This window comes from Corvus moneduloides, chromosome 2 (assembly GCF_009650955.1).
Source record: "Corvus moneduloides isolate bCorMon1 chromosome 2, bCorMon1.pri, whole genome shotgun sequence".
In the NCBI taxonomy this organism is placed as follows: domain Eukaryota; kingdom Metazoa; phylum Chordata; class Aves; order Passeriformes; family Corvidae; genus Corvus; species Corvus moneduloides.
The window spans coordinates 96,242,813-96,816,145 of record NC_045477.1 but is presented as its reverse complement, the minus strand read 5'-3'; the positions used below and the strand labels follow the sequence as shown (position 1 = coordinate 96,816,145).

Here is a 573,333-nt window from a genome sequence, read left to right as displayed (position 1 = left end):
AAGCTGGCTCTACCTGATTGCACGGGGAGAGCAGGGAATTCAGATTTCAGACTTGCATGATTACACATTAAACAGCAAGAAATAATACCTGTGTCAGTGTTCAGTGCCAAACTTTGGTTCTTGTAAAGTCAGTAACTGAAAAACAGCTTCCCTAAAGGTCTGGCAAAAGCAGAGCATGAAGTTCAGTGGAGGTCTACAGATTACATTATTTCAAAAACTAAAAAATCAAATTACCTTTGGTGCAGTCACAATCCTCCCTAAAGGGGCTTGGAACATCCCTATGCAGAGCAGCCCAGTGACGTCACACTCCAGCAAGTCTGAGAAGTACCACAAAATGCTCTTTCTCAAGCCTGCAAACAAAAAAATAATAAAAATAAGTACTTTCCCATTCTAGCTCTAATTTCAAGAGTGAGAGAAAGGCATACACACTGAGGACAATCTGTACATGCATTAAGAAGGAAGCTAGTAATGAAGGACAGCAAGAAATCAGAAGGCAAGTCAGTCCCACACAGTATGAAGTCTGTACCAGAGAAATTGCGCATGCAAGCTCGATGAATACAGTTGAGCAGTCCATCATTGCTTGAATCATGGAAGACACAACACATAACAAATGCCATTTATTACAAAAAAAAAAAAAAGGTAAAAGATGAGATATTGAAATATGGAAGAGCAAATGAAAAGTTGGGAGGGAGCTACAATAGCAGAGGAAGTCAGCTTGTAGGAAAGCCTGAGGCATCCGAGTTTCCCACACAGGTATGGGCCTAACTGAAGGAAACTGGCAAGCTCACAGCCAAAAAAGGAAGCAGTGAGTTATCTTAAGGAGCTGCCTGACTTACTGTATCTTCCTTGTCTGCATAGCCAAGTGACATACGTAATTGGATAAAAATAATTTTATAGCACAGGACTCTAAAGAGATTTTATAAAGTACAGGCTTCCATTTACCAACATCCATGCTGTAATTCCTTCTTCCTCGCTGTAATATGCCCAATGTCCTCTGTAACCTCATTACACCCATTCCGCCATGTGCCATCTTTTCTTCCGTAATGCTCTCAGCTCACTGAAACATTTCAGCTCCTCTGCCCGCTGGTCCTTTGCATCCCCCAAGATACCTTCAGTGATCCCTGCCCTAATAACCTTTAGCATTTGCTGCACCATAACCCAAATTTCACCTGTCTCAATACCTCTGATTCCCCTGTTTTTGTCTCACCTTCCAGCTGAACAAGAGGCAACACAAGCAGCAGTCTGAACAGAAACTACAAGAATACTGATCAGAGAGCTCACATTTTAAGCACATTGTCTCAGACTGGCTAACCTGATGTTGCTTCTCAGATGCTAAATGTGACAAACAATTTTAGGGTATACACATCTGTTTTAACACTCTGTACATGCTCAGATATAAAAAGAAATATACAAAGTCTGTTGCTTTTACTCCTTCACCACACATGCACACACCTTGAACATACTGGTACAAAGTAAGTACAAGCCCACTGGGCCATCTCACTGAAGAAAAATGGCAATCAACTGTCACACACAATGCTGTACACAGGCACGAAGAATTACAGCTATAAGCAAGTGGATAATGCTTAGCTATAAGCAAAGGTAAATGTATCCTATGCTTAGGATCCTTATAAATCTTCCTCAATATCAGGGAGAAATCTGCTTCCATGCTCTAAATATTAGGGACATCTCAGATAAAATATTTTACTTCTGTGTTTGCCTTTGCTACAAAAGGACTTCAGCTGGCCTCATTTCCCTGTTGGAACCTTTTCTTATCTGCAGAAGGTTGAGCCCAAAATTGTCATTAAAAAAATCAAATTTTCAATTCTCTTCCCAGCATTTGCTGCTGTAAGAGTTGTTCTCAGCAGATACTGAACAGACTATCCTTCCCAATTTGCCATTGTGTTCTTTTCAGTCAGCCATGGCTCTTCTACCTATATCCTTTATGTCCAGGAAATGAAAGAATATATCTACCTATAATACGGTCATTATATGTTCACAAATATTAAGCTATACATAAATTTCCCACCCCTTTATGTGCACCCAAATTTGCAGTCAAAGCCCACTACCTCAAATCTAATGTCATTTGACCCAGCATAAATTCACCTTATAATCTGAGGTGCTGGTTTTCTCCCACACCCTAACCTCAGGTGTTGCTTGCAACCTCTCCCTGTGCTAACGCTGGTGCTCACAACATATTTATTGGGTGAAAAAAAAAAAATACACTGTCATGACTCCCACTTGTGTATTATGAAAAACAAGAGGCCTGTAAGCCATGTCACTTGGAAATTCTTTACCCATGATCATAAGCAACCTGATCAGAAAGCATCCCAGTCCAAAGGTGCGGTTAGGGCACAGTGGCATGCTGGGCAGCTTTAGCAATTCATACCTGCCCATGGCTACACTTCCAGGCTATTTTTCAGGATGGCCTAGCTTTGCCAAGAGCATAAATATGTCCAGGAAAGCTGTGGCAAAATTTAACCATAAACCCAGCCTTTCCTGTAAAATGTAGGGAAGCACGACCAACTTCCACACTTAAGCATAACAGAAACTACCAAGATGCCTGCGGAATCAATTAGCAACAGTTGGAACAGACCAACATTTAAAAACATCAAAAAAAATTAGTAAACAAAAAACCAACATATAGCAAGAAAAAATAGGGAAAAAAGCTGGTACCTTCTTAGACTTTTCACCGTGGAATAAATTAAGATTCCACACATGAAAATCTACAGATGGTTGCTTGCAGCTCTCTGTGCTGTCCAGCTACGCTTCTGGTTTCCCACCAGATCTTTTCTGCTGAAACTCTTTGTCAGTGCTTCTGTGTATCAGTGTCCTAGTTTATTTTCTGTCGGATCTTGTTTTCTTGATATACAGCTGAAAGCTTGTTGCTTCCTCTGTAATAAACATGTCTCCAAACGTTATACAGTCCAACAATGTAAATGTAAGCACTGTTTCAAAATTCACATAAATATGTATTTTTAAAGATGTTAAACACAGTATAAAAAACAGCCAAAGAATGTGTGCTGCTTTTTCAATTTCTCCATTGCTGAAATGAAACCTCAGCAGCAGCATCACATATGAATGTGCATATTACACATAACATGTGCAGGCAACATGAGGTTTGCAGCTGCAGCAGTCTGATCAAAAAAATCTAGGCAAAGCGAAATACTGGTTTCTAAGATGTGGATGAGTCTGTTAGCGATAATGTCTTTCCCAACTTTCTTCATCCAAGCCATATGGGTTTATATTATCAGCTCTTCAGAGGATTCTTGAATCTAAATTAGACTACAAAGAAGGTCATTTTCTGTGACTCATTTGTGCCAAGCAAGGAAATCATTTCCTCTCTTGATCTACATGATAGCTTTCTCTTGGGAGGAAACAGAATATAAGAAGCTCTCTAATCTCCTTTTGCATTATGCAAGAAACTAACAAAATATGAACCTTCTCTCCCTAGGGTAGCACAAAGCTGCTACCTATATTTATGTGAAGGAACAGCACATTTAAGACAAATCTGAGGCACTATCACTATTATAAAAAGCAAGATGATGAAGCAAAAATCTGATGACTGAACAAGTCCTGTAATTGAATTCTAGGAAGACATAGATAGTTTTAACAAATAATATCTGTTCCAGGCCTAAAGGCAGCTACTATCCATATAGAGATGCTGCATGATATGACGACTACGCTGACCAGGGTGACCCAATAAACATTTATCCCTGATAAAGTGAGTGGAGAAGCAAAGATGTCTTTGTTAGAGCCTCAGCTTCCTATTCCCTGTCTGAGAGGTAAATTCAGATTTTTGCATTGATATCTCTCACAGTAAGATAACAAAAGTAGCTGGGTATTTTTGCTCCTGAAGTCCTAGAACCAACCAACTGGTCAGGAAAAGGCTGCAGTCCTTCCTTCAGTCTCCGTGCATGGTGAGATATGGCAGAAATATTCTATGCAAGTAGGAAATTAAGACTGAGTCTGTGATTACCTGTCTCCCAAGGCTACGAGTTCACATCTGAGGTAGCTACAGAGGAATGACGCAACAGTAGTGAAATTACTTGTATGATTAGTCTGGCAGAAAGACACTCTAGCCATTACATGAAATAAAAGAAGAAAAGAAAGAGAACGATGACAAGAAGAAACCTTTAATTAGCAAAATGTCAGCAACAGTGACAAGAAAGCACAGATTTCACAATAATACAGAAATGACAAAGTTTAATTGAAGGAGAAACATGGGAAAGAGCAGGTACTACTGAGGTGGCTGTTACTGAACTCTGTGTATGTACCAGTATTGATGCATGTATGGCACACTCACACACTGGATAAAAATAGATCTATGCATCAGAATCAGGAAAACCAGGGATTGTATTGCAGTTACTACACTTAAAGAAAGCAAAGATCTCCCCTGTGACCCCTGAGTACAGGAAGTAAAGCATGTCCACCTGTTTTTCTTACTAGTTGCCTTTTCAAAAAATCCCACATTTTTGCTGCTTGTTGCTGGAACACTGGGCCAGGAAGAGGCCAGAAGGGGGAAAAGAAAAATGGCTTTAATTACAGGAAAAAGGGCCCAGTAAGAACTGGTTGTTACAATAGCCAAGAAAATACAACTAACTTTCATGGTATATGTTTTTTTAAGTTTTAATTTTTTTTTCTCTTTTAATTCTTGTTCATCACTTCTAAAAATATGTCAGTCTAGCATTCTCCTAAAATATATATCTATGTTAAAATCCAAGTTATTACAGCAGCAAGCACAGAACATTCAGGATTCCAGTGAAGTTTACCAACAAGAAATATTTTCTGGTTAAACTTGCAAAAGTATTGTGCTCTGGGCCATATCTGCTTTACTTGAGCCTATAAACTTTGCTTTCCTATTAAGGAACAAATCCCTTTATCCTTCCATAAGATATTATAATGTAATAAAACTGCATTAAGATCTTACAGAAAAACAAAAAATAAAACCAAAACACTAAAAACCCCAGTGATTATGTACAGGAATGAAATATGGTGAGCTTTTCTGCAGTTTAAAAAGTATGCATCTATTCTCATATCTTCCACATTAACCTTCTGTGAAACTGCTAGGTGAAAACAGCAAATAATATTGAGAAAGAAAAACTGAACAGCAATAGGACTTTCTACTGTTTTAAGAATACTGAGTACTTCTGCTCACAATAAATATATGGTTATACAAACAGGCATATAAACAACCATATTTCACGAGTCATTGCATATTGGCAGCCATAATCATAATTTTCATATCTTCTTTGCTTTTATGTCATCACCTCATCTGCAGTCTTCTCTGTTCTTTATGGGAATTAATTTGACAAAATGGGACTCCACCCTTACTCTCCAACTCCAAGGCAAAGTTTCAACACCCCTCTGTTTGGCAGCACTGGTAGTATCTCTGCTGGTAGGACTGCAAGGAGATCTTTTACCCTATCTTCACCCTCTTATCCACCCCAGGGATTGCATAGCCAGCCAGAGGAAAGCCATTGGGATTATACTACCAACATCCACCCCAAAACACACATAAAACAAACACTTCTCTGCCTCTGAGATGTGTTCCAGTTTTGTGCTATAAGCAAGACCTGTAAGACAGATGCTATGAAGTTTACATTGACTTTGCAAAGCTTTGCATAATTCACCCACAAGCAGCAGCACACAGCTAATCCACATGCTGCTGTAAACCTTGAACAGACTTTTCCATGTAGTCACGCGTTTAGTATGGGTCAGGTCCTGTGGTCTTCCATTTGCTCAAACACCCCATTGAAGCCAATGCTGGAAGGTCAACTTGCAAATGCCACCGCCTCTCTATGTGGTGAATAGCTGCTATTGAACACACTGGGATTACTCGTGTGTGAGTGACTACTAACAAGAGCGAAAGGAGCAAAATCTGGTCTTCATTAAGGACTGCTAATCTGAAAAAAACTCCTTCAGTCAGTAGTACCACTCAGGCAGAGCAATCCTGCCAGTGAGAGGCTACATAGGAAAGGCAATATAGCACCATTTGTCACTATATTTTAACACATAATTCTGTAAAGCATCAGTTAATTATCCAGGCACGACTACATGGAGGAGCTCTATCCCACCACAGTTGATGAGCAAAGATAATCTTATACCATGAAACACAATTAGCCAGATGGTTATTTGGAGGTTTTTGGAATAGAAACAATTTCTCTGATCTGGGAGATTAAAAAAATCAAGGCTGAATTTAAAAATAAAAATCATACCACACTTGATACCCAAGTACTTAATTACATATTTTCATGGGTAACTAATAATGGGCTCCAATTACACAATCTTATTTTATTGCTTTTGGAAACATATTTATAGCCACTAGATAATGTGAAGATTTAAGTCAATATCTGAATAAACAGCCTGGAAAACACATCATTTGTACCCAGATTGGGTTACTAGCATGATTATCATCTGCCACCTGCTGGAAATAGATGTGATAACGCAACTAAGTTCCACAGATGGAAGGTCTGGTCACTCACGGAGCAAGAGGAAATGTCAAAGAGCAAAATATACTCCTTGTACCCAGGAGCTTCTTCCTCTCGCACCCACTGGGAAAGATTGATTTGCCAAAGGGGGATATTTGCAAGCATCCACAGAGAAGCCATAACATGACTTTGTTTAAACAAACAGAAATTTAATTTGCTATTGAGAATAAAGTTATCTGCCTGAGTCTGACCAGAAGGCAAGATATATAGTCTGAAACTAATGCACCCAGATAATCCCATCCCAGTCTGTCATAGCTGTCTTACCACTGCTGGAAATAGGATGACTGCAGGTCCCCCTGCACCATCCCCACAAAGAATTTCTTCCTCTATTCATTACAGTCTAGCATTGTCTTCAAGCCTCATTCAAAGAGATTGACCACTCTGGCTTTATGGTGGCCCATAAAACCCTCAAGTACAACAAAACCTGCCCATTCAAGACATCCTACTCGCACTCAAAAAAAAAAAAAAAAAAAAAGGACAGTGTTTGTACATGGTATTCTTCAGAGAGCCAGAACCTTGTAACTTGCTTCCTCTGTGCCAGCAAACCAAAGTGAGTAATCCAAGTAAGCCGGAGGGTAAATCCAAAGGCAGCACTGCAGGACTGGGCTTCCCCTCTCCCTTGTGTGGAATAGGCTGAGCAGTAGCAGGACACACAGGTAAGACTAGCAGTTCTTGTCAGGGGGCTGGCTTATTGTGTCCCACTGGCTGATGACAGGACTAATTGTATTTGTGTGATTTTTCAATTGGCAGGTCTCCCCAAGCCAGTACGGAGAATGAGACAGGTGCCACTATATTAGGGATTCAGACCTTTTTTTCTTTTAACCAAAATCAAACCCAGGCCCTTAAGCAACCAATTTTTGCATGCCCAACAGGTTTAGAATAGCAGCCCAAAGTTGGTGTTTAGATGGTGCTTGCATTCAGGGAAACAGTGCCTTTCTCTGCATACCTTTCAATTATTTCTGAAACCAAAAAATAAAATGAATAAAAAGAGAGAATAAAAGGGAGAATAAAAAATGAAGACGGAGAATAAAAACTAAAATTATTTTTGAAGGTTATCCAGGTCTGTGGGGTGGAGTGGAGAAAGAAACAAGAATACATATCCGAGGACCTAATAAAATTCTAATTAATACCTCATTTTCTCCGCTAACTTGTTTTAGCCATTATAAAGCAATCAGCTGTTCGTAGCAGTAGGAATTTATATCAGACCTGAAAGCAGTATAAAAAATCTAAAACATTGAGCCACACACATTAGCAAGAATTAACACAAGCATGCACTACCACATGACTCCCATGGAGGGGAAGGGCCAGGCCTGCAGGAGCACCATGTCCCACTGCAGTGTAAAGCATTCCCTCCAGGAACACTGGCCACAGCCCATGCATCCAGAACAATGTTTCTGTTGGCATTTGCTTTCAGTCTAAAGCCTTTGTTGCTTCACCGTGCTTTGTCTGTTCTTAGGAGGTCTCTGTGCTTCAGGCCCGAGTTTCCTCCTCTGTGCTGCTCTTAGGAGGCTGACACCTCTCTTACAGCAACATGGTACTTGCCTGCGCTGCTAAGTGGCCCTCATTCCAGCCACAAATTTAGCTATGCCTCATGCAGACAAGTTGGCTGAGATTTACTCCTGTAAAACTTGGCAAGGGTCTGATACAAAGAAAATACCCAGAAGTAAAAAAACCTGCCAGCTAAAGAATCAGCAACGCCCTCCAGCCTGCACGCACAGAAGCCTGACACCCTCTCTGCAGCCATTGCCACAGTGACATTTGTACCCAGGGGGGCATATGGCTGCCAGGGAGCACATGGGGCTGCCAGGACCATTCACCCAGCCCTCTATACCCAGGCATGCTGGCCTCTGGCTACAGACCAGCTGTTCAGCAGCAGGAGCCTGCCCCACCCAGGTGCCTTCTCCATGGCCAACACCAGGACAGGGAGGTTATTACCCAGAAAGTGCTCCCCTCCTCTGGAAAAGGTGGGGGACAGGGCCCTGGCCTTATCTCTGTGTAGGTACTGTGTGTCATTCATTCATGCAGCGAGACCAGCCTTCCCCAGAAAGCTAAGGACTGCTGCACAAGCATACAGACTTCAGTGCAGGAGCTCAGTCAATTGCTTAAGAGTTGGGTCCTGCCCTGTCCTCTCCCTCTGTGTCCTCCTCCCACGTTAAAACCACTGAGGAACATTACCTGTCAGTGCTAGTCTTCTTGGCAATTTTTCTGTAGATCAAGGAAATTGTGTATTTTAGTAAACATTGTCCAAAAGATTTAAAATTGTATATATAGATATAAATACATATAAACAGACCTCTGTGTGATTATAGCAATGTCTTTCCCTTCCTCTTCCTCTCTTCCCACCCCCTTTCCCTTCTCTCAATTTCTCAGACAATAAGTGGCAAACAACCTCTTTTTTTTACCCAGCCAAAAATTAATTCTTGCTCAAAACTTCCAGAAGGGGTCAAGTCTAAAGGAAGCATCTGGTCAATCTGCTTTTGTACTGCAGTGGGAGCCAGAGCCCTCAAGTCCCCTCCCTCTGCACCACTCAGCACTGCAAGTACTTGTGCCGCGCCAGGGAGGCTTTACTCACACCCATGCAGGAGGACATCCCTGGCCTGACTGCAGGCAGCCCTTAGATGGAAGCCCCTAGGTGTGCTGCATGCACAGACAGAGCACATCCAACTCATCCCAGCACAGCTTCCAGTTGCCTTTTTTATCCCCCCGAGTACAGATGAACTCTGCAACTACTCAGTCAGGTCATTTGCTTGTGAATTATCTGATAAGGGGGTGTGCTTGCAGGGGCAAAGTCACAGCATGGGGTCCTATCACGTAACACACTGAACAGACCAAACAATAATTTGGCTTCTCACAGCATCTTGAAATGCCCATCCAGGGATAGGCAATGAATAAGGGAGACTGGGCTTGATCCTCAAGCACACCCACAAGTGGCTGCCATCCTGTGAATCAGTCTGTGCATATGTTCAAAGTCAGCGTAAAGCACTTCATAGAATAAAGTAAGAAATTGCCACAACTTTAAAATAGCCAGGAAAGCTGTCAACAACAATAACAACAAAAAACACAAACAAACAAACATAAATACGTATTTTCCTCTTCATACATACAGAAAAGCTTTAAAGCCTTAGAAAATGTGCACTCACCATATTGCATTTTCTTACTAAATATACGAAGTTCACGGCAAGTGAAAAAAGTGAAAAGGCATTTCTGGTCATGGTGAGCAACAGCACCTTCAAACATATGATCTCTGTGGGGTGCGCAATGGCAGCAGAAGCATTGTTTTTAACTTATTCTGGAACTCTAACTTATTGGTGTAGCTAGTTCCTGAGCCAGCCCAAGCTCTTCTGCTGGCGAAGGGGGTGGGAGAGAAAAGGGCAGTGACTCACTAATTTGCAACATAGTGGGAAGTAATTCAAGAATCAAATTCCTAGCAGCAATACCACCTGCAGAGCTTACAGCCCTATATATTGTATGCACAGGTTTGCTTAAAAATCTGACCAAAACAAACCCAGAAACCTATGGGAGCCATAGAGTGCTGAGATCTCCAATGAGAAGCTGGGCACGCTCCAAGATTAAGTGGTTCTGGTATTGACTAACTTGCTCTTATGCTGCAGAAAACACAATTCTCTCTGCTGTGTGTAAAAGCTAAATGTATTTGTGTCTTAATACATAGTGGAAAATGCATTTTTGCAAAAAAAAAAAATATTCTTACGTTCATAATCTACTCATTTCTCATCTGTTCTTTAGCAACTACCTTTTGCTATTAAGAAATTACATGCAAGTCCAGTCTGCAGCTTTTTAAGGATGCTTCAGAAGACTGCTTTGACTAAGCAGTGAAGCACCAGTCTAAAGAATTCCCTACTGTAGCTCTAGGTTTAGAAGTGAAATAAGATCTAGAGGTAGGACCTATTGTCCCTGTCTTCTGTCACCATCTTCTGGACCTTAGGTAGCTCAGCATGAAGACAACCATTGAAACTGCTGAGTTTTTCTTTCCTTAAGTCAAAATAAAACAAAACCCAGCAATAACAAAATCCCCCCAGAACCCAGTTTAGAATGTATATATGCACAGTTTCTGAGGGTAGAAAGAGGCAACCAAGGAGGAAGTTTAAAGCCACTTCCCTTCATGGACTTTAATTCAGAAACAGCTGGGAACCTGTGCCAGGTGATTTCAATTTCTTATTGGGCTGTGTTTCCATCAATGTAAGAGTCTATGTTTTTCTTATATTTTAAGAATTTAATCAAAATCAGCAAAAAGATAATGATGTCCTTCAGATCAGTCCATAACAGATCATTAAACACATAGCATTTAAAAGACCAAGACCCTGCCAAGAACTTTTATTTGTTCAAGAGCAAAATATAATTGTGTTATGTGTACAGTTCAGTTTAATATAGGTATTTGAAAAAATGTACTTCAACTCTGTACTCTTTATTATTTTGACTGACACTCTCCACATCTTTCTTTTTATATTAACAAGAAATTAAGAACACAAACAGCTGAAAAAAACCACTCTTCATTTCCTTCCATCATTTGTCTGAAAATAAGAGTATTTGCCTTACAGCTCAAAATTAGTAGGTATCAAGATTTTAATTATATGTCTGCTTCTGTTGTGTAAGCTCCATTTCACACCAAGTGTAATAAAAATCACTAATGCCTATAATCAACCTTACTTCAACCACTGAAATGAAAAAGGTAATCAAGATACATATTAAAAAGAGCACTGGCCCCGATTCTGTGTTGGGTAGTTGTGTGATAGATGTGTTGCTGCATCCACATGAAACACTGTGTAAGATCAACCTGCACAAACAGCTTTGAAGTAAAAAGGAATATTCCCAGGTTCATCCTTGAACAGACCAATTTTGGTTAGTGAATTTTGGTACTATCTGCCACAGGTTCCCTCCCTACATCCCAGTACTCTTATATAATGTGCATTATTCTACCTATTTTAAAAGACCCATGGCAGCTGCAAGTTGTAATTCAAGTCTTCTCCTTAGGAACTAAAGATCTTATAAAGAAAATACGTGAACCAAAAGGAAACTTCTTCAGCAATCTGCCAGACCTAGCTTCAGGGTGCTCCATACCATGAGGACATACATCAAATGATCTGTGTCAGCTCAAAGTCATCTTTGGAGGAGGCCAAGCTGACCTTGAAGAATCTAGAAGAACCTTGAAGCTAGAAGAACCTTTTCTATTTTTGAGAGGGCCTGAGGAAACATCTTTGCCCATTCAGTTTTCTGCCAAATATTGCCTAAATGAAATCCAAGGTGGTTCTTTATGAGAACCAGTAGTCAGCTTGCAAAATGGCTTTTGGAAGCCTGTCTACTTTTCTCAGCTGTCAGATGTCAAGCAGATAAAGAAAGATGAAAAGGCTATTAAACCCCAGAACTATTTCAGTATGAACACATTTGCCCTGGCTTTTGAAAAGTGCATTTTTAATCAATTAAATAAATGTTTGAAAAAATTTGTTGCAGAGCAAAAATGACACTATGGGTTTGTTCAGAGCATTACTGAGGTGTGCCATTCAATTCAAGACTCAGTAAATATAGCCCATAATGCAGTCCTTTACATATTTGTATGAACTATTCGTAGAATCATAGATTGGGTTGGGTTGGAAGGGACCTTAAAGATTGCCTAGTTCCAACCCCCCTGCCATGCATCTTATTAATGGCTCACACCACTGTCTTTCCTTCACCAGTAGAAGGAAAGAGAGCTGAAGTATAACTGGTAATCTATTTTATATATGAATAAAATACTCTTTGCTATAACATTCAGTTCTTGTTTTCTATTTGTTAAAAGTATTGTTTAAAATGCTACCACCAGCTATTCATTCCTTTTCTGTGCAACGATGCCATGACAACCCCCACGTGACTGGCTACAAGCATACCACAAGTCTCCAGGGCTTTGCTTTAGAAAAGACTCAGACTGGTGTTACTCACACTTTTTTTTTTTTTTAAATAAAAGAGCCCAGTTTCAGAGATGCTTTATTTTGTGGAAGATGCATCAAGCCTACCTGTCAATTCTACCATGTGGCAACAACTCTTTCAGCTAAAATGGGACAAAGCAAAGTATGAAGAACACAAGGAAAGGATGGGTACAACTGTTTGATAAAGAGCATGTTCTTTAATTCTTCATTAAAAATTATGCTTACCCAAAAGGACTACAGCATCTCTCTATTCATTCTTAATGCATTGTGAAAGCTACTGTTGAGCAATAAGGTACAAGAGACATGTTTTGAGAATATCCAGAAAATATATGTATAGCTTTTGTGTCCATTTAGAGCATCATAATGATTTTCACCAAATTTAGAAGCGAAAAAGATTTTGTTAGTCATTTGCTCCAAATCAGTAATAATGCAGGACTGTGCCTTCTTCAAAATCTGTAAGCAGTGAATACCATCAGTGATGATTCAACTGTATTGCTACCTCAGGAAGATTGTATCACAATACAATTAGCTTTAATACGAAGAAATAGTTCTTCATTATTTCCAGACTGAATCTGCTTCATTAGCTGTGTAAAAATATCTTCCTTCCTTCCTTCCTTACTTCCTTCCATTGTTCCCCTGATTTGACTTGCAGGTGGAAAAAAGTTAAAGATGAGGTAGAGAATTGAATTTGACATATGTTCCTAACTAAATTCACACTATTGAAATAAATAAATTTATTTCTGTATGAATTAACCTCAAGAGGCTCACTACTGTTTATAAGCATGACTATTTAAGCAGTGGCTCTTTTAAAGCAGGGAACTGATACTAGTGTAGCTGAATACTCTCGGCATCCACTGTCCATACAGAACTCCTCTTTGTTCAGTGTACAGAGCAGTGTACTTCATATATGCATGAAGGGCCAAAAATAGAGGTTAGAGATCACCATGATATATAGTGAAGAAAAGTATTTATAGAAAACAAAATATTTCCCATGACTCAATTGCTCTTGGATTAAACACAACTATTAATTTCTGAGTGCAAGCAAAGAGAAAGAACAACTATCATCTTGAGCAAAGGATGGCTTAGAAAGTACAGAATTTTGTTTCTTATTATGGGGTTCACACCAAGCAGAGATTAACAGTGACCAAAGAGTGGCCTGTTCAAGTGCCCCTGTTGTTGTTTAGAAGCTGGTGCTTCTAAATTCATGTGCTGGTTTCCCAGAAAATTCACTGTGCCTTCTCCTGGCACAAACACAGGCTTGATGCACTGAACACCAGCTACCAGACCAGAGGTATCTGCAGCTATGGTACCTGGGGGCAGCAGGGCAATTTGGCAGGTTGTCCTGAATGACACAGCCCCCTGGGGCCCGGACTTTTGATCTACCAAGAGAGACAGAAATTGCTCTGAGAAAACATAAGGGTCTCTGCTTGGTGATGTGAAAGCTTTGCATTGAAGGAGCTCACAAACAAAATGAACCAGAGCAAGAAAGAAAGGGGAAAAATAGGAAGCAAGGAAGAAAACAAGGTACACTTCTTGGAGAAAAGATGGCAATATTTAGGGATAAGTTATCGTTTTCTCCATGCTGCAAAGGTACAAAAAATGTCAGCATGTTTTGATGAACACAAGAGCAAATGCATCCAGTCTGAATAATTTTGCTGTTTTCTTAATAGAAGAAAGGAACAGGGAAAAAAATACCAAAAGTTACATTTCCTCTCTGCAACATTGTGCATATGATTACATATAAAATGGTTCCAAAACCATCTGTAAAGTCCTGAACAGAGATAACAGTGGGCTTATAAATGCCAGGTTTACCTTTTACAGTTGTGCATATAAGAATGAGACAGAAATTTTTCACAACATTTTGCAGAAAATGAAATTATATTGATATGAATTCTACTGAAGAAATCTGGTTTCTAAAACCACCTTTTGTTGTTCCAAGTTTGAAACTTCAAAAAACTCAAGTTTTTGCACATCTACAAATTAATATCAGAGTTTACATAAATATCACATTTTGTTCTTTACACTGGTGATTTGCACTGACAGGTACAGTAACAACCCTCTTTTACAAATTACATGTCTTCTTAAACTTATTTTTTAAATAACTTAATAGTATGCTAATTAAAGGCACCTGAAGAGTCAGAGGAGATAGCAGAAGCCAAAACTCCCACAGATTTTCCAAGTTTAGTTTTGCTATCCAGTAAAAATCCCCTGATGGGATCTAGAAAGGATGCAGATCTAGAAAGGATGCATCATCCCCTGAAAACAGTTGGAATTGAGAGCAGTTTCCTTCTGGGATCCCACCTCCTCTGAGATGGCTGCACAAAAAAAAGCAGCTGAATGTTTTCACAAGAAGCCAAGCAGCTCAAGCAAGTTTCAAAGTTAGAAACTGCTAAACATTATCCCAGCCAATGCTGTAAATTATTCACTCTGTTCTAAAAGCAAGGAGCCTGTCCTGATAGTATGTATGACAAGTCTGCTATCAGGGATTCAAGCCTGGTCTTTGGCTTTTCACAAAGGTGCTTCAGAAAGAGACATGGAAGATTTCTGTTGCATTCAGGCAGTGCTTTCGTCATGTCCTGCGCTGAGGGGTTTGTGTTGGTGATGTGCTTGCTGCTTTTACTTGTCAGTCTCTTATTTTTTAAATAGCAAGTATTTCTCTCTTCTTTCCGTATCACTGACTCTGCCTGAGTTGGAAAAGTTCATGTGTAAGTTATGAGAGAGGGAGAATGTATTTCATGATAAAAATCATGGTATCTTTGCTTCGACTGATGCAGTGTCACTCCCTGCAGAAGCCCACTCTGAGACAAAGTGGTCTCCCCTCTTAATCCTGTCTCACTCCGTTACCAGCTTTTCTTCCATGGGGTTTACTTAGTCCAACACAGCTCACAGATTATTCTTCTCCCTCATATGTTGCACAGCTGTTTAGGTCAGATGGAGATAAATATTATTATGCCACTGAACTACCAGCTCCATTAGAATTATTAGATCCACAACATGCTCTTAATGATTGTTCTAAGACGCTAATAAGAAGAGACCTGGGAATACTTTCAACACAAGAAGTTCTTTTCCACTATTCTTACCTCTCCGGCAGCATCCTAAATATGTAACCTTTTGGAAGACCTGACTAACCTTAGGAGTACCTAGGGCCTTCTTACACTAGTCTTTTTATTTCTGGATGCCTAATAAAAAATGCCTGCCTTCTCTTAGCCAGTCATTTCTGTAGCATAACATCAACACAACTGTAACCAGACTGTATGCATTTTCTACATTTTTCCAACATAAAGACGACTTTGCATCTCTATCAGACTTCAGAACAACTTTCTTTAACGTTTCCATTTTCCACTACTCTTCTGGGCAAGTCTGGCTTTGCTGATACAATGAATCATATGTTTAATAGTGTTACTGCCAGCTAACAAAACAGAACACGGGAATTAAAAGATCTTCTGCAATGATATGCAGGGGTATTTCCAACGAAAAAGGATAAACATTTCATTTCTGTTTCAGATCCAGACAGCAAAACCATTAGTGGACACATGTGCCCCACGAAAATATGGCCACCTCCATCAGAATCTAGGAAAGCTGAAGGTATAGTATTGGCTGTTCCACTGAGCCTTCACATCTCCTCTCAAAGGAAACAAAGAGCCTACCAGATGGTCACAATTTCAGGGCCTTTTTTTTCCCCTCAGTGAAGTGATTGTTACAACAGGACTATCAGGATCCATGAATAGCACATTCCCGGCAACGTTAAATAACTTATTTTATCTTTATGATTATTGATGAAATCAGAGTGTTTCAGATTAACAAGTGCTGAAGTGTTCAAATAGCCTCCTAAGATGTACTTCTGCACAGCCATGAAAATAACATTGCAAATAACAAGAATAGTAAAATCACCAAGATGCAGAGCAAGGAACTGAATAATAGGATGTTAACAAATTCAAAGCATAAGAAATAACAATGGGTAGCCTTGAATGGCAGTTATCCTTCAAAATCTTACTGTTCCCAAGAGACTAATTTTTATTAAAGGATAAGAGTGGAAAAAAAATTGTTAGCTAATTATCTCTGCTCACTAAAAGGAAACAACAATTAAAAAAAAAAAAAAAAAAGGAAGAAAACACACCACCAAATGTAAGCAAAGTAGAAAATACGTGCAGCTAAACCCCGTCAAAGACTTAATTTCCAACACAGAGCCCCTCAGGCAATGGGAGCGTAACCCATATAAGGACTTCAGAATTAATTTCCTTAAAATTGTTTATCATCTCACTGTGCAACATAATAATCCCCAGGCACCTTAAAATCATTTCACTAGCAAAACAATTCATTTCTTCTTCACGCATAAATTCACATCCTATATTAGGATGTGGGTTCAACTGCTGCTGCTAATTTTTTTCCCATTACTGTAAAAATAATTGCTTAAATTCATTTGAAAATGAAACATTGCATAACCCCCCACACACAGATAGAAAGAGGGGAGAAAAAAATTTTTTTGAATATTCTGTTATCCAGTTCTTCTTTACAATCTTTCTCCAGAGGGTTATTAGGTCATGGGATGACTTAATGCACTGGTTTTAGGTACCTTTATACTACAGTGAGACCAGCATCTGGCTTGCTTTGGTTACAAAGCCCAGCAAACAAGGCAGATGCACTAGATTCCCTCCAGAAACCTGCTACTGTAACATTAGCCACTCAAAATTGTCAGATCTGGATGAGCAGGATTTACTATTTGTTTTGTATAGGACCTAAAATATCTTTGGAGTGCCTAGGATCAAATATGGGGAAGGAAAGGATGAGAAAGGAAAAGACTGAATTAGTATGCTTAAAACAAGACTCTTCCTTCAGCAATTCTGTTCCAAGAGCTTTTTGAGAATGAGATGTTGAAGTCCAGCTATGAAAACTGTGCTTTCCCTGCTTTCCTCCATGCGGCCTCTCTCTGGTCATCTTCAATTCAGCCCTTCCTTCAGAAAAGGCATTGTTGGGCCTCAGGTAGTCTTATAAATAAGTTTTTCTCTTCACCTCTACCCCATTCCTTCCCAAACCCCACAAACACACTTTTAGCATGGATCTGTGCTCTTTGAAAAACAATATGGTAACATTTTTCACAAATTAGACAAAGCCTCAGGATGTCCAAAGAGATTCTCTCTCTTCCACTGGACTATTTCAATTTTCATCCACTGTTGACACAGTTAACTTTAGAGATTGATATTATTAATATCTTCCTTTTTAAAATCAAATTTTAAAAGGTTTAAAATCATGATAACAATGAAAAGAACTAGCTTATACTTCCTCATACATCTGTCTCCATTTGTTCATTACACCCAGTTGTTGCTCCTCTACCTATACCAGACTGCAATCCCTCCAGGACAAAAATGGCCTGCAACTGGACTTAATCCAAATCTCACTGAAGTCAATGGAAAAGTTTCCATTTGATCCAAAGCCCATCAAAGATAACAGATTGACTTCATATTGCCTTCACGGATGTCTGGACAAGTCCCATCATGTGCTTGTACACTGTCCATAAGAATCCTTGCTTTTGATAAGAGCCTATGAAGGCTGCTAGAGACAAAAATTATGATGATGATTCTGGAAAATAAGCTGACAAATATTCATAGAAATTTTGCCTGCACTGATGAAATGCATTCACTAATCATGCAGGCTGTGGCTGTGGTTGCAGGAGAGTGTTTCAGGGTCAAATTCACAGCATTGCAAAGGGCTTTCTCTCCCTGTGTCACCATGAAAATGGTGGAAAAAAGGGTTCTCTCAATAATAGCACAGAGCTTACCTTATCAGTGTCTTTTGCATGCTGTGTAGAGAAGGGGACAGCAATTTTGAACACCCCATTGTGTATCCATGATACATCACTGCTGCTTGTTATGCCTTTGTAAAACCAGAATCATTTCTTCATCCCTTCTGTACACAAAGTTGGAGGAAGACCAACTTTCTGCCACTGAAAGAGACAACTGTTTGCTGTTGGAGAAGATGTCCTGCATCATGAGAACAAAGGGACAAACTGACAACAAAAATGACTATAAGGCCAAAAGGTAACATCAGCAGCACTATTTCCATGTAGTTATCAAGTTTCCTTCCTGGTAACAAACATAGCTAAGGATAAACTGCTCTGTGAGGACACATTTAAAAGGCAGCCTAAGGTATAATCAACACTTCAGAAAGCCATTTGCTTGTTCTGTCACATGAAATCTAATGCCAGGTCATTTCCCTCCTACACTCTGTTGAAGAGAAGATGGATTTAAATTAGCTTTTCAGTTTAATAACTGAGAGAATGAAAAAAAAAATAGAGAGGGGGAAACATTGCCCTACTTTAAGAAAATAATTGAAGCAAACCTGTTATGTCTCAGCAAAGCTGTTGATCCTGCTAAGTGAGTCATTGTTGCTGACTTTGCCAGTTTTTCCTACAGACACCACCGGAAAAAGAGAGACCCAAAGCTGAGAGATGAAATAAAGCCAGAGCAAAAATAGAATTTTTTTTTTTTTAAAGTGGAGCAGGAAGCAGGCAAAAGTGAAAATTTAATTTACTGCTCAAAGGAGACCAAGCAAAATGTGCCTTGAAGATTTATCACCAGAGAAAACCATCTTAAATATTTTTGATTCAGGAGGAAATTCACATCCCAAATAGGGCACAGCAAACCAGTCAACAACAGGGACAAGCTTTTGAAGTGAAGGGTTTGTAGAGCTCAGGTGGTGGTTGTTATCTCCTGTGATTCATTTGCAGCCAGTCTACTTCATGCTAGACTGGCTATTTACCAGGCCCTAAAGTGTCTCCAGACAGCAAATGCTGCTCAGGTGAAATGACCCGAGTAGAACTCATTACACATCATTGTCACGGATATCCTGACATTTGCACAATTCCTATATCTGAAGCAGAGCTGGTCATGGCCACATCATGAAAATCTACATTATAGCACTTACAGCTTGTCACTAGTGAATAATATCCAGATCTGTGCAGGCATCAACAAGCACCAGTTAATTCCACTGCTGAAGCTGTGATTCCACAAGATATGGAAGGAGCAGAGCATCCTGCTCCTTTCCATTCCTTCTCTCTGTTCATGATTCAAGTGGCAAACTCCTGTTTCTTTCTTTGGATTAACTCTGATTTTCACCAAAGCTCTCCATTAGCTAATTAAATTCGTGACAGCAGCAGAAAATTAACCCAACAAAACCAAACAAACCTAGATGGTTTTCCTGCCACTTTCTGCAAAGTCATGAATTCCAGGGCTGTTGCAAGGGATGGAGAAGACCACACAGTAGGAGCAGTGGGGAGATGAGAAGGGGAAGAAAAAGTGCAACTCCTTTGCTTTTTTTGGTGGCAGGAGACTGCTGTGAGATCAACTCAGCTGCCTGGAAAATTGCAGTCTAAGAAATCACAGAAAGTTTCCAAGGCATTTGAGGCAGTAGGCTTATCTCCACTATCTTCATGCTTCTTAACTCAGTATATCAGATTTGTACACAAAAGAAACTTATAAACCAAAGCAACTGAAATCGATGGTTAAGTATCTCAAACACCAGCTGTGCCCTCACCTACAGTACTGCACTACTGCAATTCCAAGACTGGAGGGTTGGCATTAATCTTAGATAAAGCTATAGAATTGGTCTTCTTGTAAAATGTCCCAAAATTCCATATAGGCAGGGATGTGTTTGGAAAGTACTGAACCAAGTCTATCCTCTTAGGAAGGACAAAAAGATTGGGTTACAAGGGCCAGTTAATGCAGATCAAGAAGGAGCAAGTCCCTGTAGGGGAGGTATAAAATTTCAGGCAAAATTCCCCCTAACAGAAGATTGGCAAGTATTTCACATTCTGGGTTCCCAGGCATGGGAACACAAACAAGTGTGAAGAAGTTTGATTCCACTTATATGGTTTTCCCCTCTAGTTTAATTGAAGAAAAACGAAAGCAGGAGCTGTGGAAAGCGAACCAGGAGAACTGTGCCATTCTGGATAGAATTACAAAGTCCCAGCCTCAGTATCAGGTTCAATGATGGCATGAGGATTGGCAACAAGCTGAAAAATACATGGCCAACATTGCAAGCTATCCTCGTGGGCAGTGTAAATCACAGAGTCGAAAGGTAGCCCTGAGCTTCTGTTCATCCCTTCACAGTTATTTCTGGATCGGAACTGCTCATAGAGCACATTTCGCCGCACTTTTGTGTTGGGGATTAACTGCACATGGCAGCCAGCCACATAATTAACAGCCTTTCACTTAATGCAGCCACTCTTATCAAATGAATCCCAAAGTGCTCTTCAGACTTTATTAGGTGATTTGTAACTTCTGTAGTTTCTACAATCAGGCTGTGCACCATGGAGAGATGGCGCTCTCAGAAATAATCTAAAAATAATTCAAAAAACCAGAAGCAATTGCTTACCAGTTCCCTGAGAGAAACAGCCAGACACTGCAACAACATTTAAGGTGACCAGAAGGGCACATGCATTGAGGGCTCCAAAATCTACACTGGCAAAGTAACCAGGTTCTTATTTTCATCAGTAACAGAGGTAAAGAAAATCAGCAACAAAATGGCTATAAGAGGTTTTGGCAAGCTTTTCCAGAGAAAGAAAATTGGTTGTCTTTTGCTTTTCCATGTCCATCTCACTGCCTTTACCCATCCTCCCTATTACCTTGGTCATGTGTCTTGATTTTTGAGGTATGTCCTCTGTCATGTGAATCTGATTCAATATATATGGATGTGGTTTATACTATCTGTATATTCACTATATTCACTTCCTTACCCATCATCTCTAGCCTGAGGCCACTGAAATAAATATTTTTGAAGTCAGTACTTTCTGAACACATGTAAAAGGATTTTCAAAGGTGTAGCTCATCAAAATTTGCCCGAGTCTTTGGAGGACAGTAAATGGTATTTCTTCTACCCCACGACTATCCTTTTGTCAAATCTTTGGTCCCAGTTCTAATTCCAGAGGGCTTGTTCAAGGAAAGGCAAAGCACTCAAAAGAAAAAGAAATAAAAATTGTGGCACCAAAACCAAAATCTACCCCAACCTCTCCCCAACTTCTGTCTGGAGACCGTTCTGTAATACAGCTATATTGGTTGGTTTTCCTAAAGCTTCCCAAAACTGTTTAGTCAGAGGCAGAATGCAAGAATGGAAAGCTTCAACCCAAACAGTTAAAACTTGACCAAGAAACTTGCAATTAAAAGAGAGGCTTCTACAATGAAAAATATGAGGCAGCTTTAATTGCTGTGGAGGCAATATTGCAAACCAAATAATTATATAAAAAGTAGTAAGGTTGTAAAGCCAGGTGCTTCACAGTCAGAAAGCACCAAAATATGGAAAACTAAATATATACTGCAGCCTTCACCACATCAGCTGTGAAGTCTGTGCTCTGTAATTATCAGGTACTAGAACATCTGTAAGAAGTACTCATTAGAAAACACCATTTTCCACTCACCATTTCAGAAATGGTTGAGCCATTTTGAAGGACATTTGTCTTTTGACAAATAAGCAAACTTGATGCAGATACCTGCTGCAAACCTCTTTATCACCAGGAGAAATTCAGTGAAGTTACACATGAAAATAGGATCAGTGGAAGTATTTGGCAAGATCTGCCATAACTTGTGCTACTCTATGATCCGTCTATGATTTTATAGTTCACCTGACACCCACAGTCAAACTTCATTAAAGTACAAGTCATACCACTTCTTGTCAAGTATTTTTCTACTCTCTGTCTCTTGCAATTGAAAACTTTTTACTAGTGACATGTATGCTCTAACAGCAGGAAAAAGTGAGAATCTTTTTTACATAAGGACATTCTTTACCAATCCAAACTGAAAAAAGAATTTATCTGAATCAGTCTTTCCACTGGCCTGACTGATGGAAATTGCTCTGACTCTGGTGGCTCAGGCAGTTCTCATGAATGAAAGAAAAGGAGAATTCCCTTTCTTTTCTCTGGAAGAAGACAACAGCTGTATCACCAGCAAGCACTTGTCAGCTTTCTTTGCTAACCAAGAGAATAATCCTGAAAATAAGCCATATAAGGTTAGTAAATCAAGGCAGTGACAAGTTCTTTATTTTACATATATTTATATTGATTTCTCTTTTCTGTCAGGAAGAACAATTTAAAAAACAGACTTCTAAATGAGATGGGGAAAAAAAAGAGAAAAACAGATGAAACAAGAATGTGTGAAAAGTAAGATGAAGGAAAAAGAAAGAGATCATGTTCATCATGGAAAGCAAAAGAACAACTAGAACAACACAGAGTTCCAGAAATAGCATTATTCCAGTAGTCTCCTGTGAGAGCAATTTAGGAAGTAGCAAAGAATTCTTACTCCCTCTTGGATAATGATGGCATTTGGAAATTTTACTTTCCTCAGTCTTCTTGCTTTGCCCTCATTCTGAAAGTCAGTCCTTTCCTGGCATGGTGAACCAGCAGAACAGGGGTCACAAGCCCATTTTGTGATTGCAACCCTATGCATCAGCATATTTTGAATTCTGTAGTTTAAGTTAAAATACTGCTGTCCCTATGCAGACGATAACTCCCACATCAAAATAATGGAGTTGTGAAGGTACTAACCTTTTCAACTATGCAGCTAAACTTAGCAAAACCTGTAACAGAGCTCTAGAATTAGCTGGAGTGCCTTGGACAATTAAGTGGAAGGATTCATATAGTTTACTATACTAGGGGGTTAAGTATTCTGTAAGAGTGTCGATATCAAAGACACTATGTCTTCAGTGTAGTGAAAAAAACTGTGAAGCAAAATGACATAAAAGCCATTCCCTTGTAATTCCCAACAAAATTCCTTTGAGATTATAACAGCTAGTAAAGAAGAAGCCTAACTGGGAAAATTACTGTAAGCCAGCAACGGTAGCATAACTAATTGATCTGATTACAATTTGGACTTTTTTCCCCATGACAATTTTCATCTAAGTATCCAAGGTCTCTCCAGCAAGGACCCAGTTAGCTGACAGCAAATACTTCAGAGTGAGGCTTTTGGAAAACCTTCAGGGGCTCTGAAGACCCTGAGCCACTTGCCATGAATGAGGGAGAATTCTTAGTAGACCAATGCCCTCCCACTGCAGCAACACTTTCTTCTTTACTCATGATTTATGCAATTTTTGGGTCTGTCACAGTAATTCCATACACAGAGTGAAAATACTGAAAATACATAAAATTTGTTTCTAGCTTCCCTTTTAATAGGATTTAGCAGCTTGAAACAAGGAGAAAGCCCCACATGACTGATCAACTCTTTGCATGTTATAATCTACCACTCTGTTACACCACCATTGATCTATGGTTCAGGGGGCACACATTTCTGTTCTGAGGCACATATTCTGTATTGCTTACTTTTAATTACACTTCTTCAAAAGAAAATGTGTATTAAAATCACAAATTATCTTAGCGTAATCAAGCAGGGTAGCAGCAATTCTCTCAGAAGGGTTATCAGTTGAAAACAAGACTTAAACCAGTATCAGCTCTTCCTTTATTTAACATAGAATTTCAGCTGCAGTCATGTTGGAGGCTGCACTTGGATATGCTTTCTAGGGTATTTTCTCCTTTCTCATTTGCAATATGGATCAATAGATAATGTTTGAAATGCTAACGATGAAAGCTTATTTTCTGAAAGACAGAAATTCTAACACACAAGACCATGACTTTTTAGTACTGAACTAAGAGTAGAAATACCATCTCCCATAATGACCACCTCACAGTGCTTCAGTGACTGCCACACAACTGCCAACTCCTGACTTCAGAAAACCAGAAGTTTCCCAGGGCAGGATCCCCAAACTCACCAAACCAGAGAGAAAAGCTTCACCATGCCTAGGTGCCTGGGTCAAGAAGGTAAAGGGATTCTTGTTTGCCCAAAGCCATAGTGGGACTGGTCCAATGTGCTGCAGCAACACACATCCTAGAGTGCACTGACTATGTCCAGACCCCATGTGGAGGGGGTGACCACCATGCAGTGGTCAACCACAGAGCTCCTTGGCTGCATGGAGGTTATCCCAAGCCACCAGCCACGATGGGAAAGTGCCAAGACAGACAAACTCAGCTTCTGTTGTGCACCTCTGTTACAGCAATCACATTGGGCAGGCACATATCATCTGTTTGTTTCAACAGCAGATCATTTCTAAAAGAAAGATTATGAACCCTTTAAACAAGAGCCAGAAAGTAATTTAATGAACCAAAACTTCCTTCACTATCAGAAGGAAGGTGACAACTTGGCTTTAGTAGCAATTCTATTTTTCAATGAAAATGTCCTATGCCCTTATGGACCCTGGAAGTCCCCTGCTTCACGTGGTTCTAGGTTGGATCATCAGGGCACACTGGAAGGGGACAACTATCCTTAACAAGTTACATCACTGAACCCAAAAATTTCTTATTTCCTTTTCTTCTTTAAAAGCTTCAGTTTGGGATAATAATAACCTAAAACACTTGACCAAATGCCGCTTCCCTTATAATTAAGTAGAAATCTTACTCTCTTCAAATCCCTGGCTCCAAAGTTAAAACACTTTGCTACTGAAGCACTGGAATGATTACAGACTAAATACTTGAAACAAAAGAGAACTAAAGTACCACTTATAAAAAAGAATGTTAAGAGTTACAGGAAATATTAATCTCAGGGTCAAGTTCTGCTTTCATTTTCACTACTGTAAATCCAAGCTAGCAGCCTTATCTTCACTGCAATTGCTGTGGATATTATAGCCTTACATTAAGAAACCATGTCCAAAAAACCCTCATTAACTCATTTCGAAGTTTTAAACACATCTGGACTGAGATTAACTACCAGCTCCCTGCCATGGGAAACAAAAGGTCACTCTTCCCCTTTAACTCCAATCCTTGTGCCTTTTTTTTTTTTTTTTTTTTTTGTAAGGAGAATAGTTTTCCAGTGGGTTAATTGGTTGAATCAGTTCATTGAAGATGAATTTAAGACTAAGCAAGGAAGGAAGGAAGAAGTAAAGACACATATTCCTTTGGTAAATTAGAAAAACATTTACTCACTGCCTGGCAGTATTCAACACCGAAATAGCTCTCCTAAGGGTCAATAGAAACACATGAAATCCACTAAAATGGCTGCAACTCAATAATCCATGTTAGTTACCATGGAAAAGTTATGAGTATAGACACAATAAAGGTTTGTCCAAGTTAAGAATGACTAATCTGGTATTCACACACATACACCCCTTTAAACTGGACAAACACCAAGTATGAGTGTATTTATTTTATTACTTCTTCATATTTACCACAATAAAAGGAATATTACTTAAATATTCCCAATTTTTTTAAACAGAATTTTTATGATTTCAGGATAAAAACTATTCACCTGGATTTCCAGGCCCTGAATTAAAGCAAGAACAGTGAGTTGAAACCATATTGCCTGCAGTTTAAAAAAATTGAGTCAGGCCTTCTGAAAATGTTGTACTTGTATTATTGCAGTAGAAGTTGTGAAAATTAAATATGAATTGTGATTATTTTTAGTTGCTTTCTAGTTACAGAACATGCAGAGTTTGTGTTTCCAAGTTTTCCTTTTCTTCTTGCAGAGAAACCTTCATTTGAAGTTTTCAGTTGATGCAGCAGCAGGAACATGAAAAAAAAAAAGAGAGATACCACTAAAGTTGTGATAAAACTGTAACAGTGAGGATCTTTTAGATTAGATACCAGGAAAAAATTCTTTACTGTGAGGGTGGTGAGGCACTGGAACAGCTTGCCTAGAGAAATTCTGGATGTCCCATCCCTGGAAGTGTTTACAGCCAGGTTGGATGGAGCTCAGAGCAACTTGGTCGAGTGAACGGTGTCCCTGTCCACAGCAGGGGAGTTAGAACTAGACAATCTTTAAGGTCCCTCTCAACTCAAACCATTCTATGATTCTATGATTCTATGATTTTGTTCCTAATTCTATGATCTTTGCTCCTTTCCAACACTCATGTTTGACTCCATTCTAACTTCACTGAAGTCACCTCAACTGGTCTATGTTTTAAATGTGTTTCTAAAAATAAATGGTAATGTTTATTTAAGAAGGGATGTAGGATTTAACTTGCATGTATTGAAAAATTACATCAGCACAAAAGAAGAGCAAAAAAAGCATCAGTGTCACACAGCAACAAGTAGAGGTTACCAGGACAGAGTACAGCATGATAATTCATTTAAATCTGTGGTTAGATCTGCCCCTTCAGTATTGAAATAGTTTCATCCCACCATACAGCCTGCTGTGAAGGATGGAAACAATACCTTCACCTCAGAGCTGAGGAACTCTGGCATAAAGATTACTGTCACATTAATCAGAGGGTCATATTTGCACCTGACACCATTCTCACTATTTGCATTTCAAGACAAGCCAACTAGGTCACCAAGCAAATGAGCTTAGGTATAAGAAAAATTTAAACTATTCTCTTAAGTATAGCAGTTATTCCGCAGTCCTCAGCCACTACCACAAATTCAAGCACATTTACTTAAGCCTGGACACAGGTAACCACAGAGTCAGAGGTCCAGGTTCACAAGTCAGTGAGAGGTTGATGCCCAAAATATCATGTGGGGATGTCACTTCCTTGCCAACAAGAGGTGCAGATATTCTTTTGCTCTTCTACAGCTGAAAAGCCAGAGTGAAGAAACATACGAACCACAATGTGTGGAAGCACTAGAGTTTGTTGGGCAACAGGAAGACACTGTGTAATTCGTCATCCCGAAGTTCTGTTACTGCTCTCCAATTTACAAGCTCATTTCTACTGGGACTTTGGGAACAGTAACTATTAAACCATACCTGGGGGAAGATATGGCACATCAGGAGAAAGAATATACCCATGGTGGGAAACAAAGAGCATACAGGAAGGAAAGTGGAGATGTGATGGTTGATGTGCTACTGTGTCAGAGGGGCAGGTAATGAAAAACACCCATGCCTGCTGTTGTTCCAGCCCTCAAACATCGTTCCTAGCTGGAGCAGCCAAAGAAAAGTTAAATGAGGAAGGAAAGCTGAAATGGAACATCCTGGTCACCTCCACATCCGGCATCATCCTCTGTTTCCTTGTTAACCAAATATAACCGAGATTTGTTTCACTCCCATATTTTCTTTCAAATCAGCAGATTCTTTATTTTTTTAATTAAAGCAAAGCTTTTTAGAGCTGTAGGAAAACACACAAGCTCAAGCACAAGCATAATGGTTGCAATCTATATGTGTACGTAGAAGTGATACACTACCACTTCCTAGCAAATCCCCTGTCTGAAAAAAAGAGCAAAAGGAGTTAACACTACAAAAACCATAGGGAAGTAATAATTTTCTTATATATTTAAATAATGCTGAAATATTTCTTCAGCCTGTAGAAGCTTGACATTTACATGCACTGTTAAAGGAATAGAAGAGAATCCTTCTTTGGTATGAACAGAGGTGCAACTTGTGAAGTGAATCACAGCTACCTTTCTGCAGTGTTTTCTTTCAGTAATTTTTGAGATGGTTAATAACCAGACAAAAGGAATTCAGCCACAAATGAGAAAGATTTTTTTGCTCTTTCTTACCTATTTCTTTGTTGCTCATGACCAACAGAAAATTAATTTTACATTCTGCATCAACCAGCAAATTTTGAGTCTCATTTGAATTTTAAAACTCACAGTTCTCTTCATGAATTAAATATGGCATCTAGTAATACAATCACTACAGTAAGGCTGGAATTTTAGTTCCAATAATACACTGATTAAACTATGCCCTCAGGAGTTTCAGCTTTCAGCATGACAAAGGTTGCTTTGATTATCCCACGCTGGCATTATCTATGTATAAGGGCTCAAGTACAGTGCCATGATTTGGGAGGCATGTGGAATCGTGCCTGTCATGTATAACCTATACACATACATACAAATTAAATCCCATTGAGCTGGATTCCCCAGTGCCTCCCTGGAGCTCAGCTGGCATAGCTGCACTGAAAATTGGTCCCATTCTCAGGAGACAGACAATCACTTCTTGCCTCTGCCTTCCCGCCCCCGTCCTCCAGCTGTCCCTCCTGGGGCTGCTTGCTGCTTCATTTGTGCACTGCCAGCACTTTATTGCGGGAACTGCGGCCTTCAAATTGCTCCTGCCACTTCATTAACACCATCAGAAACAGAAGCATTTGCTGAACAGCATAATATTGATAATTGGTTTAATTTGGTATCACCATCTCTGCCAGGCTTCCATGCAACAGAAGAATGCAGAGCAAACCTGCCCAAGCTCTTGTAACAGCCTACATGGCACAAGTTTCATTTCACTTCTAGGCTCCTTAGCTTGAAGCTCAGCACAAATTAGAATACATATTTACAGGTTACAGTTATATGTATGTGCAAGAAAGCACAGCCTTAACCAGGCATAGCTTGCATCTCCCAGAGGACAACACAGCTTGGATTTTGGGCCAGCTGGTACATAGCAAATGGAGGGCAGTTGTAGCCTGGCCATACTCACATAAATAAGTGTGAAAACACACAAGGAAAGACATCCAAAGAGGGTATAAACCCTCAGGAAATGCTGGTTACCCACTAGTCACAGTCCCTGCAGCTTTTCTATTTTCTGTCTTTTGCAGTAGTTCAATCTCTCCTTTGCTACATATGTTCTCACAGCCCTGAAAGCCAGCTTCGCGTGTGAAGTTAAAGTGCAAATTACTTCATCTTTGCTGCTGCAAATATGAATAACTGTGTTTTGCAGTACCGATACATCCTGTATCACACTTCTAGAACATACTAGCAGTCACCAGCTACAGCATTTCAGTATCACACCTACATCCTAGGCTAGACACAATGTGACTGATAGATTAAACAACACAAAAAGGCACACAGATTGGCAGACAGATGAGTTGGCAGACACACAGTGAGGATGCAGACCACCTGACTGGTTCAAACTCACTGTCAATGAAGATACACGTGGAGGCAGCTCTCTGTGCACTGGATTGTGTTAGGACATCAGCTGAAGTGAGTCTTACTGTGAAAAATCAAAGCGAAATTTGCAAACTTTGATGACATCAGCTAAAGAAGGTATAAAACACAGATCACATTATAATGCTAGTCACAAAAACTCGCAAAAGTTTGCAAATCCTCAGATATGGGGGGAAAAAAATATTCATCTTTGCTAGAAAAATCAGAGAAACAAAATTCCAGCCAATGGGTGCAAGTGCCTAGAGCTAGTCTGGACTTGAATCAAGATTGATTTCAAGTATGTTAGAGATCCAATCTGAATGTTTTGCAGGAGTTTCAGGCTTTTATTTTGTAAGCTGAAGGCAAGAGCCCATTTCCTCTAGGCTGAGTGCAACTAATAACAGTTGTAAAATGGTTCTGGCTGCCTGACAGGGCATACTTTCATCCTCTGACCTTTCTGAGAAAAAGACCAAGGTTGGCAGAGATATAGTGGCACATTTTTTCCATCATATAATATATTATCCTGATGCAACTAATCACTACAGTGTAAACACAATTTTATTTTTATGATTTCTCAGACTGATAAATACTTTCTGCTATTGAGTTTATAAATATATAGAGTTTTCTAAAATCTCATTTTTAATTCATAGTTCTTATAAAAAGAAGAATAGTTTGAATGCTATGTTACCTCCAATACCAAAGATAGACATTAGAGTTCGACATACTTGGTCTCCATGTTCTGTGCAATGAATACTCTCAATACAAAATACATGGCTTACATACCAAACCAACCAGGAAGTGGGGGGAAAAAAATGTCACCAACTTGGGAGTTTAAATTATGTGCCAAAATAAAATATCCTGTTTACAAAGGCACTTGGCATTTTCAGACAGAAAGCAAATAAAAAACCCGAGCCTTCTTTTGTTGTCTCAGTATGGTTCTCTATCTGAATTAGATAATCAAATTTGAATAAAGATATTTGCCTCCAATTTAAAAGTGGTGTTCATCTGACCATACTTGTAATGGCAAACAGCTCAAGCCACTAAAATCAAAGGGCAGGCTAATTGTATTAGGCTGAAACATGCAAAAGGCTTGACTTTACAAGCCCTTCATATATAGAACTCTGCCTGTCTATAGGATCAGAGCCTTACACGGGGATCTGAGACCTTCCTAGTCCTTTCAGTTCTATTTCTCATGCTTGAACAGCTAGGTTGCCATCTGGCATAGGCTTGCAGCAGCTGCACAAGATAAACTTGAGCAAAACATATTGGCACAGGAGTGATTAACAATTAGAGGAAGCAAGTATTGCACACTAATTTGTCTAAACAAATGCTTGTGTGGAGCCCACACCTCTGAGTACATCATTCACCACCTTTTCAGCTGCAGACTTTATTCTTCAACCTTAGTGGCCTGGAGAATGCTTCATCCAAATCACTGCTCCCAAGTATATTTTGGGCTAAACTTTTATGATTAAAGTTTTCCTCTTAAACCATGAATGCTCCAGTATAAATATATATACGTATATGTGTGTGTGTATATATGTGCGTGTGTGTGTGTGTGTGTATATATATATATATATACACATATGCATATAAAATTAAAAGCTCTTTTGATAAGTTCAGTAGAATTCCTGGATTGTTTTAATTTACTTGAATTTCTTAGTACTTTCAAAGCTGCCCCCCAATAAGCACTCTGATTAACCTGAAATACAATTTGACCCAACTATGCAACTGAAGATATAAACTTATTTTTACAGAAGATAACAATAACCAGTTCACAAGTTGGCAAAGGTATTTAACGGCTTTAGAAAGACTGGAAAATTACTAGTATTGTCATATTGTTCACAAAAGTAACTGGGATCTTTGCAGATCTTTTCACGTGTGTCTTGGAACACGTGCTGAGCAAATTTCTCATCTAGACACACAGAATAATTTTTAGGGTGGAAAGGATCTCAAAGATCATAAAGTGCAATCACAAGTCACAACCACACTGCCAATTCCACCACTAAACCATATCCCCAAGTACCACATCTACATGTCTTTTGAATATCTCCAGGGATGGTGACTCCAGCACTTCCCTGGGCAGCCTGATCCAATGCTTGTCAATGCTTTCTATGAAGAAATGTTTTCTAATATTCAGTCTAAACTTCCCCACAACTTGAGGCCATTTTGTTTTGTCCTACTGTTTGTTATTAGAAGAAGAAATCAACCCCCACCTGGCTACAACCTCCTTTCAGGTAGTTGTAAAGAGAGTAAGGTCCTCCCTCAGCCTCCTTGTCTCCAGGCTAACCCTCAGCTGCTGCTCATAACATTTGTGCTCCTGACCCTTCACCAGCTCCCTCGCCCTTCTCTGGACACTCTCCAGCACCAGTGGAAACTTTCTCATAGTGAGGGGCCCAGAACTGAGCACAGGATTTGAAGTGTACTCACCAGTGCTGAATACAGGGGGACAATCACTGCCCTGGTCCTGCTGGTCACACTGTTGCTGATCCAGGCCAGGTTGCCATTGGCCTTCTTGGCCACCTGGGCACAGCTGTCTCATGTTCAGCTGCTGCCAACCAGCACCCCCAGGTCCTTTTCCACTGGGCAGTTTTCCAGCCACTCTGTCCCCTTGCCTGTAGTGCTGCAGGGGGTTGCTGGGATCCAAGCGCAGGACTCAGCTTGTTGAGCCTCATATAATTGGCCTTGGCCCATCCAGCCTGTTCAGATCCCTCTGCAGGAACTTCCTATCCTCCAACAGATCAACACTCCCACCCAACTTGGTGTCTCCTGTTGAGGGTGGACTCTGTCCCCTCATCCAGATCATTGATAACAATATTGAACAGATCTTTATATGAACAGGAAAAGACAGTTTTCTCTTTACATCACAGAAGTATGTGCTTTCTAAACTCCAGATAAGGAAATTTTATCCCATGGAAGTGAAATGCATAGCTTCTTTAAAGTCCAGCTACTTGTGACTTGCTTGCAGAAAGTGAGCATATTAATCTGACTGTGGCAAATGTGTGAAGTTCTAGAAAGTGGTTTTCAAATCCTCAGTTTCTGCAAGGCCAGAAAATTCAATTTACTTGAGTCCAGTAGGACTGAAAGCTCAAGACACTGGACTGAGTTCATTCAGAAGAGAGCAAAGGCTGTTTAGATTTGAGAGACTGGACAGGAAGATAGAGAAAGCTGCCCCATGCATATGGTTTTGTGTTTAGACAGGACAGTTCTGCTCCTTTCTTCTTTTCATCACCTCTCACCCTCCTGCTTTGGGCATTAAACTAGAACAACTTCACACATGAAGTGACCATTACCTGTGATTCTTGTGCAGAGCAACCTTGCTCTGTACGTACAATGAAACCATTCTCACAGGTACATCAGGTTCTACTCACATGTGAAAACTGATGGATTTTGGACAGTTGGAGTTACCATGCTTAGAACAAATATATGTCCTTGAGCAGTAAGCCTGGACTACCCTGAACAGGCACAAGGCCTAATGCCCATCCACAGTCAACATCCCAAGTGCAGTAATCACAAGTTTCTCCTGCACTGTTGAGCAGTAACATAAGCAAGCATGTTAGCTGTGTCTGCATCCTGGGCATCCAAGCAATTTATGCTGCCTGTAGAAAATGCTGCAGAAGTGCTGTGGGTCAGGGTCTCCCTTCTAACAATGAACACAAGAAAACACAGCATCTCTGAACATGTCTTGCCTTCCAGACCTTTGTGCCAGATTGTGATAACCCCAGTGTCACCTAAAGATCAGTGAGATCCTCTTTTCTAAGCCACAGTCCCTTCCTACTAGCTGCTGCCAGGCAGGAGGAGTGGAAACAGAACTGCACGCAGAAACTGGCTCTGTGGCAGCTGGGAGATTTCCTCCTCCAGGGGAATTACTTACTGGTCATTTTCAAGCCAAATTCAATCTCCTACATCAACTGGAAAATGAAATCTGATAAACTTGAGAAAGTTGATGATGAGAGACAGAGCCTAATACCTCTCTGAAAGTCACTTCCCAGGTGCACCCGTTCTCCCTCCAGCCATAACATTTGGGATCTATAAGATCTCCAAGCAGGTTTTGATCAAGGTCCAGGTAGATATGTACATGCCAAGAGGTCAGCTGAATGCTGTCCAACCAAGAAGTCAACAGGTGTTGGCTTTGCCAGAACCAAAGGGAGGCATCACACATGCCAAAGGTGAGTCAGTCAGCAAAAATTGTAACATTTAACATAAAAACACACCAAGGCTAGTTTGCTGTGCTTCCAAAAGAGTGCATTGGTCTAGAGACTGGAACAATCAATGCAGCAGTTAGAGAAAAAAAAAAACCCTCTTAATATTCTTGCCAAACCAACAGAAATGCCACTTACATTCTTAACAGTTAACATCCAAATAACTGATCACATTTCATCACGAAGAAACATGTTGCTACTGCCTGAGGCAAGCACAGAATCTACTAAGGAACCAAATGGGAACAAATGAGATATTAAGCCTGAACTTGACAAGCAACATTCCAGTTCCTACCATATTTTTTTTTTGGGGGGGGGGGGGGGGTATTTTAGGAGGACAGATTATTCTATGGAATTTGTTAGTTTCCTGTGAATTGCATCTAACTGTAGAAAAGTGCAACCTGGAAAATCAGGACATGATTTATCTCTCTGGCCTTTGAAGGACAGGTGGGGTGCTCTTGGTTAATATACTGAGGAATGCAGCTCAGGGTCTCTCTTGATTTTATTTTATTTATGTTTTTTAGTAGAGAGGGATGAGCGCATATGTGTACACGTGCATATTTCCTTGCAAGTATTGGGAGCTAGGATAAATTAAGAAATACCCTATGCAGAAATTAAATGAAGCAGTTTTAAAAGGGTGTTAACACAATGATCATGAGACCTGCTTAGACAGAATATGTTGTAGAAGAGCATGGTACTTATTTCAGCCCAGGAAAAATTCTGCCTGTGGCACGAGCTCTTTTGTTATCAATATCACTAGTGAAATATGCTGACATTTGCTTCACCAGCCCATTGTCAGACTAATAAAACAACCTAAAACATTCCTACGGTACAGGCCAGCCACCACAGCTACAGCAGTATCACTTCTCTGTTGGCTAAAAGCCATGAAAAAGTATCCTCAGCTTCTGTGAGCACAGTAATTTAAATTTCTAAGGCATTACAGACCAGACCAAACTCATCACACTTATCTCTTGCTAGTTAGAAGGTCCCTGGGCACTTTTTCTATCTCCTTCCTACCTATAGTGAGAGCTCTGTGTATTCTCCCTCCTCCTTGCTGTTTTTATTTCTTCCAACAGTGACAGTCTTTCCTTTCTGCAGATAAGTAATTCAGTGTTAACACATAAAATTCTGAACACAGGTGAGTTAAGGGTCCTATGGGTCATCCAGCAGAGCCAGGTTTTTCTCTGCAGACATTTGAGGAAGTGGTTGAAGCTGTGACTGCCTTTTGTTTCCAGTTGCTTATTACTGTTCCATACTGTTCCAACAGTAACCATTACTGTTCTGCCCACTGATGCCTAAAGCATTTCCTAAAATATTTGCATTGATTAGACATAGCTTTTAAAAAGTAATGTATCCAAGCTGACAGACAGATGATAATAACTGTGTGGCCTCACAACCTTGACCAGCAAAAAAACCAGAGGCATCATAGCAAACCCTTGCTATAATTAGCTTGCCACAGTTTCAACTTTCATCCTAGCAACAACGATAGATTACACACTTTGGGGCAGGGCTCATTTTTCCCCCTTGTTCATTTAATTTTCAGTTTGAAGATCTCTAAATCAGAAAAAACCCAGCAGTTCAGCACTCAAGGTTGCAAAATGCTGGGACCACTTGAAGTTTCCCATGTCAGCATTTCCACAACGTGCCATTCCTTCATCCTCTCTGGTGCTGAACAGGAACAGAACAGATAGGAGGAAAACACTGTTTAAGAGCCACTTGGCTGACACATGCAGCAAACACAGACTCTTCATTTTATAAGCAGACCATTGAATTTCGTGTGTAAAATACACTCAGCTGACCTTTGCCTGAATTTATCACTGGGACACCAGCAACCCACCTACTCCACACCAGTGGTCCTGGAGCAGAGGAGAAGTGGCTGCACTGTAAAGAAGCAAAGGCTGTGCCTCCTGCTAGGTCCTTCCTTCCTTCCTCCACACTCCTCAAGTACATGAGCCAAAAGGAACCCATGCTGGAAGAGATGCTTTCTATCTAGGGTTGCAGCTTCCCCTGCAGTAAGCCTTGATCACATAATATGATATTTCTCAGGTAAGATGTATAACCCAAGAGTCGTGCCCTCACATTACAAGCTTGTGCCTGCAGCTTCACACACATAGAACAAGATGAACATAATAAAGACTATAGACAGTTTTCTAATTTCCCATACAACTCAGGACAAAGACTTGAGGCTGATACATCCCTTGTCTCTCATTAAGCCAAAACCCAAGAGGATTTTCAAACTTATTTTCAAACAATTTTTAAACTTACAGTATGTGTAAAGAATTCATTAACTGCTGATAAAAAATAAAATATCCAAGGAATGGACCTCTGTCTGCTTAGCCATGCTGAACAGAAGCTAAGGGCACCGGTTCTGCAAGAGGCATCCTCAACCCCTGTGACTAATGTGACTCAGTGTCACCTCAGATATTGTGGAGTGGTTGGTGTTTGGTTCCATGAATCAAGACTAGGGCATTTATCTCAGTTTTCTCATAACAAAAAAGCCCTAAAACTACTTGTAAGATCATTTCACACTGTGAGAAATGAGCACTGAAGAGTGCAAAACACAAGTTCCACCTTTATAAAGATTGCTGACGACAAATCAGAAGATATTCTCCCCCCTAGCTGAATCTTGGTATCCATTTATTTATCTTCTTTCTGGATGAGATGAAATAGCCAGACAAATTAAACATGGCCAAGTCCTGGAATGGTCAACATACCGGCTTGAGGAATACAGGCTCAGTTTGCAAATAAACTGACTGCCCCAAGACTCATTGTAATCCAGTTTAACAGTGACCCCTACTGTTGTTCGGCAGCATCTCTGCTTTTTCTTGGGTGTTGGGCAAAAAAGATCAAATAAACCGTGATAAAACGAACCTACCTTTATACTACATGGCCGTATCAGTGCTCAGCCTCTGTTGTGGATGAGTGGAATGTACCTCAGTCAAAGCAGAGAGGCGGCAATATGTTTTATTGAGGTAAGGTAATAATTTGACAGAGTTCAATAAATTCCATGGAATTTAACAGTTGTTTAACAAGGTTCAGTAAGTTTGATGGCAAGGCTCACCTTATTAGTTCATGCATAGAAGAAAAAGGGGGAGAGGGGAAAAGGGGGACGGGACGGGAGGAGGAGAAGAGGAGGGGGAGAGAGGGAGGGGAGGGAAGGGGAAAAGGGAGGTGGAGAATAAAAGAAAAAAGGAAAAAGAAAAAAGAAAAAAGAAAGAAGAAAAAAGAAAAAAGGAAAAAAGAAAAAAGAAAAAGCGAAAAAGAAGAAAGGAAAAGGAAAAGGAAAAGGAAAAGGCGAAGAGGGAGAGGGAGAGGGAGAGGGAGAGGGGAGAAGAGAAGAGAAGAGAAGAGAAGAGAAGAGAAGAGAAGAGAAGAGAAGAGAAGAGAAGAGAAGAGAAGAGAAGAGAAGAGAAGAGAAGAGAAGAGAAGAGAAGAGAAGAGAAGAGAAGAGAAGAGGAAAAGAGAAGAAGAGAAGAAGAGAAGAAGAGAAAAGAGAAGTGTTTAATCCTGCAGTAACTATTGAAAGCTTTAAAAACCTCTTAAACTCCCAGTGTCATTTTCTGCTTAGAATAAGAGTCGAGTTGTAATTTTTCACTTTTCTAAAAAACAGCAGAAATTCGCCCACACACAAACCCTCAGCTGATTCGAAACTTTTACAGTAACACTAGAGGGCAGGAGAGCAGCTTTTAAACCCAAGTCTTGCAATTTCAACTTCATCTGGCTAAAGATGTGCTGAGGAACGCCCCTTTCGTAAGGGAACAAAATAGAAATGAGGTCTTTCTCTTCTTATAGACTACTTAAATCTGCTAAAAGTATCATTATTTTTATTACCACATAGTAGAACAAGCAAGGTAGTGCCAATTTGAGCTAAAGACATTAGTTTGCAATGAAATATCCTTTCATGAACACTCTTTAAACATAAGCCAGCATCCCTCCATTCATTTCACTTATGCTATCTTTACTGGCAGATTTAGTTAATGTTTTTTTAGGCTTCTCCTCCTCCAGAAAAAAATTTTTACAGACTGTTTTATATATCTCAGTCAGTTGTAAAATTCTTCAGATTCACTGAGCTACCCTCCCCATCCATATGCTGAGGACCATCAGGTTCTGCTCTCACAACTAATTTCCTTGGTAGTCAAGGGGAACAACCTCTTCTGGGTCAAAACTGTTTCTGACTGCTGTATAAAGAAGATGTGAGAATTAGTGTCTGTGAACATAGTATTTCACAGAATCTCAGCATGGCTGAGGCTTGCAGGCATCCCTGTAGGCCATTGGGTCCAACCCCCAGATCAGACAGGGCCACTGGGAGCTGTATGCCCAGGACCATGTCCAGATGACTTTTGAATATCTCCAGGGACAGGGACTCCACAACACCCTGGGCAGCCTGTTCCAGTGCTTGGTTACCCTCTCAGGGAAAAAGTGTTCTCTGATGATCAGATGGACCCTTTGGAGGTTTAGGCTGTGCCCATTGCCTCTGCTTAGCATTGCCCCACTGGGCACCAGTGACCACAGTATTTATTTATAAGATGCAGAATCATGCATAACTATTTGTCACACCGGAGCATTTTAAAATGTGCAATCTGGCACTAAAACAAAGGAACCAAAACCAGTCTGGAACCTCAGATTAGGAACTTCTGCAGTAGCCAATGCTGTTTTAAAATGGGAGTGCATAGGAACCCCCTGAACAAGTCACAAGCTCAATAATCAGTCATGGGAAAAAGCATGCTCAAGTCTCACTCTTAAACAACACAAGTGTCTAGGGATGTAAAATAAAGAGGGGATTCACACCATGAGCACATATCTGTCAAAATGCAAATGTGATTATGCAAAATACCAAAAGCACCTGCAAGAACAGTCATCGTGATCTATCTAATACCTAGATAGCATGAGAGATTTTGTCTACTTGTCGTGGGAACATGTTCCTTTTTTTTTTTTTTTTGCTAAAAAGTTTCCATGAAATGGTGAAGTGCTTCTCTGACACGCATGCTGATGAAATGGCAATGACAGGAGTTAAAAAGCAGCTGCAACAGCAGTGATAGGAGATAAAAGACAACCTTTAGAGGGTAATGTCAGAGACAACAATAAACATGGGGATGGGGAAAAAAAGCAAGCAAAACGTATCCCAAAGATGTTACAAAACTGCTTTTCAAGGAAATCAAAAGTATACATATTTTAGCTACTTTCTGTTTCACATAGATTGTTTCTTATGCAGCCATTGATTAAATTTCTTTATGGAATTGAAGGATACAAGTGCCAATCTATAACATCTCAGTATGAGAAAGCTGCATCTGTCTGGTACAGTGACCTGAGAAAAGTAAAAGTTGTTCTCCTGATATGATTGTTTCAAACATTATAGCTTAGTAACAGGATAATCCAAGCCCATATTTCTTTAAAAAGAACTGCCAACAAAGTAGATTTCATGTTAGCTAATCAGAAAACATGTCATGGATTTCCTTGTCCATGCTGGTGATGAACTACAGTGGTGAGCAGTTCTCTTCACAGTTAAAGGAAATGAGTAGGAAACTGTAGAGGTGCTCAAGCTTCAGTCCGTGCAAGATGTGCTGAGTCTCATAGGCAACAAAGTGATCACAGCACTCACTACTTCACTGTCCCAAAGTCTAGAGAGCAAACTCTTAACCAAGCAGGCACATCAGCAGACTAGTCCCATACAGATGTCACAAATACTCTACAGCAACTGAGATCATACTTAAATATAACTACACTCCTACATGTGGAGAAAATTCCTTGAGGCCCTAGGGTAGACTCCATTACAACAATACATTTAGATAACTGTGAGATAGGTGCTTAAGGTCTCCTTCTAGTCAGTAGAAATCTAATTAACACAAACAACGGAGTCCAGAGAGCCAGTCAACTCCCCCTAATGCAGACAGGTATGCTTGGTCAGCCATATTATTGATATTGCTCCACTGACAACAGAAACTTCCAGGAAAATGACAAAATCTAGAGCAATGGCAAAGCAAGCCCTGAGCATATCACCTGCCTCCCAGTACATCTAGCTCAGCTCACCACCTCTGGCTACATAGATACCACAAGTCTTCCCAACAGAAATCTAAGGAAAATAAGACATCTTAAAAGATGTCTTATTTTAAAGAAAATCTTAATGAAGCAGAAAATAACTCTAAGAGCTAAGTCTTACTTCTGCACATCCTCATACAATTTCTTTAAACATACATAGAGGAGCCTAACTGTAGTCAGTTAACATAGCTTTGTAAAAGTCACCTTTTGTGATGCAAATATTTATGTATTTCTCAGTGTTAAAATTTATCCTGCAGGAGTTACATTTTATTGTGATCAACGTGAAGAAGCAAAGGAAAATTGTGCTTTCTTCATTTCCTTAAAACAGACTTCTCTTTTTTTGATTCCTGAGCAAGAAAGATGAAACATACTTAAGTTCACCCTAGGCACCTCTGCTAGCCACAATGGAGTAGTACTGCATGAAGGAGAGAAACCAGCATAGAAGAGGCCATTTCCCTAAAATTTATCTTTTGAAAAAAGCAAAGCCAAATGTGATCATGGTTGTTTTGATACAATCAGTGGGATTCACTCATCACCACAGCAAGGAGTAAAAACCTGCTGCAGAGAACAAATACCAAGATTCTTTGCTTTACAGCAATAGGTTTGCATCATCTAAATAACCACAGGACAAAGAGTGTTCTACGAGCAGCAAACCCACAAAGGCTGTTTTTTATCGACTGACTCATGTAGCCTTCAAATTATTTGCCAAGCCCCAGATTCTCTTCCTCCATAGTAGCTCTAGTCCCTGTCCTCCCATGTCCTTGAAGCCTTCTGACAAAATCTCCAATGGCAATCCTGAGCCATACACCTCCTCACTGGACTGCTGCCAGGCCAAATGGAGCAGGTAACTTCTTAGTTGGAGCTGTAGCCTTTCTTGAGGGAAAAGGGGTGCTAGTCTGTCCACGTCTCTCTCATGTTGACAGTGACTTCCACAAAGCTTGCAGAAACTAACTCTGCAGTTGGAGACCTGTCAAACTTTCTTGACAGTGACTAATGGCATGAAAGATGTTTGGAAGAGGCAGGCCTGATTTACAGCAGTTGTGTAAGCCAAGCTAAAATAAGAAGAGGAAATTTAAATAAAGACCTCACTTTAATTGCAGATTGTGTTTTTGACAGCTCATGCAGTTCATAGTGAGCAATCAAGTAATAGATCAGGTACAGAAATGTCATGCTAATAAGCCTAGAAGAGATGACACAACTTCTGTATGAAAAGGCAAGAATTCTGTAACAGAACTGAAGAATGCTGGTAGGACACAAGATAAAACCAACTGCGTTGCTTTTCATCCTTCTCCTCTTCCACGCATGCCACAGATATTCTCAGTTGATCAAGTTCAGTCCATTTCCCCATTCATCTTTTATAGACCCATTGAAAATCAAAATAATACCTTTTTCCAAGTCCAGACATGCTGCAGGCAGCTGAGGGAGAGTCACACCCCATGGGAGCAATTCAGATATTCTGCCTCTGTAAAGTGGGGATTGCCAAGGGCTGCCCCTTGGTAGGTCTGCAGTACTTGTACACAACATTGGAAACAGAAGCCCGCATGGGTTTGGGGTGGCAGGGATGAAGAAGAAAAACTTCAGAATGAGGGCAGTAGAAAGTCACTAACTTTTTCCACTTACCTGAACAAAACAGCTGAGTTAGGGGCCATCTCTGAAACCTTCCCAGAAAGACTGACACCTGCTCCTGGGCTATTTCAGAAGGAACTTCTCCCACTTCAACACACATCTCGGTTTCAGAGACCTCACTTCAGTTACAGTACTCAAGCCAGAAACGAGGACACTTTTCCAATATCAAAGAAGACTTTTTTCATGTACAAACTGAAAGCAAACACACTCACTTTTACTTGATCAGGTTTATCTGGTCTGGTGGAAGGTCACCCTACCTGTGGCAGGGAGGTTGGAACTAGACAGTCTTAAAAGTGCTCTCCAACCTGAACTGTTCTGTGATTTTATGAAACATGCAAAAGCATCAAACTGACTCAGAAACAGTAATTTAAAAGCAGCAGGAAGACGCTATGTGGTAGCACCAGCACATATCATGTCTACAGGTATTTTTAGAACAAAAGAAAGAAGATATCTAAAAGGAGATAAAAACATACGAACTTCCACAAAGTGAGGAAGTCTTAATATGACTGTGGAGCTCTCCACTTCCTCTCAAGATTTAAGATACTTGAGTGCAAATTTGTAAATCAGTTCATTTTAACTGACTCTCTGTACTCTCACCACTGTTAAAAGTACTATTAAGCAAAGCAGTAGGTATATCAACACCACTTAACCATTAGTTTTGCTCTCTACTGGTTTTGAATCTGAAACTTACGTATTATTTGAAACTACATAACATTCAAAATTTCCCCTAAAATTGTTCACACCTAAAATAATTTTTAAGCCTCAATCACCAGTTCACAAAGATCTTGCTGTTCACAACATGATGTGTCAGCCCCATCTATTTGCCCACATGCCTACATAACTCCCAGTGAAGGAGCAAAACTATGGAGTCTGTCCATAAGGGTGCTTTCTTTGAATGACCAGCTACTTCATGAGTGCTGATGTCAGACCAGCTTCCTGCTGAAGAAACAGGACTGGAGCCCACCTGAGCAGAGCCACTGGGCCTGCACTGCTGTAGCCCCACAGCACAGCTTAAGCAACCATTCCTCTGAGCTCCAGCCCCAGAAATAGCTCCCTCAGATGAGCTAAATTTTCAGGAAAAGGTGAAAAAGCAGCACATAACACATGCTAGAGAGCAACGTGAGATGATGTACTCTGCTTTGACAATGTAAGAACTAGATACATGCTAATGGAGAAATAACACTCTCTGTGTGCATTTCTGTACCTGCTTCCGCATGTTTGTAAAGCATTCCCTGGACCACTCCAAGATCCTACAGATGACAGGTCCTCTTTGTGCTTCAGAGCAGCTCCCAGTGACCGTGGCTGTTCTTAACTGTCACCCATCCCCAACAAGAGCGTTTTCTTCTCTTCCAACCCCCACACTTCCTGTGCATCTTTTTTTTTTTCCCCAGACAAGACTTCTATCTCAGTGGTTAGCACCAACTCCTAATTTTCATATTTTATTTCACTTTTTTGTTCTGCATTTCATTAAGTTTCAAACTCAGTTTCTCTACTGAGATATTTAAACTAAAAGAGGGTAGATTCAGACTAGAAATAAGGAAGATACATTTTATGATGAGGGTGGTGAGGCACAGGAACAGGTTGCCCAGAGAAGCTGTGGATGCTTCATCCCTGGAGACATTTGAGCTCAGGTTGGATGGGGCTTTGAACAACCTGGTCTAGTGGAAAGTATCCCTGCCCTCAGCAGGGGGGTTAGAGCAAGATGGTCTTTGGAGGTCCTTTGCAACCCAAACCATTCTATGATTCCATGATTTTTAAATTCATCTTGTTCTCTCTGAATTACTGCAGTTTGCTGCCCTGATGTCTCACACTGAATAGAAGCCACTGATCTCTGGTGAGTTCTTATTACACCTGGCCTAAGAGGGAAATGTGCCACATAAGACAAATCATGGGCTCTGTCACTCAGCATTTTCTAAATGTTACCAAAATGTCACTCAAACATCTTTTATTGTACACAGGAAGACCCACAAGCTGATGAATACATATGCTGTTATTTCCATACTGATTTCAAAGAGGATTTTAAACCAACACATGCAATGAGTGGAGTGGTAGTACTCACAACAAGCCACAAGTTTCTGAGAACTGAAGGTACAAAAGCTTGATTTCATCCTGCCATGGAAGGTATTTGTACACCCAGAAGGTGTCTTTAGGGAAGTTGAACACGATAATAACCCTCACTAGATAGGACTGTTGGATCCAAGGAAAGCACTATCACATGGATTCGTTTCTTCATTATGTGATCTAATGAAAAGATGAACGAGAATTTTGCTGTTTCCAAGATGTCAGTTACCAAAATATGAAAAAGTAGCAGACCTTCAAATGCAGTTGAGTAAAAAAAACCAAATAAATTTATGCTTTACAGCAGGCACAAAACAAGTATCTGCCATCTGCAGCACACAGACTCAATGACCAATTCAGAGAAGAATTTGCTCCCAAAAGGTGACACAGTGTGAGGTGAAAAGCTGACCTAACTAGTAACTGGAGGAAATCACTGAAATCAAACAGTTTTACATCAAAGTGCAGCAACTGCAAATAATTCAAGAGAGGGCACATGGATCCATTTTCCTCAAATGGAGACTGTTTGCTTGTGACCAGCTGCCACCTTTGTGGCCTTCTCCACACTGTAATCCTGACACAAGTCTTTCTTCTCCATCAAAGCAAACACATGTGATTCTTCTTCTTGTCCCAGGCATACCCACTCCAAGATGTATTGGGCAACACCTGAATTACTACAAATCTGGCATTTTAATGGTTCACATTACTTGGGTTTCAGTAGTGAAAGCTGACATGGTTCAGCAGTGTCCTAGTGGATGATTCTCTAATCTGTGTGATGCCAAAAATGCTTGAGACATGCAGGACTCATAGAAAACCTCCTGACACACCATCCACCAGCCCTGCAAAGTCCTAAGGGAACATTTTCACCACAAGGATGCAGCAGCCAAAGAGGGCTCTCAGGGCAACAGATCTCTATAGGAGCCCTGGCAGAGACAATCGCAGGGTGTGCTGAGCTGGAAGGGACCCACAAGGATCATCGAGTCCAACTCCCGGCCCTGCACAGCACCATCCCCAAGAGTCACACCATGTGCCCAAGACCATTGTCCAAACGCTACTTGAACTCTGTCAGGCTTGGTGCTGTGACCACTTCCCTGGGCAGCCTGTTAAAATGCCCAGCCATCCCTCTGGGTGAAGAACCTTTTCCTAATATCCCACCTAAACCTTCCCTGGCACAGCTTCAGGCCATTCCCTCGGGTCAAATTCCACGGACAATCTTTCACTTCGACACTGTGAAGAAGCCCATCAGCACAAATTTCTCGGGGTATGGACTGCAGAGAAAAGTCCCAGGATATGTTTATTTGGGGCGTGTGGAGGCAGGGGCCCGCGCAGGAGGATGTCCCCGGCGGCCCCACCGCTCCCGGAACGCCGTGCTCAGGGCGCTGTTTCCGGGAGGGAGGGAGAGAAGGTGGGGGGCGGGTTTGGGCGCTGCACCGGTGGGCGGCCCGCGGTCCCTCGGCGGCTCCGGGATCCAGGACGGCGCGGGAGCGAGGATGAACTTGGAGCGGCTCAGGAAGCGAGTGCGCCAATACATCGACCAGGTGAGCGCCCAGCGGGGGCTGCTGGGGAAGGGGCGGCAGGCCCCCGGGTTTTCCTCGAGGAAAAACCGGTCTCGGCGTGGCTCCCGCAGTGAGGGAGGCCAGGGCGGGGCGGGCAGCGGTGCCGGCCTCTGCAACGGCTGAGAGAGCGTAATTTTGTAATTATGCCCCGTTTTCGCTGGAAGGGGAAGGAGCGGCGGTAGCACAGGGTGCGGCGGGCCGGAAGCGCCGCCTGTGCGGTCTCCAGTGGCAGCCGGGGCCTCCCGGTGGGTTTTCCTGGTTTCTCCCTCGTGTGGAGAAGGAGGAGGGGAGCCGCTGTGGGGCTGCTGTGTAGCGAAGGCGTATTTGCAGGATCCCGCCCTCTCGGATTGTGCAAGCTCGGCCGTGCTTATCTAAGGCAGGGGAAAACGGCCTCAATTGCTCCAGGGCAGGTTCAGGTTGGACATCAGAAAAAAAAAAAAAATCTCGTCGCTGAAAGGGTGATTAGGCACTGGAACCGACTTCTAGGGAAGTGGCGGAGTCACCCTTCCTGGAAGTGGACATGGGACTTGGTGATATGGTTCAGTGGGTATGGTGAGTTCTGACAAAGGTCGGACTTGATTATCTTGGATGTCTTTTCCAACCTTAATGATTCTATGATCATTACAGGGGGGAATGGATTCAAACTAAGAGAGGTTAGGTTTAGATTAGATAGTAAGAACAAATCCTTTACTGTGAGGGTGGGGGGGGTGGAACTTGGAACAGGTTTTCCAGAGAAGCTGTGGATGCCCCATCCCTGGAAGTGTTCATGGCCCGGTTGGATGAAGTTTTGAGCAGCCTGGTCCGGTGGAAGGTGTTCCTGCCCATGGCAGGTTGGAACTAGACAATCTTTAATCTTTTTGACTCAGACCATTCTGTGATTCTCTAGCTGGTGATTAAACTCATCACACTCCTGCAATGCTGCAGACGGCTCTTAGGAGGGCAGGGTTGTTTTCATTTGTTGATGGATTCAGCAATTATGTTGCTGCAGGGCAAAAAAGAAACAAAAAAGACACAAGAGAAAAAATGCATTAATAAATTAGATTAAATGTAGCATCAAACTGTTCTGCTCTCCTTCCAGTTCAGACTTGGTGCAGGCATCATTGCTGAGGAAAGCACATCCCTTAAATCAGCAAAGACATTTCTCTGTGTGGCCAGCAAGTCTGACTGAAAGGCTGATTAGGGACCTAAGCTAATTTGGTGGGTTTGATTGGTTTGGTTTGCTGTTCTCATTTGAGCTAAACTGTTTCACCAAGCTGCTTTGCTGCACAGCTGTATAGACAGCTGTGCACTTTTGAGGAAGGGGCATCAGGAGAAACATGAGGTTGCTTTTTTGTTTAGTAATGTGTCATTCTATAGTACTGTAAAACTGCTCAACAGAAGTCATGCAGTGCCTTGTAGGCCTGGATTATACCTTTCTTTTGTGGTGTTGAGAGAATTATTTAAGTCTCTTTTCTTTTAGACAGCTACTAAATGTGTGTGGGGTTGTTTTGTGGGTTTTTGTGGATTTTCTTTTCCCCCTTGGGAGTGCAGATTGAACTATTCTCTTGACAAATTTGCTGGGCGTTCTTAATCCCCATCAAGTTGGAAATGTGGGAGCACATGATAGAAGAGGCCGCTTAGGTCATGGAGTGTGGTGCTTTATGAGGACTAGGATACCATCAGTGTGTGCGTTTCAGAAAAGACTGCCAGACTTCTGCTCCAAAAGCATAATCCAGTCTCTGAGGTTCTGAACAAACTCCACAACTGCAATGGTGTGGGAGAGGACAGAAGCCATCAAGGCTTTCTTAGTCTTCAGAGAATCACAGAATGGTTTGGGTTGAAAGGGACCATAAAGACCATCCAGCTCCAACCTCCCTGTGAGGGGCAGGGACACCTTTCACTGGAGCAGGCTGCTCAGAGCCTCATCCAGTCTGGCCTTGAACACTTCCAGGGATGGGGCATCCACAGTTTATCTGGGCAACCTGTTCCAGTGCCTCACCACCCTCACAGCAAAGAACTTCCTCCTAACATCTAGTCTAAACTTTCTCTGTTTTTCAGTTTGAATCCATTCCCCCTTGTCTCCTTACTACATGCTCCTGTAAAGTCTTAGAAATCCTTGAAATGGCAGGGTATTTGTTAAATGTCCAGCATATCCTCGGCATCATATTAGGCCTCATTGCATGGAGTGAGATAAAAAGGAACCACAGTAATGCCTGGTGATCTTCTCAGGAGATAATCCCAGCCAATTCTGTGAGATTTTGCCTGGCACCGCAAATCTGGTGGCAGCGTTAGCTGGGTTAGTGGAATATACCTGCAAATTCTGCTTCAATCTGACCTCTGGTTGCCACCACTCTTACCTATGCCACTCACTTCTGTCAAACTGGAGTCTCAAGAGGGAAACCGTGTATCCAAGAATGAGGGGAAATTCATGCAGGCACTATGGATTTATGTGAGGTTGAAGCATCTTGACTGGAGAAGGAAAATTTCTTGATTGGAGATGGTGCTGCTGAAGTTACCTGAAGTAATTTATGTGCCCTTTTTATATATATAGTGTTCTCTTTCTTCTAAAATGTAGCATTTATTTTAACTGGAGGAGGGAATTCTTCCTACTTTTTCAGTGATGGCAAATCAACTAACGACCTATTGCCGTACTTACTCAGCACATAACTTTTGGTCAAAGATACCTGCATTATATTGAAGATAAATGAGCAACTCTACATTACTTTTGGATATCCCTTGGAGGTTACAGTATTGGCCCTTTTAAACTATGTTTTTAAGTTACAAAGATCTGAAATGTGAATCACTATTCATTAGAGACTACGTGCACAAGATGTTAAATCTGACTGATGTACAGTGTATTTTAAAATTATCCAGAAAAGCTAACCCTAGAGAAATACTAATTATTTCTGTCATGCTTTCACAGCAACAGTATCAAAGTGCCCTGTTTTGGGCTGACAAAGTAGCTTCACTGTCTCATGGTAAGTGGTTGCTTTTTTTATTGTATTTTATTAACCTGTTTCTGACAGTGTTCTGTTTTGGTGGGGGTTTAATGCTGTTTGGCTAAATGTTAATGTTTTGAGTTTGGTGTAAGTGCTTTTTTGTGATCTTTGGAATGCTGTTCTCCTAAACAGAGCAGAGCTCATCTCCTTTCCCTTTTGAACTTCGTGTTAAAATTCATGTTTGACCAAACCTTAAGGTTTGCTTTCCTTAAGAAACAAAAATTAAAAAACAAGAGCAACAAGAGACCATGGTGGTCTCCCACAGGACTCACAGTTGCCCTGGGTGACAAGTACAGTGCGGGTTTACAGAGGGAGTTGATGCTGGTTGCCTGCGTCTGCCAGCACTTACACTTCTTAAAGTGATTCCAGGGGCTTAATCCCACAAAGGCTTTGGTTGCCAGTAAGGTAGGAGGGTACTAAGCTGTACTTCTGAAATTGCAGCTGCAAGCTATGGAAGTCTACTGCTTTCACTGTAGTTAGGTTCCCACTGATCTCTTTACTGAGAGAGACATTTATGGGTTGTTTTTTTCTGCCCTATGTCCAAGAGCAGGGTAACCTGCAACTGCTGCTTTTTAAAATCTGTATCATTGTTGTCTCCTCCTCATGACACACCTCTGTTACTACATTCTTTGTGCTCACTGTCCAGTGCACTATCTGATGTCGTTAAAGTTAAAATCTGATTATCTTTTCCTTGTAATCTCTCACTGATAGACATTGTAAGTTCTCTATACATATTTATAAGTAAAATTTTGTAGCTCGGTAGGATGCTAGAGTAGGGGGAAGATACTTCTCTAGTGAAGCAAAAATGAACATTCTGTATTAAAGTGTTTGAAGATATATTGTAAAGCAATGATTTATAATTTGCTCTTTTTTAGAGGAACCACAAGATATCTACTGGTTGGCCCAATGTCTTTACCTAACAGCTCAGTATCACAGGGCAGCACATGCCCTTCGATCGCGGAAGTTAGATAAGGTAAGTCAGTTTAGTCAAAGACACGCTACTGTTACCCCTCTTTTAAGACTCTGCTGCTAACCGCAGTGACTTCTTCACCATCACAAGATTATGTTTATAAGAAAAGTAATTGAGAAAGCTGCATGATGTAGTTTATAATGATGTAGCTATAGCCCTGTGTTCAATTGGTCAGGTTCAAAGTGTTGTCCCCGGATGGGGTCACAGAAGAGAGAAGGGGTCCAAGGATGTGTAACTGCCGCAGGTATGGGATTGTCACTTCAGATGTAGTTGTTTCAATTTTCCTTCCACTCTGATAATGAGTGGTAAAGGCAAGAGTGAAGTAAGTGTCCTTCAAGAGTTTAGTAGTAGAGAAAGTGTTACAGGCTTGGTCAGGAAGGATTTTTGGTGGTGAAAGGGGTGAAGAAGCCATAGAACTGAAGAAGGAGAGAGCGAAATGGAGTCTGGCAGTGTAAGCAAACATGCTCTCTCTTTATAACTAATATGTACGAAACTTCTCTTTCAGTTGTATGAGGCATGTCGCTACCTTGCGGCTAGATGTCATGTGAGTACATATTTTAACCCCTATTGGAAACAAACTAAACTAAACTAAAGACACGTCTTGGGATGATTAGGTACCTGATAGGCAGTGTAGATATTTATGTTCATTGGAGCAACAGGTTTAAATTTTCTGACAGTTAATTTCATTCTTTAACTTTCAGTTGGGTCACTGGAGTATCCATTGTGGCACTACTTTGAAGAAATCCAACTGACCTTCTTTTCCAGGAAACACTCCTCTAATATTTTGTGGAGAAAGAATATGAAACATTTTTGTCTTGTGTTTTCATGTTTACACTGTTACTTGGTTGGTTGTAATCTGACCAAAGGAGATGTGATTTATGGTTGTGTAATTATAGTTAGCAGCTTTATATTTCTGTATAAAATGTCATACATAAAAAGTAAAATGCAGTGCTTTCAGAGACACAGCTGAATCAATTGGTAGATTAAATACAGAAATTTGAAAGAGAGTAATGTGCTGCTTATAGAATAAGATGATTGTATTTTATTAAACACTGTGTTAACTATTTTTAGAACCATACCTCTCTGACTGCATAATGCTGAATAATAGATTTTTCTGTACATGCTTATTTTACAGTTTTTGCATTTTTGCATATTATAGATGACCAGTAAAAGAGCTAACTGCAGTTATAAAATGACATACGGCCAAATAAGAAAATGCATGCATGAAAATCTTGCTGATAAACACTGGTTGTTATAACGTATGCCTTTGAAACATGATGCTGTGTTTATTGGTGCTTTATGTACAGATTTTTCAAAACCTTGTCTTTTACATGCACATGTTTGGTTAGTATGCTGCAAAAGAGCATCAACAGGCCTTGGATATCCTCGATATGGAGGAGCCAATCAACAAACGACTTTTTGAAAAGTACTTGAAGGATGAAAGTGGGTTGAAAGATTCTACCATAGACTGGGAGATGTCACAGTCCTCTGTAAGTGACATTATTTTAAAAAATATTTTTGTAGAAAAAAGAAGTGTGAAGTCAGAAAGTGATTTCACAGCTCTATGAATCTGAAACTGCATTAAGGCTTTGTTTTTCAGATAACATAATTTTCAGAAATGCTGAATCGTTCTTCTTTCAGACACAAGTTGTGTGTTAGCTCACCTGTATGAAAATAACTCGGTATGCAAAAATAAACAGTGCTTTTCAACAACTTCTTGTAAATTATTTGCAGACACTTAGCAGGAACTTCATGATCTAGCATTGTTTTTTACAGTCTTTTAGCTCTGTCTTGATAATGGATGCTAACATTTCTTTCAATTGGGCTGCAGGTTCTGAGATAACAAAGCAAGATTTTTTTCTTCTCCAGTTATTTTTAATGAAATACTTCATAATGACTCAAGTGGTGTTCTCAGTGGGATATTCTTTGATCACATTTGTGAAAATTATGTGAGCTGAAAGTGAAGTTTTTGAAGCTCAGTGAAAAAATTCTGTGTAGACGCACAGTTTAAAGAGATTGGTACCACGTGTAGGCTGAAGGGTCTGTGAAGAGTCTTCAGTTTCAGGGGTACAAGCTAAAATGTATTAGCTGAAATTACAGTGTAGGTGATTGACAGACAGCATTTTTCCTGTAAGACTGAAGTAGCAAAGTGGGTTACACTGTTGATGTGAACTGATTTTGAATGCTGGTATAATGGGATTAAAGGACTGTTAGGTCTGATGATTGAGCTGAGTACTGGGTTAACTTTCTCTTTTGCTGACACTTTTGTGACCTTCTGACTGAACTGAATACCCATCTAGGGATTTTGAAAGAACATGTTAGTTAATAAACATTGGAGCACAACTGGTAATTATGGTCTTTCACTGTTTTCTTTTCTGGAATATCTATGTTTTGGACTGAAAATAAGGATGTATTTTTCTGTTCAGAACAGCTGAGTCTATTGACTTAGTCTTTCTCATCTCTACTGAGGTCATTCTTATCTTGCATGAAGTATGGGGTTTAATGGTCAGCAAAGAAGTGTATTGCCTTGGGAAGTGACAGTGATATTTATTTCTCTATGTTGAATATGAAGGGAATATAGTATAATTAGGTTACAACTCAGCTTGTTTATTATTATATTACTTGTTTATTTCGAGCATGTGTTTGTTTGGCAGGAGGTAACCTGGCAGAGCATTCTTTGGATTTTTTTAAGGTAGTAGAGACAACTTTTTATTTAAAGACAGCACTAGAAAACCAGGTTCTATCATGCATGAAATACTTTTTACTTTCCAGGGAGCACATTTGATTTGTGCTCCAAACTAAATTGCAAACACTGATACAGTCTTTGACCTCCAGTCCTGCTTTTCCACCAGATCAAGAGCTCTATATGCCTTTTGCGAGGGAAGATCTATGATGCTTTGGATAATAGAACCCTGGCAACTTACAGCTACAAAGAGGCCTTGAAGCTTGATGTTTACTGCTTTGAAGCATTTGATCTTTTAACATCACACCATATGCTGACAGCACAAGAAGGTCTGGAGAGAAGTATTTCTCAAATACAAGTAAAATTTACCTGCTTTCTCAATACGTGTTTTCCTAGATAAAAATTAAGGCAATACAACAAGTAACAGACTTCAAAACGTTAAGAATGGAAAATGTATAAAATGAGTGAAAATTAACATTTGCGCAAATTTGCGTTTGGACTTCTATTTTTCAGTCCTGCAGTGCTAAGAGTTGAAAGAAACAAAGTAATGCAGCTGTCCTGCTTGTTAGCTCCTGGAGCTCTTCTGCTCTGCCCAGCCCAAACAAAGTTTTATCATGTGTTCTCAATTTCACAGGCTTTGAACCAATGAAACGCTCCTGGGGTTTGCTTAGGTACATAAGGCATTGGTTAATAGAGCATTCTAAGTGATAAAATTTGACGTGTGGAGTAAATAAAAATAATGATGTGTTACTTCATCTTTATTAAATTTTATTTTAAAGTGTAGAAAGAATAACTAATCAATCCTTAATTTCCAAAATTAGTAGTATTATCTGTTTCAGTGTATCTGTGCTGTTGTAGTCCTTGCAGTTGGGATGACCATCATAAAATCCTTTGCCTCCCTAAGTTCTGAAATGTTGGATTTTGCTGTTTCTTCTGTAATATGACCACTTCAATGTTTTTTAATTCATATAGAAAAAGAACTTCTTGAATCTCTACCTCTTAATAGACAATGTACGGAAGAAGAAAAGGAATTGCTTCACTTTTTATTTGAGAATAAATTGAAAAAGGTAAGTCCAAAAATTGACTAAAAAGCTGGAGAATTGAAAGTATTGACTTCGGGAGTAAATTTTCTTGGATCCCATTTATTCTGAACATTGAAATAAATATGAGCTTTGTAATTTTTAAAATTTTTGATGCAGTACATCTCACTTTGTGCAGTAGTGCAACAGTTTTCTGTTAATTATTTTCTGGTGTGGTGACAACTTGAAATTCTGATTTACGTTTTTGAAAATTTATTTATTGAGAAACTTCTAGATGAGGAAAAGGAGTGTTAACAATGTAGACAAAATGTCAGTTACCTGAAAATATTGGGCTATAACAACATCATTCCAGACTATTTTTATCCAAAGATAAGATGAGAGCACTAAAAATATATATTGCTCAATTTTGATTTCTACAGCCTACACAAAAGATATTGACTATGGCAAGCATTTTGTGTGTTCTAAATGAGCTTTTAAGTACATTTGAAAGAAGCATTTTACCAAATACAGGTTTTATGGACTTTCAGTTTAAAAATAAAACTTTTAAGAACTTTAATGCTTCTTAAATATATTTTTAGGACTAAAAATATTAATACTTTTACCATCTGATTTTAGTTTAGTTTTTGTTTCAGTTGGGGCTTTTTTTGTCTTTCAGTATAATAAACCCAGTGAAACACTGATTCCTGAATCAGTAGATGGTCTTCAGGAAAACCTGGATGTGGTAGTATCCTTAGCAGAAAGGCATTATTACAACTGTGACTTCAAAATGTGTTACAAGCTTACTTCAGTGTAAGTGCACAAAGCAATTTTCAGGTTTTTTTCTTGTGTGGTGGAGTGTAGTAATTATGCCTGGACTTACAGCAAATATTGTTGTTCAATAGGTAAACATACATAACAATTTGATATGTATTGCAATATATATGTCATATATTATATATGTCTCAGGTATTTAAAATATGTAGTTTGTGTCTGGCAAGACATGGTATTTTTATAATACACAGAAGAAGTATCCAAGGTAAAACTCTGCTTAATCAGCACTGTGCTGCGTTTCCCTTCATGCATCTTTTTCCTTATCCTGGTACCTTCAATATTCTGTGCTCCCTACCTACGTCTTGTTTGGCCTTCAGAATGAACTGATTTGAATCATTTGGTTAGTTAGGAAGTTTGGTTTCTCTGGCAAATTAACAGTTACAATGTTATTGATAATGATCAAAAGATATTATTAATTTAAAAAGCTAGCATGTTATTTCTAATTTTGATGGCCGAGTACGTTTTATTGGTTGTTATGTAGCCCAGGCATGCGCTGCTGCTCTGTTGTCAGAGGGGTCAGAACGCTACCATGGTTTGCTTCTCAGCTACTGTAGATCTGGACTCATGGATGTGTTTCTGAATGCCACAGGAAACAAAATTTTACAACTGAGCTAAACATGACTCCTAAGGCATACTGCCTGGTGTTAACCTCAGGAAGTTGAGGACTACTGCTTGAAAGTTGCTGTCAAATGTATGGAAAAGATGAACAGAAATATTGTTTGCTGTCTGATGGTTAAATTTGAAGTGACCTGCAAAACAAAAGAGCATTTTATTCTGATTTTCTAATTGTGTATTCAGCTTGTCAGAATCCTCTGTTATCCTCTTTTGCTAAGCTAAATTAACTGTTATATTTCTGGTCTGTAGAGAGCCTTTATTATGCTGTTAATAGTTATCTTTTAGTAACAAATAGTTTTCTAGTGCCTAAAGTGGTAATTAACTGGAACATTACATGCTATAGAAGCAGCTTGCTTTTAAACCATTAAAGTTTTTGAAATGTGCATTACAGATTTTTTTAATTTTTTTTTTTTTAGAGTGATGGAAAAAGATCCCTTCCATGCAAATTGTTTACCTGTACATATAGGGACACTTGTGGAGCTTAACAAAGCAAATGGTAAGGAGCACAGCACTTAATATGAGTCAACAGAAGGCTGTAAAGCCCCAATTTTAATAAAGAATTAAAGATGCCAAGAAACCCCCTTATACACCATTTGAAAAATTACATGTATTTTTCCTCCTACCTGCTGTTTCAAGAAAACAGTGGTAACTGGTAAAAAAGGGAATTTCAGAGCTGACAGCAGGATTGAGGGTTAAGGGGAAGTAGTTGTGCAAAGAGTTCATGATCATGAGTGTTGCTGTCTTTTAACCACTGGACTGTGTAGCCGGGAGCCAGGGAGCTACAGTGCCTTATCCCTGTCATTGTGATTTCTGTTTCCAGGTGATCTTTGTACAGTATCTGGCTGTACTTTTTCTGCTCAACAATAAAATATAATAAATTAAAGTAGAAAGAACTCTTCAGCAGTTATGTATGCTTAGGTGAACATGCTTATTTTGTGATAGAAAAAATTCTAGACTCTTCTTGCCTTTGCTGTTGTGAAGGCCTCTTTTTAGTTCAAACAAATTAATAATCATGCAAAACCTTTGTTGGAATTACAGTAGTAGCTTACTTGCAGCTGGGGTGGCTTTTTCTCATTCCAGACTGCAAGTAAATCAATTGAGCAGCTTGAATGTCTTTAAAATCAATTAGAAGATAGAATAAGGAGCTCATATGCTGTGCAATCTCTCATGATGGTTCATTATAAGTACACAAATAGGTCATTAGGTGTACTGGTACTTCTTGGTGATTAGTGAATATACTTCCCAGTTAATTTACAGTTAAGTACCTCCGAAAATGGGGCCAGTACTCTGTTTTTTCTTCTAAATCTGCCTTGAGAAGCATTATGTACGTAAGTTAGTATTTTGTAAGCCAGTTTTAACATTTGGTTTTTTCTGGAGCTGAGAGTTGATACAAAGTGCTCCAGGACAATCTCATCGGTTTAAGAGCACTGTGCTCTGAAGAAATAGAAACTTTACATTCGAAATTGCATAGGCAATAGGATTGTTATCCTGTAGCTGATTACTACTGCAATTATTAGAAAATCTGTAGTAAGTTATTCCAGTAACTAGAATTATTATTTTTACTAAAAAAGTAATCACTTGAAATTATTCCAAATAATATAATAATTTACTTGCTTTTGTCCTATTTTCAGCAAATTAATGCACAGGACTCTACTTTGAAATGGATCTAGCCAGTATGTTATACCTTTTAGATGTAGGAAGTTGAATAGTGTTTTACCTTGACAAGGTACATTCAAGTGTAATACTACTGGCATTTATTTTAATGTATGTTAATGACCTAAGTTGTTGCAGAATTCTTCAAGGGTGAGAAGTATAGCTGCTTATTTGTGTGGTATGAAGACTTAGGGGTTGTTTTGGTTGGGTTTTCTTTAGCTAATTGCAAAACTGAATCTATTTTGAGGCAGTTTGAAGCATTATCACTAAAAGAAAACATTTTATTCCCATGCGGATTAATAATGTTAGATGTTCTGTGTATTTTGTATGGAAAGGTAAAATTCTTGAAACATCTAAATGTTTTAGTTTGTTTTAATTTTCTTTTCTTGTTTCTTCCCACTATGTAGAGCTTTTCTATCTTTCTCACAAACTGGTGGACTTGTACCCGAATAATCCTGTAAGTTGTTCTAAGCTTTTGTTGCCAGGTAGTTTCTTTTTTAGGTGAAAGCATGTAAAAGTTGTAATGTATTAGTTTGAGCTACAGAATTCAAAATCTGTTTCTGGATGAAGGTTGTAAAAATGGTTCACTCCTTTTATTTTCTCTGCATTGTAATTTCCTTAAACCAAAGTTCTTTTTATAAAATTAAGTACCTGTAAAAGGTATTCAGTGCGAGTTACTTACTTTGATTAATAATTTAAAACAAATGCTACAGTAATAAATGTCTACATGTCTCTGAGCAATCTTTTCCAGTGTTTGATCACCTTCACAGTGGAAATTGTTTTTCTTTGACTTGATCTTAATTTTCTGTGTTGCATCTTGTACCTATTGCTTTCCATCCTATCACTGCACCCCTGAAAAGAGTCTGGCTCTGTCGTGTATTCCCTACCATTAAATAATTGAGGACAGCAATACGCTTTCCACTCAGCTCTTTCTTCATGAGGCTGAATAAGCCCCAGTTAGAAAGGTACATGCCAGCAGTTCTAGCTTGTCTGCAATACCAAATAATTTGAAGAGCTGACTGTGATTTCAGTGAAAGTGTTCCTAACTTCTCTAATTATTGTCTTCTGCTCTTTTGATGCTTCACTAAAATGAGTGTGATATATGTAATAATATTCTATTTTGATTTTAATGTGTAGGTGTCATGGTTTGCAGTAGGATGCTATTACCTCATGGTTGGCCACAAAAATGAGCATGCTAGAAGATATCTCAGGTAACTTTTTTTTCTGTTTTCCTTAGTGAACCTCTTGCTCACTTGCTAAGTAAACATTTAATGTTCATGATTGTTTGTAAGCTCATAAACAGAAGCCTCAATATACTGGTTGCTACTTAAATACTCCTTTTGTTGCCACCCTCTCTTTGGGATAGCAATTTAGACCTCATCCATAGAGATACTTTAAAAATGAAGAAGACTTTTGTGGTATCTCTCTAGGCAGCCACCTGCCTGTTCTGGGCAGTATAGTCCCTGCAGTCGCTCATGCTGCCGAGCTAAGTACAGCTGTAGGTGATCAGGCCTTAGCTCTTAGTTGAGGGACACTCAGGCATTCTCCCAGATTCAGGTGTCATATCCGAAAGGGAAGAATTATATAGAAAATTCTGACATTTGGCTGTCCAGTTCTTTCTGTACACAAGCAACTGTGGGCTTTTTAGGTTTGGTCAGTGCTGTTTCCTGTAGGTCTTCTGTATGTGTAGTGAATATCAGCACTGGGGAGCGGGACCTTGCTGTGAAGTTGAGAATTTGTTTTGGTGCTGTAAGCTTAAACTGAGAAGGCATAAATCAACCTGTAAGACTAATTTTTCCTGAGACCTTTATAGACAATATATGTAAAGATGAGTTAGTCATTTAGACTTTTTAAATGCCTGCTTATTATGAGTAAAATGTTTAAATTCCTTACAAGTAGCACTGTGAAATTCTTAAAGAAGCTGTCTTGAGTGATATACTTGGTTTTGGTGCTGAAATAAAAAACATCTTTAAATGTACAAGCTTCCCTAGCCAGCAAGAAAGGTCTATAGATGTGTTGAAGAGAAAAACAAACAAAACAAAAAACGACAAATAGAACAACCATCAAAATTCAGAGTAGTTCTGGTAAAAGGGAAAAGAGGTCTGCTAAAAGTGAAATTGTAAAAAGATGCTTAAATTTCTTGGAGAAGAATAATAGTGTAAAGCTAACAAGGCTAGGGACAACTGGAGGTTACACAGTGTTTTTCATAAAAGAAACTTGAAGAGACAGTCAAATACCCACATATCTTTCATTGCTGTCATGGGTGGCTAGAGACAATTGTTTGAGCATGTAAAGTTTTGCCCCAGGAGACAGAAAACAAACCATTCTCTAGGATATGTGATGAGAAATAGTGAGTTTAACTGTGACAGACAAAATTTAGATTATATGTAAGGAAAAAAATAAGTTTTTAAAGATAGTTAAGCAATAAGATAGAACACTTATGGAATGTGTATTATCTCCATGTCAGAAGCCTTTAAGAAAAGACCGGGCAGAGTTGTTATGAGCTGTTTGGTTATGAATGCCCTTGCTTTCAGACTCAGAAAATAATCTACACAGCTTTCAAATGTTCCCATCAAGTCCACGTTTTTGTAGAGACTCCAGGCTGCAGTCTTTATGCTCAGGTTGCAGTTTTCAGCTCAAGACTTGAGTGACATTTTGCATACTTCTCTGATGCATGGCCTGTGATGTGACAAATACTCCTCTTCTTCAAGGCTAGCACAATTAGATGGTGAAATTTCAACCTAAGTGTTCATTTGGTATTTTCATATCCTACTTCTTAAACTTGGATTTGATAGAATATATTTATTCCAAAATATATAGCTAGGATTTTGCAGTATGTTTTGAGTCACTACTAATGTCTTCTGTATTTTACTCGTCACCTACTATATAATTGTTTATGTTCAGTAATATCAAATAATTCCTCCTGTTTCTGAACAATAGCAGAAGTAATAAAATCAGTTCACAAGAATTTGTCATACTTCTAAGTGCTAAATAGTTTGAACTTTTAAAATGAGCTTTGTTTACCACTGGTCATTACAGACAATCATCATAATAGATACCTAACTGTGTGGCGTAGCATTGCTATCTAAGTAGTCATCTGAAGCAGATGAAATTTAATTTCAGATGTGTTTGCTTGTGACTTGCTCTTGTTTTTAGCAAAGCTACCACACTGGAGCGAACCTATGGACCTGCCTGGATAGCATATGGACATTCATTTGCAGTGGAGAGTGAGCACGACCAAGCAATGGCTGCGTACTTCACAGCTGCACAGCTCATGAAAGGGTATGTACAAAATATCATATTCAGGAAGATTACAATTAATCCATAAGTAGTGTAGAATATTGACTTACATCCCTTTAAACAGTAGCAATGCATTTGCAACAATTATCTGGTAGACAACAAGGAAGAAAAAAACCCCAATAATTTAACCATCTTCATTTAACTGTGTTATTTGTGATTGCTGTTCTGATTTTATGTAAGTTCTAAAGTCAAGTTTTATATATAGGTAATCTAAGTTCTACCTGAACATCTTCTGAAATTTGTGAATCATGGTTGTCATACCAGGTCATCAACTGCTGTATAGTAATAGCTTGAACAGCTCTTTCATGCTGTGGGAGGGGGTTGTAAAATGAGTCATGAACTAATCGTATCATTTGCATATAAAACTATTGTATTGGATTGTAGTTACTGGCAAATGTAATTCTTTTAATGATTACTTCTTCCATATTCTATTTGCAAATTATATATATGAATGACATGAGGGGAAAAAAACCATCAGAAGTAAACTTAAGCACTGAGAAAATACGTGTGATTCCAGAGCAGGTTACAATTACATATTGGGGTTCAGTCTCTTGTTAAACAGACTTGTAAAGTCTTTTAAACTTCCCCTTAGGGTAGTAGTCCATTTACATCAACTTTTACTCGGATGTACATGAACATATGCAAACAGTTGGCATGTCTGTAGTTTGTGACTCCATTTTTGATAACCACACAGAAACAAACATGCACTTTCTTTTATGGTTTTTAGGTGTCATTTGCCGATGCTCTATATTGGACTGGAATATGGTTTGACCAACAACTCCAAGCTGGCTGAACGGTTTTTCAGCCAAGCTTTAAGCATTGCACCTGAAGATCCTTTTGTTATGCATGAAGTTGGAGTGGTAGCATTTCAAAATGGAGAGTAAGCTTGCAAAATATGATCAAATACTATCTTAAATATGGATTATTCTGAATTGTAATGTGCCAGTATATCTACTAAAGTACTTATATTGAACTATAGTGTCTTTCGGTTAGAGTTTAGATGGTGTTCACCTTAAACCCTTGCTTTTTGCATTGTTCTTCCATGTTTAAGATAGAACAAGGACAGAATTTAATGCTTGAGGAGCATCCAGAGATTGATACTATCTTCCATGCGCTTGTCATTGTGTAGTTGAATGCCTGAAAAGGCATCCGTCTGCACACATACTATTAAATTTTGTACAGCAAAACATTTTGTCAGCTCAGGAGGTTCCAAATATATTCTGGGAAAAAAACCCTAACCTATATAAGAAGTGCTTAGTCAATATTTTTAGTTTGATTCTGGTGTTTTTTTAGTTTTGTCTTGTTAGCTCTTAGGTCTACAATGCAAAATATAGCCAAATGTAAATTACTGGGATTTATATCTAATTGCAGTCATATGACAAAATATTGTCATAGAAATCTTTCTTGAATACAGTTTTCTCGTGCTGCTGATAAAAACTTTTCACTAATTTACTTTTCTTTCACCCCCACCCCTTCAATCCTTAGCTGGAAAACTGCAGAAAAGTGGTTCCTTGATGCACTGGAAAAAATCAAAGCTATTGGAAATGAGGTATTTTTTCTAATTACATGCAAGGTCATAAATTTGTAAAACTCCAGCAAATTCTGTAATATCTTGTGACAAAACATGTTGTGTTTATTTTAAGATAAAAGCAGTATAGTATAAATTTTATTTTAAAACTGTGTCTTCAGTGCTCCTAGGCTGAGACTTGACATGACTTTTTCTCCTTAAGGAGAAAACAAGTTTTGTTTGGTTTGCATCAAGTTTTAATATCACTGACCTTTTAAAGAAATATAATTGGCTTTGGGGAATGTTAAAAACAGAAAAATGAGTTATTGAATAAATGTTTTGAGCTTGTGTGTTTTGTTAAGAATTAAAAATGCTCATGATATTTTTCTTGTTCATAAACATAATTCCCTATTTAGTTCTATGTTGTTTTTCTTTTTTTAAAGTAGACAAAATTTAGTTACAGTCTAGGAAGCTGCAGTTGTTTGAATTGTTGCATTATTTTGCAGGTAACGGTTGATAAGTGGGAGCCTTTATTGAACAACTTAGGACATGTCTGCAGAAAACTCAAGTAAGCAGAGAGTACTGAAGCTACAGTTCTCTGTAATGCTGCACAAATGTGTTTTCTCTCTCATTTATGTCAAGATTATGTACCACATGAGAGCAGTGTAGAATTACCCTGTAAGAACAAGATTCTCTGAATCAGCTTGTGAACATAACTACATTAATCACCCCTTATATCTCGTTTATTACACAAAAGTTAAAGTACTTAATGTAAAAGTCTTTCTTTAATTATTGATTCTTATTAGATAGGGAATTGGTTGTAGGCTTTTAGATCCTTGTATGGGTGTGAATTTTAACTCTACTGTCCCAGTCCTCACATACTGAAATATGTCCACTGATTTAATTAACATAAAGGTGGGCTTGTGCCAATTAATTGCTTGGATTAGTACTTACTTTTTTTTACTGAAGTTAAATATTCAGTGGCATTATAACACAGCAAGGGAGTCTTACTTTGTGTTTTTTAGAACAAAACTATTTAATACTTCATTTCATATTTCCATTCCATGAATAGAAAAAGTGCAAAGTACATATACAAGCTTTAACAGTTTTAATATAGAGACATTTTCTCATTAATTACTTTAATCTGACTTTAACCAGTGCTTTCTTTTGTTCAATCAATGCCATTTTTTTAATGTTTTTAATGGTTTTAATTGCTCAATTGGTGTACACTGTAATTTTTGTTTCAAAGCTGCTAATGAGAATGTGATTATGGTAGATGAAAGTTGTACTTCTTCTTTGGCTTTGGTAGTAATTGCTTTGTGGTCAAATTGCCAATTAGTCTTCATTTTCATTATGAAGTAAGGAGGTATAATAGTTACTCCTTGTGCCAAGATCAAACAAAAGGCACTGCTTCTGGAATCTGTTCATGAGTATAATTGCAGGTTTTTTTCAAATACTTGTTTTGTTTATAATTACTTTTGTCTTTTTTTAATTTCTATAGTAAGTTACTAACTGCTTACATCATGCTTTGTATAACTTCTAATATTTGCTCAGGTTCAGAAATCAAAGCTAAAGTATTTTTGCGTCCTTATAAACAATCTTCTGAGAAAATCAGGTTGAGAATTTAGGCAGCTGTACTTATGCTTTGACATCTTAAAAAAGTCTACAATAACTAATTTAGTAGAGTCTGTAATACACAATATAGCTATTATGAAAAAACTTACTGGATGTATGTCTACTCACTAGTATTATGTGGTTGACATTTGAAAGCAGCATGTTAAAATACAGTGGTAGTCAATTGGACATGTAAATACCATGAGTGAAAATGAAATTGAAATCATGTGAAAGGTTTGTGCAACAAGCAAACTGTTGCGTAATTTTTCTGCCTCAATTGTTATGTGATGTCCTCTAACAACTTCATGTGTTGCTCATTGTATAATTTCATTATCACTATAGATGTTAAAATTTCTTGTGAACAGGTGATTGCTATCTTTATTTTTAACAATGTGGAACTAGGATGTCAAATGCGACAACTTAATTTCTCAGAGTAATGTTGTAGTGTACATTTAATCCTTGTTTTATAAAATAACAAATGCAATAATCAGTCTAATAGATAATTTTCAAAGAAAGGGTGGTTGGTATTTGATAGAAATAATGGATATGTGTAAACCTTTTCTGATAGAGCGTGTTGCAAAATGACAGAATGTATGCAGCACTTAAGGGTTGTGAAATTTCTGCCCAGAGAGCTTTTCTCATTTTGAATGATGTGTGATTTAGTGTCATATTGCTCCTTCTCTCCCTTGGGAAAGCAAATGAAAGCTACAGAAAGAAAGCCAGTGCTACAATGAGCAGCATTAAACATCTAAAGCAATTTATCATATCAAATAGCTAAGATCTCCAAATGGGACCTAGCTGTAGGCAGCTGTTTTGCTACATAAGGAGAACAATGATTTCTTAATTACACTGAGGAAGAAAATTGTCAATATCCATTACTTTTTTGTACATTCTATTATGTTCAGAGCGTGAAGCAATAATTTTAAAGTTCTGGCACAATTGTGTTCCACTTTGCTAACGAAAATACCCACAGGATACTGTAAAAACACCTTTCACCATGAAGCTTACTAACAGATCTCCTGTGTTTAACCCTAACAGGAAGTATGAAGAAGCACTGGAATACCATCGTCAGGCTCTAGTATTAATCCCTCAGAATGCTTCTACTTACTCTGCCATTGGTTACATACACAGCCTCATGGGCAATTTTGAAAGTGCCATTGACTATTTTCACACGGTACGTAACTGGCTTCAGCTGAAGGGCTGGTCACAGATTCTGTTATTTACTGTTCCACTCTGGTTTGGGTTTGGAACAGAGAACCAGCGTTTTTTTCCAGGCTTCAAATTAGTGTTTATTTTATAATCTTAATTTGGTTTTTTTAAATTTTTTATATTTTATTGATTAGATAAAAAAATGGCCTCTTTGGCAAACTTTGCATTGCAATTTACATTTTATGTACAGAAGTTTCTCATGCAGCTGAAGTAATTTAAAATACTTCCAACCCAGAAATTTTACAGTAAGTAAACAGCAACGTATGTTATATCTCATGACATGTGAATGATTTCCTGTCTGTATATATGTGCTTTTCTGGTTTTGTTTTTGTGCTTTTCTTGCTTACTACTTCAGCCAGTTCATATGATGGTATTATTTTGGTTGTGCAATGTTTTGCTTTTACAGTGAAGTCTATGCTCAGATAGCATCATGTAACGACAAACCAGCAAACTGAACCATAGCAGACTTAGGATGTAAATGTTTTTATTTGCTGCTAAGTACTTTTTACTGGTTTATTTTTTTAATAGGCCCTTGGTCTCAGGCGGGATGACACATTTTCAGTCACGATGCTTGGACACTGCATAGAAATGTACATTGGTGATTCTGAAGCCTATATTGGTAAGTCTCTAACTTCTGTGTCTCTTAAAGTCATTGAGTCCTTTGAGAGGAGAGTTATTCTTACGTCAAGAAAGACTGCCTACCACTACCTAATTAACTCAGAAAGTAGAGGATGTTTTTGTTTTGGGGTTTTTTGTTAGTGGCTAAGTGAGTCAGAACTTACCAGCAATTGCAGATGACCACTGGTTTTTGTGAGCATCATGACAGTAAATTCTCACCAGCATAAAGAAAGGAAACATTTTGTCATTGAAGATATCGATGGTTTCTTTTATAGAAAACATTGATTTGTGGCATCTTAGATCCCAAAGGGAATGGGGAAAAAATAAAACAGAGGTATGGAGTTAGGAAATCAGAGCACTAATGCTAATGTTGTTGTAGAGCAAGGTATTTTCACCTTGACAAGACTTGGCTCTGTGGAGAAAGGATAAGTTCTTCTGACTCCAAAAATACAGCCTTATATATAGTTTAAAGAAAGTGCTTCATAACAGTAATAGATTATATTGCTGTAGGTTTAAATTCTCTATGATCATAAAGTTTTTTTCCCCACAAAAAAACTTTTATATTCTCTTTATAGATTTCTGCTTCCTTGAACTTCAGTGATTTATCTGTAGTGAACACAGTTGATGTCCTGTCAAGCATGTTAAGAAGGCTGAAGCCTTAAAAGTAAAAGCCATCTGTGTGCTCTAGTGCTTTTCCTGCAGATGTTTCTTCTCAATATTGTCTTGCTCCATATGTAGTCATTTAACACATCTGGAAGAACCATGCAGCCATGGGATATGCATTCATGCAAACCAAGCTGTGTGTAACTTAAACAAGAAAAAAAGCCCCTTGGAGAATTGGGAAGAGGATTGGCAATTACTTCTCAAAACAGACATTTGAATCTGAGTTGTGCTTCTTGTATTGTGCTTTTTTAAAAAAGGAGGCTGCTGGATTTTTTCAAAACAACTCTATTCAGCTTCAGTCATTAAGCAGCAGCAGCTCCTTGATGGCCTGAAAGCAGAGAATCATAGTAGTTTCTGAATGATAGTTTCTTTGAGATTGCATTTTTGGGAGTATTATTTTGAAATAAACTAATGGTTTGTCTGTTTTCCCAGGAACAGAGATCAAAGACAAATTAAGATGTTATGACTTCGATGTACATACAGTGAAGACATTAAAGAACATAATTTCACCTCCCTGGGATTTCAGAGAATTTGACATAGAAAGACAAACTCTGGATGAAAGCGGCATAGTAACATTAGAGACATCAAATCAAAGGAAAAGTACAGATACCAGTCGCCCATTGGAAGAAACATTCGAGATTGAAATGAATGAAAGTGATATGATGTTAGAAACATCAATGTCAGATCATAGTACGTGACCATAAATACTGGTAGAGAGCTCATTTTGTCTAAGTGTAGTATGTTTGTTTTAGCATTTTTGTTATGGTGTTGTACTTCCATGAATTTGCTATTTTTTATATGAATTGAATTCAAACTACTATGTACTTAACACTGGGAGTTTTATAGTTCCTACTTTATAAATATTCCTCTCCTGATAGCACTCTCATGAATCCCCGTCTGGATCAAGAAGACTTCATTGCATCAATGCAGGCCATATACATGGTTCGAATCTGGAGTATTGGCTATTTTGCACCTCTGTGCATTACTGAACTTGAATTCAAATTTTAGACTCAACTCACTTTGAAATTCAAGGGTATCAAGGGAGGAAAAGCTTTGGGAGGAGTCTGTATTTTATAAGCAATTGCATACACACTCACTGTGGAAATCTGTAGGGTCCAGGTGATCCCATTGCTTTCCTGTGAGCACCAGCACAGTAGTGTAGAGAAATCTGGTTCTGTCCCAGTGACAGTGGAAATTGTGCTGTGGCTCCACAGAGGGAATTGGAGATGCCCAAGTTTCCCTTCCATATGTTAGAAAATGTGGATTGGAGTTTGCACTGAGTGCAGAATTCAATACCAATCCCATATATTCTTAAACATGAGAAAGTAAGGTGAACCAAAATGTTTTACTTCCTAGTTCTAAAACAATTCACCCAAAGTTACACATTCCTGTGAAAAACATAGTATGAGCCATGAGTCGTAAGTGGAAAAGTATCCAAGCAGACAGTTGGAAAAATTAATCATTTAGGAAGCATATGCATCTCCTGGCCAAAGTCAGGTCTCTCTTCTTCAGTGTGGCTGGCAAGAAAAGTTCATGCAGAGGGGTTTCTTTTCTTTTGGAACCTGGTAATTTGTGTGTGGTGCAGGTGACTTCTTTGAGGTAAACTGAGATTTTTCCTGGACACTCAGGAAGAATCTATAACGAGTGTGTCTCAACAGATGCTCTGTTAGGCAGGTGTCTTCCTTTAAAGGATCTTTTGGTAGTTATTTTTACATCTGTATTTATGTATCCTGAATGACTGTAACCAAGACTATCTCATGGATAAGCAACAAGCAAAGGCTTGTTGCTGCACACACAGTAGCCAGAAGGGTATTGTAAATAGATTCTCAAAGAGTCTCAAGGAGCCAAACTCCTTTTTCTCTATATCATTATTTTTAATCCAGCCTATGTAAATTTAGTTTTCTAGTAAGACATCCTGGCGGTTTCTAAATGGAAGGTGGCAAAACAGTCTTCTAGAGAATCAGGCCTTTTGACTACTATCAAACATGGATATAATCTTGCGTTGTTTTTCTCTGTTACTGATTTTTTTCATTGGCAAAATGGTTTTAAAGATTGATAAAAGTTCATCTTTCTTCCTGCACTCCCCAGTTATGATCTGATAGTGTGTCGGCTGGGATGGCAACACTGATTTATGTTATTCCTGCCTGTAGGAATCTACTCTGCTACTTCCTCAGTTGTGGTAATACAAATCCTTGTGTGGTTACATTGTGAATGAAATCAGGGAAATGGAACAGCACTAAATCTGATCTAAATCTGATCAATTCTCCGTTTCAAGGAGGGCAAGCCACTGCTGTGTTACTTGTCATCAGTGGGTGGGAGTGGTTGGAGTGTGAGGAAACAGATGGAACAGTGAGAATGGGCACTGCTATAATGGCAGCATATCGTGACACTGTCCTTTGGCAGGTATCTGGTGGAGGTTCTTTGGCTGGTTGTTGCTAGCCTTCATTTATTGGTATCAAAAGTTACCTAGAAAGAAATGTATGCAAAGTGTCCTAGATTGTGGAGGACTCTTGGATGTCTCAGGAATTCTTGATATGGCTTAGCTTGGCTCCAAGCCTTTTAGGCAGCTACAGGTGGATTGGAGCCTGTGAGCTGGTTCATTATGTATGTGTCAGGCAGGACTTTAGGGAAAGTTGTTCTCATTTATCTTTTGTTCAATGTTTTGACCTGCTCTTGTTCTGTCCAAATCCCTGCCTTTGTACTGGCAGCGCCTGCTTGCCATAGTCTTCTGCAACTCCCAGCACCTGTCCTGCTCTTCCTAGATAGTGCTTGGTGCCTTTCTGGGTTATTATGACATTCACCCTGGCTGCAGTTAAATTGAGTATTGTCCTTGTCCTCATGAGGACTTTGGTGATTAGTTTTGGCCTGATTTGACGTCAGATTCTTGCTGCTAGCCATTGCCATTGCCTCACTGGGCTTTGGCTGCTGGGTACAAGCGTCCAGGACTGTCAGGTTGGGTGGCTAATAAATATGCCCCCAAAAGAGGCATTTTTAGTCTGTCTCATAACTTCATCTTTCTCTTCCAAGGATTAGTTTTGTCCCAGAGTGGGGAGATCTGCCTTAAAAGGTTTTCAGAACAGATATGAAAACCCACAAGATACTTGTGCTGCAAATGGCTCCAAAAGTTCCTTCGTAGATACTGCTGCCTAAAAGATTTGAAAATGAATAAAAGATTTGAAAAGGAATAGCATGTTAGCTCAGTTGGTTAGAGATGGGTGCTAATAATGCCAGTGTTGCAAACTTAAACCCCATGTGGGCCATTCACTTAAGAATTGACTCCACGGTCCTTTTGGGTGCCTTCCAACTCAGACTATTCTGTGATTTCAGTTTTCTCAGCCAATGCCGCCTACTTTTATTATTCCACATCAGATCATGTATTTCCTTCATGCTGTGGACAGCTGTTTGAGGACCAGCAATGCAGCAGGATCTGAAGATTTGCAATGACTCTGTTTTCTGGTTAAATTGCAGGCATTTTTGCTCTTTCTGTCTAGTTTCTGTAGCTCCAGACGAGTCTGTTCATACATCTGTGACATGTCCTTACTTTGGAGCTTGCTATACCTCTGCCACCAGTTCTAGGAGATGTAGTCCAAGATATTCCAACTCACACAGGAATTTCAAGAAAACTTCTGGATCTAGATATTGCCACATTCATTGATTGCAATCTAGGACTGAATAAGCCTTGCTCTGATTGATGGATCAGTACTTAGAATAATCATGGAATTGTAGAATGGTTTGGGTTGGAAAGGACCTTAAAGATCATGTAGTCCCAACCCTGCTGCCATGGGCAGGGACACCTCCCTGCCGAGTTACTCAAGGCCCTCTCCCACCCGGCTGTGAACACTGCCAGGAATGGGGCATCCAAAATCTCCCCGGGCAGCCTATTCCAGTGCCTCACCATCCTCACAGTTAAGTTTCTTGCTAACATCTAGCTTAAATTTCCGCTCGCAGTTTGTACCCACTCACCCCTTGTCCCATGCCCACAGTTCCTGCGGGAGCCAGGCAGAAAGGCCCGGAGGCGCTGTTTGGAAGAGCTCTCGCCGGCTGGCGGTGCATTGCCGAGGTGCAGGCACTGCTTCTTAATTATGACAGAACCTCCCTGCAGGCACAAGACTCCTGGCCTCATACAACTAACGATTAATGGCCTTTTTTCCTTTTTCCCACTGCTTTCTCCCCAGAACTTGGCTACCCCTCAGACCCTGCATCCCAAGACTGTGGATAACACACCCCCTCGCTGTCTGTGCCCTTCCCGCCCTACGAGCCGCTCTGGGCCCGGGCTGACAAGGCACCCGTGAGCTTAGGGCGAGGCCGAGAGGAGGGAAATGCACACGTTTCTGTGTCCTCTCGCACCGGCACAATGGAAGCCCTGCGGAGTTCCAGGGGACAGGGACGGGGCTGGCGGGAGAGCCTCGCGAGATCCTGCCAGCGCCGCGGCCGCTCTCGCGAGGTTTCCGCCCGGCTGCGGGCGCGGCGGCTCCATGCGCTCGGAGCGGGCGGCGGGGCTGGGGCCGGGCTGGGGCGGCGGCCGCGACAAGCGGTCCATGGACCCCCCGCTGCAGCAGGAGTCGCCGCGCCGCGACACGGACGCTCCGCCGAACCCGCCGCCGCCGCCGCCTTCCCCGCCGTCCCCGCTGCCGCCGCCGCTTCACCCGGCGCCGGGAAAACAGCGGGAGGAGAAGAAAACGGCACTGAGCAAAGTGAGGGGGCGCGAGCGCGGCGCGGGGATCGGGGCGGGGGCGGCGGCGGCTCCGGTGGGAGATGGGAGAGGACGGGAGGGAAGCTGCAGTGAGGAGACAGACCGAGCCTGATCTAGGAGATTCGTGTGTTTATAACGGGCATTTCTTCATCTGCAGAATGAGGGTGTTCCTTCCCTGGAGTATTGGGAGACCCCCAGCGTCAGCGCTGGAAATCATTTCACCTTTAATTGTGAAATTAAGACTGGTTATTCCTATGGCAAAGCAGCTTCTGTCAAGGGCAAGAGCACTTTTCAAATAATACTTGCAGACTATAACAGGTTATCCAGGGATGTCGTGGAGTCTCTCTGGCTGGAGACATTCAGAACCCACCTGGACATGTTCCTGTGGCACCTGCTCTAGGTGACCCTGCCTTGGCAGGGGGGTTGGACCAGAGGTCCCTTCTAACCCTGACAATTCTGAGTCTTTGAGTACTGTGAGATTTGATTTATTCCCTTATTTTTTTTTAATTGGAAAACTGAAGCACTGAAAATCATTATAACTCAGAGCTCAGTAAAGTTAAATTCAGATATTAAAGTATTCAGAAATTAAAACAGATTGCCTGAAGCTTGATGGCCATTTTACTGCTTTGTGTGTTGGCATCGTTCAGCCAGGGTTTCTACACAGTTTCCTGGCTTTTATTAGTGGGCAGTTTAGCTGAGTGTGGTGGGTTGACTCTGGGTGGCTGCCAGACCCCCAGCCGGCTGCTCTTGCACTCCTGCCTCAGCAAGACTCAGGAAGAAGGTATGATGGAAAAAACAAAGTGTCACACACAGCTGAAGGAGGACCTCATAGCAGCTTCCTACAGCTTCCTCACAAAGGGAGATGGAGAGGCAGGCACTGATCTCTTCTCTCTGGTAGCCAGTGACGGGACCTGAAGGAATGGCATGAAGCTGCGTCTGAGGAGGTTTAGGTTGCATATTAGAAAAAGGATCTTCACCCAGAGGGTGGCTGGGCACTGGAACAGGCTCCCAGGAAAATGGGGATGAGTGCTAAGCCTGACAGAGTTCAAGAAGTATTTGGACAATGCTCTCAGGTACATGCTGTGATTCTTGGGGCAGGGCCAGGAGTTGGGCTTCAGTGGTGTTTGTGGGTCCCTTCTAACTCAGGATACAGTATGGTTCTAACACAGAGAGAAATAATTTACTTAATTGCTAATTTTAAAAAAATTAGGGAAGACTGGTGAGAAAAAAAGATTGCAACTAAAACACCTTCCCACCTCCCCTCTTCCTTCCCAGGCTCAACCTCCTCTGCCCGCAAGCACTGCAGAAGGATGAGGAATGGGGATTGCAGACAGGACAGAACAGCTCCTGTCTGCTGCTTCTTCTTCCTCACACTCCTTCCCTCTTCTGGCATGGGGGACCTGACATGGGACACAACAGGATACAGTCCTTCATGAAGGACTGCAGGAGGAATGTCCCTCCCACATGCTGCAGTTGTTCATGACCTGCTGCAGCATGAGTCTCCTTCATGGGCTGCAGGCGTTTGGATAAACCTCATCTAGTGTGGGCTCCTCTGCGAGGGCTGCAGGGCCTTTCAGGGCATCTCCACTTGATGTGGCATGGGGTCCCCCATGGGCTGCAGGTGGATGTCTGCTCCACCATGGTCCTTCATGGCATGTGGGGGAATGGCATGCCTCACCATGATCTCCTTCAAGGGACTCTCTGCTTTGGCACTTGAAGTACCTCCTCCATTCCTCCTTTCATTGTTGTCTGCAGGGCTGCCTTATGCCTTTTCCTTCCCTTACTCCTCTGTCTCACCCACTGCTGTGCAGCCTTTCTTGTCCACTCTTAAATTCCTTTCCCGGAGTCACCACCATATTGGCTTGAGGGGCTCAGCTCTGCCCTGGGGTGGATCCATTGGAGCTGGCTGCACTCAGCACTGGGCAGCCCCAGCCTCTCAGAGGCTGCCCTGAAACCCCTGCTAGGGGCAACTGGACACAGAGACCTATTACACTGAAACACTGCAGTAACAAGACTTTAAAGCTAGCTTAAATAATTTTTTTAAGAGATACTTAAAAAAATTTAATGTAGCCAATATCTGTTTTTTTAGGTTGTTAATGGTTAAACAGGCTCTTGATCAGAATATGTTAGTTATCCTTCAGTTTTAAAATGCTTGCAGAAACTGAGTTAGGGAATTTGTGCCATCTGTTTCTACAGTATTTAGATCAAATATAAATCTCCATTTCTTTTTATACATGCAGGTGGTTATTCGAAGGCTTCCTCCTTGTCTAACCAAGGAGCAACTGGAGGAGCAGCTGCATCCTCTACCTGCCCATGATTATTTTGAGTTTTGCACTGCTGATCCCAGGTGAGGATGAGCTGTTTCTGTAGGTTTTCAGGTGCTTAAAACCTAATCAAGGTATTTGGGACATTCCAAATCACATGTTTTTCCCCTTTCTTATTATTTTTGTTGGGTTACTTTTACGGCCCACCTCAGAAGGTGGCAGTAACCCAGATTCTTGTTACTAGATCCCTTGGGGCAAATTAGTGTGAAACGACACTGACTGATCAGCATTTGTAAATAAACAATGTAAGGTTTAATACAGAACAGTTTGGTTGCAAAGGAAAACAGGTATGGAGCCTTTTTGGTGGTTATTATCTGTGGTAATAATACAACATGAAAGCATTGCAATATGAAAGTGCAACAACATCACCAAAGGACACACACAAGGGGAAAGACAGAAAGAGGAAGAAAGGACAAGAGTGTGAAGCACAAAAGAAAGAAAAAGTACAAGAGTGTGAGGATCTCACCAACCATAGGCCCTGTAACAAGACTTGGTTTCTGTGCAGTCTGGGATCCAGTTCCGGTGGGAGAAGTCTGGGGGAACTCCTGAATAAGTGGTGGGGAGAAGTTGGCAGAACACACCATCCTTTGGGTCTATATTCATTCAGGTTCAGGTGAATATAAATTAGGTACCTCCTCTGAGGTGGAGAGCTTGATGTCATAATGTGGATCAGGGGACACCTTCTAAGACGACACAGCTGCCCATCACACCAGCACAGCTGAGTCAGTTGTGCCCCATTATGTCCCAGCAGCAGAGATGAACTTGCTCAGGTCACACGCGAATATCCCGGTACTTCCCGTGGGGAGGAGGGGGAGCCCCACAACCCAGTGGTTTGTGCAGGGAAGCACAACTTAACATGACAGGGTGCACAATCTGTCTCCACAGGATCCACCTCATGTCTCACTCACAGCCCATCATTCACCCTGTGCCTTATCAGATCAGAGGTTTAGCCATTACACAACTAAAAGTTCACTTCCTCCATCTCAACTAAGCACCGTGGGGTTTCCACAAATGAGGAATGTTTTGAGTTATTGTCCCTTAACAGTTCAGTCTACTACGGTTACTTGAAATATTTCTGAAAAGCTGGCTGCGTATGCAGAGACGATGGCATTCCTGCCCTTTTCCTTTACACCGGAGATTTTGGAAATTTTTTTTTTATATCAATAAGACGTAATTTAGTTTGAAACCCTGATGTTTCTTTTAACCTTCGTTGGTAAACTTTAACAGCCTGTTTTATTGGCTGTGGGCAAGATTCAGTCTCGGGCAAACAATCACAGAATGTTTTCATGAGTTCCATTTGAGTTTAATTTCTTCTTTTACCTGCATGTTTTTTTATGTGCTTCATACAATTTTTCAAATAATCTAGTTTTATTCATCTTTCTCTCATGCAAAAATAAAAAAGAAGAAATACTGGTTGATATAAAATAAGTCAGAATTTCTGGTATAGTTATATAATTTACTCAGTATCCCAGTGGTGAAATAAATCAATTTCCAGAAGAGAAACAAAACACCATGTATGTTCAATCTTCATGTGTTCTGAAAAACTGAAGATCCATCTTGTCATATCTTAATGTGTGATGAATCACCTTTCCACTGGCTTGAGATTCTTTCCACTGACTACAGAGGGATCCCGGATCTTTATTGCTGACCAAGTTTTGAAGTTAGGAATTCTCTCAGAGTCAGTTTCACAATCAAAAGGAAATAAATGTTTATTTAGAGAAATTATGACAGTTTCTGACCTAGGTTGTTGCACATAAGTGCAACAACAAAATAGTAGGTGCTTCAGCTTTTCTGTTAAAACCACAAAGGATGTGAAGTGAGGGAAGAGGAGTACTTAGTTTGATTGGAAGTCTTTGTAGTACCTTACATTGATCTTCTGAACTTTGTCATCTCTATTTCCAAATGGACCTCTTTAAGGCTTCTGTCCCAGCTGTTCATTTGATAAGCGAAAAATACCAAAGGCAAACCAAACATTCTCTGAAGAAGAGTGTCAGCTCTCAGTGTGTTTAGATGCACAAATGCCAATTAACAGTTTAAAAAATTCCAATTTTAATTTTCCAGAGAAGTTTGCTCAAAAATTTAGGGAGTTGACCTCTTTAGAAAGAGAGAAGGCACTGACAACATTTGTGCATGTAAAGTTTCATTTTCTCTCTTACGTGATGAAGTTTGGTTTACCCAAAAATCTTGCTGTTCACTTGTTCAATTGCATCTATGGCAGGTTACCAATGAAAGATACTGGTTTTTCTCATGCTGTTATTTGTTGTGTTACTCTCTTCTGCTATCACAAATATAAACTCACTGAAAATAAAATAATTTTCATTTAAGTTTGAATTTTTCAGCATGAAATGTTTTGTACTCCTTTTTTTCTTCATCTTGCTTTTTAAAAAATATGTTTTCAGACAAAAGATGTATTTTTTTCAGAATGGGTTTATGTTCACCAGGTTTGTATGGCTGTAACTTCTTTCAGCAAACTACGCAGCTTAAATGGGCATTTCACTGCCATTCTGCAGTGTTGGCTTGGCTGATTATTTGTCTTTTGACTGGCTCAGGATCACCTTGCCTCTTTTGTCCCCTTTGTTCAAATGCTGACACATACCCATGTATATCTTTTTATGAGTAATCTCTTTACGTGGGCACCCACTCAGGAATATACAATAAACTTTCAGAAAGTATAAGTTTAATCAAGGTTAATCTCCGTCTTCTCTTACCCTGCAGAGAACACTTTTTGAGTATAAAGCATTGTATTGCCATAATCTGTCATGTTATGGATAGTTCACAAGATTTCAGCAAACTCTGTGCATGTGTCTTCCAGTCATTCCAGCTAATAGGAAAAGCTACAGGACAAGGTGGGCATGTTCTCTCTGTCTTTCACTGAATAGCTTTTTTCTAGATCCTGTACCATGTGCATAGTGGCAAGCAATCCAGAGAATTCAGTGATAAAACATGTGAAGATGAAATTTCATGTCACTCAATGAGAAGGATTTGAAGAAGCTACTCAGTGAAGAGGATCTTTGTGTTGGAAAGGGGCGTATAGATGCTTTGATGCAGAAGCAGACAAGTTTCCTTAAGAGCTGTAACATCTTAGTTTAACCATGTCCTGTGTAACTACATCACAGAAGTTTCTATAAGCTCATTCAAATTTATGTAGAGACTTTTTTTCTACACGGTGCTCTGTTAAACTAGAACTTGTCAGAAATTCATGCCGTGAATGAGGGACGTTGGAAATGGGTCAGGAGCAGTTAGACAAATACTTATGATGCCATGAAGATTTTTTGCCTTTTCTTTTATACCCTTGTTATACCTTTTTTGCAACTTCTGTATTATTAGTGATTTTTGCCTACATTCTTGGACTTGTTTGTCAAGCTGAGAGACTAAACATTTTAGAAGCTTCATAGTTAGGGATCAGTGTGCCCCAGACCCCAAGGTCCTCTCCAGAACACATTCTGTAAACCAAGATAGAACCATCCAAGGGAAGGCTCCTTGGGGAGGGGGGCTCACTTGAGCCTCTCATTGGGGAATCTTTGATAGATATGCTAATTAGTAAAACCTGTAATGTTATACTAGATCTTTTAGGGTGGGCATTTTTGCGCGGTGCATTTCGATGCGTGTGACCTGGATGTGTGCACCTAACGATCCTTAAAATAAATACCAAGGTAAAATCCCTTTTCCTCTTCTAACCATGTATGACTCTTGATTTTAAGACCAGGAAAAGGCATCACTTATTTAGACAAATATTTATCTATGAAAAAGTATTAAACACATGGTATAAGTTTGGTATTACAAAGTCCATAGGCTGCAAGTACTTGCAGCTGTGTACTGGGTGAAGTATTTGTACATTTCCCCCGTTTTAATAAACACTCTCTTGGTGTTCTCTGTTAGTTGCTGTTGGTAAGGGCACTAGAGAGGTTGAACTGTAGCTGTTTCTACATTTTTATTTCCAGGGTAATCTCATCCTAGAGGACAAAACAACCAAAGATATGCATATCAATTTCTGTTTCTCTTTTTTTGTAATCTTTATAATATCTTTATACTGTAAATGTTATCTTTAAGTTTCCAATGTCCTATTATAGGCAGGCTATAAAACTTTTTAAAATTTCATGTGATTAATGTAATTTTCAGTTTTTCAGTTACATCCACTTCAGTAAAATCATTTCAGAAAGTGACTTGTGTTTCGTTCATTTTTCAGATTTATCTGATTCACTGCATTACATTTATTTTCTCTTGCATATTGACACCAAAATACAAACAAAACACTGCTTATAGATGATAATAAAGACCCTGCCTTCCTGACAAACTGTCTTGTACTCGGACTTCAAATATGAACTCTTTTTTCCAGATACTCTTTCCTTTTTGTCTGCTTGTAAAGGCTTCTGAGCCTATTCTAAAGATTTGACTAATAACTAGTCAAGTGATTGAGCTCTAGCCCTGCAGGGTTTGGGTCATCTCTCTGGACTGGCACTGAGTGCTGAGTACCAGGATATTGTTGTGAGGTTATAAAAGGAAAGAAATCTGAACACAAGCTTTGCTTGCATGAAAACTGTTCAAATAGTCAGTGCGATGGCATGTATCACGGAGAGTGATAAAGCTCTTCCAAAGAGCACTCCTCCTTTTCCCCTCATAACTTCTTCACAGCATGGTGCTCAGGATTATTGTAGGTGAACAGCATTAACACTGTAGGATGTAGGTGTGCACCCAGGAACTGCAGCGCTGAAGGGGCAGTGCCTTCAGTGCTTCGGGGGAACCACCACTACTGTGTTCTGGGTGAAAGAGTTGACAGGCTACGATTGACACAACCCTAGTGTTTCTGCTTTCTCTGCCAGGCAAACTGCTCATTTCTAGCTGTAAAAAGGAAAGACTAAGTTTATTTAAAATTGTGCCAGTTCCACCCATTATGTGAGTGACATCAGAAGATTACAAGGATGAAGGCCAGGGGATTTTAGCTTGACATGACAATGTCAGTGATGAGTTATCTCATCAATTGTAGGAATGGGTGGAGGAGTTATTTGACTCTCCAAAATTTAGTTGTAGAGCTCCCTATACATGTAAGTATACATTTTATAAATACCCACCATGATTCATAAGTTGATAAGTATTTTACTAAGATGGGATTGCTGTTTTTATAGTCTACACATTGCTGTTTAGACTGTAAATAACTACTTCAAATTGCATTCCTGTATATCAGTGTTTTTACACAATTGTGTTAAAAGATACTTTGTAGAAGAAGTAAACATTTAAAATGTGTTTGTTATTAAAGTTGCTAGAAAAATAAGGACTTAAAGAGATGATAGACTAAATGTTATAGAAATAAATGTACCCTAAAATTGAATACCCTTGAATGCAGAGCAGAAAAAAAAGAAAAGTGTGTTGGAATGAATAAATGTGTACACTCAGACTCATCTGGGTTATTTCCATAGAGATTGCTCCAAGTGCCAACATGTGCAGTGCATCTGTCCAAAAGATTACAAGTATGGAAAGCAGCATTATAGACAGCAAACATATGGCAAAATGGAACCAGCTCTCTGATGATAAAACTGAATTTCAGATCCTGAATGAAATCTATGGTGGCAAATACTTGAAAAAAGGAGACACACAGAGTTTGCTGGCCCTTCTGTAGGTCACAGCTGAAAGATAAAATCCTGAAGAGTAAAGAGTATTTTAGCCAATAACTGCTGAATAGAAAGTACAAAAAGTAAAGCAAGAGTGTTTCTTCCTAGGAGAGGTCGTTAGCCTCAGAGGGCTTGTAGCCCTGTGAAGCCCTGTGCGTTCTTTGCTGCGTGACAATGCTGTTGAGTTCTGAATGGATAAGTTAAGGCATAATCTAGGGTGGGGAGCAGCTGCGGGAAATCAGTGGTCTGAAATGTAGAGTAAAAGTAATATATAAGCAGGCCAGTGCTAAGTATTTCAAATTTGTTAGCTTCCCACTTAGAATGTTAATTTTACTCACTTTTTTAGGAACACTGCACACTTGGCTGAGTAAGAAGCCTAAGACAAGGGTTTGAAACACTCAGCGGGGTGGGTTTTGTACACTAAGCACTCTGATAGCTAACTCACATGCATATGAGAACCAACTCTATTTGTAGAAGTGGCTCCACCAGAGAAGGAACTTGTAACTGCTAAGCGTTGTCACAGCTCTGTTTCTTTAACCTTCTACCCTGATACTTAGCAACAGTTATGGACAGACAGTTCTGTGTTATTGTGCTGTGGTGCACATCAATATCCTGCTGTGCTCAACCATGCTTTTATATTGTATGTTTCTGCTGATGTGTGTGAAGTTCTTGAAGACGTTAATAACGTACAGCAGCAACACTAGATCCTTTACTTGCAAGGTAAATTCTAAATCTGTTTTCCAGAGTCCTGTTTGTACATTTCAGACTCCGTTTGTTCTTACTAATAAGTGCTTAATAGCCATATCAAATGTTCCTCAGTTTTGAAAGATGTTCACTCTGATTAAGCTGAAAAAGCTAGAAAAACATTATGTTGTATACCAGGAAAAGATTTATGTTGCCAAAGCAGGTGAAAGAGATGGCATTGATATACCAGTTAAAGGAAACAAGGAAGGAACATGTCTTTGTATTTTCAGTTCTGTTTCACAATGTGTCCAACCATAAGGTTCTAAGTTCCTACAGGAAAAAAAAAAATCCAACTATATGATGAAGCTGTTTGCTGTGCACTGAGGCAGAGATGTGCCACAGTAATGCGGGAGTGGACCTGTGTCCAAGTAACAGTCTTTATGAAGATGAAAAGAACACTGAAGTTGTTATTTAGACTAGGAGCTAAAACTCAGTTCCTCAATCTCAGATAATAATAATGGGATGAAAAATAATGCTCCATCAAGATTCCTGGTTTTGTCTGATGAATATTCAGCACTTCAAGTGTACAATCGCATCAGTCTAATGTCAAGCCTCATTTAATTTAAACCACAAAGCTCATGGAACGTAAGAGTAGTGCTGTTGATACGATGGAGAAGGAAGTTTCCTTCTTCTGGGAGCCCCAGTTACCTGAGGCTCTTTTACTGTTGCAGCCATTAGGCAGCACAGAGACATTGCTTCCAGCACAGCTATAGACTGCCACAATAAAATTCCCTCTTTTACTTACAGATTTTAAAATACATCTTTTAACTCTGCGTGATTATGGAAAGTGTTAAATTTTATCTTCTTTGAAATGGATGAGAAGAAATCTGGCTTTTTACATCTGCTTTGCATCTTGGTGGTAACTCCACAGCCACGCTGTAGCATATTTCAGCCCTGGCCATGCCCTAGCAGGCATTTTTGCAGTTACCCACTTACAGTTCATGCAATGCTGTTCCTATCCTAGAATGTGAAAATATCCTGGGTATATATGGATAGAATGGCTCTTCCTCTCTTCCTTGGAAATAGAGAGTTTATCCTCTTCAAGCTGTAGGAGCACTCTATAACTGGTATTTGCAAAGTATCTAAATGAAAAAAGCCCTCTAGGTTGTTTTGGTTTTTTAACATTTCTTCTGACTACAGGATCAAACATAAATTTGGTGGGTATTCAAAACCATTGGTTATTGACAGCACTGCTCTTTATGGTCTCCTGCTAACACTGTGAGTGGAATCCATATGGATGCGTACTTTAAAAAGAAAAAATTACTTGGGAGCAGTGTTTTGAGCTGCCATATGCATGGATCCTGTGGTCCAATCCATATTTTTGCTCTTTCTCACTCATTGTGAAATCTGATTTTGAAAGAGCTATGGGATTGAAATACAATTGGAACTGTGTGTGTTTATTGTCTCCTGGTGCCGGTGGTGAGTTGGTCTGAAGGCAGGCCATAGGTGACAATGGAATTATGAACATAGGTGTTTTAAGGATATGGGCTTGTGTTAAACCTGATGCAATATATAGTCATCATTAAGTCAGTTTAAAACAAACTATTTTATCTCAGAGTTGCAGGAGTTTAAAGCATGTACACGCCATGACTCACAATAACTTAGCTGATGGGTTCTAATTCATTAAATTACCTCAGTTTCATCGTGTGGTGTGGTGTGCCAGTCCTGAGGTTTTTATCAGGCACGTTAAACATTTACCCATGGAGTGGGATCTATGCCAATAAGTTCTTGAAGAATCTGAACTATTTTATGTACCTGTTTCTTTTGCTAGAAATGCTTTGGATTTTCACAGCAACTGTAGGTCACAACTAGACATTGCATGTACATTGATGACACGTGGATGTCAGATGGAGTTTATTTGTGTATAATTCAGTGGATTATATTGCCAACTATTAGGTTATTTATTCTTTCTAAAAGGTGGCAATCTCTTTAAATATAGTGACAGCCTGGAAACTGCCCCTTCAATGCAATCTTTTACTTTTTCTGTTTCAGTGACAGAAGACTTTTCCTCGCATGCCAAAGAAGTTCTGCAAAAGCACTGCTGTTATTCATATGTCTTAAACTGTGAAATATTAAAGTTTTGATCCTGCACAATTAGAAATGTATGCTCTGCAATTTAGGGGGACAAAATAAACTGGAAATATTTGTGTCAGTTCAGAACAAATTTCACAGTTGCATACAGAACTCTGATGTTCTGTAACTTTTTGTCATATATATAATTAGATACGTAAGTGTAAAGACTGCTTAAGGTAGCAGTTTCTCAAAGAAGATGAGAGTTATGATGTGATCCTTCTGGTTTTATGTTTTCCCTAGCCCTGAAAAGAATAATAAGTAACAGAAAATAAAATTGTTTCTTGTTGCAGCCTTTATCCTCATCTCTACTCAAGAGCATACATTAACTTTAGAAATCCTGAAGACATCCTTCTTTTTAGAGATCGCTTTGATGGCTATGTCTTCATTGATAATAAAGGTTGGACTATTTGTAAGATATTAAATGTGTATATATACATATACCATTTCAGAGCATCAACTTGCTTCCTTTTTGCTAGTTATGCCATTATTTCCTCACTATGCAGTTAATTACATAAATATATATTAACATTTAGCACTTAAAAGATAATAAAGGTCAAAAAATATTTGTCCATGCAGTCTTGCTTGTCTGTGCAGTGTGCATGCTTTATGTGCATTCTTGTACTTTAGGCAATGCACTATCAAGGTCATACAAAGAAAATTACCTTATACAAGCTTCACAATTCATTACAACAGTAACTGAACACATTGTGAGCATGAATTTTTACATCTTCAGCGTTTCTGAGATAAAGTTTGCCACTTACTCCTGTTTGGAAAAAGCAAGAGGAAACCATCAACATTTTGGTTGCCCACTTTTAGGACATGTAGAGATTGAATTTTTAGGGACTTTGCAGACATCTTGAGTTGAGTTCCAAGAACAAGAATGGCAAAATTGATAGCCAGTTTTAAAATATCCAGTCTGCAAAAGTTTGCCCAACAGTAAAGAAAAAGTCTATATTGGTGTGGTTAAATCTAGGTCTCCTGCAGGAGTATGAAACTGCCATCAGTAAGTGGTTTAGCAGAACTTTAGCAGTTCCTTGCCTCATTCAGGCATACCTTCTGTAAAAAATTGCATAGCTTATATAAAGTAGACATAGATTTGTGGGTCTCTTTATAGACATTTTCTATTCTGTACACTCAGTGTTACAGAGGTCCTGTGAAAAGTAGTCCTGCCCACTCTTACTAGAAACTGATCTCTAAAGAAGCTGTCTGTCAAATGAATTCCTCTTCAGCATTTCCTTCCTGAGGTGTTTTATTTGCTTCTAATATCCCTCAGATTTTGATGGTTTTTGTAGAGATGAAGAACAACACATTCCTATCACATCTGTGTTTCCCAGATTTCAGATTCTGGGTGTTTTAAGATTAAAAACTAGAAAGAAGTTAATTTTATGATTCTGCTAAGACTTTACTTTGCCTAAATTTGCCACATTCTTCAATATTATGCTGTACTGAAGCCAGAATACTCTACAAAACTGAGCTTGGACACAGTTGGCCAGCTTGGCATGATTGCTTGTGCAAATAAAGAGCACAAGATTTGATCAGAAGTGCCCTCTGGTGAGGCATGTGGCAGCATTGCATTATGAGGATAAAACTGAAACAAGGATTAGCAGGTTCAATAAGGTTAACAAATGGTCTAGCAGATTGAAGACAAGTTTTCAGTGGACTTGAGCAAAGTGTAATCTTGAGCATGCTGCAAGTGGAAACCAAGTGAAATTCAAAACCCACACACAGTTCTGATTCCAGTCTGAAGAAGAAGCCAGTGTTTAAGGCACAATTCAAAGCAAAGAATCCCTGCCAGTAAACACAGGAGTTGCATAGTCCATCATAAACAGAGAAGTTTTGCACAATTCTACATGCTGAGTTTTATAGTTGTGGTTCTGAAAGGAGATGCTTTGTTTTTTATTGCATGTTACCCAGCATTAATTTATTTTTTAAGCTTTTAGCCAACAAAGCTTTAGAAAAGCAACTTGACAGTTTCACATTGATTTCCTGGTAGTACTTAATCACTTGTCAGACTGAGATTTTGTGATAGCTCTTTCTAATCAATGTCTGTGAATAATTAAAAGGGAACTATAAATGCAAGAATTTTATTGTGCAATAGTAGTCATCCTCATTTTCACAGTCTTGTCAGCATATCCAAATAAAATAAAATTTTTTTTTTAAAATTTAAAATATCTCTACATGTAACTTTTCATTAGAAGTTCAGGAGTGAATTGTAGAAACAATTACTTTTGTTTTCACATAGGACTGCTCAACATGTCTTCAAGAGTTTTGAAAACCTTACTTGATGGTAGGGAATGTTTCTCCCCCTCAAAAAATTAAGGATTGATTTCTTTTAAGGTTTGGAATATCCTGCAGTGGTTGAATTTGCTCCATTCCAGAAGATTTCAAAAAAGAAGCTGAAGAAGAAAGATGCCAAAGCCGGAAGCATTGAAGATGGTAAACATCTTTTTTTGACATCACAGTGAAAATTTCTGTTATGCATTTCAAAGTGTTAACATAATTCAAAAATTTTTCTTCACAGATCCAGAATATAGGAAATTTTTAGAGAGTTACTGTGCTGATGAAGAGAAGATCTGTGCCAATCCTGAGATTCTTTTGGGAGAGATTGAGGCCAAAACAAGGGAACTTATTGGTCTGTTTTCTTGATTTTTCTTATTATTGAGAATATTCAATATCTTAATTTTGTATTTTTATGATATTATCTGCAAGAGCTGACCAGTTCAGTCTAACATATGACCTGTTCAGATTTATATTACCACAGTTAAATATTATCCAGCCAAGTAGTAGCACTAAACCTCTTAAGTCTCTGTGCATGGAATCACTTGGCTTCACTTGAACTTTTGCATGCACACACACTGGCTTCAGAAATAGGTCCTTAATAATTCTGAATACTTACAGATGTATTAGTAGGTGGAAGATTTATTTTTAAAATACAAAATAGCTGAATACTTAACAATTGATCCCTGATATTAGCTGCTTTTTTTGAGAAACATGAAATGATCTCTCTCTGTTCTCACGGTCAAGATTCTGGAAAAGCTCTGAAAGTAAGGCAACACCTTGTTTTCTGTATGCATGCAGCATGATTTCCACAGTCCTGGGGGGAATTTTAAGTAAGGTCAGCACTGAAATCTTCAGTGCTGGTATGCTGTTTTCAGGATGACATGCAATTTTGATGTATCTTCAAGTGATAACATGCAGAACATTTAGTCTTTCCCTAGGTGTGACAATTGAGTAGGAAAAAAAATTGACCTTTGCTGTTACTTATTTACAGTGAAAAAGTGGCCACTTCTTTTGATTAGATTCATAGAATCATTTAGGTTGGAAACTTGCTGTTTAAGAGCATCAAGTACAACCATTAACCCAACAGTGCCAAGTCCTCCACTAAACAATGCCCCCAAATGCCACAACTGCACATCTTTTAAATACCTCCAAGGACAGTGACTCCACTATTTCCCTGGGCAGCCTGCTCCAGTGCTTGACAGTCTTTTGTGAAGAAATTTTTCCTAGTTTCCAATATAAACCTGCTCAGTTACATCTTGAGGCCATTTCCCCTTTCCTCTCACTTGTTACTGCTGTTTGGGAGTTGACTGGAGAAATTTGGAACTGTAACAATTTAGAGGAAATGGATATGGACATTTAGATAGCTCTGTTAACTTCTGTTGCTGTTTTAGATGAGGAAGTCACCCAATAATTTTTATTTACCCCAGATCTTCCATGGTATTTGACAGCAGAGTAAAGGCAGTAAAAAAATTTTAGTTAAGTTTGCAATTTACAAAAAGTTTAGAGTTTCAAGAAGATTTATTAATTTAAAAATATTCTATCAGTGAAGATTATTAATCTTGAGAGTTGCAGATTTCTGAGTAACAATACTGACTGAAGGCAGCTTTACATTAAGACTTTTAGTGTTTTGTTTCTGTTAAATCAGAGGAAATCAAACTAGTTGCTTTATTTTTCCTGCCATTCAAAGCTGTGGCCATTGCTATCAACACAAAGATTTCTTCATCAGGTAGCGTGTTTATAGCAAAATTATGTGAGGGTTTAGCTGTGTGTCCAGTTTCAAAGGTGTTACTCCTGCTGATGTCAGTGAAGGATGTGCCCGAGACTTTGCTGGCAGAATTGAGCCTTACATGCTCAGCATTTCTCCATGAAAAGTTACTGCAAACCAGCATGTTTTGTGCATCGTGCCAGATGCGCTGGCTGATCAGTTTCCATGTGACAGAGAAATATAAAAGAGATTTTCTCTATAGCGAGATGAAGATAAGCTCTTTTTTCTGTTTTCTTTGTAGAGAGCAAGATAAAATGTAAAGTTTTGCTGACACAGCTCGTCATTTAGTAATTTATTTTCTTTTAAAGTCTCTTAAACATATTAAGAAAATGCTCTTAGATTTGCATTTGCAGTAAGGCCCATAAATAAGGTGGGTAAGATTCAAGTTTGATAAACACTGTATTTTTCCCACCTCTTTTGATAGTACTCATCACACTGCCTCTCTCCCTTGAACTTCAAGTTAAAATTTCTCATTAAACTTCTTGCACTACAGCCTTAGTCATGACCAGGGTCACATTCTGGACTCTCAGTGCAGCTTATCCTTTCCCCAGACCATCCAGTTACGATTTGTGATGTCTTTCAGCCTGTAAAGGTACCCAGAGGCAGCCACTGCTCAGACAGGGTAACTTAGGGAGGAGGAGAGAGAAGCAAAACTCAGATCTGGGGGACTGGAAGGGAGGGCTCTGGGGACCTAAAACTTGTCCAAAATTATGGGCAGGTGGGGAGGATGGGGAAGCATGGAAAATCTAGGGATAGAGGGAGGAAAATAGCAAATCAACAATCTTTATTGGTTGTTGATTTCTACCAATGAATGGGTTGCCCCCAGCATAATCCGACTTTCAATGCAAAAAGATTTAGATGATTTTGGGATATGAATTGTGTCTAGATTTTGGCTACGTCATTTCAAATTTCTTGAAAACTTTTTTAATTTCTTCCCTTTTTTTCTTTCAAATTTTGTCATGCATTTCAATAGGGAATGTTGTTCTGTGGTTCGAGAGAAAATCCTATGCATAGTGTAAAGCAATTTCAAGTAGTAAACATTTCCTAGTCTGGGGCATCTGAAACTGACAAAATTTGTTGTAGCTACTCACAGCTGTACATACAAGCTGAATTCAAGTCTGAATTCAGTACAGACAATCATGAATAAAGAATTTGATAAAGAACATGATAAAGAATTTGGTGATGTTCTCCAAGTTTTTGTAGAATTTGGGGATTGTTCAGGTAACTTGATTTCAGAGTGTGGAGACAGCTCTGTAATAAAAGAATGGCTGTGTGATCCAGTAGATGAGACCTTTTATTAGCAATTTGGGAAGGCAGAGTTTTACTGAATCTGCTGATACTTTGCTATGTAACCTGGGACAAACTGCTTATCTCTTATTCCTTCTGTTTTCCCATGGAAAGGTGAATACTAATGTCAAGTAAATGGAAATGTTATATGAGACTGAAAATGCTTCCTTCATGATGTACTTTGAAAACTGGGATTAAAAACTGCTATGTGAGATTACAGTAATGTGGGCTGTATATGAACAACAATATAGCTAGGTTTTGATGTACAAAAGTAAAAAGTAGGAGTAGATTCTGAACACATTTCTTTCTTTTTTGGTGAAATAACCATTCAGTGAGCAAGAGAGAAAAGCCATTCTCTTGAACTGAAAGGATATGATCTTTAATTATAAACATCAAATAATCATGCAACATATTTCTGTTGCTTCTAATGCTATCAGCAAAAAAGCAACGAAGTGTTTCTGAAGTAGAATGATGGGAATGCCTTCAAAAATACATGAAACAAATAGGTTTATCAATGATTCAGCTCCCTTTCAGATAAAGCTAGAAAAAGGGGGTTAATACTAAAGTAAAGAAATGAGTACATTCTAGGAGTTGAACACTATATCACAAATTTTTTGTGTTTTAGCTAGAAGAACAACACCCCTTTTGGAATATATTAAAAATAGAAAATTAGAAAAGCAGGTACGTTCAGACTTTTGCCTGAAGTTCCACATTTATGTTTCATGTAGTTTTCCGTTGGACTATTTACAATTAATCATTATTGAACTCTTCAGAGAATACGAGAAGAGAAAAGAGAAGAACGGAGGCGGAGAGAATTGGAGAAGAAACGTTTGCGGGAGGAAGAGAAAAGGAAGCGCAGAGAAGAAGAAAGACGTAAAAGAAAAGAAGTGGAGAAGCAAAAGAAAATTTCTGAAAAAGAAATAAGGATCAAGGTAACTGAGATCAATGAAAAAAAATTATTCTTCTTTTGAAGTTACCCAGAAGTTCTTTGGTATCTCAGTATTTATTTGGTGTACAACAGCATGGTGTGGAGACACCAAACCAATTTTGACAGGAAGGGAAAGTAATGTAGGGCTTTGACCAAGTGTTGTTTGAAAGTGTGACTGACGGCCTTACCTACCATGATGTGCTGGTGCAATTACAGCAGGTAACTCGGATATCTTTAGACAACTCTGCTGCATTCTATGCCAACATCTGTGCCAGCCTGTTGGAAGATTATTGTGGGTTTGATCCCCATATGGGCCATTCACTTAAGAGCTGGGCTTGATGATCCCTGTGGGTCTCCTCTAACTCAGAAGTTTCTGTGTTTCTATGAAACATGGCTTTAACGCTTTCTGTCATGCAAATCTTCATTTGGCCGTGTGTGCAGGGACACATGTTTATGTTTATGCTCAGAACTGATGTATTTTAATTGTATGCTTTAGCCAAGTTATAGCAAAGTCTTGCTAATATCAGGTTGCAGTGTCTTTCAACAATCTGAATGGATTTTAATGGCATCACTTAGGAGGGTGCTATGTAGTCAGACCATATAAAACCATCTTATTTGTATAAGATGACATAGCTTAAACTATTCATCTGAACTAAATTTTGTGTTATTGGAAATGCTTTGTAGGCTGTTTTGAAGAGGAAATTCGGTATAAGAATCTGTAACATGAAGCAAGAACACACAGACTTGACTCAGATCTAGTGATGGTGAGGAGCCACAGAACTGTGGACATCTTTCCTCGTTTCTTCTTGGAAAACAGTTTTCTTCACCTAAAAGTATAAAAATAGTAAATTCTGAAGCTGAATTACGTGTTTTCCATATCTGGGCTTAAAAAAAATACTCTAGAAGTTCAGAAGAAACGGGGCTTAATCCTTAAAATATATTACCCAAAATTGCTTGTCCAAAAAGCCGCAGTATTTACAAAATATCTGTGGTAATATGAGCCTGAAAGCTATTTCTATCCCTGAAAGAAAAGGAAAATATTACCTGAAAGAAACATTATAGAAGTTTTCGATTTTGGAGAAGAATAACCTGTGCTCATTTCAGAAATGAAATGGTAGAACGAAAAGACTGAGATGTTCTGCCTAGAATTGATAGGTTAGGGTAATAATTTGAGACAGTTAGTCCTTCTGTAAAGATTATTCCTGTAATACTATACACTGCTCAAACCCTGTGACGGTTGCTATGAAAGGAACAGACTTCTTGAAAATCCTAATCTTCAAGATGAAAATGTAATTACTTCCTTTCTGCTAATATCATAAGTTTTTCTTCAGTCTGTATTTGTGTCAGGGTGTACTAAGGACCTACTTCTACATGCCTGTCTATCCCAAGTAATTCATGTGACACAGATTTTATATATAATATTTCAAGGAGTGAAGTATTAATCCTGCTCTCTTTGTAGTATTGTAGAGGTTCTGCTTCTTATTTTATGGGCAATGACACTGAGCTCTGTTACATGATTTCTAAGAAACCATAGACCATAATAATGCCTTTATATTTATAACTCAGGAGAGAAGAGTAGGTAAGTGCTTTGAGAAGAATAGGTAAGTGCTTTCTCCAGTATTGTCAGCATATTTTAAAGTATGCAGTTGAATGCCTGTTAATGACTGTTACTTCACTCCTTACCAAAAGTAAACCACCCTTCTAAAATAACTTTAAATTTCATACTTTGTAAAATACATTCCTCGTGTGTAAATAAGGTATCTCCAATCTTAACAGGTTACTGATATATTTAATACTTGTTAAAATGTCTGTACAACAGAGGAGAGTATTTTTGCATCATAATATAAACAAATATCTCTTAGCTTCTCAAGAAGCCTGAAAAAGGAGATGAACTGGCCAGTGAAAAGCACAAAGACAAAGGTGAAGAAGCTGACATTGAGGAAAACAAATGGGATAAATCACCTGGATCTGGGAGTATAAAATCCAAATCTTTGGAGAGTTCACTAAAAGAACTTAAGGAAAAGTAAGTAATATTTATCTTTTAGACTTTTATTTAGATCCTAAATGCTTTCATCCCAAGGCTTAAATGTAAGTGGTGCATTAATAAGATGTTCTGTCACCAAAGAACCAATTTCATTCTGTGTGCGAACAGATCTCTTTCTGTTTTTTTGGTAAAAGGTGTTTTGTAAGAATTTATTGACCTGGTGGCAGTATTAGTGGATGCAATTTGTTATTGCTGAAATGCTATGAAATCCCAGATTGCAAGGTTTTCTGCATGAAAAGTCAAGTCATTCAAGTCATTCTGTTGTTATTTCACCCGTTCCCCATCAAGAGCTCAGGTACGGCTCTCCTTCCATCACTGATGTCAAAGACTGAATTGGCTATGATGCCATGCTTTTCCTTCACACTTGGGTTGGCTGCAATAAACATATAAATGTGTTTGATAAATGGAGCAATGGCAAAATAGGGACGGTGTGAATGAAAGCCTTATGATAGATACATGCAGAAGGCTGTCTCTATTTCCTAATGCCTTTTGTGTTACATTTGCTGTGGTAGGAACAAGAGGCATAGCTCAGTTCTATTACTGCTGTAGCCTGGAAGTAACCCATCTTACAAGTGTTTTCAGCAGTTGGTTCTCTTTCTTGTCCTTTGGCACGTGTGTCCCGTCGCAGGCAGGATTTACCCATAAGATATATAAGATAAATAGATTAAAAAAAGATGCATGTTCTGAATGTTCCTGAAAATTTCCATGTCCTGTTCTCTAGTAGAAATTGAAAATATTCAACAACTTCTTTGTTGATGCTCTTCAAGAAAGGAAAGAACAGGCTCAACAAAAACATTTGCAGGGGCAAATCAGTTGTTTGCTACTCACAGAATCTTTTAGGTTGGAATGGACCTTTAAGATCATCGAGTCCAACTGTTAACCCAGCACTGCCAAACTGCCACTATAAACCATGTCCTTAAGTGCCATGTCTGCGTGTCTTTTAAATACCTCCAAGGGTGGTGACCCCACCACTTCCCTGGATTTTTATGCATTAAACCTCTGATGGTGCCGTGTAACATTGTTTGCTATTGATCCTGTAAGTTTAATAAGGCATTAATGTAGATTTTGCTTGTGAAAAACAGAATCTGTTTGGCTGCACAGGTACAGTAAGCATTATCTTGTGTTTCCAAGTGCTGATTTCATCTTGATTATTAGTGGGTATGTAGCAAGCTATGAGCTCATTGAGATTTAAAGTTGAAACTACCTTGTCACTGACTCAGAAATCAGTAATAAACTGTAACTGCTGACTCTACCTGCAGGAGACTGAATTGCCTGTTTGAAACCATGTCAAAGGTTGGTAGTAATAGCTTCCTACCACAAATCAAAATCTCAGTAGGTTCATAAGTGTACATGGTCAAATACAAATTTGAAACTACACCAAACAAATGTGCTTCACTGCCTTTACTTCCATTCATTTCTGCTTTCTCTGACTGTGTAGTTTTTTCTTCTACCTATACTCTGTAATTGTTTACCCTGCCACTTTCACTCTTACCTGCCTGTTCACTGTGCCTGAATTTTAGGGAGCTACTTTAACCACTCTTTGAATAGGAGTTTGTATCCCTGTCACCTGCCTGCCTTCAGGCACAGCCATTCCTTCCTCCCCCACAGTAACGGGCAAGGGAAGAGATAAGTTCCAGGCAATGCTACAGCAACAAATTGAGGGGGTCTTTTTGGCTTTTTGGAAGGTCATACCCTGAGTCTTGCTAGGACTTGGAGTTAGTGTCTGAAATAGCATATTAAACATGAAACAAAGCAACTTACAACCACATATCCCTTGGTAGCTAACATAGTATTTTATATAAATGTATCCATGCTACAGGTACAGAATCTGTGTAATTGTGATTGGTTCAGGTGTCTGTGACAGCTGGGACGTTGCTTCTACTTGGTGAATGTGTTATGCTGACACAAGCTCAATCTTGCAAAATGCTAAATAATTTACCTCTCATTCAGGTTCTGCTCTGACTTCCAGCTCTTCCTGAGATGGGGAACCTCTTTTGGCAGCCTCCCTAATCCCCAGACGCCAACCAATTTCACAGTTATATTAAAATATCACTGTTATATTAAAAAAAAAAAGTTACCTATGTAGATACACCTTTATTTGTATTAAATAGTTCTAAATGAGAGTTATCACTATTTGATCACTACACCATTAAAAAATCTCCATCCTCTCTGATTCTATCTGCAGTTTCCCAAAATCTGCGCAGACTATCAAAAGTAACTTGCTGTTTCAATTTTAAGTATTTATACATATGTCATAAAAAGAAAGTGCCTATGTTTGTTCCTTTTGAAGTTCAACCTATTTTGTAATCTTTCTTCATTATTTGCAGTTTGACCATATGAGAGAAACACCCACTTGCTGAACTGGAACAATGAAGTGAATAAGAGAGCTGAGAATTTTATCAGACAGGCAGCAAAATGGGACCAATAGTCTTTATAATATAAACCATTTACAGCATAGCAGAAATTAAGTATCATGTTGTGGTAAGGTAATGGTCTTTGCCTAAATAAAATACGCAAAGGCAGGCTAGATTACTTGGAGACACAATAAACAAAAGCCTGGAACATAAGTATTTATTTTCACAAATGTCTTCTGCAAGTTATGATGTCAGTAAATAATTTTTGTTATACAGAGACATAAAATTTACAAATTGATACATGATATCTGCACAATTCCTTCAGATCCTGAATGTTCCTGTTCAAGGGAATACTTACATGCATGACTCTCCTCAACACCAGGTGACAAGAGCTAATAGTGCAGCATGTGTTTACGTGAAGGGTATTGGGGAACTATTGATAGGATTTCAAAGAGGGGTAGAAGGTGAAGAATGGGCCTTCCACAACAGTTGCACAAAAGCTTGGCAAGGCTTTGTCTGCTATTCTGAACTGAATGCATGGTCAAGGGCTGGACATACATGGGTGAGACATTCAGCATATAACCCCTTTGTAATGAGAAGAAAACAACCTTGCCATATAACTTACCTACACACTGCTGAAGTCAAAGGGAGGCTTTGCCTTGTATCCTTCTGTAGCTCCTTTTCACTGTTAATTGCTTGGATTTTCTTTCTTTTTGTACATACTCATAGGTCACAAAATGATAGTGACAAAGAGCAAAGAGATTTGGAGAGAAGATTTCGAGAAAAAGAACCTGAAAGACAAAGGTATCGATTGGATGATGGCAGAAAGCATAGAACTCACTATGAGTTTGACAAGTTTATGAGAAGGAATGAAGAAGAGCTGAAATGGGGGAAAGGATACAACCAAGACAGAGGAAAGAAAGGGAACTACAACTACAGCTTCACTGTGGAGGCAGTAGACAAACTGGGTAAAGAGGACAAGTGTGATGACATGGCATCCAAAAAGGAGCGCATAAGAAATAAGGTTCTTTTATTCATTTAGGATAATATTTCATTAGTTAAATATGGTTCAAGATCACAGGTTTTAATTTCTGCAAACTCAGCATAAAGATTCTTTTTCAAAAAAATTCTTTATCTCACTTTCAGTAAAACCCAGACTTCTTTCTGGGTTGTTGTCAAAGGACAACGGCAGTTTAAATAAGGTTACAGGTCTTGCTCATTCATCTTCATGATATATAGAAGACTTTCTGTCTTTATTTCAATCCTACCATTTTAAGAACACTATTCTTGGAAGCCTTGCATTTTATAGGTGTATTAAAAATTGTTACACTTCTGATCTGTCATGAAATTTAAAAACTGTGGCATATTAGTCTTTTTAAAATGTACTTCCATTACTCTCATATAGTAATTATATTATGGATTTGGCAGGCATTGCTTAGTAGAGCAACAATAAGAATTTAAATAAATAGCTAATTCAGAGAGTGTGAATGTATGGATTTTTCAGTATTGCCTACCTGCCAGTATGAAAGGGCTGTCATTTCATCAGGATAAATTTATCCTCCTGGCTGTTGTCAGGGAAAGAGCAGATGCAGGTGTGAGCAGGGCCTGTGTATCAGGGTGTGTAGTAGAGCTGTTCCTTATTGTATCCCAGAGATACGTGTATCATTTTTCTCAGGCTGGCTGATTTCACGGATGTGCCAGATTCTTTTCAGGATGTGGCTCTCCTTGTCAGCCCCGTTCTCTCTCTCTCTCATGATCCTAGATTTTCAACAAAAGATGACCAAAACACCATTAGCATAGAAATTTATTCTGCATGTGAAACTCTTCTTTCAAAGCAAGTGACTGATCTGTACTGTGGGCTAAGGCTGACAATAGTAAACTGGTCACATGCAGAGTGAGTCTGCATGGAGCGTGCAGGGAACAAGGGCAGGTGGACTCACTGTGCATGTTGAGGAAATCATCTGGCACAAACACAGAAAGCCTGGTGTGCCCCGCTTTCTTTTTGTGCAGAGGTCAGCTGGGCAGGATGGGTAAGATTTATCTGCATTTGCACATTAACCACTTTCCTTATCAATGGCTCAAGCTGTAGAACAGTCAGAAAAAAGGCTAGTTCAAAAACAGAAAGATGGGGAAAACAGTTTTCCTCATGCTTGCCATGCACTTCTTGAAATCTGTCATATTAATGTCCAACCTTTGAACTGGATGGTGGGTCTTGGGGGCCTTTTGACAAGTGTTAAGAAACTGCCTGCTTTTTATTTCTTTGTATCACACTTCTGGTAGCTTGCTTGTTGAGTCTCTGAATTAGTCCACACTTAGGACTAATGCTAAATTTGTTCCCTAAAAAAATAAGCACCATCAGTAAGGTATTTTGCAGTGTGGTGACTTTTTTCCTTAGAGTATTTATCACATAGGTGAGATGAATGGCTCAGTTTTACAACTCAGGCATAGAATTGACAATGCTAACACAAATTTTTAGTCGGAGATGGAGCCTCTTTCTGAAGTTTGTAAGAGTTGATTAGAAAGTGGGAAATCACCAGTGTAAGTGATGTGATAGCTTTTATGCAAACAGCAGGCTACAGAGTCTGTGGTAGGAAAAGCCATTTGGACCCTTTATCATAAACTTTCTAATGGGCACAGCTTGTCAGAGGATCTACTTTTATGCAGTTGTTTGGGATATAGAAAGGTGTGTTACACATTTCATACCACACCGCAAAGCACTAACTAGAATGATCTAGTCATAAGGCTCAGTAGTGAATCTTGACATCTGGTCTAAAGAGAAGGAGAAAACAAGTGGATCAAAAAAAGACAAGTGGATCAAAAAAAGGTGAAGGAAAAAGAAAAGAAAAGGGGAAATGTGTATTGGGAATAAGAAAAAAGAATAAAGGAAAAAAAGTCCAGAATTAATTCAAATTATGAAGGCAATTGAAAATTGGTATCATTTGTTGTAGGACAGTTTTGGTGCTCTGCCATTGTCTTTAAGTAGGCTGCTAGGTGTTTGCTAAACTTAACACAAGACTTTGATCAAAAAGCTCAGGTATTGGTGAGCTTTCAGTTGCTTCAAAACATTATGTGAGAGTAAAATACTCTTACTGGGAAAAGACTTTGTAAGCAGAGTTTCTGATCAGTGCATTTTACTATTGAAATTTCAAGAATAAAGAGTGCTCTGAAGAGTTACAGAGCATCATCATTTGCAGATTTGAGGTGTCTTTTCCACGTAAACTGGCTCCTTCCATTTTCTCATGATCAGAGCAGCATGTGTATGATCGAGTCACTTGTAGAGCCTGCACATGCTCAAATTGTACTTACTTTGTTTATTATCAGTGCATACATTCCCCTGCTCTCATACTCAGTATGGAAGGTAAGATGAAGTGGAGCAATAACTGTGCAATTTTATTGTGATGTGTATAATTCAAATGTGCATTGCATGTTTAAATTCTGGTAATGATTGGGTAACAATTGATAGTCAGTTGAGGATAACTTTCTAGCTGCTACCTGCTAAACTGTTCTCTGGTCTGTCTTGGATTTTTATGCTTATGTGTAATATTTGTCATTCATCTGCAGAGTTGCAAGTGCACAGGCTATTGTTCTTCTCAGCTGATGTTAGTGAAGGTAGCAACATTTCTTTTGTTTTACTTGTAATACCATGTTTGATAATTGTCTGCAGTATTTCTCCTTGTTTATGTCAAATGTATCATAGGATCTTTAATTTTTACAGCATTCTTCATTTATTCAAAATGTTTGGCTCCCAAGAATGGTGTTATAAACAGCATGTAGTGAATACTAGATATTGAATACCCAGTCAATTTTCATTACACTCAATTTTTTTCCCTGGTTCTTATGAAATGTAAAGTAATTTAACACAAAATCTACTTTCTTCATAAAGATTCAAAACTTAAAAATCCCACGTATGTGTCCCACATGGGTTTCTCAGAGTGTTAACCATATCTCCTTCCTTCTAGGATCGTCCAGCAATGCAGTTATACCAACCAGGAGCTCGCATCCGAACACATATGGGACCTACAAGTAAAACCTATGACTGCAGTGGGAAATCCTTTGAAGATGCTCTTGATAAAAAGTATGAGGCAGATAATTCAGCTGGAGCTAGTTCTGGAAAGACTGAAGAAGCAGAATAAAAGAATCTGGGGGAAAAGGCTAGCGAAAAGGAATTAATTTAAGATTCGGCATCATCACAAAAAAATCCATTGGGCTGTTTCAGAACTCCACAGGCAATTACATCAACAAAATTGTAATAGCTCTGCCTCTTACTTTCTGTAAAATAAAGGGAAGAGTGACTGGAGATATATAAAATATCTTACAGCGAAGGAATATTGTTGCTTTTTTACAAAAAGCAGCTCAAACACTCTTTGCCTAACTTAAAAGCAGTTCAAATATTCTATTAGATTTCCCTTGAAATAGAAGACCCTCTAACAATTTTAAGGGAATAAGACTTTACAGAAACGATGTCATTTTCTTGAGTCTAAAGAAATGAAATGTAAATTCGCATCAGTTTGAAATCTGAGGCACTTTACATGTATTTGGTGCATGACACGGGGGCCACAGGACCCGTTCCTGCAAATGGCAGCGACAGGGGCTGCTGCAGGGAGTTGCAGTCAGACTCGGTGGGACCAGCCCTGGGATGAAGCTCTGGAGCCAGTGGTATTTGCAGGATGAGGCCCACAGTTTGCACAGTTGTGAGGAATGTCCATTGGTATCTGTACCTCATTGTGTTTACGTTGGCTTTCAATTAACCATAGTGTCAGATAAGTGTTAGTAAAGCTACAAGTACGTCGTTGGAGAGTTTGTCATTTTCTGAGCTACTTTTGCCTTTTATGTTTTAATAGATTCCTTGTGCTTAAAACAGAAGACAGCTAATGCAAACATCAGCACATTAACAATAAATCTGGTTTTAATGAATTAGCTGGTTTTTATTGTTCTGACACTGACTTTTGGGAAAAAAACCGTGGTTGTACAGTGATGACTTTTTATATGCTAATGTTTCATATAAGTTGCAGTAACAGGATTTGGAAAATGTAAGATACATGAATATTCTGCAGTTTTATTTGTTAAAAAATTAAACACACATGAATGTCAATTGCACACTACCATTTTGTAAGATCTAGGCCAAATTCTGCCCTCTAAGCAGGCACATACACGTATGTGTGTGGGTGTGGGTGTGTGGGGGTGTGTGTATGTATCTTTTGTTGGTTTCAATGATAGCTGTGTGTTTATGAAAGGGCAGGACATGTTCATTTATCTTTCATGGCTGAAAATTTCTCAGTTGTCTAAAACTGAGACCTGCTTTGTCATTGAAGTGAAATAGTAAGATATTAATTTATTTTTACATCCTCTCTAAACATTTTATTAAGCATAACATCTAATTGTCCTAGACTGAACGATTATTTATTGCATTGTACAGATATTAAGCATTAAATAGAATAAAAGAAAAAAAGATTTTGACTATGATTTTGAGATGTGATACTGTGCTATTTTTTCATCTATTACTCCAGAAAAATTAAGTGAGATGCTATTACGCTGCTTTGCATGCTACAGAAGCAGCTAAAAATACAGTTGAGAAGAATTTTAGTATCAGGCTACATAAGTCAGCTGCCAACTAAAATTACTTCAAGATTAAGTAAAACTGCTGCTAGAGAATCATCTGGGTTTAGCTCCATCTAAAGTTTATCTTGTTTGCCAAGTTTATCTGACTGCATAGAAAGGATTGTCTTGGTGTCCTGGCCAAGTACTGGGAGGGCAGGTTTTCCCCTCAGTGAAAAATCCCAGCTTGATCCAAGGAAACTTGACAGGGAAATTCTTCTGCAGTAGAGCTGGGCAGAGCTGGGATCTTCACCAGATGAGAGGGTCTGCTTGAAAGCATTTCCCACCTTTTTGGATGCCCTGTGGAGACTGGAGCAGGGGGTGTGTTTCACCTGTGAGAAGGATTGGCAGGACACAGAGGAGCTGTGATTTTGCACAAGCTCACAACTCGAGTTTGGCATCTTTTGGCTTTTGGGCTTCACCTCCACCTGCACCCGAGTTCCTTGGTTATGGGCACCTCTTGATACCTTTATAGGGAGCTAACTAAACACAGTTATTTTGCAGTAATTTTCCATTTGGGACTTCTTATTCAAACCTAATCTCAGTAAAAACTGTCAGAATTTAAACATTTGTGTCCACCAGGTCACGCTGGAGATTCAGGTCGAGACAAATTCCTGCAAGCTTTTGACAAATGTTTGTGTTCTTGTGAATGCAGCCTCCCACACAGAGGGGCAGAGAGCCTGTCCTGTGACTTAGGTAAGGACATTCAAATTTGGATGTGGGGAGTGCAGTAGTCATTATCTGCACACAGCTGCAGCCTGAGCTGCATCCGAAGGAGCCCCAGCTGCCTGATGGCTTGGCAGTGCCACTTAAGGAACTCTTGGGACAACCAGGTACTGGCATCTATTCTTCCCACATCTGAGAGGGGCAGTAGGAAGTACCGGCCACCATCAGCAGGATCTGAGCATTACTATGGCCAGCTACACCTGCCATACGTAGCTCAGGAGAGACAGGAACAGCAAGGCAGCCCCAGGAACACCAGGAGCCCAGGGTGCATGGGAATGCTGCCTGCAAGCTCTCCGCTACAGTGCGACCCCTCCTGCCAACGCCGTCGCTGAGCTTCCCCTGCCTGCGCTCATGGTCATCTTGGGCAGTGCCAGCAGGACAGCCTCTGCATGTGGAAACAGGGAGCAGGTTTGGGATGGGAGCTTGTGCAGTCATATCTGCAGGGAAGACTGCCCGTTGGAATTGAGCATGTATCTCGTGGGAATGCTGCAAAGCACAATGGCTAAAGCAGCAGAATACATCTCCAAGTCCATGCTCCAATGTCTCCTGCAAAGGAATTCAGCAGGGCCTGAGCTTGCTTCCCTTGCCGGGGCAGCCAGGCGGGAGGAGCTGCCACCTGCTCTGTGCTCACTTGTTCTTTTACGCTTCTCCCGATGACATCAAATAAATGCAGGCTTGCTGCCTGCCTTTGTGCAAACTCATCGAGAGCTTCATTGCCACAATAGTAACTTTGTTTTGCAAATTCAGCTTAGCTGAAAGTAGAGACAGCATCCCCACTGAATGGGAATTGTGTCTGGTTACATCACAGCTGACTTCAGTGCCATCTGTTTTCTTGCTTTTAAAATATAATGTTCTACATTTAATAAAAAACCCACTTGATAGCTTTACCAAATTTCTGTTGCCTTGTTTCTTATTGAATTCCAAGGTCATTGACATTTAGGAATATGGAAATCACTCTGTCAAATGGAGATTGGGCTCCATTGTGAGCTATTGTGTTACAGGAAACTGATGTGGAATGTAAATATTCAGTAAAAACCCCAGCATTTGTGCTTGTTGCAGCTTTAAAGAGAAGCTTATTTGTGGATACAAATATGCATATAGCAAGAATTTCTCTTGCTTCTTTCCAGTCCCGTGAGATACTTTTCTCTCTCACGGAAGATATTTGTGGAGTTCTATAAACGATGAACACCTGCGACCTTCCAAACCTGTGTTTATAGTACAGTAGAAAAATATTTTGACAATGGATGTTTTAGGATTTCTAGCCAATCACCCCCAGAGGTGGATGACCCTTTGACCAATTAGACTATGAAGAAAAAAGTCTATAAAAGAGTTGTAAAATAATTAAATAAATGAATCTTGCTGCACAATTCCTGCCTGCTGGATCTCTCTTCTTCTCCCTACCACTGCGGGACACTGTGATACTTATTCAACTCCAAAACATTGTACTGACAACTTCACATTCAGTTTTTAAATACATTTTGTTGCTTCTTTTAATTTAAAACCAAATGGCTGAAAGTTGTTTTTGGAGAGTCTTTGGAGGTCCATCCATGGTTAAGCAAACACTCCTCTTCATGCTGACAGCAGTTTCTCTGCTAGCATTTATTTGCAGTATTAGTCCTGAACAGCCCAAACAAAAGCCTGAAATATGAACATTACAAAGCCCACTCACTGGGCACAAAATAATATTGAACATCAGAATAAAATATGCCTGAAAAGGAAAATGGAGTAGTACTTCCCTCCCCAAACCTGATGGAGTGTTGAAAATCAGTGGAAAATTACTTGTGAGTTGGTGGTGGTGCTGTTTGAGCCTTATACGATGAGAGGAGAGAGTTAAAATTCTCAGGTTACTTATTTATAACTGTTTCATTAGAGGGGAAAAAAAATCTGAAATAAATGGGAAACCAGAATCTTATCTGATAATTTCTAAGTGGTTTAAAGGCATTCACTCTGTCTTCTGTGCCTCCACTTGAGCTTTTCATGGAAGTTCTTGAAGACTGAAAATGTCATCTTCTTACCAAGTGCTGGTTTCTCTCTTAGCTGTTAAACCCTTTCCCAAACTTCTTCATTGCTACATAACTAAAAAACAAATATTTTCCAGATATATTTTGTGGTTTACATTGCACTAGCCCACACTTGGTCTCCTGAACATGCCCCATTTGCATACCCCATCTAGAATTAGGTGAATACTATCAGAGGCTCATTACTGTCACATAAATATTACAGTATTTTGTTTCAAATGGACACAAACATACAGGACATTGGACCGCAGTGTTCTTTGCTCAATTCCAATTGACAGCCTTGATTAGAAAAAAACCCTATTCTCCAATGCTCTCCAAAAGTGTAATGATTAGCAAAAATGGCATATAGACTCATGGTCCATGCAAGGTCAATAAATGGCTCCCAGTATGTGCTGAAGGCAGGAGATACAAAAACATGCAGAAATGGGAGATTCTTTTTTTCCCTTCTCTTTAAAAATGTTGATATATTCTGAAGCCAAATATAATACTCTGCGTAAAACTTGAAGGGGAAGGGGGGGGGGCTGGATCTTTTGAGGTGTTGATGTTTTGGGTTTTTTTCTTCTGTCAGGCTCTCAGTTGCCAACTCTAGTGAATAGATTGAAAATTAATTCTGGAAGACTCCACCTGGCCAGACAGGGAGTTTGGCTTTAGGTTATCCACAGCATGGAGGGCTCGGCCTGTTACTACTGATCTGTGCCCAGGTGTGTGTGTGTTGTGCTGCTCCCTATCTCTGGCTATGCAGAAATGTGGATGGTTCTGCTGGATGAAACTGAAGGGAAACTCCACCTCACCTTGTTTCTTAACAGCGAACTTGAATATGGGCACTGATATCTGACATTACCTGTTGGAAGTTCTTGCATGGTTTTGACAGCTGTTGCAGGTCATCATTGTCCAGAAACAACAGTATGGGTACAATTATGTCCTCAGGCATTCAGACAAGAAAATCGGGATATCGAAGGAAAAAATGGAAACACTTGCACGGCTCAGTCTTGTTTCCTTAACTTTTAACAACATCCTGAAATACAAAGATAAAAGTTGGTTGTATATTGGAAACTTTTCAGTTCCTCAATTAAAGATCAAATAACAAGGAAGAAAACACTTGGGAATATGTTACATAAGGTAAAAATGTATTCAGGGGGTATTTAGATGTGTCTCCAATGAATTGTGAGCTCTCCCTAGCTACGGTGTTAGGTAACAGATTCGTTGTTCTATTTCTTACAGTTACTAACACATAGTAAGAACTAAAAGGCCATTTCAGAAAGTAATTTAGAGGCCTAAGGGAATGAATTAAATGAAACAAGCTGTCTTGGATGATTAAACTCCATGCCTTCAAGAGCCTGATGTCATTTTCACTAAGAGACTTCACAGGTGAATATGGCAATTTTTTTACATTTTGCTTATGCAAAAAAAAAAAAGATAATATAGAACTGGAAGCTATAGTCAAGTGTCTTTCATAATAATATTAACTGAAAGGGGGAGACATGAAATTTTAGCATGATTTCATAAATTAAATAAAATCCCTAGATGTAAAGGAAAAAAAGTTCTTAACTAGTTAGAAAATAAAGTTTAACCATACAGTTAAAAAAAAGTCTATTAAAAACAAAAGTTATTCACTGGGGTTGAGATGTGTTCTTTATGTATTCTCTGTTTTCTAGTGCAATCCTTGGTCTCTAATGGCTAATCCAGCAAAAAATCTGCGTGGGATTTCTTTATCTCCTTTGAGAAAACTTCTTGGCTAGGTTGAAAGGAAATCCTCCAAGTACTCTAAATCACCTATAGATAACAACAGCATGGAAAAATAAGAGAAGTTTACTTAGTCTGTCTAAGAAGAAATGTAATAAATAGGGTACACCTGGTTTATTTGGAATTTATTTAAGTGTTTGATTCCATGACCAATGGAAATTACTAGATTAACTACAGAAGCTGGAAATTAATTCAAAAAGTGTAAAATGGGGGAAAGCACTGGCAAACCAGAAAGAGATGAAAGCTCAGGATCAGGTGAGAATGACAGGTTATTAGCTGGCCTTGGGTTGAATTTACACACTATTTCCATGAATGAAAAAAGCAGGAGTCAGCATTTTGAGTAACAAAAACTAGATAAAATGCAAGTACAAGGTGGATGCGTAGCAAGAGCACTCTCAACTGAAGACTTGGATGGAAACAACCAGTTGGTTTTTAAGTAAGTCACGGGAAAAACACAATCCACAATGATGAATATATAACCTGTAGTCAAAGAGACATGAGCCTGAGACATGACTACACAGAGGACCAGGAGGGTATCGAGCCTGCAGTGCTAGATTTCTCCATGACACCGAGATGTGGAATAAAGAAAATAATTCCTCATTGGTCAGTAATTGTAGTTGATCACTACACTTCTGCTACACTTTCAGAGCATGTGTAGTTCTGATTTTCTCAAAAACTTAGATACAACTGGTGAAAAATACTGCTGCTATCCCAGCAGCCAGGGGATGCAACAGGTCACTGCTAAATGCTGCCTGACAGAGAAACCGCCCTCTTGGTAAGGAAATGCTGCCGAATGTCCAGCCCAAGTCTCCCCTGAAGGAGCTCTGAGCCATTCCCACATGTCCTCTCAGTGGGTACCAGGGAGAAAAGTTTAGCATCTCTCTCTCCACTTTCTCTCCTCAGAAAGCTGTAGAGAGTGGTGAGGACGTGTGAGAGACTGAACTATTAAGGGACAATGACTCAAACATTCCCCCTTTTGTGGAGAGGCCAGGGCGCTTGGTTGAGATGGAGGAAGTGAACTTTTAGTTGTGTAATGGCTAAACCTCTGATCTGATAAGGCACAGGGTGAATGATGGGCTGTGAGTGAGACATGAGGTGGATCCTGTGGAGACAGATTGTGCATCCTGTCATGTTAAGTTGTGCTTCCCTGCACAAACCACTGGGTTGTGGGGCTCCCCCTCCTCCCCACGGGAAGTACCGGGATATTCGCGCGTGACCTGAGCAAGTTCATCTCTGCTGCTGGGACATAATGGGGCACAACTGACTCAGCTGTGCTGGTGTGATGGGCAGCTGTGTCGTCTTAGAAGGTGTCGAGGACTCACGAAGCATCCCATGATCTACATTCTGACATCAAGCTCCCTGCTCCTGAGGAGGTACCTGATTTATATTCACCTGAACCAGAGTGAATATAAACCCAAGAGATGATGTGTTCTGTCACTGTTGGGGCAGTCACAACACACACAGACAGTGCCTCTTTCAAGGGCCAAAAAGCCGTTTATTGTTTATTAAACAAAGCAGCCTCTTTTATACACCTTTTGTATGTTATCATTCATGTTACAGATTCATTGGTTGCTAAACTACTACAATAGACTCATTGGCTATTACTAAGTACAACATACTACCATTGGCTACCTATAGCCTAAGCATTCAAGCATTCAGAAAAATAACAGGTGCAGATACTTTGCTGTTTTCTCCTTCTACTGTTTAACTTTCTTGCTTCTGTTGATACTACATTCTCATGGGTAAAAACGAATTGTTTTTCTTCTCACAGTCCTTCTCTAGCCAAAGTAACAGGCCTGAGCCATAATTTTACAAAGGCAACAAGGCTTTCATTTTATAAGGTTTTACTTAAATGCCACAGTGTTCCGCCAATTTCTCCTCACCACTTCTTCGGGACTTCCCTCACCGCTTCTCACCACCACTTTGACCGAGACTGTACAGCAATCAAGTGTTGTTGTGAGGCTTAGGGTGGTGAGATCCTCACACCTTTCCTTTTCCTTTCCTTTTCCTTTCCTTTTCCTTTCCTTTTCCTTTCCTTTCCTTTCCTTTCCTTTCCTTTCCTTTCCTTTCCTTTCCTTTCCTTTCCTTTCCTTTCCTTTCCTTTCCTTTCCTTTCCTTTCCTTTCCTTTTCCTTTCCTTTCCCTTTCCCTTTCCTTTCCCTTTCCCTTTCCTTTCCTTTCCTTTCCTTTTCCTTTCCTTTCCCTTTCCCTTTCCCTTTCCCTTTCCCTTTCCTTTTCCCTTTCCCTTTCCTTTTCCCTTTCCCTTTCCCTTTCCCTTTCCCTTTCCCTTTCCTTTCCTTTCCTTTCCTTTCCTTTCCTTTCCTTTCCTTTCCTTTCCTTTCCTTTCCTTTCCTTTCCTTTCCTTTCCTTTCCTTTCCTTTCCTTTCCTTTCCTTTCCTTTCCTTTCCTTTCCTTTCCTTTCCTTTCCTTTCCTTTCCTTTCCTTTCCTTTCCTTTCCTTTCCTTTCCTTTCCTTTCCTTTCCTTTCCTTTCCTTTCTTCTTCTCTTGTCCTTTCTCTCTCTCTTTCTTTCCCCTTGTGTGTATCCTTTGATGATGTTGTTACACTTTCACATTGCAATGCTTTCATGTTTTATTACTATGGATAATAACCACCAAAATGGCTCCATACCTGTTTTCCTTTGCAATCAAATTGCAATAATAATAACAAAATATATAAAAATATATTTTAATAAATAAAAAATATATATAATTATAAAATAATAAAATATATAAAAATAATAAACCATACACTGTTTATTTACAAATACTGATCAGTCAGTGTCATTTCACACTAATCTGCCCCAAGGGACCTAGTAACAAGAATCCGGGTTACCCCCATGATCTGTCCTAACAAAATGCCCCTCGGACTCCAGAGAATCTTTCCTTAAACAGCTCCAGGGAGTCACCGTCCCTGGAGATGTTTGAGGAAAAACCGGGCATGACACCTAGTGCTGTGGTCTGGTTGACATGGTGGTGTTCAGTAATAGGTTGAAGTTGATGATCTCAGAAGTCTTTTCCAACTTAATTGATCCTGTGATTCTGTGAGTCTGTCATTCTTTCCACACTGGACAAAAAGCACTGCAAAAACCAAAAGACAAAAAACAATTCCTGAATTGAGGGGTCCAGAACTGGACACAGTAGCTGAGGTGTGGCCTATTTGACACTGGTGAGGCCACACCTCGAATCCTGTGTCCATTTCTGGGCCCCTCAATTCAGGAAGGACATTAAAGGGCTGGAGCAGGTCCAGAGAAGAGCAGTAGAGCAGGTGTCCTATAATGGAGCATCTGAGCGAGCTGGGGTCTAGCCTGGAGAAGAGGAGGCTCAGGGGAGACCTTATCATTCTCTACAATCACCTGAAAGGAGGATGTAGCCTTATGGGGGTGAGGCTCTTCTCCCAGGCAACCAGTGCCAGGATGAGAGGACATAGTCTTAAACTGCATCAAGGGGTTTTTAGGTCAGACATTAGGAAGAATTTCTTCACTCAAAGGGTGATTGGTAATTGGAATGGGCTGCCCAGGGAGGTGGTGGAGTCACTGTCCCTAGAGGTGTTTAAGGAAAGACTGGACATGACACCGAGGGCCATGGTCTTGTTGACATGGTGGTGTTCAGTCATAGTCGAGGATCTCAGAGGTCTTTTGCAGCCTAGTTTGCGACTTTGCGGCTCCGTGTTTCTGGGATTCTGGAATTCTCTCCGCACTGGACAAACCCTCTGTGGGTTCCCAGACAAGGCCGGGCCCCCCTGTGCGGCAGCGCCCCCTGCCGGCGGGCGCGGAGGGCGGCGCGGTTCGGCCCCGCCCCCGTCCCCGCCGCCGCGGCCGCGGCACGTGACCCGGCCCCGCCTCCCGCCGCCGCCGCCGCCGCCATTGGCGGGGGGAGCCCGGCCCGGCCCCCCCGGCCCCGCGCCCGCCGTCCCGGAGGTGCCGAACGGTGAGTGCGGGCGCCGCGTCCCGCTCGCCCCCCGCTCCCGCCGGCCGGGCCCGGCGCGCTTCCCTCCCTCCCCCTGGGCATCGGGCCTGGGCCTTCCCCTTGTCCAGCCCCCGCCGCGCGGGAGGCGGCGGCGGCGGCTGCCGGTGCCGGCGCGGGGGGAACAAAACCGACGGGGCCGCGCACGGGAGGGAAGAGGGAGAGGGGAGGCGACGAGGGAGAGCGCCCGGAGGGGCGGGATGAATGGGCGGGCGGCGTGGCCCCCGGCCCGGGGGTGCGGCCCCGGGAGGGCCGGGCAGCGGCGAACCGGCGGCCCCGCGAAAGCCGAACCCGCAGGCACCCCCTCCCCGCAGGAAAGTTAAAGTGATGCCGGCGGAGCGAGGAGCAGGAGGAGCACGCCGCCGGTCTGCTGTCCTGGGATAGCGAGTTCGGCACGGGACGTGTCCCCGCCGGGACCGGGCCCTTCCCCGGTGACAGAAATAGCTGCCGGGAGCGGCTGCGTCGCACGTGGGAGCAGAGAAGCAGGTGCAGAACCACGGCTCACAACAGTTCTGGAGAGCGTGTCCTGTGAGGAGCGGCTGAGGGAGCTAGGGTTGTTTAACCTGGAGAACAGGAGGCTCAGGGGGGACCTTGTGACTCTCCACAACCACCTGAAAGGGGATTGTAGCTGAGTGGGGGTCGGCCTCTTCTCCCGGTTAACAAGTGACAGGACGAGAGGACATAATCTTAAATTGCACCAAGGGACGTTTAAATTGGACATTAGGAAGAATTTCTTCACTGTGGAGGTGATTAGACATTGGAATGGACTGCCCAGGATGGTGTTGGAGTCACTGTCCCTAGAGGTGTTTAAGGAAAGACTGGACGTGGCACTGAGTGCCATGGTCTATTTGACAAGGTGGTGTTCAGTCACAGGTTGGAGTCGATGATCTCAGAGGTCTTTTCCAACCTCAATGATTCTATGAATTTTTTGCAAGTGAGGAACATAGAAACTTTGGATTTCTTATTTCTCTTCCATAATCTTCCCTTGGACCCCATATTCTTTCAGAGTAGTGTAAATGGAATTCTTAGCCTGTTATCACCAAGTTTCACAACCTTAATTCACAGTTCTTGACTAGATTGTAATGCTCTAGTGAGTCTTGCGGCACTTCGTTAGCTCAGGTACAGCACTGCAGTAGTAAGGTTTTTGAGACCATTTTTGGAAGCCAGCTAAGTGGAATTGTGAGCTTGGAGTTAGAAAGCTGTGTCAGAAGTACATGGAATTAATTTTTTCCATCTTGAATCAGTCAAAGGTACATTGATTTTACTCTGCAATGTAGACTGTTGTTAGATCTGTATTGAGAACTAATGTTGTATAGACTTGTAATTCTCTTAACAAAGATTGAAATATTGCAAAATTGCTGCAGTTCTGGATGCTTTGTGTTTCTTAAGTCATGTGCATCAGGTATTGTCGCTTTGTAGATCTCCTGTGACTTGAACCTTCCCTGGAAATGTGGAACTTCATAATACAGCATTTCCTACCTGGATCTGGTGCCTCCCATGTTCTCAGCATATCTTAGTGTTTCAGTGGCTGGTTGGGTCCGAGTGTTTGTGCCTTGTGTAGTTGTGTAATTTTAAAGACCTGGTTCAGCAATTGTTGCTGATGGAACTTAGACTGGCTGGTAGCTGGGAGTTCAGATGTGAGGTTGTGGTCAGGTACCTGTGGACACTTCTGGGCTAGCAGAAGCATAGTGCTGCCTGTCTTGTTCGTGGTGCCTTGGAAGTGATGCCCTGACCTGCCTTCTGCATTGCGAAGTGTCTGCTCTGCCCCACTGTGGGATGTTTGTGTGCAGCTTCCTCTGGGAGCTAAACTTCTCTTTGTCAGTCACAACACAGGGATGTAGCTTCAAGAGAAGCATCATGCTGCCATCAGACTGCCATTTACTTTTTGGCACTGCAAGAACATGTAACTTTTCCTTTTGCTTAAACACAGCAATAGTCTGGATCTGTTCCTGCTAGCAGAGGCAATGATCCTGCTGCATCTAGCTTACCCAGCTTTCTTGTGCTGGGAACAAACCCAGCTTTCTTGTGCTGGAAACGTTGACCCTCTTCACTGACAGAGGTTATGACTGAACTGTTTGCCTGCAAGAAACTTCCAAGGCTGATGAGAATAAACAGTAATCCTTCCTGTGCAGGGAATCCTATGTGTGGTTGTAGGGCATTACAGAAAATCACAGGGCTTTCTTCTGGAGCACTTTCCCAGCTGTGTTGGTGTCACTGAAGTATGTTGTGTGTCCTCTATCTGTTTGTGTCTCACCAGGATTGATTATCGAGAGGAAAATAGTTAGAGATTCTTCTGCCACTGACGGTCTGATTTTGAACAATGATATGGCCGACTACTTGTTGCTGTGCTCTGAATTCTTCATGTAATGTTAAAATTACATAAATTTTCTGTGCTCACAGACAGATCTTTAGCTTTGAGCCCTTTATTGCTTCCCTCGGACAGTCACAGCTTATCTTCTGTAGAGGAAAAATGCAAGTATATATTAAATGTTGCAAAGCTAAGTGTAGAATGTGTTTATTAAAAATTACCAGTAATGATTGGAAGACTTGTAGCTATGAAATTGGAATGGAGTTGAGAAGTGGAGACATTTTGGTTTCTGCCAGAGTCATGTTGTGCCATCCCCTTCATGGATTCCTTCTTATATGGAGGTATCTCTTCTGCATTTTTCCACTCTTCTTCCACTGAGAGGTTTTTGAGAGGCTGTAGAAAGTATGGCTTAATCTTTAGTGGGATCCTCATGGAAGATGGGATGTGGAATCCGGGAACTGTCTCTGACATGCCTGGAAAGACATCAGGAGGTCTCTCCTCTCTTGTGCATTAGCTTAGGATGCTCCTATTGCTCAGTTTAACATGAGCTCAGCAGAGATTTGTGATGCTGTTTGACTCCACTTTGTGGCTGCCTTGCAATACACATAACCAACTTTTGGTTGAATTTGTGGTTGTCTTGCTGCCTCTTACTTCCTGGATACTTCTTCTTTCTGCCAAACCATGACTTTAGTCTCTTGGGTGCTGAGAACCAAGCAAGAAAAGCAGTGGTGGTTGTTCATCTCTCAGTTAGATACATTCCCTCGTTACCAATCCTTTCCCCATGCTGTTTTTCTGTTCTTCCTGTGGTAGAGGAGATTATGGCCAGAACTGCAATGTGGGGGACAGGAACTGGTGTAAGGATCTTCAGCATCTCTGTGGAGAGAGGAGAGAGCTGGTGGTAGGAACCTCTGTATGTAGGTTCTAAACATGTGTGAAAGAAGAGGGGTTGGGAGAGGTGGCTGATAGAGCAGCAGTAGGGACTGGTGGTCCCACTGCTGAGATTTGTGTCTCTTCAGGCAGCTTTTAACCTAAGTGATGGACATTGATCTGTGTCACTTCAAGGCAGCTAAGACCTGAGTTGGTGCTGATGCTGTTACTGTGCTTGATACCTGAGGATACAGCGAGCTTTTAGACAGAAGCACTTACCTGTTCAGGTAGATTTCAGTGGGAAATGTCATGTCTTAGGAAGACTCTGAATGAGTCTTGGCTGCCTTAAGTTAAAATTTCGTATTGCAAGCTCCAGAATCTTAGTTGAATCACAGTACCTTGTCTTGAAGGCAGGATGTGGACGCAGGACAAGCATAAATGCTGGGCTTCAGGCTTCTGCTTCGGTTGTAATGTGTTCTCAGAACAGATAATTAGTTCGATTTGGCTGCATCTGTATTTGTTTTCTCAGTGTTGCAGCCATGGAAAGTGAGAAAAGTAGGAGGGAATGCAGAAAGAGCAATTAAGGAATGTGTTGTGCTTTGTAGTGTTACAGTGGTATGCAGCACAGCCTCAGTTATAGCCACTGCTGCACTGCACATCCTATTAACTGGGAGTTTGAATAGGGGCAATGCTCAAGTGTCCTTTTTACAAAACAGTTATGGCCAGGCAGAGTGTTCAACCAAACAAAGTGGCCTGGGGCCTGCACAGCAGTTATTTGTACTTGCAGAGGTGGCAGGTCCTTTGTTCTCCTAGGAGTATTCAAGAAGCCTTGAGAGATACTCTAGTGGCCATCTCCCCTCTGCTTTGTTTCATGGAGAAGCTGTTGCTCATGACAATTTGATCTTCACCCTGAAATTCATACTTTTCGTCAAAGAGCTTCAGAGGAATAGAATGATACTGGGATTTAGTACTTGATCCAGTTCTCTGCAGTGCACATGGAGCACCCTGACAGATTTATCACAGCAGTTCTTTTCCTGACCCTTTTCATGGGATTGAGTTGGAGCAGCACAGAGCTAGTTCCCTTTAATGTCTGTAATAATGCATTTACACAGAGGGAGCATGGTCCGTCTCTCTTAGTGTTGCCAAAAAGATGCTGCTGAGCACAGATTACATCACAGTTCATGCAGGACCCATCACAGTTCATGCAGGGCCGAGGCTGTGGAGACCTGGTTACTGGGCATATGGATTTTAGGCTGGCTGGGTCTGCTGGTGTGGAACTCTATAAGAAACAGTGACGTTGTTGCTTGCACTTTCACCCAACTAGGCAAGGCAGGATCCAGTGCAGAACAAGTTTTGATGTGGGAGATGATGGCAAAGAACAGTGTGATGCAGGTTTATCTGTGTGATAAACCTGAGTGTATAGGAGGGCAGCAACCAGAGCCATGTAGAGACAGTGGTATTGGAGCTCAATATGAGAAGGAATCTGGAGGGCTTGACAGGAAAATCTTTCAAACTAGCTGTTTAGATCTGTGTTAAGTGAACCAGCAGCATCTCAGAGTTTATTCCTTCAGAAATGTCTCAACAAATTTAAATTGACAACATGACTGTTTTAAGTTTGTTACTGATCTCACAGTAGCTATTTTAAAACTAGGTTTACTATTCCATGGACTCAAGGTGCTGCACTAACAAAGAGTTGTCTTGCCTCAATTAAGCAGAGATTTCAGCAGAAGAGGCAGTTGCTTCAGTGACTGCCAGATACAGTGGGTTGAGTTACAAAACTAAAAATGGTGAGTGAAGGCAATGTGAGAGAAAGTACCCTCAGCTCTTCAATGTTATTTCTTATGCTAAAGGCTTGAATATCCAGACTTTTGGATGTCTGGACTGTGCCTGTAACTTCTTTGGTTCCAAAATAATCTCATGGTCAACAAAGCTTAGCAGCAACTTGGACAATTTGTGGAAGGAAGGCACTGACTTTTTCTAACTGTTGTATTTGGAGAGAAAGTGGAAATTTTCATCATAAAGTAAGGTAGAACTGAATAAAAGAAGAGCATGGGAGGTGGGGTGAAGTGTAGTTCAGTGAATAACAAAAAACTGCAGCAAAGGCAACAGGGACATGCCAAGGGCAGGGAAATTCTGAAGAGGGTAGAAAAGGTTGTCTGGTAAACTTTGTTATAAACTGTGATAAATTCAAATTGGAAAAGCCTTTTTTGGTTTTCTAGTGAAAAGAATATGGATAATTCAGGATTACAACCAATTTTGGAATTGACAAATTCCCTTTCAAGTCTAAAAATGTGATTACTTGCAGTGTGTCTTTATTGTCCTAATTATGTTCTGCTGTGATATGACAAAAAACAACAAAGCCTTTTTATTTAGCTCATATCAGCAATTCAGAAATTTTTGCTTTCAAATTGAAATCTTCCCTTCCTCCCATTGTCCCGAGTCCTGCAAACAAAACATGCACTGTAATTCATAAAGATTTGAAGGTCTTTTGGAGTATTAAGACATGATGTACTATGGGTTTTTACAATTGGCAAGTTATTTGCTGTTGCAGAGATACAGACTGCTAAGCACTGCTGCCATCTTTCTGTTTTATTTTCATCTTTTACATGCATTAAACAATTGTTATGTTGGGAAGTGTTTTGTGGTCAAAACTGAATGTGGTGTGGACTACAATTTGGGGTATCTTTTGTATGGATGCCAGCAGTGGTGGGAAACTGCAGCTTATACCCCAAAGGTCCTTCCACTTCAGTGTTTGTAGAGCAGAGAGTAATTACTTCTCATTTGTAGCTAGACTGTGGTTGGATGCTATTCATTTGCCTCATGGTTGTAAAGCAGGATCCTTCTTAAAGCTCCACCCGTGGTCCCACCACGCTTCCCAACTGGAAATCTACCTGTTCCTGTGACTTAATGTGAAGTGTGTATGCACAGTGCACGCAAAGGAGTTGTTCCATAAGCAGCTGAGCTAGTGAAACTCTATTAAGGATTTGTGCCCTCTTGCTCCTCAGCCAATCCTTCTTTCCTGGTTTTTTGTTGTATCCATCTCATCCTTTAGCAGCACTGCTAATTTGCTTTCATTCTGTCTCTGCCTCAAACCCAAAGCAGCTCACTGCTGTAGTATTTTTAATTCCTTCCCCTTTTCCTTAATTACAAGCTGAATCAGACACTGCTTGCTCTGAAAGTTTCAAGCCTATTTGTGTAGAGGCTAAACAGAAGCAGGCACTGCTAAGTGACATATTCTGCCTCAGTGGAGGCATTGCTTGCATTCTCTGGTTCCTGATTTTCATGAAAGGTGTAGAAATGCAAAGTAAGGCTGGATTGCTTTGTCCGGTTTGATTGGCATTGACTGTAGGGCAATGTGTTTGTGTAAGCCTCATTTCCATAAGAAACCAGGGTAAAAATGCTTTAGGAATAAATTAAGAAAACTTGCTTTGAATGCATATCTTTAGACTTGTTAGTCTAATATATATTTAGGTAAATTAATGTTAAAATGAAACAACAATTTTGAGTGTTTTGAAGCAGTGTGTTTTACAAGACCCCCAAAATTAGGTTGATAGCTTAGCATGATTAATCATGTAACAACTGTTTTAATTTCAACCTACAAAAAAAAAGTGTGTGCATTTCACTTGAATGTCCTTTTTACCTTCCACTTTTATGACAATATAACTTGCAGAATATGACTAGACTTGGTTTTCTGCTTATTGTAGTAGCTAATCTGGGTAAATTCTGTTGGTAATAGTGGAATCCAGCCAAATAATTTAAAACTATTTGCATTTTGAGGGATTTTTGTTCAGTTTTTGGAGTACTTTTTTGTTTGTTTTTCTTAAATAGTATTTTTATTGTTATTGGGGCAGCACATGAAATAATGGAACAGGAAAAGTCCTTTTCATAATAGATAAAGCTTTTATGATCAGCATATTTTTTTTCCATGTAATTAGTGAAAGGATGTCAGTATTTGACAGATGAAAATAGGGCCTAGGTTTTAGGCTGCTGTTTTCTTGATTTTTTTTTTTGGTCTTTGTCAAAAACTGCTGATTTGTTTTGAAATTGAATGATGGAGATGCATTTTTGACATGGCTTTATCTCAGTGGCAGTGTTTCAAAGTACTTTTTGTTTTCAGTTTACATGTATAATGTCAATAAAAGCACATCAAATATGGGAAGAGAAGACAATGGAGAAAGCAAGTCACATTTATCAAATGAAATTCAAACTTTGCTCTTCATCACCTGGGTTCTTTTTGTATCATTTGCTTCCAGTTTTTTTACATAGGTAGGAAGGCCTATTGTTCAATATAAACTTTGTTTTTTCAAGTTTTACTGATATAAAATGACTTTCGGAAGTTGGAGACACCTATGTTTGGATTTCTCTATGAAGGAGTTATTACCTGTGCAAAAGTTACTCTTTCTAAAAAGGGGGCGGTGGGTGGGGAAAAGCCCATGCGGTTATTTAGGAATGACAGAGTTGAAATTAACGTGGACAGATAACTATACAGATCTTTTTCCTTTATTGCAGGAACTGAAAATTAATCTTTAAAAGGTGCAGTGCTGTGAAACTGTTACTGCCCGTAGAAAAATGGACATGTTGCAGATACTACGTAAAACCACAGAGCGCTTGGAGTGTGACTACTGCAGCTTCAGAGGAACTGACTATGAAAACATACAAATTCATATGGGTACTGTTCACCCAGAGTATTGTGATGAAATGGATGCTGCTGGTTTGGGTAAACTTATATTTTATCAAAAAAGTGCAAAACTGTTTCACTGCCATAAATGTTTCTTTACCAGCAAGATGTATTGCAACGTATATTACCACATCAAAGCACAGCATGCAGCACCTGAGAAGTGGAATGAAGAGCGGAAAGAGCAACAGGTTGAAGGAGATTCAGATTCATCCAAAAAAAGTGTCACGTTGGAGCCACAGAAACCTACCCTTTCCCCTGAGTCACGCAAACCTGACCTTTCTCCTGAACTCCCCAAATCTGAACCTGTTGTTTCCCCCAAGCTTCAGAAATCTTCTGTGTCTCCAGAGCCCCAGAAGTCTGCTCAGGTGACTTCCTCAGAGCCAGAGAAGTCAGTCCAGACAGTGTCCCCAGATCCAGAAAAGTCAGCCCAGGCCATGTCTCCCGATCCAGAGAAGTTAGCCTCAGCTGTGTCCCCTGACCCACAGAAGCCATCTCCTGCCGTGTCCCCTGACCCACAGAAGCCATCTCCTGCCGTGTCCCCTGACCCACAGAAGCCGTCTCCTGCTGTGTCCCCTGACCCACAGAAGCCAGCCCCAGCCGTGTCTCCAGAGCCCCGGCGGCACTCCCCAGCAACGTCTCCAGAGCCCCGGCGGCATTCCCCTGCCGTATCACCAGAGCCTCGGCGCCATTCTCCCGCTGTGTCTCCAGAGCCCCGCAGATACTCCCCAGCTGTGTCACCAGAGCCAAAGAAACCTGCTCCGGCAGTATCCCCCGAACCACGGAGGTATGCCCCAGCTGGGTCTCCTGAGCCACGAAGGCATCCCTCTCAAATGCGCAGGCCCGCTTCCGCTTCTTCTCCTGAAACCCGGCGGCCTGCTTCTGCAGTTTCGCCAGAGTCGTGGAGACCTGCTCCAACTGTTTCCCCTGAGCCCTGGAGGTCTTCACCTCACGAGGTGCAGAAGTCTTCTGCAGTTTCTCCCTGGGCTTCAAAGCCTGCCATGTCGGTGTCTGTAGAATCCCGGAGGTCTGCCCCTGAGTCCCGAAGGCCTGGTTCAGTTGTGTTGCCAGAACCTAGGAGGCTTGTTTCTGATTCGTGTAAGTCTACGTCCTTTTCTGAATCCCAGAAGTCTACTCTTGTTTCTTCTGAGCCCTGGAAACCTATCTCATCTGTTTACCCTGAAGGCTGGAAACCTGTTCTGTCCCCTGACACATGGAAACATTCTCCCCCTGTTTCTCCTGAGCTTCGAAAGTCTAGTCACACTGTTTCCTCTGACTCTTGGAAGCCTTCTTTCTTTCCTGAGGTCCGTAAGCCTGGTGTTTCAGTATCTCCTGAATCTTGGAAACTCTCTGAGTCACGGAAATCTATGTATTTTTCTGAAACTCAGAAATCCACCTCTGCTGCTTCATCTGAGATTCAGAAACGGGCTCATTTCCCAGAACCTCGGAAAAGAGTGTTGTTCCCAGAGACTCGTAAATTTAATCCTACTGCTTCTACTGATGTCCAGAAACGTGCTGTCTTTTCTGAGCCCCAGAATCAGACGTCTACTTCTGCTGTTTCTACTGAAGGTCAAAAACAATCCCTGTGTTCTGAAGCCCAGAAATCCGCTCTTGTTTCTTCTGAAGTCCAGAAGCATGCCCTATTTTCTGAAGCCCAAAAACTCACTTCCATTTCCTCTGAAGTTCAGGAGTCTGCTGCCTTTCTAGAGTCTCAGAAATCCACATCTCCTGAAGTTCAGAAACATGGCCTCTTTACTGAGTCTCAGAAACCTACTCCTGTTTCTCCTGAGACACTCAAGCAAGCTGTTTTCACAGACTGCCAGAAATCTGCTGTTTCCCCTGATGTTCAAAAGCATGCTGTATTTTCTGAGATGCAGAAGCCTGCTGCTACTCTATCCTCTGATGTCCAGAGACATGCTGAAACTACTTTACCTTCTGAAATCCAGAAGAACATCCTGTTTTCCGAGCCTCACAAGTCTGCATCGGGCTTTTTCTCCGAGCCCCAAACACCCAGTGAGTCTGGTGACAGTGACTTTCTCTCTCACAATTTAGATGATCAGAAACCACTGGATGATTTATTCTCACAGGATGAACAATCAATATTAGCCAAAGAATCACCTGAACACATGTTATATTCATGCCCAAAAAAGAAGCCCAAGAAGGATAACCAGGAGAACTCAGATTCTGAACTAAATAGCAGTGAGTGTGGAAAAACAGAGGTGGACTCAATGGAGATAAAGGAGCAAGAATCCAACAGTGACCAAGAGCAGTATGATATGGAGTCATCTGATTACAGCAAAGAGAGCAAAATGGATGCAACTACTCCCACGCAGCCACAGTGTGTGCTTCAGTTTACTGAAGAGAAAGAGGCTTTCATCTCTGAGGAAGAAATAGCAAAATACATGAAGCGTGGCAAGGGAAAGTATTACTGCAAAATTTGTTGCTGTCGTGCAATGAAGAAAGGTGCTGTCTTGCACCATTTAGTTAACAAGCATAATGTTCAAAGCCCATACAAATGTAAAATATGTGGCAAAGCTTTTCTCTTGGAGTCTCTTCTTAAAAATCATGTTGCTGCTCATGGTCAAAGTTTGTTGAAGTGTCCCCGTTGTAATTTTGAATCAAATTTTCCCCGAGGCTTTAAGAAACATTTAACCCATTGCCAAAGCCGTCATAGTGATGATACACCTAAAAAACACTTAGACAGCCTTGAACCACTTGAAGAACAAATTTAATGTTTTTTTTTCCTTGTGCTAGAGAAGCTGAATTTACAAAGTGTTCAAAAGTGTTACTGTATGTTAACCGAGTAGTTTAGCTGATCTGACAAGTCAGAAGATGCATGGTTTATTGTACTATGTTTAACTTGTCTTATAGCTGTATTACTGAAAAGATTTACTTTTGAAAGTAATTTTAAATGCGTGTTCATGTCTTTGTATTACCCATCAGTAGAGTCATATTTTATTTTTCAGATGTACTATGTTTTTGAAACCAAAATGGATACAAATTAGTTTTGTAAAGATTTGTAAAACATATAGGCAATTAAGGACTGGAGTGGCAAGCAATCCATATTTTCCTGTGAAGACAACTTCTTTTTTCACATTTGTTAAATGTTGTATTTTTAAAAATGTTTTTATCAAGTTCTCAAATCAAAATTCTCACTAAATTGAATGTGAATGAGCCAGAATATGAGAAACTACCAATATTCCTGGAACAATTCTGCCCTGAGGTTGTAATTGAGTGTATAGACATTTGCTGGAAATTTATTGCACTCAGTTCTCTGACTTGTCTCAGATTTAGAAGCATCAAGGTACTTATTTTGTGATTCTGTATTTTGGCCATGTTTTAATCATGTACTAATATACATTAAATTGATAGATTAACGTCAGACTATGTATAGCTCAACACTTTCTCTTGATGATTCAGATGTTTGTAATGTCAAGACAACCCCTGAATTTCCTGTATTTGGTGAAATGTTATGCTTTAATGTTTTAACAATAAAAAGAACCCAACCTGGTGTTGGCCATATTTTTTTGTTGTTGTTCACATCAAGAATGGAACTTGCCATGTTCAACATAATGTCTTTTAAGTGTCTTTGGCAACAAGAGATACAAAATTACCCAGGAGGTCTGCTTTGAATGCTTCAACATCCCAATCATCAGCCTCAGTCATCACTAAGGAAGGTTAGTCTAAATTTCCTGTCTCTTTAAGAAAAGTATATGATGTAAATGTCAGATGTAAATGAAGGAAAACAGGAATTTATGCACTGTTATTTAGGATGCTGGCCTTTGTGTGATTTGAGTATTATATGTTAAAAACACGCAAGTACTTTATAATTCAGAAGGAATATAGATTTTAAGTGGAGGCAGGCCAAGGAAGGAGAAATTCCTCTCCAGCTGAATTATGCCTAGACAAGCTGTTTTAAATATGGGCTTAGGATATGAAGATGTTAGTGTTTAATAATAATAAAGTCTCCAAGTAAGCTCCAACCAAAGAGCTTCAGATTGGTTGGATTGAAGCCTGTACTTTTATCTCTCCTGTCTTCCAAGAGGATTTCTGGAAGGAAGGGCAAAGGTATTTAAAGCTCTACGCTCAGGTGACTTCTCAGTGCTGTTTATTAAGTGAAGGAGTTAACTTCCTACCATGTCTATATGAATAATTCAAATGCATTCTGTGACTTACTATGTATGTCCTATGGCTGCAGTTCGGTGTACAAAGAGTGAAGTTAACTAAAAGCCAGTAAAAGTGACTCATTCAGGACAGCACAGAATCATACAGTCATTCTTTACTTCCCAAGGGTTAGAAAATACTATTTCTTGCAATGGCAAATAATATGTATTAATGGAAGTCAGCATAGTGGAATAATGTCCCGACTTTGCAGCACGTCTTCAATATATACTTGGTTATAATACTCACAATATTCAACTTTCAGATTATCTAATTTTTAAAGGCTGTTACATTAATAGATCATACATATGATTGAGAAAACGCTTCTGTATGAGCTTCTGGCAGTTCCTTTTGTAAGATCCTTATCCTTGGAGAGGAATTTCTTCTGTGTACTCTTGGAAGGACACTGGTTTCAGTCCATTTTGTGAAGAATGCTTGAGGGAAAGTACAAAATGGAAACAATAGAGGAACACCAGAGGATATGTTATAGAGGGATGTTAGCTGTGGCCATATGTGCAATAGAAACTTACCTTCATCTTTTTATGGCAAAAAGTGGTTAGCTGTATGGAATGCCCAGTCATGTTTTTAAAGTACATTTTCGCCAGCATTCATTCAATCAAACTAAAAGTAGTCTTCTTAGAGAACTTGAAGGTGTTTTTCAGAAAAGGCCATTTTTGTCACAGGTAACAACTTCATTTCATTTGATATTTGGGGAGATATTCTTGCAAGAATTACCGGTTTCAGTAATTTTTGTTTTCAGCGTAGCTAAGAGTATCTAAGTAGCTGCCTTGGTATATCAGTATGTTACTTACCTCTAGATCAGAGAAATCGTATGGATTGTAACCATTAGAATATGAACACCTATAATGTTAATGGTACTGATTGGTCTTACGTTAATGAGTAAATTAATTGAAAAAAAACCCTGAAGACCATTTGGGATTCAGTGTTTATTAAAATAAGAATTGTGTGCTTCACAATTGTCAGAATAGAAAGATTTTGTAAAAGAAGTATTAAATGCTAGTTCATTTAGTAGAAGCCAAGTCAAATGAATTCTTGCTAATTTGTATTGTCTGACATACTTGGTATTTCTTCTGAGCTGTACAATCAAAAGAGCAGGTCTTTCCTTCTTTCCTTCTTCTTTCCTTCTTCTTCTTTCCTTCTTCTTCTTTCCTTCTTCTTCTTTCCTTCTTCTTCTTTCCTTCTTCTTCTTTCCTTCTTCGTCTTTCCTTCTTCGTCTTTCCTTCTTCGTCTTTCCTTCTTCTTCTTTCCTTCTTCTTCTTTCCTTCTTCTTCTTTCCTTCTTCTTCTTTCCTTCTTCTTCTTTCCTTCTTCTTCTTTCCTTCTTCTTCTTTCCTTCTTCTTCTTTCCTTCTTCTTCTTTCCTTCTTCTTCTTTCCTTCTTCTTCTTTCCTTCTTCTTTCCTTCCTGCCTTCCTTTCTTCCCCAAGAAATGTTACCATCTCCACTTCAGAAAGAACTGATCATGTCATTTCATGATCAGCTCAGGGCAGTATTAGCTGCAGCCTTTCTCTGGCTGGTCCTGTCCTCTCCCTTCCCTGGCAGTGTGTTCTGACCATTTTTCCTCTGCCCACTTGTTTTTCATAAAGCCTTGGGGTGACACAAATCAGGTTACAGATTCTGCTGGGAACTTGCTGGTTTTTCCTTGTGTTGTGGAGTTAGTCTATCACTCTGAATTGCCTTGCAGCTGCAAGTGCTGATGCAATGGAAATACGTCTGAGGGGGACACTTCTGAAGGTAGGGGGCCAAGGGCAAAAGGGACAGTGAGTTCAGATGGGCTTATGGTAACTCTGAAACTGCATCCTCAATCACAAATGTGCTGGTTAAGTTGCTCATCTATGATGTCCTGACAACTCAGTTGCATTATTTCCTCAGATCTGCCTCTTATCTGTCAGTTGTCTGCTGCTTTCACTGCTTCTTTTCACTGCCTCTCTACCTTTTTAGTCTGTCTTACTGAATGCTCAGGCAAGACTTTCCGTATACCTCATGAAAGAGTGCCAAAGCCGCAAGTGCTAACCCTCAACAAAATGGATAAACTATTTTTGTGCTTAGTGTTTCATTAGCTGAATTTAGCCTTGGTGTTGTAGTTGAGACTTGCTGTTCTATCAAAGCTGCAGGGTAGCCCTCATTGTACCTAAACACTCCATGACTGCAACAGAGGTTTGTACAGGTATCAAAAACAGATGTTCTGATTCCCCGTCTCAAATGCTTATACTAATATTGACTCTTCAAAGTGTACAATCTTCTGAAACCCAAAACCTCAAACTCCAAAGTTGAAGTGAAACTCAGTGGAAAAGCAGGCATTTATTCCCAGAGGCTTCCTCCAGTGCTGCAAGAGAAAAAATTAAAAACAGTTGTTTTTGTACACTCAGCATTCAGTTTTATTCCTTATTCTCCCTCCATGCACAGCCTTAAAACTTGAAACATATTGAGGAAAAAAAACTCCTTTTAAGTTTCTCCCAAACCTGCATTTTAAAAGCAGAAAGAAAAATAAAACCTTTAAACCTAATGGGGAAAATTAAATGCTTACATTAAGAAAAAGGTATCTAACACAGGTACATGTCATCTTGACTTTGCATAAGACTAGAGGTTTTATCAGTTACAGCAACCGTGCTATGCACTTCCAATTAGGGATAGTTAACTATTCACAGACACAAGAGGGTGAAGGTCCTGGCAGTTTCTCACAGAAGACTCCCCTCCCCATAGCCCCCCACTACCAAAGCCTGGCCATGCAAAGCCAATACTTACTGCTGCATTAGGGGGGAAAACCTAAGCAAAGAAAACATAGGACTGTAACTGGTTGGGGTGGGGTGGGGTGGAGTGGATTGATGACACACAGAAGTCTGAGGTACCCAGTGCCACCTTTGTCATTCCCTCACCAGCAAGGTCTCCCAGGCTTCTCTGTTTAGTCAAAGGGTGGAAGTAGTGGAAGGGCTACTGTCAGAGAGGGTTGAGGCTGGAGTGACTCGAGAGAACTCAACTCATACACATTCGTGGGACCCTAGGGGTGGTGTCAGGGTGCTGAGAGAATTGGCTAGCATCCAAGGCTATTGTAAATCATCTTTGATGGAGTTTGGGAAAAGTTTCCTGTCATTGGAGAAGAACAAATGCTGCACCCCTGTTCATAAAAGCTCAGAAGGATGGTCCAGATTTCCCTGCTGACAAATATTTAATTTCTATAGTTCTGATAAAAAATGATAAAAACATGTTGAAGGTGAATACTTCAGTTATCAATGGCATTCTATAAATGTTAATACTTATGCTGACTCTAAAGACAGAATGTTTTTGAAAATTAAAGGAAAGCAGGCAGATGTGCATTAAAGAAATCTTAAAGCTACTTCTGTTCTCCCTCATTCTGCAGAGTTTCCAAATATGTAACATAAAGACTTGGCAATGCAGTTGCTGCAGTCCTGAATTGGATCATTGATACCTCGTGCTGTTTTATTTTAGAGAAGAGCAGAGCTGGTAATGACCAAATGAAGAGTTTGGAGAAAATCAACTCTGCAGTTGAAATGATGTCTCAGCATGTCATTAACACATATTGGTACTGCAACCTCACAGATGGGACAGAAGCTTTTTACATGAAGACCATATGTGCACTAAAGAGATAATGTAATGACCTTTCTGCTGTGGCTTTGGCTTAAGGGGTTACTGCTCTCAGCTGCCCGACTCCTTTTGTCTGTGCTCTGTTCCTTAGCCCCTGCTGGTTGAACTGTTCACCTGTGTGATTTCTAAAGCAGAAACTAGTCTCTTAAAATGTCTTAACTATAAATAATTTTTTCTCAAAACCAGAATGATTCCTAACTGACGACATTTATGGTTAAATGAAGCATCCCACTATGGTGCAAATGGGGTGTTAACATCTGAAAGGGGCAGAAAAAGTCACGTGGGAGTGAATGGTAGGTAGTAATTATATAGTTCTTAGAAAAAGAGCATGCACATAGTAGGAAAAATTTCTTCACCAAAAGGAGTGTCAAGCCAGACAGGCTAGAGCAGGCAGCTCAGGGAGTCACCATCCTGGAGGTATTTAAAAAACATGTAGATGTGGCACTTGGGGACATGGTTTAGTGGTGGACCTTGCAGTGCTACATTAACAGTTGGACTTGATGAACTTAGAGACCTTTCCAACCCAAACAGTTCTATGATTCTACATGTAACCTATGTGGACCAAAATATTCCTGTCTGAGTGAGTCCTTCACTAGATGTTAGCTCAGGTTCCTTCCAAGACACTGCCACTGAGCACTCTGGGACTAGTATCAGCTGAGCCACAGACCTCCCTGTTAAATGAAATGCTTTCTACCTCACTGTGAGGCAAATCAATATGTATTAGAATGTTAAATGGTTTTCTTAAAGTATTTTGCTGCATAAATCAATTATTTATGTGGGAATTATACCCAATGAACTGTGAAATATTGTTTTCCTCTACTTTCCAAATGCTGTTCTGCTCTGTACCCAACCTATTGTGCATTAAGGCTCTTCCTCTGTACTCTGAAACCAGGGTCTTTTTTTCAAAGCATTAAAAGTAAGTGGCAGTATGGAATATTACCTTCTCCTAAAAAAAAAAATTGCTGTGGCTAAAGGCAGGTTGGAATTGACACAAACCCTTAGATAAACTAACTGTTCCTGGTATGCATATGAGAGAAATACGCATTGGACAGAAAGGGGTATGTGTGTGCAAATACAGCGTGGCTCTTGCTAGTATCACTTGTTCACCTGTAAGAGATTGTTCTGTTACAGCTTTCTCTCATATCTGACTGCCTGAAGATTTCACAACTAAAACAATTTTCAGAATTGGAAACTGAACAGACTTTACCCCCTTTGGACTATGCTGATCTCCAGAGTGTTCACAGTGACTACAGGAGTGCAAAATGTCAGAAAATACTAGCATGGAAATTCTCACTGCTGTGTTGTAAGATTTGATGAACATTTTAATCTGCACAAGAGGAATTGTGGCTTCTCATTGATTTGTAATATACAGACTTCCATAATTAATTTTTAATTAATTCATTATGGATGCTGTCATATTTTAAATGATCCTATGCTCTGACATTGCTCTTTGTGCATTGCTAGATCATGTCACTATTTTTTTAGTCTCCTTATTATAAGATTCTTTTAGTTTTCTCTGGGATCAGCAACATATTTCTTGATTAGGTAGTACCTCTGTTGTAGCTGCAAAGAAATCTGCCTGAGGATTGACTGTATCAACCATTTTTTTATTTTTTGATCTCTTACCCAGAGAAGGCGTGGATGCCCCATCCCTGGGAGTGTTCAAGGCCTGGATGGGGCTTTGAGCAACCGGCTCTAGTGGAAGGTGTCCCTGCCCACGGCAGAAAGGTTGGAACTAGAGGTTTTTTAAGGCCCCTTCCAACCCAAACCATTCAGTGATTGTATGATTTTGTGCTACGTACATCAAGAACACAGAAATTGTATTGCTCTCTGCCTCCCGGAGCCCAGTTTTGGAAAAGTTGTCATTAGAGGGAGCTACAGAGCAATTTATGAGCAGATCAGCTTTAAGCGTGTTAAGTATACGCACACAATAATAATAATAATACACCAACGATTGGCTCAGAAATGGCTCCGGGCGTTTGTCCTTGCTCTGGTGAATTAATTTTGGCCCTCCTATGAATGGTTTCCTCGCCACTGTATCCCGAGTCTTTTGTTTTAAAGCACTTGTTTGTTTTCTTTGACACCCCTCCCTGCTGTGCAGTATTCCCATTCCCTTAGCACACACATCATTTACAAAGGTGCTCAAAACATTTATGTAATCACCAAAAAATGACCTCTTTTGTTCTTTAGGCCACTACTCCTCTCATCTTGGTAAGAAAAAGCTCTAAGGGAGTTTCAGAGGGGGTCTGCCCTTCCCGTGGATGCATTGGAGCGCCGGGCTGTACTCGAGGCCCCCCAGTGCCAGCCTGCTGTGCCGAGGAGCCGCACTGGGCATGAGCTCTGGAAGTGCAAAGAGGATTTCACCACAGTCCACAGCAGCTGGTGCACAGAAGAGAGATACAGCCTGTGGTTGACAAGGGAGTTCAAAAATCTCAGACCTGTTGATTGCCAGAAGCTGAGGGGATGAAGCAGAGCCACGAGCACCCCCCTCCAGTCCTGCTCACAGCAGCTGAAGCTGGCTGAAGCTGGCTCCCACTTCCCGCTTTTGCGGAAGACTGCGGCAGAGTTTCTCACCCAAAGCTTACACTGAGAAGGACACACAGAAATCACACAGTGATTCACAGTCACACAGAAATGCACTGGAGGGAACTAGTGATTTGGAAAAGAGAAGAAATGTGAGAAACCACATTTAGATCCAGGTTAAACTCCCTGAGGTTTGTGCAGAGAGGGGACCGTCTCCAAATAAGAAATCTGAAAATATGAATCCAGGTGTAGCTGGTGCTGTCGTAGGATGTCTGCCTGCAAGGCAGTGGTAGCCCTGGCTGGGTTTAGTGTGTTTCCACTTCCAGCACTGACAGCACTTATTTGTTATTGATGCACAGGAAGACAGTGACTGTCTTGCTGTCACCGTCTTGGAGACATATTTATTTATTTTTTGTATCTTATCTAATATTAAATTAGATATGAGGGAGAAGTTCTTTACTCCGAGGGTGGTGAGGCACTGGAACCTGTAGCCCAGAAAAGTTGTGGATGCCCCATCCCTGGATTTGTTCAAGGCCAGGTTGGATGGATCTTTGAGCAACCTGGTCTAGTGGAAGGTGTCCAGGGCAGGGGGTTTGGCACTAGATCATCTTTGAGGTCCCTTCCAACTCAAACCATTCTGTGATTCTGTTACATCTTTGCTCTGAGACATTCCCTTCAGATGCAGCCTGCCCATCTGCACTCATATTTCCCCTTGAAATCCTAGGGAATTTTGACTGAGTGAGGCCGTGCACAACTTGACTTACAGAGGCAAAAGCAGTTTGCAGATACAAAATACAAGTGAGCCTTGAAATGTCTGTCCTTCATCATTTTGCATTGACTTGCTGTGGTCTGGGCCATCTCCAGCATTTTTTCTGTCTGCACTCAATACTCCAGGCAATAATGAAACTGAATAAGCCAAGTGACGAACTTGGCCTTGACACGGTCATAATGTTGTTGAAAATGGTGGAAAATACAAACATACTGCCTTGGCCATGGGAACCTTCCTGCTTCATTTACAGTTAAAAAAAATCAGAAATCCTTAATTCCCTCAATTCCATAGTCAGTTTCAGACTTCTCTGGCACAGATCCACTCTTAGGTATTGTAAAAAACATCAGAGACCAAAAAGTCAGAAGACTTTCATAATTTGATCTTTCCATTCTGTCAGTGAGAAATTTTTTTTATTTTAACTTCCTATTAAAGCAACATGGGTAAAGTTGTAGGGATGTTTTATTTGTATTAAATGATCACTAGGGATGGTCACATCACTTGGAAACAAATGCTCGTTTTGAGTGATGGTCTCCCGCTGCAAGATGAACCAACAAAATAAGATAAATGGTCTTAGGTAGGGTTGCTGGCATAGCCTTCATTGTGGTCTTGAAGCAGCAAGGAAAGATGTAAATACCTACGTGTCTACAACAGAATCAGAGTGATTTATCTAAACTGGTTTATGTCGGCACATTTATGTGTGAATAGCTGAAGCGAAGCTTCCAGGTTTGCTGATAAATAACAGAAAATTAACCCACCACTCCTGGCTTGCACAGCATAGTTCACATTGCTTTGCAGCAGCTGCAGCATGGGGTTTTTACATTTTGTGTAAACAAGCAGATATGATCCCAGCACAGGGCAGGGCTCCTGCCAGGCTCCAGTGCAGCAGCTCCATGACCTCCTGGCCAAGAGAAAGCAGTCACTGAAGCCTTTGATGGCTATCCAGATTTCTTAAAACTGGCTATTTTATTGTTTGGCTACAAACTTGCTACTGATTAGTTGGAAGTGGGTTTGTTTAATTAAAAAAGAGAAAAAGAAAAAAAGAAAAAAAAAGGCCAGCTAATTGAGTTAAAACAACGTGGTTTATGGCAGAAAATGCCAAAGTTAATTATGGCTACCAAATGTTTGATCAAAATTCTTATTTGCTTTGGATACCTCTATTGTCAGGTCAGGGCTGGTTTTCATATCTTTCTCAAATTTATTCCAGTGAGGAGGTACTTTAAAATTAAATTACCTTACTCTCCATAACCCTGAGCAGAGTGGTGATGTCTGCAGTGACCTTATGGTGCTATTTCTTGTAAAGAAAATATTGCTGTGGCTTTAATCACTGCAAGCTTAGCTCTGCAAGTAGAGAGCTTGCATGGCTTTTTCCAGGGATTTATTAAAGGAAATCTGTGTGTTTCTGTATGAGGCATATTGCAAACTTGAATTGGCATTCTTTTCCCCAGTATCTCCTTTCCAGTACCTGACTATCATTTAATTTCTGATATATCAGTTCTCAAAAAATCCATGAAGAATTCACCTCTCCCCATGGTACTTCTGCACTCACCCTGTTGCTAAGGACTATGTCACAATATATGAGTCAGCTACCTTGAGAGTCTTGCAATACACTTGTATGACAGAGTCTGGAGGAGCTGCGTGACTGGACATAGCATGAGCTTCTACCCCATGAACTTGATTGCAACATGAGGCCATTTATCACAGGCTCCTGCTGTACTGCTGGACTGCCTGCATTCCCTAGGGGATGCTAGCACTTACACCACATCTTGACTGGTTTCCAGGAGGCTTGTGAGGTATTTGAAATCAATGTTATGTATTAACTATCAGTAAATAGAAGAGGCCAGACTGTTGCTTAGGTGATAGAAGCAAGGCTGTGAAGCTGGCATCAGAAAAATGGCAAAGTACAATAACTTATTTTAACAGCACATCTCTTATTATATACACATTCACCAAAACATTCATTTCTCTGGCAAAGGTATCACTGACCAAATGTTTGTCATTTCCAAGACTCAAAGGAACACATGAACTCCTGTGTACTAAATCCTATGAATTCAAGGAAAATTCAATGGAGATTTGATCTGCTTCTGGAAGGAAAAAATCTTTACCCTGCTTCCTTCAAAGAGAAACAATAACATCCTTTATTATTCTTAGTGAGAGGACTGTGCTGCTGCTACCACTCTACATAGTGAAATGACAACTCCTTGAAAATCTTGCTGCTCTTACATCTTGAATAAATACTAACCTAATGGGAGTGATAGAGAATTAGGCAATAAGATTAGAAAGAGAGATTGTTCCTGAATCAGTCCATTAGGATTAACCAGGCTTTGTTCCATGGCAACTTAGCTAAGAATAATCATGACTGCGAATAGTGCTGTTCCAGTTTCTTGGGTGGAGCACACAGTAAAATTGCCGGTCTCCAAACGCAATTGTTAATGTGTTTGCTGGTTCTTAAATGTCACTGTGGCTGTACTTCAGCAATTCAGTTAGAATTGGTTTTGCCATCACATGTGATGCATAAGGAATTCAAAGCCCTGCAGGCACGCTGAGTTCATAACGTCCTCGTATTTTCAGATTATTTCTGGTGGGACATGATTTCTGGCATTAGCAGTTGAGGCTGCCAGCATTGACTCTGCCACATGAGTCACTGGTTGTACATGAGGTATGAAAGGAGTGTGTGAGAGATGTGGGCTGGGGCAGTCCGGCTGGCACATTGGTGGGTCCTGATGATAAACCAGTTCTCAAGAATGTGGAGCTCAGGTGGAGGAGAAATTCAAAACACCTCTGTTCATTGATGCTGCAGGACATACATAGCCAAGCCCTGTTGTGGGAGCAGCTGAGCTGAACCCAAGGAAAGGCAGTGTCACCAGTGAACAGTTTGATTATGTTGATCACGTCCAGGAAGAATCCTGAGAATCTTTTAAGAATTGTACATCCTGTATTTCTTTATATTACTTGTTTTTATTATTATACTGTATATTCCCCTACCTCACATTGCAATATATTTTTATTTCAAATGCATCTGCCTGTCTCATTTGTGCTTGGAAACTATGGTGCTTTCTTAATACACCAATCTAAATTGGCATGAATCATTTCTACATGTTTGATTATGGTGTGACAATTATTTAAACAAAGATGATGAGAGTGAATTTAATCACTCCACTGCAGGCCATACCAAACTTACTCGGGGTTCAGGTAGCATTTATTTGTGTACTCAAAACCACTGCAAAATACTCTGGTAGGAAAAACCTGCTGTGTTTATTGGCTTATGGTTTAATATGTTTACAAACAGTCACTTATTTTTCCTGAAACCAGCCAAGGCCCTAGAAGAAGGTGTGTGCAGGGACATCCCTGCTTCACAAGTGCCCCTGTTTAAGGGCACTCACTGGGGTAAATATGTGCCTTTGGGGCACTCTCCAGCCTCTCCTCCCAAACAGCCATTACCAGGTCTGTTGATCCAACAGTCTCAGCTCTTCTGGGCACCCCACAGCCTCTGTCTATGGTGAGTCTGGCTGATGCCAGGAGCAGATGACATCTCATTTAGCTTTAATTGTTTGGCTTGCGCCTGCTGCCCAGGTTCCTCCACCAGCTGGTGGCACGTGGTGGGTACCTCCAGGGAATGGCTCCGGGGCTCTTGTGCCAGTCTTGGGGTTGGAGGAGCTGCCTCCTACCGCAGACTCTACCTCCCCTCTCCCGGCTGCAGACAGGGCACAGGGATCCAGTGAAGACCCAACCTAAATGTGTAAGAAAGGAAGGGAGATACTTGCCAGCCAGGTGATCCAAAGACAAATTCACTGAAATAAAACACTGTTTATTCATCTGAAGGGACGTGAAGAGCAGAAGAGGGGATAAAGAGAGTGAAGCCCATGCATACATTTCCCCATTAACAGTAGGTTTTGTTTTGCCTGGTCTCACTCTTGAGTTCAAAGTCACCCTTTATTATGGGTGTTTCACCCAGGTGGTGTTGACAGTTCCCCTTACACACACAGAGATACACACACACAGATACACAAATCCTCCATCTGGCTTCTTTGGCAGATCAGCACCTTTCAGCTTTTGGTCTCCTCTTTTGTCCTAGCTCCAGATTTGGGTTCTCACCAGCCAGGCACTCACCAGGGTATTCCCCAGCTCACTGCTGTTTTGCAATGGGCTTGTGGTGTTGGCTGAACCCCGCCTTGCCTTGCCATCACTGCCTTTCCCAATTTTTCCCCCTTCAATTACCTGCTCCTTATTTAACTCCTTACAACCAAGTGAATAATGGCAAACTCATAAAAATTACAGCATCTTTACAATATAATATTCATCCCAGTCACGTTTACCACATGCTGCTCAAACTCTTCATCATAAAGTTTCATTGAAGGTAATTCTGGAGTCTGCTTACTTTTAAAATAGACAAAAGTATATATATGATTTATGCTTGTAGTTACGTACAGCCTTGTGTGCCTTTGGTAGAAAACACCTACAAATCTTGTGGAGACATGACAGATAGCCTTTCTGGGGTATATAATTTGGAAACTCTTATGCAAGATTGCAGAAAATCCATCCCACTGATGGCAGTCTTCAGACTATAGGAGATTATCCACACAATGCATTGGGCACAGACATAGTTTGCAACAAAGGACTCATCCCATCTAAGTCATTTCTTGGGCAGTGTGGTTTACTGGAAGAGTTGTGCATGTGTGGTCACGATACTGAAGTTCCCATCTGCCATCCAATTTTCTTGTCCTGGTAGAAGCCTTGTTGTGTGCCCTTTTTTTGCCATGAGGAGGAGTACACATTGCTTACCAGCTGTGTTTTGATTCCACTGGCTGCCCCTGCTCTGTGTCCTTGGGTATGTACACCTCTTAGGTTGTCTGTCAAATCATGCAGTTGAGGCTGAAATACTCTTCAAGATACTGGGTTAGGAAATATTTATGAAGGAACAACAAACAAGAGAATGTGGCCTCTGTGTTGTCCTTTGGCTTAGAGCTAAAATTAAGTTTGTCAGCAGGAGAGGGGAGCAGATGCTCTGCAGGCCAGTGCTGGTGCACAGGCTCCAGGGCCAGCTGAAGCCATGAGGAGAGGGCTGTGCCTTCAACACACAGCCCTGGGCAGCTCACACTCACAGCACTGGGGTAAAGCTGCAGTGTGTGTAACAAAGAACCCTCCATGCCCTTCATCTGCCCTGAGCAGGAGGTAGGACAGTCCTTGTGCCACTTACCAAGTGCATTTTTGATCTTTGATTCCATTTAAAAAGAGAAAAATTTAGTGAAAAATAACACACACCCCTCTTCTCTAAATTACAAGAATTTTTTCAGTGCTTCATGCTTTTCTGCCAAGTTCAGAAAGAACACCTCCTTTTTAATGCTTTGTAGGAAAACAGTGATACGTTTTCCAGAACTGATTTAATCTGTACAAAATGTTGTTTGATATCCTGTGGATGTTTGGCTAAATTCTAATAAAACAGTCAGAGTGCCCCACCATGGGAATAATATGAAAATCCTCCTGAGGAAAACAATATTCATCCCAAGGGATGTGTCATAGGTCAAAGAAAAGCTTTCATACCTCCTTATTTTGAAAGCACCCATCCTCTTAACTTTTATTTACAACCAATATAAAAAAGCTTTTTGTCAGCAATTTGTCTTTTTTTTTATATGCTGGTGTGCTAACTAATTATTACAATTCCACACAGTGCTAATCTTGCCATAATGGTATTTCTAGTATGACAACTTTCATCTGCTGACTAAACAAGCACAGTCTTGCCTTTTCTCAGCATGGCCATGAGTCAAAAACAAGTCACTGGGAATTAAGGATCTTAGGGCTCGCCTGTACATGGTTTTTGCATGAGTGCAGTTAGACAAGTTCAAGTCAAAGCAATGCATCCCCCAAGCATGGGTGAAACTGCATTCCTGTTAAAGTCAGCACAGCTTATCTGAATCAGCTCAGTGTAACAAGCAGTCCATGTTAAAACAACTGCTCTGGAGTTCATGGGCTGGCTGTCCTGCTCTGGCTGAGACAGTACCACAACATTCACCACCATGACAGTGTGTCCAGAGCATTTTTTTTCTGACAGTATAAGTGTGGGATTTTAGAAAGAGCTCTTAGGACAAGAAATTGGACATCATACTGTTCACCAAAAAAGTGAGATTTTTTTCCCTCTGCCTCCTTTCAGATCTGGGAATTGGGAGTCTGGACTCTGAGCCTACAGTTGGTTACAGGGAACAACACAACACAGGGAACTTTTGTTAATCTCACACTAAATGACTGGGTGCAGGAAACACACCCTTTGCCACACACCCTAGAGCAGCAAATGTTCTTCTGACGCAGGAGCTCATGCAAGGGGCTCACCATGCAGAAACCTCACCACAGGACCAGACTGAGGGTAGTTGTCCTTTACCACATGTTGTACTGTGCATGACACATCTTCTGTATCATGGGAGTTTTGTTTGCTCCTTTTTTTCTTTTTTTTCTTTTCTTTCTTTTTTAAAATCCTGACTACCATGTGCTGATGGTGCAGGTACACAGTGTGTTTTCTTTGGCAGTGAAAGCAGCTGAATAATTTCCCACTTCAACCCCCAGCCCAGCTGTTCACCCTGTTCCTCTTGGTTGTGCTGACTGTTTGCATATGGGTAGTACAAGCCAGGGCAGAGAAATAACAATGTTAAAAAGTAACTTTCAACAAAAACCCCCAATATTCACAGTTGCAAGGAGGACATTGACTTGTGATTGGGACAGGAATGCACTGCAGAGGACATGCAATTTTTAAATACATCATTACAAAAGTAGTTCATACAGGACTCTGCAAAAGAAGTAAGAAGCAGCTTGTGTTAGGGAAAAGGATGTTAAAGCCACAAAACATGTGAAAAACAAGTGTTGAAATAAATAGACTAAACAACTAAGATGACATTTGGAATTACACAAATGTGTTGTCATCTACTGTGAGCATCGTGTGTACTTCTTCAATCTGTCTAATCTAATATAAACACAGAGCAGCAGGTATATCTAAAAAAAGCCTCTTTGAAAACACCACAGATACCCATCTTGCCTTGGGGAGATAATACGGAAGACAGCAAACCAGGTATGAGAGCACCTGGAGGCATCATTTAATGCGTGGTTAGAAGGCATTCGAATTCCACTCTGATGAGAGCAGCAAAGAGGAGAGGAGAGGAGAGGAGAGGAGAGGAGAGGAGAGGAGAGGAGAGGAGAGGAGAGGAGAGGAGAGGAGAGGAGAGGAGAGGAGAGGAGAGGAGAGGAGAGGAGAGGAGAGGAGAGGAGAGGAGAGGAGAGGAGAGGAGAGGAGAGGAGAGGAGAGGAGAGGAGAGGAGAGGAGAGGAGAGGAGAGGAGAGGAGAGGAGAGGAGAGGAGAGGAGAGGAGAGGAGAGGAGAGGGGGACTGTGCAAGTTCAGCATTAAAAAAAAAGAGGTAGACTTAAATCTTTTGGATGCTAAATTTACTGGAGCAAATGGAATGGTTTTTATTGCCACTGACATATGTAAAAGCAAGTTTTCCTTCAATATTTTTTTTTCTTTTTTGTCTTATAGCAAGCTGTTATGATTAAAAAATCCCACCTGTTTCCAAACACACAGCATTAAGACAAAAGACTCTCTGCATGAATTCTGGCTTGAAGGAGTAACTTTGACTCAAAATGAATCTCTTTTGGGACATTCCTAGAGCTTGTGCTTTGTAGAACTTCAGGCTCACTAATTACAGAATTTTTCCTTGACTGGTAATTTATGAACCTACATTGGTTTGTTCTTCCACCCTAAAGTGTTACTGGCAAGCAAAGTGAGGTGTCAAGATTTGATGTGATTTACAGTGAGGATAGGAATGAAGCTGCCATTTGATTTTAATGGTAACTTTCTGTACCCTGGTTTGCCCACAGATGACCTTGCTCAAGAAAGAGGAGGGAGAACTTCAGGTTCTGCAGATGAGAAAACTGCCTTCTGAGAATAGAAACAACACTGCCTGATGTGTGACCCTTGAACGTCTTTTCCCTGTGACGTTAAATTAAGCTAACAGATACTTATTAAAACTTCTGCCATATTTTAAGTGCTGTTTGGATGTATGTACAGTAACAACATCCGAAATGCCTCTGCTCTAAACAGGAGAGGATTTAACATGCATTTTTGTCTCATGCTAAGAAAAGATTTCTGAGCAGGATTAGTCAAGGAGACAGTGTTTGCATTTGAATTACTTTTCTGCCTTAAGTTTAAATTCTGCTACAATAACACTGTCTTTCTAAAAGCCTTTTTGGTGTGATTTTCCCTGACAATGCTGGCAATCCTGTGAAATCACCAGTGATCATATTTCATAGGTTTGTGGGTGAAATTTTGAAGGAGTTACTGAGATATTTTGGCTATGCATAGTCAGAAATCAGACAACCGTCCCTTCTTTCTTTGGTTTTGACGCAGAACTGCTCCTACCTTAGTGATACAGTTTTTGCTCCTGTCCATGGTGCTCTGGCAGGAACACCTGCACCAGCTGTTTCCTTCCCTTGCTGCTCTTCCCCCTCACTGCCACACTGCTCAGATCCACCTGCAGAGCTGGGCTTTAATTACCCAACATGCTGTTCCCTTAAAAAGTTCTCACTTCAATCTATCTTGGCAACTTTTGTCTGTGGCCTGGAGGGAAATATTTTAAAACCCAGCAAAGAACAGATTTCAGCTGTTGACCTCAGCAGTTCTTGCAGCTACATCATTTCCCTGATACTTGTGATCTGGTAACCGGAGAGGGCGCAAGTTGGCTGGCTTTTGGCCAGGGAGCTGGTTGCTCTGCACATTTCTGCAATCACTCCAGTCCATTGCCACAAGCACCACAGGAAGCTTAAAAAAAAAATACCCCAAAGATCTGTGCTTCAGTCTTTGCAGTTGTATATGAAAGAGAAGCCGACAGCCTGTCGCTGCTTTGGGGACTTACAGTATTGGGATGTGAACGAGACCATCTTCTGATACTCATTTCTGCACAGGCACTGCTGAAAACAGTGGTAAAGTGGTGCTTTTTTCCTGAATTTAAGAACAACCCCCTATTCCTGGGAGGGCCCCATTCTTCCCCCATCAAGCACGTTGGCACTTACATGAACTGATGGTCACAGAGAATGAAAATTTAGGCAGAGTGAAATATCAGCTTACCCAGGCAGATGTGTGCTCCCCTGGCCATGTGAATGATGGGTATTTCTGTGGATCTTGTTCTCTTCCTCTTGTGTGTTTACTCACACGACAAACAATGTATTTACTCATATTTCAACCACATATATGCTGACAACTTTCTTTTACAATGTATCTCCCTGGTAGATCTAAGACAGATCTTTACATTGAATTTCAGCTATTGCAGCACAATTAGTACTAAACAGCTACTCTTGCTGCTTTTGATGTTTTGGGGGTTAGTTTGGGTGGGTTTTCTCTGTTCTGTTCTGTTTTGGTTTTGTGTTAGGACAAGCACTTCTATCTCTTCACAAATAAATTCAGGCTCTTTCCGCACTGCAGAGGTAGGCACTGGAATCATTGGGGATTTGTCACTGCTGTTCGGCAGGAGTATATCAAGGGTATGTTATCCCTGCAAGGTGCCTGATTCTCTTGTAGCCATCACTCCCAAGGGTCACCACTGGGACAGTCAGACCAGCTCCTGCTGCAGAGAAGGCTGAAACAGCTAAGGGAGCACACCTGGGCAGTGCTGTACGTGAGGCTGACACTTCCTAAGGCCATAACTTAAAACTACCAAAGCAAATGGTACTTAAACCCTTTGAAAAGTTTATCACCACTTCCTAGTCCAATATTTTGGATACTGGGCCAAAATCTGAGTTCTCTTGGATTTTTGGGGGGGCATTGTTCAGCACTTTTTCAAATCAAAAGCCAGTAACCCAAGGCAAGCCTGGTGGAAAGGGTTCATTCTCAAATTCTTCCTGGGACTGAATGCACAGAAGAGAAAGGCTTCCTAGTCTCAGCTCCTCTGTCTAGCCCCAGAACAGCCAGGCCAGTAGAGGAACTGCATTTAACGAGAAGGGCATATGCAGCTCTAAACCTGACCATGTTTTCAGGAAATGTAAAAGTTGTTTACCATGTCTCTTCTGAGCATATGCAGCACATATTTTTTCAGACAATTGTAAGCTGGACATAAGAAAAAACACATTTCATGCCAAACTGCAATTTTTTCCTCACGAGGATGGTGATATCGCAACCTTTACATAATTTTCTGTGTGAAAAACCTCACTTTGGTGTTATTCTGCAGTGCCTTGTCTCCCACAGCTGACATGAAAAGAAACAAGCTTCCTCCTGCCCAAAGCCCTTGATTAAATCAAACTGAAGTCAGAGAATGGAAAATTTTAGACCATATGTTCAAAGTTATAAACACTTGAAACCAAGGTATTTTTCTAGCCAGAACTATCTAGCCATATCTACAATGATTAATTCTAGTTATGTTTCTTTAAACAGAAAATCCTCTTCCTGAGAAGATGAACACAAAGAAAATATAATTCAAGTCGGAAACAACGGTACTGTTCACAGCAAAAAAAACCACCAAAAAACCATAGCTGGATCTGCTTACAGAAATGGCTTACACTCAGAAGGCATGTGGGTTTGTTGCCACCCTTGGCAGCAAATGACTTTCATTCCCCGTCCATAGCTTTTTGACATGACTGTCCATGGCTTTATCACAGTTTTCAATGAGTTAACTGCACACAGTCTCCAAACTTTCCTGAGAGGGGGAAAAAAAAGGTTGGATTTTTAATCCTTCATGGTTTTTACATTTTTGACATATTTGTGGCTTTTGCTGCATAGGAGGTAACCTGCAGAGGAGTATGTACATTTAAATGTTTCTGTGGCCACCTACTCAGCAGCTTCACCCTCAGCAGTCAGCAAACCTCAAAACCCATTTCTATTTGAGAAAATCTGCCAGGGTGAGGATGATTCCCTAATTAGCCAAATCCTCTGTGTTTCACCATTAGATAACACAAGGAAATGTGTTCACGGCTTGCTGCTTCATCAAGCTGCTGTAGTGATTCATTCCACATCGACTAGCACTGGGAGAGCAGAAAAGCCCAGGCTGACTTTAGGGATGTGAAGGAGAGCACCGTTCCTCTATGACTTCAGACAGAGTCTCTCCCACTGTTTTTCCACAGATGAAGGTTTGCCCTGTGCTGCCCCAAGGACCTTGCCCTCCATTTACCTCCCAGAGTAGGAGACGTTTTTGTTTGGGTCAGTTGTTCAAAACATGTGTGTCAAAAAGTGTGTTTCTTGAATGTGTGTTTGTTCTCATAGAGGTATCAGCTGGATGCCAGCGTCTCTTGGGAGCAAGAAAACATTCAGTTCCCATGAAATCGTGCTCCTGGAGACAGGACGTCTCTTGAAGACATTCTTGTAGACACGGGACTATTTGCCTACAAGAAGAAATGGGGCACGATGCCCTGCTCTGAACACTGTGCACACAACACAATTAATCATTCTGTGTGGGATCCCCCATTCAGCTGTGGCTGTCTGAGCACGGGTGCATCCTCCCAGCACAGGGCCTGGACTCCTTCTGCGGCCAGGGAACAGCAGCCACATGTATGCATCTCCAGCAGGTATTTAATCTGTCTTGTTTCAGACACTCACAACTGTGCAGGAAACCTAAGCAACCATTTTTGGATCGAGCTCTTAGAATGCTGTACTTTAGAAAGATGCTCGCAGCCCTCTATATGCAGTAATAGGCATCTCTGCATTTTCACTTGATTCCATCTGTCCCAGCATCATTCCTTGTCGCCCATATGTAACCTGCCTATGCTTATGATTGAATACTCTGTGTGTGTGTAGTCTCAGGGTCTGTCATTAGCCTGTTAAGAAATGTGATGGGTGCAGGAATTACTGACTGTACAGCCTGGTGCTCTCAATTATTTCAGGGCCTCAGAGTTATTTTTGAAGGGTGCACTGTATTTTATATTACATGTCTGCAACACTGTTTCTTACAACTGCAGAAAGTCATTAGCTTTTATTTCAAAGAACAGCCTCTTTCAGGTGTCTTCACCAGGCCTGTCATGTCTGCATGCACATTCCCTAAAGTGATGAAGAAACACTCAAATGTATCATGGACTCAATGACTACTCTCCCAGGAGTTATGCCAGCCTTCAGGATTAGACTCAGTTCATGGAAAAGTGCTGGGAGTTTTTCCCTCAGGAAGAAAACAGTCTGTTTTGTTCAGTGAGGGTTAGCATTCATCCCAGCAAGAAATAATAGTTTTATGGTTTAGCCCTGGTAGCAGCACACCAGTTAAGTCCATATTAAAACATGGCTCAAGTGTACTTTGTCAGTAGTTTGTGGCCAGATGGCAAGGCCTTACGCTGACCTGCATCAAGGGAAATACTGTGATTTAAACTCCAGTACTGCCTAGCCCAGGCTGCTGCCAAGCTCCTCACCCCCAGCCTCTTTACCTACCACTGAGCAGGCGGATCAGCTGGGCATTTGAATTCTCAGTTCTGCTTTGTCTGTCCCCATTCACTTTCCCTCCAAAGGCTCCCTTTCCCTCCTGAAGGCGTCTCTTCTCATGCATTGGCATTGCAGCCCAATCTGCTCCAGAAACACACCTAAAGATGACTGATACCTGTCAAGCAAACAAAATGTTTAACATTATTCTAAGTGCTTTGATATTAACCATGTGTACAATGTAGGGAAGGTGGGTTTTGGTTGTAATTCTTGTCCCACCAAAAAAATCCCGAGTGCTTGTTCTACTGTTAATGACCTGCTACACACCCTATTTTCCTGTAGCATTTAATGTATTCATTTAGACTCTGCTGAGGACACAGACAAGGATGAGAAAGATGTGGCTAAAAGGAAAACATATCCTTAGGAAAACACCATCAACTGTTCTCTCCATCAAATGGGAAATGATCTATTACTTCTCATCAAAGGTGCTCACCTTCACTGAAAGGGGGGTTTCGCCTTTGTCAGTGTTGTAATCTCTAAAACGTACACACATCTTAAAAAGAGAGAGAAGTATTTTCTCATTGTGTCTGGTCAGTAAAACTAATATATGATTACTTTTGTAGCTTTGAAATGTTGTGGAAGCTCCTTACCTTGCATCAGCTTCTCAAGCAGGGCATTTGTCTAATGTTAAAGTAGTCTGGCATGCTAGCCTGACTTTTAAGAAGACAGTGTCCTTAGTATTAGTTGTATCTCTTTTGGGATGTCCTTTTATTCTTTATTTATGAATAAGTCTGTTAAATAATGTTCGTTATCAAACTTTCCATTCTTAGGAAAGGAGGGGCCTTTTTCCTCTTTAAGAGTGTTTGTTCTAGTGCTTCTGAGGATTACTCATATCCAGTACATTGGCAGGTAGCATAGGCAGCAGGGTTTAGCAACAAATTTACTATACCTGAGTCACAGGATGTACTATGGAAAGAATATAATGTTATTTAGAAGGAATTACTGTCTCCAGTGTAGGGCATACACAGTTCAAAAACTAGCAAAATTAAAAGGTGGTGATGTGTCACCATTTTCTTCCCAAAGAAAATGTGGCCAAACCCACATGAATCAATGTGTTTAAGAAAACATATGAATCAATATGTTTAAGAAAACATATGAAGCCTCTAACATATTTGATTTCATCTCCTTTTTGCACTGTGATCTGTTTTGAAATAGTTCCTCCTAATTTCCATAACCTTAATCCTATTCTTTTTAATGCAAAGCAGTAAATAACTTGAGATGTAGCTCCCTGCTGCACAATTACTTGGAACAGAAAACTACTGTGAGTGGGGATCAGTTTGAACCATCACTGCCTAAATACTTTCTGTGTAAAAAGCCTGTCTCTTCTGCAAAGATTTCTGTCTTGGCCTGTTGCTATGCCGGTTACTTGTGGAGGTGCCCACTCCTGGGCTGCCGTTGGATCAAGCAGAGCTCCTCAGAACACATCATCTTCCTGCTCTTCGCCATGTCTGAGCTCTGTCCCTGTTGGCAGCAGCCCAGGCTGGCTGCCAGCTGCTCATGCTCATACCTGGGTAACAGCTCAACAACTACTTGAAGTACAATTGATTCGAAGTACAGTTGGCCACACTTTCAGCCACAAAGATAGGTAAAAATCAGTGTTCTGCAGTCTGTGATCACTCCATGAAACATGAGAGTGTGATCCAGGAAAAGGCTGCAGAATGTTATTTGTAAACAATTGCCCACACAGTCACTCACCTATACAAGTGAAGAACAGCAAAGAGAAGTAGCAGTGAGGGACAAGCCTTTAGACTGTGGCCCTTTTTCTTGGTTGTAAGAGCAAATCTCTGTGACACTGCTGTACAAATGAACTCGTGTCCTTCTTCAACAAAAAATGTTGAGGAACACTGGAATCAACATCTCTCAGTTTCTCTGATTTTCTCCTATGCAAAGGGTAACTTAAACAGCATTTCACAAAGGTGGTTCTGTCTCTTCTGCAAATGTGACCTCCTTTAGCACCAAACAATGTAACAAGCCAGGGTGGCTGATGCCCCTGCCTGAGTAGCCTCTCTATGAAACCCCTTGAAGAGGAGCACCAAGACTTCTCCCATTTCACTGAAACAGCCATTCCCCACAGATGTTGGTGTAGTGATCCCCTGATCCTCCTTACAGCCCCGCCTTAAAATCCTTCTCTGATGTTCCACCAAACCTTACAGATACCCACCAGCAAGCAGTGGGCCAACTATTACAAATTGCACAGCCTTGCTTTGCCTCAGCACTTGATCACTATCTTGTCTTGTACTACAATCAAACTGTAAAAGTCTGGGGTGATGACTATCTCCTCCTTTTCTCTGGACCTCTTAGGCCAACAGGATCAGGCTCATGATAAGGATATCGAGGAGCTACAGCAAAAGAAGTAAAAAAAATTCCAAATAGTTAAAATAATAAGGATTTAAACAAAGGAAGTAATAAGCACCCATATTTAGCATATTATACATAATTTTAAACAGTGATGGAAAAGATCACCATAGGAATAATAATTGTTACTATTTTTGTCTTGTGTAGATCTTTTAATCTCTGAGCATGCTAATTAAAGATTTTGCACATATCCAAGTACAAATAATTCCTGTCTGGAAGGGATGTGATGTGAGAGTGAAACAATTTAATGGCAAGAATATCCTCATCTGACATTATTGCTGCAGAACTGGGGTTGAGATTCCATTTTTAATTAGCTAGCAATCTTAGTGTGACATAGATGGATTAAGTACATCCTCATTTACCGTTTGATGCATGGGCCAGTAGTCACCATCAGATTATGGATGTTTGCAATGGGCAGGTACCAGCAAATCTGTGACCTCTGAAGTGACTCGGTTATCGGCCAGAAATATTTGTGTGCCAGTCTGCAGCTGTAAAACTGGGACTCTGCTTCAGACCTGAAGGTGGCAACTTCCTTCACATTTTACCACTCATTATGTGTGATAAAATAATTCCTAACTCCCATTTCTTACTGATGGCATTAAGATTTCAGCTTTTCCTTTGTGGGATGGCAACCACCTCTTTTCTGCAGTAAACAGCAGAGGTGTCACTATCAACCACAGACTTTTTCCTTGGAGCCAGGAAGCCACAGCCCTAGAAGACAGTCTGCTCAGTAGAAAGAAGCAAGTATTTAAACTTTCACCATACATTGATTTATTAAAACTTTTGCAGGTGGTTAGATGACTTTTCACTTTGCTCTGTGCCCATGGGGAGGGATAAAGGCAACCACTTTCTCCCCTAGCTGCCCTGTTTGACACCAAGGTGAGTGATTCCCATCTCTCTTTCAGAGGTCAGCTAGCCATTTGCAAAACTTGCAGGGTCCTACTCTCTTCCCTTTTCACAAACTAACAAATCCCCAGTATTTCTTGGAACAGCTCTGAGTCAGGTTTGGGTACGTGCCACAAACCCGTCACAAGGAGCCAGGCAGCCAAGTAGGCAAAAGGCACCGCAGTTCCATTTAGCTGTATCTTTCAGTAGCTGTAACTTTCAGTAGTTGTAATTCCTCTTTTGTTCAGCCTGGAGCAGATGGTGAATCAGAGCACATTTAGGCAGGTGGAAAATCTTCCAGCAGCAATGTCTGGAGCTCTGAACTCGGCTCCTTGCATGTCATCCCCCCTGCCTGGCTGTGCTGGCCCGGGGTGCTGCGTCTGCTCAGATGGCTCCAGACAGAGAAGAGGGCTGGGGAGGAAAAGTGGCAGATGGCAGCTGAAGCTGGATCAAAGCAGGAGGCCTCACCTCCATATAACAAGCACTGATAGGAGATGGATTTTTTTCCAGCTGTGCTTTGGGTGGCTATGTTTAGAAAGTGTCCCTTTACAGAGAACTTTGAGGTTTTTGATTTTAAAAATCCACAACTTTTTGCTGCTTCCCCCATCTCACCCTGCCCATGGGCATGAAGTGACAGATCCAGACCTAAATGAAATTATCTGTAAGTGTGAAGCTCAGGTGGCAGGTCCCCATGGCCCAGTGTTTACCAGATGTAATGCTCCAGCTGTGGCAAATTTTTTCAAGGGGTGATCCATCTTTATTGCCATGTTTGCTGTGTGAACATGTCTCTGCAAGATGTGTAATAAAAGCAAGGCAGCTTTTACTATGGCCTTCCTGAGTTAGCAGAAAGCTGGCAAAGCTTTTATAGCCCTTCCCAGGTGCCCTTCTTGTGACCATGCCAACATGTTTTGCAAACACCAAATTGGCCAAAACAGCTGCTTTCACGTAACCTAAAATTTGTCCACACAAAGTGCTAGGAGGGGATGAGTAAGAGTGGTGAGCAGGCCTGTAGGAACTGGTATATGCCCCTGCAGTGCTGTTCTCTGTGCAGCTCAGGATACAATAATGCTCTTGTGCAGGTCTGGGGGTATTTAGCAGAGGTACTTGGTACCTGCTGCCAGCTGTCACTCTTTTTTTCACTTCTCCTGCTTTGACAAAAAAAAAGAAGAGATGGATTCTGCCACCAGGATGATGACAAGTCCTTGAACAAAGCAAGTATCAGACATTTATAATTTAATTTTGCAACCTCACGATATGGAAAAGCTAAAGAGAGACCAATACATGATAGGAAAACTTGCTAGCAGGACAAGAAAATGTGGCAGATATATCAGGACAGCTCTAAGACTTAGGTCTTCACTACTTACACTGATTAGGCAGCGCTGCTGAGATCCATAAGCCTGTGTTTGCTGCTCCACCAGAAGTGCTGGTGTCAGTAACTGTAGTCTTGCCATAGGACTGAAGTGTCCCAGCCACTCTGCCATGAGATCCCCAAAGCAAAGGAGATCTAACTATGAAGTTTGCCAGGCTGGGGAAATTGAAACCCAAGCTAATCTGAATCACAGAATCACAGAACAATTTACATTGGAAAAGACCCTTGAGGTCATCCAGTCCAACCGTTAGTCCAGTTCTGCCAAGTCCACCACTAAACCATGTCCCCAGGTGCCACATCTACATGTCTTCTAAATACTTCCAGGGATGGTGACTCACCACTTCCCTGGGCACCCTGATCCAGTGCTTGACAACCCTTCAGTGAAGAAATGTTTCCTAGAATCCAATCTAAACCTCCCCTGGCATAACTTGAGGCCATTAATTATGTTAATAGTAGACCGGGGACAATCTGTTCCTCCTGGTTTTCATCCTGATGATTAGGACCACTTCAAGCATTTCTTATCTTCTCAATCTATCTGGAGGAGGTTTCACAGAACATGCAATATCTCAAGGAGAGCAATACTCAAGTAAATTGAACTGTGTGACTTATTCCAAGCAGGAAGTGGTCTTGATAAGCATTCCTGATTCTCTGCTTACAGCTTCAAAAGCAATTTGCCAACCTAGGAGACACCTTGTTACATGACCAAGGAGAAGCTGTGCTGGCAAAGGTCCCTGGTCCACCAGCAGGAGGCCGGGCTGGAGCAACTGGACTCTACTTGCAAGTTGTGTCCTGCAGCGCTATGTGGTTCGTAAATGGTTATCCTCTGTGTCTTTCTTTTGAGCTGGGCTCCATCCCATCATCACCTGTAGATGGAACGACTTACAGGCAATCCCCTGTCTGATTGCATGTGGTGTGATCTGCTTCCACGGAGGTAACTTTGCACTGCACAGGTACCCTCTAAAATAAGCTCAAGGAAAAGTGCTTTGGTCTATTTTAATGTCTGCACTAATTGGTTTTGTCATTTCACAGACATGAGGTGACATGACAAAGATTTCACCAGAAATTGTGGGGCATTGTCCTGCCTGTAACTGAAAGGAAAACATCTGGGTTTCTCAAGGCAGATTTGCAGGAAAAAAGCCAGGGACCTGCCAAAAGTTTGCTAAAATTTAAAATATTAACTAAGCCTTGGAGAAAAGTTTGAGGTGGTACTTCCCCAACTGCAGTTTTGAGTGAAGACCAGGGAGGAGGGCAACACCACCTCAAGACACATTCCTTGCAGAGGGGAAGGGGACCCACTTGCATTCAAAACAAGCCCTGCAGATTGGCAGGGGATCAGCCTGCAGCACTCAGCCCCTGGTGTGCTGGTGAAGGAGTCCATGGGCTCCATGGCTGAGGGGGTACTAAACAGGGATAACACTCTTTCAAAGCATGTCTGGAAAACCTGGCAGTACCCAAAACACTTACCATAGTTCTGAAGGTCAATTGTGTTATTTTCCTTTTGTTCATGGCTGCCAGATTCTCCATGTTATTTGCAGAAATGGAAGAGCCAGAAATAATCTGAAAAAAAAGCTGTCTTCCAGCATGTAGATCTACATTATAGGCTCTTGCATCACCATGGCAATTAAGAAATCTCTGACATCTTAGATCTCACTGAGAAGGAAATAAAGTAGTAAAATGTCACAACACGGCAGGATGAAATCTGTCCTGCCTGGATACTTGGTGAGATAAACAGTTCTGGACCCGGGTCAGACAGAGCAGCTGAACTATAATAGGCTCCTGACAAAGGGCTCTACTGGCAGAGAGGAGTAATGTTTTGAGTGGTTAAAGTGCATTGAAAATTTCTATCCTGCCCCTTGGAAAAACATATTAGTTTAAACATTATAGTGGTTCCTTTGCCAGTGGCACAGGTCACAGGACGAGGACAAGCACAGACAAATGACCACAAACTTGTTTCTCTCACCTTTCACAGATCCAGTGTTACATCCTGGTTTCAGGCTTCATAGGTCATATTTATCTTATAGTGCTCCTGACACAGTGATTTTAGGAAAAACTTTGCTGGTTAGCCAGCACAGGCTAAAGCCTGCTGAAGAAGGTGCTGCTGTGTCAGTGCCACCACTGCCTTGTTTCTCAGTCTCTCAAATATTTGCTACTGCCATGTCATTTGGCTGGATACTGGCGCTTCTCTGACCCTTCTCTGAGACGAGTTATTTCATTAAGATGGCAGAAAGCTAAGGAAAACTGAATCCCTGCTGGGTCTGTAGCAGGGAACTAGATCCATTCACTAAAGGGTCAGACAGCTGGAAAGGAAGGAATTATATATTGGGGAAGAGCAGGAGTTGGGAAGGCAAGGAGCATGTCTCCCTCCTTTGGAAACAAGGAGCTGTTGGAGCAGGTAAGCTGTATTGTCTGATTGCAGCCATACTGCTCATGGTGCAATGACACCCTGGCAGCTGGGCTGGCCTTGGCCCCTGCTCCATCCTCCAGTGAGCAGGGCAAGTGAGACAGGACAGGCTGCAGGAGCCACTGCAAGATGGGTTTCACTGGGCCTCTGACTTGGGGGAAGCTACATGGCAGTCTAGGGCAGCAGAGATATGAAAAATATGGCCAAGGGAAGGGGGAACAGAGAAGGAGGCTTTCCCTGGCTCCAGCTGCAGCAGTCCCACATCCTGTTTTGGTTACTGCATTCCCTCCCCTATGCTGATTTGCTCCAAAACCTGCAGGGGAAGTGAAAGAATAACCAGAACAACACGTTTGCTACTGAAAGGCACTCAGCCTTGATCTGAACACATGCAGCAGAAAACAGGGTGTCAGAATCTGGTGCTGAACATGACAGGCCAGAGATAACATAGATCAGGCAAAGACACAAGGTCCCAGCCCCACGGGGTCAGGAAGAGTGTGACATGGGATTTGTGCTGTCCCTAGGCTGGATGCAGGAGATGATGGGTGATCCAGCATAAAGCTTGAGCAGCACAAATAGATGATACTAAAGCTCCTGTGAAAAAACCCCCAACCCTGCCAGCACAATAGATTAACTGTGAAAACTTGACTCAGCAGCAAGGGTTTGGTGTAAGTCAGCACTTTACACTGTGTGGCCACAGTGATTTTGGCTTCAGAGCCCTAATGCTGGATTTATTGCACTGTGAAATCATGGGCACAGGAAGGGCAAATGACCAAGTGAGGCCAAAGCACCCAGCATCTCAGGGACAGAGGCTGGTAGGGCTAAGACTGAAAAACACTAGATCCGCTGGGTTTGGCAGTGTTCAGAGCTCTCGGCTCTACTGTAAGCACTATCAGAGCAGGTTAACAGCTTGCCAAGTCCAGTGTCTGTATGAAAAGTTAGGAAGAAGAAATACGATAAATTATCTTTCCATATCCTGATTGCATCTAATTTGGTAACTGACCATCTGTCTACTTTTTTTTTAGCCTCTTTTAAAGTCTGTGATGTGTACTTGTTTTCCAAATCACTTCCAGATATAAAATTCAGATAACAATCCCTTTTTAAGTCTTTCACATTAGACATTTGGGTGTAATGGGTATTGGTGAAATGATTTTTTTACCACTGCCTTGTTCATAAACTCTTCTTTTTTAAAGTGTGCCAAATTCCAGAATAAGAATGCTCTGCCAGTCCTCTTATGTAAGTAGTCCCAGTGCCTACAGTATACACACTGACATCCAAAGTTGCAGTTCTACAAACCCCTCTGCACAAAAAAAGGTCCTTTAAACTAGCAGAGAACTGACCCAACTCCTGGGGTAGTGTGCTTAAAGTGGGGTCTGTAGGAAGGAACCTTATGAGAGAAAGGAACCATGTGAGGAAGGTACCAGTGTTGTCTAAATCTAACAGATTTTTTAAAAATAGCTGGAAGGACTGGCGTGTCAGACTTGCACAGTGACAAGGACTGAGTTCACAGAAAAAATTAAATAAGATAAACATTAAATCCATATGGAATGCCATGAATTTGAATGTCTAAAATTGGTCTCCCAAGGATTTCTGAACGACAAATTCCAATACTCTTTAACAGACAGTGAAAATGCTCTGAAGCCAGATCTGAAATGAATGCATTTCTCAAGATGCCTCATCTCCTCTCGTCTTTTTACTTTCTGGCTCAGCTTCAGATAACATGTGGGAACCATAGTCTCTACAGAACTTATCACAGGCACTATGTTCTGGCTACTGGCCTTCATATTATTATTAAGATGAGGGATCTCAAATATTTCCATTTCTTTTATGAGAAAGTTAAGAATTTCTACATAAAATTATCAGTAAGGAAAACACCTTCTCCGAAACTAGCTCCTGGTTATTCATGTTACCAGGAAATAGGATAATGAAGATAATGGATATTTTGAATCACAGATAGTTCAGAAAAAAATGACAGGGAAAAAGAATTTTGAGTTGCATCAAAACGGAAACCTTTCAGAAATGGCTGGTGAAATCAAAAGGTTTGAGAAAAATAATTTCAGGATAAATGAAATACTTGGTTTGACTAAAATGCATTATTCTTTCTGCTTTGAGCATTGCCATACATATGAAACATAATAGAAAGTAAATTTCAAGGAACTACCAAGTCAGAAAGGTCAAAAGAAATCCATTTCATTTTGAAAAAAGCAGAAGTGAAACAACAAATTTTCTTAAAAAGAATTTTAATTTTTTTCTTAATAGACAATTATAGCCCAGCATCAAATCACAAAAACTCGCAGCATTATTGAAACTTCTCTGAGAAATAATCCCACATTTGTGCATGTAAGTTGCTTTTCAGGTGGAAAGAGGAGAGAACAGGAGGGGGATTCAAATAGCCACAAGGAGACAGGAGTTACAGGCCCTGCTGCCCATCTCCTCTGGTGAGTGTCCTGAGGGGCCCCAGTCCTGGTTTAGTGGCAGGACTCAGAGAAAATGAATCCACCTGGGACTCCCAGCTGTGCACAGATTGAGATGTCTTGAGCCAATGAAAGAAAATCAAAACCTCTTGTTCTGAAATGACTTTAATCTGGTGAGGGAGAGACCTCCATATGGATGTTAAAATAAGCAGAAATTCTTACTGACAGCGTAACCCATTTAGATTTCCTGTAAATGTGGATTTAAGGAATAGACACTGAAACACTGGTTTTTGTGACCCCCTTCCCTGTTTGTGTGTGGCACCTGAGATGCCATGCTGCCCTGACTCAGAGGAAATTCCAGAGGGAGAAGCCCTCCTGTCTCCCTCCCTCTGGGTCAGCTGTTGATGCACCAGCCTCTTGCTTCTAAGAGCAAAGGAACTGGGCACCTTGAGCCCATGCTTTGAGTGATTCTGCTGGGAAAACATGAGTATTGCCTTGGTATTGGTAGCCCAGGTGCAGCTCTGGTGTTTACCCTTCAATTTCACCCCAAATTTTTAAATCACTTTCTGTTTGATTTTCAATCTTATGCTTCAGGTCACATCTCCTTCTTGATCTTCCTAAAAGTTGTATTTGCTGTATTTGCGAAGCTATTATCAAACAGCTATTTGTGGCTGCTAATACAGAGAAGGGAAAAAACATTTCTGCCAAAAACATGAGAGAGATTCCTACTCCTAAGGGCAGGATGTCTCAGCTCTAAAACCTTATCTGCACATGAGCTGTACTGCCTTGCAATGGGTTAACCACCTTGATGTGGAAGTGCTTATTTCTGGGAAGAAGAATCCATCTGCAGAGGCATCTTTATATTAATCTGATGGAAGATGGGACTGTATGGTGTGTGTTAGGCATAAGTGAACCTGTAAGGATAAAGCCTCATCTTCATATCTAACTCAGTGGAAACTTTCCAGTTGGAGTATTTTGGCAGTATGTCATTTTTTGAAAGGGCATATTGCTGCAATGTAGTGTTTGCTTGCTTTCTGCATACACTATGTACTCCATGGATTTAAAAAAAAAAAAAAAAAAAAAAAGAAGTATTTTAGCATAGGACAAAGAAAAGACACAACAACTATAAAACGCAGCACAGAAACTCTGATGGCAATCACCCCACACAGTAGGGGGCTCGTATTCAGCTAAACCAGTCTTCTGGTACAGCAGGTTCTGGTTAGTGAGACTCCATTGTCATTTACAAGCAAGCATATTTAAGTGGTTAGGATATCTTCATTCCATTTTGTTCTGATTTGGCTGGTCTCCTTGTACTCATTCTCTCTGAACACACTTAAGGGACCAACCCCTTCATTTGCATATTCAGTTACACAATAATTTTTCATCAGGTCACTTTTCCGTGAGTTGCCATTTGCCAAGTACTGCATTTGGAAGCACTTGCTGGTCTCAGGAGAGGTGATGCTTCACTTGTCTTGAGAAGAAGAAGACAGAAGTCCTCACAGGCAGGAAAAACCGGGCTAGATGAAAAATGCATTAGCATAAGTAAGACAAAAATTTAAGGTGCAGAAACTCTAATTGCAAAATACATCTGTGTGAATTCTGGCGTTAAGGGAACCCTGGAAACCACAAAGAAAATCACTGCCATTAGCCTGGGAATGACAGTAAAACACGTTTAAACTAAACTACATTAGGTGGTGATTAGGATGCACTGAGGACATGTGTAATCATTGGGGTGTACCCGTACAGCACATCTGAGGATTACCAGCAGTTTGCCACTGCCAGAAGGGGCAGCCCGGCCATTCTTCACTGGATTTAGCTTTGCCCAATCTCTGTCTCTCAGATGAGAATCTGTGAGCCAATTCTCACCTGGCAGAAACTGCTCACCTTTTATTTTTGGTAGGGTTATTTTTGGTCAGGACAAGCAGTTTCAGTTCATGCTTCATTCCAGCAGACAAGCACCATAGTCAGTGCTTGGAACAGATCGAGGTCTCCCACCCAATGTGAGCAGGACAGAGCTCTGTTTGCAGTACCTGGGAGCTCAGGTACTTTACCTGTACTCTGGTTGTGTAACTCTAAGGAGTCTGTTCCTGGGCTATAAGAGTCCACCATCTTTCTGCAGGATTCGTAATGCTGCAATAGCTTTTTCTGTGTGTAGAGCTTCTGAGTTTAGATGAAGAACCAGTTTGTTTGGGGGCATGGTGTATATACCCCTTACACTAAGAAGCACAGGCCTTGAGTAGTTGGTAGGCATGACCTAAACACAGTCAGAGAAAGCTATGGCTTTGGACTGAGGATTGCTCAAAATTTGTCTTTTTTCTCCCCTCTCAGTTCCTGTGAATTTACAGCATCATTGTTTCTCATCATGTCAACAAACCAGCCTCAAATATCCAGGGTTTGTCCTTACCAAGGAAGTCTGAAAAGATAAATAATGTGGAGACAGCTGAAAGTGTCATTTAGATGCAACCACATCACTATGTGTTACTGCTGGCATAATTCATTTTTTTCTGTGTAAGTGTTCTGGTTTTGATTTGGTTTCAGTACACAGCCTATTCCTAAGGACTCTACAACACCAGTTGCAGTTCCTGCCTCTTGTGCTGCTATCCCAACGTGACAGTCACTGCTGCTGAACAGCAGCAGAACTGAAATGCTGAGGAATGTGGATGGGAAGGGACTTTTTGGAGTCCAAGCAAAACTTGTAAGGAGAACAGCTTAAACTGCAAATGCAGTTGGGAGGTCGAGATTCCACAGAAAAGATTACTTTGAGACTTTTAGAACAGGAACAGAGATTTAGCCACATATCTTTCATTAAATAGTATGAGGAAATCCCCATGACCAGCTTGCAAAATTTTGATATAAATTATTTAATTGTGGAATGACAGAGTCTTCCTGAGCAGTACTAGCTCCAGCTCTGACCCTTTATAAGTACCAAAGTCATAGAATATAATGATAGAAAACAAACACAGAAAAACTGTTACACATACAAAAGTGCTTAAAAATTGAATACTTTCCACTGTGATTAAAAAAAAATAAAAATCAATCAAGTTCTTAAATTCAAGCCAGCATTCAGGGGATGAAACAATGTAGAAACCTTGGCAGGAAAAGGAGCATTGACTGAAGGTTATTGTTATTATTCTTTTTCTGGTAAAGCAGGAGCCAGTTGTGCTAGTTTATCCCACTAATTTTAAAGGGAGCTGTTATTTTGTTGTTCTCTTAAACTTCTGACTACTTCTGGTTTCTTTTTTTTTTTTGTCAAACCCACAAAAATTTGTTAAGGAGGACTTGGTTAGTTCAGTGCAAATTTCCATTGATTGCTTTCTGACCATTGTTTCTTTTAAATCTTACATGAGCAGAGGTAGCTCGATGGGTTTGGAGCTTAAGTTCCCATTCTTTGACAATCCAAGCATGGGAGAGCTGCAGCTTGATATAACACTCAGAATAAAAACTAGGGAGGTGTTAGGTTTCTTCTTAAGTCATCTCTTCTGTTTTCCAATGGTCCTTCCCCCCACCCCATCCTCCCCCCCATTAATGACTGCTGAATAGTTTGCAAAGAATGCTGCAGACGACCAGTCTTGTGTGCTGCAAAGTGTTATATTCCTCTGCCCCTGGAAGCTCCTCAGTGTGAGCACCATTACCTATTTGTACAGAGAGCCTAACAGGTTACACTGTAATATGAGGTGAGGAAACAAATCTGTAGAACTATTGGAGGAGGAAAAAGGAATAGAACTGAAAAGAGAGCCAATAAGAATTACTGCAGAGTTACATAGAAAATTAATTTAGCTAGTCATACAAGATCCACCAGCCTGTTGGCCCCCCTGAAAGAACAGACTATATCCTTGCCTGCAATCTTCCCAATACCTTTTGAGGAAATGAGTGCAAACCAAGGCCCTTTGGGAAAACAAGTAAGAACCAACTCCCTTTCTAGCTTTTGGTTTTGAAATATTTCCCACTGTCCAAATCAAAAAGTTCTTTCATAAATTCCTTCCTCATCTAGTTTTGAGCCTGAGGTGGAACTAAACTCCCCAAGCACCAAAGTCCTCAGGGAGACCATAATTCATTCCAAAGGCAATGGCAGCTCAGCTTTCAGTTGAGATAGCAGGCTAAAGGACCCTCCACATCCCATGTAAGAGGCTGTGGGTGCATATATCTGGGAGTGGGATGGGGATGGAACAGGGGGCATCAATGTCTTTCCTGTGTAAGCCCAGGTGGGCCTGCATAGGTATAACATCATACCACAGTATAGGATCAAGAATCGCGCATAAAGTCACCTCCAAGTGCTGGTTTGCTACTTCAGAGCTTTTCTGATGGCCAGGATTCCAAAACTCCAAACTTTCTTCTTGACTATTTTCGTGTTTCCAAAACAAGGAAACACTTCTTACCCTGGAGCAGCAGTTCTTAAGGTTTGAGGGACAGAGCATTCTGTAGCAGAGCTCGGAGAAGCAGCTGGTTATTCACACAATGGTACAGGGCTTGTACATTAACATGGCTCTTTTGAAGGTAATTACCAGAACATAACAAAAGAAATAAAAGTTGGATGGAGTAACTTCTTGAACATACTCTGTAATCTGTGGACTAATAACTGGTCTGCAATGCCATAATTTGCTGTGACATAGTTTGTGGTATACAAATCATGGAGAACTCTGGCTCTCTATTGCATAATTACGGTAACAATTTATGTTGGCTTAAAAGTACTTATCCTCAGAAAGTCCTTGTTCCCTCCTTTGGCTTTAGAAAGATTAAAAAGAGTAACTGATACAATAATTTAACTTCTTGATGACCATATTAGTCCTGTAGATCCTGCTCAATCAAGATGCTTATACTGCTGCTGATAAAATACAAGTTGTCTGACACATACCTGCACCAACTTTATTCCTGCACTTGACATGAAAAAAGCATAGTTAAGGTCAAACATAAGGAAGTTCTAGTTAATCATAGTTCTGGAGTGAAGTAGAAGCAATGGACATAAATTAGTGTAATACAGAGCAATTCTCAGAAAAAAAAACCCCTAAGATTTTATTATTATCTCCCTGTGAGACTGCAATTTGCAATTTGCACTACAATTCCATCAGCTGTCTTTTCTGCTTCTGTGCATAATCAGATATAACATCACATGTCATTAAAGAAACAATTATTCTAACAACAGACTAATAAATGCCTTCTGTTAGATGCAGGATTTAGCCAGCAAACATAAATAGACCCTTTACATCAATACCAGTGAGGATTAACAGTGACATTTTTATGTCACCCACTCATTCGTGAATTGCCACATTGTCACTGCAAGCCACAGGGTGGAGGGAAAAAAAAGGAGACAACCAGCAAATGCAAAGCTATCATTCATGGGAGTGAAGAAACTGTGACTATTTAAAGATGTTACTCAAAAATTCCAAAATTAGGAGATATTTGAATCCCACATAAATTCCATATTTAAGATTGTAGGATTGAATATTTAATGAGAATTTGGCTGAGCAGGTTTTGTGGGGTTTTTTTGGGTACAGTACTTCCTACTTATTCACAGTCTTACTGTGTTAACTTGGACAACTCATATACTATTTGTGTGCCTCATATTTCCTCAGGCTTATAATTTTTGGGATATATTTTAGGCAGTATTTCCCATTCTGATATGTGGATTGGAAGCAGTTTAGTAGCATCTGCAGAGAATCTACAGGCTGCAAAGATCCTAGGGACTGTCGGTGAGGAGCTTCATCCTTTCTTGTATTTGAACAACATCTGAGATTATGGGATACTGACTGTACAATGTCATCAGCAGAAGTTTTGACAGCTTAATGCATTTCCTCCTCTCCCAAGCAATCAATTTCCACTTCTTCAGTATCATTTCCCTGTTGTTTCATTCAATATCAAGTCAAACAAGCAGGCAAAACCTTCATGAGGCTGCAAATGACCATAAAAAGAAGCCACACTGGCAACATTGGCAACAACTCCATAGCCTACAGCAACAATTCCTTTCCAAGAACACTGGTGGAAAAGCAATATTCTGAGAGCAGTTAATTCTTCATTACTGACCCTCCACTGTAACAGGTCAAAGGGATTTAAACCAGGCACCAGAAAAGGACCCCTGAAGAGCACTAGTGTGGAATGAGGAACACTGAAATCATTCAGTGGTTACAAAGACAGGAGATGTTGCCCTGTACTGCTTTCTCACTGTGTGTACTGGCATGTTTGAGATGGGTTGCTTTTTTTTTCCATTGTTTTCACAACAGGCATTTCAGTTTGAAGGGTGTGTAGGAAAGTGAACTTTCAAAATGTTAGTCATCTGTAAAGTTACAGTATTCTTACTTTCAACAGGATGTGAGGCAAAGTTTTCCAGAACTTGGATTCAGTTACACAGGGATCAAAAGGGGCTCATTTGTAAGATGATGATGTGGGCAATCCAGTTAGCCAGAAATCCCATTAAGGACCCATTGTAAAAGATACTACTTTTGACATGGTTAATGGAATAATCATTGGAAATTCTGTAAACTATATGCAGTGTTTCTTATTCAAAGCAGAGTATGATTCACAGTGTTGACTTTAAGTACATAACACTAAAATCATGAAGGAGAAAGTGCGATCTTTTTCTACATTTACCCACCAATTTTAAGTTTTGCCTCTGTTGTAATTAAAATTATGTATGTGGAGACCTTTATTATCAACATAATTTTTGTTCTTTCCAGTCCTGAAATTTCAAGCAGAAAAGGAGAGCTTATGTTTAGTTTTTCCATTTCATTCTTAATAAAGAGATTTCTTTATTTGAAGCATCCCCATTTTCTGAGCCTTATAGATCTATTAATCAATATTTATGCAATTCAAGCTACTAAAAATAGAGATAGGAAAAAAAAAAGGGGGACGTGTGAGAGGCAGCTAGGAAAGAAGAGGGTAAGTACAGAAGGGATGAAGATGCACAGCACTCCGCTCCCAAGAGCTCTGCACTTTGCCAAGCACCAGCAGCAGACTTTTTCATAGCAGGACTTTGCTACCAAGTGGAAAACCAGTTACTTTGTTTTTAGCCAGGGTTCCAGTCTAGAAGGAATCACACTTTAATTTAGAATTCTCTGATTTGTTATCTGTTCTGAGCTAAATTGTAAACTTTGCAATGATGTAAAAAATAACAACTGCTATTCTGTACAACTGGTATATCAGAGAGAAAAAAACAGTCCCTCAGTGCATGCAGCAGAAGTCCCTGCTCAATGTTTGCCTGTTTGCAAACATTGCTTCAGACAAATTTACTCCAGATCCAGGAAAAGGTTTGGGTTCTCATTTTATTTAAGCCCCACAAATGTAAACACTGGATAAAGGCCACTACCACATTTCTCTTGCATACACAAGTTCAAGAACTGCCCAGCACTTTAGTTATCCCAGAAACAAAAATTTGGCTACAAGGAAGCTGAGATTACTGCAGGAACATGAAGCAGACTTTCGATGTCAAGAAAATTTCAAGTTAATACCCAAAAGCCTAGTATTTCCTAGCATGCTGACAGCTGTCAGTGACCTACTATACAGCCCTTAAAAAACATACTGTGGATGTAGCACTGCAAGCTCTTACCCATGACACAACTAACTCATTTTGTGAAGAAAAAACATCCTTAATGAGATATCTTTAAGAACAATGAAGTATCTTATGAACAGATATGATAATCTTGCAGCAACTCTTTTCAGTAGTTTCCTGTAGCTACTGTTCAGTGTTGATCCAACTGATTTCTGTCAGTAGCTGGAGATTAATAACAGACTGTTAACTAGCTATGTCAGCAATATGATATTAATTAGTTATGTCAGCTATATGAGGTACTTGGCACCATTTAACACCAAAAGTCTTCTCAGCCCTCCAGTTTCACCCGTAGTTCAGTTCACATCATTTATTTACATGTGAAAGAGTGATACCTGTGTAAATGTCCCAGGCAGATGAAACGACGTAGCATCTCTGCTTCCATCCCCATCCAAGGAAGAACTGCCAGCAGCTTCAAAAGGCCTCAGACTTGCCAGTGCTGGAGCCCACACTGTGCAGCTGCAGACTGCAGGGGTGCAGCTACAACACCCACAGTCTGTTCCAGCCAGCCCTGCTGTGACAGAAGAGGGTGTTTCAAGAGGCAGAAGACAAGTGTGAGGTTGGTAGCTAATGGTCCTGCTGCAGGAAGCACCTGAACCAGCAGGATTTACCTCCATTCCTTTAATTATACGGTCATTTCCACAAGATGTATCCGTAGCAAGATACTATGCCACAGGCAACAAGGAAAAGATTAGGCAAATATAGATGTCCTTATATATTCAAGTGTTACAAACATGTTTTCTGGTACTTTGATGGTTTATATCATGCAAGTGTATGTCCAGTGAACAGAGACATCTTTATAGTCTGCACAGTTAATTTTGTCTTTCTGTATTTAAAGCAGTAAAAGGGACAGCACCTCTTTAGTACGAAATGTCCCAAGGGATTTCTGTGCCTCAACATATACTGCAGGCATCCTTTATCTCTTTTTTAAAAGGAAAAAAAAAAAAACAAACCAAACCCACTTCCAGAATAGCCAACAGCTCCACCCATCCAACCATCACTCCACCCAGCTTCAGAAAGAGACACCTCTTATTCATGCCCACCCTACTACGAGTTTCTCAGGCACTCTTAAGGAACTGCAAAGTGAAATAACAGGGAGAGCTCAACAGCCAGCCAGCAAAAGTGAAAGGCTTCTGGCTCCAGCAGAGAAGTACTGAGGAAATGCCCAGATACAGCCCATGTGATTGAATTATTCTGGTTGTTAGTAGCATTTGAGATTAGGTTTACAATGTCTCTTTTCATGGCCAAGGGTTGATGCAAGGATACGTTCTACAGGCTTTCTGCTTTAGACTGATAGCAGTCAGCTGCAATCATTTACCTGCACTGATGCAGAGCCATGCACGGACCTGGGTCTCTCCACTTCTGTCGCTCTTGGCAGTCCCACTGCGGGTTTGCCAAATGCCTCTTAGTGAAATAAGGGCAGGTTAAAATAGATTCCTGTGACTTGCCCCCAGGAACCCAGGGGAGGGGACAGTTTACGGCTGTCTGTGCAGAAGGGTAGGTGCATGTAAACACACTACAATGGCTCGTTTGGCATGGCTGGTCTACCTGAAAGACCACAGAATGCTTTTGCACCTTGACCTATTACCTGCTCTAAGGGCATCTCATGTGCCACTAGCAGCTTCACTCCTGGTAAAAGTCTCAGAACATGGTTTCTTCAGGTTTTACCACGGGAGATGAACTACCTAACTTTTAACAGTTTTATTAAAAGCAAACACAAAACCTGCTGTGTTGGCTCAATTTTTCCAATAATGAGTGCACATTAGGACACGTCAACACTAAATTTGGCTAAACTGAAAAATCATAGGAGATAAGTTCTGGAACATGTTCATCATTCATGATGTTTCATTATAACAAAACTAGGAACTCAAAACCATGTTTCATTTTTTTCTGTCAAACTGTTCACAGTTTAACACAGACTGAAAAGCTAGTTCCTCTCCTAAAACCTTCTATTAAACTCAGACTTCTTCCTTCTTTGCACACTCCGATGAGGATGTGAAGAAATGAAAGTATGTACCTTTTGTTTTTTCAATGCCAACAAGGAAATGAAATGCACAAATCAACTACTTTTAGTAGTTAGTTTAGTGTATTGCCTTCAGGTTCATATGCATTCCATACAACTCAAGGTGTATTAAGTCAGGCCTGTAATCTCCTTAGCCCTCCCTTCTAGCTAATGGAAAAATAAGCTAGCAATGCAATGCTGAAAGGCTTCTCTTCCACTGAGAAGCCTGAAGTTACACTGGGCTATTCTGATGTACCAGGACTGTGCTGCAACAGCTGTAGCTACACTCAACACAAGAGTTGTTTGTGCTTTTGCAAACAGTACTAGTCACACTAAGAAATGTTAGTAAGAGGGCCAACTAAAATACTTAGCATCAGACATTAATTTATGTTAGAGCTCTCAGCAAGCCATCTCTCTCAACTATTACTCTAGGAGAAGGGACATATGTTTTGATACAAATTTCTAAAGAACTAGTCAAGCCATCGCATGACCAGCAAGCTTCCTGTAGACTGCTTTCCTACCAAGTCCTCCACTTCCCCCATAACCTCAGCTGCTTCCACATGCCTCAGTTCTCTCCTAAGTTTCCAAGAACACTTCCTCCTCCCTTCTTCTCTCACTTGTGTCACCATACTACTGATTTAGGGTTGCTCGGCTTGGAGCTGCATGCATCCTGATCCACCAGCATGGTAACAGCTGAGACTTTTTTCAGTTTAAGCACAAATCTGGATGTCTGCTAGGAGCTACTGGCCACATGATGTTTCAACATATCTTCTGGTAAGGCAACACCTTCAAAGAACTTTTAGATACACCAAAATCCCCTAGTCTAGCTTGGTAATGAAACTTCCCTTTACAGTAGCCACCAGCTGTAGTTAAGACACATTACAAAATACCTTAATCCTAAACCTTTTTTAATTAGGTGTTGACCTTTACACAGTGACTAAAACTAAGTATTAGTCTTTCCAGAGTCAGAGATATTAAGCTGCACAGAAGTAAGGTCAGGATGCTATTTTAAGTTAAGCAATGCCATTCTCCCAGGCCCTTATTTAGACATACTTGTCTACCATAAAAATTGTTGTGTCTTCATTTACTTTGACATGAGCTATTAGAAAGTAGATGCCAAAGAAAAATGTTACTGTCTTGCAAACAACTCTACCGTATTTTTTCCATGTCTTACTGCTTGAGTGCTAGACAGCATCAAACATCCTGATGATTAAAAAAAACCAACACAAAACAGTAGATAGTTTTAACAGCCAATACGCACTTAAGTATGTAGCATACAGGAGACAATTCAGAGCATTCATGGGCTCTTTTTATTTCATAAAACTAAAGCTTACAGATTCTCAACTCATAACCATTCAGAGAGACAACCACAAAAAGTGTATTAATAAAACCCAACAGGCTTCCAGGCCTCTAAAATTTTTCAAACATAAAGTACAAAAAAAGATATTACGTGTTTACATTACAGTCTTGCTGCCTTACACACCATCATAAAAAGTGAACAAACACATTCAGTAACTTCAGGCGTACCATTAAAAAGATACCAGTTAGTGCTCTGGTTTTCTGTACCATACAACTTTATTTCAGTCACATCTTTCTAGGCAAAGTATCCAAAATATTTGACTCAAGCATACCTTTAGACTGCAAATATACTGAAATAGGGCATCGAGTCTTTCCTGTCTCAAAAAAACCCCAATAAGTTTTAGCTCATGTTATAAAAAGCAACCATGTGGAATGTAACGAGTCATAATGTGAAATCAAAGTGCTTTATTCCCATAGCGCAGACAGATATGAGTGGTTATCCAGCCATTCCTTAGTATATCTCAAACACCAAAAGAGGTATTTGCTCTGTTGCATCCCACCTTGCAAAGACCTTTGGACCATTACGGTGAAATTTCATTAACTGACAACTAAACAGTATCAGTGGACCAGCAATTTCACTTCGATACTTCAAATAATGAGTTATAATTAGGCATCTTTTTATTATTTTTCAAGTTCCCTTAATAATTTGCAAAGTTCTACTGTATTATGCAACATTATATTCCAGTTAGTCTCTTAAAATCCCAAGGTATGCTCTATTTGAAACCCTCAAATTATTTCCCCAGAACCCAATAGCTGTCTAAGACTCAGTATTTTTGTGCAATTCTTTGCTGTTTGCATGTGAAGAGAGAAACACTTCACCCAACAGCCTGTATGAAAGAACTACAAACTCTCAAAGCAGAGAACAACTTTAATAAGTTTTGGACATCAGTAGTTGCATGGAATATGTACTCAATTCAGACATGCCCATACTGAAGAGTACTCACGTTTTAAGTGTTCAGTCAGAAAACTTCCTTCCTACAGAAGTCTAAAAACCTATTTATCTTCCAGAGAGAAGGAAGTTTAAGACTTAGGAATTTAATTCTCTTTTCTGTTACAACAGAATTAGCTCTATGTTATAATGTGTATGATTTATCCCCCCCGTTTCAGACACCCCACTGTACATGTGTACAGTTTAAACGAGGAGGACTGAGGGAAAATTTCTGGTCCCGTCCCACAGACATAAAGACAAAGTGCTTTGCAAGACTGACTTTATCCATCACATTTGTGGCAACCAACCCAGAATGAAGGCACATGAAATCTATAACACTATAGCTTATAAATTGTAAACTAAAGCTGAACCTCTCTATAATTTCTAGTCTTTTTGCACAAAAGTAATGACCAGCACCTATGCAGAGGTTCTACTTTTTTTTTAATGTAGCTTTTCCCAGAAATAGTTAAGTGTCACTTGCATGCCTGTGCAAACACTGTCATTTATTAGCATTTGACATGAAGTGCAGAAACTGGTTGTTTATCTGCATGGAAAGTCTGATGCCAATGCATCAGTAGTACTTCCTTTCCGTTGCTACAAGAAATGTAAGTCACTAGCAACAGCCACAGAGAGCTGTTACCTCAAAAGTGCACACTCCCAGCAGCAGTTTTCCTGTGAGGTGTTCTACAGCTTGTGCCATGCATTTAATCAGTGTCTCAAATTTGGATTTTAACATGTCAAAGCCTATCTACTTTTGGTTAGTTACAGGCCAGGCACGCACATGCATCTTAAGGAAGCCAACTAGAAACATGCTTTGACAGATGCTGCATTGAAACTGGCCATACCTTAACAACTAAACACAGATGAGCTGCTACACTGGGTAGCATTCAGGATCCAGGGTGAGCTCAGTACCTCTTACGGAAAGCCGAATATGAATATAAATCTGCCTCCTAGATTTCACTGGAACTCCTACCTTTAAAGCAGAGAAACAAGATTCAAGGTTTCCAACAGTTTTAGCAGACGGATAGGCTCATCAATCAGATTAAGACTTACTAGGTTGTCAAACAACAGTTCAAAGCCTTGGCTATCACTTCTCTACAAATACAGGTTTAAAAGAACTCAAACACCACTGCCATCACTTAACTAGAATATGCAATTATGCTGTTTCATTCAGAATGATAAACAGGGATATAGTTTTGGAATTCTACTTTTTCATCCTATGTGTGAATTCACACACCTGCTTTGTTTTTTCTTCCCCTCACTTTTATTTTTTCTCCATTTCCACGCAGTGTCAGTTGAAGGGACTGGCACACAAGTTACTAGAGAACACAGACCTGTAGCTACTACATTACAGAACCAAATTAGAGTTTCATGAAGATTTCATGCAATGGTGTCTGTGCTCTTTTATTCTAAAAGAGAACGACTTTCACAGGTAACACATACAACACAATTTTCTGATTTTAAATGCAGTATGCAGTGAGTTACACAAGGAACATTAACAAGACTTGACCAGACTTAATAACTAGAACTGCGCTAGGTCTGGCACCTGAGAATTCACAGTGATTAAAATAAAATTGCTTTGCCTAAGACAAAACAAAAGATACAAATATATATATAAAGTCTATGCTTGTATTGTCTTGTATTAGTATTCCAACAGCGATAAGCAAGCTCAGTAGTACCTCAGACAGCAAAGACTTCTGCACATGGTTAACTTTATTCATTGCTTGCAGTGCAATGGAATTTAAAATAAAAATTAATAATATATTCATGATGTCAAATCAAGCAATTTTCAATGCATAAAGTCAACACAGGCTCAACTCTTTGATGGATTGAAGCTTGGATTCTGACAGGAAACCATTCTCTACCATCTCAGTTTGTGTACCCAACCCCACATTGTGCCAGGTGGTATTGCTGTTAAAGAGAAACTTAAGGTATACTTGTATATTGCTGAGGTGTTCTGACATACGAAGTTGTTTGCTAATAGTTTATAGTACCAGTTGATAACATAAGAGTAAAGCATTTGCACTTTTCTTTCCCCCACTCACCTCACTAATCCTAGTAGATCCACTAACACAGGTTTATGATCTCAAAGCCTGCTTTTAGACAGAAAGGAGCACAGCTTTTAAACACCCCAGCGTTTCTCAACCCACCCACTGCCTCCCATTTCAGCACCGAGGGCCCAGCTGAAGCAGCTGCTCTCAGGAGCTGTGGGCTCCCAGAGCCCTGCTGACCTGCTGGGCTCACTGACACTGAACTGGGAGTTAAAGGAAGATACTCAGGACCCATCTGGCCGGAGTCCATGAGTGTAGATGAGCACCCACTCGTACCTGCCTCACCTTCTGCGCTACACCTGAGGGCACTTTGGTCCGTGCATTCACCTCCCAGACCTCATGCTCCCTGGCCTTATCCAAACACGTTGGACTTCGGCCTGAGCTTGAATGATGATTTCAGGGATTTCTCCTCATGCTCTTCCTCCTCAGTGTCACCACGAAAGGAGGGTGTGTTGTGGATGATCTGAGTCCTGAAGCGGATCTTATTAAGCCGAGGCTTCATCCGTCCGCTGCCAGAGGCTTTCCTGGTCATCTCCTTGCCTTTGCCTGGCACCGCTGCCCCATCGGTGCCTTCAGCTTCCTCCCCAGTGCCGTGGTGGTGGTGGGAGAGCCGGTAGTTCATGAGATTAGATGGCAACACCTTGGAGAGTCTCCAGCGCCCGCTCCCATTGCCAGCATTCCCTTCCTCCTCCTCCTCCTCCTCCAGGGCCCCCACGAGGCTCCGCATGTCCCCCGAGGTGCCCTGGTGCAGGTACTGCGCAGCCTTGCGCCCGCTGTAGTCGCGGATGTCCACGTCGGCGTCGTAGGCTCCCACCAGCAGCTTCACGACCTCGGCGTGGCCGTGCATGGCGGCGATGTGCAGCGCCGTGTGCCCGCCGCTCGTGCGGGCGTTGATGTCCACGGGCAGCCCGTGCCGCTGGGCGAAGTTGACCAGCGTAGCCAGCAGCTCCTGCCGCCCGTGCTTGGCGGCCCAGTGCAGCACTGTGAAGCCGGTGATAAAGTCCCGCTTGCAGAGCAGCGCCGGCTCGCAGCTCAGCAACCCCTCCAGGCTCTCCCACCGCCCGTCCGAGGCCGACAGCATCCAGGCATGCTCCAGGGGGTCCAGTGCCACGGAGCCGGTGGTGCTCCCCTCCTCCTCGGCGGAGGACGAGGCCACGGAGGCACTGTCCGAGTCGCGGCCGCGGCCCCCGCCGGGGAGAGCGCCGCGCTTCAGCTGGGGAGAGCTACCCCGCGCCGCCTCCCGCAGGCTCCGGCGGCCACCGCCCTGCGCCGCCGCCCCGGGGGCTCCCTCCGCCGCCCCCGTCTCGTCCACCGGCGGGGGCCGCCCCGGGCCCGCCGCTACCGCGGTCTCCTCACCGCCGCCGCCTCCGCTGCGCCCGGGCGGCAGCCCCCGCCGGGAGCCCCTCCGATGGCCTCCAGCCACCGCCGGGCTCGGCCGGGGCGGCTCGCCCCGCTGCCCTGCGGGCTGAGGGCGGCTGCCGGCATCATCGCCTGTTGCCGGCGGCGTCTCCTCAGCGCCTGCCCGTGGGGAGGGCGGCGAGTTCGGCTGCTCCGCGCTGTTCTCCGCCGCAGGCTCCTGCTCCCCGGGGGTCAGGGGGGCTGCGGCGGCGGGGGGCTCCGGGGCACAGTACCGGCGGCGGAGGTGCACGTACTTGACGCCGGTGTCGGGCTCCTGGCGCACGGTGGCCACTGCGTTGACCAGCTCCTTGAAGCGGTGCCGGGCGGCGCCGCGGCGGGAGGGCTCCGCGGGGTTCAGCCAGTCCCGGAAATGCTCCAGCAGCTCCGCGTTGCGCGCCCGCCCGCCCCGCGCCGCCAGGAACCGCACCACTGACTCCTGCTGCAGCTCCGCCATCGCCGCCGCTACCCCATCGCGCCGCCGGCGCTCCTCCTGCTGCTACTGCCGCTGCTGGTGATGGTGGTGGCAGTGGTGGTGCGGGCGCGGCAGAGCCGCCGCTGCCCGAGCCCCTCCTCCCGGCGGAGCCATGCCCGGCAATCACTGCCGCGGCGGCGGCACCGCGCCGCCCTCCGGCCGGGAGGCGCCCACCAACAGCACCCGCCTCGGCGGCGGAGCCGCAGCGCATCCCCTCCTCGCGCTCCTCCCCGCCGCGTGGCTCTCCCCTTCAGTGGCAGCTTCGGCCGCGCCTTTGCCTCCCTGCTCTCCTCCCTCCTTCTCTGCCTCGCCTGGCGGGGTCATGGCTGCTCCCGATGCCGGTCGGCACGCGGTAAGTCCTCTCCGCGGTGGGGGGGGCGCGGGGGGGGGGGCGGCTGGTGAGCAAGCCCCTGCCCTGGGGGTGAGCCCGGCGCGGCTGAGGGGACGGAGGGGCCCGGCAGCGCCCGCACCAGGAGGGGAAGGAGGGCGGCGGTCACACCGTGCGAAGAGGTGGAAGTGCCACTTGCATCTCGCTACGGGAACCGGGCGCTGCCCCGGCTCCGTGCTGGGCGCTGGTGAGGGTCGCGTCAGGTCGGGTTAGCGGCAGAGATGAAGGCTCCTTCCTCACGCCGTCTAGTTCCCAGAGCTGCCAGGCTTTTAGGACACTTGTTGTTAAAGGAACTTGTTTTCAGATGCCGCCCTTCTTAGCGCTCCCGTGGCGTATCGCGTATTCCAAGTATTAAGTTGAATCTTGGCTATTGAAGAATTACTTTTGCGTAATGGCAAAGCTGTCAACTTTATGTTCTGCAGACATTGAGCCCATCCACACGGCAGCACGTCCCCTTGGAGTGTAGTTCCTGTGCCTGTTGGTAGTAGTGGAAGACTTGGGGCTCGGAAGAACCACATTTGGGCTGCCCATGGGCACGTTAATGTGGTGATGTCCACCCTCGCGGCTGAGGGCATGGCATCCTTCCCAGGGCCTCCGTGTAGCTGCCTGGGGCTGGCGGGACCATCACCTTCTGCATAAGCACACACTGATTACAGTTTCCTTCAAGTTTTGGAGGGCAAATTTCAGTCACCTCTACAAGCCCAGTAGCAAGCTAGTTTCTTCCTTGGACTGCTGGTCTGGTTCTGCAGAGGCTTATGCAGAGTGGTAGTAGTCTGAGACCTAGCTTTTGCTTCGGAACGGCATGGTGTTGTGAGCTTTTAGCCAGAAATATGTGGCAATTTTAAAAGAAAATAATTTTTTTAGTTTCTTTCTGAAAGAAAGAATAATTTTTAAATGTTGCACTGTCTCAGGCTATGGGTTTTTTTATGCTGTTTTTAATGGGCAAGACAACTTTATATAAACCAAATATTTGATTAAATCATAGAATTGTAGAATGGTTTGGGTTGGAGGTGATCTAAAAAAGATTGTGTGGTTCCAACCCCCCTGCTCGGGGCAGGGACAGTTTTCACTGAACCGGGTTGCTCAGAGCCCCATCCAGTGTAATGAATCTGGAGAAATCCAGACAAATTAGCTCAACCTTTAAAAAAGAGGTTGAGGGAAGGAATGAGATGCGATTTAGATCAGTTAGGTGATCAATTAGGTGATATTTCTTTGGAAGCAGTAAGAATGCGGGTATCATGTGGTCACTTTTGTGGACTTAATTTCTCTGCATATTTGTTAGACAATAGCAGAGTGAAGCTGTATGAGGTGCTGATGTTAGGGACAAACAGCCGATGTCCTTGGAAAATCTCAGAAGGAAAAATGTAGGCTACTTTTTTTCTATTAAGAGAATGCTTCAGTTGTGGTCAGGTGGAATAGGTTTACACAGTGATTCTTCCATAAGGAAGGGAGGTGGTGTGCTGAGTAAGGGCTCGCTGCTTGGTAGGCAGCAACAATTTACACACTGAGACAAGGTACTTCTATTTCTTTATTCTAGTTTGTGCAAAGTAGGGTGCTAGGTGATAACCCACAAAGTGCTAGCTGCCCAGTCATCAAAACTACATTTACACATTTTAGCAAGCCGGGAGATCAAGGGTCATTGGCTACTAGTTGCATAGTTTTCTTAATTAGTGTTCTACCTTCTATTGGTTTGTGATTCTCTCGTTTGTCATGCTACTTAGGCCACACTTGGAATCTTTCTCTTCTTTTGAGTTGGTGGGTTTCTTGAGTTGGTGGTCCACGAGTTGGTGGTCACAATCTCCTCCTGCCAAAATTGCCTTGGAGCTGAGTTGGTTGGAGCTGATTTCAGCATAGTTGCTGAGTTGGCTTTGTTAGTTTCTTCCTTATATTGGGAGTTCTGCCAAATGTCCTTGTGGCCTGTAAATTTTGCATTCTTTGTGTCCGGTATCATTAGCACATCCTTCTCTCCAAGCTTTGTTAACCTCCCCCAGCTCTGAGATCACTGAGGCATGTCAAGTCCTAAACCTTAACAAGGCAATTCTACTGACAAAGTAATTTATCTTTCTAACACCTGGACATCAGAAGGAAATAAATTTATTCCTGCGACAGTTTTTTTGTTGGAGTGTTACGAATGGCAGTGCAGTGGTTTTGAGGGTAGCCCAGCACGGTTGGGATTTCGCCTGGTGACATGAAGATGAAGGGCGTCCTTTCTGCACTCATGCTGAGCCTCTTGCACTGGTTTTTGGTGTGGAGACTGAATAGTTTGTGTTAGAGGAACTGTCTTATATTAGTGGCAATAGAGGTGCTTTGAGTATGAGACTGAGTAGCTAGAGTTCTTAGATGTGCCGCCACTCTGTCTCAGATACACTTGTCTTTAAATGGACAGGATACTGACAGTTTTCAGTGTCTCTCTGCGCTTTTTAATAGTAATTGTTTTCTGGTAGAAGGCTTGAGAAATTTTGTTTTCAGACATGCTTTGAATGCACTTTTTTTAATATCCAGAGATGTCGTATTTTCTCTTTAAATTGTTCACTTTGCATATGCATTTTCCCTCATGTTAGTCTAAAATGGAATTATCTGATTATAGTAGTCAAAAATGAGAGTTGGTGCAGTTAGTGCAGTGCAGTCTGTAGTCCCATACAAGGAAGTCCTGTGCAAATCAAGAAGAGGATGGGTATTTGCTGTGAGGAATGTCCACATCCTTTTATCTACAATAATTCTGAGTCTTGCTATGCATACCTGTTAGGAAAGGTGCTACTTTTATGGGCTTTAAGTGCTAAATTAAAAAATTTCCTGCTGTTAACTGTGTGCATGTTCACAGGAAACAGTAATGGTTTCCAATTCCATGTGGATTGGAAATGAAAGAGAAAGAATAGCATGGACCTGTCACCGTTTCTACTTCTGATATGTAATGTTTGTTTAAAAATACAGTTCATTTGTGTGAACCAAGATATTTCGTTTCGCCTTATGCATTTTTAGTATGCTCACTGCCTTGATGTCCTGGTTCTAGATTGCTAGCTGATGTTTGAAAAGGAATGTGCACGTTTAGATATTTCTAATGAAATCAATATAATGCTATCTCAGAGTTCTGGTGCATATAATGAGTGTGGATAATGTATTAGTTTACCTAAATAGCAATTTCAGTTCCAGCTCTTCAGAATGAGTTCCGTTTGATAACACGCACCTTCCTCTGATTAATTATGTTCTCTATTTTGAATTGTGATGTTTAGATTGTTTTTAATACTTTTTCCTAATTTCTAGGAGCAAACCAACTGTGATCTATTTTCTCCCTACATTTTTCAGTTTACATTTTCAGTTGGACTTGTCTACTTTATTTCATTCATGTTTCATAAGGTTGTTTGGTTGGGGGTTTTTTTGTTGGTTTTTTTGGGGTTTTTTGCAAAACCTGGACTTTATTTTAAGCCTGCAAATTGTCCTGTAAAGTAAATTTTAATTTTTTCTCAAATCATGGAAAAAAGCTGATTTGACAGGTCTTTTTTTACCCAGATTTTGGCTTTTCTTCGTTGCATGTGAAATCATAAGGAATGAGTTCTAGCTTTCTAGTAGAATTAATTTGTTGCCATGGTTAACTGATACTTTAAAATTATTTTTCTGTAGCAAAATGATGGCTGTCGAACTTTGTCCTTGTCTGCACATGTTGGGTTTGATAGCTTACCTGACCAACTGGTTAGGAAATCCATCAAGCATGGCTTCTGCTTCAACGTTCTTTGCATTGGTGAGTAGTATCTGGGTGCTTTAAGGCTTTAGTGGTATACCCAAATTAGGAAGTGACTGAAATTTAAATCCAGTTGTGGTGTTAAACAGTTTCTTTAATGTTAAGCATGCACTATAATCCCACCCCTTGTCCCAGCTTTGTTTATTTATATTCATTCTTTGGGTTAGTATATAGCATTTTTGTAAACAATGCGAAGACCAAAAAATGTTGAAAATGGATGCCAGTTATTTATTCATTTATCAGCAGCCTTTTGGATTCTTTTGAGTAAGCTGGGCTTACACTCGTAACAAAGAGCTTCAGATTAAAAAAATTCTAAAATTCCCAGGTGGTATTACTGTAGTGTTTTTATACTTATTAAATGCTTTGCTCTAGTATTTTACCCTTATTCTTAAAAACCCTTTGTTTAATCTCTGTTTTCACAGCTATCTACTTAACTTTTTTAAATCTATAGGAAGTTAATTCTCACTTTTAAAGAAATCAGTGTCAAGGTACTGTTCTGCTCACTACTCATTAGCTGGTAATTTACCCTTATATGTAGGATGAAAAAAAAAAAGAAAATATATTTTGTGCTCACTAAAAGAATGCACAAATACATTTTGCTCAGAGAAATCAGTTGAGAAGTTTTTGTGTACAATTTCTGTGCTTATTATGTGTTTATTTGATGTGCAAAATGTCTTCCCAAACGCTTCTGTTTACCTTCAGGGGAAACTGGAATTGGGAAATCAGCCTTGATGAGCAGTTTGTTTAACACCAATTTTGAGGATGCTCCATCAACACATTTTCTGTCAAGTGTACAACTTAGAGCCCAGACTTGTGAACTCCAGGAAAGTAATGTTCTTTTGAAGCTGACCATTGTAAAAACAGTGGGATTTGGTGACCAGATGAACAAAGCAGATAGGTAAGTGCCCTCTTGTCACTATGTTATGCTGAAGTTTTGGTCTCAATTGCCAGCTGATTTTTCTTTGGGCTTTGTAGTAAGTGGTTGTCTTACATGTGTTCCGAATAGATGGTTAACTTTCTCCCTGTGTGTCAAAGTAAACCTATTTGTCTTTCATGTAGGAAGTTATTTTATAAATCAGATGAACTCTGCCCCTTTCTTTATGATATAATCCTTTATAAATGTGTGTACATGCAGTAGTATCTTTTGGGGTGGAGAAAAGCAGGGAGGTCAATAGGAGGGTTTTTAAACAGCCAAGCAGATTATAAAGTACTGTATGTTATATAGATTAGATCTACAGGGTTTTTAACAATTTGACTGTAACATGTTGAAGACCTTAAACTGAAAGTAACATCATGTGGATTACCAAAGGCCTTTGTTTTTTTTTTTTTTCGGACAGCTAAGTTGGGAGATGCAGAGGCAGCACACTGGTGGCTTTCAGAACTTTTTTGAGTCTCTGCTTTTGTGAATTTAAGCTTTTACAGTACTGAACTGTCTCAGCAGATTTTGTTTCTTTCACCTTAATTGTAAAGAATTTATGCTATATGAGTACCTAAATGGTGGTACTCATATAATAAAAGAAGGTTAGTCGCATTTATCATGAGAGCTATGCCTTATGATATGACTCAATAATAGCTACTGCTAGTGAATTGGATGAAGGAGATGCAAGCAGGTACTAGTATAGGTATCAGAGGTTTTGGTGTGTGGTATAGGAGGTGCCTTTTCGTTCTTTTAAATTTTTATGCAACACTTGCTTCTGGATTTCAATAGCATTTGATCTGGTTTATAAACTTTGTGTAGCAGAAGAAATGTAAGGGTGCACTGCTTCTACATCTAGTGAAACTTTCTTTTTGAAAGCACATTAGAATCTGGTTTTAAGTAGGATAAAGTATACTTAAACTGTACTTACTATAAATAAGATTTATTTTCTCTAACATTTCTCATTTTAGTTTTTGTCTGTTGTTTAAGAGCTCTCTCATGCACAGTACTTCAGAAGATAAAGTTCATCCTGTTTCTTGGTACTATTAGTTGCACATTCTTTCTTTTCTTCTACCTAAGAGGTTTTTGTGTCTTTCTTAAATATAAGAATTTTTTATTTCGACAGCTCAATGGCAAAAGTTTAAAAACATCACTTGGGAAGTTCGATTATAATCATAATTAACTTTATGTAGCTTTTTTCACTAATGGCAGCTAAGAAGTGTTTTGTGTGTATTAGATGCACAATTCTTTTTTGAGTAGCTTTTCAGAAATTAAAATTAGTCTGTACATGTAATTTTCTGCCCTACTTGAGCAGCCTTTTGACATGTAAAGCAAAAATCCACGGAACAAGACAAGAGAATTCCCTTCTTAGTCTGTCTCTGTTTAGGAGTAGCTAATATCTGGTTGTTAAATTTTATTTCCTACAGCTATCAGCCTATAGTGGATTATATAGATGCACAGTTTGAAGCCTATCTCAAGGAGGAACTGAAAGTTATACGTTCTTTATTTAGCTACCATGATACTCGCATCCATGTCTGCCTCTATTTCATTTCACCTACAGGCCGTTGCCTAAAAACCATAGATTTGTTAACTATGAGAAGCCTAGACAGTAAGGTAAGACTTAGAAACAGTTCCAAGAATTTGTCTTACTTTCTAAAGCATCTTGTAGCTTTTAGGTCCACTACCACCTTTCAGTTCTATATTGATGTGTTTGGTTTTGTAATTTTTTTGGCACTGGTATACTTTAAGTTCAGAATAAATGGGCTCTGCAAGTAGCTTGCAGTTCATCACTTGTTTATTTACAAATCAAAAGGAGAGAGACATCCAGCAAGAACATTGAAAAAAGAAGCATAACAAAGTTTGAAAAAACAGTAAAAAAGGTAGAACCACAGCAACTTTACTTTTATTAAACTGTAAACATCGTAGTGAGATTGGATAGGGTACCTTCCATAAGTGCTGTAGTATTTCTAATTAAGCTTGTTTCTAGTTTTGGGGCTGCTGGAAAGTTGGCATATAAAAAGCTCTGCAGCACTATGAAGATCTTAGTTATAGATAACTGAAGAGGCATGTGCCGTGAACAGAGCACCCCGTCAGCGTGGCTTTGTCTAAGATAGGCTGCAGTAGTGTTTTAACATCTTGATTTGTTTAGAAAGCTTTAAAATAGCAGCAGTTTCTAGTGAAATTACTTGCATTTTCTAAATCCTTAACTTTCTTCTGTAATAGGGCTGTGTGAACTGGATGAAGCTAAATGTTTAAACAATTTTAAGAAACCTTATATTATTTGGATTTAATTTGTTGAAATGTTGAGAAATTTGAAAACTTAAATGCATTTGCTGTGCCTTTAGCCATTTCCTTTGTGCTTTACTAGAGCCCCTCCTGCTAAATTTTCTTTCTGCATTTTCTTGTTTGTGAGAAGTTTCTCCAAGATAACAAGGATTAAATCAGCTGTCTAGTCCACATTTGTGGCTGATAAGCACGTTTGGGATTTTTGTTATTTTGTTTGTGGATGTAGTTTGCATTTTGAGCTTCTCAATAGCAGAGAGCAGGCAGAGGGAAGATGTGGTACAAGGGTAGGGGAGTGCAGGGTCATTTCTATGTGCTATGTTGTTGGTTTCTAGGTTGTGCCCTCTCTTTACTGAACTTCCTTTAAAAGTGTTTCTTTCAAAAGAAAAGGATATAGATCCTCAAGTCCCAGTATCCTGAGAAAATACTTCCATGAGGATAAACCAAAAGTAATTCTGCTTTGGGGAATTTTGGCGTCTAGCCACCTACTGCAAATATTTTTAGTCCTGCTTTGGCACAGAGAGTGCATGAACCACATGTAAATCTGTTGTTTTATCCCTTTGCAATGGATTCTTCTTTCTGATCTTACTACAGAAATACCATGTACACACAGAAAGAGTTATATGCTTTAGCTGTAGTTTAGTTTCCATCTCGTTGTGGAGCCATGTTTGTGGTGCTTTAGTACTGCGTTGTCCTAGTGGTAATGAAGAACTTGGAATTTCCCGGGATGTGGAAGTCCCTGGGTGCATTCACTGAGTACAGAATTCTGTAAAAAGATGATACAGCCACATGCATCCATCAGATGTGTAAATCTGTGTCCAAAGATGTCTTGAGTTTCTTCCTAAATCCACTACAGTGTGCACTGTGTGCTTTTGTTATGGTCTGCTGCTACAAAACAATACCAGATTACACAGCTCAGAGGTCGAGAGGGTTCTTGGAATAGATTAGGTTCATCCTGTACTCTGTAGTCCTTGAAGAAAAAAAACAGAGTATCTATGGTCAATTTATTTTTCTCTATTATGAGTTGGATGACTAGCTAAGAATTTAGACCTTGGAAAATCCTGTAGTTTTGCTTAGGATGGCATCATCACAGACCAGCCAGATTTCATTTGCAGATAAAGGGAATCTTTCCCTGTACCCTTTCTTGCTGGGAATAGTGATTATTCATCTAAGAGCTCTGCAGTTCTAATTCATTCTTGCAGAATTGTATACAGGTTATGGTTAAGTCAGTATTGTGAGGATTTAGTTTGGGTTTTTTTCCCTCCAGAAAGGATCTTCAGAAATTTTTATATTGATTCACAGAGATACACTTAAATCAGCCTGCTCTTCCAACCAACAGTAATTTCAAATACATGTATTTCTTTTCATTCTTTGTTGCTTATCTAAAACCAGAGTAAATATTATGCTTTTCAATTTTAATACAGTGGTGGGGATTTAATGTCAGTGTTGACAGCTGTAATCACAGTTTCTGATGATTTTGCTTTTTACTGTTCTCCTTGGTAGACTTCCTCTGCTATTTGTTTTCTAAGAAATTCTCTCCTAATTAATGAGTGCTTGAAAAAGTTTCATGTTGAAGAGACAGAGTAGAGGTTAATTTAATTCTGAGGACTTTGTGTTCCATCTATTTTTAGACCTATATTAGAGAAAACCTAAATTGATGTCCCCCAGCTAATTTGATTGAAGGTGTGAATTACTCCTAGCTGTAACAGATTGTTTATACAATTCTAAATTAGTTCAGTTATTAAAAAAATATATTCCATCATTTTATTTGATTTTAGATATTTTACCCCATATATGCTTAGATCGTGTATGCTACACAATTAAGGACTGTCATCATGTAACCTTAGAAGTCATACTTCAGAATTGGCTTGCTTCTTACTCTTTGGGACACTTTGCTTATGACAGAAGTCTTATTTGAAAAATATCCATTTTGAATCTGTTCTTGACATTTAGGTGTTTCCATTCAGACAGAATATTCAGAAGAATAGAAAGTGTATGTGTGTTTTCCTTTTTTTTCCTCCCTCTCCTTCCTTTTTGCATCTGTGATCAAGGAGCTCTGTAAAACTCTTCATCTTCTGAAATCTGGAGGAGTTATTTATATTGTTCTTTCAAAATATTTGGATATTGGCATTCATTATTTGCATTTAGTTCTGAAAAATGTGTATTTTGGGAGTGGCAATAGGATTTGTAAGAAAAAATTGGCATTACAGCCTTCCAAGTTACTGCCATAATTATTTTAGGAAATAGGGCAGTTTAATGGAACTGAATTCTGTGTTCTGAATAATTAGTGTAAAGCAAGATGGAAAAGCAAGATGTTTTAGCCTTTGTCATTCCTCTGCTCATGTCAGACACTTGAGAAACTGCTGCAGTGGTGAGGTGAAGAAGATGTAGCTGAAAGGAACCCAAGGAAGAGGCTCAGGGGTAGGCAGGATTTGGTAGCCAGCTTCTTTTTCTTTGTGTATTTAGACTGTCAGCTTTCATTTAACACCTGAGCCATGTCCCTTGCTGCTATGAACTAAACAATCTATTTTCTTAGCAGAGATATAAATACTTAATGGCATTTAGTTAATAAGTAGGCACTGCTTTCTTTTGAGTACTTCACTCTGTGAGACCTCCTTCCTTGTTCTTAGAATCAATTACTTTTAAGGGAGTATATTGAATAATTGGTTGCTAGTTTGTTAAATGATGCCTTTGAGAATATTTTTAATTGATGGAAAATTTTGGACCGCGGGGGAAGTTTTAAACAGCTTATTAGAAAATAATTCTATTTACAAAAGTTCCCACCTCAAAATTGAAGTCTCACACATTTTGTATAATTTATGTCATTAATAGGTGAACATTATACCAGTTATAGGCAAAGCAGACAGCATTTCTAAAGCTGAGCTAGAGGAGTTCAAGAAGAAAATAATGAGTGAATTAATTAGTAATGGCATCCAGATATACCAGTTTCCTACTGATGATGAGACTGTTTCTGAAATTAATACCATCATAAATGTAAGTAAATGACAAAAATATTGACACTTCAGTACTAAAGCATCATTCTCTGCTGATAAATGTCACTGCTTTCACCATTGTCTTTAAGCTTATAAGTTTGCATGTCACAAGTTTGTTTGGTTTTTTTCTCTCTCCTTAAAAAGCTCTTATGTGTTGGGGTTTTTTTTCCACTTGCAAATCTTCCTGTCCCTCTGATGTTGATATCTATAACAGAAAAGAGGTTCCCATGCCTAAATGGTTTTTCTAATATCTGGTTAATTAATATATAATTACTATTATAGATGGACAGATTGACTTTGCTCTTTTCCTCAACAAATAAAATTTTACATCTGGTAGAGAAGATATTTAGGCGCCTCATGTCTACAATTTTCTCTGGTGTTTATCACAGCAAGTCTTCCACCTGCTTTTTTTCTTTTGTTTAGTACTTTCTTTTGAAATTAGGACAGATTTTCTCTTGGGATGAAGAAGTCAGATGTAACTCTAGCTTATTTTCTGTTGTCCTTTCTGATTGTCCCAGGGGTAGCTGCCAGCTTTCTGCAAGGCTGTAAAGCTAGATGGCTTTGCCTTGAGCACTCTGTATTTGCTGCTCTTGTGCCTGTGTTTGTAGGTGCACATGACCATGTTTGTGTGTACCAGGGTTTGAAAGTAGGGAAAAGGAGCCAGGATGCCAGACCCCATGGCTCTGCAGTCCCAGCCTCTGTTACCTGGCCAGGGAGTGAGAATGTGCAGCTGTCCATCAGTAACAGGTCCTTTTGCTGTGGGGAAACGTGGTGGTTTGTTACTTACCACTTCCATGCTCTGCTAGTGATTTATTTTCCAGGTAATGGTGTTCCTTTATTTGGTCAGCTGTTCTGGGTCAGCAGGCAGGCAGTCAGTGCCCAGCCTGTCTTTGTGCCAAGCCCACAGCAGTAACCACACCACCACAGGTTCCAACCTGTGGTTGTCACATGAGTGTTACTGGGATACGATGAGCTCTGACTGAATGTGAGTCATATGTTCTGGACCAGTTTTCTGTTTGGGGCTGACACTTCCTAGTGCAGCTCAGGATGCAGTTGGTTGCCTTTGCCTTTGGGCAGTCCTGCTGAATCAGGAACAACCTGCTGTTCACAAGATTGTTGCCCCCATGTCTTATTCTGCAAAGTGCTTTTCCAGACAGTCAGCCCTCAGCATATGCTGTGGTATGGGCTTATTCCTCCTGACATGCAGGACTTAGCACTGCTCTCATTCCCACTTCATGAGTTTCAGTTTTTTATCAATAGATACTGCCTAGCTACTGATCTCCTAAGAGTGGTTTCTGGTTTGAAACTTCCTGTTGGCTTTTCCTGAAATGGTGTTTTCCTCCCTAATTTTTTTCTGAAGTGTTTTTCTGTTTTAGCATAAAAATGCTGACAGATAAGACTTTATTGGTATGACTCTTACAGGGTCATTTGCCATTTGCTGTGGTAGGAAGTATGGAAAAGGTGAAAATTGGAAACAAAATGGTGAGAGCTCGTCAATACCCTTGGGGCATTGTAAAAGGTAAAGGAATTCTTAAAAGTATTTTTACAAGATTTTTGCTGTTGTTGAAGTATAAAATTCTCCAATAATACAAGGGGCTGTTTCACTGATGCCAGGCTGACTGTATTTTGGATCAACAATTTAAGGAATTTAACAATTAATTTTTGAGGCGTGCACTAACCGGTAGTTTCATCCACACTGATGCATCCTTGGAATTAAGGTATGAGATGGTGTATGTAGTATTTGAGTAGGTTAGTATAGTGGCAGTGCCTCTAGCACTACCAAATTTCAAACATTTGTGATTGTCAGTAAAGAAGAGGGTTAAAAAAGAGAGAAATGTGGTGTTTGTTGTTCAGCTCAAACAGGAAATCAGGATGGGTTGAAATACGTTCACCAGTGCTTACAGGTCTTCAGTATGTCAGTGTGTATATTAGAAATGATGAGGAAGTATAAGAGTTATAATAAACAACAAGATACCTTTTCCTAGAAGTATATTTAGTGAACAAAATAAGTGATGCTGTTTAAAATGTATTTTCTACTTCTGCATAATAATAAAATCTTTTTACTGATTAGTGGAAAATGAGAGCCACTGTGACACTGTAAAGCTTCGCAGGATGCTTTGCACCAATATGGAAGACTTAAGAGAGAAGACTTGTGCATATTATGAGTTGTACAGACGCTGCAGACTGGAAAAGTTGGGTTGCAGAGACATTGGCCCTGAGAACAAGCCAATCAGGTAAAGGACTTCATGTGCAGCACTTTCTTTCAGCATCCATTCACTTCACATCAGCCCAATGCAGAGCAGGGTTCATACATAAAATAGGTTTTCTAGGAAGGAAAGAATATTTTTTTTTAATTGAGGTTGTAGCTGTTCATTCAGTTGTCTTCATGGAGAAGTATATGGGTTTAAATGAGCATTGTTTTTGAAAACATGAAAGCCAGTTGTATTTCTGAAATCTTTCTCTTCTGTAATAAACCTGAGGATTTTAATTTTCTTAGAAAGGAAGTGTGTCTGTTTTCTTTTGGTACATGCACTTTATGAATTTTTAAATTATTTTCATTATATATTGGTATTATGTTTTACTTTCTCTCTTAAGGATGTCTGATTCTGAATAATGGTTTGATTGGACTCCAGGTTCGGAAGGAACTGAAGCAAAAACTTTTACAAAATAAGTGGTTACGCTGTTGACTTCCCAAATTACCTGCCATAATAACAAATGTCTTAGCATTTTCAGGTCAAGAAATCTCTTGCTAGACTGTAGGGAGTTAAAAGAGGATTCTAAAGGAAAGTTAAGCAGAGGGTTATGGACACTCGGTTGTTTCATGTAGTAAAGCGGCTTTCTGCAGGAAGCATTTAAAATTTCTATATGCATTTTGTTTATAATCTTTTATTTCCAGTTCTCTCGTCTCCCTCTTCCAGCTTCCTTTTTTTGTTAATGCACGGGACTGTACTTTTAACTGGTCAGAATCCTGATGAGAAGAGCAGTTGCTTCAGGAGTTGTTCAAGCCTTCATGGTTTGAAGCAAAGCACTGTTACTGCATAGTCGTGGTGGGAAATGCTGACTTAAAGCAGGCATGAGAACAGAATAAGACTTTGCATTAAAAACAGTTTCTCATTGTTTGAACAAAGGCACGTTTGCAGATTAGTTCATTTAGATGATCTTGAGCTGACCTTGAACCAGTGGTCTCTTGACTTACCAAAAAAGGAATACATCCGTTTCATAAAAGAGAACCAAAGGTGAAAGAGGTTTAAAACCAACTGAAATTAACTGTAGATTTTAATTTGGTTTAGGTTTAAGAACCTGTGTTAACAGCCGATGTCTTGTTATCCTTGTCTAGAGAAGACTTTTTTTAGAGATTTGTTCAGGGCAATATTGACTCCACTACCTTTGGCTTTTCTTAAACTGGATTTCATGGTGTACAGCCATCTTAGGATAAGAGTTAAATTATAAAAACCATCATCCATAGAAGTGTTTTCTTCTACAAACACAGGAATTGTCTTTGTAAAACCCCTACACAGTTTGTATTTTGTTAACAGCCTAATAAAGTGGCAGGTTCACATCAGAATGTCCCAGTACTTTACACTTAAGAGCTCATTTAGAAGTTGTTTTTCTTTTTGGATGTACAGAAGAGCTGAGTTCTCTTTGGTGTGTAGTTTTTATGTATGGCCCACTAGATGTCAGTTTTATTGAGAGATTTTGGCAAGACAGTACACTTAGTAATTAGTTTAAATAAATCAGATCTATTGAAAATGTCATTGTTTTGGAAGGATGAGAATAGATATTCCATAAGAATCTAGAAAAATGAATTTTTTCCAGATTTACTGCAACAGGAAGAGAAAAGTAAGACTAGGATGGATGTGGTTGTCCCTCCATAACGTGGCGTAGTGAAAGACACTGAGGTCTGAAAGAGAAGGTGTGTGGTGTTTTGGGAGAGACATTTGATGATAACATAAAAAAGGGAGAGAATTTAGAGGATGTGTATGCAGTGTAATTAGCAGACTAATGCAGCCTTACCCATAAGGTGTTTTATCAAGTTACTGAGGAAACAGTAGGAAGTGTCATCCTCAACAGTGTGATAGAAAATGTCTTTTTACTTAGAGGAAGTTCAGTGCTTCCCAGTTTGCTTGTACATTTAAATAACTTTTAGAATAGGGACTATCCAGTTGTTTTAGGCAAAAATGTATTATTAAATTGTCATCCTTTTTTTCCTTAAAGATGTTCACAACATATACATGTGGATTCTAAGAGCTGTAGTTTTAAAGTATAATTAATCTTGCATAGCAGTATATGCCTGAAGATTAAAATTTCATGCTACTTGAGTAAGTAATCATCAAAAGGCATGTTGAGAAGTCTTATTTTGTGCCTGTGATGTAGCTGTCTATATACTAAATTTGGTAATAATGTAAATTTAGACAACCTCAGCTAGACTTGAGTAATTGGCTGTTTGTAGCATTTGAACACTGACACTTGAGTAGCTAATGTGCCCTGCCTTTTGGCATATTGTGAAGAAGCTGCTTGTGAAGTTCCAGTACCATTCTTTCAGATTTAGAAGTAGGACAGCAGTTTATTAATCCAAAATTGTATGCCACTGCAAAGCAAAACCAGTAATTCCTGGATGTCCAGCTACCTTGTGAGATAGGTTTTGGGCAGACATCTGTAAAAGCTTTTGCTCCTACATGTGTGTAAAACACATGTTGGCAAGTTTTACTTTTTTAATGGGAGATGTGGAAAGAGATGTTTTCAGCACACAATAGAAAAATATATTTGCATCTTATTGGTAGGGAAAATAAATGAGGTCTGAAGTGACTGTCTTGTGCACTTTCAAAAACACCTACTCCCTAATTCAGTATTTTTGGTGAAGCTATTTCATAATAACTTTAATTTGTTAGTTTGCAGTTGCATTCTAAGAATGAAGTAATGAAGTCAATAGATAGCAGAGTATTTAGGGTGTGGTTTATGCATCTTATGCAGTAGCTGTTGGATATAAAATTCAGGAAGTGGATTTTTTATAACTTTATAATTTTATATTTTTTTGCTACTTAAAATTGGCATTTGCATTTCTTTGTTGTTGAAAAGTAAAGATAAGCTTTTTCTGTGTGTGGGTACCTGGTCTGGTCCTGCCTTTTCAATGGTCCAATTATGTTCATTAGGAACACAAATTCCTAGTTTCAGGTTGTTCGCAGCGAGAGATATTTGCTGAGGTGTTTTAAATGGTAAAATTTGGAATAATTGAAAAGAGAAATCTAGACATGAAGAGTGCTTCCAGGAAAACAAACTTCTAAATATACACACACACCTAGTTAGCCTAGGTGTTTGCAAGGGAGGAGAGGATTGCTAGTGTTTTGAAATTGGACATTTTGTTAAGTTCATTTTTCAATTTAAGCCTATGGGCTTAACAATTTTTCAGTTGTTGCCTATGGGGACATTTTTGTTTTGAAAGAAGAAAACTGATAGACCATGGTCTGTTGAAAAAAGCTGAGGATTGATAATTCAGGCTCTCTGCTTGCATATTTAGATCTGCTGATGTTAATCATTCTCTGGGTTAGTTGTTTTTCTGTCATCATAATTACAGTTTGTTCTTCATTATAATTGCAATTAAACATGGTTGTAACGTAAGCATCTTGGTTTCTCAGTATGTGGGGAATCATTCCATGCTTTATTCCTCCCTGCAACTGGGATATTCAGAACTTGCAGTTCTTGAACATGTTTATTTTTCAGTCTGTTTTGAAGATGATGACAGAAAACCAGGAAGGATTCACTGATATGAGTAAGTTTATATGTAGAGGAAGGTTGGCATAACTCTTGTTGTCACATCTAAGAAAAGAAACCTAACATTTGAAAGGCTATTAGACCTTTTTCTTAAGAAGTCACTTGGCAATGGAGTTCATCTGACCAGCTGCAGACCTTTGCATTTTAGCTAAATATTTTAACCATCTTAGAATGAGATCGGACCACACCCAAAATACTTGTTTTTCATGCCTCTACTGGAAAATTGCTAATTATTTAGATCTACCGCGTCCTTATTATTGCTCAATAGCAACTGAGCCAGTCGACTGAGTCAAAGCACTGTGCTAGAAATACCTGCCACTAGTTAATCTTTGTTTTTTTTAGTTTTTCTGATATACCTTAATTGATAGTCAAATGCTATGCAAAAGTTACAGGTGTTCCTTTCAAATTTGAAAGCTTTTAAAAGTTGAATTGAACAAACTTTAAATACCTAAGTTGTTCAAAGTTCCACTGAGAATTGAATTCACTTCAGAATCTTTATTTATGAACATAATGTGTCTGGTTTGCAATTTTAGGCTTCCATTCTTTCAGTCTCATGCAGACAGAAAGACTGTATGTCACAGCTATGCTTCTGTAGAAAGGCAGGTGGTAGTGCTGGTATGTATGATTAGCTTAGACTTTTTTCGCAATCCCTTACTCCAAAACCTCAATAAGAATACATTATTTAAATCATTAATTATAACATTTAAATTTTGTGTCTTTGTACAGAGTGTAACATTCTGGATGTCTAAGCCAGAAGAAGAGAACCTGTGAACTTGATTTTTATAATGTGCTAACTGAGAAGCAGTAAAACCAGTCTTCAGATAAACCAAAAAATGTTTTACTGTGAGCAGTGGATGTAGTAATGTTGAAAGGATTGGCTTAAGATTTGGTGAACCATTTTTCCTTCCTCCCCAAATCTCCAAAACCAAGGAGTGTTTGGGTTATTGTGTTGATGATATGCCAAACACAAAAGGAAATTTTGGGTTAGTTCTGTCTTGGTGATTGTACTAGTTTGAAAGCAAACTAGTGAGAGACATGAAATCAGAACTACAGTTTAATAGGAGAATTTAAAATAAATGCAATAGTACAAAAACATTGACAGCCTGCCGGGCAGGGTGCTGGTAGCAGTCCAATTCAGTGGTGGCTGCAGTCCTGGTGAAGTGATAAATGTGGTTCTGCTGAAGCGGTGATCCTGTAGAAGGGTCTGCTCTTCCTCTGAAGGTCCAGTGGTGGTTATGTAGCTCTTGTCCTCTGGGAATCCAGTAGGTGAGGCTGACTGTGGTGTTCCTAACCTCAGATGATATGCAGGTAGGAATGCTGGGTTCCTCCCCCTGGGTGGAGCATCTCACAATGGGACGATGTAATTTTGTGAGTCATGCAGTGAGGCTGGATGTTCCATTAGCAGAAGATATCCCGCTGGAGGGAGTTACCAGGGGTGAGTGATGGAAGAGAGAAAGAGCACTGCCCCACCTGGTTTTAGCAGCTGGTGATAGAGTACATACTTCTGGTTACATTGTAACCTAAGACAGTGATGCCCAGAACAATTCAGTCCAGGGGGAGAGGACATTTCATGGGATCATAGAATGGTTGGGGTTGAAAGAGACCTCAAAGACCATCTAGTTCCAACCCACCTGCCATGGACAGGAACACCTTCCACCAGACCAGATTGCTCCAAGCCCCATCCAGCCTGGCCTTGAACACTTCCACACTTCCACTTGAACACTTACTGGCATTCACAACCACCCACACAGTAAATTTAAAAAATACACTTTTATTTCTCCTCTTCTTTCTATGTGTAATTTGATTACTTACTGAGTCCAGTGTCTTCAAAGTTAATCTTTTACTTATTTCAAGACAAAATTGCTTTTACCTGATAAAGTAACCTAGTCTGGGTGTAAAGATGTCCACGTGAAGAAATGAAGGTGGGATTGCAGCATGTTAACTTAGTCTAGCAGCTTTATTGTACCCAAAGGCAGCATTTTATCTAGCAGAGCTGACACTGGGTGCAGAAGTGTGTATAGTGTGAGATTGCTAGCACTTGAAAAACCCGTGCTGTAGCATTTTTGTCTAAACTTAGAGATAGTGTGAATTAATACTGTGTGAAATTAATTTGTGTGAAAACCATGTCCCTGTTTCATGTGGATTTAGGGATTTAGAATTTCAGGGTGACTTAAGTTACTTCATAGCTGATTAAAAACCCCCAAAACAAACCTAAACACAAAAAGGTAATTGTTCTGAATTTATTTTGTTGCCACGTAGTGATCAAATAAGATAGAATAGGAGGAGTGCTCTGACCTTGATATCTTACAAACATTGTCTGCCTATGCAATTTCAAGATGTTTCTTCTGTCTCTTTAGATGATATTTTGAATACAAATAAGAAACTTTAGGACTGGGAAACTGCCCAGTCATCATAAATTTAAATACAGATGAGAGCTGTTTAAGTTTAGATTACTCTAAATAATTAACTCCTTAGATCTCTTTTTTTTTTTTTTGTAAGTTTTTACATTTATAAATGGTTTAAATAGAAACAGTAAATGAACAAAAACTGCTACATAAGTATGTATGTGTATTAAAAGTATAAATCAAAATTAAATACTTGGTATACATACCTATTTATTTTACATCAGGGTGGAAGGCATGAGTTACCTGGCAAAGGACAGTAACTCATGTTAGCTGCGGAAGGCTGACCAGTCAGCACTCAGGAAGTGTTCTTACACTGGGGTGTAAGAGAACAGCCCCAGAAAAAAGCTAGAACATTATCCATGGTTTGATCTGTTTTTAAGCCCTATGTCATAGAAGACAATGCTTTTGAGTTTCCAATAACCATTAACACAGCTGTGATCCGCCAGTTCTACTCTCTGGAATCATGTGACTTAGAGAAGTCTGTGGTAAATGTTTTGATGGAAGAACTTGTATCATTAAGGAGGTTTGTTTTCAAAGGCAGTTTGGTGTATGAGCTACATCTGTGTACAAGCTCCATTCATTTTTCCTTGAAAAGCAGAGCATTTCTTGCCAGCACTGCCTGACAGTGGTAGTATACACCCTGAAAATGTCAAACCTCTAGTAGTTTATTCATATGAATAAATTACTAGCATCTTTTAATTTGCCATGATATACTTCGACATGAAAGAAGTATCTCAATTTCAAGTACCTCTTGTTTGGAGGAAAAAAAAAAATTATCTTGTGTACTGAAAAGGGAGGCATAGATTTAAAAGTAAAGAAATGTTTACTTGCTGACTTGTTCTTTTGCCAGATAGTTGCTCAATGATCTGAACTAATTTACTCCTCCTATATAATTTCAAATATAAGTATAGTATATAGGCAGTTTATTTGCTTCTGGAAGAGAGGGTTCAGGAAAAAACAAGCAGTCTTGAGGTTTTGGCTGTTGCATGTTGGAAAGTAACCCTGTGTTTTGGGTGTTGAACTACTTAGGAAATTGAATTTATTCTACATTAATGTAATCTGCCATATTTAAATTTTGACATTACAAAAAGAGAGTGCAATATATTTTGAAGATCCTGTTATTTTCTTTCATTTTCATATAGGAACAATCAGTTCTTGTTATGTTAATGCTCCAGAATAATTGTTTTTATACAGTCCTACCTGAAGACTGAGGTTTCACAATGCAGAAATTTTGGGGGATTTTTCTGGCTATTTCAGTGTCTTAGTAGTAAGTAACTTAAGGAAGAAGCTTATGCATGTTGGAGTCAGAAAGGTATAAATCAAGTCTTTAGAACATGAGATGCCTAAAGTGCTGTATTCACTTTGAAATGTAAATTGCCCAGGAGCTGTTAGCATAAATAATTTTACTCAGGGTTGTTTACATAAATAAAAAAAATAGATAAGATGCTTGCTTCTGTTTAGGTTTCTTTATGAATTTTTATGTGGGAAGCTGTAGAAATTAATATTTCAGATGAGTATTAATTGTTTACATAGTTTTCTAGATTGTTGGTTTTCCACACTGAGTAAAGCAGCGTGCTGGAGAGTTGCTTACATTTTTGAACTTCAGTCTGCAGGAAGTCATTGAGGCAAAGAGGCTCAAGTTCTTCCTTGAAATGGAAAGAAAAGAAGAGGAGATTAAGCAACGATTTGTGCAGAGAGTGAACGAGAAAGCAGCAATGTTGGAAGAGGCAGAGCAACAGGCAAGCATGCCTGTCTGTCTTGAGTTTGTTTTCTGAGCTTTGCAACAGCTAAGTTCTTAACAAAATCACTGGTTGATATTTATAATTTCCTAATATTTTGAGGACAGTAACACTTTAAATCAAAAGCAGTTTGATTACACAGGTTGATTGGCTTAGCAGATTGATTAGACACCAGCAAACAAGAGAATATGTCTTAGGAGGAGCAGCTGAGGGAGCTGGGGTTGTTTTGACTGAAGAAGGCTCGGGGAAGACTTTATTGCTCTCTACAACTACCTGAAAGGAGTAGTGTAGTGAGTTTGGGGCTCATCTTTTCTCCTGAGTGATAAGGGACAAGATGAGAGGAAATGGACTTAAAAGTTGTGTTGTGGGAGGTTTAGACTGGATATTAGGAAAAATGTCTTCACTGAAAGGGTATGTTAGGCACTGGAGAACAAGCTGCCTAGGGAAGTGGTGAGTCACCATGCCTGAAGGTATTTAAAAGATGTGTAGATATGGCAGCTGGGGACATGGTTTAGTGGTGGACTTGGCAGTGCTGGGTTCATGGTTGGACTTGATGATCTTAAAGGACTTTCCCAGCTTAAATGATTCTGTCATTCTGTAAATGGTACTGGTTTTTTTGAAAGGCAGGATCTTATGGTCTAAAGGCTTTGGTGGATAGCTGGTACATGTCTATAGAGTAGGAGTTGATACGGTGAAGTAAGAGAGTGAATATAGTAGTTGTGTTTCTTTGTCTTCTCTAGCAGCATGCTAAGAAACATTGGTATGCCGTAACAACACAGTAGGTGCTTTTTGTGCATAGATTGCTCTGTAAAAAACAAGATTTTAGGAAAAAATGCCGTGGGTGGTTTTCCAGAGTGGGCCATGCATGTTTGCCTGACTTCCAGATTCAGTTAGTAAATCTAAGCTCAACCCTCATGCTGAGAGGTTTGAAAGTGTGTGTGTCTGGTATTCTGTTGGTTTGTTTTGGTTCTGGTTTTAAAATCTCATCTATTCCCAGCTGCCTTAAGACTATTTGAAGATGTGGAATATTTCTTGGCTATGTTGTTGAAGATTTAGCCCTGTCAAGCTGGACTAGCAAGATAGGATCTTCTCATCTACTTTCTGCCAGACACTTATCATGGTCTTGTGTATTTATATTTGAACACTGGTTTAATTGAAATTGGAAACCTGTGTATTTTTATTAATGTTCTTTTCTGTACCTCAGTCCCCCAGCAAAGCTGTAGCAGTTTTTGTGAGGTGTTCAGGTACGTGTTTTAAATAAGAAGGTGGCTTAATATTTGTTTTCTAAGTCTGTTAAGACCCCCATGCTGCTTGTGGAGAAGAAAAAGATTCAGGCCTTCTCAGGATGAGGCTGTCCAACTGGAAGAACGCTTAGCCATGTTCAAAGCAGGTTCAGCAAGGTCTTATACAGTATCTGTGCTACCCTTTGATATTTTCCTTGTATGATTTATACCAAGTGGTTTGTCAGCTCTGCATATTGCAGCAGAATGGATATTAGTTATCCAACTTCCTGATGTGGGAAAGTGATCATGCAATCTCACTCGTAAAGAACATTCGTCGTGTACTCTTGCTGCTGTATTGTATCTGGAAACTAAAGAAAACCAGGAGTTTCTGTTGTACTTCAGATTTCTTTCACATCCTTCATTTAGAGGAAACTTGTAGGTGCACCTGTACAACTTGTCAGCTCTGCTGTGCACAACAGGCATACTGTTACATTTATAGTCTTAGTTAATTCTTAGTTTCTTCTTTGCAAAAGCAGGATTCTAGGAGAATTTGTGTGGGGGGAAATGAGAGACAAGGAGAGGCAAAGTACCCTTTTGTTGTCACACACAACTTCACAGTAGGTTTAAACTGGTTGAAATACATCTGGAAACTGAAATTCATTAATATGTCAAAAAACCCCAATCAGAGAACTATTACTGTAGAAAGTAGTTAGCTTCTTGCAGGCCACCAGTAACTCTCCAACTGGACCTACTCTGTGTACTTACTAATATTTAAATCTGATCAATATACACTTCCCCACTTGGTTTTAGGGAACTGTATTCTACTTGACACATCTTGATTTAATCTATCTGTTGATAATTGGTTCATCTCTAAAGGCTTCCTTATTTTTGATATAATAAAGGTGCAGTAAAACGTAGTAGGAAATCTGGTATTCACTTAGTGCCTCCCATGTTTTCCACCTGTACTTTGAGTGTAATAGCATGGATCATGAGAACAGTCTGATAAAAGTTATTATTTTTCTGTATTGCTGTTTTTTAGTCTTAACAGTTTGGGGAAATAACTGCAATTTCTAACAACTATTAACACAATTGAGATGGGCTTTACTGTTAATTTGCAGAGGGTTTTTATATTGTGATATCACCACCTTGTGTTGCTAGTTGGAAATGCTGTTTTTTCTGCTTTCTTTAAATAGGTACTGACTAAATCTGAACATCTTGCGCTAATACATCAAGAAGAGGAGCTGAAATTAGGGGAAAAGAAAAAACTTCTGGAAGATGAAATAGCTCAGTTTATGGAGATGAAAGCTATCACTGAATTGATTCAGTCAAAAGTGTCTGTCTCTACCCCTGTTGTTAGTTTGAAGACACAAGGACTGCAAAAAGTAAGTGCTGATGCTAGTCATCAGAGGCAGCAATAAAAAAATTCTTCACATTCACTTCTATAACTCAAATTTCAGTACTCTTTTAGAAAAGACAGAAGCATGCTCCTATTCAGTGATAAGAAGACAGAAGTATATAAAATACCGTCATGCTTGGATTTACTTTTAGAGTAATTGCTGTATGTTCAACGAGCACTGTTTTGTCTTTCTTTTCTTTTTTTCCATGAAAAGAAACAAGATTTTCAACTTGAAGTCCAATGCTTTCATGTCAGAGATGAAGGAACTATGAATATTGGAGAACAGAGGGAGAGTGAGAAGGAGGAGTTAGAGAGAGAAATTCACCCAGGGACTTCCAGGCATAGTATTTGATTGCAGCACTCAGGTTTTGAATGTAGGATATGTTAGTAGTTTTATGAAGAGGTCCAACTGCTGTTGTCCCATATTAGATGTGTCTTCCTAGTACAGATTTTTGAGAGATGAGATTGATAAAATTGGCTGTAAAAATACACTAAGTGCAGAATATAACCCAATAAAGATTTCACTTTTTTCCCACCCAATCACTGCTTTCTTTCACCACTCTCAAAAGAAAAACTTGAATAATGTGAAAATTCAGAAATACATTCAAAAATAGTCTCCAGAATAACATGCCCAACTGATTCATATAAAAAACATTGAATTAAATACTCATATATTAAATTGACTTAAATGTTTTTCTCCTCCAAAACCAGAAGTCAATTAACTTACTCATTTTCTTTCCTGATAGCTTACAAATTTGCTGCAGGTAACATTTTGTTAATTAATAACTTCCTGCAGTTGAAAATGGATTTCTTGGTTCTGAATTTATTTATAACTGCCAGATTCTGAAGAACTCCAGAAGCTAGATTGGTGCACGTATTTCCACGGATACCATCAAGCTTTGACATTTTTGGGGTGTATGCTAGAAGCCTAATTTTGCCAAAATTTATTGCATTTCAACTAATGTTACCAAATTCCTTTTCCTTGATTCCTTTTTTCCTGGATTTACATATGAAAGTAGAATTCTTGGTAACAGAAGTCATTATCATTACTATTACTATTACTATCATCACTACTATGAGTAACTGTCAACTTCAGAAAATTTTTAGATTTATTTCTTCTGGTTTAGTTTCATTTTTTCAGAATATGTTAAGTTTATATACTTGCTGTGGTTTTTCAGTTCCAGCTTTATGTAACACTGATGACAGAAGACACAATATTGATAATTTCTCTTGAGGAAGCAATGATTCATGGTGTGCTTTTGAAGGTATAGGAGTTGCAATTTCTTACTAAAATGTTTGGCAAATATCTCTTACTTCTACAAACGAATAATTTTTAAGAACGATCTGTACACACAGGTGTGGTGATTACTGTCATTGTCATCACAGGCTTTCTGTTACAGCTCTGCCTTGATACATGTTTGCCTTACATAAGTGTGGTCAGCTTGCTTTAATTTTAAATGAATTGTGCCAAAGAAGGTGTCCCTGCCATAAACAGTTTGATTCAGACTATGAATGATGAAGTGCAAAAGTATTCAGTGAATATATTCACTACAAGCTTCCTAAAGAGTTATTTTCAAATGGTATTGTTTATTAGTCCACTAAGTGTTGTTTAATACAACTGTTAACATATTTGAACCATTTACTGATTTTGCTGACAGATTTTTGTTTATAGGCTTTTATGTACAAGCAGTATTCTAATTTTCAGATACAGTCTTTCCAATCAAAATTTACTGAGATATTTTTGTAATGCTGTACTTTTGCAGGATAGTTTATCTGCTGTTACTAACTCAGTATGGAAAGTACCTGTATTTGATGTTTGTGAGTGTGGTATTCAGTTACAGTTGAAGATTTACAAAAACAACTAACTGTGAAAGCTTCAGGTTGGTTAAAACAAGTTCTGAGTGCTTTATATGTTTTTAGTAGCCATGATAAATAGTGGGAAACTGTAAGAGGTACAGTTCTCTGGAGTTGTATTGTGTGACTGTTTAAAAATGAAATACTAACTTGACAGAAATAAAATAGATTGGTTTTGCTTAAGTGTTACTCTTGTTCTGCTTCTTCTCCCTCATGTGTTATTAAAAAGGAGTAAGATTTCATATTTAACTGAAAAATAGAAAAGTTCTACATCTGTTTTAAATATCTTCAGTCATTTATTGATTGGAAAAACTAGGTGATTTGTGTGAACTGTACCAGAAGGGCAGTGTGACTTGTGATATGCTTGTCATATACCACTGTACTTACCATTTAGTCATGGAATATCTCAGATTGGAAGAAAACCATAAGGAGCTGGAAGAGACCCTTAAGGTTCATTGACTCCAGCTCTCTGCTCCTTGCAGGACTACCATAAAATCCAAACTTTCTTGGCTTATCTTTGTAGGGTAAGTGCTCCAGTCCCCTTATGAACTTTGTGGCCTGTTGGAACCCTGGGTTCTGAGAATTTCAGCCTTTCAGTGCTGAGAGGCAGTGATCCTCAGAAACACACTGTATTCGATCCAAAACCCTGGGAAAAGCTTCCTAAATTGTGTGATAACACTGAGGTTATTGCTGTGTAATTAAAAGTTATATCACTGGGTGTCATATGTAGAAACATAGAAAATTAGGTTTAGGGGATATAGGTAATAATACGTTACAATATAGAGAATTTTGGGTGTGGATTTATGTCTTCTTCTTTCTCCTTCTTCACAAATCTAGGGGTTTTGTCATTGGGTCAAAAGTTCCTCACTGCAGAACATGAGAAGTTAGTAATTGGGTTGTAAGTAAAAACATGTTACTTAGCATTTCATAATTGGTTAGACTTTAAAAAGCCTTGAAAATTAAAACTCACAGCCATTTTCCACCTTGCCAACTAAAAGGCACACACTGTGCAGCTGTATTACTGATAAGATATAATAAACAACTAAGTCCAAACAAGAATTCTCAATCTCCTGCATCTCCATTCAAACTCTGAGTAAAAGAACTTGAAATACAAAACCAGAAGAAAACTAAAAGTGGCCCTCCTCTGGACTTGCCCCAACAGTTCCATGTTTCATCCAGAGCTGGATGCAGGACTCCAGGTGGGGTCTCACAAGAACAGAGTAGAGGGGCAGAATCCCCTCCCTCACCCTGCTTGGGATGCAGCCCAGGACATTGTTGGCTTTCTGAACTGCAAGTGCACATTGCCTGCTTATTTTGAGTTTCTCATGAACCATCACCCCCAAGTCCTCTGGAGGGCTGCTCTCAATCAATTCTCTGCTCAACATGTACATAAAAGATTGTTTTCCTTCAGTAGCAGTGAGAAGAAGATGCTGAGACATAAACCCTTCAGTGACCAGGAAAGGGTCAAGCTGCTAATTAAGTCATCTCTACAGGCAGAACAGGCTGTAACATGGGAGGAAAGGGTTAGGAGGGGACACTCACTTAGCCCACACACTCAGCCAATGTATGACTTTGCTCAAGAGAAGAAAATGGGGCAGGGCCATGCCCTGTCATTGCTCCTTCCTGAGCAAAATGTAGCTTGATGAAAGACTATTTTTTGTTTGACTTTGTACCATTGACTGGGCCGTTTGCATCTGTTGGATTAGAAAGAAAGGGATATGCCTTCCTTAAAGGAGGTAACAGCCAAAGGAAAAGAAAGAGATTTTTTTAAAGTGATTAGGAAGTTTTATCAAGCGATCTTGAACAGAATGTAATAATAATTGAGTGATGTGTATTGTCAGCACTCAGTTACCTCTGAGTGTGCTACCCCAGCTGCTGATGTGAGTTAGCTCAAGCACAGCTCTTCATGAGTGTTACAAAACTGCATCAAAAGACAGATTTAGCTGTCTATAGTCTGGCCACTTCGCTGAGGACAAAGACTGAGAATAGTTAAGTACTGTTCGACCTAGATAGCTCTGTGCTTGGCCAGTGCTAGAGGATGTGCTGTGCTTTGGCAGCTGGAAACCATGAGTCGGGCTGTATGGTATCACATGTCTTGGTCAGATGGGTTTCTGTGCACTGGCACGTGCTGGCCCTGCAAGACTCGGCAGCAAAACAAAACTGGTGCAGGTCTTTAGAACAGGTGACAGTCCAAGGGGGGTTGTTCAATTGTAGCACAAAAAACACTTAGCACAAACTGAGAGAGCTGGTGGGTTTTCCTTTTTGTTTCCTTATATTCATTTAAACAGTGGAGAATCATCAGTAAGTGGGGGGCAATTCAACTGTTACTTTATTTAAGTTTGTCTAAAGATGAGAGACCTGGTAAGTGCACAAGGGCACATCAGAGCCTAACAGTCAAATGCAATTCAAAGAATTACAAAGGAGCAACTAACAATACTGTCTGAAAGTGAAGAATTAACAGTGGTGGTAAATAAAAACATATATGTCTCCTTGTGGTTTATCTTAGCCATGTACTTTCCAATTAAACACTTCAGAGAGGTTTATCCTGCATGTAAAATGGTTTCAGGACCACATATTATGGTCTCTTTATTGTTACGGTGCCTTCTGCAAGTGGCTGCTGCAAGATTATTTAGACCCTTTACAAATCTGAAGGCTTTGTTTTTTTGGATCCTTTTCTTAGGTTATTTTCCATATATATTTTGTATAAGTATTCACAACTATATCTTTAAAGTTACTTTGCCAGTAACAAGACAGAGCCAGTAAGTAGTTTTATCCTAAATCTCACTGCCAGGTTGGGCTCAAAGAATTACAGTAAATGGGTATACATCAAGCTGGCAGCCAGTCACCCCAAGGCTCCGTTTTAGGGTCAGTGCTCTTTAATGTTTTTATAAATGAACTGTACATAGGAGTTGAATGTGCATTAAGGAAGTTTACTGATGATACTAAATTGGGGAAGCTGTGGACTCCCTCTAGGATAGAGGCCTTACAGAGACATCTGGATAGGCTACAGAGCTGTGCAGTCCCCAGCTGATAGAAATTTAACAGGAGCAAGTGCCAGAAATGAAGAAGTTCAGATTGAACATCAGGAAAAGACTTTTCACTGGGAGGATGGTTGGAACAGGCTCCCCAGGACAGTGGTTACAGCACCAAGTCTGTCAGAGTTCAAGGAGCATCTGGAATATGCTCTTAGTCATATGGTTTAGTTTTAGGTAGTCCTGCAAGGAGCAGAGTTAAGCCTTATGGGTTCCTTCCAACTTGAGATATTCTGTGATTCTATGATTTTAACTTATGGAAACACAAGCCTCTTGTAACAGCAGCAACATAATATTTATATGGAAAGGAAAATACTCAAAAAATTGAGTAATTTTTCAAGACCTTTGTGAAGACTTCTGTAATTCACATTCAATGAATCACTGCAAAAAGTAATGTAGTATAATTCATAGATGGGTAAAATACCCAGCTGGATTTTTATGAAGTACTGAGGCATTTACTTCTCCACGTTTTCTTTAATAAGTGTATTTTTTAAAATTCAGACCCTAGCCTCAAGGCAGCAAAGCACTGATAGCTAAATATAGATACTTGCAGGATTTTAAACCGGAAAGAAAAAGCTTCAACAGGATGTTCGCTAGGGTGCGCTCGAAGCACATGGCTTTTGCTTTTGGGGACAGGACCGTGGCACTGAGCAGCTGTGTCACTGGCCCTGAACAGCCCCCTCTAGTTAAACCTGCTTTTGTCGGAGGCTTAGAGTAAATGGACAACATCAGCAATTCTGTAATTCTGCAGCTCATTTATCATGATTTTTTTTTTCTTCAAATACTAAAGAAAATAGTAACTTATTTTCTGTAGAAACAAAGGTGTAAGCACAGAAGGCAACATAAAAGTAAGTGATGTGAGAAATCTGAGCTGATGTGGTTGATGTGCTAGGGCATTAAAATGCTGGAATCAGTCTTAATAGTTTGAAAACCTAAGAGTACAATTGCACCTCATTCTGAGCCAAAATGTTTTCAAATGGCTTCCTAGAAAGGTGTGAGAAAATAGCATGTTTTTCTTGTTGAGAAGTATGAGTGAAATGTGTCAGGATGGTTTCTGGGTGACTATCCTGTGGGCTTTAGACTTTCTGAAAAAGTATTTATGGAGGTACGTAAATGTCTTTTGGCAACAGATCTCTAAGTATCTCTTTATTTTTAGGGTACCTGTATTTGTGATCATTAAGGGATAATCTCTCTGGGCACTTCAGTGTATCACAGTTTATAAGTGCAATTGTCATAAACAACCCACCAAACCAATGATTTCAAAACTAAATTCTGGCTTCCAACAGAAATTTGCCTTTTTCTGATTTTCATATCCAAGTATGAAGGATTTTGATGTATTCCTATTCACATATACAAATCCATACGTTTTTTCTAAGTGCATATAGAGAGATGTATCTCACGCCTGCTGGTGCCTATGGATACATAGACCACTCACAGCGAGTGACAGAGTTAGCTAAGAGTGGTCCTCGGGCTGTGTGATTCCTGATCAGTTCAAGAGACTGTTTCAGTGCTTAACACGTGCTCTGGGTGCCTGCCTGCCATTTCTGCATTCCCTTGTGCTGGCAGTCAGAAATCTTTACTGCCCCATTAGTCCACATACTTCTGGGGGGCTGATCGTTCCCACTGAGAAGAGACAGCAAGGCAGAGCTCTCTGCAGATTTTATACCTCTGTCCTCACAGAGTGGAAATGTGGACCTACTCCCTCCTCTGGAAGATGTTAACTCCTTCACCTAAGGCTTAGAAGAAGCAGACTGGTAGTTGTCACCCCTTTGGAGAGAAGAGAAAATAAATGGTATGTTTAGAAAGACGATGAGAAGGTGCTGGTGTTTGCACAGCTGTTTTTCATGGCTTCTACTTTGGTTTCATTGGTAAGTTTGGGGAAATCCAGAGACGGAGTTCCATTCCCATTTGTGCTGGCAGTGTGAAGATGCTCAGTCCTTTTAGCTTCTGGGGAAATGACAGTCCCAGTGCATTTTGGCCTGTCCAGCCGACCAGGTGTGTGGGCAGCCAGGCAGACAGGACACACAGAACTCTATCACAGCCTTTCCTCAAGCATTTGTTACCCCATCACATCATGGGGTGTGACAGGACTCATTTGACTTGCAAGCTCCAGTGAAAAATTCATACGAGGTACCATCTAGAAACACAGCAGGCAGTACTGAAGCACTGTGCAGAGGAATGCAAAATACCAGTGCTGGTGTATGGCTGTGTTCACAGTAGATGAATGACATCCAAGCTTTGCCCCAAGGTCAAATCAATATATACCCCTAATAATTTAAAATGTACAAATGTGCAGTGTGAATACCTACATGTGGGAAATAATTCCACTGCCTGTCCTGGTGGGGTTTGAGATTGGCACCTGCATTTTGTCTCCAAAGTTACGGAAGTTCTTTTTGCCTATGCTAACTTCTCAAGTGAAAAAATCTCTTAGGCAAGTTTGAGTATCTTCTGACTGCTTCTTGATCTTCATTGTATTTATTCTCACAAAATATACTAAGAAGTTAAAAGATACTGCATTGGAAAATGAGATCCACAGTGGGTAGGGCTCAGATTTTTAAGCATATTTAGATTTTTTTTTAAATTTGCACCCAGTCAGTGAAAATGAGCCATGGAAGTAAATACATCATCGTTTTTAATGTGTAGTTACCGTCCCACAGGAAATCTGTGACCGACTAGGTACTTGGGCTAACATGCTTTGCTGGTACAAAGCACAGGTCTCTGCTCCCTGAACTTGTACATAGATCTCAATTCTACTGCTGTTTTGACTGATAAGTAGAAGAGCTTTTGTGAAGAGCGATCTATGTGAGGAGGAGAACACATTCTGAATTCTGACTACTTTGGGCTAGGTTTATTTGAGACGTTGGTTTCCCTATATACAAAATTTCAATGCTTTATGCTGTTGCATCTCGATTTCCCATCCACTTGGGTTTTAGAGAGGAACTCACATACATGTTTAACATCTCTAAAACCATACTGGGTTTCCTGAAGGAGTATGGGTGGACCAGAAGTGTCTGAGTGTGTCCTCATAAGAGGACAGGCTTCCCTGATACATAATTTATCCAGAGTTGTCAGTCCATCTTGCTGGCCCTTTCCAGCTTTATTTAGATGGTAAAGTATGCATTGATCATAAAAGAAAAAAAAAATCCCAGTTTATGTCAGATTTTGCTCATTTTATGAATAGAGTTTCTCAAAAATTCCTTAGCCTGGTGGACAAGTTCATTGTCTGAAATGTGAGAAAGCTCATTTCAAATCCCTCCTCCAAGTTTGGCAAAGCAAGGTATTGCTAGCCCGGGCTGCGTGGCTTCTGTGCCAGCGTGCGAGGTGCTGCGATCTTCCCAAAGTGTCTCGTAAGCAGCTCGGCAGGGCCAGCACGCGCTCACACGCGTGTGCACGCACACACGCATGGATAGCTTCACTAATATGAGTTAATGGCAAAGAGGCAGGAAGGGTCTCTGCTTAGAGTTCCACAGAAGCAGTTTATTATCTGCACCGTGAGGGAGTCAAGATGCAAACACAAAAACTGCAGGGTCCAGGTTCAAGTACAAGACGGGGGTGAGCAGCAGGGACCAAAGATCTGAGGGCATGGGGGGTGGTACGAAGGCGGGACAGGGGAATGGGAGCCAGTGGGGAAACTCTGGGGGAGTGGTGAGGGGCAAAGGCCAGTGGGGAACCTGGAGTGGAGAACCTTCTAGGGCATGGGACATATGAGGTAACAAGGGGATGGGGCGGCCAACAGCCAACCAGGAATGCAGAACTGGGGTCCATTAACATAGCAACTGTTACAATGCTGTTTAAACCCAGAAAAGCAAAGCAAGCTACGTCTGTGTGCATAAACAGGAAAGAATTTAGAAGGTTCAAAATATTCCCAGAAACGAGATTAAAACCAAACGAGGTTAGATGTTGATGCCAAAAAGTGGATGTATTTTATTGAATAGTAGAGAAACAAAGAGAAGAAAAGAAAGAAAGAAAGAAAGAAAGAAAGAAAGAAAGAAAGAAAGAAAGAAAAAAAGAAAGAAAGAGAAAGAAAGAAAAAGAAAGAAAGAAAAGAAAAGAAAGAAAAGAAAGAAAGAAAGAAAGAAAGAAAAGAAAGAAAGAAAGAAAGAAAAAGAAGTCTGTGTGGGGGGCTGGGGGGGCAGGGAGAGGTGACAGGGGTTAGGTGGAAGCAATCACCCATCCGAGCGTCCCAACGACGTCTCGTTGCTCCCCTCCATCTGGTCTGCCCGTGGTGAGGGTCCCCTGTCGCCACCGTGGCCATGCCACCACACGCCGCCACACTCCACCACACACTGTGCCATGGTGCCACACGCTGCCACACGCTGCCACACGCCACCACACGCCAGAGAGTACAGAATCCCGTGGATTAATATACGCTTTGGGCCAGGTGGGAACACCCACATCTCTCTTGCAGGGGCCAGCTTGACACACTGTCCCTTGCAACACTGAGGGTCTGTTGCATCATCTCTGGTGTTCTGGTGCAGGGTCTGGGGACCCCTTTGAGGGCAGCCCCTGTGGTGGGCCATGTCACCCCTTCTGCTGTGGATAAGCTTCTCCCCCCGCAGTGAGGACCCCTCAGCTGGGCTCCTCTGCACAGTGCAGGATGGGCGGTCACTGCGCCTCTGACCAGAGGCGTTTCCAACACACACCCAAAGCCTCTCTCCCCCCACCCTTTGGTGGAGGGTCTGTGCAAGCCTGGCAGCTGATAGCTCTGGGGCTGTGGTCTCCACCTTGGAGGTGTTAAGCTTGTGCTCCATGAACGTCCCCAGCCCTGAGTTGTTACTTTATCTTATCTTCATCAGTGAGTGGTGTAAGGCCTCAGTCAGGGCCCCATTCAGGGTTCGGTAGTCCTCTCTGCAGCTTTTGTAATACAGTTTTAAAAGTCCTTCATGAAAATATTTAAGTCATAAACTATAATATTTCAGTCTCTGACAGCACACAAAGCATTCTGGGAGATGCTTCTTTTCTCACCCTAACCTAGACAGAAGTCTCTGCTACTAGGGGCTGTCTTACCTGAGAACTCTCTTTGTTTTTTGTACCACAGGCTAACGAGCTACAGCAAGGGGCTGGGTTTAAAACTCTTCACACTCTGAAGTCATTTGTGAATATATTTCATGTAGTTTCCTACAGGGCAGGGCTTTCTCTGGTTGCTGAGTGACAGTGATCTTTGGGAAGGCAGTTGTTTTATGTGTGACTTCTTGGAGGCTCTGGAGTCATCAGAAGGTAAAAAAAAAATAGAAAAACCACTCTTAACAAACTCCATCCCAAACTTCTCTTACTGGGAAGGCAGCACTCTGGCCCTGGGAGCTGGTGCTTGTCAGGAAGCCCTTTGTAGCCCCCTGTCTTGATCAGACCTCAGGTTCATCCCTGGCCTCACTGGTCCGGCTTTGGTGGGGCTAGAAATAGTTCAGGTTATGAATCCAGCCATTGAAAATATGATCACAGAAACTAAAGATCACAATAACCTGAGGGCACTGCTAATAATATTCTTGGTAAGTGAAATGTAATTATGGTGGGTGGCACAGCAGATTGCCTCAGTAAGGGCTCGCATGGCAGTTGTGTGCTTTGAGTGTGCTGTTCTGTGCCTGGAGGTCAGGGGTGTTACTCGAGAGTTTTATGGGATGATATAATAGAGTTTGTATATTGGCAGAACTAACTGGATCAGTAAGTAAAGATATTGCATTGCAAGTTGTGAATTAACAATTGCTGCAAAGAGTTGGCTGAGGTTGCTGTCACTTCAAGTAGGCAAATAAAGGAATTACAGCCTAACATGCCTGTTGCTAAAAGCCGTGTTTGGAAATTTGCCTGGATAGGATGTTTAAAAAAACCCCATACAATCCTTATGTACTGCTAAAAGATTATTTACATTAAAATTTTTATAAGGTGCACTAATACAAATGTCATATCTCAGAACATAATACCTGAAGCAGTGAATTCTCTGCCCTCTAAAAGAAAGACAAAATGCCCATGCTGAAGCTTCTGGGCCCTGCCTTGTGCAGCCTAGAGGCTGCAGGTGCACTGGTGAGTTTAACTGGATAGGAAAAAGAAAGTATTTCCTGTTTGATATGAAATGAACTTGAAATGTACTAAAAATGGCAAGCAGCCCATCCAAAACTGCAGAGGAATTTACAGATGTGTGTGATTTCAAATAAATTAATTTTACTCTGGCCAGCATTCAGTCAAGACTACACAAATACTACAAAATTATCCCTAATCTTGTAACTATGGCAAATGTAAGAGAGACACCAACTGAAGTGTCCTCTGGATGTGTATTTTTGCATCATCCTTAATCTGCTCACCTTCAATAGTTGTAACCCAATTAATAACTTGCTAAAAGGATTCTTCAAATAAAATGTTTTCATGTAGCTGCACAGGAAAAAAAAAAATAGATACAAGACTCAGGACTTCTGTTTTTTGAAAAACCAGATCTGTTTGCAGGAAAGACTGGTTTTTAAAAATATTACAATTGTATTGGAAATGTAATTTCTTTGAAATTAGGAGGGAAAGGTATATTGTGGTTGCTGTCAGTCTGGGTTTCTCTGGATCTTCTATTTGGTACATTTTTGGGTTAATTTCTTCTTTTTGTATTTTAAAGACCATTTTGTGGAAGCTGCCTGTGAGGGGTGCTATGTGATCACCCCAGAGGATGGAGCTCCTCAATCTGTGTCCTGCTGCCAGCCAAAAACTGTGTTTAAGCATAAAAACAAACCCCCAAGCAAAGGAAAGCTGTGAAAGCCTCACTTTATAAAGCGAAAATTAAAAGATTGTCAGGATTTTACTCCCCAGGAGCAGCCAGAATGGAAATTCTCAGGCAGTTTGTACTCTGTGAGAGTGGAGTGGCAGGAGGGATTCAGCAGCGTGGGATGTAAAAAGCTGGCTGGCAGGGATGAAGTTTTCGGCATGAGCAACCCGGGGGCAGAGAGGAGAGCGGCGGGGGTGGGCGTGGCGTGATAGTCGGGGGAATCCTGACCTTCCCAGGGTGGGGAGTTTGATACAGTATATCCTAATGCTTGGATGTGGAAGGCTCTTGAGATTTTTCTGCCTCATCTTAGCCGTCAAATGCACCATCGATTATTTTGATTTAAACCAGTTTAACAGTATATTTTATCATTGCACGTTTTATTTTCTTTTAATTCTAGACATAACAGCATATCCTTCCTCTTTCATCTCAGCCTTAAAGCTGAAAATATGCATTACCTAGGTTCAAAAGAATGCTCTTTGGTAATATACTCAGCAGTTTACATCCAAAAAATACCCTTCAAAGTAAAAACTGCACAGCTGATGTCCCTGTCCTGCTGTGTTGACACTGGAGCTGGAAGGCACCTTGGCTCTGTCAGGCACCGTGCAGATGCTCACTGCTTCCTGTGGTGTCTGAGGATGGGTTTGGAAGTAGATCAAAGTAGAGATTAAAAGTGCAGCTATAACCAGGTAAGACAACAGAAAACTCCCTATTTAGAAGAAAGAACTTCCATCCTGGATTTCTGACATGACTTCTTTTGGAAGCTGGAGTGAGTGATGTCTGATCCTCTTACAGAGGGGCAGTAGGACAGGAGTAGTTCTGTTGCAGCGAATGTTAGAGACAATGGAAGAAAAAAGTTCACCAGCTGAGATTCAGCAATGGCAGGAGCAGTATTTTCTCTTTCTGTCAAAGTCAATGCTTGAGTCCTGGCTCCTATAGAACCCTGAAGAGAAAGCTTTTTCTTCTCCTTTCTGAACAATGAAATAAAACATGTAATTTCATTTCATTCTGGACAAACTGCTCCTCTGGACACAATGAAACATTTTGTTCTCTGGCTCGAGAGGTTCAGTGTGGTCTCAACACTCATCTGCCATGTGAAATTTATCCTTCAAACTGGCAGAGAGGATTTGTTCTGGGCTTGTGTGTTAATGCCTTGGGCATCCTGACGATGCTCTGGGGTGAACAGGATCTGGGCTAGGCAGCAAGGGACACTGCTCATGCCAGGTGCTCTGCAGGATGGCTGAGCCTCAGCCTTGCTTGGTGGCTGGAGGAACATCCTCAGAGCTTGACGGAACAGGTCCATCCTCACTTGGGAAGAAATGAAGGCTGTCACTACCTTTCTGCCCTTCAGATAAATGCCCCAATTGCTCAGCTGGTTGCAGGGAAGAGTCTGATGTTCAAAGGATATGTTTACCTTGGGGCTAATTTTCAAAAAATTTGGGGATTAAACCCGAGCCTTTTAGCAAAGAGAAAAATAATCTGTGTTTTTTTCTCTGTTGGTTCCCATTCCAGCACCAGCTTGCTTTTTCTTTCCACGCCTTTGTGTGATTTCATTTGTAGGTCATAAGGGTCTTATCTCCTTGCCTTAGTGTCTGCAGCCTGCCAGGGAGCCGCTGGCAGCAGGGCTGATGCAGCTGTACAATCTGCCCTGGAGGGATGGGACTCTTCCCTGGGAATGCAGTGCAGGCACATGATGATTATTTGCAAGCTTTTGGTTCATGTAATGCAAATGCAGCATGGACAAGAAGTAACATTTACCATCCTTTTGCAGAAGTTTTGAACCTAAGAGCTTGCTGAGTCCTGCTTGGGAGGGTTTGCTCATTGTTTATCAAATACTGTTTTTTTAGGCACTGCTGCACAGTCTGTCACCTCTGAAGCACAGGACTGTGTGCCATGGCACCCAAAGGAAAGCAGCAGGAGGGAGGAAGCTCTGCAGTGCTGGTGGCACCTTTCTGGGGGCACCTGGATGCAATGGAGTTGCCTGTGGCCCCCTGCACCATGGTTCTCAGCAAGGCAGAGGCTCTTGCCTGGGGGCAGGGAGGGATTTCTGCATCCTTCCCCGCAGACAGTGCTATGGCAGGATCCACTGTGCAGAAATTAAATATGGATCTCAATGTCCTTAAAACTACAATATGACCCCCCGCTTTTAGTGCTGTGTAATTCCCACTGAGAAAAGCTCTTCCAGGCTGCTGTTTGCTCTCTTTCACACATGCACATGCTCATTCTTCATCTCTTGCTTTGCAGGCATATATTAACCCTTGCTTTCTGAGTGTCTCCTCCATGAAATGTCTCTGGGTTTGATTATTTTCTCCAGGAATATTGGCTTGCACCTTCTCCAGGTTATCCCTCAGTTACTCTTTTTCTGTGCAGGGTTTGTAAACCTTTCAGGCCCCGTTGTATCCTTTCTCTGTGCTCACTTGTGGCTGTAACACCTCCTGGCTCCATACTGGCTCCAAATGCAGCGTGCTATTTCCGATAAAGACTAATGAGAAGACATCAGCTTGACACCAGCTCGGATGTGTGCCAGGACACGTGCTCCCCACTAGGCTGCTCCTCTGCTGTGTGCCCTGAAGGAATGAAGCAGTGACAAGCTGGCGGGTGCTCGCCTGCCAGCCAAGGGTGTGAGGCTGTGCCTTGTGCTCCTGCTGATGAGCGTGGCACAGCTGGCTCAGCTCCGAGCAGCTGGGTGGGCACTCAGGCTGGGCCATCTGCATGCCACTGGTGTGAAAAGCTGGATTAGCCCTGATGGACCCCTGAGGAGTGGGGGTTCTCCAACCCCTCCTGACCCAGCCTGAAACCCTGATGCAATGGGTAGACAGCTCTACTGGAACTGTTGGTATCAGAGAGAGCTTTTAGCCTTTGCTGGTGCTTGGAGATTCCAGACTAGCTGTATGAGAGTGTATTTATTTAGTGGCATGGCATCAGCCTGGCCAGGGACACTAATCATTATCACTCAGTGTTTAAAACTTTAAAAAGTGGAAGAAGTTGTAGTATGGAGAGGGGATAAACTTGGGATTTAAACCTTCTTCCCTGCTCTTCCCTGGCTAAGGTCACTTTGGTTTGTTCAGCCTACAGAAGAGGAGACTGAGGGGAGACCTCATAGCTTCCTGTAGCTTCTTCACAAGGGGAAGCAGAGGGGCAAGCACTGATCTCTTCTCTCTGGTGACCAGTGACAGGGCCTGAGGGAATGGCCTGAAATTGTGTCAGGGAAGGTTTAGGTTGGATATCAGGAAAAGGTTCTTCACCCAGAGGGTGGTTGGGCACTGGAACAGGCTGCCCAGGGAAGTGGTCACAGCACCAAGCCTGACAGAATTCAAGAAGCATTTGGACAGCACTTGCAGGCACATGGTGTCATTCTTGAGCTGTCCTATGTGGGGCCAGGAGGTGGATTTGATGATCCCTATGGGTCTCTTCCAACTCAGTATTTTATGATTCTGTGATCCACATGGGCCCTGGGATTTCTGTTCATGTTTAGCTCTGAAACAAGGACATTTCCCTGTGGCCAAGAGTGCTGGAAAATAATCTTTCTGGGCCTAATGTGAGAACCTATCAAAGACTTAATTTCTGTCATTTTGTAAGACAAGGGGTAAGTATGGTAATTGCTGTCTCAGGGCTGGAGCTCCCTTTAGGCTTGCACAAAAATTGAGTAGGTGATAAGAACCAGGGCTGTGGGCAATTTTACATGGGTGAGTCTGTGCATACATATCCATTGCTTCAGAGATGAAGCACTTTTTACTGGATGCGTAAAATATGATAATTCCCCAAATGGCAGATTAGAGCAGGAAGAACACTTATTTAATGTTTTTCTACCCTTACATTTTCACAAGAGCTGGATAAAAACATTGCAGCCAGGAGCTGTTTTGTGCTTGTTGCTGGTGGACGTGCTAGCCTGCTTTGTGTCTGTACAGGCTTCACAGGTCCCACGGTCTTGGATAAGGGTTGGAGTTGCAGTAGCTTTGGGGCCACAAGGGATGGAGGACAGAAATGGGCTGAACAGGAGGAAGGAAAAAGCCACGGGTGCAGAAGCAGAACACAGCAGGACCCACCAGCAGGTGAAGAACAACCATGGGCTTACTTGCAGACCTTGCTGGGGCTGTGGGTCTGGTGGCAGGGGGGTGCCCTCCGCGCTGCCCCACTGCCGGCACTCACGGCTCTGTGTGTCGGCCACTGGCAGCCACGTCACCCTTGGGCCAGAGCTGCACTCTCACTGGGCACCCTCCAGGTGCTGAAACAGCCCTGCCAGCCACTCCACTTCCCCCCGTGTGCCTCAGCTCCTGCTGAGCCCAGAGCAAACCCAAGAAAAGCTTGCAAAAGCATGGGGTGGGCTCAGCCAGGGTCAGGCGTGGCAGTGGCAGAGGCTGATCTGAGCTTACATCTCTCTCCCTGTGTTGAAAAGACTTTATAAACATCTGGAAAAAGAAAAACAGAAGGAGAAGAAATAAATTTGACACACTTAAAAAAATGAACTATTTAGAAATAGGTTGCAAAATGTATTCATTTAAAAACATAAGAAATACTTTAATAAATGCAAGGCAGTGTTGTAACCGATTAACTTCTGAAAACCTGAGGTAAAAACTGAGCTATACTTATGAGAGTACGATGGAGATTTAAGTGAGACATGAAAGAGATGTGTTCTGACTAATATATTGGATTTGCTGTAATTTTATTAAGTCTGGGGCATACCTGGCACCGTGCCTTCCTTCACTTTACTGCTGCATCATATGAGCACTTGATGCTGTCAGCAGAAGGAAAGGAGCAGGCACCAAGAGTGGATTTTTAAATTCATATTATCACAATTTGGCCCAAAGTAAAGTGATGGCTTAAAGGAGCTAAAATCAAGGCCAAAGCCCATTTTGTTGTAAAGGTCTGTTCTGCAGTCCTCTTAAAAACATCCTTTTAGAGTCTCCTCAACTCATTTCTGGTTGTGCTCAAGCCATTAGAAAAGCCTGTACTGCCACGCTACCTCCCTATGATGACAGAGGGACTCGGTGAGAAAACAAAGAAAAAACTCTAATAGGCATCAAGCTGTAATGAAACTAAATTTTGCCTTAACTGCGTTCAGTTCTTGTGCCGCTGCTGTCACATGCCAGAGGCTTTTGTTCCTAATTGAAAAGGATAGCTCCCCGGGTGCTGGGGAGGCATGTGGCAGCCTTTTATTGCCGTGTGGATTATGTGCCCGCTATATTTCACACACTGCCTGGAGAAATGCGGCAGATTTTATTGATAGGAGGGACCGTCCCTCATCACGTTTTTTTCTGCCTCTCTTGCATTCTTGGTGCAGCTCATTTCCAATTTTATTAACATCTGGGATGTGGTAGGAAGGCTTCAGTACAAAAATTAGCAGAGGCCTCAGGAAAAAAAATCCCCAATGCTTGGATTACAGAGATGCACACAAGTATAATTCAGATATTTCAGTGAAGTATAATTGAGGGAAAAAAATTCCCCTGAATTTGTTTGACCACAAAAAAGTTAAGGGAATTTCATTTGTCCTCAAAAAGGTTAATTTAGTCTATCAAACCAAGGAGATTAATGGAAGTGCAAAAATGAATATAGTTTAGAAACTAAGTCAGCTTTAGAAAGCAAGATAAGGTTAATGACAAAATAAATCACTTTATAACCATCTACCAAGAGTGGTTCATGACTAATGAGGTACTGGGTGGGTGTCCCTTCCTGAGTTCTGGCCGTGCCCCAGCAAGGGTGGACCAGCAGCTCTCTTGTCCTACCATCACCCACCGAGACTGCATCCTTGCATCCCGCCAGGGCTGCACTGAGCAGGGGGGATGCAGTGCTGGGCATCATCACGGGCTGCAGGGCTGTGAGACCAGCCTGCACTGCTGCCAGCCTCACCAGCACTGATATCAGCAGGACGCTTCAGTAGAGGGGTTCCAGAGTGCAGCTTCCTCTGCTCATTGCTGAGAAGAGCAGCCTTTTCTGAATGATAAAAGTTTCTCTGCATCTGTGTGAACCTGAAGTAGTTGGTGAAGAAGTTGGAGAAAGTTGGCTGACCTGGGGAGCTCCTCCTCAAGCTGCAGCCATGCTGGCAGCGGCCCTTGCCCACACCCCACCCTACAGCCCAGAGAGGGCTTGGATGCCCACATTTTTCAGTCCTAATTTTGGACTGAGCCCCCCCAGGGGACACGTGGTTCAGCAGCAGTGATGGCTGTGTCTGGGCTGGTGGGTGCCAGCAGGCTGGTGTCTGAGCCAGCACTGCCCAGGGGCCTCAAACACTGACCTGACCTGACCTGACCTGCACCCTGCCGCTGCCTGAGTTGGCACAGGGAGGGGACAACAGGGAAGGAGCCATGTTATTGATAGATGAGCCCCATCCCAGCACTCCTGGGGCTGGGCCAAAGTGCTGTGGGCTGCTTCATTTCTTCATGGTCATGCTGAACCTCGGGAGTTGCCTGGCAGTGCTGAAGGGGCGGTGGGAGATGCTGGCCCACCAGCTGCTGGAGTATCCAGCCATGTCTAGGGTGGTTTTGCTTCAGGCACCAGCCAGTATTGAGGCAGTGATGTGATGCTCCATATCCTTAGGACAACATCCTGAGCTGCTGGCTCCCCTCCCAGCAGAGTGTCTGACCCCTGGGATGGGGAATGCGGAGGCTGGGAGGTGCCTCGGGGCTTTCACTGGCTCTCTGCTTCATATAAATAACCAGACACCACCAGACCTGATCCTCCCCACCCCAGAGAATCTCCCTGGCTTCTTATGCTCCCCTCTCTCAGCTAATGAGTATTTAGACAAAGCAAAACAGTGCTTTTAACAAACTGTCTTGGGCAAAATCTAGCATTAATTCGGTATGCGTTTACAGAGCAATTTACTGTCCTATGGTCAGGGTAAATGGATGGAGGTACAATATGGCAACTGCTCTTCATATTAAGCCATGGGAAATGCTCAATAATACATTTTACTGCCTTTAAATCTGAATGAGTGCTGCTCTGTTTAATTAAGAGCTCTTCTGTGAGGACTGGAGAATTGAAGGAAGGAGGACTTCATTTCTTGCTTCACTTTCCTTGTCAAGTACCTGTTTCAGAGTCCTCTGACATTATTAGAAAGTTTGGGCATTGGATGATATCTTAAATGGATCCTAATGTGGGAGGTCACCAGAGGAAATTCAGAAGCTGCCAGAATGGCCATGCCCTTCAGACAAGGGAGTCACTCACAGCTCAGACCTTGGGATGGTTTTCCTCAAGTTCCTGGTGTTGCTTTACAGCTGACGTCTGAAACTCTTTCAGTGCACCCCGTGCTCTGGTTGCAAACACAGGGAGCCCTGGACCAGCTTAAATGACATCAATCAAGATGGTCTGCAGCTCAACAAGAACTCCTGGCCTTTTTCTGGCACTAAAGGAGCAATGGTGGTGTGCATACGTAGATGTGTATGTAAATGCACATACACATGTGTGTGGTTTATGTGTTATATATATGTATTTACCACAGTAGTGGAGGCAGAGCCTGTCATATGCTCACAGAATGTTCACAAAATAAGCTGAGTTGGAAGGGACCCATAAGGATCATCGAGTCCAACTCCAGGCCCTGCACAGGACACCCCAAGAGCCACACCCTGGGTTCAACTTGTGGAGCAATGACCACTGTCTGTCCCTCATCTTGGCTGCTCCCAAGAGCTGCAGGTTGTCAGCCACGTCTCCAAAGCCTTTGGAAAATGACCTGCTGTGTTTTCTAACAGCAGTAAGTTAAACAAGTGTTCTAAAATCGGTCGAATTTGCGAAACTCCCCACAGTCCTTCTTCTCCCGTGGTTCAGTGAGTCCCTTTCAAGGGATGCCCTGGCTGGTCCCTAAAGGTCTCTGTCACAGTGACAGTGGGTGAAACTAAAATCCTGGCTATCCCCTCCTGAATGGGGCTACAATCACTACTCATTGATTTCCCTTTCTACAAATCCAGCTTATCGTGGCCTTTCCTGTTGTATCCACTTACACTCAAATGTCCTTTTATTCACAGATTTGTGTGTGTTATTTGGCTGGTCTACACCAAGTGGTCTACAGGCCCAACAATTTATACACACACAGCTTGTGTCACTTTCACAGATCTATTGCTTTTTTCCTGTCTTGCAGAATTTCATGCTCATTTTTCTGTATGAGACATATTTAAATTGGAAAATAAAAGTGACACATTAATCCTTTCCTTCCTTTGCCTCCCCGATGAGCAAAACTCTTGGAGTAAACTCAAGCCTGTCCCTTAATTTATGGAGAAATGCAGAAGTCTAAATCAAGCTCCGAGAAGATTAGATTACAAACTTGGAGTGGAAAAACTTGAGGGAGACCAATTCTGCAAGCTGCTGAGGGCTTTGAGTTATTGAACCCCCCGAGCTGCTATGGACAGCTCTTCCCTCCCAGGACAAGACAAAAGAAAACTCTTTCCCTGTGGAAAATGCCACATGGTGCAGACTCCAGCACGGGCCCTGCTGTGGATGCCAGCCCGGCACGCTGCCCGTGTGGTGCAGTGCCTGGGTAGTGCGGAGCGTTGTGCAGGAGCGCTGTGCTGGGCAGGTCTGAAAGTTTTGACTTTTGCAGTGACTTTTTTTCACAACCAACTGGCACAAAAGCTGCTGCACATCCAGCGTGGGGCATCCAGCATGAGAGGTAACCCCAGCACACGGTGGTGTCTCAGGAAGCAGCTGGTTGTGGCTTCATTTTACTTTTTCAGCTGGGTCCTGTAACCGTTCCTGAGAGATTGGAGATACCTGAGCAGTGCTGGCGTGTATAAACCTGGTAATCTAACAAGAGAAATAGGCCATGAGTTCAGCAAATGCTTTTCTGCCTCTTCGAGGCACAGCAGTGTGTTTCATCAGAGGAGAACAAGCTGGGAGCAATAGACATAACAGGATTAAAACGATGGCTGCTCTGTCATTTTCCATGCTAACCTGGGTGCCTGAGAATTGCTGAAATATGGTTGAAATGCCGCCGCACTGCATCTTATTTAAAAAAGTGATTTGTTAAAAGAAAATCCACACCAAATAACTGAATCTGCTCCATTAAAATAGTATGTAAACATTGGCCCCACGGTTTAACCATCACACATTTTGATAGCCTTTAGCAACTGAAAGGCAATTCTCTCCCCCCTCTGCATTATTATATAACCTCATCAGAAGATAAACAGCCTCCCTACCCCCAAACATTTTGTAATTTGCATTTAGATTGTTTGGTGCCAATGTTCAGGATAAGATACTTCCTAGCTCTGTCAAACAAAACCTGATTGTCATTTAGCAGAGTGGCAGTCAATTTATGTTTCCATTAACGCAGATCCCAGACAATTATCTGGGGAGGGGAGAGGTAGAAACCTTAACAAATTGCCCTCCTGCCTTCAAGGCTGATTTTCCAGTGGGCAGCTGTAGGGCAAATTCGACATACCCATGAGGGAGAGAAAGGGAATGCCTTTCTGCTATTTCTGGGGAGGGAAGTGTGGGGGCAGCTCCCAGACCTCTGGGCTGTGCCAGCATCACACGAGAGCCAAGTGCCTCGTGGAGGCAGCAGTGATGTGGGGCAGGGTCACCGCCCCCTGGCCAGGGATGTGTCAGATTTTGACTCCCAGCCTGATTCAGTGGCAGAGACAGGGATCTCAGTGGGTTTCCTTGGGCATGTGTCCACTCAGCAGCTGGAGATGCACTGTCAGGCACTGCCCTGTCTCCAGTCCCCTGGGCTGTGCCCGTGCCATCTGTGGGGACCCTGGCCCTTAAGCACTCATTGTGGTCCTCCTTGGCCAGGTGGGATGGCAGAGGACATGCCCTGCTGGCAATGGGATTTCCCTCCACACCTGCCACGCACACCCCACAGCTGCGCTCCTGGGGCCGGCCAGGGGGTTGCACACACTGACAGGACTGACAGGAGCTCTACCAAGCCCTTGTGCAGAGGCAGAACACAAATGTAATATGCTTTCCTTCTCTGACAGTAAGTTGAAGACACTTCTCCCTTCCCTCCTGTCTTAATGACTGCATTTTTCCTGTGCCCCCTTACTTAGCTGTGCTCCCCATCACTCCTGTGCTCCCCATGAGGACGCCATGCATGACAGCAACCTCTCCACCAAGGGCACCCCCCTGTCACTCACCCCTGTCGTTTTCTGGAGAACAGCACTGATGGCATTGACCAACCCAAGGTTTCCCTAGGCAAGGCATTTCCCCCAAGGACACTTGCCCTTAACTAAAAAGCCAGTGCTCTCCTCTCCAGTGCCCTCTCTGAGAGGGGTGGGCAGTAGCACCAGTGCAGCCCTGCTCCCCAGCAGCGCTCCTTGCTCATGGGCTTTTCTGCACGCACGTGTGTGTGTCACACAGGAGGTCACAAAGCTCATAATCCTGTGTGCAAGACCGTTCCTGTTGCCTTTGCAAAAACGCTGTGTTGCATCTTGGCTGGTGCAGAAGAGCCATTTGTGTTGGAAACAGCTTTGAGTGACTCCCTGGCCAAGTCAGCAGGATGCTGGCTGCTTTTGCCTGGGGCTGCTGGGGTCTCCTTAGGGAGCAAAGAAGAGACCCAAGTAGAGGTGGGCTGACCTGCAGCTGAGCTGTACTGTAAACGTGGGGGACTCACACAGGCTGTCTGGCACGTGCTGCAAAGGAACCACCCTGGTACAAGCTCTTTGGTGTCCTGGCTTGTGGCCCCTTTGTGGCACCTTGGGGCAGGTGGTGCTGCTTGGTGACTGAGAAAAATCGAGTGGTTTTCTGAAGGGAGGGGAGACATCCATGCCCCAGTGATTGGAAATACATCTGTGGCCACGTGGAAAGTTATTTTTGCTACACGAAAGGCTGGGGCGCGAAGACACGGCCTTCTCCAGACTGTATCACCTCTTGGCTTCCCTTCCAGTACAGCTCATTTATTTGGTTTGGCATCAACTAACCAAGCCATGTAGCTGCCAGGTTCACCATGTATAAGGAGCTGCTGATGTCAGGAAGAGCTTTTGGCTGCAGGAAAGCCCCGCAGATGTTGTCCAGGTGGTTCTGCTCTCCACGAGCATTTAGGAACAATTTTACGATGATTATTTTTCTTTCAAAACATGGCCTAAATTCCTATCAGGCACTGGAGCAGAAGCATGGGGCAACATGTGGTATGAAGGCTGGGTGAGGTGTGTGGTATGTGCTGGCAGCAGGGGACTGAGAAATGCCAGAGGAACAGGACCTGGCAAAGTGTGGAGGCGACTGGCACTCCAGACCAGCTTGGAAGTAGCTGGCAGGCTCCTCTGTGCAGCGTTTGGCACCACACTTCTTGCCAGGCAGGGCAGCCAGCAAGGCCTAGCCAAGGGAGAGTTGTTGCCTGCCCACATTTAAATTCTAGTTGTTCCCATGTTTCAGAATTTTGAGTCAGGATCCAGCTGTGGCAAAGAGAGACTCATGTCACCTGCCATGCAGATGACCTGGTGCGTTAGCTGTGCCTCGCTCCTCCCTGCCCTATGTGCTCCCAACTGTGCAAAGAATCACCACCCATGGGTGCCTCTCCCAGAGGTGCCTCCCAGCCAAATCAAGGCAAACACAACCAGACCCACTCATGGACTCACGTTCCTTCTCCAGATGCTCTGCACTGTGCTGCTGAATGGGAATCTCAGGCCTTGTCCAAAAATGAGCTCACACCCCTCACCTGAGTTAAGGGGCATTCAGTTGCCCAGGGTACAACCTGCTTCTTCCTGTCTCCCAGTTCCTTGGCTGTGCATTGCCTGGAGGACACATGGACCCTGCTGGCACCACACCCAAGCCTACCCAGGGCAGGAGGAAAGGGTTCTTCCTCTGCCTACAAACCTGCTCAACCCTGTGACCTCAGAGCACCCCTGAAGCCCATTAACACTATTAGAGGCTGCTCTTTTCCTTGCAAATTTTCTGCTTCCACATCCCCTCCTAGCCTCTCTGCCACAGCCTTACCCTTGCCACCTTGCTCCCTCTTCCTGGCCTGTCCCCACTCCCTTTCTCTGGACCTATGCACCTCTTCTCCACAGGTAAGTTGTTAACTTCTCAAGATTTTGAAGAAATCCCAGATGTGCCAAAAGAAGAATCAAAGATTCTGACTCCTGTTCAGACATCTCTTACCCCTAACAGGTTTTTATTTATGTGGGAATAACTAACTACAGGGTTTGCAGAGGAGTCTTCCCTATTTTCTTTGCAAACCTCAGAGCCACTTATGCTGCTTGTTCACCTCGTTGTCTAATAGAGAGAGAAACCTCAGTCATGTTGCCTTAATACTTATTTTATTTAAAGAATCAGAAACACAGTCATTGTAGTTCATTTGTACTCATATCTGCCAACATTTCCTAAACCACGTTAACATTAATGTATAACAAAAACATTTTCTGAGCTGTGCAAAGTTCAAAGGAATTGTTCAATTACTTGAACCCATTTCTAGAAGAACAAACCTGGCATTTTACAAACTGAGGCCACCAGAAGGAATCTTTTCCCCGCCCTGTTGCAGGAGATGGAGATGCCCTCTCCTCCCCCTTTTCCTGGCATGACAGGTAAAAACTAGACCACAGTATGAGTCGAACCTCTCTCAGTCCAGGACTTTCTGACTGGCACTGGGTCATGTTTTTGTATCACTGGGCTGTATCAAGTTCACCTTAATACTTGTGCTCCTGGCATGGAAGTGATTTGTCCAAGAAGATTACTCAGTAACCCAAACTGTGATGATAAGCAATAAAGAGGGCCCAGAAACAGCTGCTATCAAAATAGAACACCTCCCCACCCCCTCCCCCCCATATTTTTCCTAGCAGAAGGTATGACTGGAAGGGTTGTCGACCATTTAAAAAACCATCATCCTCCTTGCAAAATATATTTTAAAGCACTGATTTAATGATATGACATCTGGACATTTTCCTTGATACTCTCACACACCAACTTTTGTCCTCTTAGAGTTAAGCATAAAAAGGTGGAAATCTGGAACCATTTTAGATCTGGCTAAATAGAATAGGCAGCATGCAAGCTGTCATCCTGTTTCGTTTTTCTGACTGTAGTAAATACACCATGGAACAGAATTTTAAGAGCGTTTTAACCACTGTAAGTTGTCAGAAAAAATCTCATCTCTGACAGATCTAACCCAGAAGTTTTATTGGAATCAATAACACACATTTTGGCATTGCTGACTGCCTAACTGTGCAGTTTACTGTTTGAGGTGCAGTGACACCAGTTCTGACCTGGACCAAATAAGTGGAACAGATATGGCTCTAATCTCAAGCAAGTCTTTCCAGAAGACGTTTTTTCGGTCTCTTATTGGTTATAAAAAGGCAATTTCCTCTCAACAGTAACTAAATTTTTAGTGACTGACTCATTACAATCTGGAATATCAACAAATGCGGCAACATCAAGTATAAAAAGAAACACCCTGAAAGTGATGCCTCCTGGTTTGAAAGTGCTATACTTGGCCATGAACTGTGTTTCTGGAATTGGTTTGTTAACATGTGACAGCAAGAAGAACTTATTTTACAAAGTCACAGAGCTGAACTTAAATAGGAATGCTCACTTACATGGGTTTTGATATGTACTAGTACACACGGCTTGAATGAAAACAAAACTTACACCTTCGCATATGAAATACTGGTAACGCAGTGATGATGTTCACCCACCGGGCCTCTTCGTTTTAATAAGATCATCTCCAGGTTACAGTGCCTCCGACACGCTTTCAAACACCCACCACATGTGGGCTTTGGCAAACAGCCAGCTGCTGTCAGAGGCAAGGTATGGATACAGCTATGAAAAGCCTTTCAACACGATTCACTCCTCAAGAGCCGACATCTTTTTAAATACTCTCAACAATTGCATTAGGACTTTTTTTTCTCATTCTTTTTCATACAAATAACTGGCTAAACTCACATTTATTGCACCTTTAAGTCCCTGGTAGATGGAAGCTTATATTGCCTGATACAGTTTGTATTGTAGCTTGACGATGTTAAGAAATCCAACAGTCTCCAGAACTGTACATTTCTACAGTAAGAAATCACATTTCCGTAACACTAATTACTGCTGTCGCAGACCAGCTCTCATCTCCGTCATGCAACGACAGAGGAAAACTCCATGGTCCCTGTGTGTGATAGAACCTGCAGTGTTCTTCTTATTGCCATGAAAAAGTCAATTAAAATGACTCCTCTGGGAATTACTTCCAATTCTGGAGTCATTATCACTCTCCAGACAGAACGCTGTGCTTCAGCATGGATCTTCAGCCACTCTAAATATGCAGGAGAGAGCAAGCATGTGTGTGTTGCACAGGCAGCTCCCTCAGGTGTATTTATCGGTGACCATGCAGCTTTTTCTCTTTTCCTCTATGAAGCAAGAACAAGCAGTCTGATCTCAATCTTCAGGTACGTTTCTAATTTTGTATGTTGAATGCAAATCTTGTTGCAGCCTCTCTGTTTAACCAAATCTTTAACGATTAAAAAAAATAGCACCAGATGTATGAAAAAGAGGAAATGTCTGATCTAGTAGGAATATATATAAAGTAGAGCAATTCTTACAGTAAAAAGGTACGTTGTACAAAAAAGCAATGGAAAGTGATACCGAAGGACAAAAAATCCATGCTGCATATAATACGGGCAGAAGACAGGCAAAAGGGATTCTGCTCAAATAACCACAGTTTAATGGTGGAGCCGTACTTCCTCCAGGACCTCCCTGGCAGCAGTGCCAGGACACGGGGTGGTGTGGGACTCTGAGTACTAACACACTCACTGACAAACCTGCGCAGCATATCTTTGAGGTATATAGAAAGCATGACATTAACATTTTGGACTCCTCATTCTTACTTGCACAATGATGCACTGGTCTTTAGCTGAGGTTTTCTCCACCCTCCCCTCTTCTTCCCTTGGTAAAAACAAAATCCCAGTTTAAGAGCTTCCTAGCACACCTCCTTGAACTCTCAAATCCATCTTGCATAGGCCAGTAATAAGAACACTGCAGCTCTGACAAATAAGTTACAGCAATATAACAGCTTTCCTCTTAATTTTTTTTAAACATATCTTCTCTATAATTTACACAAAAGGTTAACAGCCAGAGTTTCGGTTACTACAGTCCAGATGGGCATCCTTTCAGTCTGTGATTCCAGGTGGAAGGCACTACTTCAACATACCACTGTATGCACTGCACACGGTCTCGGGAGCACAGCGGGGCACTATGTCTCCAGAGCTGCAGACTGAAGGGCCTGGGGGAAGTCTTTGGAAATAAAAATGGCAGTGGTTATCAGTCCAGTTTCTCTTTGCTGTCTCTTCTTGTGCTATGTGGTTTCCCCTGAAAGCTCCTCAGTTGAGAGAGTGGCGATTCGTCCTCAGAAGCTCTCGACAAAGCTCCCTGGGAAGAGGCCCGTCCTGCCGTTCCTCTGCAATGTCCCTTTGTACCAGCCGTCCTCCCGCTTCTTGTGCACAAACACAATGTCACCTTCCTTCAGTTCGATCTCCGCCTCGCTCTGCGGGGGGTATGGGACCACAACGCGGTACCTTTGGAGAAAGAAGTGCAAAGACTTGGTTAGTCTGCACTCGATGGGAGCTGCGGGGCACCAGTACCAGAGATCTTGGGGAAAAAACTTTTGGAAATATCAGTAAGTTACATTTTCACACACAGTTGTATGCAATGCAGCTACATTTTCTACTACAACTGAGTAAGGTGGAAATTTCTGGACAGCTTGGCTGGAGAATTGACCAGGACGTACTCTGGAGCCAGTCCATGAAAGCAGGAGTGTGTTGTCAAATGGATGGACCACTCATGGTGTCCCTGCTCCCAGCTGTGTGCTGAGCCTGTGCCAGGACTTGGCTGCTTTATCCTATCCTACATCTCTGCTGCAACATGTCTTATTCAGCTCTGCATCTGCTCCATCTGAACATCATAGCATCATACAATGATAGAGCAGTTTGGGCTGGAAGGGACTTTAATGGTAATCTAGTTCAACCCCTCTGCCAGGGACAGGAACATTTTCAACTCAAGCATGTTGCTCAGAGCCTGTGTGTCAACGGCATAAGTCAGCTGGGTGTCATATGCAAACTTCTTGAGGGTGCCACCTACCCATCTATCTCATTGATGAAGATATTGAACAGTACTGGTCCCAGTGTGGACACCTGAGGGACACCACTTGTCACTGATGTCCACTGAGACATTGAGCCATTGACCACTACCCTCTGGATGCAACCATTCAACCAATTCCTTATTGTCCAAATAGTCCACCCACGAAATCCATCCTTCTCCAATTTAGAGAGAGATGTTGTGAGGGACCATGTCAAAGACCTTACAGAAGTCCAGATATATGATACGCTCTCTTCCCTTGTCCACTCATGATGAAAAATGGGGTTTGCAGTGCTCCCACTGCCTGTGACACCAGCAGATGTTAGCTAAAGCAGTTCACATTTTTCTTCGTATAATGTTTCCTGAGAATGTACTTTGGGTCCCTCAAACCTGGAAGGCAAGCTAAAATGGAAAGATATCAAGTGACTTTCAAAGCACTCTCCAAACCAGTGGGGAGCCCCAGTCCTGAACCATTCACAGGGCTCTCTGGGAACTTAGTTTTCAAGTGTCACTTCATTTCAATGAAGTAATGATGTGTATGAGCCTGATACAGCTATTCTGCACTCAGAGCTTATCAGCAGGCATCCTTCTGAGAGAGCACAGACTGGGCCATTTTATATCAACGCACTTGTGTGCAGAGCAGGGAATATATTTCTACTGCACGATTGTTTTTTACCTTCAGCACTTTTGCAGTCATCTGGTGTTTGGTTAACAGTCAATAACTGTCTTGCTAATTGCAAAGTAATGAATACAGTAAGATAGTTAAAAGTTGCCAATTGATTACCTAAAGCCCATCTCCTGAGAATTAATATATCCACAACTGCTGCCTGGCCACCAATGCCTGAGTCCTGTCTGTAACAAGGTGAGTATTTATTTAACATAATATCCTGCCCCTGGGGACTTTGGCATACCCTGGAGGCTGTGGACCACTCCCTGAGGCCATCCCCAGTGAGACAGTACCAAAGCAAGGGGCTCTCCAGTGGCAGTCACCCATTTTCCTTGCAGACTTTGCTCAGGTGCCTAGTGACTGCAGTTCTGAAACTCGGCACTCCACTTTGACCTGACACTGGAAATATCAGCTTTGATGCTATGTCTGGACATCTCTACAGCCAAACAACCCATTACTTGGAAAAGCATTAAACTCCCTTTGGAGCAGGGGCTCTGTTCTAACACCTGACTATGGCCTTTTTATCTTGACACAGCAACACGGTCGTGGAAAATATATATGTTCAAGTGCCATCAAAAATTTGCAGATCCTCTCTGTACCTTGGTTAATAAATCTAGTTGTCACTTCCCTCCTCTGTGGAAAAGCAAATAACAGGGGTTGAAACGTGTGCTGCTGGCTGGCTGCAGGAAAATGGTCTATCAAGCTATCATCTGTGGAACTGCTACACTTATATTATGAAGCTTTGCCAATTACACTCATTATGCAAATGAATGCACACATTATTTCAAACACTCTGCTGCAGTGTTGATTAATTAAATTATCAGAGTGGAACAATTTCAGCTAGGATGATGCCAAGTTTCAGATCTCACTACACTTATGCACAATCACAGCACATCGGAGCTCTGCATCAGGAACTCAAGAGGCCTTGAGAAAGAAAAAAGGTTGGACCTCAATATGAGTTGAGTGCTGTGGAGGTACTCACAGACCATTTTGGCAGGTCAGGAAACAGAAACTCAGAAAAAGGTGGTGTCTTGAGCAGGGTCACTCTAAAGACCCAGCTGGGACTGGCAGCACCTCGTGTCATACCAAAAGCACAGAGCCTTCCTTTTAAAGCCAAGCTTCGTCCTCAGAGTGATGAGCTGCTAGTCCCTAAATGGTTCACATGAGGAGGCAGGTGACCACACTCAACAGGAATGCATCCACCATCATAAAAGGGGTTCTACACAGCATCTTCTTAGCAATTTAGAAAAATAAATCTCAGTCACTGCATTACAAAATGAGGCACTTTTTCCCATTCAGGAAACCCTAAATGCTACGGTTTAAATTTAATTAACTACAGTACCTCACAAGATAGCACCGATGAGGTTTTTGATAGAACAACAAAATAACAGCTCCGAAAGACCTTGCAAATCAGTTAAGAGCTCCTCTGTGAGAGATGGAAAAAGATGCGATGCCTTTCCCCATGAGAGGTTTGAAGCAGGGCCTGGGAGAGGCAGCCCGGTGGGGGCTGCAGGGGCAGCAAGCGGGCAGTGTGCTGGCACAGGGAGCTGTGCCGCCCCTCCGCACCTCCAGGTGGCACCTCAGCCTCGCTTATCCTCCGGAACGGAATTGCAAGGACAGCTATTAGCCATATTTTTTTGGCAGAAAAGGTCTCTTCTCCCAGACATCCTCCCTCACTCCGAAAAAGGCAGTCCGGGATACTTCTATTTATAGCTCCCATTTTTATTTCCCTTTCTGTCCCCTTTTCAAGAATATGCTATAAAATTGTAGGTTTTCTTATACCAAACTGTCGCTTGGCATTTTAGATGGATCTCAGTCTTCTCAATTTTGTCTGTGCCACATTACACCTCTAAATTACCAAAATGCTAATTAGCTGGGCAACAATTATGATGACAAATGTGGCAACCACCTCTGACTACTATTAATAATATTTGGTATTTTCTGTTGTAAGTGGTGTAAATCTGCCTTATATAGTTACAATTCTGCCAAATGTTAATCATTTTGGCCCAAATTCTCCACAGTAGTTGGCTGTATCAGGCCAAGGGTCCAACATACAGCCCAGTAGCCTCATCACTTCCAAGAATAACATGAGGGGTTTTGCAGCACGAGCAGGACCCATATGAGCACTTCCACAAACTGCTCTCAGGTCCCATACTTGGGAGCAAAGACTTATCCTGTGGTCTCACTGGTCTGTCAGGGATAGTGTTCCTTCAGAAAATCACCCACTCTCAGCCAGGTTAAATGCATTCAAACCACCCCAAAATGGCACATGTTTAGGCTTGTATGAGCACTGAAAGTAAAATCTCTGCTGATTCATGCTCCAAGCTGTCCTAGCTCTGTGGGACCTCAGAGGTTGCATTTCTCTTCCTTTCTTAGCACTGGGCCCCTCTTTTGTTTTTCTCTTACGGGACAGACTTGATGTTGGACATGCTCAGGGCTGGCTGCCATGGCATCCTTGGATTGAGCACTTCATCCCTGGAGGCCACTGTCCAGGATGCGCAGTGGCCTGGGAAGGGTCTCTGGTGCCCAAGAGATAATACATGAAGAGAGGCTGCAAGTAGTATCAGCAAGGACAGGGGATGGGTTTTGCCCAGACAGGGAAACCCCAAGGAGCTGGAGAGTGGGGTAGAGAAAGGGACGAGGTGGAGGAAGAGGGAGGTGGATGGGAGAAAAACTGGGAGCAGAAGAAGAAATGCGACTGTGTGACTGTGATGAAAACTGGAAGCCCTGATAGAAAGTGTGGGTATGGCTGCTGAGGGGGGAAGCTCTGCTGAGCTGAGTCTGGGAGAGCAAAAAGCCTTGGTGGGAGGGAGCCTGGGGCAGGGACACGGCATCCCAAGAAATAGGAGACTGCATCAGTAGGGGCTGGCACTGGGGCTGAGGGTGGGATGGGCACCCTGGCAGCAATTACCTCACTGAGCTGGGAATAGGTCCATCCTCTGCTGCCAGCGAAGACCTTGCAATCCCACTGTCCCCTGTCTTCATAGCACTTGTTTTCACAGTCAAAAGAAACACCTCTCCCACCCAGCCCTTCATTTGCTACTCCTACTGAAATCTGGTAGGTGCAAATAAGACTCCTAACCTCAAACAAATGTCACATGATTTGAGTTCTGGTTTTGTTTCTTTTAAAGAAGCAAAATGATTAAAAATATCATGTGTGTAGATACATAAAGACATCTACAACCTTGAAATAACCCGAGTGTTTCACACTCATGCATCTGAGATGAAGAAACAGGCAAATAAAACTGCCCATGACTTTACTTCTGCTGCCTTGCAATATAATCTTCCATTATATGACTGCATACTATTTTTCCCATAGGATGCCTGCTTCATTTAGTGCACAAGATGCTACTCTGGATGTGAGTCAAGGTTCTGACATGGGACCCACCCCACCTTTTGCAGAGGTTGGAATATCTTTAGCAAGTGACCATGATGAAATTCACTGAGTAGTGCAGATGTGGAGAAAGTGGCTTCTCTTACTCCTCCAGCTGCAAAGCCTCGTGCCACACTTTCCACAGAGAAAGAGACTCATCTCATGCACACTGGCTGCGTAGGAGTCTTGTCTGGTCTAAATGACTCATACAGGCCCTCTGTCAGTGTGCAGGCAGGCACTGAACAGTATTGATCAGAACTGATCAGTAATTAAGGGCTGAACTCAGGCCTGGACACTGTAAAAAAAACCCCAAACCACTCATTGAGTAAATATGTGTATCCAGGACACTGATGGAACTAGAGCAACTTAAGAAAATGTGCAGTAAGGCAAATTAGGTCTTCAGGGCTAACCTCCAATGTGATCCCATTTACAGTGCTTGAATTTGGATGCTTACTGCAAGTTCTGTTTCTCAAAGTATTGTGCACTATAGATGCGTGAATCCAGTCCTGTGACTCCAACAGGTCTCTTATGCGTTAGGGGTACACAAATAGTTTTGGAGGAAATGGATAATCAGTGCCAATGGAGCATCTAGCCCAGCTGGCCATTGCTCTTGTTTACCAGTGGAGCTGTGTTTTTTCATCCTTTCACTGGTAAATTGCAGAACCTGCAAAGTACCTCTGCACACTACAAGCCAAAATCTGCTTCTCCGTAGTAGGGTGTCTGAATCAGCAGCCTTTGAAGAACAAGTCTCAGTTGGGTCTTTTACCTTTCTGCTGGAAATATCTCAGGATTCAATTTCTGAGATGGTTGATTCTAGTTTCCCAGTCCTAAGGCAGGCATCCCTACTCAGAGAAGCATTTAACCATGTGCATGCATGTCACTGTTCAGTCAGAAATTACTCCTTGGGTCATTTCTCTAGTATCACTTTCCAGGAATGAAAAGAACCCTTCTTCTGCTTTCTTTTTTGGCAAAGAAGACATACGAGCACAGCAAATTGAAGTCAATGGGTGTTAAGCACATGCTTGAATGCTTCCTTGAATTGGGATCTCAATCTCTAATGTGGCAGTGATTTGTAGAAAGATACATGGAAACATGGAAGGATCTATTTTAAGGGTCAAACTTACTGTTCCTATCTTATTCTGCAGCACTGTTGTGGCTATGACTTGGTTGAAGGCTGCACAAAAACCATAGAAACACAGTACAGATATGCCAGTCGTGACAGTAAGTCTGGCCACAGCTGCTTTATCACAATGTAACATGGCAGAGTTAGTGCCAGTTACTATAAAAGAGTCAACAACGCGTGACATGTTTTACTCAGGTTTGCCTCTGGGAACAGTGCCAGGCAGCGAGGGGAACATGACTCACGCACACACACATGCACACTCAACTCTCCTGTTTTGCTTAACGTACAGTCACATTTTCTTGAAGGGGGTGGCAAGGAAAGTATTTTGTTTTGGTGCTGCCAGGCACACAGCACACCCCTCCTGTGAGCTGACACCGTCAGGGGGATGTGGGCAAGGCTCTGGCACAGTGCCTGCCTCACCACAGTGTGTCCCTGTACTGGTCCCGTTTCTCGCACCAGCAGAAACTGGATGGAGCAGTAGGTGGAAAAGAGTGTGTGGGGCACACACAGCCTGACAGGGTATTCACTTGGCAGTCAATCACTGCCACATGAAGTGACAAGGACACCACCTGGGAAATTTCTCTGCCCTGCTGCTTGGACTGCTGGATGCTTTATGGCAGAGAGCAGCTGAAGGAATGTGGTTTTATAAACTGATAGTGGGAACTACACCCAGAAGGCAGAGATGGGCTCTGACTATCCCAGCAAACCAGACAAATATGAAGGCTAAATGACAGGAGAGCTAGGAGTAATTTCCTTCCTAATCCAGTCATCTATAGCCAGGCTTTGGAATATCAAGAAGAATAAAATTGTTTTCCTCTCTATGTACAAAAAAAAAAAAAAGACAGACTATAATCATTAATAGCACCTCCAAGAGGGTGAAGCTTGCTTGCTTCACCTTTCTGCCTACTGGCTGCAACACCCAGAAAGGTCTGCACTCTCAAGCAGCAGAATAGGCAATTCATCCCTTAAACAGTGAGTGAGCTGCAAGCAATCAGAGCCCTTTAATGCACCTCTTGGTGCACTGGGTTTGATCAGTAACCTGGATGTGGCGAGTGCTGGAGCTGCAAGCCAACCTCTATAGGAAAAGTAGCGGTGCTCTGCTGCCTGCATGAGCCTCATTTTGAATGCCGTAAATATTAAGGAATGTGCTACTTCTTCCAACCTTTCAGTGCTCTGTTTCTATGTGCACAGATGGGCGTTGGGAGACAGAAAGCCAAGTACAGCTAAGTGTACTGAAATGCTTTGCAGCTTTTTAAAATTTCATCCAGCATCTGAATCTGTTTATCTAACCTTTTTTTCCCTCTCCTCCCTTTTCTTTCTCAGAGAATTGCTCCTACTGTGCGGATGAAATGCATCAAAATGCAAACAAGCAAAATATGGAGCTGAGTGACGTTGAATGCAAGTTGCTCCATTGCCAGATGTGAAAAGAACAAGTGGTTTGAAAACCATAATTTGTTTTAAAAAAAATATAATTTGGTACTTCTGAGAAATTTGATGATTTAATGAGCACAGATGGATGTGGGATGAATTTCTAGCAGACAAGTGTTTAATGTATCTGCTCAGATTATTCCAGGACTAAGCATTATCCTTCCTAGTGCATGAAGGTAATTAATATTTCCCATTATGGACATGAAAAAACCCATATGATCAGTTAAGGAATGCAGATACACCAATGATATGGAAGTTAATTCATAAATCAATTAAAGAATCTTGCCTGCTGTGTATAATTATGGTTACTTCAATTATAGCTTATTTTCAGATATAAGACTCAGGAATCAAAATACGTAAAATCAGAGTAAGTTCCTTATCACCATATACTGCAGCTGGAAGTATTTACTCAGTTTTAGCACTCTAAATCTATTTGCTCCTGAATCCAGCACAGCTAAGAGAATGCAGGTAACCTTTGTCTCTCTGGTTCTATTCTGCCACTTAAAATAGTCATCAGTTAAATGTTTCCCTACCTGGACCACCCTCAGGTGGACTGAGAAATTTGTAGGGTATGGGACTAGCCCTGGCATATTAAATAATGTGTCTAGAGTTCTCTATAGTAAAGCTTTGAGAGCAGTGTATTAACACCCAGCTCTGGAGACATCAGAGGCTGTACTCCCCAGCTTCTTTTCACGGTTACATTTAACTAAAGGTGCAGCAGCCCACTGATGTAGTTACACTGGTGCTAAATCTGGTTTATATTGATTTAACTTTTCTTATAGCATTAATCTGAACTGATGTAGACCAAATTAAGTGTGCCTAAATAGGGATTGGTTTTTCACTCCTTTTACTAAATTGCTTTTTCATGGATTTTAAGGGCAAGAGACTACTGCGGTAGTCTGCTCTCACTGCCTTCATTACGATGCTGAAGGATTTGCCTGTATTTATTTCTGCTTCAAGTCTAACAGCTGCACCTGAACAAAAGCATCTCTTTTGGAAAAAAGGCCAAATCTAGTGTAAAAATATTCCCATGTCTGTCCTGACTGCAGTCTCCTACAGACTGTTACCATGCCATTCCTACACTCTTTACCAGGTCTGCCAGAGCTCACTGTGTCTCTCATTGCAAGTATATAGTTTAAAATCTTCCATTTTTCTTATGATGGTTCTCTGAGTCCACTTTGCATCAGATTATCCTCTTCTGAAATATACTGTTACTCTGCATTCACATCACCAGAATTAGTGATTGAATTAGTTCTGTAGCAACAGACCTGCCCTACCCATCACCCACATCCCACTTCACTCCTCATTCTGCAACAGGAAAGGTTTTATGTTGACAGTGCAGGTTCAGGACCCCACTCTTGTTGGGCTACACTACATACATTAATAACCATTTTCTAGTGATTTCTGATGTAGAATTAGATTTGATGCCAGTGAATTAATTTTCAATCCACTTAGTATCTGCTGGGTTGGTTGTGTACAGTTTGCTCAGCAAGAGGTTTTATGGTAACAAACCAGAAGCCTTAGGAAAGTTTAAATGTATTATGGTGTCGCTGTCAGCTTCTCAACCAAATTCCAGCCTTCATTCAGGAAAACACTGTACAAGTTATGGATTGTCCTGTAATCTCCCTTATTATGCATCATCTACTTCATGATCCCAACTGGATTCAGGGTCAGGTGGCTTGCCCAGTCCATTTCCTTCAGTCTCTTTCATACACTCAGACAAAACTAGTTTCTTTCCAACTTCTGTGATTTTAATGTTATTTCAAAATTGCTTTAAATACCAACTCAAGAGTGTTCCCTGAACGGCTCTTTGAAAATTCTTCAATGCTTTTGTGAAAAACATGTTTTCCTCAATCACCTTTTGAATGTAAAGTATTTCAACAGCACTGTAGCTGTGTATTATCTATTCCCTTCCCAGTTCTCAAACGGCAGTCTTGTAGAAAACATTTATCTGAGCCCAGTGTGACTCTGCATGTGGATTTGAATTGTCTCTTTTCTGCACCCCCCTACCTCTTTTCTGGTCAGTTACCTCTCTCTCCACCTGCTTTTGTGTTTTGGTGTTCCTATTCTTTTTTTTTCAGGTTTGCAAAGTCAGTTACTCCAAGGTACCAAAGTGCAGAGCAGGCTGCTGAAATGAACTCCAGAATCACCAGCACATCCCTCTCTAGAAATGAGCTAAATTTTTGGTAACAGGTCACTGAAGATGGCCATATCTGTAAGTATTCTAAACAAGAAGAATTTGAAACAGTCTTTGGTATTGCAGAACAGGACATGTCCAGATGAGACATACTATATCAAGTCCTTAAGCGAAAATACAGGAATCCCATTTAGAATGTGGCATTTGCCAACAGCATTTACACCATTTGGGCTGAGAAAGCACTGCTGTCCTCCACATTTAGACCAGGGCTCTACACTGTCATGGACAGGTGCTCTTGAACACTTCTTTAAACCTGCATGGTGTATCAACTGATTTTCAATGGGACAGGGCATGTAAGCCCTGTCTTCCTAAAAGACAGCTGAGCCACCTACAGTCAATCCATAGAACCTCAAAACTGCAACAACCCTTGAGCAAGTTAAACTTTCATCCCTCCTCCAAATGCTCCCCGTGGATGCAGACAACCTCAGGAGAAAAACAGCTTACCTTTCCCGGGGCAAAGGCTTGGGCTCTGGCCGAATAGCTGCCATGGAAGAGAGGGGTGGCCTGGCAGGTGAAGGGATGGAAAAATTCAAATCCAAGGAGCCTGTTTTCCTGTGCAGAGGCTCCAGCCCCATGGCTCCTTGCATTTCACTCTCGATAGGGCATGAGCCAGCTCTGCCGTGACTGGAGAGGGAGGACAGCTCAGGCCCCACTGCCCCTTGCAGAACTCCTTCAATGGCTGTCTGGGGGTCATGTGTGGGGGACACAGATGGTGGGGAGCGTGACTTCTTTTTTGTTGATGCTCCTGCTAGAAGTTTCAACAGCCCGCTCTTCTTCTCCTTCTGCAAAGGAACCAAACAAAACATGGGCAGTGAGGAGACATACCAACTCCCTTTGCTTTTGTTTTGGAAAACCTCAGTGTCGAGAGGCAGGAAACCTCTCAATACGGCCATAGAAATGGATCCAGGTAGAACTTGAGCTTTCTGTAATAAAGATCCTATGAAAATCCCTCCCCATCAAAAAAGGCTTCAACTCAGTAGAGCAAGGACCAAACATACTGCAAAGATTACCCCCCCCATTTTCAAATCTATCCAGGCAGTGATCATGTGCCTTTTGAAAGAAGGAGTGCAGCTACAGTGGTACAGCAAAGCTACAAACTTCCCATGCAGAGAAAATAGCAAGGAGAGCACTGCCTCTCTCTTCAAGGAGAATCCTGTTCCTCAATAGAGATATATCCCACAAGTGAAAAATCAGGACCCATGGCTAAAAACCTCTGCTGGGAAGCACAATGGGCTGAGGAGAGATTTCAGATCCCAGCCCACTGCAAGAGATTACTGCAATTCATTACTGCCTTTTACTACCTGATGCAGATTTACAGTAGGGAGAATGGAGGCACAAGAGTCGGGTTTAATGCCTCTTTCCAGAATGTGCTCCCCTTTACATCCTGCATCACACAGCAATAACTATTCGTGTCTCCCTCCTAGAAGTGGGTCACTTCCCCTCATGTGTTAAGGTAAACGTATCACCTTGATGTTTGAAGATAGACCACAAAATTCACAATTGGCAATTGCAGTGGCAGTGCATGGGAGGTTTCAAAGTTCTACAACGGTTTCTGACACAGAGAAATGAAAAGATGATAACAGCACCCTTTCAATTAATGGGGGAAAAAAAAGTTTAGCCTGCATTACTGAGGAAACACATCTGACCTTTTGGATTTTATAACAGTGTACGAAATCCTGCTGCACGTTTACCTCAAGCACACACAAATACCCAATACTGTCTTTGATCTTGAAAGTTTTTTGGCTAGAGGTTTGTATGTAGAAGCTGGCTATCCTCTGGTACATGCTCTACAATGCTAGGTTAGAGTTGCAACCAGCAATGCCGTGCAGTAAATTTTCCATTTTTAAAAATGATACAAGAAGTTCTGAAAAGGCCTATTAGATTTCTTACTCTTTTGTCAGAAGCACAAGCCATTACTCAAACTATCTTCAGAGACTCAAAGCTGTGAGGTTTAGCTGGATTTGATAATTTGCTCAATAATAGGATCCCAGGGGATAAAATCAAACCCAGAAATGGCAAGACTTATGGAAAAGAAACTATCTCTCTATATTTAAGCAGGAACACTCATTGGAAATATAAGCCAGTAATTTATTTATTCTCTGTAGACAAAATGTCCCATGCAAGGTTTAAAATCATGCTCTTTTATGTTCTGACTGCTGAAGTAATTTCTCAAAGCAGCTTTAAAGAATAGAAAGGATACAATAAAATAAATATAAGCTTTTAAAAGATGCTTGGATTTACTACAGTAAATGTACTAGGAGTATCTGGTATCTCTGCTTCCAAAGTTCTTGTCTGCACTCTTTAACTGCCATGGACCGGTAAGAAAACAGAAATACCTTAGATGTCAAGACACAGAAGAGATAAAAGGAAGCACAGTTGTCACAGATCCAAAGTCCACTGATTTTTGAAGAGCAGAGTCTGAAATGTGCATCCAGATCCTGGTCTCCTGCATACCACTGGTTATGTCTTAAAAGAGTGTTTTGCACTTACAGGATGAAAGGATCCATCCTGTGAAGATGTTCACCCAGGCAGAATCCATGGTAGCTAAGGGAGCCTGGCCATATGGCACCAGCAGGTTAAAAAAAATTAAATAAATTCCCCTGGAAACAACAGGAAAGCAGACCAAATGCCCCTGATAAATATCTTCTTTCCCTGATGGGAAGGGACTGTATGGAAATTGTGCATTCTGCAATTCACCTGAAACACCAGAAAAAATGCTTCAGTTTTTCTCTTGTTGTCTAATTAAGAAATATTGTTGTTGTCATCATTATATAAAATTTTTGCAAAACTCTTCTTTCCCTGTGGCACACTGAAACAACAGCTCTAATGATCCCAGCATCCTGTGTCAATATGTATTTGAAGGTGTCCAAAGGTCAGTGACAGAATACAATAGCCATTGTGGGGCTCTGGAGAAACGGCTATTGTGCAGCAGTGAGCACTTTGAGCCTCTTTAATTGGCAGCCTTGCAAATGCAAAGTAACCATGTGAACTAAAGCCCTGTATAACGAACAATTAATATTCCTATGTGGTAGCAGCTTTTCTAATTTTTGCTTCTAATTTAAATACCTTGGCAAGCTTTCATTAGAAAAGCCTTGTGAAACTTACACCATTTAAGGCACAGAAGCAAAAATATTTGGAATAAAGGAGGTGCATACACTCACACCCGCCTACACATTAAAAAGCAGATGAGTCTGACAGCCATTCAATTTTGTTTACAAGAACGGCTTCCACTCTTCAGGGTTAGCCCTGGCATAAATTTCTACTCTTAAGCTACTATCACTTAGATAACAGGAAGCTATAATGAACTTGCTGATCTACCCTTTGTTCTACTTTAATAAAAGGAAAAATAAAGAATTGATTTTTAGCCCCCACTGAGCAATTTACTAGACTTCTGAAACTAAGATCTGTAGTCTTGGAAGAGAGAAGATGACTTAATTCAATTGCTAAGCCTAGTCAAAACCTGAGCAGTACCATCCTTCCAGTCACGGCCTTGGGCAAGATTTAAGAGGTGACCTGATACCAACCACTTTGTGTGCGTGCAGATTAGACAATATGTCCAGCTCTTTCTCCCTTTGAGTCTGGCTCTCAGCCTTCTGCTATCGCATGGCCAGATCCTCTGCTGATGCGATCGGAGCATTTCAAGCAAAAGAAGGACTGTCAGGAAGTGATAATTTACTGTGATGTCTCTCATGAGAAACAGATCGGGTTTGAACCTTCTGTGATCAGCAGTTCAACCTAAACCACTTCATGCCTCCTCCCTCTATCTGTAAAATGGGACTAAGCTGAAACTCCTCCTTGTGCTGTGGGAATTTGTTAATGATTCCAGTGTTACAAAACTCTATATTTCCTTGGGAGCAACCAGCTCTTTTTCGGGGCTTTAATATTAAAAAAAAAAAAAAAAAAAAAGGGAATGGGGTGTTAGTATGCAGTCCCAGTAGTGATTTATTGCAAATGTCCAAGTATTATGAATTCATTTAATATTTAGTGTAATAGCAGCCATCCTTCACAAGAAATTAATATTTATATGTCTATTCAAGACAGTCCTTCAGCAGTTTCACTGTAAATCAATGAAGCATTAATGGGCATAAATGCTGTAGAGAAATCTACACTGATTGGTTACAGACTCCATTGCTTTTGAAAAGAGATAATAAGTTTACAGGGGACATATCTGATGACTTTCAGAAATTAAGTTTTTGAATTAAAAGAAAGATAGTTCACTTTTTTTCCATTCACAGATGGTTGTTTTATTGTTTTCTAGGAAATCTGTAATCTACTGAAACAGCTGTGTAATTATTGAGTTTTCTTTGTCTAGTAGCTACATTTCCAACTGACTGCAAACTGTGTTTGACATCCCTACCTCCTGAATCTGCCAAGGTCAGACCTTCACATCTGTGTTGATGGATGGATTCACAGTGTGGACAGCACTTCTCCCATCTCCTGGTTACTGCCCACATGTTTAACTGAATTTAAATCATCACCTTTGTGTTGCCCAGGTTTTATTCTAGGACATTCAGTGTCAAAACTTCCAAACCATTAATTTCAAAAGGATTCAAAGAAAAGCAAAAGAACAAGATTAGCCCTTACAAATAAATTCCAGGCTGCTTCTAGTTAAGAAAAAAAAATGGACTGGGAATGCAGACAGTATAGACAACTCAGAATTTTTTCTCTGGCAAAGCTTACAGTGGAGGCTCTGTTCCTATGGTGTAGCATGAAGGAATCTCAAAGGAAATCAGTCTCTAGCAGCACAAGGATGGGATGGGCAGCACTTCTGTGACCCTGAAGCATACCCTTAGGGAAGCCAGCACTTGGACAGGTGTAAGTTCCTCTTGTTATGCCACTGCGAGAATGTTTGGAAAAGTGAATACCGTCTGAGCTTAAGAACTCACGAAGGATTAGATCAAAATTAAAGTCTGAGATATGTAAATGTTGAAATATTTTGCTTCACAGTAATTGGGGATGATTTTTCCCCTCATTAATAACTCACTTGAAGATAATAACTAGCTCTTCTTTCAGCTTCAGAGATGAGATGAGCACAGAATGCAGCTACTTCATTGATGACTGAGTGATAATGGAGTCCCCAGTCTGCAAAGCAATAATCATGCCATAATCTAAATACCAATTTCATGTACTGGCTATATTAATATAGATATATTTTTTTTAAACCACCCAAATGCACAGAACATTCTGGTTTAGTTTTCTTCCTCTGCAGCTCCTAATACTTAATTTTCTACCTCTCCAGGTTCATTAAACAAATGAGGAAACCTTACTGCAGCTGATAGAAAAGCTGTCTCCAGTCACTGAAATGAGGTAATTTCTCATGCAACACCAGTTACATCAATAGATAAGAGAGCCAGAGAGAGAAGAAGAGGTTTCATTTAAAAATGAAGAAAAAAGAAACAAAACTGCTTAAATGCCGCCCTGAGCCCTACGAGGGCTCAAATGCCCTCACAAATCAGGAACTCGTCTATCAGTCAGTACCCCCAAACCACCACTTTTTATTGCTTGTTTTACTTGGTCAGTGCTTGTTTGAGTAAATTTAAGTTAATGGCTGGAAAACAGTGCATTTTTATTCTGATTCCATTGTGGCTACTGGTGATTGATGCTTGCATTGTAACAGTAGGTCGTATTTTGGGTTATGTCTCAGGAAAAAAGCTATCTGGGTTTTTTAAATCTGTAAAATTATTTGACTTCAGATTTTGATAATCTTTCAAAAAGCCCTGCCAACCCCCCCCAACCCAATATTGTCTCAAAGGAAAGCTTAAGGTCTGAAATGTCTTTGGATATGTATTTATCATTTGCAACTTGCCACTATTTCTCATGAGGAATCGATGACATGCTGAACAAGACAACAGCAATTACTTACTACACAATTTCTTCTGATTTTAGGGAAAGACTAGTTTAGTATCATATACTGTACGGAAATACTTGCCAAAGATTTAGTTTTCAATGGAGACAACTGTTCCTGGCCACAAGTCTATTATTATAATCTCAGTATACATGTTACATGCCAAGAAATAAAAAGGATTTTAGGATGACAGTATCTTTAGCTTTTAAATTCCAGTGACAGTAACATGCATACAGATGTGCACAAAAATATTAGACTTATTTATTATTAATTTGAAGATAGATACTATTAAAAACAGGGGAAAATAAGTAAAATGTCTTGCTAGACCTGACTGGGAATTTTAAAAGTTTTGAGAACAAAACTGAGAATAAGAAATTAGCGTTCAGGTCCCAATACAGCAAAGCACATAGGCACTTCATCATGTGCTCTTGTTGAACTAAGGCAGATGCAAGGCTCTAGAGACTACAAAAAGAGATAAAGAGGGAATCCAAAAATATATTTCAATATTCAATTTAGATGGAATATTAGATCTTTCAAACACTGGAGCAAAGTTAAAGGCTAGCTCAAAGGGAAAAAAAAAAGCAACTGGAGAGGAAGCAGAGAGTCTCAGCTATCATCAAGCTTCCCGGAGGCTGCCAAATTCAGAAAAGGTAGAAGGTAAAAGGGACTCTAACACGGTTAATAGTGAATGAGGGACAGATGACTTGCTACACTGACACTGTAGCAGTTTTAGTGCTACTTTTTCATGGGAACAGCTGAAACACAGCACAGTGGAAATGAGAACTACTGCTGTGATGAAGTAACTCAAAATTGTGTACAGATAAACTGAAATGCAAGAACACCACCAAAGAAGTGATGAAATCATGGTTCTCATGAAGACTGTGTGACATTTCCACTTATTTCTAAGCACCCACCCTCTCTAGAACTAAGATCAGATGGATGTGTTTTAGTCCTGATTTTAGTTCACCTCTTCCTTCTAAGTGTGAGCAACCTCTTTGGTACTCAAAAGGAAGCAGCAGGCCTGGTATCCTTGTACATTTCACATTCAGCTTCTTTCTTTGCTCAGCACTTCACTGCATTTTGATTATCCTACAACAGGTAAGGGAAGTTCGGCTCAAAGCACTGAGATCTCCCCTCTGCTCCCCTCTCCTGCCCACCACACTCCCTACATAGAGAGGCATCAAGTATACTTTGGGGATGCTCGGAAAGCAGAAAACTGACAGGAAATACTGACCTACAGAATCCCTTCCTGCAGAGAAGGTACTTGGGAAATGGATCAGTTATCTCCCACAGTACAAGAATTAGGGGGAACCTAAATGAGATTATCAGGCAAATGGTTGAAACTAAAAAATAGGAAGCACTTTTTCACACAACACATAATTAAATGGGGACTTCATGCACATAGTATTGTGGAAGCCAAAAGTATGAAGAGGTTCAAAGGGGATTAGACAAATTAATGGAGAACAGACCTAGCAAGGGCTATTAAAATAGTGGTATGAATCCAAACCTTCAGTGCTTCAGTAAATCCCAACAGGTAAATGAAACAGTACTTAGAGCATAGACAGGGTAACTCCACCTCACTATAAAGAGATCGTAAAAACAGTAACATTCTCAGAATTAGTGCTACGGTAAAAAATTTAGGTATTTTGGCAAAAGCTTAGGAAACAGGACTAAACCGGGAATGAGCCCTCCCCTGTGCCCTCTCAGCTTTGGGAAATCAGCTGTTCAGAGACTTCCTCAGCTGCAAGGGTCTGAGAGAGGGCAAAAGGCAGCCATCAGGATGCAGTGTCAGCCAAGGAAGAGACACAAAGGGTTGGGAACTGCAATCCCAGAGCACTTTCACAGCCCTGCAACTGCTGTTTGGATTCCTCAACTCCATCTCTGCTGTGCAAACCACAGATTGAGGGCTGCTGCACTCACATTGAACCAAGGAGCCTCACAAGTACCGGTGGCAGGGCTGACAAGGCCCTGTTCTTTCTTGGATACCAGTTTGCTTCCTAACCTGATGTTGCACTGCCTTTGTACATGCCAAGGGCTTCCTTGCAGCAACCACGGGGGTCTCCTACATTATGATACACCTTGTCTTGAAGACCTAACCTAATCTGAAGCCTAGAAATGTTACACCTTTGTTTTAATACAAATCAAGGTGCCTAAATGATTTAGGCAACTATGGAAGACTAACTGTACTTTCTAGAGAATTTATACAAAACATCTGGACAGACCATGAGCGTTCTTGTGAAATTCTAGGTTCATTTATTCAAACTAGAGGATAATCTATCACAGCTTGACCGACAGCACAGGATTCTGAAATGAGAAAAAGATGTACAAATAAATTAACTGCTAGACAAACTGCTTAAGATTAATGTTTCTAAACAAGATGATTTAGACTGACTGGTTAGCTTGCTGTTCCTTGTCTCTCATAAGGAAGTGAAAACGATTTATTGTCCTGGGAAGCACTGGGAGCAACATTCTCATTTTGCAGAAAGCCAGAGCAAGCTCACTCACTGAACACCTGAGTGAAACAGAATCAATGGCAGAAGTCACAATGTGCTTCGACATACTTCAGTCTTATACGTAGTTGGCTCTGGCTCTACCCATTCACAAGGGATAGATTTTGTTTCAGAAGCAAACAGTTAAAGTTGCTTGGCCTTGCTTTGTAATCTTGTTAAATGACAGGCAAATGACACTTGTACTTTTATGGAAAGCAGAAACATGAGGGTAAATGGTTTGGATTAGTGGCCATCTTGTGCCTTATCCCTGATGTATCTATCTATTCCTGCTTGGCTGATCTTGTTCCAGCAGCTGTGCCACCTCAGGCTGTAATTTCAGCACTTCCAACAAACTACATCGTATTGCGCTGGTCTGCACTCAGAGGGAAGATTGCTTGTGGAAAAATTAGGTATCACATGAGGCATATTCTTCTCTCAAAATCAATTCCCCATTGGAAGAGAAAAAAGGTCTGTCTGTGGACAGTGCAAAATTGCCAGAATTTGTGTGTACTAGACACTGGAAGACATTACAGTGAAATAATTCCTTCCAAGGATTAAACAGTTCCTAAAAGATGCATTTAGCTGGAGACTGAGGAGTCAGTTGAGACTGGCAGAATACATCATACCTGCATGGACTGCAGCCTAGAGGCGATCAAAGCAGAAGCTCCTCTTGCTTGTATTTCTGAAAATTATATGGGTTTTGCACTGCTGCTGGGTCAGCCTGGACTGAGTGAGGGACAGGAATGAGAGAGGCCCTGATGGTCCTCAGATGGTCTGACATTTTAGAAGCAGGTCCCTCACACAATCAAAGCCACAAGCATGAAGATTTTGCTCTCTCTGAAGGCTGACCTCCAGTTTTGGCAGCTATCACAGCACCAAATCTGAGTGAGCATCCCCCAAAAATTTCTGATTTATTTCATGCATTAAAAACATCAGGCCTTGTCCCTACTCCCTCTTACCATCATGACAGTGTATCTCAAACAAAGCAAGTGATACTACTAACATGCTCAAGCTGATGGCTTCTTTTCTAGGCTTAAGAGAAGCTCAGCCTCTCAGCACACAGGGGTGTGCAGGGAGTCACAGCTGCTATTTTTCCACGGGCATCACAGGCCCCGCTGGGATGTCTCTTGCATAGGGACAGAACTGTTGTCCTGCATATTGATGTGTAATCACTGAATATAATCACAAATAATTACTGAAGTGCGTAAGCTTTGCAGGCAAAGCAGCTGAGGTTTCTGCAACCTTCCCTGTCAGCTGTGTGACAGGCATTTTCACTCCTACTATGTTTCCAAGCAGCCCCGTGAATTACTCCTAGGACACACTAAGATGACTGAAATAGTTTTCTCTCATGAAGATCAATTGATCAAGTATACTCTCTAAAAAAATGAAGAAAGAATCCCAGAATAATTTTAAATTATTGCCAAGAAAGTGGCTTTCAGTGTCACAGGAATGACCAGGCATGTAAATGACAATTTCTTTGATAAAGTCACCAAGGAACTGTCACTTTCCAAATGCCACAACACTTGGGTTGTAATTACTAGTGAGCTTTGCAAGCAAAAAGCTTGCTTTCTCAAGTCTTGGCAGCACACGTCATAAGAGCATCCTCTCTTCAGCAAAAACTAATATTTCATCTTTTTTCCTAGTTCTATCTTTTTGCTGCTTAAAAAAATACCCCCTCCCACATTTGCTAAAAATACCTATCTTGGTTTGAAAGACAGGTGTCTGCTAAGGAAGGCAGAAGCCTGCCTTGGAATGGCAGATGCAACCCCCTTCCCTCCGAATTATTATAATTTTGAAATCAAGGGGCTTTTAGGCAAAGATGTGGGAAATAGGAATAACAGTTCTTTACTATTATATATCTATATGTGTATAACCAGTCAAACAAACAACAGTAACTATGGCAGTAACAGCAAACAATCACAAACGCAGTCCCAGCCTTCTCGGCTGTCGGGCCCTTTCCCCTCGGGTGCAGTTCCGCTCACAGCCGGCAGGGGCGCTGGCGGCTCCCGGTGAGCAGGGCAGGTGCGGTGGTTCCCCCGCGGCTGCAGGGGGCGCTCCGGAGCGAGCTCGGGGAGCACGCGGCACCGGTGCCCTGGGATCCCGGGGAGGGATGGAACAAACGCTTCGCAAACCCCCAGGCAGCCGATCCTGGTGTCCGGCCGGACCCTCGGGAACAGCAGGCTGGAACGGCAGAGACGAGCACAAATCCCGGGTGGCAGACGCGATGTATCCAAGCGGGGAACCCCCCGGAGGTCTGGGCAGGCTGGGAGAGCACGGCTACAACGCAGCAAAGGCTTGAAGCAACAGCGGGGGCAGGGTGGCCACAGCCCGGCTCCTAGCGGGGCAGGGAAGGTGGGCTTTGCGATCCCGGGGCTTCTCTAGCAGAAGGAAAAGCAGCTGAAGAAAGCAGCATTCCTCTCTGTCCAAAGGCTGAGACCTACTGCCCACACACCCAGGTGAAACAAAAAAAGTAGCCAGCTCTTTTGTTTTTCTGAAGTATCTGGCCGTTTGTTCCCATAGCAACACGCATGGGGGAAATTCCTTTAACATGGGAAAAAAAAAAAAAAAGAGAGCTCCTAAAACCCCAACATTATCCTATACTAAAGACGGGTCTTTAGGAATATAAAATTCCTCTTTGTTAAATTAAAGTGCAGAGCAAGAAGGATCAGCAATGAAAAACAGAGCTAACCAAAAAGAACGACTAGGGCATAAGCAGGGAAGGGGAGTCAATAGGACTGGGGGGTTTCGTTCGTTTTGTACTAACCCTGGTTTTACTTTGCTATCCTGTCCCTCCATTCTACCTTCCCTTCATTTGTCTGTTTAGTCCTCTTCTTTTTCCCTGACACATGACCTGCAGGTATGACCACATAATGAAATGCAACTGAGTTACACCGATTTAACTAATTACCGCTTGTCATGTGTGCCACCTAAGCCAATGTTCTCCATTGCCTCATCCTACCCCAACTGTGAGACAAAACACGTTAGCTCAACTGTCAGGCTTAAAGTGATTTGGGTAACCCAAGACGTCTGAGGATATTCTTTATGCCAGAGCTGACAGTAGGGTAATATCAGTGATGCAGCCACTGAGAAGCATCTCATATAGGCTACACACAGAGTCACATCTGTAACCTCAAGTGCTCTCCGAACACAAATTTGTTGCATGTCTGGATTGTGCTATGCAATAAGGCAGTGACATCTGGTTGGTGTTTTCATTTGCAACTACTGCAGAAATAATTACCAATGACAGCACATATACAGCATATTCCTCTTCACTCTGCTAGCTAGTTGACTGATGAAGAAGAGGCCAGTGTGACCTGAAATAAATGGTGAATCCTGACAATCATTGGAAAGAAATGGTCAATTTTAACACGTAAGTTAAAAATGCTTCTGTGGAGATGTTGGGCAAATACATCTCACATCTGAAAATGATGGAAACTATATAAAGATAAAATCACTACTGCACTGGAGCAGAAATGACAGCTTTGTCATTCCATCTCTGAGCCTGCCTACCACAGTTGAAGATGAAAAACCCTTTACACAAGTCAGATAACGGTGCAAGACTGCAGGGGTTGATTGACAGACTGGCAGACTTTCTTATTTTTCATTTTAGCAAAACAGAATAGGCAAACATTAACTTAGAATTGTCCCATCCTGAATTTGATCCTGGTTGATTGGAATGTCTCTGACTATAAAGATAACAGAATTAATAGCCCATTAGTTAAGCAATCACAACTTCTCTTCAAGGTCCTCTACTATGATTACTTTGCTGTATCTGACAATCTTCCCAGAGCAGAGTAGGCAATACGATGAGTATCTTGCACAGGTTTGTTTCTTTCAACTTCTTCCTGCTAGAACAGCAACATGTGTGTTTGAGGAGCCCCTTCCAGTCTCCTTCTTTTTAACTCAGCAGTATTCATGCAAGAATTCCAGCTATAGATAACCAGATGCTACCAGTTGCTTTGCAGTGTCTTCCAGTTAATGATTTTCTGTCAAACCAAGAGGACATTTCAAGTATGTGCCATCAGGGCTTGTCTCAGTCCCAGTGCTAGTCAATCTTTCCATTAATTACTTGCTGAGCGAGCTACTGAGTGTACTTCTAAAACCAGCAGTGGGTACTGAGCTGATTGAGTCCACAAGCAGTGTTCTGGTTTTACCTGGGATAGAGTTAATTTTCTTCATAGTAGCTTGTATGGTGCTATATTTTGGATCTGTGACCACACAAGGGTAATAACACACCCTGTTTTAGTTAGCAAGCAGCCCTTGCACACTGTTAAGGCCTTTTCTGCCTCTTGCCCACCCTACCAATAAAGGGGCTGGGGGTGCACAAGGAGCTGGAAAGGGACACAGTGGGGACAGCTGACCCTTAGTGACCAAAGGGATATACCAGACCATATGGTGTCATGCTCAGCAACTGAAAGCCTGGGGAAGAATTAGGAAGTGGGGCACATTCACAGTGATAGTGTGACGGAGCCTGGCTGTCTGAAAGACGGCTGAAGATCTGCCTGTTGATGGGAAATGGTGAGTGAATTCCTTGTTTTGCTTTGCTTGTGTACACAGTTTTTGCTGTAACCATTGAAGTGTCTTTATCTCATTCCATGAATTTTCTCACTTTCATGGATTCTTTCTCCCTTCCCACTGTGGCAGGGAGCGAGTGAGTGGCTGTGTGCGTCTAAGCTGCCTGCCAGGGTTAATCCACAACAGTAGGATTAACCGGGTAAGAATTCAGAAGAATTTTCCTAAAATGGAGAAATTATCCCAAATCACCATAATGAAATCTGCAAAGATAAGCATGATATGCAACTTTTAGGAATGAGAAATCAAATGCACAGATGCAAAATGAGGAGTGACTGGCTAGCCAGCAGCTCTCCAAAGGGACATAGAAGTTACACTGGATCACAAACTGGGAGTGAGTCAAGGTGCTGCGGTGAAAAAGAAAAACTTCATCTGTGAACTTGCATATAAGTCATAGAAAGTGCTTATTCCATCCTAATTGGCACTAACAAGATCTCAGCACTACTCCACTCTGGGACACTGCTTTTAAGACTCCGTCAAGCTGAAGACTGCCCAGAGGAGAGCTGCAAGTGTAATCAGAGGCCTCGAAAACATTACTGTGAAGAAAGGCTGGGAACTGGGCTCAGTGAGGTTGAAAGAAGAGAATTCTCAAGGACTAAACACATTATTAGTTCTCTAACATGTGAAAGGCTGTCAAGAGAAAGCTGATCAGCAGTTCCATCTGGAGCAAGATATGAAGAAGCAAGACTGAGTTATAACCATAAAAGATTCGCGAGGGATAACGGAATTTTCTGGCCCGAGGAATATGAAAGGACAGGAATGGATCATTCAGGGAAGTTGCAGAATGGTCTTAGTGGAACAATTTCAAGAAAAGTCAGACATCTGTGGTGGGTAGTTGGCATCCACCTGACTTTCTCATGGCTAATGAATGGAAATCCACCCCAGGCTTCAGGGCCACCATCCTTACTACCTCCCCTGTGCCACTGTCTCTGCTGGCCAGTTGTATCTCTCAGCCAGGTTCACTCTAAGTCTGCCAGCCAGGAGTATCTGGCTTAGATATAAAACCTGTCCAGAAAAAATTTTAAAAGTTGGAAAATCAGTTTCCTCTTTTATGTCCTGATCAAAGCCTAGCTTATGCATTTCCCTTGCCACAGCAGGCACCATTGCGTGGATAGGATCTGCCTGCCTGACCTCCTCCCTCTTCTGTCTCAAAACTAAAGATATGAAAAATAACATGATGTTGTACAGGAGGGAATAGAGATCTCTGAGGTCATAAAAAAAGCCAGCTAGTTCCATTTTAAAATATACTAGTTCTGGACTGATCATGAATTGGGACAAAAAACTATAGCACAAGAAATCTACTTTACTGCAAAATAAGTTGGCCATGGACTCATATTAAATTACTTCTTCTCTCCCTGAGGCATCTGGTGATGAAGCCCAACGACAGTCTGCTTCTAGTGTGCTGAATACAGTGAGCTAGGACTAAAGTATAGTATTACAGATTCTGCTGTCTTAACTTACAGTAGCATGTCAGTGAATATGAACCAAACAAAATATATGCAAAAAAAGGGAAAGCAACAGGTTGAGTTCTGCCTTTATAATAAATTGCTTTTTAGAAGGTTGACTGCTTGACAGACTGTATTAATTGATTACAGGCAGCCTGCAGTTGTAGTGTCAGAGAAGTGACTTTTGCATGGTGTACTTTTTGAATTCCTGAGACTGATCTTTTCTCCAGAGGGCAAAATAACAACATTTTTTTTCAGTCCTTCAGAGACGAGTACTGACTCCATGTCTTCACTAGGTCCAAAGGGAATTACTAGATGCTTGAGACATTCAGTCGAAAAAAATAACATCCCAGACTGACTCTAAAGTGGCTTTACCATTTGGCAAAGGAAAGGCCGAGGGCTTGTGAATCTTTATGCTGCTTCTGCAATAAGAATAATAAACAAAAGTGTACAAAATATGATAAATATCCCTTTGCTGTAACTTGGTTATGCCCTCAAGTTACATAACAAAAATAGAAACATGCCACAGATATTTGTTGATTGTTGTAACATGCTATTCCTACAGTATTGATGTTTGTCAGAAACTGCAATTTCATTTAGTTTACGTAATTCTTCTAGCAGAGCTTGCTGAAAGATTTCTGCACTGATTGTAGATATTTTAAACCACCTAGGAAAAATACCAGTACCCGTGTGATGAGAAAAAGAAACACGGGCACTGAAAAGTTGATTAGAGACAATTTTCACAGGAAAGTTCAGGCTTTGTCTCCATAAAAAAACTGCATTGGCACTTGAAATTCTTGTATCTCAGTGAGTAATCTCTGTTGCATCTTCGTGGTTTAAGACTTACTGCCTTGTGAATTCACAGTTGGAAAACCACTGAAGAAAACAAACGAGTCCTGAATGTGTGGGATGCCAAGATGCCACCAACTCTGACACACTGCAAGTTGTTTCACTATTTTCAAGGCATCCAGCTTCCTACTCTCTTTTTCTGCTGGAATGGTTTCATCCTGCATGCCTTCCTTCCTGGGAGTGGTGGGGTAGCATCAGCTCATGCCAGCTCTGTGTGTTACTGCTTCAGGCAGAAAGGAAAACTACAGGGACAGGAACGAACAGAATTCACACTCTGGGTTTTTTAACCCATGCATGGGAATTGGGAACTTAATGTCATGAGGGAATGAGAGATCAAAACATGTTCTTCAGGAACAGGGCAGGGAGAGGGCAGAAGCCATGAGGGGATGCTCAGCTGCAGAGATGTGTGGTCTGGGGTGGGATTGGCCCCTATGATCCTGCAACAGGCGGAATGTGTCAATGTCTCTCACTGATAGCACAAGAGCGCTTACATTTCACCCGACTAATCCAAGGACGTACTTGCCATCCCCACCCACAGCCTGGCCCCATCCAGCCATCTGGTCCTGCATGATTTCTTCTGCAGGCAGGGGAATGCCATGGGAACGCCACTGCTGGGATGCTCACACGCAGACACACACTCGCACACACATACGCCTCCAGCCTTCTGCTTCCAGTGCTCCCTTGCATGCTCTTTCTTTTGTCAGTTCTACTTTCCTCCTCAAGCCTACTAAGGATTTAGCAAAAGCTCATGGGACCTCTGTGCTATAAAATTAGGTCTCTACAGGTGCCAGGAGAATGCCGTGCCTTGGCATCCAAACAGCTTCATCTCCAGTTAGTAGATAAACTGAGTTTCCTCTTGAAGTTAAAGCACTCTCCATCTTCTCTTCCCCTGGATCCGCTTCCCCTTAAGGCCGCAGAGTGCAGCACAGAACCACTCAAAAGAGTGTTAGAGAAATCCACTGTGGACACTTGAGAAATCCTGTGACAGCACTGTGAGGCAGATAAGCAGAAGCGGGGGGAGAGGAGAGAAAAAAGGAATAGCTTTCGGAGACTGCTTGGCAGCAAAGTCAGCGCTTGAAATATCTGTGGGGAGTTTGAAAGCATTTCCTAACATCAAAAATGTGAAGAAGAAAAAGAAATTTTGATCAATGACTTATTGCCTTTGATCTAAGCAAAAAAATCCTAGCCAGTCAGAAATAACAGAAATCTGTTTTATTGTAAAGCTTAAGTTTTCTATGTTTTGACAGCTGGGGCTCATGCTTTTGGCTGGTTATTTGCCAGCCTTAAAATATTCATCACTGAGTTGCCAGGTTTTTGTCCTTTCAAAATTAGCTCTAACGATGAAGGAGAAGGTGCTGGAGAGATTTTAAGCAGGAGTTTTCTGCCCTAAAACCGAACTTTGTGGCCTGAATTCACATGACCAGAAAAAGAGCTTTCCACTCCCTGGCCAAGTTTCTGGTGAATCACTTGCTGGTCACTGAGCCAAGATTCACTTTCTGGAGCATGGGAAGTAGTGGCTCATTTGTGATGAAGACAGCCCCCTCGCCTTTGTTGAGAGGAAATGGATTAACAGTATGTATTCTGTGCACAAATCTTGAGAGAACTGAGCTAAAATATTCCAGACTAAAGCATCCTTACCAAGAAACAAACTGGAACACATTACATGGAAAAGTCAAAGCTGATTCTGAAAATCATCAGTGAAATGCTGGTGTTGGTGGCTCCAGGATCAACTCAGATGTCTTACAGAGTACTCAGGAAAATAAGTATCACAGAACTTATTATTTTTGATGCAAACCTTCAGATTACTGTTCCAGTGTTGCTTCCTCTTAATGCATCCTACACTTATTCTAAGAATTCAAGTCAGGCTCTTCTGGTCTTGTGCAATTTTTTTATTGTTATGTCTTGCACTGTTTTCATTTAATCACTTGGTTGTTATCATTCCATTTCATACCTGTGCAACTTAGTGGGCTTTCTTAGGTGAACATAAGGGAAATATTTTTCCCCAAATTGAAAAATGTTAAATAATTTCATATCTGCTAGGAAGACTAAATTCCTCTTCCAGAAACTCAGGGTCTGTCCTATTGACTTTTTATCTGAAAAGCCTGCTTGCATCAACTCTGTCCTTAGCTTCCTCTACTCATCCCAGGTGACCACCATTTTTGTCACATCATTTTATATCTACAAAGTCCTTGCAAGTGCTCAACACTTCACTTTTGAGACTGATCTTTCATTTTCTGGATAAGGAATTAAAATGTCTTTGGGGATATGAAGTGATAACAAATCCTTTTCACTCAGGGACAAGTTAATATGAGAAGTTGCAATGCAGAGACTAACAGTAAGTAAAAACTGAAATTGCATAACTGTGTAGGATCTGGTTCTTCAGGCAGTTTCAGGTCTACCAAGTGATAGCTTAATCGGACAGCTGTAATACAAACTAAGGTCAAAGAGCATCTCGGAGTTCATGAAGCCAAATTTCTAAAGGGCCTTAGATCTAGTCTTCAACTCTACATAAAGCCAGGGTGGGCGACTAAGTGTGCAGGCAGGAGGCCTGCACTGAGGGATGCTGCCAGGTAGGACTGAGCTGCAATTTAGGAGAAAGTAGAGGAAGGCACTGACAGGAAGAGGGAGTGGTGGAGAGGGAAGTCTCTCTGGTTATGTCTATTCTGGCACAAAGGACAAGGTCAGGATTTAGCAACCAACTTATGTCTGCATCCAGTAACCTTTGTGGTTTGGCTTATATCAATTTCCTGCTCTGCTCTGCACTGGTGCAGCCTCACCTCAAGTCCTGTGGGCAGTTTTGAGCCCACAATATAAGAAACATAGAAAGCTATTAGAGAGCATCCAAAGAAGGGCTATGAAGATGGTGAAGAGCCTTGAGGGGAAGTCATGTGAGGAGCTTCTGAGGTAACTTATCTCATCCTGGAGAAGAGAGGAGACCTCACGCGAGTCTACAACTTCCTCATGAGGGGCAGTGCTCTCATGATCTCTTCTTTCTGATGACCAGGGACAGGACCCGAGGGAACGGCCTGAAGCTGTGCCAGGGAAGGTTTAGGTTGGATATCAGGAGAAGGTTCTTCACCTAGATTGTGGCTGGGCATTTTAACAGGCTGCCCAGGGAAGTGGTCACAGCACCAAGCCTGACAGAGTTCAAGAAGCATTTGGACAATGCTCCCAAGCAAATGGTGTACTTCTTGGAGCTGTCCTGTGCAGGACCAGGAGCCGAACCTGATGATCCTTGTGGGCCCCTTCCAACTCAGGATATTCTATGATTCTATGAACTAGCACTCTCCCAGGACAGCGCAGGAGCATGGTTTGGGCCACACCACTTATCAGGACTGTTCTTGATGAGCAGTCTGGATGTAGCCACCCTATTTTGGGCAGAGAAAAAAGCTTAGAAGCACGGATGCAAGTCATGAAGGGACATTTGCAGGGCCAGAAAACAGGCCTTGGCTTGTTCTGTTTTGCCATGTAGTTCTCACACCGGCCTCATGCCAAGCATACTGTATCATTTGAGGAATGCATTTATTTTGAGCAGTACTGATACTTGAGAAAGTGCGTGACACTGGTGAAAACAGACAGATGTTTACTCATTCAGTCTTCACATGCAAAACTGTTGGTGTGTGTTCAAAGTAATTTTCTGAAGATGTATTTCTTCTTATCTTAACATCAGGAAACAGCAGCCTAGTGTATGTTCCATTTGTTGTGACTTGTTAATCTAGATCCTCTATATATTCCAGGTTCCTAAATTTAAAGCTGCAAACAGACTTGTTCTCTCAGCACACTTATAAGAAATGTTTAATTTTACATTGCCAATTTTCAAATATTTCAATATACTCTAGCTAGGTAAAACAGTAAGGGATTACTGTAACTCAGTGATGAATTAATGACTTACTTGATAGTGCAAGCTCTTATTTGCCTCTCTGTCAGCTCTTGGGCCAGACATTTTGGAAGGGTTTAATCAAAAGCCTCATCAAAAGCCAAATGAGTGGATTTTAAAGAAAGTTTAATTACAGTGGTCAAGCCACCCAGCATGATTTGCTTGATTTGATTAACATAATGAGGAGCTCATTTAATGAGAAATGCATTAATTCATTCAAACAAGTGGTTTTATCAGTGGTATTAAGCACCAACCCAGATTATGTACAGCAGAAACTATTATAGCAAAAATTGAGCAAGGTCAAAGCAGTAGTCATACTATAATTATAAGCTCTCAGCTGTAATCTACCAGTTGAACTTGAGTAGTATTCACCCTGCCCAAAAAAGCTGCATCCCTATTTTAAACAGCCCCCAAACCATGCAGTTTTGCTCCAATTCCACAGCTGAGATCTCCATCTCCTTCTTTCAGATATTCAGAAGGTTTGGGGACTGGGACTGAATTTTCTGAGTTTCAGATGGCTACACATGCAGATATTAGTAACAAATGACAAAGAGCTCAAAGGAACCCTGCTATGACTACATGCCCTTAAAGGAAACGGATGTTGTCCATTTGCTCTTTGTTTTATCTCTCTCCTGACCCTGTGATGTCTTAGGGATGCTCCCATTCCTAACCTGGCATAGAGTGACTCTGGGGAAAAATTAGTATTTTACTGCTGGGGAAAGAAACTTCTTTCTTGCAAAAAGAAGAAAAATTTGCCTCAAGTGGGAAGTTTTTGAGAAAAAGAAGGAAGAGTCTCCTTCACACTTTCCTTTCTTCAACTGCCTTCTTCAGATACATTTCACATCCTGTATTTCAACTTCCTCATTTCAGGACCCCTTCCTGTGGGCTTTGCACAGCACCCTTCACCTGCATGCCCCACTGGCACCCCTTCTCTGGTGCTCCCTGCTCTATCTCCCAGCAGCTGCCAATGCTCTTCTCTCTCCTCCGCTGCCCTGACCACCGTTACCTCTTCGACTTCTGCCGTGCTCCCTTACCTGTACTCAGGCCACTTGTTATTCCTGCAGCGTCGGCGCTACCCCTGCGGGAGCCTCCTTTCCTGCTGCTTCCTACTGTACCCGTACAGCACTGAAATTTCTTTGATTTTCAAGTGCTCTACTTCTCAGCCTGCTTGGCTGCCAGAGTACTTTCCAAGTACTGTTGCACAGTGGACTTAGGCACTATCTATGGCACAGTTTTTCATTAGCTACCATCAGCAGCTGGTAAAGGAGATGGTACTCAAAACTGTTCCCTAAACAGGCAGGAGGCTGGTCACAGAGCTGAGATGTGGAGCACAAGCCCAGTTGCAGACGGGATCCTCCGGGCATAGATGCATACCACCAAGTGAAGACTGGCATGGAGGTGGACTTTTACCTCCTGATTAAGTCAGCAGGAATATGATAGGAAGACACTATTATTAGGGTACCTAAATGAATGTAAGTACCAAGGTTCACATGCAGCTTTCGAAGTTTGGATCAAGATCTTCAAGAAATAAGCTGAAGCAGAGAACTAAAGATGTCAAAAAAAAGACCTAAGGATTTATTTGCTATATTAATAGAAAATGAGCAAGAAAATCATTCATGCTGATCTGAAACCATACTCCTTGGGATTATTTCTGCCAGGAAATGTGGATTATTTCCACAAGGAAATGAGTAAAAGTCGGAATTGGAGTCCTTTGATTTTAGAGAAATCTTGGGATCTGCCTATATGTGACTGCTGCACACCAACAGGAACCCGTGATATTGGCATACAAACATTCGCACAGAGGAAAGCATTAACAGTGATGGCTGCACCAAGCACTCAGCAAGGCTATTTCCACAGTGAAATTGATTCCATCTTGGAACAAGCAACACAAACAACCTACATGGACTCACTGCAGAAGCTGCCCCTTGGTGTCATATTTAGTATCCCTAAGTGGAATCTATGTGGGAAATCATAAAACATAAATTCTTAGAAGATCATATCTTAAAACACTTTTCCTCACTATCTCCCAGCCCAGCCTTCAAGCAGACAATCAACATTGCTAAAGTTATAATCTGAAGAAAATTCCCCAAGGACCAATATATCTCACTATACTAGAGTGATAAATGCAAAAATTGCAATTTATCTCCACAGCCCTCAAAAGAATCATGAAAACCAATGGATCCTCATCATGTCCATCCCTGAATGCAAACTACTTCTTCTTATGTACTGTGTGCCCTCTGTACCAAAGTGAACTCACACTGACAATTCCTGCATGAAAGAAAACCATGGTTAATAACATGAAAATGTCTCCTAAACCAGTTATTCTCTGATCATTCAGCCTTTATCCTCAAGCATATCCTACAAAAGACACTGGAAAGACTAAGCCAGGATTAAAGTTAACAATTTCATGGGACACCAAAAATTGTTGATTCTAACAACAGTGCGAATTTTATGGCACATTACAATTTACATCACATATGACTTGCTAATCTCAGTTTCTCAGGAGATAATTACCTTCCATCCTGTGTTCAGTAGAGCTGAAGATCTTATTACCTCTCCTCTAACTAACTTCCCCTCTGTTCCTTTCATCTCAAAATACCTGACTGATTAATATAATGAAACTGAACTCAGAAAAATTGTTTCTGATCTTTGCTTACCTGGCAGCTTGCTAGCTATGTCCCTCTTTCTGTTTTTTGCTCCTTGATCTTGTCTGATTTTTTCCTAAGATGTGTACTGATAACAGATACTGCCTTTCTCCACAGATACTCCCTCTGAGTGTTATGACACTTTCCAATTTACCAAAAAACTGCCCAACCAGCCTTCACTTTGAAAACATCAAGCATTGTTACAGATATGGTCCCAGTTCCAACTCACAGATGCCTTTCTGAATAGTTATATGGTTTTCAGTCTGACATTATCCAAGCTCTCAGTTGCTGCAAAGAAATATTTGGGCTTAGCAAAGAGTAAGAACACAACTTATCTGGCCAAACATCAGTCACTATTTCTAAAAGGAAAGGAAACACTGCTACTTCAGATCTTTCTAAAAGAAAGTGAACTATAACATGGACAAGATTCAGGAATATGTTTTTCAGCTGGGGCAGTTATGTATTACCCAGTCAAGTCATAAATGAAAATTTTTACTGTCACTTCTCTCTGGTACTTCCCAGATAGTGAACTGGTCTTTGGTAATGCCCATTGCAATGATGTTGTATATCATTTGCTTCTCCCCTTCATCCATGGAGTTCAAAAAACTTAATTTTATTTCTTTGCATCCAAATTCAGTAACTTTAAGCTGTAACAGCTTGGGAAAGGTTAACCAGTATCTTAGGACTGTACTTGATATAATTTTGCCTATGGACTTTCAGTATGCAGTATCACATGAATTAAAACACATGGACCTGTCACTTAATGTGTTTTAGGAAGTATTAAATAAGCTAGTACACAAAGCTCTGAAGTAATGTGCCGATCTACCACCTCCTGCCAAATGCTATTCTCTTCCTTGGACTTGCAGAAGTAGCAGGTGTTGCTCTGCTTCCACCACATGCAGTCCTTGATGCACACCTAGGAGTTGCTCTTTGTAGGCAGGCACCTAAATGTCACATCCAGGGCAGAATTTCTACACCCTTCTTCTTTCACCAAAATGCACTAAGAGAAAATCCAAGCCAGGATTAAGGAAAGGATTTTAAAACTTGTATTCCTCATTTTATGGAACTAGGGGTTATCTGTGACCCTGATGACACATGAGACCTGCCACCTCAGTATTACCATGTACAAAGAAGCTGCTTACTCTGTATGTGTCTGTCACCATGGAAAAACTCAGGGAACATATGGAAAGGATTTTTTTCAGGTTCAAAGGAAAAGCAGGCCCCCACATGTCTTCCTCCTACTCAGATACAAACCAGGATCTTGCTCTGCTAGCCAGTACAGAGATAATCTTCAGCATTGATATGTGGGAACTGCTGACACAATGTAAACATTTGGTAAAAGCAAAATATTTGGCAAGAACCTAAAAGGCTGGGTGCTTGAAGCAGCTCTCCACACTGGCTTTTCTTAGCAAGGTGTGCCAGGGAACATGTACCCAGCTATCAGTCCCACTGCTGGCTCTTAAGAGATTTGCCCTGCAGTGCCACATCCCAACGAGCACTATCCAACTCCCTTCTCTTTTGGCTGTGCCACTGCAATGAAAGTTTCTTGAAGAAGTGGAGATGTTTCTGGAAGTGCAAAACAGCTCCTACCACTCACAAGCCGATGTTTTACTGTGCCTGAGGCACCTGCTGTGCGGCTGGTGCCACCATCAGCCTCTTCGATGTAGGGAGGCGGATGGATTCTGACTTGGCTATCCTGTTCTGACGGCCAAGAGCCCGCTACAACATCTCACTGCACCACTGCAAATTTGCAGGTCTCAGCGCTGATCATTGGAAGAAACATACAAATTCAGCCCATTCAACCTTATTTCCCATCCGCGAGCAGGTAACGTTGAGAGCAGTGTTGAGGATGGTGGGGGGGGAAAGGATGAAGTGTGGAAATAGCGTGAGATGAGGATGCCCAAGCTGTCTGGCGATGGAAACCAGTTTCCGCAGGGCGCCTCCTCAACAGCCCCGTGGGAGGGAGATGTGTCAGGAGCACGGCGCACAGCAGAGGCACGGCGGCCCTTACCTTCTCATTCTTCCTCTCCTCGGGTTTGCCGGCAGGCCCGGGCGTGGCGGGGCCCAGGGGCCCGCCGCTCACGTCCCCGTTGAGGTGCGCGGCGCTGACGTTGGGCGGGGTGATGGCGGCGGCGGCGGAGGTGAGCGGGATGAGGGGCCGGGCCCCCGGGGCGGGCGGCTGGTGGCCGTGCTGCGGGGACACGGCGGGGTGAGGCCGAATGGCTGCGGCGGGCAGGCGGGAGGGCGAGCTGGGCGTCCGCAGAGGCGAGACCGTGGCCGTGGGTCGCTCCGGGGCCGGCACTGCCGGGTGCGCTGCGGGAGGGGGACAGAGCACGGTTAAATTCCCCTCGCACTGCCCTGATAGGCCCTTCAATGGCCACAGCTCAGCTGGTCAGTAACACCAAGCTTGTGGGTTCGATCCCCTTAGGGGCCATTCCTTTGAAGACTTGGCGTCGATGATCCTTGTGGGTCCCTTCCAACTCAGAAAATTCTGTGATTCTGTCTGTGAAGGTGCCAAGGGCCCGATGGAGACAAAAGCTCTGAGCCTTAGCCCAGGATATCTCACGCTGCAAGTGTTTTTGGCTAATGCCCCTCCTGGCTGCAAAAGGCCTGTCCAAAGTCACCAAAATTGGTTTGTTCCCCCCAGTGATGCCACTGGGAAATGGCATTCACTATCCCTGCCCATGCCTGGAAATAAATACCTATCCTGATGTCTTTTTAAAATACATTATCTCATTCCAACTGAGCTGTTTTCCGCACCCTCCCCAGGCTCCCCTCCTAACGTGATAGGTTTTGGAGCAATGCAACATGAGACCTAAGGGGTTAGCCCAGATGATCCATGCTGACCCTGCAGACAGCAATTACAAAGGGAGGTCTCTTGTTTCAGCTCTAACAAAATGATCAACATCACATCACTGTGCTGCAGAGGATAAATTAAGCAGAAATCCACCGGAGGATTTCTGAGCTCAGCCTCCTCTCTGCCAGCAAAGTCCCTAAGGGACTATGCAGTGCCTTTTAGTCTAGCTGCTCCTGCTAAGCAAACCCTGCCTGCAAGCAGTGGGAACCAGGAATTAGAGCTTGTCCATTTAACTGTGACTGTGACACACTGATGAGGTCAGCCCTCCAGGGATTCCGGAGCCTGTTGCATGCTTCAGGTTGCAAAAAAATGTGATAAAGTTCTGGGTCCATTTCCACAATGATGTTGTCTGTGACTTTGTTACCTAAATACAGCTCCACTTCAAGTATGTACAGCCCAGAAACCGAGTCCATACTCAGACATTCCCTCACATAAATGATTCAATAATAGAACTGGCTGGAAAGTGCCCATTTCATAAATGATTTCAAGGTTTCATAATCTTGTTTAGTTCTGTCTCAGTGCAAAATTTGAACCTCTGAACATTTTTCTGAGCACATCATGCTCACTCACCCCACAATAGCCTCTATTTTGGTCAGGTTACTCATCCGGGATGTGAAAACATAGAATGTGATCATTGCACTGTTCTCTTATGCGAAGAACAGCTCTGGAAAGCCATCAATTCCCTGAGCCAGTACAGCTTCATGGTTGGTCTGGTTGAACTATATCCATTCCTGACAAAAAATTTGAATCCAGCAAATCAGCTTTTCTTTGACCAAGATGCATTTTACTGGAAAATTTCTGATCCACTTTGATCTGTGATTTTCTTACAAATTTGTCTGAAGGACAAACTTTTATGTAGCTGGAGTTCACTCAATCTATAACTACACAAAAGTTCTAGAACAACTTAAAGCACTAGTTTTTATTCCTATGGTTATCAGTGGCAGCCATTAAGCGGGATTAGATTGATAAAGTGCCATTAATCATACTCACGACACCACCTGAGCACTCATGCCAGGAGGGAATTTAATCTTCCAGTCTTATGCCCTATGATCTGACATGATACTGAACATGATGGGCCAGTCATCATCAGATTAGCATCTCCAAAGTTGATATGATTCTCCCTCACAGTAGCTCCTTGACTCTATAACATCTTTTTTTACTTGCTTGTATATAGCAAATTAGCTAAACTATCCTTAGCCAGTCTGTAACTTGATACAACTTAACGATGTTGTATGAGGAAGGCCCTAAAAGTTATTATTACTGACACCTTCAAGACTATTTTTACTATTAGTTATCATCTTCCCCTCCTAGGACTACCGAAAACATGCAGTGAAAGTGCAGTTCATTTCCAGAAAGCCAGGCAGGGTACCACTGGTTATCTTGAAGTGATTCCCTCCTCATTTTCCCATTTGGAACCTGAGTGATGAGCAACTGTTGCTATCAGAAATCTAATTTTTTTGGGACGGTTAAGCTTGCAGGATCTAGGTTTTGAACTACTGTTTGTAGGGAGCAATGGCTTTCCTAAATTTAGAGGAAAAGCATACTAATAGAATTGCACTGCATGTACCTGGATGCAGAACCCCGGTTTGATAATCATATTAGGTACATCAACTCTTTCATGTAGGACTTGGTGTTTCCATACACAAGGGAACATGAGAAACAGTAAAAGAAATGGCCTGAGAAAAATCCGCTCTGAGTGGAGCTCTCACATTCTGTTCTGTAGTTTCATCTGCTTGCTGTTACAATGTATGCCTTTGCTCTGGGATCGCTGGATCTGGACTGTGCTGCATCAAACATGCTATTAATTAGCAATGCTCACTGAAGGCTATTTTTGTTCTACACCACTCATATTTCATTTTGGATGTATTCCTACATTAGTGGCCTTGTAGAAAATTGATTTGTTACTCATGTATATTGCAAGCCAACAGAAATGTGATTTGAATACTGTGCCAGCTTGCCTCTCTTGGAAAGCTTTTCCAAAAGTCAGTGCATTGACCTGTCCTGCAGGGGCTCTGGTCCACAGGACACTGGTGAGGACAGCCATTACGGAGACAATTACTGATAATCATGAAAACTTCCTTTATTTATCCTGGCAAAGGTTTATTTAATTAAAACAACAATCTCATTGATCTTCTGGAAAGGTTGGAAAACTCTCTGCTTAGGAGGCTTTGGAACAGCTCTGTGGTCCCTGGATCACCCTGCCTGCCAACACTTTGGCACTTTAGAGATGTCAGAGTGACCTAGAGGAGCAATCTTAAATCAGGGAAGCTGCTGGAGGTGTAGCACAGTAGCGCTGTGGAAAGAAGGCATGGGGCATGCCAGGCCTGTGGGGCAAAGCAATCTGTCACCTTGGTTTCAGGGGAGTCACCTGCCTGTTGACATGGGCACAGGAGGCACCAGGAGCCCCTGAACACTTCCTGAGCACTTCACCCAAAAGGGGACATTTTTGCCTTTGCACTGTGGGAGCAGGTGACCTTTTGGAAGGGTGTGACTTGAGGGTAAAGCAGCACTTTCTGAAGCAGACAAAAAGAGGATAAATCGATTATTCCCCAGTATGACATGTAAAGCCCTGCACTGTTTGTTGAGCAGAGGAGTCACCACTGTTTGACACTGAGATTCACAGGTATGTGATTATGTTTTCTTCCCTCTGGTCTGCACTGTGTAGGAGGCGAGATTAGATGGTCATAATGGAGCCTTCTGGCTTCAAAAGGTATGAATTCATGACTTACTCTGCAGGGTATTTCTCATTTGTGTTTGCTCTGTTTTGTATCTAAGACCACAGTTTTCAGCAGTCACAGTTCTTACTGATCTGCCTTTGTAAATACAATGGCTCACATCCCTATAAAATATCAGAAACAAAATGTTTTAAATTTTGCTATAAAGTTCCACCACAGGATTTACTTCTACTTTATGCAACATCAGAAGCTGTTTAACATCAGGGAAAGGGGAATAAATTGTACTCTAGAAAATTGTGCGGTACATCAGAAAGGGAACCTAGAAAGAACAGAGGCCCCCTGGTGCAAGAAGCTCTTATTCTCACTTCAAAAAGGTGGCAGCATTTTTCAGATCTTTTGCTTTATCACTAACACGGGGTCCCGTTCTGCCTTATAAATACCTTTCATCCCTGTAGCCCAATGAAATGCTTCTTAATTTCAAGGCACGTATTACTTGCTCTGCAATAAGGGCAGTATTTTTTTATCAGCAAGCCAACCGGACTCAGAACTGTTCATCTCCTCAGTATACAGAGTGCTTGCTTTCACTCAGATAGATTGTATAAATATTTGTAAACACTACAATCTATTTCAGCTGTAGCAACAGAACGATCTGATAAACACAACGTGGTTCCCAGAGATCAATAGAAACCCATAAATATTACAAGCAAAGAAAACACACTCTATCAGCAGTGGACAAACTCCACATTGACTGGGCTGTGACTAAAGTGAGTCAAAGCTGTGGGGACAAGCACATTGTAGAGGATGCCACATCAATCCTGCCAGTGCAGGGCAGGAGGCACGGGGTGAGCACTTACCCATCTGCATGGCGCTGCGGGGCTGGCTGGCTGGCTGCTGAGCCGAGTACCTCAGGCAGTTGTTCAGCTGCGGAGAGGCTGCCTGCAGCTGCGGATGCGTCTGGGGAGCAGTGATGGGAACAACTGGTCTGACAGCCGTGGTGGCATTGCTGTGACCAGCCACAATGGGGTGGATGGCTCCTGGGGCTACTTTTGTTGTTGGAGCTCCTCCAGCTCCACTGTTCCTGGGCTGCCCAGCTCCCACTGGCACCCTGCATGGAGACAAGTGCACAGTGTAAGCATGCTGCAGAGACCCCAATACCCAACCACCGTGCTGATAAGTACCCCCAGTTACCAAGGGGGTTTAACATGATACCCTATCAGCTGTTAAAGTAAACTGAAGTATTGATATAGATTTATCTTTATAGGATCCATTTATAAGCATGCTGGGGGATATTTTCACCTCTTTATCCTACAGGAAGAAGTGCAGAGTAAAAACAGAAAAGATAACTTTTCTCATCATGTCTTGTATTATGCTACATTTCTGTCTGAATAGTTTTTAGTAAAATCACAAATCTTAATTCAGAGGAAATGAGTATGTCCCAAATGTCATTTTGTGTGCCAAAGGCTATTTCACATGGGGTGATAATTAAAAGAGACTCAGAGATCTTTTCTTTGGACCAAACTTGCATACAGCCCAACAGGGAGAAACAAAGATGAGTAACACCAAATCTGTGTGTGGCTGTTGAAGGGGACGGGGAAGCAGCAGACTTGACTGGGCTTGGCTTGGCTGAACATTCACCCTGTTCATGTAACCAGCCCTAGCTTAGATTTGCTAAGGGAATGCAACAGGGACAGGAATGCAGCTGACCCGAATGCAAAGGAAATCCAAACAGTCATTGACGCCTCTCCCACTTCTCACTTCAACTGCCTGCATAATTTGTATTTCACCTGAGTGGCCAAGTAGACCTCAGAGGGAACGGACAAGGCTTCTTCTCCTATGAATTGAGTTCAGACTACAGCATGTCTTGATCCTCTTACCACTGAGCTAAAAACTCTGACCAGGACAAAAGGACACTGAGGAGGACAGAAGGACATCAATGCACAAACTCTGCTGCTGCTCAGCAGCTCTTTCTCTGAGTTTCTTACTCAAGTTCCTGAATAATCTCCTTCCCCAGCTGTAGATGCCATGAAACAGATGGATCATTTTGTGCTGTTTTCTTCTCCTGGGCTGCTTCTGGGGCCAAGGTCCTCTTCCAGGGAAAGGACAGCACAGGGAATAGGAGGCAGAACAAAGTAAGGTGAAGGAAATTGAAATGAGACAGTGCAAGGGTTTAGAAAGAGAGGAGAGAATAACACAGAAAGTGTAAGAGTCAACTATGGGGTATGGAACTGGGAGAACCTCTGGGTCCCCAAGATTGTGTAGGAACACAGAGAGGAGAAGAGCAGAAAGGAGCATGTTGAACAATCTGGTCTGATTCAGAGGACATGGGTGACAGAAGAAATAACCCTAAGAAAAGAGTGAAAAACCAAAAGAGTGAAATTCGGATGGAAAAAGACCAAAGCACAGGCTGGAGGATATGGTCCAGAAGTGCAAAAGATAGCTATCCCTTCTGCCCAATCCACTCCTTGCTGAAGTCACAGGAGGAGAGACAACACTGTGGTGTCATTCACTTATCTCATGGTGGAAGGTTTGCCTGGATTACATTTTGCTAAATAAATCTGATTTTTTCTTTTCTTCTATTTTTTTTTGATAAGCCTCCAGGTTGGAAAAAGCTGGGAATCCCACCAGATGGAAATCTTGACTGTCTGTCATCTGCTGTGAAGAGCTGGCAGGGTGGCAGGAAGGTTCAGCTGGAGCTGGCTTGGCCATCTGCACTAGATTGAGTTTGCCAGAAAAGCACATCTAATGGTTCACTGAGAGCTGTGTTCAGACAAACATGCACACCAACATGTACAGAAACTATCTGTGACTCCAACAGAGGTAGATAGATGTTGGATGTGGGAAATTTTCTCTGCTGTCCTGTGCCTGTCTGTCCATCTAAAGAGTTCTGTTCTGTTCTTTTTCCGTAATACTCCACTCACACACATGTTTTGTCAGCTTATAAATCTAGTTCAGTGTTACTAAATTCACAACTTCTTTTCCTTGGGTTTTGTAGGGAGTGGCAGAAAAACAGGTATGAATCCAATCCTCTGCTTTGCTGTCAAAGGGGAACAAAGTATGTTGAAAGTAGTGCAAATACGAGATTTTGTTGCTATCAGATTTTTCTTGCTGTTCTCACTGAGGGTGATTTATACAGAAACTTAATTAGCCCACAGGATCATAAATATAATCATAAAGCTGCTTTCAGGTTTTGTGGAAAGCACTTTTGCCCTTTAGCACTTCTCTGTCTTGTTCTAGCTGTGACATGCTGCATTTAATAAAGTCTTGCTGATTCAGATAACCAACCCTTCAGCACAAACTTCCTTACTAATTAAGAGCTGAAGAGGCAAGGAGTGAAGGCAGCCAAGGGGCTCTATAAAATAAGGTAAATACATTTAGGTTGATGAACAGTTAAGAACCAGTGAATTAATGTTTGGGGTTTTCTTACTGAAATGCAATATTAGGACTTTCAGCAGTCTTAGTTACTGCCTTCTGATCTGTTCTTAACTTTTGGTGTTACTCAGAACACATGCTACACACTTGACATAAACTGTAGATGCAACAAAGCTGGATCAATTTTTCAAGATCAACAGTGTCTGAGCTGTGAGGTGCTCTTCTCTGTAGAGGAGTCAAAGATGGTGGAGACAGTGTTCATGTGGGAGGAGAGACTGAGAGCACAGGAGAAGGAATGAGTTCAGTTTGCAAATCCACAGTTGCTCTAAAGGAGATAGGGGCATACAAATCCCAGCATTCACCTGCAAGGAACATGTGGGGCAAACAGTCTGTGACACAGAGATGGACTTTCTTCTCAGCTTCTCAGCTTTGATTTGGTGTTGTCCAATACTGAACTCTGACAAATGGCATTCCTCCCCCAAAAATGCCATTCTTTCCTTTTCTCATCTTCTGCAACCGAGGCAGGGGTAGGTAAAATCAGACAATTTACTTAACTCTCCTACCACGTTGGAATTTTAACTGTTCAACCATTAGTCCAGAACCAAACCATTCCAGATCTTTGCTTTAAGAAGAACAAAATCAACATGAGGAGCTACTGAAAAGCAAGACACAAGCATTCCTTATTTTGTTACACGTCCAGTGGTTTTATAACAACAAAATCATTAGCAAACAGATTCTTTACAATAGTAAAACCTGGGCCTATCAGAGGTTATAAACGCCATCATCTAATACAGCTAGTGCAATCTCCTGAGGACATGGATAACTCCAATGCTACAACCTGCAAGTCTCATTACTGAAGTCTGCAGTGCCACCAGAGAATTTCTGGAAGGGGAATGTGATAGCAGAGCTGCATTGCTTTCAGCATCATCCAGAATCCCTCTCAGCCCCAGTACAGGCTGGTGGTCCTCACCTTGAAACAGGTGTCACGTAGTTGCCTGGGAAGACACCAGACATGCCACTCCTCAGAGATGTGCCCTTGAACCAGCCGTCCTGGCACTTCTCAATGACCCGGTACATCTCCCCTTTGCGGAGCTCCAGCTCGTCGTTCTTCTGAGGCTTGTAGGCATACAGGGCTAGGTAGCTGTGGGGAGAGGTCACAGAGGGAGAAAGCACAGAGATGGCATCAACCACCACCTGTCCTGCTCCAGCTACAGCCCCACAGAGCAGAAAGTGAGCAGAAACACTGTTCAGAAGTCGTAGTTAAAAAGGTACATCATTACAGGCTGCTTCACAAACAAGGAAGGGCAGAGACTGAATTCTAAGACAATAAAGATAACTAATCAGAGTAAAAGGTAATTTAGAAGTTGATGAGACATACTTCTCACTCAGGGCACAACCAAAGCCAAACAGTGCCACAAAGCAACACCAAAGTTAAGGACTTAGCAACAGTTTCAGAAAAACATGACAATTACAGAGAGCCATAGTAACAAGGGCTCGAGTAAGAGGACTTTGCAAATCCTGACATCTGGAAGAAGTATATATTCATATACTTCAGGGTGGGATCCACCTCTGTTGTGGAGTTTAAGAGGAAATTTTTCTTACAGGTAGGCTGCTTTTCTTGCAGCTTTCTCAATGCTATTTATGCTGGCCAAGTTTAGAAACAACACACAACACACAACAAACTATTCTGATCTGGTACAGTAATTCTTACACTATATTGGTAAAACAAAAGTGAGAAAGGGCCACATTCTGCAAGGGGTTTTTTACTTAAGTAAGTGAAGTGGTAGAATTTGGCTTTGGATGTTTTGCATGCAAGTATGGTAATAAATCTTTAATATAGGGTCCAATATGTAGAACTTTCTATTTATTTAATTACAGTTTTTATTTATTCCCTTTGTTTAGAATCTTTCTATTTATCTCTCTTTTGTTCTTCTGTTACTATTTCAGGGATGTGTCTAGTGTTGTGAAATGACTACAGCTTAAAATCCCTACAGATACTCTCTCTGTTTAGAGAGATTCTTGTTGAAAATTAAGAATGATTGCTTGCACTTTGGGAAATAATGGAAAGTCAGGATAGAATAGCAAGAATGCACACACAGAACGACACTTGCTTTGTAAAATACCAGATTTTTTTGGTACTGTCACTTTTCTACAGATGCAAAAAGGGATTTCTGGTAATTTTTGATCAAGGTTGTGCCTTGAGTTTTTATTTATTTGTGATTTACAGGCAGTGAAGATAGATTAAGAGAAATGGGAAAACAGAGAGTGCATTTACACTACAAAGTGCAGCAGAATGCTCTTAGGCTTAGGGGTGGGTGAGAGGAGGCTTGCTGCCCACCTTATAGCAATGAATCAGAGGAAAAAATGAAAACTGTAACAGCTCTGATTGTATATTTTTAGCCAATAAAAATGATACATGACTTTTTACTTCTGCTCTCCAGGAAATATAATTGAGGAATAAATCCTGTTATTTTTCTTGATTCAGCTGTGTTATTGCACCGTAGATTTCCTAATTTTTGTTCTGAAGGTAGTAAATAAACAGCAGTAATGAGCAGAATATGAAATATTTGGTAACAGCTCCTTGGGGAATCTTAGGCTGATGTGCCTGGCTCTATTTACCATATGCACGGGGTACAAAGACCTAATCAGAAAGTGTATTTCATTAGTCAACAGATGGGAGAAACCACCCTGCACATCCTTTTTTTAGCCTATATAATCAGGTAGTCTTGAGCAGGTCTGTAGCTGTTCACCTGATGGAAAACATGAGGCTACATATGATCTGAAGAACATTAAAATGCGTCACCCTGACAAGAAATAAGGTTGCATGCTTCAATGCTAATCCTTCAGCACTGTGCTCTGCAAGGACGTAAGAGAAAGTGCCAGACTGCACTCACTCGAGGGAGCAGAAAGTGTGGCTTTGACTGTCCCTTTTGAAATTGCTGCTTACACAGGGCTCAGATTCAGAAGCTATGGGTAAAGCAGAGGATCAGGAACAGAGCATTTTAGATAGACTTAGGCTTTTCCCCCGAGGGGCTACATGTAATAATGTAATTTACAGGTGGAGATGCTGGAAGAAGGTGCAAGGAAAATTACCCTAAGTGGATCACAGGCTCTTGTGCCTTGCAGCTATCTCCAGCTCTCCTATTAGTTTCTTTCTGTTCTCTCCTACTAGCTTCACCCAGCAAATTCCCCCACATCAGCCACCCCTAAGTCTGAATATCCAATATCCCAATGAGCCTAAACATCCTCTAGATAGAGTATCAAAATCCTTGCAGAGACTAAAAGAAGGTGTACAACAGCCCAGCATGGACACCATACCAAAACAGACCAATCTCTGTATGGCTAAAGTGATGAAAGCTTGTGTGCAACAACCATATGGGGTGACCCTGGGACAACACAAGTGATCAGCACTTTCTTTGTGGACTGGTGGTCCCACCACCCGTGTGAGGTAGTGAGGATATCCATCCCTGGGGGTCTCCTCTTTAGCTGCAGAGGCACAGGGTTCTCCAAACCCAGCTACAGGCTCAGCCTGGGTCTGCAGCCCACCCTGTGGCCAGGCATAAGCTCCATTCCTGGCAGAGAGGGGGCTGTGGGAGAGCTGGGGGGATGCCTTCTCTCATCCATGGCTGGAAACAATTTGATTGCAGGCAGCTTCCCTCCCCAGAAACTGTTTCTGGGTTTTTCCTCTGCCAGGAAGTCAGGTCTAGTGGTCCCATTTGCTGAGGATGATTTTGCCTTGAGCCAAAATCTTTGGATTTGGACACATTTCACTGTTCTCTAGATTTTAAGTGTGAAACTTCACCAGATAACTCTGTACAGCCTAGAAGAAAGTGTTAAAACAACAATCTGAAATCTTGCAAAACGTAGTATCTGGGCTATGTGAAACAGTGAGGCTAAGGGTTAGGGTATGGGACCTAGAAGAACCCAAAATGTTTATTAGAAGTTCCCTAAAAAACAGTCTTAAGTGTGGAGGTGGCTTATGTTCTTGGCCTTGGGTAGCTGCCTGTGACTCTGCTCTTAACATAGAAGCCCCAGGGCTCTGTCTAGAGTTACACCTCCCCACTACTGCTACAGCTTTCAAATAATGCATCCTCTTTGACTGGAACTTGGCTCACAAATGCAAAATGACAGACCAGATTACAAGGCTGCTTCACAAGGGAGATAACAGGAGAAGCACAGGAGAGAGAAGGGGAGGCTTGCTGAGGCATGGAGTCAGGGACATTGCCAGAGAGCTGGAAAATGTCCTGATTCAACAACTAGGTACATCAAATATTTCCAGTTACTACTTCCTAGTCAGGGCAAAGCTTGAAATAAATATGTGCCCCACTATGTGCCACACAGGCTGCACAGGGTGGCCACAGGGTAATGATGAGACCTCTCCATGGGGCATTCAGGGATGTGTGGCATCCCTTAGGTATAAAGATCTCAAATAAGTAGCCAAAAAGAAATTTGTTTGGTTCTATTCCGACACCCGTATTGTTCTTAAAGAGGAACTTCTCTATTATTTTTAGGATTTTGTGAATTCAGACCTTATTTTAGCCACATCATAAAACCCAAAAATATGGATGTGCATATGTGTGTGTGTGTATAGTTGTCCTGCTTTTAAAAGGTCTATGTGTTGAGAGGAAAGGGTTCAGTAGTTTAACTAGACAAGTATCAGATAAACCAACCAGGCTAGAAGAGGCTTGCTATAATGAAGTCCACTCTTTTTGTTCTGTAAACCTTCTGTTATTCTATGGACTATTCAATAAAACCATATGCCAATGATGTGAAGTTCATTCATTGCCTTTGTTCATTTGTTGTTGATGGCACAAAAATGCAACTGGGTCATTTTTTCTGGTTAATGATGAATATATCAGGTGTTTGATTCTGTGGGACTACACCTTTGTAAGAGCTTTAAATGAAGGAAGATTTTCTCTAGCTCAGAGGTATTCAGTTTGCTTCACAGTGATCCATACAGCTGTAATAAATAAAGTCTAAAAGGGCTCACACAGAAAGGGGGAAGTCTTGCCCTCCTCTATTAATTTTTGAATTTCAGCAGGGGCTGCCTCATGTTTGAAATTTCAGTCTCTCTCTTCTCAGAATGCACGTGAGCTGAGATTTGGGCATTCAGGTTTCAAGTACACACACACACGCACGCACACACAATTGGAAACAAAGAGTACACAGTGACTGAGAGGAGCTGCTTACATATTGAGGGGGAGCTGGACCTTCGGTGGTGTTCCCTGATCTCCAATTATTGCACTTGTCCTGGGACCAGCCACTGTGGCTGTTCCAATCAAAGAGGAATCCTGAAAATACACAAAGAAGAACACACAAGGATTTAAGATGAAGCCCTTCATTTCCTAAATTTCTATGGGGTGAAGGCACAGAGGAAAAAACCACATATTTTATAAATTCCTAGATTTTCTAACTTCATGATACTGCATTAAAAAAGACGTATTCTAACCTTACACATTCCAAAAATACATTTCTGACACAAAGGATTAGCAGAATTTCCATGTACCTGTCAAAAGAAATTTTAGTTGTATGTTGTATGGAGATCTTAAAAGTTTTACAATGTAAAACTACTTAACTGCTTTGTAAAGTCAGCTCAGCATGTGCATCTCTGCAATAGTACCTTCTCTGATAAAAGTAACCTTTTTCCCTCAAAAACTTGTTTTTAAATTGGTACTCTTTTGGTTAATGGCTGTGGATCTCTGGAGGAGAAGATACTATTCAATTTCCAAAATGCAGTCTCATTTCTATATATTCTTTTTATCATCGGGAATATTCTTCTCCTTCAAAAAAAGGTGACTACCCATCCCAAAACTTTCTCTGGATGGAGAAAGTAGTTCACTCCACTTTTACCTCAGAAAATAAATCTCCACTCTCATATAGACAGCTGGACAGGTCTTCTCCAGCTATTAATGTGAAAGGCAATTCTAAATGTAATCATTCATTTCTCAAAGCCTAATGCTCAGCCAATTTATGTAGGGCAATCTCTTTTTGAGTTGTTTCACCAAAGTCCTCATTCATCTATGTCAAAAATGAATCCTGACTAGAAGTGTCTCCTGAACTAATGCCAAGGCCTGTAGCAACAGATCTTCACTGCAGACAGGGCAGAGCTGGGCTGATGGGACTTGCAGTGGCTTACTTGAGCAAAAAGCTTCTTTAGTAAGTCTAACCATATGCTGTATGCACATCCATATGCAGAATGGCTCCACAAAGTAGGAATCAATACGCAGAAATTGCAGGTTCAGGCAGAGTGTGTTACACACAGCAAAGATTCTGAGCAGTTCACAGGCCTCCACTACAGCTTTCCTGTTTCAAAATTCTATCTAACAAACAGTAAATACTGATTTTTGGAACACAAACATAGGGACAATTTTTGAACTTAAAAATGACACTGAATTAAACCACGACATGGAGTTAAACCAAGACACACATTGCTACTTAATTACTGGATTTCAAGGTTGCCTCATTCCAAAGAAGCCACATAATTACTAGTGTTCTGTCTTGACAGCGCATTGCTGAGCTATATTGCTTTACTGTGTATGAACACAGTATGATTAGGAAATCGTGCAGCAAAACATGGAGACACTGCACTGTGATTCCATAGCTTTTGGCAAAAAGCAGCAAGATGTCTCATCTCTCACCAACATCTACACTCAATCATGAAGTTGTATTGACAAGTACATCTCCTTTTTCTCATTATTTCCTCTAACTTTCTGGCTGCTTGCTCAAACAAAGAAGGATCCAGGCAGCTCTTGGTCCTATGTGTAAAAAGCATTCTTTCCAGCTCTGTGACTAAGGCTTTATTAATACTGCCTGTCACGTCAGTGAGCTAGTATCAACTTACAGAAAAACACACCAACCCGCTAAAAAATTTAGTGATAGCTGGAGAATGATCCCTCATTTGTTGTGTTGAGCTGGTTAATGGGGTTAGGGATTGCAGAAGATGTTGGGCTGAGACACCTGGCAGCTGCCTCATCCAAGAGGTAAGTGAGAAATCAACCGGTTCAAACTTCTTCATGTTGTGCTACCACTGTATGCCTGCTCTGGACTAGAGAAGCTGTCTCTAAGAAAACAGAAAATGCATCAGTCCCCACCCTTCCTTGCTAGGAAAGAAAATTTTGATTTTACCTCCTGAAAAAACCAGACCTGAATGAACAGCCTCAGGATGCAACTATAAAGGCAGAGAAGATCACAGCAGGAAAGGATAGGATAGGATAGGATAGGATAGGACAGAATGGAATATAGTAGAATAGAATATTTATGTTGGAAGTGACCTGCAACAAGTATCTAGTCTAACTGCCTGACCACTTCAAGGCTGACCAGTTAAGGGCATTGTCCAAATGCCTCTTAAACACTGACAGGCATCAACCACTTTTCTAAGAACCCTGTTCCAGAGTTTGACCACCCTCTTAGTAAAGAAATGCTTCCTAATGTCCAGTCTGAATGTCCTGTGGGGCAGCTTGGAACCATTCCCATGCATCCTCTCAGTGGACACCAGTGAGAAGAGCTCTGCACCTCCCTCTCTGCTTCCTCTCCTCAGGAAGCTGCGGAGAGCAGTAAGGGAACCCCTCAACCTCCTTCTCTCCAAACTAGCCAAACACAGTCAGATGACCACCTTCACCAAGTGTCAGTCCAATATTTTCTTTACACCTCATCTGAAAAAAAAGCCCTTTTTGTTATTTGAAACAGCACTGCCCAGTTTCAACTCTAACTGAGCTTTGGTCTTTCATGTCTTCTCCCCGTGCAAATGAACCACAGCTCTGTACTCAGGTTACCGAGAAACCTGACCTGGCTTCCAGGGGTCATACAGTTTCTGTTTCCTCCCGACCTACACAAGGAGTTCCCTGTTCAGCCAAGCTGGTCTTCTGCTCTGCTTGCTTGACTTACAACAGGGTGAAGTTGGCTGCTCCTGTGCTTCTGAAAGGTGAATCTTAAAGACTGACCAGCACATGTGGACTCTGAAGTCCTTAAAAGCAGATTCCCAGGGCACTCTGCTAAATAACTCCCCAAACAGCATAAAGTTTGCTCTCAGGAGTCCAGGGTAGCAACTCTGCCATCCTTTTTTGTCTTTACAGTGCAGATCTTAAACTCAGCCATTTCATGAACGCTGTAGCCAAGACAGCCACCTACTGTCACATCCCTCATGAGTCCTTCTCTATTCACAAATAGCAAGTCCAGGAGGGCATCTTTCCTAGTTGGCTCACTACGTATGAATGACAAGCAGTTTTTTCCTGTAAACCTCAAGAATTTCCAAGACTTGTCACAGAAGTATGATATTTCCAGTTGACATCTGGGAAGTTGAAGTCTCCCATATGGACAAGGGCTACTGATCCAGAGAATTCTCCTAATTGCTTATAGAATGATTCACTGGTGCTTACATCCAGCTGGGCAGTCAGTAGTAAAACACCCTCTACAATATCTGCTTTGTTTTCCTTTCCTCTAATCTTCACCCAGAAGCTCTTCACCACATTGTCACTAACTCTAAGGGCTGTGCAATCAAACATCTCCCTTACTTATAGTGCCACACCTCCCCCTCACCTGCCCTGCCTGCTTCTGAAGCCTGTAGCCCCTGGTGCCAGCACTCCAAGTCACGGGACTCATTCCACTGCTAGCAATGATACCGAGCTCTGGGAGCTGACCAATGCTTCATCTTTTTGTAAGACACATGCTAACCTATGATCCTCCCTCTGCACACTGCAGCAAAGTCAGTCTGCAGAGATGCAGCTACCCCAGCCTGGAGTGACCACTGCAGGCACCCTGGGCTAAGCCTGGCTGACTCTGCAGAGAGATGAGTTCAAGCCCAGACAGCAGAGCAGCTGTCAAAGCATCATCTATTTACCTGTTTGCACTGACAATGGGGCCTTCTGTGTCTTCTATATTACTGAAGCATGATCTCAAGTGCTTTCTATCATGCTTGTACTAACATACAGTCCAAGGGATTAAGAAATCATGTAACTGCCATTCACTGTTGCTGGATGACAACTTTGCTTTCTTCCCTTGAATAATCCCAAAGATACCTCCATAGTTCTGGATATATCTATCTACCTGACATTCAGTTGCTTGCTTACATCTGGTGCCAGCCTGGCACCTACAAACCATTCATTTTTGCCACTTTGCACAGCCTAGTATCCTATACATCCAAACTCTAAATCAGTGCCTGCTTCTTGATTGTGCTCTGGTTTTTCTTTAGCTGTTCTCCCCGCAGGCTTTGACATGACTGTGTACTTTCCAGTCTGTCTATGACCCTGCTTTTCATAATCAGGTTTTACTCCACAGGACCTGCTGGCCTTCCACACATTGAATTCAGCTTCTCCGTTCACATCTTGACGTTTACTGTCACACAGGTATTCTGCTCTGCAGCTTCATGTGTCTCTGTGCTCCTTGCTAGATTCTCTTGGTGGCTGCTTGATTGCTACTATGCATCTGAATGTTCACCAGCTTTGCATTTAAGCTACAGTCCATGACACAGTTGGTGAAGGCTTTCTAAGCTGACTCTTTCAAGGTCCTGTTGTTTCTTGTATGTATCACTAATTAGCTCATATTATAAAATACAATATTGCTAGATTATTTTGCAAGATAGTATTTGCAATAAGATTTTGAAGAGACTGTTTTTTGCAAAAGAATAATCTATTTCTTTATTCTTTTGATTATCTGTGTTGGAAGTTTACCTTTCCTACTCTTCATTCACACAATTTTATGTGCATCTCTCCAGTTACCAGTAATACCAATAATCCTCCTGGAGAACACAGCAGGCCTTTCTCTATCACAGCTGGTAGCAGGACTTAGTTTGTTTTGCTTCTTTATTTAGCCCTAGAGCCAGGTTGTACTTTTGCTACTGTGATCTAAGAAACAAGGTACTAAACATGTCCTCCTTTCCTCTTCATCTGCTCAGGGGAATGGGAATCCAAGACAATGCTCTGATTTTCTTGTTCTCTGCTTTGATACCTTTTAGGAAGTCTGTGTGCCACATCCTTGCTTTCTGATGGCATGTCCCCACATAATCCATCTTCCTGTGGCACCAGACACACAAATAGAGCCATGCACAGACATTACACAGGGAGGGCTCAAACACTGCAGCATTTGTGTCTTAATCCTTCCATCTCTGCTACTCAGCATTGCTAAAGCCCTATGGGTAGGAGATGTCTCTGACAGCCAGGATTTTAAGAGGCACATAGGCACGTACTGATAAAAACAAGCACCTTGCAGAGTTTTCTCAGGGAGGCATTAAGTACTTCACTGCCTGATTCCCATAGATTTTATTGCAATTTAAGTAACAGGAGTCACTTCTGAAAATACCATTTGGTGCTCCTCTCTATCCTTATGAGCCTCTAATACCTTTAAACATTTGGCCTTTGAATTTCCAGACGTGATCTGCTGGGTGATCACATGTAGCACACCTCCTGATTAGGAGGCCGTTTACTCTAATGGTGGCATGCAGTTTTCTGAACTAGACACTGCCAACTCTGATCCCATTTAGGCCACTGAACAGCCAAATCCAACTTCTTCATGCTCCTACTTCAATCTGTCATCCTCCAAGCACCACTTACCACTGTTTCAGCTCAACAGCAGCAGCTCTTCTCTTCCTCTGGGCACTACAGACCCAGATGCTAGCCAGCAGGGAAAAGCGGTTGCACAAAGGCATGCTGAAAGCCACCTCCGGATCCTTCTGCACTAATTTCTGCTTCTTTGTGACCATTGGTAACACAGCAGCACCACCTGTACTGTGCAAGGCTAAATCTTGAGTAAAACTTCCAGACTACACACACAGGCACGATGGTGCTGCATGACAGATATTTCACTCCCAGCTCACGTGTGCCCTCTGTTTTTACCACCAGCTACTCTGGTGTAGTAGGTGATTATGTACCTGTGAACTGGAGAGTAATATGAAGGGACTTTTTGCTTTTTTCCCCCTGTAAACGCAACAGGTTCCTTGTGACCAGTGAAACACAACTCCCCCCCACAGCTCATCTGGGCTGAAACATCTAAATTCATTCCCTTTCTCTTTTCCCATCCACACCTTTATGAAAGCATAAGAATTACTAGTTCGGGTTTCCAGCATAAATTATGTTTTTTTTCCCTTGCAGATTTACTTCAGATTTTCACCAGTACTTTAAGGCCACATTTGTGGTTTAATTTGAAAAGACATGGTGCCTGTAGGGGTTAGTGAAGTGCCTTGCAAAAGCAAGGGACTCAGTCTTTGAGTGGAATAGAAGTCAAGAAGACAGTGATAAAACTAGGAACAGAGTACAATGATATTGCAGGTTGCAGTAGCCTTCACTGAGAAATAATTGTTGCTATCAGACGAATGTTCTTATCATCTAGAAAATCACCAACCAGAATTCTCAGTTTTGACTTCAAAGAAAATCCAACCCTCTCTCACCACAGGGCACTTACCACATTCATTAATTCTCAGGAAAAATTCTTTTAATGTCTCAAATGCATATTTACAGCTTACTTTAAATTTCTCTTTAATATTACTTTAAAATAAGAGAAAAACACCCATTCAACTTGCATAAGTTGACATACCGTCCTCTGGAAATATCATGAAAACAGGGTAATGGTCTTTAAGACTCCTGTGACTTGTTTCTCTAATTTGCTGACTCCATAAAACAATGACTGTGGCAATCACTCTGGACCTTAATGTTCCTAGAGATAATGTATTAGCACTTAATGCATGGCAGTGCCACCAAGTATTGATGAAAAGTGTTACATGCAAGATCAAGCAGCCTCATCAAATGCTAATTATCGCAGTGGGGGCTGAAATGGACTTCTCAATTCTAGAGGAAGAATTTTTTTTTTCCTTAACAGTGTGTGTGAAAAACAAACAAATGTGCAGGATAACAGCTGCAGCTGCATAAATAGCTGCATAAATACCCAGTTCCTTCCTGCAAAAACTGGAGCTAAATTTATATGATTTACTGAGGGGTTCTTACAACCTGTAAGTATCTGCTGCTGTGGATGAAGGTGAGGCAGAATATTATGCAGGCTTGTTCTGGCACCAGGTTGGCCCTGATTATTTTTGGTTTGTAATAGACCAAAAACTCTAGACCATGTCTTCTCTCAGTAGCTCATAGAGCTATGCAGAGAGCTGGAGAAGTCAACTAAATTAATTTCCCAAGCTTCCATTTCCACTATCCTGCAGGCTAACGATGTCTGAAAGTTAGAAGAAAAAAACCCCGTAACTTCTTGTCATTTTCTTCCGAAGATTCATCTGACATTACCATCCATAAAAGCACTGATTATTCTGGCTCGCAGCTTCTCAGTTCCCCCAAATGAGGACTAATTAGGCATCGTGTGGATGAGCATCATGAGAATTATATTTTATTCAGCCTTGTTTCTCTCAGACTAACCCCTTCAGCACTGAGCACCAGGGTATAGCTCTCCACCACAAGATTTTAAATAGGTTTATAGTAAATAGTTTCTTGCAATTCTGGGATCAAAGAACATGAAAAATCAAATGCAGAGACACAGGAAAGCTTCAAGTGAAAGCCTGACCTCCAAATGATGTTCACTTAATCCCACACTCTTAATTGTCCTTTTGATAACTGTACAACAAACTCATCAGGATCCTGTGCAATGCCTCCTGTAGGAAGTCCCCCTCCAGGGAGAAAATAGCGATAAACAAATAAACAAAACCTCCAAGCAAAAAAAAAGAGGAAAATACACACTTTAGTAATTTCTGCTCAAATGTCATACATGTACACATAGCATGTACCGGATGAAGAGGATTTATGGTATGGGGTAAATACCAAGACAGTGTCTCACTTGCTCTTGAGACTTCCAAACCAGTAGTTGACTGGCAGGTACCATAAAGCTTCAAGATTAGCTGTGTGCAAAAATTATTTCAGTAGCAAAATATTACCCTGAGCAGCATGTGGAAAAAAACAGATTGTTTTTCTTTTACAGGCAATGGGATTTTATGCACACTTGACTAACCCTTCTAAAGCACAAATTTCTCTTCCTAGTTCCTGTAAAAAATTAGGTTTTTTGTGGTTCTTGAAAAATCTTTAAAAATGTATTTGTGATAAGGCATATTAAAGGAAAAAGAGAAGACACTGTCTCTAACCTGGTAGTTCCCTAATGACAATTTTGCTTTGACCTGGATTCCTGGTAGCTTATGTAATCAATCCATAGACTGAGTCAGCTCATGAGTCTCATTTGCAACAGTTTTGACAAATGTAATATATCCCAATATGCAACAGAGTATATTCCGAGATCTATTGGTAGCAAAAAAAAAAAAAAAGCTGCTTACATTCCTGCCTAAAACTTTCTGTTTAAAAGAAGTTAACTCCTTCCCACCTACAATGCCACCCAACAAGATAAAAGTTATTTAGAACAGGCAATGTCTGGAAGCAATTATAAATAACTATGAGTAGAATTGAAAATGTACAAAGACAATTAATTAGTTTATGTTAGACCTCAGCAAAGGCTCTTATGCATTTTTCATGACATATTTTGATCTAAATGACAGAAAGACAGGTTGGACCAATATTTCTTCTCTTTTGCCACTTTGACTGGTGCAGCCTCCTGAAGTAGCTGCCCTTGGTTTCACCTGTCTCACTCTCATGTCCAGTTGTCATTCACAGCCAGCAACACAGCAGGTTGGACAGAATTTGGACTCCTAGCCAAAGCTGAAAAATACCTGACTTTGACTTATTTTCTCAGAGCTTGTTTTGCACTTGAAAATTCAAGGTTCATTTTTAGTCTCTGGATTTTAGGTATAATCTGTATGCCTCTCATGGTCAGCACATTTAGGTTATCAGTCAAGGCTCAACCAGAGTTCTGCTATTACATTTTCTCAGCTAAAATTCAGCATTTCTAAATAACTGATAAGGACACACTTCCAAATGATTTATATAGCAAGACACTTCAAGGAACATTTTTCATTTCAAATACTGTCACTCTTTGGGATTGGGAGCGTGCAAGACATTGTTCTCAGCTTTTCCTGAACATGTGTCCTCTGGTTAGGAGCTTGTACTAATACTTGCAGATACAAATTGACTTCTTGTGCATGGTGATGAGTTGTTCAAAACACACAGAAGTTCCTTCTGTGGGGAGGATCCTTTCCTCCTCACTCAGCTGTTACCCTGGTGTGCACAAAGCCATGCTTCATTATTCATGAGATGCTTTTTCTGTCAAAATCCAGGGGATTTGGAGCAGTACTGACCCATGACCTTTTCAACTAGCAGGGACGAATAATTCATAAGGGGTGAAAATGGAAGCAAGACAAGCCATCTGAGGCCTAGACATGATTACTTTCCAGGGGGACCTTCCCCACTCCCCAAGGAGTCTCAGTTACTGCTCCTCTGCACCCGTAACCTAATTCAGCTTCAGCTCCATCGCAGGCCTGCAGCACTACTTACATCTTCAATAAAAATCTATTTTGCCAGTATGATAGGACATTCTGCATGATGGACAGGCACTATTACCTTTCAGATGGAGATCTTACATTTAATGAGTGATGCTCAGCATGCAGCAAAAAGCATACAAGCAAATTTAGTTGCAGGCAAAATTAAGATTCCAGCATTGCCTCTTTTAAATGAAATGCTTTATATCCTGGCTGTTGTGGAATTCCAGTCACTATTTTATCCAGCTGAGGTGACTTGAAGTTGATTATTCTACCTTTCAAGCATCCCTAAGTTTGCAGTCAGTTAAGATGTTTTTTAAAACCATTATTCATTTCAAAATACATCTTGGCTTTTGGAAAACAGCTGAGGTGGTTCTGCTTAAAGAACAATGAACACATTATGGAAGGCCTGCAGTCTTAGATTATTAAATTAATGATATGCAGAACTGCTTTCAAGACATGTGATTTCATAGTCTGGTCTGCATGTCAGTGCACAATATGTAGAAATCTGTGCCCTCCTGGAGGCTTATAATAATCTAACGACTTATAAAAACATAAAACATGTCAGCTCAGTGTGGAAGTCTGGTTTCAATTCACAAGAATTGACAAAAACCACAAGAATAAAGTACTATGCATGAAATAACTTCTAAGGGGTGAAATATATGCTACATTTACTGAAACATGTAAAATTTGCACCTAAATTTTAAGTTCCTGCAGTAACTTAGGCAGAAAGCCCTAGATATCTCTGTTTCTTCTCCTGTCAGCAGACAGGAAGCAGGTGCTCCAGATGTAGGTGCCTCAGGTCTACAAGGAAAACGGATGCTTGTTTTGAGGAGACTCTTTTGCTGGGCACCAGCCGGTTGCCTTGAGGTAGGGGACTGGATGCCATTCAAGAACTCCCATAATTGAATTCTGCTTGTTCAAAGGACAGGCTATAAGAAAACTGTGTTGAACTTTTTCAAAATCCCCCTGCAAGCTAAATACCAATCCTGATATGTTCCAGAGAAACTCATACCTACTAAACTGAACAAAATTCCTTTATTTCTTTTTATGAAGAGATCTATTAAATAAACAATGAAAAAGTGCCTGGAAATGTAAAGGATGTGATATAATGACACAATAAACCAAACTGACATTCTAAAAAAAAAGGCATTAATTTGCTAGATACTGAAACTGTAAATTTGTTGTTTCCCCTATAAGGAATAAGCTTTGGCTGAATTTGGTGTTGCAAACCAGCAAGGGCCTGAGATGGTTACAGAGAGAACCACTCCAGGGATGTGACAATGACATGCAGGACAGAGAGGTTCCTCTTCAAGCGAGGAAAGGAAAGGAAAGGTGAGACATCTTCCTGTACCAGAGCTCACTGGTAAGTTTGGCAGCTACATGCACAGCCTTCCTACCAACCTGCCCATGCTCTCAGCAATGCCCCTGAGCACTTCTGAAGCAGAAGTAGAATCAGTTTGCAGATTTGCCAAGATGTCAAACCCTGAGCAAGACATACAGGGCATTTACCTTAGAAATGCCAAATGCATTTTAGAGCAAAAAATCTGAAGACAAGATTCTCACTGCCCTGAATGTCTTGATGTAAGAACTCATGGGGCCAATTGTTTATGCTACTCTGGCTGGCGTTCAGCCATGTGAATAAAAGAAAAGTGCTGAACTGATGTTCTGTCTAAGGCTGAAGCATCATTAATTGCTTCAGAGCCATGTCATGTCTTAGCAGATGGCAGAGAAGAGACTGAATTTCTGACATTTTTAATTAAAATGTAACCTCTATTATTATGGGATTAATAGTAATATAAATATAGCTGCACTTTACATTTGGTAAGAGACAAATTCTGTATTTTTTGTAGACCTAGCTAAGAAGGCTTAAAAGATGGTGAATTCATGTTGGTAGCTCTTGTGATTTTATTGCTACTCTTACAAGCATTTTTCTGAAGGCTGCTCTTACAGTCAAGAGAACATAGTGAAAACTTCAGCCCCATTTTTTTCCCCTATAGATCCACATTCATTGCAAAGTTTTCAAAGCAAAATGTTTAAATCCCTCAAATTAGAAAGCAAAGTTCCCAAAAACAGAGATATGTATTCATACATGTAAATGCCACTCTTGAGGTGACAAGGTGCGATGATACTTTTTGACAAAGGGAAGCCTCTTTTTGCTAAGGTTGATCTGAGCCACCAAGACTCTTCTTCCCCTGTCTGGATTTTGGGAAAGACAGTTTTGACCAGCAGTGATAGAGGCATGTGCTCAGCTGCCTTGTCTGCAAACTGGCTCTATGCCCTGAGGCAGAACCACTCCCCAGACCTCTTCCCACCGTGGGCTTCATTACAACCCAGCCTTAGATGAGCTTTTGACCATGGCACCAATTACATGTCTTCCCATCTGCTGCAAAGGACCCAACCAAACTTCCTGTGGGCTGGATTTTGATAATCATAACTTGTCACCGGGAACACCAGGCCCTTCTTGTCCTCTACCACTTGTGTGCAAATGACAAAATTGTTTGAGTAATCAGTGAGGTTTTGCATACCAGTTGTTCTGTTAAAACAGGGGAGAATAATCACAGCACTTTTTGTTTCATGGTCTAACTTTTGTGGTTTACTAGCTCAGAATGAGTTTTCACATGACTCTAACAAAAAAGGGTGTGTGTTGTGTTTCTCTTGACTAGCACAGGAAAAGAAAACCCACTGTCTATCACATCTCTGTAAAGTCCAAATGAATCACTCTCAGTGCCAAAAACCCGGGTGTCATTTACTTGACAAGTTTGGGACCCTCCCTCATGTGTAGTGCTTGTGCTGCTTCACAGATGTCCCAGTACATCTTGACACCCATGCTGCTTTGTGTGGGGGCCACATCCTCACCTCCACTCTTCTGCTGGGAGCTGAAAGGGGGAAGAGCTTACACCACAGAAACCCTTCCTGGAAAAGGCATGTGGAACACTCAAGGAATCAGTGCTATTACAGTTGGACTGAACTGCCTCTCTGGCCCCTATATGTGGATGGGCAGTGGAGGGAGCTGAGCAGCTGAGGCAGGAGCACGGGGTACTGCTCCACTGTGGCAGCGTCCCCTCAGTATAGTTTTGGCTGCCCTGCAGCACACATAGCATGCATGCAGCCACCCTGCCTCCCCCAGTGTCCTCGCAAACCTGTGCTGCAGGGGCCTGGGGCTCATGATACGGGTCACTAACGCAGTTCTTGTGCTCGAGGCACGAGCTCTGGTGGGCCCTCGGTCAGAGAGAGTCCAACTGCGTTACTTCTGTGTGTCGCTGAAGCGACTTCGGCATCAGGAAGGGAGCTGCTGGCTGGGCTGGCTCGCTGGCTTCTTTGCAGAGGGAACACGGCAGGAGCCGATGGGATCGGCTCACGTTAGCTCGGAGACAAAGGAAGAGAGAGGCTGCTCTGGTCTGACTCCTAACAGGTTTATTGTTAGAAGTTTCGCAACCCGAACAAGCTGCGGGGATGGCTTTTTTCAGCAGGGAAATGATGCATGGGAAGACCCTGCCTTGCTTAGGTTATCTTGGCACTAACAAGCAGCACAGAATATGAGTAACTGGTTTACAAAACACCTGTGGGTGCTAATCTGCACACACAGTGTGTAGATGACTGGGCAAGAAAGCTTAGGTAGAAGAGTTTCGGGACTGTGACTATTCTCCCTTCTCTTCTACACCTTCTAACTGCAAATTGCCAGTTGGATTTCCTTATCCATAGAAACAGCGGGCAATTGCAAAGGGTTTCAGTGCTCCTCTGGTGAGTTTTGCTCCTGTTTGTGCCAGGCCCTCAGAAGCAGCCACTTAGAAGCTCTTTTTGGGACCTGTGGGGATGTCTGGGAGGATGCTCTTCTGCATCCTCCTTTGAGAGGGGCAAAGATGGAGAGGGCTGCACCCTCAGCATGTGTGATGGTTTAAAAACTCCTTGGGTTTTTCTGAACAGCAGCTACCTGTTGGGTACAACACTTGTCAAAGTATAGCACATTTGCCCATCCTCCAGTGATCTGTACAGAAATAATTATTCCAAAAATCTTTTTTTATCCCCAGTCTGTGAATTTCATACTGACATTGCTACCCTGCAGAGTACCTTGCAGAGTAACAGATATGTTCAGGGTAATGGGATCACTCAAAATTACTCCTTTCTACAACAGAAACTGGTGTTACTTCTAACAAATTGTAGGATTACTTTTTGTTTTCTAAAATGTTGCAGTATTGTGAATCCAATTTGGCCTTATCCTCCGGCTTCTCTCGCCTGCCCACTGATGAATGCGAGGATGGGAATGGCAGATGCCAAGTACTGTGACATCAGGATGACAGCACTGTGCGACCACTTCATGCGAGGGTGAGCCATTTTGGAAGAGGTGACACAAGGGAGTGCCACCTGCTAAGGATGCCCAAACCCCACCTCCACCCCACCTTACCTGGGCTGGGGCGCTGGAGGAGAGGTGGGTCAGGTCCCCAATCCTGGCAGCTGCCCGTGGGTCGCTGGAGCTGATGAGGACGGGGGCACTGATCTCCATGGAGTGCCGGTTGCTGGCGGCCTGGGACGACTTGTGTGTCATGCTGAGGGCGGTGAAGGAGTGGCGCTTCTTGGCGTTCTTCTTGCCTTCCACCTGCCGCTGGGCTGCTCCGGCCACCCCCGCGCCGGCCAGCGTGGAGCACGGTGCCAGACCCACCGCCGCTGCTGCTGCCACTGCCACCGTCTCCGTCGTCAGCGGCATGTCACAGCCAGAGGCGGCAGCCGAGCACGTCTTGTCCATCTCCATGAGCTGCTTGGCGGATTCATTCAGCTGCGTGGGGAGGAAAAGGGAAAGATAAAAAAGGAGTTGTAGAGAGTGATAAGGTTCCCTCCACTGCAGAAAAGGAGGCTCAGTGAGGACCTTATCTCTGTCTACAACCACCTGAAAGGATGTTGTAGCACAGTGAGGGTTGGCCTTTTGTCCCAGGTAACAATTGACAGGACAAGAGGGAATGGCCTCATGTTGTGCCAGGGGAGATTTAGATAGGATATTAGGAAAAATTTCTTCACTGAAGGGGTTGTCAAGCACCGGCCCAGGCTGCCCAGGAATGTGGTGGAATCACTGTCCCTGGAAGTATTTCAAAGATTTAAAAGACATGGCACTTCAAGGCCATGATTTAGTGGTGGGCTTGGCAGTGCTGAATTAACAGTTGGACTGGATGGCCTTAGAGGTCTTTTCCAACCTAAATGATTCTATGATTCTATGAATTTATTTGATTTATGAGGTCAGGTGAATTATTTCCATCCACTTGTTAATGCTAGGAAGATCAAAAGAGGCAGAGTAAGCATCCAGAAGAGTTAGGCTAGAACCAGGCACCATAAATTGGTCCACATCAAGCTACAACATTTAAAAACATCATTCCCCAAAATAGCTTGTCCCAGGCTGCTGAGTCAGAGCCTGGGGAAGGAGGTAGGAGCCTCTTCATCAATGTTTTGCTATTTGCTATTGCCTGTGCTTGATGTTTGCCACACATGGTTTTGATCCAAGGGTACAGCTTCCAAATCTTTCCAGTTTCATCTCCCTTCCTCCCACCTAACACAGGTTATCCAAATGCAGATGTAAACTGAAGGCATTTTCCCCAGCTGTTTCACCTAAACTTTGGAAGAGCTTGATGGCCACTGGAAGACTTGCTCAGGTCCAGCTTGAAAAAGTGGTACCATCACTTCTCTTGAAAGGTTTAACACTTGACCTACAGCCCATGAACACCACACTAGGAGGCTCAGGCCAGCTTTCAGCCTGCTGTTCCTCATCCAATCCACACTCACAGATAACCTCGTGTCTACGCAGGCCAGAGGCATGCTGGGTGGCACAACCCTGTCACTGAAGTCTCTTACCTCCCAGCCTTCATAACTCATCCAGGAAAGCTACACCGTACACAGCTGGAGAGATTTTAGGTGCACAGGGATGCTACAGTCACTAATGATACATGAAGTGCACTCTGAATTCAGCAGTGCTTTCTGCACAGCACTCATTGCCAATACATCTTCCCTCGAGGGGTGTTAACAGCTGATGGAAAGTGCCACATTTTGCCAACAGACCTTTATATTAAACTAGGATGTACTGCAATATGTTTGCATTTAATGAATAAAAACAACATATGAAAAAGGGAGCCACAGCTAATGTACACGTGCTTTTGCATTCACTGCTGTTCTGAGACCCACATAAACCAGAGGTGTATGTAATACTATTCTGGACCAAAACTAGGCCATTTTTTTTCTATAACCAACAGAATTTCTTTTATGAATTATGGCAGTATCCAAGAAACAGTTGAGGACAAGGTCTTCCAAGGCTTTAAAAAAAATTTTTAAAAAATTGCTGCTCTAAGCCAAGCCAATTTAGAAACCTAACACAAGTGAAAATAAAAGGGAAAAAGAGAGGGAAGGGAAAGATAACAACAGAAACACGCAGTTAAACAAATGTGTAATTGCATAGTTTTTATAATTCCCAACCACTGTGGCCATGCTGTAAATAAAAGAATGGATATTGCTAGCCTTAAGCCAGTTTGAAAGCACTTCTGACTCCACAAGGACTCATTCTGTGTAACAGGCAAAAAGCACACTAACACCTAGAAAGTAAACATCAACTTGCAGGATCCTTCTTTCTGTGACAGCTTCCACCAAGTCAACCAAGAGCTTCCAATTAATGATGCTCCACTACTTTTAGAGCTGCTGGGAGTCCTGCAACCATTCAATTAGCAAGTCATTTTCCCAGCTGCACTCTCCAACTTGAGACCACGCTTACAGTCAGTGTAGTGCACTGCACCTGCCAGTGCACTGATCCTATTTCAGATTCTTCAGAAATGTCCATTATTTCCCACTTCATCATGCTCTAAATTGGTACAACCTAATATTTGCCAGCAGGCTCCAAGTTTCAAGGAAACCAGATGGCTCCCCTCCCTTAAGTAGGTGTTACAGCTCCGCTTACCCCATTGATGGAGATAGTCTAGCTGAATTACTTGAAATATTAAGGAGAAAAGGATAAAGCTATTAAATATGTATTACTCTTCTACAGCAGAGGGTGAGGAAATTTTTGCTAAACAACAGCAAAAAGAAAAAGAATATATTTTTACTCTTCAAGATAGAAAAAAAGAGAGTTAAAAAAAAGAAATTTAGAACTTCTGATTTTACAACATGCTACATGTGGACAATAAAGTGCTCCAGCTCTTGATATCAAGCTCTGAATCTCTTGTAAGAATTAGATTATAAATCTCACTGTCTGGAATCCAGTTTAACACTGAAGCTGTTCTTTTTAAAACAACAGAATCCCTTACTTTTTTGTTCAAAGCAGCACCTAGTTAAAATGTCAATAAGAGAGCAAGCATCTAAACATGAAGAGATAAAAAATAGTCCTGTATTGATATAAACAAAAGTTAATCTCAATATCAGTAGAAGATTAAAGACAGAAAAACACTCCTCCCCAAACAGTCAAGCTAATGAACTTTTGAGAATGTCAGAGGCTGCCTGAAATGCTGGGAAAAAAATATTTTGGTCTGCCAAGATAAAAAATGCTTTATAGCCTTACAACTTTATTTTTGTAGTGAACTGTTTTTAAACAGCTTTGCCCACAGATGCTGGAAAGTACTTCCCAAATAGGCTATGAATACCAGAGAAAAGTCTGCTTACTACTTCGTAAAAGCAAACAGTTCTGCCTCTTCACAAAAAAACTTTGAGAAACCCTTTTTTAAACATAAACACGATTGCAAATTTCTTATTTTAAACTCTGAATATGTAAACAAGCATTGCTTTCTGGTGTCTATCATTTGATCTTCAGGCAGATTTGCTTCCAGATGAGAAACTTAATGGAAAGTTCTGACCCACAGATGGTGTCAGGAATTTGACATTTCTGGATGTCTGTAGCTCTTATGACAATCTCTAATACTGGAACTCAACTTTCTTGCTCAGTTTTGATCCCTTTTCTAGAAAGAACCTATATTGAAATTCTGGTCCTGCTAAGCCCGAAGTGACTTGAGACTTACGCCTTTGAGACTGCAGCAAGACTGATTTTACCTGAAATCCGTTCTTTGTAATGGGGATGTCCTAGAAAACTTGACATAGGATTTAGAGGGATAAGACTTGGATTTGAATGCCAAACCTGTCAAACATTTCCAGCAGCTCTGCAGTCCTGTCTAGAAATGCAAAATCTTGCAACAGCAAGCCTTATATTATCTGAGGGACCTTATAATGCAAGAGATGTGATGAGACAGGGTTGTGTTCACAGGGTCTCAGTGACTATGGGCTGTGAGTCCTGCATGCTGAGATAAGGATGCACCAGTCTCAGTTCATGGAACTACTGTGCCTATTTCTCAGGAAGACCTTCCCCAGCTGTGAGGAATTGTACTGGAGACAGCTCCAGTTCATCTGGTTTTGGGAGTGAAGAAAGGTGCGAGTGGAATACCTGTGTGCACAGAGCCTTGTTCACCTCCAAACAACATTTTCCTACAATGGGAGCAGTAATCATGTTCTGTTCATTAAAAATTTGGTGGCCTGGATCAGGAAGCCATACTCCCCGCCCTGCCATAATGCAAGCTGTCCTGACTTTAGCATCCAGGCAGAGAGCCCATGCAATATGAACTAAGGGAGAGGTTTTTTCTTTCTTCTGGCTTTTAGATATGACTATTTTAGATACCCTACTCGAGACTTTACCACATAGGTGACAAATATTAAGCTACGTCACTCAGGACGTCTCCACTGCCGAAATTATTTTTTATTAATCTCTAGATAAATCTCACTTTTTCTGCAGAATGTAATATGGTGACTTTCTCTCAGTCTCTGTTGCACGTGCTTGGACGCACACATATACATGCACACTTATAATTTCTAATACACATGGGTTTAAAAGGGACCACCTGTAAAGGGTTTCAACATATTTCTCTTTTAAGGATGAGTGGGTACAGGAGAGAAACTGTTGTCTGCACTGGCTATCCCCACGTGGGAGCATATATGTTCTTTATATTCCAATGTGACTTAATGCACTACAGTTTCAATGAACAACATTATGCACCTACTTACATACCCCAGATGGGATGAAGAGTAAAGAAAATCTACTTCTTGTCCAATGTGGGTGATAACTAACTCTATGTTTAGTCCAAATATAAAATTATTACTTTGGAATTTATTGTTGTTATTATTATGGAACAAGAGAGAAACATGGGAAATTTAGGTCAGATTTAAATAATTAATCTTTACGATATCTCCCTTGACAAATACAACAGTGCATTTACTAATCCATGTTAGTAGCAAAATTATTCTATCCCAGTTTAAACTTCCAAGGGACACTGTGATACACCATGGTCACAACAGCAGCTCCTGGGTTGTGGTGTTTCACTGATAGTGGTGTCTTCTGTAAGATGGAGGACAATTGTGCTATTGAATACTCTTTCTAGTAATTTAGATCTGGGAAAGGGATTAATTTCTGACTGACATCTGCTTTACCAAAGAGAGGACCCTACTATGTGGCTTACAAATATACTTCAGCATGTTCTTGATACTGTGCAGACCAAAGTGTTACTAATGTGTAACTAGAATGTCATTCTTTTCTAAATAAGAAAGGATTGCTTAAATCTCAGTTTTACACGCAGGATTCAGTATTTTGATAAACTGAAGCCAATCTGGACCAGAAAGTACACTTTATTAAGAATTTAATTTGCTACAAAATCTCTTTTTTTCTATCTTTATGGAAACTATTAGCTAAAGAATGTTGCTGTTCAAATACAGGTGTAAGATCAGAAGATATAGAGAAGAAATACAGGTATAAGATGTGAACCAGTTTTGAAAGCAAAAAGTTACAAATTCCTACAAACCTCTGCATACCTAACACAAAAGAAAAAATTGGAAAGAAAAAATATCATGCTCAAGTTTTTAGAAAGGAACCACTGAGCAGAACAGAAATTAAAATTAAAATTATTAATAAAACATCTTCACAATGTCCCCCTGAAAGATTGAAAATACTTGCACCTAGGGACTGCTGATTTTTATACTTTACAGTTCATAAATATTGAGAGGATCATGCACATCCCTATTTTATGCCTTGCGGAGACTTTGGCAACTTGCAGTTCCATATCTGATTTTGTGATTAAAATAATCAGTCTGAATTTATTACTGCGTTTTCACTTCAGAGTAGGTACTTTCAGGAAATACTAAGTTCATATGCCCTCATTAGAATAGTTTGCTATTATTATAATTTATGTTCTGAAGCACAGTGAGGTTATTAAGTAACTAAGGGCATACCTATACAAGATTTTTCTGTCTCTGCTGGGTTCCTGAGAGGACTCCATCTGTAAAAGCATTTTCAGACCCAAAAAGTAGTCTTTCAGAAAGATAAAACAGCTTTTCCTTACTATTATCCCTCCTGGCAAATGCAGCATACAATCTTTCTTCTGCAGTAGCCAAGTAACAAAACAGCCTTTGACTCAAATGGACACTAGGAGGAAGTACATAGTACTTTACCTAATGCTTTACATGTTCTTCGGAAGGTTAGTACAGAGGACACACAGCCATTCCAAGAGCTTACTAATGGGATATTACCAGACAAATTTGTGACAAAGACTCTTTGACCAAGTCATACTGAATGCATCTATAATTTTAATCTTTTATATGTTTTGTTAATTCAGATTTAAAAGTGTTTAGAGAAAGCCTCCAAAGTTCTCCATGGACAGTTTAAATTAATTTGGCAAAACCTACAAAATCCGACCTCAATTATTCATTTAGGCCCCATCTTACGAAGAGTAATTAGCAAGGCACATTTTAAGAGAAAATATTATAGCTAAACCAAAGCATTATTTAATGGTTTTGTGTTAATCTTTAACAATCTACTATTGCCTTTTCTAATTTATTGCCAGGGAGGAACAAGCAAATGTGGAACAGATTTTCTGCAAGTGGTTTATCCATCATGGAAGATAGATTTCTGAAACCCACACTGTGATTGAGAGCAGAGTTATTCCATGCACCCAGAAAATATAAGAAGCACAGTACATGTTTTTGCTTGAACAGATTCAAATGAAATGATAGCTGCAGAAATACTTTCCTAGGACACATCTCAAACTTCAAGTGTGCTATTCCTCCAGTCATAGGTTGAGGCATACATCTCATTCTCTTTTCCAAAAGCCTGCTAAATATGTCAGCATGTTCTCAAGGAACGAAGTCCCTAAAACCCTACAGCAGACAGCCTTCCTAACCAGGGTCATACACATACACAACAATGTATAGTCCGGACAAAGCAAGACAATAATTTTTGTCTACAACAAGGGTCTTTGAAAGGCAGCAGTACTTAGCAATCTATTTGCCTATCCTACAAGATCTTTCTCATTTAGCAGCAATGTCACTTCTAACGCACTGAGGGGTTGAAGGAATGCAGCATATTAGAACAGCGTGTGCTTGGACGAGCGTGTCATCATGATCTTGCAGAATGAAAATAAATGATGTGTGCAGCAGAAGTAAACACTAAGCCCTGGGTGGTGAACTGGGAATTTTTTTTCTTTCTCCTTTTTTCCAAATAGTTTTAAGAAGGAAAATGGTCTGCAGTGGTGGAGACCAAGTTTGCTGTATCCCAGAGACATGTGCAGTGTGCTGCAAAGTCTGTTCAGGAGCTAAGCACAGCAAGAAACCTTATGAAAACTAATGTCGAAAGAACTGAGAATAAAGAAAATAAAACTAAATGCAATATCATTAAAAATAGATGAACTCACCAAAAGAAGTATGCTTTCTAGATCCCCCTCCACTTCCTGAAACAATGCTAGCTATTTAGCCTTCAGCTCCAAGTATGAGGACTCTCTTGCTCTGATCTGTCATCTCTGAATCTCTGATACGCTGTGTGCCTTCGATATGCCTAAGGATTTCCTTTTTCTTTCTATCTGTCCCCTATGGACACACTTTTCCATAATGAGACGCTCATGACTGCACCAAAGCTCCTTCGAAAGCAAGAAATGTAACCAAATACAGCTTCACTCAACATCAGAAAGAGTGGGAGAACACAGCCTATTTTTACTTATAAATTATTCAGAAAGCTAAATAAAAAGTGCAGTCATGAATTCATGGGCTTGATCCTAATTCCTTTGAAGTCAGTGGCAAAACTCCAGCTGCCTTCAACGGTGGAAGGACTGGTGCCCATCTGGCACCAATTTCAGTACCAGAAGAGTCCCTGTTGAAGCTTGTGTGGATTTTACTGACAAACTATTTTTTCATCAAAAAATGAAACTCATTGGAACTTAAGTACTTCCCAGGAACTTGCTTGTTTTGACAAGATGTCCATCAGGAAATTGTTTCTCAGATGATGTTTCTCAGCTAAGACAAGAAATTACCAAAGCCACAGTGCTTTAGGAGTTCAACAGGGTACTTGGACTCCTGGCTGAAAGTCCCTGTGTGGGGGAACAGCCATGGGAGACCTGAAGCAACACTGACACTTTCCAAATAGAAAGCCACCAGCTTTCTGGGTATACTGAGTATCCTTCACTCTTATTCTTGTAAACTGGAAAACCTTAGGGACTCCTGCCCTGAGGCCAGGCACCATGAGGGAAGAGGTTGGTGCTGCAGAAGTGTGAGCAGCCTTATGCTGGGCAGCAACCTCGGCAGGGGACCTGGATGAATCAGGAGGCTTTCAGAAGCAGTTCAGATGATGTCCTCATGCCTCACTGCAACCTGGCAGCTGTATGAGCTCTGTATCATTACAGCCAGTTACTGCAAGGAAGGGAAGCCCTCTGAAGCACCTTTGTGCTGAATCTAGAAACCCCTTCACTTGTGAAAACTTTCAGTGTGCCAGCTGTACCAACAAACTTCAGCAGAGACTGGGAAAGATAGTTGAGATCGTGGAGCAGAGCTGTGTGGATCACAAGTAAACTCTAAGAATATCTTTAAAAAGAGGCAAGTTTTGTGTTTTCAGAGTTTTCAGGCAACTTTCTACCTCCTTCCTTCCTTAATGTTTAACAAGGCTTCTGGTGCTATTGCGTACTCAAGTGATCAACAATCCCCATAAAATTATGAATTAACTGAAAATTGACAAGTAAATACCATGAACTAGGGGCACACGATGTCTTCAGAGTTAATGCATACATCAAGCCTGGGAATCTTAAAGCAAATGGCTTCCAAATTATGGTGTGAGACCCCAAGTAATTATAAATGGGATTGTGAACCAGGAACATCATGCTCATGTTGGTGCAGAGACCCTTCTCTTCCTGATAGCTGCACCGTGCACACATGCTACCAGACATGACATTGAGCCCTTTTGCTCATTCTCTCAGATTTGTTCCTGGAAATACAGTTCTTGAAAAAGCTGGTTTTGGAATGATCAGGATTGTGTGAAAGAAGCAACTATATCATGTCTTTTTTTAAGGAAAACACTTGCTCCCAGATTAACGGGACAAAAGATGAGGATGAAAGAAAAAAACAAACATATATTTGTTGAAGTCCTTTATAAATTCGATAAAAAAGTGTTCTGGCGGGTAATGAGAAAAATACCTACACCATCACCTCACGTCATCAATGTTACCTGCAGAAAGCATGAAGTTGGATAAATCTTTGAAGCTCTTGGAAGCTCTTGGAATTGCAGCACAAGGAGCACATGGGAAAACCAAAGCAATTTTTCGAGTACTGCAAGGCTTTGACTACCCTGAGCAAGCAAGGAGTCTTTGTTGCAGTGATTTACAACTTTGTGTAGAATAAGAAATTTTGTGCAATCGGGGAAAATTAAGTTTTATCAGCTGCAACTGAAGATTACCTGTGGGGAATCATATACAAATAAATGCACTGTACTCTGTCTCTGATAAAGCAGAAATGAAGAATGAAAGCAAATGCCAAGAATACGTTTTGGTTCAATTGCTTGTAAAAGGAACCAAGGTATACACAATTCAAGCAGACATTAGCACTAAAGGGTTGTGATAAACAGCCTTTGCCCTGTGTGTACTATATTTATAGACTTTTTTTACTACATAGAGTTCTGGCTTCTGCTTCCCAGATACAAGACAGAAAAGGACTGCTGGATGTGGTACAGGGCATTTGCAATAGTGTGATGTCCCATGGGTCTGTATAGTTAGATTCTGAGTGCATGGAGCTCCTGCTACAGCTGGCTATAAAGCAGGGTTGCTGGTTGGGTGGAGAGTTCCTGCACCAGCTCCAGAGTCACACTGTGTGTTTCACTGGAAGCAGCCTACACCAATGGATGTCAGCTATCTGTCACAAAACTGCTGTGTCTTTGGAGAGATGCATCCAGCCTTTGGGTTTACTATTTGCCAGCTGGGGTGAAAATATGAGTCAGGACATATTGTGCTGCTGTTTCACCAAACCGTTGGATGACTCCCTAGAGGGGGAGTTCTGAGATGTTTCTCTGAAATGGGAGATGAACTATGTGTGTTTGAAATGGGCAGCAGCAAGAGGATACACGAATCATCTGTGTGACAGGGAGACTGGTCTTCTTATCTATGCACATAGATGAAAAAAAAGGAATTGTGCTGAGAGAGACATGACTTGACAGCCTGAGTTTGTGTCTCATAGTTGCCCTATCCCATGGTTATTACAGTGCAAACTCTGCTTGGAATTGCCTGCAATTTAAAGCACCTTCTTCCCACATAGATGTGCTGATGCCTGGTACAGCAGCATGGCTCTTTTTCCTCAGTGGGAGCATTAATTTGCATCCTTTTTTACTCTATGCAGTGACCAGCTATTTTAAAATTATTTTTACACAACCTTCTATTACCTTGGAGACCTCTATACTTCTGTCATACTGCTAAAAGGAGGACAATGGATTGGGATGGCATTACAGGGCAGGCTCTGTGGCATGTGACATATTGCACACTTCACAACAGGCACATCTCAGTTTTTTTGGAAGCCTGAACAGTAAGTGAAAGCTAGTCTGTAAAATATGAAAATATGTTTTCTGTGCTATATAATGATGCAATTGGGTTCACAACCCCCTCCCCCCCCACCTTGTGGAAGAAAAATCTGTCAAGAGTGAACTGTGATGAATTCCCTAAACTGCAAATTCTTGACTGAAAATGGCAGCATTCAGCTTCACACTCATGGCATGACTCACTGCCCCTCACCTCAAAGAACCATTTATAGACCTCTTTGGAGAACCCAAGATGTTAAAATATGACTGGGGACACGGCTGAGGTCTGAGTCAGAGGTCTCTTCACTGACTTGCCAACAGCTGCAGTCAAAAGTACATTGAACTCTCTGGCTATCAAACTAGAAAATGTTATTTGTTCAACTTTTTGAGTTTAATTTCTGGATTAGGGTAAAGGGCGCGTACCCAGTGCAGTGGAATCATGCAGTGAAGCAGCTAGTGCCCTTGTCTCTTGTACACTCATCTAGAGCTGGATCAATGTTCTGGTTTCTGTCCAAGCCTGCTCTGCCACAGGTGTCACTGCTAGATAAGAAGTGTGCCATTTCTTCAGCACCAATGAGCCTGGAGCAGATCTTTTAGGATGCTCAGGCACATGTGTCACATTACTGCAATAAAGTACAATGATTGCCAGCATTAGTCACTTTTATGACATCCATATGCAAATGTTGTTTATGTTAGTATGCTACAAGTGGAAGGAATTTGGAAAACCACTGCTCTAGGCCATGCTGTTTGAGCTCTGAGATAGCAAAATGAATGGGCTAGCAAAAAATCTGCACAGTAGGAAATCTTTCTGAAAGTGCAGAACACTGGAGGTTTTTTTCCTATTTGCGGATTTACTCAAGCTCAAATATTTTCCTAACACATTCCTTTCTGAAAACAGACTGCCCTGCATTGCACCTACATTCCATAGGCAGAGAGACAACTTGTCCCAAGGAAACGGAAGTTTTACAAACTGTGACCATGTCATGTGATGCAGTCACACAGAGACATTTGTTCATACTTTTATTATTTTTGCCATTAAATGCTGAAAAGCTCCCCCTACACATCAGAATTCCATTGTGAGAAGCATTATGTAAACATAGAGTAACAAGACAGCTCTTGGCCCAAAGAAAGTACAATTTAGGACGAGGACAAGAGACGATGTATAGTTATAGACAAAATATACAATGCAACACTCTTATCCGCAAGATGGACAGAGGATTTTGCACAACATACATCTTATCTAGCCATCCCAGCCAAGAACAATTTTAGAGAAGAATCTGGAGGAGCAATGCTCATGCAGATGTTTGAAGTATTCATCACAACAGTGAAGAACAGAGCACTATGGAAGAAAATTGGGATTTAAAAAACTGACAAAGTGATTGCCATAGCTGGCATTCAGTAGTAAATAAAAGACAGGAGGCAGAAAGAGCAATGAGTAAGCAAAGGCTTGAAAGTAAGGGTGAGTTGTATGGGCTCTAGAGGACAGAAAAATGCTCCAGAGAGAAAGAAAGAAGTAGCAGCAGATGACCACATCAGACTGTCATGAATGAGGCACATCTGCATTTGCTAAGGATGCAAAAAGGATATAGCCATAATCAGGGTATGACCTGGTAAGAGTTTGATCTTTGTGAATGCTCAGCAATCAGACTGGACAAAGACTGGTAGAACTGCCAGCCACATGGATGAATGGAACCATGCATGAGGATGTGATTCCCAATGGCAGTGTCTTTATTACTTGCCATGAAAGTACATTGATCCCTCTTTTACCAGTGACCAAACAGAAAGTAACACACCTGTGTACAGTGTGCACTGAAAATTCAGGTATGTGCTTAGTGACAATTGCTCCATGCAGAGGCAGACCTATGTGTCCCTGTGGTGTGGAGCTGCCTTTGCTTTGACCTTAAACTCAGCCCTCAGAAGTGCTTTTGTGCCTTCAAGGACCCCCATATGACAAAACCTTGTGGTTGAGACAGAGCATGACCCTAAGCAGTAACCAGTGTGGGTTAAACCATGACAGCCCCCCAGGTGCTGTAGGGCAGAGAAGTTCAGTGCCAGTACCAAGAGCTCCCAGATCTTGTCTGGCCCGGGCGATTGCCAGGAATTCAGTATCAATCATCTCTCTAGCTCTTCTTCCACTCCCATAGTTCATATATTGAGGGATAGTAAAACCATGCATCCACCAAATCAATATAACCACACACATCTCTTCCCTGAGCAATGCACCTATGGAAGCAAAAGGCTTTGGCTGGGAACAGGCAAGTCTAAGCACTAGACTGGAGCAAGGAGGGAAGATGCTGGGGACATTATTTCTCAAAGGTAAGACTCGTAGTCCTTCCTCCTGGGCTAGGAAAAGAAAAGAAAAAGGATACAAGAGGAAGTAATGACTGTAAATTCTTCACTATGTTGTTGAGGCTGAAGCAGATCAGAGAAAAGGGATCAAGGAGATGACCATCAGAGAGTGCTCTCCCTCCTTCTGCATGGTTACTTTCTTCTTGAGAAACAGAGCTGCCTCTTCCCTCAGTGCCATCCCTCTAGCCATGTGGTAAGAGGAGAATATCTCCAGCATGAGTCTATCACTGTCTGAATGCTCTGGCACCTCTCCTGCTTTGTCCCAAGGTTTCCAGAAAAATTCTGTTACAGAAAAATTCTATTATAGAAAGCTCTCTCATGAAATTTCCTGTCAATTTGATTCAATTGTGTCTAAACAGATCGGAAGACTTCAAAGTCAGATTTAGAGCAGGACACTCCCTCCAGCCTCACTTAAGCAAAAACTAATATTATTAACATGGTTTATGGAGTATCTAGTATGCTTTGTCATAAAATTATAACTTAATAAAATAATTAGGTAAGTAGAGGGACAGCCAGGAGGTAGAAGAGGTTGCTTGCACAAAGTCCCACATTCCTCATCTCACCATTTTGGCGTGATGGCTTAGAGCACAGTGCAATGGCAGCAATCACTGCAGGATAACTGTGGGTGGGGGTTGCTGCCCCTCACAGATGTGTTTTTCTGCAGTGTGAGATGCCACATGGCCTCTTTTTCCATTTTCCCTCTTTCTGCCCTGCATCAGCATGGATATATTCATGTGACTAAGCAGCAAATGCCATGATGAAACAGGTATGACTGGAAATTAAAACAATGACTCCAACTTAAATGAATAGCTTTCAACAGGGTGACTTCCCTGATTCATCTCAGCACGCAGAGATATCTGGTAGTCCTGGAACATGGAGAGCAGAAGGAAAGAATTGTCACACATGAGGTAAAAGCAGGACAACCCCTTTGGCAGCAACCCTTGCCTTTGTCAGATTAAAATAATGCCAGTATTACACTCAAAAATGGTGCAGCAGGAGATAAAATAAACAGTGGCTGGTCTGCTTTGCAAAGAAATAAAGTAAGCAAAACCAATGCAATTTCTTCTACAGGATAGACTAAACACAAAAGGATCAGCCTTCAGGAGTCCTGTGTGTTCTAGAGAAAATCTGGAAAAGATAGAGATTTCCAAATTAATTCCAACTATCTTCCCCTGTTTCTGATTTTTGTTTTTAATTTGCAGATTCTTCCTCTAGTCTTTTGAATTTAGTTCTTTAAATGTTCAGCTCTAACACCTAACAAAATGTCAGAGGATTTCAGACTCAAACATCTGGTTTTGGCACCGTTAATGACATTTTTAGGCTAAAAATCAACTTCATCTGTTATTTTTATTATTTGAAGCATGCATTTAGCATACACACACACTCCCAGATCTCTTTGTGCCTAGAATAAAAATAGTTTGACCATTCCAGCATCTGTGACAATAAGAAGTAGAGAAAGAGGTAAAAACGATTTATCACTACATTCTACCAGGAACCTGTTATTCTTGAAACTACTCTTCTTTAAAAGTTCAAAAGGTCAATCTCAGACACATTTATGACTATTTACCATGGTAGAACAATCATAAAATCACTGAATGGTTTGGGTTGGAAAGGACCTTAAAGATCATCTAGTTCCAGCCCCCCTGCCACAGGAGAGGTGCTCCGGCCCTCTGATCAATTTTGTGGCCCTTCTCTGGACTTGTTCCAACAGGTTCACATCTTCCTTATGCTGGGGTCCCTGGAGGGGGGGTCTTGTGAGAGCAGAGGGGGAGGATCACCTTCCTCGCTCCACTGGCCACGCTGCTTTTGATGCAGCCCAGGGTGCGGCTGGATTTCTGGGCTGCGATTGTGCACTGCTGAGTCATGTTGAGCTTCTCACCCACCAGCACTTCCAAGGCTTTTTTTCTCAGGGCTGCTCTCAATCCATTCTCCATGCACCCTGCACCTGTGCTTGGGATTGCCCTGACCCAGGTGCAGGATCTTGCACTTGGCCTTGTTGAACTTCCTGTCCAGGTCCCTCTGGATGGCATTCCTTCCCTCCAGCGTGTTGACCACACTACACAACTTGGTGTCACCGGCAAACTTGCTGAGGGTGCACTCGATCCCACTGTCCATGTCACCGACAAAGGTGTTAAACAGCAGCTGTCCCAATACTGACCTCTAAGGAACACCACTCATCACTGCTCTCCACTTGGACATCAAGATGTTGACTGCCACTCTTTGAATGTGACCGCCCAGACCATTCCTTATCCACTGAGTGGTTTATCTGTCAAATCCATGTCTTTCCATAGTACTTATGCAACATGCTATCCTCTGAAAACAGAGATCAGAGAGGGCTCTAACAAGCACTCCCTGGCAATTCGTTTTTGGTGTCACTCTCATCAGCTGTCCCTCCTGTCCCTCTGATGGAGGGCATCTTACCCACCACTGGCACAGCGAAAGATAACATGTGCTTCCACCTCTTCCAGGTCCTTTCACGGTTTGGGCTTTTAATATTGGGCTGACTTTTCTTCATTGCTCCCAGCATCAGTGCTGTGGTAGACACATGGAAACATTCTGCTCTTTGCTCATGGGGCTGTGGCCACCAGCAAAGGGGCAGAGAAGGCAGCCAGTTTGCCAGGGGCATCTCCCAGAACCCTCCTACTGACTCTCCATGTCTATATTTGGATTGAAGATCTCCACTCAGAGTTTTAAGGCACCAGGAAAGCTTCCCAAGAAGGAAGCTAATTAAGATGTGCAACATGCACTAACAAGGACACTCGGAAACAAAATGAAGAATGCCTGTGTGAGAAATAATGAAATCCGGATCCGGAGGTGAAGGGAAGGGCTTCCACAGGGAAGGGGCAGCAGATGCAAAACACAGTAGGCCAGACCCCAGTCAATTTGCACCAGGAAGGATGACAAACAGGATTTTGCAGGGGAAGTTCTGGAAGTTCTTCAGTGGATTGTGGCTAGAGACCAAAGTCTTGTTATCAGATCAAGAGCAGAACACAGTCCATCTTGCTTAGATACCGAGGTACCTAATTTTTGGCATCTAGGAAGTAGCACTTCAGAAATGCCCTGTACAGATACAGAATTGATATAGATAACTTTGAAAGACTCAGGAAATGGGCTTATTTGCAAAGGTTGTGTGCTTAAGTTGGTTGTGCTGGAAACCTTTTTTTGCTATAAATTGCTCCAGAGTTATTTTTAAAAAATACGGTCTAGGAACTTCAGATGTTACTCATAATTAGGAGGGGCGGGCGGGAAAGATATTTTTGGATATGACAGCTGGCAAATTTCTGGTTTAACAGGCTCTGAAACAATAAGAGGTGATAACAACTCAGATCTGGTTTTGATGAATAGAAATATTGGTCATAACATATAAATCTGAATAATTTTATTATGAGTTCATTCAAGTGAAAGTAGGCAAGAGTAAAATCAAGAGAAGACCTGTAACTAAAACTGTTAGTTCTCAAAAGGCAAATTTTCACAACCTACAGCTATGTCTAAATTTAGATGCTGGCTCTCACCCCAGCTCACACAGATCTCATAATTGTCTGGGCTGGAGGATGACTCAAATATGATAGTACTCCTACCTAACTCTGTATGCAGGCTTCCCCTCTGTGGCACCCACCTGAGATGAACTTCAGTGTAAACGTGGTGTTCCCTGATGAAGAAAACAGAAAGCAGCCCTGCTTTGACTTGTCCAGACACAGCCTAAAGGGAGGGAGTGACTCGAAAAGGTCTACAGAGATGAGTTGCTCAGCTAGTCCAGGGGAAACCTGACATTTATGTCAAAAGGAACAGTGCAGCTCAGTTTTGTATCCTGAAGATGGAGGAAAGTGTAAGAGAATCTGTATGAATGATCACTTTGTGAAGGGTGCTAGAAATAAACAAAGAACTTAAAAGAAATCAGTCAAATTTAAAAAACCAAATTTTCTGCCCAAAGTCATGCTAATTTACATGTTACATAGGAAATTAAATCAAAGAGCATAAGGTTCTTTATTTATAGAAGCAAAAGGGAACATAAGAAATCAAGCTGTTATGCAGAAAAGATGGGCCACAGATTAAAAATAATGTGTATATATAAATAATATATACCTAATAGACAAATAGGTATTTATATATTGTAATATGTTGTATATTTAATTTTCTTCTCACCTTTGACAGCTAATACTCTTAGTTTTCCTGACTAACATCATATTTATTTGAACTTCCACGGATTATTTTACTTTGTATGCATGTAAGAGTACTTTAAATCAATGAGTTTTATTCATGGATTGATATGAAAGTAGTAGGTGGGTAGGTTCTTACTGAGGTCCCTCTTGCAGCCCACAACACAAATTCTGCATGTTTTTGTTTGAATATGAAACATGAGAACTGTATTTTGTACTCCATTCACATAGAAATCTGATACTGAGAAGTATCTTGGAATATTCTACAATATTCTATGCAGGATAAAAACAAGTGGGACCAACTTTTTAGAAGCTATGAAGGTGCAGGAATTAAATTCTTAAAACAATATATCTACAAAACTTGAAAATGCATATCAATAAAGCTTTTCAACAGAAATTGGCTGAACATCTCTTAGAGCTTACATTATTGTCAGCTTACAAGGTTCTTATTCCATTTTATCTGACGTACAAAAGGAGAGAGAACAGAAAAAAATCAATTGTGATGTTAATGGGTATAATTCTTAACTCATTAGTGTTACACCTACTACTACTGGGATGAATTTGCTCCTCTGAGGTTTAGTAAGTCAGCTTTTCTAAAATCATCTACATTAGTTTCCATCTACCCACCTTTCAAAAACTTCCATTTTTATTCGCATTAAATGACACTAGCAAGGCTAAAATGAACCATTTTGACAGTCCTTAAAAAAAGAGATTGCATGTTCTTTTTGAAGAGGACACCGGACAAACATTATTATTTAATGAATGTCTAATGCTTCAGGTGTTTTAGATGGCTCTCATAAAAGATACTGAAAGATTCAGAGCATGCTGCCACCAAGACCACACAAACATAAATGATGGGTCAAACATCAAGGTTGAATTCATTATGAGAGTCCCATACAGACCCATCTGTCCTGCAGCTGAAGGGAGAAACCAAACAGACCAGGGAGAGAGAAAACATAGACAAGAAGTGGACAGGGCAACAATTATTTGTTGAAAATGGTTAAAATAGCTATTAGAGCTAGTACCACACACACTCATGCATCTGAGTTTTCAAGAATATTACTGTGATGACTGCCACTGAGGACACCAGCACAGTGGGAAATGGCTGATGGGAATCTGCATATAGAGAAGTAAAGGACAGAATCTGCCATCCAGACTGGAACTGTAAACCATCTGCATTCATCTGCAAGCTAACTAAAGGCGACCCTCAGCAAAGTACATAGTTATACAGCTAAGGGCCTCCTTCTGCTGGGAAGATGGGTCTCTGTGACACTACTCAGCAACCACAGCTGGGATCCTGGTAAATGTGCTCGGGTTCCCCTGTACGGGTTAAGCTGTTTTAGGATGACTGTGAGATCCTGTGGTACAGCACAAGACTTAAATGTGATGGTCTGCTCTGCAAAGATAATTTTGGAACAAAAAATCATTGTTTTCTTTAAGAAATGCATTTGGCTTCGGATTTTGATTTATTTTCAATTCTGGTTGAACTCTTTTTAAACAGTGACTTGCAAGAATTATTTTCCCTGGGGAGTCTTCTGGACCTATGCCGCAGGGCACTGAAACCATCGGCTCTGCCCATTCTCCTCCTCCCTCTTTTTCCTAGACCTTCTTTCTACTTTTTTCTTTCTTTTTTGGCTGTGAAGAACAGGAGAAGATCCTCATTACCCTGCTTCACTGCTCTGTAAAAAGAATTTTAAAGCTCCTAATATTACTTAATCACAGCTTTCAGTGCTCCTGCTGCCATAAAACATTATAACAATGGGTTGGCACTTCATCAGTTGTAATTTGCTGATATTACAGTCACAGTAGCACCCAACATAATTGCCTTGCTCTACCACTGACTCATAAGGCTTCTTGATCTTGGTCAATACTTCTTTGCTCTGGGGGCTGCATGCAGAAATTTTGCTCTAACAGCTCTGATTTTTGAATTTCCAGTTCCTGCCCATCTGAGCAGGATGCATCCCTCTAAATATTCAGCACACCATTGCCCTCAAATTTCACTCCCAGACACTTAAATCTATTAGGACACACTTTATTCTTCATTATTCTCAATTTTACACATTGCAGCAGAACACAACTTTCAAACAGAGGTAATAACAGAAGTTATTAAGAATGAAGGGTTAGCTTGAAGATAGTAAAATAAGAGAAATTTTGTCAGGGCTTGGAATTCCTTGCTGGTCCAAAACTCCTCCTAGCAATGATATGACTTCAAACCATACAGATTATTAACAAGATGTTTATTTCAGGTCAGAAGGCACCTTGAGGATCAATTTGATTATGTTGTGGGTTTTTTTCTGTAGACAAATTAGAACACAAATTATTAGCCCAAATGACTTCTACTGAAGATGAAGGACAGCAACAAGGTAAGAAGAAACAATAGTCCAAACTCTTCCTGACAGAACATATTGTTTGTGACTCATGCTGTAAAAGTGATCATTGTGAGCTGTGAATATTTGTTCCTTATCCAACTGTAGCTTTTCTGAGGTTGGGATAGGGATGACACTACAGAGGCAGGAAAAAGCCTCTCTGCAAAAATGCAAGCACCCTTGCAAAACACTTGTAAGGAATAAAGAGTAAGATCCATGCCATGTTACACTCATATGGCTGTACAGACAACCAAACATAATGCTAAGATAGAGACTTTCTAAAACACTGCAGGGACAGTGTTTTAGGCATATTTTGATGTCTGCTGGTTTTTTGTGCCTCTGCCACCACAGTCTGGCTCTAAAAGCTGTCTTCCTGGGCTTCCTTTACAGCAGTAGTGATCCTGGTGAAGAATTTGCTAACCACCCCTCCTATCACCCATTGCAAAACCTTTTTAAGCACCTGCAAAAAGCCTTTAGTGCAAGCACCTGTGTGAAGGGTATGGCAGCACATTGCCAGGACAGTGTTACCAAAGGGGTCCACAACAAGGATTATATCCACTGTTTGTAGCCCAGGCATGCTAAACCCTGAGATCCTCAAAGTGACCGGCTTGTTTTCTAATGCCCTGGCTTGCATAGCAAGGGTAAGAGCTCTTGTCTGGGCCGTGGGAGCAACTGGGGACAGCAGAGCCTGCCAAGCTGGAATAGACTCTATCCAGAGTGCAAGGCTTAGGATGCCATGTGAAATCCCACACACTTCAGCCAATCAACTGACACAAGTGGAAGGCTACTGTGAGAATTAAACTTTGTTTATTCCACACATTTTGCCAGGATTTTGAAAACCACTTAATGGACTTGGACAGGTTTGAGGAGTGTTTTTAGATTCAAGTACTACTTCTTTAATGGATTTATTTTATAAACATCAGCACTGAGATTTTCAAAACTTCTTTGGGACTTGACCTGCTGATTCCTTTTAATTTTTAATGCAAAGTAACATCTGAAGCTGGCAACAGCAACGTAACTGTGGAACTCGAATACTTGCATAAGCTCATCTCATATTCAGAACAAGGCCTTCATCCATCATGTGGATGAAATAGGTGGCTGATATTGTAGTCTGGAGGATCACTTCCCTTTGGCTTTACAAACCACTGCACAAATGTTATGTCCATGGCACCCAAGTATCTCATATGAATAGGCCTTTCAAATCTCCAGATTTCAAATTTATACAGATAAAACATGTGTGTGTGTATACACACGAATATACACATAAGTGTATATAATTGCACTTATTTTACCTACTCTGTGTGTGTCTGGTACGAATGTATATGCACACAGACATTCCTACTACTTGTGTTCTTGTCCCCTGGTGCTGGCTACCTGGCTGTTTGCACCTCTTTAGAATCTGCAAGCATCGCTGTTCTGATTCCACACAGTGCTACCTCCTGCTCCTCCATGGCCACCCAGCATGTCCTAGTGCTTGGAGAACTTCAGCAAGACATTGCTCATGTTCCCTACAGCTGTTCTTCTAAGGTTGTGAGCCCTTCACCCTTCTAGAGCAGTAATTATAGAGAACAGATACCTAGGAGTGGGAGAAGGATCAGGATACTGCACAGTGCATAGGCAGTGCCAGCCTCCACACGAAACTAGAGCTGGGGAAAGATGGTGAGGCGCAATGGTGGCTGGCTGTGCAGAGGTCCCTAGTTCACTCCTTCTGCAGCAAAATTCAGGACAGTAACACTGCACTTTCCTGGGACAAGAAAAAGAAGGGGAAAAGGATGAAATCTGGGAGAAACCCAGCTTTCTCATTTAATCACAATAAACTGAAAATGTCTCACACACTCAGAACAGAAGAAAACTAGTCATTAACTTATGCAAGGCAGCTGGTTTCCCAATAATGGCTCCTACACATTCTTGTTTTAATATTGTTGTTCTTGTCAACTGTGGGAATGCAATGTATATTAATGACAGTTTATTCCAAATTGGTCATTGTTGGAGTTAATAATTAGGTAGTCAGGCACTAATTATGTCTGTTTTGTCTCCAATCACTGACTAAGAAATCTGGAGAAGTAATTTCGGAGGCAGGCACCAGAGCCACACACAGTAGAGCAGGCCCTGCTGTGGGCACAAGAGATGCTTCACTACAGAGCAACACCAGACAACATCTGGGAGCAGAGTCAGGGTGATACTGCTCCGAGTACTGGGTGCAGAGTGGCAGCACCTCAGAAAAATACACATGCATGTGGTGCTCATCTGCTCTTTGCACCCCTGGTTCACCCATGAAGGAGGAAGGCTCCTCGAAGGCACTGCCTGGCACCTGGACAACAGAGCTGCACCAGCAGGGCCACCACGGGCCACCACGGGCCACCACTGCTGGCTGCAGCCCTGGTCCCAAGCAGCATCTGGCTGCAAGGGCACCACCAGCAGGAGGACGGGCAGCAGTGGGAAAAGGTGGCACCACAGGTCTGCTCAGAGGAAGTGAAGTCTCAGCATTTACTCTGAAATAAGACTCCTGTGGAAATTACAACAGAAAATGCTTGCGACAAAGATGGGTCTGGCACACATGGAATGAGAGCTCTTGGGCACATGCGTGGAGGTGTCTGAGCCCCTGCTGGGGCAGGGAACACCCACAGCACCCTCTGAAGGTCTGTGCATTCTGACCACAGCTGAAGCTGCACTGCTGCACTCCACCAGCCCAGAACTCACATCTCTCCTCAGATACGTGCAAGATATCCCAACTGCAATCATGCCCCGCTATGTTCCCTATGCATTGTGGAAATTACACCAAAGGGGAAGCCTTTAGAAGTAGCTCATGGAACATACTTTGCTGACCACTTTAAATTGAATTGGGTGTACTCCCACAGTGCCTTAGCAGACAGCAACCAAAAAATTCCCTTTTTAGTAATTCTGTTTTAATTTATCCTTCTCATATAAGAATACTTGAGGTTATCCTGCCCTCTGAGGCACAAAACCCCGCAAGATGTCAAGACCAGCATCTACCACCATGTGTTCTAAACTTACCTCAACATAGAGGATAGGGAAAATGCCAATCTTGTCACCCAGCATTCCTTCTGCCCAGTTGTCATCCACCCTCCTGATGACTGTCAAAATTTCATCCTAAAATCAGAGATACACAAAATACATAATCAGATATTTTCAGTAGAAAGATGCCAGTTTTTAGTTACCCACATGATAGCTGACAGAGTGAGTACACAGAGGAGGTCATAAGCCAGGTAAAAGCGTTTCCTGAATCCTGGGCTAGCAGCATCGCTTGCCCAGCAACCTATCCCAGGCATCCTATTCAAAGTGCATTGAAGCACCCTGCAGACTGATGCAGCTCATGCTGGCTGTCAGCAGCTCCAAGGGTCTGGCCACAGCAGGTGGGAATAACTAATAACTAATAATAGGTAACTCCTGGCTTCATTAAGGGGAGAGAAGAATGTCTGACCCAAGAGGTCACCTATAAATCATAGGTGAAAACTCCTTAGCATGAAGTTGCCCCTGTGCATCCAAGAGTCAATTTGTGATGCTTGTCTGCTCCAGAAGACAATTCAAAGGGAAGCACCAGTACAGCAAAGGTAGTCCTGGAAACACTTCCAGCAAGGAGCATAAGGAATAGTACAAGGTGCTCAGCAACAAGCCTACACTGCTGACACACTGAATGTCAGCTTTTCTTTACAAAAAAATATTATAAGGTAAAATTGCAAAGCAGATAAAAAGCCAAAGATAACATAGTAAAAACCAAATTGCATCCACCTGTTGGATCAGCTTCAGTTCAGATACTAGTTCATTTCCTAAAACCAATGGCATTTCAATATTATATTTAATCTAGAGGACCTTACAAAAATTTCAGCAGATGATGAACTTCTTTGTGATTATAAAACAAGAGATAAAGCAAAGTACAAACCAAATTCGTACTGCTCAAATTTTCTCTTGGTATAGTTCCAACCTAGAACGTACAAGTCATTAGGAAAACTCAAGTGTCTAGAACAAAATCCTGAATTTTCCCAGTTTGAACTACTCAGTTTGTCAAAGGATTTCTGCTACCATCCCTGTCTTCTGGGGTCATCATACTAAACTCAGGCTTGAACTAGCACTGCTTTCTAGAGCAGCTGTGGAAAGCAGCCCTCTCAATGGGGCTCTGCCTGGATGCTCAAATCTCCGATGAGAAAAGGAAGGAGTGGGCTGAGAGAAGCTGGGAAGTCAGCTTTGTTCCCTCACGGCATCCAATCTTCCTCTGCTCCTGTGCAGAAATTTACAAAAAAGAAAAAAATCTCTTCCTCCAGAAAGCTGAGACAGGGTTCCCTGCCAATCTCACTTTATTTACACTAGTCACTCTGTGAAAATAAGAGCTACAAATGGTCTACCATACTCCAGGTAACAAGATACTGATGTCCAATGGCCAGGCAAGGGCAACTGTTTTTTTGCAGATACTTCTCACATAGAAAAAACCCCACAAATTCCTGATCCAGGATGTTCAGACCATGGATTTGCATTGATAGAAAAATGACCAGAACAGAGATGTGATGTGATGTACTTTGTAGTTTTTGAACATGTGCATTTTGAACACGTGCACTCTGAAATAGTTTAAATGTTTCCTTTGAATTATTCATCTGAATGATCCATTAGGGGAAAGCTCATAGAAACGGCTACAAACTGAGTCCTTCAGCTATTTATTACAGCTGGAAGGATGCAAAAAGAATTTGTGCATTTAATTTCCTGAAGAAACAGATAGTGTTCCCTTCCAAAGCCCTGTCTGCACAGACCATTTTTGATCTGTTTAAAGAACTGACAGTAATGCATCTCTGCAAAGCTTCCACACGCTCTTACAAAAGACCAATTAGCATAAATTTAGAATCTAGGTAAAGGGTGTAAACGAGGAAAAAAAATGACTACCTCACTTCAGGGACCTGCTATGAGTGTTCTTATTTTTATATTTGCTCATTTCTTTCCTTAAAAGAGTTTTTTAAAAACACAAAATGTGATGGGTCTACACTACATGCACATATATAACCTTACATGTGTGTAAGTGCATACATATGGGTATGAATAGAATCATAGATTTTTCAGGTTACAAAGGACCTCTAAGATCATTGAGTCCAACCATTAACCCAGCACTGTATATAAATGTGTATATATATATGTATGTATTTGCATACACACATAAGAAATTAAGAGAAAAAATTTTAAACTGTAAAACCCCAGAAGCTTTCGACCAGATTTTGTTAGAGGCACTGTGCAATCCCATCCCTGGAGCAGGCTGTACAGACACCTGGCAGGAAAGGTTTATCCTGTGTTTACTTTGCTCAAGGATGGGGTGGGGAATGGCTGACCTTTGAAGATCCCTTTCAACTTCACCTTGTATGGATGCATGAAATCTGGAAGCACTTCATGCACTGAACTTAGTTCGGCTCAGCCACGTCTGGTTGCTGAATATGGTCATATACGAGAAAAGCATCCTGAGATATGCTGACATTCAAAATGAGTATCTTTGTGGGAGAGCAAAGTGCAAATTCCTGAGAATTCCATTACATAATTAGTTTTAAGAAGGGTGTTGAAAATCTCCAGAATTACAGCAAATCCCAAAAAATCTTTTGAAATTTTTTATTATTAGAAAGTTTCTTTGAATTCGCAGCCAACGACATCATTCTATACAGTGAGCTGGTGAAAGCTTCAACATGAACTGTTTTAGAACCTTATATTAGCTGGATAGCCGTGCTACTTATAAATTCCTAGAAAGGTTCCCAAAAGGATCATGAATAGCAAAACGCCACAGATCTCTTGGCATACCACTTCAGCTTTCTGAACTTCACTATTTCACATTGACTAAATTGATTTCCAGGCAGCATAAAGGAATCCAAGCCTCAAATCTCATTTCAAAAGCCAATGGTATCCACTGTAGTTTGGACAAAGATATGTCATGCTCCTTTTATGCCTGTTGCTAGAGCCTTTAATTATTTGCTCTCTCCTTCTTTCTCGAGTTTCTCTCTATTCATCAGGGCTGGATCAGCCTTGTGACAGGCATGTGGGACCTGCAGTTCCAGTTTATAATCATTATCAGAAAAGAAGTCAAAGATAGATCACTTAAAAAGCAATCTGATTGACAGAGAAATGAATCCTCTTCCTGAGAAAGCAGCACAAAATTGTGTCCAATAACAGTCATGATTCACAGCCTGATTTTTATTCTAGTCATTAATGGCCATTAACGATGCAATACAGAGCAGCTGTGCCTGCTATTCTGCAGAGATAACTACTCCATCTAGAGCACTGGGGAGATCTCAGCAATGGCAGGATGGCACCACGTGGTGCTTGGTGAGTCCAGCAACAGCACTTGCCAGCTGACACGAGAATCCCTGTCACCAGCTATTGCCAGGATGGTCCCTCTGTGAACAGCAAATGCTGCTGGAACTGAGTGCTAAGGGGCTGCTCCAGAGCTAGTTACAAGTATTGGATGTTGTTGCAGTGGGGATCCTGCAACACGCATATATCAAACCAGGAGTCCCGTGGAAAGGAAATATATATGGACAGACAGATTCTTGCTAGCTGTTTCAGAGAGATGTTTATTTCTCCAGCCGCATGGCCGGGGCTCTGCCCAGGAACTGTTCCAGTCACGGGACCAAGGGTCCTTCTGCCCGCGCAGGGAACACAAACCAACCAATGGGAACGAGGCTGAGCAGGGGCAGGGAAACCCCGTGTCTGTGCCCTCAGGGCCCCTCTCCCAGGGCTACATGGCAGGGGAGGGACCCCAACAGGATGTGCTGGTTCTAAGATTGGAATGGCTCTTGTTAGACACCACTGTGGGCTAGGAACAAAAGTGTTGGAAAATGAAGGAAACACTTGATGTTACTAAAAATGTGATCAGCAATGAAGCATGATGAACAGTTGATGTTACCTGGACAGGTTTGAGACTCATCTACCAGCATCACTCAGCCTTCTGATGGCCATGGGAAGATGCATGCAAAGAGTGGTCGAACACCAAAACAAACTCGTGGGCTGAAACTGGACTCAGTGTAAGGCTGGAGTAACTACACAGACAACTACACAACTACTTCAGATTTGCACTGCTATACCGGAGAGCAGAATCCTCTTGCACATGGTTTGTACCAGCGTTCATAGCCCAGAGGAGAACAGATTATTTTTTAAAACAGCGACAGCAGGATCCCAGGTCCATAGTGTGGTACCACGTTAGGAGAGATTAGAAAGCTAAGCCAATAAATATATCCCAAGGGCATGCAATTAGGCTCTGTAGGCCACAGCATGATTGCAACCACACTAGGGAACATCATGAGTAAAACTTCTGAAGCTACTGGAGTTAAACTGGTGCAAAGTTGACACAAGGCTGGAACCAGTTGTTACAGAGAAAAAATAACTGCCTGGTTTGGCTAATCACTGCTGAATGCTGAGGGAAAACATCAAATCTGGGTTGTTCTATCATCTTACAGACAATGCAGAGGAGAGAACAGAGGTGAGACCCTATGCCTGTAAGTATGGTTTATTTGGGAGGAGGACTTGAGGGAGCACAAATGGTGTACAAGAATGACAGATGGGAGCTTTGGTTGTTGCACTGGATACTCAAGACAGATTTTTCTCTGCCCCTCCTGATTTTATTCTTACACATACAAAATTATTACATTTGATCTATCTTTGGCCTTTTATTTGGAGAGTGTTGTATCTACAGGAGATGAAAATGGGTAAATGGCAGAAGTACCCTGCAGCACTGCTCATGAAGATCTGTGTAAAGTAGACTTCATTTCCTTGCAACACACCTCTGGAACAACGGAAAATTTTAATTTTAAAAAACATAGCAAAACAAATTAGTAAGAGGAAACACCAAATATCCTTCCTTTGTTTTCTTTTACTGTACCAATAGATATTCTGAGTGCATAGTAACAAGGGGGATGGGAAAAAGCAAAGCCCAGCAAAAGAGCAACAAAACTTAATGATACAGAAGATCCCTGTGTTTGAGTTTCCTTCTTATAGCTTCTCTTTAGAGGAAAACTCTTCTTTATTATATGTTTATAAGTAAAATCCAATCACAAGTGTCTGATAGCCTTAAATGAGTTGCAGGACACAAATAGGTTATATTAGTTTGAATAAAAAGTATGCCAAGGTAACCCCTCTGCCAGAGGAAGGAACAAATAGCATAAATGAGACTGAGACCTGGTCCAGCATCTTCAGATGCAAACTGAGACATTCAAGTGATGCATATTGCTCAAAGTGACAAATCACATCTACAGCACTGCAGTGCTCAGGGCTCTGTGCAGAGGAACTGACTGCATCAGCAGATAATCTATAATCTGGGCTAAACATGAACCTTCATCAGCACAGGTGACAGCTAAAATTAGCATTGAGAAAACTGATGAAAACACGATGGTAAAGTCCCAAGATGAAAAATAGATTATTCACTGTCGGGGAGAACAATAGGCAGGACATAAAAATTGTTACAAGGTGACAGCGTGTGTAGTGGAAGGAGCTAAAGTAGAAAACAGCAGCAGAAGAGAAACCAACCCCCCTTGGGGAAAACACAGTCATCAGGGATAAAAGGATGCCGACAGTAACACAAGGGGTGAAAACAAGGAAAATTGAGAGATTAAGAGTAGAGCTATACGACAGAAAGAAATGCACCATGTGAGAATGACACTGGACAGCCGAGAAAATGAGAACTATCGCTATACAAAGGCAGTTATTGTAAAGGAGGTTTTCTAATCTATGGCACCAAATATATCAAATACAAAAGTGTCTAGGAAAGGACCCGCTCTAACAAAAAAGACCACAACTGCCTGCCATACCTATTAAATTTCTTAAGACTGAGCGAGCAAGGAATATTTTAAGTGGACAAAGAAGATTGCATCTCAGAGAAGACACCAGTGTACCTCTGGGCAGGCAGCGATAAAAACAAGGCACCAGAAAATATATATTTACTGATAAGGTCTCAGAGGTAACTTCTGGCTAACTTTCTGTTAGTGCATGGCTGTTACTTCTCACTAAGCAGCCCACTTTCTCGCAGAGATTCACAGCTCCATGGAGGCTGGCTAGTCGCAGGGTTTGCAGTGTTTGCAATCAAACACTTCACTTGCTATGGAACAAAAGTGCTTACAAATCCTTTGTTAAATAAATATGAGAAAGTATACAGTCTGGGAAATTGCATTCTGCTGAGAAACACTGCATGAGTGAAAAAGATGTTACATTCGGTGAGAAAATTATATGCTGCAAATAATTCATTCAGCTATAATAAGTAGCTTCAAAAGAGGAGGTCAGTAAAATACTGGTGAAGGATATTTTTATCATCTATTTCATATTCATTTTCAGCATAACTGTTATTACTCTATGTGATACTATAACAGCCGCAGACAGCTGAAATAAAACAGAAAATGGTAATTAACAGGTTCTCCATGGCATTCGCTGCCATAAATTAACAATAGGGGATATACTTTATTTTACTGTGGGTTTCTTGATATCCATGAAACCCATCTAAGGTCAACACAAATTGCTAGGGAAGGGAGGGGGAGGCAAAAAGCAGGTGGGGAGGTGGGGGTGAAAGGGAAAACATGACATTTTAAATCCAAAGGAAATTACTCAGTTTTCAGAAATATCTCAGTTTTCTCTCATTCCAATGGGAATTTATTAAACATTTTGGTTTAAAAAAAAACAAAGACTGTTTTTTAAATGTCTTCTTTTTACTGTCTTTATGTTCTTAAAATAGGAAATACTGTGATGTATTATGATGATAGTGTATTTCAACTGCTAATTGGTGTATGGTATGATGCAATATACATTGTGAAGCTGAATGTAATTTTAGAACACTGGAACATCTGATTCAATAAGGAACATTAAAAGACACATTTCCAATAGGTTTTTTTTCTGAAATTTGAGTCATTCTTGGGGAACATTTCAATGCAGACGAAATGCATGCTTTTTAGAAAAATGTTCTCAGAAAGCGTGCAGCCAGTTCTACTTGTTGAGCTTCACCAGCTTTATACCAGCCTTGCTACTCATGGCTCAAGATATCTCACAGAGTAGGGTAGGCCAGGCAGGCCAGGAAGACCAGGAAGGTGTCCCACCAGTCCCAACACCCCTGTGCTCCTGACTCAGCTGCCAGCACCACATGTGCCCCATCACTCCCTACAGATGCAGCTTTCTGAACATTTTTTAAAAACCCATTCCCCTACCTTGGTGAAGGTCAGGCAATCCTTGTCTTGATCTTTATCCTTTATTTCAAAGTCATAAAGTGCTTTGCCCTGAGGTGGAGCTTGTGGGAGGGGCTTGATACACTGGATGTAGCTGGCAGGGAAGAAGCCGTGGTTGCCATTGAGCTCCCCATGGTACCAATTCTCATCCACCTTGCGCCGCAGAATGATGATGTCCCCCTTGTTAAACTTGAGGTCACCGGGCTCTTTTCCCTCATACGTGTAGAGGGCTTTGCCGTAGGGAAGCTGAGAAACACTCTGGGGAAACAAAATAAACATCTTTAAGCAAACTCCAGCCAGCATGAATATCTTCCTTAGAGTAATTTTTTAGCTAGAAGCAAACTGATCAGCCATGATCATTTACCAAATTACCCCAATGACTGCAGCTGACTGCCACATAATGCTGTCCACTGGATCTCAGGAAAACTAGGATGTATGTGATGATAAGCCTGAGAAGGCAGGTGTGTTACATCAGAGCAGGCACTGTCCATCTCATGTAGCTCAGCTGAAACCTGCAGTACCTCTTACACCACCATGCGGCATCACTTAATTTGCAAAATATCCTACATAAGCAGAACTATATGTTTAAACAAGTAAACTTGGACATGTCTAAAGGTAAAATATTAGATATTTTGACCTTCAGGGTTGCTTTGGTTTCTGGAGCTCAGAAGAGAGAAAAAACAATACAAGCTTGATGATTCACAGGGTTATAAAAGCTGGCAAATTGATAATTTTTCATTGCATTTGTTTGAGCAACTCGAAACACTTTTGAGTTTGAGCTTTTTGTTTAGCTTTTGATTCTGTAACCAAATACTCTTATTTCTGTCAAAATCCCCAAGTCTTATGCTACTCACTACAGGCTACTGTAAACAGTTACAATATTCTTTGTTGATTATGAATTAATGTCCTTGTGGAAAAGTGGAATAGGCAGTTCTTTTAGAACTAAAAAGAGCTCTGAGGCTTTCACTCATTAAAAGAATTAAACAAGCTTACTAAAAAATCATGGCCCATGAGAAAAAAAAAAGCCTAAAAAGTTCATAGTTTGGTATGATAGAAAAGAGAAACCTATTTGATGGAAGCCACTTGAGTGTGAAGAATTCTTCCCAGAGTTCATTTTGTCCCAGTGAAAGATAGATTAGCTCACCCAGGCTGCAACTGCATGGACGTTTTGGTGGAAGTACTGGTTTATGCAGTCCTTGCCCTCCCTGTCTACTTGCTCCTCTTCTTGCTGAATCCCACAGAGCAGAGGCTAAGTAACTGTGTTGGACACAGCTTCCTGCTGCTTTGGTCTTATAACAGCTCTTTAACCCATACTAGAGTAGAAAAGGTGTATTGCTGCATTATCCTATTCCATTTTTCATTTTATTTAATTCAAACTAAGAGTCAGCTTGCAAAGATGTAGCAGCATGTAACACGGGTATGTTAGAGAGGTCCTGTACAGTCAACCTTCCATAAGAGCCTTTTTTTTTTTTTCAGAGCTGTATTTACAAAAATGACACGGTTTTCTTTGCATACACATGCCTTTAAGTAGTCTGTTCCCTGCTGTGCATCATGCTTGTCAGTGGGGTGTCCTATAGGGACAATGAAAAAGTAAAGCTATATTTAATAAAACACCCTGGTATTCCCCCAGGTGTTTCTTATGCCTGTACTTCTGGATGACATTCCTGTGCCTAAAATAACACTCAGATGCTTTCCCTGGGGGAAGGTGGAGTGGCCTGACAGCAACACTGCATTTCCGGAAAATGAGATGCTGGGATGACTTTTCACGGTATTTGTTAAAGCCAAGGGTGGAGGCGTTTTTCAATCCCCACGGGTGCAGTAAATGGACTGCTCTGGTGGGGTGGGTTTTATGCTCCTACACCTGCATCTTTCAGCAGGAGGAGGAGAAGCACAGCCTGCTGCCGGCACCTCCGCCCGCTTCTGGGCGCCAGATGGTCACTGAGGCAGGCAGACACCACACTTATCAAAGAGTAACTTTCTTGAACGCACCTTCACAAGCAGGCACTAACCTACTCATTTTTATTTATTAGGAAACGCTTTAGTAGCTGTGCAGGTCTTGGAAAAAAGATCTGTGCGACAGATCTTTCTGCCTACAGGCCACAGTGAAGGAGACAGGCAAACCGGCACAGCTCTTCAGAGCACTGTCCATGCTGTCTGGAGGGGCATTTAATTTCATTCAGACGTGTCCTCAGTTCTAACTTTTCTCATTAGCAATTTGCAGTTCCTCTTTTTCCTCTGTATTCTTCTGCATTTTGCTGTATCTGAATGGAGCTACCCACTTAAAGACCAGGTATTTTGGAAGCACCTTCAAACATAACTAAAATAGCATAAAATCAACAGCCAGCTAACAAAGCATCAAACAGTTTCTGCCAAATCAGTGGCAGCATCCTACTGATATTTTTCTCTCTGCCAGGATGGTTACTTTCCCTGAAAGCAAAGCTTTGCCCCCCCTACCCAGCATTTTAAAGATTAAGCATACAATACCATCAAACTCCTTAGGTAAGGCATAGATTGCATTACTGATTTGAAACTAGAAGAAAAACTCCACATTAAGCTGAAAGACTACAGAGCCTTGTAGTAATTTAGAAATAAAAGGTTCATTACTCTAATTCATGCTGGGAGAAGACAATTTATCAAAGTAAGAGTAAGACTTCTGCCAGGTGCACAGTGCTGATCCAGATACACGCCTGGCAAACACACTCTGTATCACTTATCCTAGATGGGACCTTCCTATTCCCAAGATCTTTGAAGCAATTCAAGGTCAGATCAATTTCTTTACTTTTTAGCCACTTTCTCTTCCCAAGCCTCATTTTACTGTGTAAAAAGGCAACAGCCCTCAGTGCTACAGAAAAAGAAAGTGGATTTTACTCCACTGCACACTTCACCAATGAAATTCTTACGCAATACATGCTGGGCTTTTATTGGTAATTAATCGATCTGGCTAGAAGATGATTCAGGTCTCTCTTTTTACCTTCACCTGATGCAAATGAAGACTTTTAAGAAAAACAAACAAACTGCCAGATATAAATTTGAAATCTGGCATTGTTTTATTTGGAGACCTTAATGTGGGAATTTGCAGTTTAGGTGCTTGTGTTCTTCTCCTCTTTCATGGGCTTATCTGTGGACCATGTCACCTAGGAACTGTCCTACACAGAGAAGATCTGGGCAACTGACAGTGGGAAGGACTTCCAAAACAAATTGCTCCAATTGTCAGCTACTGCTTTTCTAATTCTGAATCACAGCTTTTCAACTAAAAACTCTGTAGAGGCACTTCTTAAGGTGAACACATTATTTAGTGGAAAAGATACCCTTCTACTGAAAAATTGCTGTGATTGAGACACTTCCCAGCCTTTCTGTAAGGTCCTATGTACCCATTTTGATTTGAGCATCCCAGGTAAGCCTTGCATTAACTGTGGCCCAGGTACCAGTGTCCTCTAATCCTTTTCAAATAAAGCTACTTGTCCTGTTCTAAAGCTTTAAGTGCCTGCTCAAATTGAACAAAGAGAGAAATCTAATAACACAATTACAAAAAAAACCACCAAAAAACAAACCAAAACCCCACAAAAAACCGAAATACCACCAACCAACCAAAAATCCCCGAACACCCAAAATAAACTCTTGAAGCTTCTTTGATTATATATTCTGGCCAAAAGATCTAGCTTTCAGTGGACTTTTCAGGGTCAGATTATATTAATGGTCCCTAAGAAGCATATTTTTCTAAGTTTCCCTTTATTATTCCTACTTTTGGTTAATTCATAAGTGAGAAGCAAATCAGATTCAGAAAGTTCCTCTGAACTACACCTGAAAGGAGGGAGCATTAAGCATCTTTCAGAAACAGAATAAAAACAATCTCTGCTGCTGTTTGCTAGTTGTAATGTCGCTCCTCGTGAACGGTTATGTGATTCATAAAAACCTTCCTCTGATCCTGATTACCTTCCTCATTGCCAAATCTTTGTGCAGGCAATTCTGGCTTACCCACCCCCCTCTTCTTCACTTGACTTTCCCTATGCAAAGGAAAAGTGGTCAGTCAGAACTGACATCCGACTGACATGCAAACTCCCCAAGCCCTGCTGGTGAGCATGTCCTTCCCATTCTATGTTCAAAATCTTGGCTCATGCCCTGTCCTATTTCCCCTCAGGTCTTTGTTCCATGCAGCAGCATTTCAGTCAGAAATCATCACCTTCAGAATGCCCAGGTGGTCTTTCCTATAAAACCTTCTAATCTAAAACAGGATATAAAGTATCATCTAAGAGATCAGACAAAAGCAAAGCAGACAGGCAAGGTTTAGGGGAGACAAAGCACATAGATTCTCCAGCAACTGCAGGAGGGCTCACACCTTCCTCTTGCTCCCTGCTTCAGCAGAGCAAAACCTCCTTACCCTTCCTCTGCCCACTCCATGCATGAGCACTGCCACACAACAGCTGGTGGACAACACTGAGACCCTGCACTACACCCCCACCATGCACTTCATCCCCCTGCTCCACTGCCAAAGTCCCTGCTCATCCATGGGGCCCCATCTTGGCATCTTCTGCCTCACTATGTCCACGGAGGGGAACTCCCTTTCCAAGCCTGGCCCCAGCAGCATCATGCTGCTCCTCTTCTCATGGCACCCAGCTCCACCATGGCCACTCCTGCATCCAGGGACCAGTGTGGTGGCAACCTGGCTGTCCTGTGGGGAGCTCGGCAGAGACCACCACCCCACTGCCTTCCTCCAAGCCAGCTCTTGACCTGTGCTTCACTGTGAGGAACCCCTGCCATCATCCCCTCCCCAGCTGCCATGAAATCTGATCGGGCATAATGCAGGCGGCTGCAAAACTAAACAGCCTCGACAACTGACTGCCTCAAGTAGTTGATTTGCCCTGCTGGTTTATTGTGAAGCTAACTGGCATTTGGCTATGATGTGTATTAAATTTCAAAATGCTGTGTGGGTGTGTATAGAAATAAAAAATGAAAGAAAGGAAGAAAGGAAGGGATGAAGTCACAGTCAACGGCAGCAGCCAGTTTCTTTTTCCTGCCACTAAATCCATGCTGGCACGATGCTGAATACTGCCAAAGGTTTCTTTTCTATTTCAGCAATCAATACTGACGTAAAAGCCTGAAGCGTTAATATGCTGAAAATCCCCCTTGCAGAAGACTCAATGATATGTTGGCAACTCAATCATTCTGCATTTGTGTTTCAGCAATGTCAAATGGCAGCAGTTAAGCAGAAACCTGCTGGCAAATTGACAAACAACAGCCATGAAGCAATTAACTGGCAAAGCTGGAGCATTCTTCATTATGTATCCTGAAGAACAAAAGGAATGGGAAAAAACCCAAACATGCTTGCTTCCAATAAATTCTCCCAGTAGAAAGCTTAGTAGAATGTGAGCTGCACAGATAGAGTAGGTCTTCAGTTTTCAAAAGTTACAGAAAATAAACACTTTCCCAATGTTCTCAAAAGCAAGGCAGGCTCCCACGCCTGCCAAATTCTGTGTGCAGGACTCGATGGAGGAGGTCACTACTTAAAAAAACACATCTAATGCTTGCCCAAAATACCATGCAAGTGCCTATAAAACAAGAAATCAAAAATAAAATAAACTTGGTCAAGGCTACTAAACCCAGACAGAAATGCTATGATCCAACCCTTCTATCAAACCAAGTTTGTGTTTAGATCCCTGAAACCCAAGAAACCTCTTGAGCCTCCAGCTACATCTGCTCTCTACAACAGCAAAGCAGAAGATTGTTTTTCTGCAGTGTGAAAACCATGTTAATGCTGAAGGGTAATTTCTCTTGCCCAAGGCCTTGCCTTGTGCAGCTCAAGCTGTGCAAAGAATGGAAACCTCAACCTCTTTGCTTCAAGGGCTTCCCTTGCACATGGGGATCCCCCACAAGAGGCAGGTGTGATGCTGCCAGCCCCATGGGGCAGCAGCATCACCTGACCACTGTTTCAGGAGGATGAAAGAATCCAACAATTGAAGAAAGCAAAAGGTGGAAGAGTATTTAACTCCTCCTTCCCTCTGCTCCATGGATCTTGATCACAGTCAGAGCTAAAGCAGGAATGGATAAAGCCAAACAACCTTAGAACACGCTGCTGGAACAGCCTGATAAGAACACTGCTAGGGACAATATTTTTTTTTAAACCTGTACATAAGTCACTTTAGCAAAACACACTGGCACGCTGCTTGTTGCAGTCCTTCAAAATTCTTCAACATCTATCTCCATATCCCCCATCCTCCAAATATATTTCTGAAGAATCTGTTCCTCTGCATGAATGTTTATACATTTATCTCTTTCATCAAGAACTATCAAGTGTAAACATCCAAAGTAAATTAAAAGTGGATAAAGAAGAAAAGACACAGAAAGGAAAAAGTAATGAAAAGTAATTGAAAGCATGCACATCTCAGTGGTAAAATACAGTTAAACACAAGCTATTACTATAGAGCATAAATAACAATTAAAACACATACTGCTAATTTTTTGCTTCATTACTTTGAAGCATCACACATTACTCTGAATCTCCCAGTCTACACAAGCAAAGATTCAGTGGCAATGGTTTGGACTGAATTTACATTTTCCAACTGGTAGGAAACTCCCCACGAGCAGGCTGTGTAGCACTTCAGCATATGGTTTCCTGACACCCGTAAGAGCTCTGCAGAAATCCCAGCAGCTGTGCTGGAGAGGACAGGGGTTGCGTGATGGAGCATCCATCAGCAGGACTGCTGAGGAGGAGACGGGCTACTCCCTATTACTGCCCTATTACTGGGATCTTGGCATCCAAAACACCCATTCAAATCAGCTGAGAGCAATTTAAATCATGAGCATGAAACGCCCGCTTGGATCCCTTTAGGACAGAAAAGTGGAAGGCAGTCTGGCACAGCAAGCAGCTCCATTGTGGTGGCAGTGACAGCCGTGTCTGCCGGACTTGGCAGGGGCAGCAGGGGCTGTGCACTGCCCGCTTGCTCCTCGCCATCCTGCCCGCTGCACTTGCTCTCAGTTTAACATTTTTCCAGAGCAAGGCCTTTCACTTAAATTAAAACACGTCACTTAGCCCTCGGAGGCAGGAGAGAGCACTTGTGCGTGCAACGAGCTGAAGAAACAAGGGATTGAGGCAAACTTCAGCCAGTGCAGTTAAAACAAAAAATGTATACTACCACCAGATCTCTGACCTGCAGAGTTTCTAGTGGCTTTTGTCCTCAAGAGGAACTTTCAGGGTGACAGATCATAAATCATCATCATATCTCACAGCAAAACTCTCAGAAATGCTTTGTCTTCTGTATAAGATGGTTTGTCTTACGTACAGCCACTCAGAAGCACAGGTCACCTGTCCACCATATCTCAACAGTGACACTGCAGCATTTGCTTTCACAGAAAGCTAATAACAGGAAAATTAATCAAAGAGAATCTAATTTTGCACAAAGAAGCAAAGACAAAAACTGGTTATGTGCTATTAGTCAGCTCTGTGTGACATCAGTAAAAGCCTGAAAAATCACACTTTGCACGTACAACCTTTTTGAAATCAACTTTGAGAATAAAAGTAGTTAAGATGACAATAGAAACAGCACCATGGAGAATGAAAACTGAATGTAATCACTTATATACTCTGGAAAGTGGCATGTTTATTGATAGTGCCATATAGTTATTAATTAATCATAATAAAAATAAACTTCTTAACTAAAGCTTTACTGTTTAATTTGGTTAAATGAAATGGTTAACTAATGGTTAACTAATAGTTAGGCCCTGATCCAGGCCGATGGTGCTGCAGATGGGCTGCAGTCCTTGTGACACCTGAAGACTCATGCAGACAACATGCACTTGAGCTGTGCATGGCTCCCACCTGGAACAGAAGGTAAAATGCTTTTCCAAAACTAAAAGGTCTTGGGAATGTCTCTACACATTTGCAAGAGGTAGCCTTTATACATGGACAGGAAGTGTCCAAACAGATTAGGACCCTATCTGCCATTTCCAGAAATGACTTCTGCAATTAGCATGAAGATAGCAGGGGAATTGCTCAACAGATGGAGCACGAAGGCAGGCAGGTACAGCACGTGGGCACTGCTCTCCAACGAACAGGGAACAGCAGCGCTCACCACCCCAGAACAGTACGGGATGGTGTTCATCTTCTTCAGCAATGGGCCACTGGAGCACAAGCTGATCTTCCAAGACAACAGTGTCTGCTGAGGTTATTTTGTAGTTTATCTGGCAAACAGGCACAACTTGCGTTTCACTTTGTAATATCCATCTTTGTACACAGCAAGATAAAAGAATGTTTCCAAGTTTCCCTTAGCAAATGCAGCTGATGCATGCAGCACAACTGAGAAAATACCAGAGGGCTTTCCACTGCACAGCTTGTCACAAAGGTCTGTCTGGGATCTCTGCTTTACCAATATCAGAGCTGAGGTTTACAGTCCAATGCCATTTCTCTTAGAAAGATTCACAACTTGAATGCAAGAGTGTATCTGATCTCATAACCATGGCTAATAGCTTCACGTCCTCTGCACATCTCACATTGCTTCAGCCCCTCACTCATGTCCACCAATATTTACACATTCAAAGATCCCTCTTTCTTAGTAACCCATTGTATAAGTGAAGTCTTTTCAAACTACATGCTCTCCTATTAAACAGCACATGATATTCAGGGTCAGGTTGGATTTCCAGCAGTGAATTCACAGCCATTGCTGCCCAGGGAATCGGTGGGTAGTACTAGCCAGCTGTTTAACAGTGTCAGTGCAAAGTCCCTCACGTTCTGCAAAACCTGAATGCTTCCAAACTCTCTGCTCTTTCATAATTGGTACCATGAACACTTATGGTACATGCTGGCACATGCTGGCATTGTGGGTCAATTTCTGGTTTCAGTTGAACCACTTTAATTCTGTTGATCTGATGAAACGGTGTGGATGTACAGAAAATTCCTACCTGGTCTAAAGCTTTATCTTACAAGTAATCTTCGCTGAAACAAAGCTGAATGTCTGGCAGCCTCTACTGAGGAAAATATCTAGTGATGTCTTGTGCTGGCCATAGCCTTTACAAAACCTAGGTATGTTCTAAGATATCTGTCCTTCACCTTTCAGGCAGAAACCATTCACTGGGTCCTAAAGACCAAATTTGACCCTTATAATCCTGTGCAGGGATCTCATTGAAAGGATTGGCTGCTGTGCACAGACACTTCAGAGCAGAAGCTGGTCTACGAAATCCCAACCAACAGCCGAGACAACTTCTAACCCAAGTATGCAGTGTGGCTTCCTGAGAAACCATCAGACAAAATATGCCTCAGCTCACTGCCTCACAAGGTCAAGAGCCACCAAACATTTCCTGAGCCAGGGCTTCAAGAACTGGTGGTGGGTTAACACAGAAAGAACCCACAAATAATAGAAAAAAACATTTTCCAGTGCAACTATACTAAGCAAACTGACAGCCATGTTCTATTTGAACAGTTCAAGGAGGAAAGACAGCAGAGTTGGCTACATTTAGCTGCCAGAGCCACCAATACAGACATGCTACAAATCAAATAGGAGCTCCCTTGATGATGCAGAGAAACACAAAAAAACCTCTCCTTATATTCAAGGCATTACAACATTATGTATTTAAGGCTGCCTTGTGTTCTCAATTCAAAGTGTGTCTTAAAACCTTTAAATAAACATGAAATCTCTCATTGATTACTCCCCAGATGACACTACTTTGGGCAGAACCATGGCTCAGTTTTCCCAGCCACCTGACAGAACCAGTCCTTGCTTGCTTTTTAATAAAAGAGATGAGTTAAAAGTCAGTTCCCTGTGCAATTTTAGAGCCTTAAGTTATTTCAGGCTTTTTCACCTCCACAATGGCAGCATTTACAGCCCTGGAATTTTCCACAATTCCTTATGCTGTAGGTCACAGCAAGAAAAAAAAGAACATTTTGGGGAAAATATGAGAAGCATTGCATAAAAGCCCATAACATGAATCTCTGCTGTAACTGCTTCATTTGATCTTTCCTGGTGGAAGCTGACGAAGCACGGGATTGCTTACATTTTCCAGCAATGTCTTTGTAACTCTGCTATCCAGCCCAATACCTCTGGTTTACTTTCCAGCCTTTCCACATCTTTCTTTTTGGCTCCTTGCCTTGTGACTCAAGCGTTTCCTAAGCAGAAACCCTCTCCCACCCCAGAAAGGACTTCACAGTCCAGTCCTGCTACAACTCATCAGAGCTGGGTTTCCTCCTGACAGAGACCAGGCAGGTCACAGCTCAGAGGTCCTACTCCCAGACCCTGCTTTTTTGGGACTTTTCTGTTGCAATTTTTTCTTTCTCATCTGGACTACAGGGAGAGGAGAGAGGTAAGGAAGGGCCTGGAGATGAAGCTGCCCCAAAAAATGGAGTGGGCAGCTGTATTTAGCATCTGGCAAAGCTCCCAGAGCTCAACAGAGGGAGCCCCACTCCAGTGAATCTTGCTGGGATTGCTACCAGTAGAGAGGAGACTTCATTCTTTCTTTTTTTTTCTTTTATTTTTTTTAACATAAATAAATGCACACCAGGAAAATCTTTCTCCTCTCTTTCTCCCTCCCTCCCTTCACAAAAACATTAACTTAAAGGTTACACAAAAGCTTCTCCCATCATTTCAATCACTGAGAATCAAGAAAATTGGCGCCTGAAACAACACAAGCCACTTTGGCAGCCTCAGCTCACAGGCTGCAGCACCCAAAGAAAACAATCTAGAGAATTTTAAAAATTAAGAATTTTTTAAAATTAGTCTTTCTGAGGTGACACAGGTGGGGATCATTCCTCCATACTGACACTTGCCTTTACTGAGGAGCTGAGGAGTCTCTGGAGCTGTCAGAGTACTGCAAGGCCTGAAGGGTGAAACAGGGATGGTTTTTTACAGGGGAGGGAGCTAGGTCACTGCCAGGGTTTCCAAGGAGTATGGGAGAGGAAGTATTAGACAAAAGATCATGAAGACGCTCTGATATGGGAATGAGATGAAAAAGTGCCCACCCAAAGAACCTGCCTGTGGTGTCAGGGTGGCCGGTAAACTGAAACAGCTAAATGGATGAAGGATGAGAAGCCAGCCTTGATTTTTATTTCTGATGAAGAGGAGGATCTGAAATACCTATTTAAACACCAAACTTCTGCCAAAAATCGCATTTGATTTACTCATGCAGCTTTTACTTTACGCTTTATGATAAATAAATGTGGTGCATAGGAAGCAGTTCTTTCTGTTGTGTCTTTTTCACTGCATGTGACCACAGAGCAGATTCCTGCACTATAAAACTGAAAATATATCCTCTGCTTTCCACTTGTCCAAAGTTTTCATAAGACAGCTTTAAAAAATGTACTCTTAAGAGAACTTTTTGAGGTGGTATTCACAGTTTCATAAATACTGTAATATCTGAACTGTGCCTTCCCTAAACTGACAGGGCGTTTGATAAATGCACCGTGGACTGCGTGCACAGTGGAGCTGAAGAACGTTTCCTCGGTAGCTCAGTTGTAAACTTCAATAGGTGGATAAATTCCCATGTCACTAGAGAATATTTACAACTGAACCTTATTTATCAGCAGCGCGCCCTTACCAACAGCCCACACAAATCCTGTTACACAAAACCAGCTATGGCGCTTTTCTCATAGTTACATGAAAATCACAGAGGTTTCTTTTGCACCAGGACAGGTTTTACAGCCAGTGAGATGAAACTGCATTAAGAGATGCTAATGTTGAAATATTCTTGGCTCAAAGTGTCAGTGTGAGAGGAGCTAGCTCATCCACATCTGCACTGTGTGAGCAGCCTCCTCGTCCCTTTGCTGTTGGAGACCTTCTCAGGTGAGAGCCCATCGGGGGTGTCCATGCTCACATTGTCTGAGGAAACATACATGACTACCCTCTTGCCAGGAATTTAGAGAGATTATTTCCCCTCTGTTTGCTGCAATTAGCAATAAGAAAATATCTGCTATCCATTAAAAATGAAAAATCTGCTTTTTAAATCACAGCATTTCAGCCCTGTTTATCAGACGTATCCCTGTGGTTGTTATTTACCCTCAAAGAGGACCTTATTTTTCAGAATCCCTGCCCACTCCTTGGTGGGACTGCAGCCTTCCTGACATCCCACATCCTGCCTCCACTTTGTTCTCCCATCCAGGTCCCTTGCCCCAAAATGATTCATTAGCTGCAATTTAATGACACACGCTTTCTTCATGAAGATGATTAGGAATTGCTTTCAGGCCTCAGTTCTGATGACAGGACAGGCTGGCACCTTCCTGCATGTCAGCCAGCTGACTGCCAGGAGGGCTTTATTCAGCTCTGGCTTTGACGTGTGCCAGGCACTCAGGACAGGGGTGCCCCACTGTGCTGAAGAGGTCAAAGAGCATCTCGCACTCCAGTGCCACCAGTCCACACCTCCTCCGGGGTGGGAAAGGCCCCTCCACTGCTGCACCGGGCTCCCATTAGGAGCAGTTCAGCTTCTCCCCTGGATGGAGCAAACCTTTGTGCAGTTTGATGTTTGGAAGCACCCATAGTTGGAGCAGACAAGGAAAACATCAAGGAAGATACAAGGCTTCTTAATGCAAATCATGCTTTTATACCATTCTTCCAAATCCCCTTTGGGGAGAGGAAAGTTGATTATCTACAGAATATGGGTCAAATTTATGCCTTAAGGATCTTTCAGTGCTTTGGCTGCTTGCTGACATAGTACGGGGCTGCTTGGTGCCTTTTCAGGTTAATGCTTTCAAAGTGCTGTCCCTGGGCATCATCATCATCATCAATTTCATAGTATTACTAAAAAAATTAATTTCCTGCACCCACTCCCAGGAGTTTCTCTCATGCTGAACTTAATTGATGCTTCCTCCTGCACTCTGAGGAAAGATTAAAATGAACGCTGCACATGTTAGGAAGCACCTTGGATTTCAAACTCTGCATGGTTTCTAATTAAAGAGACACACAGAGGATGCTTGTGCTACATTTCACTCCTCTCTAAGGCTATTATTATTACATACATTTCAGCAGTAGTCAAAAGAGTCTCCTCTACCTCACATAATAGGATCCTGATTTAGACTGGATAATCACCCGTCATTGATCTGGGTGGAAAATGTCTTTAGGAAAGGGAAAAGAAAAGGCTTGTGCTGTAACCAGCCCTCTGGCAGAGAAATTGATACTAATGACTGAAGTGTTTGAATTTCTGGATAACCTGGAGTATGTAGTATCCAATGTTCAGCACTGATGCTAATGAAGAACAGTAAAAGAGAAAAACCAGCTAGAAAACCCCCATCATAACCAGGGGTGCCTGATGCTCAGATATTTTGGAGGAAAAGGCACAGGTACATGAGTGTCAGCACTACTCCCACACTTCCCTACCCACCATCTCCCTCCCAGCTTTCTCGTTTCTCTGTGCCTTGGTGATAAACACTTGATTCCTGGATAAAACTGCCTGACTTCTGGTACAATTTCTGAGATGTTGGTCACCTTTATCTACCTCAAGAAATTTCAGGACCCAAGTGGCCGGGGGGAAACAACCATCACTGAAATCTCACTCCAGTTAGTTAGACATCTGCATCACCAACACCTGCATTTGACATCAACAAAGCTGCACAACAAAGATAATACCCCTGCTTTTCTGTGAGAAAATATGGGGCTGTAAACCTCAGAGGGGAAAATATTTCACATAGATGTGTTATTAATACAAAGTCAGCTCATAAACCCTATCTTGCCAAGCTGTGCAGTCATTTTGAAAACTAGCAGGTATACCTTGCTAGATGCAATGACCTTACTGTTTTCCAAGGCCAACTTCTGACTTTGCTTACATGAATGTAAATAAATCAAGCGCTCTCCCACTGCCCGTAATGACAGTATTCCTGACTGTCACTGCTGTGGCAGCACACTCAAGTTCTGTGGCAAATGATACCAGGGAAAGTGCTATGATCGCAATCTCATACTGCATTGCACGCACCTTTTACCACCAAGTAATATTTAAAATAGGGGATCCATTTGCTTTTCCAATGTCTCGTAAAATGCTACAGGTTATAAATAATTCAAACCAATAAAGCAGGATATCTGAGTATTTCTGTTTCAGGTTTGAGAAGGTAACTGTCTAACTTGGTGAAATAAACTGCTTTTACTGAAATAGTTTGCTGGTAAGGCAATGGTTATCAATTAGATACACTGCATATTAGCAATAGAAAAAGACTTGACAAATTTAACAACAAAGCAAAACAGTGCTGGTGTATACATTTTTATTACTTATTCATCTCTGTATGGTTTCAAATCCCTTCAGAACAGAACTGAACTCCTGTGCCTCTACCTTGGGTTAATGCTATAATCATGGGGATGCTGTATAAAACAGGCTTCTCTGTTCATGTAATGAAACTGAAAAGTATTTTGCTTTTGAAAGGCAGATTTTAGACACAACTTCAGGAAAGGATTAGGGTATATCTCAGGAAAGGAAGAAGAGACTTTGGCCCCTGAGAGGGGCAGAAGTAAGACATACAATCCTCAACACTTCCCTAGCAGCTAAATCAGCACACTAGCTTTACCTCTCCCCTCCTTCAGCTAACACCTCAGGCTCCCAGCCTGCCCTAACCCTTCTCACTGGGATTAGGTCCCTATTTCAGGACAGTGACTAAGGTATGGAAACGAGACATCTGCAAAACACAGGCAAAGAATGGAGTTCAGTGTTGCTTGGAAAAAACATAAAGATACCCTGAAAAAGACTACATCTTGTATTTCCATGACATCAAAACCAATTCAGCTTTGTTTCTGTTCCCATTACACATAATTATTCCATCATACTGCCTTCAGAAAGCTATTCATATTACGTGTGTCATGTGACCTCAGCACATCTTAAGACTAAAGGTCTGCAAGAGCATTTTGTGAAATAGCAGAGAGTGCTCTGTGGTCAGATGGTCTCCCTGAGCTGCTGGAGAAAGCTGCAACTCCCTGGACTCTTTCAGAAATGGGACCTAGAGGAAGGACTTTGAGAAAGAAGTGGCCAAGGGTGCGATTTTTTGATCTGTGAGCCCATCTTCAGGCAAATCTTTGCTGGTTAATGTGTCTGTGGGTTTAGCTCCCCGAGCTGCCTCCTCAGGCTGCGAGATGAGGGCAATGCTCTGCACAAGGAATGCAGTGGGACTTCACACCTAATGGGAGGGCTCAAAAGGGAACCAGAACCTCCTTTTAGAGCAGCAGCCCCCAAATGGGCTCCATAGGCTTATCCCTATCCTAAACACACAGTTTCAGTATGACAGTGATAGTTCCAAGTCTGAGAAAGCTCACTGGGCCTTTCACTTGAGCAGATGGGAATTACTATGCTGTATTTTTAAGGAAGGGAATTTAATTTCCATGTCAGGCCAGTGCTTTCTTTACACCACCTCATCCCCCTGCCCACCAGAATCCCAACTGAAGAGTTGTCCATATCCTCATTTAAATGTTTCTATGGATTTATAACTTGAAAGATTATGTCTGTGCTCAGAAATTATACGTAAGTCCATTACAGCACAACAATAATTCAGCTGTAATTGCCTAGCAGTGCAGGTTGGAACAAAGTGAGTATGAGCAAATCCAGAATGTGAGCAAGTATGAGAAAAGTCAAGAAATAATGGACAGACACCCCTTTGAGACCACAAGACTCCCACATGACCTCTGAGTCTAGTCCTCTGCAATCAACAAGAAATGTCGCAATAGATTCATTTCTCAGGTTCTCAGCCTTTTTTTTCTACATGCTCCACTTCACCACAGGCACCAAAGCACCTTCAAATCCCTCTCATGAGCTTAAAGAACTTAACACCAAGCAGGAATGACCAGAAACTGCAACTTTCACATGGTAAATGAAGACAGCAGGAAAGAGCAGAAGTAATGCCGATGTCCGGCTCCTGATGAAGAAGGGAGCTCAATGAAGTTTGACAAGAGGCCTGGCTTGCCACATGAGATGATAAGTACCAAGAAAAATTGAAAAACATATCACCAAGGTACCTTGTACCCTGAGCAGAAGAGAAAGCTTCTTTTGGACCACAGATGAAAAGAATGATGCAGGCCTGAGCAGACACCTGCTATTACTCTGTTCCCCAGTGCACCCTGACCTGTGTCCTGGCTCCGGATATGGCCAATACCCAAATCCTTGCAAGAATGCCAACACCAATTAAGCTTTTTCACGCAATCTGCAAAAGTTCTGCAACATGAGATGAAGGCAATGTAAGCATGATGCAGTGTGACAGTAGCTTTAAAATCCTTTTGGCCATATCGCTGTAGCAAATACCTAGTGATTCATACTTCTAGAGCACTAAACATGCTGTTACCTCTGCAAGAACCTGATAAGTGTAAAATCCCCAGACACATAGAAGGACTGTTCAGCCAGTGAGATCCTGTAGCTACTAGATCAATGTCTTCTCACACAGGTAGGAAATGAGAAATTATGTGTTCAATAGTTCAAAACCACAAATTTCTTTGTAGAACAAAAAGGGGGAAAAAAATCAAACCCAGTTCCAAAACATTGTACTGAGAATCTGTCATCCCCTCAATTTGGTCTCCTTTATAACAACTGTTGGCTATTTTAACACAAAAAAATTGCACGGAACTTTGCAAACTTGCTGTCACACAAGGTTATTTCAGTAGAAGTTGAGAAGTGCTGATGGCAGTAGAAAGATCCTGTAGACCAAACTCTAAAAAACAATTGATCTGCACTAACAGTGTCCAGCAGAAGTGACAGAAAATGCTGCTTAAGGGGGATCATGCCCATTTTACCTTTGAGTAGATACTACATGAAAGCACAACAGAAGTTTAAGATTTTTCCTTCCATGTTTGCCAGTATTGACCTTGTTCAGCCAAATTATCAATCTGCATCTCCTCTGAACTTCCATTATTATGAGTGCACACACACCCTCAGTGTCTGATGTGCATACATTATCTCATGAAGTAAACCAATTTGCATTTGTACGCTGAGCAGCTGGTCTGAAATTTACTCCAGAATAAAATTTTTTTTTAAAGTCCAAAAACCATATATGCAGCTGGGATTGCTTATGAGTGAAAAAATGTGGTATCTTTATAGCCAACAGCATATGTATTCAGTACGCAGATCTACAAATATTGGATTCACTGCCAAAAATCATTGTTAAGCAAACTGGCTGATTCTCTTCATTTTCCTGATGAACCAGAAGGAACTCGCTGAAGAGAGGTAGAGTCCTTGCAAAAATTTCAGATCATGGATTTATGGTGTGCACAATGCAGTGCCATCCAGCTAGTCCCAGAGGAGAGGGTATGTCCCTGCAGCACAGCACATTTCTGACTGGGATATGAGCTTGGATCCTTGGGAAGTGCCAGCACCACTACGATGATCCCTGATAGTGTGGCCATATTGCTGCAAACTAACCTGCTTGGAGCAAGTTCAGGGGCCTCTGCACATAGCTGAGGTGAGTGTTGTAGACCCACCTAACAGCACCCACAAGTGACACTGGAACAAGATCTTGTTTTCAAAGGGATTCAGTGGCCTCTTGAGGTGCAGAAGATGATACATGCAACAACCTCTTCCTTTGCAACACTTAACCAGAACAGCTATATTGCTTAGTTTGCAAAAATAAAAGTAAATAATTAAAAAAAAAAAATCAGTCTTCACTTATGTCTCTCTTCAGAACATTAACAAATGCTAAATTCCCCCCTACTTATTTCAGATAATGGAATCTACGTAATGAGAATCATTTTTAACAGACCTTCTCTGTGTTTCTACCATGGGCATATTTTTACCCACTGTGTGGAGCTGACTTTGCACATATTCATTCTGCTATTTTAGCAGTAGGAGACTAGGTTAACACACCAGTCATTCACTCCTGGAGATCTGGATTCAGTTCCTGGCCTACATGACAAGTGATAATGAGTTTGGTTATTGAATCTCCAGGAGATATTTGTTCGCATTACTAAGCAACCGCATAATTTGGCAAGATGTGTTAAGTATGTGCTAAGGATAAGACCGGGGCCAATTGCTCAAATGACTGACACAATGCAGCCTCCCGCACATCATTGCACCAAACCCCTCCTTTGTGCAGTTCTGCTGGAGGTCAGGAGCACCGTGCAGGCTTTTCAGCCTGTCCATTTTGCTGTCTGCCTGTACTGACACAGCCCAGTGCACAGCCACGCAGGTACGGTCTGAACCTGCAGATACACAAAGAAACACGACTATGTCCCTGCTATCAAACTCAGCACATAATTCAAGGTTACTTTAATCAGCTATGCATACTTTTTCAGCACTTGCTGTACCCAAGAAATAATAAAACACAATTAAAGCTGGGGGGAAAAAAAAAAGGATGTGAAAAATAATTACATGATATTAATTTTTGTTTGCCTATTGACATGGAACTCTGCAGGGTTTGCATCGCTGGGGCTTTCTCTGCAAACACAATGCTTACAGAAGTTCATTTAAACAAAATGAGAACTGAAATTTGTATGTTCACAAAACTCCATTAAAAAAATTATGTTGGCCATTGCAAGTACCAGTAACACTGCTATGTCACACTGGCTAAGAATTTCAGGCTTGAATTTCATTGCAATGGGCAGATTTGGCAAAAGTAGTCACCTACCCTAAGGTTACTTCCACTTGATCTTCCTTTGACCCTAGTCTAGCTGACTGTGCCTCAGATTCAACAGGAGGCACATGCAAGCTTTTATAGATGTCCTCTAGACTGGTGGCACAGCCACCTGGAGAGCACATTGGGTCTTTCGTGAATGATAGCTGTGGATGGGTATATATATTTTTAACAAGTTTGGCAATCTCCTCTCCCTGGGCCTCAGTTTAACAGATCTGTGAACACAAGGTCCATCCCAGGATTTGGGAAGAGAAAAGCAGACTTTGCCTTGTCTCTGCATTAGAATAGCACATGTGTGGGTGCTACGTACCCAGAGCCCAAGCAGGCAGGATTGTCTGTGTGCTCCTGTACCTGTGGATCTTGGAAACTCTGGAGCCAAACACTGAGGTGCATCAGGAGATTTAGATACTTAAGGACCAAACGTGTTCTTCATTATTTTCTGGACTGTAGTGTCCACATCATTTAGGTAAGGGATAAAAAACATTCTGGATCCTTTCCTTGACATACTGCAGTAGAAATAAACCTGATTCATGGGCCAGAGCCATCTGCTACAGCTTAAAGTTTGAAAGGGGTTAACACTTACAGGAAATAGGAGATCCAGATGTCACATCATCACCCAGTTGTATGACAAAAGTCAGAATTCATTGATAGCTTTTGCAAGAATTAAGGTTCAGCACCTGGCAGATTTAAACCCATAGAAGAGAAGGAAAAAGAACCACAACAGGAATAAGTCTGCTGCCATTCCAACAGGAAACAACTCTCATCATGGGGGTGGCTGGTAGCTGAGTAAACCTGGAACGGCTGCAAATCAGGAAATTACTTGTCAGCCAATTCCAAGTCTTTTTTTGGCACACAAGGCCTCTTGGGGGGGATAGTGGCAGGAATGAGGCATTTCTGTGTTATCATTTGGGAATTTTATGAATAAAAAGATAAAGTTCACTTGCTAAGAATCACAGAAAACCAGAAAGCTCTCCCTGCCATGACCAAGAAAGTGCATGAATAGAACTTCATTGAAGAGAAGCCATGGTAGAGCGTGATGCTACTCATAAACAAACGCCAGTCAGCTTATGTTCACCATGCCCTGGGACACACAGCCAACAACTGAAGAGCTCCCATTTACATTGGAAATAATGTAATGGCACTGTTCCAGCTTTCAGTGAAGGTCTGGACAGTGGCAACATCCGGGCCATCATTGAAGGTGGATGTGAGAGATGTTTCATCTCTTGCTGGTGAGGACATGGGGCTCCCCCCACGCCACCCCCACCTTCTGGCAGTGCCTCTGAAACACAGGCAACCGCCACACTAGCAGGAACCTCAAATACAGCACCGTGGGTGAGAAAAATGGTTACAGCCTACCTGATTTGCCAGCCCATCCAAGGAAACATTGAGTCATGTCAGAAACGACAGATAAAACATTTGCTTTGATTTAGAGTGCCTGCTTTCTATTTAGGGGATGCCAGAGACTCCCAAAGTGTGAACAAGCAGCAAAGAGAGGAAGGCATCTAATCTAGTGCTTGAATTTATTTTATATTTATTTTTTCTCTCTTCTCTCATAACACTCCACCTTGCCCAGATTTCCGCTAAATCAAGTTCTGCTCCAGTCTGATGCAGTTCTTCATAGTTGTATAAACCTGTCTACTCAAATGTTCCACCTGCAGAAAAGCTGTGCCAGCTTTAAACTTCATCAAACCAGCCATAAATCCCATATGTGCCAGAAAATGCTGCTGAAATGCCAAAGCAAGCCACATTTTCCAGGTCTCCTGCTGGGAAAATGAAGCCCCTTTAACCCCAAATGAAGGATTGTAAAATCAAGGAAAACGATGATTGCTTTTTGCTAATTGGAAGACTGTTAATATAAACACCACTTTACTCAGGCATAAAGCTGTGCTTCCTCCTGCCAGATTTTAAGGATAGTATCTTCATTTATTAGAGCATTAAGGTGCATTAATCTCCTGCTAAAATCCCCAAAACGATAATGATGGGAGAAATGTGAATATTCATCTGAGATGGGGGGCTGTGAGGCCACTTTGGCCCATATGTCCTCCTGGGCACTGGGAGTTAAGGTATCACAGGAAGAATCCTTCAGCCGTGCCAGAGCCTCAGGCAAGTGTCCCCAGAAAAAGCATGTTGGCCACTGGAATGTCAACCACAGACACTTGACCAAGAACAGAGCTGGCAACTGTCTCCAAAAATAACAGTGCCCTGAAAATCCCAGGTAGATGGGCCTTGTGATCCATTGACAATACTGTAAATCAAGATTAAGCCATTGCTGAAAAGGAAGGTCAGATGAAATAGTGTCGAGAGCCACTTTACTTTTGGCACGTCAGATACTGAGAAATGCAGGAATGTGTTAACAAAGGCCCTCTTGACTAAAAATCTGCCTCTGTGTCATGAGAAACATGAGCCGTGGCAAATTCAGATAATTATGGCCTGATCTTATTTATGGCATGATTTGGTGTAATGCTGGTGGTGTCACTAGAGCTGGGGTAACTAACACCAGCAAAGAAAGCGGCCCTATATGTTGAATATGCCGTGCCTGGACATCTCTGACTCCTGGAAGCTGCTGAGGCAGCATCTGCTGCAGGTCAGCTTTCAGCTGGAGGGCTTAAGCAGCTCAGGAGCTTGGTAACAGGATATGGGCACTTCCATCCCCACTCCTGGCTGCAGTTCAGCCCAGGTTTACACTGATGTTTGTGAATGAATGGCTGTGCCAAGAGGGGGACCCGGCCGATGTGCTCTCCTTGTGCTCCCAGCAGATGTGCTTTGAACCATGGAAGGAAAGCCCAGCACAGCTTGGTTATCTTACCAGGGAGAAACTGTTGGGAATGCAGTGAAATGGTCTCATCTGTCCTTCAGAATGAGGTCAAGGCATACTGGTGGGACAGGCATGGGGTTCTTCTAACTAGGCAAGGCTGTAAAGATTATTTATGAATATTACTAGTTCAGCGAATTCCATCCAAATGAAAGTTGGCATTTTCAAGCAATTCCCAAAAAACAGAAATCTTCGGAAATATTTTATTCTGACAGTAAAGTGAAATTAATTTTGTTTAAACAACAGTTTAGTTCTTCTAAGCTGCAGATTTCCAAGGTAAAACCTGTTTATACTGTCTCTGAATGTCAAAATCGACCTGGTTAATTCAAGAGAAAAAGCAATCTCCTAACTTTCCCTCCAAAATCAAGAAAAATTTAGCAGGAAAACACACCAAACATTAGGGATCAGTAGACTGCTTTGGGTGCAGGTTGTCTCACTGCATCAGTAGTGCCACCTTAATGGGTCCAGGTTCCCCCTGCACCGAGAGCCAAGGACTAGCCATGTCCCCACCACTCCTCTTCCCTCTAGGGCTTCCATAGATGCTGAAGAGTGGCACTGCTGCTGCCCCCATGATGCTCCTCACCCTGTGGGCTGTGCAGGCTCCCAGGGAGGGCAGCTGGAGTCTCCCAGGGCAGCTGGCAGAGACCCTCTGCAGCTGCAGAAGCAGGACTTGCCCCAACAGGGTGAGGTAATGGCACAGTTGTGGTCTGTTGAGTTGTGTAGCTGGAACAGGAATTTCTCTGGAATCGCTTGCTGCCTATAAATGTAAAAAAGTAGTGTGCTTATACAATGCTGAGACTGAAGGCTTGAGCAGTGGGACAGATAATATAATACTCCTTCTGTGGCAGTGTCATTAAATAGAAACTTTGCATAGAAGCCAAAGCACAGCACTACAAATCTCTCTCTCTGGCAAAATCCTCACTGCCTGCATTTTTCTGTATTGCTCATTACCACCAGGAGAATGATTTATTTTGAAATAGGAGGGAGAGGAGACACTTGGCACCACAGCTTTGAAGAGTTCCAGTCTCCTGTTCTGCAAAAAGTATTCCAGCAAAAATACTATTAAGGAAAAAAAAAAAAAGAAAGGACTGCACATTGCAAGGAAGAAAAAGAAAATATTTTGTGCAGTGTGAATTCCTAGATGATTCACATCCTTTCCCCCCTTCCTCAACATACATTCTTACAGTAGTGTGACCTCTTCTGCAAAGAGTCTTTCCTTGATGGGGACATCCTCCGAGGAAGGTCAGCACAAAGTGGTTATGCAAAAGAAAAGCTCCCCCAACCCTGGTGTTAATAGTGCTAATGGGAACGACTGGTAATAGGAGGCAGGCAAATACAATGGCCTATCACACGGAAAAAAGGATGGAGGCACTCAATGAGATGGCAAATGTTGACATAAATTCTGAGTACATGACACATACGACATCTGCAGAGGGGAGGGCATGAGACAGCTGGATACTCTGTGTTTGAGAAATGAGAAACTCTAATTAATTAAGCTGTTGTGACCCCTTGCCATGGCAGAAAATACTCTACCTTCTTGCAATGTCTTGTCTCTATTTTACTGCAGTTCCCTGAGGGGATTTTTAGCACATGGGGCACTTATCAGTTTCCCAGTCTTTTAAAAAAGGTTCAAAAGAAGTATAATTCTTTGGCTGGCCCAACACAGTAATGATTTTTTCCTCCTGAAAAAATAAATACATAATGATATTAAAACTCCTCTCTGCATTTAGTTTTAATTTATTGTGAATTCCTCAAGAATGAGAGGAAATGGCCTCAAGCTGTGCCAAGGGAGGTTTAGATTAGATATTAGGGAAAATTTATTCACTGAAAGGGTGGTCAAATATTGGAATTAGCTGCCCAGGGAAACACCACACCTGGAAGTGTTCAAAAGCATGTGGGTGTGGCACTGGGTGAATATGGTTTAGTGGTGAACACAGTGGTACTACGAAAATGGTTAGACCTGATGACCTTAGAGGTCTTTTCCAACCTGAACGATTCTGTGATTCTGTCATCATCTAGTCATAAGCCAGAGGTGTCTTTGGCAGCAAACTCCCTAAAAATGCAATAACTCAGGGTAACCTACTCCAGATCTCTGATGGCTACCAAATTATTCCCAACTTCCATAGCTACAGCTTCACCTTCCCTCTTTTTTAAATGTCCGAGGCAGCCAAGTCTGGAAGATGATTTGAAAAGTGGCATTGGAGATGCTGAAGATGAGCAAGTTTATGTTCTCGTCCTCCACAATGTGGTTACCAATGCTCAGTTATGCAGGAGGTCTTTGCTGTTTCTTGGACTACCTGACCAACCCTCATCTCAGCTGTACAACTTTGCCTACCCCTCCAGTTCAGCATTTCTACCATCATTAGCTGCACAAGTTTCCACTGAGTTTTTCCCAAAAACTGTTATCTGTGTGATGGGCAGTTGTCCATTTTGCTGCTACCCCTTCTCTGGCTAAGCAGCCCTGGAGGCAGTCTGAATTGGTAAGCCGGACAGCGGGGCCGTGGTGTCTGATTTGTCAGGAATCAATCACTGCTGCACAGTTCACTGTCTATTAGAAGGATGCGTCATTTGATCATGTACATGTAGGACTGCAGTTAAGTCACACTGACAACCCATTGCCAGCTCAGTACAAGGGAAAAATACCAGTGCGTTGCCAATATGACAGCTTTCAGTGAGGCACCTGTGGGAATGGGACATTGGTGACAGGGAACAGGCTGTTAGAGTATGCCATGTCACAGCCCCAGAAAATCACAGAGCAGAGCAGTTTAACTACTACAGACTCGTTACCTACTTGTCTTCCTTCATTAGATCTTGGTCCAATCTCATTAAGCTAACAACCTACCAACAGTAATAGAACCCCTCCCTCAGCAAACACTGTGTAGCTCTAATTGGCATTAAGAGGAGATACCATGCTGGTCCCTCCTGTGTGGTCAGAAAGGTGCCATCCTCCAGCACTGGCTCCCCTGTGGCAGCCAGCCACTGCCCATACCTGCTCCTTTGAGGCCAGGGACAGCTCCCACCTCCTCCAGGAGCAAAGCCAGAGGGAGATGCACTCATCCAAGCACAGCTCTTCCATAGGGCTGGGGAAAGGGAATTTAGGTACAATTTTCTTATGCCCTGCTAATGCTGAATGCTGTTCTCCAGCAGCAGAGTGTAGACCACTGCATGCCCTGTGAGACCTCTGCCTGGAGGACCAGCACTGTCAAGGATGCTCCTACAACTAGGAGAGCCTGGCCCTCTTGTACAGAGCTTTTACATTCTTTAAGTACTGCACAAAATTATATTTCTACATCCAAGTATGATGAAAATTGGCAATACACAGCAGATTTACTCAACTCAGATTTATTCTTGTACCAGCAGCAGCGAAAATCTGCCTCCTTGGTTTACTCCATGTAGCTCCATTTGTGGAATTATTCATTAGCACTTCATTTATAAATCAGACCTTAGAAAAATTATTGGCAGTATCTCCCTCTTTCAAATTCCAAACTTTAATAAAAATAGATTTCCTTTTCAGTGTTCTGTGTATACAGTATCTAGCAATAATTTTTTAATGATGTTTGTAAAATTCAGTCATAAATCTTTACCACCGTCTTTTGTTTATGCCACGGGTGTGCCATTGAGCACAAGTGTTATTTAAAAGGGAAGATGCACAGAGGACAAGTCCTTTTAGTCCCCCATTGCTTCCCTAAATTGTTGCCCCAAGGAAGAAGGACTATTTTGCTTCATCTTTCATAACTGGTTAGACACAGCTTTCTGACTTGCTTCAGAAAATTTGCTGCTCTTGGCTCCTTGAGGTACAGCCATAGGACTGGTCCAGGTTCTGCTGGGGGCTGGTGCTGAAGAGCTAACTGGGGTTGGTGAAGCCTCCCTGGTCCTCCCTGCCAGCTCCCAGCCCACACAGTCATGGAGTTAAGGCACCATTTGACATCTCAAGGAAGGGCAATCACTTGCTGGGATGATGTGACTTGACCACATGCCAAGTCCCCATGCCTCCTTATCCACTTAGAAACAGATTAGCACAGTGTGCATTTTGCTCAGAAACATCTGAAAAGATTAATAAATGACGAGATCGATAGTGTGAACTGTTCCTCCCATGCATGCTACCCTCCTCCCAGCTAGTGCCAAGTCTCATAAATCCATCAGGAGCCTCCAGGTTTTCAACTTCCATAAGACTGAGCTCTTGGAGGCTAGTGGAGCCTTCTGGTCCTTCTCTGGTGAAGAGGGAAATCCATTGTAGGCCACACAAAGGCATATCCTATTGGCCTTTCTTCTCCACAGGGACAGGCAAAAGCCAGTGGCAATATTCCCTCTTGAATCAAATTTGGTGTTGTAAGTGTATCTTTTAAAATACAAATATAGTTTTACAAATAAAGAAGGTTTTAACTCCCATCTTTAGGGATATGAGTGGATAATGCTTGTCTGCTTTAGGGGTTAAACCCCACCAGATGATTTTCCTATCTAAAAAGGAGAAGGCAATTTTGCTGGAAAACAAATTAATCTTGCAGTGCATGTATGTAATTGTAAAATTTATTTTGGTTAACAGAAAAAGTTTAAAAACCCCAGCTACTCATCTTATGCTCTAATCAAGAAAATACAATCGCCTGGGAGATAAATATTTCTGTTATACTAGTTTATATAGTGTTAGTAAGCCTCATCCCATGAAGTAAACAATTTTCATTTCCAGGTCCAAGAGATTCTCTTTACTGAAAGAAAAAAGCACAATCTGATTTTTCAAGCACACCAAAACCGGTCAGAATTAAGAGGCCAGTATTTACTTACAGAATTTCCTGCTCTTGTGATAATCCCCCATCATTTCTCACCCTATATGACAATTCATGCATATTTCAATTTACATGGCACATTTGCTCCGACGATTTATTAAATTAAATGGCAAAAGAGGAGGATGGGGAAGAAAGCCCTTAAGTGGGAAGAGAGGTTTAGAATAGATCCAAAAGATAGCACATTGTGAGACAGATGATAATCATAACTGGGGCACTTCTGTAATATGTTTTTGAAGTAACATGAATTTAAAATTTAGACTTTTCCCCCCTTTGATCTAGCTAGGTCTGTGGTGATGGTTTTTATGTTTGTTTTGTGCACCTTTTTTTTGTTTTTGTTTATTGGTGGGGGGATGTTTTTGTATTGGTGTTTTTAAGGAACACTTAAAGCACAACAGCAAGTGACAAAATGTGGTGGATGTAAGGAGCACTTGATACCAGGGCTTCAGCACTTCACGGAGGGAACACTGAGGGCAAGGTCTCTGGTTTACAGATCAACACCTCCTATCAGTGGTGCTTTTCAGGGAAGCCTCTTCATGCTGTAAAAATGGTCTAAAATTATCAGGCTTGGCTCTGCGTTTCCTTGAAAGTAAAACAAGATTTTGTACCAAGTGAAGAAATGTTATCCACCTTCTGCTTCCACATACTAAATGCCCTGTTTTACTATTCATCTGTGGTTGTTTTACCAGCAGGAAGGTGGAAAGGAAAATGTACAAATTCAAAAATGTCTCTGTAGACGGAATGGAGTCATGTACCTATTGCATTACTGACTCTGTCGTCTGCTGTGATAACAAATATGTATGGCAGCAAGAAACCCGAGAAACCCTGCAGACCCCTGAGCAGATCACCCTGTGCATGCAATATGATCGGGCTATTGTTTAAGACCTGTTTTAGGGGATGAAAATATTTCTCTGTCAACGATGTGAAGGTAAAACCAGCTCAAATTATCTGCTGTGTAAGCACCATTCACATGAATGAAATATGCCCAGGGACTATGAATCTTGCGACAGACCTTTCCTGGCTGTATTATCCATAGCACACTCTACATTTCCAGATAGGAAACACATTTCTTTACTCCTTTGTGTTTGTTTACCTTGGTCTTCTCATTTCTACCTCACATTACTCATATCTGCAAGGCAACTGGCTCTGTTGGGGTGATAAAACTGACAGTTTCAGAGCCACATATCCTTGCTCTGAAAAAAAAGCAGTTTGCCTGTACTGCTCACAAGAAATTCAAGCATGAAGGCTCACCCATGAACAATGGTCAAACCCCTTTCTGGGAAGCACTGAGGACAGGCATTGTCAGTTGCTGGTTGGAATTGTCCATTGCAAGGGCTCTCAGAAGAGTCCACCTGAGGGGATGTGCTGATGCCCAGCCAGAGCCTTGTGAGATGCTACTTGTGACATGGAGAGGCTGTGGTGCTTTTTAACAACACTGGCAACAATGCTGGGCTTTCTGTAGTGCACATCACCACTTCTCCTAAACACAAGACCAGCAGCAGTGACAAAAAGGAAGAGCTATCAGATACAAGCAGGAACAATTTAAGAATTTGGTATGCATACAGAACATCACAAAACCAAATTAACCACTTTAGAACCCCCAAATTACATAGAACTGTCTGAAAAATAGTTAAGATTACTACAGCAAAAAACACTCTCACTAAAATTCTTTAAATTTAGAATGTAAAGAATTTTAAAATTCCAATTTGTCCAGACTTTTCCCTCTTCTAAAATTAATTTCAACATTTAACCTGATGCATTGAAGGCACTTACAAATAAAGCAGCCATCAATAAGTACTTAAACTGCTACTTCTCTATGGAGATTTGCTGGCTTACCTTTGCCATCGCTACATGCAAGCTGAAAGAGTAGGATCATCCCAGGGAGGACAACAGGCTGGCTTCTGCTTTGGCTGCAGCTGGTGCTCCCCTGTCCTGCCAGTCCTGCACTACCATAGGCACAGCACGTCCCACGAGCAGCAGCAAGAAAAAAAAAATTCCAAATGCAAAGAGGCAGCAGAAAAAATACAAATAGCTGAACAAAGGAGCACTCTGCAGACAAGTAAAAAGAAACTCAAGTCCTTGTTCCTTTCCTAGAAATATTGTTTGTACCAGTCTAAGATGATAGTACAGACATTTTCCCAGGGAATAAAATTATCTTGTTTTTCTGAAGATAACAGTACAAGCCTAAAACAAAAAGGATATGGAGTTATTGTATCCATTCCAAGAATTTAATCTGCTGAATATACTTGTGCACAAAACCAACACACTAATACGAAGTCAACTTCTCTTTATCCATCTGATTTGTTCTTATGAGTCATATTAAAAGAATAGCAAATTTTTTTCAGATTCAAAATCTGAAAATTTTCAAGATATCTCAAAGCATAAACTTTTGAATGGTTCAGAACCACATGACATACTAAACCAAGCATATTATTCCAGTTTAACATCAAATTCCAAACTCTCCTGGCAGATCCTATGTCGAGGATCTTTGCCCTGCTAAGTCTCATTTCTGCTAATCATCTGCTGAAAGCTGAATAAATATGCTTTCAGGGCAGCCAATGTGCTTTGAGGGCTTTGGCTGTCTCTTGACACAAAGGATCCAAATTTTCCTCGTTCCTGGTTCTTTTGGTTGTTGTTGTAGTTTTGAGAAAGATTATGTTAATTCCTTGAAAGTATTCCAAGCTTTCTTTTTTACTTCAGTAATTATTTCCACATCTTTGAGTGCTTCCAGCTTTGGAAATATTTCCAGGATTCCTCCTGGTGGTCACTTTCCCCATCACATAAAAGGTGGTAAGCATGCCACATTTGCTTTTCAGTAACTGGAAGGCATATAGCTGGCTGCGGAATAAAATTACTCCAAAGCTAGCCTTGGCTCTGTTTCAGTTTCAAAGTTACTTCTTACTTCCACACAGCATTAATTTGGGGATACAGCAAACACATTTGTCCTAATTTTGAAATCAGACTCAAGGGTTTTAAGTATTGTTTTCACTCACACTGCAGTAGATCTCTCCACTTTAAGGAAACATTTGCTACATATTTTCAACTGGTGAGGTTTAAAATCTCCTTAAGGTGATGACCTTCACAATGATCCATTTCCATCACAGCTGAATTTAAAATACTTCTCTGAGAGTACACTCTACCTAATTTTCCCTGCTGAATGAGACTTGGTTTAGAAAGCCTCTCTTTTGGACAGGATGGATTTCCACTTAAGTTTTGAAGCATATCACAAAAGTTAGAGAGAGGTAGGAAAAATCAAAACAGGAAATAGACCTTCAGAGTGATGGGCATCCCCTGGCAAAGGGGACTAGCTGGTGAGCAGCTCATCACAGCAGGGTTGACTTGGCTGTCCTTATTCATGGAAGTAGGCCAAGGCATTCGAAAGGAGCTTTTCTGAGGAAGTGAGGTGAAGCTCAGTGTGAGGGTGACAAGAATTAGCTTGTCAGCTGGTCAAAAAAGCCAATCTCTCTTGCTTAGTCCTCTCCTAAAAACTGGGACTTAACCCATACAACCACATTTTGGGTTTTTTTGCACTTCCACTTGGAAGTCTGAAAGACAGGGTGATCTAGGGCTCTGTGATGCTTTAATTGATTCACTTGGGAGCCACCCAGATTTGAATTCCTGATTTATGTTAATCACAGGCTGAAAATTCTCTTTCTGCCAGAGAAGTCCTTCTTATTCCACCCTCACTTAACGTCATTGCAGGGAAACATACATGAATCCAATTAACATTTATGTTCTTGACTTGACTTGGACAGAAAAAAAAATAATCTCTGTCAGCTAGTGTAAAATTTACCACTTCTATTTTTATTTTAAGAAGAATTAAATAGCTCAGGCTTTTGAAAAGTAACAGACAAGGGCTATGTACCCATCACTTCTACTTTGTAGGCTCAAATGTTACATGTATATATTTGGGGATTAAAAAAAATCAACATAAGAAACCAAAGAGTTTTCAAGAATGCAGATCAACTTCTCCATTCCTGAGTTGATAATTCCCTGACTCTACAAGAAGTTGGAAGGAATTAATTTTCATCCCATGGAAAAGCAAGACTTGGCCAACTCCGTTGCATGCTCCAAAAGTTCAGACCAGATTTCACATCTCTTCCGCCCATGTGCTTCCTCATCTCCACATCCAGCATAATAGCTGCATATATGGCCTCCAGCATAACAGGATCTCTGCCCCAAGATCCTGAGTGAATGAGTGAATGAACGAATTCACTACCCTATAACTTGTTTATCCTTCAGCTGCTTGAGTTGCATTCTCCTGTTAACTGCGGTCCACTCAAAGCAGTGCTTTTTATCAGCCTTTCCTCCTCCTGTCCAGTTTCCCTCCCAAAAAGACTGCTCCAGTTCATGTAGATCTATGTCTTCCAGTTTTGCCAATATTATGTTTTGGGTTTATCTGTGTCTTTTATATAACATATATTTATCTGCCTCTTGTGTCCCAGGGAACTAAAAGAGGGAACTCGAGCTTTAAAAATTCAGCACCTTTTTTTTTTTTTAAATCTCCTGTTTTGTGTGTCATTCATTCTGAGATGCTGAAGACCAATTTTCCCTTAATAAGGTCTCAGGAACCTGGAGAACCTGGACAGGACAGATGAAGTGGAATTGCTTCATTTCTAATAAACCAGGCATAGTGCAAAGTGCTCTGAGAGTACTTATTCATTGTTCACATTCAGCACTTATTTATTGTTCATAATTCACCTCCTTCTGACAGAGAAGGGCATGATAGAGCTAATTTAATATTTCCATGGTCAGATTCCATTCATACTTGAGTGAAATATCAGTAAATAAAACTGAAGCACCATTTATTAGGCTTCTGAAATTGTCACAGGTTAGGTTATCGAACATCGTGAGCCGACAGCATGAAAATGAACTCACTATCCTGCTCACCAGACAGTGCCTAAAGAATCACTCAATCCAGGTGACCAATACTTTTGAGAAGCCCTGAGCTCTTCCAAAAATATGGCCCAAATAAAAGCTCCAGCTGAGAAAAATGAGAAGTGTCAATATGGCAATTTATACAGAATTGTTTAATGGAGCTGAGCAAAGCTGTTTAGTTGGGGTGGAGGAGGAAGAAGGTGTATTTGGTGTGTAGGAATCGTGGAATGGATTTGTGCCAGATTGCTCCAGGCCACAAAAGATTAAATCCTTCTCTTCCCCCAAAGGAAAATGTTCCATCTCAGGACTTATCAACTGAAGCAGAGTTGGGTTTTTCTGCCCCCAGAGACTTATCTGTTTCAAACAGCATCTAATAATTGGCCATTGCCAAGTCCTGGTTCTGCTGGGAGAAGCCTGGAGATACCAAGAACATTGGCTTGGATTGGTGTTTGCAAGTCCTGCAGCCCTACCTTTCAGCAAGTTCACTTGGATTTTTTGAGATCCAGAAACCTGAAAGATCTAAGTAAGGATGTTACAGAAAGGTTAGGAAAAACAAAGACTCCTTCAGCCACTGCTAGATTCAAGGTAGATTTGAACTAATGCTGAGTTTCAGAAATATTGAAAGAAATACTTCCTTCTCTTTTCCCCCAGTACGTAAATTTCTTCCACTTACTGCAAGGTAAGAAAAGGAAAATATGGAAATTGTATAAAAGAAAGCTTGATCTCACAATATTTCCAGCTGCCTTTGGCAGCTTAAAGAACACTGCGTAGGTTGCCAAACTACTAGTTCTACATCCAGCCTGACCCTTTGAAGTGCACACATTTTAAGTTCAAAGTGAGTCAGAGTTTAATAAAGTGATTTACTTAAATTGCCCATATTTTGAATTCTCAGGGGCCAAACGCCCTATTTAATTTGAATGCCACCAACAAACAGCAATGTACTGAAAGTCTGGAAGAGACCAGAAATCTACTAAGGCTGAAAGGAAGGACTTACATAACCCAAGAAGGACTACATCAACATTTCCAACTTATAACAAAATAAAAGGATTTTGCAGACCAGGCAAGTAATGCAAAGAAATGTAAGAAAGATAGAAAATATCAGAACTAGTCAACTGGGTGTTTTAGCTAAACTTATGCTTCTGGGCTATGATTTATTCGACTGGATGTGCCACTTGTTGGACTGTCATAGTCCACCCACAATCAGTGCTATTTGCCAAATCAAGTCATGCAAAGACCAGGCAGGGAAGGATCACTCACTGTAATACAGTACATCTATCAAAAGGGTTATTTTCAGGGACTTGGTCTCTAATCAAGCAGCAAATCATCCTCCAGTTTTGCTATCAAGGACCATTACTTTTAGGAAGTGCTTAACCTGAAAAAAAAAAGCTTCTATTTGAAACCACAGGGCATCTGGTAAGATATACTGAAGACAGAGGAAATGAAATATCTGCCACACAATTTACCCTCCTGGCAGCATTTTATGAACAGCTTATTTGTGGAGGGAGAGGTAAGTTGCCGGCAAGACAGGAGTTTTAGCTTTTTATTTGTCGCATTTGTTGAGTTATTGCAAAGGTCACTCCTGCGCTTCAATTACCTGAGTGCCACTTTTGATGGGAGAATTTTCAGATTATATCCAAGGTGCCTCAAATATTTGCAAAAAGCTTCAGGGTACATGTGCCTTTTTAATTTAACTGCCCAGATAAAATTACTGTTACGTCTGCATGTTAAAGCATTTTCCCATCAAAGTCAGGGTAAAAGCCTGTAAAGCATCAGTGTTGCCCCATCCAAACACAACTGTTCTCCTGCAGGTAAAACATCCCTACCAGAGCATGCTGTGCCACCTGAATGTGCTGCCTGGGCCATTTACTGCATCCCTGCGGCCTGCCAAGCATCACTTGGGAAATCCCAGGGGATGTACAACACAGAGGAACCAGCAGCAACACCAAGGCTGACTCCCAAAAGAGGTTTGCCGTTTCTTTCACATAACACAGACATTGCAGACCTAATAATTGAAACAACTCCATTGTGAAGAGAGTGGGATACAGAAGCCTCTATCAGCTTTCAGAAACCAACAGTGATGGTGGCACAGGGCTTGAACCATCTGAAGGATTACTCTTCTTGTCTACTGTGAGTTTTGCTCTCAAGGGCAGATTTTCTCAGTGGTTAAAACAGGCCGAGGTGCCCCCACCCCTGCACCATAGGTCAAATTCCTGATGCCTTCTGTAATAGGAAAAAAAGATGACTAGACATAACAGGCCTGATAAAACTTCATGCTGGGACTCATGAGTTCTGCTGGATGTCATTCACCATAATACTTTTCTCCAGGAGTGATCCCACTGAAATTCATGGGGGACAATTATTTTTGAGCAAGGAAAAAATGAGATAAAAAAAGCACTAAATAGATGTCAGCAACATAGTTCCTTGTACAGATCTTCTCTTCCTTATCTCTGCAGGTTTCTTCCAGGTTTTTAGGGGAAATATTTTATTTAAAAAATTTCACAAAGGAAGAAATTTAGTTGCTGCATAATGAATTTTTTGTTCTCCATAATGCACAGACCATACGGAATTACTTTTTAATGGCCGTTCAAAATGTGATCTAGATAATGACACACGTTAGATCAATGTGTCTTAGCGCATCCCCTCTGCTGCCACACACTCACTCTGCCTGCATGTGTCTGCTGATTCCTGACAGCACAAGGAAATACCTCTACTTAGTTACCATCAGGTGAGAACATACATGCAGAAATGCCCAGACGAAACCAGATTTTGGATTTAGCTCTAAGTACAGATAATCAACAAAGCATATTTTTTTCTTTTTCACATATTTATTTCAATTACAGCTTATTGAATCCTCTGCAGCCACAGAGAGGGCTCAAGCAATCATCAGTGCTGCTCAGGAGGTACTTCAGGATACTGTCTGGAATATTCATCCTTTTTAATCATATGCCACACATTGCTCTTTTAGGATGTTGTCACTCAAGAGACTGAAGAACAAAAAGGAACATTGAAGTGAAAGGGTGTCTGTTTGAATGTGGCAATTCCCTGCATAAAAATGAGTCCCATTAACAGGAAAGCCCAACCTATCTCCAGGCAATATTTCAAATCCTTGTCTGCCTGTAACCTCAGAGGAATTTAATTCCTTTATATTATTCAAATTATACACTAGAGAAAGAAATTATGAGGTACTGGTCATTTAAAATGCTTTCTTTAAAATATATAATTAAAAGAGCTAGCAACCCTACTAACAGCAATTTCATCATGACAGTCTAAAAAAAATCTGAATTTATGGCACTTACAAACTGTCATTTTCTCCTACAGCCTTTAGTCAGTAAACCAAGATTTAAACAATTTCCCCAGCAGTCTCATTCACTAATATTTGAGAATGTAAAAACAGTAAGTGAAATGGTAGAGGACCAAAATAGGCAAAAAAGGAGGCCTAAAAGAAGATATACACTGCTCATATACTCCTTAGTTCAAACCAAACTGTGTTCAATGTTTTCCTTCTTCCTAAAGTAGTTCAATGGTTTCCCTCTTCCTGAAGTAGTTCACTGCATGGTTACTATCTGGTTTGGAAAGTCCCGGGGGACTGAATATTTGGGCCAGACTTTTATCTCAGCTGCCTGACTGTAAATCTAAAGAAGCTTGCTGATCTCAAAGGTATTATTCCAGTTTATGGGTTAAGAGAAGTTCTGCCACAGCAGTGCACATTTAAAAGAACAACAACACCCTTTCTAAATTCAGCAGTTGTTCAAACAAGCGAGCTGAAAATTAACTGCATTGTTAGAACTGTCACAAAAAGGGTAGGACCACAACTGATAGCATCCTGTTGAAGACAAGCTGAAAGAATTGGGGTTGTTCTGCTCAGAGACAAAAGACTCTATAGACACCTTATAACACCTTCCAGTACCTACAAGGGGCCTACAGGAAATCTGGAGAGGAACTTCTCACGAGGGCATGTAGTGACAGGACAAGGGGGTTATGGTTTTAAACTGAAAGAGGGTAGGTTTAGAATAGATACTAAGATGAAATTCTTTACTGTGAGGGTGGTGAGGCACTGGGACAGGTTGCCCAGATGTGCTGTGGATGCCTCAACCCTCTCAGTGTTCAAGGCCAGCATGAATGAGGTTCTGAGCAACCTGGTCTGCTAGAAGTGTCCCTGCCCATGGCAGGGGAGTTGGAATTAGATGGTCTTTAAAGTCCCTTCCAATTCAAAACCATTGTGTGATTCAGTGATTCTATGCCTAATAGCTACACATTTTCTGCACCACTACATTAAAATTTTTTTTCCTCTGTAGGAATTGCCTATTTCTAAAGTGTTGTGCAAATCACCTCTGAAATCCAGGGCATGTTCAGCAATTTATTAACCATGCACCATTATAAAACTTGAATGCCATTAATGCTAGCATTTAAAAATTTCTTTCTTCTCAAAACAGCAGGGAAAAATGTGTCCTGAAATGGTATATAATAACTATATAAGAACTTGGTTCAAAAGTATTTTAAAAGAAAGAAAACCCACCACAATCAAGGAGGCTTTTTTGGCTTGCTTTTATATATGTGCATAAAAAATACATTCTTTTTTGACAGTGAGGCTGTGGAGAAATTCCAGCAAGTACAGGTACCATTTTAGGGTTAAATACGCAGTTTGTAATTTTATTTGTGGCATACTTATTCAAAGGGCCATGTTCAGGGGGAAATTAGACATCACTTCCAGAACGAAAAGAGACAGAGGGTTAAATCACTCCAGAGTAGAACACGCGTTTGAAAATCAGATGACCCAAGTTTCCATCTCCCCTGTGTCTGGATAGCTGTGAGCACACAGGAGGTGGATGCTATTTATTTATTTGCTTATGTACTGGAATGGTTCCACTTTTCTATAAAGCACATGGTTGCTGGAGCAGGAATCCACACTGCTCCCTTCCCAGCTCTACCCCTGGCAGGACAAAGGCTCTTTCTGCTCTGGTGAGTATATTTAGTACTTCATAACAAAACACTGTCAGGACTAATGGCTGAGAGCAACCATGCTGATGCTTAAGGCATAGTCCTAGTGCGGGTGTGAACTTGCCTTGAACTGAGCAGACGTCGATGTCTTCCTGTTCCTGCTGTCATGGGCTTCTCTGCTGGGTTGGCAAACAGTGCTCAAGTCCCATAAAGCACCCACTCTCAGGAAGAAAAATCCAAACATGAACTATGCCCAATATTCCCCCAACCCAACTGGTTTGGGTTTTTTTTCAGTTTTTAGCCTGGTTTTCTAAGCTTATGTGATGCTACAAATTTCCTGCTTCTCTAGCTGCCCTAGGGACTTGGAGCCTGCTGGGCACTTTCAGCCAAACCTGAGGCAGCAGAATAGAGTTCCAAGGTAACCTGATGGCCATGCAGAAGAGATGGTGGTGAATCCACACCAGCCAGGAGAGCCAGAAAGTGGAAGGAAAAGTCTTTCTGAGTTTTTGCATAGTGGAAAAGCTGCAGTTGAACCACGTATTTCTAAACAACAGAGCAACCTCATGGGACAGCAGCTTTGGCTGGGGAGCCTACTAAGGGATGCACACACATTGCAGCTGCAGCTTAATTCAGTTAAAAGTCAATCAGCCAAGAGACAGGCATCCATTGGAAAACAGGCATTGTTAGTTTGGCTGCTCATGGAGCTGTTTGCTTATTAGCTGAGACAGCACCTCTCTCCATGGTATGCTGAGGGAAAAATTAATCCAACTTGAAAAAGAATATGGGGGCACCTAGGGTTAGTAGGAAAGCATAACCTGAGAAGCAAATATAATGAGTAGAAGACTACAAATTTAATCTGTCTTTTCCACAACTAAAAATGAAATGAAACAATAGCGGAAAGAGTTGACTTCACAAGCCAAAAATTGAACTCATCTAGTTCACTGTGCCAGAAAAAAAAATAAATATAAGGCATCTGCACCTTCATTTTCAATGCAAAAATGTATTTTGTCTGTTCTGCAGGATTCTAAATATCATCTGATTTCTGAAAAAAACACTATTTAAAGCTGTATTTAACGTCTCAGTGTTTAAGTTATGGGGTTTTATCTGCCAATGCTATATAATAGGATGTTAAAGGCCTCTTTAAGAATTCTTAAAAATAAAAAAAAAGCATTTTCTGCTTCTAATACTGATGCACAGGCAATTGCAGGAGCTATGTGAAGTGAACTGGATTTTAGTTGCTCACTTTAAAGATGTTAGTATGTTGATATGTATTTAAAACACCTTTTTTTACCCAAGGGAACTCTAGACTCCAGCAGCTCATTTTCTCTAACCTGTCACTGTTCTAAGGTTCACAGACAGACCATACTTCTGTTTACGTCTGTTAATGAAGTTAACTTCAGTCCTTTATGCTTTCAAACTTCTTAGCAGAAGCAAAGACCTCTAAAAATTTACAAAGAATAGGGATCTGACCCTCTCAGATTAAAAAATGATAGAGCACTCTGCACAAATATGCATGCAGGACAGTATTTTAAGAAGGTAAAATCTACCCCCAAAATCAGTGGGTAGATAACTTGAAACATTAGATAAAGAAATTAGCACAACTGTGAGAAACATGGGAGATCTGCTCCCAGAAATGAATCACAACTTTAGTGAAGTCTGAAAGCGTCAACAAACGTTATGAGGGAACCTAAATAGCAATACTTTCTGTGTAGGTAATACAATGTTCCCTGATAACTGTGCTACTCAATGCAACCATAAACAAGCCTCTTTCTTTCCCCAGCTTTGTTCTCTAAGAGTGCAGCAAAAGCTCACGATAAAACAATGTTGTTTTCCCTGGAGCACATTGTATGCCTAGCACTCTCTACTCCTCCGACTTGCCAAAGATTCTAATTTAGAAATTACAGGGGTTTAGCCTGAGAAACTCAGCTATTCAGCTATACATTGCTGAGGGAAATCTCCTTTCCTCTTGGCAACATATGACTTGCATATATGCATGCACGTAGCTCAGTCTGAATTTCTCATACTTCAGGAATTTGAAATCATCAAGACCAAGCTGCACTTTGGGTTGCGACAGAAAAGCTCATGCATAAGTTCATGTCTAGCTGAGACATTAGTATGGTTTTCACATTACTAAGCTCAAAAATCCTGAAAATGGAGAAAAAAAAAAGCCTTTTTTATTCCTAGCACTGCAAACCACAGTTGATCAAGCTGGAATGACTCTGAGGGAAGGTCCCACATTCCTCTCACAATTATGAATGGGTAAGTCTCAAGTACTGCCTTGGGCTCTACTTGGATGGAGCACCAAAAGGGTAAATGTTTATTTAAGTCTATGCCAAACACTTTGAATTTTTTCAGTACACAAAGCTGAGCTAGAATGTCATGAGTCAGTGAATACTGGGACATTATGGTATTTCCTCCTCTGCTGTAAAGGTATTTCATCTTAGAAACATGGGTTTGGTTCTGATTAAATTTGGGCACAAATTCAGGCCAGTACTTTATTCGTGAATATGGATATTTCCATTCCCTAAAATTAATTCCTAGACCTTTGAAAAAACACCTTTCACTAGACAAGGTTTCTCAGAGCCCCATCCAGCCTGGCCTTGAACACTTCCAGGGATGGGGCATCCACAGCTTCTCTGGGCACCCTGTTCCAGTGCCCTACCACCCTCGCAGTAAACAATTTCTTCCTAGTATCTAATTGAAACCCGCTCTCTTTCAGTTTAAAGCCATTCCCCCCTTGTCCTGTCACTACATGCCTTTGTAAAAAGTCCCTCTCAAGCTTTCCTGTGGGCTCCCTTCAGGTACAGGAAGGTGCTATAAGGTCTCCCCCAAGCCTTCTCCAGTCTGAACATACTCAACTCCTCTGGACTCACTACAACAGGTCCATGTCCACGTCCTTCTTATGTAAGGGCTCCCAGAGTGGATGCAGCACTCCAGGTGTGGTCTCATGAGAGTGGAGTAGAGGGTAAGACTCACCCCTTCAACCTGCTGGTCACGCTGTGCCTCACTGTTGTGGCCAGGCACAGTCCCCTTCCTCCTCATCTGCTCTACCTCTTTAACTTTTGCTTCCCCTGTACCCATCTTAGTACTGAACTGGGAGCTTGAATCCCAGTGGAACACTACTTTGGCTTTGCTTTGGGTGAGTGTTCCAAATGAGTGCACTGACTCAGCTGTGTCATGTAACCACAACCCAAAAATGAGTGGCAAAGCCAGTCTGGTATCAGCACAGAAGAAGGTCCAGCTGGAGGAGAGTGGCACTCTTAGGAGATAGCTCTCCATGCTGACAGTTCTGCAAAGTCCTGTGTCCTTCCTAGGAGCAGGTAAAGACAGCTCCTGAGCACCAGGAGGTTCAGGAGAAAGGTGATGGACAGAAAGAGGAACACCAAGTTTACTGTCTTCCTCCCATGGGGAAACGTGCCAGTCTGGACAACATGACCAAGCAGAGAGCCATATGACAGGGGGCAAAGAATGAACATTCAGTGTGAGTAAGACCTCCAGCAGAGGTAAATAAAGGTCTGCCAGTCAACTAAAACACCAAATAAAATCCCAGGCACCTGTTCAAAAACGCCTGAAGGCTGACCAGAGGCAGATGACCACAAAAAAGGATAAGGCTAGGACAAGCCTGGACATCATAACTTTCTATTCATCCTTCTCATTGGATCCCTTTTGTTTATCACGTAGGACAGAGGCTGATTGTGTCCAGTCTCCAAACAACTCAGAAGCTACATTGATTCAGTGTTAAGCAGGACTGGTAGTGCTGAGCACCCAGTGTGTTTGCAGTGATGACAATGAAACACTCCAGCAGAAATTAACACTGAGAGTGGGGGTGGGGGGAGAGGAGAGACAGTGATTGTTTCTGAGAGGTTCTTTTTTCAATCTATAAAGACAAGAGAGCAGTGTGCCATCTGTGTCAGCTCAGAGTGCACTTGCTGGGTATGGCCTCTCAATGATATTAAATGGACTCAATATTTTTAGTTTTCACATTTCCACTTTTTACGATGGTTCAGAGAATCCCCCACAGTCTTATGAAAGTTATTTTGCTGAAATGCAATTTAACAGCAATTCAATGAGCCTTCCATGAGCCAGGATGACATTGACACAAACAATAACACAGCCATTTGCCAGCCAGAATAATTTTCTTTATGCCCTTGGTAAGTCCATGGCAAGTTCATCAATGTATCCAACGACAAAGTTTAGAGGCAAAAATGCCATATCCCAAGCTTTGCATGCAGAAGTGCCAGTCACTTTTACAGTGCCACCATCTGTTTTGCCATGTACAGGCATTACAGCTTCCAGAAGCCCAGTAAAGCACTAAACCATTAAACTTCCTTATAGCTTTGGACCATCTGCTTCTTCATCCCAAAGGTTTCCCTACCTACCTACCTACCTACCTTCGATATTGTTTACCCTAGCTAAGGATCAGAAGAAAAAAAAGGCCTCCTGAGTAAGGACTGTGCACCTTCCAGCACATACTGGTTCAATGGTACAGTTACAACAGCCTAAAAATTTATCTTGGACAAACTGTGTTTAAATTCCACATTTTCACAACTACACATAAGGGTAATGTGACACGTGATGCTTCCAGGAATGCATGCAAAGGCTCAAAACAGCATTATAATGAATTCCCAGAGAATTTATCAACAAAGGCTTTTTCTCTTACTCATTCCTTTAGCTATGGTCTATCTTAAAGGATAGCATAAGAATGTGTAGAGCCCATGGTGTCTAGAGAGTAACCAGATCTTTGTTTGTATACTTTCTAATATAATTTAGATCCCTAGAGATAAATATCTTACGGATTATCCCTTTTTATGCCTGATTTCACTGCACTTTCCCACTGAGAAAATATTCTGTCAATCAATGTGGGTCTTGCTTCCTCTTTGTCGTATGCCAGTTTTCCTCCACAGTGCCAAATCTAGAACTGACAATTTACAGCAGGCAGAACAGATGGAAACACAACTGCCCTGAGCTATGGAGATGCTGTAAACTACTTTTAACAAATACCAAAAAAATTATGAATGGTTTACAAGGAGCCTCATTCAAAAGGTGAAGCAGTCACCACAGCATCTTCTAACCATACCATCCATGCCTGCAGTTAAGTGGATTCCTTCAGGGGCAGCTCAGTTTAACTTATATTTAAATATAACAGAAGAGCCAGTTATTGGCACCCTGCCAAGTGCCCAGAAGTGCAGCACACAAAAAAACTTGCAAGATCTTGGGACTCTGTGTACATCAGTCACAGAGCCTGCCCGCTGGCCTGCAGCACCAGCACCACCACAGCCCTGTCCCACTTTCCTGCTTACAGAAGAGCTTGGACTTTTTTGAGTGCCTTGCTAAATTTTCATAACACCTTGGCTGGAGGGGCAGAGGCCCCGAGGACACATGGTTAGACAATGCCTATCTCAAGAATAAGCCAGTTTTACTCCAGCAGACATCAGCCTTGAAACAGCTGACTCAAACGTTGACTCTGAGCATGCACTGGTTTAGTTTTCAAGCTTTGAATGTTGTATATATAAGTTGGTATGACATGCATTTTTATTTCCAGTACTTGGTTTTTAATGTCATCTTAGCCTCCTGAAACCACAGTTTCCCCACTGATAAACTGTGTAAATGTCAGATTCATATTTGAAGAACCTGAAAATAAGAATCATTTGGTACCAAAACACAAATCAAACAGTTGGTAAGAGGAAAACAGAGAAATAAAAAAAAAAAAAAAAACATATGAAGTATATTCCTGAGAATAAAAAACAGGCAAGCAATGGTATAAATAAGACGATAGCAAGAAAAGATCTCACTCCTCTTTGGGAAGTAAGATTTTCAGTGTACCACCTGAAGAAACTCATATAAATACTGTCTGTAAATCAGACTAGAGAAAATGGTGCCTCTGTCTGGGCAGCCAGTGCATTAAGAAAAAGATAGAACTTTATGGTAAAATTTGAAAGCTTCTCCAAATTTCTCATCAGTATTGTATAGAAGTAATTAAAACTGGTGAGAGTTCTTACTTATATGCTTATTGGCTTCCAGCTTCCCAATAACTTTTTGCTTTATATGCTAGGCCATTTCTTTATTCCATAGAGATATATCAAATCCTTTAAAAAAGAAAGGCAGAGAAAGGCAATTCAATCCCCCAGATAAGTCGTTTAACACATGCTTTGCTTAATTGATTGGAAAACCCTCGTAATTTCTTGACTTAGACAATATAACTTCTCTAATGTCTGCACTGTTTATTATAGAGTGAGACAGAAGAAGCGATAGGAACCACTGGAGAACACACTACCTTTGGGGCAGTGCTGGCTGCAGAAGCTCATTCTGCTGACCCACAACCTCATTCTGCTGACCCACAACCACCACTGCCCCCTTGCACTGCTAATTGCTGCTCCTCCAGGTTGTGCAGTGCTGCCAAGCTGCACCAATCACCCAAGAGATCCAACTTGAAAACAGCCATCTCAAAGTACGCCTTAAAAATGGCAGCTGCAGAGGATTGCAGCCATCCTTTTGCACACCAGCTCCCTCCTGGGGAGGGTCCCCCAGGCTGAGCAGAGGAGCAGGTTCAGGAGGCTGGTGCCAGCTGGGCAGACCTAGTGCACCTGGCCAGGTTCATGCCTGCCAAAAGCCTCATCTATGTCTGTGCTGCTGCCAAAGGAGATGGTCCCCACCTTCCTGATGGACCCTCTTTCTTTTCTCCAGCCTTGTCTCTTTCATGCACACACACACACCACACATACACACACAGAGAGAACATTCTGAGTTGGAAAGGACCCACAAGGATCAGAGTCCAACTCTTATGTGAATGTCCCATATGGGGACACAAGTGCAATCAGTCCATTCAAGGATTTAGGTCGACTGAAAACACAACCCTTTTTCTCCTTTCAGTTTTGTTTTCTTGCAATGATTAACCTGATTATCACAGGGATGTCTGAGTGCAAATGCCTCACAGGGATGTGATAACCTAGTTATCAGGTGCTTGTTCTTATCCTAAGAATAAGTAACATGAGCAAATAAATGCAAAGCATTATTCACTACTGCAAACAAGAAACTGTTTCCTCTAGACACATCAGAACAGGAAAAGTGTTTCCATCTGCAAATGTGTTAGCTAACTTGTTTTAACTAATATGATTTTAAGCCTGACTTAACATTAAATGTGCACAAGCCACAAGCTTCCCCAGTGGTCCAGCCACAGCCAACCTACATGTTTTTAAATAAAGCTTGCCCTCACTTGTATCCTACACTCCTAGAGTTTTCCTGATTGACACATTTAAATTTAACGGATGGCTTGAGCATACAAACCCAGTGATCATGTTAGGAGGATGTACACAGGATTCACAGATGTGCAGCCATCCTCAGACCCAGTTTTGCTGGTGGGCTCAGGCTGCAGAGCTGCAGAGTGTAGCTGCTGCAGACATCATCACACCGCAGGGGAAGAGCACCCTGCAGTCTCAGCAGAGGCTAAATACAATATATTTAGCTCAAGTGCCATCTTCTAAACAGTGCAGAAATCGAATATGGACCTAATCCTCTGTGCCCACAGAATGGTCTCTAGTGGGAGGTTCCCAAATACTTTGTGGATCCTACACCATATGTCTCACAGAGAGTAGACGCGTAATTACATGGGACCATGATAGAATTTGTCAAACGTCTGGAACTAGACATGTGAGAAACTGGGGAAAATGTATGCCTCTTCCCTGTTCCTCAGTGTTTCAGTGTGTCCTGTCTTCCTGCTTTGACCCACTCATGCAGTATCACTTCTAGAGGGGACACAACAGGAGCCAAATTACTGGAAGTTGTGTTCATATCCCCCGCCATAGTGTGGCCTCCTAAATTTCTTCAGGAGTTCGAGCTGCCACAGCACTCTGCCACAGTCATCACTTAGAGGCAGATCTCTCCACAACTCCTCTTGCAAACCTTTCTTTTTTTCTCCCCCCAGGAGAATTAAAGACCTCATTTCAAAATGTCAGCTGCTATGCAAAGGCAAGATTCTATCTTATTTTTGACATGTATTATTTTCTAAGCAAGGTAAAAATTGGTGAGTTTTTCCTTTACCATGTCACCCTTCAGAACCTATTTCATCAGCCACTGGAGTTCCTCCAACTCTCTAGAGCATCCTAATGTAACCATTGACATTTGGGCACATTGTACCTTTTGCTTTGAGGGTCAAGGTTTGACCTCTGGGGCTAAGCTGTGGACAATTTTGCTGTACCAGCCCCTCTGAGTGACACCCCAAAACTTCTTGTGAGGCTGCCACCTGAGAATTGATACTCTGGGGTCAGTTAGTGAGGCATCTCCAAAGCCAGGGAAGCAAGGGACATCTGCCACAGGGCTGAGACCTCAAGTTGCTGCATTTCTTACACTGCTGCAGCAGTTGCACTGTCGCATGTCTCTGGTACTATGAAAAAAAAGCAAGAAAGACAAAACTCAGGTTTCTCCACTCTGGTAGGCAGCTCCACACAGGGAATATGCATCAGGCAATACATCCCTATGTAGGAGACCTCAGCCCTGTTTCCCCACTGTCAGCAGGAAATCCATACCTAATTTCAGCAGAAGTGAGGCCTGAGTCTATTACCTCAGGCAGGCTGCAGACACAAAGGTCTGTCACCTAGGAGTAAGGAGACATGCCTTTTAATCTCCAGAATTTAAGCGGGTTTGTCTTTTTCACAACAGACAAATGTTGCCTGACAAACCTAGTAATGAAACTTTTATAAATTCTAACATGTTCTTCTGTAAAGCACAGCACTGGGAGGCTGTAGAGAAAGCCTAAATGAGCTCCAGTCCCCATTCATGCTGCATGATAACATTCTCTGTGAATAAAAAATGTCTTTATCACCCTTCTCCTCCATTAAAATGAAACCCACTACCCCAGCTGATTGTAGCTTTACATTTGTAAGGGAAAAAGGAAAAGAAAAAGCAAGCCACCAAAATGAAACTTTTAAGAGTATCAGCTGCATGTGCTTTAATTCCAAAGAAAGCATTTGTATTCCTGTCTTCCAGAGATGTGATATGGAGCCCAAAGACTGTTTAATACACCTACTAACCATTTATTTTAGCCACCCTCACATAAGACTCAATTTGCACCTGATAGCAAGGTGTGAGATGGGAAATTTGCATCCACATTTGAGAGCTCTCCGTCCACAGGAGGACCAAGAGGCGTGTGAAGCCCAGAATGCCTTGCTCCATGTATCTGTTTTCCATGCTTTGCCATCCCTACCCCCAACTCAGACCCTATCCATCAGTGGAGAGGAGTTACTTGTGTGCCTTGCTTTTTTCCAATTATGGGATGAGTGAATTCTGACTGCATTTTGATGCCACTTGTAAAGTCCAAGAACAATATGCATTGAGACTTGTAGCTGCTTTCTACATTGTGCTCATTTTTAATTCTGTAAAGCCAGAATTCCCAGAGTATTAAAGCAGCCAGAAGTGGAAAAAAAAAAAGACCAAAGCCATGGCTGCAACGTAATTTACCAGAAACCACAGATGCACATGCTTCGCACTGAAGTTTACTACTCATTGCACAGAATGCTGTGGCAAACACATACAAAGGGACTCATTCAAACTGTCCCCAAAAACAAGTAGGATTACACTCATGAAGAATATGTTAGATTTGGCACAGACACCCTTCTTGTGTAATCATTTTAGCAAAGAGAAAAGATGCTCCAATTACTTTAATACTATCTTGCAATCTCTATAGATTCTATTTCTTTTATAGCATTAGATATTAAATCTGTCCCCCAACCATAACCTAAAGTTGCTACATAATTAAGCACTCCACCTATGCTATGAACAAATAATCTTTCCTCTTTCTGTATATGACTACGCATGTACAAACAAAACCAGCATGTATTAACAGTGCATCTTCTCCCCCTCCTGAAAATACTCTTTGCTATTTATAAATTTTGTGTGTGTTCTCCCAATCATTTTCTGAAAATGCTTCACAAAAAAAGTTGAAGCCTATCAGCAAAAAGAAACACGAGAAGGATCCCCAAGGAAAAATCAACAACAACAAAGGCGTACTGCATCACTCCTCCTATCACTTAGAGTCCCTTTCATGTTTTCTGTGACATTGAACACAGTGCCATTCCTGCTGAACTGGAGCCCAAAGATAGTTCAGAGGTTAGGACATCCCTTTTAACTCCCACACAAAGGCTTCAACATAAAACCCTACCCTGATTATTTATAGCATAAATCAAGACACTGTCCAAACAGAGCTAGGCACCCAAGCCTGCCTCAACCAGTCTTATCAATAGGTTGTTGTTTTGCCTTATGCCAGGTTTATATTTGCTGCAGTAATCATGCAAATTGATGGCAAGTCATGCATATATATTTGCAATCTAAGTGCTCAGTGTTAACGCAGCCCCTTTGGTGAAACTGTGGCAGAAGAACTCTAGCAAAGCAGGACCAAGTCAAAGGATATACATAGTGAAACTGCCGAAAAAGCTGTAAAAAATACTCTCAGGAGCAGATTTTAAAAATACTCAGTTATCAGTAAATGGATTCAGTTTTATGCCACATGTCCCATCATTTCAACTATTTATATCACCCATTTTTGTAATTTAAGTCTTTTACAATGAGTTAAGATATCTTACTCTACATTTTAACAGCAAATCTATATTTTTATGAAGGAAGATACATATTTGTCATTTTTATTAGTGTCTGTAACAGACCCTATTCATGTTTTAAAATATCTGAGAGAAGAACCTGGTGTTGTTAAAGGGCTGGCTGGACAACATGATGCAATACTTAAGCTGTGCATAGTTTTTAACTGTAAGCTATTTATTGAAATAAAATGAAGACTCATCATCACATAAATATTTCAGGAACTCGTATCAAATTTGCTGAATTGTTAGCTTCAGACAAAAGAAATCAGTGAAAAATGGAAAGGCTTCATTTTGACATTTTGAAAATGAAAGGTTTTGATTTTCTCATTTGAAGTTGCTTCCATATACAAATGTCCCTTATTTCATAGAATATTTGAATTTGTTTGAAACCAAAATAAAATCTTTCATTCCACGTCAAACAAATGTTTCACTCAACCCAAAGCATTTCGGAGTCTGTGGGGTACAGTGGTTATTAGCTCTCAATTCACTGAAAATTTTGTCTAATTCACTCTCACTCTGACATAAAGCCATCTTTTTTTCCTCAGAGTCACTGTGAAACAGAAATGCCTGTTGTTCTCCATCCTCTGCTCAGTGGGCATTTTTCATATTCCGCATTTGATATTCTACAAAATGTTTTTAATATAAGGAAGGCATACTCAGTGCTTCAAACACTTTTTTTACTAGTAAGTAAAAAACCCCAGTGTAATAGCAACAGAAATACCCAGAAGTTGATTAATTACATTTTCTTCCAATTTAGAAAAGCTTCCTTAGAAACCCCTACTCCAAGGCCTAGGAACTCAGCCTTTACGTGTTAATTCATGAATGACAATGGGATTCAACCGAGCCTTTAAAATCACCCAACGTCACAGTTGTAGCAGCTGTGGTTTCATCACACAAGGTGACTTTTCAGCATAATGCAGATTCTGAAGACCAGACATATCTCATCCATCCTGAAAAGCAGGCATCTGGCTCTTCTGGCAGTGTAGGGGCTTCCACTCTAGGCAACGGAGAGAAACAGGCAGTTTAATTAAGTATTCCGTCGTATGCTGGGAGAGGTGTCTCAAACAAGGAGGAGAACATACCTCTGGAAATTCTACCACTAGAAAGTGACTACAGGGAGTGTTTGCCTACTGCATTTCAGGGAAGATGTCTAGTTTTAAAATGACTATGGCCCTGGCAGCCAGTATAGGCCAAAAACTGTCGTAACAGTCAAAACTTAACTGGGAAACACTGGCCACACCTGCAAAGTACTTTGCCAGCCCTGTGCATCATCCCCAAGTCCCCAGGGAGAAGCAGCTCTCATTTCACGGCCAAGTCAGCATCACCATGGAAATGCTGATTTGTTATAGCTCCTCACCCTTGTCTCCATCATGAACACCAGAAGAACTCAGACAAGGAAAATTGCATTTATTTCTGTGTATGAGTCCGAATGCCTTGAACACAGTACCTGTTCCCAGTTGAAGCTCAGCACAAGGAGCAGTTATCAAACTCTCTGTGTTTCACCTCCAGCTTTCTACCTGAGAAGCAGGTGTTCCTGTAGCTATTGCTTGTTTTTCTCAGTCCCTTTTCACAGAGCATTTAAAGGCTGTCCAATGATGTCTGCCAGTCCTTGTAAGAGAGTTTGCCTGCCCTGCACCCTCCACATTCACAGTATGTTCCTGCTGAACAGCCACCTTTCCTCCCTTCCCAAAACCTGAGCAAGACATCTCAATAAACCTCCTCACCACCACTGTCTTCAGGGAAAAGCAGAGCAGAAGCAACAAGAGAGAGGATACTTGTGTTTGCCTGCAAGCACACCTTTTCCAAGGGTGCTGGCCACTGCTGGTGCCTGTGGGGCCAAGCCTGCCGGCCTGCTGCCCTGCCATGCATGAAAACGCAGCCAAAAGGTCTTGCACCTGCCTGACAGTCCTCATGGGTTGTGCTTGGCAACCCACCTGAGTGTCTGCTGATGCTTAGAATCCCTTCCATTCCATCATCAAGCCAGGGGAAAAGGAACACCACCAGGGCCATCTGGAACCAGGCAAGGAGGTGCCATATTCCCAGATACTGGTATGTTCTCCATTGTCACCCCAAGGACTGTTTTCTTAATAAATTATTACTGCTGAGATTTTTTTCCCTGTTGGCTTATCTTTAGACATTCCAGTGATTTAAACCTTGGCACAAGGCAGAATAGTATCATCCAGCCTGACTGCAGTATACGTTAGTAAAAAAAATATGCATATATTACCTAGTACTTTCTCACTGAGAGTGTGTCTAGGCACAATTCCATTTACTAAAAGAAATATAGAGAAAATTGTTTTTCTAGAGCCAAAGATGAGTAACAAATATGTTCTTCTGTAAATAAAAATCATCCTAATACGTCACTTAGAGAAGAATCTTAGTCTGTGGAAAACTCAAATAAAAAAGACCATTACTGCGAAGTAAAATACATTTTGCTGTTTTTCTCTCATTTTCAGTACTATTATTGTGGATTATTTGTGTCTAACTGTTATTTCTTCTTCTGTGTCTTTAACACAGAATATACTCAGAATTCTACATAGTATTGCATTGGATCCAGTACCCTCCAAGGAAATTGTGCTGTCACCCAACCACTACAATGACTTCTCTGTAAATTGAAGCAAGAAAAATAACTGAAATGAAGGCACTGGGAAAGATCTCATCTCAGTGCTATCTTCTGCCAGTAAACATATATCCTATGTTATTTAAACATGGGATATTCTAGAAGTTTTTTGTGATGTTTGAATTTCCTTTTAGGACAGTACACTAAAATGCAGGGTTTTATTTTATTGAACAAATGTACAATTTGCTGAGAAAAGTCAAATCATTCTGTGTTCTGCACTTTACATACATTATGAATAGTGTGTCAAAGAGGATGAGCTGCAGAAATCAGAATCATCTCTTTTGGGACTAATTGTCAGGTAGCAGAATTCCGATGATTATTCTCTTTACTTATGTGTCTAAGTAAGAATCACATCTAAAATGTTAGTTCCTAATTTAGCCTGAAACCCTCCTCTGTCTGCTGATGTTATGGGTGATTTACCAGTTTTTAGATACACTTGCCAGATAATTAATGCACTGGCAGAGCTTTAGTGCCTTTCTCAAGCTCTGTTAATTTTCCACATGTTTGTATTCCAGGCATAAAATCACCTTTTAGTGGAGTTCACAATATAATATGAAAGAACGAAAAAAATAAACCAAAACCCCAGAAGATTTATAATTTGTGTCTAACTGTAAATGCATGGGCATGAAATTAGCAGGAGCACAAGCAGAGTCATTCTGATTTGTCAATCGATAGGTAATGCTTGTCTTATTTCAGATCACAGGTATTATTAGCTCCATGTTCATTTTCTCTGCAGATGCTGTACATGCTGCAAAGGAATGGCATGTGCCTGTCCAGGCTCCTCAGAGTCACCCACAGCTGCCACACTGACATTTCACAACTGCCCTCATTACTATCACCACATGAAGTACAAATGAGAGAGCTCCGCGTGAAACTCTATCAGTTTCTGAGATCTTGAGACTCATCAAGACAATATCCATTTTGAAGGGAAATAAAATGTTTTGAAAATGCATAAAAAGAAAACCCATATGGAGGGAAATTACTGAAATAACATGTCAATATGGGAAATAATCTTCCAGACCTCCCATTTGTACAATTTGAAAATTACTCATTCACTGGTAAGATACACTCAATTGTGAAGACATAAAAGGTAGCAATCCTTTTCATAATTACTTTAGCAATACATATGTAAATGGCATTACAATTGAATCTTGCTCAGAAAATTCTTCTGTGTATTGGCAGAACATGGATTTATACAAGAAATGTCTACAAAAAAAAGAGTGCAAAATAACAGAAAAGGAAGCCAAGTTAAGGAAAAAGCCCCAACAATTTAAGCTACGTGTAGTTATAACGTGGGGTTTAAGGTTAATGAGAGCTACCTGAAATAACCACTCTACTTTAATTGCCTCTTTATATGTAATAAACAGTAGTTATGGATAAAGACTCATATAAATTAATTTTTAAAAGCTGTCACTGAACGACAGAGCTTGAGAACATGTTGTAATTGCACACTAATACCTCCAAACAAGAACTCCAAAAAACCCCAAATAGGAAGACTTTACAACAAATCTTACCATGATGGTGTCTTGACTCAAGAATTCACAAGTCAACTCGAGTTCCAAAGGGTGGGGTTAGCAAAAGCACAAGCCCTGTGAGTCAGGTGTGCAATATGCAATGTCCTTCTGGAATAAGGCTCTGCTGGAAACAGAGGGATTCAGAAGAGAAAGCCATAAGGTATTGGGGGCTGCAAAACCATATCAGAGAGAAAGAGGAGCTGGGGAGCCAATGTTGGCACTTCATGGTTTGCTGCAGGATATGAAAAGACCCAGCAAAAGAAAAATTTTCTTCTCACAAAATAATTCTTTTCACATGGAATCCCCAGGAGGGTCATAAACTATAAGCATTCCTAGCTCTTAATTTACCTCACCTGTTAACAGGTTTTTATTTTTGTCCTGACATTATTTAATATGAAACACAACAAAGGCAGCAGAGTTTTTTATGTCATCTTCACAACCAGGAGACAGAATTTCCCTCTGTACTATGGTATCAATAGCTCTGTGGTGAAGTACAGATGATTATGAAAAAATTGAAGAGATCTATCACTGAAAAGGGATTGTTGCCAGTAGTTTTCATCTCTGTTACCACTATTTCACCTCCCTAAGTGTTTCCAAAACCAGAGCATTGGTACTGATCAGGTTTTGCAACATATTATATTCACTGCTAAAATGGATGTTCGTATGAAAACCAAATGGGAGAAAAGGAAGACAAAACCTGAGAATTTCTGATAGTGTCATCTCAGAGTTTTATTTAATCTTATTCTTCACATAGCTTCTCAGTATAATCTGGTCCCTTAACTATTCTAATGTGGCCATGTGCACATCTCCCATGCCTGGAGCAAAGCCCTTTTCCACCTCCACTCGTGTAACTCAACCAAGGCAAGGCTGTCAGAGGCTGTGCTTCTCTAGTCTGGTCCTCACTCTCAGCATGTCCACTTCCCACTGCTCTTGCAATGCACAAAGGATGCCTTCAAGAAGATACAAACGCTCTAAGCATAAGAACTGAGCATAGAAGTCAGTCCTTTCATAAACGTCTTGCAATCTAGTAGCTGTGACCTCCTACATCCTCTAAAATATCGTTAATATCCTAAAACTCTACCCATATACAGAGATAAGTCCTCTGTTTGCTACCTTAATTTACATATTTTCTTTGAATTAGGAGGCATTCCTCATGAATGGGCCAGTTTAGCAAGTCACAGTAATTGCTTTGTAAGTCTGCCCTAACCTAGAGGACAAATTATGTCCTTTCTCATCACCACTGAGCTGGAAAGTACTTTACCATCATCACCTGCTTCATACACATAACCTTGCTTTTTTCCAGAAAAAATACAGAACATTAATGTTTATTGATGAACTCTCTTTTCTGCATCATTAACAATTTTGCCATCTCCATCAAATAACAGCTTATACTGTTGCTAGGATATCTTTTTTTTTCCTAACATACTTAAATAATCTTTACTGTCCCCAGCTCTGCTAACCATTGATTTTCCCTGATGTCTTTAGCTTCCCTCATCAATTTTCTACACTTTGTAACTTCTAACTTATATTGATTATCATCTCCTAAGCTTTTTTTTTATTTAGCTATAATATTGCTTCTTCGTTTCTAATTACTGCCTTTTTCATAATCCTGAAACAGAATGAGCTTTTAGAAAAATAATGTCCCACTCTGCAAGAGAATCTATATCTGCTCATCCAATAAAATCCCCTTTAAAAACTCTGCATTTTTATAGCAAAAGATTTCCTCACAGTTTATTTTACTACTAGTTTTCCTCAGGTTTGTGTATTGACCCCTCTGAGGAGCAAAGCAGATATATTACTTGTTCTTTAATGCCAGGCACCTATATGCCCATTTTGAATGTAATCAGGCTGTGATCCCGGGGTCCTCATTAGCCGCTCGGGTAAAACTTCTTCATCCATTATAAGAAAATTTTAGAAAGGAGTTGCTTCCTGAGGTAAGATGTTCTCATCCATCTTTTATTCAAACTTTAATAGTGTGTTATTACTGTCTTCATGAGGCAGCATGTCTCCCACTGTGATGCCCTACATCCCTGCCATTCTTCCTTCCACCCATCACAGACAGAAATGTAAGCAGCACCTTACAGATTTTACCCTTTCTGTTAACCTTCTGAGCGATCTGAGGACATCCACCACCACACTTCACTGAGGTTCTGCTAATTAATATTGACCCACATGCTTTCAAGGTCCCAACGTTATCCATATTCATACAGCAGGCAGCACTGGCTTTATGAAGACTGTACTATCGAGTCTCCTCACTCTCTCCCCACCCTTCTTGCCGTCTCTGTCTTTCATAAGCAAGATAGAAACCAATGACCTTAACATTTCAGTGTTAGAAACCAACCTATCAGTTTTTAGAAATGGCATTTGTACCATAAATGCATCTTTTCTTCAGGGATAATGGTTCATTCCTACAGCTTGTCTGAAGTATTAATGCAGTTTCTAAGCACTAAGATTATCTCTTTATCTGACATTCTATATCACATTGACTCATTTTGCTTTGCAAAAAAAAAATCTAAGTTTGAACTCTTTACTGCTCTCTCTTTTGTTTTATGTCTCCTTTGATGAATTATCTAGTTCCTTTTCCTTACACTTTGTATGTATAGGACTCCATGATTTGGGTGGGAAGTGATGCATAATTTTCCATAGAACCTTAACTCCTGGTTTCACCTCAGAAGGGCAGTCATCTCTCCAAATCCTGGGTCTCCTAATGTCTGTATTTTTTCCCTCATTCACTTGAAATGATATCTAAGAAAATCAAATTGGCTTTTCTCCATGTCCTTGCCTGAAGTCTTCTATAATTTGCGTAATTCTACATTTACCCAAATAATTTCTTCTATTATTGGTAACCTTTAGTGGAAACTTGCCAATCTTACAGTTTCATTTAATTTTTTTATGCTAGGGAGACAGCTGACAGATTTCTTGCTGAATTCTCTATTCATTCGCCTAAACATAGCATTGCTTGTGTTACTTGAATTTTAGGATGACTGAAGAACCTCATAGTAGCAGACTAAATCCTCAATTCCACAAGCTCTAACCCCTCAAGTGTCTCTCCACTGGCTCTCTCTTCTGCTCTACAAGAGGAAATTTCTTTTGTAATTTTTTTTCAGTGGCTATCTGAAAAAGGGTTGGTATTTTTATTAGGCTGCATGTCTTCTGGTTTGCTTCCATCATCTCATCATATTTCTTAAATTTGTATTTTTTCCTTTTCTCCTTTTCACACATTCCTCCCTTTAGTATCTCAACAACATCTGGTTGTCCAAGTCTGTTTCTTTCAAATACTACACATTGTGAGGACCCAGGCTTGTAAAATCATGTAGGTTTCTCCTTCATTCTGATGGTTAGCTAGCACTCATATACTGGAAATCTCATTTTTTATCAAGAAAAGTCAGTCCAAAGTAACTCCAAACTCTAGGTCTGGCCAGAGAGCCACTGAACCCATCACTGCATAAACATTCAGATGTTTTCAAGAGGCTGAAAAGAACCTTGCCTTGCCAATCACACAGAGAACAGCGAGCCCTGTCCAATAGAGACAACTGAACAAGGAATAGGAAAAAGGCACAAATGCAAATGCTTCGGCAAAACACCTGACACATCTTCTCACCTCTTCACTCAGAAAGCAGCCTGCAATTCCTGCCTTGCCCAGGTGAGCTCTCCTTAGCATAACCACTGCCACATTCCCATCTATATTTTATGTAGTATTTAACCATTCTCATTTTATAAACTATATCACCTTGTGAAACCACAACTAGTTCATTTAGGACTGCTGGATAATAAATGATACTTCATTTAGGTTATTATCTGAAGATTTATACAGATTGACACAGATATGTCACTGTAATCTATGGCTGGATTCACAACTTCAGCAGTCAAAAGGGAAAAAGCCACAAGGGGTCTAGCCACGGTGATGCACGTGGACTTAGAATCATCCCTCCTGACTTCAGAAACCTACCTGATGCTCCAAAATTGGAAGCACAATCACCTTTGCCGCCATGTTTAGGCAATGAGGAATGATAGACAGATTGAGTTTCTTTTGAAAAGAGACTGAAATCAAACTGCCTTCCAGAAACTGGCTATTCCTCTCCCCTCACTGTATGGAGGGGACCTTTGCAACAAGAGCTGGGCTGACTGGCCCCTCACAAAGGTCAGCAGCTAGCAAATAGCAGAGAAAATTGACAATATTTGCCTCCTCTGAATTACAGTATTTTCCCCAAAATAGACTGGTCAGCTTCCTCTCAAAGAGCTATTTTAGTTGTGAATTTTTCTAACAGGCAGCTCTTGTGTTCCCGTTCAGACACAACCAGTGATTTGGTGCCTTAATACCACCTCAGTACTAAGGTAAATTAAGATTACAAAATATTGAGGATGTACGGTGTTCCAGTCTTAATGTGCTTTTCCTGAGGAGCTGTGCAATGAGGCCAGTTGTTAAGTGTCATTATGACACGCTCCTTTTGACTTCTTTTCATAACTTGTTGAGTTTTCCAATGTCTGAAAAGGTCATTTTGACATGTGGAGGTCATATGTTAAAAACCTGAAAGCAAGGTCCCTTGCTAATGGTGAACTGAAAGCAATTGTTTGGCAGTTCATCACATAAATTGTGCTATACTTTTTTGGGGGTCGTAAAAGGAAAAATTCTGCTTTGTCCTTTAAGGAGGGGATGTAAAGATTATGTCCAAGAGACATTGTTCAGCCACCGGGAGCTGGAATGGGTATTAGAGTAAGTGGGTGGGGAGAGAAAAGGCCACTCTCATCAGTGAGCAGCCACAAGAGTACTGGCAGGTGAGAGGAGGTAAGAAAGAAGTCTGGGAAGTTATAAATAACAGCCAGAAGAGATAAGAATATTCTTAAATGCAAGTATAGAGGCAGGCAAGTCTACAAAGTGGACATCTACAAGGCTAACATCAGACTTTTGTTACAGAGTCAAGTTAGAACATCTAAATTTAATACAGATTTTCATAATTTTCATTTAAAACTTGTGCTAATTCCTTTTTGGAAATGCATATTTTATTTTAAGGATAGTTTATTCCAGTTTAGGTGGAACAAAGTGCTCAGCAGTTTTAATGAGGCAAAGTAACGTTAATTAAAACCAATGAAGGAGACCTCCCACAGCCTGCTCTGGCACTTGAGGCACTCTGTCTTAAAGACATACTGAAAGTAAAGAGATGCAATTTATCTTTCTGTTCTGTCAGGAAAACATTTTCTTCAAATACCTCAGTGTTGAGAACAATATATAAGGCTGGCTGCCTTGGTGGATTGCAGGAAGGAAGAGCTTTGGCCATTACAAAAAAGGAATCACGTGGATACATGAAATTCTGCCTCAAGTCCTTTTCTCCCCAAACTGAAACAGCACCTGGAGAAACAATCCACAGAAATTTCCTCCCTCTATGCACAGAGCCAACATGCCATCAGTTCTTCCAGGAGCAATACTCCTTTGGGACTCAGTGGGGGTGCGACAAGGTTATTCAGACCAGAATCAGACCATCACACTCTTGCAATAGGTTTGGCTCTGCTAGCAGGACTCATCCCACCAAAATGGGCTGGACTGCTCAAGGGAGCAACAACACAGGTGGGACCTAAAAGACTGGGATCTGAACCAGGTATTACTATTTGATCATAATAATAGTTACAGTACTTAACCTATAGAGTAGTCCTTCTTTAGCACTCAGATATCAAGAACCATAAAAGACACAATCACACATATGCCTAGCAACGTGCTATACAAACACTGGCCAGCAAGGCTGGGGGAAAAATAAAATGGTTAAATAAAAAGATAGTCTGGGCTTCAAGAGCTCAGATATGGTTGGAGCCTAAAAGGAAACCATGAAAAAGTTTCACCAAAATTTACAGGAAAAGCAAAACCAGTTCCATTTGTTTGTTTTTACAGTCGTCATAGGCAAAACAGAAAAGCTAACAGTACTAAGAGAGGATTTTTGGGGAGCATTTGCGTTCTGTTTTGTTTCCATTTTTCCATCTCTATTTTATCTGCTAACATTGCAGACTCAGGCTTGCAGAAAGGCTTGGATGGAGAGAGAGTGGATATTTTAATATATATGAACCTGACTTGGTAAAGGCATGTTTACCATTGTCCAGTCAAGTATTGCCACTGACAGCAGAACCAATTGTGAAAGCAATGGGAAGCACCGTGAAGCTTTTCCAGGACCAGCAACTTGATGAGCAAAATCTCAGTAATGTCATGACCTCTGACATTGGGTGTGTACTGAATTCTTCCCTTAATTAGCATCTCAGTAGAGTACAAGTGCCTCTAAATGATGGTTTGAATTATTGTCATACACATGGCTATTGATACTGTGCACCACTTGTAAAATATTTGAATGCTCTGTGCAGTTGAAGATGACGTCAGACCTTCTGAAACATATACTAAACCTCTGGATCACAATTCAAAGCATATGTTCTGCCTGGTCTGCTGAGGACATAACAGCACAAAACCAGGATGCCTTTAATGAATAAAACACTAGTCACTGATAGCATGTGCATTATACATACTTTCCACTTCACCGGCAAAGCAGTTACAGCTTCCACTGCCTGGAGCCATCCTCCATTGGACCGTGACTGTATCACATCTGAGAACATAAGCACATTGAGGCGGTGCAGTCTTTGAACAGGAAGCGCTGAAATGAAGCCAAACGTGCTGCCCAAAATGTTCCTGGCACCTCTGCCTCTGAATCAGCAGCAAACCCACACCTCAGCCTGTTCCTGGGGTCACTGTGCAGCTCTGCCCAGAGGACCAAACCACATGTTGACCATCACCTCTGCTCAAAAGAGCTGCCACTCAGCTTCTGGTTGCTTGGCCAGATTTCAGTGCAAACAGTCAGACCTTGTCTACTGTCTCTATTTCTACAGAAGTTTCAACAGAGTATTGTAACTTCATTATTTTTCTGCCCTAAACTATCATTTTATGTCCTTCCACACTGCTAAAATAACTACCATAATCCATGCCAAAAGCGTATTCCAGCAATACTCAAAACCACATTAAGGCTTTATCCTAAGCTTGCATTCAGTTGGGTGAATTTAAAGTACCTCAGCACTAATTGCACAAAAAGGATCCTACCTAGTTTGAACCTAGCAAAGCCTGTGCCTTTGCTAATCTGGAAATGCTAAAGAAATTCAAGCTGGAAATACATGAGAAATTGGCCCCAATCCTGTCAACTGTAAGAGAATAATGCTTCATCAATTCATGCATTGATTTAACCATATTTATTCCAAATTGGTTTTAGGACAGATTTAATGCAATCTGGAAGCAGCTTATTTTTGTGCAATATCACCAGAGAGAGTGGGGGATAGTGTTTGGGTTTTTCCTCAGGACCCAGCTACACTGAAACAAATGGCTCCTTCAGGAAAATATGAATGTTAATGGAAAGACCTATGACGACCTAGATAAATCATTGTCTTAACCTGGCATTCAAGTCTCTCAGCTTCCACCATGCATGGTATCAAGTCCCTTCTGATGGTGAGTGTCTATATGTCGAACACATGGACAATATAAAGGGTATTTGTCTGATTGCATGAGCCAGGAGGGGCGGGGGTACACTAATAATGGGGCTCTGGGAACAGCCCACACCCTGCCAGTGGGTCCCCTCTCCCCAGAACCTCTGTGCAAGGTGCATCTCACCAGCAGATCACAGCTCCAACCAGTCAGCAATAGCCGGACACCACAGGAGAGGATGGGAGCTGCAAAATGTCCATTTTCTGTGGAGACTGACTCTCCTAGTCCATTCACAAATAGTGCACAAGCTGTGTGCTGGATTTAGTATAAATTCACTGAGCCTTTCTCAATTCCACCCACTCTTATTCCAAACTGAGCAAGACCATAAACAACTTCTGCATAAAAGTAAGTTGATTAGGTTTGCTTTTTTGCTATTTTTGTCTAAGAGTGCTTGAAGTTTATTCCCATTGTATACTGATCAATATAACAGTCACTCATGCATCCCCCCAGACCTGGTGGTAAATGTATAAGAAGACAGAATGTGAGTGGTTCAGCTGTCATTTGCATCTGTGCAAACCAGGCCTAACTTCATTAAATAAATGCAATAGCACCAATCAAAACAGAAGTTTAAACACCTTATTTCAAATACTTTCAACAGATTACAGTTAGTGCAGTAAGATTTAAACTCATGAAAATTTCAACTGTTATGGAAAAAAAAGAATATGTTGATTTCCCGTTTTCAGTTAAACATTTCTCTTTCTCATCACACCTTTCCAGCAGGGCAAATATTTTTCAATTAGGCCTAGTAACCAGTGTTTCCTAAGAGATCTATGATGAAGGCTATTTCCAAAGCATTCAGCTTTCCATTTCCTGATCCTGGCATTTCATTCACCTTAGTGTAAACTTATCCAGTCAAGAAAGGCCCTCATTTTTTTTTTCCAGGGTCCTCATTATCCAGATCATTTTGCCTAGACAATTGCCTTTACTTAATTTCCAAGGCAGATCTTCTACAAATTCAAAGCAGATTGCTTCTTCCTTTCCTGTTCTCCAGGCTATTCTTAGTTACCCCTATGAGTCTCAATACATCCAGAAAAAACGGCCTTTTGCTTTTTGGCTTTGGGAAGTGGGAATTATTTCTTGAGAAATTTATAAATATTTGCTCTGAATGCCTGAACAAATGAGTTATTTCCTGTGACTCGCCTCTTGATACCTTAAATCTGTTAACATTTTGGCATCAGACCCTCTGTTCCCTCAGTGTCTCAGATCACAGCGTGAATTGATGGCTGATGAAAAAAGGACAAAGTAATCTCTGGAAACACTGAGAACCAAGAAAAAATAATTAAATAAAAATAGAAAGGAAAACAGCTTAGGCTCATCTGGAAGCAGAGGCTGGACTGAACAAACATTAGCAGTTTCTGGTGGCTCTATTATTCTGGTGGTTTTACTGTTGTCCCTCCTACATCTCCAAAGGGCAGATTTAGAAAGGCTTCATGTCAGTGGGTCCCTCATGGCCCTCAGGCTGCTGCTCAGGATTTATGAGAGACTCGGCAGAGAGCTCAGAACACACCCGGGAGGAGAACAAAGAATTTGGTGCATTTACAGCCACTTCTCCACCCTCCAGCCAGGGTTTTGCTCCAGCTACACTCACTTCACTCTGGAGAGAAGTAGGGCTAGCCAGTGCCTGTTAGCCCATGCTTCTCCTAGTTTGATGGGAAAAATATTTTTATCAGACACTGAAAATTTGCTATAGGTGCATTTACTGCTCTCAGAAACTGGGCTTGGAGGATGCTACCCAGTTCTGGGAGTGGGAGAAGTTGAAAGCATTATTCTCTAATGTGAGGACAGGGTTCCCCTTCAAGAACAGATCCAGTTTCCAGTTAATTCAAGGAAAACTCCAGTTGTGAATCGTAGGGGCTGGACATCCCTCAGACAACAGGATCACATACAAATTCTTATCCCCGCTTTCTCTGCTCTGAAACAAACCAACTGCCCATAACAAGATCACTTATGGAGGGGGAATATATCTACATCAGCTAGTTTTAGTGTTTCCCAAAATGACTACACTCCAGAAGCACTAACAAAGAAGCAGATGTAAGATTTTCTATGACTTATCTCCGAGGCAATTATTTATAAATCTCCTTGATTCATCACGTGCCAAGCCTAAATTAATCCCCTAGTTTAATAACAGAAATGTATATGTAGCCTTTCACACTGCAACCAGTTGTGCATGCTAGGCATTTTGCTTTATAGATTTTTTTTTTTGATAGCATGAAGCAATTTTGTCCCTTTTGAATATTTTAGTCAGAAAAATAACTTTCTCAAAGAAAAGACCTTGGCTAGGGCCAGTTGCTGCTGCGGGGTCTTTTATCTAGGTCTTTCTGGAGACTTCTGAAGAGTCAGGGAAATCTGGCATTGTATTTGGTTGAGAACTGCACAGAAAAAGCACACACCCAGATGCTCACCTGCACACACACACACAGAGTTATGTAGGAAACTTCAAAGTATGGTCTTCATCTCCTCCTTCCCATGATAAAATAAAATGAAATGGCATGAGTCCCTAAAGACTAACATTCCTCAGGCTTAGCTATTTTGCTTATCCAAAAGATGTCTTACTCCTGGTGGCCAGAGGCAGTGCAAACTGGGAAGAATGGGGCAGCTGGCAAGCTATGGTGTAGTTTTGTCTGTGCTGTAATCTCTGCTGCATCAGCTACAGATTTGAAGGGGCAATGCTATTTATGCAGTGTCAAAAGCATTGCAAAGTTCATGTTTGGAGGCTGATTTTTTTTTTTTACTCCACTCCTCCACCCAAACACCAATTGTTGTTGCTTTTTAATGAAAGTCAGCAAAGTAAAGGATTTTAATTTAGGCTGTCAGTCAAAAATAATGGAAGAGCTAGAAGGCCTGACACTGCTTCTTTTCTATGTGCTGAGTAAAGCTGTGACAGGGAGTATGTTTCAGCAGGGGTGAGGAAGGAAGGACCAGGGACAGAATAATTAGCAACCAGGCCTCATCTAGGACAAATATTACAAGGGAATAAAGCCATTTAAATATGCTGCATATTTGCTGGTGCTAGAGCAGATGTAGCTTCTTTTCATAGGAATTAAAAAAATAATCAAGGCAATAGAAATTGTGTTCTGTGTCGTTACAGTATCTGGAGGAAACTCCACTTCCATCACGGGCAGGGAAGTTAAACTCAGAACAGAAGCTCTCAAATAAATGTCCACAATCATACACAGCATGGTGCTGGCTATGGCCAGGAGCCTGACCAACTGAGCGAGGAGATGAAAAGCTGTGGATGCTCGTGACTGGAGGCCAGCCTTGCAAACCATCCATGCATCTGCACAGAGACTGTGACCCATGGCACTGAGCCCCTTGGGCAGTAGAGACTCCCCCTTTGGGTTCCCCAGGGCTCACAATTCCAAACCAGCTCCAGAGCAGCCCACTACAGTGGAGGAGACAGGTGAAAGGAGGCAAGGCAGATCCGTATCTGTTCCCCCAGGGACACCCACTGAATATGGGGAGAGGGAGCTACTGGCTCAGAATGGGGTGGCAGGTCCCAGGGATAGGAATCTCCCCAAGTGCAAAGACCCTAATGCAGAGGGGCTTACATGTGCACAAAAGGGAGGTGAAGCTTCCCCATGCCTCTTCTGTTCCTCATCACGCTAATTTTCATAGAATCATAGAATCATTTGATTTGGAAAGGACCTTTCAGATCATCAAGTCTAACCATTAACCTGTCACTGCCAAGTCCAATACTAAACCATGTCCCCATGTCCACACATCTTTTGAATACCTCAAGGATGGTGACTCCACCACTTCTCTGGGCAGCTGGTCCAAATGCTTGACAACCCTTTCAGCAAAGAAATTTTTCCTAATATCCAATCTAAATCTCTTCTGGTGCAACTTGAGGCCATTTCCTCTTGTCCTATGTCCTGTCACTTGGGAGAAGAGACTGACACTCACCTGGATGCAACCTCCTTTAAGATGGCTGTAAGAGAGTCATAATGTCCCCCCTGAATGTCCTTTTCTCCAGGCTGAACAACCTCAGCTCCCTCAGCCACTCCTCATCAGACTTGTGGTCCAGACCCTTCCCCAGCTCCATTGCCCTTCTCTGGACAGGCTTCAGCCCCTCAACATCCTTCTTGCAGTGAGGGCCCAGAACTGAACACAGAATCTGAGATGTGGCCTCTCCAGTGCTGAGTACAGGAGGGACAATCACTGCCCTGGTGGTCCTGCTGGCCACACTATTGCTGATGCAGGCCAGGATGCCACTGGCCTTTCCGGGCCAGAGTCTGGGGCTCCTGTTCAGCCACTGTCAACCAGCACCCCCAGCTGCTTTTCCACTGGGCAGCTTTCCAGCCACTCTTCCCCCAGCCTGTAGCAACGCTTGGGGTTATTGTGACCCAAAGGCAGGACCCAGAACTTTGCCTTGATGAACTTCATGGAATTAGCTTTGTCCCATCAATCCAGCCTGTTCAGATCCCTCTGCAGAGCCTTCCTGCCCTCCAGCAGACTAACACTCCTGCCCAGCCTGGTATCATCTGACTAAGAGTGGGCTCAATCCGCTCATCCAGATCATTGATAAAGATATTAATCCAGACTGGCCCAAATACTGAGCCCTGGGGAAACTCCACTAGTGACTGGCCACCAGCTGGGTGCAACTCCATTCACCCCTGTTCTCTGGGCCTTGTTATCCAGTTAGTTTTTCCCCAGTGAACAGTGGGTCGAACCCATGCTCTACTCTCTAGTGCTGAATGCTTTTTCTCCTGGCTGTCCCTCCTTTCGTTATTTCAAGAGGAAGTCGTGTCTGGTTTTGTTGACTGCTTTGACATTAATTTCCTATATGGTATAGGAGGATAAAATCTATAAAAAACTATCTATCTATCTATCTATCCATCCACCCATCCATCCATCCATCCATCTCTCACAAATGAAGAAGTAACTTAGCCTTAAATGAGATGTATTAAATTAAATTGATTAAATTGCCACATTAGTTATATCTGACATGCTCTAAACTTGTATACTAAAAAACTCGGGGGGGGGGGGGGTGGAGACAAAAGCTATATGAAAATAGGAAGGGGCATATTTATGTACCAGACAGAGTTGAGCTTCAACTGTTTTGGCTGAGATGCTCAGTTTTACTCCTTCAGTTGCTTTGTCAAAGGGCCACAAGTCCAACTCTCTTTTAATTTCCAGCATTCTGGGACTCATTATTTGTCATTCATGATGTTATTAATTCTGGCTGCCTGAACATTTTCATTATCAGAGGAAAAGGAGGTAACCAAGATAACTTGGCCAGCATTATTCCCGTTTAGGTGCTCCTCTGAGATTTCCTTTTGACTGCAATGTATTTCATTAATTCAGAGGACATTCTGGCATGGATGTCTAATTAGATCTGCTTAATGGATTTCATGTCACAGAGGCATGTAAATCTTGCCACGAAAGACAAGGTTTGTATTGAGAGATAATATCTTTTATTAGACTTCCAGGCAGAATTGAAAGGAATGGAAACAATTTTTACCTGTTTTAAAAAAATGTTTTGCTATAGACTTTCTTACCTCCTTTCTTACCTCTTCAGACAGTCAGAGCTACGAAGACCTGACCAATGCAGTCTCTTCATGGCTTATTTTAACAATCACTTGTTTTTCAAAACAAGTGCAATTTTGCTAAACTGGTATTTTTCTTATTTCTTGCAGAAATTTAGTCTTGTGACATTCATCTGTTTTGTAACCCACTGCATGTTATACGCTATGAATGTTTATATTCAATTTTACTTATTCAGAGGAGGATGGTATCGCAGATGGGTTTTCCTTAGAGGTTGCTATACCCAAACATCACCCACTCCCAGAGACTACAAAATACTACTGGAAACATTACATTTTTTGTGTTACTGCCCACTTGACTTAAGTGCATATTTGTCAGTTGCATACATTTACCAGTTTGAATACCCAAGACTACCCTTAAAATACCCATCCATTCATCTTAAAATCTTCAGTAGAGTCCTGCAATCTTTCGGGGGAGAGGAGTTGCTGTGCCTGACTTGGTGGCTCACCTGTTCTCATGAGAGCAGTGTAGAAAGTGCACATGTGGGCCACTTTCATCCCTCAGCTAAAGCTTAAATTTTTGATGCTGGAGGTATTTGAAGTATCTGACAAAGCATATTCTGCCTAATATATTAGACACCACATAAGAATATGTACCTAATTTATGGTGGCTTTTTATGCCTGATACTGGTATATTCTGCAAATCATGCAAAACAGATTACTACGATTTGCAAAACTTTAGTACTTTTACTAACTAGTTTGGTATTATATTCCTTGAGGTCTTAGGATGCAGTTCAACAGGAACTTCAGATCTCTTTTGGCAGGTACTACAAAAATTCTGAATTGATCTTGCAAGATTTCTCATAAACCTCCAATCCCTTTTTCATGTTGCTAAAGACATGGTTTCAATTATATCCTATGACAACTTGCATGAGTTTATTCTTTGTGACACCAATGCTGTATCATAAGCCACTGTGTATGACTGTACCTTCAAAACAACATGTATGTTTGTTTGTAAGTCACAATAATTGCCACTTCTAAAAGCACAGTGTTATCTTATATTCTTGGAAAAAAAATGGCCCTTCTGTTGTGAAAAAAATCTCTTAGCTGTAGAAACTAGAAACTAATTATCTCGCACATAGTTTTGATTTGCAATGAATGGTGGGGGATATATAAACTTCTACCCCATCAAAATACAGCTTTATTTTTTAATGCATATTCAGTTATGCGTCAAAACTGGTTTTACAAAGCCTCAGTTTTAGGGTATCTCAACACTGATTTTCAAAGGTTAGGCAATAAGAAACCTCTAAAAATCAGACCATTTAAGATATTTGTAATTTGGCACCTGAAAACAGAAGCTGTAGAAATGTTTTTCTTACAAACAAATTAATTTCAGTTTTGATTAGTCAATGCTTATTAAAACATAAAATTAGGCACATCTCATATCTAATACAGTTGTACCTTAAAATAACATTGCCTTTCTATTTTCCAAAATTACATCCTTCCCCAAGTCCAAACAAAGAAATGAACTTCCCTGTTGCACATCAGGTTATGCCCTTTGCATTGCTGGAAATAGCTATTCAAAATGATAATGTCTTCACATCTTCTTCACAGAGCTAAGTGAGAGTGGGTTTTGGCAAACAGAAGCTCCACTGAGCAGGTTTGTAAAAAGCAAGCACTTGCTGATATAGCAAGATCTTTAAATTGGGTAACCTGGAAATTGGTTACCACACTTATCCATTATCCTCAGACACAATGCCTACAATGGGTTCGACTACGGTCTACATCAGTACCACGAAAAGCCATTAGAGTAGGTAATGGCTGCTCAGTGGCCGTCAGAAAATGATTGCATGGCCTCAGTTCAGTTCACTCAGGACAGGTGGCCACATCACAGAAACCACCAAGTGCTGCATGAGCAGGAAGCCCCAGCTGCCCCCACCTCCCTGGAAGCCCCTTCCTCCTGAGCACATCTGGGCTGTACGCGGCAAGGGGAGAGACAGACATTTTCCACCATCAATTAGCTGCTTCTCTCAAACAAGAGGCTCACTTCTGGGAGGGAGGAAAAAAAAGTCTGGAGCCTCATGATAAGCCTGGGGGATTAATAAAGGGAGTTTGGTTTACAGGATAAACTAGAGCCTTTATCACCTGCAGTTCAATCTATCAACTTAAAAATATGTGAAATCACAGGACTGGCTTCAACACCACATGAAACAAAAAGCTTAAATGAAGACTATTTGGGAAAGTAATTCTAAAAGATAAAGAAAGAAGGATACCCAAGACTGAAGGTCATACTAGACATTTCTCTTACCCTGTAAAGCTTAAAGTACTGAATATTGTGTGGCAGTAACACAGGGCATAATAGCTGTCAAGAGATTTTCTTTAAGAAAAAATCATAGATGAGGAGAGGGACAGGTCCAAGTGAGAATCTCAGATTCACAGAAGTGGAGGGAGTTATAAGCTTTCAAATTGTGTTCTATTTGCCTGCTGCTTTGGCCACTTTAATTTTTTCCTAAAACTTAAAACCTCCTTCTAAGCTTCTGGTTTCTTCAAGGTGCAATTTATCATAGTCCTATTTCATTTTGAAATGCACTAAAGCATCAAGGCAAAAAGGGAAGATAAACTCCATTTAATCCCTCTGTCGCACTGCACTAAGAGCAAGCAAACAGGGAGGTGTAAATTTAGGAGGAAGGCAGAATAGGAATGGAGTAATCTCATTGCAACTGGGTTTGGAGATCCTTAAAAAGGGAGTAATAAGCTTCCAGAGCTCAGCTATTTGGTTGTCGAGCAGAAAAGGACTTTCAGCCTCAACCTGACATCATTTGGCATCTCCTTAACTAGCGGGGCAAAGAACACTGCTGTTTTACATGGCTATGAAGTACATGCCACAAGAGATTTTAGCTGCAGTGAGGGCCAAGTACAGACATCAAAGGCTGGCATTTGGATGCAAAGAAGGGAGAAACACACTTTATTTCTCATAATGAGAAATGCGACTTATGCTTTATCAACCCCGAACTTCTAATAGGAGTTACATAACAAAAAGCTCTGCTCCTCTCTGCTGACTGCCAAATAGCTATCAAATATTAAAGAGATGAGCACAGGCTCTGAAAGGGGGTTGTATGATCACAGTGCAGCAGCCTTAATGTGCACGTGTGTGTGCATGTGCCTCTGTGTACATGAACAAGAGACTTTTCACAGCAGGGTGCATCCTGAAGATCAGTAAATAAACCCATAAATCTCCTCACTCTCTCTGTGTTACATTCCCACCATTCTCAGTTGCCCTAGGAGTAAGGAGCCCTAAGCAGGAAGGGAAAGAATTGGGTCGAGTGCTGTTTGCAACCACTCTGCTGATGAAGTTAATGAACTGTCAGGGATGGGCTGTTGATCACAGAATCAAAGAATGATTTGGGTTGGAAGGGACCTGAAAGACCAGCTAGTTCCAATGGTATGGGCAGGGACATCTGCCACCAGCCCAGGTAGCTCAAAGCCACATATGACCCAGCTTTCAACACTTCCAGGGATGGGGCAGCCACAACTTTTCTGAGCAACCTGTTCAGGTGCCTCACTAACGCAGTTCTTGTGCTCGAGGCACGAGCTCTGGTGAGCCCTCGGTCAGAGAGAGTCCAACTGCGTTACCTCTGTGCATTGCTGAAGTGACTTCGGCATCAGGAAGGGAGCTGCTGGCTGGGCTGGCTCGCTGGCTTCTTTGCAGAGGGAACACGGCAGGAGCCGATGGGATCGGCTCACGTTAGCTCGGAGACAAAGGGAGAGGCTGTTCTGGTCTGACTCCTAACAGGTTTATTGTTAGAAGTTTCGCAATCCGAACAAGCTTGGAAGGGATGGAATGCGATGGGAGCCTCCCCTGAGCCTTGTCCTCGGTTTTATAGAGAGTTTGAAAACCGCGGGGAAAGGAGAAAACAACCAATGAGTTACAAGCCAAGGGGAGGATACAATTCAACAAGAACCCCGGGGGGGAAACCGAGAGGCGGGAGTTATAACAGAGAACCAGTGAACAACCGAGGAACCGGGAATTTTCCCGAACCGGGAATGGCGGCTTGGACCCGGGCACCGCCCAGGGGATGCGGCTTAGGCTTCTGAGCCGCCCCTCGACCCACCCTCTGAGCCTGCCTCTTCGGGAAACTCGATCCAGGGCATGGGCTGGGATTGATTGGCATCATGCTGGCCCAGCCCCATGGAATTTTCTCCAGGCTGAACAACCCCAGCTCTCTCAGCCTGTCCTCATAGGAGACATGTTCCATCCCTCTGATCATCTTAATGGCCCTCCTCTGGATTTGCTCCAGAAGGAGTCCAAGCCCCTGAGTCCCACAAACAACATGGCCTGTTAGAGATAGTAGTGGTACCAACCCTCCCAATAGTGGGTATTTTTTGAGATCCAGTGATGGAAAACCACTAGTTGATTGCTAACCCCTGTGATTTAAGTAAATCTTACAGATTTTTCTAGAGAGGAGGAAGGGAAAAGGAGGCTGCCTCTTGGACTCGCGATACTTGGAGTTGGCAATATCAAGCATTGGAAAGAAGGTGAAATGTGGGGAAAACTCTGTTGGGCATTTTAAATACTAACCTTCAGTTTAAATATACTTTCTTGTAGTGCGGGGTAGGCAGGGAGGTAAGCCCTCCTGACAGTGGATGAGTCTTTTAAAGTGAATCAAAGACCTGGAAGGCAAAGAGGAGTGGGATGTCTCCACTGGCTTCCAGGTGGTTTTCTAATAAGATGAAGTATAATTTGATTCCTTTTGTACTCTCTGCTGACATAGTCATTTTCACAGAGGGAATAAAAACAACTTCAGGACTTGGGGGAGCAAGACAGAACTGCTGACTGCTTGATTCCAAGTAGTTCACCAATCTGTACAGCCTAGTCAAAAAGCACTCTGGACAGGTATATAAAGAAATGCACTAAAATCAACTGCACTTTTGAATTTTTGATCCAGAGGAAAAGAAAATAAATTGGGGGTGGGGGGGAAGGGGGAAGAAGAGGGGATGTGAAGCTGAAGAGTAGAAAAAATGTTACTCTGATCCAAATAGTGTAAAAAAAAAAAGTGTCCTAATCGATGAAAATTAAATTCAAATATGAACTTTAACAATTAACAATGAACAATGTCACTGTAAGGTAAGCTGAGATCTGAGTGTGAAACATGTTGCTATAGGCTCTACCTATAAGGTACTTATCCCAGAATTCATATTTACATCTGAGGTTATTGTTCTGTCAGTGGAATTAAGAAAAGCAGAGAGAATTTATCACAAAAATTATGTTTAAATTGTACTTGCTTTGACAAAATACAGACATGTATTGAATAGCCCAGGATGTGGTACATGTTTTATAAAGGTTGATAACATTATTGTGGAAGAACCTCGTTTTTTTTAATGTACTCTGATGTGTCCTGTGTGTGAAGTTTCTTAATTTATCTGGAAGCCTTTGCAACAAGCAAATTTGCTAGTGAATTTCTGAAACTTTGCCTACTAAAAAGATTTTCCATTACAAACAAAAGAAAGTAAGAAATGAATCTGTCAGTGGTTAATATCACCAACAATTTAGTGGGGAGCACTTAATGAACAAGAAAAAGAAAGTAGTCACATATTCACATTTTAAAGGTAACTAAAACCCAGAAAAATCTTTTTTCGAAAAGAGAAATACATAAGCCAGTGAGAAAAAGTATGTGCATGTGTCCTACTTTGGAAGGTAATTAATGAAGAAACCAAAACCCAGCTAATCAAAGACTGCAGTGTTTCTGGTAACAGGTGAAATTATCCCATGAGAGTCTCTCCAACATGTTTAGCAATACCTTTCTCAGGTCTTTGCTATCCATTAAAGTTTTAACTGCCCATTTTTGCCCTATTGCCTAAAACCTAAGAGCAGGCATTGAAAATTGTCTATCCTGTGGTCTGCCTTTGAGGCAACCAGGTCCCAAAATACAGGGTCCTTCCCTAAAAATTAGTTTCTTCCCATTTTTTTTGCCACATCCATACAACATGAGGTACCTCAACCCAGGCTGCTGAAACAAGGAGACCCAGTCCCACAGAGGACATGAAGCAGCATGGCCCAGGACCAAGCTATGCTAGACATGATGGCTCCTACCTCCACAACCTGCTCCCTGCAGACCCACAGCTCACCCCAGACAATGCCCAGCACCCACTCAAGCAAACGAGACAGATCATGCAGCAACACGTTCATTTATAAACTCACCTCCTCAGTGTATCAGTTAAACTTACATTAAATTGATACTCCAAAGACATAAATTCAAGGATTAATGCCATGTAAACAATGACAAGCCTTTTGCAGTAAATGAAAGCCCACCAACATACAGCTAAGTTTAAATTGTCAGTGCTGCCATGAATAAATGCACTTTAATGCTAACTGCTGGCATCACAGCTACACTCACTCGGTTTTATGATTCAGCCGATGTTAGTCCTTTCATGAAACAGTTCAGTATACTAAAGTCTTTTTTTCCTCCCCCCAAAAAGATCACCTGTGCCTTTGGGATTTCTTTGGATTCATTTTCAGTACGAATGTGTCATGCTATGAATGGGGTATTAAAGAACAGACTGGTGGCAGACTGAACTCTCCCTTTTAGGTTTATGGTCAACAGGCACCAATAAAAAGAGTACAAAGAAAAGTGGGGTTTTTAAACTATCATTTAGAAGTGCCAGCTATTCCCTGAAGCTCAGGTACTAGACTTAAATGAGTCAAATAAAAAGAAAACTCAAATGATAACAGTGTGCTGATCGACAGCAGGCAACTCCACATCAGGCAACATACTGGGACCCTTATTTCTGCAAAGTTCTGCAGAGGATTCCCACATTGCTTTGCCCTTCTTGTGTTTGAGGGTGCCCTGCTCAACAGGAAGAGGTACTATTGCTGTGGTTTCTCATGCCTCCCTGAAATATGATCAAAGACCCAACAAGTAATTTTTGCAGTCCCACACAGTTGCAGTCTGAATATCAACTTTTCTTTCAAGCACTACTATTTATACTTGATTGTTTTCAATGGTGCATTAAAAGCCAGCTGGAGCAGGAAAGAAGGATAGAGCAGAGGATATATATATTTTTTACTCCAGACACATTAAACCTACAGCCTTATTATGCTTTGTACTTCAGAGACATTAAGTAAACCTTTGATGAACATCTATCTTAAAAACTGTCAGTTCTGCTTCATTTGTACTATCCCTCTTTAGTTCCATGTGGTAAGGTAAGTCTTTTAATGTAATAATGATACAAAAAATTAACAGACTCCCTAATTACTCAGCATGGCTGCAGGGCAGAGAACACAGGTCAGGCTGCAGCACTGGCGGTCACCATCCAATTGCTCTCCTGCCATCCATTCTCTCTCTTCAACTGTGCCCATTCCTTCCCTGTCTTTTTCACTTTATTTTTCTCTAGAACATATACTACATATACTTTTTTTCTAACTCATTGCTTCTCCTTTACCCACACACAGCTATTGTACGAACTTGGGCTGATAACTGGGTTTAATTAACCATACTTGTATAGTGTAGCAATACAATTTCGATATGACTGCTATGTTAGGAATAGTGGACTAATATAATGGTCTACTGAAGCACAGCATTGTCCATTAAACTGAAGGTGCAGCTTCTTCTAAAACACAGCAAGCAAAGCCACCCACATGCTTCATGGACTATTAAAACACCCTTATGCAAATTCACTATCACATAGACTTCTGAGAAAAAAACCTGTATCTTGTAAAAACATAAGGTGGCCTGAAACTAAATGCATATTGGTTTATGATGAGAAAATGCCCCTGTCACCAGCTAGAAACATTATCCACTCAGCACTGAAAATGTACTGGGGTAAAGGACTGCAGAAAGGAAATCCATGTCATGAGCTTGGTGTGAGAAATTCTGCAGCTCATGTACATGGTCACCTATTGCTTGGTATCTCTAGATCCTTTCTCATTTTGTTTATTTTCATGATCTCTAATGTACTGTGCACACACACGGGAAAAATCACTGCAGATGTCTCAACTACTCCATGCCGATAACACATTCCAAAACATTTCTCTGTCCAAGGACACAGGTAACATTTTTGCTGCCATAACCAAGAGAAAAGTCACACCACTAAAGCTGCATGTGTAGATGAAGTCAGGATGACGAGGGACAGATTATGTTTAGGCAAATTTTGTTTACACATAGTTATGAATGTTTAAAATCTTCAGAGATCTGAGTGCTGTGGGCAACTTGGAAACAGATGTTCCCACCCTTGCCCACAGTAAGATCACCAGAGTTCTGTTGGGAAAACTCTGCCTCTTTAGGAAAGCAGGCAGCATTTACCTTTCCCCCCATTCTGTTTAAAGCAAAACTGAGGTGTTTGGTGTTTTCCACAACAAGGCAGTAGTCAGGGTGTTAAATCAGAACAGGAACAGCCAGGTATAGTTGCCTGCTCTGACTAATTCAGCCCAGACAATTGAGTATCAGTCTCTCAGATCTGAGTGAAGAGTCCTAAACATAATGTCCTGCCAGCAATTTTCCAAACTGGTTCTTACCAAACAGTTCAGTGTTCTATAAAACCTGATATTGGCTGTGCTAAAGTGAGTCCAGCATTACATTGTGGAGACAGGACCCACACAGGACCCTGGGAGATCAAGGCTCATGGTTCAGGCCAGGAGAATATAATACTTGGAAAGATGTGGAAGAGCTGCAGCAGGAGACACTAAAAAGACATCTAAAGAGGAACAGCATGTTGATCATGGGGAGTGGGGGAGAAAGTATGAATTGACACACATCTCCTGATTGTGATAATCCTATATGATCTGCCAATCCCTTTAACTGTTTTCCCATAGCAGCTGAATATGCTGCCTCCTTTAACCATGCTGTTACATCAGTGGCAGGTCTCAGGACCCACCTGTCTGTATCATCCAGCAGTGGTCATTATAGGCAGGCATGTGATACCCTGTCACACAAACCAGTGCTGATGGGGAACTTCAGGACTCCAGACCACACTGAAGAGTTTTGATATCTAGCAGTCCACAATCTGGGATGCCAGCTGAAGGAGATCTAGAGAGATGGATCAAGGAATGAAGGCCTTAAAAATATGGTGAAAAGTCAGGTCTTTCTAATCTCATCCACCACACTATGGCATGTTGTTTCTATCTTCCAACAGGTGCGTCTGGACATTGCTGCCTTTCTCCATGAATTCTCCCTTAGCATAATTTCTGTGACTCTATTTGTAGTAAGATGTTTCAGTGACTGGCAGTACTCTTCCAACTACAGGATTTCAGATTGGGAAAATTAAAGAGTTTGGTGGCCATTCTAGATGTGGCCAGGGTGCACAGCAGGGCCTCCCAGTACTCACCTTCTATTCCATTCAGAAGCAGAACATGCCAGTCTGACTGCAAGGAAATCTTAAAGAAAAGTTTGATGTGACACTGGGCGCCGGGAGAAGTATGTTCTGCTTTCCTCTTGCTGATCCATATAATGGTAATGACAGGATATACAACATTTAATCAGTTTGGTCAGATGGTTGCACGGATTACAGAGCATCCCTGAAAGCACCTGGTTGGCATGGGTCCAGGCACTCCGACACAGATCACAAAGCACTCTGTGAAGGGCTTAACAAGGAGCAGGGCTGAGTTGCAGCTGGGCTGACACTCACCTTTCGAACATCAAGGAAACCAAAAATGGCTTTTGATTTTGTATCCAAAATATTTAAATTCAGGGATGTCTGGGCTTGCTGCTGTTGTTTCATGGCCCGTCAGCAGGTGTAACACAGACTCCTATATGATATAGTCTGTGACCAAGAGCTCACACTGGCAAGGGTGCCTACTGGCACATCCTTTGTAAAGATGGGACATCTTCCAGTGCAAGGGAGACACACAGCATCATGTGTAAAGGGAAAAGACAGTAGTGATGACACGGTATAGTCAACCAAAAAGCACTTAATAATGCCTAAGAGCCATCTAAATTCAGCTTGCTGCAGTTTCGTACTTAAAAGTCAACATTCAAAGGCAAAACCTCTCCCATTACAGGACTCCCCACGTTGCAAATGAACCTCCAATTAGTTTCATTAGGGCAGCTGGCAGCCAGAATGGGACTTGCCAAGCCACAAACCCTGTAGTTGGCAGTGCAGCTTTATCTGTTTAGGAAATAGGCACCTTTGCTCAGAGATGCTGCCAAAATATAACGGAAGAGCAAAATCCAGTGTTGAAGTGCCTCTGGACTGCTGTAATTGGAAAATTGCCTGCAAACCAGTTTCCTTTTTTTTTCCCCAGCACAGGTGCTCAGAAGGTTTTAGAAGGACATAAGCAAAGACTTTTTTGATTTGAGGTTTTGTTTGTCAAGCTCTGTTCGTCTATTCTACTTCTCCACAAGTTATTACATAGTAGCCTTTATTGTAGATAAGAGGCTGGACCATGACTAGGGTTGAGTAAGTACAGAGTGGATTAATTCTGCTAGAGCAGATGAAGTTTGCCCGGATTTACAGTTATGCAGGAGAAGAGACTCTTGCCTGTTTCTGCTCTTCTGCTGAGGGGAATTAGATAGGGAAGCATGACCATTTTGTGCCTGAGGAAAAAATATATGTTAGTACTCCATTCAGAAATAGTGATCATCCTTGCAATATGGCTCAATAAAAGAGCAATTTGAGGAACATAAGACACTCAATTTTGTATTTTGTGGACAATAAGACCCAGTTTTCACTTTCTAATTTATAGGTTTGTTTCAAGGTATTCAGTGTTAGCTCTACAGCCAAGTTAAACATGATTTGTACTATTCTGGAAGCCCAGAAAGTAGACAACTGAGAATTCTTTTTACACCAGGAAATTCTCATTTGGCATAGAACCAAAACGGCCAGCTGTACGCAGTGTATGGGACCTGTCAGGGACACTGTTGAGCAAAAAAAGCATGATAAGACTGCAAATTACAACAACCAAGTTGTTGTTTTTAACGTTCCTGCCTCCACCTCAAGTATCTTTGGATGTTGCACTAGCCAGTGCTGGTGATGTCTAGTACAGCTGCCTTGAAAGGGAGTATGATCAAGGAGGCCAGAACAGCCTATGATTTGATGTGATAAATTAAATATGACAGATCATGCTCTCTGCAGTGCTGGGTGGTAGGCTGGGTGTAGAATGCACCATTCTCCCAAACTAACAACCTCCTCCCCCAGACGCAGTTGGCACTGGGGCCAAGCGGCCTTAGTGCCAGGCAACCTTCCTCCAACAGCAGGTCTGGCAGTGTAGCTGTGCCCTCTCCAGGAGCTCTGGCTGGCAAAGCCCTGACAGCTACAAATTGTACCTTATCATGGCTCAGCTCAAAGAAGTTATGCTGGCATGAAGTCCCAGGGTAGACTGGGGCCAAGTCTTGTTAGGGAGTTGTGCTATTAGACTCGGGTACATCTCGGGTGCTTAAAAGCATTGAAACTTGAGAATTGACTAGACTTTGCGGACTGAGAGCACCAAAACACACCTCACACCATCACTGTCACCTGGTATTTAAAAGAAGTCCTGTCCTTAAAAGAAGTGTAATCCTGCACATCATAAGAGTGGTGCTACCCCTTGGGAAATACAGCACTGCCAGGAATAGAGCCCACCAAAGGAGTTGAGAACATGAAGCACCCAAACTACCACTGCTCCGCAGCATTGCAGGACAGCTTTGGAGCAACTGGATCCAATTTTCAGGTTTTTCTCTCTTCATTTTCTTGCGGAAGCAGATATTTTCCTCATAAATTTCATTGTTTTCATAAAGATTGTTGTGAAGGCACTTTTTCAGCCTTTTTCGTTAAGTGCACACATTCACCTTGCAATACGACAAAGCGTCAACCACATGATTCTTTACTTTTGAGGTCTCTTTGGCCAGAGATAAAAGTAAAAGAACTAGCCTCATTAGCTCATCAATTTTGACCAGAAACATTGATAGAAGAAACCTAAATTAATTTAAGCTGTCATACATTTACTCGAACCTTTCCACCACCTGAACACGCAGATGTCAAACATCCTCTGTTCCTTGCACTCTCCTGCTTCTCTCTGTGTAAAGAGTAGAACTTCTGTACATTTGCTTTTCTTGTTGTTCGGAACTGCCTGACTATACTCTTAAACAAAATCAGGCCAGGGAGTGAGGCCAAGTGCTGGCTCCTGATGGCTCACTCCCCTTTGCTGCCTGCTGTTTTGGCCTTCTCAAGACAGTCTCTGGACATGGTCCTGGGATATGCTGTTCCATCCCCTAAGGCTGACATGATGAAGACTACCCCACATTTGTCTGTGTCTTCCTTACAGCCTCCTCCCTCTAACATTATATCAGCACATCATCATGGTGTTCTCATGTGGGAGCTGTATGTGCTTTCCTCCCACGATCCCAAGGTACTGAACACAGGTCCTCCATTTCATGTTACCAAAGCACCACGCTGATGCTTCCATAAACCTGGAACTAAAAGGATGTGCAACAAATAATAATTGTGTCTCAGGACCACCATAGACTATTTGGGGCTCACAGGAGATTTAGGGCTGAGGGCTACGTGTTGTGGATGTGGCCAGTCTGCTCCTAAAGGACCCCTCAGGTCTGGGGGACAGAGGATAGAGGGAGCAGGCACTGTCTAAAATGGAGGCGTTTGGCTGATGCAGATGTTGCCACTGGTCCGTAAAGCTGAGCATCCCCAAGCCACTGACCCAGTACTGCCTCACCTGGTTTGATGCTTGCAGAAACCTGCACATCTGGCAGTATTTATGTGAATGGAGATGGCTGTCCTGCGAGCAGAGATGTCACGGTCCAAGAACACACCTTGGCTTGTACGTAAATCCATCTGAAAACCCAGCCCTTAGTATACATGCTTTCCAAGCATGGATTTGTAAACATATTAGAGTACCTTACTATTAGAAACTACATGTGAAAGCAGCATGCAGTATCAAGAATAAATATTACATTTTTGAAAACTTTTATCAGCTTTAATTCAAAAAGGTTCTGTAGATAATCATGTGCTTTCAACAAAAATAATAACATCATATACAAATAACATTCTGAGAAACAAGACTGCATTAAGTAATTGAAGAAGAACTGCTCTACAGGAAATGTATAGTTAGAGTCTGCCATCTCCTAATTTTATTTTCAAAACAACCTTCCTTTTTAACAAATATGTTGAATCTTGATCTTTTGTTGTTGTTAGTGTTGTCTGCTATTCCCATAGCAATAAAAAACAATTGCAACCAGTGCATGTGTGTGTTAAAAATAACCAACTACTTCAGCAAGTTATTCTTGTTTTTAAAATGTCTCCATTAATGTCCATTAAGATATCAGCAAACTCAGACAGTTTGACATGGTCAAGAAATGTTCTTAAAATTAAGTTTCTTATTGATCTCCAATTTAATTTTAAAAAGCTCTACATTAATGGGTGACAGCTTAAAAGACTATTTAATACTCATATTTCTGTGTTTTTTGAGCATGACTGAGGAATAGAGGAGACAACAAAGAATCAATATTTTTCTCTATGAAACTAAAAATAATCTGCATTAGATAATCTTAACATTTTGTCAAACTAGGAGATTCAACTGTTCAAAACCAACAGTTCATCTAAAGGGCCGACAAAATTAAGTTTTTTGAATGTGGATATTTTTAAGTTGTTACTTTCTTAAAGTATTTGATAGGAGGGGATTAAGAAACTTTAAGCAGTCAAATTAATGCACTATTTGAAAACCTTATTATGGTAAATAAGCTTCAGAATGGACACTGGGGCACACATAAATTTTTGAAGACTTGCAATAAACTTATCATATTTACAGCATACCCAACTTCATGCTTTATTAGTGTGACCTCAGTTTTCATAAAGTGTGAAAATAGACCTCCAACATGAAATATCTTTGGCATTTCAGCTGCAATGCTACTGCTGAATACCAAATGTAAATGGCTTCCCCACTTTCATTCTCCTAATGAAGTACTTACAGCTTATTCTTAATACCCATTTGAACTAATGTTTTTAAATATGCATAAATACCAGAATGTATTACTGATTTTTTTTCTCCAATGTGCAGAGGCCAGTTGAATTCATCTGCTGAAACTCAGATTCAAAATGCTTTCATGGAGAAGTATCCACACATAGACCATGCCTGAAGAAGACACTTCCATTAGCCCTTACAGTTCTATGAAAGAAGTTAAAGAAAATGACATGAGAAGAAGAAAAGTGAAGGTCCATAGTAGTGTTTCTGGGAACCAAGTGCCAAAATCTTTTCGGGGATAAGACTAGGAGATGTGGATGTTTGTGCTTAAGAGGAGGCAGCAGGGAGGGGAGGATCTGGGCTCCTGCAGTGTGACTCAAAGCCATGGGAACTTCACTGACTTCAGAGGGCTGCAAACCAGCTCCTCGTGAGGAAGCAGGGAGGACTGGCTGGGCAGTGTTAAAAGAAAGGCAACCTGCTATTATGAAAGGCAATTGTCACTGAAACCGGGTCACATTCAGCAGACAGAGCTGTGCTGAATTCAGCAGCATCACATGAAGCACACTGTGCTGTCCTCTCCCTCCTGGCAAAAGAATCGTCCACCCAAGTGGGTTTCAAGCACAAAGTCCCTCCAGAAAATAGTTTTAATTGTGTGCATTCAGATAAGCAATTATACTAAAGGCTGTTATGCCAGTTACCCCAAAACAATATAAATAGTCATCTCGTTGACAGATAAAACACACGGTGCCAAACTCCTTATAACAACAGGACAGGCTATTAATCCCATTCAGTTTTGATGATATAATGCTATGGAATATATTTCTGCCCACATTACTGACAATTAGTGCAGCTTGCATGCTGAGAGGAAAAGCTTTGTATTCAAGGGGAGTAAAATTTCCATGTAAATGTGGGATAAAGGTACCAAATGGATGGCAAGCCTGAAAAGGAAAAATTTACTACTCAATGTGCATTTTGCCAAAGAGAATTTTTTTTTTTTAATAGTAGTAATAGCAAAGAAATATCCTGCCTGTTAACTAATTGGATTTGTGCAATTCAGGCACACTAATTTATACTGAAACGGCTTGCTTGCCTTCCCTCTTTTTAGCCTGGCAGATGGACTAGGCAAAAATGTGAAATTCACACAGTCATTGCTACTCATAGCCCACTTAATTCACAGGCCTTTGTCAAAACTTCTTTAGTTGAGATTAAAAGAGAGGGTACCATATCTATCATAACCATCTGGACTGAAATCTGCCAATCTGGACCGATTGGACAGAAGCCTAAACTGTACTAAAGAGCAAAGCCCTGTTTGGGCTCACTGGAGAGAATTCAGGCACAATGGAGAGGAGGTGCTCCAGGAGCTGGGCACACTGAGCGCTGACCTCCACTCCTCAGCTCCTGTGCTGCTCATGCCACTAGAGACAGGTCAGTGAAAAATGCTAATAAAGGCATTAGCATTTTATATCTTTTTCATTTTCTTTTTTTTTTTTCTGACAACTGTCAGTGTTTATACAAAGTGGAAAGCAACTATGAACATAGCCTGCATGCTTTACTCTGAAAAATGAGAAATTGATTAGGTGATGCGCTGTCAAAGCATCACAATTTTGGCTAAGAAAGCTCTTTCTAATGAAAACAGTGCTGGTGGCTGAGCACAGTTAGTGTATTGATTACGTATTTAGGGTTCATCAAAGCTCCAAAGTGCTCAAACTGCCTCTGGCACAGGATAGAGGAGTCAGTCTGAAGAGATGAAGGGCAGGACATCAGTCCGGGTTGGCCGGTGGGTAGGTTTAGCTCTGATTTCATCTGCTGACAACCAGGAGCCTCCACAGATCCCCAGACTCCTCATGAAAATGAGCAGTAACCTTTCAGAGGGTATTTGTTCACATCTGTAATTGCAAAAAGCAGCTAAGGCTTTTTAAATCTACACCTAACTCCCGATGGCTATCCCCAGCCTTTTAACCTCCAGAGTGAATTATCATGGCAATCTCCATACTCCACAAAGCTGTCAGAACATTAACTTTTGTGTGTTATTTTTTTAAGAGTGTCGTACCTGCAGCCAAGTATTGGGGAAGGCAATTAGGGCTTATCTCATTTCTTAGTGAGTGAAGTTCCTCCAGGTGTGACAGGCCCAAGTTTGTCTCAGTGCCACCCTTCACTGTAAAACCAAGTACTGCGTATAAAGGCCTTTGGCTGTGTAAGAGGCAGGCTTTGAGAAGTGAGCAGTATGGGGGTGACAAAGCATAGGAGTAGGTATTACCTGTTTGAAGGTTGCATTTTAAAAAATCCAGCCTACCAGTAAATAAATTTTATTACAAAACATGATTTGCACTGCACACACATGTCTAATACACATGTTTGTGAAAGTTTGGGCTGTAGATCTTATTAGATATTCAGGGTCAAATCTGTAGGTGGCTCCATTGACTAGAATAAATCGACTTCAGTTTCTGAAGATCCTGATTTTGATATATTTTATTTTAAATAGAGTTGAGTGGGAGCAGAGTGACTCTATTAAACTAAATGTTTTTCTTCCCAGAGAAGAACTGCTAATTACTTATTTTATGAGCTGGTGCATTTAGTTTACATTCATCTGACTTGATTCCAGTATCAAACTTATTTTAAAGGCATCATTGTATACAGTTTGGATTGCAGTAGACTAGATTTTTGCTTCTGTACCAAGTCTTTGATTCTGTGGGTTTCAAAGGAAAGAAAGAAGTTCTATATATAAACAATACTTCCCCCCCCACCCCCCCCCCCGTCCCCCAAAATACTTTGCAAGAGTTTTTTTTTTAACATCACCAAGACAGCAATGATAAATCAGAGGATAGAACACCTGGAAGTATACATAATACTGACAGTGCTATAAGAAACAGAAACATCCCCATAATATTTGCATGTAAATAATGAAGTTACATTATTTATACTAGCAAAACTGCTTATGAACTTTGTTAATACTTCCACTTTATCTATAAATGACATTAGCAGCCATTGTTATTTCCAGAGGGATTACAGATTGCATGTAAACACAAAGCTAAGAAATAACTCCCAGTGTTAAGTACTTAGAAAATATTTTACTGGTGCTACATCTGGAACTCCCAAGGAGACACTGAGTTCCTTTTAGCTACAGAATCAGAGCAAGAAGCAAGATTAAAATACATCAAGAAAAGCAGAGGCAAGTGGACAGAGATGAGGATAATGATATGATGAGACAAGGTACCCATATAGAATTGCAGTCCCTGGAGCCAGAGGTGACCACCTGTCCAGAAAAAGAAGCCAGCAGTAATTGTTTTGCAGATCTCACTCCCATACAGGATTTAAAAAGTAACAACATGCTATCTTTCACAGTTCCCACCCCACCCCCAAGTAAAAGGGACTGTATAGATGGAAAGGGTTGGGTATTTATGGATAAAGCAGAGAAGAAGTTATTAAGAGCATTGCAAAGATAAGGTTAGACTTGGATGATATAATGTGCTGATAAAGCTGGGAGAGATGTTTCCTACCCAAAGTGTTTTAAAGCCCTTGACCACTGTTGCAATACTAACCAGTTAATTACGTCTGGGACATGTAGCAATTTACTGAGAAATAAAGTTTCAAGGTGCCTTATGTAAAATGAGAAAAAACCCACCCAAGTTTTCACAGCACTGTTTCCAGAATGTTTCCAGAATTTCACAGCAATGTTTCCAGAATTTGATGTTCAGATACATTCAATAAAAACAAAGACAGCAAAGATACAGATTCCTGTAATGCCATGGGAAGAGGCCGGAGAAGGAAATGCACTTTCTGTACAAGAGCTGTGTATCTCAGCAGCAATGGCCAATTTGTGCCCTTGAGCAGGACTTGGTCAGGACCTTCCATCCCCCAACTGAAGACCCTGTGGCCAGGCAGCACCAGCCTGGCCAGGGAGCAGAGCTCAGCCTCCTCCATCTGCTGAGGCTGCTGCATGTCACCGAAGCACAGCTGTCCCTCTGGAGAGGAAATGGGTGAATACACGACCACCACTCTTGCAGTATCCTTTCACAGTCATGTGGTTGTGTGTTAACAGACCCCTAATTGTCTTGGAGGAAATAGAGAAGTCTGTGGGCACAGGGAAGTGCATTGCCTCCAGTCCCCAAAGTGGGACAGCTTTGGGGTCTGGGAGATGCTGCAGCCCCCATGCAATAGTGGTGGCTGTTCGGCAGCAGCTGGTGAGCCAAGGACCATGGGGTCCCTGAGCACCTCTCTACATCCACCTCTACTACAGAGAGCTTGCTTTTTTCCTCATTTAATGAATATTTAAGTAAGCTGTGTGAAGTGGGAACACCATTGGCAAAGCAAAAAGGGTATTCTGGGATCAGCCGCTCCCATTCACATTTATAAGAACTGTTCCTGGAAATGGGTTCAAGTTCCCCTAGGCAGTAAAGGGAATTGAGCCTCTCACGTCTCGGGTTAGTGGTATAATTATCTTCAACTGAGTAAAAAGGCAATGGGTTCACCCTTCCTCTTTGGTTTTCTAACCCAGGCTTTTATCTCATTTGCTTTTATTTCAGAGCTTGAAGATGAAATGTGACACAGAGAAAGAGAAAACACTGGAACAAGATGCATGGGGTTTTCTCTTTCTTTTGGGGCAAGAAAGAATTGCTTTGTCTTGATTTAAACCATTTTTTTTCACAGTTGATTGCTCTTTGTCAGAGAACTAAAGAATGAATAAATGTGCTATTAATCGCAGTTTGGGATTTTATATCAAGCTCTCCTTGCTTTTTTTTTTCCTGCTAAACAAGCAGTGCACACACACAAAGCTTTAGTACATTAACAATTAAATTCACATAAAATAATTAGGTTCTATTAAAAGCACAAGTTAAAAAATGCTCAGTATCTTCTTTTTAATAACACTGTTTTTAAAGGGGAAATCATATATCCATATATCTATATATCTGCAGATCACAGTTCAAGTGGTGTTTAAGGATATTACACTTCTTTTGGGGAACAAATAAGGAGTTGTAGTTGACCTTAAGTTGTTTTTGAAAATCCTTTTAACTTAAAGCACAAAGGGAAAAAAGTCCCCACAAAGAGGAATACCTGCTTTTCCTTGGCCACCTTTCTCTCTTGCAAATTAGCATTTAGCAAATGTCATTAAAGAGAGTTAATGTGGCCTTATCTCAGCAAGACCTGGCAAACTCCACGAGCAGAAAGTTGAAAGCACTGCTTCTAATTTGTCTTTGTATTCCAGTCACATTGCTGGTCTTGGCGAGTTACACTGGACTATTAAAAGAAAGTAGCAAACAGGAAAGAGTAGGTAAAAAAAAAGAAAGAGGAGAAGAAGAGAGCAGAGGACAGGGTCAGATGCAGCACCCACCTGGCAGGCAAAAAGGGACTTAAGTGGCTGTACAGCCCTGCAACCACCTCTAAAGTAAAATCACCCCTCACTCTCAGGAAGTCTTTCCTGAGAAAAAGGGGACTAAAACAACTGGCAGACAAAAAACTGGCAACTGACAACATTTTTACTGTCCAGTTGTCCAAACACTGTAATGGTGTGGTGGTGGTTAAATGTGTTACAAACGAGCAGCTCTCTGGTGTATTTGACTTAGATTAACAGTCTCCATCTTCATGGATATGAAGGTGAAACTGTGGTTATATCAGGAGGGCAACTGCAGGGAGAAGGTTTCTACAGTGCAAAAGGTTTCTACTGACAGAGCCTGGGACAGCTGGGAAGGAGCAAGGTACCCTGCACATGGATGAAGTTTGACCACACACGTACTAGTCCAAAATCTCCAGGTCTCACTACCTCTCCCGCAATTAATATGTGAATGAAAGATGTTTATCAAGGTCTGATATAGATTTTTCCTTCTAACCCCTTCACTCTGAGGGCTGACAACAACAGCATACAAAAACATTGGCAGGAAAACATTTTTGCCTTGATTAGTGATAGCCATATCTTGGCTTACTCTCACCAGTATTCCAAAACATGTAAATGCACCAAACTTCCCATCTTGTTAATTAAATTTGTCATAGGAAAATGAAACTATATGTCACAGGACAGGCCATTGTCACTCTTCCTATAAAAGAACTCTTCCCATACAGCTGATGGATGTAATGACACAGGATGGACGGCACATACCAGACTACTTTGTACTGTGTGGATTTTGACTCCCTTGCCTACCTCAGCATTATTTCCCAAAAAATCCATGGCTGTGATGTCTTCAAAACCACTATACAAAAAAAGTCTGGGAATTTGCTACTTTTTAAAACAGTGGTTTTAAAACACAGAGTGTTTATGACTTATGTGGGGACACAAATCAGAGAATCATTCAATCGTTAAGGTCGGAACAGACCTCTAAGATCCATAAAGTCCAGCCACTAACCTAGCACTGCCAGGTCCAGCAGTAAACCATGTCCCTAGTGCCACTAGTGCCATCTACATGCTTTTTGAACACTTCCAGGGACAGCGATTCCACCACTTCCCTGGGCAACCTGTTCCAATGCCTGATCACCCCTTGCACAACATCTCTGTAAAGGAAGCATTTAATGCATTCTGCAGGGGGCAAATCTTGGAACAGACATGCCCACACCAGACAGTAAAGCACTGGCAAAAATTCTTGATCTTTCTGTACTAGTGGTTGACCATAAAGGCAAGGTACTGATGCTGCAGCACATTTCCACAGGTTCAAAGATTTTCTGCTAACTCCTTTCATACATGCCCTGTTCAACATCCTAAACTTAAATTGTTTAGGTGACAGAGGAACTCCATCAGGGGACTCAGTGAGATATCTTGAAAGAGGCTTTTTTTGTTATTATACAGTGCTAGCATTTAACTCTGTGTTGTCATGGAAATCCTCTCTTCCCTAAGATGTTTAAAGTAAACAGCCATCTCTCTGCCTTTCTTCAGTTTTCATGAATGACAGCTTAACTACCACAGCCACCACTTATCCACAGGTGGTTTGGGCAGTTTAGGGGATATTTCTCGTATTTTTTCACTTAAGTCTGGAATAGAGGTCAAGGCACTCCTCTCTAATTGTTGACCTTTCTTCCCCTCAATTTCTTTTCTCTGCCAGCTGCTAGGGAAAAAACCACAGTTTTACCCATTCATTGATATCCATAGATGAAAAGGTATCAGTTCAAAATATCCCCACCTTTTAAACCATGTGAAAATTTGTATTTAAAAAACACCCAGGTGGTACTTTATATACTTATTCTGGTGAAGGGGAGGTGAGGAAAGGAGAATCATCTGTGCACAAATGAGTAATATCAGCTTCTTCCTTCATCAAAAATGGTATTAACAACATTGCTGTATTTGCAGAAAACACGAAAAACACTGAATTCATCATGTTACTATGTAGGGAGCAACTATCCTTAACACAAAAAAGATCTTCTCTTCAGGGTGTCCACTAAAACAGCAATGCAAATGACACTGCAAGTCATCTCTTCTTTGGACACACCTCTGTCAGTATTCTCCAAGACAAAATATCTTGAAATTCTGCCTTAATGGACTAGATACATTGTTTTAAGGGAATCATATTTTTTCTGTGCTCTTAATATTTTAAAAAGGAGACATGCTCAGGAGGATCTTATATTGACACAAATCTACCTAATGTTCTCCTTTTAGAATGAGAGCAAAAAATGTAGAAACTAGTGTCACCATACCTCTTTTGTAGTAGCAAAGAAGAAACTGGACAAGTAAACTAGTCAGCACTGCATATTCAGATAAACTCTTTCCCACTTTCCTGTGCTATATATGCATTACCACCATACTAAAACCCAAGGGTCTCCCTAAGGTACCACAAAATGCTTCCAGCAAGCATCAGCAGGGAGGATGCTTCTGCAGGGAGAAAGGCTTTCCAACAAGGCATGAAGCCACGTGCACAGCAAAACAAAACTGTAAAGCTCAGCAGGGAAAGATGTGGAGCTGGCAGAAATACTTCTGTACTGCTGAAACGAGTGCTGCTCCCACGCATACCAGAGCCACATTTGTCACATCACAGGTCTCTTCCCTCTGTTTCAGGGTTGCACTAAGAAATGAGAGAGACAGCACAAATTTGCACAGAGACTGAGTCTCAGCAGCACTGGCTGTAGGAAAATGCTGGTGCCTTGCTGTTGCTTACCTCCATCAGTTCTGGGACAAGCCATGCTGCCCAAATACATCCTCCCCAACCCCCTGCCTTAAGCAGAGCTTTGAAGGAAATTCACTCATTACAAGCATATAGAACCCAAAAAATTAGCTTTAAGGTAGGTTTGCACTGCTAAGTGACATTCCCATCTCCTTTCCCTCTGAGAACTAAATCTCAGTGTTCATGTCCCAGACTGGTGAAGTGTTTTGCTACTGTAAGTTTAACAAAAATGTACAACTATTTAATTGGTTCAATGTTCAAGTTCTTTAGTGTCACCTGAATTTGAGCCACCTGAGACTTCTGTACTAAACATCACTGACTGACACTCTCAGTGTACTTGCAACTGCACAGTCCATTTCCCAAAACAGACCATATAAACTTGGGGAGAGAAGAGTGACTGACATTTTCAATGTGTCCACAGCTTCCTTTGCCAAGTCCTCTGTTCTTCAGATGCCAGGAACACAAGCTTGGAACACTTCAAATATAAAACTGTTCTTTTTGCTGTGTTTTACTGTCAAGCTAAGCCAAAAAGCATACCACTCAATGACCAAAACACCATTTCAACCTGAAGCAACGTCCCTGATTTATTTTGGCCCAGGGAGTTACTCCTTCAGGTTGAAATACATGCCATTGGACTAATTAAAGCACGGAAATTTCAACTGTTTAATATAAAAAATTATCTGACATGAGTGCGATATAAGTTGTCTAATGACACAGAAGTCTGTTCTCTCCAGCTCCCCTGTCCTAGGTCACAGACTTGGATAAGTAAGGTAAAAGCAAGGGTAATGAAGTCCTGCTGAGTCCTACATCTATCCTATCTGTGTCTAATTGCTGGGATCAGGAAAACAGTGCCTCCTCCATCCATGAGGAATGTTAGGAAAATACTTCCAGATCAATGGATGGAAAGTGCCACACCAATGCACTTTGTTAGTATTTTAAACAGAAAATACCTTTGGTAATCATAAAACTAGCAAAGAAATGGAAATAATAAATGTCTCAATCAATAAAATAAAATAGTCTGGAGCAGTATCAAATCCAGAGTTATCACCACCACATAAGTTCTGGTCTCATTCAAGGTTTAATACAGCATAAACAAGGTAACAAAAATAAAAATTACAGGGAATGGAATGGCATCCTCAGTTATTTATGAATTATAACACTAACCAAGAAAAAGAAGAACAGAAAAAACAAGCGTGTTGGAAAACAACTGTTGAGTTCGCTGTACATCAAACCCAATTTTACTTCTGGGTTCTCAGAATGGAGCGTTTCAATTTTCACACTCTAAAACAAACCATACGAGAGCTTTAAATAATCCAGATGGGACGCCTTTTGTTAAAGCTTTTGAAATCAGCACTATAGTTCTGTTTCATGGATGGATTTTGGTTGGTGTGTTATTGCAATCAGTAATGCTAAAACAGTCTGTCAAGCTTGCAAGTAGAAAGATGACAGAAGAGAGAACTACGGGGAACAAACACACAAAAACACCCTTTTAAAACCCATAATGTATCATGACTTTTTTTTTTTGGAGGACATGGATCGAGAAATAAAGAAAAGGCAGACACTCAGGAATGGCCTGGCTAGTAAATCACTCCATACACTCTTCATTCCATACACTCTTGAATCTATGGATGAAAGCCTGTGAGAAACAAATAAATTGTATTTCCAACATATAATAAACTGCAAGCTGGACTCAGCATCCTAAGTATTTGGTAAAACAAAAGAAACACTACTTTCTAAACACAGCAGTCCAAGCTATACACTTAATGAAAAGATGATAGCATAATTAATTAATCCTAATCAACATGGTTTTACAGGAAATGGATCTAGTCAAGCAAACTTGCTGCTGTTTTCTGACAAAACAATGGGCAGAAGCAATCTACAATCCCAGGACAGACTTCTGTACAGCACCCAGATGCATGCATAACTAGCAACCCTGACTGTTTTTAAAAGCACTTACACAAAATCAATGCAGCCGATGCCAAATCGATTAAAAAGCAGCTGACAGTGAGTTCACACACATGAATGAAACCCCTTTAATCATAAATGGGCTCCATCATCTGAGAGTAGCTTTTTTAATGGGGCCTACAGGGATCTGGTTACAAAACTGCTTCTTGTCTTCATGAATGATCTGAAAGAAAATACCAATCAATTTTCAGTAACAGCTGGAGAAGAGTTAAAATTAGAGGGAGGGGGATAAACACAACTGTGGATGTGCCAATTATTTAAGTCATCTTGAGCTGCCTGATAAGGAAGGTTCTTCTGAACTACAGTAAACCCCTGCAGCCCTATGAAAAATCACAGGTGTATTGGCAAGGATTAAGGAATAAAGGATGAGGATCTATGGCAGCAGTGAAGTCCTTAGCCAAGTACTGTGACCTGTCCCAACAGCTGCCCATCCATCAGAGGAGAACACTGACAGATTAGAGAAGGATTGGATTCAGGAAAATGAAACAAAATTTATCTGAGATTAAGGAAATTAAACAATACCGGAAGACTTTCTTATTTGCCCAAGAGCGCTCAGAGATGATTCATTTAAAAACATTAGGTTGTTGGAGAGGAAAGAGGTTTCCAGCCATAATGTGCTTCAACCTAGGGGGAAAAGACATAGAAATATCACTGGCAAATCTAGATTCAGACTAAAAGGCTGTACTTTTCCTAGACCTTTTCCTAGCTAAAAGAATTTCTTGTTTGCTTTGCTGTTCTCAACAAAAATGGGGGGAGCTGCACCAGTGCAGGGGGCATTTATCTGTTAGATGTGAAAACAACTGACATTAAAATGAAAAATAAACCAAACCCCTTTCTATAGACATACAAAGTTCTTCGAGGCTTCACCAAAGAGTTGATGCTGACTAAACCATCCTGCTGAAAGATCGATTTCCTAAGAAAAAGCAAGTACCATATAAAAAGGCCTTGAAGGGGTACAGCAGACATAAAGAAGGCATGCAGGGGGATGTCTCGCAGCCCTCAGCTGCTGCTCCTGCAAAACCTCATCAGTTGTAACACAAGACTTGCAGGTAGATTAAGTGCTTATTAGTAACACTTCTGTTGTAATCATGATCATCTAAGGATATGGGACAGGCAGGATTGGTAGAGAGATGCACCTTTGGGAAAAAAGCATGCACACTTTTGGGCACACACAACCCCTTTTACAGGTGCAAGGTAAGCTGTGGAGCAGAACAGAATGAAAACCAGAGGAATAACGATGACAAAAGGAGGTGGTGGTGGTGAAAAAAAGATGGATGCTGGGGAATGGTCCTCACTGGCCTTGGTACAGTTTCCCCTTGCCCCACACCGGCCCCTGCAACCCCAGCACCAGGTTCCTGTGTCCCACTGCCTCCTGAGGCCAGCACCGGGGCTGCAAAGGTCCCTGCGATGTCAGCACTGTGCAGCTGCTTTAATAAGTAACTGCACTTAATTCATTAACTCTCCAAGATTAGCAGAAGACGCATGCTGCAGCCAAGACCAGCAGAGCCAAATAAATTCAGAGTTTTCAGGCCAAGTCACAGAGTTATACCAAGCCAACAGAATTTTTTTTACATGAGGAAAACATTCACTAAGTACTTTTCATTCTTCAGACCTTTGCAAAAGCCTCTGTAGGATTTGCTTTAAACAAGGCTTCTCCCAGAACAAGTACCAACAGAAAACATGATGAATACTTTTTATTTCAATGACATTATTTTTAATTGCATAAGAAAGGGGATTCTCAGGAAAAAGTCAGTTTCAAATTCATCTGTGAATAAAAGCAGCAAAGAACTGCCAGACCTAGTGAAAAACTGCCAGGGTGGATGTGGATGGAAAGGAGATTCTTCGAGAAAATCCTCTGATACCAACTGCCTTGGTCTGAGGAGACCAGCCCTGCCTGCACGAGGCATAGCGTATACCCAAAAATGCCACTCCACTGAGCACTTGCAACCTCTTGATGTCCATTAACATTACGGTCACTGCAAGAGGGTTCTGTTATACTGCAATTCCAAACAAATGCAGTCTTGTGTTAATGATTTCATGCTCACTTAACTTTGCTGCCAGGCACCAGGCAGATCAGGAGCCCTCTGCATTCCCATGCACACACTTTGCATTAACGAACCGCTGGCCAGGAAATAATAAGTTAGAGAGTTTCCGTGAAACCAGGCTGGCCTTAAGACATGTATGTACACAAACCCATGAGGAGATACCACACACACATATTGTAGGAGGACTTGCAAAGAGCCACCATCCATTAGAAGCAGCGGGAGGTGGCCAGCAGGGTCCCTTCTCCTGGGACCTCCTTCCACTCCAGCCCTGCCCACCATGTTGCTACACAAGTGGTAACAATCCCAGCTCCCTGCCCCACCAGCCACCGTGTAAACCCATCCCCAGTTCAGTGGGCACTGGGACCTCAGAGGGCCCTCTGCTGTCCCCCATTGCCCCAGGGTGATCATTCACCAGTGCTGGGGCTGGCAACCAGTCAAAACTGAAGAGTGCTCTGGGGCAGACCCCCGTGTCAGAGCGCTGGGTCCAGCACTTATGCCAGGCACAGCACCTGTGCACATCACATCCCTGGTGCTGAAACAAAAAGCCCTGCACCACCGTGCACTTTTGACAGGAATCAAAGAACAAGCTAATCCCAAGAACCCAGTATTATAGTTGTTCCTTAAGAAACTCCCTCAAAGTCTGTGCTTTGCAAGTGATAAATGTATTATTTACCTAAAGAAATCTTATTACTATTACGTATCCAATATACATTAGCATAAGCTTTGTATGAAATTTGTTATGAATGCATTCCTCTACCTGAGCTTAGACATTAAGATGCCAATAGTTTCTTCAAATAAAAAGGCAGAGGTATGAAGGCTGACAGCAAGCTCATCTTTTAGATACTCGAAAAGTCCCCAGGGAATTATAAAACTCTAGAACTACAGTGCATTATTTCACAAAAAAAGGTAAGGAAAAAGTAGAATTTCTTATAAAAGGTGTCACACAGTAAAGTGTAGTTCGCACAGTATAAGAACATAAAACCATGAATAATAACCTAGTATTAAGTACATATAGAAGTTATTATTAGGGAAAATTGCAGATTTTCTTTTTATTATGGATTTGGAAAATTCTAAAAAGAATTTGAAAAGTGACAGGACCTTATTAAGAGAAGTTTCTCCCAAGTGCAGCTCCTTTTAAAAAGCCTTGAGAGTAAGAATTTGTCTATACCTTCTATGACTCAAAAAACTAGAAATCAGTGAAAATTGGGAAGGAAGGTGATCATGGCAATCCTTGGTGAGGTGGGCTAGGACAGTGCCAGCCTTCTGTGGGTGGGTGCAACCTCTGTGCCTTGGTTGTCCCAGTGCTCGGTGCAACATCCTAGTGATAAACCCACCTCCTGAGGTAGTTCTGTCTAACATGCTGTGACAGAGGAGCACAAAGCCCCAGTGTAAATCAGCCTTGCTGCTGGAGAGGATGCTCTGGCCTCTTCGCCACCTGCAGCTGCTCTTTCCTCTCCCGTCTGCTCCTGCCAGCATGAATATTTGGATGCTGTGCAGTGAGCTGATCAGGGAACTAACCCATATGAAAATTAACCCAAGATGAAGTATAATTAATTTCCCTTTGCTTTTGTTCCCTCATGCAGCTTGGCCAACCCCAGCAGTGGCAGGAAAGGGAAAGGAGAGGGAGAAAAAGCACCGAGAGCAATACATGGGGAAAGGAAATATGGAACCCCTGCCTAGCAGCAGTCTGGCAGGACAAGCATAAAAATGTTTAAGCCAGAGGCAAAAAAAGCTTCAGGTCCTATGCCTCTAAATTCTGAGACAGAAATAAATCGGATGGGAAGTTTGTATTTTACATCACTGCCCCAAACTCAATGGAAGCAAATTTCTGAGAGGTGGCAGAAGGGAGGCTGGTGGTGAGTGGGACTAGACCAGCCATCTCTGTGGATCCAAATAAATCCTGCTGGTGCAGAGGACCCAGCATCACAGCACCACAACATGTGGGAAAGCCAGTGGCAGGTGTCAACACTCAGGGGGACCCCAAAAGTTCAACTTCTGTTTGATCCCAAATGCTCAGCCCATACCTGCTGCACCTTGCTTGGGTGATGCTGCATGCATTGCAAGACAATCCATCCTGTAATGAGGACTGTCAAAACCATAATGCTAACCACTGGATGGAATTATCCCAGTATACTGCTGGCAAAGCTTTTTTTCTTCTCTCCTTTGCTTTTCAGTCACTTTCCACCATGCACTTTTTCCAACCATATTCCTTGTGTGACAACATGATGTTTTAGTTTGTCAGCTTTTAGGTGTCAAAGTATATTGACACTTTGGCAAACAAGCCACTCCTGACAAACATGACTTCCCTGCAGAAATTACAGCTCTGCACCCTGTGCCATTTATGGCTGTCATATGACTCTGAGAGCAAACTTTACAGCAAACCTTGGAAATCAAATCCTTCCATTCGCTAGCTTTAGAACTATTATCCCATCTATCCATTTCTTTTCTTGCTCAAAACTATTACTCCTTGCTTCTTAAAACCGCTGCAGAAAAACTCTCCAATGTTTGTAACCCATTATCCATAAAGAAAGGGTAGTAATAAAACACCAATACATTTGGGGTAGAATTAGAGAGAAGTGGATTTTCATAGCCAACTTCCACATGGCAGAGAATTCAGCTCCCTGACTTTGTGTCTGCCATTGAGATATGCAAGTTGCTGTCATGTGTGTAGACTGATGAGGATTACAGTATTGGAGCGGAGGCTCATTATAAACATACTAATTAGTACCATGAAGGTGGGAAATGCAGCACTTCTGACAATGTGAGTACTAGGTCACAAAAGACAGAAAGCTGCTACTTTAGAGTCCATAATTAATAACATTGCTTATGATGGCCAAACCAGTGAAGTAGAAAAAAGATTAAATTTTTTCACTGGATCACTGAACGCTTGCCAGAAAGATGGCACTAAAATTCAGGCAGTTAAGTTTTCTAATTCATAGCCAAGAAGTTTAACCCTAGTTCATAAACCAGTACAAATAAAATACCAGCATTATATCAAATAAGCTATTTCATATTCAAAAAGCCCTTTCACTAACAGAAGTATTTCCCCAAAACTTACTGCTTTTCCCTCTTTCCACAGTAATTTAGAGTCACTCTAATGAGAGAAAGTTGTGATTCAAACGAGAAAACTCTTCATCTTAAGAACTGGCCAAAAATCAGTGAGTACCTACATGAATCCAGAAACATTTTCTAAAAACTCTAGCATGTGAAGAAGCCTTTTGTGCATTTGTTTCTCCTACAGAAACAGCAGAAGGGAAGAAACGAAAGAGCTGGACTATAGAGGGTCAAATTTTGTATGAGGTACTAAGTAATGTCTCAGTTTGCAGACCGTAAAATTGCACAAAAATCAGTCTTCATGAGTATTTTTAAGCTGCAGAGTTTACATAAAATTGAAAAATGCTTCACATCAACATCAAAACACTAAATAAGTTTATGTCCTCAGTTTGATAATGGACCTACAAACCAAGAAAATCACTCTTCTTTAATCTTTCAGTTCAGTCTACAATACAATACAGATAAAGAACGGTAAGATTGTAAGCAGAGGCTGCTACGCAAATAGGGAGCCAAAATCTCATCTGAACCCAAGGTGAAATTCACAGAATTGAGAATATTTTCTACTTTCAGCTACAACTAGCTGTTCTAACTTCACACTGACGGCTGTGGAGAATTTGACCTATATTTTCTAAGAGAAATTTCTGCTGGTAATAAAACATGTATTTTTAGATTTCATTCACTCTCTTTGAGCAGCCTAATAGTTTTGAGATAAAAATACTATAGAGGAACCCCCCCCCCTGTACCCATATCAATGAACAGCCCTCAGGGAACACCAGAGCATTAACCTGCCTGATAACTGCATTAACCTTTCCTGGAAGGACATTTTCTCTGAAACTGTGACAATCTGCCAACGTGTGTCTTCCACCATATCACCCCATGCCCTTCTGTTGTGAAAGGGCAGTAATTACAGTAAAACAACAGTTTAAGGCAGAGACAACAGCACTGATGATTTAATCAGGGAATTTCCTCATAGGATCTCCCAGTAGGAAGGACTTATAAACACTGCTATCCAGAGTCTTCTCAAAGTCAGGAATAACAAATATTAATTATCTTCCATGGACTACCTTCACGGCTGTGTCTGTAAACTGACATTCAAGAGCCATGAGGATTAATTACAAGTAATGAAGCTCATTTCTGCATCTCACAGTTAAACACAACTCCCTGCAAATGAGTTTGACCTTTCCAGCACCACATGCTCTGGAATTCCTTGCTCAGAAGGGGATTACCTGCAGCCAGCATCTTCACATGGGAACCAGGATCACATCTGAGACAGGCTAGGAATCTGGCTCTATTATATTCAGGCTTTAAAAAAAACTGAAATAGATATTTGACAGGAGGCCATCTTTTAGTAGATGACACCATGTGAGCCACTGACACCTTAACAGGCTTCCTGTGGAAAATGCTTGATAACACTTGTGCAGACTTGTGCATACAAGGGAAAGGGGTATCTGCACCAATACACAGCTCAATACAGAGAGGCCTGGGCTGTGAAGCTTGAAGCTACCCCAACATCAGAATGTAACAAGATTAAGATCACTGTGAGACTGAACTAAAGAGTGGATATATTATTGACAAACTATGCAGTCCTAGTAGCACACTGAGAAACATTCCCATATACTCAAGTGATGCCATTAAACAAGTGACACAATGAAATTTTATCATGCGTTCCATGGCAGTATTTTGGAAAAGAAGCAAGGTCATAGGATTATACGGCAATGTTTTGCAAAACTAACATGAAAAATCGTATCTAACATAATTATTAGTTTGGAGAGGCATGACTTTTGGAAGTCAGTCATGTCAAAACACATCTTCTGCATTTTTGCTTGAATCTGAGATGCTCCAGCCTGGAGTTTATAGACATACAGAATATCAGAGAAAGTGTTCATCAAAAGATCTCATTGGCTTCAAACATACCATTTTGTGTCACCATTTGAAAAAAGAAATCATAGTGTTATGAAGGTGGTATGAAACTATAAAAAAATTAATACTTTAAATTTTTCCACAGACATGCTGATTCAGTAAGTCATGTCTTAAAAGTCTCATTTGACATCAGAATTTAATGATCCTGATAAACTTGATCCTCACAAGCAGAGAGAGTCACTTCCTTGCCCTGGAGAAAGTGGACTGCCTCCTCCTTTAATGTGCTCACTTCTAAGGCTGGGAACTGCCTGGTTGCTGACGAGTATTTGCAGGTCAGTTTGCATTTTCATAGACTTTAGTTGCTGCCGTAAGTCATTGCTCCCAGCAGAGAAGAAACAGTTTTAAATGCCACAAAATTGACAATCTCCACTCTAGCAGAGGAAAGCCACTAAATCTGACATCACTTCTCATCACCTACGCTTTATAGGTCAGACGTGTCCAACTGCAAGTTAAGATTAGAAGTGGCTTGCTACTAATCTTAGCACAGACATTAGTGCCGCTCTAATACACTGCCTGTGCAGCAGGGTGGGAGATGAAATAATCAGCTATCTGAATGGCCTCTGACCTTGGCTTGGAGGTGTGTGGGGGTGGGAGCAGCATTAAAAACACGTTTAATGATCTCTGCCCATGTGAGTCAAGTTTGGTAATAATTGGAACAAAAAATACAGGTAGTCTGACTTCAAGATCCTTCAGAAGATGCGGAAACAACTCTGACTTACGTCATTATCCGTCAAATAAATACGGTTTAGACAATATCTCTCGAAACTGGAGTGTCTCCCGCTTTGTCTTGCAGCTGCTAGCATGACTTGGGATTCAATGCTCGCAGCAGCTTTAAAAATTTTTAATGAATAATTACACCAGCCAGTTTTCCATATCACTTTAGCTTCATCAATATTTTTACCTTTGGAGATATTCATGTAGACATCCCACTGGAGCATTTCAAGAAAGGCCAAGAATAACATTTTTGGATCTATAAATTTAACATGGAACTGTTTCCGGTGATTTCCCTAAGGATCTATTCCCTGGGTACATTTCTATTTTTTTTAAACAAAAACAGAGATCCATCACAAATAAAGAAGCAAGATGAAATCGTCTTTTTCCTTCTGTGCATCTAAATGAAGGCAGATGTCTGCAAATTATTACGATTTCTTGGAAAATCAGTGCCCATAACAAAAACCTTTTGCACCTCTTGATTAGCAAAAAAGCCATCACCGAGTTGTGAACCAAATTTATAGAGCAGAAATACTTGTCAACTTCATTTGGGGAAAAAGGTCTGAGGCATAAGAAAAGCCCAAAGATAATGATTTACATCATATGGAACCTCTCAGTCCTGTTCTCTTTTAATTACCTTCATCACTATGGAGACAATGGGCTTTTTGTTTCATTCTTTTAACTTCTTAGACTGAGTATTGATGCCCTATTAACCACAGTACTGCAAATAACAGTGAAGGGATAACTAGCCTTATTAAGCATTAGCTCATTTCACCATTCCTCTGTTCAAAGCATCGAATCTGAACTATCCTGCCAAACCACCCGCTGATAACAAACACGGGAAGATGGTGTTAGTGGTAAAAATAAAAGGTCTGACATACTACCACCATTCCAAACAACCACGGCAGAGCCGCTGGCTGCTCCTTGCTGCTGCTGAAAGGGGAAACGCTGCTGGGAGTCAGCTGAAGGTCGGCTGCTGCTGCTGCTGCTGCCACTTCTGCTTCTTCTTAGAATGCAGAGCTAGTTTAAGCACAGACACGACTCGAAAAACCTGCACAGATGGTTTTTGTCAGTAACTCTTCAATAAGTTACATTTATATTCACTTAAGCTTGGTGTAAAACAGCAACATTATTGTTAAAATTAATGAATTCATGCTTTGGTTTCCTGTAATACTTATTTTGCTGTTGACTGACTTACCTACTTCTGCACGGTCTATTAGACAACAGAAGGCAAATTTTCACCATCCAGAGTATTCTCAGTTATATAAAATTCTTCACTAAATAGGAATGTTTATTACCATGAAGGAGCTGTGGTTAAAATAAAACAAACACAGATTTCCTGGGAGAAAGATGGCCAAAGTTTGAAGTGGAAGTACAGACATAATCCTAATAAGGTTATGTTTGGTTCAAACCAGTGACTCTAGCCTACACATGAAGAAAACAGCCTAATCCCATGCTTGATGCCAATGCAGGCCTGGCAATATAAATAATTTAGATATTCAGTTTTAGGTAACCCAGAGCTCAGTTCAGCATGGAAACTGTGACTAGCTCCTCTCTTAAGTCATTCAGCTAAAGAAAAAGGTTCATTTTCTAATGAGAAGCACACTGAAGGTATCAGAATCAGCCATGTGCCATTTGTTTTCCATTTCCCAGCGCTGCCAGGTGACAAAGAAATCAGTGTAGTCTTATGGGATTTTTCCTGGTCCCCAGGCCTGGTTGGGAACACCACCTTGCACCCATCAGCACCCCTGTAAACTGCTGGGGAGATCTCAGCCTGGAATGCCTCATGAGCCTCTTTCTCCTCCTCTGTTAAATCACACTGATAGTTCACCAGAGGGTCCAGGGCAGTGTTCATCACTCCAAAAAAACACCAGCCACGATGCACAACCCTGCAGCTGCCCCTTGCCCTAATCCCAGCCCACTGCCTTCCATTTGGACTATAACCATGCCTGAACATGTAACCTTTATGTAGCTAGGTTATCTAAGGATTTTTTCCTTCAATATTTCTTGAATATTTTATTCCATGAACACAGTAATTGAATAATCCAATAGTTCTCAGCATTGACATACAGCTTAGTCTCTTTCTAATTTGAGCATGATGACGCCTCATAAATGAACTGGGGCAAGCCAAAAAGTAAAGGCGTTTCAGGCAGTAATGAAATCTAAAATGCTCGCCTGTATCTATTTATTAATGTCACTGCAGAGCAAAAAGCAACAGAGCCTCAAAATTAAACACTGCATCTGCAGCTCGCCTATCGCCTATCACTTACATGCACACACAGAGAGCATTAATTAAAGGCTGTAGTACAGGTTTCTCTTTATTGAGCCTTTCTGCATTATTTCATGTATAACCCAGACTAAGATGCTCTGATAAAAACTCAGTAGAAAAATGTTCAAGGAGCCTGCCAAGAACCACACAGACTTGGCCTGTGGACGAAACACAAATCCACAACTGTGGAAAGGAAAACAAAAACGAGGACAGAAAGCCAACTACTCTTTCATTTTGTGATATGGAAAATAGAAGCATGTTCTTCAGCAGCTGATTGCTTACATGAAATGTTTAAAACTTGCAGCACAACCAGCTGTTGTTCAGAACCAGAACCATGTTGGAGATCACAGGGCTCCTGACTGTGAGCATCACTTGAGCAGAGAAAGGGGTTGCAAGAACCTTTGAAACGTCCCCCCCTGCCCTGGTAACTATTAACCTTTGGGGAGCAAAACATTTCCTGGGAGTAAAGCCTCTGAGGGATTGTCACAGCCTTGTGCTACACCTGTTTGAATTTCTATTACAAAAGAGCAGGAAGTTATTTTGACACTGAGCAAGATTTTTGAGAAGGATGCATATGAAGTACCTCTCTGCACGGCAGAATACCATATCTCTGTATCTCAGGGTTAGCCATTTGTTAATAATTTTTTTTTTTCTGATAACATCTGGGTCAGACAGCTGTTTCTCCAGTCTAACACAGTGTCCCTCCTCTAGTTTGCACAGTCCTGAAGAATTTTTCTGGTGCTTTACAGCCCTCCACTGTTACAGTACAATGTTTTCCAGGAATTCATATACATTTACTTATAACTAGATTTATAGAAGAAAATTTCACATCGATCAGCTGACAGTACTATACATGCAAAGCAACAGAGTGTCTCAATTTTGACATTAGTATGATTTGAGAAATGCTATTTCAACTGAGAAAGAGAAGTCAGAAGACGGACAGAAAGAATGAGATCATGAGCCCTTCTCTTAACAATGAACTGCAAGAGTGGAATTAGACTGGCGGATCTGGGTACTACATTTGTAGTACATTTGTGTACACTTGTGTTTCCAGGTGGACATGTTACCCAGCCTTCTCCTGAAAGGGAGAATATCTTGGGGGGAAAGGAAACCTAAACAGAGCTTTACTTTCTTCTTTTCTGACTGAACCTTCCCCAACAAGCAAACCAAACCAAACTAAAACAAACAAACAGAAGAACCCCAACTGACCAACCAACCAAAAGAAAAAATTCCATTCTATTCAAGTCCTTCATTTGAATAAAAAAACTGATTCAATTTATTTTCTTTTTTATATTTTTACCTTTTTGTATAATTTAGTTTATATCAACATAAACAGCTTTGAAAACACTGAACCAATTCAGTAGCTCTGTTTTATCTTGAGCTGTGGCTTTCGGTAAATAATGAACCAAACCAATTTACTTTAGCTTGATGTCTAAATTTCTGGAGGGTCATTGCAAACTAGACCCATTTGGAAAATCCCCCAGAACAGAAAGGCTAGCTACCCTCTTTCCTGGCATTTATCTCTCCTGTCTCCTGAAAGACACTTCTTCACCAACCCTCTTTTTTGCTATATTGTTGCTGTGTCTTCCCAGAGAACACAGCAGCATCAGGAGCTCTAATTCCATCTGTTCATAGATGTAGTTCAACTTCTCCTGTTTCCTAATTGAAGGTAGAAAATCCATCTCATAACAGGAGAGAAAAATAATTAAACCATACCTTACTGCATACAGGGTTATTGCAGTTAATATCAGGATGACCCAAGAGGCATTTATCCTATCATTGAAGTTCATTAAAATACACCAACTAAAGAAGCAATGAATAGCAAAAAAGCCTGACAATTTGAAATGAAATGACAGTAATTAAGTAACTTTCCTATGCCTTATTATGGTAACACCTGACACTACCTACCAAGAGCTGGAAAGCTCATGCAAGGAACCACAAGAAGACTTGACCTTTGATCGTTCACTGCTAAAAAAAAACCAAACAAAAAAACCCCAGCAAAAACCCCCATGAAAAGTAGTTCTGTCATATGAAGACAGCCAAGATGAATTACACAGCTGTTCAGACAATTAGTAGGTACTTTACTAGTACATCATTTTCTGTAATTCTGAAGCGGAATTACAAAGGTGGCAGGTCACCTGCTTGGTCTCCAAAGCCCTTGGAAAAGGGTCAAATAGGAGGAGAGAAACAACTTTGAAAATCACTGCCAGCCCAAAAGCTATCACTGGCCCATGGTAAATAAAATAACAAGCATTAAGGCATGTGTCCTGAAATTCACTTATCTGGAGCCAAAAGCTCAGAGAAAGGACCAAGCAAAGCACAGGCTTTCTTCACAACTGTACAACACACAAGGGCTGGAGTACTGAGTATCTCAATTTTAACAAAAAGTCTGAAGCAGAAGCTCAGAATTAATGGCCTTGTTTAATGGCAAAAATGTACATGAACTCTGTCAGTGCCATTCCTGTCTAAAAGACATACTGCCCAAAAGACAAGGTCCACTCTTCCCTTTGTCTTGTAATCAACAGGATTTAAAAATAAAGAGAACATCTTACAGCCAGAACAGACCACCAGTTTCTTTACTGATACTTGATGTTAAGGTTGTGCCTGTCCTGCACAACACGTCACATGTCCCCCACCATGTGACAAACACAGGTCTGCTGACATGTATCCTCCAGAGGCCCAGGAGAGAGGGAGGATTTTCCAACTTTTAAATGCAAAATCGCAAAGCTAATTCTTCCACCTCTCAGTTTCTTTTCTTTCATATTATTTCCCTTATATGAATTACCCCTATGTTTTCTAAGCGCCATCTTACTTTTCCCTATTCCAACCAAAATTAGGATCCTTTTTTTTTTGTGCACTTTTGTACTGTTACTGGTATATTTGTGATCGCCCTATTTAGTGCCTTGTTTCTGAAACAGAATTTGTGGTCTGCTTTCAGACTGCTTCTATGTCTTATGCCAAAATATCCCTGATATCAAACTTTGCTGGCAAACCAGTCTCCTCTCTTACAGCCTGTATGCTGCCATTTTTATTCATCATTTCTGCTGTTTTAGTAAGTTTCCTACTGATGTAATAATGGTCATGCATCTCTGATGCAAATATATTTTTATGCAAGATTTCAGGAAACATGATGTCAAATGTCCAGCCACTTAACCAACTGAATATCTGTTATTTGAAAAGGGCCATTCAGTAATAAAGTGAAAAAGAACCTCCAGCAATATAAATATATATGCAAAGTGACCAGTCATCTTTACTGCAACAGCTGCTGAGGAAACACAGGATTTCCTTGACTTAAAATAATTGAAGTGATTCCATCAGGTAGAAAGCAATTTCTGAAAAAGCTCTGTATTTTTCTCTGTTTCACTGCATTAACCCTAACAAGGAAATTTTTTCCTTTTTAATTTCTTTGAATGTTGTAAATAAAAACCCAACCCATTCCTCCTGGCCACACAGCCATTTCATTCACCACAATTCTCCATTCCTGTCCAAACAGCATCAGGGCTATGGCATGCCTTAAGAAAACAGACCTTCAGCAGCATGCTTCCATCACTCCCATGAGCCTTGCCAGGCTCAGAAAAACCTGAGGAGCTGCTGAGGCAAGGTACCCCAACCTGCTGCTCACAAATGACCTTGAGGCTCTGAAAGCACCTCTGCCTTCTGTGAGAGCAAAAATCAGCACAGCTAAAATATCGTAAATATAGCACTCCAGGTGATTTACCAAAATGCAATCTACAGGCTGCTAGCTGCTTGTAAACTGTGAGTTTTCCTCTTCATTTCCAGGTATTAGAATGGAAAAAAAAAAAAAAAAAAGAAAAAGACCCAAACACTTTTTTTTCCAGGACTACTTCCCTGTGTTAGAATGACATGTCTCAGGGCAACCCCAACTATTAACATGAAATCAGAACAATTAACACCTGAAATTGTCACTTGGCACTCCCAGTGATGTCCTGTGATCCCACATGGAGTCCCATAAAAGTACTCCTCAGGTGGCTCCTTCCCTAGCCAATCCTGAGCCAGCAAGAGCAGACCCAGGTTTGTAAACAGCAAATCTCAGAGCCTCACCAGGAAAGACACAGTGGTCTAGTGCAGCTGAGGTTCACCTTGATATTCTGAAGGAGGGAAAACAAACTGGCATTATTTCATCCTACTGTATTTTATCCCTGGGCTGGTCTGGTTGCCCACTCCAGAAACAGGAGTTAGTCAGACCAGTGTCTTTGCCTGTCTCATCCTCAGACCATCCTCAGACCATCCTCATTGCTCATTCAAAGCTCAAGGCTTGTGAGTGCTTCAGAGAATCCCTTAAGTACAGTACAGCTTTTGTGCGCCTAGAATGACCATGGTGCAGATTTTGCATTTATTTGGTTTCTGATAATCACTACAAAAGAGAAGAAAAACCCTGAACTGTTTGTGAGTCTGCAAGGACACAGAGATCTCCCCTCTGTCTGGCCACAGCTCATGTTATTGTTTACTAGGGGTATAATCTCTTTCACAGACAGATGATAAAGTAACACCAACAACCCAAAGATACATTGTGAAAACATGTTAAATTAAATTAAGCAAACAATGAATTCCAGGTGGAGAAACATTCAATACATAGTAAATTACCCATCAGCTTTTTTATCTTAGAATGATCTGGGTTGGAATGGACCTTGAAGATCATCTAGTTCCATACCACCTTTCATGCCTATTGGCTTGCTCTGACTCATGATTTTGTAGTTCGCTGGCCACACAAAGAAAACTGAGGAAATGTTTCAGAAACTACTTTTACAGTATCATTTATTATCTTTCTTAACTTGCTGTTTCAAACTGCATGTACACAGATAAACCTGCTTCCTCTGACTTAACTTAAAAATGCAATCTAAGCATTGCACAATTCAAAATAATTACATGGTTCCATTAATTCCTATGTGGTGACTCAGAGTTTACTGAGCTTCCAAGCAATGACAGGACACAGTGGAATGAGAAAAGGGCTGAGAAGGGTAAGGAGAGGCTGGGACTTGGAGAGCCTTCCACACAAGAAGACACAGAACAGACTCAGCTTGAGCAGCATGAGTATTCACAGTTTCTTACTGCACAAAAACTGTTCAGTGAAAAATTATCAGTCAGCAGGCCTGAAATAAATCAGAGGATTATCTCTTTACTGAAAGCATAATTGCAATTGAATCTGAATGCTACAGGATGTAGTAATAGCCAAAATTGTACGTGAAAAGGAAAAAAAAGAGCGAAAATAAAAGGTTTCTCAGAGGGTTTCAGAAAGAAATCCATTACTGACCTCTAAACTACACACGACACCCAGTTTGGGAAACTCCCAAGCTGCTGGCAGCCAGCAGCAGGCAGAATATACCACTGAGAAAGATTGCTTTAAAAACATCCTCCATTTTAGACTCATTCTCTGAGCACCCCACACAGGTCACCGTTAGAAACACGCTACTCAGGGAAACGTATTTCTGTAGGAAAACCCCTCCTGGTTTTGCATTACACTCAAATACTGAACTGCTCTCAAGGCAATGGTGCCAGAAGAAAAGCAGCAGCAGTGCCTGGTGTATACACGTATAACACATTTGCATTTTAAAAGCAGTATGTTTGCCACAGCTGAAATATTCTTACTTCCCTCAAGTCATTCAGCATTGCCTTTGAGAAAAAGTGGCAGGCAAAGAAGTGGAAGAAAAAAAATCCCAGCAGACTTAACCAAGATGTGGGTATCTTGGTAAGGTCTAGGTGGCAGAGGCTTTCTCCCTACCCTCTCCTGACAATGCAGAATCAGTCCTGTTCAGGACGCTGGCCAGACTTTGTACTCCCCAAGCTCCTGCACCAAGCATCTCATGGACTGCATGAAGGACATGGCCTTTGGGCACTAAGAGAGATCCACCTCCACCCCACTCCTCCCCCAAAACCTCCAGCTGTTCCTTCCCCCCATCCCCCTTTCTGACCAGTCAGTTCAGGTACCCTCCAGGAAGGATAACGTTTCCACTGAGGAAAACACCTTTTGCTTTCTTATCTGCAAAATATAATGTGGGAGGAAGACCTAGACTTGCTTCCCTCCACACTGGGAAAAACCATGCCCAGATCATGCTGCTTAAGGGCAGCTCTGTGGGTGCTACTGGCACCTTTAGTTATGATGAAGTGCCAATCCAGAGCAGGGAAACACCGACTTTGTTCTTGCCAGGGAGCACGTAGGTGTCAGTGCCAAACCCACAAGTTAATTAAAAACTGTATTTTCTATGGGAAAACAACAGGGCCAGCATAATAGAGCTATAATTATAGCCAGGTTTCCACTGGCAACTTGTTAATTGATTCTTATTCTGTTTCTTAAAGGAGAGCAGGGCTGCTGTCACACCCTCTTTCATTCCCGCTGCTGTAATTTCTCCAGCAATATTCCCAGCAAAATGTCAATACATTTGTGTCTCTGCTCTAAAAGGGGCTCAGCATAGTGTTGCATGACATGCAGTGTCCTGAAAAGAAGTTTCTCTGCTGCATACCAAATCAGTACATGTGTAATTACCCGCATAATTTTATACAGAACACCAAAAATGAAAATATGGTAAGTCTCATCTCTCTTCAGCCCTGCTCTGTTGTCATGGCAACTGGACACTTTCTCTCTCCCCCCCCCACCCTTTTTCCCAAGGGACAAAGAAAACCACTGGAGACTTCACAAACCAGCATACATTAAGCACAAATAGTTTGCCAAATGCATTTGTTCACTGACATCTCTTACTTCAGCAATTGTGTGCATTGTGCTCACTGAAGTGAGCTGCTGCAAACACTGCTGCCTGCTTTCTGTCCAGCACCATCCCTGCAAAACAAACCCCAGATCCTCCCCTCCACCTCCGCTTCCCTAAACATGCTCAGGCGAACCCCGTCAAGCCAAGGTAGGGTTTTTTTTGTTCCATTTAGCCATTATTTTTCTGTTTACATGTGCATGAATGAATGGAGGTGAGCTCAGTTTGACTTCACCTGTACTGCTGAGTCCTAAGTTTCTCTTGTGAGCAACAGGTTGAAGTAAATACCTATGTCCTGTAGGCAGCCTTTCACACGTGGCAAACTACAAGGAAGAGAAGCAAGGTCTGGGGTTTGTGACCCAGGCAAGTGAAAACTTTCACAGCAGTGCTGCTTGTCTTGCAAGCATCACCTGAGCTGCAGGATGTTTGTGGACCGGGTCTGGCACAAGTCCTTCCCGGGAAGAGCTGCCGGGTGCTGCCTCCCATCCTCCCTCAGTTGCTCAGTGCTTTGCCAGACTTAAAATGGCAGGGTTTCAGTGTCCCTGCCAGGTGTTTGGCTTACACCAAGGGAGCACTTTGCTTTGGTTCTGTTGGACGTGCTTGTTAAAATGATTCTTCTATTCCTGAAAACAAGACTAGGGAAAATACAATTTTTGTGGGTACTAAACCAAAGATCTTCGTAATTTTTCTTTGTTTCAGAGTTGAAAACAGGAGGAGAGGGGCATATGTGTTTGTATGAGTAAGATGGACCTCTTTCCGTATCTGGGAACTTTCCACTGAGTTTGAGTACTCAAATCCCTCAAAGCCCTACCATCCACATGGAATGAACACCATCACCCATACCTGGTGGATGCTAACACCTCCACCACATCTGTGACACTGGGATGAAGACCCAGGGAAAGCAGTCCCACCAACCCACTGCACACAGCCCTCTCAACACTAGGTGCTCCCTGGCCTCGTGCCTGCGCCTCCCTGCTGCAGACAGCCAAGGATCTGCTGGCCACAAACATGGATAACAAGACCCTGGTCCCACAGGCAGCACATGGGCAACAACCAGCCGCCCGTGAAAATGCCCTCGTCAAAAATAATGAGACTTCTCAGTGCTTTCAATACAAATGAAGACAAAGTGCTGCAAAGGCGCTGATGACCTCCTGTGCCAGCTGTCGGGAGGCAATGTGGGACGTGACATCGAGGATAAAGACTTGCTGGCACCCTGCACCAGCAATGTCCACTTGCGCCAGCAGTCGCCGGGCATTGTTCTCGCAGATGTACCAGGCGCTCTCCCATTTCGGGTCATAATGAGCTGCAGATGTGACAGGCATTTCAGATTCTGAATCTGCAGCAATGGCACACTCCACATAGATGCTTCTGCCTCACTTTTACTTGCTAATTTTTAATAATGACAATTTAACTTCATTGTGCGTGTCATGTACAGTAATGGCCAATTCAATTCAGAAATCATCCTAAAGGGCTCTGATTGCTTAAGAAATCTTGCAAATAGCTTTCCAACATTTTTTAATAAAGTGCGTATTCCAAAAACTCAGAATTCCAGATTTTCAGAACATCACTTTGATAGTTCTCTAGAGGGAAGTAATAAATAATTAGGAGGCACCATACTTTGGAGATACAGAGCCAATGCCTCAATTAGAAGCACCCCCATCTCACTTTTAAAAGACTTCAAAATCAGCATGAAAAAAAAGCTGATGTTATACAGAATATATTTACACACATCAAAGAGTAAGTCACAAGTGAAAGCTTAATTAAACTGAAATTTGGGTTGATCAATTAATTCATGCATTTCAGAAGGGAAAACACCTTATATAACTCCAAGAAACTATGATAAATGTTGGAAAGGCTAGACTTCCCACAATGAGGCAAAAATCAAATCCTTTCAAAGTTACAGGTTCTACTCCATCTCAAACCTTCATGCTTTTCCTGTAACCCTTTCACATGATGATGCAAATTAGCTCCAATTTTCTGGGTGCTTTTGACACAGAGCTAAAGCCACGTACATGATCCAGTGGTACAAGCTCCTGCTGTGGTTAAGGGTATAGTGAATGCTATATTAGAAACTACCTGAAGTTTCCTACAGTTACAGCTCCTTCATATCGAACTCCAGAGCTCACTCTAAAAGCTGCTTTCCAGCACTGTTTATTTAACATTAACCATGGCAATGTTTAATGTCTCCTCATTTCAGGGAGGGGCTGCATTAATATAAGCTTTGCAGATGCCTGCAATACACAGAGCAAGATTCTTGCAAGTTATGTCTGGATATCTCTGTCTCTCAGCACTCATGAAGACAGATTATTTTCCAAAGCATGTGTTAAAATGCTGCAGAGAAACAATTCTTGATTTGCAAAACCAAAAAGTTCAGTTAAATGACATTGACTTCTAACTTATTCTGCTCTAACTGCAACCCAATTTTACATAGTTTTACCTGTTTACTAGTTAAAGTACTAACATTGAGAAAAGGTTTGCAGTAACATACTTCACTTAAAGATAACAGATCTTTAAGATATGCACATCATATTCACAAAGGGAACATGTATACACCTATTTTGGTTGCATTCTTATACTTCACATATTTATGCCTTAAACACATATCAACTGAATGCAAGTTTGGCAAGTGTATGGAAATGGCTTTTGCTTACTAGGAATATCTGGGGGCAAGATTTATGGATTTTTTAAAAACGTGAATCTGTACTTCATATAAAAAAACTACACAAATGTTCCTGAAAAACAGTCTTTTTCACTTCTTTAAGTACTTCTTCCCATTCTACGTGATTTGTCGACTTGTTACAGAAATTAATTCTGTATTATGAAAGGTTATGGTGTATAAAGTCTCATCTCAATTAGTTAATTTTGGTGTCTTTAAAAAGAGAGAAGGGTAATCACTGAGAAAACACACTCAATGCAGAAAATGGGTTTTGACTTCAGATTTGGAAGGACAAGCATTCCTCCGTAACTCAGATCATTGCAGCAGGTTTCCAAGAATAAGTAAAACAAACCCAAACCAAAGCGGGAGGGGGAGTAAATCTTAAAATCTAGGTCAGAGGAAGAAACCAGAAAAATATGAAGCACCATTTTGCATGAGCCTCACAACTGATTGTGTGAAGGTCTCATCTCCTGCCACACTCGTGCATATGTGACACTGATTGTGGAGAGGAGCCACAGGAATGTTCCACAGAGGGGCTCAAGTGGCATCTTTGTCGAAGCACGGGATGTGGTGGCCTACTAATCCCGTGATTCTGTGATGTTCCCCTTGTTCCCTGCCCTAGCTCTGGCCATTCCCTCGGTTTCTCCTTATTTGCTCCTGTACCCCAACCCCACCCAGGGACTGCCCCTGGGCCCCTGACAAAACCACCCTGCACCCAGACCATGAGGTCTCTCTACCTCTGAACATCACAGGGACAAGATGTGATTAAAGCCATCTCAAGCCCTCATGAGAGACCCTTCTCTGCCTTCTTTACCACCAGCGCATTGTAACGCTGCTGGCTGCCGGAGCCAGGTCGCGGGGCTGTCCGAAATGGACTCCGGGATGCGACTGATCGCATGGCCCTGGGAAACCCCCGCTGTGCTCACAGGGAGCTGCAGCCTGCTAGGCGGAGTCCAGCGGTTACAGCAGTGGGGACATTGGGGTAATAACACACCTGGCTATACAAAAGAAAGCTTACCTCAGGGACAATTCGCTTACAGTGCAGCCTGCAAAAAACTTAATTTTCTTAATAAAAAAGAAGGGCACAAGAGCAAAAGGGAATTCTGAGCAATTCTGTTCTCAAGGTAAAGCCTCCAAATATAGAAACTGTTTACTGCATTTTTTCATAAACAGACCAGACATATAAGTGGTTCTTATACCCCAAATTTTTATGATCCTCTATTTGCAATCTTCATTCTGCTGCTCAGCCACCTGGTTTTACATTTACAGATGGCTTTGAGATCACAGTTTGTTATCTTACTCAAACATAATTAACAAACACATTTCATCCTCTTGCATCAACAGGGATCTGACTTTTCATGATATAATAACAAAAATGGAAAACTTCAGCAGATGTAGCCAGTTATTGCTTTCTGTCATCCAGTTAAGAGACATCTTTAATACCTCCTTCTATTCTTGCTGTCTTCCGAATAAGCCCTTCCCTATTGTAACAGGGATACATCTCCTACTTAAAGTCACTATAATTTTTCTTGTCTTTGAATAGAAAAGCAAATTAACTGATGAATGCATCTGTTATTTCCTTATCTTTTGTGTTCAATTAACCACTACCATTCTGAGTGACAAAAACTGTCTCTTACCATCTGCCCACTAGAAATCTGCTTTAAGGCTGTTTATGATTTATCAATCTTTTTTTTTTTTATTTCTTAAGGTAGTGGATTTGCTTTCCTTCTGTCTTTTGCTTTTCTGTTAGCTCTGCCACGAAGCTCACAGCACTGCATGAGAAGCAAATAAGAAAGAAAACTGTTGGACATTGGACCTTCTCATTGCATTGCAACCATTCCAAAACAGGGCAAGTATAAATTTAAGAGCTGCACAGGAATGCACAAATAACTGGCATTCCACCAGAAATTTTATTTCTAGTATCTTGCAATCTCTTAATCCTCAAAGCCTAACTTGGGCACTGTGAAGAAGGCAGTGAGGCCAGTTGGCTGTGCTGGCCCCAGGATCACTTGCCTGCCTAGAGCAGGGGTGTTTTCCAAGCTGTTAGGAAGCAGCCCACAGGGATAACTCATGTCAGGCACCCAACAGCCATTTCTAGCCATTCCCTTTCCCAAAGCAGGCGTTAATGCACGCCGAGGGTGAGACTGGGTGGTGAAGGCACGTGTTGGTGGGCTGAGCTGACTCTGCCTCCCCCAGGGTGCTCCCCTTGCACCCACGTGCTGCCTGTCCGAGGCTTACAGGTCTCAAGCTGGGAGCTGTACTCAACCCTGGGGTGATGGCAGCCCCACTCTTTCCCAGCAAAACTAGCTGGGGCTTAGCTCTGAGGCTCGAGGCTGGGGCTGGTGTGGCACTGGTCATCCCTAGTTCACATCAGATGCTTCCAGCCCAGCACTGAGTGATCCCAACCTCTTCTGATGAGAAGCATTTCTTTACCCCTGCTGTGAATACAAAAGCAAATTAGCTGATGGAAACAGCTGCTCTTTCCTGATCATGTATGTTTAACTATTTACAATCTATTCCCCCTTTTTCTGGCTAAACTTAGAGTGAAGTCAGTCATGAGAGCCTTGATCATCCCCAACTCTTACTTCTTGCTCTGTCTGGTTCTGGCTTTGTTTGCTCCAGTCAGCTCTGCCTGAGCCAGTGCCTCAGCACCCTCCTGGGAGTAATTCACTCTGGGGAGTGCTCCCCCAAAGCAGGGAGAACACAACAGGTATGGCTGTCTGTGCTCCATGTAGCTTCGGAATGTTATCCCAACAAGTTTTGTATTCTCAGCTTGGGTCTTACAACCTCATGCCATGCCCCAGCTCATGCAACAGGCATCTTCAGCTTCATGAAATAAAACCATCCCTCCAACAGAAAAGAAAAAACACCAAATTGAAAAGAAAAACCTAAAACCATGCTTATACCTCAGGGCTACTGGAACACCACATGGGGCCCCAAGGAGATTCACAGTTAAGTTCTATGTGGGCTGGATGCACTGAGTCTGCTCTGGATAGAGCTCAACATAAGCAATGTGGGTACAAACCGATCTGTGACTTGGCCTCAGGGCTAAAGGTTAGTCCCTGGCTTTCTTCTATGTTAGTCCAGTGGGTCTGGGAGATAAAAGACTCCTGCGTTTAGTCTGCCAACAAAACAGACATTCAGTATTTCAAAGGACATTGTCCAGCTAGTAACTCCTAGCATCCTTTTTCATACTTCTTGGAAAGTGCTGTTCCTTGCTGCTTATCAGGAGTCCTGTGACAACTCCAGACTGCATTGCCTTTCTTATCTGACCTCTTCTAGTACTTCTTTGTTGCTAACACTGAACTTTTAACTATACCAACCCTTACAAAGCAATTGTAAAATCCTTTTCACTGCGGAGAATGCATTGGTTAGCACAGCAGGCCAACTTTCTGGTTTTGTGAAAGCCTGTCTGTGCCTCAGTTCATTAAGTATGAAAGTGAAAAAAACCCCAAACCTAAACAACTATTCTCTTTATATACTCCATTACTCACAAAGATTTTGAGGATGAAAACATCTGCATCCCTTCCCTTTCTACACATTACGATGAGAACGCATTTGGCACTTGTATCAAAACTGGACACAGCTTCGTGAGCCTGACTTCATACACCCCTAGAACTGTCACTACATCATCCAATGACAACATGCCTACACTCTTTGGTCCTTCCAACTGCAAAGTGGATGGTCCTAAGCCCACAACTGTGAGGGAAGAATTACAGCTGGTAAGTGAGATCAGTAGCCCTGAACGAGATGTTTGCGCCAGAACAGTGAGGAACCATTAATAACTGGTGCTTTATTATTTCCTTCAATGATGTCTTCACTAGCCTCTACAGGATTTTTATTCAAATTACGTAGGAAAACAGTTCTTCATTATTTCTACAGAAAATAAACCTCCTTTAATTTTTTTTCCTCAGTTGTTTTCTTTAATTGGTACCAGAATAATTGAAAACCTTTAATGTCCATGATTTGTCTGTATTCTTTGTTTTCAAATAAGCCTTTCTTATCTGTGAAGAGACGTTGTCATCTATTTTGTCAAACTGCAAGAAATTTACAATAGCTAGGGATTACAGTAAGGTTGGGTTGTTCTCAACTTCTCTTTAACAATCTCAGTGTCTTCTGCAGAATCCTTAAATCGTGTCCTTCTGTAGATGAAAATTATCAACTATGATTTTTATTACTTTTCCTGTTTTATTATTCCCACGTATCCTGATTTTTTCCCTTCTTTTTATAAAAATCTGTAAAAGGATAAAATATGTGCAAGAGAGATAACTATATAATGCATTCCAGTGAAGATTTATCTATAATTTAGTAAGTTCATTTCAAAATCATAGCATTTGTATCAGTTTTGTTTCCATCTTGTATAGCAGCCTCCATCAAAATATTACTTCCTTCTTGCAAGGGAAAGCTGTTACCATGGTATTCCCATTATTCCTAACACAGAGACTGGGGGAAAATTGGTGAAGCTCCTTAGAAAATTTCCTTATTTCCAATGCAAAGCTTTGCTGGGGTAGTTGCAACAGAACCTGTACCTGTTTTGCAGGCTGAGGCCAAAGGGAGACTGGTCGGTGGCTGGCAGCAGTGGCTGGAGACACTCCTGCACTCACTACAGGTCCCATCTGTTTCCTTGAATTACGATCGTGTTTGGGCAAGCACCACAAAAATTTCAGTGCGGTGTGGCATGAAGAAAGCTTTCCCATATGATGTCTGCTTGCATTTGAATTTTAAATGCTCCTATTACTCAAAAATGGAAATTTTTGAGTGAGAACAGCTACATTTTTTGACTCCTTGTTGTGCTGTGGCCTGGCTGAAACCACTATGGAAAAGCATGGAGAAGCATCTGCAGAAAGAATGATATTAGGGAAAGATGATGGGCTTCTAAACATGTGATTAATGGATATGATCACATACGGAGAGACTGATCCCGCTCCCTGGGAAAGGCAGGAGTACCCAGGGAGAAGGCTTGGGAGGGTGGTGGATTTGTTTCCAACTTTGAATGCTGCAGCAGCAGTAGGGCTACAATAAGACCCAGGAAAAAAAGCTGCAAAATGCTGGGAGACATTGTCAGATGAAGCTCCCCGCTGCCCAACATGGGTCCAGGGAGAGAAGGGTACTTCTAAGTCAGAACTTCTCCAGAGGGCACCTTTTGTGGTGGAACTTCTACAAACCATTTCCTCTTGAGCACCTGGGTAACACCACCATCTGCAGAGGCGTGCCCAGGTTTTCTGGGCACTCTCAACACTTACATTTCCTGAAGAAATTGGAAGCTCCCTTTGTGTAAGCATGCTGGCTGCAAACATGAGCTCTGGTCCAGCTACTGGCTAGGGGTTTGTTTGACCCTTCCCCAGGGCCCACAAATGACACCTGCCCCACCTGTCCACACTGATAAGGAGCAGTTGTGGCAACAGCAGCATCACCACACCAGGGAGGGATATGCTGCCATCAGATGTCCCACTGAGACAATAATAACCCTTCAGGTTCCCCAGTCGGGGACCAAGGATGGATATCTTCCAGTTACAGAAATTTATCTGGGGGGTTGACTTTGCTTCAGTTCAAACTCATATTAATTCAAGTGGAAGTTTGGAATGGCATTTTCAAAATTAGAATTTAACTTGATCTTGTTCTGAAAATGCCGAAAGGAACGGTTTCAACCAATGCAAAATTATTACTTTTGTTTTATATTTAGCCAAAATGATTCAGAAAGCATATTCAGATGCCCTAAGACTGTACTTCTGGAGAATAACAAGCTGGTAGGACAGCAAATTTTTGCGGAGCTGTAGCCTGGATTTGGTTTTGTGCAGTTCTGTCCTTGCTGCAGACTTAACTTGAACTATCTTCATTTCTGCACCCCCCTCAAACTGAGCTGCCACTTTAGAAAACAGCAGAGTCCAATCATCAGGATTAGCAAGTGGGTTGATTTTGTTAGCAGTGCAAACATACTACAGTGCTAACAAGATGGTCAAGTGAAGTTTTTGGATGAAGGGTTTATTTGTCAAACATGCAGTTTCAGAATCATCAGAAGGATTCACAACTTCCACTTGAATTTAAAAAATAATCTGGTAAACATTTGAAATGTGTTACATTGTAAAATATTTTAGAGAACTCCAACTGTTCTGTTTCACCACTTTTTAAAAAAATAAAAACCCAAAGGTTTCTCATCTCTCATTTTGATACACCCTTCACAAGTGGCACTTAGCTCTTGCCAAATGTCTCAAAATATCATTTTGCATCAATATTGACAAAATCACCATCCACTGCCTGTTCCATTGGACAACCAGAACAAGTATCACAGTCAGAGACAGTTATCTGGTGTTGGCTACGGGATACAAGCATGACCTCCTGCCTGATGGGTGGCATCCCTGGCATCACAGCCCTCCCTGTGGTGACAAGGGATCAGTGGCTGTTGTCGTTGAGCCAGTTTTTGTCTTCCTGACATGGGAGCGTAACTAAGCAGCCCCAGCACTTCTGGGGGTAGAAAATAATGAGATATATCTGGCACAGCTCCACCATGAGCCATTTACTCACTAGCTAGTGAAGCAGAAGTTTTGTTTTCTGGCTCTCCTCAGTCTAACTCACCTCAGAAGGCTGTAGCAGAAGATGAGACAAATGTGTGACAACAAACTGTTAGTGCTAATTTTGAAGCCTGGAAATATTTCTGTGTCGGAGAAAGCTGCCTGAGCTGCTGGCCTCTGATAAGGCAGCAAGGAGAGAAAACCCCGAGGGATGGCTGGTATGATGCTGCTGGTCCCCAGCAGCCTCTTGGAGATGCCACAGGTGGCAGTACCCACCACCACAGCAACACCATGGACAATGAGCTGTGAATTCCTCTGCAATGTCTACTGTAAGTCATATTACAGTGAATCACCATTGCAAACCCCTTCTGTACTACATATTCAACACCTACTCCAAATTAATATTAAAAATACCTGATTGATTTCCAACAAGCAGATGGCTCCTAGATCCTTTTTCATTTTTCTGCACCCCATAAAACTTAGGCTTTTTTCTTCAAAATATATATACAGTTATATTAAGACATTAGAAGTATTGAAAATACAGCAGTTAAAAACCTGATGTAATAAATACACCCTCTGAAGAAAAGCTCTAAGTAGTCACTGAAACTGCCAGAGGTCTTACTCCAAAATCAATGTCCCAGCATTGACCAGAAATTAAACAGGTGAGTAAAACTTCTTTAGGCTCCTTCTGCATAGCAAGTAGTCAGATGGATACACCTTTGGGGGACACAGCTGACTGAATGCTGCATCTCATCCTCCCAAATCCAGTTCCTGCACAGGAGGCTCCAAAACCACAGTAATATCTACTTTTCCTCTGCTGCATTTACCAGAAAAGTCAGCAAGGCTCAGCCTGGACCTGGGCTCAGGGCAGGCTTCAAGAGCTGCAGGGAAAGGTGATGGCACAGCACAGGCAGGAGGGAGCCAGACCCCATGTGTACAGCTGCCAGCAGGCAACAGCCTTGAGGGCTGACTGTACCCAGGTCATGCTTATCTCTTTTCTCAAAGGAAGCCAGCTGGGTCAGTCAGGCAGCTTGGAAGAAGAACAGTACATATGGAGCAGCCACTGTCTGTCTAGAGACAGAACCCAGAAGCAATCTAGGGAGATAAGGTATGAGACAGTGCAGGTTCACCCATTCACTCTATGGACCTAATAAACTGTGCTTTTCGTGTGGGGAAAAAAATCACCATCCCCCAGCTTATCTATATATGAACCTGTGTCTCCAAGAAGAGCTTTCCAACCATCTTTAGGCATTAACCAGTATTGAGAAATCCCTGAGAACAACCTTATTTGTTCAGATTGGGCTGTGTATTTGCTTTCTGAGTTTCTAAACACGTGCTAAGGAAAACACAGGGCAAATGCCCATCTTCAGTGGGATCCTGAATTAATAGCTGTCAGCCCATTGCCTGGCTAAATGGTCAGGACACCAGACTGCTGCTTGCCCACACAGCTCCATGTCCCTGCTCTCACACAGGTCTCTCACCATCAGGAAAAAAGCATAAAGTTCCTTGAAATCAATGGGAGACTCTGTTTATAAAGCTGACTGTGTGATACTGCCCTTTGTCTTTGCTTCAGCATCAAGGACACCAAGGCCTTTAAGCCACTTACAAGGCAAGCATGCCTACCCCCAGTCCCGTGCAGGCTGAGAAACTAATGGTGAATTCAGATATATCATCCTAAGTGACAATTAATTGACCTCAAAGTTGCAGCAGCTCCAGAGGCATCGTGTCTGGCTCTCTTGTTCTTTAATAGGTCATTCAGAGAAGGTCAGCAGGCTCCTGCAAGAGACATTTGAAGGACTTGCTGAAGCAGATTGCCAGCTCAAGAGAAGATTAAATTATGATTCCTTAGACTCCAATTTTATCTTATGGTGGGTGATTTGTGTGCAGGGCACAAAAGAAAGGAACAGACATCTCAACATTTCTCAAAAGCTTTTAGTTTTCAAGGGACCTACAACAGACATCACAAACTGTTTGCAATACGAGAGCAGTGGGTACAAAGATAGAGTCTCACCCTTGCCAGATAGCTTTGCTACACCCTGTTGATGTATTAATGTCACTGAAAAATCAGCTGTAAATTAGAAATGTAGGTCTCATAGGGTAACCAAACACTGTTAAAGACCTGCTGAGTTTGGAAATGAGAAGTCCTACACTAATAAAAAATTAAAGAACTTCACTCAAAAAATGGAGGTAAAAAAGGCAAGGAGATGCACCTTCCCAGTATCCAAATCTTCAAACTCACTTTCAGAGTGCCTTTAAGAAAACAAATTCTTTGTTTTGTGTCATAGCATTAAAGCCTACAACCACCCTCTGCTGGTTTTCGGTGGGGATAGAGTTAATTTTTTTGATTTGTGATGGAAACGGTGTTGATATCTTGGGGATGTTTTAGCTACCAATGAGCAGGGCTTATGCAGAGTCAGGACCTGTTCTGCCTCTCACCCCACCTCACCAGTGAGGGGGCTGGGGGTGCACAAGGAGTTGAGAGGAGACACAGCCAGGACAGCTGACCCCAACTGACCAGAGGGATATTCCAGGCCATATGAAGCTGGGGGAAGAAAGAGGAAGGGCAAGGTGGTGGGATGCTTTTTTTATTTTTCCTAGGCATTTTAGCAGCCTTGAAACTTAAACCTGCAACCTACCCAGCTACTGGGAATGACAGGACAAGGGTGGGTATCTAGGGTAGAGGGTTATGCCACTGTGCAGTACTGGTCACCACTCCAACTCCAGTGTCCCTATAAGCACCACCACACAGCAGAGACAACTGCTGGTAAGAACTGGAACGGACATCAGCTCCAGACCCACACTGACTGCCCTGGATACTTTCTTTGGACATTTTGCAATCTGCTTTCATGACTTTTAAGCATCATCTTCTTAATTCATTTATGGTGTTGGTTGAAACTTTAGGATCCTAAGTTCTTTCTAAACTTCTAAAGTCATCTCTTCTTTCAGGCTTTAACAGTTTCTTTTAGGTTTAGCGGTGTAAGTTCCTGTCTCCCTCTTTCCACACACACAGTACATCCGTAAATGAGAGGCTGAGCGCTACATGAGCTCAGAAAAGGTGTTTCAAGAAATGCAGTGACAGAAAAGGAAATCCAGCAGTTTCAGTTAATGAGGGATGCTATGTAGTTTGATGCAGAAGAAATAGGGCCTGACATCTTTCTCTGATTTCTGTGCACGTTTATGTGTGGCTGTGGGTATAAACCCCATTTTTTAATCATTTGTGTACTACAGCATACCAGTCTAGACTGGTCAAAGTACAACACTAGTGAGTATGCAGTCAAGACTGTAAGGAATTTTGAACTGCATTTAACAAAACAGAAATTCTGAGTAACATCCGTAAAGATTGAAAATAACTTTATTCAACAGCTATTGTGTTAAGATGGAAATTATTAAACATCTCTTTCTTCGGTTAAGCAGGCTTCCTCAAAAAGCTATTATCAGCTTTTTTTACCAGGAATGTAAAGGGGCTATTTCAGAAAACCGCAAATTAAAATTATCATCAAAGTGTTCAGATGTAGGCAGGCGGATGTGATTTTCACACTCATGCCTGTTTCTGAGAGAGGACAAGCCCTTCTAGTTCATTCTGGGTAACATGAAAAATCATGAGAAAATTCCTGATACTTTCAGACAACAAGGTGGTAGCTATAAAGCATTTGTAAAACTGAATAGTGGAGCTGGAACTTGAAGTACAAGCATGGACATGACAGAAACAAAACCCATTGACGTATGTGGTCCTTTATAATAAGGGCTTTGCTATCCCACACGTTGTATGTATGTGAGGTTCAAATGTACCTAAGACATGCAGTTAAGGCACTGAAACTCCCCAGGGCAGGAAGGTGAAAAAGACTATGGGCAGGGAGGGTCCCTCACTTGCCCAGTACAGTCTGCTCCAAGCCAGAGACCTTGTTACTTCTGATGCAAATGTATCTTTAAAAAGTGATGTAATTTTCTGTACTTGGGCACAAAAACCAAAATGAAAAATGCAGCATAAGAGTCAATCTGTATATTGGCTAGTTTGATTAATACATTGAAAGGGAAAGCTATTTCAGAGATACAAAACCTTATTATAAAACAATGATGAAAACGTATTTACTACATCTGATTAAACAAAAGAAAGCAAGTTTCTTGGATAGCACACAAGATCTTTGTTTGTTTTGGTTTATTAATAAATCGTGATAATTGTGTTCCATTGCTTTGCTTGTAAGAACTTAGCATCAATATCGTATTTGTTTCCATTAAAATAGTGATTTATAGGCTATCTCTTAACTAAAACCATTACAGAAAGATCAATTTATCAGTAAACTTTAATGGACAAATAAACTGGAGACAACATGTTCACTTCAAATCAGATTTAGCCTATTATTGGGTTTCAGGCTAAGGACACAGAATTGAACCTTTGTATATTAAACAATAACGTAAGCAAATGCAGTTTGCAGCTTTGTTTGTTAGCTGGATTTCCAAAAGCAACCATAGCCTTCTTCACTGTTAACCCTTTATTTGTGTTCAATTTGAAGCAGAAATTCAGGAATATGATGTAACAGGGCTATTTTTGTATCGTTTCCATCTCACCCACGGGAAAAGGAATCCAACAACATTCTGCAATGAGTTAACAAAAAGGTTTTCTTTTGACCACCCCAGGAGATCTGCCCAAGCATCCCCAAGGCTGCAGGAAGGACAGCAGGCAGGGCAGCCTGAGCCTAGCAACTGGCTCCAGGGTGGGCACTACTACCATTTTGTGGACGTAAATCAAAGCAAGTGCTGCCCTCCCTGGGATGGACTCTGGGAAGGATGCTGGGATGACAGGAGGTCCAGCCCCAGGAGTGCTGTCCCAGTCCCTCACACAGAAGAGGACAGGTGACACAGGTTACTGCTGTATTGGCCACACAGAAAGGCTATTAGACACTCAGTTCATTCAATGGATAGGAACAGGAATTTTGTCTCAAATCCTTTGTGATGTACAAGTGGTGCTCTGTGTCAGAGGCCGCCAGAGACCAACCACACAGCAAATGTGGTCTGCAGCAAGGGACTTGGCCACTGGCAGCAAGTGCAGCCATGCAGCTCCTCTGCACTGTGCTCCTCATGCTCTAGCAAGAGTCAGTGTTAACTTACGCTTATGTGTATGCTTATGCAAATCTGTACAAACTATGCCTTTAAATGCACCTATTTTTCTTTTTCCTAAATGTGTTTAAGGGCAAACAGTAGTGCCGGTCGAATTCTTGGCTTTTCTTTTTATGATTTTTGAAGACATCACAGATATATTTGCAGCGAAGTAATTTACTAATTTGGTCTGAGAGATTATTACATGTCCTTTATGGTATAACCACTGAAAAACTGCACCATAAATACAGAGGTACAGTATCTGGTTAGATGAGAAGCTTTGGTTCTCACTGAAAATACTTTGTGTTTTCCCATTTGCTGATATATGATCTGCATGTTAGTAACAATGACACATCACTGGGGCAGCTCACCAAGTGTTTTGTCACATAAAGTATGCATACATGAAAAGAATTTATTCAGTTATAGCCATGCAATGTCTATTTGTGCATCAAAATTATTAATTATTAAACAATGCATTACTAACACCAATGTTTGTAAAAATTCCCTTACCCTCATTGCAATGGAGTTCAAGCAATTTACTCTTTTACTGCTTATTTCTAACTGGTCTAAATAGGACACTGGCATTAATGAACCAATTTCAGTCCAAAGCAATTGAGACATCTGCCGTAGCCCTGGGGCTAGGAGCTCGTATCCTGCCCAGAATGTGTTCCATACTGACAAAGTTGTACATCCAAATGAACACTCCCTCAGGCAAGGCACAGTGCTGATCACCACAGCACACTGCTGACAGGCACGATGGCTAAGCAAAATCTGGACAACTGCAGAAATTACTTTTTAAACTAAAATAGCCAAAAATAAAGGAAAAAAAAAAGAGAGAAACAGAGTGAGTAATTTGGTATCTCTGCAAGTAGCACACTTAAAGGAAAAGTGTGGTTAAGAAACTTAAATACAGTGTAGGCTTTAATGGCTATTTTAGCTATGAACCCTTACAAGAAAAATCTATCCTTAAGAGAGCAAGGAAGACTTAGGTGATATCTCGTCTGTGTTCTACCATAAATTCAAAATCATGGCAATGTCTTTGGTATTCTGTGTACCTGATCCACACATGCACAACAGCTCTGCCATGCACTGCACATGTCAGATTCATCATGTGGGTCAGGAGCAATTCATCCTGCAGATGCAGGGAGCATGATGTGTCTAGAGCCTCTCAGACTGGCGGCCAGTGCCCAGCAGCTGTTGGCTCTGAGCTGTTGGATTTCCAGCTTTCCAGTCTGAGCTGCTGCTCACTCTACTTGCTGGGCATCCAGAAATGTGGCAAATAACAAAAACCAAACCAAAACAAGACAAAAACAAAACCAAAAAAAGCACAGCATCGTGTAAAGCAATAGTCTATCAAGAGTACAAGAAGCAGTAGAGCTGGCAGACATGTGCCTCTTTTGCCTACACCTTTGTACTAGGCAGGTGCAATTGAAATGAAAACTGTGACATGAAAAATGCCAAAAAGCAAGAAAGAAGAAACTGGTCAAATTCTATTAACATGAGCGCAAATTAAATGCCTAGCTGCTGTACATGCCTTTGAAAATCTCTGACCTAAATTGAGAGAGAAATATCCTCTGCAGAACACACAGAATGCCAAACACAGATTTTGGATTCATCTATGAAAATAAAAAGATTATGTTACTATCAGAGAGAGTACAGTGAAGCATCAGCCCTCCCTTAAACCCAGTTACATACATACATACATACATACATAAATAAATCCCTGACCTGCCAAATTTCCTTAGCCGATGTAAACTGTTTTTTAAGATATTTCTATTACATGAATAAACATCACTTCCTATATTTTTGTCAACTGAGTGTAAGGATTTAAAGAAGACAGATCAAGTTTATTTTAGATTCCCTGAGGAAAAACAAACCCATCTGTCCTCACTCCTTCCCCGCTGTTTTACAGTGTTCACTATTAGTTATTTCCGTAACACACCTACATTTATCCTTATCTGCAGGAGGAATATTTATCTCACAAATATTCCTGTCAAATGGTTCTAAAGTGCCAGCAGTTAAAACAAAAAAGTGAATCCCCACAGAAATGAGATTTATAACATAGGAAAGGAGCTAAGGTGAGCTCTAACCTGGTGAGTCTAAAGCTGATGCTGTGACACCTCTTACGCAGTGTGACATGGGAACAGACAGAAGTTGAGAAACAAGTATAATGGGCAAAAGAGAAGTGTGATGCCTGCTTTACTACCTAATGCTGGGCTTGTTATCATAATGGTGCTTCTTTAATAGCTTTCTGGTTGAAGACATCACAGTTGCTTGCTCTTTTCTTTTCCTCCTCACAAGTGGCATTTGTAAAAGGTGAAGCCTGGCACTCCCTGTAACAGAGGTGCAGTCCCAGTATGGAAAGTCCCCAGCACTGAAAGATTTGTCTTTATTGTCACCAGTGCACCGCAAGATCACAGTCCACGTCCCTTTTTGCAAGAAAATGCTCCTCTAAAATTGGAGAAATCTTAAAATAGTGTATTATCAAGTCACAATTACTTAAGCCACCAGAACTGATGGAAAGTGATGTTTACTGACCTTCAAAATACACCTGTAGGGGATGATGCTCTGCAGTGTTCCATGGCAGTGACACTTCAGCTTTCGACGACTGTCGTGCAGGTCAGTAGGAATACATGTACACATGGAAGTGTTTTGAAGCTCCTTGCTATTTAAATGTTGACTCAACCCAACATTTAAAAAAGATCCTGTATCACGAACTTCTATTGACAAAATAACATAATGCACTGTCATAACAATGGCTTTACACAGTTATTTCCAGGACAGCAGCTTACAACACAATTCCTGTTGTGCTTTTGCTTTCTCTGTTGGGGCTCTAGTTTCACTCCCCCTCATCTACACTGGCAGTGCTGCTGTTCCCATCTACGCTGAGGTGTGAGTGTGGCGTGTTGCCATCCTGGTAAGAAAGTTAGGACTGCAGCAACTGAGCTGGAAATTTTATTTCTCAAAAGCTGCTTACTGCATATCTCACCTCTGCAGCACGCAAGCCTCCGAGGCACATCTCTCTTAACACACATTTCCACGTCAGTGGATTTGGTGAGTATATCAAGACAGTTTTGTTTAATGTAGCTCTGAGCTGTGCTGTTTCATTAGTCTCAATGGCAACATCTCAACTTACCTGAGCTGCAGGTTTATGTTTCTCTGCACTGACAGTTTGAACACAATTTAGCTTGTGCTCCAGATAATCACAAGTCCCATCTGTCTTTGCTTTAAGAAAGACAGAGATCCTTCTGGGGAGGATCCTGTGCTGTTCTGTTTGCTAAAACTCAGTCTTGTGGCACCCATTTAAGATAGATGGAATACAAGGAGACAGCTGGAGCAGGCAAGGAGCCCCACACTCTGGCCACATCACCCACAATGTTCCCACCGGTGCCCTCCTATGGAGCAGCAACATAGATGAGAGACAAGGCTGGCACTGGGCCCCTTTCCACGGCTGCTCACACACAGCAGTGCAGACACAACTGCAGACCTCAAGCTGTTCCCCGTGTCTTTCTGCTAAATAAACTGTCTGGTCGAGGCAGCTTCAGCATGACATAGCTGGGAGGTTGTCAGTGGAGATCCCTACCAGAATGGTGTGAATGTTTTGGCACAGTGTGTGCAGAGAAGAGAAGCCCCTGGCACACAAGTCAAGGGCAGTGAAGAGAAGAAAAGCATCCTATCCTGTAAGGGATATCGAAACATAAAGCCTATGTAGGAAAAGCTGAGGCTTTTTAAATAGCCTAAAGGAGACCAAGCTGTTTGCAAGAACTACTCTCATTACTTCTAACAGCCTGCCTCCAAGAGATGTTGGACAGACAAGGTTATGTTTACATTCTGCTTCTGCAATTTTTATTTTTTTTAATTCTATCTGAAGAAAAAGCATTTCAATAAGGTTTGACTGTATAATAAATTTCATGTAAGTACTCCTTCTATTATAATGCCTACTGTAGTTGGAAAAGACAAGTTTAACTGAAGTTCAATGTACACTTGCTTTCTATATGGCTTTATTCTAAAATCACAGTAGTCTTTGTAAAATCAATTCCAAGCACAAAGATATAAATGGTTTACTTGGTTTTTTTCTTTTATTTGCTTTGATTTATTTAAAAACAAAAACATTCTCACCATAAGCAAACACAAACAGCTTGCCTCAAACTTGAATTAAGTCCTATTTAAAGCACACCACAAGACTAATTTCTAGTCCTGGCAGCACAGTGATACTGATAACCACATTATGCTACAGAGCCCAACTGTGGCTTCCAGAGAAAACAGAACAGATGAGGAAAAACACATCTACTTCTAAACAGAAATATTGCCACTATTCCTCAGGCTTATTTTACAAGGATCACAGTACATGTGTTAGTGAATGTACATGTTGTTGGCATTAACATTAACCTCTCTATAGGAATGCCATCTTAACCTCTGGAAAGATGAATGCTACAACAATTCACCTTACACTAAAAATGTCTTCTACACTAAACACACAAAAAGTATATCAAATTTCATTTGCTTTACTTTTTTCTTCCATAGTTCTTGCAGCCTGCAAGACCACAGGACAATTTTTACTAACCCTTAAAGTATTTTCCACCATCATGTAACATTACAAGGTAATGAGTAACCTTTGAGTAATCTTCTACAATTTAATCCAGTCTGCAGAGCACAAAAGCCTGGCCAGCCCGTTCTATAAGTCAGCAATGCAAGTTTCCACAATGAAAAGAACACTTTGTAAATGTTTGCTCCTACTAACAGAGCAATCACTTAGACACGCCATTCCCAGTCTGTAATTGCTGAAGTGGTTTGGATGAACCATTCATTAAGGATCTTACTGCTTCAAGTTTCAACAATACAGTTTGAAATGGAAGTTACTTCAATGTACCCTTGCAAGGTTTGAGGTCTGTAGCATCAGCAGACCAGATGGTCAACAAGCTGAGTGGCTTCCACATATGGTAGCACAGTGGTTACAACTCCCAATGACAACATGAAACCGCCTGCACCTTTGATCTGGAATTAAAATCACGGCTTCATTAACCCTTATCAGTAAAATGAGTGGTCACACAGAAGTGTTCAACTCAAAAGCTGCTTGGATGGATGAGTCTTTGAGAAACCTGGTCTAATGGAAGGTGAACCTGGCACCCAGGTCAGGGAAGTTGGAACTAGATGATCTTTAAGGCCCCTTACAAGGTCCCCATCAAACCATTCTGTGATTCTATGATCTCTCCGCTGATACACCTCTTCCATGTTTAAAACATCAATTGAAACTACTGTGATCTCATATGTGCTTTTTTTGTTGAAACTGCCCCTCAGGATTGACAAAGGCCATGGCACAAAACAAAAACCATGATCATGGTTTGCTGCAGAACAGAAAACAAAACCCATGTCTTCTAACACTGCAAAGTAATCCAAAGTAGTGGTTTCTAGTACATGGTTCAAGTGCTGTTGTCACTGCTCAGGCAGGAGGGGACAGATCATTGAATCATAGAATCATTAAGATTGGAAAAGACCTTTAAGGTCATCAAGACCACCTGTCAGCCTATCACCACCACCATGTTCACTATTAATCCGTGTCCTCAAGTGCCATATCCACACATTTTCTGAACACTTTCAGGAAGGGTGACTCCACCACTTCCCTGGTTACAATGCCTGGCAACCCTTTCAGTGAAGAAGTTTTTCCTAATATCTATCTAAGAAATAAACCTTCCCTGGCACAACTTGAGGTTGTTCCCTCTCATCCTATCACTTGTTACTTGGGAGAAAAGTCCGACCTCCACCTCACTGCACCTCCTTTCAGGCAGTTGTAGAGAATGGTAAGCTCTGCCCTGAGCCTCCTTTTCTCCAGGCTAAACAATCCCAGCTCCCTCATCTGCTCCTCATCAGACTTGTGCTCCAGACTCTTCCCCAGCTCCATTGCCCTTCTCTGGACACATTCCAGCACCTCAATGTCTTTCTTGTAGTGAAGGGCCCTAAACTGAACCCAGTATTTGACGTGTGGCCTCATCAGTGCACAGTACAGAGGACCAACCATTTCTGTTGTCCTGCTGGCCACACTACATCTGACACAAGCCATGATACCACTGGCCTTCTTGACTACCTGGGAATTTGGTGCCAAGGAACTAAAAGCCAGGTCCCAGGGACCTGAAGACCTTTTCCTGCATATCTCTAATCATGGCATGCCCACTCCCACCATAGGAGGTTGTGGGAATGCTGGACCCAAGCAGAGATGCGCTGAAGTCAGATCACACCCCCAAAGGCTGCAGCACCAGTGCACTCTTCTGTGGTGACACCCATGGAAACCTGTTCTGACCACAGCCTGCAAGTGTGCTGAGCACTGAGCTCCCCTGTACAACTAATTTAAACATGCCAGGTTCCTTGAGTGTTAGCAACATCATGTGTTTTCCATAAGCAACAAAGGGATTTAGCTCCAAGTAACTGCAGCATACCCACAAGTCCCCGTAGTGTTCCCATCACTGAATTGCGGAGCATTTACAGCAGACACAAAAAACCCGCTGTTGACCTTCAAAGCTCTAATTCAAGCTCCACCACTTTCCAGATTCATAGGTACCAGAAATGAAGAGCTGTGTTAAAGTACCATAGAAAATGAAGAGGGCTAGAGAACAAGCTGGAAAACAACTGTAGACTTAGCAGTATTCAGTACACTTCCACTTCTCACAGCCTTTTTTAAGACCGGAGGAACTTAACAGTAGGTCAAGGCTGGAAGAATAAACTCTCATCTTACAAACCGAAGAAATAGGTTTGTCCAAAGTATTTGAAAAATCGTATTTTCTATCTACTGATGCAATCCTGTTGACGTATCCTTGTAAAACACCTTATTCCTTCACCCCCAGCACACCTGAAGTGTGTGTTGTGTTCATACAAGAGCAGTTCCATTAGCCTTACCCAAAGGGTCATCAGTTTGGTGCAAAACTCTGGCTGCTGAAGCGCACTGTGCACTGCAAACAGAGCAGGCAGGCCTGCTCCCTCGAGACTGCATGAACACCCATCTGCATATTTTCAACAATATACCTAACTTCACACCTGAAATTTTAACTATTCCCAGGGAATCCTATGCAGCCTGTAGAAAATAAACATGGCAAAAGAGCGACGATCTGAAGTCGTTACTGCTTTCTAAAACCATCCTATGACAGGTTTCTGTAAAGCAGTGGTTACATAAGTAAAAGGTAAAAAACAACTGTACCCACGTCTGCTGTTTTCCTGCTTTTTAAGCCAATTTCTGAACAACAAATTTACCTAGAGAAAAAACCCACACCACTAAAATACCCAAATAAACAAACAAAAACAAAGCAAGCAAACAAAAAGCAAAAAACCTCAAACACTACTGCAAGAAAAGCTCATTTAGAACCATATGCCAACTTTTTTTTGCAGTCTTCCCTATACTTCACTTCTCAAAAAGACCAATCCGCAAGTAGCAAGACCATGGAAAAGTGTTACATGGAAAGCTGCAATCATGAAGGAATCTTCAGAGAATCTCCTCTTGATAAGAAAGAAAAGCAACATTAACTTCACAGCCAGAGAAACCGAGGTAAGGGGGAGGTCACATGAATTGGCAGAGCTGGAAAACAGCACTACTGCACTGCAGCTGGTTGTTGTTACTAGTAACACTTTTTGCAAACAGCCTTCTAACAGGGGACTTTAACAGGTCCGGGTCCTTTAAACAAGAACCTAGCTTTCAGGGATTTGTGGTCTAACTTGCATGAAAAAATGGTATGTGTGCTGTGAACACTGGAAAGCTGGTGAGCAGAGCTCTCAGTAGAGCCAGCAAAGGATACACCGTGTTCTGGCTCTGGAGAACCATCACTAGGTGCACTTCTTAATCATTCAAATGGGCCAATTTTAACCTTTTTCTCAGAAATACACTTCACATAATTGAAATACTCATTTGTTTGGGTTTGGTTTTGCGAGAGCCCAAATGAGGCCACTAAAGCCAACTTTTAGAAACAGCACAGAAGACAATACCACTTTGAGCAAGGATGCATCTCCCTTACTACCGTCCAAAGAGTTCAGAGAAAACAGGAGGTATTAGAGGACCTCTAATTCATAAACATTCAAACATTCAGGTAGGGTTCTCAAAGCTGAAGTAAGGCTATTGATCTCTTATTTTTCCCAGCCTAACCAGAAGCTGTAGAAGGGAAACAATAGAAGGTAGTTGTACCAGGCAGCTTTGGGGTCTCTTCTCACTCCTCCCTTTCCCCCAGACAACCTGCTCAACTCCTGCGTTAAATTCTGCCTCTGTCTGAAGCTGTAGGCATCCACTTTTAATTCACATCCTAAAGTGGGGAGAACCAGAGATGGCTGGGGTCCCAGGAACAGGGATGGCCGCAGCCCCATGCGATGGACAGCATGGTCCCACCTTGTATCTTCACCCAGCCACCAAGACCATCCCCCCTACGCAATGATGAGAGACAGCCATTTGCCACACAACTTCCCACATTTTCTTTTGCCTGTTGGGTGCACGTAAAACCTACATGTGAAGCGTGAAAGTAGCTTAATAAAAGAACTGTTAATAAAATCCAATGCCTTATTCAAGTCCAATGACTTCTCTCAGTGTCAGCGTATTTTCTTTGACTTTTTTAAGCTAACTGTGAAGCACTCTTACCTTACACCTGCATACATAAAGAATGAAACTCTGCTATTAGGAACTGCTGTTGTCAAGGTACATGTATTTAGAAATAAAATTATTCAGTCAGTGCTTCTTTTGGGCCCTCAGGCTAGTAAGACCTGGTACAGTATTAGTTAAACATATGAATAAAAAAATTTGTTAAGAGGCTTTCACCTTCCTTTAATTCTACAGATCTGGGGTCCACTATGATCCTAATTAAAAGTGCCTACCACAGAATAGTGGAGGGGTTTACATAGCATTTTTAAAATGCTTCAAAAGGGTTGAATAGTGTTTTAAGTCAAACAGAAATTCGTAAAGAAATGGTTTGTAAGGTATCATTTACAATGGAGTTCCATGGTTTGCAGTCATCCTGTTAATGTGAACTGTGTGATAAATAATGCATTTCTTTTCTAAACATTAATATAATGAACATCAGCTTTCTAGTATTCACCATATTCACCATTTTTCCTCTATTACTGATTTAAGAGTACACTCTGAACTGAATTAAACCCAGAGCTTTTATACAAATTAATTTGAAACTCAAGAATGGAATTGGCTTTTGCTATCCGTTACCATGTTTCTGTTACACATGAAAAATACTCTCCAAATATCCATTAAGGAACCTGAGAATTTATTCTCCATGCAGGGACTGAAATGTAGCACACCTATAACTGTGGACAAGTGGAAGCCCATTAGCAGTTACTGTCATCATCCATGAGATCAGCTGTGGGGAGATCACAAGAGAGCAGGCAGAAAAGCCACACAAAGGAGAAAAACATAATCATTTGTAAAATATTCCGTTTTATGTCATACTATGCCCACTAAATAATTAATTACAAATGCATCAGTCGCTGTTAAAAGGGAAAAAAAAAAAAAAAAGAAGGGGGGTGGAAATCAATGAAAAGCCCACAAATGTATCTAATAAAAAAAGTACAAGAAGCACTGGTGTTCCAAACCGCCCAGGTTAAACGCTGAAGAAAGCACTGCCAGCAGCAATCGCCTGCAGGCATCCCGCGCGTGATTAGAGACTGGATGCCACAGAAACCGCTCTGTAGAAGAAACCCTCTGACCTGAGGATCTTGACACCAGGAGCCAAATGCAAACCGTGTAATCACCCGTTCCAGATGGCTCTGCAAGCGCAAAGCCACACTGCCTGCACCCAGTTTGCCACAGCAAGAGCACCACAGAGGTCAGAAGGAGTCTGTGTTAATTACTCCCCATTGTTGGCATCACCTAAAATTCCTATTCATTTTTGGATTCTATCTGTAAATAAAAATTTCCATTAAAATGCCTCAGAGGAAATACATTCCCATGAGTTAAAGATGTGAATCACAGATAAACACCCTGCCTGTTACCATGATTTTATGTGAATACAAAATGAGGCTTTCAAAAACTACTGCACATAAAGCATGAATGTCTTTATTCTGGGAGGAAAAATCATTGCTGTAGAAGTCTCCCTCCTTTACTCCCTCCCTGGCTATAGCAGAGACAGACAATCTCATGTTTTTGGATTTTACATTGCCACAGATTCATTTCTTTCACATTACAGGCGAGACAGCTGATAACTTGCTACCTGAAAGGCAACTGTATGGGTAGAAAACCACCCAAAAAAGGGAAACGGCTCAGACAAGAGAGTTCACAGTGGTTAACCTCCTGGAACACATTAGCTACACCAACTCCCAGTTGTCCAGACTAAACAACCCTGAAAGCCTCTTGATTTTATTCACTAACAGGAAATGATTCAGATACAGTTCTGCAAAGGGAGTCAACAAGAAGAGGTAAATTACACACACTCGCTGTACTACATTTTACTGTGAAACAATCGAGTATAAAAATTATTCAGCTCTGATGTAATTTTTTCTTCCTTCCTTCTTTTTAATGTTTTTCCCCTTGGTTGACACAGCTAAAATATAACACGTGATGCCTTTACCGTAAAACTTCAATACACATAATTTTTTAAAACACACATATCCTACAGACTCCTGAGAGAGTAATGTGTCACCAGGTGTAAGAGAAACTGGGATCTCTTACAGAGAATGGTGCCTGCAGATAAAGAATAATGAAACCCAAAGTGCTGTCAGGTCTGGGGCTGCAAACAGATAGACTTTCTTTTTCCTTTAAAGGTTGCCTTTCATAAGAGAGATTTACTTACCAACATCAGTGTTAAACACTCATCACTGAACATGCACATAGAAGGATCACAATCTTTTCCGGCTCCACAACTCATGCCAACTGCTCTACGAAGCACAGCTGTTGTCACAAAATTAAAAGCCCTTCATCCCTTGTCAAAGTACCTGGTACCAACAGCAGCAGAGCACCCCATTTGCCTGAAAATGACATCTGCCTCCCTCCTCCTAAATGTATCTCTACAAATGAAACAGCCAGACTCCAGGCTGAACTTTCATGGTAAGTCAGAGAATTCACACCTTTTAAAAAAATTTTAACTCCATTGTCCCTATATATGCACATGTATACTTAAAGCCACACAAAGCAGGCAGAGGAATAATATTTGGGATAAACCACCAGCATTCCTTCACATTTTGCTGATCAGACAAGATCTAACACGTTGACTACTCCATTACCAGACACCTGGAGCACTGCTGTGATCCAGGACAGATTAGAGATCCAGCAGCTTGTCCCTATCATCTGCTCCAGACTTTGTTGATGCAGACAACTGGCAATTATTTCCTATTGTCCTTATTACAAAAAAGTAAAAAATTAAAAATCCCAAGAGGCCTAGTAAAAACCCCTTCTGGTCCATCATCATTCAGGCTTTAATTAAGAGCTGCAACCAAGTGCTTACATGCCATGCAGCCAGGCAGGCCCCATGCTCAGGACTACTCTTTTCCTGAGACTACTTCTGCAGCTCTTCATGCCAGCAAGGACTTACCTAAAATGACGCTGGGGGAAGGTGCAGGAGGAAGTGTCTGGTTGAGCAATTTGACCTCATACAGAACTCCAAGGGCTGCAAATGGGTAAGAAAGCAGCAATCTGCCTAGTCACATGCTGAGGCTTGCTGGGAATCAGCTGCTCTTCCAAGTCATGGGAGGAGGCAGCTCACAAAATGCCAGTTTGTGACAATTTTTAAATACAGGTTTTGCAGTGTCCAGATTCCCACAGCTGGAGCAATGGTGCTGGGCAGGGCACAGCTCAGAACATCCTGGCACTAAAACCCCTCACATGTTGGGCTGACATACTCTGTTCCCATGCTAATGTCAAATGAAATGTTGATGTTTTCCTGGATATCTGGGTATAGTGTAGTGGATTCTTCCATGCTATCCTAGGGATCTGTAAACACTAGCAGGGCTCATCCTGCTCCTACCGTTTCCTTTGAGTTTTGATCTTACATTTAATAAAAAAATGCTGCTAAATGACTCACAGCCTCTGCTGAATCAGGCCATCAGGAGACAAGTGGTTTGTGGATCTTTCCAGAATGACTTTTTTGTTGCAGTTGTCTCCCATAAGAGAAGGCTGAAGGCAATGACCACGTAGTTCCATTCACATATATAGTGTTGGCAAGCACAGGTCAAGAGTGCTCTAATGCCTTTACCCCACTTTTAGCAGGGTCATGTGAGTTAGTAGGAAGCACCAAAAGTGATCAGGGTCCTGCTGGGTCACGGTGTGTCACCCTGAAGAAGGAGTGGTCTATTAAGACCATCCAAAGCACCACGTGCACCAAGGTACTTGCTGGTAAGACAACAGCAGCCACTAGGTAGAATTAGTAAACACCGGGCATCCTGCAAGTAAATGTCCAAGTAAGTCATCTGGTTAAAGCAAGGCTTAAGTTTGGGATCTTTTCCTAAAAATGACCATGAATAGGCTCAAAATAACATTCAAGATGGCCAAATGAGACTTGGTATGACTGCAGCTAAATATGTCTGCGAATAAGGGCATGTGCAGTGAACAACATAACCGAGCAGACAGGGAGGAAGCACTGCAGGGTCACATATAGCTGAACTAGTGTCGGGGATTGAGAAACGTGAGCAACCTGCAGAGAAGGCAGGGGACAGGGCAGCAGCGGTTCAAGCAAATGCTGCCATGTCTGAACAGCTAGTGTGCAGTGCAGGCTGGTAGCGCAGAGAGGTTGTTCCCTGCTTGCATAGGAAATGAGAAACGAAATTCAGTGAAAGGCACTCCCCAGAGATGGGGGGACTAGGATGACACTGCAGTTGTTTGGTTCACCCTTCCTCCCCTTCCAGCACCCCTGTGTGACCAGCACGTGAGGGGCTGGGAGCAGGACGAACACCGAGCCAGTGGCAGTCTCGAATGCGCGGAAATGACTGATGACTGCCTGTAGGGGGTTACTGCTGGGCCACACTTAAATGAGTTTTGTCATTAAAACAGCAGCACCTTTGAGCGCCATAATCTGCATCTTTCACATCCAGAACACAGTCCTTCTGTTCATCCTCCTCCACCTGTTGCCAGCTGTAAAAGTTTAGTGTTCCTAACACAATCCTAATGTAAGCACAGGCAGTAAAAAACAAAGTGCTAAACCCAGTTCTATTTTTACATTTGCTTCAGACTGGAATTCGCACAACTTGCTAACCATATGGTTTACGGGGACCAGTCCTGCAGGGCTCACAGGACTCATCAAACTTAAAACTGAAGAGTATACTTGCTTCTGAATTCTGCAATGCTTATGTTGTCCTATAAATCACTGTCTTCACTCCCTGGCTCCTCATAAGGAGCCAGGACTTTTTCACACCTGCAGTGCTTAGGACTTTAAGACACATCTCCACCAATCGTTATTGTGGGATGGCAAGGAAGGCATGGGTGAAAGAAGATGCACGGGTGAAAGAACAGCTTTGACATTTTTTTCCTGTAAACACAGCAATCCAGTTATTTTGCTAGATGGAGAACCTGGTAGGGGAAATCACCTTGTTGATATTTAAGAATAACCTTTATACTTTCCAACCAGAACTGTCACTTCGTATCTCCATTTCTTACAAATATTTCAGGAAGTAGGCCATATATAATTAAAGATGCCTATGACACTTGCAATGTTCATTGTCCCTGCAACAGCTGACAAAGAGCAGTAACCCCAAAACTACATTTTATAGTACTGCTTTTTGCCTAACTCCTTCAGGTCCTGTTTTATGAATTAATCAAGTGGAAGATTTCAACTGTTTCTTAAACAATTCCTGATAGGAGGACGTAAGTCACCACCTTGCCTTGTGCTAAATAGATGCAGACAGGTACAGCCTGAACAGAGTTCAGTAGCTACTTAGAGGAAATTATCTCTAACCTCAAGTCAGCCCTTTATTTCTGCAGAGGACACAGCAGAAACATGTTTAATTGACAACACACTACTAGAGTTAACCACAGGCAAAACTGTAGTAACAGAGATTAACACAATTATGCATTTAAAGCCTCTGTTGAACTAGGGCCTTAAGTGAATACCCCACTTGGGAATGGGGAATTATCGTCAGAATACCTGCATTTCTAACAGGCTGCTGGGAACTGCTTTCAAAATTGGTTCTGAAATACTCTTGTTTTCAACATCCTAGTATCAACTCTACTTGGAAAGCAATGGAATTAATTTAGAGAAATGGTTCAGAAAAACAGATGGGTTGCATGTCATGTCTGGGCTCCTTCAAAACCTGTTCCCTTCCTGTATTTTCAGAAAACTGACCAATACCAAAGGGAGTAACAGTTATGAACCCCATATGCTTTGAATACATAAAACACCTATATTTTAGTCCTAAAGCTGTTTGGCAAGCCCTTCTGTTTCTTAGGAACACTAGGCTGTAAGACTTGGTGGCCTCTTTGTTTATAATATTCATCTATTCAATACTACTGACAAAGTGATTGCTTGCTTTCATGGCTTGTGGTAAGTCTTGCCAAGTTAAACAAAGGACTCCTGCTATTAATCTGCTCTACTGATTTCTCTCTTATTTGGCTGAACCTGTTTGTCAAACAACTGTAATAGCTATAAATACTTCAGATTAACTCACAGTAGCCCTAAAGCAAAGACAAGCTATAAGTTTTCAGGACAGGCGACAATTTCCAAAGTCTGAAGGAAAGAACCTCACATCTAAGTGGCTGAAGTGGTTGCACTTTCCAGCTCTGCTTCCAATTGCTGACAGCACAGATATGAACATTAAAACACACACCCAACCAAGAAACTAGCCAAAAGCATCCTTTAAAGATTAACAAAGAGGGATCCTAACAATGCAAGAACAACAGATTTACAGTCTTAAGGACTGCTGACTTCTGAACCCACTATCTTCACTGCCATGACCTGGCACAGTCTCTGTTGCTTTCATGTGCTGTTCAGTACCTCCATTAATGTTCCTTGCCAACCGGTGGCAGGGGAGCAGGGCGTTTGATGTCCGCCAGAGGTCCCTGCCAACCTCAAAAACTCAGTGACTGTGATCTACCAGCAATGTGCAGGGACACACTCTTCATATTCAGACCCAGATTATTCTACATAGCCTGTGAGGCACGTCAGCCCTGTTTCAGTACTTCTTTACAGGTACCAGTTAAGGACCCTTTGGGCTGTTTTCATCCTACCAGGTGTATTTGTTCCTCAACACCCCCAGGAGTCCTGGTCCCCTGGCCCACTACCTGGGCTAAAAACCCAGGGCATGTTGCCCCCTCCTTCCAATCCTTCATACAAATGTACCTGGTAAGAAGTATTAAATGTGAATAACCCTGTTATTTATTCTGAACTCATTTAGAAGGCTTTAGTGCATTAATAAGTTCATAGTAGAAGATAATTTTAGAAATTTTATTAATATGCACCACATCTTAGCAGAGGTATGTGTAGAAGTTACAGTCTGTGTATGCCCAAATCAACTTTATTCACTTTAGTAGGAAATGAGACAATCAAAATATAATTCACTAGAAAGAAATGAGCCAGGGCCTTTCCACTGGCAAATAGCAGAAAAACATATAAACACCCAAGAGAAAGATGTGTGTGCCTTGTACAGAATGAGCAATAGAGTGTTTCTATTAGCTGTAGATGAATGTTTGTCTTAGCAGACCATTTCCTATCAGCAGTATTTGTTATTTTTAAGGTAAAAATAGCAACATTCGTATTGAAATAAAATAACAAAACAAAGGTTCACTGAGGTAGTGAGTTGAAGTGAGACCAAACTTTCCTTCTTAATAGACTGACCCCCTTGCTATCAACCTTCAGGAAAATACAACTTCTCAATCAAAACATTTATATTCTTCTTTATTTGCTTTTCTTCTTGCTGCTTTGCCAGATGGTGGTTAGCAGATGAGCTAACCACCAGTGATGTGGCTCCTGACCTGTATTGCTGATGTACATGATATTTAAGGGCTACTGGGTCAGCACGTAACATCTGGGTGGCAAATCCTCACATATTCAGAAGGACAAGTGACAACCCCGTCAAGAGCACCACCAAAGGAAACCTGAGACAGCTGCAGCAGCAGAGGCATTTATTCCCTCCGGACTTTTCTGGGAGAATTTCAACAGGAGAGGGCGGTGCAGGCACAAGTGAACGATTACAGCATCTTGATCATAGGTTTCAAGGAGAGAAGCTACCTTGTTGTCCCTTCTGAGTTCTCCTGGAGGGCTGTTATACTCCATGGCTGGAGCGTACTCCGTACAAGTACTGATTTACACCAGCTGTATTTTTACTAGAACTGTCCTATAAACAACATCTCATAAGAGGAAAGAAAAGGATTTTTTTTTTTTTAGGGTTTCTCCTTTTCCATTCAAATTCATAGAAGTTTTCAGAACATGTAGGAAACTACAAGAAATAGACAGCTTTAACACAAACTCTTACCTTGCCTTTCCCTCACCCCCACCCCAGTTTATTCAATAATTCTCTAACACTGGCAACAGTCTCCTATACCCTGGCTAAATTAAACGCACCAATTCATTAATATTTTGCAAACTTATTGAACATACCCTATTTTCTCATGGGATATGTATCTAAGAGCATCAGTTTCCCAGTGTCCAGATGCATGGACAAACATTAGGAGAATTTCCCATATTTTATCTGTTGCAGTAGGTACCAAAAATGAGGCTCACATTTCAAATTCTCAGACCTTCCTCTGAAAAACAGACCTGTTTCTATTTCAAGCCTTTCAGGAGGTCTGGGAGAGAAATAGTTAAAAATAAAATTATATTAAGGTCAGCAGAGGCAGCATCATGATTTCCATGTTTTCCATCTTCTCCAGATATGGAATCATTTCTTCTAACAATACAGAACAAAATACTATTTAGCAAGAGAAGTAAATTGAGGCTGTGTTTCATCTTTTTCCTTTGCCAACACAATGGCGCTGTCAGCAATATAACCTTGAATGTGTTCATTTTCATACATTAACCCTTTGGGCCCTGTAAATTTAAACAGTCTTTTTGACTCAAAGAGGAAAAAGTGCATTTTAAACTCCTGAAACAATGGAGAACAGAAATTTTAATTAAAGTTCTCCTTGTACACATGCATATATAACCCTCCCTTCAGCAAAGAAAAACCCTTTTAAAATTAAAGTTATCATGCTGAAATAATTAACATAACTCCCGGGAAAAATGCATAATCTTTGCATACCAAAGCCAAAATGTCTAAATTAACTGTGTTTAATAAATATTACATTTCTCTTTGAGTACATACACTCAGTTAATCATGCATTAATAGGCAGAAAATAGCATTAAAGCTTTAGGTATTGTAAGTTAAGCATTTTAAATTCGACTGGTGTCCTGATCTTTGCAGGTCCCTGAAGGTCTCAAATCCTCAGTCCTCAGGACGTGAGCCAGTTGGAATACCTTAGAAAAGACCAGGAACCTCAGATCAACAGTGCTTTTCCACAGCTGCCAGTCTGGATGTCATCCTGCTGGTCTTGAATGAATCGCTGAGCACCCTGGTGTGCAGCACCGAGAGCGAGCCTGGCACGGCTGCTCCACGGCTCGGGGGTATGGACTGCTCTTCTCTTCTGGGGCACGGGTGGCAGCTTTAGTGGGTGTCTGGGCTGGCTCTGTGTTCATGGACTGCTCTTCTCTTCTGGGGCACGGGTGGCAGCTTTAGTGGGTGTCTGGGCTGGCTCTGTGTTCATGGACTGCTCTTCTCTTCTGGGGCACGGGTGGCAGCTTTAGTGGGTGTCTGGGCTGGCTCTCTGTTCATGCTTCATGAGTCCTACCGAACTAATTATTTGGTACTTCTTTTGTCCCCGGAGCTCAGCATGAGGCTGACTCCTTATTTCAGGGTATTAACATTTTGGTGTGCAGAAAGTGAATTTACAGGAGGAAATATTGGAAGTGGTAGACCCTATATCTGTACTTTTGAGGCACCCTTTTTCAAGCCTGTCTGTTTATAATGCTCACTTAAAATAAAATTTCAGTCTCTCTCAATACCCAAAAGGATGCAGCAAAAAATTAACATCATTATTTGTTTTGTGTGCTTAGCAAGATTTAAATGTCACTCAAAAAAAACCCCAACCGTGACTGCATACATACATACTAACATACATCATACACGGGTACACGATTCTTCATAGATGAAAGGAAGACCCAAATGTAAGAGCAACAGAATTTCATTCAGTCTCCTGTATTTATCACCACTCTTCCACCCTAGAATCGACTATATCCAACCCTTGGTTTACAATATACGTAACCACAATCAAAGGATGATTCACTCCAGTTAAGGGATGTGTTGATCCACAACATCTACCTGTTCCTAGCCTCTCCTCTCAAGGCGCACTTGCATCCCAGCTGCAATGGTTCTCAGCCATAACTGTAACCCCTCCACCAGGTCTTTTAAACTGAGAGCCCAGTCCTGACCTAGCCAGTCACTTTAATAGACATATGTAATCTTCAGAATCATAAGAATAAAAGCAAGTTACGAGCATGGTTATACCATTCAGCAGCTGAGTACATAGCAGCTGTATTTAAAAGTAGCCACTATCAGCCAGTAAAAGCAAATTAATTATTTAGATATATTTATCGGATTTATAGGTCAACTGAAGCTAAAGCTAGTTAATTGAAATCCTGATAACAGATTGAAGCCCGTGCTAGATCCTATACTGTGAAATGCAAAGTCTTTATTAAATAAAGCCATTAAGAAGGATGATAATCCCTGTGGCCTTAAATATGAATAAGGTGCAATGTAAATAATAGGCAAAAATCCAATTTTCATGCAGTGAACTTTCAAACACTCTGCTGTTTCCATTAAATTACCTTTTATTCAACATATTGTAATAGCACTGAGGGCACATCAGGCTTCCTTGTAATACAGTTATTGTTCAGCATAAAAACTGGTTTTTAACTTGAAACAGAAAAGTGAAATATTTTATTTGGCTTCTCTCATATGTCAAATGACATGAAAATGGAGAACAAAAGCTTCACAGATGCAATAGAAGAGAAAATAAAGGAAAAATAAACACATGCAAACAAAAAATACCCAGAACGTGAAGACAAAAGAAAGAAACAGGGTACATAATAGTAGTTTTCCAGTTAATTTTACAGCAATTTAATACTAGGAAATAGAACAGGAAAACAATTTCAGCAACTACAGTAACTAAACTTGGCTATAAGCCAAAGAAAGCTGTAGCACACAGCAAAGGAGGTGGAACTCGTGTGAAATGTCTGTCACGCTCCTTCCAAACATGAGGATGATGACAGGAGCTTGAGTGCATCAAGTGCCACAACAGCACAGTGCTCAAGTCTGGAGGCGTGTGATCACTCCCTGGTTCTGCCGTGCTGGTAGTGGGTCCCTTTGGTTGTGCTTTAACTTCTCATCCACAAAGGAAGCACAGGTATTTACTATTTTCTATGAAGGATTCTATGGAGTTAAGAAACATTAACTAAATATTCCTGTATTTATTGGAGAACTGCAAGCTGTAACATAAGGTCAAGAATTTACTATTATTGTTCAGAAACAGAACACACGTTGCAAAATTTAAACAATCCATTAAAGATGAGACTATATTTGTTATGAATGTCAAACGGTTTTTCCACTATAAACTCTTCTGCAAATCAAAATAATTCCTGCAGCAAAGCTGTGATGGAATAAAGATAAGAGAATGACTCCATTTTTATTCAATTCTGTATTCAATTTGGAAGCATTATAGCCAAATAAACCATTCAGCACAAAAATACAATTTTCCTTGCAGCATCTTCATACTGCATCAAGATGTTTAGAGAATCAACAGTAGATATGTGAACTACTGTAACCTCATGAAAAACATACACATGTATTTTACAATATTTACTTTTCACTGTCTGTAGCTGTGTCTCACGTCCTGTATTCTGTGCTCATTCTCTGGTCATAGAGTCACACAATCACAGAATGGTTTGGGATGGAAGGGACCTTAAAGATCATCTAGTTTCAATCCTCCTACTATTGACAGGGACACTTCTACTGACCTGAGTGCTCCAGGCCCCATCCAGCCTAGCCTTGAACATTTCCAGGGATGGGGCAGCCACAAGTTCTCAGGAAAACCTGTTCCAGTGCCTCATCAGCCCCCACAGTAAAGAATTTGTTCCTCATATTTAATCTAAATCTATCCTCTTCCACTTTAAAGCTGTTACCCTTATCCTGTTACTACAGGTCCTGGTGAAAAAAGTCTCTATATATCTTTCTTAAAAGCTCCTTTTAGGTACTGGAAGGCTGTAATAAGGGCTCCCTGGAACATTCTCTTCTCCAGGCTGAACAAACCCAAGTCTCTCAGCCTGTCCTCAAGTGCTCCAGCCTTCGTCTGGACCCACTCTAACAGGTCCATATCTGTCTTGTATGGGGCACCCCAGAGCTGGACACAGTACTCAAGGTGGGGTCTCATGAGAGTGAAGTAGGGCAGAATGACCTCCCCCAACCTGCTGGCCATGCTGCTTTGGATGCCGGCCAGGACACATCTGAACTTCCAGGCTGCAAGCGCACATTGTCAGCTCATGCCTAGCTTTCCATGCACCAGTATCCCGAAGTCCTTCTAGGCAGAGTGGTTCTCAGTCCATTTTGTAACGCAGTCTGTGGTGATAGTGGTGTTTGCCAGAGGTGCAGAACCTTGCAGCTGGCCTGGCTGAACTTTGTGAGATTCACATGGACCCACTCCTTAAACCTGTCATGGATACTATGGATGGCATCCCTTCCCTCAAGCATATCAATGGCACCACTTTACATGTGCCATCAGCACATTTGCTGAGGGTGCACTCAATCCCACTGTCTACATTATTAAAAAAGTTATTGAACAGTACTGGTCCCAATAAAGAACCCTAAGGAACACCACATGGTGTCCACATCTCCATTTGGACATTGGCCATTCATTTGGTCCATCTCTGCTCCAATGCTGCTCACGTGCAAAATGAATAGGGAGTGTCAGGAGCTCAGAAACAGCTCTGCTCCACAGGCCGTCTGCTGCCCCACACAGAGAGGGTCCTGGGACAAAGGGGTGATGGCAATGGGGCAGAGACAATGTCAAGGGGAGATGGCAATGGGGACACTGTCCTGCTGCTGCTCAGGCACAAAGGGCACCAGCAGTACGGGACACCACAAGGGCACGGAGTGGGCCACGGGGGTTTCCTAAGCTGTCACCCCCATCAAGCCTGAGTGAAAACACAATGCATCCTCCCACACCCCAACAGGAGCAAACCCCTCCATGGCCTGAACCCATGGGGAATGTGGTGACGAGGACACAGCCTCCATGCGAGACCTTTATTCCTGGCAGAATTGTTTCCTTTTGCTTCTTGCATGTGCAAAGAAAGCAAATATGTGAAATAAGAGGGAAAAAACAAATCTATTCACGGCATGCAGAGCAGAAAATAGTAACACCTGACAGACCTACAGTGAAGTAATATAGCAACTCCATCTGTGCAAACCATTATCTTGAATAATATTTTCACCAGGTCAATGAAGCAAAGCTATTTGAATGATGTTTCTCAAGCTTTTCTTCCAAGGAAGGAGACTATTGCCTTCCAGCAATAGTCTCAACTATTCCACCAACACTCTCAAAAATGGTTCTACTGAGATGCTACGATACTGCTACTTACTATGGTAGTGATTTCTCACACCTCCCACCAAACAGAGTCAGAGTCCTAAAGAGCAGATCTGCCAAGTAGCAGATTACTCACATTCCTTCATTAATTACTGAAAAAAGCCATAAAAACCAGAAGAGTGTTTATTTGAAGCTCACTCAGACAAAGCTACTAAACAGCTAGGATACTGAATATTACAAGGATCAGGATCTCCTCATCATACTATTTTCTTGGGTCTGCAGCTACATGACATCAAAAAATGAAATATTGCTATAGAGGCATCTTTTAATGCTCTTTTAAACTCTTCATGGGAGGGAAAAAAACCACAAAACCCCCCCCCGAAGTAACCTTTACTGTTTTACCTGAGATTCATTCTGATCTTTATCTGCTCACTGCCAATTGCTCTGAGTTTACAAACTAATGAAACAACTTCAGGCTGACCACAGTTCCTGCTCAGTGTTTGGCTTCTGTTTATTTCACCAGCACTGAACAGGAATCACTGATTTGGGGAATCAGCATCACTATACACAACTTTAAACTCAACAGTTGACTCAATCAAAGAAGCACGTGTTCATCAAAAAAGCATCAGACCAGCTGAGGAACTCAGCTCTACCCAGTTTCCTGCTATCTCCTATTTTAACTGTGAGCTCAGGCTCCTTTCACCCCAGCCCCTGCATCAACAAAAAGTCTCTCGACGATAGCTATAGGGAGTATTAAAGGAAATACGCTTCTCCTACATCCAAGATCCTAAAAAAACCTCTTTCCCCACAATTTTCATAACCAGGCGAATTAATCTCAAATGATCAACTTAAATAGGAAAGGCCCCCTCTGGCAGGGCAGCATTCTAGTGTAGAAGCTACCCACTACATGAGGGGTATTCCTGAGGGAATCACAGAATCATCAAGGTTAGATGAGACCTTCAAGATTATCCACTCCAACCATCAACCCAGCACCACAATAATCACCGCTAAACCATATCCCCAAGTGACACATTCAGATGCCTCTTGAACACTTCCAGAGACGGTGACTCCATTTGCTCCAATGCCTAACCACTCTTGCAGTGAAATTTTTTTTCTAATATCTAATCTGAACCTCTCCTAGTGCAATTTAAGGTAATTTCCTTTCATCCCTTCACTTGAGAATGGAATAATTTAAACTTCTATTTTGTATAAAATCTAACTAACAAGAAGCCAAAACACATGAAGGAGGCTGGAACAAATGGAATACCACCTGGAATTTTTAAGCCTCATTTGATGAAAAACAAAGAACTACAAAGAATTGAAGAACATCAGCCATTGGGAACATCCCCTCTTCCCCTTGGTATTGTGCCTCTTTTATTGTCACCTCTGTGCACCCTGAATTCTCCTCCCGTGTTTACTGGCCGGGGACAACTGCCCCTGCCTCTGTTTTCTGAGTAGGTGGTGGCCTGTGTGAAGAGTGGTCAAAGCAGGCTGAGTCTAGGGAGCGTTAATTTCACGACAAATACACGATGGCACAAGCCCACCAACTCCTTTCCTGCTGCAGCAATGAGGGAGCAGCTGATCATGTCCCTGGTGCAGCAGAGGTTTCTGAGCTCAGACAGAGGGGTACAAAGACTTAGAAAGTTCAACATGGCCTCCAAATCTTATTAGTGTTATTATTGACTGCACTTGAATACTAACCTACAAAACTGTCGGGGCAAATTCTCCCTAAACACTCCCCTCATATTTTTAAGATTAGGCTTATCACACAAGCCCTACTCCCATAGGAAACCAAACATCCAAAATGATCCTCTCTCATTTTCTGCCTAGCCCTATGCCGCCTTTCAGTATGACTCTACATGGTACAGTCATCCTGTCATTAGCTACCACCAAGCACCCCCCTCTCCCAGGGTCCCTGACTACTAGCATCCCCAGTGACTCATGAAGCATTTCATCATCCATGTGGAAGAAGCTCATCTTCTGGGTCCTTCTATGAGCTCATCACACAGAAAAAAAGGTGACAATGCACATCCTGAAAGCTGGGTTCTGCAATATAGGCTAGAGAGGACGTGCTAATTTGGGAGGTTAAAACTTCAACAAGCAGGAGTGAAGGCACAGAAAGGTGCCCTGGCCCACTGAAAAGTGAGGATTCATGTGGAGAGGGAAAGAGGACAGGAGAAGCAGAGCCCAGCCCCTGGACAGGCTGTTCCTGCCCACTCCTGACTGCTGGATGTCTGCAATGGTGATGAAGGAAGGGCATGATGACACAGATCCTTCCCTGGATCTTCTGTTACCACCACCAACAAAGCAGTTTGCTTCTGGTATTCCTATTTTTTGTAACTTTTTAAAGGTGGGTGAAACAGCTGGGAGAGGAGATGCATTAAACAGCATGACAAACTGCCTCGAGTCCCCCAGACAACCACAGTGACTTGTGGCACCAAACCTATTTCCTGCTCTCATTCGTGGGGGAAGACAGGGCTTGTCTCTCAGCTCTGCACACTGCACAAGGCAGCAAAGTCAATACTGTATTTCGTTGTTTTGGGATTTTTTAATACAACAGGCAAAACCAGTTCTTAGCAACAGCAACTTCAACGGTATAAAATTCATATGAAACAAACATTAAAAGTGGAGAAACTGGAAAGCAAATGTTGCTCTTGAACACCACCAAATGTGGCTCTGAACAGCTCTGTACTTCTTGTAGTATGCTGCTGACAAGACAAAGGGAGGAAGACACCAACCTTCCCTTTAGCTACTTGCTTCCTGGTTTTAGAAGCCAGGGATGAGGATTATTACAGATCATGAAACCTACACAGTCCCTTCTTAAAAATGTGCTGAATTATTTTTAACAGTAGTGACCCTCATGGAAGTTTACACTCAGATAAAAGTGAGACTGACTGCACATAAAAGGAAGTCCTGTGTTTATCAAAAGAACAAATAAAACTCTAACTAGGAAAAAATGAATTTTCCCTTATGCACTATAGATCAAAGGTAACATGCTTTCCTTTTACGAAAAAATTACTAATTGTTAAAAAGGTGTAAGTGGTTCAGATTTTAAATTGCTGCATAACTGTGAAATACAAATAATCAGATGTTTCCTACTAAAATCTAACACCATAATTACCTACACAGCAGAAGAGAATAAGCAAAAAAATTTCATCTCATGTTTGTCAACTACTATTTCACTGTATTTTATGACGTGTGTATGACTCTATTCTCCAAGGGGGGTTTATGATTTGTTTCAGAAAGAGCGTACGCAAAAGAATCAGGCTCTCCACACAAAAACTCTTGGCTGAAATGCAAGATGCTCTGGACTGAACACAAAGATGTCCTCATCTACCTCTTCCACAGTGCTGCACCCTTCCCACACAGAGCTGGCCAAGGAGCAGCAGCCCTGGCGCTGATGCATTGTGCCCACTCAACATGCTGCAGATCACACTTCTGCCAGGAAAGTCTGTGCTATTTCTGTGTCTCATCTCGTGACATTTTAGCATGAAATCACAAGGATGCTCAGCAACGAGCATCAGAAGAGCCTGTCACGACACGTCCCAGCATCCTCGAGGAACAGGTGCCTTGCAGCACACTGGGACCCGTTCCCCTGCCAACCCCTTGCTGGGCATCCCTTCTCCCTCACATGACAAGCACAGATCTGTATTTTTGGGGTGCAAGAGGAGACTGCATATGTGCACTCCTATGATCCCTCAAGGACACGTGCTCTGCAACAGGGGTACCCATGGGCACACCTCCAGAGATGTGGCAAGACCAGCCACTGCACTGTGACACAACACACACTCATGTCTGACAATAATGCACAGTTTACTGGATTGGATATGGATACAAGAATGCATGGAAGAGGCCCTTCTGACAAAAAAAAAATACATTCAGGGAGACAGATATATATCTATATATCTATATATATATAGATAGATATATATGTAGATATAGATATATATAGTATACATGCCTATATTTGTGTGTATTGTATTTACAGACAACTAGATGTTAGTTGAAGTCAATCAAAACACAATCAAAGCAAAATCTTCCTTCTACTTCCCTCTAATTCCTGCTACTTCACTGCATTAAAATAACTACAAATTCATAAATTATTGCTGTTATTGGAAATGAAAACATATTGATTTGCTTATAAGGATGACAATATTGTAAACCCGGTACAGGTTGAAATAAAAGCATTTCAAAACACACATGAAGGCAGCCAGTAAAGAGGCAGCCTGCTAAAAGCTGTTTCAAAATTAATTTAGAAATTAAAAAGTAAGTTTATAAAATCATGTCTTTTTATAGTAGGTCACAGAGGAGTTTTTTTATTGGAATTGGCCTGAAAGTAATCCACAAATAAACATATTAAATAATATTTACTGAAATGATCATTTAGGAAAGTAAATACAATAGTGCCTGTGTTTGGCCAACTTCTTGGCTGTTGCAGGGAAGGCAATTAGGAGGCAGCATATCAAACACAGCAGTGCCTCCTTCATTTGGTTAGGACTGTAATACCTTAACCCAAAGGTTCATCCACTACTGCACAGTCAACATTTTAGATCTCTCTTTCCCTCTATTCATTTTGCACCTAAACCCATTTTAATGATACATCAACCGCAGCAATTAATGAACCTTTGTCCAGAAGGGGAAAGACTATAACAGCTTAATGAGACAGTAATACATATTAAAATCAATATTATTCAGATTATGTATCTATTCTAGTCCTCCCTCTGAAAATAACTGAGACTGTAGGAGAAATGATCATTAGCATTTTGGTAACAATCTCGCCAGCCTTCTGTTAAAATACTTTCTCTTTAAAGTAAAACTGGGATTTGTTATCTTATACAAGCAGACCACTCTAAAATTAGCAATGGCAAATTCATATTAGTTTGCATCAGATTTTCAAAAAACTTGGAAAAAAAAAAGTATGCTAACTTGCCTGAATAATCAGACTCTTGTGCTTGTTGCTGTAGCAGTGGAAAGACACTCTAAGCATTGACTAAGAAGCAACCTCTTCTCATAAATACCATTTTTGTGCACAGAAAGGCACTCCTTAACCATATACAGTATTAGTTTCACTTGTCTGATAAATCATATTCCTGTTGACAGCCAACATGAGGGACAAATTCCTCCCTACCACAAATCCTTAAGGTATCTTCAAAACAAAAAAAAAAAAAAAAAGGGCTGAAAGCTGCAAAGCAGGAAAGGGTTTTGCACCTTTGTCCCATTGCCACTGCAAGCAGACAAAAAATTCCTCAGCATTCCTGAGTCAAATTATATTATGCAAACACCATGGTGAAAGAAAACAGTTCCATCTCTCCCTTTTTTTAATTAGTGAATCTCACAGCCTTCCTTCTCCTGGCACCCAGTGCTGTGAACCAGACAGCTAAGCCCTCCCATTTCCAAAATCGGACAAGATGGAGACCTGCTGCAGAAACAGCTTTAAAGTGTTCATGAGGATCTGCATCCCCCAGAAACCCCTGCCCTCAGTCAACCACATGCAAACAGACCAGTTGCACCAAAAATCCCAACCACTCCGACAGGACAAGAAGCCAAACTTCAGAAGGGGCCAACCCATGCTTTGAAAGTGCCAGAAACCGGTTATAAGACAAACCCAAGTGAGGTTTTCCCTATTTAACCCCTCAATAGCTGGCCTGCAGATGTGAAAGACTTGAGCCCAGTGCCAGGGGACAAGTCCTTCCGCTGACCCCCTGAAGAGCTCCATCAGCTCCTTTGGGCAGATATTCAGCTGCCCATCACCTGAGTTCACAGGTCACCCAGCTAACAGCAATCAGTGAGCAGCAAGTTCTGTGGAACCAATGGAAGTTATGCTCAAAAGACTGGGCAGAAAGTGCTCTTGATTCCAGATGTTTTACATTTTTCTCTCTGCTTTTGAAAACAAAATGTCTTTTTAATACCAAAAGTAATACTCCCTACTTCTGTTCTTCCCCTAAGCCATTTCATGTACATGTATCATTAAATTAATGTTTGTTCTTTCTAACAGAATAAAAACATTCAAATTACATACAGAGACAATTAGATTAAATTATTAGGCACGCGCTCAGGGTTTTTTTTTTAAAGCTATTCAAACAATTTTAAAGGTTTTTCAGAAATCCTCTAGCAACATAAGCAAAACTTCTCCCAAAGAGGAGGTACCAATTTTAACATTACTGCCGAGGAAGACTGTAACGGAGCCAAGTGAGTAAAACTAGCCCATCAGCAACCCCCCCCCTTGCCACCCCATACAGTCAGGAAAAGGCATGGCTCAAGATGTCAGAGGAATCCAAACCAGCAAAAGAAAGAGGATACGGGGCTGGTATGTGGGGAGAACCTGTTCCCAGGACCATCTGCATGATGCACTAGAAAGAAATTTTTCTCATTTTTTAATTATCCCTTTTTTTTTTTTTCTTTTGCATAATGGTCAGACCAGTAACTTTCCAGCCAAAGTACCAGGCTGCTCCACGCAAGAGGATTCTGTCATTAGGAGCAGTTTGGTTTGGTGCAAAACTAGGAATAAATAGGTAGCTTTCAGCTGGCACTGTATCTCCCCGTCACTCCCTCCACAGCTGCAGAAGCACAGCTGCTGTGGGAGCTGGGCAACGCCAAGGTCATGCAACTTTCTCAAATCCTGTAGTTTATCTTTGTCCAGGCTCTCATGTCCTATTAAAACTATTCTTGGGTTCTTCCCATGACAGCTCATGGCAGACTGGGAAAACCTGTTGTAAAATATCAGATTTTAACAAGACTGCATTGAAAACGCTTGCAAAAATTTAGCTTGATATGTGATTAGTGAATACAGGAAAGCTGAAACCGCGTGCATCCCCAGCAGTTGTGGTCTGTAGAAGTCACAAAGTCCCTGAACACTGAATGAATCCAGTGCTCTAGAGGTCATCGATTACAATGTTGCAATGCTTAAAGACATTGATCAGAGTTAGTTGATTTATATATATGATTTATACTAGTTATAAAGCCTTCTGAAGCTTAAGGAAAGGCTTCTAAGAATGATCTACAACTTCGAAAGAAAGTGACATCTCACAGCCAAAGATATTTCAGGTGGGTCATTGAAGTGCAAGAGTAAACCCTGGTTTTTATCTGAAATTTAAGCACTGTTTCTTAACAGAAACAGCATGAAATGTTGAACAGAATAGTGAAATTAGAGGAGACAGTATAAATACAACAGTGCAAAACTCAAGAAGTACCCAGCCTTTTCAAGTTGAAATTGTAATGGGATTATTAAGCTAAAATTATGAGACAGCAGACAAAAATAACTCCACTGTATAAGAAAATACCTTCTCAGAGAAAGAAATCCTCCATGGCATAAATAAAATATTGTTGTAGCACTTTATGTGGCAGCTTATTGATCGTTTGGACACAGCTTCATCTAGAAAGAGCATGCGTAGCCTCCCCCTGACCTGCAAGTACAGGCACCTGGCATTAACAGCCAGTGTCTGCAGCCTGTCTGACCTGTTGGGCACCCAGCCAGAACCAGGAGTCTGCCTGAACATGAACTGATAAGATTAGAAACAAGGAATACAGTGTACTGTTACAGTCCACACACAGTGTGCATCGCTGCATCCCTGTGCCGACGCTCCCCGCAAACAAAGTGCAGCATCTCTGCCAAACCCCACTCAACGGCAGAAAACAACCATTGTAGCTTCAGTGTATACAGCCAGCACTTTTAAATTTTCCCAAAACCCAGCTTCTCTAGTAGCAATTCTGTGTTTGTAGGGCAGCTTCCTTCGGAAGATTGAGAAGCACATGAGGGTGGGCTAGTGCTACTAGGGCAAGTTTTCATCTGGGAAACGTGAAGCTCAGAACGGTCATGCAGCTCACTAGACATCAATGACCACGTTCTGCATGTGCCTTGAAACAACAGCAGAGCTTTAGGGCAGCTGGGCAAAAATTGCCAGGGTTGAAACGTGCACAAAATCTTTAGGGCTGAGTCAAGCAAGCCTATCCGTCTTTGAGTAACCAACTACTGAACATGGAATGCTGTCATATGCTAAACGTTACCAGTGTTCGTCATGAATCATTCAGAAGGATGACGTGCAGGGATCAAACTTAGCATTCACATTTGACATCAAGAGGAGTCCTACAGAGGCATGTCCCACTGACACAAACTAATAGGGACTGAGCCACTGCTGGCCATCCCAATTCAGAAGAAAAAGTCCACTGTCAGCACTGGCACTCTTGGGTCACATCATGTTTTTCTAGCGTGCAAGTAAAATAACACCATCACGCAGTAAAAATCACAAGTAAAAATACTCCATTTCTGGAAAACATAATGGACATGAAGATGACACCTGCAAATGGCACATTTTCTGAAAAGTGTAAGAGCTCAGTGAATGATGAATTTTTCTGACACAGCCCCTCAGCAATCCCCTCTCCTATGCTCACTCATTTCTGTGAGGACAGCTTCAATTGCTGGGGTTTTAAATACTCCTGGCTGTATTTTTCACAATACCCTTAGTATGGTAGTTAATCTCCTGTGTCAAAACACATTTTTAGCCGTCTGCCAGACAAAAAGAAAATCCTCAAGATCAGAGCCTTTGACATGTGGAACATCACTCTTTTTTGGATGGTTTTATGACAAAGTTCAAGATCAGCAAAACTACAGCATCAGAAGCAAATAAATCAAAGAGAATGAACAAAAGTAAGGTACGTCCCTGGGTTTATGTACATGGCACAGTGCTGAACAGCACTCCAGTCTGTGCAAGTCTGACCATTAAAAGGCAAGCTGAAGAGTATCCTCTGCCCAAGACAAAGCGTGTCCCTTACACATTCCTATTGTGATATATATAAATGCATATAAACGCCAAACTCCATCTGCTTCCTCTTGCATAATCCAGGGTGGGATCTTCACCTGATAGACAATGCATCCAAAAAGGAAAGAAACAGGGGAGTGGAGAAATACTGTGACGTCTACTCTTTTAATCCACTGTACCCAGCCTAGGATGAGGCAGAACTCTTAAAAAGTGACTGAATGTCTCTTTTGGAGAATTTCTACAGAGTAGCTGAAAAGCAAATTAGCATTGTTCCCTCTGCTTGCAAAACACTCATGTGAAGCCAAGGGCTAGCAAATGGCAGCCCTTCCCCTGAAAGGCTGAAATAGCTCTGCAAAGCTGATACACATGAGATGCATCCCGTGCAACACAGAGTGGAGCCCATCCGTCACTTGGCTCAGGCATGCTGACCCATTATTCTCCTTACATGCACATCTTACTCTCCACCGTTACCTACAACCCCATCTGGTAATGCACCACACCCCTATCCATCACTTCGGCCATGCTCTCTCTTCTGGGAAAAAAAGAGACATGTTTTGTTTTTCTAGGTTGTTTCTTTTTCATGCAAATGTTGTTCTCAGTTTGTAGTATGAGGAAGCCTCACACCTGGAGTGGAAGACGCCTGGTTTGGGAGGAAATTACTAAACACTTGCATGCACTTAGCTGGCTATTAGATCTTAAGAACTGCTGAAAAAAAATTTAAGTGATCAACTGCAATAATTGTTAAAAAACCCCCCCAAACTCCACACTCAGTAAAGAAGGCAGATTTACCATAATGCCTCAACAATCTAAGGGAGCTATTTACTTTGACAGAACCTGAATTCCCCAAGCAATCTGACAGTGGTAATGGAAACAGAGGAGCCAATAAATTATAACCTTGTGAGTAATGGGCCTACCATTATAAACCACTCTGAGCCTCCTGTCTATTCCCTGGGGGGGCACACAGTTGTTGGGTTTCCTTTCCTCCATTCTTCCAGTGTGCTCTTTCAGCAGTTGGACCCTTTTATAATGTATAATATCATACTCTGCATTTACACAGCTTTAATATGAACATCTCAAAATATGCTGTATCATTTAGAACAAGACTACTGGTTTTTTACAGGCTGAAACAGAGGCATTGGGTCACTAACTGGCTTATGAAAGGTCACACACCATTATATATTGATAGAATCTCAAATATTGTACAAGCATATATTAGTAGGTACACGCCACCTCCAGATCTCTCACACTGAAGATGTGTACCAGGTATCTCAAAACACCTACAGCATTTCAGGAGTGTTTCTGAAGAATGGTCTTGGACAACTTTAGAAACAGCACCTGTGCCAGTTCACCCCCAGCTCAGCCCCTCTTACGCTGGCTTTCAGCAGTCTGTACAGACCAAGTCTGTGACAAACTACAGGAAAAGAAAGGCCAGAGACCTGACAAAGAAATACAAACCCCACAGAGTTTTGCTCAAGTGATAAACAACGTGTTGATTTTAGAAAACAGCATCTACACAAAGACAGCTTCTCCAAAGTATAAGGTGCAGAAGCAAAATACAGGCATGGTAGCAACACAGAGGCTGGCCCTGCTCTGTTGTCTACGGTTAATTAAAACTCTCACAGAAGCACATCCCTGGTGTGATTCTAACATATCGGTCCAAGGATCTGGACAAGATTGAAGTCTGATAGAAGTGACCTTGGCTCTCTGCCATTACACTTCACAATCAGCAGTTTCCTTCCTAGCCACAAAGCCCATAATGGTATGTCCTATTTTATATACTGCATTATCTAAAATGAAAGGTAATAATTAGTAAAATAATGTAATTTGCATTTAAGCCCCAGGCAGCAAATCTACAGCAATTTCTGAAACATATATATATCACAAAGAATCACTTCCGCTCTCTTCAAGGCAGCTGACTTGTCAAAGACCAACGAAAGGCAGAAAGGGATGTAATTCTGCTCTTCCATATCAGCCTCAAAAAGAGCTTGATTCTAGCCTGGATTGTACCATCTACTGTTTAGTACACAGAGAGGTTCTGCACTCTTGTCTCCAGGACTGCTCAGCAATCAGCTGTATCAGCAGCTCCAAGGAGGATTATTCTCCCCTGCTGCTTTTTTTAAAAGCAGATTAGTTCAGACTTTCTTTCACTGTAATGAACCTTGTAAGGATCAAGCACATTGCATTGATTTCCAGGATAAAATTGTGCCATCAGTCAAAAGGCCAAGCAAACAGTTTCACAGACCCACTCTGTCCCAGCAGACTCACTGCCCCAGAATCACCCATTAACCTCAGCAGAGGGAAAAGAATTGCAGTTGTTAACCATAACAGTCAAAATGTGATTCTCAGGTCGTGTTATTTTGCTTTCTGTCAAATTCAGATGGGTAACAACACTCACAGAAATGGACAACAGAACTGCCAACGCTCACCAAAGTGCTATTCAATCAAAGGCAGAAAATGATAGAATGCAACGTGTTTTTATTTACTACATGATATCTGCAAAAATGGCTAGGGAAGCAACTTTTTAAAAGCCTGACAAATTACGGCAAAATAATGAAAATTCAACTTCCTTAAAAATTTACAAGTAGCTTTCCCCATCAAGCTTTTCCTTACATGTGCACACCACTGTAACATGCAAGCTTGACTAGGACGTGAAGATTTGATAACCAGAGATTGTCTTCTTGTTGAATGGTCACAAAAGCACGGTGAGGGTGCAAGACCCTGCCTCTCCAACACAAACACTGCAGGTGTAACAAGCAAACCCTGACTCCCACAAAAGAAGCATGCCTGGACTTCAAACCAGACCATGGGATATTGTACTTTACCTAATGAATGCAAACTTCCCTTTCTGTAATGCTGAAACTCAAGAAGACAGGAGTCGTCTGCTGTGACAAAGCTACAGCACTAAGCTTAGTTGAATAACAAGCAAAAAAAAAAGCAGAGGGCAGAATGCCATTGCCTTTTCTTCTTTAAATTGGACAAGTCATTATTAAATACCTGAAGCTCATTGAAGACTATGGTTTAATAATAAAGGATCTCCCCTTCCAGAAATGCTGCCTAGCATATTTCACTTCCAACTCCAGAACTGAATTTTATGAAACAATGTATGGCATTTGCCATCATTTCCTGTAGGGAAAACTTCAAAACAGTAGTACTCAGAAAAAACCCCAAACAAACCAAAAGTAGGAAATTAATTAATTGAAACATTTACTATAGCAATACAACTTCACAAGGAATCTCTACACTGACCTTTTCAAATCAAAAGGCTGTACACTAAACTATATCTCAAGTGGATTTCGTGAAAGAGCAAAGACAATTAAACATATCCAGTATATATATGACATTAAAAGTGAGATTAATTTACAGTCTTAAGACTGTCTCCATTCTCAAGTCTCCTGAAGACGTCCAATAGTAAATTTTATCAGATCGCATGAAAGAGCAATACAGAACACTGGGAGGACTGATCTTGTTCCCTCTGAGCCAATGAAACACTTGTCATGGACTTTATAGGGCGCGAGATTGGGCACTCGATTGAAGAGTTAAATGAATAAATGCACACGCTGCAGTACTCGCCTTCGATAAATCACACACCTTATACATAAAAATGAAATTACGTTCCCTTGAGAGGGGAAGCTTCAGCTTCAAACCCCGCTCCGTTCCGGCTGTCAGGAGGGCTCTGTGTGGTTGTAACCGCACCGGCAGCGCCCGGGGAGCGGAGGGGGAAATTCCGGGGCTGGAGGAACACGCCGGGCTCGGGACCGGCCGAGCGTTCCCAGAGACTTCCCCCGCAGGCAGCGAGGGTGGGAGCCGGCTCCTGCCTGCACCTGACAGGCACCTGGCGCAGCCCGACAACCCGGATAAAAGCGCTTTCGAGGCACTCTGCGGTTCATAACTCCACGTCCGGCTCTGCTACACCGAGGGCGGCTCAGCGGCCGGTCGGTGCAGCAGCTGCCCCACAGCCGGGAAAAGCCCACCCAAAGGGGGGTGTCCCGGGGCGGTCCCGGCCGCTCCCGCCGCCCGCGGCCGCCCAGAGTACTTTGAGGACATCCCCGGCCGAGCCTCCCATCGTTAGATCGGGGGGTGACCACACCAGCCACAAGTGCAGGGCAGGCGCACGCCGGTGCCCGCGGACGCACACTCTCCGCCGCCCGCGGGACGTCCCGCCGGCAAACCGGAGCCGCCCGGCGCTCCCCGGGGACGCGCGCTCGCCCGGCCGCGCTGCCAGCCCGCCCGCCCCCGGCCCGGCACCCACCTTTCCCAGCAGGGCGCTGCGGCTGGCGGCCGCCAGCTCCCGCAGGCTGGCGGCGGCCGAGGCGGCGGCGGCGGCGACGGCGCTGGGGGCGGCGGCGGGCTGGGGGTACGTGGGGGCCGCGGCGCTGGGGCTGCCGCTGGCGCCCCCGGCGGCGCGGGGCCGCTGCCGGATGCCGTCCAGGAGGCGGACGAGGAGGATGTTGGCGGGCAGCTCGTCCACGCCGCAGCCCACCAGGATGCGGCACTCGGGGCAGCGCAGCTCGTGGCGGGAGCTGACGATGCTCTCCAGACAGCGGCGGCAGAAGGTGTGCTGGCACGGCAGCACCTTGGCCGTGGTGTCCAGACGCTCCAGGCACACGGAGCACTCCAGCAGATCCAGCAGCGACGACTCGTCCATCGCCGACGCCGGCTCCCGCTCCGCCGGCGTTCCGCCGCCGCTCCGCCGCCCCCTCGCCTCCGCCTCCGCCCCCGCCCCGCCGCCGCCGCCTCCGCCTCCCCTCCGCGGGGCAGCGCAGGGCCCCGACGCCCCTAGGGCCGCCGCGGCCGGCGGCGGCGAGGGAGGGGCGGCGGCGGGGCGGTGGGGGCCATCGGGGCGGCGGGGCTGCCCCCGGCGGCGGGCGGCGGCGACCTCGGGGGCTGCCTGGGCGACGCTGCCCAGCGGCGTGCGGCGCGGCAGCGATGCCAGCGGCGGGGAGCGCAGCGGTTCGGGAGGAGGGCACCTGTCTGCCCGCGCCTCCTCCCGCCGCCCGGCGCGGCTCGGCAGCTACGGCGGGGCCCGGCGAGGCGCCCGCCGCGCCTCCGCGCGGGGCGGGGAGCGGCGGGAAGCCCCGGGGGGGCGCCCGCAGCACGGCGGCCGCCCCGCAGGCGGTCCCCGCCCGCTTCGCCGCCGCTCCGTGGCTCCCTGTAACCCGACCCAGCAGGGCTCGCCGCCCGCTTGCCGCCGCCGCCGCTATTCTCTCCTCCTTTTGCTCCCGGAGGAGGCTCCCGCACAGGCGGGGGCAGGCGGACGAGACCCTTCGGGGAAGCCAAGGGCACCCAGGCGGGGGCGGAGGGGAGCCGCTGCGGGCCGGGCGCCCCGCGGAGAGCGGTATCGGTGGTGGCGGCCGGGCGGGCAGGGTGGGTGGGCACGGCATCCCCGCGGGGAGCAGCGCTCGGCCCCGGGCCGGGAGCGGAGCCGGGGCCCCGCCGGCCGCGCCATCCCTGGCGGCGCGGCGCCCCCTGGCGGGCGCGGCTGCAAGCGCCGCGGGGCCGCGGGGCCTCACCCCGCCACCCCCGGTGCCCCAGGGCGTCCTCAAATAATTGTATTTTAATTGTTGTTGTGTCGTACCCAACCCCTGTGGGGGCCGAAAAGGGGAAAATAAGAGCGAGGGTCGCGCTTCCTATTCCTGCCGGGTGTTCTGTGCCCCAGCCCGCTGCCCTCCCGGGTGTCGTCCAATCTGTAGCGGTACCCGCGTCCCGAAGGCTGCAGCAGGATGTGCTCGGTCCTGTGTGAGCTGGTGGTCAGTCCGTGCTGTAAGGATAGAGACCCTGGCATTTTGGAGTTACACATCCGTGGTGCTTATTGACCACAGGAGGTTTAAAAATATGACATGCAGCCACTTGCACATGTGGACCATGCTCAGAGCTTCTCCTAAGAGAAGCTGCCAAAGAAGCCCTATTCTTCATATAAATATTTCATTTGACAAGTCTCTTTTTGGCTAATTTTCAACTATTAATATGATTTAGGGCCCTGCTTAAGCCAGAAATTACAACTGAAATACGTGGTGATCTTGACAAAGAGATTCTTCATTTGTGGTCCAACCCCTAACCCAGTCTTCTGTACCTGTGCCTGTGCTGCAACAGAGCGCTTCTGGAATTGAGGATTGCAATCCAAGTGCCTGCAGAAGCCCTCCTAATCCCCCTCTTAAGTGGCACTTTTAAAATTGGCTTTTTATGAGAGCCATGTCATGACAGCTGCACAAAATCTTTCTATCAGCTTCATGACTCTACAGTTAACTTCCAATGCATACAGAAAGTTAAACCTGTTGTGATAAGGGTAATCTAGACACTGTATAGTAAAATCTACTAAATTTCTGTGTGTGAAAGTGAAGATAGGAATACCAAACACAACAGTTTTAAACTATACATAATACCAATTCCTGGAGAAATGTGGACTACAGTATCAAGGACTTGAACTTTCTCTGGAGTAAAACTGTTAATTTAAGAAAAAGGAGTAGTGGAGAACCTTAAAGGGTAAAAAGCATTGTTGGAGCAAGGAGAGGGAAATACTGGAAAACCTGCAATGAAATGTGTAATTGTTTCAGCACCTCATATTGCTTCCTTCAGAGATGAAAACTTAAATATCACTGTCAAAACATAAAAGCCAAAAGTGCTCTGTTACACACCAGAATACTTCCAGTGATTAGAGGGACACTTTTCATCCCTCCTTCCTCCTGGTTGCTCCAGAGTTTACAACCAAACTACCCTGTCACCAGAGTTACCCAGTTACATAGCCCCAAAGCAGGCAAGGCATTCTGGAGATCCAGCACCCAAAGATGATGAGAGGGTGCCTTGATACTGGAACAGCTTTAAAATGGTGCAGATGTGCAAAGCATTTATGATTCAATAGAAGAAATTGCTGACACACTTAAAATGACAATCTGCTGTAATCCACCTGGAAAGCACCCTCTTAAACAGGAGCTGGTTGCCATCACAGAGAAGCAGAAACAAAGCTACATGAGATCCCTGCAAGGGAGAGGATGTCAGGGAGCCCTCCAACCACCCTACAGGACTGCAAATGAGGGAAGGAATTGCTGAGGGACACTGAGGAGGATGCAGGAAATGGGGAACCAGAGAAGGAGAGGGAAAATGGGACATGAGATGAAAAATAGGTAAGCAAAAAGGAAGGGGGGGCAAAGATTAGGAGAGTGAAAGGTTTATACAGAAATGGCACAAAGGACTAGAAACAATAGAAGCACACTTTCATGAAAGGAGAAAGAGACTTGCAAGTTGGGCTCCAACTAGAAAAAACACCTCCTAATCCTTTGATGACAAGAGAAGCATTTTCACACTTAAAAGTTGAGTGTGTGTTTGTACGCCTCCCTGTACCTGGGCCTAAATGAGAGTTAGGCCAGGCCAGGCCTAAAGGAAATGAAAGAAAAAAAAAAATATCATCACGTATACTTCTTTCTCCTTGCTAAAGAGACCATGGGAAATATTACATTAGATATTGGGAAAATAAATGCTCAGAGTATTAAGTTTGGAAATAGAAAAAAGACGAAACTCTCAGAAGCCTGAGATAAAACCCATGGAAAAGAATGGTAAAAGATAGAGAACATGTAACAGGTTTACTTCAAACAAATGTGTATTTTATTAATTTCCCTGTCTCAGCTGCCAAAACATCTAGCTACAGATTATAAGTGTGAAGTGATTATTTGTGAACTAAGTAAGTAATGTGATTAACACGGTTCTCAAGCAGAGGTGCTGCTTTACACACAGGGGGGTAGCTGCACATTTTGCCACACATTCCTTGGTGAATGTATTTGACAAGGCAGCTGATAAGCAACTTCTGTTTCAGGCTGTGGAAGTGGCTTCACTCCCACTGTGGATGTAAAGAGTGAAGAGTATCTGGAGACAAGAAGAGTTTTAAAAAAGCAAAATACTGTTGCAGGAGAGTAGAGTGATGCTGAAGCATTCCAAGGCTTCATTTGTAGTTGTCCTTAAATTACAACAATGTACTAGGTATTACTCATTGTCTCAATTAAAGATAAAAAAGGGTGTTCTTCTTTCCTGGTTCTTTTCCCTGCATGATCTGTCTTGCTATTCAGTTCAGATCAGGAGAGACTGACAGATTTTGCTATCTGTAGCTATATCTATGTTGGTTTTAAAGGCAATTTCTGGGGACAGTACGTGAACATTGCACCTTCAGCATTGCATTCATGTATTTGCATGCTGCTCTTGAAAATGCCCAACTTTTTTTGCAGTCTTCTACCAAATGGGATTTGATTACACAGAAATCATTCTCAATTCTTGCTTGTATGCTTGCTCTGCTTTTAAGAGTCTACAGCACAATAACTATTCAGTTTGCATAATGAGGGAACATTTGCCTACTAAATAATAATGAGTTGCTCTTATTTTTATGGTTCTTCCCAAACCTGGAAAGCATTATAAGAATGATAGGCATTATTATTTTAGAATGATTCAATGTAATTAAAGTTATGGTGGAATGCACACCAGTTCATTTTTACTACTACATTTTCTCTATATGTTTAAATGATCATTCAGTTATACTTAATCACTTTATTTATATTTAGATTCAAAAAATTAATGCATTCTTGGATTTCTGAATTGAGTTATATTAATACTAAGCAGAGGGAAGGAGGAGGACTTGTCAGCTCTGTCTTTTCTTCCTTTTATTTGACCTAAAATATCAGGTATATCTAATAAAAAATACAAGATTTTATTAATACTGCAAAAATAACTGCAAAATAGACAAGTTTGATTATGGGATCTTCTCTCTGCTCCTTTGACTGGAAATAAGATTTTTGACCTAGATCAGTTGATCTTTCTGTCCATCCATCCATCCATCCATGTACATATACATCCCCCTCCACTGTAGAAACCCAGCAATAAACTCTCTAAAGAGTTTTTTTCTTATACATGGAGAGGGTAACCTGGCAAAAACCAGATTGTACAGAATTGGTGGCTGAAAATGCTTATGGAAGCTACAGCAGGACCACTTCCCCAAAGTACAAAGTACATTGGCTGTTGCAATACCTGGCAACATGCATGTGACAGCCTTCCCTTGCATCGAGGTCTGGAGAAGGTATCTGAGATTCTCCCATATAACACAGTCATAGAAAATCCATTCGTTTGGACTCTGGATTATTTTCAATTCCAACTTAAAAGACTGGTTAAGGTGAATGTATGACTCAAATTACTCTTTGCCAGTATTTTAATACTGAGGAGAAAATCTTTGCTCACCTTGTGTTTAACCAAAACATTGATATCAGGAAAGAGAATGACATCCATGTACCTCTGCTATCTCCTTACATGCATGTTGGTCATGTAGGCCACGGGTCAGAAAGATGCAGTGGACTGTCAGACACTTCAGCTGTCCTGCCTTATCTTCCCCAACAGCCCTGACTGGCTCTTCTGTCCTCTCCCTTGCACCTTGTCTGTATAATCAGTGTGTTTTTATGAAACTCCTCCAGGCAAAAAATAACCCAGAAAAAAAAAATGAATGCATTTTGACTGTAAAAATGACAGATAAATGTTAAAACTCTAGACATTAGGAAAATTACTGCATTATACAGTGATTTTGTTTCAATGAACTTATGAATTAAAATGGCGTGTCTTCTGAGAATACATGCTGTCCATTGCCAGTCTCAGTATGACAGCTATCAAATCACTGCAGTTTTCTGACAAGTTTTATCATGTTCCTGGTAGTTTGGGATTTTTTTAAGATACAGACAGAGGCATTGTGTGTTGTGTAGCTCTTGCAACAAATCCAGCCCTTCTGGCAAGGCACTGCCCTTCCAATGTGATTGTAGAACCTTCCTTGGGCATGGCTTTCAAGATGCATCTTGGGCTTTTGTAAAATGTAAAGTTCAGCTTTTTCCGCAACTTTTTTAGGGCCTCAAACATTTATGAGACTACCTTCTTTGCAATGGCTTTGACTTGAATGCTGCAAGGAGCTTCTAATCTTTGTGGAAATGAGCTTGATGGCATCAAAGGCTGAAGAGGAATATTATCCTAGTCCTGAGGAACTTTTTCAGGTCGTGAATAAAGTGAACTATAGTTCCCTGCCCTCTCTGGGAGTCAGTTACAGTTCTGTAAGATGATAAAACCCCACATTCTATTTCTTTTGTCTTTGTCAATCATGATTGAATTTTCTTCCCTTAGCAAAACCGATTTTTGTTAAAAATTGAGAGAAAGATACTTCAGTTACTGATTAATTAGTTTACCACATTTATCAAAATACTTTTTCCAGTTAGTTGATTTCTTCTCACTAAATCACATGTAAAATTAACAGCAACTTTGAGGATATCTGACAAAGTCTCTGTATTGGGCTTGCGTGGCCAGGTTTTGGTAGCAGGAGGGCTACAGGAGTGGCTCCTGTGAGAGACTTCCAGAAGGCTCCCTTGTGTCTTATGAAGTCGATGCCAGTGGGCTCCAAGACAGACCCACTGCTGGCCAAGGCAAGGGTGGTAGGGCTTTTGGGATGACATTTAAGAAGCGGGAGGGGGAGACTCTGGGCCACTGCAGCTGGAGAGAGGAGTGAGGATATGTGAGAGGAACAGTCCTGCAGACACCAAGGTCAGTGGACCAGGAGGGGGAGGAGGTGCTTCAAGTGCCGGAGCTGAGATTCCCCTGGAGCCCCTGGAGAAGACCATGGAGAGACAGGCTGGACCCCTGCAGCCCATGTTGGTCCACAGTGGAGAAGTTATCCACCTACAGATAGAAGATATCCCTAGAGGAATCCACATCAGAGCAGGTGGAGACATGAAAGAGGCTGTGACCCCATGGGAAGCCCACACTGGAGCAGGCTCCTGGCAGGACCTGTGGACGTGTGGAGAGAGGAGCTCACACTGGAGCAGGTTTGCTGGCAGGACTTGTGGCCCCAGAGGAGACCCATGCTGGAACAGCCTGTTCCTGCAGGACTGCACCCTGTGGAAGAGACCCACATTGGAGCAGGGAAGAGTGTGAGGAGTCAACTCTCTGAGGAGGAAGGAGTGGCAGAGACAATGTGTGATGTACTGACCACAGCCCCATTCCCTGTCCCCCTGCATCACTGAGAGGGGGGAAGTAGAAAACTGGTGATGGAGTTAAGATCAGGAAGAAGGAAGGGGTGAGGGGAAGGTGTTTTTAAGATTTGATATTATTTCTCATTATCTTACTCTGATTTGATTGGTAAAAAATTTAATTAATTTCCCCAAGTCAGGTCTGTTTTGTCCATGATGGTAACTGGTGAGTGACCTCTTTCTGTCCTTATCTCAACTCATGAGCCTGTTGTATTTTCTCCCCGCTGTCCAGCTGAGGAGGGGAGTGACAGACTGGCTTTGGTGTGAATCCATCACAGTCCCTACTTGTGGCACATCCCTGTGGATGCAGCACAGCTGCAAGCAGGACATGCCTCATCTGGCAAAGCTGCATGGCAGCAGAGGCCCAGGTACAACGTCATGGTTAATCCTCTGTAATGATTTGCTTGTTGCACTTTACTTGTGAGAGGATAAACTATTTCATGGCTCTCCTGCCACTAGTGAGACGCCTGCACAGTTGCTTTAGAGAAATCCATTGCAGGGAATAAGAAGGGATTGCTGTGGTTAACCTATACATTTCAAATTTCCAGGTTTTTAACAGTTTAAAATTAGCTGTTTAATCTTCTTGTGTTGCAGTTGCTTTGAAAGGACAAGTTGCCAGTAAACTTTCCCTCAACACCAGAATTCCTTGGATTTGTGTGCCCTCATGGGGACTGGGGGTGGTTAATACTTCCAGTTTTAGTCAAACACTACTCTATAAATATTTAATCTAATCAATATTACACCACTTGCAGCAACCAGCCAAGAAACCTGATTTGCCTGGAGCCCAGGTTTTTTCTGGAGGCCCATTCACCTGTGTGCCCCGTACTGTGTAGGCACAGCAGTTGTGTTCATGTCCTCGGGTGTCTGGTTCTCAACTCTGCAAATGAAAACTCCAGGTGTCCCCTCCCCAGCAGGAACTGAACCACTGTGTTGTCAGTGTTTTCCTTTAACCAGCACATCCAGCCAGCAGAAACTGCTGCTTCACCATCAGCTAATCGATGCACGATCGATTTAACAAAGCATCTGCAGTTAACCCACGAAACAATACTGTGCACTGTAAAAGTCTTCCTTTCTCTACCACACTTTTAACTTAATAAATTCTTTTTTTTTTTAAGGAGAATTAACTTTTCTTGCATGTGGTTTAGGAATAACTTTGACTTTTATTTGTAGAAGTTTGGAAGAATGAGGATTAATTGCCATATGTGAGAGAGGACGTGTTCTTTCAATCAGCATTGACTTCGTTACATCGAGGAAGGGAAACAGCAACCAACAATGCTGCCAAAATAAATGTTTAATGGAGCACAAGGCTGTCATTTTCTCTATAGTGAGGCATGCCATCTCTAGGGATGAAATGGGTACCATCTCCACAGACAGGCATGTACTTAGAAACATAAAGATGTCATATTACAGGGAAGTCTCCACAGTTTCAAGCTCCAGACAATACACACATGGAATAATTCGATAGACATTATTAATATTCAAACAGGCAGCTGTCAACACTTCATCCCAGAATACACTGAAGCTCCTTACATAGTTTTTAGTACTGTAATAGTTGGGTTCATTGGCAGTAGATTGGAAAACATACAAGACTAATGAACCCTCCCTATTTTTCCTGGTCTGGCATTTAATCCATCCTAAAGTGAAAAACATTTACGACATATGCAACACCACGCTCACAAGAGGCTTCAGGTTCAAAAGAGATGTTTCAATTTTGTTTCTTAGCAACATACATCCTATAACAGTGAAACACTCTACAAACTGTAATATGTTTGTGTTGTTTTAATCTATAATGCAGTACTTCGCCAGTGCCAACGAAGTATGCTGCTACAGGATCTTTTCAATGTCACTTATAATTAGACATACGCATTTTTGTTTTCCCATACTGGATTACCTGCTGCAGAATATATTTCTGAAGATACTATAATGCACTCATGAATAATAAATAAAGAGGTAAATTCTACTCTAATAAGGGCATACTTATCAGGATTATAGTGTGGTCTGCTACATATGAGACATCTTTTGATGTTTCTTTCATAGCAAGCATTTGAACACCTTGTGAGAACTTGATTTCTAGAATGAGTATGAGCCAGCCTCCATTACAGGGCTAAAAGGATTTGTACAGCACTTATTTCTTGGAAGGACAGTAGGCATGGCTTAATATTTTCTTTTCCCCACTCCAGTGTCTGATTTGATGTGACCAAAATCAGTTTTGTGGTGTCTTGACTTTAATGTCAAGGGAAGAGAAGGAATCAGACAGGTCTCCAAAGGCACATGGAGTATTATGTCCTACAGAGGAGCTTACAAAATTTCACTCACTGCAGCTATAGCTCTTCCGTCTGTCATTTAGGATAACTGCTTCCCATGTGCCAGCAAAAAGGAATAAGAAACATAGTATTTAGTTTCTTCCTGTGCTTTCTATCCTTCTCCTTTATATATTTATCTTTAAAAGTCAGACTCATCTCTCTAGAAAAGCTGTAGTATTTGCATTCTCTAAGTGCCTGGTAATAACAGTTCCAGCACATCAACACTGAGTTTGCAATAGGCAAATATTGAAAAGGTGGAAAAGACAAAATTCTGTATGCAAAGAAGCGCTGTTACCTTATTCAATGCATGATACAAGATTTAAATAAATAGCATAAATGGTATCCTTCAGCTTGGAATTCCCGGCTCAAGAAATGCAGCAATGTTTCCAGTTCAAGATTCACCTTCCCAGGAAACCGTGTGCTCCAGTCCTCTTGATGCCGATCTTATACATCATGCTCCAACATTAGCACTTCTACAGACTAACTCTTATTTTCTGGCTGTGTGGACTGAAAAAATCAGTCTGAAATGTTCAGAGAAAACTGGTCTGAGGGGAGGCCTGTAAGTATCTAGCACTGTAGATATAACTTATGAATTATTTAACATTGAAGGTAGCTAAGGAAAACAATACCACACAGGAACACCAGGTGGAACTAGGAGGAGAGGAAAGAAGGAAAGAAAGAAAGAAAAAACGGAATCCTCTTTATGGTTTGCCAAGTTTTCTGAAGAAACACTTTTTCCATATGCAGTCTAGGCAGAAAATTAGTTATTTACTTGTGTTTCACTATTTATCAGCTTCTCTGGATGCATACAGAATTGAACAGGCTGATTGGCTCTCTAAAGCAAAGCAGCAAAGATTCTACTCAGAAATAATAAATATGATAACTCAGCCTGGTATGATAACCCAGCTTGACCCATGCAAAATTTGGTGGCACGACATAATCTGTCCTCATACTGCGCTCTTATTACCTGCTTTGTATTTTTCTTTAGAAAAGCTGACCACTTAGCAGTTTTTTCCTGGGGTCAACTGCAAGTTGTGGTCACTGCCTGCTTTTGTAAATGAGGTTATGGAAGTCAACAAACTCCATCAAAATAGCAGAGGAAATGAATCACATGTTGAAAGGGCACAGTTTCTCTTGAGGAAATAGTAAATTCAACTGACTTGAGTCATCTCAATAACGTGGAAGAATGAGGGGTTTTTTCCCCTAGTAGAGACCAGTGCAATGCAATTCCTTGTAGATCAATACCTATCCCCTAATATGCACTTAAGCCATGAATAGGAAATCACACTCAGTGGTAGTAAGATGCTGCCTACACATTTTGCAGAAGGCAAGGAGCCCTCCTGAAGTTCAGTTTTGGTGCAGCCTTCGCTTCTTGCCTCACAAATAGCTGCCAGAGGAGGAGGGGCTTTGTTGTGGCAGCTCCGAATCACCTCTGGCCTCAGTAAACAGGAGGGCTGCTCATCTGCCCCTGTACAGAGAAAATGTATTAGGAAGTATTTCAGATTTTGTGTCTTTAGCTTTTGCTTCTACAGGAAACACAATTTCAGATTCTGAGATTTGTAGGATTCAACAAAACAGGCAGTAAAATTTTCCACTGCTGTTCATGTGCCCTGTGCTTATTTTTATAACTTTAAATTAGTTTTGATACCCATTTAGATATCATTGTTAAGTTTCAAGTGACTTCTCAAGTTGAAATATTGCAATTTTTTACCATTAGACAATCCAGGATTCGTTTGAAGGTTTTGTGGTTTTGTCAGTGCATTATGCTCCCAAAGGCATCAATAGCAAAATCTTAAAAATGCTATTTCCTTTTCATCAGAGATATTAACTGGAGAAATTATGTAAAAAATGCATTGCCTGTAAAACAGTAATTAATCAAGTATTCAGTGCCCAGCATTTTCCTATGAGTGATGTATATGTGGAGGCATTTGTTTGTTCTGGACAGAAAGAGTGATCATCCATACAGGGTTTTCTGTGTGAGTACCCCTCCACAAATCAGCTTGCACTCTTCACACACTTCTCTGGGATTTACCTTCATCATGAGCATTACAATCAGAGTGTTTATTTGCTAGACCACTTACAGAAAGGAAACACAAAAGTTCTTGAATGTAATCAAAGCACATTTTCTTTCATTTGCAGAAATGCAAATTAGTATGCAGCCAGCTTTCTATTTACAAAAAAAAAAAAAAAAAAAAAGAAAGAAAAAAAAGAAGTATTTCTTTCTCCTATGCTAATTTTCCTCTCTTTATTTCCCAGCTGAGAAACCAAATTATTATAGCCTATAACTGGAAGGCCAGCTCATACAGTCTTCGCCCTTCTGTAATAATTCACCCTTGTGCAAAAATCATTAATGTGGCCCAGCAAAATAGCATTTATACCTCATTTGCAGAGCATAAATTATATAGTCCAGAGTATTGCACATTAGGCTTTTCACCACATAATTTAAAACTGAACATAATCAATGAAGCTACAGACTCTACAGTGTTGCCCTTCCAGACCACGTTTGCATGATGTCGGTGCTACTGTGTATTGTAAAAATCTGCACACAGAAGAAATGCTGACGCAAATAAATTTGAGAGGAGATTTTTTTTTCCCTAGAGAAAACATATCATAAACTGTTTTCTCAATAAAATTCATCTAGGAACTCACCTATCCTGGACTAATGCAGGACGTGATAGAGGTTTTTATAACCAAACATTATTTTACAATGGCCGTGTAAGTAATGGCAACTAATAAATATTAACAGAAAATTATACACTTTGCCTGAAAGTCAGGTTGGTGTTAAGAAGCAATACTATCACATGTTTTTTTAGGAAGTCACACAACAAAAAGGTGGAAAGGCAATGTAATGTGACCTCTGTGACAATGGGGCCAAGACTGATTTAATCTCTTCATGCTGCCTGTTTGTGCAAATGGATCACCAAGCCCTGTATTACTAATAACATAGGCCAAACTACTGTAATTATTTCTGACAAAATGACATGGGAAAAGATATAAAGCTTTACTGCTTCTTGCTTTTACTTTGACTTGAACATGCTAACAAATGTTAATATGACAAAATGCAGGTCTTGAAATATAAAAGTGTTCTATCAGCTCTCTAATAGACAGAAGGACAGTTTTCTATCAAAGACTGTGACTCTAGAAGATGCACTGTCCAGATATATGTATATTGAGATGCTGATGATCTCCAGGCCTGTGAGACAAAATGCAAAGAGGCTCGGATGGGGCTTTGAGCAACCTGGTGTAGTGGAAGGTATCCCTGCCCTGGCAGAGGGGTTGGAACTAGATGGTCTTTAAGGTCCCTTCTAAACCAAACTATTCTGTGATTCTATGACCTGCATCCTTCACCACTGAGTCTGGAGTGGTGAAGAGTCTTAGAGTCTGGAGGCAGGAGGCAATAGTTAAAACAGATCTCAGGAGTTACTGACACAAACCCTTATTAGTACAGATGAAAAGAAGACATTTCAAGCATGCAGTTATTCCAGCCTTGTTTATGCTCACACAGAAATCAGTACACTCTCTGAATCTCTGAAATGCTGACTGGGCATGCCAGCGAGGCATTTCTCCCATGAATTCTCAGCTGTGGAGAGGTGTTGAATAACAGCATGGACTGACGCTACCACCAATATATCATAAGTGTCTGAAGTAGAATGACAAATCAGCTTCCACCTGTCTGTGAAAAAGAGTTCTAAACAGTTGAATTTTTTCCTGGCAAAGGCACAACAATGTCTAGTGCCTCCAGGGAGGACTTTCTGTGACAAGTAGGGTTCAGTTTGTGTCCTTCTGTTACCTATTTTATTTTCAGATGCCTGGCAGCTTCAGATTTGAAGGAAGCATTGGTGTCTACTTTCACAGAAACACAGATTTGTGTTGTTGGTTTTTTTTTTTTTAAACTGTCTTTTGTGGCAATATGTAATGGAGAAAACGTATTAAGAGGAATTGGATGCCAAGAAAAATCAAAGAGAACTAAGGCCTGCAGCAATTCAATCTTCTTTGGCTAAATCAACAGCTTAAGCAGCATGGTCTAACTCTCCTTTGGAAGCATATCCCTGCCAAAGATGCTACGGACACCTATGTAACCAGTTCCCACAACAGTGAGAAAGAGGAATGTTTTCCAACATGTACGACAAAAACTTGAATAAATGCCCTGCTGTGGAGGAAGTGGTCCATCATTCAGCATGTTTGTGTATCCCCGTGAACAGCTGGTACATGCAGAAGCAGCAGCCTAGCTCTGGAACAGACTTGCCCCACAACACTCACACCCACCCACCCACCCACACACATACATTCAGCTGTCATTTACTTCTCCATGCCCTCCTAAACACATCCATAACCCTTCAGAGCACCTGCATGCCCCCATCGACCACTGCTTTCCAGTCTAAGACTCCAAGCATGTGCTCCAAAAATCACTCCCCATAGCTGTCCCATGGTAGTGTCTGCTCCGTGGGCACCAAGCCACAGGCTGATCTGTAGAAACCACACACAGGGAGGTTTGGTGCACATCAGCCCCTCCACCTCAGTAGTGCTACAGAGCCTTGTGAAGAAGTTGGTGAATGAGTGACTGAGAGAAAAGCACATTTTCAGTGCTTGTTTCTATGCTTTCATGGTATCTAATGAAGTGGCACATAAAGATAATAATGCAATAGACATTTATAAAAAAGCACTATGTATTCACCCCAGTATTTTTTTCCTAATCAGAATCAGGTGCATTCTGCCTTAAAAAACAACTATGACACTTTTGCAGGCTTGTAAGAGCTGTCTGTTGCTTACTGAAAGAGACATCATAAGGTTTTGGGGTAAACCACCCTGTATGAAAAGAGAAGTAGGGCTATTTTAAAACCTTGCATAAGAAGGAAACGCCATCAGAGGGAGAGACTGAAGAAGCTTTATTATTTGACTCCTCAAAGCTAAATTTGCCACTTTTTTTAAATGGCAGACAAAAGGAGAGGAGCATCTGCGAGGGAGGAGAAGAGCACAACTCAGCCCAGGTGGGACCTCTTTCCACAGCCCAAAGAAAAGAGGCAGGGGTATGGTTAGAGATACCACTTTGTCAAAATCAATTTTGTATTAGCAAGTCTCAGTGCAAAGAGTGTGCCAAATGGGGATGTACAAGCCCAGAGGTACCATAGCCCAGGAAAACAGAGGATGCAACCACCAGTGCAAAAACCATCAGATGATAGAGCTGTGATGTCTTAGGTGTGTTGTGTAAACCTGGGTTTCAGGGGTCTGGTTGCTGCCAGGGGGATTAGGTCCATTTGTCAGCACACCACAGGGCTAAATACAGGCAGGGTTATATGGCTGTTGGCAATCTCCCATATGGTGAGGAATAAGCTCCTGGGGAGGATAAAAGTTTCCTTTAAGAACAGGTTAGACAAATATATGCCAGGAATATATGCCAGGAACAACATGAGTGCAGATCATCCTGCCTCAGGCAGAGCAATGGACTAAATCACCTCCCAAGGCCTAGTCTGGTCTTGTTTTCTGTGTTCATACCCAGCTAAATAATGAAATGGTAGAATTTGGAAAGTTTATAATATCCACAGGGCTGTGGAGAATAAAAGAAAAATAGATGGAGGTTTTTGCAAGGAGTATTTCCTAGAGAAATACTAAGGAAGCAAGAGTGGGTTTGCACTAGTAGAAATAGAGGCAGATAGAGAGAAGGGAACAATGTTCTGCCATTGCACTGCTCTGAAAAGACTGTTTATGACACAAGTGAGTGGACAGGATGGTCTGCTCTAGATGGGAAGAGCTGGTTTGTAGTCAGACTGGAGAGTACCCCACTGCAGGACAGGCAATATGCAACTACTGGATGAAAACCGAGAATTTTGGAAAGAAATCACTACAGTTTCGCATTTGAGGGGCAGATCCACACATGCATGCTGCATAAGTTGTGGGATGAGCTGCAAGTTGTAAAATTGTCCTTGGGTTGCCTTCACCAGAAGGTTGTTGGAAATGGCCCATTTTCAATTCCCCAACCTGCAAGACTGATTTGCAAAGGGAGATTAAGCCTACGAGGCTGGATATACCCCAATTCGAGTGGTGTCAGAGCCAGAGCCAGCAGGCTCTGCAACAGGGTCATACTTGGGGGCAACTTAGGTGGGATGGGTGGCTTTTGAGCCAGCTGGGCACCTCCAGAGATTCTCAGAGTATGGCTGGGTACCACCAGAGGCTCACAGGGACCCATAGCTGATTGGCACCTTCATAGCTGAAAGTGATTTGAGGGACATCTAATGAACTGCAATTTCCATCCTACAAAGTCAGGTAAGTACAGAAGGTCTTAGAAAGTTTCTAGCTGCATTAAATCATCACTTAAGATTCATCAGTGTGTTTTGTCGTGTGCTTTGTTGGAGAAATAAGGCTTTTTTTAAGGAAGAGAGAAATGAAGTCATTACAGTTAATAGAGACAGGGCTCTCTTTCCCACTTTCAAAAAGTGTGGGGGGGGAAAGCCCATCACACTAGCAAATGCTACATGCTTTAGGCAGCATTGTGTCAGAGGAACTAAATTCCAGAATTATCTTTTCTGGGTAAAAAAGGTCTCTTTCTGATTTATTATGTGGTGCTGGTGAAAATCATGAGGCTGAAGACAGGCATTTTCCCTCGAGTAGCAACCCAGCAGCCCTGAGCAGGAGTGACATTTTTTAAAGACTACCAGACAAAATTAACGGAAATTGCACAGGTACAAACTTGTTAATGCCCCAAGCACTTGGGAAATGGACACTGTGTTTCAAGATCAGCTTCCTTACAATGCCAGCAAACAGAATTCATGTAAGCAGTGTCTGCTTTCTAAGGTAGCTGAATACCACCATACAAAGAAATTTGTGAAAAAGGATATTGAATTAATGGGGAATCCAGCACCCTGCATCAACATTAGCTCTTGATCTACACTCTGAGAGTGTTTTCATCTGCTCTCCTCTAACATTTGTCCAGGTGAAGGCAGGGAAGAGCAGGGCTGGATGGGATCTGCAGGGTCACTGAATCCGGTCCCCATTGACTGCAACAGAGGCTTCAATCAAAGTGCCATTTCTCATGCCATGGAAAGACCAACCATGATACCTTTAATGTGGCAGAGGAAAAATCAGGGGAAATTGAGAATGTTTTGGTCACCACAATATAAAAAAGATACTAAAACTATTAGAGAGCATCCAAAGGAGGGCAATGGAGATGGTGAAGGGCCTTGATGGGAAGCCTTTTGAAGAGTGGCTGAGGTCACTTGATCTGTTCAGCCTGGAAAAGAGGAGATTGAGGGGAGGCCTCATTGCAGTCTACAACTTCCTCATGAAGGGAAAAGGAGGGGCAGACACTGATCTCTTCTCTATGGTGACCAGTGACCGGACCCGAGGGAATGGCCTGAAGTTGTTAGGCCAGGGGAGGTTTGGGTTGGATATTAAAAAATGGTTTTTCACACCAGAGAAGTGGTCGCAGCCCCAGCCTGACAGAGTTCAAGGTGCATTTGAACAATGCTCTCAGGCACAGAGTGTGATTCTTGGAAATCTGTGCAGAGCCAGGTGTTGGACTCTATGATCCTCACAGGTTCTTTCCGCCTCAGCATATTCTGTGATTCTGTGATTTCCAGTTCCTACAGTCACTGGATATCCCATGGATGCTTCAAGGTAGATCACTGTATTGTGAGTGAGGGTCACACTCTGCTCCTTCCTGCCAAACCATCCAGCAGGATAACACCTTTCTGACTGCAGATCACAAACTGCCTTAACTCTCAGTATGTGAACTGGACTGACTATGTCTACCTTAACAAGTAACAAACTCAACAAATATGGATTTGTAGAGCAAAACCAGTGATGTTGGAAACCTGACATGACACAACTTAGGGGTGATAACAGCTAGTCTGATCCCCAGGACCACACTGGGGCATGTTAGGTGTGCAGCTGAGACACACATGGTTTAATGTCTTTCAGGGAACCCCATTCACACACCCAGTGGCTTTGCTGTGACACACCCCATACTGCAGTGGGCAGGGACCACCAAGACCACTACTTTAAAATTACAGTCCTGGTCTGGATTAAAATGCTGATGTAGCTGTACCTGCTAATGTGTTACCTGAGAATGTTACACCATCAAAGCACCTGTCTTTGCCCTCTCCCACCTGCTCAAAGAAAAGTGTGTGTAGGAAACAGCTATTGACAAATTAAGCATTTAGATTATAGAAAAGTGTTTCTCCTTGTGCCTTACAAGTGATCAGCAGACACCCAGAAGGGAATAATATTAGGTGAAGTGATGGTGCAGAGAAGCAGCAGAAAAGCATCAGCTCCTCTTCAGGTATCAGCGTATCACAGACCTGTCTCCAGTAATTCTCCCTTTCTTTTTGCAGTTCTTGCTGTGGGAAGTGGCTAGGGGGGACATGGAGCTCTTGCATGAAGAACAAACCTGAGAGCTCAGCGTAGCTCAAAAAAGCTCTCAGTGCTCGTAATAGCTGAGCCTTGACAAATCCCTCTCCTTTTCAGACTCAGAGGACTCCATCAGATGCCAGACTTCAGTGAAATGGACCTGTGCAGGTCTCCTTCATTTTATTTTGAGAGAAGAGAAATAGGCCATGCATCTTTCAGAGATGTGCTTCACACTGAGGTAACCCACACCAAGCCTTCATGGGCTGGAGCCTGTAAATTGCAAAGCCCTCTCTACACCTGGGTTTTAGACAGAAAAAAAAGAAATTCCTGACACACTTGATATGCCAAACATAAGAAAATAATTTAATGTTTCTTAGCCTCTTAAGTAGGAGACAGTGCTTAGATTATTCCTTATATATAAAAATATACTCTCCAGTGGGATTAAAAACATCTACAAGTGCAGACAGAGAGTACACTGCTGGTGAAGAGTCCCTGAGTTTTTATGAGAGATCTGTGTTTGCCGGGAGACTTCAGACTTTCACATGTTCAAGGAGCTAACATCTAAGAAGGAAAATGGACACAATTTTGGCCCCAAAATGCAAAAGGAACATACATGTACAGGTTTTAGTGCTGTTCTTACACCCAGTACTAGAAATCTTGCTTCATCCACTCATTTAATCAGCACCCATTTGTCACCACAACTGGTGAAATGATCCTAATGATAGATGGCTTTTTACACAAAAAGCGATTGAGAGAGAATTAGTGACATTAAGAATTTTTCATAATTTAAATTATAATAAGTCTTCTTTCCTCTAAAGTTATTTCTTCCAGTAATCCATTCTGACTTTAGTATCTCCTGAACTAGAATTAGTGACATTAATACATTTTTTACTATTCAAGTTACGGTCTACCTTTTTCCCATAGCTGGGTATTTCATTTAGTAAAGGAGACTAAATTAGCATCCATCAAAGGAGATTTTTTAATTTAACAAGAAATATTTCCATGGTTGGATGAGGTAATAAAAGAGCTTTATTACTGAGAGTTATTGATAAAGTTAAAAAAAAAAATCTTGTTGAAAGGTATGCCTTTTATGAGAATCTGGAAATTTCTCTACTTTTCTGTTTAAAAGCCTGCCACCCTCCTTTTCGTACATATTTGGTATGCTAAAAATCTTATAGTTCATCAGGGAAAGAACAATCACAACATTGTCTGAAGAATGTAAAATTTGTACATCTACTTTCTTATTTTATCATTCACAGGCTCATACACATGGCAAATTAATAAATACATCGACCTCTTTCTGAAAAAGCTAATGGTTTCAGAAGACTTGAACCGACTAGAATTATGGGAGGCAATAAAAATTTATTGAAGAAACCTAATTACACCTTGTTATCCATATTAAATGCCTTTCCATCTAATATTGTAAGAGTAGAAATCACAAGGTAAAAAAAATCTAATCGCAGAAGGAACGGACTTCTGAGTGGCAGCCATCGTGTATGGCTGCTGCTGTGCAGGCAGGCTCTCTGGAGAGAGGGACAGATCCAGCAAATTCTTACTGAGGCTACCCTCAGCAAATTATATCGCAATCTATCTCTCCATATCTGATATATAATACTGGCTTTACAAGAAATGTAATGAGACTTGTAATATACTTCATCTGCCTTTTAATAACTCTGGGCTTGGGAGAAAATCATTATGAAAGGCAAAATCATTATTATGAGTGGTTTGCATAGGCTAGACCTGAAATTCAGTAATCTAGGTAATACAGATATTTATTAAAGCAAAATCAACCTAAAATGTTAACCTGGAGAAAATGTACTTTCAGGACCTAATCCTAGAATTTTTTTCATCCTGCATGGAATCTGCTGAAGTCAAGCTATTAATGATTTATAGAAATAGGTTGTTAGGTAGTATTTTAGTCAAGCATCACAAAACCAACCTAAATACCATTAAAGAATATGGCATGTTTATTTTCACAACCATCTCTTGCACTAAAATTCAACAAATGACAATAAACCCATTTCCCTCTGAAAAGAGACACTGAGAAGGGATCATGAGAAACTGTGGTATGGGCCAAAATCCTGAAATCCAGCATGACCCAGAAACACGATGCATCCCAGGCAGTCCATGTGCACCACCAATGAACTTTGCAATAGCACATATTCCCTCCTTGGGCCACAGAAATGTTTAGTTGGCCACCAAGCTGGTTGGCACTTTATTACTGAAGGGTATAACACAATACTGCTGCCTTGTCCCAGAACAGCTCTTTTCTTTGTTTCATTTGGCCTGAATTACGAGTATGAAAGCCAGAGCACTAATCAGCTTTGCCATCACCCAGGGAATGGATTTGGCAGAGCAGTTTCAACCCACCTCCATACCTATGGAACCAGTTTTCACAAAAAGCATCCATGAAACTGGAAAAACACGTTACTGTACCACGGTATTATGGTGTTCTGGTTAAAAGAAGTGGCTGAATGGCCACTGGAAATGCCCTAAAGAGTGAGGGAAGAAGTTGGATCTGAGCACCGGCCACACTTCACCTTCCCGTATCACCTTCTGAGCACGGAAGTGTCTTGACAACAGCAGGGGTGTATAGCTCGTGTCACACTTGTTTGACCCTTTGCACACAGGGCAACTTCTCATGGGGCGAGGCCCAGAGGAGTGGCACAGCATCCACAGCATGTATCCACACTGTTTTCCCCTGGAGCAGTTCCTAACCCCAGAACAACCTAGGTCAGAGGTTTGGACAGCTGGTCCAACCAAAACCCTGCCCTTTATCCTGCCCCACACTTCTGCCCTTCCTGCAGGTGCTGTGATGACATGTAAGGGCAGAGAGCTACTAGGATTCATCTAGTGTGGTACCACAGAACTTGTCACTGGCTAACACAAAGCATAACCACTCACCAAACACTGCAGTCCTATTTCTTTGTATTAATACAAGCCTTAGGCATGAAAACATTATCCTCTGATTCTTCATTTCTAAGCCCACTAAATTTTCAGGTCTACATCTTAACAAAATGCATACCTAAAGTGCACAAAATGCATATTTTATACTGCCAGAATCCTTAGCCTCTGGAAGGTGTCAACAGATCAATTAAAACCAAACCAACCAAAATCAAAAGCCAGACTACTGAAGCCCATTATGTAACACATTAACTTCTCTTGATTTGTCTTGGATAAAAGGCCAAGAAAATGAATATAGATTACAGTGCTATAATTGCTGCCTTACTTGTAATAGAACAGTAGAATGAACTGGTTTAGAAATAGTTATTTAATTTGATTTCTAGTTTGAAGATTGATTATGGAACCTTCATCAATGATGTATTTATTTATTTGAAGTTCTTTATCTGTTTTAGCACCAGAGGCAAAGCCAGTTTTCCTGTGGGCAAACTCCAATAATATATTAATGTAATATATACAAAGTAAGACTCACTGAAGTATTTATGGAATGAGGTATTTGCTTCATTTCTGGAACATGTAGAAATTTGCTTTTCACAGTGGAAATCCAGCAGGTACTCCAAGTGCCTGACTTCATCAAATGTACTGAACTTTTACTGAAGTCATACAGATTGGCATAGTGTATATGGTTATAGTTACAATAACTACATCTGTAGCATACTTACAGATAACCACAAACTATTTAGGATGAGAATAAAGTGAAAACATGGCTTCTTTAGAAATTGTTTATAATGACACACCATGTGCATTTTTTTGCCTGTATTTACTGCTTTTGCTATAAACTTGCCATGCCGTTTCTGGTTTTCTTTGCCAGCTGCCACTTCTAGTCTAGACATAACCATTATTAAGAAATAAGAAATAACCATAATAAGAAATAAATTCCTTTCCTTCAAACACAGAGGTGACAAAGGCTTCTGTGTTTTGCATTTTAACAACAAGAAAGGGAAGAGGAGATATGAGGAGCCTGCAGAGGATCAGAGGTGCCCAAAAGATGGTATTGTGCAATTATATTGCAAAAATGGTATTGTTTTAAATAGAGAAATTCTTTTTTTCCCCCAACATTGTTATTGTGATTCTGTATAAAGTAGAAAATTTATAGAAAGTGACAGATTTTAGTATCGTTATTTGTGTTGACAGTTCCAGAAGAAAGGAAAAATCAGAAAGGCAGCAAGAGGAGGACTCACTAGTTTCACTTAAGAATTGTTGCAAATTAATTCAACCAGATCCAGTTTTAAAGGTTTTATTACACAGTTCTGCCACTCTTCATGAGAGAGGAGAGATAAGGGAGCAGACTAATTTGAAGCCAGACAGCTCCTGAGCATGTATGGGAATTCATGAGGCCGCTGGATATTGATTTGACATGGACAGGTACAAAATAGACTCCATGGAACAACTGTACCAGGGCACAACAGTGCAAGTAAAGCTTCAATACCCCACTGTATTAAGCAACTGTGCTCCTTATGTTTTCTTCTATATAGCTCTGTTGTGCTCTATGCAGAAGTAAATGGACTGTAGTGGAGAGCCTTGAAAGTAAATAGTGTGTGCACTCCTGGGATATGCCACAGCCCTGGCAGTGGCACTGTCCCTTGAGGAATTCATGCAGAGGGAAGGAGGGAGAGCTTGTGCCTTCGAAAGATTTCACTGCATAGGAGACGGGTAATGAGTAACACGCATTTGCATCAGCTAAAGAATCCTACTGAAGCAATTTCTTCCTATCATAAAAGTTGTCTTACAAATTCACTTAGACTGTTTTTCTTAAATGCAGAGAGGTAAGGAGAAATCCAGCATAGCTGGGACAAAAGAGAAGATGTGATCTTCAGTCACTGTCCAGAGAAAGCTAGCTAACCTGGTGTCCCAGCAGGAGAAGTGCCATGTACTCATTGTCGCATGTGCTCTCACTCACGGTTACTGAAAGCCATTAATAGGTTGGAGAGAGAAAGTGGTTTGGCTGCACCTTTCAGAGTGAACTCCAGTCAACTGGGTTCTTGAAGCTGGCTTTTTAAAAATCATATTGGTACTCCTTCTTGATCTTTTTTTGTCTATACTTGTTGCTGCCTGTTCTGAGCTTCCCCTCCCCCCTCCCAAAGACATGTGCTCATAGCTCCTTTGTTCCAAGCGGGCAAAGCCAAATGTAACTCAGACTCTTCAGCAGTGTCTGATTGGCCGGTCACCCCGGGTCCGCCCCCAGTCCTCCCCTTTCCCCTTCTCCTAATAAAAGATGGTCGAGGGGAGGCAAAGGCTCTCTCTCAGCTCAGCTACTTTCCTGTAAACATCTCTGGTCGTCTGTCTCATTTGAAGGCTTCTAACTGCAGGGAATTGAGCGAGCAGGGAGCTATATTTCTCCCTCTTTGCTTCTGCTGATGGTATTTGCTCTGCAGCTGATTCAGGTACCGATTTTAGAGCTACTGAAGTGCTAGATTGCCCGTGCTACCTCTCAAGGCTGCTCGAGGCTTTCTAAGGCATTGAAATACAAGCGCTAGCCGGTATAAAGCTGAAAAGATACCTTCCGCATTTGGCGCCCAGCGTGCTATCTCTGAACTCCGGTTCTGAGAGATTTTCAGGGTGTCCCGGCAGCTGTGTCTGCTGGAGTTAGCTCTGCACGTCCTGCTGTGCCAGCTCTGTGTGGCGAGGTGTTACTTTTTGTGTAACATCGAGCCCAGAGCCTCAGCCTGTACCCTCCCCCACGCCACGTGGTGAGGGAACGGCTGGAAAGCAGAAGACCCTTCTCGCGTTTTTTTTTTCTCCGGACCTGCTTTCCTGTGATAAATCCAGAATTCTGGTGAGTATTTCCCTGCTGGTTTAGGGGCTCCTGTCTTAAGCTGGTGCCGGTGCAAACTTTCTTTTTTTTTTTTTCCTCCTTTTTGGCGAGTTGGGGTTGAGGTTTGGTGGTGCATTTATAATGGGATCTGAAGTTTCTGCACACCATAGAGAAATATACCACCAAGTTCAAAGCTACCTTTCTTTAACTGGGCATAAATACCCTAAAAATCTAGTTCAATCTTTTGTACAATGGCTTTTTCAGTACTTTCCTAATCTGACCTCCGAAGACATAAGATCTGCTGAATTTTGGGATAAGGTGGGGAGAAAACTCTCCTCTCTGAGGCGTGCAGGAGATGAAACAGTTTCAAAATTCTTTCCTCTCCTGTTACTAAGTTATACTTTGCCGGATAAAAAGGCAGTACATGAAAAGCCTCTGCAAAAACCCCCTGTTAATTCCCATATACCCTCTTCCAACCCCTGTGTCCCGGACCCCTCTTCCCCTACGCTGGAAAACACAGCTAGAGCAGACTGCTTCTCAGCACAGGAGAGCTATCGTCCTCCTGGCTCACCCGTGTTTCCTCAGCACCCTGCCTTGGATGGGAATCCGGAGCCCATCCCAGGACCTTCCCAACCTCTTTTCTCCACTCCCTTTTCCCCAGTTTCTAGCCCTCATGTTTCAAGCGCGCGTAAAAACCCCTTCTCCCCCGATCTCTTTGTTCCCAGGGACGGCCATTGCCACGTGCTCGCAGGCCAGGAAAAAACCCCTCCCCCCAACCGCGTTTCTCCCAGTTTGTTTGTCTCCAGTAATGGCGGACGCAATGGTCCTTCCTCTCCAAACTACACCTCCCACAATCCCTTTCTCCCCCATCCCACAAATCCCTTCTTGTCCCCATCCCCTCCCACTCCTGCGTCACAACCTGACCCCGCCCCCGACCCCGCCCCCACAGCGTCGTGTTTCACCCCTCCCTCTGTTCCCGCCCACGGCTCAAGTGCCGCCCCTGCCTCCCACAACCCCGCCCCCGACCCCTCCCCTCCTCCGGCCGTGTCCCCGCCTCCACTCCCCGCCCCTGCCCCTCCACTCCCCGCCCCTGCTTCCCATTGTCCCGCCCCAGGTTCCCACAGTCCTGTGACTGCCCCTCTCAATCCGGGAACCCATGGCTACCAGGAAGTAACTCCAACTGCTTCTGCTACACTCTCTTGTACTAGCAATGGAGCTAACCCTGACTGGAAACCCCTTTCTTATTCTGATATTAAGGATTTGTGCAAGGCAATTAAGGAGTTTGGAATGCATAGTAATTATTTTAAGAGCCTTTTAAGTGCTACTTTTGCAACTCACTTACTTGTACCTCATGATTTACTTACATTAATGCAAACTCTTCTCACACCTGGTGATTTTATGGTGTGGAAAAAGCAATGGAAAATAATTTTATCTGATTTATTAAAAATTTTGTGGCAAACTCCAGATAATTACCTGGATTTTGAAAACAATTATATCACATTAGATCTTTTATCTGGTGACAATAATATGGCAAATCCTCAAAAACAAGCAATGCTTATCCCTCGTCCAGTTCTTACTGAAATCACACGTGCTGCTGAAAAGGCCTTAACATTATTACCATCTCAAACTCCTAATTCTCATTATACCACCATCAAGCAATTGCCAAATGAAAATATTATTCACTTTTATAACCGTTTGTACGAAGCTGTCTCTTCCCAGGTCCCTAATCCTGACCTCCAACAAGCGCTCCTACTCGAACTTCTCCAAGTTAATACGAATGATGCTTGCAAACAAGTCATTCTCACTCTCCCGCTGTATCCTCCTCCTACTGTTGAATCCATCCTTGAAGTCTGTACGAAGAAGGTGCAGCTGAACACAGCTGCTCCCTTTTTGAAAAAAGTGGGGATGGTTGGGGAGGTTGTGGAGAATGTTACAGGTACAGGAGAAACTCAATCGCGCGGTAACTTTGTATGCTATCGTTGTCAGAAAAAGGGACATGTAGCTCGCAATTGCAGAGCAATTATAACTGCTGATAAAAACTCTCCAAAGACTGTTTCCCCAGGTCAACAGCAGGGAAACTAGCGACTCAACGCGTCCTAACAGCTCCGCGTTCAGACATAAATAGGGCTGCAGACAAAGCAACTTGGACTTCTGGACTCAGGTTTAAGGTAACCTGTGATAAAGCACACCATTTCAACAACAACAAACAGACTGTAATACCCATTTCATTCCAGAATGTGGACCACATGCCAGAATTTACATAGCTTTTTGTTATTGGGGACACTCGGGAAACACCTGCTGGGATAGAGGTTACACCCACACTGATGAAAGTGGATCAGAACGGGTGTTCTAACCTAATGGTACAATGTATATATCCGCCGTATTTTATGCCTAAAGGTCAAGTCATTGCACAGGCCTTTCCACTGCCCAAATACCTGCCCACAGATGGTCATATCCCAGCCATCTGTTGGACTGAGGTTTTGGGAAACAACAAACCTGTAATAGAATGTAAGCTCCGTTACAAATCACATAAAATCAGTATAATGGGAATGTTAGACACAGGTGCTGATGTGTCTGTCATTCCATTTGATAAGTGGCCTACGCAATGGGAATTGCAATCTCAGGGCATCATACAAGGGATTGGAGGTACCCAAATTGCAAAGCAGTCCAAACACACCATCCAAATTGAAGGTCCTGAAGGACAAATAGCGACACTTCGTCCGTATGTCCTAGACACCAAATTCACCCTGTGGGGAAGGGATGCCATGTCTCAGTGGGGAACAAAAATTGATATCATGCCTAGGCATCAAAATTTTCCCTTGCAGGCTGCTGGAGCAGAGTGCCATCCACATAAATTAACTTGGAAAACAGATGAACCCGTGTGGGTTAACCAGTGGTCGTTAAAAAAAGAAAACTTAGAGGCACTCAAAACATTAGTGGCTGAACAATTGGCTAAAGGAAATATAGTTCCAACTAACAGCCCATGGAACACACCCGTGTTTGTAATACAAAAACCGGGAAAGAACAAATATAGGCTACTCCAAGATCTTAGAGAAGTTAATAAGGTTATTGAAGACATGGGACCCCTTCAACCAGGTATGCCATCACCTTCAATGCTCCCACAACATTGGCATTTAGCTGTTCTTGACATTAAAGATTGCTTCTTTCATATTCCGCTCCACCCTGCAGATGCCCCCCGATTTGCATTTTCTGTACCATCTCTTAATCGCGAAACTCCCATGGAACGTTATCATTGGCTTGTGCTTCCCCAAGGTATGAAAAATTCCCCAACTCTCTGCCAAGAGTATATTGCTAAAATTCTATCTCCCATCCGTGCCAAAGCAGAGAAGGCCATCATCCTGCATTACATGGATGATGTGCTGGTGTGTGCTCCCAATAATCAGTATCTCGAGCAGACACTTAACATGGTGGTTGAGGCCCTAGAGGCCAAGGGCTTTGAATTACAACCTGAAAAAATGCAGAGAACAAGCCCTTGGAAATACCTCGGACTCAAAATCACAGAAACCTCTATCACTCCAACACCTGTCACCATTAATAATAACCCAAAAACATTAGAGGAAGTGCAACAGATCTGTGGGACACTGAAGTATTTAAGGTCCTGGTTAGGACTCACCACAGAGGATGTAGCTCCTATTGCAAACCTGTTAAAAGGGGAAGGCGGTCCAGCATCCCCTAGATCCCTGACAGAAGAGGCAAGGCAGTCTCTCAAAAAGATACAAGAGCTCATTTCCACCAGACAAGCGCACAGGTATCAGCCCTCCCTCCCCTTTAAGCTTGTCATTCTAGGGAAGGTACCACGCTTTCATGGCCTCATATTTCAGTGGGACAAAGAGCAGAAGGAACCCCTCATCATAATTGAATGGGTATTCCTTCCACTCCAACCTCCTAAAACCATCACACAGCCACAAGAACTAATGGCAAAAATTATCATGAAGGGTAGAGCAAGGCTCCGCACCCTGGCAGGATGTGACTTTGCATGCATCTATTTACCTGTAACAACTGACGCATTAGATCACCTACTCCAAAATAATATAAATTTACAATTTGCATTAGATAGTTACTCAGGCCAAATCTCAAATCATTACCCAAAACATGACATGTTTAATCTACCATTCTCTTTCATCCCTCGAGAAATTCAAAGTAGAAAACCCCTCGATGCGATTACCGTTTTTACTGATGCCTCAGGAAAAAGTAAAAAGTCCACGGTCACATGGAAAAATCCAAAGACGCAAAAGTGGGAATCTGACATTGAGGTAATCCAGGGATCACCACAAGTAGCTGAACTAGCAGCTGTCGTTAGAGCATTTGAGAGGTTCAAAGAACCCTTTAATTTGGTCACAGACTCAGCATATGTAGCTGGAGTAACTGTTAGAGCTGAGCATGCTCTCCTAAAAGAAATCTCAAACAAGAAAATTTATGATTTACTCTCAAAATTAATTTATCTGGTTTCCCACAGAGAGCATCCCTATTTTGTCATGCATGTGAGGTCACATACAAACCTGCCAGGATTTATTGCGGAGGGCAATCATAGAGCTGATGCCCTGGCTATGCCAGCAGACATAGTTCTATCAGCCGACTTATCAAAGCTCCCCCAAGTTTTTGAACAAGCAAAATTGAGCCATGCCATGTACCATCAAAATATTCCTGCTCTTATCCGCATGTTCCATCTGTCGCGGACACAAGCAAAAGCAATAGTGGCAACATGTCCCAACTGCCAGAAGCTACAGCTTCCATCACTGGGCATGGGGGTCAATCCCAGAGGCATTAATAGTGGTGAAGTGTGGCAAATGGACGTCACACATTTCCCTGAATTTGGGAGATTAAAATACGTTCATGTTTCTATTGATACCTTCTCTGGTGCTATGTATGCCTCTGCACATGCAGGTGAAAAGGCTAAGGATGTTGAAAAACATCTTGTCCAAGCTTTTGCTGTGCTCGGTATACCTGAGGAGATAAAAACTGATAATGGACCTGCCTACACCTCCCAGGAGTTTAAAAACTTTCGTCAGCAGTGGGGATTTCGACATGTTACAGGTATTCCTCACTCCCCAACTGGACAAGGCATTGTTGAACGTGCCCATCAAACCCTCAAGCGAATGCTGCTACAACAATCAGGGACCACCAAACTTAACTCACCTGTCCTCAGACTCAGCAAAGCACTGTTTACCATAAACTTCCTGAATGGCACCTTTGAGGATCCGAACCCTCCCATCTATCGTCATTTCCAGAACACCAGGAGACAGAAACTGCAGGAAAATCCAGAAGTCCTGATCCGAGACCCAGAGACTCAAAAAATCCAAGGACCGTACAAACTTGTAACTTGGGGACGTGGGTATGCCAGTGTATCTACCCCTCAAGGACTGAGATGGATCCCAGGCAAGTGGGTAAAACCTTATGTCACTTCCTCAAAAGTTAAGGAGGTTAAAACTGCCTCCTGGAAGAGACGCCGTAAAAAGAATCCTGATTTTGCACCTTCATGTAAACCCCCTACTGCAGATCTTTATGTTAATCCCTTAAGTTAAGTTGCACTGTTTTGCACTCAGGTTTTTGCACTGTATTTTGTAAACCTTTGTCCTGATACTCCATACCATAGATGTCCTGACTAAACCCCTGAGTTTTGACTGGGGAACTAGTTTAAAGGCATCCTAGGTACTGTTGAGTTGTAGGGACGATAGATTACAATTATATTTTGCACTGTTGTTTTGTTACTGTTCTATGCACTTTTAAGTTACTAAGAGTTACAACCCAGCTTTAAAGAAAAAAAAATAGGGAATTGTTGCTGCCTGTTCTGAGCTTCCCCTCCCCCCTCCCAAAGACATGTGCTCATAGCTCCTTTGTTCCAAGCGGGCAAAGCCAAATGTAACTCAGACTCTTCAGCAGTGTCTGATTGGCCGCTCGCCCCGGGTCCGCCCCCAGTCCTCCCCTTTCCCCTTCTCCTAATAAAAGATGGTCGAGGGGAGGCAAACGCCCTCTCTCAGCTCAGCTACTTTCCTGTAAACATCTCTGGTCGTCTGTCTCATTTGAAGGCTTCTAACTGCAGGGAATTGAGCGAGCAGGGAGCTATATTTCTCCCTCTTTGCTTCTGCTGATGGTATTTGCTCTGCAGCTGATTCAGGTACCGATTTTAGAGCTACTGAAGTGCTAGATTGCCCGTGCTACCTCTCAAGGCTGCTCGAGGCTTTCTAAGGCATTGAAATACAAGCGCTAGCCGGTATAAAGCTGAAAAGATACCTTCCGCATATACTTATTAACAAAATATGTGCAAAAGTACCCTGACATGAAGAGAGAGGGAGCTGCAACAACCACTTGCAGAACCACCACCAGGTTCAAACATCCCTATGACCTTTCTCAAAGTCAGTAGAGATGTGCCAAAACTGAAGGTGCATTACAGGCTGCCCCAAAACCTCTGATGTGTTCCAAGTGCAGTAGATATGTCTAAAGTTAATTCACCTGGGCTAAGCCATGCCAGGAGAGGGTTGCCCTGGGGAGGTCAGCCCGCCCCACTCAGCCAGCATTGCACAGGGAGGATGACCATCCATGTCTCCTTGCAGGAATGAGCTGCATAAGGCACAGTGGGACAGCTGAGGACAGGCAGCTGGATAATAGAGAGCAGTGCTAGGGCTTGAATGCTGAAATTAAGGGTGTGCTGGTAGCAGTCTCTTGCCTGCCATATGTAAAGCAGTAGAAAACTTCCTGAGCCCATCCTGCACAAAGTAAAGTCACTATTTGGTCTCCAATGGGAAAATGTTAGCATAAACAAAGGGCTCTAGGCCAAGGAAGACTGATAACACTTTCTGTAGTCTCCCCACCTTCATAATTGAAAGGAGGAATGAAAAAAGGATTTAGATTGTATTGAAAGAAAAAGCACCAGGGAGCAGATTCAATTTTTGTGTCAGCACAGAAATTCTCTAAAATTCAATTACAGTGATGTAGATCTGACATAGGATGTATCATTATAGTACCCTAGAGAAGGTCAATAAAGCATATTGTAAAGTTTCTACAAGACTTCATCAGGACTATAATATAGATAAGTCTCATTGTTTCACATGTTTTGCAGCTGCTCTAACTTAATTTTCAGGAGTGCCATCATATAATTATCAAAGATGATTAAGTTTTATGCCCCCAGATCTTGCAGGTTAAGTCTCCAGGCAAAGAGTTCAAACTTATTATAGAAAAGTGAAGATGTAATTAGGCTCTGGAGAGTGAATAAATAAATCACACCAAGTGAAAAAGGGCAACTAATCTACCAACAGACCGGCATATTTACAGATGAAGTTAATGTCATACGATGAAAAACCAATTTAAAGTACTGGAGAATTAGCAAGTATTTCACAGAACCTTGACTTTTAGCCACTCACCAGTAAAACATCTTCATTTCTTTAGATATGAAATCTGTCCACACTGACTAATGTTTTCATCTTTACAAATACAGATGGATCACAGTGACATAATATTGTGTGTGGCCCAGATTTTGCCTCCAGCAGTCACCATGGAATTGCAAGTCTACAAAATGTACCTATTTTTAAATTTACCACACGTACACAAGGAAAGAATGAGATTAATTGTGGGTTTATCTTGTCTAACAATAGGTGGCTGCCCCCTGACATGCCCTCAGTGTCTGGGGCTTCTGAGTGGGGCTGGCAGGAACAACACAAGGCTTGTGCGAGGTCTGCTCATCTGTGAAATAGCAGCTGAAGTCAGGGGGCATGGCAAGGTCTGAACTGACTCTAGACTCATTACGTTTCAGTAATTATTTTTTTCCTGAAGGGTTATTGAGCTGCATGGTTTGATCCAGTGCCTGCCAAAGGACCCAGGTGTTTTGGTCCCTGGGAGAGGTCCCAAGAGAGTTTTAATCATCAGCCTATGTGGATCAAGGTCTTAATGCAGGACTGTGCATTTATCAGCCTATGACATTAGTGTGGTAAGGGAATAAATTAAGACTTGCTGATTGTGGTAACCTTGAAAAAATGTGCTGGAAATAGTGGTCAAGAGATTATAAGAACAGGTAGGAATTTTCGGAGGCTAAAAAGACTGACCCATCAGTGACCAGAGATCAAGAAAGATGGGTGATGCTAGCTGTCCTTTTTGCCTGTGTGAAGATAAGAGCCTAGCTGATGTCAGTGAACAACATGCACTGAAAACTGAGAAAAATACCTTGTGTTTGGAAACTTCATGCCATAATGCTGAGTTCTGTAAGCCACGTCTAAAGCACCGAATATCTACCACTTGTCAGGCAGAAGTCTCCTCACAGCTCCAAGTGGCTATACTTGTGTGTCAGAATCTTACCAGACTGAAGCTGATTTACTGCCAGAGTGTAGGGTCTGCCATCCCCCTTTTGACTGCCTGGCATAGCCCCAAGGTGTCAGGGCACCTTCACAGCTACACAGCCTGACCCAGGCCCGAGGCAGCCCCAATAGCTGGTCAGTCCTGCTTTCACCAAATTCACTTTCTTGGACAATCCCCTGATGGTTCATGAATTTCGCTGGAGTAGCTATGTCTGCTGAGTTTGTGGTGGCAAAGGAGGATGTTTAGAGCTTTGGGGGGAAATTTAGGGAGCCTTATGGAAAATGCAGCTTTTGTAATGAAGAGTAGATTTCTTTGTGCATTTAATGGGAATACAGCTGGTGCTCTTTGGATGAGGCATTTCTGAGAAAATGACTAATTAATCATTGCTACTTATATCCAGACTGTTTACATTTCAGCTTGTTGTACTACAGTGTAACTCTGATAAAATAGAGATGTTAAGGGCAGTTCAAACTGTTCACAATATAAACTAGGACTTCTGGGGCTTTCTTATGTCTTGTAATACCATTTTTGCTTCTGGTAATATGTAGATAAAACATACACAGCAGAACCCATTCTGCTGTGAACTCTTTACTGATGCTGGGCCAGCATTACAGTTCCCTGTGCCACCTCAGTTCCCTCTCTTTTGGCACTCTCTGCAGTCATCATCTGAGTGACAGATTTCCTTGCACTCTTCAGCACAGCCCTCTGCACCACTTCCTGAACCCATGCACCTCCCTAGTCCCCCATCATTTCTCACCACAGTGAGTACCTGCACCCAGTGTCTTGCCCCCATGTCCCCTTCACTACAATCTTGTTCAATCTTGTTTTCATCTTGCTTCACAGCTTCCATTCCCAGATTTGCTATCCAGCTCCCAGTCCCAGTTTTTCTCCTCCTCCTCAGACTCCAGTGTTTCCTCACAAGGTTTTTCTCCTAATCTGCTTGGCATGCCCACCCCTCGCCCACTCTGAATTCAAATAATTCTTTTTCTAGGCTTCCCAAGCACTGACAGAGTTGTTGAAATTGCTGAGTGTGGTCTTCCAGTACCGGAACACTCTTATTACCCACCTGGAGAACAGGATTTGAAGTGTGTTGCCCTGGAGGGGATGGAAATGCCTACTTTAGTCTAAAGAAAGAGGGTAAAAAAGTGTTCAGGAAGACCGAAAAACCCAAGACTAAAGAAGGTTCCTAAGATTTTTAGAAAATTACCTGACTGGGAGTGGTTCGTAACTATATTTAAAGAAGAACCAATGTTCCTAATGTTCCCAGGAATCAAGAATCTCAAAATATGCCAGTCAATAACTAAGCTTAGCAGCACTGCTGCAAGGAAAGCACAGGCTCCATCAAACCAGCACATCACAAGCTGCAGATATAGATGCAGAAGCCAAAGTTCGCATTTCACCGGGTACTCTAAAGGACGAGCTCAGAAGTATTATGGTACAGTATTTAGTATTTTTATTCATGTGAAAGAGCACAGAAAACTGCCTGCAGTGTTTACCTGGGTGCTTTTTTTTGCATGCTCCCTTAGTGTGAACATAACATATAGATATGTTTAAATTAAATTATGTATTTGTGCATGCAAATCCTGTTTCTTACACGTAGGCAGAAGTCTCCTCAGATGTTGTATGTGCAATTTAAGAAGCAGCTTTGAACACTTGGCCCTGTATTTGCCTGAAGGAAAGGAATTCAGTACATTAAGATTACATTCTTCTGTGCCCTACCTTAGTAGTTCATTGAGCATGTTGGGTCACTGACTCTGTAAGCATTTAAATTAACTTTTCTTAACAATTACAGTAATTAAGCCTCTCCTAAATTACAAATTAAGGTCATCTGGATGCATTATAGAAGCAAAGGGGGGAGAGAAAAAAAGTTTACTAAGTCTTCAATTATTTGTAATTTTACAGATGTTTGTGTTTTTGCAGCCCAGGCTGTGCTGTTGCTGTGGGTGTGTAGGGTGAGGCATCTCTGCAGCACATCCTGGCCACTGTCTCTGTTCCTGCTGTGGTCCCTGCACCTCGCATAGTCTCTTCAGCTGTCTGAGGGTCTTTGTTAGGTACACCAAAGTGCTGATGTGAGTTTGCTGTGGCAAATATATCTTCAATGTGAAGGTACCTTAGTTTGACTCCCATATCTTTCTCTGAAGGCGCAGGATCTTAAAACATCCATGCAAGCTGCCAGCACAGACATGCTTTCCACTGTTGTTGAACAGTAGCTGCTCCAACAGTGGCTCATTGACTGCACGGACACTCTTTGCGCGCTCACTGATGTTACTGAAGAGTCTTGCCCAGTGCAATCAATATCGTGGGCCAAAGAATGCACAGGAAAATGCATTAGTCTAAAGCAAAATCTTTAGATCCATTTTTCTCCATCTTCACCCTTTAGTGTAAAAGAAAAAACTAAGAAGATGAAAGCCTTTAACCAGCAAGCAGTGAAAATGCTTGGGAGAAGTCTTGCTGTAAGCCCCCAATTTAATTCAGGCTGGAGGTACCAGGGGGTTACTTTGACTACTGTTTTGCTAGCTGTGCTGGAAAGGGAAAAAACCACACATGCCTCTCACACACCTACATACGCCTTCTATCCTGAGGGTATTTTCCCAGGAATTAGAATTTTTAAATAATCTTGGAAAAAGCTTTGAATTTCTTTTGGAAAAGGATCCCAACCAGTTCAGCTGATACATTGCAGGAACCAAGGGCAAGGTAGAGAAGTTGTGTTCTTCTGAGAGAGGTGCTTCAGCACATACAGAACTGGAATTCTACCTCTGAGCAAGCACATGGCCTTACAGTTCACCCTTAAAATGGAAACAAGAAGAATATTTGGAGAACAGTCTGCCAGTGGGCAGTAGATGATATAGATGGGGGTGTTGCCCATGTCTCCTGACTACCTGCTAACCTTGAGTCACCTGCACTTGGATGGAAGTATTACTTTGAGGCTGGGTTTGATCTGTTTAAGCAGCTGACAGTTTCAATTTATTATGTATTTTGAAGTTTAGTAATACACCACAGCCATCTATTTCAGGTGATACAATACCATAATGAAATATTAATCAAATGTGCAAACCATCTGCATTCATGAAGGGAAGTAATCTGCCAAGGAAGAAGGTATAAACAAAATGGAAATTCATTGCACTTTGTTTGAAAAATGTGCTACTGGCATGTATTTGAGAAGCACCCGGACTACTTCCTCTTAATACAAGCTTCCTGGATTAAAGACGTATTACATATATTAAGAGTAATAAAGGTGTAATTGACTTTTAGGGATGTGAATTTAAACTCTGGAGAAAGAGCTGACTGGTAGTGAAAGGAATGGCTTATTCTGCTAGACCTAGAAATTTGTTTTGGTCAGACTTATGACCTAAGTCTTTTTGATTTTTTCCACCACTTCAGTGACAAATTGTGACATCACTGTGGTTAGTTCTAACCATAATTTTATGGTCCAAATTTCAATTAGATTTTGGGTTGAACCAATGGCTAAAATCACCACCAATTTATAAACCTCATTTTAATAGATGTTTGTAAACTCAATACCATTCATGCCCTGTTTGTACTTTTTCATTAAATTGAAATCGGGTGATGATCATGTATTTTATATCCAAAAAAAAAAAAAAAAAAAGATGACCAAAGTTTAAAAAAATGCTTAAAACACTGCTCTGGTTACCCTTTCTAAGTGAGTCCTCTGAAAATACTCTAGGGTTTTATACTATGTTTACACACAACAGAAAAAAACAGACTCCAAGGTGAAAGCCTCCAGCTCTATGCTAAAAGCAAGGTGTTTACAGGCTCAGGACATGCTTGAAATATCTACAAATAATTCTTGCAAGTTAATTCACTTTTTAGGTGGCTAAATGGCTTTAGCATCCCATAGCTATTTGAAGAGGAATAACTGCTAACTAAAGAATTCCCTTGCATATATAACTGTGACTGTTAACAGTGAAATATATGCTTTAATTTGCTGGTGACTGCTGGTCTTGCCAGGTGACAAAACTGGCTGTGGTCAAGTTTCAAATAACTTCTGAAGGATGCAGCCTGATCCATGAAAAGTGGTTTGCGTGCAAACCAAGCACAGGAAGTCACCAGTTGAGTATGACAGGACTGGAGACTAACTTTTCCTGACTGGCAGAGGTTATACAAACATAAAGCAGAGTGAGGCATCTGAGACTGAATTTAAGGAATTACTTTGCAAGTACAAACCACCGTATTCTGTTTGGTTACATGCTGTGCTGTCTGTGCTGTGCTTTTTACTAGATTTTGGCTCCTCTGCTGCAATGTCTAAACATAAGTAAAGGCAAAGAGATTCAGGAGAAAAAGGAACATTTGAGCACTTTAGGCAGCCAATGCTGCTCTGGAAACTCAGAGGCTCCCTGTCTTATTACCCTGTTCCCCAAGAGATGCACAATACAGGCCTGACAGAGTGATTCAATTTCTGCCTGCCACTGAAGTCACTGCAAGCTCCTCCAGAATATATCAGGTGCTGTATATTGTGATGCAGCCTGAAATATCAGTCCTGAGGCATTTGAAATCAAACACCTGAAATTATTGGGCATATTTGGCTATCATTTCTCCTATGTCTTCCTCCCTTTTCTATTACATCAGGTTAACACCACCTGTTTTAGAGAGAAGTTGAAGATAGAATCAATATTGCTCGTAAAGCTCTGGAATACTGAGTGTTTTACAAGAGACATCCATAGTACTTGGCAACTCCCATAAGAAAGTTAATATATGTGTAGCAGGGCTTGCTATTGTGTCATTAATAATGTTCCTGCTTGCACTTTGCATAAGGAAGGAAAGAAGGACTGTTCTAAGTGCTACCTGTTCATGTACGTTGACTGGGGTGGATGTACATCCCGTGTCTGGGGACTGAAGTTGTAGAGGCAAGCCAGTGTGGGCCTACCATGGATTCTGGCTTTGCCATGCAAGTTCTAGTCTCCTGCTGAGTCCCCTCCTCCCTTTACAGTCATATGTGTGGGTATGTGGCTGTCCAGCCATGGATATACATATGGACACAAGAAGCTTGCAAATTTTAATTTCAGATCTCAAAACCAAAAAAAACCAAAAAAAACCACCAACAAAACACTGAAAAAGTAACAATCAACCTTTAAAATTATACTGACCTTTGGTCATTCCCAGTTTTCTCCCTCTCTTCCTCTGCAAGTCTTCCCTCATCTTGTTCTTCTTGCTAATCTTCATACCTTTCTTCTCCTTTTATGCTAATGTTTCTGTCCTTCTAGGCTGTCATTGTCCCATTTTCTTCTTTGTTCCCTCCAACCTAACCATTGTCCTGAAGCTTTCCTCGCTTCCTTTCCTTTCCTTCTTTTGTCTCCTCTTTCCACTCACAGCTCTTGCATTTTTCCTGTGCACAGGGATGAGTCATTACAAGCATAGGAGATTTCTCTTCCTTACAGATTGGCACTACTATGCCAATAACACTAACAAGAAATAATTTCAGGCGAAAAAGTTGGTTCAATTTCCACAGTGTTGGAGCACATTCGCTGCAGGAAGAAAGTTTGGATAATTTAATAATTCACTTTTCATTGTAAAAATTCAAATAGCAATATTCAGATATGCGTAAGTCTCTCAGATCAGTGTGTATAGTAGTAAAAAGCAAACTACAAATTTTACTTTCTCCAAAATTTAAAACCTTAAGTAAAAATATGGGTTATGATGAAGTTTCCTAAAGGAAGCCTTTGGTAAATATTAGCATAGGCAAAATTTCTCCCTTTCTTCTGTGACTAAGGAATTTGTAGTCTGACTTTCCAGTACTGTTATTGCCTCTGACAATTTGATATTAAAGAGAGACACAGATAAAATTGGACTGTTTTCAAAAGATAGAGAAAATACAAGGTCACCTAGGAACAGAACATTAACATGTAAGTAAGTATGCATAATTTACATTGAATATATACATATCCTAAGGGCTCCCCTAAAGTTTAGGATTATAAAGAAACTTTCTGACATTGGTATCTTCTGTGCAGGATGATTTCAGCAGAGAAAATCTGAAATTAAATAAGATAGGCAAGAACACTGAAGATGGAAGAAATCTCTCCTAGTACTGCGAAAGTTTGGAATAACAAATGACAAATCCAGAAATATCAGAGATTAATGTTCTTTAATACACATAGTTCTCTCTCCTCCCCAAACAATGAAACCTCACAAAATGTGACCTAATTTTAGAAATAAGAATAGGGTAAGAAAAAGAAACCGGCAGTTTGACAAATGTCTCATCTGGAGAATATACATCAAGAAATGAAATTAAGTGAAACTATTAGGAGAGACTTTGATAAAACAAGTGATTTTAAAACAGTAAGTACAGAAATGTCAATGAAACGAGAAGGTCAGCATATATGCAAAAGTGAAAAATTACAATGCAAAGCAATACATGCAAACAAAGATGCTGTAGAGAATGAAGGTACAAATGCAGATTCAAATATAGTGTGACACAGTAAATACCCACTGATCACTGGTTTAAAATGCTGTATTCAAAGTCTAGATCAAGAGTTTGAGCTACTGACTGTCCTAGTATCCAGGGTTTTTATTAAATCAATAGCAAAACTCCAGCAGACATTTGTGATGCATGAAGAGGCCTCTTAAGAATACTTTTGATACCACAGTGTATCTCAAGCGTCCTGTATTCCATTTGTCCTGGCCCTCCAGTTTAACTCTTTCCTAGCTTCCTCTCTTCCCTTGGCTTTTCAGATATTTGAGAAACGTTTGTGCTTGGACCCACCCTCTTGTGTTCTCCAAAGCCTGCCTGAGTTTTTGAAAGACTGGGAAGAAAATACCATGTAACAAACAAAATGTTCTTTCGCAGCACCAAGGGAAAGTGTGGTTTCATTTCGTTTTAGCTACTTCTGCAGTTTCCTTTTAGGAAAGGAGTCATGATTAATACATTTGTTAATTACGTGCGTTCTAGAAGGCACAGAAATATGTTCTAATTATTTGAAATATTTGTTACAAACTCAAGGGCAGTATTACTGTAGGTGTTTGAGCTAAGCTAATTGCTTTGCAATTTTCTTGTGAAAGACATCATTCTGAAAATCAGAAATATATATAAATGGGCTGGCCCGAAACAGTCTGCCTAATGATTTGGGAGAAGTTCTCCAAATGCTGTGTAGGTTTTGTGACCTGGTAATCAGCTTCAGTTCCCAGATATCTGTGGAGCTGGGAGCTTGCAATGAGTCAGCTGGAGAAGTGAGTCAGTTAAACCTGAAGAATTGCTGAGAGATACCATTTGAAATAAACCAACTTTTCTGGCTGTAAGAAACCTTTATCAGACTAGTCTCTACATAAACCAGCACCCATGTGTGTTTTCTCTGGCCTAATAAAAAGTGTGGCATCTGAAAGCAGTGTTGTGGTTATTGGACAGAAGAAAACCAGTGAAGGGCAACCATGTGGAGGTAGAAAGTGTTGGGGGAGAAGGGCTGAGGGTAGTGGTAGATGTTGTAATAAACCTGACTGAGGCAACTGGGTGGGCTATGAAGGGAAGGAACAGGATTTGAAGCCCTGGGTGATTATGCTCACGTGTAGTCAGCAGTCTAACATCAGTGAGTCCAGCTTTTGAAGTAGGCATGATGATAATGGGAGCCCTTTGCAGGTGTGTGCTTGTGATTTTGTAATTTTGTAATTGGGGAAATAAATGTAAGCTCTAGGAAAGGGGCCCTTTATCAAGCACACCTCCAGAAGTGTTGGCTTTTCATTCCTAGCAGGTTCTGCTCAATTCTTTCATTTTCCCTTCTTACAGTATCTTTCTCAGCCCTTAGTGTTTCAATAAAATGAATGTCACTTCTGAGAAACAATAGAGGTCTTTAGACAGCTCAACTTTGGTTATAAACCAGACAATTTTCCACCACAAAAGGAGAAAGAATCTCCAAGGGCTATAATCCTCTCTCCTTCTCCTCGTGTCACCATCTCTGGATGCCAGTGTCCTCTGCCACAGTGGGGCAGGGGAATACCAGCCCCTGCAGAAAAGGGAGACGACAGAAAATGCAAAATCCCATCAGCCTTACATAGCTGATGACAGCAGCAAGAACTCACACCAGGCAAACCCACTCTCTGTTTTAGGCATGTATTACAGGCACTTCTCATGTCATTCTACCTCTCCCATTACTTGAGGGAAGACATAGGCCCTTTGGACAAACCTAAGAAATATTGCAGTGGCGTGCTCTGCCTTTGTGCTGCCTCCAGTGTGACCAAAGGTGGGGTGGAAGGATGATTTTGTGACAACAGATGTTCGTGTGCCATGTAGACCTCCATTCTGATAGAAAAGATAAGCAGTAAGGAGCCTCACAAGTCCAAATGGCTGAGTTCATCACACCTCTCTCCTCCTTTCCTTTCTTGTGGTTGCATATACTTATTTTGTCTCTGATGCCTGCTTGTCCCTTCATTCTAGCAGGGTGCTCAGTGCAGGAATTTCACATGTCAGAAAGGGTGGGTAGACATATGGATGTCATAGGGGCTGAAAGGGGTAGTTAATTCTTTCAGCCTGTTACCTGATGCCAGGAATCAATGTGGCAGCTTAAAAAACACTGCCATTTTGGTGGGTCTTTGACAAAGGTATCTCTTCTTCTTTTGTGCTTACTTTTCCACTGTGACTGGGTCAGCAAAATATAAGCTCCTCTTTTTCACACAGCATCTTTGCAGAGCAGCTTCTCTGGGCCAGATGTCAGCCCTGGTAGGATGTGGACTTCAAGACCAAACCATGAGGAGTTCACTCAGAGGTAGGACCTTGGGCACCCATATTGCCCTGAAGACTGGGAGAAACAGAAGAATGAAAACTAACCTAATTTGGCCCAAAGATATAAAACAAAATTCTCCAGTGCCTCTCAGACCCACAATGATAAACCATCCTCAGAAAAACATCTTGCTCCAGAAGTACTGGAACTAATGAATCCTGATTTCCTACAGATTTGTGTTCTGTGGGTTGACTGACTTGTGTGGTCTAAGAAGATGTATGCTTTTTGGGTGGCTGGAGAACGTGTGAGGTCTCTCTCTGCACGGATTTGTTGCTTTCTCATAAGGTGTGTTCACAGCGTGCTTTCTCCGAATTTGGACAATAAATTGGGGATGACTGTCTTTAGCCAGCTGCTTACTGTTAGAGGCTTCTGTGAATGTATCTCTATTTGCCAGTAGATTCAAATGCTGTTAGGAGGGAACACAAACACTGTATAAACCTTGCCTCCATAGGCAATGAGGATAGATAACTATTGTTCTCCTTCTGCCCTCTGTTCCACACTTTCTTCTGTCTTTCATGGTCCTGCTGCCTTTGTCTCTTCTCAGGAATGGATGCACCCTGTGGGCTATATGGAAGCAACCTTTCTTTGTTTATTCTGTCATTTTCAGTGAACCTGCCCTGATACTACCACCTTCATCCTTGTCTCTCTTATAACTTTGTTTCGGGAAGGAACTAGGTTCAGGAACAATTCACCTCCTGCTAAGAGAAGCAGTCCCTGTGGAAGGTCAGACAGGCTTAGCCAAGTTTTGTCTGTTGTAGTGATACCAACCATAATCTTTTCTTCTCTGCAGGTTAGAAGGAAGCAACTTGCTGTGTAGTCCAGGGGCAGCTTTTGACAACTGGAACTGTTGTACTGAATATGTTTCTTAATAAAAGGAAAAGATGCCCAATTATATTTTAATGTTGATTCATACCAACAGTTTGGTACATGTTGGATAAGAACCAAAGCACCCCTGGTTTCAGTGCCTGCCTTTGCCCAATGGGATGGTGACTGTAAGGTCAGCTGTGGAGTTACAACAACAACACACACCAGAATACACACTTAAGAATCTTGTATCCAACAAGGCTGAAAGGTCTTCTTTGAGAAATATTTTCCACTGATCAAGCACTGTCAGTTTTTCATACTGGGTATTGGATGCTCAAAAAAGGAGGTGTAGTGTTGATATGTTTCTCCTTTATGACCTCTGAGTTAACTGCTTTAACTGCACTAAAGCCATTTGCACATGTGCTGGGTGTTTTGCATTTCATTTATTTTCACTTCAGTGTTATTTCCCATTTTCCAGTTTTAAGGAACACTCTCTTTGCAAAATACTGGCAACTCCCTTGTGCAGAGCTAGCTGACAACCAGAATTTTCAACCCTTAGAAAGCAGAACTGTATAAGAATATTTCTATTTTGCTTGGGAAGAAAAGAATCGGTAGTTCAGAAAGGTAGCTATGACATTCTCAATTTGAAAACCATCTAGGTTATTCTTCAGAATTTTCTAGAAGCAGCAGAGAGCTGTGTGTGCTCCTGGGGAAGCAGTAATTCTTGATGTCGCCCATGCTGTCCCTTCCTGGTAAGAATCCTGTGGGAAGTCCAGAGAGTCCCCAAAACTGCAATTGAAAAGTAGGAAAGTGAGGTGGGCTTCAGATGAGCCACCCCAAATTGTCTGGACATCAGGTATTTCTCAGAATAGTTTCATTTTGCCTTAACAACATTCGCTAAACTGAACCAGTTCACTCATCAAACTTCTCTCTCATTTCTTCTGCTCTCAGGAGCTCCCCAGAAGCATTCCCCTGCTCCGCATCCCAGACTCTGGCTCCCCTTCTCCCAGCCAAACCAGATAAAACCTTCTCCTGTTCACCAGCCAGCTCCGAGCTCGTCGGTAGCGGGCACGGATGCGGGACTCCTCCTCATCCTGCGGGGCTCCTCTAGGTGGGGCAGGCGAGTTTTCGCAGAGAGTGGAGCCCGCTCCGGCGCCCGCGGCTCTGCCGAACTTCCCAGCGGACAGCGAGGGGAAGGAGAAGTTGCGAGGGGAGCGCGGGGCCGTGGGCTGACGGCTCCGAGGTCTTTGCGCTCACTGGGACCCAGCTGGGGACATTCATGACAAACTCTGCGAGTGGAGGAGACGCGCGCTGGCACGTGTGAGAGCCCGAGCGAGCGGGACCCCGCGCCCTGTGCCCGACGGAGCAGCTCCGGGTATCCCGCTCTCCGTGCCCGCCGGAGCGGCTGCGGGTATCCCGCTCCCTCTGCCCGCCGGAGCAGCCGCGGGTATCCCGCTCCCTCTGCCCGCCGGAGCGGCTGCGGGTATCCCGCTCTCCGTGCCCGCCGGAGCAGCTGCGGGTATCCCGCTCTCCGTGCCCGCCGGAGCGGCTGCGGATATCCCGCTCTCCGTGCCCGCCGGAGCGGCTGCGGGTATCCCGCTCCCTGTGCCCGACGGAGCAGCTCCGGGTATCCCGCTCCCTGTGCCCGACGGAGCAGCTCCGGGTATCCCGCTCTCCGTGCCCGACGGAGCAGCTCCGGGTATCCCGCTCTCCGTGCCCGCCGGAGCAGCTGCGGGTATCCCGCTCTCTGTGCCCGACGGAGCAGCTCCGGGTATCCCGCTCTCTGTGCCCGACGGAGCAGCCCTTCTCCGGGCTTCGGAGGCCGTGAGCCCGTCTGTGCAAGGTAGGCTCCCGTCGCGCGTATCGGCTGCCTTTCCCCAGAGCCAACGTGCCTCTGGTACGGGATCCGCTCTGTCATGGGGATGTCAGCGAGGGCTGTGGCTGGAAATCTTGTTGGCTTTAGGCTTCGTTTGAAAGAGATCTACCGTCCAGTAAGTTTCTCTGCTCTTGGCATAGGACTAGAGAACTGCTTTTTCCTTTGAAAGCTAGAAAGTAGCTACAGTTCCTGGTAGTACCTTTGGTTAGAAGTTAAAGTTTCTTCACAGAGCATGTGTTGTAGACTTTTTTATTACTAGAAGTACTGATGGTCTTACTGGTTCCTAAACTCTAGAGGATTTAGTGGGGTTTTTATTTCAGTAGAAGTATATGTTTCTCCAGAGGATAGTGGAACTGCTCTTTCGGGTTTTATGTTAACATTGCAAAGTAATTTGCCTGTACTTTTTACACTGCTACTAGACTTTTGAAATCCCAACCACCTCTGTAAAATATCACAATAGTGATACTGTTGTGGCTGACTGCATACACATGTGAATACATGTTCATAGCATGCTGATTTTTATTTTCCCTGCTTCCACAATCTCTCTGTAAAAGGGTTCTGTGAGACTGAGGTCCAGAGATGAAAGCAGGCTGCTGCCCACAGAGAAGTACCTGGGCAGACTGGTATTGCACACCTGCTCCAAGCACAGTACTCTGTAGCCGTGTGTGGTGCCAAAGTAGCTTTCAAAGGGAGCAGAGAGCTCAGCTGGGACTGCAGAACCTGCTCCAATGGTGAAGTGATGTGTGTGAACCTTGCACGACTATGAACGATTGTCATTGGTACTGAGCTGGGTGGTTTTAGCTGCTGCTGCTGCCATGGCTACAGCACTGACACTGCGTATTAGAAAAAGTGTGGCTAGACACTGGTATGCCTAAGAGAAAAGGTGTTTTCATTTTTGCAACCAGTGAAGCTGTAGATACTATATGAAGGGGCAATGGATGGCACTTTGGATCTGTCCCCCATGGCATGAGAGGTGAGGTCCTCATCAATAGTACAACAGTGCCAAGAGCTTAGTGACAACCACCTCCTTGGAGTACCACCCCAAACCTCTCTACATGCCTCAAACTACAAGGAAATCTTTCACACCTGTGGCTGCTGTTCATTTGAGTAGACAAGGCCAGTGGCCACTGCTGCCACTCCTCTACAGCAGAGGTGGGTGTTGATGTTGTATACTGCAGTTTTCAGTGATAGGTCTTGAAATGTTTTCGGAAAGTGGTGGAAATCTCTGGCAGCTCTATGGGAAAAATTGTGAGAGATTGGAAATTTTAAAAGGAAATTAATGTGTCTGTGCAAAGTAGGGTCAAATCCCATGACTATTATCAGGATTACTTGGTTCTTGTTCTTCTCTCTCAGAAATGTCTAAGTTGTACAAAGTGAAAAGAAAGGAAGTTTGGGTATCCTATACTGAAAAGTAATACTGATAAGAAATTAATTGTGAAAATAAAAAAGACAAGAACTGTCAAATAAAGGAAATATATTCACCAGCAGCAAGTTTGGTTTCATACCACTCAGTGGGAACAATTCCACCTTCAGGTAAGCTCCTGTGAACCCATTTTTCACTGGAGATGATTGACAATGGTGAAACTGTTACCAGAGCTTAGCCCAGCTCTTTTGGTTGGCAGGGCACAGTATAGCTGTGTTCAGTTTGCAATAATGTAGTCTGACCACAAGAAAGAGCTCAGATGAGAATGTGCCCAGAAAAAGCCAGCAGGCTTTTTTTTTTTTTTTTTTAGTACGTAGATAGCTTTTGCAGAAAACCACTGGCATAAATAGGCTGATTTTTCTCTATTGCAGCTAGATGGAAAACATGTGATGTTTTAATTTTTCACTTAAGATCGTGAGATGGTCATTCTCAAGGCATTATACTGAACTGTATGCCATGGAAATCATCTCATTGAAAGTGTTGAACTGAATGCAGTTTTACCATAGGGCTGTTAAGAATTCCTCTGAGAATGACTTCACATCAAACATTTCAACTTTATGTGTAAAGGTGACACTTCTTGGAGGACTGAAATATTTTAACAGAATCTAAAGTTTCTAACAGAACCCATATAGCTGTGCTAGATAAATGGTCCAAGTCTCAAGAAATAGCAGCATAAGCTTTTGAAGATTAGATTAAGATAATGTTTTTCTCATGTTGTCATCAGTGGAGGAATTCCCCTCTAATATCCTCAACAGAGTTGTTTCCATGCTAGGATGGAGCTGGGTATCAGATCGTATCTATGCTACTTCTCTTTTCAGCTAAAAGGTAGATAAATTGCAACGTGAGCTACTGCCTATAGCAGAATAACCAGAGAGGTGCCGGCATGGCCCCACCCTGCATGAGTCATTGAGGCAAAGCTGAATGTAGATCAGCCTTTCCATTCACTCCTGTAAAATGTATCTCATTTCTCCCTCTGATTACTCTGAAACCAGGCCTTTACTGCCTTGTGGATCCCTCCTGGCTCTTGAGACCCAGCATATATTTTATGATGCAATAGGAGATAGCAGGTACCCCTTTTTACCCAATAGGTCCTGAAGCAGCTGCTCTTGTGGCAGAAAACCCTTCTTTCCTAACATGTAGAAAAGTTCTGGCTGGTGTGTCAATAGGTCAGGGAGATATTTGCAAAACCAGAGACACTTTTTTGCCATGTATATTCCAAGAAGGTAAGTTCCTGTAAAGAATTAGATATTACTGAACAAAGATAGAATTGTGGTATGTGAGACTGTCCCCCTTGGCAAGTATAACCTGAGCCAATGGTCACCTTATGGACGAAATGTTTGACTGTACTCTTCCCAGAAAACTAAGAACCTTCATATGGCGAAGACTAGACCATACAAATATTATTTGGAGGCCAAGTAACTTGCTATTCCTTTGTTTGATTTATCACCCATCCAATTCTATTACAAATGGATGAGATTCTGGGCCCATGCAGCCAATGGCAGAACTCCCACAAGGGTGGTGTGCCCAGCTCTTGCTGGCTCTTTGGCAATATTCAGTGATCAGACACTGTTTCCTGAATCATATTAACTTTGCACACATTTCTTCTGACTTGACGTAGATCAGCTTTTTCAGTTTCTTCCCACTGGGGAAATCAGAACAAAAGTAGAGAGGAAGTTATTTTCAAATTCAGAAGGAGTCCATTAGAAACAAAAGAATAAAAGATAAACAAAGACTACTTAAAAAGCATTATCTGCTATTGTCTTATGAAGAAGTTAAAGCTTTGCCAGTGGATTTTCAAATCTCTGTGGAGATGGAGTCAGGGCCACATCGTCCTGATCTGACGCTAGCGAGTGCTAGTTTTGAAATGTCAGAAGTGTCATTCTGTGAAGTTAAGCCACAATGCTTGAATTGAATCACCCACCATGAATCTAGCAACAGGATTTACATTGCCACATTACCATAATATCTGACCAGCTGCAGTGCAAAATCAATAGCTAAGTCCCTGGTGGATTTCATAGAGTTTCTGGCATTTATTCTTTTTCAGACTCTGTTCTGCAGAACTGAGATTTTATTATTTGGTGCCTTAAATTCTTCCTGTTTCCTTTTTGGGAGGAGATGACTGGTAAGAGCTTATGTGGCAGAAGGGACTGCCAGAGCTGTGTAAGTTTTATAGCAGAAAGACTTTTTGAGAAGGTTGATGTTGTCCCATTCCCTGTCCCGCACGAACCTCTCCAGCAGTTGATGGTATCTCAGCTGATCCTTGCCTCACTTGCTGTGCACAGGAAGCTAGGAGGGTCTCAATGACCTCAATGACCTGACTATCCAGGGGCCTGCTCTGATAATAAAAATGTGTGCGGTATACTGTGTTTTGAGAATGTTATTTTCATTCACTCAGTGGCTATGGGTGAATTGAGGAGAAAAAGCAAAAGAGTTCAGAAAACTTAGTTTGACTATACTTGGAGCATGCTGAGAGGTTGATGGACCTGAGAACCTTTTGATCTTAAAGGCTAAGATCAACCTAGTTGCTAGCCTTTGGCATCCAGCTCTTCCTAACCAATCTTCAGTGAGATACTTGCTTCCCTACTGGAGCCTGGCACAGAAAGATACATGAGTTCCAGTGTCTTGCTGTCTCTGTCTGCTCTGTGCAAGTGCTGATGAATGCACATACCCTGATCATGTTAATGAGCCTCTGGTTCTTTGGCCTTTACCGCCAGGAAGGATATGGTGCTGCAAAACTTAGCTGCATCCAGGTCCAAGCCAGCTCTTGGGTAAGAAGGAACGCTGGAAAGATTCAGTCTTTTCCCTACCTCCCCTGGAGGCTGTGTTGCATATGAAGACTAGGCTTTATCCTCTGTATCCCCAGCAGTGTAACAGGCTGGGGACCAAAGCAGAAACATATGGCCAAATAATGAGAGAGCTTTAATTCTGACAGCGCATCCATCTCTTCCTTTGGATATATCACAAACAAAAACTACTGAAGTGCCAGTTAAGCAGCATACAATCATCTACAGATTGAGTATCAGATTTTTACATTTCATTTGAAGCAAGAACCATTTTAATAGTTCAGGATTAGATATTTGTTATTATCCAGGCTAGAAGGATGCATTCCTAGGACATGCTCCATTTTTCTTTTGGAACTCTTTATACACTCCACCGCTTGGGAGAAGGACCAGGGAGGGAAAAAGATCTTTACAGTAACAGCTGATAAATTAAGGCTTTCTAGAACTTGGCTTCTGTCACTCAAAAGAAGAAGACTAAAAGACCCTGTGTGTCTATATCACACATCTTGGAAGAGAAACACTGGGACTGTAAAAATATGAGGAACAGATGATATCAAAGGCTAAAAGAGGCAGTCTGTTGAAATACCTGGTGCTGGTTTATAGCCTGCTCTAGTTAGGAGCTACGAAACAGACGGCATCCTCAAACATGGGACTTCAATTTGCCTCATATAACAACGCAAAACTTGAAATTATCATCATTAAACAACATTTGTCTTCCTATTGGAGTCCACAAAAAACAAAAAGGCTGGGGACATGTTCTCTTTTTGTCACTTGGGATTTTGCCATTTCTTCTCTTGGTGGGTAGTTGGTGACAACGTGTCCCCTGAGTTAGACACATTTGTATTTACAAAAATAGGAAAGAATGATCTGTGGGCTGCCACCCATCCAGTGGTACATGACAGGGGGGGCCAAGCACAGCAGCAGCACCTTCAACTGGCCACCCCATTTCTTTCTGAGTGTTTACCACCTGCACAGCAGGCATGGCTCAATGGCTTGTGGGCTCACCTCCAAGCCACGGAAGTTTATGGGCTGGTGGATCCGCGTAAGCCGAGGCTGGCGTGAAGTCTGGCAGTCTGAAGCTGGCTTCATGAAGCATCCCATTTTGCCAGCTGCAGGAGGGTAATAATTTCCAAGAGAAGGACAGAACGCACAGCTGAGGGCAGTAACTATCTCAGCTGTCACCATTTATTCCATCACCAAGTCTGAGTGTCAACACCCTCCAAGAGAGACAAAAGTAAAACCCAGTATCCAGGCATTGTGAGGCACAGATTTATTTCATTAAATTCAAGTACTTCCTCGTGATGAGTGTTGTCTCTTTAAATTTTCCATACAGAAAAAGCATGCTCTAATATATTGTCAATTGGAGGGGTATATTTTTCTGTGCATGTGTAGATCCAGTTGGTTTCTTTGGGATGTAAAATACAAAGGAAAAAGCCATTGTTCTTGTCTTACTCTCAATTTTCAAAAATTACCAATTCTTATAAGCAGACCAAAACAGATAACAGATGGTACTGGCTAGCAACAAGGAAACCTAGATGCAAATACTGTATGGTATATGAAGAACATCTCTGATGTGGCAGGGTTATGTTTTCCATCATGGTTTTCTTACCAGGTGTGAGAAAAATCCAGTACTAGCACTGTGTGGTATTTAATTGGATGTGAAAAGTACAAATAATTCAGCTGCTGGACAAATGGTAAAATTGGAAATAAATTAAAAAAACAAACCTGATAAAATGAATATACAGGGCTTGATATATTTCCCAGTAAAACCAACAGGAGACTCTCCAGTCAGGCCAGCAGATATCCAACCTGCCTGTCCATTTCCGATTTTCATCTGAGATCCCCATGTACACAGGCTACACTACAAAAAAGAAATAAAGGGTGCTTGTCTATAAATGCTTTCCTGGCCCAAGTGATCAGTCAGTGGTTTTCACAGACATCAAAATCAGGCACCATGTAGGGTCTCTCAGAGACAGCAGCAGGTCCAGCATGTCAGCCCCACAGGTGCCTTGCACCCCTGCTCTCCCAGACCTGGATATCTTCACAATGAACCAGGAGCCACTGCTGGGCTGAGCTACAGGAGTGTGTCCTGTAGGGTGCAGGTCTCCCAGAGCTTGCATAAGGTTGTTTCTAATTTAATTTTGGTGGAAGTCAGACTAAACAAACAAACGGGTATTTCTACTGCAAATATCTATGCATGGGGAAACACCAGGAGCAACTTTGAAGAGGCAGTGAGTGGTGTCCTTGGGGGTACAGCACATGGGAGAGGCATGTCCACATGTAGACGAGACATCTGGTTGCAGTTTGATGAGTGTACGTATTTTCCACTCACTCCTGCCCACAATGTCACCTCTACCTCCACTTTAAAATTGCAGCCTCCAGAGCAAGGAAAGGCAGCACAGGTTAAAAAAAACCTAAAATCCCACCAAGTTGTCTTTCCAACCAAGAGTGAAACTCTTCTTGTAGCAAATGAGTATCAGATCCATGCCCTAGAATGAGTAGTAGGTGGTCTGAGCAGCTGGAAAGTTGAGGTCTAATGTCTTGGTTGGGTGAGATTACAATTAAATGCCTTTTTCCTGCAGAAATGGGTCCTTGCCAAATCTCCAGTGTAGTACAGAACGTTTACTTCTTGTGCTGCAGAGCTCTAAGATATCAGAACTTCTATGCACAGCAGCGGACAAACGCACTCAAAATGACAGCACAATTTCTCATATTTACTCTTTTTGCCTCTAACCCCAGTGCCTGTAGAGGCAGATCCATGGCAGTGAGCACAGCCTTACCTTGTTGGTAGAAGGACGTGGTTAAATGCCCCCTGATTTTTTTTTCCCTAGAAAATGAATCTGTTGATGTGGTGCCAGTCAAATACTGACAGAAATTTGAGACAACTGTGAAGCTCGCTTGTTCATTGATGCTCCACTCGTAAGTTACGTGCCTTAGAAAGTTACTTTGCTGGTAAAATACATTTTTCCTAGCCCTTCGCCCATATGACACTGAATCTATGCCTATAGAGAGCATCAGAACATCAAGAGTTTTCTTCATCATATGTATAAAATTCAATTTTTCTTTGAAGTGCTTCTTAATACTCCTTTTGCATTCAAGTAAAGCTGTCACTGAGTTCACTGAGGTTTGCCCACGCAAGGAGCAAAGGCTCTGTCCCCTTGGGATTACACAAGCCATTTTCTAGTAATTTGTTTGCTAAGGTGAGAGATTTCCTTATTATAGCACTGAAAACAGGAACTTCACTGTCTTCTCACAGAAATGGCTTTATGTCTTTTATGAAACTGAGCCAAAGGCACTGCTCCTGTCAGCTGGAGTTGGTGGCTGTTTGGTTGGTCTGGACATGAGAATTATCTACTTCCCCTTCCTCTTTTTTTGTTTTTGTTAATGAAGGCATTATACCTGACTAAAATACATAGCTGTGTTTTTCCCTTCAGGATGTGTTATCAGAAGCTTTGAGTTGGGGGTGGGAGTAAAAAAAGTTCACTTACTAAGTAAGATTAAAGAAATTAAAGGCTAAGGCTCATATTTAATTTTCCCTTGTAGATGTAATTTTTCATGCAGTGACAGCATCAGAACCTTTTCAAGTTTTATAGCTATTTCACATTTGGCAGAAACAACAGGAAACCATCTGTAGCAAAGCAGGATTGTTGTAAGCATAATATTCAGTAATAAAAAAAAAAGATTAAAAGAAAACAGTGTTATCTTTATGTGATAGCTTTGAAGGTGCAAAGAGCAGGATGCTTGCATTTGCTACTAACTTCATAAAAATTTTCTAGATGAGTCAGCCATGGAAAAAATGACTATTTCAGCAGAGGGAATAAATCCTGTAAGAAATTGGACTTCTGGTTTCTTGTCAAGATTACCATGATGACTGTAAAGATACTTTGTGGTGAGGAGGCTGTATATGCCTGTTTTCAGTAAATCATAACTTAAATAGTGGAGCGTATAAGCACACACAGAGCTTCAAATAGTCACATTGTCCCACAAAAGGCAAGTAAGCTACTTGTGTTCTTAAGCTTTAACTCCATGCCTGAAAGCCTTTTCTAGACCAGGGAAATAAAAATAAAATGTGGAGATTTAGATGTCTTTTATTGTCCTCTGTTCCCATATAACAAGATGTGTTTGTTCTTGCTTTGTTGTGTTTTCTGTGCTGGAAAGCAGACTTCCAGGCTGAAAGAGTGTATACTCATTGCTTGAAGGTGAAAAATACTTTTTGTTGAAACTTATTTTGTTAATTAGGATGTCACATCTCAAGGCTGCAGTTTCAGGGGTGCTCATGGTAGCCACTAAATACCTCTGAAGACCATGGTCAGTCCTGTAAAGTTGTTGCATTGCAAATATCCTTGGCAGAATGTCCATTTAAGAAAGGAAAAAAAGGTGTTTTCAGACATGTCCTAAAATTTAGCCTGGGCTAAACCTGTCTGTAATTTCTTTGTCACTGACAGTATTTCACATTTTAATAATCAGACCTAGTTTTAAGATAGCATTTCACTGTGGAAAAGTCAAAATGTGTCAGGGAACTGCAAAATCTTCTTGTTATTAATGTCTTAAATTATAGCTAGACACCCTGTTTTTCCAGTTTTCAAGACAAGTTATGAAGGCTTTTTTTTTTTTTAAGTGCTGAGCTTTTGAGACATTAAAGGTTTCTTTTTCAAATAGTTTGGCTGTTGGGTTGCTCCTTTCACTCACACCTGCCCCTTCACTTAGAAATCGTCTCCGCCTCTTCTGCATCAAACACCGAATTTACATAGGCACAAAGAAAGTGTGGAAGGCCAACAGCTCGCACTGTCATTAAGATGGGAATGCAAGAAGAACAAAGCAGCACAATGGTAAGAGAAATCTAACAATACCCTGCCTTTCTTCAAGTCTGACTAACCAGGGCTTTCCCACAGGAGGGAACTGTGCTGAGGCTACCGCAGGATTAGCACATGCATGTAGGGCTGCTGGCAGTGACTAAGCCAGCAACAGCGAGTGAGTCGAAGTTCTAGACATGAGTCAGGTTTTGAACTTGTGGTTTGTAGCGGCTCAGAGGGCTTTGCATGGCACCACTGTAAGTCTGCAACTGCGAAGTGATGGGCTTACAGCTGGCAGAGCCACTGGCTGCTTTGGAAGGGAGTGCTTGCTTTCAACAAAACACTGTAGTTGAGCTCAACATCCACAGCACAGCCTTGGCATTATTTTAACGCCTTTATCAAAGTGCTCTGGCTTATTAATTCAGTTAGGTCTTGCTAGTTATACAAGCTTCCCAGGAGAATTTTAGAGATGCTCATAAGAAGCATCATAAAACTATTTCTTACAATATATGTGACAAAAATAAGACAAAAGCAGTGGAATTATACATGCATTTAGCAGCTGAAGTAGGAAATTTTATCTGTGTGCATGGCTTTTTCTTCTGAAATTCTGAAACGCAGAAGCAAAGAAAATGAGAGGAAAGCATGATGTCTATATTTGTTTTGTTTTTTCAGAACTCTCTGTTCATGCCTTTTAAAACAACTTTGGCATAACAACTGGAGTAGAAAGACTTGAGATATTCCCTCAGTCCTGATGTCGTGGGTGTTTTTGCCATTTATTTTAACAAACTGTTGATGTTTCTCTTTCATCTGCTGTTGCCTGTGCCTATAACAGAGATGGACTAAAACGTAAAGAAAAGTTGCAATTGCTGCACAAGATGCCCAAACTGTATTAGTTTAGTCAAAATGAGTGAAAGACATGTGCTTTTCCCCTTCCAAAGCCAAGTGCAAAGACAGTGCTAACAGCTCAAGTTTCCCAGAAGCACATGCAGAAGTAAAGTTGCTGTCTGTGGTATTTTCCCTACCATTACTAATTCTAGATAGATTAATTTAACGAGAGGTGCACACAGACCTTTGCTTAGCTTCATAGGCATGTCCACTTTTGCAGAACAGATGCAAACTCATAAACAAATCTGCTTAACTCTGCAGTATTTTTCATCCTGAGTTTTCACACTTTTTTGTATATATAGAAGAAACACTTTTCCTTAATCACGGAAGAGCAATTAGTGCTGGGTGTGTGAAAAGTGCGTAGAATACCAGGCACTCTCTGAGTCTTTCATTCGGGAGCACTCTGAGGTGAGAAGCAGATGCCTTCTGTTAGATCATCTTCAAGGACTTAATCCCAAGGAGGAACTTGGATGCCTAGCAGACAAGTCACTTCACATGAGAAGTCTAAACCTTAGATACTAAGAACTCTCGTCTCCTCTTCACCGCAGAGGTACCTACATACCTTAACGCCCACGTTTGCATCCAGTGAGTTCCCTGCATGCCTGAACGTGTGCTTCTGGACATGCTTTACCTGGCTTGGCCTGTGCTGGATGAACATACCCACATGCCACACGTCAAGCCCTCCCACTGGGAATGGTCACACTGTTACATGCTCAGGGAGCTCAGGTGAGCGATCTGGACTCAACGTGTTTCTCAGCCTGCGAAGACTTTAGCTGTTTTACTCACAACAGTCCCCAGCTCCAGCTCTTGTGCATTCCAAAAGAGGCGTCTGTCTGTTCATCCCTCGTTTTTTAACTGTTACATTTTCCTAGGCATAACTGGCAATTTGGAGAGCAAAAGAAAAATAATACTGCCACAAGTGTATGGAGACATAGGCCCTGGGTAATACTCAGTATAGGATATCTAAATTTAGCTCAGAGTAAGAACTGGAGCCCAGTTTCCAAACCCTGACCCAGGTGGTGCCCCAGTCACTACGTTTGGGAGTCATGTGTCTGAGTAAAAAAGAGACAAAAACTGTCTCATGCAAAGCAGAAAAGCTGCAAGAGGAGGAAGCTGGACAATCCTGAGAGAGCCTGTGTAGCCACACTGCCTGGCCAGGGGCCCTGAACAGTTCCTTCTCCATGGAGCTCACCCAGCCAGCCCCCAGCCACTTAGAGGGAAGACTTCCAAAACTGTGTTCATACAAAGGAGGATGCTGGCAGGTGGAGGTGTTTGGCTTTGTGTTGCCCTGTAGCTGATGGGGTTATTAAGTGCAAAGATAGGAAGCAGTGGCAGGAGAGGTTCCATAAGCTGGATTTTGGAGGGAGTCTGGAGGACTGTAGGGCAGAGCCTTGTCAGGTTTCTAAGCCCTGCCAGGGTCATGGCCAAGTTATTTTGAAGATCTCTGTTTCGAGGTGTCTCTTCGCAGACTCTGGCTGTAGCAAGGATGCTGCCACCTTCTGTGGCTGCTGCGGAGCACTGAGTCCATTGTGGCACAGTTCCTGTTGTGAATCTGGCCTGATCCCCAGTGAAGTAGGAAACTTTCCTAGGAAAAATGCTAGACATTAGTCCAGGCTAGTTAAAGTCAAAGATGACTAAGAGGCAAGTAGCTCCAGGAACGCTAGCATGCATGAAGGATGATTTCTGACGGATCAGTGTCTTGTGGCCAATAGCCAGCTCTAGCTGAAGCTCTTCCCCCTGGGACATTTGCAAAGACCTTGCTGCCATGTGCATTTGTCAGTGGCTGACAAGGCACCCTTGTCACATGCTGTAGTGCACCATCAAACCTCTGGGATCCTCTGGGGAAAAGGGCTGGGTGTGCACAATTAAGCTGCGGAAGTGTGTGGGAAATTGCTTCATGGCCACACAAGCCCCATTTGCTTTGGAATCCACTTAAAATCTGGATAAAAATACCCAGTTATAAAAAAACCAAAACCACAAAGTAGCCCTCCTGCAAATATCCAATAACCCCATGGCTTTGGCACTCTCTTGAGATGCAGGTGTTGGAAATTCAGCTCCCTGTTCCAAGTTAAACAGAGGGAGTATTTGATGTTGTCCCATTTTACTCAAAGTGTGTCATATACCTGCACTAATAAATTGATCTGTGGAAACCATATACTCCTCTGAAATGTGCTAACCATACCCTGTAAGCCTTTAGTCCTTACTAAAGGTGTAGCAATACCTTTTAATCGGTTAAAGAACAATTATTCACAGTGCAAGCAGAGAACACAGCAGAGATTTAGGAGAAAGATGTTGCAGGGCAAACTTCAGTGAAGGGGTAATACGTGGTATTAATGTGGTCATCTTAGGTTTGTATTTCCCGGCTTTTGAGTGGTTTTGAAGTTTAAATGTTCTACAGTAACTATAGTATCTTCTGAACACTGAATTCATTGTAAATGAATTGGGGTTTGGGTGAGAAACTGCTGAGCTAATACACCCTTCTGTTAGTAGGCACGGTGACTTCAGCTGCTGATGGCGCTTTGGGAGTGGGAACAGCACAATTTGATTTTTATGTTTTAAAGACTGAAGTTGCTCCTTTTGGAGAAGTTTGCTTTATTGGGCACATAAATTAGGGAGAACCATTTTGGAGCTCTGTATACAGCTTTGACTTCTTCCTACAAGAAGAATACATGTGTGAGAAATAAACAGGACCTTAGGGATTCAGGTGAGGCGCTTCATATATGAAACAGTCTGGGCAAGAAAAATGTACAGAACTGATTCCGTGCAGACAGGCAAACTCAGTCATTGTTTCCTCAAGGCTTTAAACTTACGTGACCATGAGGAGCTAAGAGACGGGGCGGTCTTATGGCTTTTTTTTTTTTTTAGCAGATTTGTCAATCCAGTATGTCATGACATGACAATGAAGATGAAAGGGTTTTCATTGGCATGTAATGTATGTGGGTTTGGGTCACCTTTAATTACGTGTGAGTAGTGCAGAAGAAAAATAACAAACACAGCTTATTAGTAACAAAGAAAAATGCTACCCTTTCTGCTGCACACTTGTGGGCTGAGATTTGACATAATTAAGCTCAGTGTAAAAATAACTCATCTGTCAATACCATCATTTATCATGAAAGGATGAGCTCTCTGTAACGCATGGTTTGAATTAACTGTCACTTGCTGTCGAAGTGACTGAGGCGCCGTGTACATGTTTGGCACTTATGAGCATACATGAGTTTTTGTAGATGTCTTTTGGAGACAGAGCCAAGGGAGCCAAAAAAACAGACTTCAAAAGCAACCTGAGCACACATGTGAACACAAGCACTTGCTATGCACCGAAAGCTTTGTCCTTTAAACAAGCTTCCTGTTTGCCTTTTTTGGAGAAGAATTAGCTTTCGTTGTTTGCTGTTTTAAAGCTCTTCACTTTAACATGCCCTCAGGTCCCTGCAAGGTGACACTTTAGACAAGCTGTAAAAGAAATGTAGTTCCTCAGCTGCTGTTGTGCACTTGATGGTTTTATCTTACAGAAATGATGTTTCTATAGCCCTTTATTTATTTCAAGCAAATGGTCATGGAAATAAATCATATTCTATTACAGGGTTTTGCTATAGAGTACATTGCTACCACTACAATTATGGTTTTTCCACTGCTTGCACAGAGCAACACATTTAGTCGGACTAAGCCATCTTCTAAGAGCTGCCCCAGACCAGGGCCTGGGGGACTCCAAGGGACTCTGAACCAGGCAGGCTGTCTTCAACTCTTGGAGAGAAACAGGAATGCTAGGAGGCAGGAAGGGGCTCTTCTCACAGCCCTCTCAAGTCATAAACATGACTGTTGCTGTATTTCCGTTTGCAAGATTATCTTGACATTGACCACCCCTTTGCAGGCAGAGGCTGATGACACATGGTACCACATTGCCCTGGTAGCACTAGGCCCCAAGCAGGTGAGAGTGAGTTGCCTGGGATTTCTGTCCAGCCACCTTCTTTCTATGGGGGAATGGCTGTGGAGAACAGGTGCATGAAGGGAGCAGGTAGGACAGAGGGTCAGGATTGCAGCAAACATGAGGATTGTAGGAAAGGATGCTCAAATTCTTTTTGGACTCCCAAGTGTATGAAGAGCAGCAGGGACATGAGCAGTGGCTGTGGGAACAGCACTGGGTGCGGGCAGGGGAAGGGGTACCTGCTGCTTTCCACTGGGGTATGGCTCGAGCTAGAGTGGAGCGGCAAATGGCAGCCAGAGGAGTCACACAGCATTAAAAAGGAGTCAATGGCCCCACAAAGCATGTGCAGTGAGGAGGAAACTGAGTTAATAGGAGTCAAAGGACTGAATGGGGATAAAACCAGCAAATGGTCGGGGACGAGGAGAAAGATGGCATCTCTCTGGGGGTGGAGAAGGAATTGCTGGTGAATCCAGGGCATTTGCTGTCTAATTAATTGCTGGTGGTCTCATTCTTGAATAACATAACGAGCACCAAACTTTGAAGTTCCATTTTCAAAACAGTAAAATTATTTGATCGGAAACACCAAGGAGGGAGAAAGTAAAAACAAAATTTCATAGGCAGAAAAACTATCTTGAGCCTAAAATGTGTCTACGGATTTACCACGTAGCCCTGCATACATACATACATATAACATATAAATAAGTATTCACATTTTTTATTAGCTCAGAAGTACTTTTAAAAGTTCCAGTTATTACCAGTATAGAGAGAAGTTCCCTGGAGCCTTCTTGGCATGTTATTGCAGTAAGAGCTGTTCAACACCAGCAAAAGATGCACAGTGTGTACACCTACAAAATACATTTATACTCTGACCAAGTAGTCAATCACAAATAACCATGTGAACAATCCTGTTTAATGTACAAGTTTGTCATCCATATTCATATTATCATCTTCTGATGGTCTTACCACTATTCGTTGCAACTTGGTTTGAGAGATGCTGAAGATCCTTTTGGGAAAAGAAGTACACAATGATTCTACATGGCTGTGAACTTGGCAGTGCTGGGTTAATAGTTGGACTTGATGATCTTAAAGGTCTTTTTCAACCTAAGTGGTTCTATGATTCTGTGCTTAGATCAGAAGATACTAATAGTGCCTACAACTGCTTCTTGAAAATGCCATCATTTTTAACAGGCAGGCAGCAAGGAAGAGGCTGCTTAGAGCCATGTATTTCTGTTTCCCACTCCTGTGGCTGCCTGGGAGGGCAATCTGAACTGGCCTTGCTTATGCTTGCTTTTTTTTTTTTTTTGGCCAAGCTGTGCACAGTTTATTGCATTTGACTTTAGGTTCAAGCAGCATTCTGTAGGGCTGTCAAGAGCTGAAATATCAGAATGAAATACTGAATGCTATTTCCTCAGAAGCTTAGTGTCACAAATTATAGAGGCTCCAGGCTAAGTTTCCTCAACATATTCCCGTGATTGCTGCGGCGGATCCATGCCCCATTTTTCAATACATTGGTCACGGGTTGATGAAACTGATTTCTCTGAGAATCTTTTGCTAGCACCAGAGAGAAGACTTCGCCCCCCATGGGAAAAAAAACAAACCCAAACCCAAACTACAAAACAGCCAACAGAAAAAAAGAGAATTAAAAAAATAATTATAAGTGGTAAGTTTTTCAATTGCAAAAGATGGAACAGGGTACCTGTGGCCAAGCTGAAATTGATGCTGCAGCTTCACATGCAGTTGTGTCAGTTCAGTGCTAGTGTAGATGTTTTTCCTCCCACCCACGTGGGCAAGTGTTGGATGTGTTGTTCAAGCTCTCTTCCCGCCTCCCTTTTGCCCTATTTTAAATCTGCTGCAAACTTAACGTGCTGTATTCAGATTTGTAACGACATGAGGTTTATGTGCTAGCTGGGACATGCAAGTACCTGGAGTCCTAGAAATGCTCATAATTTGCATTCTTAATGAAACATAATTTAAAATCCTAAATATAGAAAGTGCTCTATAACTGAAATGGATTAAACCAGCTCCTTTTTCCCAGATCTCAAACATCCCTGTCAGTCCAGAAGTTTTGGAAGAAGCCCTGTAGAGCTCCGAGTCTTAACTGCTTGACAAAGGAGAACCAGAAAACCAAATATAGATCTTTCTGTTGGGTTAAATACAGAACATGCTGTTGGGTGCTGCCCAATAGCAGTTGAAATCTGTGGTGCTAGAACAGTCCTTAGGGACCTTAGTTTTTTTGCTAATCCTATATTGCTTTCTGGTCTCCGGATCCAAGATAGGCATCATGAAATGCTTCAGAAAGGCAGGTTTTTCTTGCTTTAAAGTTTTACCTTGACCACCTATGCTGACATTTTTTCTACCTTCTTTTCTCTATCAGTGTAATTTCAGAATATCTCCTCAGAATTGTTTTTTAATGCCCTGGATTAATGGTGCATTATTCCAAATGCCATGGTAATTCTTCACCCCAAAAAATACTCCTCAGCTGGTTCTGTACCACAAATTGCATCCTTATACCCCAACTTCTTTTGGGCCTTTGAGTGATAGAGTGATACAGGCAATAAGTATCTCTGCCAATTACCAGGTGTTATTCTCTCTTTATGACTGACGTTTTCTGCCTGCATCACTTCAAAGCCTCCAGTAATTAGCCCAACTCCTACTAATGCTACAGTTTCAGCAGCCTGAGCTCTAGGATGTTCATCTGTGTTTCTCTACAGCCTGACGCTGTCCTGATCACACTCTTCTGTCTCTCCTCTTGTTTGCTTCGCCTACCTCAGTGCTCTGTAGCTTTGCCTCCCATCAGATGGATACAGTGTAAAATTAAGTCCTTACTATGAAGGGTTTTCCTCCAGAGAAATTTAAGAAACTGAATGAAATCAGCTTACTTAGGGACAGGATCCTAAAATGAGGAAATCAGGCTTGCCTCAGAAAACATGGGAATTACATGAACTGATGGCACAGTCCTTTCCATCATCTCCCACCAAGTCAAAAAGCTCCTTTCAGTCCTTCACAAGCACCCGAGAGGTTACCGCTTCCCTGGCAGTGGGGTGGCTTAAGGATCTTGCCTGACGCCTGGTCCCACAGCCTGGCTGCCAAAGGCAAGGAGAGGCTGGGCCAAAACACAGGTGCCCACACAGGCAGCCAAACCCATTTCATCCTTGAGCCCCATGCCGCAGGCTGGCGGCTGTCGCTGGCTTCTTCCCTGGGCACACCCTTGCACACTCCTTCATGCATGTCTGTCTTTTCCTCCACCCACTACCTGCATCAGAGGTTTGATTCCCCCCATCCCCCTTTTTTCTTTCACCTCAAAGTGATAGCAATTCCTGGTGCATTTATCTTAGATGATGTGGTTGTTGTAAGATGAAGTACCTGCAGCAGCCAGTCTGCGGTTGATTTGAACACAGGCGAGTCTCGACAATGAGCTTAAAGGAGGGTGTCAGGTATAAATCTTGTCTTCAAACAGCCAGGGTGCATTCCAGACTTCAGAGACACCTCTTTGTGTGGAAGGTTGGTTGGGTTTTTTTGCCTCCTTTTTTCTTTTTCTTGGACCTGGAAGAGGATGAAAGTGGCAGGGTGTGTGCGTTCGTTTAGGCTGATAATAAGACTGGGGCTCACGGGCATGGTAATTTGGCAGCCTCTTCACTTCCTGTAACAGTTTTTAAAAAAGGATCATTCAAGGGCTGCTTAAAGACAAACATTTTTTGTTTAACTACTGGTGGCTCATTTTCTGAACACCCATGCAATTAATCTTATTTGTATTAAACAGGCAGGCTGCTTTTTGTAAGGTTTTCTGAGCTATAATTAATGAAGATCAAAAATGTTACAGAGACATAATATTTAACTTTTCATAGTTGCAACTGCACAACATCTGCAGCAATTAGAGAAGCAAAAGAAAAAGGCATTGTGTTGGGTTTTCTTCCTTTGAAAGTGTCTTTGTTAACCCTCTTAATGGGAATGTAATTTCTGGTGAGGGAACTAATCGATATTAAAACCACAGATTTTTTTATTGCATTCGCTGTCAAACATTTGGTTCAAAAATATTATCAGCTGTGTTGGACTTGTGAGAACTGAGCCCATGAAGTTAAGTGCAGAGCTATCTGTATTGCACCTTGAAGAATCAGACCCAAGCAAGATTGTTTACTGCTTGCATAGTAGTTTTCAAGCAAATGCACGAGTGTGTTAAAACTTCAAAAGCATCATAGTAGTTTCATGATTTTACATGTAAAAAATCCTGGATGTTTTGCCACTAGGAATTCTGTAACACAGATTATCTTCTCGCTGTGCTGCTTAAAACCTAATTAGATTTTAATAAGTAGTAGCTTATTTATCTCTGGATGATTAAATGAAGAACTCTGGAATGCATCACTTGAAGACATATGACAAGAAACATGCATAGTTCTACCTTGGCACTAGCTGCCTCCCACTCCACCAACCTTTCAGCAACTCTAGCAAAAAGAAAATCTGGTTTTCACTGGCTTGAAATCAAATTGTGGATGGCTCCGAGTGTGTCACTTGGATTCACGAGGCAATGGCAAGCTTTGCCTTTACAACAGACACACAACTTCCTTATGCCAGGGATAGCCTGCTTCATATGCATGTGGCATTTTGCTAGCACTTTGCTAGATTTAAAAAAAAAAAAAAAAAGCTGCAGCTACGTCATTCCTATTAGCATCTGAACTCTTCTGACATTGCTAAAGCAAAATCATCTCTGTCATCTCTGTGATCTGCAGTAAGTCTGATCTCAAACAATGTTTGAGGAAAAAGCTATCCTGGTGTGATCCCAAAACCAGAGAGGCACCATCGGATGTGTACTAAACCACATTAAGAATGAAGGAAGAATTAATCTTTGTCCTTTCATTGTGGATGCAAGTGTCACATGAAAAGTGAATATGAAGAAGTTACAACCCATGGATATCAACCACACCACAGCTGGACCATGATAAGTGCTACCTGATGACCAGTTCCTCCATCTCCAGTAACAAAAAACTGTGAATCTAGAAACCTGGAGGCAACTATGAGCAAGAGTTCAGGGCAGTGCTGAACATCCTGCTCCTGTGCCCCAGCAGCCTACACTCCAGCTATTCCTTCCCAAGGAGAGAGCAGCCTGGTACCCTTGTGGCTGGGGGTCCTTGTGTTTAACCCATGTTTGATGTCTAAAGATAGGTAGGTTTGCAAAGAAGAAATGTTTGCAAAATTGAGTAATAGAAATTTGCACATGCTGATTACATCACATTTATTTCTGTTTACTTATTGATTCATAACTTTCCTAATTATATGCAAGCTAAAAAGGCTAAAAATTTCTTGTATTTAAATGTAAAGTTATCCATCATATCCAAGAGACATCTGATCTCCAGATCTAACCCCACTCAAGGTCAAAGCCCAAGCAGGCCAGTGGTTTGAATGAGAGCATTGGGTCTTGTGCGCAGGACAATGGTAGCAGGGTGGCTTGGGGGTGTCAGTAGAATTAGCAGCAACATGCTACCTCAGTCCTAGCAAAACCAGGCACAAGAAAATGTCAACAGTTTCAGCTTTTTTCTTAATTGCAAAACTGTTACACATAAAAAAAATTGCACACTTCCAGGACCAAAATCTGTGCATTCTTTGAATGATATCCAGGTTTTTACATTTTAACTGACGTGAACCCCTCCCACAGTCCCCCTGGTTACTCATCTTTCCAAGCGCTCTTTCATCTCTTATCTTTCAGACTGTAAGATCTCTGAGAAAGAGACAGTCTTTATTTGTGTATGCACAGCACCCGCATATTTAGCACTAAGCTCAAATGTTTGCCTACACTGTAAAATAGTTTCCAAATAGTGTGGTTTAAGAGCATGTCAAGGGTATTAATTTCTAACAATTAAGAAGGGAGTGAGAAACAGTGTGAACAAGCTGTAGTTTTTGTTCAAAACAAAGTGATTGAACATGGAACTCCCTGAAGATTTCAATCAGAGAACCCCAAATGCAGTGTTGGTCAGTACACAGCTGAGGTTGTCTGTGCAATGACATTTCTGCACCTTAGCTTCTTTCTGCCTCATGCTACTTGTACACTAATCACAGCCATCACCATTAAAAAGTTTTGATAAGGAGGTTCTCAGGAGGAGTTGGGTAGCTCTGGGAAGCTACAATCACTGTACTCACACTTAACAGGCTCTATTTGTTCAGGTAAAAGAGGAGTTCGGGGATTTTTCTTTACCTCTTCAGCCTGTCCCCTTTTATCCAACAGATCTGCTGTGTGAGGCCCCAGATTTTTGATCCTGCCCTCAAAATGCAGGCCTTCTTTAAAGTCAGAGGAACAGTGCCTTTGATGACTTTCATTTATTATACCATACAGCCCCTACACATGTATGTTCAGTTTATAGGTAAAAACACAGCTGGTTTGACTCTGTATGGCACTTTTTCACATGATGTGATTCTTTTTCTGGTGATCTGCAAGAGGTATGAAGTCAGAAAAATAGTATTTTCACCCTCAGTTCGTGTAGAAATAAATAATTGCGTGGGCACCAGCCACTGGAAGTTTGTTTTCTTCCCCTGACTACCATCATAACCTGAAATCAGAAAATCACTCTGCATCTTTCTTTTATGTGGTCTCAAAGATGAGATCTTTTAGTGCTGCTTTTATTCTGCCTGTGATTTTAAATGAGTAAAAGATTCTCTGAAGAGCTGTATTCATTTACCTGGCTATGTGTGGCTACTGCCATTTAAACTGTGCTATGCAAGATGTTCATGTGAGCTTGGCAGGTCTAATATAGGACCTTGAGGGGACTCACTGCCTTTTGAAGTGACACACTGGGGTCAGGCAGAGTCCACAGTGCCACCACCCACCTGTACATGGGCAGCTGTGTTGAGCCCTTGTTGAGTCCAGCAATGAGAGGAATTGCTTAGTTAACAGATCCAGAAAGCTCCTGGTCTTTAGACAACTTCCTTTTCCTCAAGAATATCATACATTTTTTCTTCCTTGCTCTCATGGGTGTTCCCAGCTATCCAAGTAAATACAACTTTTACATTTGCCACTTCATATAGTGGATTCCGGCCTTGAATGTCAATACGATCGCTTTGCAACACCCTAGTAGGGTTTCAAAGTTATGTACTTATTATCACAAATATGAAAATCACAGAACAGAACTTAAAAAATTGGCTACAGTATAAGATCAAACTAGGGGTTTCTTGAGTGTGAGCTCCAGTAACATTGAATGTCCAAAAAGTGAGATCACTCTATTTTTCAAAAACTATAAATTTCCTATGCCTTGTGCAAATTGCCCTCATATTTCCAAAGATGCCTGGAAGAAGATCAAGCCTTAACATAACTGAATGACTAATATGATGTATACTTCGACATATAAAATTACTAGATGAAGAAATGGCTCCTATTTGGTAACATAAACTGCTTTTTTCAAAGACCTATTGCAGTGTCTAGAGATTTACACTAACACTTCGTTCAAACATCCAACTTAGTGTTATAATGGAAAAGAAGATCATCTGGAATTTCAGAAAAACTGGACCTCTTCTTTAAGTCAAAACTCACTTCTCTCTGGATCCATTTCTTTATTAAAGACACATGACAAAGTGAAGTTAAAGTGTATCTACATCTGAGGCAGGTCATGGATTTGTTTCTCACAGTGGTAGTAGGCTGGTGAGGATCAATGTACAATATTGCTTGTGAGGAGTAATCACATTTAAAAGTCGAGCAGAGAACTACCCCTCCTGCATTCCTTCATGCCCTTGATCCCGGATTTTCGGTACTTTACAGAAACCATCTTTGTGCCCATTACATTGAATCCATGAAAACCAAATTTGAATGTGTGATGGCATTGATCTGTAGTAATGAACTGCTTGTAAAAAATGTTGTTTGCTTTACCTTGCACACGGTGCTAGAAGGTATAACACAAGAGCTGCCATGAAACATGGTGCTGCTGAGCCTTGGAGGGCCTGTCTTCTTGGCAATCGCTATCAGAACTCGGAGTGGAGCTTTCACACTAGGAATTCAATGTCTTTCCTAAATACAAGCTTAGGCTGACTGGTAGTTCAGAGGAAGCTCTGTGAGGGATGAAGTTGGGCACATTTGGGGACTGTCTGTACATTGGTCTCACCGCCTTAAATGTGTCAAGATGAGGACTGGTCTCCTCAGCCCTGTGTCCATCACCAGAGTTCTCCAGGCCACTTTTGCAGAGGGGTTTGCATTAATGTTAATATAGGTTGCACAGAGAAAGGAGTTTTTCAGCCAGTCATTTGTTCACATACACACACTCAAACCCTGTTAACACTGTTTCTAAGTAGCTTAAACAATTTATAAATTCAGTTCTAATTCAGAAAGAGTGCTAGACAGTAAAACTGGGAAACAGCTTTGGAAAATACAAAGCAATTCAAATGTAGGATGTCCTAAGTGAAACAGTTTATGTGCTTATATTACTTTACCTGATAAAACTGTTTATTTATTGTAAGGCGAGCAAAAATCTTCCCCAAAACCATGGGGAAACACCATCGGCCAGATCTTCTTTGTATGCACCATTTCACACAGTCTGAACTCAGTCCTCAGTTTGACCAGTAGAATACCCTGGAAGCATGCCATTATGCCCTCCAGTCATGCCAGGAAAGCATTTGCTGCCTGGAGGCACAGACTGCTAGAGCTGTTGCAGCACCACCAAGTCATCTCCATCTCCGAAGCAGCCATGTTTGGTCCAAAGGCTGAGGAAAGGAGTGCTTGGCTAAGTGGCTTCCCATCCTTCCTAACTGGAAAGCTGCTCTCTTTGCTCACCCCAGAGCAAAAAGAAGGCAGGAGAGCAGCTCAAATCACACCACCATGGCTTTCGGACCTAGACTGTAGCAATCCTAGTGTTCACCACTGTACCCAACACCTGAGAGCACTGAGGTGCCCACAGGGTGTCCCTGCTGAAGACCCCAGCAAAGGGGCACCAGGGAGGGTCTCCCACCCCCTGAGCTGCCTGTGTTGAGAAGGAGGGTGAACTCCGGAGCATTCCCTACCTGCTCTCTGGCATGCCTGTGTGGGGTGCTTGGGGGGAAAATATGGGCTTCCTCAGGATTACTGCTGAATGCCATAATGGATGGCTAATTATAGGTCTTGCAGTGAAAGAAGCAGCCCCACAGAGATCTTAAGCTACTATTCTTTAAGTAGAAGCATTATTTCTGGGATATTATTCCCACAGGCCAAAGTACAATTATAGTGTTGGTTTATATTTCCTTGCAAAAAAAAGTTAAATGAGCAAAGTGTATGGTTTTAAATTAATCCTCTTATCAAAGACTCACTTAGACAGAGTTCCACCTTTTTCTTCCTCCTTGTAATGTCAGTGATATCTGGAAAAGTCTCTGGTTTGAATCTTTGCATGGCACAGGGTGAAAGGCCTAAGCAGGTACAGGGTAGCAGGCTTGGTCCTACAAGGTTGGGTACTTTCTTTGAAATCATCAGGAAACCTGATCCTGTATAGTAAATGAACAAAGAAAGAAGCCCTTTGCTGTGCAGTACTCCTCCAAAACAGCAGAGAGGAATTAATATTGTTCCCTCTACACATAGGAGAACAAGTTCTTGAAGCAAGCAGGGGTCTACTTCATTCATATGGGGATCCTAGAAATACGGTTAGTCGCACCTGACCACTATAAGGTGAGATATTGCAGTACAACTCTTTGCATGCATCCTAATAATTGCCAAGAAAAATATTCCCACAAGTTGTCCATAATTAACCTCTCCCCAAAAGATAAACCATTTGAAGAAAAGATTGGGCAAAATCAGCTCTGATTTCCAAGTAATGAGAAACCATTTTGCCCTCTCTAAAGTGTTACTTCCTTGGGCAAAGTGACAGAAAGATGGATCCAGTTTGTAAGCTTTGAGCTGCCATGGAAGTGCTCTTTTCTAGGGCACACATTTTTAACTTGAAAATAAAGATGGGCAGACTTTGACAGAGTTAGGAGTGGTTTGCAAGCTGTGTCTTGGGAAGAGGCAGTGGAAGAGAGAAAAAAATAACCTATGAGGACTGAGGACTGTACATGTCTGCCTGGGATAAATTCAAAGTTAGGGCACTGTTTCGAGGGTCCTTTGAATTCATTCAGGAAGTCATTGAATTGCAGAAGCCCAAAGTTTATATGTGTCCAGCACTTTGTGCTGTACTTCTGAGAAACACCATGCAGTGGGATGATGAGAAGTGATTAAAAATAAGGAAGATAATAGATAGGACCATATTTTTCAGTCTTATTCATATAATAACTTCAATTCCACAGTACGTGGAAGGATTTTACAGAAGGCTATACAAATTGTATGTAATAGCTTTTCACAGCAGCATGCCACTGACTCCTAGTCATACGGTAGAAAACACAGCACGGTATTGTGCTCAGCAATACTTTCCATTTCCATTTAGAGTGTGTGGGTTTGGGGCATGTGACTGGAGGGGTAATGTTTTAGGTTTAACAGAAATGGGCTTTGGACTGTGCCTCATAGAGGAAGTTCAGAGATTTCATCTAGAAAGAGCAGCCAGCCCTTGGTTGCTTGGTCACTCTGCAGGGAGCGGGGTTGGTCCTTTGCAGGCCTGCATTCCTGAGACTTGAGCTTGGTAACATTCCCTTTCCCGAGCACCAAACACAGTTTAAATAGGATGCCTGTTTTCTGATCTTAAACAGCACTGTCAGCAGCTTGATACTTCAAAGACCATTCTAGGCTGCTGGCTGGGCGCCAGTCCTCTGAACGAAGGGTGCCCACATCACTTGGCACAGAAGCTGGTGTTTCTCTTTGTCTTGTCTCCAGTCACCAGTGCCAAACCAGCCCCTTCGGTAAAGCCCAGGATCTCATCTAAGGCCATGCCCATTAATCACAGGCCACATATACAATAGCCTTTGCAAACATGATTAATTGTCTCTGAGGTGTACAGCAGCCTGGAGAGTAGCTCAATCTCTAGCAGAGAAAACTTGCTCCCTGAGATGTAGGTATATGGAAACAAATGAGATCGGAGGTGGGCGCTTTAATCACAAACACGGGTAGTCTGTAGCAGAAGTATCCCAACCTCCAGTTCTCTGAACACTTTTAAAGGATGAAAGTGAGTGATTCATGTGTGAAAGAGGCACTAGTCATCACCAAATATCCCAGTCCCAGAGTAAGCTGAGTACTATTTCTAAAGCCTGTTGCTTTCCCAAGATGTCAATTTGCATGACACGATGCTAGCTGTATTGTCCAAATGGTCTGTCAAATCTATCACAGTGACAAGGAAATACTGTGCTCTCCTCCTTCCTGCTGAAATTCCTTGAATACCTGGTGCCAGCAGTTCAGCTGATAATGCAAAGAGGGATGAAAGCAGACGGCCTTGTTTAGAAAAAGTGACTTTTCAAATGGGCTTTGACAGGCTCCCTTCATCTTTCTGTGACACGTCGTTTCAGTGCAAGCAGCAGACTACAAATAAACCCTTTGGTGCAGCAAAGGCTATGGCACTTCTCATACTTTCAGTAACTGTGAACTGTTACTTAATTGTTAATGTACTAGTGATTATTCCATTACTTCAATATATAGAGTGCTGTATTTCAGCCTCTGAGCTCAGATTTGGCTATTTTCAAGATACTTTTCAAGTTTCTGATCAAGCTGCTAAGTACAGGTTTATGTTAGGGTAGGTCTCTGGTGCTTATAGTGGTATTGTTTTGATAGGGAAATTATAAGACTACTTCCTTTGAGTGCATTGAACACCCACCAGTTTCATCTACATGATCCTCTTTTATTAACTCTGTCAACTGCCATACAGAATGTGCTCTTTGTGTCTCATGGCTCAAATCCAGATGCCGCCAGCATCACTGAGAACTTCACTGCAGACTTCAGGGGGGTTTCACCTGCACAGCTGTGCCTGATGGTTCACCTCAGGGAGGAAGCTGTCTTGTTCATCCTCAACTGCCAGGCTGTACATTTGAAACAGGGTTATTCAGACAACCCACGTCCTCTCAAGTGTCTCAGCCCCTCCTAGTCTAGGGACTGTGGTCTCTATCCCTCACAGGTCTGGAGTCAGGCACCTCAGTATACATCCTATCTCACCAGATGGAAGTGAGTGCAGTCACACAGGGAGCATGGGACTGTTCACAGAGACACAGCTGTGTCCCTCTGTGCCTTCCAGTAAACACTGCTGGAGATGACAGGTTTTAAATCTCTAATACAGGAGAAAAATCTCAAAAGGACAGGGGAAAAAAGCTTACCTAGAAAACAAGGCTGGGCTGACTCCATCTGTTTTAGGGCAGAAAAGCACCATGCAAGGTGTGACCAGGAGCTACTGCATGCACACCATGTAGCTTGCACAGCAGAAGAAATATATCCATGTGGCAACAATGGCCTCAGCACAGAGCCTGAGGCATGCCTTGGGCTTTGCTTATCCTGGCTTAGTGCCAAAATATATCAAAGTAGCCTGGAAGCTGCTTTGGCTTGTATCCAGCTATAAGGGCTCCAGTGGGCCATGGAGGCGCACAAGGCAGGGTGTAGTAATGGTTACAGGTTTTCTAAGTTATCTGAACCATCTATGGCAACTTGTCAGACCGATCCATAGGAAGATAACTAAAGCCTATTCAGCTGCACATGAGCTCACCCTCTTAAGACAGGTCCAAGGCTTTAGAGAAATAAGCATATTTACATAAGAGAGAAAATGTTTCCCATATTTGCCGCTTCCAAACCGATCTACAGCAGTCAGTCCATTATGGGAATTATCCTTCTGTCTTTCAGCCCCTCCCTGTAATGCAACACAACAAACAAATTCTGCAAGTCTACTTACCTGTACAAGTCATGCTCCAGCCTCCATTACTGCAGTTCACTTCCAGGACGGCCTCCCTTCCCTGCAGGATAACCTTCAGTAATGTGAGGCCAAGAAGAAGAGCAGCACTACACAGTGGCATGCTGTGTTTGAGCCACCTAAGAATATGCATCAGAGATCTGCCCGGGTCTCCTATGGGTTGGAAAGGCAGCATTAGTCCTTTCTCACACTGTAGAGCAGTTTCTCATATACACAGAGGAAGACCTTGTCATTCCCCATGAGAGGAGACTCCCTTTTTCCAGCTGCAGCACAGTCAGGGAGTTTCATACAGATACATCTCAGATAAAGTTGCAGCTAGAAGCACTGCCAACACGCAGTACTTAAGCACAGGATGTCAGCAGCAAGTATGTGAAGCATGAGAGAGCAGTTACTTGTGTGGCCCTCAGTGCTTTCGTAGCTTCATGGTGATGCGAGTCTTAGGTTGTTCCAGGTTCCTTCATGCCGGATGTTAAATTAATTAAGTAAGTAGATTGAGAATGCTCTAGCAGCCACCTTCAGAAGAAGCCTTGGAGGTTTAAGGTGCTTTAACTTTACGGGTTTAGTTCATATTATCAGTTCAGGTCCTCTCCCAGAATCCCCTCCATGCTTACCAGCCTTTAGTGTTATTTTAGCTTCTCGCTCATGCATTCATCACAGTCTGTGAAAATCGGAGTCGACACAATGACAAAAGTTGTCACACCGAGTACTTCGTTTACTTGGCTTGAGCAGTTATTTTCATAGTCTCTCCAGAGAAAGGTTCTTACTCAAATTTGCCAGAGATACTCAACAAGTTTAACTAGAAACTTGGCATTTCTTCTTCCAAAAATTCTTCGAAGTATATTTTCCAGCAACAGACTAATTGACAACATCTTGCTTCACAGAGGCACACATCCTTCTGCATTAGATTTCCTCAACCAATTAACACTTGGAGTTCATGGAGGTGGTCAGCTGTTGGGCACAGCACTGAACAGCCAGTAGATGGCTCACCTAGCAGGCACACTGATCAATCCCCCAGATGCAATTTTGTGTAAATGAGGGATAAAAATCCTTCCAAGTCGTGTCAAGAGTGATTCTTCATGCCCAGACTGAGATTTCTCCAGTGTTCTGCACTGTATATTTTACATACTGAATCTCTCACCATTTTAATCTTCCCCAAGGCTTTCCTGCTGTTCTAAGGGAAGCAACTGCTCTTTTTCAAACCAGTGGGACGAGACAGCGTGTTTGACAGGAAAGGCCTAAAATTTATGTTTCTCTTCCTTCATGCTTAGACTTGAATTTACCAAAACAGCTTCTCCAAGAGGTAAATAGTTATTTATATCCACTGAACACCACAGTCACCTGTGTGATCCAGGACTGTCTGTGTCTGGGTTATTTACATATTGATACCTGCAGACATTTTAACCTGGAGGAAGGGAGGTTCAGATTTTATTTGTGACCAGTAAGGAATAACCACCTTGCCGAAATTTTTAGCTTAGAAATACTACCTCCCACAAATTTGGGCTAGGTAAGTTTGCCAGCACCATGAAATACTTTACGATATATGCCTTTGGACTCCAGAAACCATGGACCTGTTTGCAAGAGCTCTGCAGCAATCACTATTAGATGCCTATAGGGCTGTAAAACAATGCTTCTAGGTATAACAAATGCGTTAATATTAGTGTGACTTGCAATCTACAGTGTAGTGAAATGGAAGGATGTGAGGAGATATGGTAATCCAGAAGCCATGATTTCGAGGGGGTCAAGATATCTTGCCACAAAAAAGGAGCTGAGTTCTGCATCCTAGAAACATGTTTATTAAAATTAAGTTTAATTTAAGGTGAGATTACTACCAACATCTGTTCCAGCTCTACAGAAGACAAAAGAAATGGCTAGAAAGGGTTAATGTCTAGCTGTCCCACCAGCCACCAGGGAGGAAAGCTGTTTATAAAAGGAACAAAAACCTCAAAATTTCTCATTCTACAAAGTCTCATCCATTCTGTTTCCAAATTGTATAACATTTTAGGCTTTAAGGAGTAAACAATGTATTTCTGCTTCTGGCTCTTCAAAGCTATTTGATTTACAATTCTCAGCTCTAAGACAGTGGGTTCAATGCATGTCCTGCCTTGCCTCCTGTCTCCTCCTGGTGCCTGGACACCGAGCTCTGTGCAGGCAGCAGCACCAGCTCCTCTCAAGCCTGCACAGAGCCCAGGAGCACCCAGTATGAGTCCTTTTAGGCTGGTTATCTTGCTAAACCACACATGCTCGATCCATGCCACCTTTCTCCCCTCCCAGCTGCTGTAGTGCCTGTCCCATCATAGATCACAGATCAGATGTGCAGGCATCCCTTTGCTGTGCATAAGGTTTTTTCCAACTTGCCCTGCAGAAGCAGCACACACATGTTTTTAACATAAAACTTAGCTAATCAAAATATATCAAGCTGATTTGGGAGGTAGCTCTCCCAGTCTCTCCTGTTCAGGAGGGGAAGTTACTACACCAACTGACTCTAGGCAGCACCTCAAGGTGCTCCAGAAAGTATTGAAGGAGGTATTACCAGTATGACCTAGTTGTATGTGAGCTGATTCAGACAAGGAGAAGGCTTCCTCCATTCCTCCAGCTAGTTTTGATGTACATAGAAGCTTTCTATTCTGCATAAACTCAAAACAATGTGGTCCCATCCCAACAGCTAGAATTGAGAATAGTTGGCAGATAAGACACAGTCTTCCCCCTTCCTGTACTTCTCCAAAAACATTCAGTTAGCACTGGCTTACTCATATGATAGTGTAAGTAGACTTTTGACCTGTTTGACTCTTTCAAAGCAGATGCTTGACTCCAGCAAGTGCTTTCTCTGGATGCAAATTCAAGCAAGCAATAATCTACCTGCATGGCACTCCAGTATATTTTCAATGCACTGTCTTTTTAGGAGACTGAAAAAAAAGTTAGAAAGATAACAACATATATTTTCATCACGCAGCTCTTTTGTCCTTGGGTCTTGATTTTACCGCAATCTGTAAGATGGAGTCCTCTAAAACTTCACCCCATGCCTGGAAATTTCCTTCTCTGATTGCCCTAACTTTGGTTTAGTAGGGGCCCCATAGTGTTAATGATTGGAAAATCTTAGGGTTTGTATGAAATCAAAGCTTCCCGTATTTCTTCGAAGTTGTTGATCTTCAAAGTACAGAGGTGCTGGCTCTGGAGGAGCAGTCACTGCTTTATACTACACAAAGCTTCTGAGAAGCTCAGTGTCTCCATGTGAAATCCATCCTGCAGTCTTTCACATAGAAAAAAAAATGTAGCCAACACTAAGCCATTGCAGATGCACTCCAAAAAGACAATATATAAGCTTCACTATAGCATCTTCTAGGCTCTACACATTACATATCTCTCTGCTTTGCTTTTATGCTCAGGATGGCAGTTAAATGCAATTAGTGACACCATTTCTCTCAGGTCACTTAAGGAGTTAACCAAATTTTAACATAGTTGTTTAAAGAGCAATTAAATATCTGCAATGGATATTTGCAGACATAGATAGTTTTGTGTTGTTTTGTTAAAATAGATGTTATCTATGAAGGTATCCTCCTGTAGTTTGAGCTCAGAGTTGGCCACCAAGTGACATAGGAGACACTCGGTGAAGTTAATGGACAAAGGGGAGCAATTTCCCAGCTCTGTTTAAAGCAGAACTGTTCTTGCCAGCGCTCATAACTGGGATGTAATACATTCAGTCCTCAAAAAAGAGACACTAGAATTTGAGGATGAAAGCATATTTTTGTAGTGGAAATATTGCAAGGATATTCTGCCAGAAAAATCTTTTTCAGCAACTTGAGCATCCAACTCAAAATAGCAGCTCATGATGCTGGAGTCACTGCTTTCATCCAGCATCACAGTGAAAAGATGTGAGCTGGCATGGCTCAGCAGTCTGCAGGAGAGACGATGACAGCTTTCTGAGGGTGTAGATTGCTTTTGTTCTCCAGATGAAAACACTCCTACCATAGCAGCCTCAACATCCCCTACACCGGCCTGGCAAAGCAAGGAGCATAAAGAATGGGAATGTGTTGCTATGGCATCACTGGCAGAACAGAAAACTTGGTAGAGTTTACTCTAGCAGAATGAAAAACCCAGGACAGTTGTTAGGCACAACCGGAATGTATTTGCTGGGGTATAAATAGAAACACTGCAAAACTGATATATGTCTAACAAATGCAAGATATTTTTTCTCATCTTGGTAGTAATGCCAAATAGCTTATGGGGAAGAAAGGAGAAGAGCAAGTCAGAAAACTTACCAGCTCCAAACATGTAGCAGCTTAATAGATGAGATTTTAGTCTCCAGTAGATCCCTAGCTGACTGCAGGATCCTTATTCTCTCACAGCCTGATCCAGAGATGTGTGGAAAAGAGCTTATAAACTCTTTAATTCAATGCTCTATCCAGGGTGGCCAAGGCTTTCACAAAATTGCTCTGTTCAGCTTTAGACATTCATCTCAAGAAACATGAGGTCACAGTGGAGAAAAATCCAGGGAGAAGCACAAGCAGACAGTGCTCCAGAAATCGTGTCTTAATGGTGCAAGACTGGATGATTCAGAACTGTTTTACATAAAAGATGACCAAGTTAAGGTCACAAATACCTAGGAGACTACAGCAGAGCAGAAGGAAATAATCATCCATGTCTGTAGTGGATAAGAAAAACAGCAGTTAGCTCCAAGTGAAGAGAGATATAGATGAGACATGCAGAGAAGCTTCCTAACAGCAGGAATGGCACAGCACTGGAACAAAGAGATGAGGGGAAACTGTGTAATCTCTGTCACTGGAGGTTCCCAAGATGCAGTTAGATAAAAGATTGTTGGTGTGGCAGAGAATTTCTCTTAGTATGAATCAGAAGAGTAACTTCTCTGAGTGTGAATCAGAAGGTAACTTCTTGAGGTCCCATCTGGTCCTGGTGTTTTTTTTTGACAACTGAATTATATGACAACTGTTAACTATATAATAAGTACTTATCACAGAAACACCTTTTTTTTTTTTTCTGACAGGATGCACTTTAATGTACTGATACAATGAATTATCAAAGGTCTGTATAATTCTCTGTAGATCTCATCAGATGATGGCTTTGTGGTCTGGTCTTTCTGGTGTGTCTTGGAGGTAGATAGACTTTTAAAGAAAGTACAGCTGAGAAGATGCAAAAAACCTTGTTTTAATTAGGTTAATTTAATGTAGCTCTGAGATTTGTTTCAGCGTAAGCTTTATTCTGTTAATGTTACTTCATAAAAATCACTGAAAATTTTGGGAGATAAAGTATAGGAAGAACATCCATTCTGGCCTTGCAATAGGAATTTTTATGTTAAAATAGTTGTCCACAAATACTGCACACATAGACACAAACTACAAAGCTGTCAGATGTGATAGAAATGAAATATAGGGAGAATTAACTTCTTCCATGTTTAGTAATAAACTGCATGAAGGCCATAAGATGGGGATGCAATATCCAAACCAGTAAGCATCTGTGGTCCAAGTTTTCCGATAAAGGTCCATGTGAACTGAAGAAGAGTTTGCAGTATCATCTGAATTGCAGGCAACTGTAATCCAAGGAGAGCCTTCAGCCTCTCATTGTTGCAATTACAGTGAATTCTTAAGTGCCAGGATAGTAAAAAAAGCACTTAAATCTACAGCTGTAAGCTATTCTTCTTCTTTCTTATAATCCTGATAGATATGAATTATCCATTAATTGCCAAAATTATTTTTAATCCTCTTAGAATTATCTTAGCTAGTTTAGCCAGCTCTGCTTTCTGCCTTGCACTGCTGTGCAATCCACAATCTGAGTGATGTACCTCCAACCAGACACAGTCAGGTTCTCCTCTGCCAGGGACCTACTGCACTGTTTCCCAGCAGCTCATCTCTCCCACCCAGAGCCTGGCACATCTGGCTTCACCCCTCATCCTGCCACAGCCATATTACAGCTTAGCAGCTGTGTGGGACCTAGTCAGGCCATTTCTGAGTGCCTCCTCAGCCACCTCCTCTTTTCTTGTGAAGTCCAAATGTGATCCACCAACCTGTGGTGAGGTAAACCTGCGTTCTTGGCCACAAGACTCTCAGACAAAACCCTTCATGGCATGTCCAGCCCTGAAAAAAAACAAAGCAAAGCAAAACAAAACAAAACTCACAAAGCCCAGTGAGAACCTCCTCCTCCATAAGTTCCAAAATCCAGGGACTGATGAATAAGCACAAACTTCCAGCAAGTTCTGCCTCTTCCTAGCCTAGAGGGATCCTAAATAGCTTTAGCACTTCTGCCCAGCTCTGCTCTGAAACCTGTTTAAATATACCCACAGGGGAGCTAGAACAGTGACTGGGATTAGCTCAAGTCATCCAACACAGGTATAGTCCTGGTGCAGGTATCAGAATCTTCAAGGTTGGAAAACACCTCTAAGACCATCGAGCCCAACCATTAACCCAGCACTGCCAAGTCCACCACTAAACCATGTCCCCAAGTGCCATAGCCACATGTTTTTTTAACACTTCAAGGGATGGTGACTTCCCTAGGTAGCCTGTTCCAATGCTTGACCACCCTTTCAGTGAATAAATTTTTCATGATACACAATCTAAACTTCCCTGGATGCGACTTGAGACCATTTCCTCTTCTATTACTTATCACTTGGGAGAAGAGACAGACCTCCAAAGGCTAGTGATAAGGTCCCACCTGAGCCTCCTCTTCCAGGTTAAACACCCTCAGTTCCTTCAGCTGCCCCTCATCAGACTTGTGCTCCAGATCCTTTACCAACTTCATTGCCCTTCTTTGGACACACTTCAGCACCTCGATGTGCTTTTTGTAGTGAGGGGTGAATATGTGATTTACATTTCTCTACAGTCTGAAAAAGACACAGAGAAGCACCCATCTCCTCTCAGCTGTGCAACTGCAAAACCATTATGAGGACCCCAGTGAGAGCACGTTAAGGCCCCAGTGAGAGGGTGGCTGAGTTACAGAAAGTACATGTCTCTCGCAGGGACATGTCCTGGGCAGTCCCAGTCTGTCTGCCAGCTCAGGCTCCTCTGAGCTAACCGGTTCCTGCACGTGCACTGCTCAGGGGGAGGGCTTCACTCAGAAAGGCAGGACCTGCCCACCTGCCCAAGTGTCTTCTCTCCTGCCATGTAATTCATGTGTTTCACCTGTGGTAGCTGCTCTATGTATACGTATCCCTCAATTTCCAGCTCCTAGGTTCAGGCCAGAATACCTACACGTCTTCCTTCAGAGTGGTGTGTTACTAGGTTTTGTCCTACCGACTAATTCTTCCCTCTAATTCTTGTCACCATCCCTAGACACTCGGCACAGCGCAGCAGAGCTCTGCTGGGGAAGCGTGAGCAGGTCTCTCTGTGCTGCCATGGGGCAGACATCCCAGCTTTCTGTCAAGCTGTCTTCTCCCATGCCTACAAGTAAGAGCTTGAGCCTCATCACAAGGATGGTTTAAGGCTCATCCTGTTCCCCTTCCACTGCTCAGCAAAGGATGGCTCCAATTCTGCTTCCTGAAGCCACAGCAACCCATGCCATTCCATCACGCTGTGACTGCTTCCAAGCCTGGAGGCCCTAGGCACTCTGATTGCCTCTAGACCTGGAGACCCCATTCCGTTTTCCAGAGTCTGCCAGGCAACTGGCCATGGAGCAGCCAGCAGGCAGGACCCCACCACAGGGCAACTGCAGCCTGTGCTTGGCTCTGCTGCTTTCCAATTTCGTCACATTTCCCATTCCTGTTTCCACCCTCGGTGCCCTCTCTCCAGTGCAGGCTCCTGGTCTGGACAACAGCACTCCATGCCTAGACTTTTGCCCTGGTTTCTTCTTCTGCCCAGCTTCAACCCTCCTCCCCAGCTGCCCTCCAGTCTTCATTTCTCTTCTAACCAGAGAGCAGGGAGCCCTCTCCCACCCAAACCCTGGTATATAGGTGTGGCAGCACCTTGTGGGGTTTAACTCTTAAGCAGAGCTCAGAATAATTAAGGGGCCAGATGGATTCCTCCCACAGTTTGGCGGCCCCGGGAGAGCTGGGATGTGCATACATTACCCCTGCAATCCTGCCCACAGCGTTCTGACACCACACAGCTCCTGTTTTCATGCTGTTCCAGGCAGCCTTTGACGGATACAGGTTTGCAATGTGCAGACAGGACCTTTGCCATGTCGAAATGCCTCGGAGCAGCAACCACCCATGTTGGCAGGCTATTAGGTTTCTATAGACTTTCGACAAGTCTCCAGATGAACATCAAACCATCTCAAATCTCCTCAGGGGCTGAGAATTAAAAAAAATTTTTAAAAATCCCACACCAAACTGATTTTGCATTTCAGGATTCCCTGCAGCTTTGTAGCTAATTTGGAGTCTGTTGATCCTGGTGCCAATAAATAGTTTAATCTGTCTCTGTACTCAGACTTGGTTTCATCCTCAGGTTAGCATTGGTTGTTCAAGCTAGCAAGTCAATAATCAACAGTACATATAGGGGAGATACTCATGCATATTTGTTCCATTAAACAGAATGTCTCATGGTAGCTAAACATTTCTCTGGAAATCTTGCTTTCTCAGAAGCAGGTGAGTGAAATATTAGCACTATTAATATATGTGCTAATGCACTGCCCCCCAGTGGAGTCAGAATCCAGTCCAGGAGATCAAGCTTTGCCACTTGTGGAACATGGGTATATCAAAACATTAAATTAACCATTGGTGGGGCAGTATTAAATATATTCAAATGTGTTTTATGGGGAGGATGATTCACATCCGATTTTAAATTTGCAGTACAAATAGTGCTGTCCCAGAATATCTCCTTTCTCAGCAAGCACTGCAGTTAGAGGGAGCAGGTCTTCAGCTGTTTGTGGGAGATGCTTCACATTTCCAAGATTCTAAGATGAGCCATAGAAAGTTCTCATTTTTAAAGAATATCCAAGTCTAAAATGTCTTAAGGCTGATGAGGTATTACACATAACTATTAAAGCAGCTGTAAGGAGCTGTATTTATTCACTACAACATCCCTCATCATCTGGTAGGAAAATGTGTCTCTTTCTGGGTGGTAACAGAAAAGATTATATTTATTTGATCATATTGGACATTTCTGAAGACAACTTTAAATACTCTCACTGGCTCCTTGTTTTCCAAACATTCCTTCACAGAGGTCCCTTTCCTATCATCATTTAGTTTTCCCTACAGCAACACAGCAGATCGTAAAACTTGAGGTTAGGTTCACAATTACATTCAGACTCATGGCATGTCCAAAGACCCTTATCAAAAAGCAGCTTTCCATGACTACAAATTTTTAAACATGCAACTAAACATCTAGATGGTAGAAATCAAGACCATAAGACTGTGACATTCACTGTTGTGTCAGTTATTCTCTGGTGTCATCCTCTTCATTTTTTCCACAGTGCTCTGCCATATTTCCATCACATCACCTCTGTGTCAGGACAGGGTAGTGCTTCTCAAACCACATCTCCATGTTTTCTTGTGCCTGTGTCGCTGGAATGGGATGAGGCAGTGGATGTGCTTATGAGTGATAAAAATATCTTTTCTTCTCAGCAGCTTAGTTGGGTTGTAGCACCATAAAAGGCATCTGAATCAGCTAAATGACCGATTAATGGAGTGAGGAGGAGAAGAAATATAAAGCTGATGTGAAATACAGTATATTTGAAGAGAACATGTAGGCTAGGGTTACCAGTACCCAAGCCAGAGGCAGTCAGCAGCCCTCCCCAGGTGACTGGGGAAGGGTGTCATGGACACCTTGTAGTGCACAGGGGAAGATCACCACCTGGCACAGCACCAGCAGCAGGAATACGGCTTCCTTTCTGCAGATATATTTTCTGAAAACCACATAGGCTTGCCTTCCAGGTCATTAGTTTGCCAGCCTCAACTCCCCACTTCGCCTGTGCTTTCTGGAGTGCCTGCTGTCAGGTCAGCAGGTGGCAAAGCTGGGCCTTCCTATATTGTGGGGTGGCCTGCAGCATGTGCAAAGGTTTCCAGTTACCTCAGTTCCCAGGCCACAGGTATCAAGGCTGAGGCACGAGTGGGACCCATGGAGGGCAGACCCACACCTGCCCTAGGGCAGCCATCCTAGCAGTTTTGCTCAGCTACCTGCAGCAAGCAGCCCCTGGACACCACTGACTCCTTTTTTCAAGATGGGTGCTGATAGCCTATTCCCTCTCCTGAAAAGCCTGTTCCCTCTCCTGTAAAATCACAGAAGAAATAGAGACATTGAACAAATTAAATGTGCAATATATCCTTGGTAGGTAGTACTTAGCTCCTAAGTTCTCCTTGACAAGAAGTTTTAATTCCTAATAACGCAGGTACCACAGACTGCTTGGACTTTGATAAAACATTTGACACTCATATGCATAAGGAACCTGAGATAGGTCCTACAGGTCACATCAAAAGAGCAATCACTGAATTGAAGACCCCTGCCTGGTCTCTCAAAACCAGTCTTATTTAAGAGTGTATTGGGCTGCAAGTTGCAATAAAAAGTGGCTGAGCGTGCCATGCTGGAAAGCAACAGCTGTTCCCAAACAGGCAGGGTACCGTCACAAGGCTGCTGCTTTGTAGGAAGGAGGTCAAATGGTTATTTCCACAAGCTGACACCTTGTGTGGCAAGGTGGTGGTGTCTCAAAGTTTTCCTGAGTCGTGCAATGGTGGTGTTGGGAGAATAGGAATGGAGAGATGTCTTTCATTAGACCAGCTGATAGACCTAGAAAAAATAAACATCTCAAGCCTAGTTCCTTCATCAGGTCCAGAAGGCACCAGTAAAATCCATGCTAACTGCAAGGCAGAAGCAAGAATTCTTGGATCAGTCTTGCTATGCTAATAAATCCCTCTACATGAGAGAAAAAGGTGGTTAACACCTGTGGAGCATGGGGGGGGTGTTACCTGAGAACAAAGTGACAGGCTGTAAGCTCCTGCAGAGAGGAGAAAAAAGGAGGAGGGAAGGAAAAAAACAAAAAAAGCCATTAGCACCTGTGTCGTATTTTTAAATACATTATTACATTTCTGGTATTTTGTAATTAACCCGAGTTAATTGTGAGCTCTTGGTTTGCATATTTTAGCCCAGAGGATAACCAGTTTTTAAAGCTAGCTTGCTACCTTGAAAGGCTCAGCTTGACATAGCCTACTAATGGGTTTATCAGATAAGGTACCACTGGGCTTAATGCGCTCCTTAATTAGGAATGTAAACACCTTCATTAAAAAAGAAATGAGGGCCTCAGAGAAATTATGAAGAGATTTTACGATTATCGACTCAAAAGAGAAAGTATTCCAACAGAGAAAGCCATTTCTCCCTTTTTCTCTAGGAACAGAGGCAGCATACTTTGTAATTGCAACCCGACATGGCATGTTGACCATAGAGATTCCACTGCACTAGGACGCTCCCTGAGATCTGGGACATCCTGGCTGAACAGAGATGTGAGGGACAGTCAGCCTCTCTGAAGGCATGTGTGTATAAATAGATGTGTTTGTGTACACCCACGTGCCTGTAAACACGTGATTCCTGCAGACATGTCCGTGTGATGGGCTGCAACTTCAGCTCTCCTTAGCCAAGGTGGTGGTTGTTCCTCCTCTCGCCTCTCTGCATGTGGTGGTTGGCATAAATAGCAGCCTCAGCAGGTCATAGCTTGCAAGTACCCACAGATATGGGGGATTTGGTTGCTTAGGCGTGTTCCTCTGCCCAGCACTGGGACCGGGAGCTGAGTTTTGGCCTCTATGCCCCATCTCCTCACTGAAGCCGTGGGGGTAGCCATGCCCATGAGATGCGTGGGCGTGTGGGGCACATGGGGGCTGCTCCCCTGGACCATGCCTCAGCCCCCTGCTTGGGGCCGCGGGGCCCGCAAGCCCTGGCTGGTGCTCCAGGCCCTGTGCCGTGCCCTGCAGCCGCCTCTCCCCTTGGGCACCCCAGCACGGCGCCTGCTCGCTGTGTGGCCCCTGTTCCCAGCGGAGAGCTTCCCTCCCTCTGCTCTCTCTCCCTGCTCTTCCCAACAATGGAGGCCCAGGCAGCTTGGGACGTAGTTTTGAATTTAAATGCAGCCAGCTTTTAGTTTACGAAAATAATAAGTCCCCTTCAAACACAGTTATGTAAAAAGTAGAATAATAAAAAACTTAATGTTTGTTGGCAGCGTACGTATCCCTTTGTCTGTTAGACAGAGGCCTGTTGACAAACAAGAGGCTTTTCTGGGACTCTAACATCAAGTACCAAAGTATACATGGCCAGGACCTAATACTGCCTCCATTACCTTTGCCAAACAGTGAAACTGCTGCGCCATTGTTTAATGCACTTGTACAAAGAAGGACAATTCATGGCCAGGACCCTCCTGATGACATCCTGTCTCATGCAGGGACCTGCTCTGCGGTACCCTCAGAGGCACTGCCATGCTCTGCTGCATCTCCCTCTCACTGCATCCCAGCTGGTATTCACTGTGCCTGTCAGCTGCAGTAATTCAGATGTTTTCATGTAAACCATGGAAAAACCAGAACTCTCTGTTGACCTCTCTAACAATATTTGGCTTTTAGTTAAGAAATGCAAATGTACTGTAGAGCTAAGAACAGACATTATTTGTTGAATGGTCACCATGGGACTTTTATTTTATTTACAATTTCAATAAATTCTGTCAGTGGTTACTGCAGGATTTCACCTCAGCTCCTTCCTGTAAAGTATTTCTAAATTTCAACCATTATTGTATTTAAATAATAATACAATAATAATACAATAATAAATACAATAACCAACCATTCTTGTATTTAAAGAATGAGAGTCTACATTGTGCTAAAAATCATCTGCTTCCCAAATATTGTGGTCTTTGAAGGTAATCAGCAGCTCCCAGGAATAGATCCTGAGAAATAGAAGCAAAGTGTAAGCTAAACCCTTATTGGTCTTAATGAAAAACTGCACTGTTCTTACAAGATTACCTGTCATCTAGAACAGTAAAGCATAGTAAAAAGGAAAAGGTTTTAGAAAAGCACCATCATTGCTTTGGTAGTTTATATTTTCCTAATAAGCTTTCAATTTTCTGCTCCAAATGGAAAGCAGTACTTGTCTCAGGAGAGCTTCTGAATCTAAGTTGTTTCCATATCAGCAGTTTTACCTTGTCCCTGGAAGCAAAATTCCAAAAACAAGTTTCCTGTCCCTTGGGTAGGATTAGATGGGGAAACTTCTTAGGAAACAGTGATGGAGAAAGCACTGAGCAGATGTGGCACTAAGACAACCAACCCATCAGACAGTGAACAACTGTGTTGCTGCTCATTAATTCTCATCTTAGAAGTATTAGGCTGGGGAATCTAGCATGTTCACTTGCAATTTTTCATGGTGATGTAAGATCCATCTTCCCACTATTTCCATGGAAAACACAGATGCCCTCTGGCAGCTGTGAGCTGGCAGCAGGGCGAGCTCACCTGGGTGGTGGAGCAGGAGATCTGCTGGGGAGGATGGGGTGCAGTCCTAATGTGCCCCCAGCACCACCACCTTTGCCAGAGCTTCTTAAAAGATGAGTCCAAGCCCTCCAAAAACAAATACATGAGCAAGGAAACCAGGAGGAATAATATGACCACTGTAGCACTTTCTGGCAGACATTAGGAGGAGCTGAAAATAATCAGAAAGTCTTCATGGAAATCACCTTAGAAAAAACAAGCAGAGGTGGAAAGCAAGCCTACACCACTGAGGAGAATCCTTCTTGGGACTGGCCAAAGAATTCGAGATTTTTCCCCCCATTATATATATATTTACATATATATATATATATGTATGTGTGTGTGTGTGTGTGTGTGTCAGAAATATAAGGTTTCTGGGGTTTTTTTTCCTTAATTATGCATCAGGACACATCACAGATTTATTTGTTTATTTATTTATTTGTTGTAAAACACCAATAAGAAAGCAAAAGAGCCTATGTAACTTATCCTAAGATCAGGGCAGCCTTTTGACTGGGGGAGATGCAAATCCCTGCTCACATTTTTTCCCTAATATTTTCTTGTTTGTATAAAGCAGTAGTAGCCCCCATGGCAGGAGGTCATGAGTGCCTTTTCCCTACAGTATCACTTCCCCATCAAAACGTCATCTTTCCCAGCATGAAGGTCACTGAAGTGGATGTGTTGTGGTCTCAGCCTGCAATATCAATGAATTACCATTTTCCCGCCCAAAAAATCCATCCTATGCTCACTCCCCTCTCTCCTCCCCTAGTGGCTTGAGGCAGCAGGCAGAGAGGTTGCTTGTGAGCCATGTGCCCTAAGAGGACTTTGAAGCAGGAATGGAGATCACAGTGGTCCTCCTGCAGTTCCAGCCTGGCAGGGTTAGGTTTTGGAGAGATGCTGCTGGCAGGTAAAACCTATGTCAGCCTAGGGGAGAGGGTGAATCAGGGCCGTGCCAGTAGCAAGGGGGCTGGGGCACAGCTGGCTTGGTACCAGCCGTGTGTGAGCTATGGGAGACCCCAGCATCCTCTCAGACCTTGTTAATGCCCCCTTTCTGCAGAAATGTGTCAGTAATGCAGTGTGTTGAAAAAAGCCTTTCCTTCTTTCCTGCCTTTGCTTTGTTCCTGCATGGTAGCCACTTTTTGCCCTGAAGACCTTCTCATAAAGCTGATGGGTTGCCTACCTGAGAGCTGACATGTCTTTATGTAAGGTGAAAAAACAGGTTGGAATACCAACTTCCAGATGTAGTTTCCGAATAAGCAAGTCTGTAGGAGATGGATGGCTCTTCATTAGGCTTAACTGTCCCCAGGTCCTCAACACACAGCGCCCCCATTAACAAATTAAAGAATCTTTTGTCTCGTCTTGTCAATGCTGTTCCCACTGGAAGAAGTCTTGTTTCTGTGCCCAATCAATCAATTATTTTTCTGACAGAGTTGCCAGATCACAGGGCAGTTAATGTTTTATGTGTAGCTTGGGTTGTTCTCACTGCCTTTTGATGTTTCAGGTAAAAAGGAAGAATGGAGTTGTATCATTTTAGCACTTTTTACATCTCTCTGAAGAAATTTGTAAGGTATTTGCAAGGTCAAAGTGATAAAGAAACAGTGGGAAACAGTGTAGTTGGTGTTGTCCTACAAATGTAATAATGTTCCGTACAATGTTTTTTTGCAAAAATGCAAACTGGAATTAAGGCTACAAAATCATTTTCTTCCATCATCTCTGTGTTTCCATTTACTTTCAATTCTCTGAGTTTATTCTGTCCCCAAGCATGCAGTGCCATCATTGTAATTCAGTGATGGGCTTCCCTCCTGAAAGCAAAACTCAGACTGCATCTTTTTTCGGAAGTCTGGAGCCAGACTGAACTCTGCTGCTGAACTCTGAAGCCTGTGAGGCCCTGCAGTGAGGATTATATGCTTATCTCAATTAAGAAGGATTTAGCACCATCAGGAGCATACAGAGATTATCTACTGAGCTCATGCAAAAAACTGTGATAATCTGTGGAAAAGGTGGTTTGTGAGGTTCCTCCCATAAACCCTGGGAACTCAGGGCAAGTGTTGGGGTTTGCTGGTGGTCCCTGTGAAGTACATGCAACTTGCCCACCTTTATTTAAATGAAAGCCTTTGTCTTGCATTCTGCTGTTGTTAGTTGGGGTCTTGGATGTGGATTGATGATTGATATCAACTTGCCAGCTACTTAGGAATTACATTCCTAGCCACAGACCTGATAACCAAACTGTTGCTTAGGAAACGCCAGGAAAGAAACGCATACAGACCTATCGGAATTGGCACAGTTGTTTGAGACATTGGTTGTGCCTTTCCCTCTCACAAGGTTGTTTTCTGTCCTTGAAGTATATCTACATCAGTGATGAAACTAAAGAAATACAGATACCAAAAAGCCCCCATCTCTCTACGTAAGAAACATTTCTCTGCTTCAATCCAAGTGTTTGTTTTCCTCCTTTTTCCAACTGTATTTTAAAAAAACAAAAAAAAATCTATGATAGGAAATTATTTTTCCACTGTACTACTTACTGAACCCAGAGAATTAAAAGAACATGTAAGGTCATCCATTGAAAGCTGTGAGCTTTAGCTTCATCCAGCAGCTGTGGTAACCTCATTGTTTGCACATTTCATATATTTACTCTGATTATACTCATTGATGCTGTAAATATCATGGCAGTGCTACCTAATAATCTAAGTAAATTATCTAATTCAATGTCTAACTACAATGCATGATGCTTTTTCTTGTTTGGACAGCATGAATGAAGCATTTTCTACCTGGTGATTTATTTATTTAATTACTTATTTACTTATCTGCCAGTTCTTGATAAGAAACCACAAGGACTGTACGGACGGATTTTTGGTCTGAGAGGAGAAATATTTTAGTAATAGGATCCCAGTCATCTCTTTTCTTGTTCCCTAACTTTCTGCTTTGCAGTCTACAGGAAAGTAGCTGAGACAAGGAGTCTTTAATATTTCTTGCTGTGGTTGCCACTGGGAAAATAGTCTTCCTTTTCCTGTCATCTTATGTGTATATTCTTACCAGCTATTAACGAATATGCCCAAAAGACAAAAATAGCTGTAATTAGCAACCCCCGCTAGTCATGACGAGACTTGCTGTGTGTTGCACACCTGATCCACAAAGACACCGGTCTATGTTTTACACCTCCTCTCTGGAGACACCCACACGTCCCAAACAAAAACACAAATCAGGATCTCTGGAGGGCTTGGCAGACAAGCTGCCGGAGATCCCAAATTCTTTAGGAGCGATACCATAGTCCCAGCAAAAAACACACCTTCAGCTCCTTCCCACTCACTGCTTCATGCCATCTCACAGGAGAAAGTCATTTGCTTCAGCCAAAGTGGAATAATTCATTAAGAACTAATTTCTTTTAATGGTTAGGGGCCATAATGTCTGGTCACCCTTTTTCTTGCTTCTTGGTGGAAGCTGGCTGGTTTTCTGTGTCTTCATAGGTGTCAGCTAGAGACAAAAGCGATCTGGCACTAGATCCCTTGTTGTGTGGATGGGATTAATGAGTGACAGATAGCATGGTGCAGATATAATTTACCATGCCTGAAAACTGACAGCAAGGCCAAGAGCATCCTGGCATACCTTGGTATCTCCCCAACTGAGTAACTACCTGTGACCCTACTGCCAGAAACCTCCTTCATCTCCCTCCCCCCACTCCCATGTTCACTCCTGTGTTACAAAATTAAAGTGTTTTGAGTTTTAACTCCAAAGGAGGAAAAAACCCCAACTAACCAACCAACCAACCAACCAACCAACCAACGAAATAAAACCAACAGAAATAACACAGCCAATTTATGGCAGTGTACTTGAACAGGAGGATGAATACCAAAATTTAACTTTTTTGATACTGCCATTTGCGGGAAAAGTCTCCCCTGGAGTTCTAATCTAGGCATAGTTAGCACTTTGAAATGGTTTTTTCCAGTTAAAAAAGTATTTCCCATATGCTTGACATATTGCTGCATAAAGTGATGGAATGCAGGGGGAAAAAAAGTATGTTTACATACAAAACATACCCCACATGCATATTTATATTAAGAGAGAGAAAAATATTTTATTTGTGTATGTATAACTTGACACTGTCAACATTTTATGTAAATAAATGCCAAATGAAGAAGATTGTATTGTACATTAATGGGCTACACTTCTTCATTTCCATTTTTCAAATCTGGCTATGATTGCATACAAGTATCTCAAACAGCGAACATCTGGGTGGCTTGAAAGCAACTGAAGAGTGTTTTTGCTGTAGCATATACTCTTACTGTAAAGTTACAGATTCAAGATTTACTGGGGAAATTTTTGTTTCTGAGCAGCCTCAAACTAGTTTACAATAAATGTGATTGTTTAGCAGTATCAGTGGGGACACAGCCTTAATGATATTAATATCTAAGGTCTAACAAACTCTTTTATAATTAGGGTACAGTTTAACATACATATGCATTAAGACAATATCCTTGGAACTTTTCCAGGTGACTGCACTGCCATAGACAAAGCCTTCATCCAGCTTCATGTTTGACACTTTATACAATGCAATTACTATTTTCCATCTCTTACCTCCAGATTTAGGACAATTTATCTCTGATTCTCTTTTGTTTCTAGGTTTCAAAGTGCAGTTTCCTGCACAAACGAGTATACTCATAATTCAGGTTGTCCACCCACCCACCCAGTTACCTGTCTCAGCTAGCCCAGTTGCTGGAAGGAACATATAAAGCAAGTTCATAGCTTGATGCTGGAGTGATATAATCTTTGCTTAATCTACTTAGTGTTTAGAAATGTAAATGTTAGCAGCTATCTCAAATACTAGAGCACTGCTCTAATGTAAGTTGTATGCTCGAATGTGGCACAAAGCAGTCATTGTACTCTTCTGGGAGGCTAAAAGTCTCCCAGCATCTGAGACATGGAAAATTGAAAGAGTAGTTTACATCTACTAGGACCAAAATGTTGCAACTGTATCTCAAACACTTGCAATTTGAAGCTCTAAAATCCCTAGGCATATTATGTACTGTAAAAATAGAATTAAATAGGTTGTATCATGCTAAAAAAACCAGTTTGTGCCTCCTTTTCCTGTCTCTTTTTTCACCATAGAAAGAAATACAGTACATGAGTATGGAACATTAGCTCTTATTCAAAATTAATCATTTTAAGAAACTAAATAAATTATCATGTGTGTTTGTAACGTTGATTTCAGCCTTTCTTTTTTTCCAACTGTTTTAATAGCTTTTCAGATACAAGGTTCGGCTCCTTCCTTGGGTTTAACTTCTTAAATCTGCAGTTTGCTCAGCGAGAACAAAAAGCAGCTGATGCTTCCTAAAGAAGGGAAAGCAGCTCTGGGCTTTCTCAGTGGATCCACAGGAGCTGGCAAGGGAAGCGCAGCCCTGGTGTTCTGATTGCCCATGCTGCTTGCCATTGGTTCACTCGCTGGCTCTGCTTTGGCTGCTCCATACGGATCTTTCCCAGACAAACCCGATGTAGCTCTAAGTAGTGTGGACACAAGCCAGGCTACTGATCCCCAGCCCTCCTTCATTTAGTGGTCAAGACGCAGCCCTTCGTTCCTCTGTGGGAGGATTTCTCAGCAAGCCAAGGAGTGCCAGAATTCAGACTTGGTTCTTCATCTTTCACAGATTTTTGTAGATATGGCAAAACTGGATTCCTCTCTGCCATTTTCTTCTCAAAGAGAAGAAAGAGGTGCAGTCAGGGTGTGTGGTGTCTGTGTGTGTGCACGACTGCACGTGCACAGCTCCCCCCTCTTTGTTTAGACCTCTGGGCATCACTCCCGTGTAACCTTTGTTCTTCTTATGAGCCCTTCTGTTCTTATTTTGGCAACACACATAAATATTTACTCATGTTCATAAACAACCACCAATTCTATCTTTTCAGGTAAAATATCCAGAGAGCATGGCTCACCTGGGTGAACGTAAATGGACTCATGTGTTCCCTTTCCTGGTGGTAGGTATTTATGTGTGTACATGTCTCTCTAGCGTGCTAAGATGACAGGGTTCTGCTTGGGTTGCTCACAACCACCTGTGAATTATGGCAGAACCACACATGACCTAGGGACTGAACCTCAATGCAGTGTACAGTTTCCATTCCATAAAACACCTGAGAATGTGCTGCTTAAACCGTGGCTGACAGGAAGGAGGGGGAAGAGGAAGGACCCATGACAAGGCAGAGACAGAAGGTGCTGGAAGAGCAGATTAGCCTGGGTGTCACATGAAGCACAGCCCTATCCTGGCTGTGGCCTGGGGCAGTGCATTATCTTGGGTTGTTATAGTTGTCCCTTGCAGTCACATTTATGAAGGCCCATTAGAGATGGGAGTGGTGAGGGTGTGAACACGGGCATTTGCTTGTGTGGGAGAGCATGTGAGTTAATAGGTCAGGAACCACAGCCTTCAGTGTTTTAAGGAGTGGCTGTGACAACAAGCATGAATGTCAGTCTCTGAGAAACTCTTGGAAGTACCAGGTTGCTGAAACCTGCATCTGCTTCCATTCAAACAGTGTCACCACCTCTGCTTCTGAGCTTCAGGGCTGTTTCACGCTGCGGTGCTGGCCCTGCTGCCTGTTAAGCCTCAGCAGATGGGCAAGGGGAGGGGGTGAGGCATGGAGGACAATGGCAGTGGAAGTGACAGTGCTCTGGAATGCTCTCTGGTGACAGGTCTCCCTGGTGTACTCTGCCAGTGCCGAATACTCCAACTGCGGTGAGAATGAGTACTACAACCAGACCACCGGCATGTGCCATGACTGCCCCAAGTGCGAGCCGGGTGAAGAGCCTTACATGGTAATTTCAGCTTCTGCTGCTGCTGGGGGGCACATATCGAGCACCAAATGCGAAAAACAAATGCTTTGTTACATGGCAGTAATGTGTGGGTGGGAAAGGAAATGGGGAAGGGAATGGATGCTTGAGCAGGAGCGCTCACACCTCCAAGTGGGAGCTAGGTATCGTGCATGCATGCCAGCAAACCACATCCCAGGAGCAGCCTGTTAGAAGGGATACTTTAAAAGTTGAAAGGTAAAAGTTCCATACACAGTCTCTGCCAGCCTGTTCTCATCTCAATAGTTATTTAGAATCTGATGCTGATGTTCCAACACAGAGCGATAAATCGGTCAGTCTGGCCCCCCACACTGAAAAGTTAATTTTGCTCTCCTGCTAAGATATTTTGGCACTAGAGGAACTTGTATGTTTCTGCAGTATTTTAAATTATGGTTCCTAAGTAACCATTTGATTTACAGCAGATAATTGTTGCTTATTAAAAAAAATAAATTACTGAAATCCTGTTTGGTTTTTAATGGGATAAACATCCTATTGCAAGCATTTCACACAGTTGGTAGTCCCGAACAAGTATGTTTGAATAATAACCAGTTGTGTTTAGTTTTATTTAATCTAAACGTAATGTTCGGCTGGGACATATGAGTTCAGAGGTTACAAAATCTCATCCAAACATTGCCTTTTGGGCTGTTCCCTCTGGGGTCTCCTAGCCTGAAAGCTGCTGATAGCCCTGCTGCAGCTGTTTCTCCTGTAGGAGTCTTCTCTACTCTTCCATTTTCAGTTCACTTTCTATCTAAGCAGCAGCTGAAATTCACTTCCACAATTTGCTGGACTGTGATAGAAGTAGTATGGGGGGCCACTTACAAGCAGTATGGTGCTCCAGTTCCCCTTCTCCCTCTCCAGCACGCAGCGTGCTGCATCCTTATATCCCTGCATGGTCTTTTTAGGATAGACACTAACAGGCCAAATGACAGACTTCTCTCCCCTTGTGCTGCAAAGCCAACGGAGCAGGTTGTGAACATTCTCTTTTGCTAGAAGTTGGTGTGCAGCACAAGTCTGCTTTTGAGTGACTGCGTGTTGTTGCAGACATGTGGATATGGCACCAAAGATGAGGACTATGGCTGCATCCCCTGCCCTTCAGAGAAGTTCTCCAAAGGAGGTTACCAGATATGCAGACGGCACAAGGACTGCGAGGGGTTTTTTCGAGCCACAGTCATGACGCCTGGTGATCAGGAGAATGACGCAGAGTGTGGTCCTTGTCTCCCAGGGTAAGGACTTATCTGTGGACATTTGCTCTACCCAAGGCACTGGGAAGTACTTTTCTAGTGTCAAAATCTCTGACAGCCTCTGCATGTCAAAGCTGACTGTTGGTACAATACTGGTAAATTATGCTTTTTCATCTCTGCTAAAACAATACATTTAAATGTTTCAAAAGCATTGGTGAGTTTAATAAATCATAGAATCGTAAAATAGTTAGGCCTGGAAGGGACCCTAAAGAAGATGTTTTTAATCTTACTGAAATCTAACTGAAGAAATAGCTGTTTGGAACAACTAGAAAACTTTTTCTCTTACTAGAAATGGAAAGGGAGCAAGCACAGGTGTGCAGAGCCGTTTTAAATGATTGAAGAAATCCAGCTTGGCTTCCAGCTGTAGCTTCAGAGTGCCACCTTCCAAGTCCTGCATCCTACAAATGAGCTGCATGAAAGCACCTTGAACACTCTGTAGGGTCTATGCTGGCACTACAGCATGTTTAGGGGTATAAAATATCTCCTCTCCGGATGTGAACAGCTGGCACATTTGTCAGTAGTTGACAGCATTAGCTAACATAGCTGTTCAGTGAGATTTACCAAGGCATTTTAGTCTCTCGGGTCCTTCCTACACAACAGAAAGGAGTCTAAGGAGCTGTTAATGTGTTGTGTGTAGTGTTGTTCAGAGTCAAAACAAGTTTCAGGCTGGCTGAAGGGCTTGAAGTAGATGCTATTTATTAAGTCCATCTTTGTAATGGTCTCTTACACTCGGTATAATTCTGATAATAATGGTGAGGAAAGAAATCGCTACACTGGATATGTTTATCCTTTACAATATGACACCTGAAAGTTTGCAAACCCAGACATATATTTGCACTCTCAACAGTTTTTTGTAGGATGAGTAAATTCGCTAAAGTACAACCTCACCTTACAAACCTTTTCCGTTTCTGCCACTGTTTCTCTTTGGTTTAGAGAGTAATTCCTGCTGACATTTGGTTTTTATGCAGTTTGCAGATGCTGTATAACCCACACTCCCTATAGAACAGGAAGCCCTGTTAAAGAGGCCCTGCAAGCTTCCAGGTTTATTTTGTCAGTGAGTCTGTGTGAAATTTTCACAGTTTACAAATAAAATGAAGGACTTGTCTTGCTGCCAGCCAAACAGACTGATGATAGGATATGTTTTGAAAAAAGCTCCCTCTTGACTTCTCCTCGTACATCATAAAGAGCAAGAAACTTAAATAGTGGCCACAGTTGCTGTTTTGCAATTTTTGTCGGGACTAATGAGGTCACCCAGGTGGGAGCAGGGTGCTGGCAGAAAATAATCAGCTTGCACAGCTGGTGCTTGGGGAGAAAGCTCAAAACATCATGTTTGCACAGGTGTAGCCTGTAGCAGAAACTGGTCTGCCGGAATCTGGCTGTGTGCCGCTCCTCCTGCAACGCTCAGGTCCTGGGATTGTTTGGCAAAGCCAGCAGTTAAGGAGAAACACCCTTTCAGTTCAAGCTTGAATAGATGGAACTCCCAAGATAAACTAAATATGAGCTAAAACATGCTCTGAAGCTGCCCTGACTCCTCATGCTACTTAGAGTCCTCAGAGTTTGCTCCTGTGTTCTGGTGGGGGAAATGCAGAGCCTGTGTGTCAGAGCAGAGAGCTGGTGAGTAGCTGATTGTCCTTATTGCCCCCAGTGCCACAGGGACAGCCAGGAACCAGGGTGAGTGGCAGCTGGGAGGGTGCTCCCTTGCCTGAGCAGTAAACCTTGGAGAGCCCCTGAGCTGATGTGAGGGATAAAAACAAGGCTTCAGTTTTCAGAGGACTGCTTCCATAACACACTGCAGACCTTCCCAAGATAACCGCCCACAGATGCTGCCTGCACTTAAGGACGTCTCATCCCTCTGCTGTTTTTCACCAGCTCAATAAAGAAGCCTGAGGAAAAGATGAGCATATGGCACATTCTGTACAAAAGTTTTCAGACAAAACTGATCTGGATGCCTTTTCCAGTGGTTACAAGTGCCATCCTCTGTCCTTTGCCTTAAAATAAGTGCTGGATAATTATACATTTTTCCTTCAATTTCCTTTTTTTCACTATTACTGATGACCAATTTTAGGGAAGAAGGAGACCTTTGGTACAAGAGGAGAGGTCATCCACTATATAAAATAAAAAATAACACTGTCATCCCATATAAAATAAAAATAACGCTGTCAGGCTCACAAGAAAGATGCAAGACAGGGAAGATTTTAAAGGCTTGGTTCCAAAGCTGTGATCCTCAAAACCAAAGTCCAGTTGCCAGTGAACTCTAGAGGTACCTAGACTGAACCTCCTGGGATGCTGCAGGCTTCATCCTCTGCTCCAGCCCAGAAGTTCTTCCATTATGCCAAATAGGACAGGTTAAGAATGTGGAAATTAGGTGTGACTCAGACTGTTTCCCTCAATGGGGTGATCCATTAGGTGTTGCTGGAGTGTGACTGAGATCACAGCCAACTATAAGCAGCAATGGCAGGTCAGAGCAAGGGTCCCTCTAGCCTGGTTGTCTGTCTTTATTCAGCAGTGGCCGTAAGGAGTAAGAACAGGTCGTGTATAAATAATACATATCCCTTATGCTGTCTCAGCACCTATTTTCAGCTTGGGGTATGTCCCCAGTCCCCTCACAAGATAGAATTGCAATGGGATCATTTTCTTTTTAAATGCAGTTAGAAATGCCTCTGCTACTGACACTTCCCCATTTCGTGTGTTTGTCCATGGCTACAGCAAACGCAGGGTCAGTTCTCTGTTTTCTGTATGAAAAGGTTCAGCCAGTGAATTCCTAATGAAATTAATCCCACCCTTGCTGGTCTGGATAAGGCAGCAGATGCCTCCCCCGAGGATATTCCTCCTTGCTGTCTCTCTGCAGACTGTCCCCTGCTGAGAACAGCTCCTGCCCCGGTCCCAGGTTCCCTGTTACAGTGGGAGGGCAGACCTAAACCCGGGTCCAGGTCCCCGAGTCTGGAATGACACCACCAAGGTTAGCACAAGATAAGCCACTGTGGTGTTAAGCAGGAAAACAAGTCCATTTTTCACCCTAGCCTCTATTCTTGGATTTTGCCTGTAGCCTCTCCAAACCTGAGCCTGGCAGGTGGAAGGAAAGAAAGAATAAATCTCATAGTGGAAGAGTAACACTGTGAAAATTTGTTTTTTCCACTAGTGAGTCATTTCTCTGTAGTTGGTGATATAAAACTATCACGTTTCCAACATTACCTTTAATATCTGGTGCATTGGAAAGTAACCAGAAACAAAAATCTGTTGCCAGTACTTCAGGGGGATGAATAATTAATGCTTGCAACTGCAGAGCTTCCTACTCACGTGAGCAAATGGTTGCCGGTTGTGAGCATCCTCTTCAGTTTTTTTTACATGTCCTCCACCATTCTGCGTTGTGGTGAAAACCAATAATTATTCCACCAGCTTGATTTAATTAAGTGTCAGAAGGATTGTTTGTCTTTCCTAAACCAACACATCTATTAGGCTGTGGATCCTAACTGTCCTGCATTTTTCTTCATAGATTTATATGTATCTTTGGCCTTCCACTCTTTCATTTTGTGGTTTGGCAGTCTTTTCCTGTGTATTTATTAACTGCTTTACAGCCTAAAATTATGTAGGCCCTCATATGAGAGGAAAGATGAAGTTTTAGAGAATAGTAGAGTGGTAGATGGGGCACAAGAGATATTTGAAGGAAAGAGTGAGGATGAATCTTTTAAAACCAGTAAGAAAGAAATGAGGAACGCTGTGTAGCTCCCCTGCTCTCTGAGTTTCCTCCAGGCCTTGTCTCCTCCTTGCATCTCTGTGTACTCTATTTGCTGGACCTATATCCCTTATTTGCCATTCGTTAATATGCCAACTGATTTTGATGGACTGTTTCAGCAGCGACTTCCTAACAATGCATACATTTTTCAGAAAAGAGCCCATACTGCACATGCACAGACAGGTACATAAGAGCAGAAAAAACAGATCCCCAGTTGCATAAAATGTTCGTAGTGTTGAGTTCCTGTCTACACAGAATGGGTTATGAATTTATTAATCTCTTCATTAAAATATGTAGTGATTTACAAGTGATTTGTAAAGACATATCCGTAACATCAACAGTATGATGTTATATCAACACGTGTATGATTCTGATATAATTACTCATTAGGGTGCATGTGGATCCAGCTCTTGAGTAGCCAATTACCTTATTTCAACACTATTAGCAGCCCAGAAGTTCAAATTATGAAAACCCTTCCTTCACACTGTAATTCCACTATCAAGGACTAATTTATAAACAATACAGCCAGGAAATTAAAAAAACAAACCAAATCTGTGAAACCTAATCTGCCTTGCCCTGTAAGGGTGGTGCTTTCCTGTATTTTTTATTATGATCTGGCTCAGATTTGGTTCTAAAATGATAGAGATTATTCTTATGGTGTTTGTGAATAAAATTAGCCAGCTCTATCCAACTGGTGGTCTTGCTTGAAAGATTACTGCTTCAAAAAACAGCATTCTCTTATTTTGAAAAATCTTATTTCAGGGCATGCTGTAAACTGCAGCTTGAACTCAGCAGGGAGACTAATGTTGTTTTAGGCAGTGTTACCACTTCTTGTCATGTCTAGATGTTTGATTAATTACATTTTAGGAGGAAAGGAAGAAGAGAAACACAGTCTCTATTCAGGCAATTTGAAAAAGAAAAAAAAGAAAGACTAATCTTTGCCTCAAATTGCTTATAAAAGTTTTTTAAAATGATTTTATCTCCATATAATTGGTTGCTGCTGAGCCATGTTCAGTCATATCATATTAATTTGCACTGTTTTGCCTCATCTTGCCTTTCATTGCAGTTACTACATGCTGGAAAACAGACCTCGGAACATCTATGGGATGGTTTGCTACTCGTGCTTGCTGGCGCCTCCCAACACCAAGGAATGTAAGTGTTCTGACATTTCTATGCATTTCATCTGGTTTTGACCTAAAATCATCTGGATGCTCAATGTGAATTCTTTCAGTGATGATAATTATGTTCAAGCAATAAACCCAGCTCCAGTTGAGCAATTTCTGCTTCCAACTAGCCTTGCCAACAAAGGGAGGGAATGCTTATCATTTGAGGAAAAATCTTTGATTTTAGGATCTACTATTGCTCATTTGTTCTCCAGTTTTCATCTGTTAAGATATCCCATGCAGGACTTATTAGGGTAACTTAACCAGTAGGTCCAGGAAATGCCATGTCTGTGTATTTTTTTTAATTGACTTTCACTTCACCTGTGAGGAAAACATGGGACAATTTGTAGATTTGTAATTTGTAGGAGTAAAAGGTGCATCACACCTTTTCATGTGCTTTGGCAAAGTGATTAGAGGGTTGACATTGATGTATGGTGGTCAGCGCTGATAAGACAATTAATTCTGTGTATTTCATTGACAAAAGAGTCTGTAGTTTGCTAATTGAAAAAATTATGTATCGATGTGTGTGTGATGCCCTAGAGGTACCTGTTCCTTTGCATACCATGCACATGCAATGGTTTATCCATCCTCATGCCATGGGGAGGAGGGACAGCTTGCACCAGCACTGTCCTGCAGAGGCAACCCCACAGAAAACTGCTTTCTTCTTTAGGGGGCAAAGAAAGTGAGAAAAAGAAAAGGGGGGGAAAAAAAGGTGCTGTGTAAGCACTGCTCAGCAGTAATGAAAGAATTATCAACACCAGTTTGGTCACAAATCCAAACCTTAGCCCCATAGTAACTGCTACTAATAACATTAGCTGTACCCCAGCCACACCCAGGACAGAGAGTCATGGTGGAGATGAGGGGATAAGGTAGGAGGATGCAGATGCACCTGGCTGCCCCACTGGTGGGAATAGAGCCATGCATGCTGCTAACCCATAGCTGGAAATTAATCCCTTGCTCAGCTCTGATGGTCTGTCTCAAATACATGCTGAAATGGGTTTTTAGTAGTATCAGACATGTTATAACTTACTGATTTTGGAAGAAACCACCAGATCTTATGACTATAACTCAACTAAAAGAAAATAAATCTTTGTCTTTTGTAGGATATCTGGCAGATACAATAGGTAATTTGTTTCTGTAAGGAAAGTATGATCAGCACAAATGATTAACTACATGCAATTTTTAGCTTGATAAACACAAGAATAAATATATATTATCTTTGTGAGGAATTTAGGCAAGTGTATAAACCAACAAATTGACTGGGTACTAAGATAAAAGAAAACATTAGTCCTAGAAAGACTAAATACTTCCATTTTTATCAAGTCCATGAAACCAACTATTTGATTACAAGTGTTCAAAAAGCTAGAAAATGTCTTAAAATCCAAGTCCCTCAAACCACTAAGCTCAGGTAATTTGGTTTAGGATATCTAAATATCTGCACCCCATTTGGAATGGCAGTGCCCCAATTCATAGGCATTAATTTGTACTCCAGATGGAAAATCAGCCTTGCTGCACAAGCCCCTTGAAAAGCTCCCTGTTGCTGTGGAAGGCAGTGTAAAATCTGGTATTAGCAGATGATCTTTTTCACACATTTCACTGTTGTCAGATTATACCAGTCAGAGCAAAGACGAGGTGATATGTCAGTGTTGCATAACTGTGGAATTTTTCGAGGTTTGCAAATTCCAAGCTCATCTAAGTGATGCTCTCCAGGCACATAACCTTAACATGAGGATGCAGTTTCTGTCACATGAAGGATAGTACCAGCATTTTGGTAGGAATGGTTCCTTTGTGTAGAACAACTTCTGCTTATTAACTGGCTTATTAACTGGATGGAGATCCCAGTATGAAAACTCCAAATGGCCCCAGGAATCTTCTGTTCCTTTGTTGAGACTTCAGAATAGCAATGAACAGCATTCAGGAGCCTAAACCCCACACTGCAGTGTTGCCTCTCCCCCAGTGCTCCTGTTTTTCAAACTCTCCTGCGTACATCACACCACTGGAGAAAGGTGATCCAGCACGTAACAAGGAAATGAGAATGGCAAATTACTTAAAAATAGGAAGCTCAGGATGACAAGCTCTGGGTTTATAACTCTAGACAGAAAAGTGAGGCCAGATAAACCCTGTTTCAGGCCTTCATTAGGGCTGAGGCAGGATGGGAGAACAGTGGTGCTCTCATTAGCTGGAAACATTCCTTGCTGGGGAAGTGCCTGGACTATGTGTTACAGATGGTCAAGTCCAGGGGTATGTGCCCCTGCATGGAAACTTGCTCAGGGAATTTGTCTGATGACACGTTTTATCTGGCAGAAAAGTATTTGGGTTTGATCAAAGGGTAAGAAAATATTTTTCAGCTCATATGCAGTCAATAAAACTTGAAATGGCCAAGGACACAAGATGAACACCCCATGCCCAGGCATCTGGAAATATTAGAGTAAAAAGGACTTGAAGTGAGAAAGAAATTTCTTGATGGGCCTGTGTCACCTTGTTGGGATATTTTTCCCTCTCAAAGGACTTGAGACATAAATAGCACAAAATAGCATGGAAAAGAGGGGGAGGAAAGGGAGATGCTTCACAGAGGTCAGAGGTTTAATTGAGCCAAACATGTCACCAGTTTATGGTGTTGAAAATCTCACTGGTCTGAAGGATGGGAGCAACAGTTCTGCAGCCTGGGAGGATTAACAGGCTTCAGTGGCAGCTTGTAGGCAGTGGGACTCACAGGGAAAGGGCTGTGCATGCATGAGCATAACAATGTGTGCTGTGTAGCAGGAAAGCTTTTGCTTACTGTGAAAAAGGTAAACTTCACCATAAAGACTGAAGTTTGTCCTACCTTGTGCACTGTGAAACAGCTGTGTAAGATTTCTGGCCTCTCAGCACGCAGCTCCCTCGAGTCTCCTGTGCAGGAGCCTCCCTGCTGAGCACAGAGGAGCATGATGAGAAATGCCAAAGGCTGAGAACTTCAGCTGTGCTTGAGGCACTCATGAGCCATCAATGCCCCTTGCTGACACTAAATGGGGATATGATACCTCTGTGATAAATAACAGCACTGCAAACATGAGGGGAGGCAGGTTTTCCATGTGAATCAAAGCATTAAGGTAATGAACACCAAACCACTCTAAGATGTGGCTTCCCACAATTAATGGTGCTGGGTTTTCTGTCAACACCTCTGGAACTGGAGTCACTTCAGGCCTCTGACTATGTCGGGTGTTTTCATTCTTTTTCTTTTATCCATTGTAAAAGTATATGCAAAAGACAGAAGATTTAGCCATATATGGAGTTTCTCTGGCAGAGAGGTACAGTTACTGCTGGAAGAGATTTTGTCTTTTAGCAGCTGAAACTCTCAATTAGTTTATGTATATTAACTCTCTCTTTCTCTTCAAACTTTGATATTTGCTCCTCCAGTTCAAAAATGTTGGAGAAAAACAAAATCAACCCCCCTACAATAGCTTCAGGAACACTTACTTTGAAGTTGAATTTACACAGTTACATCAAATATGCAAATCCTTTTCCACTCACAGTATATTGGTCTAGAGAACTTCAGCAACTGATTGAGGGTTTTCTTGTTAATCTACTGTATATATTCATAAGTGTGTATGGGCATAAAATACTTCATTATTTTACTTCATTATTTTATTTTATTTCATATTTTTTGCTGGTTTTATATATAAAACCAGATACAATAACCAACTTGTGTAAGTTTTTACGTCTCACACCTACCAATGATAGCTTGGGAAAATTAAAAAACAAAAAGAAGAATAATATCAATAAAAGAAAACATATGTGGTCAGGCTACTTTTTAAATACCAGAGAGCAAATGACATCTAGAAACAGAAAGAGGATTTTTATTATTGTATCATTAGACCTTCAAAAAGAATTAAACAGATGAGATGGAAAAATTGACTGACGATGGCTTCGTGTGACGAGCTGTAATCAGGGAGGCACATCCACACCCATACTGAAGACTCAGAGCTCAGCCTCCTCAGTTGAAGGGCTTAACACAAGCCTAATGCCAAAACCACTGCATTAGTTAAAATAGTTCTTTCAGAGATTTTTACTTTAACTCTCCATTCTTTGTAATATCACTAATTTCTATTCCTTTCCAGTTTTGTCCTTTTGTAATACAAACAACATCAGGACTTTTTTTCCCCTTCTGTTTCAAATTATGCCTACAAACGAATAGGCTTGTTATCTGGAACTAACAAACTTTTTTTCTTTTTTTTGAGTTGTTTGATCTCTGAACACCCATTTCCTCTTCACATGTGTACTTGGAGAAATGTTGAAGGTCGTGCTTTATTATTCACTGGTGGTATGGCCTGATTCTCATCCCCTAAGGATTTGTCCATATTTGGAAAGGAACCTAACCTTAGGATAAAATTGGCCAGCTTCAGCCATCAGCCTTGATGGGGAGGGATCTGAGAAGAAAATGTGGGCTTTGCTGTCTTCAGCTGCTGGGAAAGCTGAGCTCAGGTATCCCTCAGGAGGCTATGTGGTCCCGGTGCAATTCTTCCCAGTAAAACCACTCCAATGGCTTTGATGTTTTCACTGGTGCTGGAGCTGCATCTGCCACAGGGAGCACCACTCGCCCGTGGGAGACACTGCAGGTCTCTGCAGGATTGCTCTGACCAAGCTCAGGAGCTGAAAAACCTGCAGAGCTGCAGCCTTGTACCAACAGTCTGGCCACCAGGACACCAGGGAAATGAGAGACTGGCTCAAGGCAGGTCTGTTCTCTTCCTTACGATACTCTGAAGTCATGATAGCAAAGTTTAAATAGCAATTATCTCCTTCATGTTGCAAGAGAAAGTGGTGTTCACACTGAATTCCTGGACAGAGGCTTAGTTCATGGAGTTCTTGTCTATGACTTTCCAGTGCTGTGCAATAATTACAGCTCCCAGTGAGTCCTACACAAAGCTTCAACAGACGCAAATAAATTGTCATACTAAGGCCATGTGGCCTATAAGCATCATCACTTCCCTGCCCTGGCAAAATAAAAGGAGAGAGAAATAAAATAGTTATAGAATTACAGAGAGCACAGCAGCAAGAAAATACTTCCTTTTATGTGATGTGGTTACTTACAGAGAGATTGACCAGATTGAAAACAAAAGTCTGGGGGAACTTCCCTATGATCATTTTTAAAAGTTTAATTCTCAGAAATTAATTTACTTCATGCTCTTCCTGGTGTAATAACTACCTACACTAACTGAAGTATCTATCTGTGGCTCCAGAAAATATCAGAGTAACTTATAATATTCCGTAAAATAAAGGTCACTCAGGCAATCCTCCATTGCCTAGGATATGTTCTGTTATCAGTGATTTGCCATATTTTCAGAGTTGGTTTATGTTTGGTTACTGAAGTCATATGTAGGCACCTCAGAAAAAAGGCTGGCTTTGACAGCTGCTTTAGCTTCCATGACTTTGCAAGAGCACAGGCATTCCATTTGAAGTGTTGTTTCCTTAAGTTTGAAGGCAAATATTTCATGTAAGTACCTGAATACAGATTTACATTATTTAAAAGTTCTGACCTCTGCTTTCTACATATCTAGGTCTTTGTTTGTAACTAGGTTTAGTTAAAATCCAATTTTAACTTTGTCAGCCATCAGCTGCCTATTTTTATTGAATTTCAACTCAGTATAATCTATTTTTCATCTCATATTTCAGGCTGATAGTTACTTATTTGCATGTGTGCTTTATCCTACTTCAGCCCATAAAAGAGTCTCAATGATGGCACTTGCAGCTTGTCTGTGCCATTCATAGCTGGACTATGTCTGGGAGAGGAGGGATGCATCAGGAGAAAGCAAGCTGCACTCAAGAACAAGAAAGAGATTAATATATAGACAACAATTTTTTAAAATGCGTCTTATTTTATGATCACTCTGATAGTCTGTTGTGTACACATTTTGGAGATTTTTATAACATGTTATTAAGTATTAAATAGACTCAAAAAAAATCTCTTGCTGTCTGTGAGCAGCAGTCCTTCGAATGGACCAGTAAGTTGATACCCACAGCAACATATGTCAGGGGCACATATGGTCTCCTACTGCACCAGATTTTATTCACTCACAAACACTTGCAAGGGGGCATGGTGGTAAAACCTCCTTTCCTTGTGCTCTCCCCCTGCTCCTCTCACAAATCTGGTAGTTTTGTTCGTCACTTCTTATTGTAAGTTCTGTTTCAAGATACAAGAACAACTGTAATAGTCTGTTACATAAAGCAGAAAGCTTCATTGAAGCAAGAAAAAAGTATTTCATTGCCCAGCATTTGTTTCCTGAAAGGACAAAAGGCATCTGGATGGCAATTTAAGTTAAAGCTATCTTTTGAGTTAAAATCCCCAAACATTCAAATGTGAATACAGATTCAATTGTTCTTTTAAACAACAAGTATGGAGCAGTTTTTTATTGAAATTCTATTTAGACTCCAAGAAAGTTACAACTAAATCACAGTTTTCTTGTAAAAAACCATTTAAAATGCAAAAATTTACCAACCACCAGTGATAAACTTCTTTCCTAATTTCTTCATCACATTCCTACAGTATTACATACAGGTGTCTAAGAATATAAACCACTCTTTTGCACAGCTATTTTATAGCCATCGGTCTTTGTTTAAAAAATAGAGTTGTTTCCATATGTTGTGCTATAACACCTTAGGATGTCTCTGCCTGAGCTATATCTAAGTCTTTTTAGATGATGTGCCATCTATATTGGAAGCAGAATTAATAATGTGATTGGGATGCAAAACTGGATGTGCACAGGAACAACTGGCATTGCAGTCACGGTTTGGTGCTGACTGGGAAAAAGCAGCAGCTATGAGTTGTTTCTTTTTGCTCATACAAAAGTGGCATAAACTGAAATTCCACAGAAGCTGGCAGTTTGGTTCCTCTTGTAGTGCAGGTGCATGAATTGGCACTTTCTTCTAAGCCACATCTAAAGAAAAATCTTGGCTCATAATGGATATGCCAAATTATTAAATTTGACAGCAGACTTAAAATATGTGTAATGACTAACTCCCACCCAGGCATATGTGAAAGGCCACCACATTCTAGCACCAGCCTTGATTTTGCCATGCCAGCACTACAGAACAAAGGAGGTGGCTCCGTTCCTGTGCAAAGCACACTCTGCACACAGGCTCTGGGGCTGGAGGCTCCCACTGGTGTGCACAGGAGAGGGGGGGGTGTGTCCACACGTGTGCATGGTGTGGGCAATGCGCCCTGCCCTGGTGTAGAGCTGGGTGAAGTGTGGCAATGATGCTGAATGAGGAGTGGTGACTTTCCTCCTTATCCTTCCTGTGCTACTTCCTGCTGCCTGACTTCCCACTTGGAAAGGCTCTACTTCCTTTCACAGATGGGCGAAAAACACGAGGTTAACCATACCAACCAACTGAAAGATTATTAGGCAGAAATACTTCAATGACTTCATGCTTCAAGTGATGGAAAACAGAGGCGAGTTTCCTAAAACTCACTTGCAGAGGAGATGAGCTGAAGCTTGTTAGCTAAACTCCAGGCAGACAAAGCAGCACAGCTTGCCTGTGTGCACTGAGAGGCAGTGTCAGAGAAGCTATTGTTGACTTGTTGCAGCTTGCAAGGAGCGCGCAGAATTCCAATTGGCTGCAATTGGATTTGCCAGGGGGGCTGCAAGAATAGGCGTAAGCCTGGTGGCTGTGCATGAACATGAAGGAAAGCATCAGGCTACACCACTGGCCATTTGCTAAATTTCCTCTGTTGTCCAGCCACAATGTGTAAACACAGAGGTCGTGACCAAGGATAATTCACTTCAGTTTCAGGAAGAATTGCTGAAAATTTTACACATTTTTATTCTGTACCTGTCTTTAATGTCCACTACCTGCAGATGACAGCTTCATTTACTGATCCCTAGAGAGCCTACTACTGCATTGAAGTTTCTGGAGCTCATAACTAATTCTTCTTAGAAGGAAATCTGTCACAGAGAAAGGACCAGATGCAAGACTTACGCAATCTAGCCTTCATTTGCAAAATACAAAAAGCATCTGAACTAATAAATTACTATATTTAAAACCTTATGGAAATCCTTATTCAGTTTGAAAAAATACCAATTATAATGAGTTAATCCATTTCCTTCAAATGAATGATGTTTGAAAGAAGTTTTGTGATTGTTAAAGAAAATTTCTTTAGGAGACATCTGCAACTCATACTTTGTAACCTCTTTAAATGTACATTTCTCATTCACAAGATGCTAACAGGTTTTATTTTAGACAGTACTTTTTTTCTTTTTTAAAAAACATTTCTCTTCATTTGGAAAATGTGCATATTGCTTTGTTCTTCACCACAGAACCATTCCAGACCACTTGATTTCTTGTCATGTTTACCTGGCGATTTGATTTCTTTGAATATTTACTTGGTCAAAAGAATGGCACAGTGAGCTCTCACCTACTCTACTTGCCCAACCACCTTGTGGAGCCATGTGCTGTGCACACCTTACCAGACGACTGGGACAGCTTTTTGCCTTTAGGTCTGCTGAATTTAATTATCACTGGACTTTTTCCACAGACAGCTAATACAAAGCAGGAGGAATTTCATACCTCCTCCAAGACAGAAAATGTTTTTCCGTGTCTGTTGATAGAAGCTGTTTGCATTACATGCTTACCAATGGCATTAAATTCATTTGAGGATGAAGATAACATTTATTCCCAACCCTAATATTTTTGTTCTGTTTTGGAATACTATGCAAACACCCTCCTATATAAAAGCATTCCCATCAACAGCTTTATTCCAAATAATACGTGGTATTGTTTGCTATTGTCAAAATATGTTATTTTATGAATTGGTTTAATGCTTTGAAAACTTGGTGCTTGACACTAACTGAAAGATTAACCTTGACTGTAGAATTTAGAACTGGAAACCCCTACTGGACAATCTCACCCCTCTGAAAGGATGAAGTTTTCCTATAACTTCTTCATTTACTGTTTCAGTGAATTTTCCTTCTCCCCAGAATATAGATTTGGACTAACAGGAAATCATAAGAAACATACTGCCCAGTTACATTACAGGAAATGCTAATATTCCCTTTTATGACAGTACAGCTCCATGGAACAGAAAAGCAATCAACACCATTATTTGTCCCTATGTTTTCCTGTGGAGTCATGAGGGTGTGCATACCATCCCAGTTTCACAGTGATGCTGCTAGTGAAGGATGCTTGTGAGAAGCACTAGTTTGATGAATCTACCAGCTAAGTCTCAGTCTGCAGTTGCAAATACTGAAGAGTGGGTTGTAAGCAGTTTGAGTTGTCAGCTGGATCCTGGAAAACCTTCGGTTACCCAGGACAGATCCATAACATGGGAATCTATGTGTAGCAGTTGGCTTTTTCTTCTGAGTTCATATCTGTTCAGGAGTTTGACTCCACTCCCTCTGGACAGTATGCAAAAACATGGTCTGTAACCCTACTTCCAGTGTACCAGGAGCACCTTTCGGGATTAGTGACATTTCAAAGAGCGAGCAGTTCATGGGTCCTTTGCTAATAAATGGGAATACAACCAAGACAAGTAGAGGCTCTCTTTCCTTGAGCCAACCTATCCCTTTGACTGGACAAAGTAACCATGGAATTTTATGGTGTTTCTGTTTATATTCCAGGTGCAGGCGCTAACTCTGGCATTTCAGCCATTTTCCCGAGTACCTCTGGCACAAGCACTTTCTCGCCTTACCAGCATGCTCACAAAGGTAAGAATGCACTCACAGGGTTCATTTAGCAGCTCCTTGTTTTGAAAAGGGCATCAACAAAGTGCAACCAAACTGAAAGTATCTGTTGCACTTTCCATTGTCACCATTTCCAGATTTCTAAAACTGCTATTAGAAATAATTCAGAACTCATTTTTGTTCCTCAGTTAATCAACACTGCTGTTTCAGTCAGCTGAACATAAAAAGGATTTGAGCTGTACTCAGTGATGCCAGCAATAAATTTAGCTCATTATTTGTAGCTCTACAGAAATAGCACTCTGTCTCAGCAAAGCTTAGCTTAGAATGGTGAAAACAACTTCATGCACAAATATGGTCAGTCTCTTATTGAGCTAACATAAGCAGTTCTCCAGCATGATTAGGAGGCTTTTAAAATTTTTGAACCTGAGAAGACAAAACGGGAAAGGTGCAATTAATGAGGTACTGACAATGCTGGTCTTGGTACTGTCTGAAAACACGACTGTTGGGATCATGTTTTCAGAAAAATTGAAGTTTTCATGCCTTTCAGCATATCTGTAATTTTCTGCATACTTTCATGGCTTTTCAATTCTAGCCTTTTGCATCTAAGTTTTCTTTCTGAATATCTTTTCATATAGTTTATTTTAAATCCACCTTCTAGTCATGCTGCTTTTTAAGTATCTGTTAGAAAAACATCCATTATTCTATGTGTGCAGTGTCCCCCTTTTAACTTAGAGCTCTTGAGGCAGCCACAGTTATCAACAGTCATTTTAGCTCTTACTTTCTTTGTATATTTACTGGGTTTTGTCTTGTCAATGCTGATTCCCAGAATGCAGTGCTACAAAACTTCTACTCTTGCTTATGTAAAGCTTCCCATATTAAAATACAACTTCCTGCATCTTTGTATCTGATGGATCATACCATCAAACATTTTTAATGAATGGTTTATGCATCTATATCAAAATTCTGAAAAAATTTTAATTAACTTGCCTTTGAGATGCAACACTAAGTTTTTCAATGCTTAACAAGTAACCAAGACTCAGATCAACTAAAAGATTATGCAAACTATGTGTAGAGCAGACTGCAAACTGTTAACTATTCTCTGATCCTAAGAGTTGCTCCTTTATTTTTTTTTTTATTCCAGCAGATCTTTCAGGACAAGGACATCTGGCTACAGCTCTTATAATTGCCATGTCTACCATCTTCATAATGGCTATCGCCATTGTCCTCATCATCATGTTTTACATTGTAAAAACAAAACCATCTGCTCAAGGTAATTGTTCAGCAGGTGAAATTTTAGTTGCAAATGCTCTTTTTAGAAAGCTTCTGAGAATAATTAGAGTTATATTTGTATATTCTAGCCTGTTGCAAGAGCCACTCAGTAAAAAATGTCGAAGCTCAGGCTAACACACAAGAAGAGAAGAAAGAAGTACAAGGTACAAGTTGGTTTAGTTTTGCTTTTTCTATCCAAGACAACACTGGGCTTAAATACTCTTAATACATTTCTCTTAATTACAATTTCTCCTTTGGAGTGTATAAAACCCATATCAGTTTACTAAAGAATGGTCTATAACAGTTTTTTATACTTCCAGAATGTCACTTAATCCTCTGATAGCAACTAAAAATACAGCAGAGAGATTTATTTTGTCAGCAAGGTTGCCAGCAGAGCTAGCTCCTGACTCAAAGCACTGGTTTGGAAACTTATTGCCAATTTAAACTTCTCTAATTGTTGTTCTACAGATAATGTTGTGATATTCTCTGAGAAAGAAGAGTTTGAAAAACTTACAGCTACTCCAGCTAAGGCTGCCAAAAGGTGGGTAAAAGATAAGTATATTGCTAGTTTCACTGAAATGGGGGATGCACATGGTCATCATTCATCCTGGTACAGTGGAACACATGAACTAATTCGATGGGTGTGCTGGCAAGTTGCTGCAGCAGGGCAAAGACCAGGTGCCTTAGTAGGCTTTTCCCCCTCTGGTTTCTAAGAGATGATAACAGATATCATGAAGAGACACCTGTGTCCTCCCCATTCTCTCTGTGACCAATTCATCCGCTCTTGGGATTCCGTCTACTCTTTTGAGAGGCTAATTTCTGGGATCTGCATGCAGCTCTCACTCACATGGCCTTAGTGAGGTTCCTCTTCCCTTTCTAGGCAGGAAGAGTAAAAATAGCTGCTACAGGCCTTAAGGAAACCCCTTGTTCGTAGCATCATCTGGATGGCAGGTTGTGGTAGTTTTCCTCATCTTGTCTCTGCCCAGTAGCCAAACCTGCCTGGGTAACATGATTAAGGTGAGCTAAACACTGTCCTCAGCTGGAAAATCCCTCTCTGAAAAGATTCTTGCAAGCTACCTGTGACTGTGTGACCTGGTGGGCATTGCACATACACCCTGCGCTGGTGAAGGCCGTTACACTCACAGGATTTCAGAGGAAAGGCATTTTAAAAAATGGAAGACAATTCTATTCAATTACTCTTGGATAGCGAAACGGAGATGGCTGGAGTCAGCTCGAGAGGCTTCACTAAGATAACCATATCCTTCATTTTACAGTGAAAATGATGCATCTTCTGAGAATGAACGACTTTTAAGCCGGAGTATGGATAGTGATGAAGAAGCTGCAGTTGACAAGCAAGGGACTCCAGAGAGATGCTTGTTATCTTTAGTGCATTTGGCCAGAGATAAATCTTCTACAAGCAATAAATCAACTGGGGTAAGGCTACCTTGAGATTTAAAAATTGAGACCATTTTTTTACTTTTTTTTAAGAAAAAAATATATAAGCTATCATCCCCCAAAATGCATTGTAGTGTAGATCAGATTGATGTACAAGAGCTTCTCCAGACAAATTTCTTATAGAATCTCTTTGCATAATGACATGTAGAATGTTCAGGGATGAAAATCAAATTTTCTACAAGACTAATTACTTTGCTTTTTTGAGTGTTATATTTACAGTTTAAAGAAAGAAAAACCCCAAATAACAGCAATCCCCTGTTATAGCTAATGCTAAGACAGTAAAACAATATATCAGCATGGCAGGATTCAGCTGACAGCAGAGCATCTGAGTACCTTGACCCAGCTGCATCGGTATTTCCATGGCACAGACTTCTCAGTAATATCCGGTGTTGTGCTTGGTTTCCATGTGGAATTTTGAAAAACATACACGTGGCTTGAAGGTCATTCCTGTGCTCTGAAGGACTCTGTAATCCACTGTTTTGCTGTGGAAGGCCTTTGCTTCTTCCTGCTGAGCATGTAATGCTCAGGGCTTTTTGTCTAACTTGGAGTATTTTAAGGCACAGTTAAGGCCACAAACTTTTAGTTTGTGTTAACATCAAATTATCCTTAAAAAGAAGGTGTCTGCTAAGATTTTTTCAGTATTTCAAATTTATTTTAAAATGGCAATATCTAGGTCAAAATCACATCATTAATATCAAACATCAGATATTGTTTAAGAAAAAAATAGGTTTGAAAATGCATCTTTTCATGTTTGCATGTTTTGAATTGTTGGGATGGATCCGCTCAAACTTTCTAAAACACACCACTTTTCAGCTGAGATCAGACACAATGTCTCAACACAAGTTAAACAGTTTTGTAGTTGTAGACATTTATGACCATCTGAAAATAACTTACTACTCCAATACTCACATTTTAAAGTTCAGGTTTTTGAGGTCTCTCTAAATATCCAACTTGATGATACTTTTGCAAGCACTGGCTTGAAATAGGATAATACATCTAGGGCCGTCATGAAATCCGAATATTTAATAAGGAACAGGTTACCTTAGAAAGATCATGGATCATAGATACATTCTCCAGAGTCATTTAGATAGATAGCCCATAAGTGCACCTTAAGCATGAACTATTTCTTCCAGACCTGTTCTAACACACTTCCTCATGGACTAAAGACAGCTGACAAGGCTGAAGACAGACTTTTCAATGAAGGCGCAGATTGCATCAAGATTCTCCACTCCATACCTAAGATGTCACAATTAAGCCAGTTGCCAGAAGCTAGAAAAGCAGTAATTTTCTTCAGATTGGGAATTAAGTAGCATTAATAGCAAAGGAGAGAGTATTCAGAGCAGTTAGACAAGGATAAAGAAAATTAGAGGCTTGCTATTAACCAAGCCTTCTTCTTCCTAGTTATAACAAAACCCATTTGCAATGAGCTGCCACAGAGACGATCATCAGGCTAAATATTTCCTGTTTGCTTTCAGCTTAAGGTTTAAAAATCTCCCATCTTCTGCCTCTGGTAAAAAGAGCATCTTGCATAATTCTTCATGGAATTACTTAACCTTCTTCTCTCTTCTAAAAGTGAGGGGAGAATGAAAATAAGCATCCAACAGTTTTCTTAGGAGAAATTTTAATAAACCCTATTAAAAGAAAATTTCCTGTTTTCAAGGTTTTAAAACAGGTAATCCAAGCCTAAAATAGCAACGTGACTGACTCAGCACATGTAAATTACATGAGGAAGATGTGAGCAACACTCAGTGTCTGCATTGTGTTGCCCTGCGGACAAGGCACTCGCACTGTGCCTGCCAGGCACGCCACAGGTGGAGCAGCCACTTTGTGCTCTCCAGCTGCAAGTCCATTAATCCACGTCATTGATGTGCCTTGCCCTTTACAGCCCAAATAAAATGAGGAAAATCTTTCCACAAAACAAAATACTGAAAGCAGAGCTTTTATTCAAGCCTCCTTTGCAGTGAAAAGTGACAAATTTGTGGAGATAATGCTAGAGTCCTATCGAAAAGACAGCTTTTCAGAAAGCTCAGTCCTAATGAGAGCTGGCACAGAGAAGAAAATTTCAGTCCCTGAGAGCTCATGACATTTTGACATTTATTTTCACTCCACATTGAATCCAAAGCCAAAACTTGAGAATATTTTGCTAAATGAAACTATATTAAAATGTCCATTTTTAGCTTGAAAAATGTCAGGTTTTCAGTCCTGTTTCTTTTTTGTCAAAAATGACTAGATTCCCTGGGACTCCCAGCTTTCTTCTCTCCAAAACTTCACTGGTTTATTTTTTTAAATCTATCTGTAAAATATTTCAGTTAATTAGTAAGGCACTAAGCAGGTCTATGTCAAGAGACAGAAAGGAAGAGCCCCTCCTCTTCAGTCCTCTTAGATTATCAGAAGAAGGCAATTTCAGTTTGAATTTAATTCCCTGTATCCAGTCCTGACCTAGTTTACCTGGACAACCCTACATTAATTTCGCATACATGGTACCAGATTTGTCCTCATTCTCAGGAGTTTGCCTCAGTCTGAAAGAGAAATAAAACATACAAACACTTGGAGCAGAAAAGTACTTGCTCCCAAAAAAAGTCTAGAAGTTGGAATGAAAGACTCTAGCAGTGGCAAGTGAAATCATAAATATGTTTATGTTTCATGGAATAATTGCTGTGTCATTTTCTTTGAGTCTTCAAAAGGGACCCTTAAGGACAGTATATGAAAACCTCATAAAATGGAGATGTCCCACAGACTTTCCACTGCTGTCTTCTAATTGTTTAATCTTGTAACTGAAAAATTAATGAAATAAAACTCTTTTCATTTAGATTCAAAGTCGAAGGAAAAAGATACTTGACGTGTATGCTAACGTATGTGACGTTGCAGAAGGTGAGTGTACAATTTGCACCTATGCTAACAGCATGAAATTAGATCACAAGCATTTGCTATAAAATAAGAGGGCCCGCTGACTATCTATGGAAAATAATCCCAAACCAGAGAAGACACCGTAGGCAGATTTGTATTCACTTGCCAGGAACCCTGTGGTGCCGTGACCCCAGAGCTGTCCAGGCTGGGCTTGGGCTGAAGCACACCATGGCTTCTCTCCGGGCACGTGCGTGAGCTTCCTTCCCATGGAGAGCAGGAAGAGTTGTGATGGGCTGTGTTGGGACACACAAACAGGCCAAGATGCAAAGAAGCAGTTTTGCATTCCCCATCTAGAGGAAACCTGTTGGACTTACTTCTTTAGATAACAGATAAAAAATAGTTCTAAATATGAAAGTCTGATTTGGGGAGGGTCAGGATTGAGGGTAAGACAAGTCTCAACCTACTCTTCTTCTCTAAATTCTGTCCCATATCTCACAACATGTGGAGTTTCCAGGCTATAAGGGTTTTGAACCTGTTTAGCACTTGACTACCTGAAGTGTTTTAGCAGAAGAGACACGAATTAAGTTCCCTGCAGAACAGGAGATGTGACTGTATTTACCTCCCACACCACACACACACTTTGTGTATGATTATTCTGTAATTCAGGCAGCTCTGTCTCCCATCAGATTACTGCTGTTGAGTAAGAAAACTACAGAAAGCAAAAGACTTGTTTGGGAAAAATGCTGTAGCTGATTCTCTCCTCTGTTTTCTGACCATGAATACATAGAAAATACGTCCAGGAGAAAATAGCCTTTTCCCCACAGGATGAATGTTAAATCCTCCCTAGAGATTCATGATAGTAATGACAGCTAAGCACTTGCAGGGACTTTATATTTGCGTCTGGCATCATTGCTTCACCTCATTTCTCACTTTTCTACAAGGGCAACTTTCAATTACAGATGTGTTTCAGCAGCTGCTTGTGACAGTCTCAGGGAAGGGTCAAAGCTGTCTCTGGAGCTCAAACACTGAGACTGGTGTGCAGAGGTGTATTAATGGGGCTGCTCACTAGGGACACAGTTGCAATATACTTTTTCTAACAGCTAGTAAATTGTTGAAGCAATGGGCAGAGCCACGGGCATTCATACAACCCATCTATTACTTCTTTTCCAGGCAACTTTTTACCCTAATTATGACATCCTAATGAAGAATTAATTAGGTAATATATTAGGTAACTTTGGGGCTAGACAGACCTATCATGAACTATCACTTAAGATTTTAGCTGTATTCACTGCTAACAGTGTAATCTGTTGTACTTAAATAAATGTCAAGACTTGTACCCAGAGCCACCTGAAAAGCCATCCCTCCCTTTGCAGGTCTGAGCCCTACGGAGCTGCCATTTGACTGCCTGGAGAAGACCAGCCGAATGCTCAGCTCGACCTACAACACAGAGAAAGCCATCGTGAAAACGTGGCGCCACCTGGCCGAGAGCTTTGGGCTGAAGAGGGATGAGATTGGCGGGATGACAGATGGCATGCAGCTGTTTGACCGCATCAGCACAGCAGGCTACAGCATCCCAGAACTGCTCACCAAACTGGTGCAAATCGAGCGATTGGATGCTGTTGAATCCTTGTGTGCAGACATTCTGGAGTGGGCACAAGCAATGCCGGCTCCTGACCCAGCAGGAACATCCTGACATGCCTGTCTGGGCCCTGCACTTCCACATCAGCCCAAAGAAGTGTGATTCCAGTAAGCACTGCATCAAAGACTTTGGACTAAAGACCGTGGATGCTTCTTCTACCTAATTGTTCACGATAACCAAGGGGAAGCTCTTCTCTTTGACTTCTGAAAGTGAAGTTACGCATCTACCAAAACAAGAGCAGAAATCTCCCAAGAAGCTTGGCATGAAACATATCATTAAACAAAATGCTCATGTTAAACAGTTACTGATAGTAAGTGGACACACAAATATCCCTTTTGTGATCTGTGCATGAGTAGAAGGGCAAATAACCCTGCTGGTATCGACCTTCCTGCCTGGCCTTCAGGAAAGGAATTGAATAGCTCTCTGAAAATATTCCTGTCTCTTAGGGCTTCATTCAGTGGTTCAATGGTGTTGATGCATTGTGGTGGCCACCTAAACCAGAGACTAGACAAAAATAAGAGAATAATAGTAGGTATTTATTTGAAGGGCCTTCCAATGGTACACCCTGGGCAGTCAAAAGGCTGCACCCAAGATGGACCCTGGGTCACAGGTTCTTCACACTTTTATAAGTTTGGTCCATTTGCATATCAGGGTTAATTCTCCAATTATAACCTCAGTTAATGATGTAATTACCCCAGGTTTCCCCCTCCCCTTTTTAGTGGCTTTAGTTTACACATTTTGGGGCCTGGTGTCCTTGAAGAGCAAACCTAGAGAGGTTTGTTATGTCTAACCAGCATGAGAGAACAGCAGCCAACAGGCCACAAGAAACTTCAGAGTTACACACTAGCTAGTACAGGATTTGAGAAATATAAAAGGTAAAACCTAAGGCATCAGTTTAACAGTTACAGCCAGAAGCAGTACCACAGCCACAGTATCAATTAATACACATTAGGCACGTACATTTCTATCCTCTCCAACCAGTTTCATTTCCTACCTTGTTACGGGTTTGTTGTATCTAGGAGTATGTGCATTATGTGCATAGGTGTATATGAACAGTCCTCAGATTGACTAACTATGCTACACGAAAAAAGAGTCAACACAATTTACAGATTGAAGTGCTTCAAAACAATCTACATAATACATACAAATGCACTCTTGGTCCATACTGATATTTCAGAAACTATAAATTCAAACTCCTGGCTTGCTGAGGACAAGCTGGTTGGCAAGTGGGCAGTTAAAGTGGGCAGTTACTCCTTGCAAGTTGAGAGCAAATCTTCTTTTCTTTACTGTTAAGAAAAAAATCAAAACCAAAACCAGATTGTTCATTACCATTAAAAATATACTTTTCCAATAGTGACATCTATATATCAAATTATATTCTAACCAGAGGAATTTCAGACAGCAGTGGTGCACATGTGACACAAAGAGTAAAAAGAGTAGATTTCTTTAGAGACACTTGAAATGCAGAGGAAAAAGTGTTTCTTAATGCGATATACTCTTGTAAGCCTAGACGATGAGCACAGAATCCACCAGTGACATCAAACTCATCTGGAAGGTAAAGCATTATTGTGAGTTTGTGAAGTACAAAAATTGATCTAATTTGTTTTTCTTTTAACTAATGTCTGACTTTCATAGTTAAAATTTATCTAAAACTCATTCAGACCACAAGTCAGTGTCTGTCACCAAACCTATTTGCCTAATTCATCGCTAAAATAGTGAAGATTAATTTCACTAAGTGCAAACACTAAACTAAGAGATGCCAATTACAGAGCAATACTTCATAAATTCCAAAATGCAATTAAAAATATTAATTATTACCCAGAATTTAACAACAAGTATTCCATCACTTAGTAACTAGGTTTTATCTATGATAGTATCATAATTGTGCAAAACATTTAGCATCACTCTTTAACATCTATATTTAGTATCTTTTCAGCACTTGATTTGTATATCAGGGAAAGTGCATACTGCAACATGAAACCTATCCCTCTCATTATTCTTTTTCTACCCTTTCTTTCACATCATAACACACTCTTCATTAATCTGCATATGCCAAATTTGGTAAGGCTTTAACTCTTGTTTCAATGATGCAGCAAGTCGCATTTATTTGAAATTTAACTAGATGATTGATGTTGAATTTAGGGGTGAAATTCTTGCTGTCTTGAAATCAATGACAAATTCATACAGATTTCAACAGGCTTTGATAAGATTTCTAGATCTGCTTACAGCTCAGCAATCTTCAGCATGATTTTCAAGACTGTGAATTTGCAATTTTTACTATTGCTACTAGAATTAAAAAAAAAAAAAAAAAGGAAAGAAAGAAAGAAAAAAGAAGAAAGCATCAAGATTCTATTTTTCTTGTGCCAGTGTGTAACTGCAGTGTTATTCAGTGGACTGCCTCCTATGTTTTATGTGTCATTTAAAACTACACATCACGTATTTGTTAAAAAGAAGATAAAGAAGATACAGGAATCTTCTTTTTTTATGTTTATTGGGCCATGAAAAGTTAGGGTTTTGAAACTTATGTTGCCAATGCGAACACAGGCTATTTAACATTATTTTATTTCGTATACAGTATTTTTATTGTTATACAAGAGACATACAGGATTGAAAAAGAATCCTGTAGGTCTTGCCAAAGCTTACTTTCTAATAACTTTGTTTAATGCTGTATATATAACTTATTATATTGTAAAATATGAAGATAAAATATGCTAATAAAAGAAAGAGGTCAAACACAATTGTATTAGCCATTTCTTTGATTAAATAGCACATTGCCTTATAAATCTGTAATTAAATACATTAGCCAAGGGCTGGCAGGCACATTCCTGTGGTATGGGAGTGTCTTGGTAACATACATGGAGGAATCTTTGCATTCCTGTAGGATACTGCTTTTCTGCATCACACTGGAAACTTGAAGCAGAAACCATTTTGTCAAGAGAGTTTGCATTCAGTATTTCAGCTCACAAGTAATGTGAAAATGCCAAGCCCCTTGCAATTCCTCAGAGAATCTCTAAGTTTTTATCTGTGTACTGAGAACCGTGCAGACTGTGAGACTGGTGAGTAATGTCACAGTAATGGTACTCTCATTAGCATGCCTGCCTTCTGCATTTCTAAACTAGCAGTACTACACAACATTACCAGAAATCTTTACTGGAAGCTTTCACTTCATGACAGGATAATTGTATTCATGCAGTCTTAGGCTGCACAGGTGAGACCGCCAGAAGAACTGCTAGCTTCTGTAAAAAATACAGAGCACCAGTTTGGATTTCCCCCAGACTGAACTACTTACTACCTTGTAAGACTTTCCCTGCCTAGTCCCAGCTTCCTAGCCTGACCAATACTGTCCCAGGTTTTCCTTAGAGAATCTTGCTGGACTTTGCAGACTTTCTCTGATTTCAGGTTGCAATCAGGGACTGCCTTCTACATAATGTTCAGGATCTGATGGTCTTGGACTGACGACATAAACAAAAAGAAGAGAGGTAAGGTGGGCTGAAAACGGTAGGGGTCAGCTTTGCAGTATAAAACAACAACAGCTGAATGCCTTTATATTCTATAATTCCTATATTCTTAATTCTGTAATATTCACATTATTCATGAACAATGTGCATAAATGCCCAGCAGTATGGGTTGGAGGATAAGCTGAAAAAGCACACCAGTTCCATTTCTCCCTGTCAAACTCTAAGCCTCATACAGTTCAGCAGTCCTGCTTTGTTTTAAGGAGGGTGTACTTAAGAGAAAAATTCTTGCTGTTGCAGGTGAAAATCATGACCCAGAGGTACAACAATGATTCCTGTATGCAGAAGTCATTCTTCTGCAAGCAACCTCTATACTAGTCTTGATAACGAGAAGAAAATGGAGCCCATGCCCTCATTATGTATGGGATAGGCTTCCTAGGGCATATTTCACTTAATATATTAATAGAAACAGGGCAAGAATGGACTGTCTCAGGCTATATCTAGTTCTAGATGCATAATATTGCATATATATTCTATCCCTACATCCAAATAAGTTCTTTTGATTATTTATTGTGATATAATTTATAATGCATAGGACCTGTTACCTCAGGCATTAATTTATCACTATCAACAACTCTTCAAGGACAGAAATATGTTGATTCCTTTTTGCCACTGTTCTGTAAAGTTAGCCTGTCTGAATACTTAGGGAAGAATGGTAAGAAGCCTTTTCATGCACTGCTGCAGAAGGCATCAGTGATTAGCTGTTACACAGGTCACACACAGGCATCTCATTTGTCCATCTGCTATAAGAAAAAAAAGAGGTTTTTTTTTTTATAGTTGAGGCTCCTATAAAAACAAGCTTGTATTAGGATTCAAGTTAGTATAGCAAGACAATTCAGGAATTATTTTCCAATTTAATCCACCACATAGAAATAAACAAAAAAAGTCAGGAGGAGGTAGTGCTGAATACTGGTTAGTAGAAAGACAACTGAATCAGGAAGGAAACAGAGTTCAGCATCTGCTTCTGAAATTCAGCCTTGGTGTGCAAGACTGCTGTGAAAAAAAATCATCCTCACACACTTCAGTGGGGAAAAGGAAAAATCAAGCAGACATTAAACTGCTACTTTGTGGGAAGGATCATGAACAGAGAAATTATATTTAATTACATTTCTTATATAAATAACACTTGAATCCACAGACTAGAATATTCCTTCTTCTGAAGTAAAAAACCAGTCTGGCAACACTAGTTATTGCCAGCTTTCTTCAAAAGCCTACTACTTTTCCAAAAAGCTGATGTGTGGGTGGGAGATTACTCTCCTGTTTGAAACTCTACCATATGATACTTGTTTTTCCCCTAAGGCTAGATAGATTATGTATTTTTCTCCATAATTAACTGCACTAAGAATGCCATTTTATGGAGCTGAAAATGATCTTAAAGTAAACTTATTAGTAGGAATGTTTTTTATGCTGACCTTTCAACTATTGTTAGCAGTATCCTGGCCATTGAATTTGCAGCCCTAGCTTAGTAATCAGAGCAATTACTTACCACTAAGCTGCAGTGATCAGAGAGATGTGTTATATTCAGGGAAATATTCCTTGGGTCCAGTCTAAATATGCTTGAGTAATGGGCACAGAGAGAACTGGTTTTTGAGAAAAAAATTTATATGGTAAATACACATGGCTTCTCAGATCTCTTTCCCTCAGTTAATTCTCTCAGTGTGACTTTAGTCTTGTGCCTTATGTTTGTTAAATTTCAACTCAGGACCACTCAAAAGAAAAGCAGCTACAAGCAAGTACACAGAAAGTGATTTTGTTCAAAGTTCTCTCTTCTAATAGTAAGAAGGTAGTCATAAATACCCAAGACCCTTGCTTTCAAACTTATGTAAAAAACAAAAGTCTAATAAACAAGGATGTTCCTAACCATGGTCAGAAGAGGGTATTCAAAGGTTCATCAGCCCAAAAGACGAGATGGATAGTGGTGATTTTGACACAACATGCTACAAGAGTCAGTGTGACACAGAAAGGTGCCTTTGCCCATCACAGTGTTCTTCAGGGGGATGTAAAAGGCGGGATCTCAACACTGCACAGTGCTATTACTTTTACAATAACTTCAGTGAGTTTTAAAAACATGTGAGCATTACATCATTCAGAGGAACACAAGGTCACTGCTCTGTCACTGTGGTTCCTCTAACCATTTGGAAAGTGGAAGATTACCAAATTGTTTCATAGATCAAAACTTCCAACTTTCTGTACTACATCTAAATACATTATCCTGAAGATAAATGCTTTTTATCATATCATCAATCTCCAAAGCCATGTAAGTTTTAGGTGAAAAATTCAGTGTATAATTAAAGGATCCAGTGTAACAGCTCTGAATTATGAGCTCTACTTACAGCTCCTTTTAAATCTGGTCTGGTAAGTTAAATCATATATTTTAGACATTGATGCTGATCAGGAATAGAAGTTCTTCAAAATATGTTGCCTTCAGCATACTTTCACCTTCCAGGTAAATTTATCTGCTACAAGAAATCTTTCCCTATTATATATATCAAATTCAGCTATATAACATTAGAAAGAGATGCAAGCCAGTCATGCTCAGAAAACTGGGAAGATAACTGTGAAATCCCACTTTCAGACTTTCATCAGCTGGAGAAAGTCACAAATATGAAGAAACAGAGCACAACTGTGCAGGTTGGGCAATGTTAGCCTACTTTATTTAGCTCTGCCAAGCTTCTGCAAATACAACTGTCCCCTGCCCAGGGAACAATCCTTCTTACAGATTTGCTAAATCTAGGCTTTGTAGATGAGGTCTGAAAAATTTATCAATAGGAAACCTTTGATTAACAGCAAGGGTGATTACAATTCTACAGTAGATGGGTTTGTAAGAAAAAAAAAAAGAGAAATTATTTTTCTTCATATTTGGTAGTATTTTCTGGTATGAAAACTGTCTCAACATGAAAAGATGCAATATTCCTGTTGACTTTCTCAACAAGAGGACTCTCACAACTGTTAAAAAAAGCAGCAAAGCAAAACTGTGTGTTAATTCTTTATCTTTCCTTAAAGTAACAGGTTGTGACTACAGGAAATTTTCTTTGTTTCTTGCCAATGATGGCAGTTGACCACTTCGGGAGACCTACACACAGCAAGATATCGCAGATGGTAGCCAGTTTGAAGCTTGTGTTTTGATTGATCAGCTCCCAAAAAGTGAGAGTCCCTGCCTTTCCTCCAAGAGTAAGTACTCATCATGTCTCTCGCTTCCCCTCAAATTCTCTCTCAAAAGGTGATTGAAAAATTATATTCTCTGGATGGATATTAATTCACCTCTTTACAAAGGTGTCTGGCACATTTAAAATAGCATATTCCTCTGCAGGAAACTAGAAAAACAGAGATCACATACACCATGTTTCCTTAGGGAATAGGGAGCCACGGGACATAGCTAGAGGTGCAGTTAACTTTTTCAAATGTATCTTGTTGCAGACAGTTTTCTGGAAGAAAGGTAAAGTAGAAGAAATCCATACTCATAGATGTCGTATCTAAACGTCACAAAAGCAGAAAAAAACCCGGAAAATTCTAGATTCTATCTGTGAGGGGAAGACAATACAAAGAGATGCCCAAAGTGTGGCCAACTTGACAGAAATCTATCATTTCCAAAACCCAGAACAAATCCCCAAATGACAGCAGGGAATGCAACTGACTTTCTCTATTCCCCTTCCCCACAGAGACTGCCAAGGACACTCAGGGGAATGATAACAGGATGGGGATGTTTGAGCAAGGCCACAACAAGGGCTGGTGTGGACAGCTGGGGTGGGCTGGTTCAAAAGGCTGATGTTCAAGGCAGGGATGCCTCTCATTAGACCAGGTTGTTCAGTGCCCCATCTAACCTGGCCTTGAAAAATTTGTGTAAGATCAAAATCATTAGTCTTATCCTTAGGTCATCAATATAATGCATTAATATTTGACAGATTGGAAAACCCTTTTATTTCGCATTTTAATAGAAACCTAACATTTAGATCATAAAACCTTGAAATTAGCTGTGATTCAAGTTTCCAGAGTGTACACAATACTGCACATAAACCACAAGGGACCAATATTAAAAGCTGCACCCTACTCTGTGTGTCTCTTTTTACTGCATTACCTTGGCCATTATTAGATGACCACATTGTATTAAATTGGGATCACAAGGAAGATTAATAGATTAACAAACAACATCAACAAAGGCTGAAAACTAAGAGCACAATCAACATTCTTGTGCAGATAAGAAAGCTAACAACTTTTTACAGGTTTTTTTTGGTTATGGATTTTGTAGTATTTTTAAATGGTAGTAGATGGAGAAGCACACGAGGACTGGGAATATTCTTCCTAAATAATAGGATTTTGTGTCCAGCCAAAGGTGTATGAAAGCTTTTGCACTGCTAGTAAATTTGACAGAAAACCAAAACTACTAATGAAGAAATACTTATTTCAAAATGCAATTGATTGCCAGCAAATGTTTTTAGCTATGATTAGTGTTATTTAAAAATTACCTAGAATTGGTTTCCTGCCCAAAAAGCACACAGTGCTTGCTCTCTCTTCTAGACATACTTGATGCCAAATCTGGTGTAGACTCCTTTCATAGAAAAGCTTGTTAGAAATGTTAAGTCAAATTGGTAGAAAAATATTTGCAGTTAGAATTCAATTTCAAAGAGCAGTTCAAAGGCTTCTGGTAAAAAAAAAAAAAAGAGAGAGAAAAATGAGAAAAAAATTCTCTGAAGTTTTATACTGATGTCAGTGCTAGTCAAAGACTGAATACAGCAGATCATTAAGCTTTAACTGCATTTTCAATTTTACAAATATAGATTTTCAGTAATTCCAGTACAAATCAGCAATGGAAGACTAATTTCAATTTTTACAAGTACCCTAATTCAAATTTGTAAGAACTTCTAAACACTGAACTGTGGCAGACAAAAAATATGTTCATACTCAGAAGAGAAATGTGGGTACTGTAAGGATTGTATTGCAAATTAATACAAAATATAGCAGAAGCAATAAAATATAATGATTTTACATTAGGGATTACTATTGCCAGACATTTTTAGAAATGCTTTTATTTACATTTGCAAAGATATTACTAACCAAAGTTGTACTATATAAAGCAGGATAAAATACTAAATGTTACTTAAATACAAGAAAAGATCAAACAAACACTAAGAAATTCTGATATCAA

The 573,333-nt window shown here is 41.7% G+C and overlaps 7 protein-coding genes and 2 long non-coding RNA genes across 25 annotated transcripts; 5 read left to right on the top strand and 4 right to left on the bottom strand.

The window, feature by feature from the left end:
• Positions 1–44,556: 44,556 nt before the first annotated feature.
• On the top strand, positions 44,557–66,355 carry CDC16 (cell division cycle 16). 2 transcript variants are annotated; one of them, XM_032100469.1, is made up of 18 exons: positions 44,557–44,676; positions 47,597–47,651; positions 48,548–48,645; positions 49,148–49,186; positions 49,992–50,132; positions 51,495–51,654; positions 52,298–52,392; positions 53,021–53,154; positions 54,207–54,286; positions 55,851–55,900; positions 56,581–56,654; positions 58,600–58,725; positions 59,471–59,623; positions 60,229–60,292; positions 60,757–60,818; positions 62,903–63,038; positions 63,602–63,692; positions 64,787–66,355. In XM_032100469.1, exons 1-18 carry the CDS (start codon positions 44,629–44,631, stop codon positions 65,050–65,052), a joined length of 1,872 nt encoding a protein of 623 aa, XP_031956360.1. In that variant the 5' UTR covers positions 44,557–44,628; the 3' UTR covers positions 65,053–66,355. The 2 variants fall into 2 exon arrangements, with proteins under 2 accessions (XP_031956360.1, XP_031956361.1); XM_032100470.1 differs by lacking the exons at positions 44,557–44,676; positions 47,597–47,651 and having other exon boundaries at positions 48,566–48,645; positions 49,344–50,132; positions 64,787–65,229.
• A 383-nt stretch (positions 66,356–66,738) lies between these two features.
• On the top strand, positions 66,739–95,915 carry UPF3A (UPF3A regulator of nonsense mediated mRNA decay). 9 transcript variants are annotated; one of them, XM_032100473.1, is made up of 11 exons: positions 66,739–69,048; positions 71,288–71,394; positions 80,085–80,191; positions 82,132–82,230; positions 82,316–82,426; positions 85,752–85,807; positions 85,900–86,058; positions 87,917–88,077; positions 91,182–91,476; positions 94,014–94,061; positions 94,412–95,915. In XM_032100473.1, the coding sequence occupies exons 1-11, from the start codon at positions 68,674–68,676 to the stop codon at positions 94,583–94,585; spliced, it is 1,692 nt and encodes a 563-aa protein (XP_031956364.1). In that variant the 5' UTR covers positions 66,739–68,673; the 3' UTR covers positions 94,586–95,915. The 9 variants fall into 9 exon arrangements, with proteins under 9 accessions (XP_031956364.1, XP_031956371.1, XP_031956367.1 ...); XM_032100480.1 differs by lacking the exon at positions 94,014–94,061 and adding an exon at positions 78,862–78,939; XM_032100476.1 differs by lacking the exon at positions 80,085–80,191 and adding an exon at positions 74,087–74,217 and having other exon boundaries at positions 91,182–91,420.
• Positions 95,916–104,399: 8,484 nt separating this feature from the next.
• Positions 104,400–115,868, top strand: CHAMP1 (chromosome alignment maintaining phosphoprotein 1). 2 transcript variants are annotated; one of them, XM_032100467.1, is made up of 2 exons: positions 104,400–104,460; positions 112,181–115,868. In XM_032100467.1, the coding sequence occupies exon 2, from the start codon at positions 112,241–112,243 to the stop codon at positions 115,076–115,078; it is 2,838 nt and encodes a 945-aa protein (XP_031956358.1). In that variant the 5' UTR covers positions 104,400–104,460; positions 112,181–112,240; the 3' UTR covers positions 115,079–115,868. The 2 variants fall into 2 exon arrangements, with proteins under 2 accessions (XP_031956358.1, XP_031956359.1); XM_032100468.1 differs by lacking the exon at positions 104,400–104,460 and adding an exon at positions 104,824–104,982.
• A 40,216-nt stretch (positions 115,869–156,084) lies between these two features.
• SOWAHC (sosondowah ankyrin repeat domain family member C) lies at positions 156,085–161,166 on the bottom strand. The gene has a single exon (XM_032100466.1). It carries the CDS (start codon positions 160,990–160,992, stop codon positions 159,493–159,495), a length of 1,500 nt encoding a protein of 499 aa, XP_031956357.1. The 5' UTR covers positions 160,993–161,166; the 3' UTR covers positions 156,085–159,492.
• Positions 161,093–185,901, top strand: SEPTIN10 (septin 10). Of its 3 annotated transcripts, none has more exons than XM_032100463.1 (10): positions 161,093–161,362; positions 165,017–165,134; positions 165,837–166,032; positions 167,478–167,664; positions 171,166–171,327; positions 172,749–172,845; positions 173,398–173,560; positions 181,107–181,239; positions 183,656–183,844; positions 184,073–185,901. In XM_032100463.1, exons 1-10 carry the CDS (start codon positions 161,123–161,125, stop codon positions 184,208–184,210), a joined length of 1,623 nt encoding a protein of 540 aa, XP_031956354.1. In that variant the 5' UTR covers positions 161,093–161,122; the 3' UTR covers positions 184,211–185,901. The 3 variants fall into 3 exon arrangements, with proteins under 3 accessions (XP_031956354.1, XP_031956355.1, XP_031956356.1); XM_032100464.1 differs by having other exon boundaries at positions 183,656–183,848; positions 184,073–184,192; XM_032100465.1 differs by lacking the exons at positions 181,107–181,239; positions 184,073–185,901 and having other exon boundaries at positions 183,656–183,748.
• Positions 185,902–207,631: 21,730 nt separating this feature from the next.
• SH3RF3 (SH3 domain containing ring finger 3) lies at positions 207,632–452,548 on the bottom strand. 2 transcript variants are annotated; one of them, XM_032100460.1, is made up of 10 exons: positions 452,085–452,548; positions 299,046–299,321; positions 291,898–291,993; positions 269,598–269,966; positions 256,039–256,139; positions 251,819–251,989; positions 248,334–248,584; positions 243,959–244,260; positions 220,670–221,007; positions 207,632–210,878 (listed from the first exon to the last, which is right to left on the bottom strand). In XM_032100460.1, exons 1-10 carry the CDS (start codon positions 452,478–452,480, stop codon positions 210,710–210,712), a joined length of 2,469 nt encoding a protein of 822 aa, XP_031956351.1. In that variant the 5' UTR covers positions 452,481–452,548; the 3' UTR covers positions 207,632–210,709. The 2 variants fall into 2 exon arrangements, with proteins under 2 accessions (XP_031956351.1, XP_031956352.1); XM_032100461.1 differs by lacking the exon at positions 452,085–452,548 and adding an exon at positions 326,989–327,097 and having other exon boundaries at positions 210,401–210,878.
• LOC116440120 lies at positions 288,533–291,068 on the bottom strand. The gene is made up of 2 exons (XR_004238420.1): positions 290,459–291,068; positions 288,533–288,810 (listed from the first exon to the last, which is right to left on the bottom strand). It is a non-coding gene; the product is annotated as an uncharacterized LOC116440120 (long non-coding RNA).
• A 41,559-nt stretch (positions 452,549–494,107) lies between the features above and the next one.
• On the top strand, positions 494,108–565,260 carry EDAR (ectodysplasin A receptor). Of its 3 annotated transcripts, none has more exons than XM_032100459.1 (12): positions 494,108–494,904; positions 540,745–540,813; positions 541,520–541,642; positions 542,717–542,898; positions 547,716–547,801; positions 557,403–557,489; positions 558,607–558,735; positions 558,824–558,898; positions 559,203–559,275; positions 560,009–560,168; positions 563,000–563,060; positions 564,410–565,260. In XM_032100459.1, the coding sequence occupies exons 2-12, from the start codon at positions 540,763–540,765 to the stop codon at positions 564,727–564,729; spliced, it is 1,347 nt and encodes a 448-aa protein (XP_031956350.1). In that variant the 5' UTR covers positions 494,108–494,904; positions 540,745–540,762; the 3' UTR covers positions 564,730–565,260. The 3 variants fall into 3 exon arrangements, with proteins under 3 accessions (XP_031956350.1, XP_031956349.1, XP_031956348.1); XM_032100458.1 differs by lacking the exon at positions 494,108–494,904 and adding an exon at positions 503,882–503,969 and having other exon boundaries at positions 558,610–558,735; XM_032100457.1 differs by lacking the exon at positions 494,108–494,904 and adding an exon at positions 503,883–503,969.
• LOC116440118 lies at positions 503,584–524,242 on the bottom strand. 2 transcript variants are annotated; one of them, XR_004238418.1, is made up of 2 exons: positions 521,466–524,242; positions 503,584–512,377 (listed from the first exon to the last, which is right to left on the bottom strand). It is a non-coding gene; the product is annotated as an uncharacterized LOC116440118 (long non-coding RNA). The 2 variants fall into 2 exon arrangements; XR_004238419.1 differs by having other exon boundaries at positions 503,584–512,280.
• Positions 565,261–573,333: the final 8,073 nt, after the last annotated feature.

Excerpts from the sequence above, each read along its gene's own strand:
- UPF3A (XM_032100480.1), top strand. The coding sequence starts at position 68,674 with ATGCACACGTTTCTGTGTCCTCTCGCACCGGCACAATGGAAGCCCTGC. Across the intron at positions 78,940-80,084 it reads TATGGTCTCCTGCTAACACT|CCTTTATCCTCATCTCTACT; the intron begins GTGAGTGGAATC and ends TTCTTGTTGCAG. Across the intron at positions 80,192-82,131 it reads TGTCTTCATTGATAATAAAG|GTTTGGAATATCCTGCAGTG; the intron begins GTTGGACTATTT and ends ATTTCTTTTAAG.
- SH3RF3 (XM_032100460.1), bottom strand. The coding sequence starts at position 452,480 with ATGGACGAGTCGTCGCTGCTGGATCTGCTGGAGTGCTCCGTGTGCCTG. Across the intron at positions 291,994-299,045 it reads ATTGCCTGACCTTCACCAAG|GATGAAATTTTGACAGTCAT; the intron begins GTAGGGGAATGG and ends CTCTGATTTTAG. Across the intron at positions 256,140-269,597 it reads CCTCCAGCGCCCCAGCCCAG|GATTCCTCTTTGATTGGAAC; the intron begins GTAAGGTGGGGT and ends GTGTATTTTCAG.
- SEPTIN10 (XM_032100463.1), top strand. The coding sequence starts at position 161,123 with ATGCCCGGCAATCACTGCCGCGGCGGCGGCACCGCGCCGCCCTCCGGC. Across the intron at positions 161,363-165,016 it reads CCGATGCCGGTCGGCACGCG|CAAAATGATGGCTGTCGAAC; the intron begins GTAAGTCCTCTC and ends ATTTTTCTGTAG. Across the intron at positions 181,240-183,655 it reads TGGAAGAGGCAGAGCAACAG|GTACTGACTAAATCTGAACA; the intron begins GCAAGCATGCCT and ends TTCTTTAAATAG.
- CDC16 (XM_032100469.1), top strand. The coding sequence starts at position 44,629 with ATGAACTTGGAGCGGCTCAGGAAGCGAGTGCGCCAATACATCGACCAG. Across the intron at positions 44,677-47,596 it reads TGCGCCAATACATCGACCAG|CAACAGTATCAAAGTGCCCT; the intron begins GTGAGCGCCCAG and ends ATGCTTTCACAG. Across the intron at positions 55,901-56,580 it reads ACTTGTACCCGAATAATCCT|GTGTCATGGTTTGCAGTAGG; the intron begins GTAAGTTGTTCT and ends TTTAATGTGTAG.
- EDAR (XM_032100457.1), top strand. The coding sequence starts at position 503,937 with ATGGGAATGCAAGAAGAACAAAGCAGCACAATG. Across the intron at positions 503,970-540,744 it reads AAGAACAAAGCAGCACAATG|GTAAAATATCCAGAGAGCAT; the intron begins GTAAGAGAAATC and ends CTATCTTTTCAG. Across the intron at positions 560,169-562,999 it reads CAAGCAATAAATCAACTGGG|ATTCAAAGTCGAAGGAAAAA; the intron begins GTAAGGCTACCT and ends CTTTTCATTTAG.
- CHAMP1 (XM_032100467.1), top strand. The coding sequence starts at position 112,241 with ATGGACATGTTGCAGATACTACGTAAAACCACAGAGCGCTTGGAGTGT.
- SOWAHC (XM_032100466.1), bottom strand. The coding sequence starts at position 160,992 with ATGGCGGAGCTGCAGCAGGAGTCAGTGGTGCGGTTCCTGGCGGCGCGG.